This window comes from Talpa occidentalis, unplaced genomic scaffold (genome assembly GCF_014898055.3).
Source record: "Talpa occidentalis isolate TD23 unplaced genomic scaffold, MPIMG_talOcc4v2.1 talOcc4.4, whole genome shotgun sequence".
Lineage (NCBI taxonomy): Eukaryota > Metazoa > Chordata > Mammalia > Eulipotyphla > Talpidae > Talpa > Talpa occidentalis.
Window position 1 is genome coordinate 69,913,656 of NW_023604295.1, and position 576,716 is coordinate 70,490,371.

At 34.3% G+C, this 576,716-nt stretch overlaps 1 non-coding gene and 2 pseudogenes across 1 annotated transcript; 2 read left to right on the plus strand and 1 right to left on the minus strand.

The window, feature by feature from the left end:
• The first annotated feature begins 160,128 nt into the window (after positions 1-160,128).
• On the plus strand, positions 160,129-160,229 carry LOC119258338 (U6 spliceosomal RNA; annotated as a pseudogene).
• Positions 160,230-459,995: 299,766 nt separating this feature from the next.
• On the minus strand, positions 459,996-460,883 carry LOC119258154 (mitochondrial carnitine/acylcarnitine carrier protein-like; annotated as a pseudogene).
• A 32,424-nt stretch (positions 460,884-493,307) lies between these two features.
• Positions 493,308-493,434, plus strand: LOC119258352 (small nucleolar RNA SNORA33). Its single transcript, XR_005128216.1, has one exon. It is a non-coding gene; the product is annotated as a small nucleolar RNA SNORA33 (small nucleolar RNA).
• The last annotated feature ends 83,282 nt before the right edge of the window (positions 493,435-576,716 follow it).

The window sequence follows — 576,716 nt, forward strand, 5'->3', positions numbered from 1 at the left end:
AATTTGAAGCTTATGTCATGAAATGTTTTGCAAAAGTTTTCTTCTATATATTTTGTGATTTTAGGTCTTACATCTAAATATGCAATACAATCTAAATCTGCATTTTCAGTTGACATCTGTGTATAATGTGAGATAGTGGTCTATTTTCATTTTTTTTCATGTGACTGTACAGTTTTTCCCAATACCATTTTTTAAAGTGGCTTTCCTTATTGCAGTATATAATTTTGACTCCTTTGTCACAGATTAACTGTCCATATGTGTGTGGGTTTATTTCTGTGTTGTCAGCTCTATTCATTAGTTTCTGTGTTTTTGCGCTAGGTCCATAATATTTTATTGTAACTTTATAGTATAGTTTGTAGACTGGAAGTGTTTATCCGCTATTCTTCCTCACTTTTGTCAGGATTGCTTTGGCTATTACATGTCTTTTGTGGTTCCATATGAATTTCACTATTTTTGTTCCAGTTCTTTGAAAATTGTCAATAAAATTTTATTGGATAGAGTCACTTATAATGGAATGTATTTTCAATATATTATAAGAATGAAATAAAGAAAATTCCTGCCATAATCCTAAGTGTTACAATAACAATTTACAATACCAAAAGAGTCCTTGTCATGATATAATGACATAGATTTTTTTTTTCTTTATTCTTTACCAACAAGGTCAGGTCATGGTACTGTAAGTTGATATAAGGTCCTACAAATAAATTAGTAGAACCAACACTGAACAGTGGTTAATGTTACAAAAGTAACCACAATAAATTGCTTTTAAATGACAACCTGAGCAGAATTTCCAATGAATATGTATTATAAGATGAACTTGTACAGGAAAGTTAGTCAAGATTAAATGTAACAGAAAAAAAAAAAACGTAAGCTTCTGTAAACATAAGGCATTAACATTTTTATTGCTTATTAAATTTCACAGAGAAATCCAAAGAAAAATGTTGTCCTGTAATCACCTAGCATAATAAGGATACAAATATGAAGCATATAATATTTTCAAATGTTGTATGTCTGCAATAGTCTGTACAATTATATTACAGTAACAGTTCACCAGATGTAATGGGTGGCCAACACCATCATTCTTGAAAGTTTTCTAAAATATTTTTATTAATTATTTTCCAAGTGAATAAATCCATCAAATACATTCACAGACAATAATGATAATTCTGTATTTTCCACATTTTGTTAGTACTTAAACAATATGAATTTTTTAAAGATTTATTTATTTATGCATACAAGAGCTGGGTGTAGGCCAGGGGTACAGAGAGGTGAGAGGACTCACCAGAAATAGAGTGAGGAGCAAAACAGGCAGATCTACTGAAATACACTGCTGAGGGGAGCATCAGTGAAACAAAAGAGGTCTGCTGTGCCATGTGGGTTAGCTCCCTTGCAGGAGATGGAACTCATGCTGTAGTGGCTGCTGATAGCTTCATAATGCTGAGAGTTAACCCCTTGTGCCACAAGGAAGGCCCAACGATATGATTTTTTTTTTATGAATTGAAGCTACAACTTAATTATAATTTAACATGGGATAGATTCCCAGCTATATGTATTTATTTAAATATCATTTGATTAGGGGATGTGAAATCAAAACTAGAAAGTGTTTAATGAATATGAATTGAGAAATGGATGTTGTAATATTTAATCAAATGTTTTATTATGTGAAACTATAGTGGGCAACTGCATCCATTCCATAAGAGGAAGATATTTTCAAATGACAAAAGAACAATGGTAGACTATCTTGAAGTTCCTTTTCTGTGGACTATACCAGGATAAAGAGTACCAACTATTGTGCTTTTATCTGTCATTCCGTTGTTCTGTGCTATATATATCTAACCAAACATTTTAATTGATACAGACTTTATTGAATTTTAATACATTTAGCAAGTAAAATTGCATTTTTTGCGTTACAGAACTATTTATAGATATAGCCATAGATGCATATGACTACCCATTGTGGTAGTTTTAACATTTGGAAAAATAGAGACAAATAATTCCTAGTTTCTCAGTTTTGACAATGACTCAAAATATTTCTTAAAAGAATGACAATATAGTCAAACTATGGAAACATGATAAATTAAATTAAATAGAATCAAGATTTAGGGCAATTTAATTTCAGGTTGCAACTTGTTTCAAGAACTCTATAATTCTGAAATAATAATAATGACTTGTATTGTTTCGTTTTGTTCAGAGATCCACAGATGACTTCCTGTTTATTTTTCCTTTTCAACTAAAGTTTAATTATTTCAGTCATTGTGCTCACTTAATGTTATGAAACCTTTAAAGCTTGGCACTTTTCATTTTAGAAATTTTCTATAATAATAGCAAATTTGATCAAGTGGTACTTCATACCCTCACATTCAGAAAAAAGAAAAGGACTTTGGAGTTAAGAGAATGATGACCTATTACTAACAAACACAATGATGGGCAGCTTTATTTCTTTCATCAGAGAAGCCTGCAACTTCCTGCTAAATGGCTTTATGTTCAATACACATTTGCTGGAGTGAGCTGTGCTATAATTAGAGCTATCACTAAATCATTATCACATTAGACCACTTTCTAGTGCCCTATCCAAACCCTGTAGGGCAATTCTACTTCTCCTTTCCTGGTGGAGAGTCGCCATAATTCCCTGCAAGTCAGTGCTGCTCAGCCTTCTACTTGAAAACACTCTGAAAAGTGTTCTTTGATAGAGGGAAAATTGGGTACTTGAATGTGGGGATGTTTCATGATCAGGAAGGAAAAAAAAAAAAAAAAACCTCCAAAGGAACTTGAAGTAGCTTGGGGCAGTCTTTCATTACTCAGTTGGAAGGGCATGTGTGAGGAGATAAGAGAGAGGGAAAGTTGATTTTGGGTAATATTGGGAAGAAAGTTTAAGAGTGGAGGGTTTGAGTGTTATAGAGTGCGTTGTCTGATCATTGAAAAGCAAAAATAAATTTAAAAAAAAATAGCAACTAGAAAAAGATTTTGCCTCCAGCATTAAGAAAGAAAAGCAAATTACACAAGTAGATGGCATGGGTTTACATTTTAGCACCACAATCTTTTATCACACTTTTCTACAGTTAGAAAGTACACCTCTCTTCATTCTGCCTTCTGTCCTGCCCCATTTATATCTTTATCCCTAAATTCCTATCTTAAAAACACTACTTCAAAATGTCAGAAATAGGAATGCAGGTGACAGTGCAACAAAAGTAAGGAGCTCAGGGTGTGATAAATATAAGTGAAATATAAGATATTTAAGGCTGCATAATGTTGTAAACAAAGATTGTTTGAGAATGAGAAAAAAAAAGATATCTTAAAATCTAGTATCACCACCTAATAGTACCTGTAAATGTCAGTTGAGTGTGTCAGTTGAGTGTGTGTGTGTGTGTGTGTGTATATATATATGATATTAATAATTGCCCTTTTTGCTTCACAGATGCACTATAAGGTACATATAATCAAGGTAAGAAAAACATTTTAATGTTAAAAATTAGTAGCCTGGTGGGCCTCCCCTGGTGGCACAGTGGTTGAGCACTGGGCTGCGAAGCTGCCCGCAGCCTCTGCAGCGCCGGTTCAATCCCCTGCCGCTGGCTAAGATCCCACATGGCACTACAGACCTCTTCTGCCACGCCAGCCACTCCCCTCAGCAGTGTATTTCGTCAGTCTGCCTGTTCTGTTCCCCCCTCTGGCTCTGGTGAATTCTCTCTCCCTCCCGTGCTTCTGACTGTACCCAGTGCTTATATAAATAAATAAATAATAATAATAATAATAATAATAATAATAGTCTGGTGAAGACACTGAAATTGAAAGAGATAAAATATAGAGTTTACTGATTTAATATAGAATGTGTTTTATTTACAACACTTTTGGCTTGTTTTCACCTTTATAGTGTAGAGTTTACTTCTGTGTTAAGTCCTGCTGATATTTTCAGTATCTCACCCTAAGAAATAGTGGCACTCTTACTGAATGGTCGCTATCCTTTTTGTGCAGATGTTGACTCATCTGGAGTGAATGCACTATAAGAAGGAAAATTGGGATTTTAATTTACTAAGCAGGGAGGCAAATTATGTAATTAGCTGATAAGCAGTTAAGCAGAAAAGTAACAGAAATAATCTTGTAGGGAACACTTTGGAATCAAATTAGACTTATAAATATATGTGACACAATTTTTGACGTTAGGAAACATATACTGTGCAGAAACTCACTGAATTATAGTCCCTAGAAAAATGAAGACTACTGGAATGTTAGGGTTTTTTTTTATGTTTTTTATTTTATTTTAGATTTTATCTTTAATTTTGGGAATCCACTGTTTTCTTTTAACCAAAAAGGTTGTCTTCTTTCTTTATGGTCATTATTGTGAGGAAAAACGCTGGAAATATCTTTTGTCAAAAAATGATTATAAAAAAGGGAAAGCATGGGCCTCCCCTGGTGGCACAGTGGTTGAGTGCTGGGCTGCGAGGCTGGTTTCTTCCCTGGCTGCCAGCAAGGGTCCCACATGGCACTCAGAGCTGCCAGACCCGCTGCTCCCCTCAGCAGTGTATTTCGTCAGTCTGCCTGTTCTGTTCCCCGCTCTGGCTCTGGTGAATTCTGTCACCCTCCTGTACTTCTGACTGTACCCAGTGCTTGTATAAATAATCTTCAATAAATAAATAAATGAATAAAAAGAAAAAGCATCTCTTCATAGGCTATAATTTAATAGAGAGAATAATTTTATAAGATTTTTACAATAAATTGGTAAAAGGTAGCATTAAGCTAGGTGGGTATCATCTCTTGAAAAATATGCTCCCAATCCTGGTTATGGGTAATACAATCTAAGTGTGGAAAAGTTATTGGTTAGCCCTAATGTTTGATTTATTATATTTATTCATTATATTTATCATTTGCATGGACCAGAAATTTTAATGTTAATGTTCAGGGAGATGTAGAAAACTTTTGTACATATAGTAAAATGTTATTGAAAAATCATGCTGTATGTTTTTTTCCAATGTGTCTACTTTTTGAAATGGTCAGCATTTTTATATTCTGACTTTAATTTTACTTTGATCACACTTGAAAAAATCCAGGATGGGTCCTCCTGTTTCCTTTAAATAAAGCATATTGGTTTTTAATATTATTGGCCTGAAATGTTTAATCATTAATGACGATGTACAGCTTGACAGAAGCAGATGTCGAAATGGGGAAGTTGGTTACAACTCAGACCTCAGATCAGTGATTCTCAGAGAATCAGTGCAGAACTCTGCAAGTTTTGAGAGAGACTGGTGCATTTGTTTTGATGTTATTTTTATTTAGCCCTACCTTACTCCCAGAGATCAGAAAATGATGAGAAGTACAATTGCTTTGAAGCTCAGTGTCACAGAATTCTGACCCTGAAAGCTAAGGGCTCAGGTTCTGATAAATGTGTATGTGTATCTCTATGTTCTATTAACATTATTTAGGACAATAGGTATTTTCTAAATGGATGACAATAAGTTAGTGCAGAAAACTCATGATGGCAATTAATTTTGATTTTATATAGCAGATGTTTGCTCAGTGCCAAATAAACCTGTTCAATTTACCCCATGTCGTAATGTACCCTATCTATTATTTACATGTGAGCACATGCACCACTGAGAAAAGGAATAGCAAGGGCATGGCAGGGGTATATCAAGACATCTGGTGAGGTGATTGCTTACAAAATCAAAATTCTTGGCTGCAACTCAAGATTGAAAATAATTTAAAAACAAGACCTTCTGTGTCTTCCTCTGTCTTCAATGCCTTGCTTTTAAGAGTTTATACTCTATGTTCTCTGCTGTCAGTATGAGTATAGTGCATATTTCTGATCAAGGACTTTAGGAGAATGAGGGAAAATAAAATTACTGTATTTTATTTAGCATGCACAATACAAAGAAATGGTAGCATTTATACATAAATTAAATCCATAAACTTGGAGACATTTGATTTCCAACTATTTGGTATTAATATTATATCATGGTTTTCTTCTACTTGAACAATAATTATAATATGTATGTAACCTACTTCAAAAGAGCAATATAATCTAGTGCTCACACGACAAAAAAAAGCAGATAAGTAGGTAGCAGTATCAGAGAGATGAAATATTTTAAAACAAAACATGGGAGAATTTAAATAATAAAAAATAATATGCTGACTTTAATTATTTCTACTTTTTTTCTTTCTAGCTGTAAGTTATTTCTTCCACCTGGTATAAGTGCCTGAAAATTCCTCCAAGAATCACAGGCATATAAAAAACACATTAAGGGCCTCCCCTGGTGGCTCAGCGGTTGAGCGCTGGGTTGCGAAGCTGCCCACAGCCTCTGCGGCGCCGGTTCGATCCCTGGCTGCTCCCTGGCCACCGGAGGAGGGTCCCACATGGCGCGCAGACCTCTCCTGCCGCCCGCTGCTCCCCTCAGCAGTGTACTTCGGTCCTTCTGCCTGCTCTGCTCCCCACTCTGGCTCTGGTGAATTCTCTCACCCTCCTGCGCTTCTGACTGTACCCAGTGCTTGTACAAACAAACAAACGAACAAATAAATAAATAAATAAATAAATAAATAAATAAATAAATAAAGAAATAAATAAATACATGCCTCTTAAAAAAAAAAAACACATTAAGCTTTTTTGTTTCTTTAACAATTAAATTCTGGTAACATTTATAAATTCTAATATGTAGAGAATCTTATGAGAGTTACTGTAAGTACAAAGACACTGTCCTTATATAGGAGTACCTTGCAAACATACCAAAATTTAAATATGATAAGGAATTTACTGTCTGCAAAAAGGAAGTTGTTGTAAAGAAAGAAGCTGTTCCTTTGAAAATAGACAATAGGTATTTGAAGAAAAGAAATTTTCAACATTTGCATTAGAATGAAAAAGTGGGACCACTAGGGCTTGAATATCCAATGCTTCTTAGAGAGGTTTGTCCTGGCTTAATAGGTCTGATGGTGTATTAAACTTACCTTGCATGTATCTTAGATCTTGGCTATTCAAGAAACACTAAGTTTGATCAACTAAAGATAGTCAGGACAGAAATGATTAAATTATAAGTCCCTATAAAGTCTACTAGTTAAACAGTTGCTCTAGTTTAATTCTTTCATTTGAATAGAAAACTGCTCTAATTGAATCTTTAAAATATTTCTGCTTTGAATTACAAGGTATCAAAATAGTGGACCTTGATAGCAAAATTTAGGAATAAGTTATACATTTTTCATTAAGTTTAGTGTCACTATATTCTCCAGACATTTACTTTTCTTACAAATAATTGAATCCTACAGCAGGATATATTTTTTTAGAGTTTCACTTTAGATTTATTTTAAAAAATTTGCATGTGAATACTCAATGTTGAGGGAAGATACTATGAAATGTAAGCCTCATGTATTGCCTTTACAAGGTAACATCTATATCCTTTAGTTTGGATCTTTTTATTTTTTTAAATTTTTATTATGTTTTTTTAATTTTAAATATTTTTACATCTTTTTCATTTTTGCACAATGTATGCATTTTCATCTTGGTTATAGTCCCCATACAATTCCCACTCCCCCTTGTTTTGATCCTACTCTCTCCTCTTCCCCCTACCCCACAGTGTGTCTCTGGTTTATAGTTGCTTGTTGATTTTGATTTTCACTTTGTTATAGTTAGTCTTTTTCCTGGTCGCTTATTTAGCTTTTCTAAATTCCTGCTATGAGTGAGACCATCAGTGAAATAAGCCAGAAAGAAAAAAAAAAAAAAAAGATAAATCCTACAATAGGATTTTAAGAGACTTTTTTAACCTGTGTATCTGAACTCTCTAGTGGTAACACACACACACACACACACACATTTAATTTGTGGATTTGAGATTCTTTTGTTATTAGGAAAGTTAAGATTGTACCTTTATTTTGAGTCTTAGAAACAATTCAATCAGAAGATGTGGTTATTACATCAACTTTGAGCAGTTATATTAGCTTGTCCGGGATTGGACTATGATACAATATTAATTTAGTCTAGCCTTTAGTCTAGCCTTTCTAACAGCATGATGATTCTGTAATACATGGTATTTTTAATATTTTTATACAATAATATTTGGCATGTGGGGGTTATGATTATTTCACTAAAAATTCACCATGAGTACACTTTCACCTACTTAAAATAATCCATGGAAGATAAGTCCTTTGATTGTGATATGCAAATTTGTAAAACATATTTCATCTTGATATAGGTCTTTTTAGTTTGAAAGTCTTTTTAGTTTCATTACTCTGTTTTTTCATTTGTTTGTTTGTTTGTTTTTTCTCCCACCAAAGTGTCTGGCTAATTGCAGCTGTGAATTGAGTAGAGGTGAATCAGTTTTGTACTGCTTAGACATTACATGTCCTGGACTATGACTTTCTTTTCCAATATGGAAACAGCTTCAATGTGTATTTAGTCTGGCAGAAAGACTCTATTGGTCGAATTGATGGAACCATGTAGTATCAGTGGCATTTCCATTGAAATTAGGAGCATGGAGAAGGTAGTACCAATATGCATATATTGGTAACTGTCATCCTATTATTTTTCAAAATCTGATTTTGACAATCCTGTCTTTCTCTTCATGAGAATAATGATCCAAATTTGTTTTAGTTGCTGTGCTGTTAATTTAAAAAATCATGTTAGATTTTACATCATGAAGCAGTTAAAACTTTTATTTTAACAATGACTACATTGAGCACTTTCAGTGTCTGGTTCCTTGTGTAAGGAACATGGAAGTTGTACTACATCCTAACTACAAGTAAAAATTAAATTGCATTGGAAATCAATAACACTGTATGATCTGTAGTGGATGAAGAACACAGAGCAATGGCCATCAACTTTGGCAAGAAAGCCAAGTAAATACTGGAATTTTTTCCTTACCAGAGCAAAGACTCACCAGCAGAAATCTATGTGAAAATCTCAGTGTCAAAAAGGGTGGGGGGAGAAACTTGGACTGTAATTTATGAATTACTTTAGGCTGAGCTATCTGTGTAGACAACACTGAAAGTGAAAAATTCCAGAGAGACCCAAAGGGAGGTGGCACAATTTTGTGAAATTTACCTCTAGCAGCTTGACTAGGTCTCACAGTAAATATCTGAGAAAATCACCTCATGTTTCTGGCAGGGAGAAGGGAAAGGGAACCATCTGGAAATAGAGCAGAACACTATTTTTAACAAGAACTGTCTTCAAGAGAAACTAGTTCACCTGAGCCTAACTGATAGGGAATTATCAAAGGATAACTCACTGGGATGAAAGGAAATACCCAATGCCAGTCAGCTCTAGCCTTCCAAGTGGGTAGGGGAACACACTGTAGCCACCTTGTTGCATCAAAGGACAGAGAAAAACTGAGAAACTCTTGTGAAATTTATGGTCCAGAGGAATAAGATCCCTAAAACTTGACACATAATCATAGGATGATAAAATGTTTTTCCTACCCCTGCATTTCATCACATTACCAATAGCCTGTCTCCACTAGTTCCTTTCACCTGGTACATCATGACCAGCCATCAAAACAGACAAACAAATAAGAAAATAAAACCAAGACATATTTAAAGATAAAAAAATAATTTTAGGATACATAGCAAACATCAGAAGCAAACATAGTAGTGGATAGAATAATTAGACTAGGAATTTAAAACAACTTTATAACATGCTGTGGACTCCAGTGGAAAAAGTAGATAGTGTAAAAAAAAAAAGAGAGAGAGACATGGACATTTTAAGAAGATAATGGACATTTTTACAAAAAAATAATAGAGATTAAAATGAAAAAAACTGTAGCAAAAATGAATGATTTTGATTGACTTTTATTAACAGACTTGATGCAGCTAAGGAGAGAATTTCTGAGTTTGAGGATATCTCAGCAGAAACCTCCAAAACCAAATGCAAATAAAACAAATAATAAAGAAAAATAAAACATGCTATCCAAAGACTATAGGACAGGTGCAATAGGTGCAATATGAATGGCATGGGGATATTAAAAAAAGAAGAATATCAGATAGGAATATATATTTAAAAAAAAATACTGAGAATTTCCCTAAATTAATATCATACAAAAACTCCACAGATCCACGAAGGTCAGAAAATAGCAAATAAAATGAACACCAAAAAACCTAAACCTAGATATGTATCATTTTCAAACAACAACAATATGTCAAAGAAGCCAGAGGGGAAAAACACCTTACCTAAGGAGGAAAAAAATATCACATACTAATACCCTAAAAGAGTGAAGTGTATATTAAAAGTTTTCACAGGAAAGCAAACAATCCTGGAATTTTGTATTCTGGAAAATTACCCATCAAAAATAAAAGAGAAAAAAATAATTTCAGACAAAAATTCCAGAAATTTGTCAATATGCCAGTGGATATGCCTTGAAGAAATATTTAAGGAAGTTTTTTATATAGAAGGAACATAATATGGTCCACCACATGCATGAACTCCCTGGCCAGGTATCAAACCCAGGCTGCAACAGTGACAGTGATGAGACTTACACCTAAGGCCACTAGGGAGGCATATTTCTAATAACATTTTCTAGTGTCTTTGGACTTTCTATGAATATCATCATGTCATTTGTAATTAGTGAAGTTTTACTCATTTTCTATTTTTTTAATGCATTTTTGTTTTCTTGTCTAAATGCTGTTGCATACTTCCCTTTGAATTAGAATGTTTGCATTCATTTTCATTGTTCAGGTAGATACGTAGGAGTAGGAATGCTGGATCATGTAGTAAATAGGGGTACATGTCCATAGTCCCATGAAAAGAGAGCTCCTTCTTATACACATCCAACCTATACTTGTTTCTATTTTTTATAAATATGTATCATTTTCACAGGCTTGAGATTGCTTCTTTTTGTGGTTTTGATTTGCATTCGACTGATAATATTATGGTGAGCATTTTTCCATGTGTTTGTTGGCCATCTGTATATCTTCTTTGGAGAACTGCCTATTTAGCATTTCTACCCATTTTTTGATTTGGTTATTTGTTTTCCTTTTGTTCAGTTGTGTGAGTTCTTTGTAGATCTTGGCTATCAGTCTTTTGTTTGATGTATGGTGTGCAAATATCTCCTCCCATTCATTGGGTTGTCTTTATTTTAAAATGTTTTCTTTTGCTGTGTAGAAACTTTTTAGTTTGATACATGTTGCTTGGTGGATGGGAGAGGGGTTTAGACCAGTCCAAATGGGGCTGTAGTTGAATACACAGGGCATGGGACTATTTCTGGTCTGTAATCACAACCGATGTTGGCAAATCTTAACCTTGGCATAGGCTTGCCTTCTCAAAATGGCCCACAGTGTTTTGGGATCCACCAGAGTTTCACAGTCTTCTTCTGGTGTCCCCAAGCACTCACATGGTACTTTTGTCCATGGGTAGCTTTCAAATTTTGCCTGTTGAGGGAGGCTATGGGTAATGGGCCTGGCATTCTTCATTTTGTTGACCTCTTAATATTTATAAACTTAGATTTATTTTTTAATCTAAATTTATGATCTTTTGCTTATAGTTATTTTGTTTCTATTTGAAAAGAATGTGAGTTCTGCTGTTGCTGAGTAAAATCTAATCTTTAAGAAGTGTAGATTTTTATATGCTTTTATAGGTCATCTTAGTAGATTCTACTTTAGATTATGCTGAATTAGTGTTTTCTCAACTATTTAAAAAAATTTCCTGTATTTGTTCTACGAAGATTGTACATAAAGTCCAATTTATTAGTTAATTTGAATTTTGCATTAATTATTTAAATACCCAGAATCTGAGGAATACAAACTTACCAAAAACAAAGTAAACAATTTGCCTTATTTTTTAGCTCATTGCTAGTATTGCCCCCAATGTCTTCAACAATTATTGCAGTAATTTCCACTAAAAGACAAGTAGTCTAAAAATGTTTATTTTCTCTAGACACATTTCTTTGATTACTGCAAACTGACATGACTTAATTAGCAGACCAAAATTAAATGACTTTTCTTGCTTGGATAACAAATGGGATTCTCAGAAAGTTACTTTAGCTGTATCTCCTTTTTGAAATTGTTTGACAAAATTTTCCTGCTTTGCTATATCCCCTTTTAACTTTTATAATTTTCCTGACTGTTGCTTTTCTGTGAGTTGTAAATATAGTAAAAAGTGCTTAACCTGTAAATGTCAAATTATTTTTTTTTCTTTTAGCAAAAATATAGTATCATTGTCTTAGAATTCAATAACCAATATGCTCTTCTGTGCTGTAAGAGTGGGCCATAAAAGTCCACTTTTCTCTCGTTCTTTGTATTTGTTTTATTTTATTTTATCTGTGACATGATGCATATGCACTGATAATATGCAGTGAATAAAATGTCATGGTGTGATGACATGCATGGTACAGGAAACATCACTGAGTGATAATTACATTATTGAAATATCTAATTCACGTAGCAAAAATGCAAAATGATAGGGTACCACATCTGGTCCCTGTTACATTATTCAACTCTGACATTGTTAGATAAAAGTAATTATAGGGCCTCCCTGGTGGCGCAGGGGTTAAGACGCAACCTGTGAAACAATCTGCAGCCACTGAAGCATGAGTTCGATTCCCAGCCGGCCAGGGAGAAACCCACATGGTGGGACAGACCTCTCCTGTCTCACCCGCTGCTCCCCTCAGCAGTGTACTTCATTCCATCTCATCTGCCTCTTCTGTTCCCAGCTCTGTCTCTGGTGAATCCACTCACCCACCCCCCCAGCCCCGCATCTCTGGCCTGTACCTCAATTCTTGTATGAAATTAAATAAATCTTAAAAAAAAGGTAACTATAGACCATACATAAAAAATGAGAATGATTGTTTATTTATAAAGCTATATATGGACATGGAAATTTGAGTTCACATAACTTTCACATATAATAGAATATTATTATTCTTTTCAATAGTTTCTAGTTACTTAAGAATGTAAAGACTAGGGCTTTTCTGGTGTCGGGAGGGGTTAAGACACAACCTATGAAGCTATCTGCAGCCACTGCAACACCTGATCCCAGGTCAGGGAGCAACCCACATGGTGCAGGAGACCATTCCCTACTCTCCTGCTGCTTCCCTCAGCAGTGTATTTCAGTAGATCTGCCTGTTCTGCTCACCACTCTCTCTCTGGTGAATTCTCTCACCTTCCACACCTCTGGCCTGTACCCTAGTTCTTGTGTGCATAAATAAATAAATCTTTAAAAAAAAGAATGTAAAGGGCCTCCCCAGTGACGCAGCTGTTGAGCGCTGCCTGCAGCCTCTGCAGCACCAGTTCGATCCCCAGCCTCTAGGCGAGGGTCCCACTGGCCGCGCAGACCTCTCCTCAGCAGTGTACTTCTTCAGTTTGCCTGCTCTGCTCTGCTCTGGCTCTGGTGAATTCTTTCACCCTCCCACGCATCTGACTGTGCCCAGTGCTTGTATAAATGAATAAATAAATCTTTAAAAAAAAAAAAAAAGAATGTAAAGACTATATTAGTTTGTGAGCTGTTAAAAGAACAAAAAACTGGATTTCTCCTACACAAACCAGATCTGGCTATAAACATTAGTTTACCAAACCTTGCTTATAAATAGAGTTCTAATGAACTCTATTTAGTGTGTTTATATTAAGCATATTTAATAAAATTTATGTGTATGCTTAAATTAAATCTTAACATCTCATTGATTTTTTTCTACTTTTTCTGTCCATTCTTAGATTTTTGTCTCTCTCTGATTGCTTTTGAACTAATTATTTTTCAAGATTCCATTTTATAGCAATTATTCTATTACTATTTAAACACATGTTTAAGTACTCTAGTTGTTTTCCTCGAGTTTCTGATTCACATATTTTATTAATCACAGTCTATCTTCTAATTATTTTATAATAACTTCATTTATGTAATGAAATATCCTTACTATAATATATGTACAATCTTCCCTTCCATCTTTTGTATTATTTTTCCATATGTTTTCCTTTCACACATCATACATAAACTTGAAATAATTTGTTATTATAATTTTCTTTAGTGAATCAGTAATACATATATATGTATATATATGTATGTATTTCCACTGATAGAAATTACTGACTTCATTGAATAGCTAAAACTTTCTCTATTGTCATATTTCTTTGTTCTGAAGAACTGCCTTTAGTATTTTATGTATTTTCCATATATGTTCTGTTTTCTCCTTTGCTTAATTAGTTTTTTATCAATTACAGCTTTCAACATGTCCATTCTAGTTGTTTTAAATTCCTCATCTGAGACTTCAAATATGTTTGGCTTAGTTTTGTCTACTGTTGATTACTTTCTCTTTTGCCAGTGGATTTTGGGGAGTGGGTTGTATATGTACATATGTACATTCTTGTACGTGTGTGCATGCATGGGTGTCAGATACTTTTTGTTGTTGTTGAAAGACAGCATGTGTAAGTCAGTAAGGACTGACATATACAGTATTTATGACTGGCATATCCTGTCCCTATCACCTAGATCTCTTCTGGAGAATTTGCTAGCCATAGAGATTTTCTTTTTCTTTTTAATTTGTCCCACATCCTGATTAAGACTCAGTCTTGCACATATTTATTAAGTGCAAGAGTTAGGTCTTTCTCAGTGAACAGTTTTGGGATATCACTATTCATTTAGGCCCTGTGCAATTTACGTGCAATTCTATTCCGAAGACTTTGAATTTCTTTTTTTTTTCTTTTAGAGTAAAGGATTTGAGTAGTGTTTCTGCCTTTTCTACATAAGCAGTACTCCAAATCTATATCAATGAGAAGTGTTTCTGATTTCCCATTTTACCCCTCATATTTCTTATGAATATCTACTAAGTTTTCATGAAGAGCCTGAGAATAGCACAGACTCACCTTTTGTGTGTGACTAATTTTGGGTCTATATTCTTAGGAAAGACAATATTTAACCTTTAGCAATTAATGAAAATTTTATCTGATTCTTACTCACTTGTATCACAGCTCAGGCATCATTCTGTTTTGTTATTCCAATATTCTTGTCAAAGCAAATACAGCTACCTCTAAGGATGTTTGAGTATCCTGAAACCTTAGATCTCTGATGGGTTCAAGAAGGATTTTAATTTTGTGATAGATTTGAAGGAAGTAACCTTTTAGATATATTTTAATGTCCTTAATTGCAGTTTGCAGATGGCTTACATTTGTCATTTGAACTTTGAAGGAACATTTGGAGGTTTCAGTGTCTCTTCAGGACACCAAAAAAAAAAAAAAGGCATTTATATAAAGAAGATATCTATCATGAAATCATTCCCAAGGTTAATTTTAGTTTGTATTTGTACTAAACCTATAAAAGATGTTCAAGTCTATAAAACTTGCCCTCAAAGCAAACTTAATAGCCCTTTTCATTTCAGACAGTGTTTATTTGAACTTTCTCCAATACCAACATATAAAAAGAGTTTGAATTAGAAACCATACCATACAATAGCAGGAAGCAAAACAAATATTGATATTTGAGTACCTCTTCTACTATTTGTTAGAAAGATAGCATCCAACCTTTCTCATTCTAACAAATATAGGCATTAACTTCTATTTTGAGAGATGTAGAATGGATGACAATTTAACATATGTCCAGGTGTCATAAAATGTAAAATGGTATTTTCCCTACATAATATATTTAGGAAATTTTACTCATAAATCTATTTCAGAGCAGCAAAATCTAAAATAGTGAAAGAGTAGTGAAGAGAAAAAAAGGTAAAACAGTGAATCAGTAGTGAGAAGAAGTAATTGAACAGTTCAATTACTTTACTAATTCAGATCTTCTTAATGTTTATTATTTCAGCAGCAAAACTATATAAAATAAAATTTATTATGTAATCACATTGTTATGGACAAAAAAAGATAATTTATAGAACTGTGGTATCAAAGGAAAACTTTTTATTTTGTTTCAAAGGGGTGAATAATTAAAGTATATAAAGTTAATTCCAATGATGTATGTCCAGAAATCTTAGCAGCATTGAAACTGTAAACAAATGTGAGAACAGGGTTAAAGGAACCACCAAGATGCTGAACTACCTAGAGACTATTAAAAATTGATGCACTTTACCATCCCCTGGGTCTGAAGAGGCCAAAAAAGAAAGTAATATTCTGTATCTGCTGAGAGTTTTAGTCATGAAAGAACAGCCATGTTCAGAGACCTGTATTCTTAGCAGAAGGCTTGGGTCACTGCTAAGCTACAAACCCCAGTGGCCCCAAAGAAATAAATATGCCACCTGTTTCTCTTCTCATTTTTTGATCTCCTGTCAGTGTATCCCATTGGTGGTAAGAAGTCAGAGATTAAGAGGCCTCAGATGAAAAAGTCTGTAGTGGTCAGACTTTTGCAATATAAGACAGGATAGAAAAGGAGTAAGAACAGGTCTGCAGAGACAAGAAGAAATTATCAAGTTCACTGGTTGTTAGTAACTATTTCATGTTTGATTTCAACTATTTAAAATGCCCTGCTAATAATCTGCAAATTGTATTTTCTCCTATAAACTAAGGGATATTTGGGTTGTTTCCATAGCTTACCTATGTAAAAAGTGTTGCAATAAACATAGGGATGTAGGTGTCATTTTGAATTAATGTTTTCGTGTCCTTTGGGTAGATTCCTAGGAGTGGAATTATTGGATTCTATGGAAGCTCCATTTTTAGTAGAGTGAGGAACCTCCTCACAGCTCTCCATAGCCCACAAATAGATGACTTGATCAAGAAGATGTGGCATATATACATATTGGAATATTACTCTGCAATCAAAAGAGATAAACTCATGCCATTCACAATGTGGATGGAGCTGGAAGGAATTATGTTCAGTGAAATAAGCCAAAAAAAAATAAAGAAAAATATCAGATGGTTTCACTTAAGGAGGAATGTAGTGGAAAGAAATAAGGGATCAAGGAAAAAAGTAATTATAATAAAAAAAACAAAATGAACAGGCAACTATAAATCAGAGACAGTCTTCAGGGGAAGAGGAAGAAGAAGGATCAAAACAGGGAGGAACACAAGGGACTCTGGCGATGGGACATGGGTGAATTGGTGGTGGGGATTTCATGGGGACTATATCTGAGAGGAGAAAGCATACATTATACAAGAATTATGTAAAATATATATAAAATTAAAAAAAAGATAAAAAAATAACCTAGGTGATAGAGCAAAATAAATAAATGATCTCATCATATCTATGTTGAATGCTCATCTCAATAAGTAATAAATGGCCTTTATTATGTAAACGTTCATTTGAAACATTCTAACTTTCTTAGTCCCTTAAGTTTGAGGTTAATGAAGACTTCATGAACTCCTACAGTACCAACTAGAAAACATACACCACTCCACTATCCCATTCATGTCAGATTTGCCAGTGGGTGACACTCGATCACTGGATCACTGATTTGGTTCCTTTGCTGAGGTTGTTTTGTTTTGTTTTGTTTTTTGTAGGTCTCTATGAAATGGGCATGCAGGAGAGTAATACAGAAACAAAATAATCTTTGCGTGTGCCTTAATTATTCATTTGTCTTTAATAAATTTCCTATTTATATTGTCACCTACTTTGTCTCTAGCAATATTTAAGGAAATAGATAGAGATTGCATAGCACTTTCCCTCATTTTTTGGTACTTCATGTACCATACAGGTCATAGGTGATGCTGTCCTGCATGTGTATGGGGTGGGGTGTTATGCTATCCTACATTGCCCACTTTGGGAGTGTATGTTGTGGCTAGGTCATCATTCTAATGATACATTTAAATGAAGTAAACTAACCAATTATATTTTCAGAAATCAAGTAGGCCATTTAAAATAAAAATATAAATGATATAAATTTAAGATAAAGATGCAAATGTGATAAGACATCTTATTGGAACAAAAAAATAGTCATTTTACAAGAAAAGAGAATGTCACTACTGAGACATAGAAAAGAAGTTGAAATGTGAGAACTGTAATGTCCTGCTTGAATTTGTATTACTATTTTTTTTTTCACAAAACGTTGAGAATTTTCCTTAAAGAATGTACTTAAATGTGGCCTTGGGGGCCTCCCCTGGTGGCGCAGTGGTTGAGCGCTGGACTGTGAAGCTGCCCGTAGCCTCTGCAGTGCCGATTCGATCCTCGGCTGCCGGCAAAGGTCCCACATGGCCCGACAGACCTCTCTCCTGCCACGCCCGCTGCTCCCCTCAGCAGTGTATTTCATCAATCTGCCTGTTCTGTTCCCCCCTCTGGCTCTGGTGAATTCTCTCACCCTCCCGTGCTTCTGACTATACCCAGTGCTTGTATAAATAAATAAATAAATCTTCAAAAAAAAAAAAAAAAAGAAGCTTAGACTATCATAAAAAAAAAAAATTGGCCTTGGAACCACTAAATATAAAAGCATTTCTTTTATTTGAATTGAGCTCACTTTGTTTTTTAACATCATTAGGTAAAGTACAAAAAAGAATACCTTGAATTTTAACAACTGGAACTTAAAGCAGTAGAACTTTGTAAATCTTTATGTAAATAATTTCCTACATCTATCTTATTTGATTTTGAAGATGATATAGTTAATAATCAAATATCTTTTTATCAGAAATATGAACTGTATCTTATAAAATATACTTGACAGAAATTCTGGTTTTAAAAACTTGTGTGAAGTATTTCCCAGATTTTCCATCTGTGTTTCTAATTTATTCCACTAAAAATGAGGATGCCAGTATTGTAGGGATGAAATATAATGACTGAATTCATGAGCAGTGGTTGGAAAACACTTGAAATGAAAAAAAGATATGGTAGATGCAACTTCAAAAAAATCTGGCTCTAAATGTATACATATAGCTAAAATTAGAATTTTTGAATTAAGTTTTTTTGGAAGCAAGATGCACAATATTTTATGAATCATAGAACAGCTTTGGTTGAAAGGATCATCATTTGAAATGACTTTATCTTACAGTAGCAAAAATTTTGCCATCAGTTATAAGAATTATAAATTTCCAATTTCTAATAAAATTTAAGGCTATTGAAAATCCATAATAAATAAATAAAACTTTTATGAGTATACACTTTTATGTGGGAATAAAAAATGATTAATATCTGCATTAAAGCATGTAATCATCTTAACTCAAGAAAAGATTTTAAGAAATCTATTTTTACTACTACTATACTTCAGAATTTTTATTTATATCTAGAAACAAAGAAGACAGTAAGAGCTGAAACCTGTTTTAAGGTGAAGTATATTTGTATCAAATTTCAGTGAACTCCATGAATAGGGTTCAGTGCCCAGAGATGACCTGGTTATGTAGTTTTACCTATGATAAAACCTTGCATCTTGGAAACCAAACCTGATGTTCTATTAGGGAAGCACTTCAGACAGTTTAGCTTTTGTAATTGTGTTTGAGACTTTAGGACACCTTTGGTGATCTGTTTCCAGGAATGTTTGATGAAATAATTTGATTAAATATTTCTAAGAATATTTCTTATACTTGATTTGAAACTTTCTGAAACACTAAAAATGTACTTGTTAGGGAAAGAAAACTATTATTTTTCAAAAGTTAATTGAGAACCACAGTACAATTTTACACATAAAACAATCAAAATATATGTTTACTTCAGTCTATCTGTAAGTAGAAAATAAAGTTACATAAACATTCTTATGTGATTTTGGTATTATAACAATAAGAAATTCACATTAATTTATCTAATTTTTATTCATCCATTCTTAGGTAGGAATAGTACTTGAGTGAATTGCCCATAGATTTTCTATTTGCTCTAAAAAAGAAATCCTCTAAATATACTCCTAAAATAATAAAAAAAAACTATTATAACATCATCATTATAATTTACTTGACTATTATAATTTACTTGACTATACCACATATAACTATTGTTTTTCTCATGAGAAATATTTGCCTTTTAATTTCATTGCTGACATATTTTTTATTACTTCATTTAATTTCAGTTACTTCAAGAGGTGAAATTTTTATAAATTTTCCTTTTCATCATTTTTATACATAAAAAAATAACTATTAAAATTGAGCAATATTTATTTTATAATATTCAAATGTAACAGGCATAAGGACTAAGGAAATTTTTCAAATATTATCAAATTAATATAAGTAAAATAATTTCATTTTGATGAGCATTCTAAAACTATGTGACTATAAGTCAGTTTAGCTGGACCTTATCAATTAATTTTCTTGGCTATAGGAATTTGGTCAGTTACTTTTGTAACAATAAAGATATAACATATTGTTACCTAATATAACTTGCAGTTGTTAAATATATGTGAGTGTGTGTGTGCATCTGTGTATAAAGTAAATAAGATGAAACATAGTAATTCTTGTAATATGTGTGACAGTAAATACAGATGTTTCATATTTTTTATAAAGATTTATTTTTATTTATTTATACAAGCACTAGGTACAGTCAGAAATGGTTTACAGTGTCAATTTTTAGAGGACTATAACTAATTTGTATAACTAATTTGTATAGCGGGAGGGTGAGAGAATTCACCAGAGCCAGAGAGGGGAGCAGAGCAGGCAGAATGAAGTACACTGCTTAGGGGAGCAGCGGGCGCTGCAGGAGAGGTCTGAGCACCATGTGGGACCCTCCCTAGTGGTCAGGGATGGAACCGGCGCTGCAGAGGCTGCGGGCAGCTTCACAACCCAGCACTCCACCGCTGCGCCACCTGGGAGGCCCTTTCATAAAATTTAAGATGAGTTCCTTTTCTGGTTTACAAAATGTGACAACACATCAGATTCATCATAAAACAACCTAATCATTGATTCCTTGTTTAAGGAAAAAATACCTGATGAAAAATTAATGTTATTTTTTATATCATTGGAATTCAATTTTTCCCCATATACCCTAATGTGAGGAAACTAAATTCTGAATCTTAGTTTGGATGTCAGTGAGAAAATTATCTGTAGGAACAAAACTACAAACAATAGAATTGCTCATATGAACAACTGTCTTTGTGATAATATTTGGCAAAATAATGAAAATGTCACTACTTCACCCTTAGCTGTTTTTTGTAGGGAAATCACTTTACTTCTGGAAAAGAAGAACTATGCTTTTAAGATAATAATCGTAAAATACAGGAAAGCTAAGTTAATTAATCGTCATTAAAATTATAGATACTGATTGACAATAGAAATATAAGAGGGGACCTCCCTGTTGGTACAAGGGGTCAAGTCTCACTATGCAGCTATTGACAGCTGCTGCAGCACAAGTTTGATCCCCGGCCAGGGAGCTGACCTGCATGGTACAGCATAACTCATCTCTCTGGCCCTCTGCTCACCTCAGCAGTGCATTTCAGTCAGTCCACCTGTTCTGCTCCCCACTCTATCTCTGGTGAATCTTCTCACCCCCTACCCCTGCATCTCTTGACTACACCACAGTTCTTATATGCATAAATAAATAAAATGAATCTTAACAAAAAGAAATGTAAGAAGTAATTAATCTAATATGTTCACCAATAGAATTTATTATGAAGAATAATAGAGGGAAAATGTGATTCTTTCAGCACTTGATCAAACAAAAACAACTTTAAAAGTCACTGACAGACTTTTATCTCATATTTCTATATAAAGTTATGAAGAATGAATCAAGGAAATTAAATTGATTCTTGAAGAGTCACCTGGTAATCAAGTTTTTGTATAATATACATTAATTTTTACTGTAATTAATTTATTTGATCTTTTGAAATGTAGTGACGTGTGTTCCGAAATAAGGTGTGTTTTGTAACTCTAGGGCTATTACAAGAGAAGAGAACAAAAATCCATTATTTCTAGGGCCTCCCCTGGTGGCACAGCGGTTGAGCTCTGGGCTGCGAACAGTTCAATCCCCGGCCACCCACGAGGGTCCCACAAGGCACGCAGACCTCTCCTGCCGCCCGCTGCTCCCCTCAGCAGTGTATTTTGTCAGTCTGCCTGTTCTGTTCCCTGCTCTGGCTCTGGTGAATTCTCTCACCCTCCTGCGCTTCTGACTGTACCCAGTGCTTGTATAAATAAATAAATAAATCTTTTTTTTTTTTTTAAATCCATTATTTCTAAAAAAAAACACATTTGAAGGAAAGTACATGTGAGTATGTATAGAGAAGGACCAGTATGGAATGCAAGTAGCTGAATTCTGAATGCTTATAAAGACAAGTGTAACACCTGAAGGTCTCTGACAGAATCTTTTGGGTTTATGAGTCAATAAGAGTAGAAATGATATGATATGAAATATAAGATGCCATAGAGTTATAACTGGAGAGACTTGCTACATCTAGTCCCAGTTCTTTCTTTTTAAGTATTGTGCCAAAAAATACTCACAACCTTGTACATATTTCACAACTTCTGGTGATCATTTGGGGATCATAATGTGATAGATTTTGGAAATGAGTTGGAAAATAATGTGTATCAACTACAGGCCAATGTGAAAAGGAACTGGTACATATCTCTCTGGTTATTTCTTCTTCTGATGCATAGATATGTAAGAAAATATTCCAGAGAGTGTAGGTATATGAAGGTAAAGCTTATGTTAGCCTAGTGTCCTGTGTGAATGTGTGGGAGATAGCCTCCAGGCAAATTGTGATGTGTGTGTGTGGGGAGAGAGAGAGAGAGGGAAAGGGAGATAGAGAGGGAAAGGGAGAGAGGGAGAAAGGAAGGGGGGAGCGGGAGGGGGAGAGAGAGACCTTTAGGGCCTCCCCATTGGCACAGCGGTTGAGCGCTGGGTTGTGAAGCTGCCCGCAGCCTCTGCAGCTCCAGTTTGATCCCCAGCCACCGGAGGAGGAGGAGGGTCCCACATGGCCGCAGATGTCTTCTGCCGCCTGCTGCTCCCCACTGCAGTGTACTTAGGTCCTTCTGCCTGCTCTGCTCCCTGCTCTGGCTCTGGTGAATTCTCTCACCCTCCTGCGCTTCTGATTGTACCCAGTGCTTGTATAAATAAATAAATCTTAAAAAAAAAAAAGAAACCTTTATTGCATTAAGTCACTACAATTTGAGATTTTGTTTAACTGAGGCACAAACATCCTAATCTTACCAGGACATAGATGAATGATAAGAACAGTTTTTATCTTCATCAATTAGTAAACAATTAATCAGGAAAACATGTTTTCAAGAACTACTTCACTATAAATTTCTCCATATCAAATAATAGTTTATCATTTTTTAAGAATGCAGTTTATAATATTAAATAAACATGTTTACTGTTCACAGATGATATACTATAATACCTTCTTGGTTCACAGAGCATCGTTAATAGAATGCAGTTTATGCTTTATCAGATTCTTCTATAAAAGGAATCTATTTATGTTTTTAGTCATATTTATCAAAACTCTCCTGTATTTAAATTTTTAGAGAAACAGTATAGTAAAACAAACAATCAGAACATAACCTCTATAGAAAATGGAAATATTTATTAATTCACAGTTTGTAAAAGTCATGAATTGTCCTCTGGTTGTTACTTCAAAAAGCATCAGCTACATACTCTTCAAGAAAGATGAGACTACTGAAGATACTCATAGCAACATCACTGGAGTCAAATGATTTCATAAATATTTGCTATGGTTTTCTACTATGCCCAAAATAAATGGCTTTGGAAAATAATAGTTGAAGTGAGGCTAAGGCGTTTAATCATTCTGAAAACCTATTTATTGTGTACATATCACATCACAATAGAGATGATTTCTATTATAGCACAAACCAAAACACAATTAAAAACAAATAGTTTTCTTCCCTCTGAGAGTTTCCCCTTCATTTTTTGAGACTTTTTCCTGTGCAGGGGGTGAATTTTGCAGGACTAGTGTGTGTGAGAAAAATTACTGGGATCCCCTGCAGCCAGCAATTCAAGCAATCTTATACCCTTGAAAAGACAGTGAAAATGAATTCCGTGATAAAACATATTCCTGAGGATTGAAGTGACAATTGTAGACTACGCAAATGGTTGTTGCTTTCTTTGGAGGTTCAGGGAGGGAGCTATTTTGTATGCTTTCAATGAAAGTTAACCTCCATGTCTAGATTTTATAATGCAAATTAATACCTAGATAAACAGAATTAAACAGGAAAGAAAGTATACATTTTCTATGCAAATTAAATATTATTGCATGTTAGTCTATTGCTATTTGTTGTGTATAACTTGGATATTATGAATACAGCAATAATGAAGAGATGATCAATAAAGAAATATATATATTGTGTTTTATCTAAAGTTAGTCTGTAAAGAGATATAAGTTCAATTGATAGTTTTCATCATATACTGAATTTCATGAATGCTGCAAAATCAATCCATATTCTGCTATACTGAAGAAAAAACTGTATTTTTGAATATTAGCTCCATTGAAAGCATGATGGGATTTCATTTTAAAATATCCCTTAATGATTTCAAGATGCAGCAAATCAGCTGACAACACACAGTATTATCTTAAAGATTTTTTTTTTAACCTTACGATTGGTGAAATTCAACCTATTATTCATAAAAATGTTTTCCTTCCTAAAATAAAAAAAATTAAGTTTGCAGAAATTAATCTGTAATGTAAGCTAAAGATAAGATTTGGTGACTCACAAAATTCTGAATGTTCTTTTTATCAGCTTCCTTGATAGTGAATCAAGATTTAGGTATGTTTTTCTATCTAAGTCTTCTGCCTTCAGTGTTGTCCTTTCATGTATACAGTTTCCTGCTGTCATTTGCCAAATTGGATGGGCATTTTAAAAATGACTATATTAAAATCACTATGTGACACGTCGTCATGTCACATTGAAAGCAATAGGGAGAATGGTATTATGCTAGTCACAATAATATATACTTTAATATTGGAAGATAAATATCTTTTTTTTTTTTTGGTTCTTAACGTCTAATGATTTTTATTTTTTTTTTTTTTTTCTTTTTATGTAGCAATTAAAAGATATATAGCTGGATTATAGTTTCCCATTTTGAGGTATCCCAAATTCATTTCCATAACTTGTCCATATACGATACCATTATTCTTAGTGGGCTTATTAGCTAATGGAAATTTGAGAAAATGTTAAATAAATATATATTTCACTCCACTTGTCCACAACATGCTCACATTTTGCCAGCACATTAGGGTAATAGCCAGTTCTCTTCTCATTCCCATTACTAGTTCAAGGTGAAAATCTGGCATTTGAAGGTAGGATAACAGAGACATAATATTACTCTTGCATTTCAAAATATTTAAATAAAAAATATTCCTCCATTAACTAAGTTAATTTTATAATGAACTCATTTTGTTCCTAATGATCTACTAAATGTTCTAATATGCATCCTCCACACATTCTTCTCTCTTTCTGATATTTGCCATCTCTGTCCTGGACTATTTTCACTGATTCTTAACTATAGTTTTGATCATGTAACCTCATCTCTATCATAAAACAATCCTCCACATTATTGCACTCAAAAAAATGAAAAGTAAATCTAACTTTTTTTTATACTTAAGCCATTTACGTAGTTAATGTTGGGTTTTTTTTTAGTGAAATGCAAAACTTCTTCAAATGGAATGCATGCCTTTTAAGAAATTGTCCCTGAATATGAATTTATCTCTATGATTGTATATTGCTTATGTATTAACTCCTTGATTGTTTCATAGCAGATTATCTCACCTTCTGGGATATTTGTAATTACGAGTCAAGTTACAACATTACCCCCCACACATACACTCTCTCTCTCTAATCCAATTTCTATCTGTGGAATTAGCTCCACAACCATTTAATTAGGCAGCTGAAAGAATTATATCATCTCTAAACTCTCAGAAGATACTCATTCTTCTCACTAGCAAGAAGACTCCAGTACTTGAGTTAGTGAGTTAACGTATGTTCTTTTGTTTTATATCTTTGAATATTATAGCATCTAGGCTGCCTGAATCAAATACTTACAGTCAAGCCAGGATGCACTTAGTCAGGAAAGTTATCTAATAATACAGTTTTCAAGCTACAGATGAAAAATAAAGATGCTAGAAGTAATCTTTCAGATTGTGGGTAGTAACCATGGCACCAAGTACTCTGAAGAAGTGAAGCAGTTAAGATTGAATGTAGGAAGTCGTGTAACTAGATTTTGGCAAAGATTCCAAGTGAAATGGTATTGAAGGCTGGTTCATGGAGAATGATAAATAAATCAATATCTTCTAAAACTAAATTTTAAATTGAAACCAAATAATTTATTTTTAAATAAAATATTTTCCCATGACTAATAAGTTTAAATTGGTTAAGCACTATGCAGATAATTGATAACTAGGGAGTCTTGCTGGAGAACTAAGATTTGCAGTATGTGATTGATCATCCGCTAGTAATAACTGTGAGGAGCTCAGAGTCAGATTTCCAAGGATGAAGAATCTTAATTGTGATTCCAGCATAAGAAAAGAATACTTCAGACTGAGAAGTAAAAAGGGGCAGGTATGGTACTGTGGTACTGATTTGTATTTCCCTGATAAGCGACAGTGATTTTTGCATGTTCCTGAAGACCATCCTGCATGTCTTCTTTGGCAAGGTATCTGTTTAGCTATTCTGGCCATTTTTTGATTGGGTTATATGTTTTCTTATAGTTAAGTTGTGTCTTGGTGTAGGGTCAGAAATGACACTGAGCAGGCTTTCTATGATCCAGCAGATGGGGTAAAGGAGGAGTCAGAGTCCTCAGTGGTTTTTTGCAGGTTTTTTATTTAGATTACCAAGTACACAGCAGGCAGGGGTGTTGGGGGGCTGAGAGGCCTGGCAGGTCTTCACTCTGGGCTCTCCGGCCTTCTCTCAGCTTCTGCTTCTCTTGATTCTCTCTCAGCTTCTGCTGGCATCCCTGTGATGCCACCCTTAAAAGTCCAGTTGAATCCCATCTACCTATGCCCACACCCTACTCCAGGGGCCCGCCATCAGGCATGCATTCAGGACCGCAGGGTTCCGTCATCTATCCTAATGGCAGGAGGGCAGAAAAGCCTGATTCCTTTTTCCTTACCCTACACTGGATATTATGGTATATGGTTTGCAAATATCAGATTATATTATACAGGTATTTTCTCACATTTGGGGGGGGGCATTTTTGTTTTAATGATAGTTTCATTGTACAGAAGATTTTTAGTTTGATTCAGTCACATTTGTTTATTTTCTTGTTTATCTCTCTTGCTGTTGGGAAAAAACAAAAATTACATCACTGAAGCCAATGTCATGCAATGTTTTGCCTGTTTACTTCTATGTCTGTTATGGTTAGGGTCAGAAAGCCCAGAAACAAAAAATGTTGGTGAGGATGTGGAGGGAGGAAAAAAAAAAAAAACCTCATACACTATTGAAGGGAATGCAAACTGATACAGCCCTTAAGGAAAAACAGTGTGGGTATTTCTCAAAGCATTAACAAATATATCTATCATAGGATACATCAATTCTACTCCTAGGTTTCTACCTGAAGAATACAAAAACTAATTCAAAAAGATATAGGCACTCCTATGTTCATTGCACTATTTACATTAGCCTGGTTATGGAAACAGCCAAACTGCTCAAGGACAGATGAGTATATTAAGAACATGTGTTATACTTACTCAACAGAATATTAATCAGAACAAAAGAATCTCGGCATATGAAATTGAAGGGGAAAGAGCAAACAAAATAAGTCAGAAGGAGCAAAACAAGTATCACATGTTTCACTTCTATGTGTCCTATAAAGCAACAAAAGAAAGTATCAGTCTAAACCAAGCCAATAGCAAAACCAGAAATTTGCCTGTAAAACTGAAACTGCCCCAGGGAGAAGGATATCATCGATAAGTAGGGGGAGAGTGTACTATAGTAGAGGACTAGGGGTGCCTTGGTGGTAGAGATGGTATTTTAGCATACACTTGAAGAGGCAGGGTTCTATGTTTTTGAATCTCATACAGTGTTATAAACCAATGCTGCCTTAATAACAAACATGAAGTAGATTTTAAAGTAACAATTATGTGACACGGTTATTCAATACAAGGATTTTTCCAAAGGAGTTTTCATTTTGTCAACATATCATAAATAAATTTCATGTACACATAAAATAAATCAATTAATAAAATCAAAATGCGATGTGGACTTGCTGCTGTGCATAATATGAACTGGCTCTTTACATCCTGGTGTTACAGGGCAACCCCATAGGGTGACCTGTGTGAGTCCTCACCTACACACTTAAGAAAATCATTTATTTACAAGGGAAATGAGAAGAGGGAGAAAAGAGAAAGAAAGAGAGCATGTGAAAGTGAGAGAAAGAGATTGCGATTGATTAATTACTCAATATGTCCTACCTATAGGGTAATTAGGACCCCGCCTACACAGTGAAGGCAGGCAAAACCAAGAGAATGCAAACCCACATGTGTTTGTTTTATATTAAGCATGGGTACTTACCTTCAACCTTATTTCCCAGCAAACCCCACTTCAGAAAATTAGGGGTAATGGCAGAGATATGGCATGTAATCCTTGGCACCTGCAATCTCTTTGGCATGGAGGTGGGTGTGAGTCCATAAAATATCAGTGAGTGGAGTTCACCGAGATATACTGTAAATGTGTAGTTTCCAAATGTTTCTTTTTGCTTGACAGGAATTTGGTTATGTAAAGAATGTACTGGACTCTTAAATCAGACATATTGTATAACTTCTGATTATTTTTAATAAGTGAGAACTGGTTATTAAAACATTGGGAAAGAGTAATCAAGATTAGATGATAAGTAGCATCCCCTAGTTTTGTTGGGGAAAATTTACAATCTGGTATTGCTAAACAACCTCAGCCTGGATAAATGGCCTCAGGGCAGTGAAACTTTTATAACTAATGCAAGTAAGTCAAGTGGAATAGAACAAAATGGAGATGGTAGATAATTTTTAGAAGGAGGATTAAAAACGTTATGAGGACAAGTTGAAATTAAGTCATTAAGACTGATGGTGAAAAAGGTATGGATAGGCATATGTAGGTTGGAAAACCCAAAGCCTCTTTCTAGAACCAGGAGTTTCAGGGCTGATTAATCTTTTCTTCCTCAAAAATGCACATTTTTATTTGTTAATTTTTAAGATAAGGCATTTATTCATTATGTATCACCAAAATGAAAATGCCTTTGGGAAAGTCTGTTATTGAACTAAAATGTTATAGCATCTGTCACATATAGTCAACCTTGACCTGGAGCTTGTTTCTCTGACATTACTCCTTTTTCAAAAAAGATCCTAAGAGAAGTTTAATATAATTAGAGATGGATAAATATGCAACACTAGGCATGCCCTCATATGTTGAATGAAAAATTGGGGAAAATATCTCTATTGAAAGGCATATATCAATCTAAGAATGGGACTGAGCTTGGACAGAGGAATTTCAAATTGTATGTGTGATTTGTGTATGGGGAAGGAGTTTGAAATAGGAGCAGGATTTATGGCATTACTAGATCTCCTTCACACTCAAATGCATATATTTGTAGGAAACATAGAAGGTATGCCCATTTGTTTATAAATATGCATTAATATAACATTATATTAATAGCTATTAAATTTATATATAATTAATATAACTTAATATAAATAATGGTAGCAGATCTTCTTTTACAATGACACATTTCCACCTCCTAGTAATCATCTTCCTTTTGATAAGTGTTATTAAGCAAATAACATTGGACGTTCTTTTTGGACATTCTTTTTGGACATTCTGGACATTCTTTTTACTTTCTTGCAAAACTGAATCTCTCCAAAGTGAAGCTCTTCCTCTAGGATCTTCCATGTAGTGATGCTATTTTCTGATCTATTCAAAAGTACTAGGGATGCCATGTTACCCCTTGACATTACATAGTTAGGTGTGCACAAAATCAATATACATTCCTGAATCATACTGAAACCTTCTAGAAAAATGTTCCTTCAGCTTCACCCTTTATTGGGTTCAAATAGTTATAAGATGGTTATAAGATGAGGAACTTGTGTTGTTCTCTTGTCTGGTGTTAAGCTCTTTTCAGTGCCTCAGACTGACTATATAGAGCCTTCACGCTTCTATAATTTGTGAAATTGATGCTTGTGGGGAGCCATCTTCCACGTTATCAGATAGTTTTGGATGTTTGGGCAGTTTACACTTGGACTCAAGTGGAGTTTGGAATACCTATTTTTTTGTAAATCAGGCATATGACATTTTCATTATCTATAATTTACCACAAGTTTAGCTAATCATAATAGCTCTTATATAAAAGTTATATTCAAAAATGACAAATATGATTTTATAAGATCTAATATTTTTCTCTATTAAGAATACTAATTTGTATTCAAATAACATGCACATAAATATATGTAAGTAGGCATGCTTATATTTGTGTGTATTTATTATATATTGTTTATTTAAATACACAGACATATACATATATGCATGTATATGTATACAGATAGAGAGAGAGAGTTCTGAACAAAAGCCTCTATTTTGAATGAATATCTCTAATGAATTAGAGAAAGTATAAATGTTTGCAAAGTATGTAGTAGTTTGTTAAGTAACCTTTAATAAAAATAGATATTTAATTGCAATTTTATGTCATTTGTAGCATTAATGTTTGTATTCTAATTATTCTGAGTTTTAAGTTGTCTTCATTTTTGGTGTTGTTTTTATTCAGGTTTCTAAAATAGAATATATATTTGGGGAAATTTTGACAAAAAGACCGCAATTCAATCTAACAAATGAGGTCATGATGTTAATGAAATATTTTATACAGTAGCTGGCAATTTCAACATTCTAGATCATAGAAGGTAACTCATCCAAACAAGATACAGAGCCATTCCAAATATTTTACAGCAAAATTGCAATCCAAAGAAATCTGTCATATAAAAGCATGCTGATGAGATACTGGTGAAGCTCAGTGCTGTTTTAAAGTTAAATGCCTGTTTATAAAAATTCAATAAACCAGGGCACTTAACACAAGTAATAGCAGTCTGTTGATAATTTTTTTTAAATACATTTATTTATTTATTTATTTTTAGATTCGTTTATTTATACAAGAACTGGGGTATAGGTCAGCGGCGTGGGAGGATGAGATAATTCACCAGACATAGAGTGGGGAGCAGAACAGGCACCAGCAGAACAGGAACAAAGACACTGCTGTGAGAGCAGAGGGTGAGACAGGAAGGACTGCTGCGCCATGTGGATTTCTCCCTGGCCGGCCAGAAATCGAACCCTGGCTGCAGACAGCTTCATATTGCTATGTTCAACCAGCTGCAACACTGGGGATGTCCAGTGAATTTATTTTTAATTTTATAGTTTTCCTGATTTTCTTTGCTTAAGGAATAGCCTACTTGCCAGATACTTAGTTTCCTTTTTTGTTGTTGTTGTTTTGTTTTTGTTTTGAGAGCCAGAGTTAAGAATTCTGGGTCACATTTTTTTTTTTAATGTACTTGTATTTATTTAAAAGGAAATATACTTTGAAAAATAAGTTTGAATTAGTGGTGTTTTTTTTTTAATGTGGATTGCTTTTCTACTATTGAATTATTTCTCTGTGAGTAATAAATTTTACATCTCCCTATGTACCTGAATGTTATCATGATAAAAAATTAGAGGAAACAGGTACTAAAAACTTACTCTACTTTCCCAAAGTTTGTTTAGATCTTCATAATTGTATTTCTCCCTCTTCTTTTTCATGATTAGCCTGTAATTTTATATCTGTGAGTCTATTTTTAGAACTGAAATTATTAGAAAAATAAAAATTAACTTAAATTTTATATGCAAAACTGACCTTTTAGTTCCTCTAAACTCTGTAGGTGTTGATTTAAGAGTTAAGTTCCTCCCACGTGTACCCCCTCCAAACTTCTTCCCTAAACTAGTGAATCTGTACTCCTCACACATAGACAAGGCACAGCTAGATCTAAGAAAATCACTTTTGAAGACAAAAGATGGTGCTCTATTACAAATACAGAAATTGTACTTTTAAGATCCGTGTCATTATACCATTTGTATGTTTTGTTAATGTCTATGAACCATCTTTTAGAAAGATGCACTCAGATCACTTTTAGTAACTATTGTACCAGTAATGCTTGTTAATCAACATCCAATGGATTATCTTGTCTTTATTTTCTGGGTGTCTTAATTTAAAGACGTAGTATACTTTTTTTTTTTTTTTTTTAGTTTTATTTTTGCATAGAAGAATTGTGTTGTTGGCCAGAGATACGGGGGATGAGAGGATTCACCAGAGACAGACTTGGGAGCAGAACAAATGGATTTACTGAAATACACCGCTGAGGGGAGCAGTGGGTGAGTCAGGAGCGGTCTGCTGCGCCATGTGGGTCAGGTCCCTGGCTGGGGATTAAACTCAGACCATGGAGGTAATAGCTCTAATACTTATCCCCTCGGCTGCCAGGGAGACACCATAATTTTTTTTTCTTAAACTCTAATAGAAGTAAAGTAATCATTTTGGATAAATTTGGCTTGACTTGTAGAATTTTCATTGCAAATATTCATATCACATTGCCTCTTTTGCATCTCCTTTGCCTTTGTTCCTCCTAAGCTTCAGTAGGTGTTTTTTGTCTTTTGTCTTTTTTTTTTATTTGTTTTGTTTTGTTTATGAGAACTCATTCATATGTCTTTTCTGCAGATACATTCAGAATCCTCCCCACAGATTCCCAAGAACACCAATATAAAGAAATTTAGAAAAGGGAAACAACATGCAAAGTGTTTCATTCCACCTACTTCCTTATCCTCATGAGGCCCTTTACCTGTTTTTCATTAGGCTGCCCTGATTTCTTCTGGACCCTTGATACATGGTCCAGTGCTTATTTTCATTGCTGAACTGATTCACATATTTCAATAAAATTAACCACAATGAAAAGCAGCACTGGACATAAAAATTCCAACTAGTAAAACATATCATTGGCACACATATATATTTAATGAAGTTTTAAATGGGTTTCTTTCTTTAAAATCTAAGCCACCCAGAAACTTGTTTAGTGATGCATTTGAGAAGTTATTACAGCCTAGAGCGAAGTGATTTTCTTCACTTACTATATGAAGAAGTGTAAATTCTTCTAATACACAAGAAGGTCACTTTGGTAAAAATAGTTTTATTAGTGTGATACTAAATATTAGAATCAAAGTGATATTAGAATTCCTTTTTTTAAATACAGTAGACCAGGCTTTTAAGGAGTTGATAACCTAAATGTCATTTAATTATTATTTAAATATAAGAATATTATACTATATTAAGTAATATATCACATACAATTAAATATTAATGTATGTGAATTATTTATATCTACTAGTGAAAGTCTTTACATAGCTAAAATGTAGAAAATAGAAATTGGAGATAAAACTGAGAAATTAGAAATTTGAAGTATTATTACATGAGCATCTCTACTGTATTAAGAGTTTACAGTCATCTACTTTTGCAGCTCAGTTATAAGCTATTTGAAAATGGATATTTCTTTAGGAAGTTAACACAAGGTATTAAAAGTAAAAATGAAAGAGGAGGAGGGGGATTAGAATGAGGGTGGGGGGGTAAAGAGAGAACGAGAGAGAAAAACCACAAAATGCAGGCATTGCTAAATGTAAAATAGAAGTACAAATGTACTTCTTACCCTATACTTGGCAATCCATTATCCTGTGATACTTGCTAGCATCTGAGTGATGAAAGATTTTTCACAAATTTGCATTCCTTTCTGAGAGCCTCCAGATGATTAAGAAATTCCTCCAACCTGTCTTCCCAGCATTACTCACCCAGTAGTAGAAATGTATTCCAGTTATGAATGACCGTGATGAAGTCTATGTGGATTAATGGAGATCTAGGTTTCAATAAAATGGGAGGAGTTCTCTTTTCAAAATATATGTTTGGGTTCCAATTCATGTTTTCTTTTTTTTTTAAGATTTATTTTACTTATGCATCCAAGAACTGGAGTACAGGCCAGAGGTGTGGGGGCGGTGAGAGGATTCACCAGAGAAAGAGTGGGGAGCAAAACAGGCAGATCTACTGAAATACGCTGCTGAGGGGAGCAGTGGGCAAGACAGGAGAGGTCTGCCGTGCCATATGGGTTTGCTCTCTGGCCGGGGATCATACTGTGCTGCCATGGCTGCTGATAAGTTCTTTGTGCTTAACACCTTGCATCATCAGGGAGGCCCCAATTTATATTTTCTTATTTGCATTTATTTGGTCAAGAACCCATTCGTGCCTGCCCCATTTAAGAGGTAATAACAAAATTTCAAAACAAAACTACCCAGTGTATTGTCTGTGAGTACAGACTTTTTTGCCTTATTTAAGTTCAAATGTTAATTCTATCAGTAGCTGTCAAGTTTATCTTAAGCCACCAGCATTTTTTTTTCACTTTAGTTTTTAACTGAGGTGATATTGGGGTACCCCCATCAGGTAGTACTACCATAGCACACCCACCACCAATTCACCCATATTCTACCACCATAGACCATTATGTTTCTTTCCTTCATTGTTCTCTCTCCTCCCCCTTGGTATATCAGTTCTGTAGCATATCAGTATAAATTTCCTCATTTGTACAATGAGCATGTCTATAATGCCACCTGATCATTATCTGATACCTGTGATCACACTGATCACGATGATTTCACTGTGTGCTTGTGAGAGATAAATTAATTCAGTTATGTAACTACTTTGTATGCAGCATATTTATTTAGTACTATTTATAGAATACTTATTATAATCACATATTTAAGCAAATGTGTATGTTCTTACATTTATTTTCTTTACCAGGCTACTTTAAAATTTTATTAATGTTTAAGAATGAATCAATCAGTTAAGGTCATATGTACAGCTCCTTTGCAAAAAACGTGGCTGATATTTAAATAAGGTAGTCTTGAATTTTAGTAAAATTATTTAAACTCTTCACTGTTTTAGACTCAACAGTCTTAAATGATGCTGCATCTTAATAAGCAACAAAATAAATGATCACAACCAGATTCTCAATGAGCCCTGTAGATTCCTCACCTCTATTGAACTACATAGACACATTCAATATTTATTTTGCAAGAAAAAAAGAAATAAAATATTAGTTTGGATTTTATTGGTGATTTTACATAGAGTTTACAAGAATCCAAATAAGTGTGCTGACATTTTTCAATTTAGTATCCTAATTTATATATATCCAGGTTAGATATCATTGCAGTATTTTTCTGTTTCTAATTGATCTTGATTTAGGAAAATTTAAGATTTAATATGATGTCCTGTTTTCTATATTTATTAATGAAGCAGTTAGTAAACTCAACCTATACCTTATCCCTATGATAACTCATTAGAAAGCATTGATGACTAAAAATATATATTATTTATTGTTAGGGTTCATTTATAACACTTCAAAATATTTGCAATATTTTGGAATATTTTTTCATTGATAAACTTTTGTAGCTGTTTTAAACTTTAAGAGAATTACATGTGGTAATTATTTGTAAAATCATTAAAATTTTGACCATTGGGCCTCCCTGGTGGTGCAGGCAGTTGAGCACAGTGCTATGAAGCAGTCCGCAGCCTCTGCTGTACTGGTTGGATCCCTGCCAGGAGGCGAAGGGTCCCACATGGCACGACAGACCTCTCCTGTCTCTCCCGCAGCTCCCCTCAGCAGTGTATTTCGTCAGTCTGCCTGTTCTGTTCCCCGCTCTGTCTCTGGTGAATCCTCTCACCCTCCCATGGATCTGGCTTGTGCCCTGGTTCTTGTATAAATAAATAAATAAATCTTAAAAAAAAAAAGTTTGACCATTAATATTAAGCTATACCATGAATTTGTGTTTACATGTTGAAAGGTTTGGCACGGTAAAGAAAAGGAGAACCAGCTAAATTTCTCAAAGGTGGGGGATTTATTGCACCCCCAGGCAAAATTCACAGACCCAAGGTGGGGGGTCCATGAAGCTGTATCCATTGTGGGGGGAGATGTCATTTTATAGGGTGAGTAGAGGTTAGGCAGGAAAACTGGGTTGGCAGGGGGGCAAATAGGTTTAGGCGGATCAAAGTTGTTTTTCTTGGAGCTGAGCTGTTTTTTCTCCTGTTTATGGCTTCAGTTTCAGTTTGATGGTATCATTGGTACTGGTGTGAGGGCCATCTTGTTTTTTCTATGTGGGCTTCCTCATTCCTGGCCCCTGCATCCACCTTTCACGTTATTAATTTGTAGATTTATTTCTCTCTCTTCCTAAATAGAAATTATTATACATATGGAAAAAACAGAAATTTAGCTAAAAAGTTTTACTTTTAATTTGAGTTTTTTAGTGTAATTTTCCTACTATTTTAAGGTTTTCTGATCCTTGTTTAAAGGGATCCTATGCCGAAAACCTAAGATACAATCCTTGAAATCATTTTAATTTCATATCTCTTATTGAATATTATTAGTTGTGTTAGTGTTTCTCTTTTTCTATATATTTATTAAAACTATCCCTATGCCTTCAGACTGAAATATATCATACCAACTACTATTACTGTCCTTATCTTTCATCGGCATGTCCTAATATTTTGTTTGCAATTTAGTTTCCTTTCTCAACTACCTTCATGTTGAAATTTTTTTTTTAAACTTGTATTTCTTCCAACTGTCCTTTCAGATGTTTTTCATGACTTGTGTTCCTCTAAACACAATGCCCTATCCCACTTCCATATAATACGATTTATTTTAAAAGACATAGTAGTTTTAAGATGCTCAAAACAATCACATCTAAATTAAAAATATGGCCAACAAATTTAGTTTATATGCTATTTGAAATAGACAAACCTTTAATAACTATGACATTCAATTTATTTCTTCTAAAAGTATAATAAACTCTATTTCTTAAATGTCTTATACAAAATTGCAATAGAGTATTATGAAGCAAAATTAACTGTGTAAGTTTGGCCAAATAATATACACAATTTGTTTTTTATGGAAGAGGCAATGAATCCAGATGCAATCAGAAATTGTTATGGGAACAATCACTCAAGGATAATTCTTGATTTGAAAATTATTTTAATGATTTCTTTTTGTTTATTACAACTTGTAAAGATAGCAATTATGTACAATTACTTGCAGTAAAGGCAAAAGTCAATTAAAACCAGGGGATTTATTTCTGTGGTTATTTGTTTTTACTTAAAATTAGCACTCACAGCCTTAAAGTGAAAACTTAACAAAGGCAAAATTCAAATTTTGCTTATATTAAAAATAGGAAGGTATTATAAAAGAGTTATATTTCTTGTCAGAGTTGCAATAATTAGTTTTGAAACATAGTAAGAGAAGTTTAATATTTTATTTTTCTTCTTTTAAATCATGTATTTTGGTGGAATATAAAGTATATTGGAAAAGTTAACAGTTAACATTAGAATGTGTCAAGAATATATATGCTGAAAAAGAATAAGATTGGCATACACAAAACAGAATACAATTTTAAACACAGCCATTATTTCACTTACAATATTGTGACACTTTATTTTGTTGTAATATGCTATTTGGCAGCCAAAGTCATATTATTTTAAAATGAATGTCAAGTCTACTTTTAAAATTTTTAAATAAAATATATAGCATAGTGAAAATTCTTAACACCACTTTAAAGTTTAGTAGGTTTTTGTTCATATTTATCACCCCCACAAATATTTGTCATGAATAAATGTTTATAGATTTTATTCTCTTTAGAAAATATGAGAATTAGAACAATTAGTTTTATCATTTGTTCACACTTGTTGCATATCTTTATCATTTGTTCACACTTGTTGCATTCTGCCACGTTTTGGGAAGTATTTCTACTGTACCTCATCAGTTTTTGTGGTTTCAAAAGAGTTAATATTATAATCACTTGACTAGTTCTCTTACATAATACATAACTGTGTTTTGGAGTGTTAATACTTAGCAGAGAGGAAAGACAATATAGACATAAATTTCCCTTGACTGTACTACTTCTCAACTTTCTATATTAAAGTATTATGTGTATATATGTATATAGTTAATGAATTTTATTAATTTACTATAGTGTTCCTTTTTAAATTTTGATTTTCTTTTTGGAATGTTTGAATCTATTTTTGTGTCATTCTTTTCTGTCTATAAATGGCAGAACAATCAACATAATGGGGATTTTTAAAAATTTGAGATGTTCATCTGAATCATATTAAGTAATATAAATGGCATATAGATCTTTGCATGTCTTTTTTTATTTATATTTTTATCCATGTTAGCTTAAGTAGGCTACTTTTTGATTCATTTGCTTGAGATTTGCAGTCTCTTTCTTTCGAGTCATTGTTGCTGTTTTTCCTGGTATAATACATCATAACTTTATCCCTTCAGTTCTTTCTGTTTTATTTTTCCTTAAATTCTATATAATAATTCCATTTCATTCACTCAGGTTTAATTTATTGATTAAAATACTGTTAAAAATAAATCACCTTATGATTTATTGCCACCAAGTAAGCCATGTTGTTCGGAATTTGTGGTTAGGACATTTGAATAAATACTGGCATATAAGCAATCACAGCATATTTATCAGTTTGACATCTTTTGTCACAGCTTTTTATTTTAGTCAGTATAGAAATATTGTATATTTCTTTATGTATCCTTTCATACAAGTGATTGTTGTTGAATTGTGTATACTCCCAAAGAGTATATTAGAAAGAAAATTTCAAATAAGTTTAAGCAAGTTATAAAAAATTATGATGATAGTATAAAAGTTAATGAATTGGTACTAGAATTTTTTTCTCTCACATACTTCATTAGCAAATTCTAAGTTATTTTAAAATACCTTTTTTCCAATTTGTTACTTTATATTTAATTTCATTTTTAATGCCAATAAAATAAAATTTTCTCAATATTTTTGTTTTATTGACTAGATCACCGTCTTATATAAGCTTAATTAACTGCTGAAATTTTCAAATCATGCCAAATTAGAATGAATTGTGCATAATCAGTGCATTATTGGGTTCAAGCTAGATGTTTTCACCACACAATTGCATCTGTAGAAAGGATAAGTTTAGTTATGTCTGGGTCTACTGTATGTGAACTTTTGGGTTGTCTTTTCATTTAGAATAATATTTTTATAAAATAGATCAATAATTTACCTTTTTGTGGTTAAAGTATACCCATCTCATTGCATTAATATACCACATCGTTTTATTCATTAATCATGTGGGACTATTATGAATTTTGCTGCTATGAATGCTTTTGTAGAAGTTTTTTTTTATTTTATTTTAATATTTATTTATTCATGCATACAATAACCGGGGTACAGGCCAAATGCATGGAAGGGTGAGCGAATTCACCAGAGACAGAGCAGGGAAGAGAACAGGCATACTGACGAAATACACTGCTGAGGGGAGCAGCGTGGGAGACAGGAGAAGTTGGCCCCGCCATGTGGGATCCTCCCTGGCCGGCCGGGATGGAGCCTGCACTGCAGTGGCTGCAGACAGCTTCACAGCGCTGTGCTCAACTGCCTGTACCACTAGGGGAGGCCCTTGGAGAAGTTTTTATAGGAACATATATGTTCAGTGTTCTTGGGGAGATACACCTAAAAATGGTATTGTGGAATCATAAATGTGCATTTACACTTTTGAAGAACTTAATTGTTTTCCATAGCAGAACACACTTATATTAAAAGCAATTTGGAATGTTTCCAAGTGTTTCCATACCTTTGTTATTACTTATTAATTCCCCCCTCTCCTCTGTCTCTTCCCCCTTCTTCCATCTATCTTTTCATGTGTCCTTCCTCCTCCCTCTCTCCTCCTTTTCCTCTCCAGTTTTTCTTTCTCTTCCTTCTACTCCTCCTATGCCTTCCTTTCATCTTTCCTATACTCTCCTGCTCCCCCTCCACGTTTTATTCCTCCTCTTCCATCCTCTTTCTATTTTTCTTCCTACTTTTTTGCCATCCTGGTGAGCATGGAATAGGTTCTATTTGCATTTTCTTAACATCTGTCAGTTTAATCATTGTTCTGTGTGCTAATTGACTGCATATGTTTTGATTAATGTCTAAGTCACTCATTTTTAAATTGGATTCTTTATTTTTGTTATAGATTTAAGAGCATTCATTTCATATCCTGCATATTAAGCTTTTACCAAGTACATGATATGAAATATTTTATCTCATTCTGAGGAATGTTTAAAAAAATTATTTGTAGTGTCCTTTGATGAAAAAATGTTTTAAATTTTGCTGTAGTAGTTTATCTGCTTCTTATTTCACTGATTGTCTTGTGTCATATTTAAATTACCATTGCCTAATTTCGTTGATGATTTACACATTTTCCTTCTATGAGTTTTATGCTTAAGCTCTTCCATTTAAATTTCTATAAATTTTGATTTAGTTTTGGTATTTGCTGTGAGATAGGGATCCAATTATTACTTTGTGAATATCCAGTTATCCCTGCATTATTTTATTATTTTTTTTAAAGATTTATTTATTTATACAAACACTGGGTAGTCAGAGGCGCTGGAGGGTGAGAGAATTCACCAGAGCCAGAGCAGGGAACAGAACAGGCAGAATGACAAAGTACACTGCTGAGGGGAGCAGTGGGCGTCAGGAGAGGTCTGCGCCCCATGTGGGACCTATGCCCGGAGGCCAGTAATCAAATCTACGCTGCAGAGGCTTGAGGGCAGCCTTGCAACCCAGTGCTCAACCACCGCGCCACAGGGGAAGCCCCCTGAATCATTTTTTGAAAAGCATTACTCATTCCTTCTTTGAATGGTCTTGGCATCATTGTAAAAAATCAATTAATCATAGATATATGGGTTTATTGATTGATTGATTGATTCTTATTTCCATTCTATTCATCCATATATTTGTCTGTCTTTATAACTGTACCATACTTTTTTTGATTACTGTAGCCTTGTGGCACATTTTGACATATAACATCTATTTCAACACTGTCTTAAATATTTTGAATCCCTTGCAATTCTATATGAACTTTTTGATCATATTTTTATTTCTTCAATAAAGAAAGCTGGGAGTTTGATAAAATTACATCTAAACTGTATATAAATTTTGTAAAATTCTCTTTTTCAGTAATATTAAGTGATCTAATACATGCATATGGGATCTAGATTGTTTAGGTCATGTAACATTTCAAAACAATTTTATAGGATGTCCACTCTCACCACTGCTTTTCAATATAATACTGGAAGTCCTAGACAGAGCAATAAGACAAGAGAAAGACATACAAGGAATCCAAATAGGAAAAGAAGAAGACAAACTATCACTAATTGCAGATGATATGATAATATACATAGAGAACCCCAAAATCTCCACAGAACAACTAATTCAACTCATCAATCAATTCAGTAAAGTGGCAGGATACAAAATCAACACGCAAAAGTCAGTAGCCTTCCTATACACAAACAATAAATCTGAAGAAGAAGAAATCAAAAAAAACATCCCTTTTATTATCGAAACAAAAAAAAACAAATATTTGGGAACAAATCTAACAAAAGAGGTAAAGGACCTATACAAAGAAAACTATAAAACACTGTTAAAAGAAATAGAAGAAGACACAAAGAAATGGAAAGACATCCCCTGTTCATGGATTGGAAGAATAAACATTATTAAAATGGCCATCCTACCAAAAGCAATATACAGATTCAATGCTATTCCAATCAAAATTTCAATGTCATTCTTCAAAGAAATAGAACAATTATTGATGAAATTCATATGGAATCACAAAAAACCCGGAATTGCCAAAGCTCCCCTGAAAAAGAAAGAAGGGAATGGAGGAATCACACTCCCAGACTTCAAACTCTACTACAAAGCCATAATCATCAAAACTGCATGGTATTGGAACAAGAACAGACATACAGACCAATGGAATCGAATAGAAAATCCAGAAATAAACCCACAGATTTATGGTCAACTAATCTTTGACAGAGGAGCAAAGACTATGCATTGGAGCAAAGAAAGTTTGTTCAATAAATGGTGCTGGGAAAACTGGGTCGCTACATGCAAAAGAATGAAGCTTGACCACTACCTCACACCATACACAAAAATCAACTCAAAATGGATTAAAAAACTAGACATAAGACCTGAAACCATAAAATACATAGAAGGAAATATAGGCGAAACACTACATGATTTGCATATCAAAGACATCTTTACAGACACATCACCCAAAGCAGTGATAGTGAAGGCAAAGATAAACAGCTGGGACTACATCAAATTAAAGAGCTTCTGCACAGCAAAAGAGACAATAACAAAAACAAAGAGAAACCCCACCGACTGGGAGAACATTTTTGCACACAACACTAATGATAAAGGACTGATCACAAAAATCTGCAAAGAGCTGATGAGACTCAACAACAACAAAGAAAATAATCCAATCAAAAAATGGGCAGAAGAGCTAAAAAGAAACTTCTCTGAAGAGGAAATGCAAATGGCCAATAGGCATTTGAAAAAATGTTCAACATCACTTGTCATCAGGGAAATGCAAATCAAAGCTACCATGAGATACCATCTCACACCAGTGAGAATGGCACATATTAAAAAAACTAGCAACAACAAATGTTGGCGAGGTTGTGGAGAAAAAGGAACTCTTCTACACTGTTGGTGGGAGTGCAAACTGGTCCAACCACTATGGAGAGCTGTGTGGAGATTTCTGGACCTACTAAACATAGAACTTCCATATGATCCAGCAATTCCACTCCTAGGTATTTACCTAAAGGACACAGAAACATCAATTCCAAAGAACACCTGCACCCCTATGTTTACAGCAGCACTGTTTACAATAGCTAAGCTTTGGAAACAGCCCAAATGCCCAAAAATAGATGACTGGATCAAGAAGATGTGGTACATATATACCATGGAATACTGCTCAGCATTCAAAAAAGATAAACACATGCAATTTGCAGCAACATGGATGGCGCTGGAAGGGATCATGCTCAGCGAAATAAGCCAAAAAGAAAAAGAAAAATACCGGATGGTCTCACTCATAGCAGGAATCTAGAAAACTTAAATAAGGGACCAGGAAAATGAATAACTATAAGAAAGTGAAAATTAAAATCAACAAAAAACTATGAACCAGAGACACTTTTTGGAGGGTGGGGGCTGGGAGGGGAGGGATTGGGGTCAGAATGGGGGGTTTGCAATTGTATGGGGGAATATAAAAATAAAATTTATAATTTAAAAAATTTTTTGTAAAATTCTCTTTTTCAGTAATATTAAGTGATCTAATACATGCATATGGGATCTAGATTGTTTAGGTCATGTAACATTTCAAAACAATTTTATAGTTTTCATATTTTTTTATTTTTGGTTAAATTTATTCTTATGTATTGATTATTTTAGATACTATCAGCAAGAGAACTGTTTTATTAGTTTCATTTTTATTGTCCACTGCAAATGTATGGAAATGTCACTGATTGGTGTATGCTGCAGGTTTTCTGAAATTAATTTTTAGATCTAAATTTTGTGGATTCCTTAGGATTTCTATATTTCACATCATTTGAATAGGAATAATTTCAGTTATTCATATCCAATTTTGATTCTGTTTATTTCCTTTTCTATCCCCATAGACTTCAAGTATAGAACTCTATAGAATTTCTAGCATAATATTGAATTGCAGATGTAACTGTAAACATTTTTGTCTTGTTCCAGTTATTAGGGGAAAGATTGCCAGCCTTTTACCATTGAACTAAGGGATATTTCTTTCTATCATGTTGAGGAAAGTAGATTTTATATTTATTTTGCTAAATTTATTTTTGCATGACACAGTGTGGATTTCTTAAAATTCTTTTGATTTTTGTATCTAATCATGAGATTTTTTTATTTCTTCATTCTATTAATGCATCGTAATATATTGATTTATTGTTTTCATTGAACTGCTTTTGAATTCTGAAGATAAATTTCACTTGATCACGATATATTGTGCTTTTTTTAAAAAACAGTAAGTTTATTTTATTTTTAAAGATTTTATTTATCTATTTTATTTATACAAGCACTGGGTACAGTCAAAAGTATGGGAGGGTAAGAGAATTCACCAGAGCCAGAGTGGGGAGCAGAGCAGGCAGACTGATGAAGTACACTGCTGAGGGGAACAGTGAGTGGAGGCGAACATTGGGTGGCAAGAGAGGTCTGCATGCCCATGTGGGACCCTCGCCCAGTGGCCGGGGATTGAACTGGTGCTGCAGAGGCTGAGGGCAGCTTCGCAACCCAGCGCTCAACCGCTGCATCATCAGGGAGGCCCAGATATGTTGTGCTTTAAACAGGATTTTGTATTTGGTTTGCTTGTATTTTGTCTCACTCACTAATGAAGACCACAAAGTATTTTTTTATGGATTTTCGTAGCTGTCTTCATAAGATATTATTTTGTAGTGTTGCTTTCTAGTGTTCTATTTCTTTCTTTTGTATAGGATATGTTTTCACTCATAGGAAGTGTTACAGAGTGGCATTTCCTCTTCTATTCTACATAATGATTAGTGTTAATTCATCTTTAAAAATTTGATAAAAATTTGAGTCTGGCCTTTTTCATTTGCTATTTTGAAACATCTGTTTTTTTTTTTTAATAATAAATTTTATTGTTATATTCCCATACAATTGCAGCCCCCCCATTCTGACCCCAATCCCTCCCCTCCCGCCCGCCCCCCTAAAAGTGGTCTCTGGTTCATAGTTTTTTGTTGATTTTGATTTCACTTTCTTATAGTTATTCATTTTCCTGGTCCCTTATTTAAGTTTTCTAGATTCCTGCTATGAGTAAGAGCATCCGGTATTTTTCTTTTTCTTTTTGGCTTATTCGCTGAGCATGATCCCTTCCAGCGCCATCCATGTTGCTGCAATTGCATGTGTTTATCTTTTTTGATGCTGAGCAGTATTCCATGGTAATATATGTACCACATCTTCTTGATCCAGTCATCTATTTTTGGGCATTTGGGTTGTTTCCAAAGCTTAGCTATTGTAAACAGTGCTGCTGTAAACATAGGGGTGCAGGTGTTCTTTGGAATTGATGTTTCTGTGTCTTTTGGGTAAATACCTAGGAGTGGAATTGCTGGATCAATGGAAGTTCTATGTTAGTAGGTCCAGAAATCTCCACACAGCTTTCCATAGTGGTTGGACCAGTTGCACTCCCACCAACAGTGTAGAAGAGTTCCTTTTTCTCCACAACCTCGCCAACATTTGTTGTTGCTAGTTTTTTTAATATGTGCCATTCTCACTAGTGTAAGATGGTATCTCATGGTAGTTTTGATTGCATTTCCCTGATGACAAGTGATGTTGACATTTTTTCATATGCCTGTTGCCATTTGCATTTCCTCTTCAGAGAAGTTTCTTTTTAGCTCTTCTGCCCATTTTTTGACTGGATTATTTTCTTTGTTGTTGTTGAGTCTCGTCAGCTCTTTGCAGATTTTTGTGATCAGTCCTTTATCATTAGTGTTGAATGCAAAAATGTTCTCCCAGTTGGTGGGGTTTCTCTTTGTTTTTGTTATTGTCTCTTTTGCTGTGCAGAAGCTCTTCAATTTGATGTAGTCCAGCTGTTTACTTTGCTTTCACTATCACTGCTTTGGGTGATGTGTCTGTAAAGATGTCTTTGATGTGCAAATCACGTAGTGTTTCGCCTATATTTCCTTCTATATATTTTATGGTTTCAGGTCTTATGTCTAGTTCTTTAATCCATTTTGAGTTGATTTTGTGTATGGTGTGAGGTAATGGTCAGCTTCATTCTTTTTGCATGTAGCGACCCAGTTTTCCCAGCACCATTTATTGAACAAACTTTCTTTGCCCAATGCATAGTCTTTGCTCCTGTTGTCAAAGATTAGTTGACCATAAATCTGTGGGTTATTCTGGATTTTCTATTCGATTCCATTGGTCTGTATGCTGTTCTTGTTCCAATAACCATGCAGTTTGATGATTATGGCTTTGTAGTATAGTTTGAAGTCTGGGAGTGTAATGGCCACATTCCCTTCTTTTTTTTTTCAGGAGAGCTTGGCTATTCGGGGTTTTTTGTGATTCCATATGAATTTCATCAGTAATTGTTCTATTTCTTTGAAGAATGACATTGAAATTTTGATTGGAATAGCATTGAATCTGTATATTGCTTTTGGTAGGGTGGCCATTTTAATAATGTTTATTCTTCCAATCATGAACAGGGATTGTCTTTCCCTTTCTTTGTGTCTTCTTCTATTTCTTTTACAGTGTTTTATAGTTTTCTTTGTATAGGTCCTTTACCTCTTTTGTTAGATTTATTCCCAAATATTTGATTTTTTTTGTTTCTATAACAAAAGGATGGTTTTTTGATTTCTTCTTCTTCAGATTTATTGTTTGTGTAAGGAAGGCTACTGACTTTTGCGTGTTGATTTTGTATCCTGCCACTTTACTGAACTGACTGATGAGTTGAATTAGTTTTTCTGTGGAGTTTTTGGGGTTCTCTATGTATAATATCAAATCATCTGCAAAGAGTGATAGTTTGACTTCTTCTTTCTATTTGGATTCCTTGGATGTCTTTCTCTGGTCTTATAGCTCTGGCTAGGAACTTCCAGTATTATATTGAAAGCAGTGGTGAGAGTGGGCATCCTTGTCTCTGTTCCAGATCTTAATGGAATTGCTTTCAGCTTTTCACCATTGAGAATGATACTGGCTGTGGCTTGTCATAGATGGCCTTAATGATGTTGAGTATGTTCCTTGTATCCCAAGAATTTCAAGGGCTTTTATCATGATGGGGTGTTGCACTTTGTCGAAAGCTTTCTCAGCATCTATTGATATTATCATATGGTTTTTTATTTCTTTTTGTTGATGTGTTGGATAACGTTGATTGATTTTCGGATGTTAAACCATCCTTGTGTCCTGGAAATGAATCCTACTTGGTCGTGGGTGAATTATTCTTATGGATACATTGTTGGATTCTGATAGCTAAAATTTTATTGAGGATTTTTGCATCAGTGTTCATTAGGGAGATTGGCCTGTAGTTTTCCTTTTTTGCGTTGTCCTTGTTCAGTTTTGGTATTAGTGTAATGTTGGCTTCATAGAACATGTTTGGTATTGTCCCTTCCTTCTCAATTTTCTTGGAAGGTTTGTGAAGGATAGGCACTAATTCGTCTCTGAATGTTGTGGTAGAATTCATTTGTAAATCCATCAGGTCCTGGCTTTTGGTTTTGGGGAGGTTTTTGATTACCATTTCAATTTCGCTGCTTGTAATTGGTCTGTTTAGGTGTTCTATTTCTTCTTTATCTAGCTTTGGGTGATTGTAGAGTTGTAGGAATTTGTCCATCTCCTCTAGATTGTTAACTTGTTTCCATATAACTGTTCATAGTAGTTACTGATTATTCTTTTGATTTCTGCTGTGTCCGTTGTGATTTCTCCTCTTTCATTGATGATCCTGTGTATTTGTGCTTTCTCCCTTTTTTCCTTTGTGAGCCTGGCTAGGGGTTTGTCTATTTATTTATTTTTTTCAAAGAACCAGCTCTTGGTTTCTTGATTTTTGGATTTTTTTTTTAGTTTCAATTCATTTATTTCTGCTTTGGTTTTTATTATTTCTTTTCTTCTACGGTTTTGGGTTTTTTTTTTTTTGTTGTTGTTTTTCTAGATATTTGAGCTTCGAGATTAGGTTGTTTCTTGAGTTCTTTCTGTTTTCTTGATGTGAGCTTCTATTGCTATATATTTCCTCTTATTACTGTTTTTGCTGCATCCATACATTTAGGATATTGGTTGTCCTCCTTGTCGTTCAATTCAAAAAAATTTTTTAATTTCTTCTTTGATCTCCTCATTAGTCCAGTGGTCTTCCAGTAGTGTGGTTTTTAATCTCCATGAGGTAGGAAAGTTCCTTGCCTTCTTTTTATGATTGTTATCTAGTTTGATGCCTTCATGGTCAGAAAAGATGGTTGATATGATTCAATCTTGGTGTATCTGTTGATGTTTGTCTTGTGCCCCAGTATGTGATCGATCCTGGAGAATGATCCGTGTGCGCTTGAGAAAAATGTGTACTCCGTTTTTTTGGGGTTTAGTGTTCTATAGATGTCTGTTAAGCCCAATTGTGCTCTAGGTCTTATTTAGAGCTTTGGTTTCTTTACTTATTTTTTGTCTTGTTGATCTATCCATTGTTGATAGTGGTGTGTTGAAGTCTCCCACTATATATGTGTTTTCTCTGATGTCTGTTTTCAGAGAGGACAACAGTTGTCTGATATATTTTGGTGCTCCTTCGTTTGGTGAGTATATGTTAATGAATGTTATTTCTTTTGAAGTATTGTCCCTTGATCATAATGTAGTGACCATTGGGGTCTCTTTTTATCTTTTTGAGTTGAAATCTGTTTTTATCTGATATAAGTATAGCTGTTCCTGCTTTCTTTTTTGGTCCATTTGCTTGTAGGATTGTTTTCCATCCTTTAACTTTGAGCCTATTTTTATCTTTTGTAGCTAAATGTGTTTCCTGGAGACAGCAAAAGGTTGGGTTTTGTTTCTTAATCCAGGCTGCAAACTCTGTGTCTTTTATTGAAGAGTTTAGTCCATTTACATTTAGAGTTAATATTGATATGTTAGCATTTGTATTTGCCATTGTGTTTATCTTTCCTTTGATTTTATTTATTTATTCTTTTAATAACTTTTTTTTTTGGCCTTCTTTCATTTTTATTCTACCCTCTGAGGTTCTGGCTTTAGGACTCCTTGTAGTATTTTTTGGAGTGGGGGTTTAGTTGTAATGAAATTCCGGATTTTCTGTTTGTCTGGGAAGGTCCATATTCTTTCTTCAAAGAGGAAGGAGAGCTTTGCGGGATAGAGTATTCTTGGTTGGCATCTGTTTTCTTGGAGTCTGTTGACTATGTCCCTCCACTCTCTCCTTGCCCGTAGTGTTTCTTCGGAGAAGTCTGATGTCAGCCTGATTGGCTTTCCTTTGAATTTATCTGTTTTCTTCCCTCTTGCCAGCTTCATTATTTTTTCCTTGTCCTGGATTCTTGGGAGCTTTACTATTATGTGTCTTGCTGTATTTTTCCTTTTGTCATGGAAGTTTGGTGTTCTTCTTGCTTCTTGTATATCAATTTTCAGCTCCTTCTTCACATTTGGGAAGTTCTCTTCAATTATCTCTTTGAAAATTTTCTCTGTTCCTACTTCTCTCTCCTCTCCTTCTGATATTCCTATAACTCTTATATTTCCTTTCCTCATGGAGTCAGATAGTTCCCGAAGTCTTTCTTCATTCTTTTTCCTTTGTACTTCTCTTTCCTTTTCTGTTTTGGTTCTTTTTATTTCTGTGTCTTCAAGAGAACTTATTCGTCTTCCATTCATCTATTCTGCTTTCATTGCTTTTCTAGAATTCTTTAGTTCTTCCATTAATTCTTTGATCTCCTGCATTTCTTTTACTTCCCTCTTTAGGGACTCAATTTCATTCTTCTGATCGTTGATTATTTTTCCCTTATCATTGTTTTCCTTTATGACTTCTGTCAGTTTTTTAATCATGGCAATTTTAAATTATCTTTCTGGAAGGCTCAGAAGTTCTTCCAAGTTACTGTTGTTGCAATCTGGGGGCTGGTTTTTCTTTTTGTGGTGTGCTTTTTCCCTGGGAGTAGCTAGGTTGCGTGTGGTTCTTCTCCTCCCTACTGTCTGTTTTCTAATTTGCCGTATGCGTTGGGACACTGTGTTGTTGGGACTGGCCGGCATCTTGGGTGAGCTTCTCCGCTCCCCTCTGGGTCCTCCAGGAGTCATCTGTCAGTTTCAGACAGTCTTTACTGGAGAAAGTTCCCTGTTCTAAAATGCCGATGTGGGGACACACTCCCCTGTGTGCCTGGTCTGCCCCGGCGGTGGGTTCCTGCTCCCCCTCTGGGCTTGGACTGCAGGCCAGAGGGGGTCTGGCGTGGGCGAACTTCCCCCGCTCACCTCTGGCTCCTGAGGAAGCCTTCTGCAGGTAGTCTTTACTGAAGAAATGTCCCTGTTCTAAAATGGTGATGTGGGACACACTCCCTGCGCGTCCGGTCTCAGGCACACTCTTCTGCGTGCCTGGTCTGCCCCGGCTGTGGGTGCTTGCTCCCCCTGTGGGCTCAGACTACTGGTCGGAAGAGGCCCGGCGTGGGCTAACTCCCCAGCTGGCCACTAGCTCCTTCAGGAGCCTCTGCTGGTTTCAAGTCGCTAGGTGGAGCCAGAGATCTCTCCTAGAGCCCTTGGGGAGCTGATTATCTACCCTGTGGGACAGGGAACAGAGCGGGGATGGTAGGGTACACCTCAACGGCTTTGGGGTGCTGTGTCTGCCTTGTGCCCCACCGTCGTGGGGAACCCACGCCCCTAGTTTCGTGTCCCGGGTGTCAGTTCCAAAGCCCTCAGTTCCAGGACGCGGGCTGTAGCCCAGTTCAGTGGCGCGGGAATGGCGCCTTTTGAATCCCGCTCCCGTGCCTGGGCGCCTGGTTCCTGCTCACCCAGTGAGGGCCTCCGCGCGTCTCCCCGCAAGCCTAGGTCGCAGGCGGGGGACCTGGGCAGCTGCTATCCGATCCGGATCCGCGTTTGCTTTTCAACCGCACTGCTTTTTCAACCGCACTGCTTTTCCGCGCGATCCCGTTTCCGATCCGCGCCGCTTTTTCGCGCAATCCCGATCCCGAGCCGCGTCTGCTTTTCCAGCGCGCTGCTTTTCCGCGCAAGCTTACGGGGTGGCCCGGGGCTGTGTGCTGGTGCTGGTCTCCTCCCCGGGGGCGGGGTGTCTCTTCAATGGCGCCTGGAGCTCACCTCCGTGGCGAATCCTGCAGAATTCTCCTCAGCTCCCGTTCACGGGGTGTGGTGGCTGAAATAGTTCCTTTCAACTCCCAGTCCCGCTTGCTGCGTCGTTTGTTCTTGTTGGCCGTTTTGGTTTGTTGTTTTCCTCCTCTCTGCCGGTCGGAGAGTGCCGCCTCTGTGGGCGGGGGAGGGGAGCAGGGTTCTGCGCTTTCCTCCCTTCTTTCCTCTTTTATGGCCACTTTCTTCTTCGGGCAGTTTGCTGGAGTCACCCGTTTATCTTCCGTGTCCCAGTTCTCACTGGGACCTGCCGCTTTTCCTCCCTATTCACTTTTTTTAATGGGAGATCTTACTCGCAGCGTCTCCTCGCTGCCATATTGCTCCACCCCCTCCTGAAACATCTGTTTTAAAAAAAAAATTCTCTAAAATTTTTATTTGTCATAGGAACATAATTTAGCATACTGTGAATATTTTCATTTAAAAATTAATCCCAGATCACTCTTAAAATTGTCCACTTAAATTTACATATCACAATGACTTGATACAATACTTTGTTTTAAATACACAAATATTATTTCTTTGTGTAGGGATTTTTTTTAATTGATGTAATATTGGTTTACAACACTGTAAGTGAAACTTCTAAATGATAAAGCTAGAGGTTTTATGCTCAATTCTCTATATAATTTGAATGCCAATATGTGGTAATTATTATTATTATTGTTGTTGTTGTTGTTGTCATTGTCATCATTATCATCCTCATTATCATTATCTTTGTTGGCTGGATTAAATGGTACCCAAATATTTAATTAAACATTCTTTCTGAATGCATCTAAGACTTTTTCTGGGTAAAATTAGCATTTGAGTTGGCAAACTCAGTGGACAGCTTACATTTCCTAGTGGGAGTGGGATTCATCCCATCCTTTGAATGGGGCAAAGAAAGTGGAAGAAGGAAGAATTTGCCTCTTCCGTCAGATAGAACTGAGATAGCATGATCATCCTTCACTCAGTGCTTTTGGTTCTCAGACCCTCAGAGCTGACTGGGAATCTACGTCTTTGATGCCCTTGATTCTAAGACCTTTTGATATGGAATGAATTACACTGAATTTTTGAGTCTTCAAATTGGAAATGGTAGTTCCTAGAACATTGTGGTCTGCATAATTGAGACAATTCCGTAATATATATATATATATATATATATATATATATATATCCTATATACATCCTATATATCTATCCTATATAAAAAAGACACTCTCAGAGAGAGAGTCCAAGGAGATTATTTTATATATCTGTAGAGACATATACTATCAGTCTCTTTCTCTAGAGAACCCTAATTCACTACATAGTATGGTTTTGTGGTTACTAAGAATATATTACATTAAATAAGTTTAATTTTGCTTTGAATGGCCTACATCAACCAAAAATATTTCAAGACTTGTAGTCTCAGTTTGGATACCCAGATATAAACCCTGAAAAAAGCTTTGTTTCTAAGTAAATTATTTGTTTCTTTTTTTTTGTTTTCTCTTTTTTTTAGATTTATTTATTTATTTTATACAAGAACCAGGGTACAGGCCAGATGCGCGGGAGGGTGAGAAGATCCACCAGAGACAGAGTGGGGAACAGAGCAGGCAGACTGACGAAATATACTGCAGGCGAGACAGGAGAGGTCTGCTGTGCCATGTGGGACCCTTGCTGGCCAGCTGGGATCAAACCGGTACTGCAGAGGCTGTGGACAGCTTCACACTCAACTGCCTGTGCCACCAGGGGAGGCCCATAGTTAAATTATTTGGAAGATGATGACAGAAAGCATTTTGAAAAAGTGAACATGTGAGGCAAGAAAGGGAAGAGAGCTAAGGAAGCATATCTGTGAGTGACCTGTGGATATGGAAAACTGTTGCTCAATCCCACTGGAAATTTGCAGAAAACTTTTGGAACACGTCTTAGAAAGATATTGATGGCTGAAGACAGTGGGATATTAATGCCAATCCCCATCAACATCTTTTAGGTTTGTCACTGATCATTACTTCTTTGGAATTTCTGCGCTTCTTAGAGTTCAGGCAGAGAATATTCTAAAAACCCAAAGACACCCTAGGAGAGAGTGAAAGATGATCGGTCTATGTGGAGGAGCTTATTGTTAGTGATTTCTGAGATGGGAAAAAATGGAAATGGTGACAGGAATGTTATTTTAAAGCTTTGATATTATTACAACAGAAACATTCATAATTACAAATAAATGATTCAAAAACCTTTCTCTTTGAACAATTTTCCCACAGTAGCATCTAAGTAGTTATATACAAATTTGATGTATCAAGGAAATGAAAATTATGAGACCTTGACAATATAATTAAAGTTAATTTGATTCTAGTTATAAAACCGGTTCAGGAGGTTCTGACTAGTCAGTGCTAAAGTTCACCATGTGAGAAGAGTGAGTGCAATTAAAATGATATTGACACTTCAGTTTAATTACATAACACAAATACTTCTATCAGATAACACAAAGCTTTATAGTTTCATACAAATAATTCTAACATTTAAATTTCATAAAGCTTCAAATTGCTTCACTGATCTAAGTAGAGGATGCCTTTAATTGCAAGATTTTGAAGTACTACTATTTCATAGTACATGTAAAAATATTTATTTTGGCCAACAGAATAAAAATTATAATCACTCAAATATTGAAAAAAATAATTCAGTAGCATATATTTTAATAAAGATCAACTATGTAAATGTGATACAATATCCCATTAGTCTTTCATCAGATTTTAGCAGAAACTCTGCAGGAAAGAAGAGAATGTTAAAACATATTCAAAGTACCAAAATATAAAAATTACCAGCCAAGAACACTATAGCCTGCAAGACTCTCTTCAGATATATGGGAGAAATAAAGGTCTTCCTAGGAAAACAAAAGGTTTGCTAATACTTCATCTCACCTACAAGAAATGTTGAAAGGAGATTTCCTATTTAAATATTTTGTATAAGCATTTCACAAGTAATATATGGTACCTATATCCTAAAATATCACATTTATCTGAAATAAAGTTTCACTGAGTAGCCCATATTTTTCTCCAAATCCTGCTGAACAGGTAAGATTTGAGAAATAAGTAAAATTAAAGGATGCAAGTAAGATATATGTACCTCTGTGTCCACTGCCACATTATTTACAGTAGCCAAGATCTGGAAACAACCTAAATTTTTATCAACTGATGACTGGATAGAGTAGATGTGGCATATGAAAAGATAATGTCTCAATCCTGTGAGAATGGTTAATATCAAAAATACTGAAAACAACCTATATTGTTAGTGATGAAGAAAAAACATGAACTTTCACACAATTGGAGGGAATAAAAATTGGTGGCGCTTCTGTTGAAAACAGTATAGTGATTCCTTTAAAAAACTAAAAATACAAATACCAGTTGCATTATTTACCTGAAGTAAACAATTAGGGTACCTATTTTCTAATGGGAGTAAAACAAAATTCTACATTGAAACTTATTTAGACTAGAAAGCCAAATGTAGGTGTGGAGCAAAAATTGACAGTTGTGAAAACCAAAATAGATGTAAGTACTTTGTGCTGTGTAAAGAAATCTAAAAATTTTCCTAATGGTATAAGTTAAGAAATTGGAGGAAAGACATGCTGGCATTTGAAACGTCATTTGCTACAGTGAGGAAAAAGGAATTGTGGCTATACAATTAGAAACAGTTTTCAATTGTCAGAGTAGAAGATAAAGGAAAAATCATACAAAAATGATGAGAAGTGTTTTTTTTAGGTAGATAGAAATAATCACAATTTTAATTATGCATTTATCAATTATTTACCAACAAGATATAGAGAAGAAAAGATATGTGGAAAAATGAAAATGAATGATTATTTGTTTATTGTTTAGGCAAAAATGCAAATAATGATGTAATGTACTGAATTTTAGAATGCATTATAAAGGCAATGTTGATCTCTATATATCCACACATATATATATATATATATATATATATATATATATATATATAAATATCCCTACTTATCGAGGTCCTTCTTTATACTTAATATTTATTATTTCATCTATCCTGCAGTTTAAGATTTTTATGTCACTAACTATTCACTGCTCACAACCTATAACAAGGAATGTCTCCACATTTTTTTTTCTTTTAATTTTCACAGTAACCAAGGATTTTGGGTAATTTTAGAATTGACAGTCAAAATGGTTTCATCTTTATTGTAGAGATCCCAAGTAGAAAAATAGTGGGTTAAAATTAATTTCCAATCTGTATGTGCAACATTAGTGCCACAAGAATCTCAATTAATTTCATTGTCTTTACCCCATCTATAAATCAGAAAAGGACATGTTTTGTAAACTTCCTAACATATAAGGTGTTTTTCACAGTAGGTGTACCCAGCATTTTAAGAGAGAGATGAAGTGGAGATTTGGGGAAAATTTCATGTGTACAACAGAAATAAAAACAGTGCCTAGCAATACTTCCATGCTCTATAGGACTGGTGTGATACAATCTGGTGGATGCTGGACTAGGGAGTATTGATCCTAGGAATCATTAAGCACGTATGGGGGACATTTTTGTATCCTAGTGAGTGGAGAATACTGGCATTTAATGGCATGGCAAGGGATGCAGACATTCTCACACAAGGAGAATTGTTCCTCACTTCAAAAGTGATTTTTTTTATAACTTTGTAATTGTTTTCTTTATCCAGTTTTATTTTCAAAGTATGAATCAGAGCCCGGTTTTTGCCTACCAGTCTTTCGTAAGGATGAACATTTTGATAATGAACTGAATAAGAAATTTATTCTTGACAGAAGTGTGGGAGGGTGAGAGAATTCACCAGAGCCAGAGCAGGGAACAGAACCGGCAGACGGACAAAATACACTGCTGAGGGGAGCAGCGGGCACTGCAGGAGAGGTCTGTGTGCCATGTGGGACCCTCGCTGGCGGCCGGGGATTGAACTGGCGCTGCAGAGGCTGCCGACAGCTTCGCAGCCCAGTGCTCAACCACTGCACCACCAGGGAGGCCCTAATCCATAATATTTTATTTATTCAAATTTAGCTTTTTTATACAGCTTCAGTATTTATCCACTGTAACATTTTCACATTTTTCTCAATTTAATTCCTTTCTTTTCAATCATCCCCTTGTTTTAATATTTTGTAATTTCAAAAATGGGTAATCCATTAGCAAAGTGCTGTTAAAGATATCATATAACACCATATTTCTTTAAGTCCTTTGTTCATAATTGTCCAATATTTTCCCATTGTTTATTTTACAATGGATTTTCTAGACCATTCAATTTTAGGAGCGTTTGGCCTTGAACTTATTTGTCACAGTAAACTCTAGTCTCAAGATTACTTTTGATGAAAGTGATTCAACTCAAACTAGCTTAAAATAAAAATAAAGTATTTCCTTCCTACATCTATAATCAGAGAAAAATTCTATTTCAGTTATAATTCCATGAAGTTTAAAATCAGCACCAACAAAATTTATGTCTTGTGACATGCCTGCTGGTTTCACATCATCATCTTAGTGTACCGGTATCAAATTTACCAACAGTAGTTACTAATACTACCTAATTTGTTATTGGTGTTTTTCAGAAAAACAGACAAGTCAAAGCACTCTCAGAAAATAAAAATTCACTTTATTGAATCAGCTTATGTCATATATACACTTATGAAACAATCACCACTATGGCCAGAGATTGCCTAATCCAATTATGGTTTATCACTAAAACCAGGTAGGGAGAAAATCCCATACAAATCTCATGGCTGAGAGCTTGGGTAGAAGCAATTTCTCAAAGAAAATTAGAGTTACTTTTAATAGGGAATGATGCTGTCCTGCAAACAACAGATATGCTTTATTTCTTGTATTAACCCTATTTTCCCTCTTCCAATAACTACTTATTGCTTCTTCAGGATTCCCTAAGTATTTTCATCCCCATGTTTTATTCATTCTTGTTCTCCCTTCTTAATGAGGGTTTTGAGATTTTTTTACATAGTTAAGTTTCAGACTTTATTGGCCAAATCATTGTTGCTGTTCTACCTTTTTATTACTTATAATTTTTGATAATTATATCAAGTATACTTTATTTCCCACTTTCATTGTGCACTATAAAATATAGTGTTTTTATATAAGAAATAGTTCATGCAATTAATGGAAAGATATCCTGTGGTCATGAATAAGAACTGATATTGCTAAAATGTCTGTGAGCCCAAATACATCCTTCGATATAGTGCAGTCCCTATCAAAATTAAAATGACATTTCTCACAAAGATAAAAATATAAATTTTATATGGGACCTCAGAAGATGCTAGAAAGTAAAAGCATTTCTGAGGAAAAAAAAAGACAGAGACATCACACTTTCTAATTTCAAAGTATGCTACAGAATTATAGCAATATTATGGTACTGGCATAAAAATATTATGGTACTGGCATAAAAACTGACACATAAACCAATAGAACAGAATCAAGAACCTGGAAATAAACCATTATTTGACAAGGGAGCTAGCATCATTGAGTGGGAAAATAATAGCCTTTTCAAAGAATCGGTTTTGGCTTTCAATAATGGGTTTGAATGAAAGGCTTTGGAAAAGGTGGTTATGACAAAAAAAAAAAAAAAACGGGATTCTCATCCACAATAATTAATGATATTTAAGTTGATTTCTAAATGGAGGTAAATATTTTATTCTTTACCATGATAAATATATGAATTATTAGGTTTATTATGCAGAAAGCAATTATTCTAAAATATAAAATCTAATATAGCAATATAACAACTTGTCTGTTATATCGCAACTTTTCTAAATGTAGAATAAAATGAAGGAATTAAAAAAATAACACTACTAGCTATATATGTACTATATATAATATAAATTTATAGGGATAATTTTATTAAAATCTATAGTTTCCACTATTCATAATCATTTATCATTTAGAGTATGATTTCCTTTGCTCTCAAAACTTTAATTTTAGTGACCAAAATTACTCAACTCCAAAGGCTAATTGGAAAACACAAAAAGGAGCTCAGATATATAGAGGTGGCTATATATTCTTTTACATATTTTGTGTGATATTCATATTGCTGGTATGTGAAGATAATTACTATCTTTTTTTTCAGAACAATATTCATGCTCTCATTGTCAAATAACATACTCAAAATAAAACAGTCCATATTTTGGAGAATTAAGTCTCAGATATCAAAGACTGAATAAGAAAACTTAATAAAACTAGTTTATACAAATTGGGAAATAATTGGATATATATCTTCTGAGAGATCTATAACTTTCCCAAATGTAAGATTTTGAGTTCTTTTTAAATCACATCTGAGATGAAAATACATCATGTATAGATAGGTAAATATTCAGCTGTTTATAATAATTTGATTTTTTCAAATTATTCCTTTTAATACATATACTGATTCAAGATAACTATTATGTTTTTGAAGGAATTTATACTACCCTTACTGCATATAGCATTATTTTTTGACTTAGCATGTCATCACCAAGGTTTTATAGACATTTATAAAAATGTCTCTACTATATATCTTTAGTTATCAGTGTTATCTTTGCATTATTCAAATTTAATGATATTTAATTACTTTCAAACCAAATTTCTTTTGTATTTTCTTGGATGTTTTTGTCTGTTAGCATGGTTTGAAGTTATTCTTTAACATAGTGTCTAAACCAAATAGAAATGTCAATTCTGAAATAAATTTGTAGAAGATTTCCCCCATATATTTATTTTATGTCTCTCATCAAAGATAAAGTCATGTTTAGCATATATTTTGTTGATCAAAAATAATATGTGATTTCTCAAATTCCCACTTTTGTGCATGGTCAGAAACAGTAGTCTTTAAAAAAAAATCTATGTTTTATAGTTTTAATGTAATTTGATAACATTTCCATTTTCAAAGATTCCCATTACTTGGTATAATATTTGATGAGATATAAAGTATTTGCCAATGTCTGATGATTGAGGGAAGTGCAAATATTTTTGTGCTAGCTATTTTTTCAAAGATGTCTACAGTCTAGTTTAAGATGGAATGGAGAAGTGTAGTCACTGTCAGTGGTGTCATTTTTATAAAATGAAACACCAAAATGAAGACTTTATAAATTATAGTAATTATAAAATTATTCTGTCTCCATTAACAAGCTATTTTTCATAAATAGGAGCAATAGTAATGCTGGAAATTGTGGTGTCTAGACTAACTATTTTAGGGGAATAAGGGAAGCTGGTGAGAAGTCAGTAAATAATCTACAAGCTCTAATAAAAATCTGAAGCTTTAATAAAAAACTCAGATAATAGGCTTTCCTCTTTAATTATTGAATTATTATTTTTTAATTTGAGGCAACATTAGCTTACATAATAGGTGATATTTTGGAAGTATATAATTCTCCCCCTCAGTTATGACCATCATATTACACCCACTACCATATCACACACAGTTTGCCACCATTGTCCATTGTGCCCCCTTTCTGCTCTGGTCTCACATAGGCTTTGATAAATTTCGCAGTCTCTTATTTCAATCGAGTGCTATTATCTTCAGTATCTGGAAACATTTTTAAAAGGCAGAGATAACCCTGGTAATGATTAAAGTGGTTATTGGGAAAGCCTTATATAAGCAGATTCTATAATTACATAACATAATTTACTTACAACTATGTAATATAAAAATCTACAGTCAGAGCCAGGTTGGAATTCTAATTTATCTAATTAGCATGTATAATTTCAAAATAGTTTTAAAATATTATTGTATCTTCAGTGTTACTTTTTTTTTAAGATTGATTTATTTATTTATACAAGCACTGGGTACAGTCAGAAGCACAGGAGGGTGAGCGAATTCACCAGAGCCAGAGCAGAGAGCAGAACAGGCAGACTGATGAAATACACTGCTGAGGGGAGCAGTGGGCGGCAGGAGAGGTCTGCGCGCCATGTGGGGCCCTCACCGGTGGCCGGGGATCGAACCAACACTGCAGAGGCTGTGGGCAGTTTCTCAGCCCAGCGCTCAACCACTGTGCCACCAAGGGAGGCCCCTTCAGCGTTACTATTTAGCCTTGATCATGTTAATTAATAGGTCTGAAACGTTTTCCTATAATAGGATACCATATTAACAATATATTCTCTACACAAGCTCCAGCATATATGAGACTCAAATAAAATTAAGATGATAAAGCAGTTAAAAGTATTTTATAAATTATGTAGCCAGACAGGCAACTACTACACTGGCTACATAAGTACAGGTGTACTAAATGATTAAGTACCAATGTAACTAATCATAACATTTTCTGAGCTAAAGTCAACTAACAATATTTAACTGAAAGAAACTACTGCGACTAAAAAGCCTCATAGTACCCTTGTAGTCTACCTCCTTACAAAATATAAATCCAAAAAAGAAATGGTATTTCAGTCTTAGTTTCAGCGGTGGTAATAGAAATATTCACTTGCTTTATCTTGGGGTTTTAAAATACCAACCTTATTTTTTTTTCACATGAACTAAAATATATAATTAATCATTCCTAAGTACCATCAATGTATTAAGTATCATGAGATGTGGAAAATTGTAAATATGAAAAATAGAGAGTGAAGAAAGTCATAGAAGCAAGATGTGAGGAATCTAAACAATTACACTGTTAAGCATATATAGGAAGGTCTTGCTTACTCAAACTCAGGTGTATGCACAAGCATAATCATTCCATAATCATAAAAGTAAGGTGAAGTTGGTGACAATTTAATGATCCTAGGCAGCCACTTAGATCCAAATGCAACCTCTTATTTTCTCTAAACTCTTTGATACATAATTTCATCGAGAATAAAAGATAATGTGTTTCTCATACATCACTTCAATGAAAACTACCTTCTTCTCAAAAATCCTGGTGCAAAAATTGATTCTGAAAATAGAAGAACAAATAGAATGTTCATAAGAACATGAAATTTAGTGATCACTTTGTAAATCTGAAAATATAATTTATAGTTCCACAACTGAATAATCACACATTGTTTGAGTAAGAGGATAAACAATAGTCAATTTTTAGTAATATTATGTAAAACCTAGATGCCTTTTCAAACCAAACACATACTTCATATTCTAATTTTCTGCCCACTAAGAGATGAAACATGAAATTCAAACATTGACCTAGTAGGTGATATTGTTTGAATTGACAAGTCTGCTTCAGACACACTGAGTATTGTACTCATCAAATGCTCAAAATGGAGGGAAAGAAAAAAGCCAACCTCAATAATAGACTTATGTTTGGCCGAAGATACAAACAATGAATAAAAGTTCAAGAAAAGGTACTGGAAGTACCCAAGAACATGGACTAAGGCATTGCTTCCTCTTTGGGGAGATAATAGTGAATACTAATAATGTTGCTAAGTTTTGTCTACATTAGCTCTGTATAGAGAAACACAGGGAACAAACTTTATGGGGAACCTAAATTGCTGAAATAATTTCTTCTCTAATACGAGTGAAAGCTGGAAGACGGACTATTCATGATAAAAAGAAATTACCAAGAATCTTTGTTCTATAAATAAAGAGTAGTTTCATTCTAATACTTTTAGTTCATTGCATTAAAATCTGTAACTTATACACTGCAGACTCCAATTAAATTTTATAGTACACCTTATTTTTGAGTCATATTGAGGGAAAATAATTATGTTGTACTTGTAAAGAGAATGGACTGATGGAAGTGGTGTACTCCCTTTGCATTTTGAGTATAAAAATTCTGTCTTCCTAAGTCATCAAATAAATTTCAAGGGCCTCCCTGGTGGTGCAAGGTGTTAAAAAGAAGCACAATGGCGCTATCCACAGCCACTGCAGCAGGTGTTCGATCCCTGGCCAGGGAGGTGACCCACATGGCACAGCAGACTTCTGTCTCGCCCACTGCTCCCCTCAACAGTGTATTTCAGTCAGTCTGCCTGTTCTGCTTCCCACTCTATCTCTGGTGAATTCTCTCACTCCCCACACCTCTGGCCTGTACCCAGTTCTTATATGCATAAATCAATACAATCTAAAAAATAAATTCAAAAATTCTGTTGGAAATGATTGACAAAGTTGTGCATATACAAATAAAAGCACATTATGCTTTAGTTATGTTGAATAAAATTTAAAAATATGTAAATATCCATATAAAATATATAACAGATACCCACATATAATCACCAACATTAAAATAGAAGGTTTCAGTATAACTGGTCCATCTCAGGAAACACTTGGCAGGTTCTCCTGTGTACAGTGAACTCTATCACTACTTGAGAGCAAGGGTCATTGTCCATCTGAATTTTTAATGACCATTGAAATCAAGTTTACCCTTAGTATTCTTCATTGCAACATTAAAGACTAGAAAAATACTGTATATGAAAATAATGCTTTTCAAAAATATCACTAGAGCAGTAATAGGCAAATATTTTTTCAAAAGGTGTAGATAGTAGATATTTTGGGTTTAGAGAACAATAAATTTTTTGTCACAACTACTCAACTTGAACATGCAAGATAAAAATATTCATAGATATAGTACATTAAAAAATAGATGTGACAGGCCTCCCCAGTGGTGCAGTGGTTGAGCACTGGGCTGCGAAGCTGCCCACAACTTCTGCAGCGCCAGTTTGATCACCGGTTGCTGGGTGAGGGTCCCACATGGCACGCAGACCTCTCCTGCCGTGCCTGCTGCTTCCCTTGGCAGTGAATTTCGTCAGTCTGCCTATTCTGCTCTGTGTATTATATATATATATATATATATATATATATATAATATACACACACACACACACACACACCCCTATATATAAATACATAATAAAAACCTTTTATAGCAAATGTGTGATTAGTAAGTTTAAAGCAAATAGCAAATATAAATAGAAAGTCATTCATTATATGTATAATACATATATATGTGATCATGAATAAGTTGTTTTAGTAAAGAATAAAATAGCAAATGCATTTTTGGTGTTGTATTGTCCAAAGATCCAACTTTTTGTTGTAGCAGTTGCTACCTTCTAAAACAATTTTACCAGATTTAACAGTTAATTATATTGTATTGATTAGTGTTTATACACATTGTTGAGTATAGGTTAATAATGCTGCATAATTTTTTTAACAAGCACTGGGTACAGTCAGAAGCGCGGGAGGGCGAGAGAATTCACCAGAGCCAGAGTGGGGAGCATAGCAGGCTGAAGGACCGAAGTACACTGCTGAAGGGAGCAGCGGACAGCAGGAGAGGTCTGTGCGCCATGCGGGACCCTCCTCCGGTGGCCAGGGAGCAGCCGGGGATCGAACCGGCGCCACAGAGGCTATGGGCAGCTTTGCAACCCAGTGCTCAGGCTGCGCCCTCGGGGAGATAATGCTGCATATTTAATACTTTTTTTCTTTTTCTATACTCTAGCAGCTACTGGGTAGCTAAACAAAAATATAATGTTAGAATTGAGTTATAGTTACCATTAAAATAATCCATCTAAAAGAAATAATTATTAAGAGTTCACCTTTTGGTGTTTCTATGCTAAAATGAAATGAGATGTTCAAATAAATATTCCAAGCATAATTTAAGTTCATCATTTTTATCTTCTCATTTGATTTATTTGTTGTTATTAAAAAATACATTTTTTGAAGAATTAAACTCAGAGTAGCTTTAGGAAAAATGGAACTTTACCCAAGTGTGTTGTTTAAGTTTTTGACATAAGTTTTTAGGCATTAATTACTCAAAGGGATCCAAAGGCATTGCTAAAATTAACACAGTCAACAGTGCTATTTGTGAAAATAATACAAGGCTTTTCTTCCATAATTGCAAAGGTAAAGGATAAGAGCTTCAGCTTCTACTCCAGCCAGTGAGAAGTACCCCCAAATAAAACATCATCTTTCAGTGACTTGACACGGAGCAAGGAACCTCAGGGATTCAGGGACCTAAACTCATGGTTAGCTCTGTGGCCATAAGAGAGGATAAATGAAAGAGACCTAATAGACAACTCAACTCAATGATGTTAATTGGTTGCAAAGTAGAAGAAGCAACATTAAAAATGAATGCCAGGGGCAAACTAATTATGCACAAGTCCTGTGTGCAGCATGGGCTTCTCACCTTCCGGGCCAAACATTACCCATGGATGTCACCAAACCTTTTCATGATTTCTTTATATTATCTTCTCCCATTTTAACAACTACTACAGTTACAGTAAAAGTTAAAAAAAAAAAAAAGTTTTGACTATATCACTTTTTAAAATTTAGTAAACGGACCTTCCCGGTGGTGCAGCGGTTGATCACTGGGTTGCGAAGCTGCCCCCAGCCTCTGTGGTGCTGGTTCGATTACCGGATGCTCCACGGCCACAGGAGGAGGGTCCCGCATGGTGCGCAGACCTCTCCTGCCGCCCGCTGCTCCCCTCAGCAATGTACTTTGGTCCTTCTGTCTTCTCTGCTCCCCGCTCTGGCTCTGGTGAATTCTCTCACCCTCCCGCGCTTCTGACTGCACCCAGTGCTTGTATAAATAAGTAAATAAATAAGTCTTTACCAAAAAAAAATAAAATTTAGTAAACAAAATGACATATGTATGTATGCTGTATGGTAGAAAATTGTATGTACATATGGTAGAAAATTGAACTCTGAAATAAGCCTCTTGTCTTGCTTCAATTTAACACAGGGATGCATTAAAATTATACCTTATATTAAGCCTCACACAGTAGATTTATAAAGGACAAAACCCATTTTTAACAATCTAATTCTTAGTAGGGTGAATGAGAATAATACAATGACCTGAAGGTGAAAGTTGAGAGGTATTTGCAGAACTAAGTTACCTAAATTTGCAATTTTCCCATTCCATTTGGTGCTGACATAGCAAGAGATCGGGTTGGTGTTGCCAACATTTTTTTTTTTTTTAATGCGCTGTCCTAGAATGGCTAACAGTGAGGGCATGTGACAGAAGCTGACAAATCTGAACCCGCATCCAAAAATACCAAACAATATCAGGTGTTTGGCTGCATCAGCCACCACTTTCTGAAACTCAAAATAATTTTATAAAAAAGTTATAAATTCTATAAATATCCATAATATTTACTATATACATATTTACTATATATTTATTTCAGTTAGTATGGTTTACATTGTAAAAGACATAAGTTTTTTAAATCATAGATTACATATATTCTTCCCCTGGGCACTCATATTTCTTTGTGTGTGTGTGTGTGTGTGTATACACTTTATATATATATATATTTTTTTTTTCTATATATATATATATATAGAAAGAAGGAAATAAAGAAAAAAGTATATTTTATGGTGTGGTAGGTTGATTTCTTTAAGCTTTTTATTTGTCATCTCTTCCTGGATCCATGCCTTTTTTCTTTTTTTCATATAACTTTGCAAGAGTTTCCCATTCTGATTCTGTTCTTAATCAGGTGATTTGTTTGGATCAGTGTAATTCTAGAAGGTATGATACAAGCAGAGATTTGATAAAGCACATACACATTTCTGCTTGAGCATTTTACTTTTGCTTTTTCTCTTCCTGTTTTACCATGAAAATAATATAAAACAAGTGTACTACTGAAAGATAAAATCCACATGCAATAATCAAGTTCCCCTGATCATGTCAGCTGGGGCCATGTGAGATTAGCTAACAGCCTACCAACCCACAAACATGTGCATGAGGTCAGTTCACCAAACCTACATATCCAACCACCTCCTAGATTCATGATCAATGGACACTATTATTTTATGCCAGTAAAGCTTTGCTTTTTCTTATAGAAAAAATATTGTTAAGGTAATAAATATAAAATAAAACTGATACTATTGGGCCTCCCCTGGTGGCACAGCAGTTGAGTGCTGGGCTGTGAAGCGGCCCGCAGCCTCTGCAGCACTGGTTTGATCTCTGGCCACTGGAGAGGGTCCCATATGGCATGACAGACCTCTCCTGCCGCGCCTGCTGCTCCCCTCAGTTATGTATTTCAGTCAGTCTGCCTGTTCTGCTCCCCACCCTGGTTTTGGTGAATTCTCTCACCCTCCCATGCTTCTGACTGTACCCAGTGCTTGTATAAACAAACAAACAAATAAATAAATAAACAAATAAACAAACAAATAAATAAATAATAACAACAAAAAAAAAACTGATACTGATTAATAGCCTAAGTTTTATATAAGAATCTGAAAATTTCGGATCTTGTAATAACTAAATCAGAAAAGGAATATAATAATCCTACACTTAATAATATTTCAGTAGTTATCTATCAACTCACCCTTGCAAATTCCAAAGAGTCTCTATAATTCAAAATATAATTATCTATTATTCATTAACTCTTACAAATTAAAATCTGTTCAATTAGAGATAGTATATATGAGTACAAATCAGACAGTTAGGTAAGTAGCCCTGTCTAAAGGAGCTGTGATTCTATGAAATACATGTGGACACAAACACACACATCCATGTACCCATATATATAAACAAACACACATCACCAAACTTCTGGTTCTAAAAGCCATATTTTCTGTCAGTTTCATATAGAATGTGACAAACATATTCTTTATAATTTGTATAGTTGCAAATATCATCTTCATTCCATTATTCCTGAAACATGAAAATGTTGACAAACTACTGAAGTTTATTCTGATTGGTCCATTCAGTCCCCCACTTCAAGTGACAATAATCACTAGTAATCTTGTTTCAGTAATTTTTCTCCTGTGACTGACATTTTCACTTGTTTCTTACTCGTTCTTCATGTTCAGGATATGTCCTTTTTCCTTCATTCCTCTGTGGTATCCATATATATGTATATATGTATTAAATTGAAATTTCTAGATGGCAGATTATGATCAGAGAGAGCAAAGTACACAGCACAGCTTTAAATTCTCTCCATTTAGAAATACCTGTTTTGTGACGTCATAGACATGTTTCACCTGTCCCATTGTAATCTTAATGGCTCATTTTTTTTCTTTATTTATCCACATGTATGTCCTAATCTATCAGATATGTCACTTTCCATGTATAACCTATGAAAAATAGCAAATACTGTGAACAATGCCCAAATATAGTTATGGTTATTTTTTGTTTTTGTTTTTGCTATCATAGCAATCAGGTTAAAATTTTTATTTTAAAAAGTTTGATAAATAGGAATTATAGAAAATGGTTTTAAGTAAAATAAATCAAGGCCATATTAGAAATTCTAGATTATAAAACAAGTGTTGATTTTCAATTGTTAATAAAAGAAAATTGGGCATTATGAGCATTGATCATTTTAGGTTTTGCTGCCCTTCCTTTGACTCCATCTTTACACTTTGAAAATTAACTAATCTAAATAAGTTATTGGGAAAAAGTTCCCCCTTACCAATGCAAAAATGAAAATTATGTATTTGCAGTCCTTCATCAGTTATCTTTTTTATGTCAATTATCTGACTCTATATTATCGTATATTCTAGACTGACAGTGACAGACTCATCATGTCATAAGGTAATATCTGTCTAGGTGGGATAGTTGATGATGATGAGGCTCATAGTGCTTAAGGAATAAAAAACAATGAAAGAATTTTGCAATGAGTAGATGGACCATGAAAAATCATTCTATATTCTGAGTATTATTGGGTTGTCGGAAAAATCATGACATTTTTTATTTGAAAAACAGAAAAAATGCATCATGACATTTACAACCCCCCAATACAATAGAAGAAAAATGCTTTTGTGGAGGAAAACTTAATAACACTGCAAAGAAAAAGTTCTATGATTATTCATTCTGTCAGTCCTTTCAGGTTACTAGAATAAAACACCAAAGAGTTGATAGCTTACTAACTGTAGAAATACATCACAGATAGTTCTGGAGGTGCCAGATGGTCAAGTTCTGGTGAAGGCTCTTTTCTGGGTTGTAGCTTTCCAACTTCTTCCTCACGTGGTGGAAAGGCCTTGGGATATCTGTGGGGTACATTTCTTAGGGCACAAATCCCATTCATGATGGCACCATCCTCTTAAGAGTTCTCAAAGGCCTCACATCCTAATTCGTCATATTGAACATTAGAATTTAAATGTATGAATTTCGGGGGAACACAGACATTCATATTTTTGCATGCACAGGTGTCTTTAATTAGATGTATTTGATTATGTCCCAAAGCCATTATAGTTTCAGAGATCAAAGATTAAATACAAACAAAAATACAATATATTTTCTTCACCAGGTCAACTCTGGCTGTTGCCATGACTGAAAGCCCAACATGCTAGAATAAATTTTCATGTCCTCACCATGTCCTCCAGGAAGAAAACAGTTACTGAGTGTTAAGTTGGCTACATTTATCTTCACTTAAAAGACAATTAGTTTAGGTTTTGGGTTTATATCCCAGAGTGCCTTAATTTTGGTTGTATCATTATTGTGGACTTCCTTTAGTGTCTTCTACAATCCTATGTTATTCCTTTAACATTACATTTTAGGGGCCTCCCTGGTGGCACAGCGGGTTGAGCGCAGCACTGTGAAGCTGTCCACAGCCTCTGCAGTGCCAGTTCGATTCCCTGCCAGCCAGGGAGATACTCACATGGTGCAGCAGACCTCTCCTGTCTCTCCCGCTGCTCCCCTCAGCAGTGTATTTCAGTCAGTCTGCTTGTTCTGATCCCTGCTCTGTCTCTGGTGAATTCTCTCACCCTCCCATGTCTCTGGCCTATACCCCAGTTCTTGTATAAATAAATCTTTAAAAACACATTCATTTTGGCATCATGAATATGGTATTGGGGAGAGATAACTGAAAAAAAAAATACCATTTTGTTTGTGAGACAGTGTACTTATTTCCATTCTTAGAAAATGAGTTGTCAAAGCAGGGCAGTGACTGGAAAAGAAAAAAAAAATATTTTTTTGTCAAGGTGGTTTATTTGTTTCCCTTCCTAAAGCAGGTCAGGAACCACTGATTTCTGAAAGTTAATTCTAGCTCCATGATTGTCAAGTTGGAAATAAAGATATTGCCTTTATTTACTTTTTTGTTCCCTTTTCCAGGTAATGTGGTCTTAGTTTCCCTCTTTTTTGTATTCAACAAACTTTGATTAAAGTGACAACTTTCTTACTGAATAAATTTGCATCTCAAATATAAATGTGATATTAAAGACATATTTTGCCTTATATAGATGTATATAATATATGGGTTACAAGAGACATCAAATTTCTTCATAAAAACAATTTGTGAAGTATATTTTATAAACCAGTATACTACATTCTTGATATTAGGTATTGATTAACTTTTTTCTCAAGGTACTAGATTTGCTACTTTTTGATCTATTTAAGAAGTATTGTACTATTGGTTTCAGGCTTACCTGTTTAGCAGACATTTTTCTACTTAATGGAAAAGGCATTCTTAGATTTGTTCTAATCTTTAAATTCTTCCCCCTACTGATTTTACTTAAACTTAAAATTTGTAAAGGGACTAAAGAGGTCACTTTTCTATATAGCAAGGATTATAAAAGAGCTTTATTTTAAAAATAAGATGAAATTATCCAGTAATGCCTGCTCATGAATACTTTAGGTTTATTATGAGTTTCATAAAAATCTGTGAGTTGCACAAATAAAGTAATATGTCTGAGAAAATGGCATTTATCCACTAACGGTTTTTCCCAAGGAGAGAGCATTTCTTCACAGCCTCTGCTGGTCATGGGTGAACTCTGCTGTTAATGGTCTGTGAACAGCATCATGGATACTCTCCTGGGGACAGGCCTAGTTGCTAATAATTTCTACCATGCAAATATGCTCATTGACCTACAATGGGGATGAAAGTGCAACCTTCTGGAGCTTGTTTGCTGCAATTAAACTCCTTGCCCAGGGTGGATAATTTCCACTGTAGGAAAAGGGAGAGTGGCTTATGCTGTGCTCCACATTTTTCTCACATCCTATAATAGTTGACTATTTTCCTGAAACCCTATGTCAAGTGACTTCTTCCAGTGAGTGTTTTTAGCTGTATCAATTTGTCTAAATTGTCACATATATGAAATTAAACTGTTCAGAACATAATAAGACTAATGGGAACATAAGGTAACTGTTCTGTACATTAATGCATGTATTTTTGATATGCTTCCACCAGAATTGTGAAGGTCCGTAGGTAGAAATGACAGCCTAATAGGGTTGTGGTTGGGTTCTAAATTGAAAGAGAGCCAAAGAAGAAATCAGGGGAATTTTTCCCCCTCAACACATGCATTTACTATTATTTCTCACGGAGGTATACCACTATACAGTGCATGATTAATTATGCATCTGGTTTTAAAATTTTGATAAGGTGATAATAACACACTTCTTAACCTCAAAACCCACAGTATAAAATAGAGAAAACTATGACCATCCCTACCACAAATTAAAACGTATAAGAAAAAAGTATGTTTTCTAATTCTGGTTTCATTTTTAGCAATCAGAGACTGGCACAAAGAAATCAGTGCATTTATCTTTGAAATGTCAGATATAGCACCCTAGGTATACATATAGTTTTTTTTTTTTTAAATTTATTTTTTTAAATTTATTTATACAAGAGCTGGGATACAGGCCAGAGGCATGGGAGGGTGAGAGAATTCACCTGAGGCAGAGTGGGGAGCAGAACAGGCAGATGGACCGAAGACACTGCTGAGGGGAGCAGCAGGCAAGGCAGGAGAGGTCTGGCCCACCATGTGGGTATCTCCCTGGCCAGCCCGTGCTGCAGAGGCTGAAGACAGCTTCACAGACAGGTGCTCAAACTGCTGCGCCACCGGGAGGTCCAGTATACGTGTAGTTTTATTCATCAAAAGTTTTAATAATGTGGATCAATCTATATTTTTAAAGTAGAAACCAAACCTAATCATTAGCTTCATTGTTGAAAATTCAACAATGTAAAAAAGTTTTTTCTTTGAATAACTAGAAAAGATCTGAGTGCATTTCACTATAAAGGTAGTTTATTTGTTGTCGCTTTTCCATCTTTCTGAAATGGTGCATGTAAAGAATTAGTATTAACATTTGCTAGAAAAAGTAACCACCAGTTATCAATTCTGTTATGTTTTGCATTGGGTAAAAACTGATATATCTCCAGAACATAAAGAAAACCAACTATGGGCTTCCCCGGTGGTGCAGTGGTTGAGCGCTGGGTTGCGAAGCTGCCCGCAGCCTCTGCAGCACAGGTTCGATCCCCAGCTGCTCCCCGGCCACTGGAGGAGGATCCCGCATGGCACGCAGACCTCTCCTGCCGCCCGCTGCTCCCCTCAGCAGTGTACTTCGGTCCTTCTGCCTGCTCTGCTCCCTGCTCTGGCTCCGGTGAATTCTCTCACCCTCCCGTGCTTCTGACTGTACCCAGTGCTTGTATAAATAAATAAATAAATAAATAAATCTTAAAAAAAAAAAAAGAAAAAGAAAACCAACTATGATCTTGAAAATCAACTAAGTCTTCAATAAAAGCCAGGGTTTTGGTGAAATTTCTAAATTATTAATAAGATAAGATAAAAATACCTTTCCATACTTTCTGTTTAAAATGTTCATAATTGTCATTAATAAAAAGTGTCATTTAAATGGCAAAAGTTGTATTTTTACCAAGAAACAGTTTGAACACATAATATTTGGAAAAATTCTTGAAGGAAATACTGTCAGTGAATTCTTTTTTTTTTATTTTATTATTATTATTTTAAAGATTTACTTATTTATACAAAAACTGGGGTACTGGCCAGATGCACGGGAGGGTGTGAGAATTCACCAGAGACGGAGTGGGGAATAGAACAGGCAGACTGACGAAATACACTGATGAGGGGAGCAGCAGGTGAGACAGGAGAGTTCCGCCTTGCCCTGTGGGCATCTCCAGTGCTAGCGGGGATCGAACCTGTACTGCAGAGGCTGCAGACAGCTTCACAGTGTGGTGCTCAACCGCCTGTGCCACCAGGGAGGTCCTTCAAATGATTGTTTTTAGATTATATTTTCTCTATATTCCTTTTCACAATCCAGGATACTTCATTTATATTTATTGCACGGGAGGGACTGGGGTCAGAATGGGGGGGTTGAAATTGTATGGGGAATATAAAAATAAAATTTATAAAAAAAATAAATAAAAAATAAAATGTAAGCTTCACAAAGGAATGGATTTTGTTAGCTACTCAATTTCATGTTTTTTATACATGTTCATTTTTACCTTTTTTTTTTGTTTGGAATGTATATTTACATTATTCTTCCTTTTTGTACAGTGTATGCGTCCTCCTTCAGGTGTAGCCCCTGTAAAATTCCCACCACCAATTCACCTGTGCACCACCACCAAAGTCCCATGTGCTCTCCCTCCCCTGTTTTGATCCCTCTTCTTTCCCTCCCCTGCAGAATGGCTCTGATTTATAGTTGCCTGTTAATTTTTTTAAAGATTTTTTTATTTATGCATACAAGAGCTGGGGTACAGGCCAGAGAAGTGGGGGTGAGAGGATTCACCAGACAGAGTGGGGAACAGAACAGGCAGTCTGAGTGAAATACACTGCTGAGGGGAGCAGCGGGCAAGACAGGAGAGGTCTGCTGCACCATGTGGGTGGCTCCCTGGCTGGCTGGGGATTGAACCTCTGCTGCAGAGGCAGCGGATTGCTTCACAGTGTGGTGCTTAATCACTTGCGCCACCAAGGAGGCCCCTTTTAAATTTATTGTAATTAGTTTTACCTGATCCCTTATTTGGTTCCTCTACATTCCTCCTATAAGTGAAACCATTTGATATATATATATTTTTTACTTTCTACCTAATTTTAACCAAGCGTAATCCCTTCCAGTTCCATTCATGTTGCTGCAAATGGCATGAATTTGTATTTTTTGATTGCTGAGTAATATTCCACCGTGTATATATACCACATCTTACTGATCCATTCGTCTATTTTTTGGGCATTTGGATTGATTCCGTATCTTACCTGTTGTAAGTAGTGCTGCAGTAAACATAAGGGTGCAGGTATATTTTCTTTTTCAATTAATGGTTTTGTGTCCTTTGGGTTGATATCTAGGAATGAAATTGCTGGGTCATATGGAAGCTCCATTTTTTTTTTTTTTTGTGGGACCCTCGCTGGCGGCCAGGAAACAAACTGGCGCTGCAGAGGCTGCGGGCAACCTCGCAGCCCAGCGCTCACCACTGCGCCACCAGGAGAGGCCCAGAAGCTCCATTTTTGATAGTTTGAAGAATCTTTGCACAGCTTTCCACAATTTCTATATCCTGAAACCTAGAACAATTTTTGACACTTGCTGAGTGTTCAGTCTGCATTTGTAGGAAGAATGAATATGTCAATGAGAGAGATTCTCAACTGGCCATAGGTACTAGGGATGTGACAAAATGACCCATTTTTTTCTTATACTACTAGGACAATTAAGGTAAAATATTTGTTCCCTCTTCAGCTAACTTATGCCCCAGTAGAATCTATATTGGACTTTTTGTCATTGCTTTTATGGCCCTAATATTTTAACTCTTACAAATATTTGATGTATCTTTTCATTTATCTTTGAATGTAACATAATTGTTTAATACATTTGGAAAGTAACAAAAAACAAGATGAAGGAAGGAAGATACATAATTAAAATAATAGGAAAGAGGAAGGAAGGAGGGAAAGATGGAAGGAGGGAAGACAGGTGGCAGGATGGACTATGGAAAAAGCTAGCAAATAAAAGAAAGAAATAGAAAAGTTAAATAGGAGGAATTTTTGAAAAAAAGGAAGCTGAGATGAAGAGACTATGGTAATGATAAATAAATAATTTGGGAACAGGTCCTTAATTGGCAAGAATGAAATTTCAGAATAAATGAAAAAAAAATCATGCTTAAACATACTGTATTCTGGGTAAATACCATTCATTATGACCAACTGCTTACCTGAAATTTTAGAAGGCTTGTAGAAACTTTTAGTTCTCTTTTGCTCAATAAGATGAGCTGAGATGGGGCCTCCCTGGCGGCGCAGTGGTTGAGCGCTGGGTTGCGAAGCTGCCCGCAGCCTCTGCAGTGCCGGTTCGATGCCCAGCTGCTCCCCGGCCACCGGAGGAGGGTCCCACATGGCGCGCAGACCTCTCCTGCCGCCCGCTGCTCCCCTCAGCAGTGTACTTCGGTCCTTCTGCCTGCTCTGCACCCCGCTGTGGCTCTGGTGAATTCTCTCACCCTCCCGTGCTTCTGACTGTACCCCGTGCTTGTATAAATGAATAAATAAATCTTAAAAAAAAAAAATAAAAAGCTTTATTTAAAAAAAAAAAAAAAGATGAGCTGAGATAAAATGACTTATACCAAAGTAATAAAGTAGATGTCTAATGTAAAAATTCTTTTTTGCTTCTGAATAATAGGAAATATAGTTTTGTTATAATAAATCTAAACAGTCAAGTAATAGGCATAATGAAGGCTGCATCTACAGTGAAAAGATGAGTGATAACCTGTATAATTGATAAAAGATGAGTGATAACCTGTAACAATGAACAAGTAGCAAACAGCCAAGGTTTGGGTTGATGAGTGGAGTTAAAGTTGTCCTCTAAATACAGCCATCGATAATTGATAGGAACGGCAATTCATAGTATGTTTGAAGGTTAAATGCACTATTGAACGCCAGGCTACTTCCAAGCACTGGAGTTGGTTTCCCCTCAGCAGCCACGGAAAAGAACAGTACTACCATTGAATGAAATATGGTTACAGGTTAACAAGAAATACATTCATTCTTCTGTCTATAACCGTCCTTCAGAATTGTTTTAGAGTGTAAGAGCTGTTTCTTATCATTTATTTCCTCACATAAACTCTTCTCTTTCTGAATTCTACTAAAAATAAATGATTGAGAACTTGCACATATTAAACTCATATACTCTTGTTCATGGACATATCAATACTATATCATCCCACTCCTTTTCCCTATTAGTTTTATCTGGATGATTTTACATTGCAATATAAAATGGTGGTGGGCTAGAAAATGTAAAGTTAACCTTACTATCATCCTCTGCCCTGCTCTGTGTCTGGAGAGACTGGCTATTATGGATGGCATCAATTGCCTTCTCCCTCCAGATGGATTTGACCAAAGTGAAGAAATGGCAGATTAGAGGTTGGAAGAGAGCAGGATTATTTATTTTGTCACTCACTTCTAGTCTGGGTTTTGCGGTGTCCAAGTCACTTTTCAAGAGGGCTCCTATTAAGTATTCTTCTTTCCAATATAAACATGCTCACTGGACACTTGTGACATCCCCTTCTCTTTGCTCCTTCAGGATTTCTGAGGTAATAATGACTTTCTGCTATTGCTGGGGCCTATGTGCATCAAAATTCCTTGTTGGTTGCTATACACAGTTTACATTTTACTAAATAGATCCAATTAATCTGTCTCCAAATTGTCAGCTTCTGTATACTTGCATGGTATAATGACACCGTATGTCAAAAATCCATTCTAGGGCTCCCTGGTGGCACAGGTGGTTAAGCGCAGCACTGTGAAGCTGTCTGCAGCCACTGCAATGCAGGTTCAATCCTGGCTGGCTGGGGAGATATCCACATGGCGCAGCACACCTCTCCTGTCTCACCTGCTGTTCCCCTCAGCAGTGTATTTTGGTCAGTCTGCCTGTTCTGTTCCCCACTCTGGCTCTGGTGAATCCTCTCACCCTCCCACACATCTTGCCTGCACCCTAGTTCTTGTATACATGAATAAATAAATCTTGAAAAAACAAAAAAATAAGATGATATTAAAAAAAATTCATTCTAGTCTTTTGACATTCATTGTGATGTGGGGCGTACCCAACTGGATTTGGAAAGCAGTGCAGGAAATAAAAACCACATCTTCAATTCCATAAAATCACTAGAAAAAAAAAAGAAAATGATACTGAAAAAAATTGATTGTTTTAAATAACTTTACATAGCATAGCTTTTTTTTTTTTTTTTCTTGTGGGACCCTCGCCGGCAGCTGGGGAAAAAACCGGCACTGCAGAGGCTGTGGGCAGCCTCACAGCCCAGCGCTCAACTGCTGCACCACGAGGGGAGGCCCAGCATAGCTTTTTAACTTTGTAAAAATTGTAAGATTATAAATGTGATTATTTTCCTCCCATTAGTAAATTAACAGAAAATTTTCAGTACTGCTAAATAGTTAAATTTGTGCAAGTGTTTGTACAAAAATGAAAAATCATGTAAAATAAACAAAGAAAATAAATTCATTAAAATAAAAAAAAAATTGTGCAAGTGTATATGATTTCAATAGGCATTATTTCCTTCCCACTAAAAGTCATTTTTTTCACTTATTAATTATATCCATCTACCATCTAAGAATATGTGAAAATTTAGTTATTTATTTGGACTTTTTCTCACTTGACAAAATGCTTCAGGGACTATTCAGTTTGAACTATCTACCTATATATACCTATATTTATGCCTTTTTTTTCACTTAAGTGTTAAATTAGCCCTTAATTAGTACTGGAAGCAATGCATTTAGGCATAGGCTTAGAGCAAGACTAACAGAAATCAATGTGCCAATACTTTGCTTAATGTGTCAGGAAATCCATTTTGTTTCCTCAGAGGCTCCATACCAACTCAGACTCTTCACGACCCATACCTCCTATGATCTAGAGCCCAGGCTTGAGATCTGAGGTTACTTTATAAGAATTGAGGTGTGGACCTATTTATTTCATGTTTCTAAACTTTAATTAACTGGAATGTGATGAAAATATTAATAGTATTCTTAAAAGAAGTATTAAATACACATGGCAACACATTGCTGCAAAGTATCACATGATTATTAGTCATGTTTACTTTATTCCTATAGGGGTAAATTATATAATCTAATAATAAAGAACATTTAATTTAGAACATAACCTATTCTCTTTCATAGTTACAAATCTTCTGCATTTCTCCATTTTTACAGTTACTGTCATGTTTCATCTATCTGTGTATCCAGAATATCTTTGGCTTTTTTTTTTTTAATGATTCTTTTTTTAAAAAAAGATTTTTGTATACAAGAACTGGGGTAGAGGCCAGATGCCTGGGAGGGTGAGAGGATTCATCAGACAGAGCATGGAACAGAACAGGCAGACTGGCTGAAATACACTGCTGAGGGGAGCAGCAGGTGAGATAAGAGAGGTCTGCCGCACCATGTTGGTATCTCCCTGGCTGGCCGGTAATCAAACTCGTGCTGCAGAGGCTGCGGACAGCTTCACAGCACTGGACTCAACTGCCTGCACCACCAGGGAGGTCTTTTTTACCTTTGTTGATTCTTTAAGATGACTTAAAGTTACTAGTTACTTTATTTGCACTGTAATAGAAATAATCTTTGAAAACTACAGAACATAGAAATCTTTTGAGTCATCTTATGTTTTTAGTATAGTTTTCTTAATTCAATTGCAATGTAGCTGTTTTGCTTTCAGAAATTATCTGTCATATAATATTTTTATATATTTTTTATTTTTAAAATATTTATTTATTTATGCATACAGAAGGGGACACAAGCCAGAGGTGTGTGGGTGGATGAGAGGATTCACCAGAGACAGAGTGGGGAACAGAACAGGCAGGCTGACTGAAATACATTGCTGAGGGGAGCAGCGGGCAAGTCAGGAAACTTCTGCTCCACCATGTGTGTATCTCTCTGGCTGGGGATCAAACTGGTGCTGCAGTGACTGTGGATAGCTTAATAGGTTGCATCTTAACCTCTTGAGCCACCAGGGAGGCCCCATATAATACTTTTAATTCACTCAACAAATATGGGAATTGATTTGAATACTGACTGGGAAGAATTTATTTCTCAGTTCATTTATCATTTCTTTTTGTTTTAGGTCATTATTTTTAAAGATTTATTTATTTATGCATAGAAGAGCTGGGGTACAGGGCAGAGATGTGGGGTGGGGGGAGTGATAGGATTCACCAGAGACAGAGAGGGAACAGAACAGGGAGATTGACCAAAGTATACTGCTGAGAGGAGCAGTGGGTGAGACAGGAGAGGTAGGATTCGCCATGTGGGTTTCTCCCTGGTGCTGCAGAGGCTGTGAGTTGCCTCACAGTGCAATATTTAACCCCTTGTACCACCAGGGAGGCCCCCATTTATCATTTCTTGTGGGAAATTCCCATCTTAGAAATATAAAAGTAAATGTAATACGAATACAAACCAATCCTCTAGTGAAAGTTCTAATTAAAGGGTCAAAAATTGCAGTCTGATTATTGGTATTTTACAAAATCATTAAAGATTTAATAAACCTCTTAGTTTTATTTTGAGAGGTAACAGCAATTATGGGTAATAAAATCAACGGCATGTCACTTGAAGCTGAGGATTTGTGTAGAAAAGAGCTCTATTGGGTTTTAAAATATAACCTGATCTAGTAATGTTGAAAACTTTCAAATAAAGGAAGTAGCAGTATGCAAAAGAGAAAGTGAATTGCCATGAGTGGTTTATTCTTAAACACTTTGATAACAATTTGTGTTATATGTAGTTTTTTTTGTTTGTTTTATTAATAAAAATAAAGCTATGGATATGCTGGTATAAGACTTTCAATAAATATGTTTTAATTTATCATGGTAAAACACCAAGTACAATGACAGGTCATTTTTAAATAACTGACAGGCCTTTTCTCCAAAAGTCTGTCATTTTACATTCCGTCATTAGTGCTTGAGAAGTAGACCTTGTTTTAAGATTTGTTAAGACATGGAGGAAACATTTTACCTTTGTTACTTTTGCCCCACTACTGAAGAAAAGCCCTACCAGGTATTCTACCAGATTCCCTATCAAATATAAGATTTCTGTTCTGGCTGAAGAGCAAAAGGACAACTTTCAGCTGCATGTGAGTGAGCTTCTGTGATTATTCTTTGGAGTGATATTTTTCCTAGGGCACATGTCTAATATGTCTAATATGCAGTGCAATATTAGTGCACATGTCTAATATGCAGTGCAATAATCAGTACTCAGCTGAAGACTTGGGCACACTTGGTGGATGTCCAGCACTTCTCTCTGTGCAACTCTGCCTTCTTCTGATAGTCTTTTCAGTGAACTCCACCTCTTTGAACTACAGATTGCATTCCCTCAATTCAGAGAACTCTGAACTCTGCCTTGATTTCCTCCTCTTTGGCCATGACATGCAAATTTTATCTGAGCAAGAAGCTCTGGCAATTGTGAGTTCACATAATTACTTTTAAGCAAAGGAGTAAATCTCAGTTACTTTATCTTAACTAGGAGCACAAGTCTCCATGATTTTAGTTTTTCTTTTTCTTTTAATGATTTTTGTATTGATGCAGCCTGATACAGGTGTTGCTTTGTTTGTTTGTTGTTTTTCTTTTTTTTTGAGTCAGAATTCTTAGAGTCAAGTGACACAAAAAATAAATCATATTGTCTTTAAGTGTTCACCTCTTAATTAACATTGAGACTTGTTTGTATTAACATTCAAATTAATAAAGTGCATTTTTTTAAGATTTATTTATTTATTTATACAAGCACTGGGTACAGTCAGAAGCATGGGAGGGTGAGAGAATTCACCAGAGTCAGAGCAGAGAGCAGAACAGTCAGACTGACAAAATACACTGCTGAGGGGAGCAACAGGCAGCAGGAGAGGTCTGCGCGCCATGTGGGACCCTCGCTGGTGGTCGGGGATCAAATTGGCGCTGCAGAGGCTGCAGGCAGCTTCGCAACCCAGCGCTCAACCGCTGCGCCACCGGGGAGGCCCAATAAAGTGCATTCCTTAGCAAGACTCCATGAAAGAATGGTCACTCTTACCAATCATTTAAGTTCTTTAATTCTCACAAAACTGTGTCCACTGTAGCATATTATATCCTATCTGTACACTGAAAACATTCAAATTGATTTTTAAGACTACTTGCACTTTGGTCCACCTCCTTACATTAAATAAGATCTCTGGAATTTGGAACCCAGCATTAGAATTCTTAAAAAACTCCCAAGATGTTTCTAATATATATGAGAGATGAATATTTGAATTAATTTGTTTTGAGAGATGTGATATGTGTGTGTGTGCCCACCAGTACACATTTTTTTTTTTTAAGATTTTATTTATTTATACATACAAGAGCTCAGGTACAGGCCAGAGATGTGGGGGATGAGAGGACTCACCAGAGACAGAGTGGGAAACAGAACCGGCAGATTGACCGAAGTACACTGCTGAGGGGAGCAGCAGGCGAGTCAGGAGAGGTCCACTGCACCATGTGGGTTGCTCCCTGGCCGGCCTGGGATCAAACTTGTGCTGTAGAGGCTGCGGGTTTCTTCATAGTGTGGTGCTTAACCCATTGCACCATCAGGAAGGTCCAATACACATTTATTTATAAATCTAGTCTTAAAACAAAAATAGTTATTGAACACAAGAGACATCATATAAACTAGTAGAAACAGAAAATAATCAAATAATTTTCTTATTGAGTATTTGAAAATACTTTTACTTCACATGATCTTTGTAAGAGCAAGTAGGAATTTTCTTTGAGGAAAATAAAATGAATTTTAATATATCCTCAGGAATAATAGGATCGATTGCATTAGCCTCAAGTCTAGAGAGCATATTCAGGAAATACTAAATTATTTGGATTTCAGGAAAATTAATATGTATGTGTGAGTTTTCTATATTTGTATTTATGTGTGGCAGGAGTAAAATTAGAAGCAAAGCATGACATATTTTGCTGGTCCAAACTGTACTCAATATTGTATGGTTTTTGCTTAGGAATTTTTTTGCATTGTGTATGTAAAGGAGTTACTTGTACAAAATTTAAGTCACATAAATACAGATAATGTCTTGTGTGGCATATTTTAAGATATTTTAGGCACAATATAGCTTTGGGTAATTTCTTCTATCTAATTTGTGATTTTAAGGCAGTTTTGCAGATTGTTTTGAGATTATAAAAATAAGCTGTGCTAAATAGCAGAGTGGATGTGGAATTAAACTACATTTCAGTTTTCATAAATGAATTCAAACTTTTATTGTTGACCTATTTGTGGCATGTAGCTAAGAGCTATATGATATATGATTTTATTTTAATAAATAATCATCTAATAAGTGATTTGAAAAAATATTATCACACAGTCCAGTTGTTATCACTAAACTCTATGTAATTATGTTGGTGTTATACTTCTTTAGGAAGAAAATATAAACAATAGATAAAATTACCAAGTTAGTTGAATAATTTATTTTTGGTAAATATATAATGTGCTTGATTAGTGTGATAAGCAAATTTTCAGTTTGAATTGTGCTATTCTAACTGGAGTAGCCCTAGCTATCTTGGTTTGTGATCTGTTGTTAAGCTGAAAAATGTGGTGAAATTTACTGATGTGTGCTTGTTACCAGTATAAGTTATACCAAATAGGATGCAGTGGCATTAGTTATTTTCTTCAGCCAAGTTGTAGAAGAATTAGTCTAAACTCCCAAAGGCAAAGTCTACCCAAGATTTAACAGTGGAATAATAGACTAATTGGGCTTAATTCTGATAATTTTGGGTGGCTGAATTTAATGGAAGTCTCTTTTAAACATTGAGGGGACTGGCAATTCAAGGTACATTGTATAAAACTTGAAGAGGGTGACATGGAAACACAAATATATGATATAGTATGAAAAAGTCTATACGAGATAACCAGGTTTGATAAGCAGAATAATTTCAGACAAATGAAAATATCAACTGTTTCTCAAAATGGAAAATTGCAGTTGCAATTGGATCACTAACGTTATTAGGGATACTTATAGAAAATTTTGATATTAAGAAAGGATTCTGTGATGATTTGTTAATCCAAAAACTAAGTAAGCAAATAATACCAATGAAAAGTCAAAATGGAGAGTTGTATGCCTTCTCTATTTTTTTGCAGATTATGTGAAAATATGTGTGTGTGCATATATATATATATATAAGCAAAAGCTTATTCATATATATATATATATATGCACACACACACACACACAGAGAGAGAGAGAGATTTAGATTTAGATTTAGATTTATTTATTTATGCATACAAGAGCTGGGGTACAGGCCAGAGGTGTGGGAGGTGGTGAGAGGATTCACTAGAGACAGAGTGGAGAACAGAACAGACAGACTGGCTGAAATACACTGCTGAGGGGAGCAGCAGGTGAGACAGGAGAGGTCTGCTGTGCCATATGGGTTGCTCCCTGGCCGGCTGGGGATCAAACTTGTGCTGCAGAGGTTGCAGATTGCTTCATAGGGCGGTGCTTAACCCCTTGTGCCACTAGCGAGGCCCCCTATGTGAATATATTATGACTTCAATTTTCACACAGTAGATTTTAACTTAAATTATTCTACTTGTTCTTTTTGTTTGTTTGCTTTTTTAAACTAGGCTAGTGGTAAACTTTAGAGGTAAAAATCCCAATTTTCTATTTATATTGAATTTATAAATAAAATTAAGAAATACCTATCTGAAAATTTTATATTTTTTCATTGAACAAGTGGTAACTACATCTTAAAAGTGGCAATAAAACTCCCTGAAGGTGCATTACTTTGTTTGAGATCATACAAGAATGAAGTTTTGAGGAATGTTTATGCTTTATCCATGGTGGTTATATTTCTCAATACCTTTCTTAAATATTGTTATAATATAACAATATATTGTTATATGGTGATTGTTACTTTGTGATCCTCATAACCTCCAGTTGCATCACTGGCATATGTAATGCAATATTAGGTGGCTAATTTACTTTGTAAATAATTCATATCCTCCTTTCTCTTATATCAATAAATGTAAAAATAGTAAGCAATGACTTGAGCATACTATTGTAGTTGTTTTACTGCATTGTGAATGTCCTAAAATATTAGCAGTATAAAAGTCATATTTTCTTATGTGTCAATGGCTAAGTTGTTTGTTAATGAATGTTTACTCAAGTTTCTCTGTTCTTTAGTTGGCAATCCTAAAGCACATTTTAGGGTTCCAATCCTAAATCTGTTGTTCATTCAATGCATATAATAAATCCATGTGAATTCACCCACCAAGTGGAAGAAAATTTTAAATTAGTAGCAAAAGCTTATTCATACATATATAATGATGCCTGGCTACTGCCATCTTCTAGTATAAAAAATTAAAATAGATTATTTTATTATTTTTATCAAGTTATATATTGTATTTATGTACTGAAGTGCCATTGGTTTATATCCTTGTTAGTGTTCCCTAAGTATAGGATTTCCCCCTCAGTTGTCACAATAGCACATCTACCAATAAAACACCCATTGTCCTCCATTACAGTTCATTGCACTCTTCCACCCTCTTCTCACCCCTCTCCTCCCTCTCCACTTCTGAATGCCTCCGTTCTATGGTCAGCTTTCAGGGGTTAGTTTTATAGTGTGTTTGATCATTTCCTTATCAAGTTATTTGGAACCTTTTTGTGGCTACAGATACATAAAAGTGATATCTCTATTTTTAGCGTATTTTTACAGGTAATTTCACAAACAAATAGATAATTGAAATTTAAATTTCAGCAATTTGAATTGTTTTCACAATTCTCATTTATTTTAGCTTTTAGGTAGAAGTATGGTTTAAATACAACATTTTAAACTTATTCTTAGAATTTTCTCTTCCAAAGAAAATTTTATTTTTATTTACAAAAGCATGTTATATATCTTCAATGTTAAAAGCAAAAAATAATCAAATAGACTATTATCAAACTAAGATAAGGCCCCTACAAATATCTACCAAATAATGTCACTCATAAATTAAGGCATAAAAGTTGAATAACATAGTAACAATACTTCCATCACCAATTCAAGAATTGTAGAACATGGCCACAATGATTCCATGTAAGAATGCAAAGTTAATGAAATATAAGGAAGACTGGTAATATACTAATCAAGTAAATAAGCATATTTTAAAAAATACTAATCTCCAAACATGTTAAAATGTGTGATAAATTCCAGTACCTGCACCTGATTCTAACTAAAGAAATAATTCAAGACTAGATTGATATTTCATTAATCTAAAACAAAAGTATGCATTGTAATTGATGATAAAAATGCATTGACTTTATAGTCAGGAACAATGTAATGATCTCCATTTTCACCAATGTTTAAAATATTGTTCAAAAATACAATCTAGGGGCCTCCCCGGTGGCACAGCGGGTTGAGTACAGTGCTGTGAAGCTGTCCACAGCCTTTGAAGCATTGGTTTGTTTCCCATCCAGCCAGGGAGATTCCCACATGGCATGACAGACCTCTCCCATCGCACCCGCTGCTCGCCTCAGGAGTGTATTTTGGTCGTCTGCCTGTTCTGCTCCCCGCTCCGTCTCTGGTGAATCCTCTCACCCTCCCGCACCTCTGACTAGTACCCGAGTTCTTGTATAAAATAAATAAATCTTAAAAAAAATGCAATCTAGTATAGTTCAATAAGAGCAATTGCATGTAAAAAAGTATGAACCATATAATAGGAGTTAGAGGAAACATTACTGTTAAGATACCCTATAATTCTGTGCCTGGAGCCCAAAAGAATAACTGAATGTTTTTTTTTTAATAGTGGAAACATGTGAAAGTAAAATATGAAATATGAAATCAAAGTGGAATACTTTAACTCATGAAAAAATACCAGAAAAGGAAGTTGTATCAATTTGTTCACTAAAAATATCTATTAAAGCTTTAAAGAAGGGAAGAAGTGGTTAAAGGTAGCAGAGAACTAACAAGGTAGTGAAGAATTATGGTTCCAAGTTCAGAAGAAGAAAATAAAATCAGTTAAGCTGAGCATTGATGCTACTGACATTAATTAATTAATTAATTAAGGCATTCTGTGAACTATTGGACTTCTGACAATGTTATAAGCACAAAATAAATATTAAAATATTTCACAATGTAATGTGTTATAAATTTTATTATTTAAATACTGATCAATAGCATATATTGACACATTTGGTAAAGATAAGTCAAATAACTCAAAATAAAAGCTGTGTTTATTTCAAAAAATGTCATGAACTACAACTAAGTCAAGGACTAGTAGATGGGTTCAAAACAAAACAAGCTAAAGAACAAAACAACAATGTACAGGTAAAGGGATGGGTACACTTACATAGCAAAACACTAATCAGCAGAGAAATTATGCAATATTTTGATCACATAGTAGACTTAAATATAAAAAGTGGATACTACAGAAAGAGGGACATTGCATATTAGGAAAAGCAACAACTCTAAATTTCTGAACTCCTAATGCCTTAGCTCCAAAATATATAAGGAGGAAAACCAACAGAATTAAAATGAAAATGAAACAAATATATCATGAGAGTGAAATAATTATAGACATGTTTCTTAGTAAGTTATAGAAAAATCAGAAGGGGAAAACACAAAATTAATTATTTTAAATTAACATAAACTTCAAAACTGAGACTTTGCAATGCCCAATAAATATATGAAAACCACTTACAGTATAAGAGAAATCTAAATTAATACTCTTATACAATATAACTTTATACCTATCAAGGAGGACAAGATTCTAACAGCTTAACAATTCCAAGTGGTGTTGGGAAAATGAAATAATATAATCTCAAATGGCTGAGGCAGTATAAACTGTTGCAATTGGGAAACTATTTTGCAATGTATAATAAATGTTAAAGTATAAGTGGTAAGGAACCAGGATTTCACTTCAGGTTATGTATCAAACAGAAATGTATACATATGTACACTAAGAAATTTATCTTATATGTAACCAACTTTTCATAATGTCATTATCTGGTATTTATTGTATTTTAAATTGCCAACAATCTAAATGTCCATCAATAGAGTGGATAAATTTACAAATGAACCATTGCTATGTCAGTAAGAGTAAATCTCATAAATAAAATATTACTCAAAAGTTGTCAAACACAAAAGGTTAAGAATACAAGTTTCTATTCATACAATATTAAAAAACAGAAAAAATAATCTTTAGTGTTGTAAATTAGAATGATGGCTTTTGGAAAAAAGCAATATAAAAGCTGAGCATTTTCTCACATGTTTATTTTCTACTATGTATCTTAATATGTGAAATGCTTTAAAATAACAAACTTTTTAAATCTCAGAGCCATTATATATTCACAATTATTTTTTTTACTGTGTAGTTCAAGGCACAGAAAAAAATTTCATTTCTTGAGACATATGGTGACCTTCTGCCTTCATTTTGTACACACAATTATCAAATACTTACCATGTGTAAAGTCCAGTTCTAGCTCAGATGATAATAATAATTTTTCTAGTGAGTAATTTTCATTTAAAATGCCAATGTGTGCTTGTGCTGTGAGATGCAGTATTTTTCTTGAATAACTAACTATGAGCTCCTGGCTCTTCTGCCTTCATTGATTATCTAGCATCCTTGAACAAAGACTGATGATCAAACAAGAAAGGCAACATGGACAAACACAGAGAAAGCTAGTTAAAGGAAAAACTCACATGTCTTATGTCAGAATTACTCTCCCAGTCTAGTTCTGGATGGTGTCTATGAAGCCTGTGTAAGCATAGTTGTCAGCATGTACTGATTCAGTTGTGTTCCTGATTACAAGAATAAAAGCTTGTGGTTGAGAAAGGTTATGCCCTAGAGATTCCTTTAAAAGATTGCCTATTCCTTGCCCCAGTTTTTGAGACTTGAAACTGAACTTGAAACTTCAGTAATGCTAAGCATAGAAAAGTAAAATTTTGAAACAGGTAAAATGCATTGTATGTATTGTAGTACAGCTGTATTCAATTAATTTTATCAGTGATAGTAAATACAATTTTATCTGAATATATTTCATTGAGAAATAGCTTGTAAGCAACTACAAGCCCCATGTAGGACTATATTTTATCTAAAATGCCATCCTAGGGTAAAAGTTCTCTAGGATCAAAAGCCAAGGTTTTGAGTGAAATGCCATGTTTAAATATCCTTGCGTTAGCTATTTTGATATATGAGAATCTCATTTAAGATCCTAAAACTGTCATATGTTTCCATGTACTGTGATATATATTTTTTAAGAATGCATATTTAAAATTGCATACCTTCAAAATTATGCTCAGTGAATAAGTCAGAAGGAAAAAGAAAAATATTGGATGGTTTCACTTATAGGAGGAATATAGGGGAACCAAATATGACATCAGGGGAAAAATAATAACAATACAAAACAAAACAAAACAAAACGAAAAGACAATTATAAATCAGAGACATCCTGCAGGGGGAGGAGGAGGGAGATGAATCAGAGGGAAGGAGGGAGAAGCACAGGGGACTGTGGTGATGGTGCACGGGTGCATTGGTGAAGGAAACTCTATGGGGTTTACACCTGGCAGGGGGAAGCAAACATTTTGTAAAAATGAACAATGATGTAAAAAAAAAAAATTAAAAAATAAAGTAAAATTACGTACCTATACATTTACTTATTCTCACTTGTTTATATGACACCTATTTACTTGCTTATTTTTAAAAAGATTTATTTATTTATTTTTAAAGATTTATTTATTTATACATACAAGAACTGGGGTGTAAGCCAGAGGTGCAGGGCGTAAGAGAATTCACCAGAGGCAGAGTGGAGAGTAGAAGAGGCAGATAACTGAAATACACTGCTGAGGGGAGCAGTGGGTGAGGCAGTAGAGGTCTGCTGTGCCATGTGGGTCACCTCCCTGGCTGGGGATCGAACTCATGCTGCAGTAGCTGTGGATTGCTTCATAGTGCTGGCGCTTAATGCTTTGTACCACCAATGAAACCTATTTAATGGATTACTGAAATGTCAGACTGTTTACAGGCTATTCTAATAATATTATATTAAATATAATAAGTATTAATTAGAATTGTTGCTTAAATATGATAGGTATATTCATATATTATATTTTGATATCAACACCAGGCAGTATTTAAGTGTCTGAAGATCATAATATAGCTGAAATACAACTGGTATTTTGTTGTATGAATTTGCTTATGCATGTTTGTATACAATATGTATTCATATATTATTAATTTATTTTTAAATACATTTTAACAGTAGTATAATACTAGTTAAAGTCTCTTGAAGCAATTCAACTTTGTAATACAAGACAGCAACATTCAAGAAGCAGGAAATGCAATTTGATTTTGGATATTTAGAAGGTCTTTAATTCCTATCTGAGAAATCAAAAATTACTGGTAACTGACTGAAAATTCCTATAAAATCTTAATTTACAAAAATGACAAAATCAGCAGTATCTTACAGACACACAGAGACAAAAGATTTAGTGCTAACACATAAAAGAAGCAATTTAGAATTCTTAAGATGTAGATTGAAATTATATAAGCAGATTTAGCTTCTCAGAGCTTAAGGAAATAAAGGAGAACAAGACACAAGTCTGAATCTACATTAGGAACAAATCTAGAGCAAAGTGAATCTTTTTCTTTATAATCCCAATTTGTCAAAAAAAGCATAATGTGTGACATTAGATAGGTTTTATTCCCCTCTGCTCATTAGTAATTTGTTTTTTTCTTTCTTTTGCTTCAAGAATTATATAAAATATCTAGTATCCAGGAAAAGTAAATAGATGAACCATTTCTATTACTTTGTAACTATAATTGATCATTTTATCAAATTGGAGTCAATCTTTTCCCTTAGATATACAACCTGACATGTCTTTTAGTGTGTATTTATATTGCTTAGAAATAATATAATTTGATGGATATCTGCATGTTCTTAGAGTATTAATTGTTTTATGTGCCTGTAATATATACTTTTATTTTTTGAAGCCTAATAGGAACTTCTAAATCTAGCAAAGCTATTACATTCACTTCTAAGATTAATTTTCTTTACCCTTACAAGTTGTTCACTATTTAAAATTTTTATTTCTGCTATATATTGCTAATATACAAAACTTCTTAATTCAATTTACCTGTATCCAATATCTGAATGGGGGGTCTGGGATAAAAAATGGGGTTTAATGGACAGTGCTAGGAGGGTTACATGTGTCATGGTGGTGGTTGTAGTGTGTACCATACATCTAAAATATGTAAAACTATCCCCTTGAATGATAGACTATGTATGTTGTGATCCAGTATTACCTCAATGAAAAAATAAAAATAGTATAACTTTAAAAATCTGGCCCCCAGGGCCTCCCTTGGTGATGCAGCAGTTGAACACTGGATTGCGAGGCTGCCCACAGCCTCTGCAGTGCCAGTTCGATCCCTGGCCACTGGCGAGGGCCCCACAAAAAAAAAATCTGGCCCCCAACCCTCTCCATTTACTGGTTTGCTATTTTTACTTAGACATAATAACACATTTCAAATATTTCCTCTTTATTGCTATTTCACCTGACTATATTCAGTGTGTATATATATATATATATTTATTTATTTATTTATTTATTTATTTATTTATATCTACTCTAAAAATTGTGAGATTATTTATAACAAAATCTGGAGTACTTTTTCTTTGTAGTTGCAGGTTCTACCTAGTATCAAAATCATAAAAACTCAAGACTGTAAACTAGTGAATGAATGATAGGATGAGGTAATTAATTAACTTATTTAATAAATATTTGAACCATATCTATCACAGTTGCATTGTGCAAGACCCTGTCATTATAGTTGCACATGAGACCAAGAAGGATATACTTTTATAGAATTTATGTTCTATGATTTTCTCCCTTGCCCCAAACTTCTGAATATCCTTATTCTGCTTCTGAATATCCTTATTCTCTCTCTCTTTTTAAGATTCATTCATTTATTTATTTATTTATTTATTTATTTATTTATTTATTTATTTATTTATTTATTTATACAAGCCCTGGGTACAATCAGAAGCGTGGGAGGGTGAGAGAATTCACCAGAGCAGGGAACAGAACAGGCAGACTGATGATGAAGTACACTGCTGAGGGGAGCAGAAGGCACTGCAGGAGAGGTCTGTGCACCACGTGGGACCCTCACCAGTGGTTGGGGATTGAACCGGCGCTGCAGAGGCTGCGCAGCTTCGCAGCCCAGTGCTCAATCACTGCGCCACCGGGGAGGCCTATATCCTTATTCTATTAAAGTTCATTTTCTAGTGAGTTGTCCTGGTTTAACCTTGGAAAACACACACACACACAGTCAAAAATTAAGAATTATACTGTTGTAAATTTGTCAGTTTTTCTTTTGTCTAAGTTAATTGCTCAGATAAAGTAAGATACATAAAGTGAAATGGACATTTTTTTCACTGGGCCTAAAATTTAAGTGCTACTTAGTACATTTTCACTAATTCAAAGGAAGACAACTTGCAGTAAATTTCATTTTCATTCTTTAATACTCCCACTGTATTTTTGCTTTGATGTTCAAAGAGATTTAGCCTTCCCACTGCATAAGCAGTTTGGGTTTTAAAGTAAAGATAATATATATATGAAGGTTTTGAAAAAAAAAAATCACATTCATTTTCTCTAGTTACTTAAATGTCAGAATCTCTGTGCTTAGATGAGCAGTAACTGCCTCCTCAATCAGGATAGACCTTGACAGGAGTAGAATAAAAGTTTTAATGTTGATCTGTTGGCGGGTGCATGGGAGTGGCACTATTGAAATAAAACTTCAGTTTCAATTATTCAAGTTTTGAATTTGAATTGAAATATACACTGAAACAGGAATATGTTTTTAAATGAAAATTATGGTAGCATGAACATAATGTAAGTATTCTTCCATGTCTAATAATTTTTTAAACTTACAAACCAAGATTGCAAAATAGCATGGACACCTGTTTGGAGTCTAAAACTGAAAAAAATAAGTAAAATTGAATAAGTAAGCTGCGTGATAGTCTTCAAAACAGTCTTACTTTTTGTTTCTAGAGTTGCACAAGCCTGGATTCTTTTCACATCATTTACTTTCATTACAACTGGAAAATGGGGGCAAACATTTAATGAAAGTTAAATTTGGCATTACTAGATTTTAAAATGAGTGTATACTTAAGAGTTAACTATGAACAGTCGTAATAATTGAGAAACTGAATATGATTAAAAATATTACATTTAAAGCAGTTCTCTAAAAAATAGAAGATATTGAAAAATGCATAGAGGCTTATGAATTAGCTAAGACATTAACTATCCCAAAATGTGTATTAAAAGTGTTTATTTATTGGGCCTCCCCTGGTGGTGCAGCGGTTGAGCACTGGGTTGCAAGGCTGCCCGCAGCCTCTGCAGCACCAGTTCGATCCCTGACCACCGGCGAGGGTCCCACAAAAAAAAAAAAAAAAAAGGCATTTCTTTATTTTTCTAAAGTACCAGAAAGTGCATGCATACATTCATTAGCTTGATTTCAGAGGTTCGTGTTCTTGGTATAAAGAGATACTCAAATATTCATGTGTGCTTGTTGTTATTATGACTCAAACAGATGTAAAGAGTGCTTAGTAGGCAGCATAGTGTCTACCTGTGACTATCTAGTAAATTCATAGGGAGGTCAAAATTCAAAAAAGTTTTCCAAATAATATAGGCTCTCTTTTTTTTTTTTTAAATCCAATCTTACATGATTTTTTTTTTTTGTTCTAGGAAAATAAAAAAAAAAAAATCTGTATATGATTTCAAAATCTCTTGCCTTACCATTTACTCCAGTTAATTGATTGCTGAGAAGATTCATATAAGTTTTGCCCGGTCTACTGTAACTGAGATTGGACAGTGACTTTCTTCAGTGAGGACACTTTCTTTTTTGGGTTTCTGTGATGTAAGAGTGGAATACCAAGTTGATTTTTCACACACCATATATTCACAGCAAGAAAGGGATCTGTTAACCCCTGCAGAGGTGTTAACACCCTTGAAGAATAGACAATGTGACTTGATGAAAAAAAAAAAAATGCTTCCTTCTTTCTTCCCTGTGTAGACAGTAGTGAAATACATTCCAAACAACTTCTTTTAACACTCTGGCAGAATGGAAAGTGATTCACCCAAGGGAATGCCGATTTGATATCACATCTTTGTATTGAATTTCCATCACTGTTTACTTCCCTTCTCTATATACCTGCACCTTGGAATAACATTAACAAATAAACTGCATGAAAGCATTTTTCTCAGGCACTAATTTTATGGAATCCAGGTTAAGGAAACAAACTTATTAAAGAAAATTTTAATTATGCATAGATGTGGAACCAATTTTTGCTTTAAAAAAGATATGGTGCCAGGCTTCCCTATAAAGCTATCTACAGCCACTGCAGCATGAGTTTGATCCCCTGCCAGGGATCTACCCATATGGCACAGGAGACCTCTACTGACTCCCCGCTGCTCCCCTCAGCAGTGTATTTCATCAGTCTGCCTGTTCTGTTCCCCATTCTGTCTCTGGTGAATCCTCTCACTCCCTGCACCTCTGGCCTGTACCCCAGTTCTTGTATGTATAAATAAATAAATCTTTTATTTTAAAGATTTATTTTGTGCATACAAGAGCTGGGGCACAGGGCAGAAGTGTTGGGGGGGGTGGGATGAGAGGATTCACTAGAGACAAAGTGGAAAACAAAACAGCCAGATTGACTGAAGTACAGTGCTGAGAGGAGCAGCAGGCGAATTAGGAGAGGTCTGCTGCGCCTGTGGGTTGTTCCCTGGCTGGCCGGGGGGTTGAATTCTGGGCTGCAGATGCTGCGGATAGCTTCATAGGTTGTGTCTTAACCCCTGGTGCCACCAGGGAGGCCCCAATAAATCTTTTTTAAAAAAGAAAAATAAAAAGATATGGTGCCAAGGAAATAAATGATGCATTTGGATGTTTTTGGTTGATTGGGAAGAACAAATGTTGCAGATATGAAAATGTAGACAATTAGGATAATAATAATAATAAAAAAAAATCATGGCACATAATTACTGTCTGCATCTCTGAATAGAACTGACCTCCTCAGGTAATAGTATGGCTCATAAAATCAACACATTTATTTTATGTAATTTTTAATAATTTTTGCAAGATGTTTAAGATATTATGGTCAGAGATAAGGATTTTTAGTACCCCAGGAAAAAGCTATTAACCCCTAAGGTCAGATGTCTGATTTTGTTACTATGAAGTTAAGACATTTTATTGTTCTAGAGGGTTTGATAAAGCAAAATGACAACAGTAACAAAGTGTGTGTGTGTGTGTGTGTGTAAAGTTTGGTTTGATTAGAGTATAATTTAACATATTAAGAGAAATTTTAAAGGATTAAGGTTAGAGTGGATGTTGTACATTAAGCAAAACAGAATTCATTCAGCATTTTAGTGTGTTTTGCATAAGAACTAACATCTTCCTTCCCTTTCTCCTTCTCTCCTTTCCTCCCTTCTTCCTTTCCTTCCTTCCTTTTATTTTATTGTCTTTTGTGAGGTAATTCTGCAGTGTTAAGCTATTCTATTTTATTTTTGTAATATTTATTTATGCATGCATACAAGAACTGGGGTACAGGCCAGAGGTGTGGGGGCTGAGAGGATTCACCAGAGACAAAGTGGGGAACAGAACAAGAGGAATGACTGAAATACACTGATAAAGGGAACAGTGGGTGAGACAGAAGAGGTCTGCTTTACCATGCGGGTAGCTCGCTGGCTGGGGATCAAACTCATGCTGCAGTGGCTGCGGATAGCTTCAGGTTGCATCTTAACCCCTTGCACCACCGGGGAGGCCCGCTATTCCATTTTAAATATTCTAAATAATATGACCATTGCTGTCCTGCTAATAATTTTGTAATGAATGATTACTGTCATAAACATTAATTTTAATACAGTTATTGTATCATTTCACAACAAACATTCTGCTTTTTTGCCTCATGCTCATGAAAAAACGAGCATAGGGCAAGGGAGCTTATTAATATCTACCTATCTTGCATAGTTTAGCCTAATTTTTCAGGAATGTAATTTGATAATAAAATAATGTGTATCCCATTGTCTTTTAAAAAATGTGACATTTGAAGTTCAGTTTCTTTCTTCCTTCCTAATTTTGACATGATAAGTATGGACTAGTAAAAAAATATAGTAGTAAAATATTGTGATATGTTGCTACACATGGCATTTGGAACTGTACATTTATAACTGTGTCTCTGTAGTTTATAATGAACTGAGCAACAGTGTGAAGTGAAGAGAGTACATATATAATCTTTGTGAAACACTCAATTCTGCCATATTGACAAGTGAGCCATAGACCATGCAAAAACAAATGAATGTACTATAATTCAATAAGTCTTTATTTATGAACACTATAGTTTGAATATTATATCATTTTCACATGTCACAAAATAGTAAGCTGTTAAATTTTTAACCTTCAAAAAATATAAAATACAACCTTAAATTGCAGACCATACGATCTGATGGTCAGATTTCACTTGCTAATTCTGGCATAGGTTTGTCTAATTTATGTTTTTGAAAATCAGTATCTTTCTAGGTTAATGAATTTTTATTTGCTCTATTGTCATTTGTGTTAGGGATTGAAGCTTTGTGTCACCCTTCCTCCAATGTCTATGTTAAAGATCTAACTTGCTATTGTGGCTGTATTTGGAGATAAGGTCTATTAAAAAGTAATAGAATATTTGGTTGTTTCCATAGCTTAGCTATTGTAAATAGTGCTGCTATAAATATAGGGATGCAGGTGCCCTTTGGAATTAATGTTTCTGTGTCATTTGGGTAAATACCTAGGAGTGGAATTGCTGGATCATATGAGAATCAGTATCTTTCTAGGTTAATGAATTTTTATTTGCTCTGTTGCCATTTGTGTTAGGTATTGAAGCTTTGTGTCACCCTTCCCCCCAAAATAGATGACTGGATCAAGAAGATGTGGTACATATACACAATGGAATATTATTCAGCAATCAAAAAAGATAAACACATGCAGTTTGCAGCAACACGGATGGAGCTAGAAGGGATCGTGCTCAGCGAAATAAGTCAGAAAGAAAAAGAAAAATACCGGATGGTCTCACTCATAGCAGGAATTTAGAAAACCTAAATAAGAGACCAGGATAAAGACTAATTAATACAAAGTAAAATCAAAATCAACAAGCAACTATAAACCAGAGACACACTATGGGGGTGGGGAGGAAAGGGAAGAGGAAGGACTAGGGTCAAAATAAGGGGGTGTTGCAATTGTATGGGGAATATAACCAAAATGAAAATGCATATATTGTGCAAAAATGAAAAAATAATGTAAAAATTATATAAAATATAATATTAATTAAAAAGAAGTAATAGAATAAATGAGATCATAAACATGGAGCCATGATACAGTAGGATTATTGTCCTTTAAAGAAGAGACATTAGACAATTTACTCTTTCTCTTTCCCCATATGCATGTACCTAGGAGAGGCCATGTCAGATAATAGTGAGTAGATATCTGAATATCCACAAGTCAAGAAGAGAACCCATGCTAGGAACTGAATTTGTTATGAGGAATAAATACCATGATGAATAATAATAGGAGAAAATAAAATTGTGTTTTAGCTTCCTAGTCTTGGTAGTACATTACAGTAGTTTGATCAGACTAATACAGTTTGGAAACTTAGGAAATCACCAATTCTACCACCAAAATACTAACTGTAGAGGTGGAGAGATAAAAAAGGAGGTAGAAAATGGTCCTATCCTGTCCACACTCAAAGGCAAGAGATATATGTTGAAAAGACAACTTTATAAAGCATTGGATGTTCATTCTTTCTTTCTCTACCCAACTCACATTTTTCAAAAGAATTCTGAGTACCATTTTCTTGGTGGAATGTGAACAAAACAGCTAGGAATAAGGTGGTAAATCATTTTCAGTGATTATGAGCTCTTATACTTAACTATTTTGGGAAACTTATGGAAGGTATTTCAATCTCATCCTTCAAAATATCTAATATATTATAAAATATTCTGCTCTGTCAGGTTATGTAGGTCTTTACTTTTTTAGGGAGATCATAAGATTGACCTCAAATTAGAAGATCCCCAGTATTCATAAACTTTGTTATGTAACTTAGGCAATAATTTTACTTAAGTGATCTGCTTTGCCCAGTGGGATGCTAGCAAACATGATTTAAGCGAAGGTCACTGAATTTAACATTGTTTTTCTTTTTGTACCAAAGAGCAATAGCTAGTATATCAAACATGATAATAATGAATGCTGATGTATAATGGATATATACGGTGGGCTGGGAACTATGTCTTACACCATTCAATCTTCATGCAATGTTATGAGATTATTATCCATATCTTAGAAATGTAAAATACATTATAGGATATCCAACAAAACTGTTACAGAACTGGAATTTGCAACACACTTTTTTTCTGGCTTTCAAACTAAAAGCCCTAATCTACAGAACTCTGAACCCAAAAAAATCTGAGTACACATTTTTCTCAAGCGCATATGGATCATTCTCCAGGATCAATCACATACTGGGACACAAGACAAACATCAACAGATACACCAAGATCGAAATCATACCAACCATCTTCTCTGATCATGAAGGCATCAAACTAGAAATAAACCATAAAAAGAAGGCAAGAAATTATCCTACCTCATGGAGATTGAAACCCACACTACTGGAAGACCATGGAACTAATGAGGAGATCAAAGAAGAAATTAAAAAAATTCTTTGAATTGAATGACAAAGAGGACACCAATTTCCTAAATGTATGGGATGCAGCAAAAGCAGTAATAAGAGGAAAATATATAGCATAGAGGCTCATATCAAGAAACAATAAAGAACTCAAAGAAACAACCTAATCTCAAAGCTCAAAGAACTAGAAAAAGAGCAACAAGAAAACCCTAAGACCAGTAGAAGAAAAGAAATAATAAAAACCAAAGCAGAAATAAATGAAATCGATGAAACTAAAAAAAAAAAAAAAAAAAAAATCCAAGAAATAAATGAAATCGATGAAACTAAAAAAAAAAAAAAAAAAAAAATCCAAAAGATCAATGAAACCAAAAGCTGGTTCTTCGAAAAAATAAATAAAATAGACAAATCCCTAGCCAGGCTCACAAAGGAAAAATGGGAGAAAGAACTAATAAACAGGATCACAAATTAAAGAGGAGAAATCACAACGGACACAGCAGAAATCAAAAGAATACTCAGAGACTACTATGAACAGTTATATGGAAACAAGTTCAACAATCCAGAAGAGATGGACAAATTCCTACAACTCTACAATCACCGAAAGCTACATAAAGAAGAAATAGAACACCTAAACAGACCACTTACATGTAGCAAAATTGAAATGGTAATCAAAAACTTCCCCAAAAACAAAAGTTCAGGACCTGATGGATTTACAAATGAATTCTACCAAACATTCAGAGATTAATTAGTGCCTATCCTTCACAAACTCTTCCAAAATATTGAGAAGGAAGGGATAATACCAAACACGTTCTATGAAGCTAATATTTCGCTAATACCAAAACCAAACAAGGACAGCACAAAAAAAGAAAACTACAGGCCAATCTCTCTAATGAACACTGATGCAAAAATACTCAATAAAATTTTAGCTATCAGAATCCAACAATGTATCCATAAGATAATTCACCACGACCAAGTAGGATTCATTCCAGGGACACAAGGATGGTTCAACATCCGAAAATCAATCAACGTTATCCAACACATCAACAAAAAGAAATATAAAAACCATATGATAATATCAATAGATGCTGAGAAAGCTTTTGACAAAGTACAACACCCATTCATGACAAGAGCCCTTGAAATTCTTGGGATACAAGGAACATACCTCAACTTCATAAAGGCCATATATGACAAAACAACAGCCAGTATCATTCTCAATGGTGAAAAGCTGAAAGCATTTCCATTAAGATCTGGAACAAGACAAGGATGTCCACTCTCACCACTGCTTTTCAATATAATACTGGAAGTCCTAGCCAGAGCAATAAGACAAGAGAAAGACATATAAGGAATCCAAATAGGCAAGGAAGAAGTCAAACTATCACTATTTGTGGACGATATGATAATATACATAGAGAACCCCAAAAACTCCACAGAAAAACTAGTTAAACTAATCAATCAGTTTAGTAAAGTGGCAGGATACAAAATCAACACGCAAAAATCAGTAGTCTTCCTATACACAGACAATAAATCTGAAGAAGAAGAAGTTAAAAAAAATCCCTTTTATTATTGAAACAAAAAAAATCAAATACGTGGGAATAAATCTAACAAAAGAGGTAAAGGACCTATACAAAGAAAACTATAAAACACTGTTAAAATAAATAGAATAAGACACAAAGAAATGTAAAGACATCCCCTGCTCATGGATTGGAAGAATTAACATCATCAAAATGGCCATCCTACCAAAAGCAATATACAGATTCAATGCTATTCCAATAAAAATTTTAATGACATTCTTCAAAGAAATAGAACAATTATTGATGAAATTCATATGGAATCACCAAAAACTCTGAATAGCCAAAACTATTCTGAAAAAAAAAAAAAAAAAAAAAGAGAAGGGAATGGAGGCATCACACTCTTAGACTTCAAACTATATACTACAAAGCCATAATCACCAAAACTGCATGGTATTGGAACAAGAACAGACACACAGACCAATGGAATCGAATAGAAAATCCAGAAATAAACCCACAGATTTATGGTCGACTAATATTTGACAAAGGAGCTAAGAATATGCACAGGAGCAAAGAAAGTTTGTTCAATAAATGGTGCTGGGAAAACTGGGTTGCTACATGCAAAAGAATGAAGCTTAACCACTACCTCACACCATGCACAAAAACCAACTCAAAATGGATTAAAGTATTAGACATAAGGCCTGAAACCATAAAATACATAAAAGAAAATATAGGCGAAACACTACATGACATGCACCTCAAAGACATCTTTACAGACACATCACCCAAAGCAGTGATAGTGAAGGCAAAGATAAACAGCTGGGACTACATCAAATTAAAGAGCTTCTGCACAGCAAAAGAGACAATAACCAAAACAAAGAGAAACCCCACCGACTGGGAGAACATTTTTGCACCCAACACTAATGATAAAGGACTGATCACTAAAATCTACAAAGAGCTGATGAGACTCAACAAAGAAAATAATCCAATCAAAAAATGGGCAGAAGAGCTAAAAAGAAACTTCTCTGAAGAGGAAATGCAAATGGCCAACAGGCATATGAAAAAATGTTCAACATCACTTGTCATCAGGGAAATGCAAATCAAAGCTACCATGAGATACCATCTCACACCAGTGAGAATGGCACATATTAAAAAAACTAGCAACAACAAATGTTGGTGAGGTTGTGGAGAAAAAGGAACTCTTCTGCACTGTTGGTGGGTGTGCAAACTTGTCCAACCACTATGGAGAGCTGTGTGGAGATTTCTTGACCTACTAAACATAGAGCTTCCATATGATCCAGCAATTCCACTCCTAGGTATTTACCCAAGTGCAACAGAAACGTAATTCCAAAGGGCACCTGCACCCCTATGTTTATAGCAGCACTATTTACAATAGCTAAGATATGGAAGCAACCCAAATGCCCAAAAATAGATGACTGGATCAAGAAGATGTGGTACATATACACAATGGAATATTATTCAGCAATCAAAAAAAGATAAACACATGCAGTTTGCAGCAACACGGATGGAGCTAGAAGGGATCGTGCTCAGTGAAATAAGTCAGAAAGAACAAGAAAAATACTGGATGGTCTCACTCATAGCAGGAATTTAGAAAACGTAAATAAAAAACCAGGAAAAAGACTAATCAATACAAAGTAAAAATCAAAATCTACAAGCAACTATAAACCAGAGACACACTACCGGGGTGGGGGGTGGGGGGGAGGAGCGGGGAAAGGACGGACTATGGTCAAAATAAGGGGGGGTGCAATTGTATGGGGAATATAACCAAAATGAAAATGCATAATTGTACAAAGATGAAAAAAGATGTAAGAATTATATAAAATAAAATATTTAAATAATAATGAAAAAATAACGGTGTTTCTTTTCTAAAAAAAAAAAAAATCTAAAAGTCTTATACACTATGCTTCTCTGTTCTTAGAAACTAGTTCCTGAACTATATAACTTTGCTTTCATATACGATATTCATGAGAGTCAGGATCCAATAACTAATATCTTTCAAGGTGTCTTTATTGTTATATCTTTATCTTTAATGAAGAAATTGTTCTAGGGGCCTCCCTGGTGGTGCAAGGGGTTAAGATGTAACCTATGAAGCTATCTGCAGCCACTGCAGCATGAGTTCAATCCCCAGCCAAGGAGCTACCCACATGGCGCAGAAGATCTCTCCTGTCTCACCTGCTCCCCCCTCAGCAGTGTATTTCAGTCGATCTGCCTGTTCTGTTCCCCACTCTGTCTCTGAACCCTCTCAACTCCCACACTTCTGGCCTGTACCTCAGTTCTTATATGCATAAATAAATAGATCTTAAAAAAAGAAATTGTTCTAAAAATAAGAGCAGTAATTCTATTTCAGTTGATGATTATACAATTTTTGAATACATTTTGGACAAGTATGTTAAATACATTTCTTGATAAGAATATCTAATATTCGGGCCTCCCCTGGTGGCTCAGTGGTTGAGTGCTGGGTTACAGAGCTTCCCGCAGCCTCTGCAGCGCCAGTTCGATCCCCGGCCACCGGCGAGGGTCCCACATGGCGCGCAGACCTCTCCTGCCGCAGCCGCTGCTCCCCTCAGCAGTGTGTTTCGTTGGCCAGCCTGCTCTGTTCCCTGCTCTGGCTCTGGTGAATTCTCTCACCCTCCCACACTTCTGACTGTACCCAGTGCTTGCATAAATAAATAAATCAATCTTAAAAAAAAAGAATATCTAATATTCATTCATACCCAATTATTCCCTAAAGAAACATAACCTACCTTGTTTATAAGATTAATCTAAGTTGAAGATAAGATCCTATGTTTGACATTAGTATATTGGACTTGTGATAATACTAATTTATCTATTAAATGCCATTTCTAGCTTCAGAGGCTTAATACATGATATATTTGAGATTTCTTTGAAGACCAGTCATTATCTAACTGGATGATATTTATAAGTTATTTCTCTGTTCACAAATAACACATTTTTCTCACATAATGCAGTTTACCAAAGCAGTTACTAATTCTTTCAAGGTACTGGCCAAATTATTGTGGTTATCTTTGACTATTATCTTGATCAAGTTAGTCATGAGGTATAGCTGTTATCAACAATAGTAATCATTCTGAGTATTCTTTTTATGTTTTGCTCAGATCATTATCTTATTTAGAATGTTTCTCTCTTTCTTGTCTATCTGTCAAAATCCTGCAGTTTTCAATACCCACTGTCAGTCTGTTGAAACTTCTCCGATTTCTTATTCTAGGAGATATCACTGGTTCTTTTGAATACTTTCAGAATATTTCTAAGGTTTACCTTTTGGTGCTCATACTGCTATATATTGTATTTTCCCCAGTTTTTATTATTTCTATTTTGAAAGATTTAGATCTACAGAAAATTGGAGGTATGGTATAATGTTCACCAATATGTCCTTCACTATAGATGTCCTAGAGACTCAGTACTTGTTAGTAGTTAGTAGATCAGTAATGCAAAATCTGATAATTTGGCTAAATTTTATATTCCTGATTGCTCAACTGTATATGATCCCTATGTAATTAATAAGCAATTTTTGAGTAATTTTGAAGTGATAGGCATGTGGTTTACCTTTGTACCTTTCACACTATTATTTGTGTGTTCTTTGATAATCTTGCTGAATAAATTATACATTTTTGTATCAGATGATTCTTGCTTTCCAAAACCTTGTCAATGTTAGGATAAAAATTTCAGGAGCATCAGTGTCAACATCACCAGAAAACTGTAAAAATTCAAATTCTTACACCTTACCACAGATATACTAGTCAGAAATCATGGGGGTGGAATTCAGAAATCTAGCAGAGAGTGTGATTCTGATATGCAACAAAGTTGGAACCAATGTCTGAGAAATACATTTTAGTGCAGAATTTTCCATGATTACCATCTGCGTGTAATTGTAACTTGATAACACCTAATATCAACTGCACACTATGCTTCTAACTGTCCACCTAGGGCTTAACTAACTTTGTGTAGTACTGACTCTCCCATACACAAATCTGTAAATAACTCAGTGCATCCCTGAAAGTGAGGGGATTTACCAGTAAACAGATATTTTCCTCTTTAACGCTTTATTGTTACAAGTCACAGGTGTATTTTGTGTAATTCTTCAGAAGATCATATCAGGATGAGTTCTAGTTAGCAACTGCAAAGACCATTTTAATAATGTACCCCTGGATTAATTTTCTCTTTTGTCACTATACAATTTTTAAATCCCCTAATTTCTTCCTTGGAATTATTTCCCCAAGAAAGCTACCATCATGAAAACCATTGTTTGACAATCTGCTTTCTATGAAAAACAACAGATAAGATATTTAGAAAAAAGATGCTGTACTGACAATTGCATCCTTAATTTGGTATGATAAAATATATCACCTTTCTTACATGATGATATTAAGGACCGTATTACTAGTAATAATTAAGGAAATTATAATCTTGATAATGTAGTGGTATATAGCAACTAGCAATATTTTATCTAGAGATTATGTTTCAGTTATTAGCTGAAATATAGATTTATGTGGTAGTGGACATGAAAGGTATAGAGGCATTGGTGATTATAAAGTTGTGAAGTTAAATGATTGTTAAAGGATTTAAAGCATTTTTAAAGGCAAAGGGCATATTTAGATAATGTAACTTAAAATTCAAGGCATATAGTAAAAGACAAAAATCTTGAGTAGCGGTATTTAAAGACAGTCTGTACCACAAGGTTAACTAGATTGGAAATTGGACGCAGGAATTAATTTTAAGGGTATTGGGGTTACAGAGGATATTGAACACATAACATTTACAGGTCTCCTAAGTTTAATTCAGTTCCTTGGCAGAAAAAGATTAAGACTCAGTCTTTTTGAGGATGAGGCTATTTGAATGATAAACCTAAAATTCATGAACCCACAAGTTGCCTTGTATCTCCTCTGCTACTGGTCATTGCCTCTAGACCAGTATCTAAGGGGAAATCACAGTTCAGTCTGATGGATAATGCATTGCCTTTAGAATATAGTACATGTACCCAGAGAACTATAAGAACTGCCTGATACATCCTTAGCAGGACCTGAGTTAACATATATGAGTTGATTCTGGAGGTATTAAAACCAAAGATCTAGAATATAAGAATTTATAGGAGGGTGATAATTTACTACTTTTCAGCTCAGGAATTTATGTCCTAGCATAAATCAGATGCTGGATCTTATATGTTGTTGGGATGACCAGTTAAAATCTTTGTGTTAGGTGATGGCTTATGGTAAACAAAATATAGATGCTTAAACTTTACTTTGGCAGCAAAATGCAGAAGAGTTCAGAAGATATAAGAGACCTCCCTGGTATATTGGGGCCTCCCTGGTGGCACAAGAGTTTAAGCACAATGTGAAGCTATCTGTAGCCTCTGCAGCATGTGGTCGATCACCAGACCTTTTCTTTCTTGCCCACTGCTCCTCTCAGTATATGTCAGTAGATCTACCTGTTCTGTTCCCCATTCTGACCCTGGTGAATCCTCTTCCCCACCACATCTCTGGCCTGTACCCCAGTTCGTGTATGCATAAATAAATAAATATTTAAAAAAAGAGTTATATCACTTGATTTGTACTACCAGAAACAGTCTAGAACTGAAGATTGGAAGTCTGACATCTTTGACAGCGTAGAAATTTTAAAATTTCTTTTTTTAAAGATTTATTTTATTTATGCATACAAGATCTGGTGTGTAGATCAGAGGTGCGGAGGATGAGAGGATTCATCTGAGACAGAGTGGGGAGCAGAGGAGGTGAATTTATTGAAATAACACTGCTGAGGGTAACAGTGGTTGAGATAGGAGAGTTCTGCTGTGTCATAGAGTTAGCTCCCTGGCTGGGGATCAAATCCGTGGTGTAGTGGCTATGGATAACTTCATAATGCTGAAACTTATAACCCTTGGACCACCAGGGAGACCCCAGAATTTTAAATTTCTTCATTCAACTTTCAGATCTGAGTAATTTCTAAGGGTTGTAGCCCATTGATTAATGAGAAAATCTCTTTTTGAGGAAGGACTGTCCAATGACACCCTAAGTATATACAACAAATATTTCTCAATATTTTGTAAAGCAACCTGTGGTCGATTAATCCCATTCATTTCCTCTCTCTGGCCATGTAAAACCTATGGATTATGGTGAATGACCATGGACTACGGTAAATATAATGAGGGGCAATTCTCACTGTAACATATGTTACAAAAGACAATGCCTATTTACAAGAACAGATCAACATGGCCTCTAGTATTTGTTGTGGTGCTGGCTATCTGGTAAATGTATTCCCTTTATTTCTATCAGTATAGAACATTAAAATTCATTTGCATTGTGGGGGAAGATTATTGGGAAAAGTTGATCCTATTTCCTAAGGTTTCATCACCTCACCTATTCTCTGTCACAATTAGCCTGGAGGAATTTTTTTTTTTTTTTAAGATTTATTTATTTATACAAGAACCGGAGTACAGGCCAGATGCACGGACAGGTGAGAGGGCCCACCAGAGTCAGAGCAGGGAGCAGATCAGGCTGACTGACTGAAATTCACTGCTGAGGGGAGCAGTGGGCGAGACAGGAGAGGTCTGCCGCGCCATGTGGGACCCTCACCAGCCGGCTGGGATCGAACCGACACTGCAGAGGCTGCAGACAGCTTCACAGCGCTGCAATCAACTGCCTGTGCCATAAGGGGAGGCCCTAGCCTGCAGAAATTTTAATCTTCATATTCCAAAAAACATCATGTTAGTCCATTATATTGATGGCATCATGATAATTGAACAAATGTAATGAAAACAGCAAGCGTCCTGGATATCTTATTTTCCACTTATTTATCCATCTGTGTATTACTCTATCTATCCATCCATCCATCTATCATCTATCTACCACAAAATGGTACATAAACGCTGCAAAGATGATGTAGGACCTGACATAACAGCAATATTTAAAGATTTGGGGAGTCAATCTAAGGTTTTCTAGTACTTTTCCTTTGAGATAAAGACAGTGTATTATACTTTATATACCCTGTTATTAAGAAAGAAGCTATTTTTGGTTGGCTACTTCAAAATTTTAAGTCAAAATATATACTCTGCATATGTTTGATCCCCTCCTACATGGGGAAAGAAGTGGCCTGAGAAAGATGTTCTTGAACATCTGGGAAGTTTTTTAATATACTCTTTGGTTATTATTTATGAACTTTTTAGTTTTGTCTCAGTGTATTTTAAATGTACTTGATAAAAATCAGCTTTTTCCCCCCATTTTTATGGACATCGCTACAGTATAACTTAAGAGATATAGTTGATTCCAAAGATTCCCTCACCAAACCACCACCAATTTAGTGTCTCAAAACAACAGAAATTTATATCCTCACAGTCTTAGAAGGCAAAACCCCAAAATGAACATGCTGGCACTGTCATTCTCTCTCCAAAGACATTGGAGAAGAATCCTTTCTTGCTTCTTTAGTGACTCCTGGTATCTCTTGGTCTATGGCACCATAACTCCAATCTCTGTCTCAATTCTTCATGACCTTCTTTTTCTATGTGTCTGTGTCAATTTAGCTTTTCATAAAAGATATTTCCATTGGATTTAAAGTCCATCCTAATTCAGTATTTAAAGCCCCACCTACTTCATATGGTTTCTTACCTTAATTATATCTCAGAGACCCTATTTTATAAGAAAACTATCAGATTCTGAGATTATGATTAGACATGGATTTTAAAGCAACTATTTATTTTACAAAAGGTACTGAACTAATATTTAATGATCGATAATTTATTTTCCTGTCTCTGTGACTATTTTAAGTTCAAAAACTTTTTTTTAGAATTTTATTATTTTGGGGCCTCCCCTGGTGGCACAGCGGTTGAGCGCTGGGCTGCGAAGCTGCCTGTAGCCTCTGCAGCACTGGTTCGATCCCTGGCCGCTGGCGAGGTTACCACATGGAGCGCAGACCTCTCCTGCTGCGGCCGCTGCTCCCCTCAGCAGTGTATTTCATCGGTCTGCCTGTTCTCTTCCCCGCTCTGGCTCTGGTGAATTCTCTCACCCTCCCATGCTTCTGACTGTACCCAGTACTTGTATAAATAAATAAATAAATCTTGAAAAAAAAAATAGAATTTTTTTCTTTTCAATGAATGCCTATATGTATTTTTTAAAGATTTAAATAAATCTTTAAAAGGCACTGCAAAGGCTGCAGGCAGCTTCGCAACCCAGCGCTCAACTGCTGAGCCACCAGGGAGGCCCTGAATGCCTATATTTTAGGTGATATATAAAATAAGAATAATTTCATCACTATTCACATAGTGTTATAAGTTATAGTATATAGCTTCACTCATGGGTTCTTTAACAAAGCTATTTTTAGCATATTAAAAATATTTTAAAAACTAATTTTGATGTTGAAAACCCTAGAGCTATAGTCTAGTGTTTCAATGCTAGGCCACTATTATGGATTGATTTTGTATTCCCCCAAAAGAGATGTTATGTTCAAACCCCTAATATCTCAAAATGTGCATACATTTGGTAATACACACTTTACAATTAATCATGTTAAAATGAGCGCATTTGGGTGAGACATAACTTCTAGAAAAGGGAGTAATGTAAACATAAACATATTAAGAAGAAACACAATGTGGAGACAGATAGAGAAGACAGCCATGTGATTAAAGTGATGCTTCTGTAAGCTTAGGGATGCCAAGAATTGCTGGCAAGCACTGGAAACTAGGGAGGCAAGGAAAGTTTCTTCCATAAAGTCATTGGAGAGAAGTAATACCTTGATTCAGACTTCCAGTGTCCAAAATTATGAGGCGATACACTCTGTTAAGTCACTAAGTTTGTAATTCTTGTTATTTTTTATGGAAGCCCTAGGAAACTGCATACATTATGTCATGAGCTATTACACATGTTCTTGTGAAATAAAGTGGTTTACATGTCAGTGTTATGTGATTTAAACTATTTAATATGCAAATTTATGGATTGTTTCTATATTTTTTAGAAGTGACTGTTAAAATATAGCACACCTCATTCTGAAAAAAAAACAAAGATAATTAAAAGGATTTTCAAAAATTTTCTCTGAAAGTGTCATAGGTAACATAACTCACTTTTACTTAAACTCTAGATTATATAATAATTGAACTGAGGAATGACTTGATGAAATAAAATGGGGTCTTCCTATGTAATATTTATAAAATAAATAGCAAGCTATATAATATTGGATATCAACCTATATTTCATAAGATGTATTAAATATGATAGTTTTACATAATTAGCAGATATTTAATTAAGTTATTTGTTCAAAAGATCTATTGTTTTGGGTTAGTCTGTGTTTACCATAGGGAACATTTACTTGCTGTTGTTTTAGAAGGTCCTTTGCTTAATCTTATTATACATAAATATGCTGGTTAGTAAATATGGATTATTTGATTTACATTAGCAGTAAACTTCTAACAAATCTATTATATCAGGCATAAATTTGACTAGATACAACTGTTAGAGATGGGTAAGTGCCAGATATTTGGTATTTTTGAGATATTTGTACAATTAAATCAAATTTGTCTCTTCATTTATATTTGACCTTTTGACCAACAATGGTTTGAAATGTTAATGGTAACTTGCACATCATCTTTACTATCAACATATTTTGGATAATCAAATTTTTCTAGCCATTTTGAAAAGAAATTGAATTTATACTATTTTTCTTATGTAGTGTTTCAACAAGACTGTAATGAATGTTAGAATTTTAAGGACATTGAAAGTATTCTTGGGCCTCCCTGGTGGTGCAGGTTGTTGACAGCAATGCTATAAAGCTGTCCGCAGCCTCGGCAGTGCGGTTCAATTCCTGGCCGGCCGCAGACATGCCCACATGGAGTGGCAGACCTCTCCTGTCTTGCCAGCTGCTCCCCTCAGCAGTGTATTTCGGTCAGTCTGCCTGTTCTGTTCCCCACTATGTCTCTGGTAAATCCTCTCACCCTCCTGCACATCTGGCCTGTACCCCAGTTCTGGTATAAATAAATAAAAATATTTTTTATTTATAAAAAATATAAAAATATTTATATATATAAAAATATAAAAAAAATATAAAAAATATTATTTTGAGCCAATTTTTAAAATTTTGGTAACAAACATAATTAAATTTACCATTTTAAACACTTCCAAGTGTACTATCAGCAGTGATTTGTATATTCGGAATACTGCGAAAGAGATCTCTAGAACTTTTTTTTACCTTGCAAAATTGAAATTCTCTACTTATTAAGCACTAATTTGCTCTTATACCTCTCCTAACCCTTGACTTACAATTTAAACATCTCATATTCATGGAATCATACAGTCTGTTCTTTTAAGATTGGTCTATTTTACTTATCTAAAGTTCTTGAAGTACACCCATATTCTAGCATATGACAGGATTTCCTTCTATTTTAAGACTGTATAATATTCCATCATATCTATGAATCACATTTTTTAAAAATGTTTACTTAGATTTACATTAAATAAGATGTTGATGTGTTGAATATAGGAATCTTATTTAAGGATTACAGTGGATTATTTGACTAAATTTCTTCCAGTCTCTCAATATTGATTTATACAACTTTACTGTAAGATGCTTCTGCCATTCTCCTCTTTAACTGTCAACTTCCATCAATAGTTTAGATATCAGTGCAGTGTAGAAATATAAGTGCTATATTGTCCATCAATTTCCCTTAATACCAAGGAGCAGTGAAGGCTTTCAAATTTATAAAATAAAATTTCTAGAATCAGTGCTAATTCCACATAAAGGCAGTCTTATATATGCTTTTGTAGTGGATGCCATAGTAAGGCATTCAGCTATTAGTTAAATGCTAAATTATTCTGCAGTTTATATGCCTAAAACATTCTAAGTTTCATTCATGTAAGGAGTCCTTAATTGCTCCCTGGTGAGTCAGGGTTCTCCTGAGAAATAGAACCGGTAGGATATAAATAAAAGGAAATTTTTTAGGAAAAAATTGGCTTCTGTGATTACAGAAGCTGAAAAGTGCCACAATCTGCTATCTACAAATTGAGTATCCAGGAAAGCTAGAGGTATGAATGTGATGAGTTGAAAAGCTGAGGACGTGATGACTTGAATTCCAAACTGGGGACCAGAGATGAGAGGAGGTATCCCACATCATATAGGCAAAGGAGAATCTAAAAATGGCAAATCCCTCCTTTGTGTGCCTTTTGTTCTATGGATACCCTCAATATTGTGGAGATGGTGCATGGGTAAATTGGTGGTGGGAATTCTATGGGGACCACACCTGAGAGGAGAAAGCATACATTATACAAAAAGGAAGATTAATGTTTTATATATGTGTGTGTGTGTGATTGCACATGTATGTACAAAATGAACATTTGAAACATGATTTTCTGTATACCCTTATAGAATGTTTTGAGGATCAGTCTAGATTTATGTAAAAGAGCATTGTAAACTGCTATATAATATATATGGTTTTACTGTATTGTTATCATTACCAAGCAAGCATATAGGAGGGATGACTTACACATTCTTGAGGCAGTGCATTTTTTACTTTTTTTCTTCACAGTTGCCTTTGGAATCAGGTGAAACTGATCTCTTCTCATGAAAGTCTTCAAGAGCAAAAGAGAAATGCAATGTAATTTGTTCTTTATCCCTTTGGCTCTCAGAAATCTCTCCATAGAATGTAGAGATTAACTTGAAATTTTCTTAGATTCTGCTGCACCTTTGTTTTAATTCTACTATAAAATGCTTATGGCTACATCTTAAATTCTAGCTTATACATAAATGGAGAATAATTCAACTTTTTGATATTTTCATGTCAAATACGCATGAGGTTTATGTTTTGGACAGCAGGGTGTACAGCTTCATTTTAATTCTGGTTTCTGGAGTCCTGGCAAAGCAATAGAAACTTATTATTTTGGATTACTCATGTTGAATTAAAAACATTAAAATTGGAATTACAAATTTTTGCTAAAGGTCAAGTATTTAAAAACATTTAACGATAAAGTGAGCACTTCCTGCTGGAATGCTGGCAAATATTGTGCAAATAGTAAAACTTTCAAGACCCCTGTTTTCTTCTGTTAAAAAAAATGAATTAACTTTTGTTCTGTACATGTAGTGATTTTCTTTCATTCAAAATCAAAATAAATATTGACAAGATGAATATATCACTCTCGCTTTGTCTTCATTGTTAAAATTAATAACTTTTAACCTTCCTTAAAAGATTCATTTATGATATCTATTTTAAAATATGCAGTAATATGTTAGGCATTAATTTTTTTTCTTTTTCCTTACCTTTATGAAAATATCTATTTTTTCCTCATACCTATACTCACATCCAGTTATTTGCAAGAATCATCAGCAATGAGTCATTATGTCAAGATCAGAACTATTCTTAAAAGGGTGAGAAGAGCAAACAGTACCCCATTTTTGTTTCATGTGAAACTTCTGGTTCTCTGACTAATTGAAATCATTTCTACCATTGCTAAACCTCCTATATTTTTTGGGGAAGGGAGTTGACATATACTATTCTCATCTCAGGTTAATGATTATTTGGCTTCTGATTCTCATTTTTCTGGCATCTAGTAAAAATAGTTTCTGGTGTGGTTCTAGCAGCTTATGAACTCAGGCTGCAGTCCCAGCTCTACTATTTACAACCTTTGTGCCAGTTGGCAAGTCCCTTAAAATCTCTGACCCTTAATTCATTCCTTTAGTAAGTGATTATAGTAATTCCAAAATACCCTGTATTGCTGTGAGGTTTGTACTGGCTATTACACATAAATTATGTACCCTTAGTAGGACTGAACAAATATCAAGACAGAAATGGAGATAGGTATATAATTTTTTCAGTTCCTGATTTTAAACCATTTATTTTAGCCACTTTAATCCACCAGTTGCAGGCCACTAAACATTTGTTAATGTTTATTTATACATGTAAAATTAAAAATACATAGCTGTGCTAGGCCAAAAGCTCTGATTAATTGTGAGGTCGGTAACCAATTTCTAATCGGTCTATGTAAGTTGTTTTTTTTTTTTTTTAACATAGGAAAACTTTTATACAGTTGTACCCAAAATTTATCACCATGCATTTAAGACAAAAAAATGAATAAAATATGAATGACAATTATATGGTGTGAAATAATTCAGGTTTTCCGAATAGAATTTAAATTTCTAATTTAAAAACCTCTCAGAGAAAATTATTTCACCCTCATCTAATGCTCATTACATCAGTACTGTCTGTCATTAATGTAAAGTTTTCACAATTTTATGAAGATAAATTTCATACCTGTACCTTCCCCACCACATACACACATTCACAACAGTTAAAAAATTAACTTCTCAATAATTGATCAGTGTCAACTTAGTTCATTTAAAGCAATCACTAAGAGCAACAAGAGTAACACAGCCGAGCCTCCCTGGTGGTACAGGCAGTTGAGCACATTGCTGTGAAGCTGTCTGCAGCCTCTGCAGCATGGGTTCAATCCCAGCCGGACCCAGAGATACCACAGGGCATGGCAGACCTCTCCTGTCTCTCCTGCTGCTCCCCTCAGCCTTCAGTCAGTTTGCCAGTTATGTTCTCTATGTCTCTGGTGAATCCTCCCTCCCTCCCACACATATGCCTGTACCTCAGTTCTCATATACATGAATAAATAAAAAAAAAATCTTAAAAATAAAAAAGAGTAACACAGCTGATTAGCCCTGTGACCCTCAGTGATTTGCTGTCACATTGGGATTGACCACTGGCTGGTTGTTGGATATGCCACCTTTGCCTCTCTTTATGATGTGGCATAGCTTTAAATCTCTTTTAAATCATTTCTAATGAAATAGGACAATCTCAGAATATCACTTTTTCCAGTCTACCAAAAATAATGTTGATATGTTCAATGTTATCTCAATTACTGTTTAGTTTATTTCAAATACGGTTAGTATGTTCTATGTGAAAGAGTAAGTCACAGTCACATCATTTAATACATATTAATCAGAAAGTAAGGACTAAGAGCTGGGAGTATAGATTGTCTTGTGCCAAAGAGATAATGTGAATTTTAAAATATTGAACTAGGCTGGTATCTGAGGCTGTCTCTTGGATTAATCATTTACTTCAGCACAATAATTCTGATTTGTAAGTATATAAGAATATGTATCTCAGATATACATAACCAATGAGACATTATCGCTTATCAGATGTTAAAGCTGCATAACATCCTAAGGGTGAAACAATTGTATAGAAAAATAGATTCATATAGTCTTGAAATCTTCAGGGTATGACAAACCTGTCTACAGAGAATTTGTAAACAGTGTATAAGGATATAAGGACATTCCCCAAAGTCAATAGACTATTGAAAACCGAAATGAAGGTTAATAAAATTCTGGATAAATAAAATCTAAGGAACAGAAAATTAACATGTAAATTTAAAGTTCTATGCTTTTAAATTTATTTTCAGAAATATGAGTATTTTTAAGACATAACCTAGGGGCAAAATCACCAGTAATATTCTCATCACTAAAAGTTTATATTATTTAATAAATTCTGCTTCAATTTTGAATATCACTGTGTTAAACACCGCCAAATGCTTATAAAAAAGTACTTCAATTTTCTCATCCCTTTCTCATCACCACTTTGAGGACTAGAAACCATTTTCAGGCCATAGTTTCCATACAAGATGGTTTGGAGTTACATGATTCAAATGGAAGCTTGCTGGGCTTCTGGGAAAGGGATCTTCCTGATAAAGAAAGTTTTTTTCCTGTCTTAAATGAGGCTACAAAGCTTGAGTTGCAAAGGCCATTTTGTGGCCACAAGAGAGAGCTAAGGAATTCACCTGAAATCTTGAACTACTGACATACATCAGTAGCTAACTCTCTTTACTTCTATGATATGAGTAAAAATCCCTTATAATATTTAAACCGATGTCAGTCTCGTTTTCTGTTATCTACTGCTGAAAAAATCATATATTCTTGTAGCTGAATACCTTTATATATATATATATATATATATGTATGTATGCATATGTATGTGCTATTCACATGCATTCAACTGAATATATATATATTATATATACATATATGCTACTTACATGTATGTAAGAATGTGTACTATTTTTTATGTAAGAATATTTATATGTGTAGGAATATATAATATTTATATATTATATTGTAATACATATAAATAGCATATGTATATATACACACACATGAATTCTTTTAGATAAGTATTACTAATTTTAAATGTATTGCATTTATAATGAGTATACACTGAACATTTTCATAAATAAATTTGCTGAATCTTACAGAAATAATTGTGGCAATAATTCATAAGCCTTTAAGCACTGCTTTTTGAATCGTTTTGAGGCTGTTTGTGTATTTATATGAGATATAAAATTTAGTGAGTTGTCTAATATTTCTAGTATGAGATTACACATTGCAGTAGGATAGCAGACAACCAATGTCAACAGAAGGATATTTTTGCACAAGAACAACTACCTCACATAGAAATCACCCAGGGTGATTTTCTATCTTAAGCAGAAGACAACATAGTGAGATAACTTGAAAAGTATTCTTTTCTGAGTATTTTTTTTGCATTAATAAAGTTTTATGTATTTTTATGCCCATGTGATACTGGTACCCTTATATAAACTCTAATTAATTGGATTTCAAAAATAGAAAGCTAGAAACAAATAATGAATATATATCAAAATAACAAAAAGTTATTCATTTGATCAGTAAAAATATCCAGATGCCCCTTATAAACTGTATATGAACCTTAAAAGTGTGTGAAATTCAGAACAATCTTTTTAATGTAATCATTTTAAAAATCTTCCTTTAAATTAATTCATGTCAATTTTAAACTAAAATTAAATTGAAAACTGTAGGAAGATAAATAAAATTACCAGAGTAACTCAAAATTTTAAATAAAGTTTTTAGCAAGTAAGACTTATATTTCTCCAGAAAAAAAATAAAATATTTTCCCAAGGTTAAATAGTACTTGCTATTATCACTAATTCTTACAGTATGAAGTAGATGAAAGTAGAAGTGCTTAATCTTTTGCTCATTCCATGCCAAGATCTCAAATAATGGTAAGTAGGTGAGTGTCCAGGATTATCACACTCAGGTTAATATTTATTTTCAAAATTAAAGCCTCCTGTTAGAAAAACATTTCAAAGGAGATTAACCAATATTTTTTTCAAACATCTTTCTCCCTTAGAATTTCTACAGAAAATGAAATCTTTAAAACAGAATTTAAAATAATTAATGTACACTGCAAAGAGAACTATGTGATTGTGTGTTTATGGTTGCATCATAGACTGCTCAATAAATACTGAATAACAAAGATTTTTTTCACTAAATAACAAAACTAGAAAAAAAGGACCAGATTATTTCTGAAAAAATGTTCAGAAACATTCTATCCAATGCAGTCATCCAAGCCATCAAAGACTTGGTTGTTGGTATGTAGGGCTTTACAAGGATCTCTACTAAATTCCATAGTGAAATAAGAAAATGAACAGGAAAGACACACTAATTTATTTTGCATGTATAGAGTTGCATCTGGTAGCATCTTATAAAAATATATTACTAATTATTAAAGTATATTTTATTGTGAAATATATATTTATTTTATGTCTAAATTATCATAACCTTTATAAAAGATGAACTGCTGTGTGAACACTATGGATTTTGAAAGGAGAGTTATAATTTCATAGTGAAAAAATAACACTGAATGAATACATGGTGCCAAGTGGTTTTCTATACATGTAGTGTTGTTATTATTTGACTACCTTAAATACACTTAATTCTTCAGTTGATATTTTTTGTTTGTTCCTAAAGATGCATTCTTCTATTAGTGCCCTTCTAATATGTTTTAATAAATTCTAAAATGCATGTTTATTCACATTTATATATATATATGAGATCAGAATGTATTTTTACTGAGTGTCTTAGACTTGATCAATCAGAATAATATTCTTATAAAAAACTAGCTAAGATGTTTGTTTAGATCAAGCAACACTTGTTTTTATCACATATGGACTAAGATTCTATGAAGAATTAATTGCAGAAATACTTTCTCAAGTAAATTTAGCATTATGTCCTAAAATATCATATTAACATTATTTTACTTTAGATTCTACCCTATTTTTCTTAATAGTTTAGAAGATAGCCAAGTTTCTAAAGATAACAATCTACCTAGTCTTACCTTCTGTCCTTTTTAGCAAAATATTGCACATTTTAAATATCTTAAAGAATATGTACTTTACAAAGAGACAAAATCAATTATACTTAATGATTTCTTAAAATATGACCACATGGGGGGAATTTTGTCATTACTAGTAACTTTATTGCTATATGAACATAAAACTAATACTGTGTAAAAATTTATTCTGTTATAAAATTATACATTGTACATAAAAACATTTTGTATTGGAACTAATTTTGTAAAAAGTCATTTTGACTGATATATTTCAATTTGGCTATTGTAGCTATCAAGTAAGTGGCATACATCAGAGTGAAAGTGAGTGGGTTTGACATATATATCAAATCTTTATAATGGGAAGTGGGAAAAAGTGCTATCTGCTTTAAAAGAAGCTACTCCATCAAATGTGTCCTTACTTAACATCAATTGTCTAACTTTGTTCTCTACTTGGGAAATCCTTTCTCTAAAAGACACAAAAGTTTTGAAATTTAGAAAGTTCATTTTCATCACATGTTGTTTTATGTGGCTGATGACAAACTGAAGGATTTCTCTCAAGTGACTGGTGAAAAAAAAGAGATGTAATTAAGGAATTTGTCATTGTTCTTTCTCTATGAGATACCAGGATGGCATCTACAGAGAAAATTGTAAAAAGAAAAAGTAAATTTATTAATTTCTAGATTATCAAATTTAAGATAGTAAGTTGATAATAGAGGCTATTTGAAGATGCATAACCTATACATTTACTTTTAATTTTCTCTTTATTGAAATTGAATGGGTAATAATAAAATGTGAAATTTTCCTCATGCCTAGGAGGAAACACCTTAAGCACTAACCTAAGGAAAGTATTTGCAGTAAAATGAAGCATTATTATGAGCAGAACAAAAGTTTTAAAAGTTGCAATGCAGAAATTAAATATTTATATTCTACTTCTTAAAAGTAATTCCATGTGAGTCATTTTTCATTTAAATTTATATTTATTCATGATTACATTGGGACTAATTTTTTAGGAAAATATTTAAGTTTAATAACATATAATTGATACTTATTTAATGAAATTTCTGATTACAGAAACTTTCCCGTTGTCCTTAAAAAGATGGAGGATTTTTTACAACAATAATGTATTCCATAATTATTTAAAATAGCAAAATATGTAATTTTTTGGAATAAACATTTTCCTTTCTATTATCTCTCATTTTTTGCACTTGTGCCATTGATTAGAGATCTCACTTTTATATTATTAAGAATAGTGAGATAATTTTAATAAAATAAGATGTGTTCTAAAGCATGATTTCAAATATTTCTACTAGTAAATGAAAGCATTTATAAAGCCTCTACACATTTAATTAACGAAGACAAAAATGATCATCCAGTTCTGAAATGCATTATTGAAATACATAACATAAATGAAGAGTTTATTTGTTAAATTTCATACTGTGTGAACTTTCATACAGTTATTTTTTTTTAAAGATTTATTTATTTATACAAGCACTGGGGTACAGGCCAGAGGCGCGGGAGGGTGAGAGAATTCACCAGAGTCAGAGTAGAGAGCAGAATAGGCAGAAGGACCAAAATACATTGCTGAGGGGAGCAGCGGGTGAGACAGGAGAGATCTGATGCGCCATATGGGAATCTCCCTGGCCGGCCGGAAATCGAACAGAGCTAGAGGCAGTGGACAGCTTCACAGCACTGCGCTCAACCTGCTGCACCACCGGGGAGGCCCCATACAAAGTTATTCAGGGAAAAGAAAATGATCAAATGAAATATAAATAAGAACCAGTTTCTCAACTATTCCAGTAAGGTGTGCACATACGCATACACAAGGGATATATGATTTTTAATCAGAAGTGATGGGTAAAAGTTGGCATTGCCAGGAGCAAAATGCATTTGAAAGCTGTGGCCATGCTGTGTAAAAGAAAAGAAAGCCAAGTTTAAACTTGAAGCTGTTAATATAACCTTATCTTCCACTAGGGCTTCAACTCTATTATTTTTAACTGAATTTCTATTGCAAAAATAAAATGTAATTTATATGTTCCAGGTAGCCTTTTGGAATAAAACATTCATTTAAGGGTTCAAAAGCCAACAAATAAACCTGTAAAACTTTTTATTACCAGTATATAGGACTAAATTTACTTAAGCTTGTGCAGAGATAAGAGATAGAACTAAAAAGAATAGTGGCTAGAGGAGGTGATATGAGGATATGTAGCAGACAGAGGTAGGGGAGACATAAATGGAGAGAAAGAGAATATATGATCAACATTTCACTTAGGATGGACTTAAGATGGTAGTGATGAGATAATTACATCCACCACAGTTCTACTTCTCCCATGTCGTTAATCTTAAAGAACAGATGATACAAAGTAGAGTACATGCAATATGGATGTATTTTATAAGCTGAGTAAAGAGAATGGTCTAGAAAGACAACTTTATAGTTTAACATCTTATTAGTTTAAAATTCAGACACATTTATTGACATGTTCACATGGAAAATAACTGAACAAAAATCAATAAATAGCAAAAACCTAATTGATGACTAGTAGTCTTATTTTAGCATGTAAAAATAATTTTGAATATGCAGAATTATTGATAACGTAACTTCTCAAACTGTGCTTTAGGGAAATGACTTCTCATGTAAAATTATGCTATAATTATAAATTCAATAGTCTCAGAATCTATAGCATATAGTCATTCAATATGTTTGCATTATAAGGTATTTGTTTCTACTGTTAATTGACATGTAAATTTATGTTTTAGATTAGAATATCTCTCGAGGCCAAGCTTAAAATCTTTTAAAATGCCCATGGAATGATACATACCATAGCATTACAGAAATCTATAGTTATCAGTGATTTAAAACTCCAGTAAATTATTACATTACAAATAAGTTGTTATGGATCAAAATTAATTTAAAGAATTTTTGAGGACGTGTATTTTGTCACAAGGCAAAATGTTAATTTATCTTAAACAATGAAAAGAGGTTAATTGAAGAGGATCATGTTAAGCGAAATAAGTCAGAAGGACAAAGACAAATTCTCATATGCAGAATATAGAGACATAAGGCAAAAAACAAACAGACCAGACCAAATCCCAGTAATCTGATTATAAATTTAAAGTCACCAGAAAAGGAGGGAAAATGGAGAACAGTAGGAAAGGGCCCCAATGGGCTGTAGTGGAGGACTGTGGGTGCCTTGGCAGTGGGTGTGGTGCCAGACATCTGAAGGTCGTGAACCTGTGCCATACCTCTGAATCCTATGCAATGTTATGTAGCAATATTACCTGTATATATATAAAAAATGCAAAAGGAAAATAGAGGCAGAGGAGGATGAGGTACAGAGTGAGAGATGATTTACGTCATTTGTAGAGACTATAAATATGTAACAGTTACTTTAAATATAGTGGATGGTTTAAACAAAATTTTGAAGCCATATAATGATAAAAGGCTTCACTAAAAACCTTTGAAAATGGTTTTCTACTGAATGGATATGAGGGTGTGAAGGAGTGGATGTGAATTTTTTGCACCATATTGAGGCATTTTAATATTATTTAATTTTAGCATATTACATGTATTTCTAGTTAGAAAAATATACCTAAGAATTGAACATATTTTCCAAGATGTCTGAATAGGTCTTTTCCAATATGTGTAAACTTGGTATGTGGAACTAAGTTCAGTAGAGGACTTGTGGGTCTCAGTAGAAATATTACTGTTGCTTAAAGAATGCAGATTACCTAGATTTAGAGATATCTCCAGAAACAACCTTTTTATTTGACAAACCTGTCTTTAAGCAGAGCAAACATCCTGTTACCACAGCTTTTATCATATTAAGTCTTTGCCTTCTTACCCCGTTTTTTCCCCTTATACTCTAGTTTAACACAGGTTCTAAACCATTAGTTAGTTTCCATTTACTTTAGAATTTACAACCATGAAAATTCTGCATACAGGTAATTTAAATTTGGTCTTTTTCACCTACTAATCTGCCTGATGTTAATGTGTTTGTTTATCTAGTCTCAGAAAAACCCAGACAAGTGAGAATGTGTTCCCCTTGCCTGATCAAAACTAAATCACAGACAGCATTGCAATATATTTCTCAGAGATATAAAAATAAGGATATCTTATGTCTCCATGAACTAAAATCTAGTTAGCTTTTACATAAGATCCTTAAAATCAAATTCAAAAACTTTGAGTCAATACAGTATTCAAATATAGAATAAGGCAATGATGATATGAAGTTTACTAACAAATAAACAACAAACAACAAAAAAATCCAAAATGCAGTTATAGAGAAGACACACTTAAAGTCTATTCCAACCCTGAGATATAATTTATAATTTATCAAAAAACCTTTGGGATATTGATATGATTGGAGTAAGAAGTTAGTGTATGGAGAAATAGAAGATTGAGCAGCAAAATTAGTCTAATTATTATTACTTTTTAATTTGAATGATGTTTTATTTAACCTATATATATTTCCAATTTATTATTTCAACATGCAGTCAACATAAAGAAATTATTGAGTCAATCAGCATTCCTTCTTTCATACTTTCTTTGAAATATGGTATATATTTGTAATTAAATTACACTGCAACTTGCTCAATAGCTATAAAAATAAATTTAAATTCATGGAAAACAGAAAAAAAAAGATTATGCCACATGAGGACAGTTATACCATTTTTCTGGTAATGTGTCCTCATCAAATTTATTTAATATAGAAGAGTTTGTGATTAGATTTGAATTACAGAAAGATAGCTGCCAATTCATTGAATGCATTCAGACCAACTAACAAGACATTCAAATAGATGAGGTGAGAAGAGTACTTGTTATAGAGAACAATAGCAATGGAGATGTATCATGGAGATAGACATAAGGGGAGGAGATAGAAATGAGGAATTAACTGAATAGACATGGTCCAAGAGGAAAAAAAGGAAGATGTGGCAAATAAAGTAATTGTTAAAGGTCTGGCTTGATAGTTGTAGAAAGGCTATCCTCAATTGCTTTGCTTTACTAAAGAAAAAATAAAATCTAAAAAAATTTCCAAATTCCAAGTGTGAGATCACAATTTTGCACAAAAGCCAGACAATTAAACCTAAAATGTAAATGTAAATTATTTCAATTGGAATTACAGACATAGTTACAATATTGTCTGTCTATGAGAATATATCATTCAGATTTAAAAACTGAGTTACAAGAATTATCATTTCTCCTATTCTTATCCAAGGACTGTCCACATAGATGTCTTTGGTAAGTGATTACAGGATTGTGAGATGTCAGTTATACATTCAATCATTATAAAAGAAGTTTTGATTCTCCATAATGTAGACTTCACTTTTTTCAAGCAAATTCTCATGAATGAGATACACTATAGCATAAAATAATGCATATTTATTATACATGAAAATGTAAGAGGGAATATATATATTCAAATGATAAGATTACATTGGGTTTTGCCATATGGTTATACATTTTTATTAGTTAAAGTTTTTGATGGATAATTCAAAATGCTAATATCATGGGATATAGCATAAAGCATATTAAATTCAGAGAGACATAACTATATAAAATTTATCAATTATTGACATGGGACCATTTTTAAAACTTTAGTTGTGTATGCATATTTTGCTTTTATATTAATGAAAAAATTGTGATTATCATTAAAATGTTTTATTACCTATTTAATTATACTTAAGTCATATGTAATCTATCAGGTTTGAAATGTTTTTAAAATGAAAAATTAAAAACTTCTACATAGCAAAACTTGCATTATCAGAATATATGTTGATCAGATTCCCAGACTGCTGAAGAGAAACTGGGTGATATCAATTTCTTTTTCCCAGAGCTAATAGGCAAACTTTTTAGAGAAGATTATGTTAGGAGGAACAATTTAATTATTCATTTGAAGATGAGGCAGCTACACCTGTCTGAGTGTAAGCTTGATGATGTCCTAGAAATGGAAGGCAAGAATGGTTGAAATCAACAAACCATATTGCTATTTGGGACAGTAAGGTGGACTTTGAAATCATAAGATTTGGGAAGGCAGGGTTTGAAAAGAAATACTGTGAGCTATTGCAAAAAATATGAGGAGAAATTATTAGTAATTTAGACAAAAGATGAAAAGCAAATTATTTTGTTAGATGTTCATTACATAATAAATCTTTATAATTTGTATTTCCTTCCTTAGCATGAAGATAAATGTCATCAATATTTTATGTTGCATGTGTGCATAATGAAACTTAATTTCTTGGTTTAGAAAAGGCAAACTTTATTTGTACCATATTGAAAGTAAGGTAAAACAAACTTTTTTTAAGACTTGAAGAAAATTCCTGAGAAAAAGGTTTAAGGGTTGAGACAAATTTCAAACTTTCAAAACTCTTTGCTCTGAAACAACTTTCAGAACTCTTACAATGCAATGACAGAGGCACTTAATTTAACAATGAGACATGTTCTAGCCCCAGCCTGTAACAGCATGCGCTTGACACCTCTCTAAAACGCTGTAAGCTAAATGAAGTAGTCTAATGGTTTTTGAAAGTATTAGAGATTTTTGAAAGATAAATAAAAAAGAAAACAAGTAAATATGGATTATAAAAATCGGGTGGGTGAGCATGTGGGGTTTACATTATGGCGGTGACTAATAATAATTTGAGTCTCTCTCAGTGAAGGCATTGACCATATCGTTAAGGATTTCTTAGCAAGCAAGTATAAACCTGTATGAATTTACTTTCTTAAAATTAACAATGATGCAACAGTGGAGATTAGAAATTGCATTAAAATGATTTAAACACAAAGTTGTTTTTAATTTACATTTTGTTTATTAGCATCTACTTTAACTTAGCTCTGCACTGGAGAGAATTGTGTACTATATTCATTCTGTTTCACTTCTCCTCATAATGATACTGTATTATTTATTTTCACTTTATAGATAAAAAGGGCTAAAATGAGACAAAGAGATTTAACATATTGCCTGTGGTTACAACCTATTAAATGGTGAAGACAGGAGTCTTCCTTAATGCTACAGTTTTCTTTATGCTTAAATCATAGTGACCCAAACTGAGGTTGATGAATCTAGTGAAGTCATCTTTTTATTTAACATTTATAAATTACATTAACAAAAACCTTCCTGAAGCAAGTATTTTTTCAGGTATCTTAATAATTTTGTATTTCATCTTACAACATTCCATTTTCATTTTAGCCTACAGGTGAAGATAATTTATGAAAGTAGCCATGTGTGGGTACTTTTTGCAGGAAATTAAAAGTGTTATCTTTAATAGTTCACCTTTTATGATAATTTTTTGGTGAATGTTATTGGCAAAAGGTATACTATATTGTTTCTCCTTTTATTGATTCTTGCTCATTGATAAGAAAGTAAGTAAATATTTTAAGAATATTGTAAGTTGTTGGGGCTTTATATTTGTTTTTTTTTTTATAGTATCTTCTAAAACAGAATATGACCAAGTGTGGTTTGGTCTCACTTTTGAAATGAAGGATCCTTATCCATAAACCAATTTCTATATAAAATTGATTTATTAAACTTTGGGAGCATATAGAATATGTTTAAAAATTTAATGAGAAATAATTGGCATGAATCTTTATATAAGGCATACAAGTTGATGGTTAGGTTTGCCTATATTGTGTAATGATAACCACAGTAGATTTAGTTAACATCCATCATTTCATACATATACAATAAAAAGAAAAATATATGCATGTGTTCACATAGGTGATAATATCACTGACATAATATTTGTATTTTTTCCTCGTAAGTGCTTTGTTTATAGATACAGCATAAATGTTATTTTTTTTAACTCTTTATTATTACTGGTTGCCAATAATAATGAGAAAAATATGACATAGAATGTTGGACTATGAAGCTCACATACCATTACAAGTTTATATATTTTTAAAACTGCTATGCATGATTAGTATGATTTAAATATATGTGGATATTATAATTATGCAAAATATATAATTTGAAAATGGTTTAAATTCAAACAAGATAAATACAGAAAGTAATTGGAAAATTATAATAACTGTTGGCTAATGTGCAAGTTTTAGGAAAGTAATGATCCACATTAAATTCTAATCAGTTATAAATATCACAAATGACATTTAAAGCATACACTTTGATAGTTGTATATTCATAAAGGTATTATGCATTGTGTACTCTTTAAGGAAAATCACAAAATATTGCTTTAAAACTTGTAGAATAAGCACATAATATAAAGTACATGCACCTTCCCTTTTACAGGTAAAATTAAGAAGATTAAAAAAAAAAACTTCCCTTTAAATAGCATGCATTTAAGTATAGAGTGATATCAAGCAATTATAAGCATAAACATTAGCAATATTCTTCAAACAGTTTAATGGCTATTATTATTTTACTGGCAGAGAGATGTTTGTTATAATTTGTTTGTTTGCTATAATTTAATATATAGACTAAGGATTGTCCATACATATTACTTCATATCATATGTGAAATAATTTTATAACTTTTAATTTATATTTCATTGTCCAACTTGCATTTAATGCTTAAACTTAAATATTTATTTCTTTAACAAACACTTAGCTCTTATAAGTGTGCTAAGAGTGTTAGAAAATGTCACTCATTGAATTCTCATGTATTAGTCTTTTGTGCTTTTGACCCTGCCATCTGGTTCTTAGGTGACCAATCACAATGGTTTCATCCTCATTACCTAATCATCTGCTATTGCTGGAGATTTGGTTTCAACATATGAATTTGGGAGAAACAAATTTCAGTATATAGTACTCATAAAGACACTGTGAAGTAGTTCTCATTATTACTATCTCCATTATTAAATGAAGAACAAACATAAAAAATTTCTCAAGCTGGTAAAATGCATGCCATAAGTGTGTATTTTATATATATATATATATATATATATATATATATAATATGTATGTGTGTTTGTGTGTATATACAATTTATTATTTTTATTATTTTAATTATTTGTGTTATAAGGTATTTGCATGAATTTTATATTATGTGTTTTATAAATATGTATATATGCACACAGATTTTATATATATATGTCTATCTTAAAATAAGTTTTTGTGGTTTTACTTAAAGAGCTGGGATTTTAACAGTCTTGATTAATCCAAATCAAAGGATATCTCATATACAGATTATGATGTTTTCTTAATATAAATCAGATCAATGTATATTAACATATAATAAATATTAATTACTAACACGTGAAGTATGTTTTGTAATTGAAATTTCTTATTCTTCCTCCTTTCTCTCCAGCCTTTTAACCCTCCCTTGGCTCTGCACATCCATGTATTAGCTCATAACTGAGGGATGGATACCTAGGGACCCCCAAATTCACATGCTCTAGAAGATTCAACCACCTGTGAACACAAAGGCAAAGCAGACTCTTAGGTTATAGGTCTTTAATGAAATTAGTACATAGGGAGGAGAAAAAAATGATATTTTTTTCATAAAAACAGAACACCCCAAATTACCTCTCCATTCTTGGATAAATGTCTAGACAAATAGGGTTGCCCCCAAGATGGGCCAATGTGGCCAGAAAACAAAACACCGTGTAAGGTCCCTTCTAGCCAGTAAAAATCAAGGAAGGTCAAGAGGAACTAGGCAAGTCTGGGACAAAAGGAGCAAAATAAAAATACAAATCAAGATAATGGCTGTTTTTGTTTCTGCCTGCCCAGTGTCTCTAATCGAAGTATTTATTTCAAGCATCTCTACATGTTTCTCCTCTATGCGTCTCCTACCACATCTCTTCTAAGTTCCAGGCTGCAAGTCTGGGCTGCAGAAGCAAGAGCCCTTTCTTTTTCTAGCCCATGTGACTTCCATGATATATAGCTTCAACTGGCTCCACATGTCATCCCCTTACTCCCTGTAAATTGTCCAAGGCGGCTGCCTGTAAGTGGAATTTTGGAGCATGGTACCCCCTCTTAGAGATACAACACAGTGTACATTGTATAGAAAGAAAACAAAACAGAACTAAAACCATTTAAGTTTAAATTCAGTAGATTCAATGCAGCTGCTCCAACAATGCATGATTTCTTTATTAGATATAAATAAATAGGAAACGGAGCGAGTAAGAGGACTGTTTATCAATATGCAGTGTATTAATGCAGTGTAAAATGCTACTACTTAGTATTTAGTTAGCTTATATATATATATATATATATATATATTGTTATAGAAAACTTAACCCTTAATCTCTGCATAGACCCTTTACAACATATTCTGTCATTTTAAAACTTCAAATATGATTCCAGGAGAATACTAGATTCTGATTTACAAAAAGCATTACAAATAAAATGCTACGGCTAACTCAAAAAATTGCTTCTGATTTTACATTTGTTCTGTTTCTCTTTGTAGTAAGTACTGCTTTGTTATTAACACCACCAACAGGACTGTTCTCTTTGCTCATCTGTAATCTTCTAATTCATCTTTAATTTTTATGCCGTCTCCTTTTCACTTTTAAGATTTAAATCTTTCTCTTGCTACCTTTCTTTTTCTCTGTCTGGGTCATAGAAACATATTTACCTTGTACTACAAATGTCAATGTTGGCATATGTTTCCTTTTAGCAAGTCAGCTTCCTCAGAGAATTCTCTAGCTTTCTGCTCAGCAGGAAAATGCCAGGCAGCTAGAGTTCTGAGAACCACAGAAGAAACTGCCACAGTCCAGAGTGGAAGCTTTAATTTAAGTCCTCCTGTCTGTGGCACAAGTACCTCCTACAATCCCTTGAGCCTGGGGCAAGCAACCTGGATATAACCTCTCTGGATAAGCCTGCTGTTATATGAATTGATATACAAATATCCTGACCTATTGAGATCATTTTAATGGCCTGAGAGGTGGGAACTATTGACTTTAGTTATCAATTTAAAACAATCACTTAAACGTACATTCTCAAAAATACTAAGGACAGATTAAAAATTACCCTGACCATGCCAAAGGTTTCACCTAAATTAAAATTAACTGATGGTCCATAAAATATAACTCTAGAATGTAGTAAGAATATACTCATCAGATTATGCCAAATTTAGAAACTTCTAGACTTCATGTCCATAACACCGAAGACTTCTCTAGATTTTTGCGAAAAAAGCCACAGACTTTCCACTTTGAGAAGTGGGCCTCCTCACCCTACAGAGCTACAATCATCAGAAAGTCACAAGATCAGAAAAGCTGAAAGCATTTCCATTAAGATCTGGAACAAGACAAGGATGTCCACTCTCACCACTGCTTTTCAATATAATACTGAAAGTCCTAGCCAGAGCAATAAGACGAGAGAAAGACATACAAGGAATCCAAATAGGAAAAGAAGAAGTCGAACTATCACTATTTTCAGATGATATGATAATATACATAGAGAACCCCAAAAACTACACAGAAAAACTAATTAAACTCATCAATCAGTTCAGTAAAGTGGCAGAATAAAAAATCAACATGTGAAAGTCAGTAGCCTTCCTATACACAAACAATAAATCTGAAGAAGAAGAAATAAAAAAAATCCCTTTCATTATTGAAATAAAAAAAAAACACTTGGGAATAAATCTAACAAAAGAGGTAAAGGACCTATACAAAGAAAACTATAAAACACTGTTAAAAGAAATAGAAGAAGACACGAAGAAATGGAAAGACATCCCCTGCTCATGGATTGGAAGAATAAACATTATTAAAATGGCCATCCTACCAAAAGCAATATACAGATTCAATGCTATTCCTATAAAAATTTCAATGTCATTATTCAAACAAATAGAACAATTATTGATGAAATACATTTGGAATCACTAAAAACCCCAAATAGCCAAAACTCTCCTGAAAAGAAAAGAAGGAAATGGAGGCATCACACTCCCAGACTTCAAACTATACTACAAAGCCATAATCATCCAAACTACATGGTATTAGAACATGAATAGACACACAGACCAATGGAATCGAAAAGAAAATCCAGAAATAAACCCACAGATTTATGGTCAACTAATATTTGACAAAGGAGCTAAGAATATGCACAGGAGCAAAGAAAGTTTGTTCAATAAATGGTGCTGGGAAAACTGGGTCGCTATATGCAAAAGAATGAAGCTTGACTACTACCTCACACCATACACAAAAACCAACTCAAAATGGATTAAAGAACTAGATATAAGACCTGAAACCATAAAATACATAGAAGGAAATATAGGCAAAACACTACATGACATGCACTTCAAAGACATCTTTACAGACACATCACCCAAAGCAGTAATAGTGAAGGCGAAGATAAACAGCTGGGACTACATCAAATTAAAGAGCTTCTGCACAGCAAAAGAGACAATAACACAAACAAAGAGAAACCCCACCGACTGGGAGAACATTTTTGCACACAACACTAATGATAAAGGACTGATCACTAAAATCTACAAAGAGCTGATGAGACTCAACAACAACAAAGAAAATAATCCAATCAAACAATGGGCAGAAGAGCTAAAAAGAAACTTCTCTGAAGAGGAAATGCAAATGGCAACAGGTATATGAAAAAATGTTCAACATCATCACTTGTAATCAGGGAAATGCAAATCAAAACTACCATGAGATACCATCTTACACCAGTGAGAATGGCACATATTAAAAAAAACTAGCAACAACAAATGTTGGCGAGGTTATGGAGAAAAAGGAAATCTCCTGCACTGTTGGTGGGAGTGCAAACTGGTCCAACCACTATGGAGAGCTGTGTGGCGATTTCTTGACCTACTAAACATAGAGCTTCCATATGATCTAGCAATTCCACTCCTAGGTATTTACCCAAAGGACACAGAAACATCAACTCCAAAGAGCACTTGCACCCCTATGTTTATAGCAGCACTGTTTACAATAGCTAAGCTTTGGAAACAACCCAAATGCCCAAAAATAGATGACTGGATCAAGAAGATGTGGTACATATACACCATGGAATACTGCTCAGCATTCAAAAAAGATAAGCACATGCAATTTGCAGCAACATGGATGGCGCTGGAAGGGATCATGCTCAGCATAATAAGCCAGAAAGAAAAAGAAAAATACCAGATGGTCTCACTCATAGCAGGAATCTAGAAAACTTAAATAAGGGACCAAGAAAAAGAATAACTATAAGAAAGTGAAAATCAAAATCAACAAAAAACTATGAACCAGAGACACTCTATGGGGGTTGGGGGACTGGGAGTGGAGGGATTGGGGTCAAAATAAGGGGGTTGCAATTGTATGGGGAATATAAAATAAAATTTATAAAATAAAAAACTCACCAGATCAAGTCATTGCCCTTCATTTATCACAGTTTCCCAGAATTTTACTGCCAATTAAATTATTTGTTCATTGTTGTAATGTAGATTCTTCCCAATTTAATTTGTCTTGTGGTTATGTGCATTTGCCTGGTGTCATAAATGAAGGCACTTCACTTAGGTGTAAGTTAACACTTACACCTGAATTATCTGAACCCGATAATACAGGTGCCGAATTCTAAGCAGCAGTCAGTGTGGCTCACCTTAACTTGCAGCATAGCAGATTCTCGTCCACCTCTCTCCACTGTGAGGACAGAGGGCTGAGCCACTTCTTTGCTAAGTCTAAGCAAATGACTTAAAATTTGGCAAAATTATTTTCAAATCTTCACTTCACGTTCTCCTAAGAGAAAGTCAGTGCAGATATGTGTATTTTTATTTTGTTCATTGAGAGAACAGAGTTTTAAGGTTCCAATTTTAGAAAGTATGCATAGAATAATTGCTAAACCTGTTATACTTCAGGCCTGTCTGTAGTGCCTAGTGATGGTTAGTTAGCTTCAGAAGTCAAATTTGCACAGAAATTTCCCACTACTATAGGCCAACTGGAAATAACTGCACCAATAGTAGATATCTGAGTTTAAGGGCATCATTCAAGGCTTGCCAGATCACTGGAGGGTTTTGTGTGAAAATGCATATTCACAACTTGGCTTAAGTCTCCCTTTATTAGGAAATAATACTGTATTAGGAAATAATGAGAGAAGACATAATTACCAAATAATGGGAATGGATATATTGAGAACTTAAATTAGATCTTGGGCTATGGATAACCAAAGTGTAAAGTGGCAGAAACATATAATGCAAAGGGATTGTTCAGAGGAGAGAAATGACCATAAGCAAGAAACAAAAATGATTGAATCTCGTTAAAGAAGCAATGTGCAGTTTTCTACTTGCATCTCTGGAATAGAATGCAAGATGATTTCAGGTTCAGCTTGTTATGACCAATGGAACTGCTTTGAACTAACCTAGTTCACACATGCACATTTATTTAAATTTTGCTGAAAGATTATGACTCTTTGAATTGATAAGGAATGATATAACAAAAATTCATGAATTATGCACCTCAGTAGGATGAAAATACATCCATACACAGACACACACATGCAATATGTACATAATATCCCTTTTTTTACTATTGTATTTTGAATTACTCTGATGAGCATTTTAATATAAAAAATCTGTTGTGACAGATCTCTGAAATTCTAATACACTGCATTTTTCTCTCTGTTTTATACATAATTTATGGCCTTCAATGATGAGATCACTATATTATAGGGTTGTTTATAAATTTATAAATAATCCAACAAATGCATTTTATCCATAGACAAAATATCATCTCAGATACGTTTGCAGTGTTTCCTCCTTTCTGGTTAAATTGAACTCATGCCTAAAAATTAGAATTCAAAATGATCCCCTAAAAAGGCATTTGGAGCCCCCATAAGATAGACTAATTTGAGCAGCAGTAGCTTTGGAAAGAGTCATTGCATCTCTCTTTGACTCCTGCGCCAAGAAATGAATCCTGCCTGTGGCTCTATTAGAGCATGTATGGAGAACTGAGTAAGAGAAGGTAATGCTGCATATTCAGTGTTTAGTTTATTTCTATTAGACAAAATTCCTCCATCCACAACCACCAACTGGAATTATTCTCCAAAAATGTAAATTTTAAAGAAGAAATCACTTTAAGTTCTTATGAAATGTATATGTATGCATATTAGCTGTGCCTCAAATGATTTGCTATTTTATAAGGTTAAAAAATTACCTGCTTAAAATTAGAGAAGTGTAGGAGGAATAGAATATGCATTTTAAAGCCAATTTCATTACATTGATATCATAGTTTGACAGAATAAGCTTAATCACTAAAGAAACTATTTTATCTTTGCAAAACTTCATAGGCAATGCTTATCATCTATTTTCCTTGTTAAGTGATTGTAGGAGATTTATAAATAGGTATATATTCTCCCACCATTGCTAAATATGCTTTATTTGTATGACACATTGAGATATTTCCCTCATGTCAGCTTTTACTTGATTTTTTTTCCTTTTCCCAGAACATTTCATAAATTTGTAAGTTAAACTAAAAAGATACATCTAAAGATAGATTGTTTAGCATTATTTTAAAAATTCATGTTATTGCAACACTATGGTATAAATTGACCTCACTATCTAAGATACTTTATGGAACATAAAATATAGATTAATAAAAATTTTAAGTTCTGCTCAAAAATTTTCAAGTAATGTACAAAATATAAAGCCTAATTTAAAGTGATTTTAAATGCAAGATTTAAAAATGTGGTATATTTCTAAGTTTCTGACTTCATTGGCAGAAATAAAATAGAATAAAAATGTTAATAGACAATTTTTAACAATGCAATTTTTTGCAATGTATATATCCCTTTCTTCATTTACATAAATTAGTCCCTGATCTATAATTTTAAAACTGCCAGAGTTCCACTTGCATTTTTCAATTATCGTTAATAACATATGTATAAATTATGAGGTAATTAGGCTTATTTTCTTTAGATGCACTTTCTTCCTGCTCTCTTACTTTGCATCATTATGATTAAAATGTTACCTATTCTATTATTGTTCCTACAGTTTGTGGCAGTTCTCCAGTCTGTTAACTCCGTTGCTTAATTTCAGTAAAATCTGTGGATCTGTCCTCAAGATCAGAGTTAGTATCTGCTGTCATTACTACTCTCATATTGAATCATTTCAGTGAGTTTTTATTTTCTAGGTTATTACATTTCTCAGTTCTTTATGTGCATTAATTATTTTTATAACTTCTATCCCTTTCCTATATTTTTCTTATTTCCCATAAGCATTTTAATAAAAACAAAAAAAAAATTACCAGACAATCTATGGAAAGAGGGTTACACACATTTCTCTAACAAATGAATTGTTGTCCTGCTTCAATTTTTTTTTTCATCATGGTTTCTCTTTAAGCCACAAGAAAGGTAACAGCATGAGACTTTGAGTATCTGTGCCTCCATTTTTGAAAGAAGACACAATTATTCTGTAAAACAAACTTTATTCTTTTAAAATGATTTTATTATGTCTCATCTGTTACGTAGTTTAAATACTCTGTTTAGCTCATGTTTTGCATAAATAGATTTCAATTGTCCTCATGTATGTTATAAAATATAATATGCATTTTGTTTGTAAGGATAATTTTTATTTTTTTTATTTTTTAAAGATTTATGTATTTATTTATACAAGCACTGGGGACAGTCAGAAGCACGGGAGGGTGAGAGAATTCACCAGAGCCAGAGCAGGGAACAGAACAGGCAGACTGAGGAAATACACTGCTGAGGGGAACTGCGGGCGGCAGGAGAGGTCTCCATGCCATGTGGGACCCTTGCCGGTGGCCAGAGATCGAACCAGCGCTGCAGAGGCTGCGGGCAGCTTCGCAACCCAGCGCTCAACCGCTGCACCACCGGGAAGGCCCTGTAAGGATAATTTTTAAATCACTATTTTTGTTAAGGAATGTATTTTTTGATTCTTTACAGATCCACCTTTTTAAAAATGATGTGGCATCACATTATAACATTATATATGACTTCCAGATGGTCATAGTTAAGAAAATTAAAAAATATATAATATACCTTCAATTTAAAATAAACTTTTGGGGCCTCCCTGGTGGCACAGAAGGTTGAGCGCTGTACTGTGAAGCTGTCCGCAGCCTCTGCAGCGTGGTTTCGATCCTGGCCAGCCATCAAGAATCCCACATGCAAATGACAGTGTGCTTAAATGCTTATTTTTCATTTTGGATGTTTGTTATCTGATCTTTATGATAAAGTTGTTATACATTTTGGATGCTTTGTATTGAACTTTTATTTTCATAGATATGAAATAAAAATGAAAATAAAAGTAAAAAAAAAAAAAAATCCCACATGGCACTGCAGACCTCTCCTGTCTCGCCCACTGCTCCTCATAGCAGTGTATTTCCTCAGTCTGCCTGTTCTGTTCCCAGCTCTGTCTCCCGTGAATCCTCTCACCCTACCACGCATCTGGCCTATACCCTGGTTCTTGTATAAAAATAAATAAATCTGTAAAAAAATAAAAAATAAACTTCTGTGTGGGTTGGTAACATACACCTGACAGGTGTGACTTGTACATGATTATCATATACAGCGTTGAAAATCAATGTTATCTAAATTAAAAAATAAGATTAAAACTTCAAATATCTATCACTAGTTTGATTTCTAAACTATTTGACAGGTCAGTGGTTTTCTTTTCATTAAAAAAATAATTTTGTTACTATAACTGAAGACGGAATTCAGTAGGGAAATTAACGTGTTTGCAAAGAAAATCTCCACATACAAACATCAAAAGATTATCAGACTTACCACTAATATATTTAAAGCCTATTTCACTTAACTGTATAAAACTTAAAATTAATGTGTTCTCACATTAATGTCCTTAAATTGCTTTTGTAAGAGTTCCTTTTAAAATTACCCAATTTTATTAATGTACTTGTGGTCATAATTTATTCAAATTGTTTTTCTCTCATGCTTTATCCTGGTGCTTTAAATTCTCAAGGTAAAATGTGAAATGATATGCATTGCTATCACTTAAGTATCAAGAATTGAGTGGAATCTAAATTTGCACATAATTATGTTAAGAGAAACAAAGTTCTTTATCTTAATATTTCATTCTTACATTTAAAAAACAAAGACATAGTAGTATTACATGTTTTCATTTTCCAAAAAGGAAAAAAAAATCAGAAAAAAATGAACATTGATAATTTCTAGTACAAGCATTTCCTCTTTTAAAAATTATGTTAAATTGCTTATGCTGGCTTTGTAAATTTGTCTTATAGGATAAAAAATCATCATGTATTCAATTTTTCAGTTCATAATCATGATGATCTGTGAGAACTTGAAGTGGCAAATGATGTAGGTTTTAAATCATTCAATAACTAGGTTTACATTTAGTCCAGATGAATGTCTTATATTGTACAAAATAAAAACTTGCTTCTTTTTTTTGTTTGTTTTGTAGCTGTACAACCTGTAGCTTGTGTGATAATAAAATTCCATAATAAGGAAAGAGCCTTTAGAATTAAAATATTTTCTGAATGGAGGAATTGAGAAAGCATGATGTGTATGTATAAATATGTACAAACGACTCAGTTCTTAGATGTTAAGAATTGGCAAAAGGGGCCTCCCTGGTGGCGCAGCGGTTGAGCGCTGGGTTGTGAAGCTGCCCGCTGCCTCTGCAGCGCCTGTTCCATCCCTGGCCGCCAGGTGAGGGTCCCACATGGCGCGCAGACCTCTCCTGCCTCCCACTGCTCCCCTCAACAGTATACTTCATCCATCTGCCTGTTCTGCTCCCTGCTCTGGCTCTGGTGAATTCTCTCACCCTTCTGTGCTTCTGACTGTACCCAGTGCTTGTAGAAATAAATAAATAAATATTAAAAAAAAAGAAGAAGAAGAAGAAGAATTGGCAAAAGATGAATCCAGAAAATTAAGCAGATGCCAGAATCCGTAGTAGATAATAAGAAATTTGAACTTTGTCCTGTGAATGATGGGGATGATTAAAGGCTTTCAAGCAGGGGAGTAAGTTGATCAGATTTGTATTTACGAAAGATCATCTGACAGAAGTGTAGAGAATGGATCTGTTATGCACATGATTGGAGGCAGAAAGATTTGTTAAGAAACATTTGCAAAGAAACCATATATATGACATTGGGAATAAAAGGCCTTCATTTTACCCCAGTCACTAGCTCTTGATACCATTAACCCTGGCAAATAACTGAACTTCTCTAAAATCCACAGGTGACTGAGTAAAATGAGAGAATTGGACAAGTTGGTCTCAGGTTCTTCCTGCTTTGATAGTGTAATGTTATAAAAGTTTCTAATGTGCATTCCATATATTACAAGTCAATACCTATTTACTCAGTTGGTATTTGTGTTTTTCTCCTAACATTTTTGCCATAAACAGAACACAAGGTTTTCATATAGAAATGTGAAAAGTCACTAATATATGAACACTATGTATCTATTGAGGAATTAGTTTATTAGAAATCCCCTTTTGAGGATCTGTTCCACCCTTGTATTAAATAATAGGGAACAAAAATCTATGTCTAAAGTGATAAAATACAGTCAGATTTTTCTAGATTTTAAGATAAGGCAGAGAGGCAGATGTTTTTCCTTACCATCTAACTTGGGATTAATTCTATTTTTTAGTTTCAGGTGATACAGCTTCACATTTCCATATATGTATATACTATATCCTAATCACCACCAATATATATATATATATATATATATATTTTTTTTTTCCATATAATGTCATTACCATTGATCCTCTTTACACATTTCACCTGTTCCCCATCCAATTTCACCTCCGGTAACCATCATTCTGCTATAAGAATCTAAGGGTTTATTTTTGTCATCTTTAAAGAAAAATGTTTTCTTTATTACTCACATATGAGTGAAATCTTACAGTATTAGTCTTTAGCTGTTGTTTCACTTACTATAATCTCTGCAACATCTGTGTGTCACAAATAGCAAGATTTGATCATTAGTTCGAACTGAGTATATTCCCTTGTGCATATATACCACATCTTTTTTAAAAAAAGATTTATTTATTTATGCATACAAGAACTGGGGTACAGGCCAGAGGTGCAGGGGATTCACCAGAGAAAGAGTGGGGATTAGAACCAGGCGGATTGACTGAAACACACTGCTGAGGGAAGCAGCGGGTGAGATAGGAGAGGTCTGCTGCGCCATGTGGGTTAGCTCACAGGCCAGGGATCAAACTCTTGCTATAGTAGCTGCATATTGCTTCATAGTACTGACACTTAACCCCTTGTGCCACCAGGGAGGCCCCTATACCACATCTTCTTTTCCCACTTAGTTTTTTTCCACGTATTGATTATTATGAATAATGCATCAATGAATGAATGGGTGAACGCATCTTTTCAAATTGTTTTTTCATGGGGTTTGGATAAATATGCAGAGTGAAATATGTGGGTCATACTTTCTTTATTTTCTTAATACTGTCAGAACTCTCCATACTGTTTTGCATTGAGGTTGTGCAATGTTATATTCCCACCTACAGTATACATGTATTCCCTTTTCTCCATGTTGTCTCCAGTACTTGCAGTTTTTTGTTTTAATGCTATTGAATCCATTTGGTGTGAGGTGATATATCATGTGGTTTTGTTTTGCATTTCTCTAATGATCTTGATGATGAACATATTTTCATGTGTCTTTTCATCAATTGCATTTTTTTTTTTGTTATATGTCCTTTTTGATACTCTCTTAATCAGGTTGTTTGTTTTTGTGTAATTGAGTTCTAGTTGTTTGTTTGTTTTGTTTATTAACCCCTCATCAGATATATGATTTGTATATTTATTCCCCTGTTCAACAGGTTACCTATTCATTTTAGTAAAGTGTTTTTTTTTCACTTTGCAGAATATTTTTGGTTTTATATAGTCCCATTTTTTTTCTCACATCTCTTGCCTTTGTACACAAATCTTCATATACACATACAAGAACTATGCTATCTATATTTTGTTCTATGTATTTTATGTTTTCAGATATGTAAATGACTGTAGATTTAATATCTGCTTTGAAATATGTCTGCAGTTGTCTTGAGTCACATTCTGTCTGTTAATTGAATTTGACTGTTGTTAAACTGCTCACTTTTATTTTTATCTTCACTGTTAAAGGGACAGAATTTTATATGCTATTTTTCAGTATTAGAAATGTATAGATTGAGGACCTCCCCTGGTGGCACAGCGGTTGAGTGCTGGGCTGCGAGGCTGCCCGCAGCCTCTTCAGCGCCGGTTCGTTTCCCAGCTGCTGGCAAGGGTCCCACCAAAAAAAAAAAAAAAATGTATAGATTGAAATAGAATTTTTATTTTCCTTCCATTCTGGCATATTTGATTCTGAGTATTTATATTCTAAAATACATTCTCAGAAAGTTGTATGTGTGTATAGTTATATGTAATACAGTTCATGTACAGCATCTATGAACCACATTTAGCATAATTTTAAAGGTTTTCTTACTGAAAGATCAAAATCTTAGTTGTACAATGTGGCTCTAACGAGTTCTAAAGTGATAGAGTTCTACTGAAGAGATAGTCTAATATCTCTCTGATATATTGTTTCAAGTAATATCTTCTTCCCCACTACCCCAACATGGCTTTCATTCAAGTCTTTATCTTTCTCATTAAAACTTACGCAAGATCACTTAGGTCTTCTGCACATTTACTTCCCTCCTTTATGCTGACAATAATCCTTCTAAAAATAATTGTTCTTTCGATACTAAAAAATAATGAAAACAACTTCCTTCAAACCTAAAGATTAAAGTCTAAGCTCAGTAACATATGTTAATTTTATTTATTTGCATAGTCAGATTTTTACTTTTGCCCTGCTGTTAAATAGTAGTATAGTTCTATTGATACAAATAGTTTACTATCCACCGAAAAAGTCATGTTAATATTTCCACTTCAAATAAATAATTATGGATTTTTTTCTTTATCCAAAATATATGTGGTTACGTATTTTATGTGGCTTTTAGGTATTCTTTTTACCGCAATCAATATTTCCCATTGCTCAGAGCATAAGAGATTTCTGTTGGTCAGAACATTAGAGGACACACAGTTTATATACACATAGAAAAATTAATTTTAATAAAGTACACAGGGTAACTCTGTCACTGTCAATCCAATGCTCAGGGTTGGTACAGGATGACCATAACCCAAAATGTGAGCTATGCCTTCCTGGACCTAGGATAATGCTTTAAGACATCATTTGCTCATGTCCTTGAAATAATGGATGACTGAATACTGAGAACATTTGTAGATTGTGCTGCTGCCTACACTACAAAATACACTGTGACAGAGTGTGGAGACAATTTGAGCAGCAAAAGCATTTAGGTAAGAGAAAAGACAAATTAATTAACTTGTCAAATCCTTCCTCTCAGCATGAATGCAGTGGATTCCTGCATAACCAAGTATCCTTTCCCAGTAGCACTGAATGACCTTTCATTCTTTTTTCACTTTTTTTAAATGAATTTCTGGTTTTAAGATATCCCAAAGTTATATAACATTAAGAACAGTTGCACATGGCACCTGGTAATTGAAGAAAATTTTGCAATATTAAAAAATTTCTCTATTGTGAGTGTGTGTCACTTTAGATGAAATATGCATATATCATATTAGGAAGTGCTTACATAGGTAACAAATGAAACTTAATCATTAGAATTTTGAATTAGTTCATAAAAATTTATTGTTCAAGAATGTAAGTTAGGGCCTCCCTGGTGGCACAGGCAGTTGAGCGCTGCACTGTGAAGCTTTCTGAAGCCTCTGCAGTGTGGGTTCTATTCTGGCCAGCTGCGGAGATAACCACATGGCATGGCAGACCTCTCCTGTCTCACCCTCTGCTCCCCTCAGCAGTGTATTTCAGTTAGTCTGTTCTGTTCTCTGCTTTGTCTCTGGTGAATCCTCTCACTCTTCCACACATCTGGCCTGTACCCAGTTCTTGTATAAATAAATAAATCTTTAAAAAATGTAAGTTAATGATTTGATATTTATATAATTTTATTTTTTTAATTTTCACATATGACTTTTTCTATTTGAAAAGATAAATTTGAAATAAATGTTTGACTTTCATACTTAATTTAATTTGTAATTTTGGAAAAAATGTAAGTATTCCATTTTAGTATGATTTTTGACTCTCAAAAGATTACTTTCAATATGACACAAATATTGTGAAAAAAGTTATGCCAAAATAAACATTTTTACAATAGTGATGATGAATAGCATATTATCTAAAAATATTTTTTTCAATTATGATTCATCTAAATATAGTTGCCCCATCAATTAAATAATTAAACATAGCTAGTAAAATATATTTTTCTGGTATTTTCTTGATCTTCAGTAGTATAAATATAATAGCTTTTAATATAATTTTCTTAATTGTTAATGTATAATTTTGAAATTAGGTAGGGAAAGCATTTTTAACAATTGTTTTATATAAATATACACAGTCATATATATGTATATTTCTTTTTTTAAAGATTGTATTTATTTATGCATACAAGAGCTGGGGTGTAGGTCAGAGGTGTGGGGGGTGAGAGGATTCACCAGAGACAGAGTAGAAAACAGAACAGGCAGACTGACTGAAATACACTGCTGAGGGGAGCAACGGGGAAGACAGGAGAGGTCTGCTGCACCATGTGGGTCACTTCCCTGGCCTGGGAGCTGACTCTTGACGCAGTGGCTGCTGATAGCTTGATAGCGCTGTGACTGTAACCCCTGTGCTAACAGGGAGGCCCTATATATGTATATTTCTAACTTCCACACATAATTTATTCTGTCGCTTTGGGGTCCTAAATATAATAAAGAAACATCTAACTATTGCATTGAAATAATGTATTTTCTTCTTCTGTATGTCACTATCATGTCTCAGGTCAGCATAAGAAACTCAACATTTATGTCTTTATATTTTTATTATTTTATTTTCTATCAAGATTTCCTTTCACCCTTTCTTCCTCTTCCCTTGCTGTTATCTTCATTCACTTTATTATAGCTCACTAATTTTTAGAAACATTTTGCTCTGTTGAATCATCTACTATGTAAATGTCAAATATATATTTGTCTTTGTCATTCTAAAAAGCATCACTATTAAAGATTCTCTCAAACTTCTTCCATTTTACTATGAGTGGTAATATTTCATATTCCCTTGTAGCTAAAGAGTATTTCATTATGTGACTATTCCACATCTACTTATGTTGTTTCTGTTGGCTATTTGTCATAAATGATAACTGCATTTTGCATTTTAAAGCATATAATTTGGGGATATTAGTTCTTTGAATGGATGCCCAAGAGTGGGATTACTGGTTTCTGAACTATTACCATTTCAGTTATTTTAAGATAAATCCAGACATTTCCCAAAGTTGTTACCAATTAACATTCCCACCAGGAAAATGATAGGCTTTCTCTTTCTTTGTTTTGTCACCAGTGCCTTTTGTTGGTCTATATTTTAATATGTGCCATTCTGGTGGGTATGAGAAAATATCTCATTTTGGTTTTGACCTGCATCTCCTTTATTAAAAATGAAGATCAACATTTTTTCATGTATCTATTGACTTTCTGGATGTCTTTTTGGTGAATTTTCTGTTTATATCAGCTGCCCACTTATTAATTAGATTGTTTTCTTCTATATATTTTCTTGCAGTAGATCTTATACATGTCCTTAACTGATTTTGTAGTTTTGTACATGGAGTTATAAAGTGATTTGATTTAATTGTTTTACATGTTGCTATCCATTTTTCCCAGCACCAAATTATTAAACACACCCTCTGCCCCCATTGTGTGGCTATGACTACTTAAATATTCATATCTGTATAAAGATGTGTTTGTATGCATTTTTTTAAGATTTATCTATTCATGCATACAAGAAATGGGGTACAGGCCAGAGGCACGGAGAGTGAGCGGATCCATCAGAGACAGAATTGGGAACAGAACAGGCAGATTGACTGAAGTACACTACAGAGGGGGCAGTGGGCGAGGCAGGAGAGGTCTGCTGCGCCATGTGGTCTGATCCCTGTCAGTCCGGGAATCGAACTTGTGCTGCAGAGGCTGTGGATTGCTTTATAGTGCAGTGCTTAACCCCTTGTGCCACCAGAGAGGCCCACATTTTTTTTTTAAGATTTATTTATTTATGCATACAAGAAATGTAGTGCAGGCCAGAGATGTGGGGCAGGGGGGGAAGTGAAAGGATTCATCAGAGACAGAGTGGGGGATAGAGCAGGCAGATCTACTGAAATACACTGCTGAGGGAAACATTGAGTGAGATAGGAGAGGTCTGCTGCACCATGTGGTTAGCTCCCTGGCTGGCTGGAGATCAAACTCATACTGCTGAGGCTGCGGATAGCTTCATAGTGCTGATACATAACACTTTGCACCACCAGGGAGGACCAGTTAAGGGTTTTTTTATAATTTTTTGCTGAAATTTATCAAATGGTCTTTACTGCATGCATTAAATTTATATGACATTTTGTTGTTGCTATAATTAATATATTGATAAATTTAAATATATTAGAGCATACTTGCAACTCTTGGGATAAATCCTATTTGATTATGATTGTTATTCTAAGTATTTATTGTTGAATTTGATTTGCTAGTACTTTGCTGAAGACTTTTACGTAAATATTCACCTGAGGCATTAATCTGAACTTTTACTTTTTACTCTGTCTTTGTTTTCAGTTTTAGGGTAATGCTGACATCATAAAATACATTAGGAAACTTTCTTCTTGGATTTAGAAATAATTCAAACAATGGGCTTCAAGTTTTTCTTTAAAGTTTTAATAGATTTCAGTTGTAGAATCGTCTAATATTGAGTTTTTGTTTTAAGGGCCTTTTTTTATAGCTATTTCAATTTTCTTGTTGTTATAATTTTATTCAACTCCTCTTTCTTCCTAGTTTGTTATTAGTTAATTATATTGTTCTAAAAAGCGCTCCAATGTTAAAATTTCCAGTTTTTCAATGTTAAATGTTTATTAATATGTTGTTGTTCACAGTAACGTGTTATGATCCATTGTATTAATATTCCCTCTGTGGTAATTTTTCTTCTTGCATTTATAATTCTGTTTATAAGTGTTTTCTCTCCTTTCTTTGTCAACCTAGCAAGAAGTTTATCACACTGAAGATCCAACTTCTAGTTAACTTGATCTAAACTAAGTTTAGTTTAGTGCAGTCATTTCTATCTCTATTCATTTATGTTTTTTGTTTCCTTACTTCTGTAACTTTAGCTACTGCTTTTTCCTCTTTTTTAAAGTTGTTTTAGGTGTAATATTTTTATGGGCTTTGTTCTTGCTTCTTAGTCTGGGCCTGTATTAAAGATATCTTCTCTCCTAAGACCACTTTTACTGCATCTCATACATTTTAACAACTTATAACCTTCTTTTCATTAGACTTGAACTATATTTCTCTTTATTTCTATTAATAATTGTCTTTTGTGTCTTGGTGCTCCACCATTTGAGACAGAGATATGTACATACACACACATACACACACACACACCCCTTAACCATATGGTAATTTCCATCTCTATCTCTTACTCCCTTTATTAATTGAAAATATTTTATCTGGGCCTCCCCAGTGGCGCAGAGGTTGAGCGCTGGGTTGCGAAGCTGCCCACAGCCTCTGCAGCACCGGTTCAATCCCCGGCTGCTCCCTGGCCACCGGAGAAGGGTCCCACATGGCGCGCAGACCTCTCCTGCCGCCCGCTGCTCCCCTCAGCAGTGTACTTCGGTCCTTCTGCCTGCTCTGCTCCCCGCTCTGGCTCTGGTGAATTCTCTCACCCTCCCGCGCTTCTGACTGTACCCAGTGCTTGTATAAATAAATAAATAAATAAATAAATAAATAAATAAATAAAATAAATCTTTAAAAAAAAAAAAGAAAATATTTTATCTGAGGTAAGCATATGTTTCTTACTTTTCTTGATTGTAATCTCTTTCTAGGATTGTCTTCCAATCTTTAATTTTAAGATTATAAATATCTTTGTTGGTAAGATAAACTATCTATAAATAGCAGAAGGTTGAACTTTGAAATCCACTCACTCCATACCTTATAACTGGTAAATTCAAGGCATTTACCTTTAAGGTGATAATTTAGACATAAGTGCTTATGAACACTTTGTTATTTTTAAAATATTTTAGTATGTTTTGTGTTATAAATTTTTATATCTTCCTCTCATATTTTAAGTTTTATTTTCATTGCCTTAGGATTTACTGCTATTAATATTTGCTTGAAGATTCTGTTGAGTTTAGTATATGATGAGTTATTTTTATTGTCCATAGTATTCTCTGATTATGAACACCTTCAGACAGCCCACATTTCTACTTTTTTCCTATTCCTTGTGGAATAATTTAGGGGTCAATAGCCTGAATGTGTGTGTGTGTTTGCTATTGTTATTGCTTTATAAAACCCCTTCAGTGTTCTTTTCATGTCAGCTTGATGTTGATAAATTATTTTATGTTTTGCTTTTCAATGCAGTTCTTTATCTTTTCTTTGTTTGAATGGCCTGCAGGATTAGGTACATCCAAAATAACATGGAGATTTTCAAGAAAGAAATTATTATTATTTTTATTTTTATTTTTTAATATCGGAAGAATCCAATTATAAAATAACTTATGTACTCTTTGTATATTCATTATATACAACTCTTCTTAGGTAATTATAATGAACAATTAAATTATCCTTCACAATTCAAGGCATTAATCTATGTAATTTTACAAATAACTCATTTCCTCTTTAAAATAATTCTTAAAGGGCCTCCCCGGTGGTGCAGCGGTTAAGCGTTGGGTTGCGAAGCTGCCCGCAGTCTCTGCAGCGCCGGTTCGATCCCTGGCTACTCCCACATGGCGCGCAGACCTCTCCTGCCGCCCGCCCGCTGCTCCCCTCAGCAGTGTACTTCAGTCCTTCTGCCTGCTCTGCTCCCCGCTCTGGCTCTGGTGAATTCTCTCATCCTCCCGTGCTTCTGACTGTACCCAGTGCTTGTATAAATAAATTAATTAATTAATTAAAAAAATTAAAAATATTAAAACAATTCTTTAAAGAAATTAGTTTCAATGTCCCCATTTTATAGATGAGAAAACTGAGACACAAAGTGTATAATTAGCAAAGGGATATAGATAGTCATGGCCAGTGTTATTAAACACAATGTTCTTTTCTTCTCTCCTGATGTTTTCATTATCTTTTTGTAATTTTGTTTGAAAATTGCACTTTAGGTAAACAGTTAAGTGGAAGCTATTAGGAAATAATCAATAGAGAACTTTTTTAGGACTTTGGGAAAGAACTCATTTGCCTATTTCTTTGACTTGCTTTCTTTGAGATTTTCCAGCATAAATTTTGGTTGATAGGACCTTGTATGGCACTACCACATTTTGGGACATCAAGAAATCAATTAACAACTGGCAAGCAGTATCAGAATGCAAACAATTTTAGTTAAAAATCAGATTGTCCAAAAAAAAAAATCAGATTGTCCAGTGGAAATAATACTAGTTCTGTAATCTCTGAGATGTATGAAAATTTTCTTTGCATATTTTACCACATCCCATCTTGAATAAATGATGTTAATGAGAGGGTAATGTATTTATAATTTGCCCATAGCACTATGTGTGACACAGCATAATTTAAGATACATTTCTAAAAGGAAGATAAATTCAGGGACAAGAGGAATACTTTGATGCCACTTAAACTTTTTTTAACTTTTAGGGAATTGAGTGTCTTTATATATCGTCATGCAAAAGAGATGATTAATTGAGGGAAATTAATTTTCCCTACATATTTTCACAGAAGAAATATTCACAAATTAATTCAACTATTTAATAATGAGTAATGCTTATTAATGGTATAAGGGGTTTAAGCACTTTTGGATTTAATTTTAAAGGAAGTAAAAAATATTAAGAAGATAATAAAATAGCATTTGTGCATGGCAAACAACCACTTTCTCCTATATAAAAATGATGAATATTGGATTAAATAAATCAAATTTTATTCTCTATCTATAAAAATGATATTTTATGATTCTGTCCAATCAGGAAAAATTTATAATATGTAATTTGTATTTATTCTTTGTTTCATGACTATCTGAAAAAGCTAAAAGGAAGACAATGTAGATAATTTGTAAGGATAACAGTATGAGTTGCTGTCATTCATTAATAATATAACTATGATTATTTCACTGTATAATAATAATATTCCAATAAATACTACGCCTACCATTAAGAAGCTTTAAATCTGGGGTGTATGACAGGGTCCTGTTTATAAGTGCAATTGAAAGTTAGTTGCATTAAGCATATCATAAAGATAAAATTTATCCACTGTTAGCTCCAGATATAGGATAAACTTAGTATAAATTTTTTTTCAGCAGTAATACTTCAATACATTTGTATCACTCATTACCATATAAACCTATGTCTAATCTTATTTTTGGAAATCAATTTATTTAAATATTGTTCTCCATCTAAAATAGATATTCTACATGACAAAATATATGGAATGTACTAATATTTATATAATGTCATTTATTGAAAAAATATTATAGACACTTCCTGTTTTAACAATGGAATGTGTTTCCCAAAATCATATAAGAAATAAAACATAGAGTTGTAAATAAAGTATACATGTTCTTGTTTACTTGAAAAACAGAACATTTCTTCATTCTAGATTTTTCATCAGGATATAGTTATTGCTTTTGTTCTTATCACTCATTCTTCTTCATTTTGTGTTAAAAGTATTTGTTCATATAAGCTATGAGTTTTCACATCAGAAAAGGACAAATAAAGAAATAAAGTCTCTTTAGAAGACCCCAAAGATAATACTTAATATTTTGGAGATTTGTAGGGGGGTTGGGAATTTAAACTAATCAAGATAGCTCTTAAAATTATCTAAAAGTTTCATAGTATGACAGAGTTTCACAAAGAAAATTTAAAAAAAAAAATCAGTTCATGCTAGAAGCAATGTATTTACTAATCTTTTGAACATTCAACCCATTAAAAAAGACTGTGCCACTTCTCATTTAACAATGTTTAATAACAAATGTCTGATAAAAATTCCACATATTGTACAACCTGCAGTAAAAGTAATTTCTTATGTCCTCATCAACAGTGAAACTGTCAAAGAATAAGCTCACTGAAGAAGACAATGTATTTACCAGCTCAGAGTCTTTGTTCATTTCACACAAGCTACTTAATGTAAACATTGTCACTGTTTGACAAATTGAAGAAAAACCTGGAGAAAATAAGTTAAAATATTTTGTTTTGGCTTGTGAAAAATTGTAGATGTCACCAATAGTTTGTTAGTACTGTTTACTGTTTAATCTGCATGCTAAATATTTTTCTTTCCTCCTTTTTTCTGTTAGTAGAAAAATACTATTCAGAGGATTAGATAACATATTTGAGATAGGAGTTATTAAAATAGGGAAACCAGGGTCTCCCCTGGTGGCACAGCGGTTGATCGCTGGGTTGCGAAGCTGCCCGCAGCCTCTGCAGAGCTTGTTTGATCCCGGCTGCCGGAGGAGGTTCCCACATGGCGCGCAGACCTCTCCTGCCGCCCGCTGCTCCCCTCAGCAGTGTACTTCAGTCCTTCTGCCTGCTCTGCTCCCCGCTCTGGCTCTGGTGAATTCTCTCATCCTCCCGTGCTTCTGACTGTACCCAGTGCTTGTACAAATAAATAAATAAATCTTAAAAAAAAAAAAATAAAAATAGGGAAACCAGAGAGAAAAATATAGGAATTAAATAAATCACATAAACATTTTCAAGATATAACTTTCATTAAATAATACAAAGTCTTGATTGGTGATGCCACCAGCCCACAGTTCATTTCAAGTTCTAAATACTCTGATATTCTTGTAGTCATCAAATTTTGGGAAACTTCTTTGAGCAAAACAAAATCAAATGAACAGGAAATCATCTGATCTTTATTTTTTTTTTCATTTTTGTACTATTCTTTTTATTTTTGTTTAAAGATTTATTTTATTTATGCAAGAGCCGAGGTACTGTCCAGATGTGTGTGGGGTGAGAGAATTCACCAGAGACAGAGCAGGGAACAGAACAGGCAGACTGGCAAAATACACTGCTGAGGGGAGCAGCGGGTGAGACAGGAGAGGTCTGCTCACCATGTGGGTATCTCCACGGCCGGTGGGGATTGAACCAGCACTGCAGAGGCTGAGAACAGCTTCACAGTGCTGTGCTCAACCACTTGTGCCACCAGGGAGACCCACATTTTTGTACTTTCCTGTAACTAATAATTCACTTAGTATCATTACCAAAACTTTCCTTGTTGACAACTTTACATATTCATTGAATTTTTGTTAACTTATATTTCTTCCTCTGCAGTAATCATCTATTCTCTTATATACATATTCTCACAACATAGTGTTAAGTAAAAGCAAATTTTTGACAGTTATACGATTTATTATTTATCACATATTAAATACTTGCATACATATACTGTGGACATAGTAATGAGCATACACATTTGCATTCTTTGTGATAATTTTATTTAGGAATATCTTAGACTGACACATAATGGCAATGGCGCTCTACTAAGCACAATCACACTACAACCACTGGAGCTACAAGAACACTCTCTAAGAGCATGCTATCACTCTGCATTAAAGATCCTTCATCAATTATAGTTTAAGAATGGCACTCTTAAAATAATCCAGAATTAAAATTCTAAAGTGATAAAATAGTATGATTCACGAAAAAAGGGGGTCTTTTATCAAATGATGCTTTTAGTGTCATCACCAAAACACCTTTCAGCTTAAAAATCATGTATATATGATATATATATGAAGAATATATGCAAAGAAAACAAGTTTAATCTTAACTGTTACTTTTTATTATTCTGTTATTAATTACAGTGTAAATGTCTATTTTATATCTGTAATTACAAAAAGCAAACCTCATATAAAATTACTAGCCAAATATAGTAAATACCATCAGGCAATTTGCTAGAACTATCTTTCTTTCTTTCTTTCTTTCTTTCTTTCTTTCTTTCTTTCTTTCTTTCTTTCTTTCTTTCTTTCTTTCTTTCTTTCTTTCTTTCTTTCTTTCTTTCTTTCTTTCTCTCTCTCTCTCTCTCTCTCTCTCTCTCTCTCTCTCTCTCTCTCTCTCTCTCCTTCCTTCCTTCCTTCCTTCCTTCCTTCCTTCCTTCCTTCCTTCCTTCCTTCCTTCCTTCCTTCCTTCCTTCCTTCTTTCCTTCTTTCCTTCTTTCTCTCTTTCTTTCAGCACTGGGTACATTCAGAAGTGCAGGAGGGTGAGATAATTCACAGAGCCAGAGCAGGGAACAGAACAGGCAGACTGACGAAATATACTGCTGAGGGGAGTAGCAGGCAGGCATGGCAGGAGAGGTCTGCATGCCATGTGGGACCCTTGCTTGCGGCCAGGAATCAAACCAGGCTGCAAAGGCTGAGGGCAGCTTCACAGCCCAGCACTAAACCGCTGAGCCACCGGGGAAGCCCAATTTGCTAGAACTTTAATGTTTTAGTTTATATAGTGGTTCTCAAAGAGTGCTTTCTAGGTCAATAGCATCAGCATTCACTGAGAACTAGTTAACAATGAAAAATCTCACCAGAAACTCAAAGAGATTCTGACACAAAGTTACAGCTTGAAAACCACTAAGCAATTCAATTCTCACCAGTGATTGTTTAGTGCATAGACTATTATTATTATTTAATGGAGATGAGTCTTGCTTAGATATTTCCCTTACCCAGTATGACCATGTAAATGAAAACTGGTTTTTTTTTTAAGATTTATGTATTTATGGATACAAGAGCCGGGGTACAGACCAGAGATGTGGGGGGTGAGAAGATTCACCAGAGACAGAGTGGGGAACAGAACAGACAGACCGATGAAATACACTGCTGAGGGGAGCAGTGGGCAAGACAGGACAGGTCCGCTTCACCATGTTGGTTTCTCCCTGGCTGGCCGGGGATCAAGCTCGTGCTGCAGAGGCTGCGAATTGCTTCATAGTGCGGTGCTTAACCCCTTGTGCCACCAGCGAGGTCCTAAATGAAAACTGTTGGGTAAGCTTTCAAATCCAGAAAGTTTATTTGACTCTACCCCTAAACATTATTATCACCACACTCTTGTAGTATAAATAGTAATAAGTAAGAAAGTAGAACTGGCCTAGGTTCTTTTGTCTACATTAACAGAATTCAGAGCAACTTAAGAAATACACTGAGAACCTTAGCATCAAATATTTCAAGTATGGAACTTGTATTTCTTTTCAACTTCCTCTCTCTTTACCTCATGTTATTCTCTCTCTCTCTTCTTTACCTCCCCCAATAGATACATAGATTTTATCATGGCTTTTGTAGTAGAATCTCTATTTAAAATACTTTGTTCTTAAATATTAGCTACACTTTATGAAAAAAGGTTCAGAGGAATTTTTCAGTTCAGATTTGGACAATTATTAGTCTATGCAAAACTTTTTATTGATTCTCCATGGCTTTTTTTTTTTTTAATAATTACCTCTTTATTTATTTATTTATTTATTTATTTATTTATTTATTTATTTATTTATTTATACAATCACTGGGTACAGTCAGAAGCGCGGGAGGGTGAGAGAATTCACCAGAGCCAGAGCAGGGAGCAGAGCAGGCAGAAGGACTGCTGAGGGGAGCAGCAGGCGGCAGGAGGGGTCTGCGCGCCAGGTGGGACCCTCCTCCAGTGGCTGGGGAGCAGCCAGGGATTGAACCAGCGCTGCAGAGGCTGCGGGCAGCTTCGCAACCCAGCGCTCAACCGCTGCGCTACCAGGGAGGCCCTCTCCATGGCTTTTTGTTTGATATAATTAGATAAAATTCAATAGGTTCATACAATCTTTTATCCGTTTTAACATCCAATTTAAAGTAGAACAGAAACCTATGTCAAGGATAGGTGGCATCCTTAACATCAGTCTTGGGGGTTTTCTTTTCTTTTATTTGTATTTAATGGTTAGTACTATTTTGTGCCTTGTTTAAGACATCTTTCCTACTCAGAGGGCAATAAGATGTTCTCATCTTTCAGTCATTTTTACCTTTGATATTCAGATATCCAATTTATATGGAGTGAAGTTTTAGATATAGCAAACAAATTTATGTTTAGAAATAATTTCATTTTTCCATATATATATATTTCACTTTGCACTCTGTTGAAAAGTCTTTTTTCTCCAGTGAACTGCAAAGTTGCCCTAGATCACGTACCCATTTATGTGCACTTCCATTTATGAATATTGCTCTTATCAGAGGTAAAATTGTTCACTTTTGTTTTAGGACTACATAATCCTAATTTTTATGACTTTTTAGGAAGCCTTGTTTTCTAGTAATACAAACAGTCTACTTTGTGCCTTGTTATCTACTTTGTACCCTACTTTGTACTCTACTGTCTACTCTACTTTGTCCTTCTTCAGGAGTATGTTTGCTCTTGGCCTCCTGAAACTACACATATAGTTTTACTTTAATAAATAGTATTTGTTGCCAGTATTCACCCCTGCTTCCATCGGCCACACATTTTTTTTAGTTATCCACATAATATAATGCACATATTTTCATTTAATTACATAATCTTTTTAATGATGTATAATTGATATGTAGGCTATTTATTACATAAGATATAATATTTGTATGTGTATTGAAATAATCACCACAATAAGGTAGCTAATCACATTTATTTTTAAACTCTATTTGGCCTTTTACATTGTTTAGAGTATGATAAATTTCCGTATATAATAAATATATGCTCCAAATTACACTCGGCAAAAACTGATGATTCAAGGGCATGCCTGAAACCTGTCAAAGAACATTATTTAAAAAAAAAAGGCATGTTTGAAGCAATTGATATCTCCTTTACTAGATGACTGGATAAATAAACATTAGGTTTACTCCATTGTCTTCCCTGACACTGATATATATTCCGCATTAAAAAGGAGATTAGTTATGATGCCATGAAAGGACACTGAGGAGGCTGAAATGCATATTGCTAATTGAAAGAAGTCAATCTGAAAAGGCCACATACTACATGAGTCCAAATATATGACATTCTGAAAAAGGGAAAACTAAGGACCCCATAAGAAGAGAAGTAATTTCCAGGGGTTCTAGGGAAGAGACAGATCAATAGGTAGAGCACATGGGATTTGTAAGGCAATGAAAATCACTATGGCATCAATATACCATAATGATGAGTATATGTCATTATAAATTAGTCTAAATCCATACACAATGTACAATACCATGTAAGCTATGGCTTTTAGATGATGATAATATATCAAGACAGCTTCCTCAGATGTTACAAATGTATCACTCTGCTGGGAGGCTAAGGAAAATGGAGGAGATGATGCTTGCGTGAAGGCTGGAAGTATATAGATAATCTCTGAAACGTCTCAATTTTGCTGTGAATCTTAACTACTCTAAAGAATACTACTTGGCTATGAAAAGCAAAGATTTAAAAAAAAAAAAAAGAGGAGGGCCTCCCCAAGCAGTTGAGTGCTGGCCTGCAAAGCTGCCCGCAGCCTCCGCAGGGCTGTTTCACTCACCGGCCGCCGAGCGAGGGTCCCACATGGCGCGCAGACCTCTCCTGCCACGCCCGCTGCTCCCTTCAGCAGCTGCCACGCCAGCTGCTCCCTTCAGGACGTCAGTCCTTCTGCCTGTTCTGTTCCCTGCTCTGGCTCTGGTGAATTCTCTCACCTTCCCGCGCTTCTGACTGTACCCAGTGTTTGTATAAATAAGTAAATAAAATCTTAAAAAAAAAAAAAGAGGAAACCTTGCTGCTTACAACAATATAGATGAGAGTAAGTTAAGTGAAATAAATCAGACCAAAAAAAACAGATACCATGATTTTACTCAGAAATAAAAACTGTCACATCATAAGAACAATAAGGTGGTTACAACAAAGGAAGGGGGAAGAATTTTGTAAATAGATGAAAGGGATCCATTGTGTGGTAGAGGATGGAAACTAAATATTTGGTGGTGAACATACCTATACCTAGAATAGATTTTCAATTATAATGCTGTACACCTGGAATATATATATATATATATATATATATATATATAATGTTATAAACAAATATAATTTTGTGAGGTTTTAAAATATTTTTACTTTATTTACGTATACAAGAACTGGTGTCTAGGCCAGGGTTATAGGGGATGAGAAAATTCACCAGAGACAGAGTGGGGAGCAGAACAGATGGATCTACTGAAATACACTGCTGAGGGGAGCAGCAGGTGAGACAGGAGAGTTCTGCTCTTCCATGTGCGTTAGCTCCCTGTCTGGGAACCGAACTCATGCCACAGTGACTAGCAATAGCTTGCTAGCACTGAAACTTTAACCCCTGTGCCACCAGGGAGGCCCATTCTGTGATTTTTTTTTTTAATAAACATTAATAAAAAGATCTTTGATATTTACTTTATGGGACTCACTTATAACTTTCCTTCATATATTATTATTGGTTATGTGTGGAAAAATGAATCCTTATAAATTTGCTGCTTATATTTCCAGCTATAAATATTTTAGGACAAATATCCTGAGAAACAAGACTTGATATTAGGAGGGCTACCTTAGAGTTTTGATAAATGTACAGCAATAACAAGAACATATTCTAAGATACTATAGAAAAATGGTTGCATGTCAGTTTTTCCCCTGCATTTGAAGGGTCATTAGCTGAAATGTGCTACTCATCATTGACAGTTCATATTGAAGACTCACTGACAGTACAATACTATCATGTTGGTGGGCATCATATTAGGTGTCAACATTCCAGTAAAATCAAAAATTCTTTGAACTATGATTTTGAAGTCAGAGGCACAATTAGGTGCCCTAAGACTTTCTGATAACCTTTAAAAACTCTTGTTTTAATCTTCTATATGCAGTGAGTAAAACCTAATAAAAATTTAATGCTATTAGCATTCAAATTATATGCAGAGCTCTATTTTAATTAAACTTCTTAGGTAAAAAAATACCGATTGTTTTCACTTGTGAACTAATTTCTCATATATACCCAAATAATTCACTGTCTGATTTAAATCTTTGTAGGTAAATATTATAAAGTTTCATCAATAATATCAGATTATAGATCTGATCAATCATGTCATTTGTAATGATGCTTTGACAATTTTCTTATTAATATAAACATATAAAAACAACCCCATTTAGAAGAGATAGGTAAAGTAGCAAAATGTATGGAGGGTGTTAGGACATTGCAGAGATTGGGTAAGAACTTTCATTGTATATGTAAAGATAGACACATATGACCATATGTTTTTTTATTGTGTTCCAAACAGTGGACATGAGAAATGCCCTCTAACACACTGTTAGTAGCAATATATTGTTAACTGTAGACACTATATACAGTGCAATAACTCCAAGAACTTACTCCTTCTGCATAACTGAACTCTCCATTTTCCCCTCTCTCCCTCTAATTATCATTCTTCTCTCTGCTTCTGTATAAAAGCAAGCGATGTGTAAGGTCCAAAACAAAAAGTAAACAAACTAACAAGCAATATTTAAAGTTTTCTGACTTAATTGTGTGATGATCTGTCTCCTGTTTTCTCCCAAAGGCCACCACTGAATTTATGTGTATCCTTACAGGTGTTGTTTTGTCCATAAACCTTTGTATTTGTTTTCATTGTTTTGAAAGGTCTATTTCATTTAACTATTTTCTCTTAAGTTGCAGAAAATACTACAAACTCCTCACTTTTAGATTAAGATTTGAGATTACATGTATATATGTTTATACATAAATGCAAATACAAAATATGTGTATATTTTTCAGTATTTCACAATGATCTTTTATCATGATGAATGGGTATGGGATCTCATTTAAAACCTTTTTAATACTGAAAACATCAGTTTCTATTTTCAAACTATTAATATAATGAATGATAGACTTTTTTAAAGATTTATTTATACAAGAACCGGGGTACAGGCCAGAGGTGTGGAGGGGTCAGAGGATTCACCAGAGATAGAGTATGGAACAGAACAGGCAGAATGACCGAAATACACTGCTGAGGGGAGCAGCAGGCAAGGCAGGAGAGGTCTGCGGAGCCATGTGGGTTACTCCGCGGCCGGCTGGGATCAAACTGGCGCTGCAGAGGCTGAGGACAGCTTCACAGTGCTGTGCTCAACCGCCTGTACCACCAGGGGAGGCCCAGTATTTTCATTTTTATTGTTTCTTTTTCCCATTGCAAATACTAGCTTCTCTTTCCCCTGTCTTTATTCCTCCTAACCTCGTTTTCTTTTTTCCTCCTCTCCTTCTTCCTCTTATATATAATATCTATTTTTTTTTTTTGTTTTTCCTCATTTCTCTTAAAAAAAATTGATTTAATTTTACCTCACTTCTCTGAATACTATTATCAGTTTGTTTTCTTCCTTTTGGATATATTTACCTACTCACTCAATTATTCCCACTTTTTTCCTTAACTTCCTATTTTTACTTCTTCACTGTTGTCAACTTCCGTTAATGCTTTGGAAGTATTGGCTGCAAGTAGATTGCTTCTAATTCTCTGAGACCACACTTAGAGCTCAGATAATAATCTTTCTACCTGTCCCTTTACTACAGATCATAACACTTTAGGACTTTAATTGCTATGATGATTGGCTGAAGAGCTGAAGTAATTCAGTTGAACTTACAGAGAAAAACAAACAAAAAAAATGCATATTATTTAACAATTGAATTTATGGACATCATAAATATATACTATAACTTTATTATTAATCCTCAGAACTTTTAATATGACAGTGCACATTGTGAATCTTCAAGAAATAGTTTACTATACCATATGCTGCAAATCTATTTCAACATGTAACTTATCCAAGAAGCACCATTTGAGCCATAATTGCAAGGAACAATTCCTTGGTAAGTTTATTTATTTTTCTTAATTCAGTTTTTCACTTAATTCAATTTTTGTCTTAATTCAATATGTCACTTTGACATATTCTTCTTATTTTTATACTTGGGAACTATATTATTTTGATTTTTCAAATTTTTGATCTTGGTAATTATTTGATTTTTTAAAATGTTTAATCACAAACTTCAACATATATACTATTTTTCAATTATCCTTTCCAATAATCTCCAATTCTCTGTTAAGTTATTATTTTGTTATTTAAAGAATTGCATTCAAGTATCCTGGTGTTACTTAGTTTCTGCCAGATTCTTAATTATCTAAAAGCACTTATGCACACTGATGCTCTGTTCTACCTTAGTTCTTTGTTCCTGCTGTTCCATGATGAAAATTTTTATTTCTTCTTCATTGCTTTAATAACTTCAGGTTTTATAATATATGTTCCTTATTATCCAGTCTTTCTTGACTGTTCAAGCATGTGTACATTACTCTTTGATGATCTTTTTGTTAATCACTACTGAAGCATTTACTAATTTTACAAACATGCCATCATTATTCATCATTATTATTTCTTTCTATATAATCCTGAGCAAATTATAATTTAAAATACTGTTTTGGTAACCACTGCACTTCTGATACTAGCATTTGCATCTCCAGTGCTATTGGATTAATATCTAAATAAATGTATAAATTGCATATAAAACTAACCATTCTTATGCAATGGTCAATATGCCCCTTCTATTTCTTATCTAGAGCGATAGCCACTATTGCTAGCATTCTTTATGCTCTATGAGAAATATAAGTATTTCTCATACTACAATATTACATTTACAAACTATATGTTGCATTTTGCAAGCTTTTTCTGTTTTATTCAAATGTAATTATACCCTATTATTCTGTAACTTGCTTTTTCTATTCAATATTATTTTGAGTAGTTATTCATAGAGAAAATGTGACTTTACTTCATTATTGTGACTACTGTAGTGTATCACATTGTATTAATATAGTGCAAATGATGTATTTATTTTTCTTCTTTTGGATATTAGAATTGTTTTGAATTTTCTGATATTGCACACAATGAAAAAACAAACAATTTATATGCACATATAATCATTTTTGTTTCTATGAATAGAGAGATTGATAAATCTGAGAGAGAAAAATATGGAGAAATTCTCATCCATAGTTATGGATTGACTATTATTTTCTTCTGTTCCATTTTAATGTTTATTAATTTATCGTAGCATTACAAAAGTAAATATATACTTTTATATAAAATATGTCTTTATTTCATAGAAAATATTTCTATGTAAGAGAAAATATATACAAATATTCTATATAACAGAAAAGATGTGAAAATAAAAATCCATATAACTTCAGAAAATAATTCTTTACATTTGACTGTAAACACAAAAAGTGAATACTAATTTCTGCTTTTAAAAAATGCATCACCTAATTCTGTTGACTTGAAAGTGCCTAGAAGCAATGGTACTCCAGTAAAATGAGAACTCATATCTCACTAAAATATGCACCCTAGAAAAATTAGGATTTTAAGTCTGGAGCAGTGGAAATATAAGGTATGTTTAGTGCACATTTTGTCAAATAACAAAGCAATTTCCAAAGATTAATGAAGGGGGAAATATGGACAAAGACTTCCAATCATCAAATTGGATATAGTTTGGATATCAAAAGTAATGATTTTAGTTGATTTCAAATATTCAATAAATAAAAATCCCTAAGTCCATTGTGATACTCAAACAAGAGCTTATAATTATATATGTTCCCATGCCAAGTGACCATACACCAACTTTTTTTTAAAAAAGGTGAGAAGGGACCCATGATTTTATATTTTTTTCAGCCTTTCTTCACGGTTTTAATGTATATATTTTTCTCATTCATTTTCCAAAATGACACTAGCTCCTTGAGAAACTGTAACATTGATCCAGCTGTATTTTTTGGTTCTTTGTGCACATACAAAGATAAAAAAAGCACAGTGACATACTTGCTTTTGAAGAGGAAACAATTCATAGTATGATCAAAATAAAAGAAAATACATTTTATGGATATGTCCTCTATTTATTTTCTGCTTTGTTTTATTTTTTATTTTATTTTATTGTATATATTGTTATATCATTTTTATTTTTGCACAATGTATGCATTTTCATCTTGGTTAAAAGGTAGCTAAAACAATAGGGGATTTGATTTTTAATTTAAAAAAACAGATATATAATGCATAGTGGGAATATTTGAAAGTATTCTCATTTTGTCTGCAAGTTTTCCACAAATATGTATTCCCCCACATAACATGCTAAACAACACGTATTTTTTTAATTTAAATATTTTTATTTAAATTAAATTTAATTTAAATAAAATATTTTTAATTTAAACATCGAAGTTAGTTTTAAGTTAGGCTTAAGCTATAGTCCAATCTTTTCAGAAGCCTATCTGCTAGCACTAGATACTAGATTTCTTTATATATTCGAAATTTGATTTTGCAACTTCTTTTTGAGTGGGAGGAATTTAGGGTTTTTGCTGTTTCTCATTATGTTATTTTAGCTGTGGTACCATATTTACCCCTGTCTTTTTCACAGTTTTGTTGATCTGTGTGGCTCTGCTTGGTCCTAAGCTTCCATCCTGAGACAGGTCTTGTAGTGACAGACTGTTGCTGCTGTTTTATAGTTATATGTGGGCTAGAAATTCATCCATATACCCAGTGGGAGACCTGTGTCAGCTTCTACTTGAAAAGCTTCTTAACTTCTACCATTGAGTGCCTCATAACTTAAAGCCATCACATCGGGTCTAATGTTAACAGTGTTTATTTTTTCAGCATGCTGTTAAGACAGAGAAACTTCATGTCAGCTGTTAGTTTAAACTCTGGAACCAATTCCAGGCGCTCCACTCACATTAAACACTCTCAGACTAACAATATGATAATGCTCCATCCAGCTACAATCAATATTACTATTTAGAACTCAACAGATCCAAAAAAAAAAAAAAAGCTTGTACAGAAAAATTGCTTTGGATTTTATTTATTTTTAAGATGTAGAGATGTTTATCTTTTTTTTTTTTTGATTCTTGAACTTTTTCTTATTCACATAGTTTCCTATCTTTGTTCTAAATGTTTGCTATTGCTATTTGATCAAATTTTAAAAATGGCATATATCATTACATAGAAAATTTTAGGATTGAAGATGATTAAGTCCCAGTGCAGGTCCACTGAATCATAATTTGCATTTTAAAGATTTATTTATTTATGCATACAAGAGCTGGGGTATAGGCCAGAGATTCAGGGGGTGAGAGGACTCACCAGAGACAGAGTGGGAAACAGAACAGGCAGAATGACTGAAATACACTGCTGAAGGGAGCAGTGGGCGAGACAGGAGAGGTCTGCTGCGCCATGTGGGTTGCTCCCTGGTTGGGTATCAAACTCCTGCTGCAGAGGCTGTGGTTTGCTTCATAGTGTGGTGTTTTAACAATTGTACCACCAAGGAGACCCCATAATTTGCATTTTAACAAGTTTCCTGAGTGAATCAAATGCACATTGATTTTTAAGACTCAGACAAGAAAGATGCATTTAAGTGGGATCTCACTATGTCCTCCTGACCAAAAATCTGTGAACATATCAAGGAGACATAGGTTAGTATAGTTTCTGAGTAGTTAGAACAGATTTCTTTCTGTGATATTCACGCCTTCTTTTGACAAATGATTATGGTTCTTGAGATACACAGATGATATGTAAAATTAAAATACATTTATTATTTGTAGTTTTATTATAAAGACTAGTCGCAGAATCACTTGATTTTTGTTTAATTATTTTTCCTACCAGATATTCATCTCACATTAAAAAGCCTTTCACTTTTATTTTATTTTGCCTAAATATTATGAATATTAGAGGCTTAGGTTTATATTCAGTATACAATTGTATTTTGCAGATTATTTTTGTCAAATGTATTTTAAGTATATTCTCCAATAATTACTTTTTATTTTTTTTTATTGTCACCAGTCCCAGTTGTCATCCTTACCCTGTTTCTGTTTATCTTCTTTTTTTTTAAAGCAGAATCCCCCTCTTCCTATACTGTTTCTAAAGACAGAATTACAAAATAAATAAACACATACATATGTAAAATAACAGGCAAATCAGCTGAGAACAAGATAGAGGTATTAAGCCACAGTTACATTATCATAGTATAAAATATCCATCAATGACATTACAGATCTGGTGAAGATTAAATTTTTGGAATAAAGGTAGGGTATGAATGTAGTTCCTGGAATGCTTGCCGTCTCTCCCCACCACTTTTCTGAAATCCTGCTAACACAAACCCTTCAGTTGTTCGCCATGATTAGTATTCCCTAATATAAGTATCTGCTTCTCCCCAGTTCTGAAAGAGGACATCTAGCATAAGCTCCCTTCTTCACTACTTGGAATAAGTAAAACCCTCCTATGCTTAAATCTTGACTAAAATATCTTTCCTGGGCTTGTTCTGGTGCTGGATGGGTAAAATAATTCAATCTGTGGGTAACATTGTCTTTTAAAACTTGTGCTATATAACCCTATACTGAGTATAAATACTAGTCATTTCTTAAAAATGAGGATAGTATATGCATATTCTGTCTCAAGATCATGACTGATTGATATGTAGATTATTTAAAAAAATGCACAATAAGATAAGTTCATCTTAGGGTGCAAAACAATATATTTCTGGTGAAATGAAAACATTAAACTCTACTTGATTATATTTGAGTGTAACTGTATAGATATGACTGAACTTTATGTGAATGGTTTAAACAGAAAACGGTTGTAGTGGTAAATTGTAAAGGGTCTGCTCAAAGGACCATTTGCATAGAAAGTAAAACAATGATGTGATAAGACAGTGGAATTTGTTCTGTAGCACAAGGCCAAATTGTAGATTGGGTGAGTCATAAATTTATTCATTCATGTGTGTGATTTTCAAATATTTATTGAGTTACATTATAGGACAGAAACTGTTGTTAGGATCATGGACAGAGCAGTGTAAAAATTCTAAAAGATCCCTCAATTTATGAAACTCATAAAAACTGGTAAAAGTAACTGGAACATAAATAAGGAAGGAGATACCTTTTGTAAATGTAAGAAATGTGATATGAGAACAATAATGCGGTGCAATGAAATAGAGAAGATGCGAATAAGAATGTCAAGAAAGCCATGATTGATGAAATATTTTTTTTAGGAGACCTACAGAAACTGAGGGAGTGAGGCCTTCACATATGGACATTGACAAGGGAAAGAATGTTCCTGACACACAAAATTTCAAGACAAATACCGTAAGGGAAAATAGTTCTGTTATATGTAAAAACAGTGACATAGAAAGACATTGGAATTTTTTAAAGAAATATTTTACTTGCTTATGCATACAAGAGCTGGGGTATAGGCCAGAGGTATGGGGGGTGAGAGAATTTACCAGATACAAAGTGGGGAGCAGAACAAGCAGACTGACAGAAATACACTGCTGAGGGGAGCAGCGGGTGAGACAGGAGAGGTCTGTTGCACTGTATGTGGGTTAACTCCCTCACTGGGTATTGAACTCGTCCTGCCTCTGCAGTAGATGCTGATAGCTTCATAGTGCTGAGACTTAACTGCTTGTGCCACTGGGAATGCCCCAGAAGGTTTTGACCAAGTTTGTGTGATATGGATAAAATTGAAATCAAATGCATTTTATGTGTTGAGAATACATTATAAGTGAATACGGGTGGTATTAGAGATACTACTTAGAAAATTATTGAATACTGAGGGGAAGAAATGATCAATAATTCAGGAAGAATGATAGTATAGAGTATGCTAATGATAGTATAGTGTATGTATACACACACACACACACACACGTATTTGTTTTATAGTGATAGACTGCATATACATGTTAGAATAACAACTTCAGTGGATCACATTGTAATACCCAGAAGCCATGACTGTGTTACCTCACATGACAAAGGCATTTTGCTGAAGTAATTAAGTTAACTTGAGACAGGGAGATTGTACTAAACTATACAGTGATGCCCATAGTAATTACAATGTAAAGATGAAGAGGAAAACAGAAGCTAGCCCAAATGAGGTGTCACTTGAGAAAAATGAATCAGATATATTCCACAATACTGGCTTTGAAGATGGTGGGAGTCCTAGAATATGAAAGAGATAATGAAAATGATTATTGCCAAGAGCCTCCAGAAAGGAATATGACCCTATTGACTGCTTAATTTAACACCACTGAGAGCTGTCTCTGATACCATATATGCAGAAGTATATTAACATATTTTTTGTTGATTTGATTTATTAAGTTTGTGGTTATTTGCAACAGCAGCGATAGAAAAATTATATAGAATTCAGTATCAGGAAGTGGTATATTGTTATAACAGGTACTTAAATGTGAAGGTAACTTTGGAATTGGACAGTTAGCAGAGTCTGGAAGAAAATTTAGGAACAAGGAAGAACAGGTTTAGTTTGCTCTAAAAAGACTGAGTGGAGATGTGTATGTTAACATCTCTGTCATGTACTATCCAGAACGAAGTTGGGATCATAGTTTAGAAAACATGTCACCCCATAAAATACCTAAATTTTTTATTGCTGTGGCTATGGATATTAAAGGTACCATTGAATCAAAAGAATGGAGCATAATATATCCATAGGAAAGGAAACCATTTGTTTTTAGTGATAGAATATTTAGCAGAACAAGGGCATGCCTTAAGTAGATGGCAGGACTTTAAAGCAATGAAATTGACATTTAGTAGAGAGAAATTTTAAGCAAAGCATTAAAAATTTGAACTTATTTTTTGATACTAACAGAAACATATGTTTGAAAATAAATAAAACAGGGAAAGAAATACTAACCAAAAAGAAACCAGGAATTGATAATTAGAAATATTTTGTCTATCCAGATTGCAAAAAGTGTTAAAATTAATTGCCAGGAGTGGGTGCTCTAGAAAAAAAGACTGAGCAGGTAACTATACAATCTTTAGCTAATATTTTATTTATCTATCTATCTATCTATTTATTTATTTATTTATTTTCTAAGGATTTATTTATTTATTTATACAAGCACTGGGTACAGTCAGAATCACGGGAGGGTGAGAGGATTCACCTCACCAGAGCCAAAGCAGGAAGCAGAACAGGCAGACCAATGAAGTACACTGCTGAAGGGAGCAGCAGGCATGGCAGGAGAGGTCTGCGCACCATGTGGGAACCTCGCCAGTGGCTGGGGATCGAACTGGCACTGCAGAGGCTGCAGGCAGCCTCGCAGCCCAGCGCTCAACTGCTGCGCCACTGGGGAGGCCCTAACTAATAGTTTAAAAATACCAAATTATTAAAATATTCCATCAAAAGATCATTGGAAGCTCACTTTGGTGACACATACTACAATTGGATAAATACCAAGAAGATCAGAATATTCCTGTGTAAGGATACCATGCAAATTTATGTAGTGCTCCATATTTAAAAATAAATTAAGGCTCTTTGGAGTATTAAGTGTATAAAAATGAAGCATCTTAGAAGCTTGATGTGTGTGTTCCTCAGCTCATGGTAGCAAAAGTCAAATGGAGAGATGGGATTTTCTAGTAAAGACCTGTACATTCTTTTTTCTATAATGGAGTGAATATACTTTATTACATACTTAAGAATAAATATCATGACATACATGGAGGAGCTCCCAGCTCCTTGAAACTTTTATACTAGCAGAAACACCACTAGTTGAGACCTAAAAGAACAGAAAGACTTAAAAGGAAACTGAGAGCCTCAAATATCTAGAAGCAGGAAACAGACTGATAAAACCACTTAACTGCAGACTAAATTCCACATAAAAAAGAAAGTATGACTACAAAGGCAAAGGAAGACACAAATCCTGAATATAGAACCCTAAGACACAGAGGATTATTCCTAGATCTTACTGCTTGGTGGAGTTTGTGGGACTAAATTTCAGAATTGTTTGTTCTTCTGTTTCTTTCTTTTGGACTGGAGGCTACCTGTAAATCATATTTTCTGAGCAGGTCTCTTGTTTCTTTTGTTTTAGAGATACACATACATTGAGTGTGCCTCAGAATGGATCAAAAGTAGAATTTCACTCATGCCTATTTGATCTGATTTAAGTAATGGAATTTGAACCATTTTAGTTGATGTATTTAGATAAGATTTTGACCTGAATATGTTTAATTTTTTGAGGACCTTGGGGAATACTAAATTCATTTTGAATGTGTAGTGGACAATCAGTACTCTTTGGGAGACAAACGTTTAACAATGGTATAAATAAAAAAAAAATATTCACTGAGATAAGGAATGTTGTTAATAACCAGATTTTGGGTCCATAAAAGCTGTGCCAGATGCCTAAGCTACAGGATTATAAGATAATGTATTTGTGTTTAAAGCCCCTGAATCTGGGGCCTCCCGGGAGGTGCGAAGGATTAAGATGCAGCACTATGAAGCTGTCCACAGCCACTGCAGCACAAGTTCGATCCCCAGCCAGAGAGGTGACCCACATGGCACAGCAGACCTCTCCTGACTCGCCCACTGCTCCCCTCAGCAGGGTATTTCAGTCAATCCACCTGTTCTGTTCCCCACTCTGCCTCTGGTGAGTCCTCTCACCCCAGGCACCCCTGGCCCATACCCCAGTACTTGTATGCGCAGATAAATAAATCTTAATATATATATATATATATATATATATATATATATACACACATACACATATATATGAACAAACACATACATACACACATATATATAGGGCCTCCCTGGTGGCACAGGCAATTGAGTGCAGCATTGTGAAGCTGTCTGCAGCTTTTGCAGTGCCAGTTTGATGCTATCCAGCTGGGGAGATACCCTCATGGTGTGGCAGATGTCTCCTATCTCTCCCACTGCTCCCTTCAGCAGTGTATTTTGGTCAGTCTGCCTGTTCTGTTCCCCTCTCTGTCTCTGATGAATCCTCTTACCCTCCTGCACATCTGGCCTATACCCCAGTTCTTGTATGCATGAATAAATAAATTTAAAATAAATAAATAAAAGCCCCTGAATTTGCTACATCAGTAATAAAAAGCTAGATAAGAATTAATGTTCTTTACTGCTTTATTAGAAGAGTGAAAGAAAGAAGTCAAGGAAAGACTCCAGTATCTAGAAAATTAAATTAGGAATAATTTATGGAGGCAAGTATAATATTTAGCTTCGAATATGACATGTTGGTACTAACCCTAAGCAATCTAAATGGAGTCATTGAGAGGTTTACAAGACATATGACCATGGATATAGTGGCAGGCCTAGGTTATAGTGGCACGTGTAATAAGCAGCTTCTTCTGGACAGCCCTTTAAGCCAAGAGAAAGGATGAGATCACTTTTGGAGTAAATATAGACACAAAACAAAAGAGACTAATAAGATCTGCAGTTTGAGGCAACATAAAGTTTAGAAGCCAGGAACACAAAGAGAAACCAAGAGAGATCTCTGAGAAATAGTAACATGGAAAAGTCAATTTTCCAGAAACAATGTGAAGAAAACATTTTAAGGAGAAGACTTATGATCTACTGTGGACTGCTATTAAAATGAGTAAATCAGTACTGAGATTTGACAGTGTATTTAACGAAGTTATGTTCATATGTGACTAAAATAGTGTTCTTTGCATGGTAAGGGAAAAAATGTTCTAGATATATAAATTTTTACCAGTGTCTTATATGTTAATTTTGGGTTACATTTTATTTCATTTTTCTGACATTTTCAGAGATGTTCTAAAGGAATGTAGATGAGAAAACACTTGGTTCTTACATTGTGTTCACTTGCGAAGGGTGGTTTACTATGGTTCATGGAGTGGTTTATTGATGATGAATGTAATATTCAAACTCATTAATCAAATACTACATGAAATGTACATATGACAAATGAAAATGTCTTTATCAGAAATCAATAAAAGCAATGGCACTATATATAGTTAAATTAAACAGCTTTATTTTTTTGGTAATATTTTATAAAAAATATTTGAACATATGAATTTAAAGAATGGTTTAATATTAAGAATATCTCTTTAAAACAACCTGCTGACTGGCTACTGGAAGAGAAATATGTTGCCTCTTAAATGGAAAGCAGACACAGAACATTATGAAGTGGAACTGCTATAAACAACATAAGAAGCTGCTTAGAGTGAAGATGTGTTATTAACTTTTGATGCAACCTCTTCACTTTCAACTTTCTAGTTTTCTGTGGCCTTCTAATAGATTTCTAGGATTTGACTTGATGGGGGAAAAATGGCTTTAAAACTGCTAAGGACCATCTTACTCTTAAAGATTTGGTGGTGAAAACTGTAAGATAGCAGGATCACCTGTTTGTTGTCACATCTAATTATAGATGTCAGAAGGCTACTTATTTCCTGAACTGATCTCAATTACATTTGATTTTGAGAAATATTTGGAACTGCTTTAAGATTCAAGTGTGATGATTTATTCTAATTCTCAATGTTGCCATGAAATATATTTATTTTTTAAAAAATCACTGGAGTCAACTCTTAATAACCAAGATATTTTATCAGATTTTAAATCTCATCAATATAATACAAATAGCTGTAAAATTAACATCAAGAAGTGAGATTATTGTAAATATGTAGGAATATATATATATATATGTTCAAATGTTAGTCATGGAGAAAAGTTAGTTTAATCATGTAAAATTAAAAAAACTTGGTAACTACAATTCTTATCTATTTCTTAATGTTATGGAATGGTATCAAATGAGAACAACAAAAGAAAAATTGAATAAGTAATATTCAAAATAAGTTTCTACCCATAGTCTAGAGGGGAACTGGATATACCCAGAGGGCCCCTTGACTTAGAGCAAAACTTAGAGCATCTCTTTCATATTAGAGACAAATTTCAATTCTGAATAGTCTCTACAGGGCCAGTTTTGATCCAGCTTCTTAGAGGTGCTTACATCTGAACATGTTCTGAACATGCTTGGGCACCAGGACTTGCCTTTGGTCAGACTCTCACTATTAACATCCTCCTAACTCGGTTTTAGTTACCCAGACTCCAGTGGTTACAAAATGTTTCATATTTCTTGTCATAATTTTGGTGTGCCTAAACAGAATAAAAGAAAATAAATGGTCTAATATTTTTTGTAGATAAGATCAGCCAGTTATTGAAACACATATATAAATATTGCTTTTGGCAATCATTTAAGTAAATTTGCAGATCTATGTATATATTGTTTTTTACTTAAAATATAATAAACACATTACTACTCATTTAAGTTATAACCTGGGTTTTTCCTTACCTCTTTTAATTTGACCTTGGCAATTTCTTAAAATACTTTTTACTTTTCTCTATTACTTTTCTCGCATTCCTTATCAGTTTTGGCAATGAAATAGTACCATATATAAGTACTATATTTAAGCTACTAGATTATATCCCATCAATGAATATGTTAACTGTATGTTAATATTTTTACAAAAAATATTTCCCTCAATTATTTTTCTTATATGACAGTCCACTACTTCCTAAATTATAAATCTTATGCAATGAACCCTGTATTCTAGGGTTATAAAAACAATTTAGATAAATCTGAGATAATGCCATTAACTGTTCCACAAGGACTTATTGTATAACAGATTCTGAAGATGGTGTTTTGACTCAGTTATATTTTGAGATGTTCACAATCTACTGTTGCTTTCTTTCTTAATATAGCTCAATCAGTTTTCACATCATTGTTTGATGTTTCTATACTAATATTCAAAATTCCAGTTTTTTCTAAAGATCTTTCTCTTTAATTTGTTAAACTGAAAATTCAGAAGGCAGTTTAAAGGTCAATGATTTGAAGTTTGGGTAATACAGATTCAGGTAGAAAGTATATAACATGCCTCAAGGAAGGATAAAATTGGGGGTCTTGTGGGAATACTATAGGAAGATAAAGTGATTGTTTAAAACATTTACTAGTGTTAGTAAGTTTAAACTTTTCTTGGCTGTGCATAATTGATTACTGATTCTCTTTAAAGGATGAAAAAATTACTGAATCTATCCTCTGACTAAAAGTACAAAAGCACCAGTTTCCTTACTCTGATGACTTTTGAAACATTGGTTGCTTGGTTGTTTCTTTTTTGCTTGGTTGTTTCTTAATACATTTGTTTTGGGCCCTCTCCTAAGGTCTTTGACCCCTTCTAAGTTCTTGACTTAGTTCAGGGGCGATAGATAATCTAGTTTCTCTGCAGTGACTCCTGAACTCCATTCAAAAATGATTTCACACCATAACCACAACAGTGTGGCAATATAACCCGAAGAGCTGGGATTCTATATTTTTGAAACATCTACAGTATTTTAAGTGAATGTTATTTTAAAAATATTTAAGAAATATCTTAACAGATGTCAATTTTTCATATTTACTATTTGTGACTTTATTTACCGACATCAAATTTAAATTAAGACTTTAAAAAACAAAGGATCAGGGCCTCCCCGGTGGTGCAGCAGGTTGAGTGCAGCCCTGTGAAGCTGTCTGCAGCCTCTGCAGCAAGGATTTGATTCCTGGCTGGCCAGGGCTATTCCCACATGGCGCAGCAGACCTCTCCTGACACCTCCGCTGCTCCCCTCAGCAGTGCTTTCGTTCTGTCTGCCTGTTCTGCTCCCCACTCTGTCTCTGGTGAATCCTCTCACCCTCCCGCTCCTCTGGTCTGTACTCCAGCTATTGTATAAATAAAAAATAAATCTTTAAAGACAAACAAACAAACACACAAAAGACAAAGGATCAGACAAAGACAAATGGTAAGACTGACCCTAGAAAGCGGACCATTGATCTGAGACACTCAGGAGAGGGGGAGGGGGAAGGGGAGAGTAGAGAACAAGGGGGCAGGACAGTGTGGTGGAGTGTAGTGGAGGATAGTTGGTGCTTTTGTGGTGGGAAAACTGGGTGACCACACCTGAGGGAAGAAATGGTATATTGTGAAAAAATAAACAAGGATGTTTTAAAAAGAAGAGAGAGAAATTAATACATACATCCATACTAATATTTGTGAATAAAAGTCTTTAAAAGTAATATATTGTACACCACTATATAACTTTGAATCACTAAAAAGAAATAGATGATAATCATAGGTTCTCAGGTGTTTGCTAGTTACGGGTATTTCTGACAGTTTAGAAAAAGGGAGTAGTAAGATACTATTAACAAAGCGTGTTTAACTTCTTGTGACCATTAAGCAGTATAATAAAGGACAGAATTTCATGAATATGGGATCCTAAATAATTAGGTTTGAGTCACAAAACTGGCTGTTCTTCTGAAAAATAATTTATTCCAGAGTATAAGCTTAGGAAGACACAAATGGTGGCATTTTTGGTGATCTTGCAAGTTTATGCCATAGATTACATTGTTTAGTGCTGAAGGATATCAATTTTCTTGATATAAAACTTGAGTAGTGCTTGGGTTCAACTAATTTGAAATCTGTGACATACTGCTTATAATATTTTATTACCAATAATGGGTTAGTGGAAGCTATTTGATAATATAACTCAATTTTTTGACATGACAAGAAACATTCCAATAGAAAAGTGTCTTTACACAAATGATTTGAATTTATTTAGAATGAATCCACTACTAAGGAACAAAGATATGTTAAGATATGAAAAATGTTATCTATGTTGTTTCATGTAGAGAACATTGTTTTCCAGTAACCCGATATTTCTGATAAAAATACTAATAATAACTTTTATATTTTAAATCTAAAGGCTACACTTAAACATAAAAAGCAATGTAAAATGTTGTTTAACTCTATATAATGTACTATTTATTTTTTTTAATTTATTTTTTTTTATTTATTTGTTTTTGTTTGTTTGTTTTTTTTTTATTTTTATTTTTATTTATTTTTTTTTAATCTTAAATTTTATTTTTATATTCCCCCATACAATTGCAAACGCCCCATTCTGACCCCAATCCTTCCCCTCCCGCCCCCCAACCCCCAAAAAGTGTCTCTGGTTCATAGTTTTTTGTTGATTTTGATTTTCACTTTCTTATATTCATTTTCCTGGTCCCTTATTTAAGTTTTCTAGATTCCTGCTATGAGTGAGACCATCCGGTATTTTTCTTTTTCTTTTTGGCTTATTTCGCTGAGCATGATCCCTTCCAGCGCCATCCATGTTGCTGCAAATTGCATGTGTTTATCTTTTTTGAATGCTGAGTAATATTCCATGGTATATATGTACCACATCTTCTTGATCCAGTCATCTATTTTTGGGCATTTGGGCTGTTTCCAAAGCTTAGCTATTGTAAACACTGCTGCTATAAACATAGGGGTGCAGGTGCTCTTTGGAATTGATGTTTCTGTGTCCTTTGGGTAAATACCTAGGAGTGGAATTGCTGGATCATATGGAAGCTCTATGTTTAGTAGGTCCAGAAATCTCCACACAGCTCTCCATAGTGGTTGGACCAGTTTGCACTCCCACCAACAGTGCAGAAGAGTTCCTTTTTCTCCACATCCTCGCCAACATTTGTTGTTGCTAGTTTTTTTAATATGTGCCATTCTCACTGGTGTGAGATGGTATCTCATGGTAGTTTTGATTTGCATTTCCCTGATTGCAAGTGATGTTGAACATTTTTTCATATGTCTGTTGGCCATTTGCATTTCCTCTTCAGAGAAGTTTCTTTTTAGCTCTTCTGCCCATTTTTTGACTGGATTATTTTCTTTGTTGTTGCTGAGTCTCATCAGCTCTTTGCAGATTTTTGTGATCAGTCCTTTATCATTAGTGTTGGGTGCAAAAATGTTCTCCCAGTTGTTGGGGTTTCTCTTTGTTTTTGTTATTGTCTCTTTTGCTGTGCAGAAGCTCTTTAATTTGATGTAGTCCCAGCTGTTTATCTTTGTCTTCACTATCACTGCTTTGGGTGATGTGTCTGTAAAGATGTCTTTGATTTAGATAAGCACACGTGCAACTATTCTATCATGTATATTTTTATCATAAGACTATAATTTGGCAGTGACCTATACATTATATTTTCAAAAGTAAAAATATCCTTAAAACATGTTATTTTAATTTCAATGAGAAATTTTCCCTACCTTCATTTCAATTTTTGTTGTAATTCAAACAAATCTGAGTTGTTTGTTCTTAATAATTTTAAGTATGTGATGACTTTGGCTTTTAATACTTTTCAAATTCAAAATTATTATTTCATCTGCATTGATGTAATACTGTGAATTTCTCAGTGTCATTCGGGGAATTAAGTTACTTGCTTTTATATACATATTGATTACATTGTTAGTGATTTATGGATTCCTTTCTCTAATAATTCATCCAGGAACAGCATATCACCAAGTTATCTAAAATCACGTAGTTTTCATACATCATGTATTATTTTTTTCACATTTAAAAATCAGGTAATTTATTTTATCCCTTTTCCATATATTTGCTAGATAAAAACTTTTAATGTATGGCAATTTTTAACTATCACATTTTCTCTCTTCTCTCTTTCCCCCATCTTCCCCAGTCCGTTACTAGCACTTTTCTACTCTCTGTATGGAGTACATTTCATACTACTCCCAGTGTTTCTTTTTTTCTTTTTCACATTTATAGAGTCTAAGGATTTTAATTGAAATTTCTAGGAACATAGAACATAAATGTTTTCACCAAAACAGGCAAAATGTGAAATGATAATGTGTTAGTAAACTTGATAGGAGGAATGCTTACATTATGTTTATGTTTTTCACATCATCACATTGTATAATTTAAATGTCTTACATTTTTATCTGGCAATTATACCTCAGTAAAGTGGAAAATAATTACACAATGCCATTGTATAAGAAATAATTTTCTGTTTTCTTTCATTTTAATGTAATAATGGTGTGATACATGCATCTGAGGAGGTGTGATGATCCTGTATCTCTCAATCAAATAAAATATTGTAAACCAATCTTACCTCAATAAAAAGAAATTCTGTTTTAGGAACTTTGAACCCATATAATACTAATACGTGTTAAAAAAAAAAAAAGAAACAGTCAAAGAAACATGGGAATTTGTTGGTGAAACCAACTAAATGGTCAGAGTCATGTAGATGACTCTATAACTTTTTGTTTTTTATTTTGTGTCCCTTTTCTTTATATATTTCTACTAGTCTTTCCAATAAAGTAACTAAAGGCATTGGAAGTACAGTTTCAGGGACAAGACACTTCATTTTCCAATAGAGTTGACATGGAAACTTTTGGTGAGACCAAGATGAAAAGATACACATGCTAAAGTAGACTGGCAAATAATAAGATGAATTCACCCTAAAGAATTTCTGTCATTTCTGGGGGTCATGTAGTAACCATCACAGACTTTGTTTCACTGTGAAGGATGAGTTTGAAATGACATTGTTTAGCACATTTGCACATTAGGGTGGGCATGTTTCTAAAAATTATTTTAGTTTCAAAAGACTAATATCAGAAATGCATATTTGAAAGGACAAAGTATTCAGGTGAAATGGCATAAAGAGTGAAAAACTGTCAAATAATAAGTGAGGAATGTACAGAAAATCAAGCATAAATGTACTTCAATTACTAGAATTGAATCCGTTTTTTAAAGCTGGCTACTGACCTACCTTAAGGAAAAAAAAAAAACTTTCATAAATAAATTAAATTTAACTTTATGTGACTATAAACTTTTAAAGTTTATAATTTGCACAGACATTTGAGATATTAATGATGTTATGTTTATATAACACCTGGTCCAAATGAACTCCAGATAATTTATGAATAACATCTCATTAAACATATGTGAAAGAGCCTGTATTGCATAACCCTTGGCTATCTGTTACTCAGATTTAATAACTAATGTCCACAGAGCCCAAGAGAAATAGAAAAATGTACAAAATTAATATGTATTTATGTGTGTGCATCTGATTTGCAATAATGTAAATCACCCAGCATGACTTTAGAATAATTAAGGAAAATTAAATGCACAGTCTTTTGATATCCAGTTAGTTTTCTTTCAACATAATCCATTAGGAATTTGTCAATATTTCTATCCTTGGATAAATAATATATAAACATAAATTTATATTTCTTGAAAATAGAACATGATGTTGAAATATAATTAGCTTATATGTAAACTTCTATAATATTTTTTTTCAGGTGTATCCTGGAACTCATTTCTGAATTCAAAACAGCAACAACAAAAGTAAGGTAAAATTTTTTCTTAGGCATTATTATTTTTCAGAAATTAAAATGTCCAGAGTCATGAATGACTTCATATAAAATAACTAAAGTGAGTTAATCTTAGGTAGAAATATCAACATAAAATATTCTTTTTAGCATTTGAAATTTATTAAATCAGTTTTTGATTCATTGAAATAAATGAGCTTCCCATAGTATGATTTAGGATCTTGGTGAATTCTGGGATCACTGTAACATATAGTAATTGAGATGAGTGTGATTTCTATACTGAATTACCCATTTAAAAATATGTGTAAATAATATGTTTATAATTATGTTTAAAATAGTCTTTATAAATTCTAATTTGTTAGTATGAGTATCTTCTATTTCCACATATATGACTCTGTCTCAGAAAATCAAATTTGTTGTTCAGATTACTTGTCAGTAAATAGGAATGAGAAAAGTAACGACTTTAAAAGATAATTTGCAATTATTAACAGTCCTGAAGGGAAATATGGATAGTAAAACAATAATAGTAGGGAATCTCAACACAATATTTACATCAATGGCTATATAATCCAGAAAAAAAATAACCAAGAAAAAAACAACAAAGCAATAATATTTATTGTTTTTCTTATTGATACAAATATTTCCCTGAATTTATTTTATATTTAACACAATCTTAATAATGCCAATAATCATTTTAGTAGAGATAGATAAGGTGATCCTAATGTCCTTATATAATATGAAAGAGTAAATATAAAAACCTTAAAAATGAAATAATTGGGAGGGACTAGCCCTTCATCATAGTGAAATATACTATTAGCTTATGTTAATTATTTATATGTTATGAAATATGACTATATATAAACATATTACATACACATACTGGAAATTGTCTATAATTAAGAGAGTGGCATTAGCACATGTATAGATAGATCACTGAATTAAATAGACAGTTCAGACTGACAAAAATATATACAGAAATGTATTACTTAATGGTGGCAACCTGATACTAATATCAAATATTCTTTGATACTGATATCAAAAAAATTGAAATAAATAAATGATAAATTGTATGTTTTCAAGATTTTTATATAGATTTTGTAAATGTCTTAAGTTAACCCTTTTGTTGATATAAAAGGCATGCCTTTATCACTGTACCCTTTCAGGATTTTTGCATTTATATATTTACATTTTTTATTTTTTCCTATGACTATTTTCTCTTGACTCCTCATTTATAAGACACAAAATTATCTTGAAGCTAATTTTCTAAAGACCATCCCATATCTTTGATATGTAATGGTTCATGGAAATAAAAAAAAAAATGTGTAGGAAAAAAGTAGTGGAAAAAAAGTGCCAATGCATATATTTATAAACCTCACTGGTTCTCAAGGAAATAATAAAATAAGAGTTAATTGAATCCAAGGGAAATAAAATGGCAGATAATAAAAAAAGAAAGAAATCAGTAAAATGGTTGAACATTTAAAAATTAGAAAAATGTCAAAATCAAAACTAGTATTTTGGAAATCATTAAATGATGTAAGAAGACAAAAAGAAAAAAAAGAATAAAATATCAGTATGCAGACTGTTGAGCAAATGTTTTACACTTGTACTCTATCACAAGTTATCTTTGATTATTTGATAACCTATGATGTATCTACAGTTCTTTATTTATGCTCATTTCAATACAGAATGGTAGAAGTTACAGGCCATCATTATAAATAAGAGAGAGACACATGGATACATCTCATATTCAAATGGTCAAATATGTGTGAATGTGGAGGAAGTGCTGTGGATGGGTGGTAAATAAGAGTAGAACAAGTGTCATTTTAAAAAATATTTTATTACTTTAAGTCTTTTCAAGACTGCATGAAAATAAGAGAAAAGGAAATAGATTTGTGTGTTCCAATTCTTGAGACCTGGAGGTCCAGGGAGAGATTTCTTAACAAGTATAAGATTTTATTTTGGAGTGATGGAAATGTTTTCAAGTGTTTCAGAGGTGACCATTGTGTAGGATTGTAAATGTAGAAGTCACCGTTGAATTGTATGCTTTTGAATGGTTAATTTTAGTCCATGGGTATTCTGTATCAACCAAATAAACAGATAATATGTTAAAGGATATTAAAAAATAATGCCTTCAAATGAGATTTTTGATACTCATTTTTAGGTCTTTCAGGACCACACACCCAGTGTTTTCAAATCTTTATATGTTTATATGAAGTTGGAAATCTGTTGTGAATATTAATGCACTTTTGATTCCTCTATTTACTTTTACCAAACTAAGACTCTGGTAATACTGTGATTCAATCACTTCTTTCATATTTAACTTATAAAAGGCAAAAAAAAAAAAAAAAAGATGTTCTCAAAGATACAGGGTAAAAATATCCAACAGCAGCAACAGAAATTTTATTTTCCACATATCCATCCTTCACCTCCAGTGAACACTTCTTGAGTCCTTCCCTTCTATTTTCTCTTTTCCCTCCATGCTTTTTTTCTCTCTTTATATATTTATTTTTGCTATGTTACCATCTTTTCTTTTTATTCAATTTTATATAATTTCAGGAATCTCATTTTATTACAGTTGTTAAAATATGCACTGTTCCTATATAATAAATATATAAATATATTATCTCCATAACAAACTAATGAATCACAGGGAAGTGTATAGCTTATATCTTCTCTAAAAGATGGATGTTATAGTGACCAAATGTGGACAGAATTTCATCGCAAGTTGAAAAACTGTCAAAATAAAATTGAATATCTGTATTTATCCACGTGATTTTATGATTTTAAAATACAATGAAAAAACCAATTCGTTCATTTTTAAGTAAATGCTTTAGTAATGCAATAATTGTGATGAGCACTGAGATAATTTAGAGGATTGATATCGTGGAATAAAGTAATATTTAAAATTATTCAGAAGTAAATATTATAGTATTTTGTAGTGGTATACAATCGTAAATTGTCATGAATACACAGTGTTTCATATTTTATGATATTTCATATAATTATTTTGGTGTAGAAAACTCAATTGCTATTTTTGGATTAAAAGCTCCATTTATATCATCAAATACACTTTTTGCTATATATGTTCTATCTTCAGTCCCAGTGGTATGAATTAAGAACACTTTTTATTTGTAATCCTGCCTATGCTATGTGCTTTTTAAACTATGTATTCTTTATTTTTTTATACTTAAAACTTCAAAGTAAGTAACATTTTCGAAGGATTATTACCCCTAATGCTTTACCATATTAGATTATGACTTAATATATTATGGTGGTAATAAAGCTGCAATAGTTTTGAAAATACAATTAACAAAAAGAATTATAATATTTTGTAAACCAAATTAGTAAATAATGAATAGATATAGCAATATCTACAAAGTGTTGAATGGATTTATTTGATACAAGAATACCATAAAGTTGGTAATTTTTATGCAAAAAATATTAAGGAAACAGAAGACTACAAGCTTATAGAAAAAGGAAAACATGTTTTTAATGTTAAATGCTCACTTCATGTGGTATTTTTATATTTTTACCATAATGGGGTTGCTGATTTATAATGATGATAGCTGACTCAACAATGGAAATATGCTAGCAAAAATTATATCAGGAAGAGCAAATGCCCTGATAGTTAAACATTTTCTTAAAATAACCTAAATTTGGGAGCAATTATATTCAGCAATAGTTGCACTTTCTTTTCAATCACTAAAATAGCCCCATTAAAGCATAACTCATTTAAAGATATCTCATAAAAATGGAAGTAAAGCAAATATAGTTCTACCTTTCAATGGAGAATTGAGCCAACTCAAGCAATTTTCTGCAGCAATGTGTTTATGTTCAGTTTATTTCTTAACCTCAAGGGAGTAACTGTAGAAAAGTTGACTCTGAAGTTATTCTCTAATGGTCGATTTCTTCTTGTCTTCTACTTGGACTGAAATCCTGTGAGGTAAAAAGCCATCTCATCCTATCATCTGCTTGTACTGAGACCTTTATTTTTTTAATAAATTATTTTATTTTATATAATTCTTACATCATTTTTCAATTTTGCATAATGTATGCATATTCATTTTGGTTATATTCCCCATATAATTCCCACCCCCTTTTTCTGACCCTAATCCTTCTTCTCCTCCTCCCGGGCCCCACTGTAGTATGTCTCTGGTCTATAGTACCTTGTTGATTTTGATTTTTACTTTATTGCAATTAGTCTATTTTATGGGATACTCTTTGGCATAAATACAAGAGAGAACATCAGGATCCAATGACCATAGTGTTTTTCATTTCATTTTCTATGTGAATAACCTAGTGATGAGCTATTATAAAGACAACTGGAAATTTAGGCAACGAAGAAAATATACAAAATTGTAGCTATATTCTACAAAACTTTCATTGTTTCTTCCTTATTACAGAGCTTAGAACTGTTTTCTTAAGTTAATCCAAAATGTAATAAACTGTGATAACTTTGAATATGGTAAGAGAGTGCCTAATCTCAGACAGTAATAATAGTTTATAAAGGGAACTATCCCTTTCCAATGGAAATTGCAAATACACAACATTAAAATCATGAGGACTAATTTTCATAGTATAGATTCATATCAAAAATTAAAATAAAGTATTCTGTAGCAGGTTTCATTTTTATAAAGCTGGTGATGTGATCCTAAACCATATTGTAATTATCTGCAAACAGGGCTAATGATAGTCTGCCTCTTGCAAGCACAGCCTATTATTCCACTCTCACCAGTCTCTTGTCAAATTACCTTATTGTCCAAAATGAGTAAATTCCCTAGGATTTGTTGGTTTATGCACTGTAAGAAAAAAAATGAGCATTTTCAATTTATGAAAATCAAAATTCTGGCAAATTAAATTCAAGGAATAGTTGTGTGCTGAAAATATGAGGATGAATAACACCAAGCTTTATTCCTCAAGAAACTTATAGTCAAACTACACTACGAGTTGTTAAAAAAAAAAAAGTATAAATTGAGTATATTGAGCATGCCATATGTGGGCAAGCACAAAATAGTCCTCATGAGTATGGTATAAAGGGAATTCTAGGGTTAACTTTAACAAGGGAAAGGTCATTTTTGCTACAACTGAGGATGTACAAGAGTTTATCAGGTCTTGATGCAGAGAATGAGTATTCTATAGAAAGACAATGGGGTCAAATACTTTCAGTACTGATAGTGTATAGCTTATATTATTCATTTAAGAAACACTAATTGTGGGCCTCCCTGGTGGCGCAAGGGGTTAAGCACTGCACTATGAAGCAATTGCGAACTCTGCAGCGTGAGTTCAATACCTGGCCAGCCAGGGAGCGACCCATATGGCGAAGCAGACCTCTCCTGTCTTGCCCACTGCTTCCCTCAGCAGTGTGTTTCAATCAGTCTGCTTGTTCTGTTCCCCACTCTGTCTCTGGTGAGTCCTCTCACCCCCTGCATCTCTGGCCTGTACTTCAGCTCTTGTATACACAAATAAATAAATCTTAAAAAAAAAAAAATGTTGAGTACCTACTAGTTGTCAGAAAATGGGAAAAACTCATGAATTACAAATACAGGATACCTTTCCTGAAAAGCTCATAGAGAATTGGGGATATAGTGACAACTCTACACTAGAGATCATTAAGAGATTGTTACCAGAGGTGAGCACATGAGAGTCTTACTAGAAAAGATGTTTAACCAAGTGTGAGTTATTAATATACAGTTTTGTAAGGAGAAACACCTCCACTGTGTATTGAATACATGGACAGTTGCAATGTAGATACCAGCTGAAGGCAAATACCACAGTGCAAAGTAGACTGTTTAAAGTTATAATTATGTGTGATGGATGGCAAAGCAAATTTCAATTGACTACCACATTTATAGTGAGCAACCCAATATTTAAGAGTATTCATTCATTATAAAAATATTTATTGAATTGCTGGGTTGTATGGCATATCCATTTTTAGTGTTTCAAGTAATCCCCACATAGCTACCACAGAACACAAAAACTTTAACTTTAGGCAAGAAGCTAATTGGAGACTACTACAGTAATCCAGTAAAGAGAAAAATGCTATAGAATAAGTAATGGGATTTGGGATGTAGATTTAGCAGAAAATTGTTGATACTGTTATTCACTTATATGCTTAAAGAGAAAGATAAACTTAAATTGTACCCAGAGAGATCTGCACACATGACTTTTGGTGAAAAACTAGTAGGCAGTAAAAATACCAGCCTTAGTTTATTTTGCTGTTTAAGAAGCATTAATCACAAAAAAAATAAATATTTTCCCTTGAATGAAAACACATTTCTTATGACCAGTAGCAAGAAAGATCTATTAAAAAAAAAATGGACTATTGTGGAGAACTATGGGTGCCCTTGGGTGGTAGTGGGGTATGGAACCATAAATTTGAAGAGATATGATCCTATACTGCTCAATCAAATACAGTATTGTAAACTAATGCTACTTTAATAATAATAAACAACTAATGTTACTTTAATTATAAAATTGCCAAAAAAAGATGTGCAAACAATTTAAAAATATTAGGCACAAGATATTATTAGTGATAGCATTTTTCATGACTAAACTCAGATAATTAGAAGTTATTTGGAGGATAAGAGTTAACTCAGGAGGAAAGGTAAAGCAATAGAAACTGACAAAATATATAAAACATTGCATAAAGAATATTGTAAAATAATCTTCATACCATGCTAAAGTCCTTTGCATATCAATACAAACTTTGGTATAAAATGAATCCATTAAATAAGTAATTTACTCCATATTATATATCTTGTTCAAGAACCTGTAGAATTAGCTTTGTACTTTGAGAAGTGCCTATTTAATATTAAACAGAAATCACTATTATAACAATTTCATGATTTTTTTCTAAAAGGGAAGGATATGAGCTCCAGATCACTGTTTTTGTATAGAAGTAAATTGTTGAAGTATAAACAAATCTTTATTTTCATTTTCTAAAAAAAGTGACTACATCATTTGAATCTTAATTCTTTTTTCAGAATAGCATTAATCCATGCATTTTTATTTTAAATAATTACTAAAAATCACTTTTGCAAATACTATATTCCTAATACTTAAACAAATTTAATACAAGATAAAATCTTCCTCTGAAATAAAAATGTGAATGACTCTAATATTCCTCTTGAAGTCTGGAAAACCAAAATATGTCTTAAAACTTAATATTCTATAAGTAAAGAAATAACAATAAAACCAGTAATGCTGCATACTTACTAACTATATGAAAGGGGAATTACTATTTCTGTACATCAGCTTCCCCACCTATAAAACAAAAATAAGAAAGGCATTGAACTCTTAGAGTTGTTTTGAAAATCTCCTCTCTGTCTCTGTCTGTCTCTGTCTCTGTCTGTCTCTGTCTCTCTCCCTCTCTCTCCTTCATCTGACTAAATGATGCTCTACTGATTGTGAAAATATAAAATGTTTTCCCTAGAAAATATAAGTCTTGTAGAATTTCTAGCTAAAGGTTAACTACTTTTGTAACTTAAATAGATATTAAATGCATTTCTGTTGTTTGATCTGTATTGTATTGTTTTATTCATGGAAAGGTTACATTTTTCCTGTGCTTTTTTCCATTTACAAAATATCCCTTCAGTATTAAAGTTACTATATTATATGTTTAAAAGGAAAATAAAATTTATTTGGAGTCAATCTATGTTAAATAAAATAGGCATTGGATTATGTCATTTTTTATTTTATTGACTAATTTTGATTACTTTGGACTAAACAAGTAAGAATTGAAAAGCAGTGTGGAAAGAAAAAATGTATTCTAAAAAATTATTTTGAAATGATTAATGTTATGACTAACTTTTATAACTTAAAATGTTAAGGGGGAAAGTAATTTAAATTTAAAGTCTACATCAACTTTAACTTAAATGGAATTCAAATTATGGTATCAGCTTATTGTATTTTAATTTGTCAATGTTTGTGTACTCAAAGTATAACAGTATACTATCTCCCAAAACAACAGTATTAGTTTTGCATCAGTTTCCCCATTCTAATGAGTAATACAGATTCAAAAAATACCTATATGGAAATCACTTCAATCTAAGTCTTGAAGTACCAATATAAGTGTTACCAAATGAGTTTTAGTAAGTTTTACGTTTACACAAAACTTTTATGTGTCAAAGTGAGTAATAACCATTTCCACTGTCCAAATTAGAAAATTGAAATTTCAAGAGGACAAAAATTTTCCCACATATTACTGATATATGGCAAGTTTATGTTAAAAACTAAGTAATTTCCTATTTCAGTTCCATGATTGTTACATTCTACTAGAATGTATCTTCTTCTCTTCTTCTCAGTTCCTGTTTTTTTTTTTTGTTTGTTTGTTTTTAATATGCCATGGTCCACACCTAAAATATGTGCCCATGTTAATTCCCGGTGATACTATTTTACAACCAGATATTAAATATGAAAACCAGTGATGTGGCAAGAATTTATAAAATATATGACTAAGTGAGAAGAAACATGACACCTGTTTTCACTTCTCAAGAAAGATAAGTGATGACATTTGGGACCAAGTGAGAATCGTTTAGTAAATGTGAAAATTGTTCAATGTTGCTAGTGGAAGCTGTAAAAAGCAAAAAGAAGACATCAGTGTTGACTTGTGATAAGAATTAAGCCATGGACTTCTGGCAATTGATGTTTTCAAAGTTGTTCATATTGTTCCATTGTTCATTTCATGACTCTATAAAAAAAGTTGAAAAGTTTATTGATTTTCAAGAAAAATGCCTAAATCAGAAACATACACAACAAATACATACACAAGAAGGTTAATAATAGAGGTGTGAAGAATGTAACAGCGAGGTCTGGTGTTGCAATATTAATACCAGATAGAATTTGACATAAAGAAGTACTGTACATAAAAATAAAAGGAGCAATTGAACAAGAACATTTTTTTTTTTTTTAGATTTTTATTTATTTATTTATTTACACAAGCACTGGGTACAGTCAGAAGCGCAGGAGGGTGAGAGAACTCACCAGAGTCAGAGCGGTGAGCCGAGCAGGCAGACTGACAAAGTACACTGCTGAGGGGAGCAGTGGGCGGCAGGAGAGGTCCGCGCACCATGTGGGACCCTCACCCGGTGGCCGGGGATCGAACCGGCACTGCAGAGGCTGTGGGCAGCTTCGCAACCCAGCGCTCAACCGCTGCACCACTGGGGAGGCCCCTCAACAAGAACACTTAATAAAAATTTAAATGAGATTTAGAAATAGGAAGTAAAATCAATGAATTTATGTGGATTTGTTGAATTATATTATATTCACTTATGTAAAGACACTTATGTAAAGACAATAAAATTGCAGCTGACAAAAAGAAGTTAGGAATGAAACTCAACTGACATATTATTCACTCAATTCAAATACTAGAGACAGTTTTGAACAAATATAAAGGAAATAGTCTAATAATTGCATTCAGGATAGTTTCAGATATTTTGTAAATTTAATGAACATTATTATGAAGCATGAAAGCCAATGTTTGAAGTTTGGCTAAGAATTTTTTTTTTCCTTTTGTAAATAGAAATATCTATTCTTGGGGAGGAATTTACTCTCTGCTCATTTCTCCTAATTTCAGTGAGGCTCCGTTTTCCAGTATGTATTGAAGTTTGACATAGCCATGTATCCAAATTCTGCCTATAATAATGTGACTAGTAGTCTGCTACTTTATTTATTTATTTATTTTTGAAGATTTATTTATTTATACAAGAACTGGGGTACAGGCCAGATGTGCAGGAGGGTGAGAGGATTCACCAGAGACAGAGCGGGGAATAGAACAGGCAGACAGACAAAATACACGGCTGAGGAGAGCAGCGGGCGAGACAGGACAGGTCTGCCATACCATGTGGGCATCTCCGCAGCCGGCAAGGATGGAATTGGCACTGCAGAGGCTGTGGACAGCCTCACAGCACTGCACTCAACCACCTGTGCCACCAGGGAGGCCCTAGTATACTACTTTAGATCAGACCTATACAAAAACCCGGTATATTGTTTGCAAGAGGATTTTCAGGAAAACCTCAAAAGTAGTCACGTGTTTACTATATTTGGATGCATGGAAAGAATAGATGGATAGAAGATGGATGTGTGGATAGATAGATGTATATGTGTGTGATATGTTTCTCAGATAATTACAAATGTGCACCTGAATTTAAGTCCATATGCCTTCCTTGACAAAGTCTACTAAATATACTTTATGCATGATTAGTGATAACCAGAGTTTTTTCTTTTCTTTTCTTTTTTTTTTCTAATTCTCAAACTGCTAGACTGTGGAGGGAAACCATGATATTTAACATGTAAGGTAAAGATAGAGAATTATCAGCAGAAAGATCAGGAACTAAATGGATTCCCCAACTTCCAGTACATAAACATATGGAGATTCCTAGACTTCCATCATAGGCTTAATCAAAACATGTAATTTTAATTAGATAGGAAGGCTCTAAAGACATTAATTAGTGAAAATAATGGAAAATAATGGTGCTGAAATTTTTGAGCTAACAAATTAAAAAAAAAAAAAAAAGAAGTAAAGCAACTCAGCAATAAGACTTAAGGAAGGCCAATAGAATACTTAGATAACCTACCAAGTAAGGAAACAAAGAAAAGACTGCCATGTATAAACCAGGAAGAGGGTTTTGCCAGAACAAGAATCTGTTGGGGACTTCATCTTGAACCTCCCAGACATGTGGGAAATAAATATTTCTTTCTTAACAAGCCCAGTTTATGGGAAATTATAGTGATAGTCTGTTATAGTAGAACAAGCAGACTGAGACAAACATACAAAACCAATGACAATGTGAAAATACATTGGGAGAAAAAGACCACATGACTGGAGTGACGCAACTATAAGGCGAAGAAACCAAAGGTTGCTGGTGAACACAATAAGCTAGGAGAGGCAAGGAAGAACATGGCCCTGCTGACACCGTGATTTCAGAGGCTTAGTTTCTAGAACTGAGACACTGTATTTTAGTTGTTCTAAGCTGTTTATTGTAGTGGGAGGAGTCCTCCAAGGTCTCTTTCATAATGAACTAAGCCCATTCATTAGGGTTCCTTTCACTGAACAAACACATGCCAAAGATCCAACTTCTTAATTGCAATACAAATATTCAGTACATTACTGTGTGTTAAATTCTTCCTTTATACAAGAACACAATATTGAATTAAGACTCATCCCAATGATCTCATCTTAACTTATTTAAATCTGAAAAGTCCCTATTTCCAAGTAAGGTCACATAGTGAGTTTGTGACAATTAGACTTTCAACATAATCTTCATTACAGGATATACTGGAATCCATATCATTTGAATAATGGCAAATATTTCAAAAATAATGGCAAAATATTTCAAAAAAAATTTAAATATTTATTTATTTATGCATGCATGCAAGCACTAGGGTACATGTCAGAGGTGCTGGGTGTGAGAGGATTCACCAGAGACATAGTGGGAACAGAACAGGCATACTGACTGAAATACACTGCTGAGGGGTGCAGCGGGTGAGACAGGAGAGGTCTGCTGCGCCAAGTGGGTAGCTCCCTGGCAGGCCAGGGATTGAACTTGTGCTGCAGAGGCTGCAGACAGCTTCACATTGCTGGGCTTAACCCCTTTCACCACCAGATAGGCCCTTCAAAAATATTTTCCAAACTATTTTAAGTTTGAATTTTTTGTTGTTATGTATCCTCATTCTAATATCTCCACTGTAATAGGAAATCTTCCGGAGAAGCATAATATATAGACAACTTTATATAATTAGATAAACTGAAAAAAAGCATTAAGATTATGAAGAAATATGATAAGCTCACTATAAAGATTTATTTTCCTGAAAACCTGTATAGCATAACCAAAAAGATATTTAATAAGGCTATCTGATAGATTATAATTCTGTTGGGCGATAACAGTTGATAGAAAGAGTGGCAAGAGTATGCACTCAAATATATTTAGATCTATCAATAAAATTTGTATTCACAAAGAAATGTATAGCATATAGAAAGGATTTCTGCTTTAAACATATCCATAATTAGGGTCCTCCCTGGTGGCACAAGGGGTTAAGCACAACTATGTGAAGCTATCCACAGCCTCTTCAGCAGGAGTTCGATCCCCAGCCAGCCAGGGAGCTACCCACATGGCGCAGCGGACCTCTCTTGTCTCTCCCACTGCTCCCCTCAGCAGTGTATTTCAGACAATCTGCCTGGTCTGTTCCCCACTCTGTCTCTGGTTTATCCTCTCACCCCCCACACCTCTGGCCTGTACCCCAGTTCTTGTATGCATAAATAAATCAATCTAAAGGGCCTCCCCGGTGGCACAGCGGTTGAGCGCTGGGTTGCGAAGCTGCCTGCGGCCTCTGCGGTGCCAGTTCGATCCCCGGCTGCTCTCTGGCCACCAGAGGAGGGTCCCACATGGCGCGCAGACCTCTCCTGCCGCCCGCTGCTCCTCTCAGCAGTGTGCTTCAGTCCTTCTGCCTGTTCTGCTCCCCGCTCTGGCTCTGGTGAATTCTCTCACCCTCCCGTGCTTCTGACTGTACCCAGTGCATGTATAAACAAAAAACAAACAAATAAAAATAAATAAAAACATGCCTCTATTAAAAAAAAATTAAAAAAAAAATAAGGGACTTAAAAAAAAAATAAATCAATCTAAAAAAAATATCTGGGCCTCCCTGTGGCACAGCGGATTGAGCTTAGCACTGGGAAGCGGTGGGCAGCCTCTGCAGCGCCGGTCCTGGCTGGCCGGGGAGAAACCCACGTGGTGAGCCAGACCTCTCCTGCCTGGGCCACTGCACTCCTCAGCAGTGTATTTCAGTCAGTTTGCCTGTTCTGGTAATCCTCGCACCCTCCAGCACATCTGGCCTGTACCCTAGTTCTTGTATAAATAAATAAATCTTAAAATAAAAAAATCCTCAATTAGGTTGCTAACTATTAAGAAACTTTTTTTTTTTAATGTGAGTTAAATTATATGTATCTTAGTCCATTCTTCCAGGCTTTTTACAATAGCTTATGTTGTCTATGCTTTAAAAAAAAAAAAAAAGTCCTCCTTAATGAGGTTCTAAGTGGGAACCAATAAGGTTTATTACAAATAATATTTAGATTGGGAATCTATCCATTCTACATTAAAGCATCATAGAAGATTTTGCTATCTGTCAAAAAAATCAATTCTTTTTAGGAAAAAAATGTATACAAGGGGAATAAAGAACTTAAAATATTGGAGCTAACATTTTATTATTTAATTTCTTTCTCCTTAGACTACTGCCAATACATTGGTACTTAAATATTCTGTTGTGTTTATTGGTCAGTCAGAGGTCAGTTGAATGTTACAGGAAGCATTTTAGCTATGTCACATAAATTTACCCTCATCGCCATTTTTAGATTTTTGTTGAAACTTCTCAGGGTGCCTTTCACTCTTGTGCCTTTACAAGATAATTCTTAATAAGTTACACTAATTTTTGGGCCTCCCCGGTGGTGCAGCGGTTGAGCGCTGGGTTGCGAAGCTGCCCGCAGCCTCTGCAGTACCGGTTCAATTCCCCGCCACCAGGCGTGGGTCCCACATGGTGCGCAGACCTCTCCTGCCGCCCGCTGCTCCCCTGCTGTGTACTTCGTCAGTCTGCCTGTTCTGCCCTCCACTCTTGCTCTGGTGAATTATCTCACCCTCCCGAGCTTCTGACTGTACCCAATGCTTGGATGGATAGATAGATAGATAGATAGATAGATAGATAGATAGATAGATAGATAGATAGATAGATGGATAGATGGATGGATGGATAGAGAGATAAATCTTTTAAAAAATAATTTTACTACAAGGTGCATAGCTTGAGAATTTATTTCCTTACAATGCAGTTATGAAGGGAATGAAAGTTTGTTTTACAGACTGTCTTTTTTTCGTTTAGCATTCTCACGCTTCTCTGTGTTGTGGTGAAGTCCCACCAGGTGGCTTCCACTTGAAATTCACTTACAGATATTTACCCTAGATTCTAAAATGGCATTGCTATACAAATGCAAAACTAGAGGAAAAGAAAGAAAAAAATTGGAAAGTTTTATTAAATGAAAAAAAAAAAGACAGTTTATTCACAAAGACAGAAGAAGCCTGACAGTTCTAGATTTTCTTTTCTTATAATCACCTTCTATATCTTTAAATATATCCACATACATATTGCTAATAGAGCACAGATTAACAATTGATTTTAGCAGTTAGGTAACAATAGTGTACTATTACTGATTAGTCTTTAATATATGATTCTGTTACCATTCGTTAAAAAAAAAACTATGCCAACAGAATGAAGAAATCAGAACACATTTGTGTTAACATATTAAAAATCGTAAGAGAAAAACATGTCTTTGTTTATTAACTTACTCCATTTCATAAAACTATAAAACTACCAAAATATCAAGTATTTCAAAATATGTAAATGTAATTGTAAAATATCCAATTTGTTACTCTAGTAAACAATCAGAATGCAAGGTAAATGAGGTAAGGATCTTTATTTTCTCATCTGTCTGCTTGTTTATCTGTGGAGATTGATTGTCTCCCTCTGTAAAAAGCATCCTTCAATTCACTTATACCCTTATTCACAGCATCCCTTATACCCTTATTCACAGAACCTGTATACCCTCTTCTTGCTCTAGACACTGAATTCCTTTGTTCTTCAGGCACTTGGGTGAAAGTGACTACCTTCTTGTTGAGAGCTTCAAGTTGGTTCATATTCATTGTTAGTTTCCTGAAAGCCTGACCACGTGTATGCGATCAATAGTTTATGGAAGATTTCACAAATTAGACAGACTGGGAAGGTTGTTGTTAGGAATCTAATTGGTGCAGTTGAAGATTCCAAGTTGAAATCATGTACAAATTAAGTGAAAAATAATTATAGCTAGATTTATCCAATTAATTTTTATTGGTATTTTAAGTAGGCAGTACAATTCTCTAAATAGCTATTGATAAAGTTCTAGTAGAATTTTGATCTTGCAGAATTTTAATCTTATATATTTAATTTTAATATTTATTGCAATAAGTATATTTTACAAAATGTTATTAAAGTCTGACAGTGATCATTAAAAACTGACACTATGACAATATATTCGGTTTTCTTTCCATTAGAATGAGTTTTACATAAAGGTAACATTTTACTCTTAGGAAAGAAAACACTGGTAAAGATTATCATGCAAATTTATCTGTCTTTAAATGTGCTTTATGAAAATTACAGCTGGGAAAAAAGTAGGCATCTATGATGGTAAGAGGAGGAACAATATTTACTGGTTTTGATTTATATTTTTTTGTGCTAAAGTAATCTCTTAAGTTGTTAAGATGTTTTTTCAAAAACTTCAACCACAATCAAGTCATCATAATCATCTCATTCATTATATAACTAAAACATTCTGTATCAAAAGTAAAGTTATCTAAATTTTTAACTAAGACCTTACATGAAAAAAAGAAGGTGCAATTCTTGGAATACTGTACATTTTAATAGGTAAGACAACTATGCAGCTGTGATTAGTCATGGGCTAAATGACTCCTCAGAAGAGTTACATAATAAGTCTTTTATTCCTCATGTTTGAATCATGAATATTCTGTTGAACGCCTTCATTGTGTGAGGAAATTTAGAAAGTAATGGATAGATTCTGTCATGCTGTATAAACATTCCCGGTGTGGTAAGTACTGAGAACTGCATTCTCAGAGTTATAACAACTTACCGAAAAGTGAATTGAATTTCTAAAGCCTGGGAAATGATAGGAGAGAGGTGAAAGAGAGATAGTGTGCTAATGATCCTAGAGAGTTTGAAAATGTTATGGTCATGTCTTTTGAGAGAATCTCCTAAAAGGAGATAATGGGCATGGTTGAATCTGTAAAGAAAAGATCTTGCTATCAAGTGCTTGAGAGCATGGCAATCAAGAGTCAGGGGCAGTCAGCCAGAACCTGGTCCTGAGTAAGTTATTCAGTCCCTTCAGAGTGTGACTGTGCCTATACTTCCAGAAATGAATTAACCAGTGCTACTTTTCCTCTTCTTTGCGCTAAAACTAACAGACTTCTTACCTCTCTTTTTTTTCTTTTTCTTTTTTTTTATTGTTTAAGTATTAAACTCATGCATCATGGAAAACATATAAAGGAAATTTCATAGAATTATCTGCCATAATATTTGAGAAATAGAATATCAGACTTGATAACTATTTAGTTATCAACTATATAGTTCTTTTACCTGAATAGTTAGTGACTTCAAAACCAATGCATTTATCACTTCCTCATTTCAGTCATGCATCAAAATATGTGTCCTATAGGCACTGCTATCACCTAGAATTATGTCTTATTTTGTGTCCCAAACTCTGGAATTAATCAATTTCAATATCCCCATCTTTCCTGCCTTTTTGTGCCAGTTGTAATTGTACTCCCTACTATCTAACTCTCAAGCTTGATCTTTCTCTCTCCAATTATATCCTCTCTTTACAGACCAAATCATATAGGCAAGTGACCATAGTCTTGGAGTACTAAAAATAATTACCCTATTTCTTAATAGATGGCTTTAACTTCCACTTTGGTTTAAAACAGAAGCGATGAAATGTGTAGTTTTTGAATATATTATTGTCATCAAATTGACATAAAAGTCTTTCTCTTCCCTTCTGTTTTCTTCTTGAATCTGCCCCCCATCAAACACACACACACACACACTCACAAACACACACTCACACACACACACAACATATTTTTTTTTAGTTGTCAAGGTTTTATTCAGTAATACCCAAAAGATAAATACACATATAATGAGAAATTTCTTGAGGATAATTTACATGAGGTCTCCATTGCCCAGAAAGCTCTTATTTTTAGGAACACACTTCTAGAATAGATCTCTCTTAATTTCAAAAAATGCTAATTTTCTTAGAGAAATCTTAATTTTAAGTAGTAACCTACATGAAATTAACTTTCCCAAACAGCATTTTCAGTTAAACACTGTAAATATTTTCAACAAAACTTTAAAGAAATTTGTACACTTATTTTGAGAATTATATTCTTCTAACACACACACACACAACCTATTTTAGAGTGGTAATGGTGCCAGAATAGTGTTAGGTGTATGAGGTAGTGTTAGATGTTAAATAACCAACTGACTTTCTTTGGTCATCAATAAAATCTTACTCAGGGCCTCCCCGGTGGCACAGCGGTTGAGCGCTGGCTTGCAAAACTGCCCGCCGCCTCTGTGGCGCCGGTTCAATCCCCGGCTGCTCCCTGGCAACTAGAGGAGGGCCCCACATGGCGCGCAGACCTCTCCTGCCGCCCGATGCTCCCCTCAGCAGTGTACTTTGGTCCTTCTGCCTGCTCTGCTCCCCGGTCTGGCTCCGGTGAATTCTTTCACTCTCCCGCGCTTTTGACTGTACCCAGTGCTTGTATAAACAAACAAACAAACAAACAAATAAATAAATAAAACTACATGCCTCTTAAAAAAAAATAAATAAAATAAAATCTGACTCAAAGGCAGTTTCAGACATCCTTCTCAAATTATATTTCTGCTCCTTATAAAAATTCTAGTTCCTTATGTCTTCCCAAACTAAAATCTTCACTCAGTCATTTATTATTTCATCTGTACTTGATTTTTTTAATCTCTTCATTGTCTTCTTCTACATGTACTTCATACACATATTCCTCTTTAAGAACTGCTCAACTGAGTTTTCTCTTGTGATTTAATGATTATAATTATTAAGAGCTCAAACCCATATGTCCTCAAGCTCTTTTTATAATCTCTCTTAAACACCTGGCACCCTAGATTCCATATTCATCATTTTTATAGTACTGATTCCTCAGAATGCACCATATTTTTCCTTTTACCAAGAATTGGATTTTTTATTGAGATAATTATAGATTATTATATAGATAATATAGTTGTATGAAATAATATGGGGGATCCCTTTGTATTTTGCCAGGTTTCCCTCAATTATATCATTTTACAAAATATAGAATAATATAATAATCAGAATATTGGCATTGATACAAGCCATGAATCATATTCATATTTCCCCAATTTTATTTGTACTCTTGTATGTGTTTTTTTATTCACTTTTCTCACCTGTGTAGGTTCTGTGTCTACCACCATAGAGCAGATACTTGCTATTTCCAACATCACAGAGATCCCTCCTTTTATTATTGTACCTTCTTCACTCCTGTGTCCTGCCACTGATCATTATACCAGGTAACATCAAGTTCTTCTTGGTACTTTTTCTTTTTTTTCTTTTTTTAAGATTTATTTATTTATTTATACAAGCACTGGGTACAGTTAGAAGCACAGGAATGTGAGAGAATTCACCAGAGCCAGAGCAGGAAACAGAACAGGCAGACTGACTAAGTACACTGCTGAGGGGAGCATCAAGTGTGGCAGGAGAGGCCTGTCGTGCCATGTGGGACCCTTGCCTGCGGCTGGGGATGAACAGACGCTGCAGAGGTTGTGGGCAGCTTCGCAGCCCAGCTCTCAACTGCTGCGCCACCAGGGGAGGCTCAGGTACTTTTTTTATTTAAAAAGAATCTTCCTGGATGGAAATAACTTTGGATATTCCCTGTGGAACAAGAAATCTCTTACTTTTGTATATAGCCTCTTCGTTTACCCTGACTCCTTGTCTGTGGATTAAATGGGTCAGGTTCTTCAACTTCTCAACAAAGATTATGTGACAGATCCCAGTGCTAACAATTTTACTTAGTTAATTTAAATTAGTTATATTTGTGATCAGTGATTTCCAGTTAGGGATTCACATCCTTTTTACCGAGTTATATTATGCTACAGATGTTTAAAACTTCTTTACTCACAATTAGATTTTGTTTGGTACACCTAATCTCCTGGTTATAAATTTTGTGGCAGTTGTAACAACTGGTGCTTACCTACTAATATGGCTAGATATGATTACCTTCTTACTAAGCCTTATCAAGTGATTAAGCAGGTAACATTATTTTTTGTAAACATCCTATTATCTCTGATTTAATTTTCCTAGGTATTACATGATCCAAAAAGTGTAAAGTCATCTAGCAACTAAAAGTTTAGGCATAGTCGGGCCTCCTCTGGTGGCACAGGTGGTTGAGCACAGTGCTGTGAAGCTGTCCACAGCCTCTGCAGTGCCAGTTCCATCCCAGGGGGCTGGCTGGCGAGGGTCCCCCATGGTGCAGCAGACCTCTCCTGTCTCGCCTGCTGCTCCCTTCAGCAGTATATTTCATCAGTCTGCCTGTTCTGTTCCCTGCTCTGTCTCTGATGAATCCTCTCACCCTCCTGCATATCTGACCTGTACTCCAGTTCTTGTATAAATAGATAAATAAATTAAAAAATAAAAAATGTTTAGGCATAGAATCAGTTCCTGGAATCTTCTTTCCTTTTACCAAGTTTTCAGGAAGTCTCAGAACAGTCTTGGACAATGGGATAAATGTGAAAAACTTGACTATTGAAGCAGATATGATATGGACAGTCATCATTCAGGTGTCAGTCACTCAGAAGCTCACCATAGTGCCTGCATTTTCCATACTTTGTTCTGGAAAACAGTTGGGACTGTGGGCAATCTTACTAAAACCACCAACATCCACACCAAAGAATTACTGAATTCCTATTCACTGTTCACAGTAAATAGCCCATTTCTTATGCTTTGTCTTGAGCAAATTTCAATATCAACTCTGAATATTAGCTCCCTGAATTCTGATTGTCCTCAATTGAGCAAACACTAAAAAGTGAAACATGTCCTATTACAGGCATGATCTAATTGACTGTCATGAGGCACATTTCCTGTTCTAAGTTTCCCTTTTTGTTAGCTTCCCTTTAAAATCCCCTGGTAGCTTTTGCTTACCTTTCCCAATTCACAGAAAAGTCTTTTTCTGTTTGAGATGTTTGTAGTTTCTGAGTCGAGAGTCTTCTCCTTATTTGCAATATTTCTTAATAAAATCTGACCAAATTTTTTTAAGTCCAGGTTGTTTTTGTTGGTTTTTATGTTAATTATGTTTATTGAGGTAATGCTTATTTATAAAACTGTACAAAATGTATGTGACCACATCATTCCCAAAACCAAAGCCCCAGTAATCTTCCATGATAGTCCAGATTTATTTTTGTTTGACACCAGCATAAACTTTTGCACAAATAATTGTGTGTGGATGTACTTCCATTTTATGGAATACATGTTCAGGAGTGCAATAGCTATGTCATATAACTGAATGTTTAGTTTTATAAGAGAACTGCCAAATTGATTTCCAGAGGGACTATATAGTATTTTATACTTGCATCAGCAATCTGATTGAGTGTCAACTCATCTTCACCAGCATTTGATATTTTCATAGTTAATTTACCCATTGCGATATATGTGTAGTGATAGTTCATTCAGGTTCTATTTGCAATTATGTATTTTGTTGTGTTTTCTGCTACCAATTTTATGAAATGTCTTGTGTTAGGAAAGCTCAGTTTCCCCTACTATGTGTTTTTTCTCATAGGGGTTTCCTTTACTATTCAGACAAAATATTTCACTTCTGACACTACAGGTCATTAGATGTGTATTATTTTAGTTTTTTTTTTTTTTTTATTTTTTCCCCCACAACAAACTTTTGTTGTCAAAACCATCTGGATGACCTACCATTGTCCTACAGTTGAACTCAGTTCTGGGGGTTATCAACATTATCAACCTGAGGATTATATCAAATCTTACAGTTTAAGTACTCAGACCTCACACCACTGTTTCCACCCTTATTCAGGTCTCAATAGAAGGTCCCCATATTATCCAGAACTTCTGTTAAATTTGACTACAAATTGGAGGTTTCCATGACTTCTCTTGATCTTCTGTTACTTTACTAGAGAAGCTCACATAATTCAGAGAAACACTTGGGTTTACTAGTTTAGTAAATGATATAATACATACAAATGACCAGCCACACACACACACATATATATGCATGTATGTGTGTGTATGTGTGTGTGTATATATATACACGCATATATACATACACACATATATACACACATATATACACATGTATATATATACATGTGTATATATACACACACATATATATACACACACACATATATATATATACACACACACATATATGAAAATACTCATTTACTGGCCTTTTACTTATTAAGTTTTAACAACATAAAAATCCATCATCTCAACCTTAAAATTTTGAAGATGTATTATAATTTGTCATTTTGGGATCTGTGTTTTCAAAATTTAATCACTCTAAAAATTATTGAAATTTCTTATTTAAAAAATTTAAATGAAACAAGAGGAAAAATGTTGTAATGTATAAAAAGCCCCCCCAAGACTATTAGTAGCCTTCTACAGACATGCTCAAAATGTTGCATGATTTCCAAAGTCTGAAAAACTGAATTTTGAGTATTAGATTTTTATGTAGGAATAAGTAGAGTAAGTCTAAGATGAGAAAATATTTTTTTCCAGAAATGTATTTGGGGGCACTGAAAAATATTCATTTCTCTTTCATCATTTTCTTAGGTTCTTCTTTCTTTTCTTATTAGTTTTTATGTTTATATTAGTAAGCCAGTTAGTTTGTTTTAAGTAGGTTATGAAACATAATTCAAAAGTAAGTGCTATAACATAGAAGAAAAAGTAGTTTTTAGCATCTCACTCTGAAGGAAAATGCATTTTTCATCAAGAAAAATATAATTCTATCTTAATATATAATTTGACAATTTTATAGCAAATTTCAAAGCTTACTGGCAATGTAACAGACTATTTGGTTCACTGATTTATATTTTATTTCAGTAAAGGAAAAAAGCACAGATGCTTTGGACCTTAGTTCAGAGCTCAATTAACTTTGAAAGGCTTGAAAGTAATTTCGAAGGCCATACAAGTATCTAATGAATCAAGTGCCAAGGGAGGTGAAGGTGCTTGAGCAAAAGATAATAATAAACCTCCCCCTTTTTGACCCACAAATCATGGATGACTTTCTGTAGTCTGGTAAGTAGGACAACAGATTTTTCATGCTCAGGATGAAGTACATCAAATAAATATAAAGAACATAAAGGTGATTTTTATAAAACAAATGAACAAAAATATAACAAGCTTTGACTATATAAGTTACTTTTTATCTAACAGACTTGCTCTAGCATTATTTGTATCTTCTTAAAAATAATTATTTGCTGAAGGCATTAAAATAACCAGTCTTTCTATCACTTTAATTCTCCTAAACTGTATCGATCAATGTTTAGCAAAAATTACTTATTTTCATTATTTTGATATTCTTTTAAATGACTTAGCAAAATTGCCTTACTGGCTTGGGGTCATTAAGCCAATCATGTGTATGCTATCTCATTTCTGCTTAGTTTCTTTTTTTAAAAAAATAAATCCTATACAGCATATTTTGAAAGTAACAAAAAAATGCCACTTTTGTATTGTGATATGAAACCACCCCAGCATGAAAACTCATAGGTCCATCTCCCATGGTATTTAAGATTTATTATGATATTGTGTATTACTATGATCACATAAAATACTGATTATTTTTGGCACTAAAATTCACTTATACTAGAGTATATGGTAGGAGAATTATAATGAATTTAAAGTTCTAGTATAGTATATTAATTTATGTGCTTAAGAGAAGATTTATTTTTTGTTATTTACACCTCTCAGTTGAAATAATTGAAGTTCTAAAGTGTTGTTCAACTCTTGTTGTATGGCCCACAAACTTAGAAATATTAAAAATCAACTTCTTTGTAAATGAATGAAAAACATTGCAAAACACACATGGATTTCCTAGGTGGTCTAACTATTATTCAATGAAGCGTGAACTTATTTTGAAATTAATTATAGAATTAGAATAATCAAAAGAGCAAAAATGAAAATTATCTGTAGTACCTTCAAATTAATAAAATATAATAAATAGAACATTTTTTTTTATTTTGGAAGGCATTATATTTCAAAAAAGAAATCTTTGTGAGAAAATAAAATCCATGTTTTAAACTTAAGTAAAAATTGGTACTTAAATGTTATTAGATTTGTGATATCAAGCTCGAAAATTTACTGAGTAAGTGAACCAATCAAAATAGACTTGAAAGCAATAATTTTGTAGGAAAAAAATGCAATTGCATCTATTTTTAATAATATTTCCCTTTGATGTATCTCCAAATGAGAGCTAAGAGGCTTATTTCAGGAATAGAGGCCCATCTCTTCATTAACATTTATTAAGGATTAGTATTAAAAAATCCAGGCTTGCCATTAATATCTTGTAATTTAATTCATAAGTAAGAAATATCCTCACATTTGAAGAATTTCATATATGAAATTTCAGCTTCTTTAAATGGTGGCTCTGTCTATATAAAAATACATTTCTCAAATGTTTATAAATCAGTTTAGGGACTCCCTGCTGACGCAGGCAGTTGAGCGTAGCACTGTAAAGCTGTCCACAGGCTCTGCAGTGCGAGTTAAAACCCCGGGCAGGCGCGGAGATACCATATAGTGCAGCAGACCTCTCCTTTCTTGCCCGCTGTTCCCCTCAGCATTGTATTTCAGTCAGGCTGCCTGTTCTGTTCACTCTGTCTCTGCTGAATCCTCTCACTCCCCACACCTCTGGCCTCTACCCCAGTTCTTGTATGCATAAAATGAATAAGTCTTAAAAAAAAAAAAAAACTTATAGATCAGTTTCTATTTGTTAGTCATATAGAGAGTGAGAATGAATCTATAAATCACTATCATATGTGTCTTTTATTGAACTTGTAAATAAATATGGTGTGTGAACTTAAACCAAAATATCTTAACCACATTAGCAAAAAGGAAATTTGGCTATATGTCCCTAGTAGTAAATTATTCTATGTTTAATTTAGAGACCAAAATTGAATCTTTGACATGCTTGACTGCTATTCATATTTTATGCAGATAAACCCAATAATCTTTTCCAGACTTTAGCAATAAATAAAAGAAGTACTGATTTTATAATATTGACACACCATAAAAATTACTTTTGTAGTTCTCTCAATTTTAAGAAAAGCTGTTTTTTATCAAAGTTTAAGGAAACTCACATTGAAAAATAAAATTTGCTAGATTAGGAAGATTTATGTTTATTCTGCCTGCACTTTACAGTCACCTTTTGATCTCTGTACCTCACCTCATCATCTATCTTATTTTATTTTATTTTTTTTTATTTTGGACAACACAATATACATTTTATCCAGAATATAATAAACTTTTTAGGTATTAATTTTTTTAATTACTATTTAAAAAATATTAAGTAGACACTGGTTGTTTAATTGTCCATAGGAGATAGAAGGTATCTTTATTTAAATATTAAACATTTTGGGCCTCCCCGGTGGCGCAGCAGTTGAGTGCTGGGTTGCGAAGCTGCCCGCGCCCTCTGCGGCGCCGGTTCAATCCCCAGCTGCTCCCCGGCCACCAGAGGAGGGTCCCACATGGCGCGCAGACCTCTCCTGCCGCCCGCTGCTCCCCTCAGCAGTGTACTTCGGTCCTTCTGCCTGCTCTGCTCCCCGCTCTGGCTCTGGTGAATTCTCTCACCCTCCCGCGCTTCTGACTGTACCCAGTGCATGTATAAACAAAAGCAAACAAATAAAGAAAGAAAGAAAACATAAAACATGCCTCTATATAAAAAAAAAAAAAAAAATTAAACATTTTATAATCCTAAACATGTAGAAGATAATAATGGTGTTACTGCAGTGCTTGATATGTGAAGATCTAAAATCTGTGTCAGGCTGCACAGTTACATAGGTAAACCAACAAAAGGAAAATATAAGTACCTTGTTGACAGGTTTGTTCAATTACTGCAGAAAGAATGCAATCATAACAAATCACTTCTTGAAATGATTTAAATTATATTGGTAACCTGGAGAGGAAAATCACAGTCAAAAATTAGTTTCGCAAAAAATGTTTTGCAAAAACAATTTTTAAAATATTAAAAAAATAAAGTTTGCAGGGTATATTTTTAAAAGAATCTGTATTTTGCATAAATTATTAACCTTGCTTTTGAGAAGGTGGCCCACATGGTGAAATCGCATTTTGAAAATATAATACAGTGCTCTTGATATTTTAGTAATATATTTTAGTAATTGATATTTTGCACAGCCACTGCACTAGAACATTCATTTCAATATAGAACAGATGTTATTATTTAAAGATTCCCAAAACCTATAAACACATGACATTTATAGGAAAAAAAGTAGGTAGTAACTTTATATAGAGATAAAGCACATTTTTGTAACAGTGAGGTGAAGTAAACTCGCTACATGATTACTTAAGTTACTTTGACAATTTTTGCCAGTTTTAAGGGAGATATACGTCTCTGTAATCTCACGCTGGATTAACAGTTTTTTAACCAAATATGCAGAATTGCAGCTAAACTTCACATATACCATATTTAATTTAACTTAGAACTATGAAAGAGATGGGAAACTAATGTTTTATTTCACACAGAGTTGTTTTATGAATACATTCATTGGATTGGCTGATGAAATGAAGATAAATCTAATTTTCTTCCCTATATTGGAAATAAAATAACCTTAAATAAAATAAAATAAGTTTTTTTTTTCTTATTTAACACTTTCTTAGTAATGTATGATTACTATAACAAAATCCTTTCTCCCAATTTATAACCTACAGAAACTTAATACTCACAGGTCTGTAATATAGTAGTCTGAGGTCAGGGACTCAGCTGGATCAGGTGAGGGCCTTTTCTCACTTGCAGAATTTCTTTTGCAACCTCCACATGGTAGAGGAACAGAGATGTTCTCTGGAGTCTCTTTTGTAAGAGCAAAGCCCTGGGCCTCCCTGGTGGCACAAGGGGTTAAGTCTCAGCATTGTGAAGCTATGGACAGCCACTGGAGCACTAGTGGGATCCCCAGCTAAGGAGCTGACCCACATGGTGCAGCAGACCTCTCTTCTGTCGCCTGCTACTCCCCTCAGCAGTGTGTTTCAGTCAATCTTCCTGTTCTGCTCTCCACTCTGTCTCTGGTGAATCCTCTCACCACTCTGCACCTCTGGTTTATACCCCAGTTCTTGTATGCATAAATAAATAAATCTTTAAAAAAATAAGAGCAAAGCTCTTATGATTTATAAGCATTACTAGGTGACCCCACCTCTTTATACTATTGCCATTAAGTGACTATAATCATCTCCTAATAACATTAAAATTCCAACACATGAACTGGGAAGAGAGTACAAACAATCAAACCATAGTAACAGTTTAAAATAATGTATTTAGTCATTTTATTTTATCCACTGAAGTTTGAAAGATTTAAAAGATAATTACCCAACAGTGGTTCCAATAACAGGCTTAATTTAATTGAAAAATTAAAAATAATCGTTTTAAGTATTATTATGAAGTATATGTGTATATTCAGCAAAACAATGGTCAGAGATCACAAATAAATAATAGATATTCTTGACAACATTATATATCTATTGTTTAATGTTGTTGTTTTTACTCTTAGCAACATCTTAAAATCACAGACCCAAAGCACATAAAGAAGAAAAAAAAAAAAAAAACTGTTTCATCTTAGGTTGCCACCTTAGGTAAAGAAATCCCAGCTCAAATATTCAGAATAATTGCCACTTAGAGTTATTTTCTTAAAGTACTACCAGGGCTTTTATAATAACTCCACATGGATATTGGTGGGAGAAATAGAAAAATGCCACTTTGCTGCTGATGACTAGTTTAAATTTGGAGATGTGATACATTTGATTTAAGACAAACACCTTGACAATTCTTTATTACAAATCAATTTATAAATATGAATTTTTCCCAACATCAGATATTTGGCTTTCATGTCAGACTGGTTTTAAATCGAGAACTTGAGCTAAATTCACATTTATTTTATCGAGAAATTTCCATGGACTCTTTGCTTTTCACACTGTGTGAACTACATAATAATTCAAATATTTCATATCCTACTTTCAGGGATAGTAATATCATGCACCCAAAGGTGTACATTTGATTTAAACTGCAATTGAACATATTTTATAAATAATCTGTTTTAGAATCACATGTACAGTTTCAATGTTGGAAACTTTTACTCATGGGAAAACATATATTTCACATGCCACATCTTCAAATACAGAAGGAAAGTCCATGAAACCAAATACAAGTACTAATAAGTAGATGACATATCATTAATTTCTTTGAAGTTATTTCATCACCAAAATTCTTTCTACTTTTAAAAAAGTAAAAAGGGAAGAAATATTTTATATTCTTAAAATTTATAGCAATTTTATTTAAAATGGCCATCAAATTGAATCACAAGTATTATTTTGACACTTTACTCTCAAATGATTTTTTAAAAAGATTTATTTATTTATGCATACAAGAACTGGGATGTAAGCCAGAGGTGTGGGAGGTGAGAGGATTCACCAGAGAGAGTGGGAAGCAGAACAGGCAGATCTGCTGAAATACACTGCTGAGGGGAGCAGCGGGCAAGGCAGGGGAGGTCTGCTGCAAGGCAGGCGAGGTCTGCTGAGCCATCTGGGTTGCTCCCTGGCACACCTGGAATCCAACTCCTGCTGCAGTGGTGATAGCTAGATAGCACTGTCTTTAACTCCTGCACCCCCAGGGAGTCCCCTACTCTCAAAAGATTTTAACTTATTCACTTCTAAAATTGTACAACTGTTTTTTTTTTTTTTTTTTTTGAAATAAGAAAATCAGGCTATATTATTGCTGTGCCTTCAGGTAATAATGCAAATAAAATATCCAACCATTAATTCATTAATTTACCAACAACACTTATTATGAACCAAATAATAATAATTTGAATATTTCTTATCCTACTTTCAGGGATAGTAATTTCATGTACCCAACAATATGCATGATGTTGAAAGTGTGCTATACATAAAATGTTCATTGTTTTACTATTAGGAAACAATGCTTAATGAACCATATACATCTCTAGTAGAGATTATAGCTAAATGAGGGAGAATATAAAACTAAACAAATGAGGAGCTAAGAATGGAATTTTTTTTTTAATTTCATTTATTTATTAATTTATTTTTTAAAGATTTATCCACTTATTCATACAAGCACTGGGTACATTCAGAAGCGCGGGAAGGTGAAAGAATTCACCAGAGCCAGAGCGGGGAACAGAACAGGCAGACCGACGAAATACACTGCTGAGGGGAGCATCGGGCGGCAGGAGAGGTCTGTGCGCCATGTGGGACTCTCGCTGGTGGCCGGGGATCGAACCGGCTCTGCAGAGGCTGCGGGCAGCTTCGCAGCCCAGCGCTCAACCACTGCGCCACCAGGGGAGGCCCAAGAATGGAAAAGTTTTTAAAGAAAGTACATTGACAGATGAAGTTCTTTGGAATTTCAGAGAAATAAATATTTGCATTTGAAGGAGATCAATTAAAAAATATATATATATATATTTATACAAGAACTGGGGTACAGGCCAGATGTGCGGGAGGGTGAGAGGATTCACCAGAGACAGAGCAGGGAGCAGGACAGGCAGACTGACTAAAATACACTGCTGAGGGGAGCAGCAGGCGAGACAGGAAAGGTCTGCCATGCCACGTGGGACCCTCGCCGGTGGGCAGGGATGGAACCAGCACTATTGAGGCTGTGGACAGCTTCACAGCATGGCGCTCAACCACCTGCGCCACCAGGGCAGTATTAACTAAGGAATTCACATTTAAACCAGGAAATGGAGAAATGATTTGACTCATGGAAATGGACAGTAAAAATTATTAAATCTATGTGACAATTACAAAATATGTAGCACGAAGAGAATATTTGGCTAAGAGAAATATTAGATTGTCACATTTTTAAAATAATCAGAGTTTGTATCCTTTCTCCCAGGAAATATCTTGAGGTTCAAAACAAACATATTTTGTATTTGTTACCCTAAAATCATGACTGTGTTATGTAGTAACTCTTTTTAAAAAGAATATTTTAGAGAGGTATAGCAATTAAAGTGTGCTAGTTGAAAATGTTGGAGACCCTGGAGACTATGGATTCTGCACATTATCCCAATAACCATTCACACATTACCAAAATATGTCCTGCTATAGATAACAGACATTCTAAAGGATTAAAAATATTATAATTTATTGTTTTTTTTCCTGGGCTAAGTATTCTCATGTTGTATATACAATGTGGAGGGGTTGCAGGGGGAAGATTACAGAAAAAAGACTAATAATTTCACATACCTCTTACACATGAAATAATAAATTGGACACATTTTTTTTTTCTGGATGTTGAGGTACCATAAAAAGAACACTGTTCTTTTTGTTTTAATCCAATTTTTATATTCTGTATTGAAAATTTATGGGAAAATATCTCATATATATTTGCATGTGGATATATACATTCATGTTTCTACATATTTAAAGTTCTTAATCATTTGAGTCAACATTTGAAAGAAAAAGAATAATAGTTCATTGCATTTCTTGAGAGATGACTCCATAATATCTCAAATTTATTAGTAAAATAAAATGAGATTCTATTTTAAATACTAAAGTTGTATACAAATCTGATTAAAAATAAACATGCAGAGTCGTTGTTTTGTTATATTAGCAGTGTACAAAACCCTACCTGAGAAAATATATTTACTAACTAGTAATTCTAAAAATAATTACATTAAATTTGATCTCATGAAGAATTCATAAGATCTCTAATTTAACATTATTCCTGTTTTTGAAATGCAGGTTTTTTCATGCTGGTTCATAATGAGTTTGCAAAATAGAAATAAACTGATACAAATTCACATTCAAAATTAAAATTTGAAACAATGGTTTAGAATACCTCTTTGAAGAGCATTTGTACATTTGTTTCATTTACTGTCTTATTCTGTACTGAAGCATTTACTAAATCTGAAATGACATAGATTGGTTTTATTGGGGGAGGTGTATTTTTGTTGTTTTTAAAATAACATCTTTTTTAAAGCTTATTTATTTATGCATCTTGAAAATTTTAAAGTAGCATGACCACTGTAAGACATCATGAAAAACAAAATCACCCTGTAAGGTTTTTACATTAATCAACCAAAAATTACTAAAGATTAGTTATTACTTGGGCCTCCTTGGTGGCGCAGCGGTTGAGCGCTGGGTTCGATCCCCGACTGCTGGGCAAGGGTCCCACACGGCGCACAGACCTCTCCTGCCACCTGCTGCTCCCCTCAGCAGTGTATTTCGTCGGTCTGCCTGTTCTGTTCCCTGCTCCGGCTCTGGTAAATTCTCTCACCCTCCCGCGCTTCTGACTGTACCCAGTGCTTGTATAAATAAATAAATAAATCTTTAAAAAAAGATTAGTTATTACTTGGAGCTTACTTCTTCAAGTCTGTACTTTTGTCCTCTCAGAGTATTTTCAAATATTGGGGGACTCAAATGAAAAATATATCTCATTTCATTACTCTGTAGTCAAGAGGCTTTCCGTATTACCTTCCTACAGTCTGTTTTTTTAAAACTTCTTTTCCTGCCTCATCTTTCCATCTTGACCAGATTTGGTTTGGACTGAAACCTACTACACAGAACATAATGAGTTAGCATCTGTCCAGGAAATTATCATCAAGTCCTATGCTAGGCAGCACCTAGAACATTTCACTCTTCAATGGAGGTTTGTAAGATAATTGTGGCATTCTCATAAATCACACCAATATGTGCTCACACCCACATGGACACCTCCACTGCCACCACTCTTTTATTAAAGAATAAGGTAACATACATTTACAAAGATCATCACAGAGTTGACATTTTTTACTATGTTTAAAAGAATCAAGAGTTTCCCTTAAGTCTCATACTAAGAAAAAGAAAGAACTCCTAGGAAATTAGGTAAAAAAAGTCATATATGAAAAATTTAGCATATCATTAAAAATGACCTTGAAAAACTTGTAGGTGCAATCAATCTTCTCATCTGTAATTCTCAGATTCAACATTGATTTCTGCAGCTTTGTCTAGCAGACAATGAATTTCAATGTGTGCCAATAGTAGTTGGCACAGAATTTTATGATGTGGATGGATTCTTTCATATTTTTACTTGAACTCTCATTCCTTTTTCAAACCTCTATTTTTTTCCCTCTTAGAAATCCAAAGAAACTAGTGCTAAGTTTTGTTTTATCTTTGTGTTTTCCCTCTCTTGAGAATATGATAGTGACAAACTCTTAACTTTTTGAGTGTTGAGGGAATCACAATTAAGTAACCCTATAACATATGTTAGAGGCTTTTGCCATCCTCCACAGATTATCCAGGTCTAAAATAAGGATTTAAATTCAAAACTGTTAATGTTCCAATATTAAAACTAGAAGGGATAAGAAAGGCAATCTTATCATGTGCCCCTTGTTATATCTCAAAGTAACAGTTTGAAAGTGTCAGAGTCAAGCCCAAAGTCACAATGTCTGTTAGTAACTGAAGACCAACAGAAACCTAGACCTCCTTTTCTAACAACCTTTTGCAGATAATTGGATATGGAAGATTTCAAATGTCAAAGTAGTGGTGGTATAGCAATATATCATTCACCCTGATTAATGACTATAACAAAAGGTGTGATTAACACAATGGAAGTAATGCAGAAAGCAGATTTATTGAATTTTTAAGGTTATAATGTATTTTTATCTTGGTCTTCATGGAGTACAACTATAGTGTTTTTTATTCTGCTTACATTTATAGTTACCAGATATATAGTATCTATTCATTCAAATATCCATGAAGTAGGAAAACAAAATCCAAAGATGAGAATTTATTTTGGGAAATTATATAATTTTACAGAAAAAAATTCAGAGATAAATGTACCTCTGATGTGTGTGTTTATGTGTAATAAAGGGAAATTCTCCCAAAATATTCAATTGGAAATTTGAAAGAAAAAAAAGTGAAGGGGAACAGAAAAGAAAAAAAAAATACAACTTGGCTATTTAAAATGAATATAATATGAATTTTAGACATTTATGAGAGCTCATTAACAATCACAACTTATTTTAACAGTATTTAAATTTTATTAGAACTTTTATGTTTAAGAGCGTTTATAATCACCATCTTAAATTTGTCCATGGGGCCTCCCTGATGGCCTGCGGGTTAAGCCTATCACCCCTGGGCCTGAGTTTCATCCCCTGCAAGGGAACTGACTCACATATGGCACAGAAGACCTCTCCTGTCTTGCCCGCTGCTCCCCTTAGCAGTGTATTTCCGTAAATCCACCTGTTCCACTGCCCACTCTGTCTCTGGTGAATCCTCTCACCCACTGCACTTCTGGCTTACACCCAGTTCTTCTTTGAATAAATTAAAAAAAAAATCTTTAAATTTTTCCGCAATACCTGTAAGAAATAGTCAAGGGATGTTTTATTTTCTCTGTATAACTGATGAGATAACAGGGTCAAAATGCCTAAGACATTTATCCAAGATGAAAAACTAGGTTGTTTGGATCCTTTACTTGTAATCATCTAAAATACATCAAATTACTGTTTTACTCATTTTCAATATCAAATATTATAAAAATACGATAATCTGCAACTCACTTGTTATGGCTATATGTTATATAAGACCTTCATAATTATTTATTTATTTCATTTCCTCTATTTCAAACAAACTTAATAAACAACTTCATTAACTCTTAACAAGTGTTTTTTTTTTTTTTTAATTAATAGCACACTACCACCTAGACGATATAGCCCAAGCAAAATAAGGTTCACCATATTATCTGAGATCCAATATGATACAAAAAAATAAAATTGCTTTTAAAAGATTATCATTTTATGCCAAGATCTACTAAGTATGCAAAAATAAGCCACCCTTAACATCTTAGAATGATCTCTAATATGGTGATTGTGTTACATATGCTAATAATCACATTCCAGAATCAGTTCCCATTCAGATATAAGATTGGTACCTAAAGTTGGTTATTGACGTTTGCTTAGTACTGCTGCATTAACCCAGTTAACAATGTGAGTGCAACCGGATGGTGTTCTCACCAAAATGTGGATGTGTTGCCATGTTCAATCATCCTGCAAGGGGTACGCTACACTATTAAGACTGACAGTAACCATTATGCTGATCCTTTCCAATTCCTCCTACCATCATAGCTTTAATGAGATCTAGTTTTTCTATTTCATTGTAGAAATTTAGTCTGAATAGTGAAACTACCAAGACCAGTATTAGTCCCTCCCTTTCACATTGATCTTCCCCAACTTCCATTCCTCATGCATAAGAACTCCATATGTGTGATTTTAGAATGTTCATTAAAAATGCTGAATTGAGTAGGGTGCGTTCAATAGGGCACAAAGCTGCACATTTTTAATGATTTCCCAGCAATTCTATTCACCTTGACAATACTTTATGCAAATTCATAACTTACATTTACCTTTGGGTATTAAGATAGTTTTGTTTTCAGATATTAAATTTCCCATCTGATCTAAATTAAAACATTTTCTAAAATCAAATCTCCTCCTACCAGTTCAGTCCTGCCTTGCAAAGGACTGAAATTATTAGAGAATTATTACTGACCACAATGTTATTAAACTAGAACTCAAGCACAACAAGATAATTAGAAAATATCTAACAGCAAGATTTAAGAAAAGATGTAAATAGTCCATGTGTAATAGGGAAATCAAAATGAAAATTAAAACATATTAAAACTCTTCAAATAAAACTTTCATTAAGAGAAAGAGGGGAGCCTCCCCGGTGGCGCAGTGGTTGAGCGCTGGGTTGTGAAGCTGCCCGCAGCCTCTGCAGTGCCGGTTTGACCCCGTTGCTCCCCGGCCACCGGAGGAGGGTCTCGCATGGCGCGCAGACCTCTCCTGCCGCCCGCTGCTCCCCCCAGCAGTGTACTTCGGTCCTTCTGCCTGCTCTGCTCCCTCCTCTGGCTCTGGCAAATTCTCTCACCCTCCCAAGCATCTGACTGTACCCAGTGCTTGTATAAATAAATATATAAATATTAAAAAAAAAAAAGATATAGGGTTTAGAATTAACATATAAAAATCAATATCCTTCATTTACATAAGAAATAACCAGTTAGAATATAATAACTATATAGAAAGGTCATTTACTAAAGAATTAAAAAAGAGGGGTCTCCCGGGTGGTGCAGCGGTTGAGCACCGGGTTGCGAAGCTGCCCGCGGCCTCTGCGGCGCCGGTTCAATCCCTGGCTGCTCCCCGGCCACCGGAGGAGGGTACCACATGGTGTGCAGACCTCTCCTGCCGCCCGCTGCTCCCCTCAGCAGTGTACTTTGGTCTGCTCTGCTCCCAGCTCTGGCTATGGTAAATTCTCTCACCCTCCCGCGCTTCTGACTGTACCCAGTGCATGTATAAACAAAACAAACAAACAAATAAATAAATAAATAAAACATGCCTCTATTAAAAAAAAAAAAGTATATTTAAAAAAAAGAATAAAAAAAGTTAAGTACAACTAGGAAAAAAGTTAATAAAAAACCAAATATGATACAATTGTTTGGGGAACTCTAAGACATTCTTAATAAATAAACACATATAAATAGAAAAGCCTTCTGTAGGACAAGTGAACAAAATAAACATGTATTTTAATTCATTTATGAATTTAAAGAAATGTCATTCAAGCCTCCTTGGGGGCACAAGGGGTTAAGTCTCAGCACTATCAAGCTATTGCCAGCCACTGCAACCTGAGTTGGATCCACACCCAGGTAGCTAACCCACAAGACAAAGCAGACCCCTTCTGTTTTGCCTGCTGCTCCCCTCAGCAGTATATTTGGGTAGATTTGCATTTTATGCTCCCTACTCTGTCTCTGGTGAATCCTCTCATCCTCACGCCTCTGGCCTATACCCCAGTTCTTGTATGCCTATACTTCAGTTCGTGTATTCATAAATAAATAAAACTAACTTTAAAAAAATTAAAAAGTAAAGAAACGCCATTAAAAGTATTACTAGCTTTATTATAAATCTATGCCCATCAGTATCACCTAATATGAATAAATATGCAAGAATTATTCAAAAATAAGGATAAGAAATCTACAGATAGTACAAACTTTAGTACATGTTAATACAGATCATAAAATCTATATTTCAAACTGTGTAGTATAGGTTAAAAAAAAGACACAAAAAAATGGAATATAAAATCCAGAAGACATGCAAAATTTAATGTATGACATAGAATCAAATTATCATCATTTGACTAAAAATGAATTTCAATAATCAGCTCTGAACAGTCAGATACTTAGAAAAAATAATGAAAACAGATCTTACAGGTAAACAGAATTAGCAGTATAAATACATGGAAAAAGAGAAATGTAGATCTTTTAAAAACTGACCCATGATAGTGGTGCCTGACAAATCCAAAAATTTCAGGACAGACTAAAGACTAAAGACACATGAAAAGTTGATGTTGCAGTCTTCATTCCAAATGTAGTCTACAGTCATAATTCCTTTCTCTTCGGGAGATGTTAGCCTTCTATCTTAAAGTTTCCAATAGATTGGATGAAACTTTACCTACAGTGTGGTGGATGACCTATTTTACTGCAAATCCAGTGATTTAAATGATGCTTACAATTTAAAAATACCTTTACAGCAACAGCTAGACTGGTGTTTGAACAAACAGGATACTGTAGCTTAGTCAACTTGATACATAAAATTATGTATCAGATAGTTGTTTCCATTAAGGGAAGGAAATAGGCAAAATGAATCTAGAATATCTTTTTGTGCCAAGAAAAAAATGAATCACTCAGTGAATGATGCGAACATAACAAAAGATACTGAAGGTACCAATTTGAAAGAACGTCCACTTGGGAAAACTTAAGCTTGAAAGCTATATAACAATAGTTATAGATTATAGCCCATTGAGTAAAATATTAATCTATGAGACAATGATAAAAGTGATGGTGATGATATATAGATGATAGATAGATAGTCGATAGTCAATAGGATAGATGCTCACTCAGACAGAAGTGAGAGCTTTACTAATAAGAGTAGAAGAAATTAAATGATAGCATTAGATAGTCATTTAATAATCCTTATGTTAATAATAAACTCAGAATAAACTCATTAATGTATACTAAAAGGAATATGTGGCAGTTTAATGAGGAACAGAATATTTACTTAGAATATAGCTATCTCTACATGTTTTTATAATTTGAGACATGACTAGCCAATAGCCGCATGATTGAATGAACAGAATTACCTGATTTTGTGGTTTCTTGAGTTGATGCACACTTTTGTGGCATTCCATGGTTCCTACACTTTGGAATTACTCAGTTCTTGAATATGGTGTGAGAAGAATTCACAGCCAGATCTTTAGCAGAAGCAAAAGCAATGTTTATTTAGAGATAGAATAAAAGGACACCCAGAGAGAGTTCCTGGATGGGCATAGTCCTTGGTTAGAACTCCTGTGAGAAAATTGTGGGGACTCCAGTCTTAGGTTGGGTACAGTAACTGTTCATTCTGTCCCTTCCCCCGGGAGTCCAATGTGCAGGATCTCCCAGGGTGTAGTTTATTGGTTCAGGCAGCATTTTATAAGTCACCCCCCTCTACTGTGCTCCCAGTATATAAAGGCAGGGGGAATATTTGGGAGGGGTTATGGGTATTGATTACCCTATTTAAGGGAATCCTCTATCATCCAGAAACCAGCCAATTTCAAGGAATTACCCACTTCTCGATGTGTCTTGTTCTCTTTGGGCTTGATTACCTGCCTGTAGGTTAGGTGGGACACTGCTTTTCTCTCCGCAGGGCTTTATCAACTCAGACAAGTTTTTCCTGGAGTCCTGGGTATAGTTGACCATTTAAGTTTCTTTAGGAATTGCCTTCCTTGCCCTAAATCATTATTAACTCTATCAGTTATGTGGTATCCCCAACAAAAATTAGTAGCATGGGTTTAAACATGAGAAATCTTAAAACCAATTTGAAAAGATTCTATGAACTAACTTGTCCATTCCTTCCCAAAATATCAGATAATAATAACAATGGAAGACTGTTGAAGTATTTCAGATTAAGGAACAACATGAAATAAAGACTAAATTCATTACATGATCCTAGATGTCATCCTGTGGGTGAGGGCAGAGATAAGGAATAGATGTTAGAAAAACATTGTGCCAACAATTGACATTTTTTTATTAGAATTGTTTTTATTATTTTAATTTTATGTATATTTTTACATCATTTTTCATTTTTGCACAATGAATGCATTTTCATCTTGGTTATAGTCTCCATACAACCCCCCCCTTGTTTTAGTTATAGTCTCCATTCCACGCCCCCCTTGTTTTGAGCTTACTCCCACCTCCCCCTCCCTAGTGTGTCTCTGGTTTATAGTTGTTTGTTGATTTTGATTTTTACTTCATTATATGGTCTCACTCATAGCAGGAATTTAGAAAACCTAAATAACATTGACAACATTTTAATGTGGAATTAAATAAGATAATAGTAATATGTTTATATTAATGTTGCTATGTAAGAGAATGTCCTTGCTCTTAGGATGGAAATACTGAAGTTATTTTAAGGGGCTATGACACAATGTCTGCAACACATTCTCAAAAAAATTGGGAAGGGTAATTTTAAAATTATACTGAAATTAAAAATTATAAAAAAATCAGAATTGATTGGTAATGTAGGTATGAGTACACCTTAAAGTTTGTTGGTAGTAGCTTAAGGACTGCTTAGGAAAAAAAAAATACAGCATTAAATATATATCATGTTAAAAAGAAGGTAAAAAATTACAGAGCCACATTTTGGTTTTGTTAAAAAACAAAATTCAAAAATTTTGAGATCAGCTTGGTATTTTACATAATTTGGGAGCCAAACAGCATCCCATTTCAATACTGCAAGTGGTCATACAAAAGGGAGGGTGTTCATCGAAAGAGGGTGAAACAAGTTTATTAGCAAATAAAAAATTATTTCATGTAAAGTCATGTTCCCTCAGGGGAAAGCAGAATTGTCTTATGTAGATTATCTCACTGGTGCTGACTAGGAAATTCCAGGTTGATAGGTTAAGGGCAAGGTTACACCTTTGGAAAAGGCTGAAACTGCAATAGATATTAAGTCTGTGAGAGCCTCCATTTTGGGATTTTTTTTTTCTATTTTAACAGTTTCAATCTAGAAAATAAAATATAGAGGGAAACTAAAAATGGTAGAAGGATAAAGATGCTAGGTTAATCTTGCCATTAATAAAATATACAAAAAAAAAAAAAAAACAGTCCCTGAGTGAAGATGGAAGGACCATTTTCCCAAGAAAAAGCAATAGAGTAGAGAAGCTATGAGAAATAGCAATATACTTTTGCTTCCTAACTGGACAGTTTGACCTTGGGGACTTTAGAATCTGCTACTGAGCAGTTTGACACCAAAGACTTTCCACACACAAAACATGTGGAAAAAAGGAGGAAGCCAGCCTCCCCAAAACAACTTTCAGATGAGTAGACATCTACAACTGAATATCTGGGAGGCAGATGGATGCAGGCAAGAGTAGGCCATATAGTCAGAAATCAATCAAGAAACCATGGCTAGAAGGTGAAACATTCCATATCCATGCGACTAGTGGTGCTTGAGGCCACCAGACAGTCCTTGTGATTGCTGGCTTGACACTTACATCTAAGGTAGGAATGGTCTGCTTAACTGGGCATGGTACTATTGGGGAAGGCCTGGATAGAGGAATTTAATGTGAGTGAGAAAAGATTCACCTGTGGATATGAAGTTTCTCTATAGCTGGACCTTATGTTAGGCATACACACTGGTCCCAGCTGGGTCAGGGTCATTTTTGGGATTGCATTTACCTAAGATTGCTATCACTAATCAGACTTTAAAGCACTAGGTCCTCCCCACAGCAGTTTTCTCTCAGGAAAAGACTCAGTACCTGATGACACTAGCTGCAGTTCTACCCTGACCCCAGCCCTCTTCTGCAGTCACAGACCCTGAGAAAGGACTGACAGGAGTATGCAAGATACACAGTGTTTTACAGATGGCACTTATGATAGACTCTAAGAAACATCTACCCCTGTTTGTTTCATTATCAAATTTGGGTCTTCAGGCTGTTGTGTCCATAGTGCAAACCCACAGTTTCCAGGTCATTCTGCTCCAATGAAAAACTACTGGTCACAAAATCCCAAAACAGAAGCTGGAGCACAGCTGAGGAGTCAGTGCCATCTTGAAGCTAATGGCAAAACTCTGACACAGGAACTGGCCCAAGAGAGGGAGTTCTTGCAGATTCTCCCCTAGCTCAGACACCTGTAGCCCCTTAGAAGACCTGAAATCTTGGTAACTTTCCAGCAGCAACCTATTGGCTCACCATACCTCTGGCTCCAACCGTCTGTTGGCACTAGAGAGTCAATCATTCAAACAGGTGCATATGCTTCAGTTTATAAAGCCACAGACACCTCAGGCTCCTGGGCAAACAACCTAAAATAATATTCTACAATCTGTAATCTTAATATAGGGCCAGAAATCAAGTTAAGGAATGGAAGTTGTTTAGCTAAACCCATAAAAACTAAAATTTGAAGAGAGAGAGGAATACATCAGCAAAATCATGGAACAAAACATCTCCTGGGAAAAGTCTATATTCAGGAACTAGACAACTGGTTTAAAGCAACCAATAACCCTTACTATGTTTATTGGAATAAGAAAAAAATAGATTAAAAAATCAATTACAAGGATAAAAAATGAAAAAATTAAAGTTTAAATAATGAGCTTAAAGAATTCTGTAACTAAACTAAATCTACTAGAAGGGCTCAATAGTAGACATATAAGATCAGCAAGCTTATATGTAAAAACACAGTAATGGAAATCACAGAGATGAGTAAAAGAGTAAAAAAGACTTAAAAAAGAATGAAATTTGTGTAAGAAACTGTGGGAAAATACCATGAGACTGTAATTCATTCACTCTTTCAGAAATTTTATTAAAAGAAATATTAGTCAGGAAGTCCCTTAACCTGGAAAAGGAAACAGACAGCCCAATCTAAGAAGCCCGAAGAATTCAAACTGAGACAAATGCAAACAGACACAAAACAAGGTATAATATAATTAAGTTGATAAACATTAATGATAAGTAAAAACACTAAGTGTCTGAGGGGGAAAAAAAAGTGTAAGGGAACCTTTATAAAATTATCTGTGGATTTCTGGGAGGAAACCTAAAAGACCTGAAGGGAATAGAATGGTATATTTGTACTTCTACGTTGTTCATGGTATATACACAAGCTGAAATAACTAATTTATTTTGTGAATTTGATTATTTCTTATTTTTTTTTCCCAAAGGACTAAGATCCTCGATGTATCTTGATGTTATCTATCTTGATTTTAATATCCGTTTTACAAAGCACTATCTTGCATCTGGAAGATACTAAACATGTAAAATGATCCTTTGTATTGAAATTATATAAATGAAGCTACATCATTCAGAGTAGGGTTCTAATGTCAGACAACAAAGGAAAATTACGTATGGTCGATTTTACCCTCAAGTATATTTTCAATCATCGGTATTTACAGGGTAGATATTTTGTGTGTAGAATGGCACTCTGTAGAATAATCTGTAGACTGGCACTCTGTAGAATAATCTTTTTTTTTTTTTTTTTTTTTTTTTTTGTGGGCGCCTCGCTGGTGGCCGGGGATCGAACCAGCACTGCATAGGCTGCAGGCAGCCTCACAACCCAGCGCTCAACTGCTGTGCCACCAGGGGAGGCCCTGTAGAATATTCTTTTAGCTCCTTGTTATAAGTCATGATTTTTCCATGATAGTTAATGGAACATTTGATAAGTTCTTTATAAATTTCTCAAAATTTCTCCCACTATTGATAACATTAAAAATTTAAGGTTTACTTATAAGTAATTTCCAATTGCTTACTTTTTCTCTCTCTACTGCCTTCCTTTTTATTTTTATTTATTATGAGAAAAAATGACTATTTTTTGTAAATGTAAGTTGCTATCACCTTGTCCATTAATTGTCAAGTATTAAGCATAAACTATTAACAATTCCTAAAATAAATCATTTTTTCTTTTTCTGATATACAAACAATATAAAACAAGATTAAATATTCTAAATGTTAGGTATTAAAACTCTGGATAACTTGGGCCTCCCCTGGTGGTGCAGTGGTTGAGCACTGGGCTGTGAAGCTGCCCGCAGCCTCTGCAGCACCGGTTCGATCCCTGGTAGCTGGCGAGGGTCCCACATGGCCCGACAGACCTCTCCTGCCACGCCCGCTGCTCCCCTCAGCAGTGTATTTCATCGTCTGCCTGTTCTGCTCCCCACTCTGGCTCTGGTGAATTCTCTCACCCTCCCACGCTTCTGACTGTACTCAGTGCTTGTATAAATAAATAAATAAACAAACAAACAAACAAACAAATAAATAAATAAATAAATAAATAAAATCTTTAAAAAAAAAACCAACTCTGGCTAACTTGTTTAACAGAGAAAGATTTGAATGGAGTTTCTGGATGAACGAAAGTGGGAGAGGGCTGGTAATGTCTAAGAAAAGAAAATTATTTCTTCTTTGTTCAAATTATGTTTGAGGATGCTTAAGTGTAGAATACTGCGTATAGAATATTGCACACATTTCTATGAATAAATGTATAGGAGAGAAATTTGTTTATAAATTAAAATGTTGTGTTCATAATTTTATAGGTAGTATATAAAATGTGGATATGGGTAACTAAAGTTTTGAGTGTGGAAAAAAAATGATGCTATACCCCAGAAAATTCACAATTCATTATGTCGTGTTTGGGAGAAAAACTAATAAAAGAGAATGAGAAGTAGGAAAAAAAGCAAGAAGAATGCAATATTTTGATGCAATTCCAAGTTCAATGCTATACTCTTCTGGAGTGTTCCTTGCTGTACTCTTTCTGGAATGTTCCTTGCTATACATAATAAAAATGGATCTCTCTCTCTCTCTGCCTCCCTCCCCCACCTGTGTTTGTGTGTGCTGAATAGCTTTATAAATGTTAATGTATCACTCTCAAAAACTGTTTTCTACTTCCTAAATCTTACATAGTATTGCTCAGCATGAAAATTTTTATATCAGTGTCTGATGAACTAAGTGTTTTCCTCATTATTTTATGCTGTTTTCCTCTTGCTAGGTACTGGATTTGCTGGATAATTTTGATATAATGCATTCCTCCTATTTTTCATTTAATAAACAGACAAAAACCCAACTGAAGGGTAACTTTTATTGTTTCTTTCTTCATTTATTTATGCCACAGGCCAATGTCCTTCAAAGTACACTTTTGTTTTTCCTTTTGTGTACCATGGGGTAATTAAATGTCAACCAGTATATATTTTTACCATTTTTTATCTAAGTTGATTATATTTTGGGGGGGAAAGACAATTTAAGTGTGAGATTCATTTTTTTTTGCTTTTTGCTTTGTTAAATTTATTAATTTTTTTATTGATGCACCATTTTTTTACATCCTTGTTAGTGTTTTGACAGTATAGGATTTACCTTCTCAGGTGTAGTCACAGTAACACTCGTATCACCAAGTACCCATAGTCCTCCACCACAGTCCATTGTGTTTTCCCTCACCTATGCTCTCTTTCTTACCACTCTCCCCACCTCTTTGAAAGCCACAAATCTCTAGTCAGATTTGAAAAACTGGTTTTAAATGTTGTCTTTTTTCTGACCCTTTGTTTTTCATATAGTCCATCTGTAAGTGACTCCATCTGGTTTTTATCTTTCTTCTTCTGGCTTATTTCACCTAGCATAATTAATTCCAATTCCATCCATGTTGCTGCAAATGGCACGTTAATCTTTTTGATTGCTGACTAGTATTCCATTGTGTATATAATCACATTCCATGTTTAAAAAAAAACATTATCTTGTCTTTGGGAGAAATAAACTATTCATATTCTACATATTATTGAATATTATTTTACAATGTTCTATATATTTAGTATTTACTTATTAATGTACCATAACATAAACTCTTCTCCATGATAGGTCATTTGGGCATTGCATATAGTGAATAAAATAGTCAAGATAGCTTCAAAATAATGTAAAAACCTTTCCAGATTATGTCATGTGCATACATATGCCAACTAATATTCTGAGATTACCAGTATTTCTCAAAGGACATCATAAATGTATTTAAGATAAAATCAACAACACAAAATTTATGTATCAAGAAAATAAAATATCTTGTGACAGTTTCCTTTCAGCCATTTAGAGACTTTGCTACAAAGAAAATATGACTACATTATCTTTTATGGGTATATTAATTAGAATGAAGATTAAATTAAAATATTTTCCATATATATTTGTTGAAATGTATAATTGTATATTTCATGGTGATTTGCATAATGGGCATTTCCTTTATACATTTAATGTTAAATATTTTATATAAATAGTAGAGTTAAATAATAATATAGTTACATTATAATATTAAAATAAATTGTCACCAAAATTGGCAATTCCTATTTTTGTAGTTGTGAATGCTTCTACTTTTATACCTAAATATACACATACATATTCTTTCATACAATTTAAGAAAGATTTTTTGGCGTTTAGTTATAGTATAAGTTCCTCCTTACAACAATTTCTCAGGGACTGTTTTTAACATGTGGGGCAATACATTAAAATTTGATTTGATGGAAATTTGACTGTATAGAAATTTCATTTTCATATGTTTACCATATGTACATATGTATGCTAAATCCAAAACACAAGTTAAGCATTAAAATAGAATCGTCTTTGGGCCTCCCCGGTGGCGCAGCGGTTGAGCGCTGGGTTGCGAAGCTGTCTAGGCTGCTCCCCGGCCACCGGAGGAGGGTCCACATGGCGTGCAGACTTCTCCTGCCGCCCGCTGCTCCTCAGCAGTGTACTTCGGTCCTTCTGCCTGCTCTGCTCCCGCTCTGGCTCTGGTGAATTCTCTCACCCTCCGCGCTTCTGACTGTACCCAGTGCATGTAAAACAAAAAACAAACAAGCAAACAATAAATAAAGCATTATAAAAAAAAAAAAAAAAAAAAAAAAAATAGAATCGTCTTTATATTTTCTTCTGCACAAAATTGTCAGTAATTTTATTTTTTCTGTCTAAAAATTTGCCTTGCAATGATTCTATAAATCTTCTTAACTCTTGCAAGGATGGTTGATTTTTAGAATGCCATTGAAAATGAACTTGTGGGACAGGTAATTCCTATGTGGCAAGCCTATTTGCACACTGCCATCAGCATGCAATGACAAGATATAAAAACTGTCGGAACAATTCATGTGAAGAACATCACACCAAATAAAATCATAGAGTACCTGTGTAACCAATAATAACACATTTTTTGATCTCTTTAATGTTACATATGTAATAAATAGTTGTTCTGATTGTATACTATAAAATCTACAACTTAATCAAACCGTATCTTTGTTCCTATTAACTATAGGCGCATCACACGCACACGCAAGCATGCACACACTGTTTCCAGTGCATTAAGTGCCAGTGGGAAGAAATATGAAAGATCGCCAGAACTGGAAACTCCCTGATAGAAGCAGACCTTTATTAACCTGTGGCACCAGTGTGATAGTTCTAGCTAGCAATTCCTCAGACTCTAAAATCTAAATTAGTTAATGGTCCTTGTCAGCAGCCTGCATTTCTAGGGATGCTGCAAAGTATTTCTTTCTTCCAGTCACAGAAAACCTTGGCTAGAGTCAAGGATATTGAGGAAGTAGGGCATGTGTCATCCTTGAAATATAATGGATCTCTAATGTACATCTCCTAGAAACCACTATCAATCCCATTTCTCAGCCTGCAAGTCGAGTATCTCCCTAAAGGAAATGGTGGTGATGACAGAACAACTGAGGCTTAAAAGGTAAATGTCCTCCAGACATTAAACGTCTACCAGGATGAGCTAGAGCTCAAATGAAAATGTCTACTTCTGAATAAAAACCTATTTTAAAACAAACATAAATTTTAAAATATGCAATGACAATTACTTTGTGCAATATGATTGCATGTTATCTGTCTATTGTAAGGAAAGTATTTTATATGTTGTATTACCTTAAGCAAGTTACTTAATGCTTTTGGACCAAGTCTTTTCTTCTCTTGAAAATGAGGATGAGGGCCTCCCCTGGTGGCACAGGTGGTTGAGCGCCTCACTGTGAAGCTGTCTGCAGCCTCTGCAGCACCAGTTTGATCCCGGCTGGCTGGCAAGGGTCCCACATAGTGGGGCAGACCTCTCCTGTCTCGCCTGCTGCTCCCCTCAGCAGTGCATTTTGTCAGTCTGCCTGTTCTGTTCCCCGCTCTGTCTCTGGTGATTCCTCTCACCCTTCCGCACATCTGGCCTCTACCCCAGTTCTTGCATAAATAAATAAATCTTAAAAAAAATTAAAAAATTTAAAAAATGAGGATGATAATGCATACATGATGAATTGTCATAAGTAGATATTTGTATTTTCAGAGTCATTACAACAGTGTCCGTCATGCCAATTTAGAATGGTAACGATATAAGTGCATGGTAAATAGAACTGAGAAAACTAATCATGAAAATGTGTTCATAAGCCTCTTAATCATAGGAGGTGGCAATCGGAAGATCCCAGCTCAGTCATTTACAGGCTTGATTTTCTTAGACAAATTGTATAACCTATCTAAATATCATCTTTGAAATGGAAATACCTCTTGTCTCATAGTGTTAACTTGGAGAATTAAAGGGACAGTGCCTGTAAGGTAGTATCGTAAACAAAATAGGTGTGGAGCACAGAAGAGGTAATATTATCAAGTGTCTCCTCACTAATTAGTGCTGGGCTCATCTCTGGGTTACCATTCACTTGTCATCCTTATGACCTCTGCTGAACCTGATCCAAACTTCTATCAACACTTTGATAGCAAAATTCTTTTCTAGGCAGTTGATGTGTAGTGCAGGCCTAGTGGAAATGAAACTGTTAAAAAGAAAAACCTTAGGGTGCTATAGCCAGAGGCATGTCTGAAAGTAAAACCTAGGAAGTTACTTAGAATCAGTGACTTTTGAAAAGTGAAGACAGCTTACTCTGGAAAAGTTCAGTTTAAAAGTTATTCTTTTTCTAACAAAAGCAGATGCCAAATAAAATTTTAAAAATGAATATGATGCAATTCTATAAAACACAGAGGTAAAGTTTATGAATTTTCTACATTTGAGTATGAAGTGTGAACAATTGCAAACAGAGAGAATGGTGTTAGTAGCCATGTGCCACCATACAAAAATGATAATTGTGATTTATAGTAGTTTATACAGAAAATAAAAACTAGTGCTAAATAGACAAAATAGGTGAAGCATAAAAAAATCCTGTAGAGGATTGTGTAAAAATATTGATCTTATTCACATCTAAGTAAAGGGCTTCTGTTTCTATGTAATGAGCTGCATCTAACATCACAGCTATATTGGCTATTATGTGGCATTGTTTGGGTGACAATATACTGCATGCATATGTATTGTATCACTTGTGATCAGCACAAAAATAATATAAAGCCAATCAAAGAGGAAGTAATACATAAATGGAAATATCTTTGAAAGGTTAATGAGGAAAAGTGAAAAAAAAATTGTAAGGAGTGTTCCAATGACATCATAAGGAAAGGACAAATAGAAGAAAGTATGAGAACTATAGGAAAGCAAATCCATTCTGTTCCTGCTCCTTCAGTGGACTGTAGGATAGAAGTTTAGAAATAAGAAAAACAAATAGAACCATGACATATATCTACACTACAATAACAATCACAGTTGATTGTAACATAGTCCTGCAGGGGCACTATTTAGGATCACAATTTGCTATTGAAGAAAAATCAATCATGGCCCTAGAACATCAACCATGGGGAACTACATGTGATCCCAAAGGAGACCTTAATGATATTGACACATATACAGATCCACAACTTCAAATATAAGATATGTATGTCATATACTTGTGATATCTTATGTTACTGATACATTAAAAACCACATAATGTCAAATGTCAAGACCTTATTGCAATATGGTGGGGGGAGGGGGCTTGAGAATCTGATGGAAATCAGGTTCAATCCATGACAATGCACTCTATTTTTTTTTTTACCTTGTGTATGTTAAGCCTCTAGGTGTCGTTAATTTATTTAAGAAAAATATCCCCAATGTTTATTATGTGTCAAGATATGATAAAAAAAAAACATTTTCTTAGGGAAGTCTCAGTTTAATATAGTGAGAAGAGAGCACAGTGAGCAGATGCATACATTAGAAAGTTATATATGTCAGAGGGGATGTATAGAAAGGTCTATGCTCAAGGCAGGGGTCTAAAGGATAGAGGATATAGTTATTTGGGAGAAAGTGAAATCTTAACTAGACTATGAAAGTTGCAACTAAGGGCCTAGAAAACAGAAGATTGCTCTTTGAAGATGGGGCCATCTGTCAAAAATATATACAAATATATGTAGATGATGTCACATTAAATATTACATGTAGTTCCATATGGGGAAATATAAGAATAGATAGATTGAAAAGGACAAAAAGCATGCCATGATGGGTGATTTTTAAATAATATAGAACTCTGTAGAAAGACACTGAAGTTTGTAAACAAGGGGTGGAAAGGGTTTTAGAAAATCACTTGGATGGTCTAGTGTATACGGTTGGTACACTGCCCTAACAGTTTGTTTTTTTTTTTTTTTTCTGAGCAGTTGAACCTATTCCTTTCCAGGTCAGTTGCTGTTTTGGTGTTAGCTATTCATGGCTCACAGTTGTTTCCCTTCAGAGCATTGTCCTCAACTATGGTGACCTGCAATACCCGGTGTTTTATGTATTTCCATCCCTAGGAGGCTCCAAAAGCAAAATAACTGACTGAAAAGGCCAACCCAAGGGAGAACTAAACCTTGTGGAATAGCCCATGCTCCAGTACATCCAGAGAGATCATACTGAAGGTAAACTACAACAGAGACCACATCATGTGGCTTAGCATTTCTCTTCTGCTTTGCCCTGCGTTTACCATTCCTTTTCTCAGGAGAACATGCCCTCAGAGAATTGTTTCTACAAGAGTTTCCAGATAAGAATTTGCCTTTGGGGGCCTCCCCGGTGGCGCAGCGGTTGAGCGCTGGGTTGCGAAGCTGCCCGCAGCCTCTGCAGTGCCGGTTCAACCCCCGGCTGCTCCCCGGCCACCGCAGGAGAGTCCCACATGGCACGCAGACCTCTCCTGCTGCCCGCTGCTCCCCTCAGCAGTGTACTTTGGTCCTTCTGCCTGCTCTGCTCCCTGCTCTGGCTCTGGTGAATTCTCTCACCCTCCCGCGCTTCTGACTGTACCCAGTGCTTGTATAAATAAATAAATAAATAAATGTTTAAAAAAAAAAAAAGAATTTGCCTTTAGAAAATTCAAAATAAGGAAATCATTCATGTAGAGAACTAAATAGGGAACAGAAAATCGGGTAGAAAAGTTAACATTCCAGAATCAGAATAATTATAGAGATCCTATTATACCTCAAATAAGAGATAGTTAAGAACAGAGTTAAAGCATAGCACTTAGACTGGAGGAAATACGATTTCCAGGAATAATGAAGAATGAATTGGGCCTCCCCGGTGGCGCAGCGGTTGAGCGCTGGGTTGCGAAGCTGCCCGCAGCCTCTGTGGCGCCGGTTCGATCCCCGGCTGCTCCCCGGCCACCAGAGGAGGGTCCCACATGGCGCACAGACCTCTCCTGCCGCCCGCTGCTCCCCTCAGCAGTGTACTTTGGTCCTTCTGCCTGCTCTGCACCCCGCTCTGGCTCTGGTGAATTCTCTCACCCTCCTGCGCTTCTGACTGTACCCAGTGCGTGTATAAACAAATAAATAAATCTTTAAAAAAAAATGAATTGACAAAACTTAGAAGTATGAGTTAAGGGAAAAGCTAGAGCCAAAGGTGGCAACAGATTTAGTTATTGAACACTTACTGAAAAACAAAAATACATTTAGCAATTTATGGAAATGTACAAACATAGAAAACAAAATTAGATATTAACACTATAAAGCTAAAAACCCTATTCTGGTGTTCAAGAATGCACCAGTGCATCCCTGGGGACACATGAGGGAAGTGTCATGAAGCAGGTTTGCAAAGTAAGGCTCTGCTACTCAGTGAGCCTCCCTCTTGCTATTTATTTAGTAGTAGTGAACAAGCCTAACTGATTATGTGATAATGGCAGGAGAAGCAGGGTCCAGGGGAAACAAAGTTTATTCATCTTTATGGAGAACAGGACTTCAAAGGGATCAAAGGGTAATCAATTTCATGGAGAGCAGTGGGGGGCGACATGTTGGCCACATATATATGGTGTAAGTGCTTGGTGTAATTTCTGAGCTACCCATAGACCATCTTGGACCCTGACCACACAATCAGTCAATAGCTACTTAGGTGTCCTCAGTAGCCTCCTGATGTGGGTCATTGTCTTAGGACAGTCATGCAGGAGTGCCTTATCCAAATCTTTCACACACACATAGGTGCATAGAGAGGCCATGCACACACAGGTGCAGAGGACCTAGGTGAAAAAGAGACCACACCCTCTACCAGAGGGGTTAAAGCAAGTTGGGTGGAAGCAAAATGGACTAGTAGGTGGACTTTGTGTGTATGGGTGGTCAAGGAGGTGTGATAACAACACCTGAGGGGGGAAATACTATACTTCTAATACACAAACAGGTGTGTAAACCAAGGTTACATCAATTTAAAAAAAGAAAAAAAAAAACAAAATATGCGTGTACTTTTAAAGATGCAAAGCAAAACAGTAACTGAATTGGAGAAAAGGAGTTCAAAGACAAAGGTTAAAAATATAAAAAAATAAAATGAGATTGGCCTATACTATAAATAATAATAATAATGGTTTATGACTCGAAGAGTATGATAAAGGATTGAAAATTCTGGACTGTACTAAAGAAAATTCTTGACTGCAGTATGTCCATATGCAATGAGAAAACACAGTCTATATGTGATGTGAAATTGTCTATACTATGTGCAAAAGTACTGAGCCCAATAGTTAATAAATATAAATTCTCTTAATAAATGTCAATTTCCGTTATAGCTACCCCCATATTCTTGTCATTACATCTGATTATATATTGGTAAGTTAAAAATTTTGCTATCATTTTGCCCAATTTGCCTTACTCCCTGAACTGTGTTCTTGAACTTGATATTTGTTACAGCACAATTTTGCTTTTATCTGATCCTGTTCTAAACTAAGAACTCTAATGACCTCAGGCCATCTCCTTTACTGATTATTTCAGCTAGTTCACCACAGGTTTCCTTTGTAGCCTATCAATCACCAGCAAACTATTTTCCTTAACTACTACATATGAACATTTCATCTATCAGTATATCCTATTTTAAGCTTATGTATCTAAATTACTCTTTTTGGGTTGAGTATGGTGATAAGAAAAACTGTCATTCTCCAGGCAACTCTAACTGGAAGTTACTGGATTTTACATCCTGGTACTGCTAGCTAGTAGAGAAAAAAGCAAAGCATTATGAACATTTTAGACTGTTTTAAGACCTTTAACATAGAGAAGAGCAACTAAGTCCCTGGTGGGTGGTTAGTGTATAAAGTACACATGTAACTCCAGTGGAAAATAAAGGTAAACAATTATCCTTATATTTGAATTATAGTAGACCCCTATTAAGTTGACTTGCTGTCACACAAATTTATCTTTGCCACAGCTTCTTTCCATATTGGAAGACTGAATTTTAATAGTAGCATTTCAAGCCAAAATAGCTTGTAGACTTTATTGAGACAGATAATTGAAGCAAAATATCAAACATGAGATCTAGAACTGTTCTTCACAATTAATCAAATATTAGCTAAATTAATCCCAAGTGGTCTTTGACAGGTTAGACCATTATAGCATTGTGTTTCTTACAATCAGGTCAGATGACATTCACTTCCCTTTCAACCCAAACAGTTAAGTGCAGAGACTGAAACCAGAACCTGTGAAAAGGAATGAGACTGATTGGATTAAGTCCATTCTATTTTTTTCAGAAGTCCATTCTATTTTTTTTTTAGATTTATTTATTTATACAAGAACAGGGGTACAGGTCAGAGGCACAGGAGGGTGAGAGAATTTACCAGAGAGGGCGAGGAGCAGAACAGGCAGACACCAAAGACGCTGCTGAGGGGAACAGCTGGCAAGGCAGGAGAGGTCTGCGCGCCATGTGGGTTTCTCCCTGGACGGAGGGGAATCAAACCCGAGTTAGACACATGAATGTAGAATTTAGGTGACTAGAGGAAAAGGTGAGGAAAAAAGAAAAGGAAGAGCGGGTTCAATAGTCTATGTTAGAGGACTACGGGTACTATGGTGTGAGTATGGTGTAATGAGGTATCAGAGGTGTGAAGCTATTCCCCTTAATGATGTACAATATAATAAAACAATATTACTTCAGTCATAAAGACTTCTTAGCATACTGAAGTTTAAAAGAAATGTACCTTAGAGGTAAAGAAAAAAAAAAAAAGGTGGCTTGGAATAAAGAAAAACTTAGTACATTTTCATTTCACCTTTAAGTTATAGTCTTTTGCAGTTTTCCACAACTGAGGCTAAATTATAAATTTTATCACCCCAACCTGAAGAATATGGGATTGTGATATCTTTGTCAAGATTATAGATTTGAAAACTCCTTTAAATAAAGGCCAGATCTTTCAATTTACTTACGTGTTTCCTTATTAAATCTGGAAATAAACTTGATAAAATAAGTTTTCAATATAAAAGAGAATAAAAATTATCTAATATAAAGAGAAAATATGATATGTCTGAGATTCTGAAGTAGTCATGGCATTGAATGGTAAGTCAGGAAGATATATAGTGCTACTTTTTTTTTAATTTTATGTATTTATACAAGAACTAGGGTATAGGCCAGATGTGCGGGAGGGTGAGAGGATTCATCAGAGACAGAGCAGGGAACAGAACAGGCAGACTGATGAAATACACTGCTGAGGGGAGCAGCGGGGGAGACAGAAGAGGTCTTCTGCACCATGTGGGATTCTCGCAGGCCGGCAGGGATCAAACCCTGCTGCAGAAGCTGCGGACAGCTTCACAGCGCTGCGCTTAACCACCTGCCCTGCTAGGGAGGCCCAAAAAGTGATGCTTTTCTCTGCTATTCCTGTGATTTGAGTTAGGAGAAAAAGTTTCAAACAGTTCCTCCATATGTCTTGCTTCACAAAGAAGAAATTTCTGTTTTTAGTTGTTCTTTTCAACATGGAATGAATTAAAGAGAATGTGGAAGATACTATGGATTTAAGAATGTGATGAAGTCTGTTGAGGAAGGAATTGAGGATGATTTTTGCAATCCTTTAATTGCATGTTTTCTAAATAACTCAGAAGCTTAGTTTAGGCACAGTGTGACTATGATTTAATTTTATGAATGGATATTAACCAAGAGCATGGATGAGATTATAATATTCTTATTAGAACTGTGGAAAGGCTATGTTTTCCAAAAGTCAGCCCACAGACCCAAGCTCAGAGAGTTCAGTTAATAGCAATTCTACATATAAACCACAAATACCACAAGTAAATATCCTGATGAGACCACACCTGAACAAGTCAATAAAATAATCTATCCAAACACCAGAATGAGGACTTAGATTTCCCCTATTTCCAATAACAAAAGACTATAAAAAGCCCTTTCTGCATTCTCTCAGATATGAGTAGGAACAATTATTCTCCATAGACTAAAGGCATACAGAGAAGCAATTTTAATTCTTAGAGATGATAGAATTGCACATAGATCAGGACTAAATTTTACCCTGAACCCCAACATGAAGCTCATAAATTTCAAGTCAATTAGAACAAGAAAAGGATCAGCAGTTTCTCTAAGTCTGAGTTGTAGTTTCACAAATTGTGAGATTTCACAGATAGTCACAGGTATAACTTTTGTAGATCATATATAATACTCAAGCCCATACACAGAAATAAAGTTAATATTCCAGAGAGTTTAGACACATTGTCATTTTCCATTTCCTTTTGTTAATAAAACTTAATACCACAAAATGTATAAATTTCTATTTAGCATGTTTTCCTCCCAAATAAAAGGGATTACCTTCAAGACTGCTCAAACGACTAATCCACTTATACTGGGTTTTACTGCTAATCTTCTGCTTATTTTCTTTCATGTTCTAAAAAGAATACTACTTCATAGAATTATACTGACAGGATTCTAATAAATCATTGAGTAACTTCCTTTGCCTTGGTCAAGACTATAAAACTTTATTCTGAAACAGTTATTTGTCAAAATCATTAAAATATGCAGAATATATTATCAAAATTTATATTTAATTAATTATACTACTGATAAACTTACCCTATATATAAGAAAATTTAAAAGATGAGTATGACCTTAATAGTATCTTTCTATCTTTTACCTATTTATTAAAATAATAAATTGCCTAATTTTTGCAAAGCCACTGCTTTCTATTTTTTAAAACATGATTTTTTCTCAAAAGATATGAACTGAAAGTGCCTGTATAATTATTCACATTGAGTCACATGGAATAAATTCATAACTTGTAATGGGCTTGTAAAAGAAAAAAAGCTTGTCAAGTGCACACATGCAGGAACACACCTGAGAATTCATATACAGAGTTCCTAGAGTTCATATCTTAATGAGTTGTGACCTCAGGATCCCATGATTAAACAATGTAGCAAGGAAAGGCAATACTGAGCAGGTCACTATTTGAATAATGAATTGATACTAATAAAGGAATAGAAACAGACTATTGAGGTCTTCCAGACAAGGGAAAATTCACTGCCGAGGATGACAGTGGTGCTGTAATGATTAGACTGGCAAGGAGGCCAGTGTTGCTGGAGTGACATGAGGGAAAGAAAAGGTGAGAACAAAGAGATAACTAAGGGCATATTGTGTGATCTTTGGCCTATATGCTGAGATAGGAAACCACTGGAGGATTTTTGAACAAAGTAACATGAATTAACTTATGTTTTGTCATGATCAGTGTGACTATTTGAATAAGAAAAAAAATGAAATTCAGAAGACAGGATACCAGTGGGATGCAATTGCAGCTCCCAAATCATTGAAAAGAAGTCTATGGGAAAGTCAGAGTTTTGGCTCTATAAATTTCAACCTTTCCTTTCTTTTTTATTAATTTAAGGTGTATTTGTTAATTAAAAGAAAAACTTAAATGGCCATCTATATTTTGCTATGCACATATTTCTGTTCAAAATGAGCAAGTTGCCTGACTTCAATCATGTTCAAGATTAGAAGAAAGAAAGTTTTTAATCAATACATTCATATAATGTAAAGGAAGGGAGCAAATTATGTGTTCAGGAGATCCTCTTTGTACAAGTAACTTAAAAATGAGTAGGGGACTGCCACATTAACAGTGGAAGACAAAAGTCAGAAAGTTAAGAGAGTAAGTGAAGACTCAGAGAGGAAAATAATATATCCCCAAATTTAAAGATTACAAAGTGACCCTAAGAAAAGGATAGAATGACTAAAATGTTGCAAATACAGGCAGGGGTCAGATAATCAAGAATCTTTAGATTGTTGTGTTAATTCTGTCTAATCCTAAAAGGAAAACGGGCTTCTTGAATGATTTTAGCTAAGACAGTTATATTATTTCATTTACTTTTTTTTTTTTAAACAAATTGCTCTCAGCTTTCTCAAAAATGGAGCAAGGCTGAGAAGATGAGAGTAGAAAAGAGAACAAGTCATTTACCAGAAATTCAACAAACTGTCATATAAAATATTTTTCAAAATATAATTAAATAAAATTATATAACAAGAAAACCAGCTTGTATTTTTTATGTTAACCACACAGTTAAATGATTCATGATGTAAAAATTAAGGACAATAATAAAATGTGTGGAACTGAATAAGAAAGGAAATAATATATGAAATGTGAAGCATACATCTAAAGAGTAGTGGTACTTGGATATTAGTAAAAATACTACCTAAATAAAATGAAAAATAAAAAGGAGATGCATTTAAGTAAGCTAAGCATTGAAATAAGTCAGTTAGAACTCCCTCCACCCCCCGCCAAAAAAAAGTAAACTCAAAGTAAGTAAAATGAAGAAAAAAATAAAGTCAAAAATAAATATAACATTGTGGAAAACTAAGAACATTAGGGAAGATAAAATCCATTGGAAACAGTTTTGTTGATTCAGTGAATTTTCATAAATCCTTGTGCCATGTGTGCCATTAGTCCCACTTATAAAAGAAAATTTCTGAGCCACTTAATTTAAACAGCAAATGAAGTCTACCCCTGTTTGTTTGTAAGCTTGGGTGTTTCCCAGGTAAATTTTTAAATTGATTACAGTACACAGAGGACAAAAGAAAAACTGAGGAAAAGAATCAGGCCACTCCAGATTGCTAGGTGGTGATTTTAATAAGCAGCAGAACATACATACAAGGCTTGTCATGAGAGGCAGCAAGCAGATCTCCTCACCAGCTGCTTTAATCTTAAAAATTTATATAGAGATCTAGTGGCATTTGGTCTTCTATATAGTCCAGATGTTCTCAACATATTACTCTCTAAAGCTTACATCCTTGAAAAGTGCTTCCTGTTATGAGACCAGTGGGCAGAATACATTTCAAGGATGTAGGAGGATAGTAAGGACCCTTGATTTCCTGGGCCCAGCTTTCAAGTCCACTTGGAGATTTGCCTGTTACTGGGTGGCCTCAGCTACAAGAGTAAATAAAAAGTGGTTAAGTACTATTTATCTGAGAGATGCAAATATTATTCAATACTATCTTCGATATTAATTAAATTGACCTATCTTTAATTTATAATGTGCTGCTAAATGCATCATTTAATCATCACTACAACTTTGTGAGAGAAACAGACTAATACAAATGTAAAGTTAACTATGTTTTGATCATAAATCATAGAAAATTCTCATTGTGTTAGCTACAATAATGCAGGAAGCTCATTTTATTTAACATAAAAGAAAAATGTTTATGAACAGTTGTGTTAAGATGAAGGCTGTTCCAATGGCTTAACGGATAGCTCTCCACCAACTAGGTTTTGCTCTCTGTATCGGCTCTTTGACCTTTTGAAATGTTTTATTTCATCATAAAGCTACAGATTATGTGTTCTATTGACAATACTAGGCTTTTTTTTTTTTTCTTTCTGGAAGAGGAAATGACTATAGATATTCTAGAATTCAATTTTTATTACTAGGAAGAGAGAGGAAGAGAGGTAGAGGGAGAAACAGGGAGGGGGAGGGTATGATTGGGGTATTGTTAGATTTAAAGGGTTTATTCCACACTGGAGTCATGTGACAAACTGCTGAGGTGTAGTTCATCAGGTGAACATTAAGTGTCAGAGTTGAATATTCCTGAATATTCAACATTACTGAACAGTAATTGGGTTGAATTTGCTTTCCCCTTTGCTCCAAAAGATGAGTCTATTATTTTAATGGTGTTATTAGGATTATGTTTGCTTGGAAGCACCTAACAAAATTAATTACATATAGTAAGTACACTTCCTAGACTGAAAAATATATATTGCTCATTTACTCTAGATAACTGAGCAAATTCCTGTTATTCAGAAAAGGGCTTGAGAAAATTTGTAAGAATAAAAGGTTATTACAAAATCTGGAATATCAATATATATTTACTAATGCATTTTTTTTAACTACTAAGTGTGGTCTTCTTTAATGCGATAGGACATAGAAGTCTTCTGATATTTCATGTTTCATGTGTATGTTTATGCATCTGTAAAGTATATTTAATTTATTAAAAATAGCCCTTCAACCAAAATAGAATCACATTGAAATATTAAAAAATAGAAATTTGTGGGCCTCCCTGGTGGTACAAGGGATTAAGACGCAACCTATGGAGCTCTCCACAGTCTCTACAGCATGAGTTCGATCCCAGGACAGAGAGCTGCCCACATTTGCAGCAGGCCTCTCCTGACTCACCTGCTGCTCCCCTCAGCAGTGTATTTCAGTCAATCTGCCTGTTCTGTTCCCCATTCTGTCTCTGGTGAGTCCTCTCACCCCCACGCCTCAGGTCTGTGCCCGAGTTCTTATATGCATAAATAAATAAATCTTTAAAAAAATAGAAATTTGTGATTATATATTAATAATTTTATATTAAATAGACTCCCAAATCAATAATATTCATTGCTTTAGCAATTTTGAAAGATGACTATGTAACAAGAGACTAGGTTACCTACAAAGTATAGGAAAAACCCATATAAATATGATATATATATATATATATATATATATAAAGTCTATCAATGAGTGAAAGAAAACACATTAAGATTGTACTAAGAAGTACCCCTGTCAGCCTAGGGGTTAAGTCTCATCACTATCACTTCTATGGCCTAAGTTCAATTCCCTTCCAGGGACTTTGCCCACATTTGGCGCAGCAGACCTCTCCTGCCTCTCTCGCTCCTCCCTTAACAGTGTATTTCAATAAATTTGCCTCTTCTGGTACCTACCCTGTTTCTATTGAATCCTCTCACCCAACCCTGTGCCTCTGACCTACACCCCAGATTTTCTACACAAAAAATTAAAAAAAAAAAGTTTGCACTAAGATATGGTTTCAAAAGTATAACTTTGTTCATATTTCAATTGTTCATATTTAAATTTTGTTATATATGTGCACATATATGCTAGTTTAAAAATTATATTTAATTAGAAATTCTCATCAATGGCATCATTGCTCAAAAGCAGATATTACCAAATATTTAACAAGACTAATGTGGGGGATTAAGGGGTAGAAAGAAAAACTTGTACTATGATTCCTAAGAGTAAAAGTTATCAAAAGCGATTTTCTGTTTTGGAGGAATGTATTCTCCAGCAAAACAGTAGCTGGAGAAATATCAGAGCAGTGTACACAAAGGGAGATAAGCTTTTGGGAGAATATATGTGAACTCATATCCCTGATTTAATTTCTGTGACTTGAAATCTTCTGATGTGGTTGATGACATTTAACCAAATATATAAACATCAATAATTTATTTCAAATAGAACACTATCACAAACCAAATAGTTAAAATATTATATCAGTGTCCTTTTGCAAAGATAGAGCAAAGTTGCAAATTGTTTGTGATAAGTTAGATGGAATTCCTACCATTAATATATCTGAAATCATTGAAAAATAATAGGCAGCTTCTGATAAAGAGAATAAATGATAATTTCTGAAAGTTTTTGCTTATATGCATTACTCATTCAATTGTATTATTTTTATAACACTATATTATAACACTATATTTTATAACACTATATTTATAACACTATATTTATAACACTATATTTATAACACTATATTTATAACACTATATGACTAAATTTACAACACTAAATATGACTAGGTGTGTTGAAGCAAATCTGTTCAGATTCTATTACAACCACCAAGAATATAGCTTTGGGCCTCCCTGGTGGCTTGGGGTTAAGCACAGCACTATGAACCTATCAGCAGCTACTGCAGCACAAGTTTGATCCTCAGCCAGCCACGGAGCTACCCACATGGTGCAGCAGACCTCTCCTGGCTTGCCCTCTGCTCCCATCAGCACTCTTTTTCAGTCAGTCTACCTGTTCTGTTCCCCACTCTGTCTTTGGTGAATCCTCTCACTCCCCTATCCCCATACCTCTGGCCTACACCCTAATTCTTGTATGCTTAAATAAATAAATAAATATTTAAAAAAAAGAATATAGCTTTGCTATATCACAACAAAGCACCCATAATCCTCCACCAAGGTCCACTGTGTCCTCATCCCTGTTTGCTTCCCACCCTACATACTCACCTTCTCGTAACCTCAATTCTGTAATAATATTTGTAGGGTTTGTTTGTATTTAGTTATATCTGTTTCTTTGTTTATATGCCACGTAAGAGTGAACTCATTCAATATTTGCTTTTCTCCTTGTGACTAAATTTACTCAGCATGATTCCCTCTAATCCCATCCATCCATGTTTTCACAAATGCAAGAATTTGTCTTTTTTTTAACAGCTTAGTAGTGTTCTGTGATACATATGTCACATGCTTTATATCCACACATCTGTTGTTGGGCACTTAGGTTGTTTCCATACTTGGGTATTATAAGCAGCCCTATGATGAATATAGTAGTGCATATATCATTTTGATTTAGTGTTTTCTGTATTTTTCAGATTAATATCTAGGAAGGGACTAACTAGATCATATGGTAGATTTGTTTTTGGTATTTCTAAGAAACCTTCATACTGCTTTTCTTAGGAGATGAGTCAGTCTAATTTCCCACCAATGGTGTATAAGTGTTCTTTTCTCACCCTTAACATTATTTTTTTGTTTCTGATATTTTTGATATGGGTCATTTTCATGGATGTGTTGGTATCTTACTGCTTTTTTCATTTGCATTTCCCTGGTAAGTGATGGTGAGCATTTTTTCATGTGCCTATTGGCCATACACATACAAATGACCAACATTTATTTTGACCAGTGTCTATTTAGCTTTTCTGCCATTTTTGATTGGGTTGTTTTCTGTTACTGAGTTATATGAGTTCTTTGTGTGTTTTAAATATTGGTTTTTGTGGGATATATGATGTGTAGTTTCTCCCACTCAGTAGTGTCATTTTCATTTTAATGACTGTTTTTCACTGCACATAAACTTTTTAGTTTGACACAGTCCCATTTGCTCATTTCTGTTCCTGTTTCCCTTGCCATTGGAGTAAAGTTTCTGAAGATATCACTGAACTCAGTGTTGCATAGTGTTTTGCCTATGTTTTCTTGTAAGTATTTTATGATTTTAGGGCTTAAATCCAAGTCTTTAATCCGCTTTGAAATAATTCTTGTGTGTGGTGTGAGATAGTAGTTTAGTTTAATTCTTTAACAGGTGGTTGCCCAGTTTTACCAACACTATTTAACAGTTGTTTTTGTTTTGTTTGTTTGTTTGTTTCTTGTTTTTCCTAATTGCATGCTCTTTTCTCCTTTGTTGTAAATTAACTGTCAATACAAGTATGCTTTTTTTCCCCCTGGGATTTCTATTTTATCCTATTGATTTATGTATCTTTTCCAACATAACCTTGTTTTGATTACTTTAGCTTTGGTGTATAATTTGAGAATGCGGAGTGTGGTACCTCCCACATCTCACCTACCCCCTTTTTGTTTTGTTTGTTTTTTTGCTTTGGCTATTTGCACTCTTTTGTGGTTCCATATAAATTTCAGTAATGTTTTATCTGTTCCTTTGAAAACGGAATTGAAACTATGATAGGATAGTGATAATTTTGACCTCGTATATTACTTTGGGTAAAAATGTCCATTTTAATAATGTTAATTTCTGCAAGGCACAAGCATGGGATAACTTCCCATTACTTTGTGTCTTCTATTTATTTAACTTTTTTTTTTTTTTAGCTTTCATTGTATAGATTTTTCATCTATTTAGTTAGGTTTATTTCTAGATATTTAATTATTTTTAATGTGATTGTAAATAGGATTAAATGAAAATTAAATACTTTTACTTCAAGTAACTAAGAATTGTAGGTTGTTCAACTCCATAGCCTATATAACCTAACTCTTACTGGAAAAACTATGTTTTGCAGTTTTTAACATCGACATGATTTTTAACAATAGGTATCGATTATGAGTAGGAGAAAATAATTTTTTTTTCATTTCTTTCCTATCCTGGATTAAGTGTCACAGTATTAAATTTACCCTCATTTCTTGGTATTAGCTAGATTAAGCCACATTCTAAACTCTTTTCAAAATTCATAATATTTGAGTAGGTAATTTACAGATGATGTTTGATAATATTGACTTTAGTATTAGAACAAATCTAATTTTATATAACTGAAAAAGTTGTTGACCAGTTCTTTGCATTGATCAAGATAATATTTGCTTAACAAAAATATTAAGCAAACCAGAATTATGTCAAACACAAGATTTGCAGAATCCAGGAAATACATGAATAGCAGTTTTCAAGTAAGTGAATTTTGATGATGAGTGAAATTTAATATTGAGATTAGAGAACTTTGTTCAGTTAATGTTTCTCAAAGTCCTCATCTACAAGGTAAAGAGAACAATTCTCATAAATAAAAACAAAGTAGCATTTTAAAATAACTCCGGAGTACAGATTATTGTTTTTTAAGCTATAGTTGTTTTTTTTTTTTTGTTTGTTCGTTTGTTTTGTTTTGTTTTGTTTGTTTTACTTTAGGAATACAAAGGTGAAGAATTTATCATGTCTTGTCTTCTGTGTATTGACATTCAGATAATAGTGCTAGGAACATTTGAGCTACTATATAGAAAACAACATTTAAACCAATTTCATTTGACATATCTTGAGAAATCAAATTACACATATGAATCAGATTAATGTGTATTAAATATCCTCCAATTTCTTATCAGATTATATCAGCACTATGAGATCATTCAATTCTAAAAGATTAAAGTACAAAGACTTACAAATTGAAAAGATAAGACAATTTTTCATTGTTAGATCTGTCTGATTAAAGTGCAACAACAAACTGCATATCAAATGAATGTTGAAGGAATGAATACTTCAACTTCTTCTCTCAGCATTTTATCCATTTGCTTTATGTATATTAAAACACTGCTAAAGTGAATTTCTCTATACAAATATTTCAAATAATAAGAATGATGTTAAAATTTTATTGCTTAAGTAATTTAGTACTGTCTATATTGACTATAGTATATACTGTGAAATATTAGTATCACATCATAATTGCATTAGGGTAAAAACTCTCCTATAATGAAATGTCTTCCTTGAAAAAGGTAGGGACTTCAAATAAATGAAATGTCTCGAATAACTTGACAAACATTGGAGTTTCCCAGGAACTGTTGTTCACACCATTTAATTTTGGAGAACAAAAAATATAAATAAAAATTTAAAAGATCTCTAAAAAACGTATACAGCTTGATCAATTTTGAAATATTTAAGAAGATATTATTCTCACAAGTTAACTTCAGAAAATATTCATGAAATTTTACATCACTTTCTATTTGGAGTGTGTATAAAACTTTTAATTATTTGGTATAAAGTTCTACCCTAAAATAAAAATTTACTTTTAAAATTGTAAGTGTGGTTTTTGTAAAATCACAATACTCACATAGGTTTAAGTACAAGTATAGTTTATGCATATGTATATAAGCAAGTGTATACACATACATCATACATATATGCACATAAATATGATTTATATATATGGACATATAAAAAGCATATGTAAATATTGCAAGTACATTATTTTATATGGTCTTTTATATAATTCTCACCTACTGGTATTGAAATGCACATTCTGTGTGTTTTTCCTTGTTTCTTTGCTTTTTGCATTGTCTTATTTTCATTCATCTTATTATCTTTCAGTAAACTTGTAACCATTGCAGATAATCCGCATCTCTAAAATAGCTAACAAACACAGTCTTCTGTTTTTTCCATTCATCTTTCAATTTTGATCCTCTTCAAGAAATCTTTTAAGTTTCAGTTATTTCCCTCCTAGTTATAAGCTTAAATATTTCACTTTACCCTTGATTTGGATAATATTTGTGATCCCACTCGTATTTAGCAAAATATGCCAGAGGAAATCCTATTCCTAATACAGTCATATTTCAGCAAATTAAATGGAGAATGTGAATCTCTCAGTAGGGTACAACAAAAGATGTCCAAAGTAATAATTTCAAGGACTGCATTACTGTTAAAAGCATATTATGAAATATTAAGAAATTAAAATAACATCTCTTTGGCAATGCTCTTTTTTTGCCCAGTAATAATGATTGTACTTATAACTGACTAAAATTGAGATAGAAATCCTAATGTAGATTTCCATTAAATTAATTAATGTAAATATATCGATATAAATTGCCAGTTATTTTTCAATATTCATATTACTTTAACATAAATAAGACAGAATTTTAAAGTGTAAGTATATTTTTGTGGTCACTTTATTAAACTAACATTGAAATTATATATATTTATATAGGTATTATATGTCATATTTTACATGTGTATAATTTGAGAGGGGGTGAATTTAGAAAATTCTAATAATTTTAATGAGATACAAATAATGAATTGTATTTTATGAATTATGATCTTAGATTTTACAATTTAAAATATCATGATTTTTTAATCTCATTTTTTTAAAAATTCTAGGCCAGTATAAATCACTTATATAAAAGAATGAAAAGGAAATTTTCCAGTGAAAGGGGAAATTAATATATAGAAATAGTGTAAGTTCATTTGTCTTAAAAGATCAGATATGTATTATGCTTTCCCTGAAATTTGTCATAGTTCATTTCAACTAATTCTGCCAAAATAGTTGAGAGTAAATCCTAGGAACTACTAAGGAATTGAAATATTTATCCATCCATCCATCCATTTGCTTTCATCTGTCTAATCTTTGTAAATATTGTTTAATGAATACAATCAACAATATTAAACCCAACTTGATTATATAAGATGAGCAAGACTTATTGTCCTTAAATCAATATTCCACACTCAATTATTTATGTAACTGTTTTTATACAATGTATTTTATTCCCTTAAAGGTAAGATTTCTTATAAAATATTCTTTCTATGGTTTACATTTTTGGTATTAAATTTCTTATGAGTTTCAAGGAAATTTATTTACAAATCAGGTTGACATACTTATGTAGTTGATTGCTTTGATGTCTAATAGCATTTTAAATTCAAGAGTAAGGTTCATTTTATTTTATTTTATTTTAAATTTATTTATTTATACAAGCACTGGGTACAGTCAGAAATGCGGGAGGGTAAGAGAATCCACCAGAGCCAGAGCGGGGAGCAGAACAAGCAGACAGAAGGAAGACACTGCTGAGGGGAGCAGAGGGCAGCAGGAGAGGTCTGCCGCCATGTGTGACGGAGGCGGGTGAACGAACCGGCGCTGCAGAGGCTGCGGGCAGCCTCGCAACCCAGCGCTCAACTGCTGCGCCACCAGGGAGGCCCGGTAAGGTTCATTTTAAAATATATTGCACATTATAGATTCCTTGATAAAAAACAATATCAGTATTTAAGAAGATTACCTTACATATGACATTAAATATTTACTGTGTGATGAATTTAGTTCCATTATTACTATTTCATCAGTATATATATATATATATATACACACATACATATATACAGTCTATAAAATAAGATGATTGACCTAATTTTCTACTAGTAATTTGATAAGTTCAGAATTCTAAACTCACATACTCATGTCCCTTTAGGGAATGTAGGAAACATAAGTTAATGAAATTGAGTGATCTGCATGCTAAACATATAAGGAGAAGTTTATTTTCTCAAATATTTAAATGCCTGTCCTCACAGTTGATCTTTCATTTTCTTGATGTCATTAGAAACATAAATACGTGAAATATTTAACTTTATTTTTAAGCTTCATCATTTAAAAGCACAAGGATAAACCAAACCAAAAATAAACTCTTAACATGTGTCTGCAAAACTGAGGCAGCCAGAGCAGGAAGGAGGAAGGCTGTGAGTGTGGACATTGTGGGGCTCCAGTGGAACATGGGGGAGGATTGGATAGAGTATGAAAATGCACATTTATTGGGCCTCCCCTTATGGTGCAGGTGGTTGAGCGCCACGCTGTGAAGCTGTCCACAGCCTCTGCAGCGCTGGTTTGACACCGGCCGGCCGGTGAAGGGCCTACATGGCTCGGCAGACCTCTCCTGTTTCCCGGCTGCTGCGCTCAGCAGTGTATTTCGTCAGTCTGCCTGCTCTGGTCTGCGCTCTGTCTCTGGTGAATCATCTCACCCTCCGTGCATCTGGCCTGTACCCCGGTTCTTATATAAATAAATAAAATATTTTTTTAAAGATTTATTTGTTTATTTATTTATTTATACAAGCACTGGGTACAGTCAGAAGCACAGGAGGGTGAGAGAATTCACGAGAGTCAGAGTGGAGAGCAGAACAGGCAGACTGACAAAGTACACTGCTGAGGGGAGCAGCGGGCGGCAGGAGAGGTCTGCGCGCCATGTGGGACCCTCACCCGGTGGCCCGGGAGCGAACAGGCACCGCAGAGGCTGCAGGCAGCTTCGCAGTCCAGCGCTCAAGTGCTGCTCCATCGGGGAGGCCCTAAAATAAGTCTTTAAAAAAAAGAAAGAAAAGAAAATACACATTTGTAGATGTTTCAATCTGTAAATCCCAGAGCAGATACAGGGACGTAAACCTACTATACCTCAATAAATATAATTTGGCAAAGAAAGCAAAACAAAAAGCAATGGCAATAATAAATTACAAATATCTAAACATTGTTAAAACCGTGCAGGTCAACACTGTAAGCAGAAGACTGCAACTTGAAGTATCCAAATGGAAAATGACAGGCCTATTGAGAAGAGTGAGAATTTTTTTTGAAAGATTTATTTATTTATGCATATAAGAACCAGGGTACAGGCCAGAGGTGCCAGGTGGGGGTGAGAGGATTCACCAGAGACAGAGTGGATATAGTGCCAGGAAGGGCACAGAGCTGGTTCTCTATGATCAGAGTAGCAGGGTGTAGAGTAAGGTAAAAGGTATCAGGCTTTTCTGCCCTCCCGCCATTAGGATTGATGACGGAACCCTGTGGTCCTGAGTGCATGCCTGATGGCGGGCACCTGGAGTAGGGTGTGGGCATGCGTAGGTGGGTACACCTGAGCTAAGAGACTGATTTATAAGGGTGGTGCAGCAGAGTGCGGTGCGGTAGTATTCCAGTGTCGAGGGTGGAGGAGTGGAGTGTACGGAGGAGTACAGTGACTGCAAGCAACAGCGAAGCAACAGCGAAGAGCATGTGGCTGCTAGAACCATTCATAAACCTGCCCGGAATGGGTTGGTTGCTTTACACGGGGTAAAGGAGAGTCCTGGAGCCCTCAGGTGGCTTTCTTAGGTACATGGCAGGCAGGGGTGCGGGGGGCAGGGAGATGGTGAAGAGGCTGGCAGGCCTCCCAGCACCTGGCCAATCTTCACTCTTTACTGGGTTCTCTGGTGTTCTCTCTCTTGCCGCAGCTTCTCTTGGCGGATATAAATACTGCAATCATGGCCCTCAGAAGAAAACAATACAAATAAATATAACAATGTAATAAAATCCAGGTGCCCACCATTAGGCATGCAATCCTAATGGCGGGAGGGCAGAGAAGCCTGAAAATCATTTACCATACAGTGAGGAACAAAACAGGCAGATCTACTGAAATACACTGCTGAGTAGAGAAGGGGGTTAGACAGGAGAGGTCTGCTGCGCCATGTGGGTCAACTCCCTGGCCGGGGATGGAACTTGTGCTGCAGTGGCTGCAGATAGCTTCATAGGTTATGTCTTAACCCCTTGCCCCTGATTATATCTACAAACTGGGGTTTGGTGCTATCGTGTATTGATAATGCTGTTACATCTAGTACAAAGAACAGATTGCACATCTTTTCTTTATATTGATTTGATTTTTCTTAGTCACTAACATTATGATTTCAGAATTCTAGTTTTCTGATATTTAAACTCCCCAATCATTGTAAGCATTGTGCTCTGATTATTGACATGAATTCTAACTCCAAATACTGAAGTATTCAGTTCCAACTCTCAAATGAAAAGATAAATAAAATAAAATGAATATAATTTAAGCTGAGAGATCTCTTTATTAACGGCTTTACTAGCCTTCACATAATACATTACTCTGTATTTGTCAATGAAATAGTTTATCTTAGAGCAATACTTTAATGAGTGGAGATTTTTCAATCTATCATAATTGAACAAAGCGATTAGCTGTGAGTAATAGGTTTATCTTGAAACAGTGAGCAGTATGCTCCACAGATGTTCAAACTGGGATTAGATTATAGAGTATTAACATTAACAGATATGTAATTTTATAAATGATAATGCTTATTTTTTTCTGGATATGTCCACAAACTTAACAAGTAACCTTCAGAATTTTTGGTACATTATCTGCTATATTTTTAAAAGTTGTTATTTCATTTATTGCTATCTTGGCTTGGTTTTTGAATCTTCTGTGTGGTAAAATATTATTGCAAATTTTAGCTTTTCATCTTTAAATTATTTTCTTAATAAAATATGAAGTATTTTTCTTATGTAAATTGCAAATCTGCATTAATAAGATGTTTAGCGAGTTGACAGTGAACATTTGTTGAAAACTGCAAAATCAGGATATGGTAAATTCCAGTTGAATGCTGGTTTGAATTTTTCATCATACAGTTTCTGTATGATGAATTAGTTTGGTACTCTATAAAACTATTACCCTTGTTCTCTGTTGGATTTTTGACATTTTAACTCATTTGGTACCAGTATCTGCTTTACTCTTTGACTTTATCTGTGCCTCATGATCCAATATACATATGTAAAGGCAGGACCGGACACGGTGCAGGTTTTCTGATCCCATGCAGACTGGGTAAAGGAGTCAGAGTCCTCAGTGGTTTTGCAGGTCTTTTATTGGGGTTCAGCGGGTATATGGCAGGCAGGGGTGCTGGCTGGGGGGCTGGGAGGCTGGCAGGCAAGTCTTCACTCTATCTGGGCTCTCTGGTGATCTCGGCTTCTGCTTTGGCTTCTGCTTCGGCTTCTACTGCTGCTACTGGTGCTGCTGGCGTCCCCCCGTGACGCCGCCCTTAAAAGCACAGTCTTAGCTCAGCTGAATCCCATCTACCTATGCCCACACCCTATTCCAGGTGCCCGCCATCAGGCATGCATTCAGGACAAGGATCCATCATCTATCCTGATGGCAGAAGGGCAGAAAAGCCTGACATTTTCTTTACCCTACAGTCCACCCCCTCAGGGTTTTCTGCCATACAGTCTATACATATATATACAATTTTCTAAGCAAACAAACAATGCAGCCATGGCCCACAAAAGCAAATACATCAAATATAACAAAATACAATATAACAAAATACAACAGAACACAAATAAGTCCAGGCAGGGCACCAACCAAGTGCAAAAGACAATTATTGGTACTAGCAGATGAGCCACCAAATCTGCTGCCGAAGGCACTGCTCATACGAGGGAGGGGAATCACTCACGGCATCTACTATAACACACCAGGAGCCGTCAGGCTTCCTGGCCTTCTCTGGCTGTAGTCTAGGCTACAAGGCACACAGCATCCACCCCCAGGATGCACTAGCTCTGGGATTGGCAATTTTATTCTGTTGGGGGTAATCACCAACCCTCAGGGTTTCTGTCTGCAGTCGCTCCAACATTCAGCCTTCACGGCCACCAATGCGACTCACAGACCCCTGCACTCAAGCCAACCCACTGCACAGTCACATGGGTCGGGGATCCAAACTCTGCATTCGGCTTGGGCTCCACCCCAAGCCACATTCCCCACCCGTCCCCCAAGGACAGGTTCCTCAGCTCCTCACCCTTGCTCAAGAATGAGCAGGGCATCACCCACAGGTGATTTTACGAGACTCACAGTTCTTCAGCATACCCAGGCTGCTTAACAGCCGCTCAGGGCTTCTCAACTTATCATCAGTACCAGCTTTTGCCTTCTTAGTTGGCTTTTCTCCTCCACCTGGCTGCTGGGCATGCACAGGCTGCTTTTGGCCATCTAGGCCCACTGGCCACCCCCAGATTCTCAAAAAAAAAAATAACCTGCCAAGGTCCTCCGCCTTCTGGCGGGATTGTCAGTCCAAGTTTATCAGTTCATCAGTCTATCAGTCCAAGTCCATCAGTTCAAGTCCATTGGCCTCTCCCTGCTTCAGCAACGGCCTGCTGCCTCAGGGGTCATTGGCTGGTCCTTTCCGGTGTCGTTGGCTGGTCCTTTCTGGTGTCGTTGGCTGGTCCTTTCGGGCGTCTCCTTCACGCCAGGTCTCATCCTGTAGCTCGTGGACGTATCCATCTTCTATACTGCCATGGTGCCTCCAGCGTCGTCACAGGCAGTCTTTTACTCCTTAGTCCCTCCAGGTCTTCGGAGGGCTCCAATACCTGTCTGCATGGATCTTGCCGACTTACGCCAATTGTAAAGGCAGGACCGGAGACGGTGCAGGTTTTCTGATCCCATGCAGACTGGGTAAAGGAGTCAGAGTCCTCAGTGGTTTTGCAGGTCTTTTATTGGGGTTCAGCGGGTATATGGCAGGCAGGGGTGCTGGCTGGGGGGCTGGGAGGCTGGCAGGCCTCCCAGCCCCCAGCAAGTCTTCACTCTATCTGGGCTCTCTGGTGATCTCGGCTTCTGCTTCGGCTTCTGCTTCGGCTTCTACTGCTGCTACTGGTGCTGCTGGTGTCCCCCTGTGACGCCGCCCTTAAAAGCACAGTCTTAGCTCAGCTGAATCCCATCTACCTATGCCCACACCCTATTCCAGGTGCCCGCCATCAGGCATGCATTCAGGACAAGGATCCATCATCTATCCTGATGGCGGAAGGGCAGAAAAGCCTGACATTTTCTTTACCCTACAACATATCTGCAGAATATTTTGTAGTATACTATGTGGAACATAGTTATCATTAGCTGACTGGTTTTTCAGCATTCTGAAGTAACACTCTTTATTATCTTACCTTATTCATTTATTTTTATTTCACATGGCATATATATATATATATATATATATATAATCACTTACTTTTAATTTTATTGTTTTGCTTGAGGTTATGTTGATTTGCAACACTATGTGATTAAGGAATATATGTTATATGTATTCTTATTGATTATTTCACTTAGTAGCATTATTTCATATACCACTTAATGCACCTGTAATCATTGTATTTTCTTTAAGAAGGAAATTGAAAACAAGTGGTGTTGACCGATCCTTCTATGTAATTACTCAACAAGAATCATCCTTAAACAATTAATGAGTTTAACTCCAATATAATTTATAGATGCTCCAGGAAACTAAACATTTGTAAGTTTTCAGAGCAGAGGGTCCACACATATTTGCTTATAATTTTTAGGTGACTTTTTATCAGTTACCTTGAGAAATGATTCATCTTTTCTTTTGATTAGTAATAAACTGAAAATTAAAGTTGTTAAATGTTAAATATATGTAAAACATTAAACACTATTACCTCAATTTAATCATGTACTTCCCATAGTTTATTTTGTCCTTCAGAGATCCTAAAGAGAACTTTAAGTGCTAGATGCACTTGAAATATTAGATTTTTAATGAAATGGTATGAAATTTATTACCCATGCATGAGTTTATAAATTTAAAACATATTTCATCATTTTAGTGTAGTGATTGATATAACTTTAGTAACAGAATATGCAAACATCTAGTACTTGAAAAATTAAATATGCGGGTGTCTAATTTTAGGTCCATTTGACTTTTCCAAATGATTTCATTACCTAAAATATGGTGATAAAAATACAGAATGCTGAAATAAATATGACAATCCAGAAAGACAAGCGGTTTAATTAAATCTAATCCAAAGGCCTCAGAATCTGGGACCAATGTAATCCCAATCCGAACCAAGTCCAGAAGCAGGGGAAAATGTATATTCCAGCTCTAACAAAGAGAGCAAATGCAGTCTTTGGCCTTGTTGTTCTGTTAAGATCTTCAGTGTATGGATGATGTTCACCAATATCTGATATTCTTTACTGAATTCTGTTTCAAAGTTAATCTCTTTTGGAAACACCTCCGAGAAACACCCAGAGATAATGTTATAACTATCTGGGGATTCCTTAGAACAGTTAACCCATAAAATTAACCAGACTCTCATCCATTATTGCTATTTTGAAACTTTATTTATTTATTTATTTATTTATCTATTTATTTATTTAAAAAATATATATATATTTATTTATACAAGCACTGGGTACAGTCTGAAGTGCGGGAGAGAGAATTCACCAGAGTGGGGAACAGAACAGGCAGACCGATGAAATACACTGCTGAGGGGAGTAGCGGGTGCAGCAGGAGAGGTCTGCGTGCCATATGGGACCCTCGCCCAGCGGCCGGGAATCGAACCGGCACTGCAGAGGCTGCGGGCAGCTTCACAGCCCAGTGCTCAACTACTGCTCCACCAGGGGAGGCCCTTGAAACTTAACTTTAAATACTATGTCATTATCTTTCTTCTCCTTTATATTTTTTTAACATTAAGAACTATTTTTTTCAGAATATTTATTCACCTTTCTAGAGCATATTGTTTTCCAGTAAGCATTTTTAAAAATTTATTATTTTTATTTTTTCTTATTTACTTCATGAATAGAAAAACACTGAAATAATTTTGTTATTTTTATTTTACCTTAGTAATTTTCTTCAGTATTTACTACAAATATATGTAATGTTACCAAAATATAATTAAAACCCGTTTTCCCTACCAAACTTTTTAGCATTTTCCTTTAAGAACATCATAAAAACATTTTATATAATACTTAACTAAGAGACAATATTAAAATTTTAGTAATAAATATTTCTTGAACCCCTGAGATAGCAGTTAAGCAGATATTTAATTATGTTGTAATATGTGTGGGTTACAAATATTGTAATATTTATAGTTTTGGTAATTTCAATTCTTTATATGATACTATTGTCAAGTTCTGTCATTACTATGGAAGAAATAAACTGGTAATGTTTGTCCTCCCAAGTTGGTCATCTGTGTTTTGTGTTAACTTAATGAAATTTATTTCTGATGGTTTTATTGTGAGCTTTTGAAACAGAAATAATGTAAACTATCTGTTTAAATCTCATCTATATCATTTGCTTCTGTATCAATATTTGCTTATTTGTATCAATATTTATGTTCCTTCATATTTATAGTCTTCATTTCTTTTATACTTCCTGGTTAATTTATCCTATAAAATGCTACATTTGTAATACTAAGAACTATTGTTCTGTATTCCATCATATATACTGCCAACAGTTAGTGTGGATAATATGAAAGAATAAAAGGCAAAGACTGGCAACTCTTATGATTATGCATTGCCTGTTTTAGAGAAGGTGCATACTTTTCTCAATTAAATGAAAGCTTACCTATGGATATCGTCACTAGCTGTCATCATAAGCTTAGCAAACTATGCCAAAATAAATTATATATTTGTACTCTATGCAAGTCTTTTTTTCTAATGTAAGTAGAGATCAAAAGTTTCATGAAAATATTTCTTTTATAATTGTGTGTTTTAAGGTTTCTGATAGAATAAATCAACCTGCTAAGTATTGCTGTAGATGTCTGTATTAGATAATAAATTAGTTCTAACTTATGTATAACCAAGCTACCATCTTTATAATATAATTTTTATTCACTTAATAATTCTTTGCATAATTACCAAGGAAAAGTGTATTCATTAAGTTTTTATTTTATATGTATCTTATTATCATAATTTATACATGCAAAGCTATTATTATTTAATAATATTATTTTAAAGTATTTAAGAAACACAATTAATATTTCACAATTTATATTTCACTTTGCAAATGTTTCTACTTTTGAGAACATTTTTAACATCTAATCTGTTCTTTTATTGGAATAGATTTTCTTTTATGCTAAATTTGTGGTGTTTAATGAGATAAACATATATATAAATATGTAAATTAAACTTAAAAGTCTTAGCAATAATATCACACCTCTCTCAATTACATGAAACTGATATGTAGTTCATGTCTCATCAAAAAAATTAAGGTTTTTGTTAATATAATAAAAATAATTTATTAGGGTTCTGATAAATATCTGAAGAAAATAAAACTTTTTCAATATGACATATCTTAATGTTCTATTACATCATAAAAAATAAAGAGGCAAGGAGAAACTAGCACTGCAAAGGAAAAGGATAAATCGTAATATACTATTTTTGAAAAGTGAGATTAGAGCACTTCTTTTTAATTTTTTATTACTAAAGTGATATTGGTTTACGTAAATACATGATTCAAAGGTATAGGATCATACTTTTCAGATGTGTTTTACCACACCCTGCCCAAAACCATGGCCTGTGTAGTCCTCCACTATAGTACAGTGGGCCTGGTCCACACCATGCGCTCCACCCTCTCCTGTCCTTCACCCTCTGAAAGCCTCAGTTCTCCGGTCAGAATTTAAAGGTTCGTTATTGGTTTCATTCTGCCTGACCCTTGGTTTTATTTCTCTGTATTTCACGTATAAATGAAACCTGTACCAGTTATCTATTTTAAGTAATTTTCCAGGTAAGAGACTGTTATGTGGGGATGGAGAAAGAGGTGGGGAGAGAGGGGAGAGAGAGACAGTTTCAGTGATTAGTTGTACAATTTACCTTTTAGATACCAAAGCATTTCTCTTTAATTCTTTAATAAATGACATTTAATTGAATATTCTTAGAAATTCTAAATATTACTAAGTATGTATTTTGGAAAGAACTTATTAGAATTTATGAGTACACGGGGCCTCCTTGCTCCCCTGGTGGAGCAAGGGGTTAAGTGCCACACTATGAAGCAATTCACAGCAGCTTGCAGCCTCTGCAGCATGAGTTCAATCCCCAGCTGGCCAGGAAGCAACCCACGTGATGCAGCAGACCTCTCCTGTCTTCCGTGCTACTCTCCTCAGCATTGTACTTAGGTCAATGTGCCTGTTCTGTTCCCCTCTTTCTTTGGTGAGTCCTCTCACCCCCTGTGTCTCTGGCCTGTACCCCAGCTCTTGATTGAATAAATAAATACATCTTTAAAAAATGAATTTATATGAATACAGCTCTATATTTTGGTATTAAAATATACTATTTCATATAAAAGGGTGGCCGGGTATATTTGATCAGTGTATAATGATAAAATCACTTTTTCAAGAAAGATTCTTGCTTGAAAAACATTTTCTTAAAAATGGACTTCTTAAGAGTTTGCTTCTAGCTAATATCAACAGTCCCAAAGTCTTCCCTGCTCTGAATATTTGGGCTCATTCATAGTAACTACAGGAATGCTTGTCTTCTGGGGGAAAATTGTCTGAAACATTGTGGGAGCTGGTGTCAGTCAGAGCTACCACCAGGGGCTTACTTTCAGCCAGCTCCCAAGGGTGTATGCCGCATTTGAGGTTATCAGGCTTCTGGCTAGCTGAGAAGCTATAGCACCCAGTAAAACATGTGCCTTTAGCTTTCTCAGCAGCAACCTCTACTTCCCACATTCTAACCCCCATTTTGTAGTCTGAGTTTCTGGGCCATCATCCCACTCTGGCTTTTGAGCTCTTGTCACCCTGACTGGTTCAGGGGCTTCAGTCTAAGCAACAAATGAAAGCCCAACATCCCAGGCCAATGCTAAGCAACCTTCAATTTTAACAAAGAATCATTGTGTCAGGACTGGGAAGAAATGTGCTTTTATCCTCATTACAAAAATAAGCAGGGCTCCAAAGAATGAAGCGGTAGAGGAATTCATCCCAATGAATTCAAAACAAAACTTTAGAACAAATACTAATGCAACAGAACTAAGTATACTACTAGAAGAATACTCCAAAGCAACAGTGTTAAAGAAGCTCATTAAAATTATAACAATGGAGGACAGTGAAAATACAAAAATTTCCAAACATAAATCATAAAGCTAAAGAATACAATAGTTGAACTAGAATGTACAATAGAGGGTCTCAAACTTAGACTTGATGAAGCAGAGAATAAAATCAGTGAGTTATAAAGTAGAATAGTGGAAACAATTCAAACAAGCCAGCAAAAAGAAAAAAAAAACTTCAAAAAATAAAAAATGAGACAACATAAATGACTTATGGTAGAGCATTAAGAAGAACAGCATTCATGTCATAGGAGTTAGAAGGAGAAGAGAGAAAGAGGAAGAAATATAATTTGAAGAAGTAAAAGCCAAGAACTTCTACAATCTGGAGAAGGAAACAGACAACCAGATCCAGGAAATCCAGAGTTTAAAAAAAAAAAAACTGAAGAAGATGCACACCAAGACACATAAAGGTGAAAAGGGGGAAAAAAAAATTAAAGATGAAGAATCCTAAAAGCAGCTGGAGAAAAGAGGCATATGTAAACAAACTTACATAAAAAATTCAGCAGATTTTGTAAAAGAAACCTTATGGGAGAGAATGAAATGGCATGGTATATTCAAAGTGTTGAAAAGCAAAGACCTCAATTCAAGAATCCACTACCCAAATATCACTCAGAATTAAAGGAGCTATACAGAGTTTTATAGACAAATGAATGTTAAAAGAATTAATCTCCACTTAACTGGCCTTGCAAGAGACACTCATGGTATCTGCCTTTTTTTTTTTAATCTGCGCTTTTGTTATCAAATTAAAAAATCATTGCAAGAACAATGTTAAGATGCTTTCCACATTTTCTTCTAGGGTTTTTACAGTTTTGAGTTTTAAGTTTAGGTCAAATCCATTTTCAGTTTATTTTTATGTATTGTGTAAGATTCCAATTTTATTATTTTGTATGTGATGTGCTATTTCGCTGATATCATTTTTCTTTTTTAATGAGACAATACTTCACCTATTAAAAACAGCTAGGAATGTCTATAGAAGGCGCAAAAGAAAAGACATACTCAAGTGAATGTCGATAACCAGAGGTTTCAGTTTTCAAACATGATGCTATTTATTGGGCCCTATAGCTGATATCTCACCTCAATTTGTTCCCTATGAACACTTTATCTCAGTCTTCATTTTTTTTTAAAAAATAAAGACATTTATTTATTTATTTATTTTTAAAGATTTATTTATTTATTTATACAAGCACTGGGCACAGTCAGAAGTGCGGGAGGGTGAGAGAATTCACCAGAGCCAGAGCGGAGAGCAGAACAGGCAGAATGATGAAGTACACTGCTGAGGGGAGCAGCGGGCAGCAGGAGAGGTCTGCACGCCATGTGGGACCCTTGCCCGGCGGCGGGAGATAGAACTGGCACTGCAGAGGCTGCGGGCAGCTTCCCAACCCAGCGCTCAACCACTACGCCACTGGGGAGGCCCTATCTCAGTCTTCCTTGTCTGCCTACAAACTGTATGTTTTCTGAGACTTTCTGCTGCATGTATTATAGTTATACATTCAATTGCTTTAGCTGCACACATTTTAAATTTATAATCACTACATCCCTCATTCTATTTCCTACAGTTTGTTTTATTTCTGTTAACTTTTTAAAGGTTAAATCATGTTGTTATGTGAATAGTGGTGTGTGTGTGTGTGTGTGTGTGTGTGTGTATCAGGTCGTTGATAGTGTCATACATACAATTAATTTGATCAAGAAGAACCACACTGCTCTTAAAAATAGTTAAACCAGCAGATCACCAAGTGATCTGGTGTACTGTTTCCCCATATTCCAACAAAACACACCACTGTTGCGCTTTATAGGTGTAATGTGATGTCTAATTTTAGTTTCCATTTATCTGACTGCTAATGAATTATGAAATAAATTTATTATTAGTTTCCTCTTCTGTGCATTGTCTGTCTTTCCCTTGTTTTGTTTACCATTTGAATTTCTACTTTTTCTAGTTGATTTATAGTTTTTTGTATATTATAGCACATTCTCCATATACTAAATATTAACCCTTGCCAGTTTTATGTATTCTTTCTTTTTTTACATTTTTCATGATTTGTTCATTGAACATCATCTCTCATCTCTTTTGTTTGTTTTACTTCATGGTTAGTGTTTCAGAATTTGTTTAAGAAATTCTTCATAGTATCTTAGCAACAATGATAGTCTTTAACATCCTTGTTTATTGACTTTGTAGTTTTACTTTTCAGTAAGTTTTTTAAACCATCTGGAGTCTACCTTTCTATGTAGAGTTAGGTAGAGACCAAATTTACTTTTCTCCATGTAATGAGCCAATTTTTCTAACACTATCTAATAAACAATCTGTTCTTTCTACATGCATTTGTGATGCCACCTTTGTCATGCATTAAGGTTTCTATATTCATGAGCATGACTGAGAAACATTGGGAAGAGGAACTTGGCAGAGTTTGTGATCCAACAAGTAGAAGTGGAAAATAAATATCTTATGAATGATTGATCAGGCCATATAATCTTCCATTAATTCCCCCTTGCTTAGTGCACTACACCTGTGCTTATGTAACTCATTTGCCTAAAATTGCCATGATAAAGAGACACTAAATAAATAAAATACAATGGTATTGAAAATGTTTCCTTAAAAAATATTATCTCTGTGCTTCTTCCAGTCAAGCTCTATAGTCCTCAGTCTCCCAGATACATTGTCTTAGGGAATTCAGTCTCCCTACAGATTTATTTTCATGTTGGTTGCATATGTTTTATTCTTAGTTACTAGTATTCACATCCCTCTTCAGCTGCTAGAGATATGCCAAGCTTGTTTCTCACAGCAGACTGAGCTTGATTTTTATTTGGCATGTACTAGAATCTCCCTAATGGCCTCTTCATATGCCTTACTTTCCTGAAAGTGTCCTAGAGTAGTCTAGGACATCTATTCTGTAGCCAGAGATTTTCTCTTCTTAAATTACAAAAGTCATGTACTTCTATTTCCTGTTCTTTTAGAAACAAGAATATCTAGAACCATTCTAAGATAAGGAATCACAGAACCTGCTACCTAATTCAATGGGGAGTAGGAAAGGAGAAAACAGTAACATTAAAAAAGATACTTTCTCCAGGCATATTATTGAGAATTAAGAAGGGTCTGTAAACTACATTATGACAAGTTCCAGTTATGTGTGTGTATATATACACATATAATGATTTATAATTTATAAAATGTTTTAAATCTATGGACTCAGAGAAAACTAGGCTAACAAATATATTAACTTTACTAATAATTGTCTGTATGAATTCTAGGCAATAGTTCACAATGCCGGGCCAGTTGTATTGATTCTCCAGTTTTCTTATTTATGACCAATAGCTTTCAACTAACTTTCCACATGTGGCTGTATTACTTCAGGAATTTTTCATGTTAACTAACAAAAATGTCTGCCTTTCACTTATCATATGATATTTTACTGAGCTACCAATTATTTTGCCCTAAGGAAAGAAAAGTAATTTTATTATTAGCTTAGGTACAACACAACTAGGAAGTTAAATTTACTACAGAAGATCACTTCATATAAGTTATTTTAAAATTAACTGCACTTTTAGATTATTCATGCCACTTCTTCTCTCCAATAGCATGGATAAGTGAAAGTTGATGAAATTGCTAAATTGAGTTCTTCAGAACAGTAAACTGGAAAGTTTCCAGGAAGTTAACACTTTTCTTGATTGAAGATCAAATCATTTATTTTAAGGAATAGTCTCTTCACAGTATCACCCCAGAGCATTTGAACTGGGGGTTTCAAAATCACAGTTTGAAGTTTCTCATCTCACCAACTCCCACATTGAAGTTAGGGTCAAATATGTTGAAGTTATGAAACAACATACTCTAAACTAGAACCAAAGCTTTAAAAAAATGTGGAAGTTGTAAGAAAGTCAAGCAAATATAGTTCCATTTTTTTTCCTATTTGCAGACATTAAGAGAAATGGCATCTTCTACAATTTCACATCTCTTTTTTAAAAGATTTATTTATTTATGCATACAAGAGAGGTGTGGGATACAGGCCAGAGGTGTGGGGGGTGAGAGGATTCACCAGAGACATAGTGGGGAACAGAATAGGCAGATTGACTGAAAAACACTGCTGAGGGGAGCAGCGGGCGAGACAGGAGAGGTCTGCTGCATCATGTGGGCAGCAACCTGGCTGGGGATCGAACTCATGCTGCAGTGGCTGCAGATAGTGTCATAAATTGTGTCCTAACCTCCTGTGCCACCAGGGAGGCCCAAGTTTTACATTTTGTTACATTATCATCCTAGTGGGTATAACTAGTGGGTATATTTATGAAACGTTCTGGTACATACTTTTTTCATGAACTTTTGTGAATGACACTTTAGTGACTTCTGTGCCATTCTGTAGCTAAGATTTTCTTCTCCAGCAAGGTCTGAATCTAGCCTTGGACAATCCTATTCTAAAAATGTTCTATCTGGGGTAATAATTATACTTGCATATGCTATTCTTATGTTTTTTAGGGTTCTCTCCTTACTAACCTATTCATGGTTACTCTAATTACCATTATAGTTAACAAGTCCTTACACTAAGCTGTGTGGTTTCTACTGATTGAATCTTGATTAATACACATGAAGAAGATGGTAGAATGAGGGCAAACAAAATTTTCGCTTCCTGATAATGACTCACAGAAAAAGATACTGAGCTTGAAAACAATATATGCTAATAGAGTTTATTCTCATAAAATATAGTCTTAAAAAAAATAGACCTAAAGTGAAAAAGACAGGAGATAGGTACCAAAGTCATACTTAACATGATAAGTATATCATGCTAAGTATGTCATATCAAGTATATCATATCAAGTATATCATTTTTAGTAAGGACATCACAAAATGGACAGGACATAACGAAATGAAGGTGATGTACAAGCACACAGGGAAGATCAACCTTTATTCTAAGTCTCTTTGTAGTCTTTCCTCAGAATATTTAACTGGCTATTAAAAGCCCAAATAATGTGTGAATATTGTAACAGTGCGTAACATTGAAACTAAAAAATATATAGTTGAGAAAATACTGATTGGTGATTTCCCTTTTTTTTCCGCTAAGGACAATTTCAGAAAAATTGGACTCCTTAATGAAGAGCCCCGGGTCATTTACCAGCTCTCTTTTTTCTTACTCTAAAAGAGTACTCTGTTTTTAAACATTGTTTATTTTGTAAAATAATTCAGCTAGAATTTTTTGGTCAGTAATAGCTGCATATTTTTGGATAATGTCCAACAACCTTGGATATGTGATTAGGACAGATGGCAATGCAAACAAATTGATACATTCTTAACTCCTTAAGCATAACCCTTAATTAATTTAACACATACCCAGATAATTAATTTTGAGATTTGAGTGTAGTCATGGAAAAAATTTGATCCTTCAAAAACTGCATAGTGAACTATAAATGTGCAGACTCTCTGGTATTGCTTTTTCATTTTTTATTTAACAAATTATCAAATTCGTATTGAAAAGCCAAGTAATCATAAGAGGTAGTTATGTGGTAGTCTCTGAACCCCAAAAACAATACAGGTAATAATTATTTGTAAATAATTAATTTGAATTAAAAAAATAAATGATTAGAGCCTCCCTAGTGGCGCAAGGGGTTAAGCACTGCACTAGGAAGCAATCCGCAACCTCTGCAGCGAGAGTTCGATCCCCAGCTGACCAGAGAGCAACCCACTGGGCAAAGCATGTCTCGCCCGCTGCTCTCCTCAGCAATGTATTTCAGTCAGTTTGTCTATTCTGTTCCCCACTCTCTCTAGTGAATCCTCTCATCCCCCCCGACACCCACATCTCTGGCCTGTACCCCAGATCTTGTATATATAAATAAATAACTCTTTAAAAAAATAAATGATAAAAACTAATACCCAACTAAAATGTGTTATGACTAGAAATCACAATACCAATGATTTATCCAATATAAAAAAAAGTAAAATAATACTAAAACAGTCACTTTTTTTTTTAGCCTCTCCCAGTCTCTTAATTTTTTTTACGTATTTATTTTTGTATTTTTTTAATTTTATATATTTTTACATCATTTTTTCATTTGTGCACATTGTATGCATTTTCATTGTGGTTATAGTCCCCATACAATTCCCACCACCCTTGTTTTGATCCTACCCCCTTCTCCCCCCTACCTCCCTGTAGTGTGCTATGTCTCTTGTTTATAGTGGCTTGTTGATTTTGCAGAAAGAAAAAGAAAAATACCAGATGGTCTCGCTCATAGCAAGAATTTAGGAAACCTAATAAGGGACCAGGAAAAAGACTAATTATAAAACAGTTACTCTTTTAAAATAGTTATTTGGGAATGAAAAAAAAAATGCTCTGCTCATACCATAAAAAAATAACTCAAAATAGACTAAATATTTAGATATAAGACATGAAATTATAAAATACATAGAAGAAAATATTGGGAAATACTTCAAGATATTGTATTCATTAATGCCTACAAACTCCAATGTAAAGGAAAACAAAAGCAAAAGTAAGCAAATGTGACTGCATCAAATAGAATCCCCTGAACAACAACAGAAACTATCAGTAAAACTGAAAGACACCCTATTGGATGGGAGAAAAATATTTGCACATAATATATATTACAGTTAATAATCAAGATGTAAAAAGAATTCATGTAACTTAACTAAAAGAAACCAATAAACCGATCAAAAAATGGGCGGATTACTTAAATAGATAGTTCTCTAAATAAGACATACAGATGGCCAATGTGCACATCAAAAAAAAAAAAAAAATTCAGGGGCCTCCCCGGTGGCGCAGTGGTTGAGCACTGGGTTGCGAAGCTGCCCGCAGCCTCTGCAGCACCGGTTCCATCCCCAGCTGCTGGGTGAGGGTCCCACATGGCATGCAGACCTCTCCTGATGCCCACTGCTCCCCTCAGCAGTGTATTTCCTCAGTCTGCCTGCTCTGCTCTCCGCTCTGACTCTGGTGAATTCTCTCACCCTCCCGTGCTTCTGACTGTACCCAGTGCTTGTATAAATAAATAAATAAATCTTTAAAAAAAAAAATCAACATCACATATAGGGAAATGCAAATTAGGGAAATGCAAATTAAAACCACAGTATGATACCATTTCACATATATGGGAATGAGCTATTTCAAAAAGACCAGAAACAACAAGTGTTGCTGGGGATGTGGAGTAAAAGGAACCCTGGTTACACTATTTTTAGGAATGTAGATTGCTCTAGCTTCTGTGGAAATAGTTTCTCAAAACACTAAAACTAGATCTACGATATAATACAGCAATTGCACTCCTCATATCTGTCTGAAGAATGTAAAAACACTAATTTGAAGGGTTATATGCATCCCTGTGTTCATTGTAGTACTATTTACAATAGACAAGTTTTGGAAACAAAATATTCAAGGTCAAATGAGTAGATTAAGAAGATGTGGTGTATACGGCAATCACAAACTTTGAAATCTGACTTTAGAATTTAGACTGCCAGAGGAGCAGAGACCCAAAGAGACTGAAATAGTGTGTGTGTGTGGGGGGTTATGATGGACTGTGGTGATGACTTCATGGTGGGTGAAGTTGGTGATATGCACCTAAGGGCTGTGGTCTTATACCTCTGAACATAAACAGTGGTGTAAACCAGTGTTATTACAAAAATTTAAAATGATGTGGTATATACAAAAAAAGATGTGGCATATATACCAAATGGAATACTACTTAGCTATAAAAATGATGTCTCTAAACAAGATGGGAATAGAAGGAACCTACTTCAGTATAATAATGCCCATATATGACAAACCAACAGCCTTTATTATGCTCAAAGTTAAAAACTGAAAATTTTCCTCCCAAGATCCAGCACAAAACAAATGTCCATAGTCACCATTTCTGTTTAACTTAGTATTAGAGATTTTGACCAGAGCGATCAGATAAACACAAGAAATTAAAGGAATCTAATTTGTCATGATTTGATATCATGCATAGTAATGCTAAATATTTCTTTAATCCATCAAAGAGTTATTTGAAACAATAAAGGAATATAGCAAAATGGCAGGCTACAATATCAATGTACAAAAATTCATAGTATGTATATGCAAACAATGAACAAGAAGCAAAAGAAGGTAGAAAATAACTCCATTTATAGTTGTTCCAAAAAAGAATTAAGTACCTCAGAACCAATCTGACAAGGAGGTAAACAACCTATACAATGAGATCTACAAGATCTTATTAAGGGACTTAATGGCAACATAAAGATGGCAACATGAAGACATGGAAAAGTATATGTGCTCATGGTAGGGGTAATCCATATAATAATAATGACTGCCTTACCTAAAATGTTATACTAATTTAATACAATCCCCATCAAAGTTCCAGTGATATTTTTTCAAAGAAACTAGACAGAAATTATTGAAATTTATATGGAACTACCAAAGGTCTCAAATTGCAAAAACAACCTTAAGTGGAAGCAAATGGATTATGTTACCTGATATAAACATTTAAAGCAACAGTATTAAAAACAATATATAGAGCGCTGCACTTTGAAGTTGTCGGCAGCCTCTGCAGTGCCAGTTCAATCTTCCCTGGCTAGCAGACCTCTCCTGTCTCTCCTGCTGCTCCCCTCAGCAGGGTGTTTCAGTCAGTCTGCCTGTTCTGTTCCCTGCTCTGTCTCTGGTGAATCCTCTTACTCTCCCGCTCATCTGGCCTGTACCCCAGTTCTTGTATAAATAAATAAATCTTTGGGAAAAAAATTAAAAAAAAAAAACAATATATAACGGACACATAAAATAGAAACAATGGAATGGAATCAAAAGTCGAGAAATAAATCCATAAAATCATGCTAATTTCTTCCTGTATTTGTAAACCAATATTTAAAAATAGAACCATTTAGCATGTGTGTGTGTGTGTATATATATATATATATATATATATTAATGAAGAGGGATTGTTCAAACAAAACTACAAGGGAGTGGCAAATAAATATAAAAATGCAATTTATAAAAATAAATTAGAATGTCATCAATGAAATAACTGTTCATCAAAAGGCCCAGAAAACATCAATGAAAGTAGCAGGGGGCCTCCTTAGTGGTTCAAGCGGTTGAGCACTGCGCTGTGAAGCTGTTCTCAGCCTCTGCAGCACCAGTTCATTCCCAGTCAGCTGGCGAGGGTCCCACACGGCACAGCAGACCTCTCCTGTCTCACCCGCTGCTCCCCTCAGCAGTATATTTTGTCAGTCTGCCTGTTCCGTTCCCTGCTCTGTCTCTGGTGAATCCTCTCACCCTCCCACTCATCTGGCCTGTACCCCGGTTCTTGAATAAATAAATAAATAAATAAATAAATAAATAAATAAATAAATCTAAAAAAAAAAAAAAAGTAGCAGGAAATACATGACTTGTAAAGTTTTAAATTATCTCCCAAGGTAGTACTTGCTAATATTAAAGGGCCTTATGTTAGTTTAATTTTTAAGATCTGACAGTTATATTCTTAAAAACAAGTTCAAATTAGCATTATTAAAATTAGATAACCTAGTATCAAGTCCCCTCTGATGAGGTTCAGCACAAACTGCTTAACATCATCTGCTAAGAGCCCTTTTCAGAACTATTTCACTTATATCCCTCTAGTCTTTTAGATTAGGCCAATTAGACATACAGTTTAAGGGAGATATAGGAAATGGAAAGAGATGGTAAATAATGCCATGGGGAAAATAATCATACAAATATATCACATAAACCAGTCTACCATCAAATAAACCAGCTTTGTTTCTATATGTCAGTGTTATTTTTCAGAAAAATGAAGTTAATAAAATTAACAAGTATGTCTAAAAAATGAACCAACACAAACATAAATATTTCTATCACATGGGTACATTTGGGGACATTTCAGTATGAACTAAATATTAGATAATTCTAATAAATTCTTTTTTTGGGGGGTGCCTGGGTGTAATCTTTATTTTTTTAGTATGTTTACATCATTTTTCATTTTTGCACAGTGTATGCATTTTCATCTTGGTTATAGTCCCCATACAATTCCCACCCCCCTTGTTTTGATCCTACTTCCTCCTCCCCTACCTGTAGTGTGTCTCTGCTTTATAGTTGCTTGTTGATTTTGATTTTTAGGTCTCACTCATAGCAGGAATTTAGAAAACCTAAATAGGGGACCATGAAAAAGACTAATTCTAATAAATTTAGATTTAATAATTTTAAAAATAGACACATCGTGGTCTCTAGTTCAAAACTACTAGGAAAATGGGCATGCCAATAATATAACTTCAAGGAACTAAATACTGCTAACAATCAGAGGGAACTTGAAATTAGCCTTTTCTTGTCAATTGTCTAATTGAGGACACAACCTGCCACACCCTGATTTTAACCTTGTCAGATCTTGAACAGAGGATCCACCTATAACATTCTGGATTCCTGACCAATGGAAATGTGAAATGACAAATACCATGTATGTTGTGGTCCTGGTTGATTTCAGACCATAGATATGTTTGGGCTGAAGTGCTTTTTAAAATGTTTACTCTGGTTATAGTAAGATTATAGCAGCTACACTAGTAAGAAGAATAGTTGCAAATACATTCTAATTAGAATTTTTATTGTTTTCTTCTGGTTTGTTTGCAGGGAATATTATTTTTCAAGCTTCTAAGAATTAATTGGTATAATAAGTTGAAAGCTTGTTAGGTTGTTTTTTAGTGTGACAACTTTTGTTAAAAAAAAATGCCCTTTAGTTTTTTCTTTTAATTCTAAGGAAAAATATTAATCTGCATGTGGTAACAAGTAAATGAAATAGAGGATATATATTTTAGTGTCAAACAAAAATATATATATAGTATTAAAGAGATATTTTATGTCAAGTGAATAATTAAAATGATCTTAAGGATTTCTGGGAGTATCATCATTTGCTTACTTGCTTTAATTACTTTTAATATCTTAGTGGATAATTTTAACACAAAAATCACAAATACTTAAACAGATAACACCCAGTATTATCTTTATATCTTAACTGGGGTTCTTAGGGAAAAAATCCTTACTATCATTTGATGTACTATTTATTGTTTCTTTCTCAGTAAGTGTGTGTGTGTGTGTGTGTGTGTGCACGCGCATAATCACATAAGTGGAAATAAAAATATGCAAGATAATTTCTTATATGAGTTGAATGTATTCATCTGACACAATATTAGTATGTTATAAAAGCAAGTACTGCCAAGGTTCAGAAGTCACATATAATGATTTTAGCTGTTCAACAAATGGCATTGGTAATTTTATTGTCATGAAGTCATAAATTTTATCTAATATACCCAGTTTATGCACTAAGTATCTACAAATATGGCATAATGCTAGAATGGCTCACAATGTGTAATCCTTCAAAATAGCTAGCAAACTGTCAGTGAAAGCAATGCACTAAAACAGATAAAAATATTTATATATTTATTTAAATTTTTGGACAATATATGATTTATCCACTGAGATGTGGTCACCATACTTCTCCCACCACCAAAGCACCCATACATAGTCCATTAACATATTTCTTTGTGCTCTGCCAATCCCCTGTTTTCATTTCTACCATAACCTTTCCACCCAAAATGGATGGGTTTGTCTTATCTGACCCTTTGTTTTTTTCTGTATTTCACATATAAGTGGAACCACCTAATAGTTATCTTTTTTACTTATTTCACTTAGCATGAACCCATCCAGTTCCATCCATGTTGCTGCAGAAGGAATGATCACTGAGTAATATTCCGTGGTGTGTGTGTATATATACATATATATATATATATGTATATATACACCACATCTTCTTGGTCCATTCATCTGTTTTGGGACACTTTGGTAGTTTCCATATCTTGACTATCATAAAGAGTGTTGAAATTAAACATAGGAGTTCAGTTTCCTTTTTGAATTGGTGTTTTTGTATTCTTCAGGTACATTCCTAGGAGTGATATCACTGGGTCATATGACAAATCCACAACTAATGTTTTGAGGAAACTCCACTCAACTTTCCACAGTAGCTGGACTACTTTACATTGCCACCAGCAGTATAAGGGGGTTCCCTTTTCTCCACATCCTCACCAGCACTTGCTGTTTCCATTTTTTGTTCATTTGTTTGTTTTAATATGGGCCATTCTCCTGGTGTGTGGCTTCTCATTGTGTTTTTGATTTTCATTTACCTGATAATAAATGATGATGAATATTTTTCATATGCCTCATGGCCATTTGCATTTCTTCTTTGGAGAAGTCTCACTACTTCCCATTTTATGATTGGGCTTTTTAATTTTTTTTTTTTGTTGAGTTTTGTGAGCTCTTTGTAAATTTGATATCAGCAAATATTTTCTCCTGTTCAGGGGGTGTACCTCCATTTTGGTTACTGTCTCTTTAGTTGTATAGCAGCTTTATTTGAAATATCAGAAACCATAAACTTAGAAGAAAACATAGGCAGACCACCCCATGACATAAACTTCAGAAACACCTTGAGAACTCTTCTCCAGAAGCAAGAAAAACAAAGAATGTAAGCAGCATATACAAACGTTTAAGAGATGTAGTTATACCTATTTTTTTTAAAAAAAGGTTTATTTATTTATGCATACAAGAACTGGGGTATAGGCCAAAGTAGGTGAGAGGATTCACCAGAGACAGAGTGGATAACAGAACAGATGGATCTACAGAAATACAATGCTGAGGGGAGCAGCGGGTAAGAAGGAGAAGGCTGCTGTGCGAGGTGGATTAGCTCCCTGCCTGGGGATTGAACTCATGACACATTGGCTTGCAATAGCTTGATAGTGCTGAGACTTTAACCTCTGTGCCACCGGTGAGGCCCTATACCTTATTTTTACTATGTTGGGAACCAATATTCTCTATAATCCTGACGGTGATTCAAATATTATCCTTTTTTAATAACTTTTGCAAATATCACTCCTCACAATATCAATAGTCTAGAAGTAAAATGGGACTGGCTAACAGTACATTACCTCTTTGATTGCTGTACTATTACCATTAATTTAATTACTAAAGAGTTTTTCTAAATATCTTTCTCTTGCTTAGTGAAGATGAGGAAATTTTGAAAAGTGATTAGAGCTTTTATTAGAGCCAGTTTCCGTAATTTTCTCTATCTTCGCTTTGTCTATGATATTGACTAAAATCCATCTAAATTATATGTTTACATAGTGACTTTGTTGCCTTTATGATGAAAAGCATAAAGCACCATCTAACCTGCTGCTCTCTCTAAATCATATCAGCGATGTAATGCTTATTTCCTACTATTTTATATTTACCTTCTGGCAATCCTGCACTGAAACCAAAGGCCCAAAAATGATATTAGTGCCCTTTGTGCTAATCATTTGGTTTGTTTGTTAACTAAAGCCAAAGGAATCCATAGGATTATAGGAGACCCGATAGGAATACAGGAAAGGATATATGGAAATAAAGATTAATGCCATGAAAATGAGTGCATAAGGGTTAGACTTTATATCAGTTAATATTTTTTCATTGCAAATGATAGAAATCTAAATTTGCTCAAAAACAATAGGGAAGAAGCTATGTTTTGTTATTTAACACTGAAACAATAATTCAACAAGACACTATTTCTATATTCTAGAACAAAATGTGAGAAATTACGTAACATATGTGAAACAAACAGCAAATTTTGACTATTATGTAAATGTAGGACATAATTATTACACAGAAATCTTTTCAAAAATAATATGAAATATGAAGACAAGTGTTATATCTTGCAAGAGTTGTCTAATGATTTTAAAGTTAAAAGAAACCGATATTAACTGATTGCAATAATAGCTATTGCGTTATTTTTGTTGCATAGATATAAAATTAAAATGAAATGAAGGCAGTATTTTCTTATCAGAAAAGTGCAAGAGTATTATGAATAATGTGATTTATAATATTCAGATACAAGTAAAATGCAAAAGAAGGAATGGTTCTCTGGCACAAGTTTTGGCAAACTGAGGTCCATTAGTAAAAATTTCTTATATTTCTAGGGTCTGACAAAATGTTTTACAAACATTTTTATATATTTGAAAACATTGGAAAAAACAATTGTTCATCATAATTAAATATTGTATGAAATTCAAGTTTCATGTAGTTTTGAGATGAATTATATCCACCCAAATCGATACAGTGAAATTTAACCCCCAGTTCTTCAGGATGTGACTGTATTGTATGAAAGGGCATTACAGAGGCAATTAGATTATGCCGTTAGGGACAGCCCTAATCTAATCTGTCTTGTGTCCTTATGAAGAGAGGCAAGTGGGACTTATATACCAGGAATGTGGGTGCATAGAGGAAAGACCATTTAAGTGAACAGGGAGAAGGCAGCAAGGTAAGGAGAGATACTCAAGAATTCAAACCTTCCCAAACCTTGAGTGTGGACTCCTAGCTGACAGAACAGTGAGAAAATAAATGTCCGTTTTATAAGTCACCAGGTATGTGGTATTTTGTTCCTCTAGCTCTAGCAAACTAATGTGATTCCAGAAATGAAACAAAATAGACAGCCATGTTCATTTGTTCATAGCTCACATTCTAAAGACAACGTTTTAGTTGTAATAGAAATCATATGATCCACAAATCTAAAATATTTACTATCTTGCCTTTTAGAGAAAATGTTTGTCAATTTCTGTTGTAGGAATTAGGGAAGACATTTACTTTTGTAGTTAAATAATGTTATGATTTTTAAAGCACTTTAAAAAGTCTTTTAAGTATTAACTCGACATAATAGTAACATTTTTGTTTCTGTAACAAAAGGAATAGAAAAGATAGACTCTAAATAAATTGTAGTTGCAGTACATAAGCTACATAGATGTTAAATTATTCCTTAACAAAAAGTGTCATTAGTGGTAAGAACCTGATTATTTGCATGGTAAAATGAAAATTTTGAAATTTTAAGGATAAGAATCCAGGAGATAATTTTCATGCCAACATAATCAGAACCACTAAACCATGTAAAATACTGAGGATTGATGTCAAAACAAGACTCAGATGAATCCAAAAGAAATATTTTACTAGAAGGCTAAGAATACAATGACAAGTTAGATAAATTAGATTAATCTGTGTTAATTATAATAAAGAGTTAATAGCATAGTGGCTATAATAGCAAGGTATTGCTATCAAGTAAGTCTGTTTTCTTTGAGTTGGGAGAAGCATAAAAAAATTTCTAGTGAGAAAATAATAACCCAAATTTCAGTTGAAATTTGGGGAAACAATATAACTCAAGTGACAGAATAGGTGTAGTGCAGCAAATTCCTGAACCTTATAAGGAAAGAAGACTCTCCAAGTCCCAAGGGAGGAAAGCACATGGTGAAAGGGGTTTCTTTGCCAAAAACTGTTGAATGGGTTTCTGCAGCTTTATTCAGTATAATAACAAATTGTATGTAGTAACCTAAGTCTCCCAGCAACATAGACACAAGAGAATGTGACATCCCTTCCATGAACGCACACAATTAAATGTTCTAAATTGTTATGTTCTTATTCAGTGTGGAAGATACAATGGGAAACAAATGAACAGGTACTGCACCACTGTGTTCTTGTATTCTATAAATAGTTTCCCCTACAATGTGCCAGGTGTTCTCACTGAAAAACTATGAAGTAGGATCTTTATGTCCGCATTATCAATGGAAACATTTGGCTATAACCGTTGATATTGTTAATGCACTTATTTATTTAAAAATAGAGATCAAAATATTTCTTTTGTTAAAAGTTATGCATACAATATAAATTTAGTTATTTAAATTATTTTGTCTCAACTTTGCTATTATATATGGTAATTACAAAACTCAAAATAATAACTCTAACAAGACTTCTGATCAAAAAACCTGAAATCTCACCCAGAATGCATCACATGTAACTCAAAGAATGGATAAAATAAGAAAGAAAGTTGGGGAGGAAAAACAGGTAAAATGAATGAAAAAATAAATGAAAATAAGAAGGGGGGAAGGAAAGAGGGGGAAAAAAGGAAAATAATGAAAATGTTTAATATTAGAGAAAAATCTAGCCAGTCTCACAGAAGCAAGATTCATTTGCACTAGGATTCAAAAAGAATAATCAATGTTATGTGGTGGACATGGCTAGATTAACTGCTGATGGGCTGATGTAGATCAAACAACCCTTTTGCAATATTAATTGGAACAAATTTATGCTTACATAGGTAACATAAACAAATTTATGTTTACGTAGAAATATATATTCAGTTCAACAGTTGACATGAGATCTTAAATGTGTATATCTCTTGGATGGTTTAAAATAGTATTTACTGGGGCCTCCCCCGTGGCGCAGCGGTTGAGCGCTGGGTTGCGAAGCTGCCCGCAGCCTCTGCAGCGCCAATTCGATTCCCGGCTGCTCCCCGGCCACCGGAGGAGGGTCCCACATGGCGCGCAGACCTCTCCTGCCGCCCGCTGCTCCCCTCAAGAGTGTACTTCGGTCCTTCTGCCTGCTCTGCTCCCCGCTCCGGCTCTGGTGAATTCTCTCACCCTCCCGTGCTTCTGACTGTACCCAGTGCTTGTATGTATAAATAAATAAATAAATCTTAAAAAATAAATAAATAAATAGTATTCACCCATTATAACACATTCAGCATGTATTTATTTTCCTAATTTTTTTACTAAAATATAATCATTAATCTTATATTGCAAAGTCTATTTCACCATCTCTCACTCTCTCCATGCTTCCTTACCTTCCTTCTTTATTTATTATCTTTTCTCCCTTATTTCTTTCCATCTGTCTCATTGTCTCTTTCTAGTTTTTTTAAAAAAACTGTTTATCCATTCCTCTTTTATTCTCCCATAGAGATGAGCATAGGATTCACCATGAGACCTACAGGAATTGTTTAAATTACATTTAGCTATAAGGGAGAAGATATTTACTAATACATTTATTTAAATGTCTCATTATTTATGAATTCAGAGTTAGCTGTCCATATAATAGATATAATTAGGACTTTACAAAATTTCCAAAAACTAAACAGAAATACGGGTGTATATTTCCCTGAAAATTAAAAAAATATCAGTCATGTGCTATGTAATATATACAGAATTATAAGCTTTGATCTTGATACATAGAATTCTGAATTATTCTGTAGGCATGGAAGACTGCTTTCTCATACATCTTTATAATCTAGGTTGATAAGTAAGTGAAATTGATACATTATTAGTTATTATCAATTTCCATTCACCCAATTGTGTGGTAGAAGAAAAATCTTTGCCTATGACATTTTGTACTCTACCATCCTTCGCTTAGCTCTAGGTCTATACAGCAGAATAGTCATTTTTATTCTTCTTCCTCAAGGCACTATATTTCATGAAAAATTCATTCCCTGCATCTTCCACCTCTAAGTAACTCTTTGTAAGAGACATAGACAAAAGGAAGTGACCTTCAGTCCATTTGAATGACAAGTCCTGAACTGTTGGGTTGCTGTTTTCTGTTTTCACTGTGAGTGTCACACTTCTTATACTGAATCTTGCATACAAATTGCATTTCTATCTTCTACTGTGCTTCATTCATACCAATGAGGTCCTCCAGAGAGACCTCAGTGAGCTGGCTGTTATTGAAGTAGGATAAGTTCAAAGTTCCTTAAGGACTGGAGTACAAAAGTCTCAGTTTTTCAACTTGTTAAATTGAAGCATTGAAATGAGTAAAAATGCTGTTGTTCTTAAAAATAAAGGAAAATACAATAAGCCCAAAATTTGAATTTAGGAAGTTATCATGATGCATTACCCTGTGTCTAATAATGATCACAATTATGAATTCAGGAATACCTAGCTATGCAATGGCTCAATGCATGGGAAAAATAATAGAGAAAACATGAAATCATGTAATATATTTTCAAGTCAAATTGATAAAAATATTTATATAATGTTAATATATATGCATAAGATTTTATATGTCCTTCTTAACATTCCTGACACACTGCCAGAAAAATGCTTGTAACCATGCCAATTGTTTTCAAAGAATTGAAAATAATGATAAGTTATATTAGTCAAAAATTATCAAAATGTAGTTTCAGAGACAGAAATATTTAAGGAAACCCTGTCATACCTGTAGAAATTTGTTGTCAGATACTGGGGAAAGAGTTGGAAATAGAGATAAACAACAGTTCTTAAATCCCAGTATGAAAGTAAAAGTCCCTTTTTTTATTATTTTTTAAAGATTTATTTATTTTTTTATATAAGAGCTGGGGTACAGGCCAGAGGCATAGGAGGGTGAGAGGATTCACCAGAGACAGAATAGGGAGCAGAACAGGCAGATGACAGAAATACACTGCTGAGGCGAGCAGCGGGCATGACAGGAGAGATCTGCCATGCCATGTGGGATTCTTGCCAGCCGGAGGGATTGATCCTGCACTGCAGAGGCTGCGGACAGCTTCACAGTACAGTGCTAAACCTGCTGTGCCACCCGGGACAACCCAAAGTCCCTTTATTCTGTATTTTACAGACCTCTTTTAACTGAATTTGAAACTGGTTTACAATTCTTAACCTAAAAATGCCACTCTTAATATCTTTTTCTTTTCTTCTTAGGATTTGTTGCATCATTGTTACAAAACATGATCATAGCATATGGATCACGTTAAGATTTCTTTAATATCATGATGTGGAATTTGTAGAATTATTATTTATGGCTTTTTCTGGATTTCCAATGAATTAGAATGGAGCTTTCTGATATATACATCTTACCATTTTTCATTTAATACATATAAGTCATAGGCGTTCAAGAAATGTGTTGTAAAAAAAAATGAAAGAAATATATTTTGTTTAAAGATCTTCCAAGTTCTGTATGTAAGTAAAAACACAAGAATTTTAGTCATTCATTTTCTAAAACATAAATTTAACCACTTCAGCTACTTCAAGATCCACTATGCCCTAGCACTAACACTCTCATTTCACACCTGTTAGTCTAAAACCACAGAAAGATAAAGTTCAGAAACAACCTTCCTGATTATTGAACACAGGGAGATTTGGGGAGAGGTCCACTTCAAGAGAGGTCCTGGAAGCTCCATGCACTTTCCCAGTACATTTGCCTTATACATTTCTTCCATCTGGTTGTTCTTAAGTTATATCCTGTTACAATAAACTGATGCTAGAATTGGTAAAATGTTTTTTTCTGAATCTGAGAAGTGCTCTAGCTAGCAAATAAATCAAATACATGAGGAGGGGCTATTTGGAATCTCTGACTTAGAACCATTCAATCTAGTGACATTCTAGACTTTAAACTGTTATCTAATGTGGGAGGAGGGGACAATTCTGTAGTTTTGAGGACTTAGTATGAGGAATATGATGCTCTCTCCAGGCTTTCACTGTTTAGTGCAATTTTAACTGTATTTTTAACAAATATTCTTTAACATATTGAAGAATTTTCATTCAGTTTTTAGCTTTTGAGGATTTTGTCATGAATGGATGTGGAATTCTTTCAAAGGCTTTCTCTGTATCTATAGATATGAAAAGAAGTTGAAATACAACTTCTTTTTGGATGTGTTAATGCTGTAAATTACATTGAGTGATTCTTTGTTTTAAATCAAATTGTGTGTATTTCTAGAATGAAATCATTTCTTTCAAGATATACTCATTTTTTATAAATAACTGAATTTCCCTTGCTGAAATCTTAAGATTCTTGGGAGGTAATAATTTGTATTTTTCTTTTCTTGTAATGTCATGTCTGTTTTTAGAATCAGGGCTGGCCTCATAAAAATAATTGAAAAGTGTTTAGGTAGAATTTGTACTATATTTTCCTTAGATGATAGAACATTTTTATACAGGGGTCCTACTTTTAGTGATATATGGCAACTCAGATTATCTATTTCTTCTGTAAGTAATTTATTATGCTGTTCCATATTTATTTTTTTAAAGATTTATTTGTGCAGACAAGAGCTGGGGTGAAGGCCAGAGGGGCAAGGGATGAGAGGATTCACAAGAGACAGTGGGAAGCAGAACAGGCAGATCTACTGAAATACACTGCTGAGGGGAGCAGCAGATGAGAGCGGAGAGATCTGTTGTGCCATGTGGGCTAGTTACCTGGCCAGGATAGAACTCATGCTGCATTGTCTGCTGATAGCCTCACAATGATGAGATATAACCCCTTGTGCCCCCAGGGAGACCCTCACTGTTCTATATTTGTATATACATTGTTATGTTGATAGTTTAGTTTTTCAATGAATATGCTCACATATAATTTGTTGAATTTATAAACATAAAGTTTTTCTATCATATTCTTACTGTCCTTGAATTGCCTCCAACATCTTTTATATTCTCTTTTCTCTAACATGTGTCTCTTTATTTTTTCCTGATCAGTCAATTACAGTTTATTGATCTTTCAAATAAATTAAAAATTGGCTTTTAGTTTATTTTTCTATTCTTTGCTTTCTATTTCATTAGTTTCAATTCTGAAAATCATTAATTTCTATTTCTGCTTACTTTGTGTTAATTTGGTTTTTTGCCAGTTTCCAAATGTGGAAAGTTAGATCACTGATTTTAAAACTTTTTACCTTTTAAATAAAAATGTTCAATGCTATAAATTTTGTTTTAGAGGGCCTCCCCTGGTGGCGCAGCGGGTTGAGCGCAGCACTGTGAAGCTGTCCACAGCATTTGCAGTGCCGGTTCGATCCCGGCCTGCTGGCAAGGGTTCCACAAGGCGCAGCAGACCTCACCGGTCTTGCCCACTGCTCCCTTCAGCAGTGTATTTTGTCAGTCTGCCTGTTCTGTTCCGCGCTCTGTCTCTGGTGAATCCTCTCACCCTCCCGCGCATCTGACCTGTACCCTGGTTCTTGTATAAATAAATAAATCTTTAAAAATTAAATTAAATTAAATTAAAATATTTTGTTGTAGATAATATTTTAGATGTAGCTCAGAAATTATATATATGCATTATGTATATATATATATACACACACACAAACACATATATAAACTTTATTCAGTTTAAAATATTTTCAAATTCTCATTTGCGCTTTTGGATGCTTTCATTATTTTAAAGTTTGCTGATAATTTTCAATATGTGAGCATTTCCTAGATTGTTGCCTGTTATTAATTTATTTTCTTTTGTGTTCAAATAATATACGTTATATAATCTTTTCTTGCCCTTTAAATTTATTGAGACTTAAATTATGAACAGATATGATTTATTTTGCTAAATATTTCATTTACAAGTGGGGGAAAATGTATATTTACTGTTGTTGATGGTCATGATCTCTAAATATTAATGAGGGCAGAATTTTCAAGTTGTCTATATCCTTTTTGGTTTCTGCTTATTTTTCATTTTATTATTGTGAGTGAAGTTCTGTTTGATTTTCCCATCTTTGCACAGAGGCCTTAAAACTGCCTTTATTCAATAAATACCATATTACAGTTTTGTTTTGCTTATTGGCCACCACCTGGAAAGTTTTTCAGATGTGATCTTCAAAGTTTTGTTTAAGTGAGGTAGGTAAATCTGATTATTGCTACAGCCATATAGTCAGAAGGTGAAAATACTTGCTGCTTTTGTTAAAAACTTCTTTTTTTTCTATTATGAGTGATATGTACATATATATCCTGCTAAATCATACTAGATTTGTGTGTGTATTTATACACATGCATATTTTACACACAAATATACACACAAATATTAACACTGATTTTTGCAAGAAGGGAAGATTATTAGCAACTTTCATTTTTCTTCTTTGCTCATATGAGGTAATTTTTTGCAATTTGATAATATTTAGGTAAATGTTATTTTGTATACAATAATTATTTTAACATTTGTAAATTCAGCTTTAAAAAGATGAAACATTGATATAAACTGTCTTATTTTACAAAAGAAGAATCTGAAGCTAAATGTTTACTTAAATTCTGTAAAGCCAAATGATATATATTTTTTAAGTAGAAGATTTAAACTCCTTTACCAGATTCTTAAGAGTGTTGTGTCTAAAACTGCATGAGTTTTTACTTTGCATTATTTATTTTTAGCATAAATATACAACTACTGCATTTTCATTTTTAGAAATCATATTCACCTTCAAAGATTACAGTCATACCTTTAAAAGTAGACAAACTAAACAAAATTTATACGATGAAATACAGTGTACATAAATGACAAGGATGCCAAAGGATTCACAGCTTCCCATGGTGATTGCTTTTAAGACTATTGTTCTTTATCGTGCGTTATTTTAAAAATGAGCAATATTTCTATTACTTTAGAATCTGTTTTAAAGGACATAAAATATTTGAATCAAAAATATATTACAAGCATAACCACCATTTCATTTAATAAAATTAATTTTCATTCAAGATGCACCCTTTTATTTTCCTCTGTCCTCCACTGAAGCTAACAGAGGAATTTTCTAAAGGTAGAGTATATAATTAGCAAATCCATGGGTTAATTTAAAGATATGAAATTTTCAATAATAATGAGAATTAATATTTCTTATGGGAACTGGCTTAAACTGGGTTATGAGAAAGTATGAATAGTTGAAATAGATTAATTATCTTTCAAATTTGGCATATTAAGATTGAATAAAACACTTTTAAAAACTCTATTAAAATGATGCCTTTGTGTGTGCAATTCAGGTCATAGATATCATTTTTTTTCCTTTTTTCCCTGAAATTCATATTTTAAACCATTTATCTGTAAACCATTGAGTGAAAATGGTAATTCATGGGATTCTCACCAGTGTCACTGAAAATGTATTAGTTGTTTTATATACCTTGATACAGATAAACTGAGAATTCTTGAACAAGAAGTAGTCTTCAGAAGTCCCATTTATTTTAACAGACACAATTTTATTTGCTAAATATTTTTTAGATTCAAATTTTAACTTTATATGATATACTAACAAAAAACTTAATTTGAAAACATACAGGTAATTTGCTCAAAGAAACTTTTAAATTAGATACCTAATTTGAACATTTTATCATGCCTCATTGTGTATATACTAATTCTAAGAAATTAATAGTAATTTAATTTGATTTTTTAAATTTTTCTACTTTTCTACACCTACCTACTGCTGAGATATCTATGGCTGAACAACTTGTACTTGGTAAGCTCCAACACTTTCTGTCAATATAAATTAATATGTACCATAAGAGGTATTCAGTCTCTTGGTTTGTTTTTATAGTAGAAGTTTGAAGCTAAACCTAATAACTCTGGCTTCCATACAGCAGACATGAAAACACTGCACTTTTAGCCTTATACCTTTTGGTATGTACCAGTTCACTCTAAATCGTTCTAGTTTCTATTTTTAAAAATGAAAATTAAAAAAAGGTTTTCAATGGATTGTTCACTTATTTGTGTGCTATGAGCATATATATATATGAATATTATTATATATGTTATGTATACAGAGTATCATTATATATGTGTTTATGTAACAAATCTATCCTCTTTGTATCTATCTGTTCTTCTATAATTCTATCTTCTATCACCCGGCATAAGGAGCTTTAATAATATAACCAGTTTTTTGAAGACCATTTTCATTTCATAGTTTTTCACTCTAAGGAAGAAAACTCCAATGAAAGAAATCTGATTGCTTTATTTAAGATAGAATGCTTAAATTGTAAATGATTTCATTTAAATAGCAAACCTTCTTCTTGCCTCTGATAAAATGTCATATGAATATTCATTTACACATATTTCATTGAACCTTGTGTATCAGAAGGTAAATATTTTTCATGAACTAAATAAATATATCAATGAGGAGGAAAATTATAGGCTTTTTTCTTACTATTTAAATTCTTCTTGAAATTCTACAAAACTTTAGTAAGCCAGTACCATCTCAGCTTCCCTGATTTGAATTTAAAACTTTTTAAATAAGTAATGCAGCGTATGATATACTAAAAAACAAATAAAATATTGCATTTAATTAATTTAGCTCTAACTAACCTTGCCATTATGATTTTAGAAAATCTGTTTCCTTTTTAAAGGTCCATCACCTTACCATAGTTATCTTACTCTGCCTTTCAAATTGTCTGTTTGCCAGAGATACATGTGAATATTCTAAAATTTTTGTTCATATTATTTTCTCTAAGACTTCTGTATTAGTACCCTATTATCAGGATCCCGAAAGCTTCCTGTCTAATAATCCCCCTTTTTCTGTTTATTTGTTCTTAAAATCCATACTTCTACCAGTCATATATCAAGGCCATTACTAGTATCAGGACTGAGCTGACAAATCAATGAGACTGCAAATGAAGGGTTATATGGCATTCATGTGAATGAATTTATTTTTATGTAGCTCTATAAGTGGAAAAATAAGTGGCTAATATCTTTGAAAATTGTTAGCTTAGTTTCTATATAAAATCCATATGTTGTTTATCTAAAAATGACTGTATTAGCAAGAATTCACACATCTTTCCTCTAAATTATGAATTGTAAACACTGCTGCATGAAAGTAGAAATATATAAATGAATGTAGTGTTCTTATCTCCCTCTGCATTCCAGATTATTGATTGTACTATTCCTTAACATCCTAAAGGATAAATTGAGATGTAATTATGAAACCTGTGACTTATCTGTTGTAATGATTAAAATAAGACTAATTAAAACCACAAAATGTAGAGGTCATTTTATTGTTTTCAGTTTTGTTCATCAGTTTAATCAATACTTATTAGTTTCTAATTAATTGCATTAAATCAATCAAACATTTATTATGTGACTACTCTGATGTAGAATTCTTCCAAAAGCTGATGATATGAAATTTTGGCTTTTGTGATTCTTTTATTTTAGTAAGAGGCACAAACAAAGTAGCAGAGATAGATGGTGTGTCAGATAGATTTGAAAAAAATAAACTGCAATAAATAAAAGAAAGCACCTCTTAGACCTGAATGTACTTAGGTTGTAAAATATGTAGCAAACATATAAGACAGATATATTCTAAGTAAAGCGAAAAGCTAATGCAAAGTCTGTTTTAGTTTCCTGAGATTGCTATCACAAATTCTTATAAACTAGATGACTTAAAATAACACAAATTTATGCTTTCATAATTTTAGAGAACAGAAGCCAGGGATCAAATTGTCATCTGGACCATGTTTCCTCTTGAGGCACTCAGAAAGAATTCTTTTCCCCTTCTAGTTTCTAGTGACACAAGGCATTCTTTGACTTGATACTGTGTAACTCCAATCTCTTCCTTTTGTATTCACATTTTCTGCTCTTTCTGTTTTCTCCTCTGTATTTTTCTTATGAGGAAATTTCCCTTGTCTTTAATTCCTACCCAGTGGTCAAGATTATTTCACCTTGATATCCTTAATTGAAATACATCTGTAAATATCATTTTTCCAAATAAGGTCATAATCACACCGTCCAAAAATTATGGGATACACATTAACTTTGGGGCTTCAAAATGAGGACATATTTAGGATATTCAAGAAAAAAATGCCATCATATTGTATTAAATAGAGAACATAATGTGAGAAACTTACCAGCACAATATTTTGGATTAAATTTGGATTGAATTTAAAAAGTATTTTTGAAGTTCTCAGTCCAGAATCTATTAAATAGTCTTATGGATATTTACATTGAGACATGTCATGGGCAGTTTGAACTTTGCACTTCAAAAGAGAACTCTTGACTTCTACCATCAAACTTGTTTCTTCTACAATACTCCCTATCACAGTAAATAGAAAATTCAGTAATCTTTTAGGACAAATACCTTGGAATTATCCTGACTTTTCCTTTTCATAAGTATCCCAAATTATAATCTTGATAAAAGTTTGTCAACTTTAAATCTGAAATTATTCAAAATCACTATTTACCCCACTTATATAGCTGACTTGTTAGTCTAAGTAGCCATCATCTCTTGGCCTAAATGTCTAATGTGTTTCATTTTTTAACCCGTATTCTTTTCTGGTCTATAGCTCACAATGCAGGTAGAGTTAACCTATAAAACACGGGTTGATTTTTGGTATCCACTGTTCAAAGCCATTTGAAATGGTTTGTAGTGATTATCACTATAAAATTCTTTGGTGGTTGAGACAGAAAATCTCTCTGTTTTAGAAGAGTTTATTCTTAAGAAAGTTGAACACCTGGAGGTTGCTCTATGTTGTCTGTCACAGATTAGAGGAGACCAAGAAGGCATGATGACAATGCCATTTTGGATCCTGGATTAGATTTTGGAGGAGAAAATGAATATTAATGCAAAAATTTTGTAATCTAAATAGAATCTGTGGCTTAGTTTTTAGCATGCTACTGATATTAATTTCTTCATTTAATAATCACAGTATGATTATTCAAGTTGTTAATGTTCAGGAAAGCTGGAAGGAAGGTGTACAGAAAATATTTGACTATACATAAACATTATTTCAAAACACAAAGAAGACATATAAACTTAATATTCTTGCTCTCAATGTCAATATAGTGTATTTCTAAATATATATTAGCTAAAATGTTTCATGTATGATTTTTCATTTGTACTTATATTGTTATATACTTTGATTTCCATTTTGAAGTTTAAAGTAATTTTATTCAAAAACCAAATGTATTCCTTGAAAATATTTTCAAAAAAAAATTAAGATTTGAGAAACCACTGAGTATTCAACAGAATGGCTTTGAATAGGGGAGACTAGAACATCATGCTTGATCATTTTTTCCACTTGTTTTCAAATAAGAGAGAGAAGGGAAACTTGAGCTTTGGTGCATTGTTGACATGACTTGTGAATATCATTTGCATTGTATGCTACAGGAGAAGTAATTGAAATAATTGGCATTGTTTCCTAAAAAGTCATTATATACAAAGCATAGCATGTGTCATTTGAATGTGACCATAATTAATTCACCTCAAACATTGCATGGAAGTGTGAGTTAATTTAACACACTGATGAATACCTAAATTTTCAATTCTAGGGAATGTTTCCTAAGGTATGCTTTCAATAAGTAATTTTAATACACATTAACTTGATATATTTCCCACTCTCCCTCAGCTCATATTTTTTTAAAAGACTCTATGACTATTCTATCCTAATTAAAAAATCAGTAAAACTTGTTCTTTTTAAGTATTCTCATCCTTACTGAAAAAAAAAACTTGACTAAGACATTTCTTCTTGTTCTAATAGCAGAGGTGATAGTACTTTTTTATTTTTAAGATTTATTTATTTATTTATTTATTTATACAAGCACTGGGTACAGTCAGAAGCACGGGAGGGTGAGAGGATTCACCAGAGCCAGAGGGGAGAGCAGAGCAGGCAGACTGACAAAATACACTGCTGAGGGTTGCAGCGGGTGGCAGGAAAGGTCTGCATGCCATGTGGTACCCTTGCCTGTGGCTGGGGATTGAACCGGTGCTGCAGAGGCTGCGGGCAGCTTCGCAACCCAGTGCTCAACCGCTGCACCACCGGCGAGACCCCGATAGTACTTCTTAATAAACAAACCGTATAGAGCACTTAACTAGAAATAATGCAGTCTAGTTAACTTTATAAAATGGCATGATTAAGACATACTTCTAGAGAATTATAACCCAGGGTGTCAATATTCAAAATCAAAATAGGTTCAATTACCATTTTACCTCTTGTTTAATACACTTGAAGATCTTTTTAAAAAGTCGCTTGTATAATCAAATATGAAGATAACTAGGAAAGAACTGGCTGCATAGATATATTGCTTTGATTAATAAAATGTAATTAACTGAAGGTAAATGAGATTTTTCTACTGAATATTAGTAACAGGAACAAAGTAAATTTAAAGGAGCAAATCAATGCTATTTGTGTCTCCTTAGCATAAAGTAATGAGGACACAATTTGCAGAATTACAGGCACAGGATATATATCGGTTGTATTCTTATTTAAGTATTGCTTCAATAATTAAATCAAAATATATTGTAATTGACTACACCATTTTTTGGATTACCAACAGTTTTTAAGATTTGACTTGTGAGATTTTCAGATTAATGGTGTTTATAATATTATTATATATACTAAAAAAGAAGTAATTATGAACCATTCAGTTTTTCTGTGGACACAAAATAAGTTGAAAAATAAGACTTATATGGATACCCTTGCTAAAAATGTCAACAAAATTATTTTAAACTTCTGTGAACTAAAAGAAATTTTAATCTTGTTGAAATCCTATATTTTTGAAAATTATATAGAAAAATTGCTTCTTTTAGGCAATTAGAATGGATTTAATATACAAAACCATCTACCATAACACTATGTCTTACTACAACACTGAGTATTTCTAAACAACTATTTTAAAAGTACTGGAAGATCAGCAAGGTGGTGACAGTGTGAAGATGCTTGGTTCACCTCAATCACACTCACAACTAGAGTCCAGCAGAACAAAACCAAAAAGTAATGAAAGAAAAAAAATACAATTATAACACACACTAGGAGCAATGTCTGGAGGAAGGAGGACCCAATAAATTGCAGTGTGTCAAGTGTGTCACCTATGTGAGAAAAGTAAATTCCAGGGCTCACCAGGTCCAACAAGTAGCATAGTGGATCTGGCAAGAGGCCCTGATCTGATGGTCCCTAACATACTCCAGCAAGCCCCATAACTAGACCTGAAAGAAGACCCATCATTGTAGGTCCCCACAGATATAAGTGACTCCTGATGCAGGACCTGGAAGAAGCCCCACTGTGTTGGATCAACAGTGGAACAGAGCCTGCCAAAGGACACAGATATGACAGGTCACAGCAGAGGCAACAGCAGGGCCTAGTCACCAATGGATTTAACTCTTGGAACTCCAAAGCAGAGAGACAATGTTCAGAGAGATATTCTCACATGTCAGAGAGCGATTAATTATTCTTAAGATATAGAGACCAGTGAGATTTCTACAGTGTTAACAACAAGAAGATTTGTGCTACATTGAACAGGAGGTTGGAAGAGAGATAAATCTCTAACTAGATTCACTAAGAAAAAGGGCAAATACTGTAATAAATAGTATCATAAATGAGAAAGACATTACAACACATCTTGGATATAGATGATAATTAGACATTACTATGAATAGCATTTTGCCAGCAAATTGGAAAATCTGGAAGAAATGGATTCAGCATCCACTTATCATAAAAACTAGTAAAATGGAGACAGAAGAAGAATATATCAACACAATAAAGCCACATATGCAAACCCACAGCTAGCTTCATAGTCAATGGTGAGAAATGGAAAACTTTCCCTCTAAGATCACATATAAAGCAAGGATGTTCACTCTCACCGATACTGCTCAACATTGTGTTGGAAGACCTAGCTAAAGCAAATACAATTCTCTTTTTGAGATTGAAAACACAGTCCTTTTTTTATTTTTGATTGTTTAAATATTTGTTTATCCTATAACTAATGATTATTTTCAGAACTGAAATATCAAAGTGTACTGAATGGTAGTCATTAATCTATATGGCATGCATACGCTTTTGTCCTAATGAAAGGACAATATTTTTACCTATACTGGACTTTTTTTTAACAGAGTTGCATTTTTCTCAAATTTTGTACCCTTAGGGCACAAGTATTTGTCCACAAACCTGTTTTACTTCACTTTGGGTAGTACCAATTTATAAATGGATATTTAATAAATACCAGTAGTGATGATCATGTACACTGCTTTTCCTAGGGGCAATATGAAAATGCATTACAATCAACAGTATAGTTTTTATTTTAGTAGAGTGATTTAAAGTTAATAATTGTATATGAAAATTTATAATACATCCTGATGACCCTTCTAACAAACATGCAAATATTATATATGTTTTAAGTAGGAAATGTGTAGCAATAACTATTTTTGTAATTTTCCCTCCCCATACTTGTCCTTGTGCAGAATGTGATTTTTCTAGAGGCGAAGATCATGAGGAAAGGAGGATAGGAAATATTAAGTGGGAAGAATAGGACATGTATTAATTATAGCTAATTAATTTAACATTTTACTAAGTCTAAATATACTAATTTTATCTGTTAAGTAATGTATTAAATTACAGTGTCCAGTTGATAAAAAATACTATCACCTTTAATCTGATAAAAGCCATTCTTTATAGTATTTCTGTATTTTCTGAAAAATAATCTATCATCAATATAATTTTAAAATATCTTAGAAGGGTGAAGGTATGCATGGAACTTTACAAAGAGAATGTCTTACTAAATCTTCAGTGTTTTACACAGAACAAAAGTCATTTCTCTACAACCAAATCCACACTGTTAACTTTAGTTTTTTGAGACCAGAATCCCTGATGTCTAGATTAATACAGTTAGTTTTGACTTGGAATTAATCAACCAAAACTGGACATTAATCTAAGCATCAGGAATTTTGAGTTTTTTAATGCTAAACACATTTGGAAATTCTGAGTTTAGATTCTGATACATATACATATACATACATACATACATATATATGTGTGCATGTGTGTGTGATAGGTGTATAGGATGAAATTTTGATATTTTAGCAAGTAATTTTATAGTTACAACTTCATATTCTATAATAAATTATATTTTGATATTGCCCCATTTTCCGTGAAATACATGTAAAAATCAGGTATGCTATATTCCTTACAGAATCCATAAATGAAAAAAAAAAAAAACAATAAAGCAAGCACCCATACAGCCATTATTTAATTAAATTAGTAGTATTTAAAACTTTTAAGTGAAAGAGAGCAGTCTCATGTTAGAACAATGAAAAATTACAGTGAAAAATAAAATTATAAGACTCAGAAAAAAATTGTATCTCATAAAAGGCACTGAGGATAAATATAAGCACTTAAGAATTTGTATTCATTCAATATCTAAATACCAATAATACTAGTTGTAGAGATAGCTATTGAAAGTTTGGCTTCTACAGCATGGAATTTAATTTAATCTCATCCATTAGGACTTTTATGAACTAATTAAAAACTATAAAGCATCTTGCAAATAAAATGCTACACACATGCCTAATAAGGCTAATAATGTTAATAATGATGCCAGCTGTTGAAATCTAACAGATATACATAATTAATGGCATTTGAAGTTTACCTACAGCTTTTCCATCTGCTTCATTAGAATACAATTTCCAATATTAAAAAACAGGTACACCTTTACTTTGTTTTTTTTCTCTATACCAATTTTAAATATCTCTAGGTTCTATACATAGGATAAAATGTAGGTTTAACTTACTGTTTCAAGAAAATATCCAAAAGGATTTGAATTTTTTTATTTTATATATTTTTACATCATTTTGCATTTTTGCACAATGTATCATCTTGGTTATAGTGCCCATACAATTTCCACCACCCTTGTTTTGATCCTACTCCCTTTTACACCCCCCCCACCCCTGTAGTGTGTCTCTGGTTTATAGTTGCTTGTTGATTTTGATTCTTACTTTATTAGAATTAGGTTTATTCCTGGTCCCTTATTTAGGTTTTGTAAATTCCTGCTATGAGTGAGACCATCCGGTATTTTTCTTTTTCTTTCTGACTTATTTCGCTGAGCATGATCCCTTCCAGCTCCATCCCTGTTGCTGCAAATTGCACGAGTTTATCTTTTTTGATAGCTGAGTAACATTCCACTGTGTATATGTACCACATCTTCTTGATCCAGTCATCTATTTTTGGGCATTTGGGTTGTTTCCATAGCTTAGCTATTGTAAATACTGCTGCTATAATCACAGGGGTGCAGGTACCTTTTCAAATTAATGTTTCTGTGTCCTTTGGGTAAATACCTAGGAATGGAATTGCTGGATCATATGGAAGCTCCATCTTTAGCAGATTGAGGAATCTCCACACAGCTTTTCATAGTGGTTGGACCAGTTTGCACTCCCACCAGCAGTGCAGGAGAGTTCCTTTTTCTCCACATTCTTGCCAACATTTGTTGTTGCTGTTTTTTTGTTTTGTTTTGTTTTGTTTTTTTAATATGTGCCATTCCCACTGGTGTAAGATGGTATCTCATAATAGTTTTGATTTGCATTTCCCTGATCACAAATGATGTTGAACTTTTTTTCATACGCCGGTTGGCCATTTGCATATCCTCTTTGAAGAAGTTTCTTTTTAGCTCTTCTGCCCATTTTTTGACTGGATTGTTTACATTATTTTGTTAAGTCTTGTCAGCTATCTGTAGATTTTTGTGATCTGTCCTTTATTATTAGTGTTGTGTGCAAAAATTTTCTTCCAATAGGTGGGGTGTCTCTTTGTTTGGGTTACTGTCTCTTTTGCTGTACAGAAGCTCTTTAATTTAATGTAGTCCCAGCTGTTTATCTTTGCCGTCACTATCACTGCTTTGGGTGATGTATCTTTAAAGATGTTACTGAGGTGTATGTCATGTAGTGATTCACCTTTATTTCCTTCTATATATTTTATGGTTTCAGGTCTTATATCTAGTTGTTTTTGAGTTGGTTTTTGTGTATGGTGTGAGGTAGTAGTCAAGCTTCCTTCTTTTGCATGTAGCAACCCAGATTTCCCAGCACCATTTATTGAACAAATTTTCTTTGCTCCATTGCATAGTCTTTGCTCCTTTGTCAAAGATTAGTTGACCATAAATCTATGGGTTTATTTCTGGATTTTCTATTTGGTTCCATTGGTCTGTGTGTCTTTTCTTGTTCCAATACCTTGCAGTTTTGATTATTATGGCTTTGTATTATAGCTTAGAGTCTGGGAGTGTAATACCTCCATTACCTTCTTTTTTTTTTTATTTCAGGAAAGCTTTGGTGGTTCCATGTGGATTTCATCATTATTTGTTCTATTTCTTAGAAGAATATCATTGAAATTTTTTTATTGGAATAGCATTGAATCTCTAAATCGCTTTTGGTAGGAAGGTCATTTTGATAATGTTAATTCTTCCAATCTATGATCAGGCAATGTGTCTTCCCATTTCTTTGTGTCTTCTTCTATTTCTTTTAACATTGTTTTTTTTTTTTTTAGTTTTCTTTGTATAGGTCCTTTACCTCTTTTGTTACATTTATTCCCAAGTATTGGATTTTTTTTTTTTTTGGTTTCAATAATAAAAGGGATGGTTTTCTTGATTTCTTCTTCTTCAGATTGATTGTGTATAGGAAGGCTACTGATTTTTGTGTGTTGATTTTGTATCCTGCTACTTTACTAAACTGATTGATTAGTTTGATTAGTTTTTCTGTGGAGTTTTTGGGGTTCTCTATGTATATTATCATATCATCTGCAAATAGTGATAGTTTTATTTCTTCCTTCCCTATTTGGATTTCATGTATGTCTTTCTCTTGTCTTATTGCTCTGGCTAGGACTACCAGTATTATATTGAAAAGCAGGGGTGACAGTGGACATCCTTGTCTTGTTCCAGATCTTAATGTAAATGATTTCAACTTTTGAGAATGATATTGAGAATGATATTGGCTATGGGCTTATCATAAATGGCCTTTATGATGTTGAGGTATGTTCCTTGTTTCCCAAGAGTTTCAAGGGCCTTTATCATAAATGGGTGTTGTACTTTGTCACAAGATTTCTCAGCATCTATTGATATTATCATTTTTTTAATATTTCTTTTTGTTGATGTGTTGGGTAGCATTGATTGATTTTCAAATGTTGGACCATCCTTGTGTCTAGGAATAAATCCTACTTGGTGGTGGTGAATTATCTTATGGATACATTGTTGAATTCTGATAGCTACAATTTTATTGAGTATTTTTGCATCAGTGTTCATTAGAGAGATTGGCCTGTAGTTTTCTTTTTTTGTGTTGTCCTTATTTGGTTTTGGTATTAGTGTAATGTTGGCTTCATAGAACGTGTTTGGTATTATCCCATACTTCTCAATTTTTGGAAAGAGTTTGTGAAGGATAGGCATTAGTTCGTTTCTGAATGCTTGGTAGAATTCATTTGTAAATCCTTCTGATCCTGGGCTTTTGCTTTTGGGGAGGGTTTTGATTATATTTCAATTTCACTGCTTGTAATTGGGCTGTTTAGGTGTTCTATTTCTCCTTTATCTAGCTTTGGGTGATTGTAAAGTTGTAGGAATTTGTTCATCTCCTCTATATTGTTGAACTTCTTTGCATATAACTGTTCATAAAAGTTACTGATTATTCTTTTGATTTCTGCTGTGTCTGTTGTGATTTCTCCTCTTTCATTTGTGATCCTATTTATTTGTGCTTTCTCCCATTTTTCCTTTGTGAGCCTGATTAGGGGGTTGTCTATTTTATTTAATTATTTGAATATCCAACTTTTGGTTTCATTGATCCTTTGAATTGTTTTCTTTTTTTTTTTTTTAGTTTCTATTTCATTTATTTCTGCTTTGATTTTTATTATGTCCTTTCTTCTACTGTTTTTAGTTTTTTTTTTATTGTTGTTGTTGTTCTTTGTCTAGTTCTTTGAGATTTGGTTGTTTCTTTGAGTTGTTTCTTGATACGAGCCTATATTGCTATATATTTTCCTCTTATTACTGCTTTTGCTGCATCCCATACATTTAGGAAATTGGTGTCCTGCTTGTTCTTCAATTTCTTCTGTGGTCTCCTTGTTAGTCCAGTGGTCTTCCAGTAGTGTAGGTTTCAATCTCCATGAGGTGGGAGGCTTCCTTGCCTTCTTTTTATGGTTTTTTTCTAGTTGGATGCCTTCATGATCAGAGAAGATGGTTGGTATGATTTCAGTCTTAATGATCTGTTGATGTTTGTCTTTTGTCCCAGTATGTGATCGATCCTGGAGAATGATCATGTGCACATGAGAAAAATGTGTTCTCAGAATTATTTTGGGTGTAGTGTTCTATAGATATCTGTTAAGCTCTTGCATTCTAGATCCTTATTTAAAGCTTTAGTGTCCTTACTTATTTTTCATCTCATTGATCTATCCATTGTTGATAGTGGTGTATTGAAGTCTCCTACTACATATGTATTTTCTGTGATGTCTGTTTTCAGAGATGATAATAGTTGTCTGATATATTTTGGTTCTCCTTCATTTAGTGAGTATATGTTAATGGATGTTATGTCTTCTTGATATATTTTCTCCTTAATCATAATATAGTGACCATCTGGGTCTCTTTTTTACTTTTTTGAGTTTGAAATCTGTTTTATCTGATATAAGTATAGCTGTTCCTGCCTTATTTTTTGGTTAATTTGCTTATAGGATTGTTTTTCATCCTTTTACTTTCAGTTTATTTTTACCTTTTGTAATTAAATGTGTTTCCTGGAGTCAGCAAAAGGTTGGGTTTTCTTTCTTAATCCAGCCTGCAACTCTGTGTCTTTTTATTGAAGAATTTAATACGCTTACATTTAGAGTTAATATTGATACATTAGTGTCTGTACTTGCCATTTTGTTTGTCTTTTCTGTGGTTGTATTTTTTGTCTTGTTTTGTTCTTATTCATCCCTTTGTTGGTTCTGGCTTTAGGACTTGTTGTAGTATTTTTTGGGGTGGGTTTTGGTTGTAATGAAATTCTGGAGTTTCTGTTTGTCTGGGAAGGTCCTTATTCTTTCTTCATAGAGAAAGGAAAGCTTTGTGGGAGAAAGTATTCTTGGTTAGCATTTGTTGTCTTAGAGTTTGTTGACTATGTCTCTCTACTCTCTCCTTGCCCATAGTGTTTCTTCGGAGAAGTCTGATGTCAGCCTGATTGGTTTTCCTTTGTATATTACCTGTTTCTTCCCACTTGTCAGTTTCATTGTTTTTTCCTTGTCTTGGATTCTTGGGAGCTTCACTATTATGTGTCTTACTGTATTTTTCCTTTCATCATGGAAATTTGGGGTTCTTCTTGCTTCTTGTATGTCTATGTTAAGTTCCTTCTTCATTCTTGGGAAGTTCTCTTTGGTTATATCCTTGATTATTTTCTCTATTCCTGTCTGTCTCCTCTCCTTCTGGGATTCCTATAACTCTTACATTTCCTTTCCTCATGGACTCTGATAGTTCCTGAAGTCTTTTTCATTCTTTTTTCTTTGTATTTCTCTGTCTTTTTTCTGTTTTGGATCTTTTTATTTCTGTGTATTTGAGAGTACTAATCTGTTCTTCCATTTTATCTATTCTGCTTTCACTGCTTTTCCCAGATTTCTTTAGCTCCTCCATTAATCCTTTGATCTCCTGCATTTCTTTCACTTCCCTCTTTAGGGACTCAATTTCATTCTTCTGAATGTTGGTTGTTTTTCCTTTATCACTGCATTCCTTTATGACTTCTTTCAGTTTTTTTTATTTATTTTGTTTTATTAAAGATTTATTTATTTATACAAGCACTGGGTATGGTCAGAAGCACGGGAGGGTGAGAGAATTCACCAGAGCCAGAGCGGGGCACAGAACAGGCAGACTGACTAAATACACTGCTGAGGGGAAGAGCAGGCATGGCAGGAGAGGTCTGCATGCCATGTGGGACCCTTGCCAGTGGCCAGGAATCGAACCGGCACTGCAGAGGCTGTAGGCAGCTTTGCAGCCCAGCGCTCAACCGCTGCGCCACCAGGGGAGGCCCCTGTCAGTTTTTTAATCAAGACAATTTTAAATTCTCTATCTGGAAGGCTCAGAAGGTCTTCCAAATCACTGTTGTGGTGTGTCTTTTCCCCGAGAACTTGCTTGGTTGCTTATAGTTTTTCTTCTCCCTGCTGCTTGTTTTCTAATTTGTCCTATTCATTGAGACACTGTGTCATTGGTACTGGCCAGCATGTCTTTGGTGTGTTTCTTCTGGGATATCAGAAGCTGGTGGTCCAGTCAAGTCCAATACTGTTATGCCAGAATTCCAGTAGGGCAGTGGTACTAAGGATATGTTGATGGGTGCTGACCCTGGAAATCCACTCCCTCTGCATTTATTTAATACCAGAGGTGGGTCTTAGTGTCCCTCAGACTGCCCTGGCAGTGGCTGGATCACCCCTGGGCACCTAATCAGTGGATCCCCTTCTGGGTTCCAACTTAAGGCCAGAAGCAGGGCCTGGCTTATGCATACATTTCAACTCACCTTTGACTGTGGAGATAGCCTTTTCTCAGTTTCACACAGTTTTTGTGAGGTCCAGACTCAAAGTTACCAGTCTTAAGGATAGCTCCTCCGGGAGGCACTTCCCTGCTCTCTCACATTGCCCCAGTAGTGGCTGGATTCCCCTCTGGGCTCCAACTGGTAGTCAGCCATGGGGCCTGGCTTGTGTAGGCTTGTGTAGGCTCACTTCTGACTGTGGGGGCAGCCCTTTCTCAGTTCCATAAAGTTTTGGTGAAGTCTGGATGCAAAGCTCCCTGTCTTAGATATAGCACTACTGGGAGGCACTTCCCTGTGCCCTTGGTCTACCATGGTGGTGGCTAGATTGCCCCCTGGGTTCCCAATCGCTGGATCCCCCACTATGTTCCAACTGGCAGCCAGTCCTGGGGTCTGGCTTCTATGGGATTTCAGCTTACCTCTGACTGTGGGGTCAGCCCTCTCTCCATTCCACACAGCTTTGGTGAGGTCTAGAGGCAGAACTACATGTCTTAAATATGGTGTGTCTGGAGGCACTTTCCTGCACTCTAGGTCTGCCCTGGTGGCAGCTGGATCCCCTTCTGGGGGATTGGAATTTAAATAATTTTTAAAAATATTACCTCATTTCAATATTTTTAAAGAAATGTATATCAGTACTTCAAACCACTTTGTATCATCATATTTGTGCAAGGCTGTATAACAAATACTATGCATTCCATTCCTTAGGTAAAATCCATAACAGAAATTCAAGATAAGTTTTGCTATTAACTTGATTTTATAGTTTAGGAAACTAAGGACAAATAAGGTAACATTCAAAAATCAGAGAAAATATCTTCATGACGAAAGTAAGGAAAAACAAAGACAAAATGTTGAAAAGATTATCTGCAACAATAACAAAGTTAAAAAAATGCATATAAACATTACATATGCACTTTAAAAAAAAAAAGGCAGTCTGGTTCAGCTTAATTGGGTGTATTCCTTACAATACTTTAAATACCTGATGCAGAGGGCCTCCCTAGTGGCGTAGCAGTTGAGCACTGGGTTGCAAAGCTGCCTGAGCCTCTGCAGCGCTGGTTTGATCCCCGGCCACCTGCGAGGGTCCCCCATGGCACGCAGACCTCTCCTCTGCGCCCACTGCTCCCCTTAGCAGTGTATTTCATCATTGTGCCTGTTCTGTTTCCCGCTCTGTCTCTGGTAAATCCTCTCCCCTCCTGCACTTCTGACTGTACCCAGTGTTTGCATAAATAAATAAATAAACCTTTAAAAATAAATAAATAAATAGATAAATAAATAAATACCTGATGCAGAGAGGTTGTATTGGCAGAGTATTGAATATCTTCAGTTATAGCTTTTAAATTGATGATAATATAAGCAGCTGAGTTAAGCTAATATTGGTGAAACAATTAAAGACCTCAACAACTCACATGTTTTTTGACTCTATGGAATGAATTCTAAAAGATATTTACTAGAATCTTGGAGAGCACATAGCCAGGAGCCCATGGTAATAACAACATTTCTTCCCAATTATCCATACCTTTAAAAGAAAATAGAAAACAAAACTTAGTCTTGAAATTCTAGCTTAACCTAGGAAAATAAATTGATCTTAGGCAAGGGGGAATAAAGTCAAGATTTCAAATCAGAGTAAAGGGGGAAATTCTAGACTCAGTCATCAACAAAACTTAAGCATATGGAGGATAAAAAACTATTCTAACAATTATGGATACCCTTCTTTAAACTATGAATGAAAATAATGTAGTCAAGATGAAGAATTCGGTCTATGAGAAAACATAACTACAGGTAATATGTACATATCACCGAATAAAAGTTCATGTAACAATAATCACAAATTTAAAAATATAGAGACAATAGAAAATAAGTTTAAGATCCAGATAAAACTAACAAATTGTAAACAATTAGATGCAAACTATGGTTCTATAGCTAAGGAATGTAGACAAATGAAACATGTTCATGTGTATAATAAATGAATGAGAAACATACAGAGACATAAATGGATAAGTGAATAATACAACTCCAGTATGGAGGAATAACATGAAATAATAAACTGAATGCAAAGGGGAAAAATAATTAAATATTTGAAGATAAAACAGTAGTAGCTCTAGAGAAAAAGTTGACAAATTAAACCATGTCAAAAAAAAATCTCCTTAAATACATTAACAGCTAAATATCTTTCATCTCATATCAATTGGCTATTGGAGGATGCTTGATTACTCAGGCACATGCATTATTGAAACTGAATTGCCAAAAACCCATGATGTTAGTCAAGTCTGAAGAGGGAGACCATAGTCCCAAATATGGTTGTGGCAGAATGCACAGCCAGAGCAAGGAACAGGTAATCCAGTTTTGGGGGATTTTTGAGACACATATCTCTAGAAGTAGTCCATAGAGGTAAGAAGGACCTAATGAACTGTGTCAAGTGTTGCCATGCATCAATTTAAGTTGTGGACAAGAAATATACGAATATGTTCAATATTAGGGGTCTTTGATGGCTTTAACTAGGGCAGTTTCTATGTAGTTTCAGAATCTAAAACATAATTGTCATGAAATTAAATAAAGGATGACTAGTGAATTAATAAAGCTAAGCACTGATCATCATTTTGCTGATATTACAGAAAGATCAAGTCACATATTGTGAACTTCATAATAAATATTTGCAACACTGTCTGTAAAGTAGATCTACAAAAACTCAAACCTGTATCTCAAATGTGTTAACACCAAAAGGTCACTATATGCAAAAGGTAGACTGTAGAAAAATAACTCAGTTTTGAAATTAAATGAAAGGAATAAAACTATGATGAAGGCAGACCTACAAATAAAAATAGATACCAAATTTAAATCAATTCCAAAAGATTATTTTTATACTTATAGAGTCAAACACACTGGAAAGAAACACATTTGTGAGAAATTGGAGAATTTGTAATATTGATTTTTGATGTTATTAAAGAAGTTGTTTTTTTTTTTTCTTTAAAGTATTTTTTGCAGATCTATTTTGATGGGGTATGTGTCCACTCTCCTTTTGAAAAAATAGAAATGCTTTAAATGCAGGCAATTTAGGGCCTCCCCGGTGGCGCAGTGGTTGAGCGCTGGGCTGAGAATCTGCCTGCAACCTCTGCAGCGCCGGTTCAATCCCCGGTCACCAAGTGAGGTTCCCTCATGGCACACAGACCTCTCCTGCCACCCGCTGCTCCCCTCAGCAGTGTACTTCATCAGTCTGCCTGCTCTGCTCTCCGCTCTGGCACTGGTGAATTCTCTCACCCTCCGAGCTTCTGACTATACCCAGTGCTTGTCTAAATAAATAAATAAATAAATACTTATAAATAAATAAATAAATAAATAAATGCAGGCAATTTAAATGGTATCTATAGCATAATTTACAGGAACTACAATATAGTTACACTATGACAAAGGATTCCCCAATATTCTGTGCCCTTTGGTTCTTGTGAATAGTTGAGTAGTTAGGAGGCAGTGACTAAAATGTTCTCCATGAAAGAGGTTGTATGATATGAAAATGAAAAAGATATCAGCTATATAAAAGTAGCTATATATGGAGAAGAAATAAAAATGATAGAGAAGAATATGTTAAGGTATACCTGACAAAACTGGGTGGAATTGTTTAAGTGGCTTTCAAAAGATGTGCTAAGAGCAGAGAAATGTAACAGAATTCCCATTAAGGAGTTGACAGCTCATTATTAGCTGCTCCACCCACCACTTACATTCCCACATCTGATATTCTCTTTTTATTCTAGCCTAAAGAATTTCAGATCCCATATAAAAATTGTGATTTAGAATGAAATATATTGAATGTACAAGGAGTATGATAAGTTTGTAAAGTTAAACTCTAAAAATGAAGAAAAAAGCCTAGCTTTGTTTGTTGAAGTTTTGAATAATGTTCTTAAGACATATGCAGATAACGAGACATTAGTCTATGGTCACGTAGATTAACCTGAGTGAATAATTTGGGTAGATATTGTGTATGAATGGGGCACATTTTCCTTAACCTTTCAATGCACTAAATCTTCTCTTAACCAGTTAATTGGTCAAGAAAAATATTGGATTTGCCCCATCTCTCCTCTGTAGCAAACATTAAGCAACACAGTATTCCAAAAGGGCAATGAAATATCACCATTATGATAAAGGGGATAGTTAAGGGAGATTTTTAATCTCCCCTAAAGTCCTTCTTATCTGTCCTGTATGACCAGCATGCAATACAGATGGCTCCAGAAGGTTTATAATAGAGTAACAGAATAAAACAAGTTGGTTCCTTAGATTATTTCAGCCATACTTGATATGCATAGGTTCCATAGGCCGTGCAACAAACCAAGGTGAAGAACAGGTCATGAGACTAATGAATTTGTTTCTGTACAAATTTGGAATCTGTTCAGGTACAATTTAGAATTGCCAGATTTAGCAAAACACCAGATCCCATTTTAATTTAAACTTTAGATTAAAAAAAATTGAGTATAAGTATATCCTAGATATTGCATGGAACAAATAATGTATTTATTCTGGCAATACTATGTAGCATTCTTCTGAATTGGACCTATATTATTGTTTTGCTATAGGGATATTTAAATTAGCATAGTCCAGGAAAGCAGGACTTGGACTTGCTAATCATTTAAAGTTTGTTGATGTACTACATTGATGGTATCATGACTTCTCTCCTCTGAAAAAGAAGAACTGGAAGAGTTAATGACTGTGGTTATCAGTACTACAAATAGACTAATTGATAAATCCAACTGAAATTCAAGTGTCAGTGAAATCTGTGAAAATCCTGGGAGTTCTGTACCCAAAGGCTGCCTGTGCAGCTGCTTTTCACAGTCCATTAAATAGACACTCATTATCTTGTTATAGGATGTTGGTGTAAATTGCCTCAACCATAAAAAGGCATCAGATAATTCAGGAGCCAGAAATGTTGACTATGTTTGGGGCGATATCGGGGAGATACTCAAATAGAAAACAAGAAACTCAGCAAAGGTATCTCATAAAATGGAAGTATATATTCCTTGGCATACTAGCAGGGAAAGTTCAAAGGAATCCACCATGTTCATGAGCAAATTAATTCATTGCCCATAAGACTGACTCTATAACATTTCAAGGACATTCCTGCCCCCATTGCTGGAGAAGTTGAACAATATGATTCTCCCTAACTGAGGCAAAACAGACTTTCTGGTTCCCAAGTGAGGATTTCATTGTTGGTTGGAAATCATCTGTGATATGCCCTGCAGATGGTAGAATCTTAGTGACAGAAGGTCAGAGCTGAGCGTTGTTTATTTTGCAGTAGAAGTGATGTTAAGCTTTGGTGCTGAGGGCACTTTTAATATTTACACACTGTTGGGCAGTGGCTAGTGGCCTTGCAATATGAATAGGCAAATGAAATCTGAGATGGCTCAACAATAAAGATACCATAATATGGGATTCTCAATAATGGGACTTTCTGTGGCAATTTACAGAATTAAAAAAGTTCATGTAGACAGTTGTATGTTGGTCTATGAATGCACATGTATTCACACACAGTTGCAATCAATTAAAAAAATTCTTCTGCCAACTTTGAAAACAATTGGAATTCCAAGGCAGATGACTTGTTATATCTCCAAGTTTTCTTCCCTAGAAATGTGAAACATGGAAATGCGGGTACGCATATTCTGCACTAATGGACAGAGATAACACATTAATCTGGAATCCTATGAAACCATTTGGAAATGAAATTATATCTGTTTTTAACAGGAGAGAACTCACTTGAACATAGGTAGAAGGATTATTCAAGGACACCATTCAATCTAGCAAGTGTATTATATTGGATTGTTATCAGTTGCCTCAGGGTACTCCAAATCATTAATTGAGATGGACATGTGTTCTACTTTATGCTTTGTTTATCTTATAGCAGAAGCAGTTTTGGAAAAGACAATTAAATGTTTGAGGGAGTGAATTCTCTATCAATTGAGAGTATATGAATATATTACTTCTCACATTATGTATGTCACTGCTGTGTACCAAAAAATAAGAAAAGAAAAGAAAGGAAAGAGAAGGAAAGAAAGAAAAGAAAAGAAAGAAAGAGAGAGAGAGAGAAAGAGAGAGAGAAAGAAAGAAAGAAAGAAAGAAGAAAGAAAGAAAGAAAGAAAGAAAGAAAGAAAGAAAGAAAGAAAACCAGGATATGCTACATTCCTACACTAAACACTCAGAAAGCTGATATATTTTAATATTATAAAAATGAGTAAATAAAACCCTGTTACATAAAATATGTGATGGAAATATTTTAAAGTATGAACTAATTTTTAAATGATTGTGTGCTTGTGCTGCCTATGAAATAAGCAGCACAATAAGCCAGGGATTTAACTGGAAAGATTTCAAAGATCAAAATTGAGAATGAGGAGTGAGGGAAGATGAAATGATAGAACTTTCTGTCCTTCCCACCTGAGAAAATACTTATTTGATTTTGTCTGATTCCAGACCCAGATTTGATTCTATGCTTATACAAACAAGTTATATAAATGTGCAAGACACACTATGCCATTTTATTTTACAGAAACTATTTCCAAATATACTTACTGTATAATGTCAGTTCACTTTATGTAGCCAAATCAGAGTTGATGTGACTACAACTGTATCACCATCTGTCCAGAGCCGCGTGGAGCATGCGCTGTGTTGCGCATGCTCGCAAGTTAGGTTCAGGTTTCTGTTTCGCCTTCGGAGAAACCACTGCGTTTCCGGAAAATCACGTGGGACTGAGAGGTACGAGGGGAGGAGCGAGAGAGGATAAGAAGGGAACCACGGGAGAGACTGGAGAGACTGCGTAGAGGAGAAGGAGAGAGACTGTGTAGAGGATGAGGCAAGGAGACCTCCAGAGGGAGACTGTGGAAAGGATACTGTGTAGAGACTTTGAGAGAGGATACTGAGAAACGTACTGAGAGAGGAGCATAGAGAAGGCCAGGGAAGGTAGTAGGACAGGGAAAGGAAAAAACATGTAAAAGTAGGAAAAGGAAAAAGGAAAAATAAAGAAGCAAACGCTAGCGTCAATTTGTCAAGCCCCTCATTTCAATCCTCAGCCCTTCTCTTTCCGTGCCTCTGAATCCCGCGGGCCGGGACAACCATCAACAAGACATTTCTGTGATTTTTTTTTCTTTAACCAATGAAATCCATTTGCATCAATTTCAAGTGGATTTGTTAAAAGACTCAGTCAATATACTCATAACTAGTGAGTACAGCTGAGACAATGAGAGAAATCCTAAGGAGAGAGAAATCTGGGTCAGAGAGATAATATATGAAGACAGAGGAAATGCCAAATAGGAGGAATGTTCACCAGAGGATCAGAGTACCAAGAATGTAGTCAACCTTTCCATTTTCTTGAGAGTATGCAGGTCTAGAGAATAAATTTTCCACTATTTTGTTGAGTTCCAAAACTAAAACTGATGTTTAGTGAAAACTCCTGTAGAGTCCTGTGATTTCCACAATAGGAAAATTAGATCTACTGATTTAGGAGGTCTACTTAAATACTATACTTGAGTAATCAGGGTAGATTAAAAATGATGTTATATGGCTCATTACTCAATATCTTGGTAGTCGAAACAGTTAGCTTTCAGGTTGAACTACATAGGCTTTATTGCCATTCTTATTAATTTTCAAATATGCTGAGCTAAATACCACCAGTGAATAATAAAGGGTGAGATTTTGGACCAACAGAGTTTCTATGCACTTCCGGAGTGACTTACAACCCATATATGATACTTTCCTATTATGGGAAAATAATTGCTGACACAAGACTAATATCAAAGCTTGGTTTAATCCGCCTAACTATACTAAATGTGAATTTAGATGGATATTATTCAAGGAAGGTAGAAATTCATCTAGGAAATCATAAAGAGATAACATTGATTTCTTTAGATTCCACATATAAGTGAAACCATTTGGTATTTTTCTTTCTCCTTCTAGCTCACTTTGTTTAAAATAATCCCTCCCAATTCCCTTGAAAGCAGACCATAGATTTTAGGGACTCAGGATGGAGATGGGAGGGAAAAGAGAGGGGAGGCTAGAGAAAGATGGGGGAGAGGTGAGGAGAGCACAGTGCAGTGGGGTGAAGGACTGCGGGCACTTGGTTGGTAGGAAAACTATGGTAACTGCATCTGAGGGAAGAAATCTTCTTGTGAAAAAATAAACAAGGATGTTAAAAAATTAAAAAAAATATATTGTATATGTTATTTGGGTTTATTTATTACTAAAATCACCCCACCTAAGGTTGATGAAATAAGATCATAGAAAATTTTGTTGGATGGAATCATATTGGATTGAAAAGTATATGCCATAACAGTGCATAAAAATAAAATATTATTGGGTATGCACATATCATTAATATCCAATGGCATAAACTTATCTGATTCTATGCCACTTTTATTCTATGGTATATTATGAGAGGATTTTAGGAACTTTGTTAAGGATCCAGATCAATCCAAAATAATGAAATAAAATTATGTAGGAGGTTCTACAAGATCATGAAAATGATTTTTTTTATCCAAATAAAATGTATAGATATAATTATCTCTAAAAACTTTGGAAGAATTGAATATTCAAGGAAAATAAAACCATAGGTATTTGAACTAACAAAATAATTTTTCAAATGTAACAACAGTAAGAGTTAGCTTGAAGTCACACCAAAATCTATTATACATTTTAATATTTGTGGACTCTGATGCATTTTAAGATCAGTGGCCAGGGTATATGGAAAGCCAAGTTAAACCTTATTTTTTTGTGGAAACCTTATTTATCATAAGGTTGGGACATATATTATGATAGGGCCACATGATTACTAGTGGCCCACAAACCACATAAAAAAAGAACATTTATTTGTTTGTATTGTGACTTATCTGGGACAGAACAGATAAACAATTCTAAGCCCTTCATATGGGCAATAAATGGACTTTATTATACAGTGCTATTTTGAAACTAATGTATTAGTAATTTGTTGCTTTGTAATGACTAAGACGCCCTTAATATTTCCTTCAGCTTGACCACACTTTACATTTATTTTCTTTTTTACATATATATTTTTTAAATTTATAATTCAATTAACTTGGCACTATAACATTATATAGGTTTCAGATGTTCATCTTTGAAAATCAACATGTATGTGTACATTAAGTTCACCGATCTTGGGCCTCCCCGGTGGCACAGTGGTTGAGCGCTGGGTTGCGAATCTGCCCGCAGCCTCTGCAGCGCCGGTTCGATCCCCGGCTGCTCCCCGGCCACCAGAGGAGGGTCCCACATGGCTCGCAGACCTCTCCTGCCGCCCGCTGCTCCCCTCAGCAGTGTACTTCGGTCCTTCTGCCTGCTCTGTTCCTCGCTCTGGCTCTGGTGAATTCTCTCACCCTCCCACGCTTCTGACTGTACCCAGTGCTTGTATAAATAAATAAATAAATCTTTAAAAAAAAAAAAATGTTCACCGATCTTTTTCATTAGAAGCCCTTTACCTCTTAGAATATTTACTTTAGAAAACTTGTGATTGTTAATTATTTCTCTGCCTTTTGTAGAACCCAAGAATGTTTTATCTCAAAGACTAGGGAATAATTACTTTGAAATGTAATCATTAAGAAAAATAGTGCCCCTAATCTCCTAGTCTCTTGTCAAGTGTGGGAACATAACTTCATAGGTGTCAATCAGCAAACACAAATGGCAGATGGCCTTATCACCTTGGCCAATTTTCTCCTTACTCTCAGTATATTAGTACAACTAATCTATTGTGTTAATTGACTTCAGAGTTTAAATAACTTTTTTTTTTTCCAGCAGTATTAAACCCAGTAGCATTTGTCTCTCTCCTGTTGCAATAATCTTGGGGGGAAAAGTCATCTTTGCAATTTTTAACAAGTGTTTATTGTGATTTCTCTTTGAATACAATATTGCCACAAGTGTAGTGGCTTAAAACAACTCTTATCTACTGTATCAAAAGAATGGATATGAGGTTACTCTGCATTTGAAGATTTGAGAAAAGCACTAATTAATTTTCCTTTGAGGTTCTGAAATATATTACCAGTCATTTGTTGATATGGTGCTTAGTATTTACCTTGTTGTAGCCATTTAATTTATTTGTTATCCTCCATAACCTTTTATAAATTTAGTTTGCTTCATGCAGTGCTCAGCATCTGAAATGGTATACATTTGTTTGTAAATAATTTCTCTCTTTATTCAATAAAATGTAAATTCTGTGAATAGTAGGCTTTTGTATTTTTTAATACTCATGTATACTCTACAACTAAAGTTTATATCAAGTACCATATTTTCACTATATTTTTATTGAATGAATATTATCACACTGGGATTTTTTTATTGCTGATACACTCAAAAGATGTAAGTAAATAAAATCCTTTATGAAAAGTATTTCTTTCATAACTGTTGTTGCTAGATTTTTTTCACTGTTAAGAAATCTGGAGAAAATTACCCTTGATGCTCTACTTAAAAAAAAAAAAAAAATTCTGGAAAAAAAAATCTGTCATTTCAGTGTCTGCTAAAAGAGGAACAGCTAAAATGTATTTGCATAAAATTGCAAATCTAATGTTTCCTTGGGGCATTCAGTTCTAGAGCTTTCAATCATTTCCTCATCCTTGCTCTGAAATGCCTGAGTCTTTTTAGGCATTTGGTAATTTCTGAAGCATTTTTCTCAGGCTAAAAATTCTTACTGGAATAGAGTACTTTTCTTCATGCTCTTTAAAAATCAATTTTACTTTTTTGCTTTAGCTTCATAGTTTTATCTATTTCAGTAAATGATGGTTGATTATTCCCATTAAAGCCTTCTCAAAGCTAAAAAACCTTGCTGTTCAAAGGCCTGGATAATAATTTGACAACATTTTGAAGTCTGTGAAAAATCTTGAAATATTAGAATGCTCAAGTATTGCTCTTCTCTGTCATTTTGCTGATTCTTACTACCTCTACGTATGCACGGAGTTTCTTGAATTTTAATTGATCATGTTTCTTGCAATAGAAGAATCTTCTATTATAGATGTATGAGAGTGTGTGTGTGTGTGTGTGTGTGTGTGTGAAGTTACAGTCCACCAAGAAGGGAACATAGGTGGTTCCTGAATTTTTCTCTCCCCATACACACACTGAATGTACAGCTAGTGACAAATTGAGTGATTTCCTCTAAAATAAATCGAAAAACTAGCTGAGTGTCTCCTACATTTTAGGTAATTGAGAAAATATTCATATTAAAAAAGATGGACAATGTTGGGCCTCCCGGGTGGCGCAGCGGTTGAGCGCTGGGTTGCGGAGCTGCCCACAGCCTCTATAGCGCCAGTTCGATCCCCGGCCGCTGGGTGAGGGCCCCGTATAGTGCACAGACCTCTCCTGCCGCCCGTTGCTCCCCTCAGCAGTGTACTTCCGTCAATCGGCCTGCTATGCTCTCCGCTCTGGCTCTGGTGAATTCTCTCACCCTCCCGCACTTCTGACTCTACCCAGTGCTTGTATAATAAATAAATAAATCTTTAAAAAAAAAAAAAGATGGACAATGTTAAGGCAAACTGTTGTCATAAACCCTAGTGGTGGCACAGGGCTCTATAATGGGAAGAGAATGCCCCAAATCCCAGGTTCAACTTGTATAGTGATTCATTTGGACCACACATGCAGAAAAAAACAGTGACAATAGGAAGAAGGAAAGCATTTAAAAATAGAGATAAAAATGAGTAAAAAAGGTCAGTTAAACTAAAGAATGAAATTTATACATATATCTATATTTATATGCATATGCATATGTGTGTACAGACACACACAGATATCTGTATTTCCAGCATTTTACAATAGCCTAGGTATGTAAACTATCCCAAGTCCACTGGTAGATGAATCTATAAAGAAAATGCGTGGTATATATACACATTGAGAGTATTAAGTGAGAAAAGCCAGCTAGAGAAAGACAAAACTATATGGCATTGTTGATATATAGAAAATATTTTAAAAAAATTATATTCATAGAAACAGTAGTAAGTTTTCACTTGGTGATCAAAATAGTACTGTCTTACATGGTTGAAATTCACTAAAAGATTAGAAATCTTGTTCTCACACATAAACAAGAAAAGGGCAAATATATGAGATAATGGATGTTTGTTATGTTATAGTGGGAATATATATATATATATATATATAAAAACAAAGCATCACATTATCAACATTAAATATATACATTTTGCTTTTCAATTATATCTCAATGAATCTAATAATAAAAAGAGAATAGGAATGGAAGTGTTTCATGAGTGGAAGCTACAGATGCATAGTAAGACATTATTTTTTTCTTTGCTCTGTTTCTCCCATTAACTGAAAAAACCAGATATTTTTGTTTTACTCATTCTGCAAATTATGCTTTAATGGAAAGTATATGAATTCCTGTAAAATAGAGTGCTTTGATGACTACATTACTTGGTTTCCCAAAATAGAGAAAGGTGATGATCACAAGATGACAACTAATTTAGGAAGAAGGTAAAAGTGCTTTGCATCCTTCCACAGTGAGTTTATCTGTAACCTGCTTAGTTTTGGTAAGATATCAAAGTATGTTAATTAGAGGATAACCCTTATCAGATTTGATAAATTACTACAGAAATAAATCCTCTGCTAATGGGTCTGAAGAAGGATAACTATAAATGAACTTTATAATGAATCAAAACCATGATTTAGAGGTATTTTTCTTAGAAATAAATTTTTAGACAGATTCATTGGTAAGATAAATCTGTCTTTAAGATTTAATAGATATGTAGCTTGAAAAGAAAAATATAAGCTAATCCAGATATTTTTAAAATATGTAAATTAGCTCAGGTTGATTAACTCAGATATTAGCTAGAGAATGAATAATCCAGTGGTAAAAGGAACTTAATACCTAAATTATTTTAAAATAGGCCACTTAAATAATGATGCATTTAGCTACTTATTTTTGATGTGTAGCAAACTACCTTAATACTTAAGAACTAAAACTAAAGTTTATTATTAGCTTTCAAAGTTCTGTATGTTAATTGAGCCCGACCGGATATTAGAAACTTTTAGAGAATTGTCTCCTAACCTTCCCTAGTTGAAAAGAAAATGTATCCAAAGTAAATACTCCAAACTGATCCAGTTTTAAAGGAGAATAAATAAAATAGTATTGAAGGAAAAAAAGTAACAATTTAAAGTAAATTACAACAATGTCAAGTATTATAGTCAGATAAGTTTACATACTAGATTTTTACCCATTTGATCACGATTTAATAATTAAAGTCTTTAGAAACTGTTCAAAAATTGATTCCGACAATATTGTGGGGATGTATGCCAAACTCTCCTGGGGGTTAGGCATTAAGTATTTAGTGAAGAGATACCAGTAAGTGTTTACAGAATTTGGTAACACTTACCAGTGATTATAAAGGAGGCATCAGAAACTGATACCATTAGTTGTGGAATCCATGTTGGGTTATTTTTGATAGTGAGTGTCTGTGCGTGTGTGTGTGTGTGACAGGGGGAGAAAGAGACAGCATGAGCACTGAGCTTATTCAAAGGGTTAGAAGTCTACAGAAAAAGAAAAAGGTAGGATGCTTACAGGATGAGATTGCCCTCATTTGAGTCATACTTCAGGCAAACCAGAAGTAAAAAAATACTCTTGAAGCAGTTGGCAAAATCTAACTGTGGATTGTGTGGGGAATGATATTAAAAACTGAAGTTTATTGATTTTCAGCCTTTTTTCCTAAGATCAAGTGTAATATATGTCCTTATTAGTTTATTTTTTTTTATTTTTTTAAAGATTTATTTATTCATTTACACAAGATCCAGGGTACAGGCCAGATGCGCGGGAGGGTGAGAGGATTCACCAGAGACAGAGTGGGGAACAGAACAGGAAGACTAACAAAATACACTGTAGAACGGAGCAGCAGGTGCGACAGGAAAGGTCTGAGGATCCCTGCGGGAACCTCTCCAGTGGGCGGGGATTGAACCAGCGCTGCAAAGGCTGTGGACAGCTTCACAGCACAGTGTTCAACTGCCTGCACCACCAGGGGAGGCCCAATTATTAGTTTAATATCAGGAAAGTTCTGTACTGAAGACAGCATATTTAATAGATTTTTGAAGCACGGTTTGGGATAAAGCTGCTTGATCTGTCTACTCCACACATTGACCTGGTATTGTAGTAGTATACTTCCAGGAACAGTGCACATCTTTCTCTTTTTTTTTTTTTTTGTTTTGGGGGGTGCAGGGGGAGAAGAAAAATTAAAAATACTTTCAATTCTTAAGAAAAGAAACAGAAAGGGGGGTATAGAAAAGAAAGCATTGATAGAATTAATGGACTGTGATCCCATATAGTCAGGTGTAGATTCAGTCAGACTTGCAACTATACTCAGTGGAAGGAGGAAACATTTTATGATATGAGCATAAGTTTATGTAGTAGCAGAGATCAGATATAATGAGTTCGTGTGCAAATTTTAAAATATTCTAAAGGAAACATTAAAAAGCATTCATTTAAGGGCCACCCTTGATGGCGCAAGTGGTTGACCGCTGCACTGTGAAGCTGTCTGCAGCCTCTGCAGCTCCGGTTCGATCCCGGCCAGCCAGCGAGGCTCCCACATGGCGCCGCAGACCTCTCCTGTAGCACCTGCTGCTCCCCTCAGCAGTGTATTTTGTCAGACTGCCTGTTCTGTTCCCCGCTCTGTCTCTGGTGAATCCTCTCACCCTCCCGCACGTTTGGCCTGTACCCCAGTTCTTGTATAAATAAATAAATAAATCTTTAAAAAAAAACATTCATTTAAGTCGACACAGATACAAAACTTGATTTTGCTTTATCATTAAATATATCTGTATTTCTTGTTACCTGTTTTTACTGGAGGTCTATTTTATCTGATATAAGTTTTGTTCTGACATTTTTTTTTTTTTTTTTTACATTCCTGTTAACTTGGAGAATTCCATCTCTTCGTTTCAGGCTTTTTTTTTTTTTTTTTAAGCACTGACACAGTCTCAAATACAGCACATATCATTTTCTTTGTACCCTTTCCTTTCTTCTTCGCTTACCTCTTTCCCTCCTCTCTACACTAAGCTATTTGATTGGTGAATTCAGTCCATTGACATTTAGGGTGACATTGACATATGAGGATTGCTACTGCCAGTTTATCTTTTGTTTCCTGGTGATTCTATATCACCATTGATTCTTTTATATATATATATTTTTTTTTTTAATTTAGGTGAATATCTATGGTATTCTTCTGTTTCCACTATGTTTTTGCTTCTACAAAATTTAGGTTTTGTTTTCTCCATGGTATTTATAGAGAATGACTCAAATCTCCAAGTGTGTTCTCTGATGAAGTAATCATACTATTATTTGTCTATACAGCTTCCCCTATTTTGTCCTCCCCTTTAATATTTTTGTTGTGATAAATCATCCCATTTTAAGCTGTCAGATCATTGCTACATTAGGTGTCTACAATATTTTAGGTCTATTCCCACTAAACTTTATGTTCTAAATTTTGTGTTAAACTCTATACTGAGAAAGAGTTGCAACTTTCTGATTCTATTTATCACTTGGTCAAATCTTGCATATATTTTGTGTCATTTTATATATAAGAACACCTTTCAATATTTATTGTAAGAGAATCATAATGGTGGTGAAATAAATATCTGTAGGACAGTTTATTGGATAGACTATTCTTGGGTGGTAATTTTTACTTTTCAATATTATGACTATATAATTCTATACTCTCCAGGTTAATAGAATTTCTTATGAAAAGGTAATAACCTAATGGGTTATCATTAACAATTCCCTAGTAGCCTTTAATATTCTTTTTTTGTTGTTGTTCTTATGTGTATGGAGGTAATGTTGTTTTATGGCACTGTATATATTTTATAGGTCATACATCTACAAATGCATGTGATCACGTGATACCCATCACCAAAGCCACAATAATCATCCAACATATTCCATTGGATCTTTTACCCCATATGGTCCCAAAATCCCACCCTCTCTGTGGTAACCAAACTTCTACAGCCTGAGTTCAAGGATTTTTTTTTTTTTATAGGGCAAGAAGTAGCACACCTATAAACTATCAGTCTAGCTCCCCACAGCTCCATATGTCATAAGCTCATTGCTAACCCAGCAATCCATGATATTTCCCTACTTCAGTTTATACTATGTTTCACATATCTAATAGTCTTTCTTTATAATTATAATTATATAATTATAATTTTAAGTATAATTTATTTGCATTATTTCCATACCAGTGCAATGAAGTGAATATTGCAATAAAGCAGACATTCTTTTAGTTTCCTGTTGCATGTAGACATTATGCTTACCCTATACTTAGTCAATAGTGTAATAATAGCATTATGTCTAAAAAATGCACTTAACTTAGTTAAAATACTTTATTTCTAAAAAACACTAACACCAGTCTTCAGTGAGTTGCATCTTTTTGTTGGTGAAGGGTTACAACAGTAACATCAAAGGTCGCTGATCACCTTAACAGATATAATAACAATGGCACTTGAAATTTTGCAAAATTACCAAAATGTGACATAGCTACATGAAGTGAGCACATACCATTGGAAACATAGCACCTTAATGCTACCTTGCCACAAACTATTAGTTTATTTAAAAAAAAAAAAGAAAAAAGCACAATGGAGCACAGAAAAACTGAGGTATACTTGCATATGTTCTTTTGTTTTATTTTTTAAAGATTTATTTATTTATACAAGAACCGGGGTACAGGCCAGATGCGCAGGAGGGGTGAGAAGATTCACCAGACACAGAGCAGGGAATAGAACAGGCAGTCTGATGAAATACACTGTTGAGGGGAGCAGCGGGGGAGACAGGAGAGGTCTGCCGTGCCATGTGGGACCCTTGCCGGCTGTGGGGGATCGAACCGGCACTGCAGAGGCTGCGGACAGCTTCACAGCGCGGCGCTCAACCTCCTGCCCTACTTGCATATGTTTTCTTTGGTTAATGATTAAAAGTGAAAAAATATGTCTTACACATATTCTAGAAGTTTAAAGGGAAATATGTGAATCAGTCTAGTCCTCTTTGGAGGAAATATTAAAAAGATTAAGATATCTAGATGGCAGACATTGCGCTAACTTTTTTGTGGACTATGTTGCTGATTTTACTTCTCTCAGTCTTGGTAAAAATACATAAAAGGCATGTATCTGACAGATGAAATTCTTATTGTCAAGACAAATAGATTATAATAATGGGGAAATGTACCATCTGATTAGTTTTCTTGCCTTATCTGCTTGTTCTATTTGTTCATTTATTTTAGTATATCTGTCTTTCTATGTCAGCTTTGCCTTTTTACAAATAAAAGCATACTGAACCAAATATGAGAACATCTGAGAAAATGAAAAGCAACAAAACAACTTATATAGCATACTTTTATTGCTGTTTCTCTAATTTGGAGGTGCAGTGATTACAAAATAAGAATAAGATTGACTTATGAGAGTAAACCCAAATGAAATAATATACAAATGCATTTTCAAGAAGTAAATCCATTTGGACCTTATAATTTAGCTTCAGCCGGTCCATGTATATTGAATTACAAAAGATCTGTAGGGAAATCAGTATGAAATCAAATTGAGTACATGTGGGAAAGCTCTTAAAAAGAATTTGTTTCCAGTGTCACCACGTTCTCTGGGAATTCTTAGAACACCAGGAGGCTAGGAGTTTCACAGGCTGTCATTGATTCCTAAGAAATCATGCAAGGATAACACCTTATGAGATCTTAAATGGTCGATTCACTGGAAAAAGTCTGTATAGCATGCATCGGTTTCAGGTATAAAGCATCAGTTATTTACTAACTAGATATTTAAGGGACATTTCATTGGAATTCAGGAGTTGTGATAGAGAATAGATCGGTAGAAAAGTGTTGCATGTTAACCATTAGAAATTCAAATTGCAATATGTTAGGCTCACAGTTCAAGTGTTCTATATCACATTAAAATACACTGTAGAACATTGCTTCATTTACCTGTTGGACATTTGCTTTTTCTCTTTGGAGAAGTGTCTTTTTAGCTCTTCTATGAGCTAAATGATTGGATTTTTATGATTGGATTTTGTGAGTGGATTTTTTTTTTAGAGTCATGTGAGCTCTTTGCAGTTCTTTGATATCAGTTCCTTATTAGTTGAATGTAGTACAACTATTTTCTTCCAATCATTAGTGTGTCTCTGCTTATAATAGCTAAGATATGGAAACAGCCTAAATGCCCAAAAATAGTTGACTGGATCAAGAAGATGAGGTATAGGTACACAATGGAATATACTCAATGATCATTCATGCCTTTTGCAGAAACATGGATGGAGCTGAAAAGGATTATGCTCAGTGAAATAAGTCAGAAGGAAAAAGGAAAACATCGGATGGTTCTATTTATAGGTTGGATATAGGGGAACAAATAAGGGATCAGGAAGAAAAGTAAGACAAAACTAGCAGGTAACTATAAATCAGAGACATTCAGCAGGGGAAGGGGAAGGAGAAGGATTAAAACAGGGACTGGAAGAGCATGAGAGACCATGATGATGGTTCAAGAAGGACTTGATGGTGGGAATTTTACAGGGTAAAATTGTTCAAAAATGAACAATTATGTAATAGATGTATATACTTTTATCTGCCCATTAACAAATCATATCTTCTATCAGGATCTGAAAATTATTTTAAAATTATATTAAAAGTTAAAGGGAATGGTGCTGGGAAAACTGGGTCGCTACATGCAAAAGAATGAAGATTGACCACTACCTCACACCATACACAAAAATCAACTCAAAATGGATTAAAGAACTAGACATAAGACCTGAAACCATAAAATACATAAAAGGAAATATAGGCAAAACACTAAATGATATGCACATCAAAGACATCTTTACAGACACATCACCCAAAGCAGTGATAGTGAAGGCAAAGATAAACAGCTGGGACTACATCAAATTAAAGAGCTTCTGCACAGCAAAAGAGACAATAACAAAAACAATGAGAAACCCCACTAACTGGGAGAACATTTTTGCACACAACACTAATGATAAAGGACTGATCACAAAAATCTGCAAAGAGCTGATGAGACTCAACAAGAACAAAGAAAATAATCCAATCAAAAATGGGCAGAAGAGCTAAAAAGAAACTTTTCTGAAGAGGAAATGCAAATGGCCAACGGGCATATGAAAAAATGTTCAACATCACTTGTAATCAGGAAAATGCAAATCAAAACTACCATGAGATACCATCTTACACTGGCACATATTAAAAAAATAGCAACAACAAATGTTGGCGAGGGTGTGGAGAAAAAGGAACTCTTCTGCACTGTTGGTGGGAGTGCAAACTGGTCCAACCACTATGGAGAGCTGTGTGGAGATTTCTGTACCTACTAAACATAGGGCTTCCATATGATCCAGCAATTCCACTCCTAGGTATTTACCCAAAGGACACAGAAACATCAATTCCAAAGAACACCTGCACCCCTATGTTTATAGCAGCACTATTTACAATAGCTAAGCTTTGGAAACAACCCAAATGCCCAAAAATAGATGACTGGATCAAGAAGATGTGGTACATATCTACCATGGAATATTACTCAGCATTCAAAAAAGATAAACACATGCAATTTGCAGCAACGTGGATGGCGCTGGAAGGGATCATGCTCAGCGAAATAAGCCAGAAAAAAAAAGAAAAATACCGGATGGTCTCACTCATAGCAGGAATCTAGAAAACTTAAATAAGGGACCAGGAAAATGAATAACTATAAGAAAGTGAAAATCAAAATCAACGGAAAACTATGGGCCAGGGACACTTTTTGGGGGGTGGGGGGGCGGGAGGGGAGGGATTGGGGTCAGAATGGGGGTTGCAATTGTATGGGGAATATAAAAATAAAAATTTTTATTTAAAAAAAAAAAGTTAAAGGAAACAGGGCCTCCCCAGTGGTGCAGCGGGTTGAGCGCAGCTCTGTGAAACTGTCTGCAGTCTCAGCAACACGGGTTCGCTTCCCAGCCAGACAGAGAGATACCCACATGGCCCTGCAGACATTTACTTTCTTGCCTGCTGCACCCCTCAGCAGTGTTTTTATTCCGTCTGCCTGTTCTCCCCACTCTCTGGTGAATTCTCTCACCCTTCGACTCCTCTGGCCTGTACCCAGTTCTTGTATAATCAAATAAATTAAAAAAAAAAAAAGAAATATTAAAAAAAAATGTTAAAGGAAACATACTGTGCAAGTGTAACAGAAAAAAAAAAATATTAGTAATCCTTTACTAATTGTATTGAGCTCTCCACCTCAGGCCTGCAATTTTGTCATACAAACTAATTCCTCGCTTCTTTGTCAGTATCAACATAAATGGTAAGAACTTCTAAGAAATTGCCCATTTCTTCTAGGCTATTCATTTTATTGGTGCATAGATATTCATAGTAGTCTCATGATCCTGTGCATTTCTGTGATGTCAATAGACATCTTCTCTTAGAGGATTTTATATTATTATTATTATTATTGTTGTTGTTGTTGTTTTCTCCTTATTTTTTCCCTGTTAGAATAGCTAGAGGCTTCAATTTTGTTTATTTTTTCAAAGGATCAGTTTGGTTTCATTGATCATTTAGACTGTTGATTTCTATTTCCTTTATTGCCTCTTTTACTTTGAATATTTCCCTCTTTCTACTGACTTGTAATTTTGATGGTTTTTCATTTTTTCATTGCACATGTTGTATGGTTCAATTATTTATTTGAACTCTTTCTTGTTACTTGATGTGGGCCTGTACTGCTGTATACATTCATCTTAGTACTTGCTTTTGCTGCATCCCAAAGGTTCTGGTATGTTTTCTTCATTTTCATTTTCCTCCAAGTATTTTTCATTCATTCTTTTTTTAATTCCTCATCACCCTATTAGTCTTTTAGCAGTATGTTGCTAAGTCCCAACATATTAGAGTTTCCCTGTTCTCTTTTTGTAATTGAGTTCTAGTTTTATATCTTTGTTATCAAAGGAGATACTTGATATGACTTCAGCCTTCTTGAATTTATTGACTCTTGTTTTTTTTTTTTTTTTTTTTTTTTAAAGATTCATTTATTTATTTATACAAGCACTGGGTACAGTCAGAAGCGCGGGAGGGTGAGAGAATTCACCAGAGTCAGAGCTGGGAGTAGGACAGGCAGACGGATGAAGTACACTGCTGAAGAGAGCAGTGGGCGCAGCAGGAGAGGTCTGCGCTCCCTGTGGGACCCTCGCTGGTGGCTCGGGATCCAACCAGCACTGCAGAGGCTGCGGGCAGCTTTGCAGCCCAGCGCTCAACCGATGCGCCACCAGGGGAGGCCCTATTGACTCTTTTATGTGACCTAAAATGTGGTCTCCCCTGGAAAGTATTCCATGAGCACTTGATCGAAATTCATACTCCACTTTTTTGGGGTGTAGTGCCTTTATAAATATCTGTTAAACTCATGTGGTCTAATTTTTGTTTAAGGCTATTGTTTCTTTGTTGATTTTCTCTCTGATTGATTTATATATTGATGAGAGGGTGGTGTTGAAGTAGCCTATTGCAATTGTGTTGCTATCAATTTTTGGTTTTCAAATTTTTAATAGTTGTCACATCTTTTGATGCTTCTTCATTTAGTGCATATACATTGATGGGTGTAATGTCTTCTGTTATAGTCTTCATGATTGTAGTTAAAATTAAAATTAGAATTTTCCCTCCCACTTTATTTCAAGTTTTAGTAACTCCAGTTTCTTACCTTTCCCACATTACTTTTAGAATGATCTTGACAATGTTTACATAATATTGATTGCCAGAAATTTTAGGGGGGAATTGTCATTTTATAATGTATGCACTTTCAATTGACAAAAATTCTCATGTCTTTTCACCAGTATTTCTTTTATTTCTTTCACCAGTATTTTGCAGTTTTCAGCATACAGTTCTTATACATTCTTTATTACAAATATTTACTTGTTTTTAAATATATATATAGTACATATGTTTAATTTTTATTTCTTGATGTTAATTGTAGGATATATAAGTTCAATTTATTTTGTATATTGTTATTATGCTGCACATTGATGAACTTGATTATTTGTTCTAGGATTTATTTGCATGTCTTTGGATTTTTCTACATAGACAATAATGTTTACTCTCCAAATATTTTACCTATACATATCTGCTAACCATAATATATCTTTACGTGGTATTGTAGGTTTGGGAGTTGTATCTTACATCTTTTCCATTAATCTTTAAGATGTATAAAGACTGAACTTAAGGCAGAGTTGTTTGAAATTTCCTAATTATCTTATAGGTACAATATGGAGTAGAGTGAAGTATGAATTATTTTTTTTCATTGTACTGCATGAAACCCCTCCCCTTATATTTGGAAACAATCACAGCAGTTTGTGAAATGATGACTGCAACAGATTCTGTGAATTTTGAACATTATATAATGACCCTGATTTTTTAATGAATGTGTCATAATTATCAGATTATTAATTCTGTAATTTGCCAATGAAAATGGGCATAACTCTACTAAATGAATTGTCAGTGGTCTTTAGCAACTTTTCAAAAATATGAATTCCATGATTTCATTTCAGTTCTACTGAATCAAAAATATCTTGATCCCAAGGTGTTGGAATCATATTTTTAAAAAGTCTTCAGTTGTTGTTGTTTTTTAGATTTATTTATTTATGCATTCAAGAGCTGGGGTACAGGCCAGAGACATGGGGGATGAGAGGATTCACCAGAGACAGAGTTGGGGAACAGAACAGACAGACTGACTGAAATACATTGCTGAGGGGAGCATCGGGAGAGACAGGAGAGGTCTGTTTCGCCATGTGGGTTGCTCCCTGGCCAGCCAGGGACTGAATTCGTGCTGCAGAGGCTTGGAATTGCTTCATAGTACGGTGCTCCCTAGTGCGGTGCGGTGCTTAACCCCTTGAGCCACCAGTGAGCCCCCCCTAAAAAAAAAGTCTTCAGTTTTTAAAATATGCATATCGCATGGTTCCATGTATTTTCATTTATGAAATAACAATTTAAGATAAAGTGTATAGATTAGTAACTGCAAAATTTCAGAGTTAGATATTACAGAAGAAAATACAGCTAAAGAGGAGTAGCCTGAGTGACTCATCATCGTTTAGGAAGGTATTTTGACTATAGGTGTTAGTTAAGTTACACATGTGATAATATTGCATAGATATGCACACACACACACAAACACATGCAAGGCATGTATGAATGGAAAAATCAAATTAAGTTTTATGGATTGTGATAATGCCAGTTTCATGGTTTTGATAGACTGTCGTCATGCAAGATGTTAGTATTGGGAATTGTGGATACGGAACCCTTGAAAACTATATATTTTTAAAAAATATTCTTGTAATTATTTATTGTAATTATTCTTGTAATTATGTGATTATTTTAATAATAGTTTAAAGCAAAAACAGAAGTGTCTTTACAGGGAATTTTTATACATACTTTTGATTCCACTACATGGCTTTTGAGAATCCTTACATGGGAAGTTTAGGGGGAATTTATAAGAATGTTGCATAAACATTTTTCCTTTGGTGGTAAAGATTTTATAGTACTCCTACTAAAGAAATGTTTTTAGTTTGGGTGTTTGAACAGTACAGAATTACTGCCAGGCATATGTTAGAAATACACTGCTTAATTTAAAATTAACCCACCCATCTCTTTCTGTTCCATTTTGGGCTGCTCAGATCTTTAATTATAGTGATAGAAGATAACGTGAATCTCAAACTCCCCTCACTGGTAGATAATATGTCCAGGGTAAGCTATAATTGATAGTCTTTTTTTTTTTTTATTGAGGAAGGTCACAGGATTTGCATGATTATTCTTGTATTGTGAATATGTAATTCACATTTGATCTTACAAAGTGACATCTTTGGTTCTCTGGTTCATAATCCCGATGGGGGCTATTCATTAGCAGTGGGTAACAAGATGAACTAACAAGATGAACATGAGTGCACAATGTCATTCCTTAGTTATAAAAATAGTGCAATACTGGGATACATGGTGAGAAGAAGAATGTGTTGATACCATGAGATAAATCTCCCATTATACTCAGCATCTCAGCATGGTTAAAACCTTTCATGGTTACCACTTTTAGTTTTGGCTCTGCAACTTAAAAGAGAACATACAGAGGATTAAAAGACAGTTCCATAAATGATTAGAGGATTAAAAATATGACCTCTAGAAGAAGGTTAAGAGGACTGTAATTATTTAGCCTGAAGACTAGGAAGCTAAGAAATAATTTAGCATTATCTATTAAGAATTTGACAGACAATTATATAGAGAGTGTTATACTGTATTTTTTAATTCTTCTGACTATACCTAGAAGTGAATATATTACTAAGTTTCAGCCTAAGGAATTTAAATTATATTTTAAATGTTTAAATAGTAGGTCTTTTAGATAGTTAAAGTTATTGTATATGGACATTGGGAATATACCATTTTGAAATCAAATAAAAACAGTATTTAATCAAAATGAATCCAATTGAATTGACCTACTTGAAGGAACATTGGGGATGAAGGGATTTTTATGTCATTGAAACTCCTCATTTAACAGTCACTCTAAATAATGTCAATCATGTTGAGCAGCAGCAACAGCACAGCCACAACAATAAAATAAAATAAAATAAAATATAAATCATATGAAGCAGGCAAAGCCCTCTTTGTAATGGTAGACAAAAAATTAAATGGCACCAAATGAGGATAAAGGGAGTCAATTTTACGTAAAATTATGCTGTCTTCAGAGTTTGTTGTCTTTCCTCACTTTCCTAAATGACATCTCCTTTCTTATTATTTCCTTCTTTTTACTCTAGGAGTAAAATAAATATTCTCCCTATTTAATTTCTTTTTGCATGGGAAACATTTATTTGTCTGGGATGTATTTATTTATTCTACAAATGTTTACTGAGTCTCTAACATGCCACAGGTATTATTTTGGCCTATGAGGATGCGTTGGTCAATCAACAAAAAATATTATCAACAAATGTTATCATGGACATAACACTCTAGAAAGGAGAAGGAGAAGTAAACATGCAATGCAATACAGGATACTATGGGACAATATAGTAACAATAACAGGTTTTTGAACCTAATATTTGAGTAATCAAAGAGATGTGGAACCCACTTGTTGAATAATAGCATAACTTAATCTGTCCCGTAAACAATGATCTGTTGTGTCTGATGTATTTTCTATTCAATTTACAATAGTTACTTTAAGGTAATAGCTCAGCATTTACTAATGTTTACACCTATTTAATTTACAAATGGAAAGTATTAATTATATTCTCAACACAGAGGAAAGGATTTTATTTCTGCACGTTTTCATGCTATTCCTTGAAACCCAAGGGATTATGATCAGAGGATTCGCCTAGACCATATGATGACCAATGCTCATTGACTGTCCCTTGAATCCAAAGCTGGTGGACCCCTGAATTAAACTCTTCCAGCTTTCTCAGAATCTGGGGCACTTCTCAACCCTAAATTAAATGGACGTGTTCACAGTAGACATCCATGTCTTGTTTCTGATGTTAAAGGAAAAGTTTTCAGGTTTTTTTGCATTAAATATATATTCCATTGAATGCTTTATTTCTATGTGCCCTATTCTAATGTCAAAATTTCCTTCTTTCCCCTTCATTTTGAATATTATTCTTATTATTCCATTTTTGCCTTGAACTACTTTTTTTTTTTTTAAATGAAATCACAAGTGTTCTTTTTTTTTTTTTAGATTTATTTTATTTATTTATACAAGCACTGGGTACAGTCAGAAGCGCGGAGGGTGAGAGAATTCACCAGAACCAGAGCGGGGAGCAGAGAAGGCAGTAGGACCGAAGTACACTGCTGAGGGGAGCAGCGGGCTGCAGGAGAGGTCTGCGCGCCATGCGGGACCCTCCTCCGGTGGCCGGGGAGCAGCCCGAGATCGAACCGGTGCTGCAGAGGCTGCGGGCAGCTTCGCAACCCAGCGCTCAACCGATGCGCCACCGGGGAGGCCCCATGCCTTGAACTACTTTTCAAATTGCATTTTCTTTTTCTACCGTTATAGCAGTTAACTTTGAAATTACTATGTGGGCCTCCCTGGTGGCATAAGGAGTTAAGACACAACCTATGAAGCTGTCCACAACCTATGAAGCTGCCCATGGCCTCTGCAGCACAAGTTCGATCCTCAGCCAGGGCGCTGCCCACATGATGCAGCAGACCTCACCTAACTCCCCCACTGCTCCCCTCAGCAGTGTATTTCAGTACATCTGCCTGTTCTGCTCCCCACTCTGTCTTTAGTGAATCCTCTTACCACCCCCCACATCTCTGGCCTGCACCACAGCTCTTGTATGCATAAATAAATCAATCTTTAAAAAAAAGAAATTGTTGGCGCGCAGACCTCTCCTGCTGCCCGCTGCTCCCCTCAGCAGTGTACTTCGGTCCTTCTGCCTGCTCTGCTCCCCGCTCTGGCTCTGGTGAATTCGCTCACCCTCCCGCGCTTCTGACTGTACCCAGTGCATGTATAAACAAAACAAACAAACAAACAAATAAATAAATAAAACATGCATCTATTTAAAAAAAAAAAAAAAAAGAAATTGTTATGTACATACCAAACACTTCAAAGTGTAAATTTAGTTAATATATTTATGTGCCTGTAAGTCTACCTGAGCTAACATATAAAGTGGCAGGTGTGTGCTCCCTATTTATAGTTAATCCACTTTAATTGTACGTTGCTTTTTCAGATTGAAAAAAAAAAAATTTCCAAATGTAAAATTTTGACTTGGGAAGGTAAAATCTCTTTTCTGTGAGACCACTGTTGAGATCTAACATTCTCCATTATACAACATGATATTGATTTTTGTTTAATTTAATATAATTAGGATTTGTTGTCTTTTTGGAATCTTTTAGCTCCTTGTCTTCTATCATTCTAAATAATTTTTACAATTATCTTTTCCTCTGGAATGATCTATCTCCCTCTCACACAATGATCACAAAGAGACTATATATTTTTTTTTTTCATACAATCCTACACGACCGTAGGCCTGTATTGAAGCTCTAATATCTTCTGCCTCCCTAGGCTATGATCTGGAAAATTTTGTGTACTCTTTCTTAATCTTTAAGCCTACTCATTGATGTTTTTTATTTTAATTGCTATGACATATGTTAATTATTTTGATAAATAATTGTTATTTCTAGAATGTATATTTGGTTATATTTTAAACCTTCTTAGGCATTTTTCCTACTACTATTTTTCTGCAAAAATATGTGTTCTTATTTTTTCTTTCAGATTTATTAATTCCATGTCTGATTTTAAAATTTATGTATGATAGTCCCAATATTTGAAACATTTTTGGGTTCTATGCTGTCTTATTATTTATACAGGTTTCTCACCAGTAGCTTGTTTATTTGTGTGATTTTTGTCTGTGAACTTCTTGATTTTTATGCAGCTTAACCAATGGTCACTTTCAGGTGTTGTTTGACTTGAGATTTTACAGACAGAATTTGCACTTGTTCTTGTAACCTGTCAGAGGCCTATGATAACCAGAACTGTTAGGGGGAAAGGATGTTCTGAGCTAATCCCATACAGGCTTTGTGGACTCCACCCCCACTCCAGACCAAAGCCATCAGGACATTGGGAAAGACAAATCCTGTCACCACCAAAGGGAAGGTGGCAGGGACCTGAGGGTGGAGTTAAGCAGCCAGAGTTGGTATAAAAAAACAAACACGTGGGCCTTGGGGGGGGCTCACTCTCTCGCTCACCTCCTGGCTTCATGGCTCCTGGCTCACGGCCAGCTCTCAGAGTACCATTTGGGATTCCAGATTGGCAGATCGGGTAGGACACATTTAAAACTTTGTCTCCCACTTTTCTCCCTGAGTTGTACATTTCCTCATTTTACCTTCCCTTGTAAATAAACCTTTTATTAACCTTTCATGTGTGCCTGCAGTAGAGTATTGATAAGTCCTTTTAAGCGCGTGGGTGAGGACCCAGAGTCAGGCACCCCGTTTTGTATCGGGGCTGCCCTATAACAGAACCACATTAACTATAACTATCCCTTTGTTTTTTGATCTTCTTCAGAGAACATAGGTAGCATACTGGGATGAAAAGTCAGTGCTAGAACAACGGTAAGATTTTGAATTTTCAGAGGAGATATTTTGCCAAAGTTGAGGTGGTCAAGCTTTTCTTCTGTGTTTACCGCAACATAGCTTATTTCTTGTTGAAGCTTACCCTGAAGGTGTACCTTTTGAATGCTAAATTCTATAAAGGGGATATTTGGCTTTTTTACCTGCCTCTGCTTCCCTGTATTCAACTGACAGTTTAGAAGTCCTTGGTCCCAGAGTACAGCAAACAACCCTAGGGTGAAAGTCACCTTCAACTTACTTTCTTTTTTAAAAAGCAAGACTCTTGTTCTTATTTCACGTGTGTATTTCCTTAAGTGCACTCAGCAGTGTTTACAAATGTATCTGGCTTTGTTTATCTCTGTAATTTTTGTTTCATTGGAAGAATCAGCAGTTTATCTAAACTGCCATGCAGTAGGAAAAATAATTTCATTTCAGCCACTTTCCCAATTCATAGAATATTTTAACTGTTTATTTTGCCTCCCATATGAGAAAAGGAACTCATCTCTCTCACCGGTACATTCCAGACCTAGCAAAGAGTCTGGCATATATAAGATAATTAATAATTATTATCAGTTATAGAGGTACTTGGGTAGAGGAGACTTTTTCAGTATAACTAGTTAATTTTTAGACCTTCAGGCCTCTGTCTCAGCATATGTATATATTCATATCTTCATTCTCCCATATCCCTCGCTTGAAATCCCATAAACAGGTTTTCTTTACTGAGTCATGAAAATGGTAACTTGTGCTGTAAGTAGCATAGTGCAGAAAACATAATTGAAATCCAATACTCATTAGTTATATATTCAATACTTGTTAGTTATAACTTGTTAGTTATATGCTGGGTTTATGCATAAAGTCTTTTACTTGTGTTCCCCTTGAGCACTGTAGGTGACAAGTCTATAATGTCTTATAATTATTTGGTACCTCATTCCTTTTGAGTCATAGGACAAATTAAGATAATCAGGTAGCTTTAGGGACAGTGTAGGTGGGAACTTCGGGAGAGTTAAAGAAGCTCCAGAAATAAGGACAACAAGAGGAATAAGGGAAGATCCAGAGATAAGGGCAACAAATTCCGAAGGGAGCTAGTCAAACATCCCAGGTCTAGGGGCAACAAGGGCAGCAGGGCATTCTGGATCAAGGACAATAAAAGATAAGGGATGTGATGTAGGAAGGGATGTGATGTAGCAGATTAAGTGAAACCATTGAGAACTAACCAACCACAGAGAGACTAATGGAACTTTAGAATAATGAGGGAAAGAAAGTATATATTCCCAAAGCAAGACTCCATAATGGCTTCTTTATCCCTCCCAGGCACTTTTTACCTAGATAGTCTTTGCTCTTTGTCCTTTTTCTTTTTTTAAAGATTTATTTATTTATTTATTTATTTATACAAGCACTGGATATAGTCAGAAGTGCGGGAGGGTGAAAAATATATCAGACAACTGTTGTCCTCTCTGAAAACAGACATCAGAGAAAACACATATGTAGTGGGAGACTTCAACACACCACTATCAACAATGGATAGATCAACAAGACAAAAAATAAGTAAAGAAACTAAAGCTCTAAATAAGGACCTAGAGCATTTGGGCTTAACAGACATCTATAGAACACTAAACCCAAAAAAAACGGAGTACACATTTTTCTCAAGCGCACACGGATCATTCTCCAGGATCGATCACATACTGGGGCACAAGACAAACATCAAAAGATACACCAAGATTGAAATCATACCAACCATCTTTTCTGACCACGAAGGCATCAAACTAGAAATAAATCATAAAAAGAAGGCAAGGAACTATTCTACCTCATGGAGATTAAAAGCCACACTACTGGAAGACCACTGGACTAACGAGGAGATCAAAGAAGAAATTAAAAAATTCTTTGAATTGAATGACAAGGAGGACACCAATATCCTAAATGTATGGGATGCAGCAAAAGCAGTAATAAGAGGAAAATATATAGCAATAGAAGCTCACATCAAAAAACAAGAAAGAACTCAAAGAAACAACCTAATCTCGAAGCTCAAAGATCTAGAAAAAGAACAACAAAAAAACCCCAGAACCAGTAGAAGAAAAGAAATAATAAAAACCAAAGCAGAAATAAATGAAATTGAAACTAAAAAAACAATCCAAAAGATCAATGAAACCAAGAGCTGGTTCTTTGAAAAAATAAATAAAATAGACAAACCCCTAGCCAGGCTCACAAAGGAAAAAAGGGAGAAAGCACAAATACACAGAATCATAAATGAAAGAGGAGAAATCACAACGGACACAGCAGAAATCAAAAGAATAATCAGTAACTACTATGAACAGTTATATGGAAACAAGTTCAACAATCTAGAGGAGATGGACAAATTCCTACAACTCTACAATCACCCAAAGCTAGATAAAGAAGAAATAGAACACCTAAACAGACCAATTACAAGCAGCGAAATTGAAATGGTAATTAAAAACCTCCCCAAAAACAAAAGCCCAGGACCTGATGGATTTACAAATGAATTCTACCAAACATTCAGAGACGAATTAGTGCCTATCCTTCACAAACTCTTCCAAAAAATTGAGAAGGAAGGGACAATACCAAACACGTTCTATGAAGCCAATATTACACTAATACCAAAACCGAATAAGGACAACACAAAAAAGGAAAACTATAGGCCAATCTCCCTAATGAACACTGATGCAAAAATCCTCAATAAAATTTTAGCTATCAGAATCCAACAATGTATCCATAAGATAATTCACCACGACCAAGTTGGATTCATTCCAGGGGCACAAGGATGGTTTAACATCCGAAAATCAATCAACGTTATCCAACACATCAACAAAAAGAAATATAAAAACCATATGATAATATCAATAGATGCTGAGAAAGCTTTCGACAAAGTGCAACACCCATTCATGATAAAAGCCCTTGAAATTCTTGGGATACAAGGAACATACCTCAACATCATAAAGGCCATCTATGACAAGCCAACAGCCAGTATCATTCTCAATGGTGAAAAGCTGAAAGCAATTCCATTAAGATCTGGAACAAGACAAGGATGTCCACTCTCACCACTGCTTTTCAATATAATACTGGAAGTCCTAGCCAGAGCAATAAGACAAGAGAAAGACATCCAAGGAATCCAAATAGGAAAAGAAGAAGTCAAACTATCACTATTTGCAGATGATATGATAATATACATAGAGAACCCCAAAATCTCCACAGAAAAACTAATTCAACTCATCAATCAATTCAGTAAAGTGGCAGGATACAAAATCAACACGCAAAAGTCAGTAGCCTTCCTATACACAAACAATAAATCTGAAGAAGAAGAAATCAAAAAAACCACCCCTTTTATTATCGAAACAAAAAAATCAAATATTTGGAATAAATCTAACAAAAGAGGTAAAGGACCTATACAAAGAAAACTATAAAACACTGTTAAAAGAAATAGAAGAAGACACAAAGAAATGGAAAGACATCCCCTGCTCATGGATTGGAAGAATAAACATTATTAAAATGGCCATCCTACCAAAAGCAATATACAGATTCAATGCTATTCCAATCAAAATCTCAATGGCATTCTTCAAAGAAATAGAACAATTATTGATGAAATTCATATGGAATCACCAAAAACCCCGAATAGCCAAAGCTCTCCTGAAAAAAAAAGAAGGAAATGGAGGCATCACACTCCCAGACTTCAAACTATACTACAAAGCCATAATCATCAAAACTGCATGGTATTGGAACAAGAACAGACATACAGACCAATGGAATCGAATAGAAAATCCAGAAATAAACCCACAGATTTATGGTCAACTAATCTTTGACAAAGGAGCAAAGACTATGCATTGGAGCAAAGAAAGTTTGTTCAATAAATGGTGCTGGGAAAACTGGGTCGCTACATGCAAAAGAATGAAGCTTGACCACTACCTCACACCATACACAAAAATCAACTCAAAATGGATTAAAGAACTAGACATAAGACCTGAAACCATAAAATACATAGAAGGAAATATAGGCGAAACACTACGGGATTTGCACATCAAAGACATCTTTACAGACACATCACCCAAAGCAGTGATAGTGAAGACAAAGATAAACAGCTGGGACTACATCAAATTAAAGAGCTTCTGCACAGCAAAAGAGACAATAACAAAAACAAAGAGAAACCCACCAACTGGGAGAACATTTTTGCACCCAACACTAATGATAAAGGACTGATCACAAAAATCTGCAAAGAGCTGATGAGACTCAGCAACAACAAAGAAAATAATCCAGTCAGAAAATGGGCAGAAGAGCTAAAAAGAAACTTCTCTGAAGAGGAAATGCAAATGGCCAACAGACATATGAAAAAATGTTCAACATCACTTGTAATCAGGGAAATGCAAATCAAAACTACCATGAGATACCATCTCACACCAGTGAGAATGGCACATATTAAAAAAACTAGCAACAACAAATGTTGGCGAGGATGTGGAGAAAAAGGAACTCTTGTGCACTGTTGGTGGGAGTGCAAACTGGTCCAACCACTATGGAGAGCTGTGTGGAGATTTCTGGACCTACTAAACATAGAGCTTCCATATGATCCAGCAATTCCACTCCTAGGTATTTACCCAAACGACACAGAAACATCAATTCCAAAGAGCACCTGCACTCCTATGTTTATAGCAGCACTGTTTACAATAGCTAAGCTTTGGAAACAACCCAAATGCCCAAAAATAGATGACTGGATCAAGAAGATGTGGTACATATATACCATGGAATATTACTCAGCATTCAAAAAAGATAAACACATGCAATTTGCAGCAACATGGATGGCACTGGAAGGGATCATGCTCAGCGAAATAAGCCAAAAAGAAAAAGAAAAATACCGGATGGTCTCACTCATAGCAGGAATCTAGAAAACTTAAATAAGGGACCAGGAAAATGAATATAAGAAAGTGAAAATCAAAATCAACAAAAAAACTATGAACCAGAGACACTTTTTGGGGGGTGGGGGGCGGGAGGGGAAGGATTGGGTCAGAATGGGGCGTTTGCAATTTTATGGGGAATATAAAAATAAAATTTAATATTTAAAAAAAAAAAAAAAAAAGTGCGGGAGGGTGAGAGAATTCACCAGAGCCAGAGCGGGGAGCAGAGCAGGCAGAAGGACCAAAGTACACTGCTGAGGGGAGCAGCGGGCAGCAGGAGAGGTCTGTGCGCCATGCAGGACCCTCCTCCAGTGGCCAGGGAGCAGCTGGGGATCGAAGCAGCGCTGCAGAGACTGCAGGCAGCTTCGCAACCCAGCGCTCAGCCGCTGTGCCACCGGGCAGGCCCTCTGTCCTTTTTCTTAAATAACATTTCAGTAAGACAAAGTTTGCTTCTCTCTGCTTACTTATCTGAAAAGTCTGTGTATTCCTTTTTATGGCTTCACAAGACAAAAACTTGTGGTGATTACCAGGATGAAAAGCGGCAACAACACCGCTCACACTGGCATCACTTTCCCATCTCTTGCTAATCTTCTCTACAGGAAGCTCATTTTTGTGTTTTGTGGGTAAGGTTTCACTGCTAACAGACAGATAATTCAGAATCCTGACATTGATGTAGATGTCAGCTGGGTAGGTGTTGGGTTTGTAGAGATGAGTCCTTGGGTTACCTCTGGGAAAATTTCCACCAGAGCTCCCATTTCTGTGGCACGTGGTGAGTTTCTCCAGGGACAGAGCCATTTAGTTATATCCAAAAGCATAAGTTTATTATAAAAAGGGAGAGCTGAGTAAAGGACATAGATGCAAATGGGCAGAAAGAGCAGCTCATCTAAAAGGACAGGATTGCTAAAAGAGAGGCTGCATAGTCATAAGCAGGTAGGCTTGGTAGGAAAGCTGTCTATGATTTTGCAAAGGGAGGTCAGTGAAGAGGAACACCGGCATAGGCAAAGGCTAGCAGAAAGGCTGCCTCCCCAGGGCAGAAATTGCACTGATTTAGACTTCTTTTCTTTGGGAGGGGATCATTCCTTTGTGGAATTGCTAGCTTTTGTTAACCTAATTACTTCTAGGTTGTGACTAGTTTGATTTGTATGTACCAGTGATTCTCTGCAATGCTCTCAATCTCCATATCCCCACTTTTGGTCTGCGTCTCCTGACCCTTTCTATAGCATCTGACATTTGCTATTTCAGTTGGCACCTAAGGATTTTTCATTTCTATAGCTGGTTTAAGAAGTATGTTAAGCATTTCTACACCTGCCTCCGGCTGTTGGCCTTGTGTGAGCCAGTTTTCTGGTCTTATGTGCCTCCTTTCCAACTTTTCTACTTATACTCCATCAAAGTCATTCTGAAATAGAAGATTGCCAGCAGCACAGAATCCTGGATTCCTGAAAATCAGATTAGTGTCTTCTTGGACAACACATATGCAAGACTGAACAGAAATTGGCCTAAGGGTTAAGTCTCAGCACTACCACTGTGAAGGCCCATCTCAACAGTGCAGCGAGCTGACTCACATGGTGCAACAGACCGCGCCTGTCTCATCCTCTGTTCCCCTCAGCAGTGTAGTGTATTTCAGTAAATCTGATGGTTCTACTCCCCACTATGTCTCTAATGAATCCACACAGACACACACACACACACACACACACACACACATACACACCGGTAGCTCTTGTCTGTACTCCAATTCTATGCAAAAATAAATAAATAAAAATCTTAAAAAAAGTGAACAGAAATGATATTCACCATTCTCTAGCACATATTCCGAGAAACTTCACTGATAATCCATTTTACCAAAGATTCTATTATCCCTCCTGACAAAGTTTACTTTCCCATTGTACTGTTGTAGAGCAACCCCGATACAAAATGGAGTGCCTGACTGTGGGTCCTCACCCGCGCACTTAAAAGGACTTATCAGTGCTCTACTGCAGGCACAGGCGAAAGGCTAATAAAAGGTTTATTTACAAGGGAAGGGGAAATGAGGAAATGTACAGCTCAGGGAGAAAAGTGGGAGACAAAGTTCTAAATGAGTCCTACCCGATCCACCGATCTGGAATCCCAAATGGCACTCTGAGAGCTGGCTGCAATCCAGGAGCCGTGAAGCCAGGAGGCGAGCAATAGCGAGCCCCCCAAGGCCCACGTGTTTGGTTTTTATACCCAACCTGGCTGCTTAACTCCCCCCTCAGGTCCCAGCCACCTTCCCTTTGGTGGTGATGGGATTTGTCTTTCCCAGTGTCTTGATGGCTTTAGTCTGGACTGGGAGTGGAGTCCACAAAGCCTGTATGGAATTAGCTCAGGACATCATTTCTCCCTAACAATACAAACCAAGGTTGAGATAGATTAAATGAAAACCATACTTATTGTTTTAGAATATTTTGCTCCAGAGATATGCTTATTTAGGATCATACTTTTTTTCTGACACATTCTTTTGAGGAGAAGTGCTTCAATGTCTTTCTGTCAATTTTTTTTTTCCCTTAAAAATTTGTCTTTTGTGATTGTATGTGAAGTTGATACCAGAATTGTCAGGCCTAGACTCCCAGCCAGGAACAGATCCCAGGCTGCAGAGGCAGAGCTGAGCCCCAGCCACTAGACCAGCATGGGTTGGTGTCTCACGAAGCCGCAGCAGGAACTTCGCAGACTCTCAGGCAAGCAAGCGAGAAGAGGCAGATTTGTTTAGAAAAAGAAAATGTTTATTGAGGAGAAAAAGAACAGAAATAAAGTGGGACTCCCAGGCCATGAAACCAGGCCAGGGAGGGGCAAGGAAGCCAAAGTGGAGTCGTGTCTCAGGGAATATAGACCTTCTTTCCGTCATTATTCTAAAGCTCCACCAGTCTCTTTGTGATTGGTTAGTTCTCGGCTGTCTCATTTAATCTGCTGCTGAGCAGGGGATCTTCACATTCCTTATCTAACAGGTTTGTCTTTCCCCATTTGTTGCACCTTCCCCCTTGTTTGATAGATTTATCTTTATGGCCCAGTCTCCCAGATGAACACCCCTGCATTTTAGGGAAGAGAAAGTTAAACATCAGCTATTGAAGAAAAACAGGCTGCCACCCACCGGTCTCAGTGCTGACCCCTTCTCATCTCCCCCTTGCATAAATATCCCTGCACTCTGACAAAGGGGAGGACAGTGGTCTACCAGACATGAGTCTGCTGCCCTAATTAAACCACTCTCTGTTTCCCCAAATTCCACCTCCCTTTATCACCTGAAGGAAACCAAGGCCAGCTTTAACAGTGTTGTCCTTGGTCCTGGGATGTTTGTTTTTCCCAGTGGAATTAGTTACATTCCTCTAGTTGTCCTTATCTCTAAAGCCTTCCTTAATTCTCCGAGGTCCCTACCTGCACTGTCCTCGAGGCTACCTAATTCTCCCTAACTTGCCCTCTGATTCAAAGTCAAGAAAACAGCATTACAGAGACCATTGAAATCTGAAGTTGCATTCATTGGTTCACTGTGTAACAGGGTGTTCCCCAGGAAAGGGGAAAGTTCCAGGTTCCCTGCCCCACCCAAGGGAGGGTGGAGCTGAGCAGGGAGAGAAGAAGCTGCAGAGGAGACTGAGGATGGAAGGAAGCAGGATGGATGGAGCCAGGAGACCTGGAGGAGGCACATGGAGCCTAGAGACACGTGAAGAAACTGCACTTGTCTTTTGGTTGTGGACTGGGTGACACAGATGTGGGTGAGACCCATGGGGAGGTGACAATGGCAGCTTTTATCTTGATGTTGATTTTGCTCTTTTCCTTCTGGGCTTGTCTGGTAGTTTCTGACCCTTTTCTGTGGGTCCCCACTGGAAGGTGCTTTAGACTTGTGGCAGGCTTTGGGGCCTTTCTCTGGGCCAATCCCATTTGGATGGAGTTTTACCCACGAGGGGACAGGTAACTTTGGGTTCTTGATTTAGAAACTAGACTCTTTGCCTTACCTGCATTGTTTCCTAGTTTTATTAAAGTTCCTTCCCATTAAAGTCTCATATGTTTTGTGTTGATGTGGCGGATGGCAGAACCCATTTAGAATAGGCAGGTTTGCGGGGTTTGGGCTGCCCCTCTCCCTGTCTTATAACAACTGTACCATCAGCACATCTAAATATTTGTTTTGTAAGATGCCATTTGGTTTTTCAGTAGATTTGTAACCAGTGACTGAAGTCAAAGACTGTTATAGGTGGTACCCCCTGGAGGGGACTGCTGGTGAGGATGGCTAGATTGATAGCCCCAGAGGAAATGCAAACAAAGTATAGGTGGGGGTGGAGACTCTGATAAGAAGTATAAGAAAAAAAAAAAAAAAAGAAGAAGAAGTATAAAGGACTGCAGAAGCACCTCTCAGGATTCAATGTTCTGGAATTCAGCTTTCAGGGTTTCAGCATTTGCCAATCTTCAGCGAATCTGGGGCTGGCAATTTCTGCGCTGACCATGCTGATCTTCTAGAAGGCTGTTGCAGGCTTCTGAAGGAGGTGGAGAGGCTTCTAGCAGCTAACTTCAGAAGAAAAGTTAAGAGGTTTTACAAGTAGCCAAGCAACTGAAACTTGCCCCAGTGTTGCTGCTGCTACAGCCTGGCAGGGAAGGTGACAACCCAGAGCTGAGCACATTGCTGAACTGTGTGTGTGGGTTGTTTGTCGAATCGTTTGGCTGTTGCAGCTGCTGTTTTGAGTGTTGCTTGCCTGGTGCTTTGCTGGAGCATCTCAGCAGCTCTGGTGAGCATCTCCTGTTGTGTTTTATGTTGTTTTTGTGAGTTACAACCTGGCCTATAGTTTGGCCACCTTGTGCTCCAGGTCCTTATTTGCGGGAAGATGCCATGTTGGGAGTGTTTGTATTTAGGACTTTAAAACATTGGACACTGCTTCAGGAGATGTAAATGGCCATTTTTGTGTTCAGTAACACTTTGTTTTTCCCTAGTTTGTTAAATAAATCCCATTGTTGTTCTCTGAACCTGAGTAGTCTTGCAATTGTGCGTGTGGGTAAAGAACTCAGACAGTGACCAGTAAACTTATTTGGGCAGTAAACTGTCCTTGGCCAGTTTTAATGCCTCTTGCTGCCCTGTATCAGATCAGTCCTATCAAGCAAAATTGCAGGTATGTTTCATAGAGATGTGTGTATAATCAATGAGAACAGTGTTCCAAAAAGGGCAAGTGTTATGGGCTCACTGAAACTTAGTGAAAAGTTCCAAGTAAGGGAAATTACAAAGAATATTTAAATAAAAACAAGCAGAATTAAAGGTCAGTGTTACTACAACATGCTTACTAAATGAGAATTTTTGAATAGGAAAAAGTTTACAAATTTCAATTATTGCGTTTTCCAAAACAATTAAATGTATTTTAATAACATAAAGGTCAGTAAACACCAGTGCTTATTGAATTAGAAATTCATTTTAGGGTCTCCCTGGTGGCGCAATGGGATGAGCGCAGCACTGTGAAGCTGTCCGCAGCCTCTGCAGCACCAGTTTGATTCCTGGACAGCCAGGAAGAATACCACATGGCGAGGCAGACCTCTCCTGTCTAGCCCGCTGCTCCCCTCAGCAGTGCTTTCCGTCCTTCTGCCTGTTCTGTTCCCTGCTCTGGTGAATTCTCTCACCTTCCAGCATATCTGGCCTGTACCCCAACTCTTGTATAAATAAAATAAATCTTAAAAAAAAGGAAATTCATTTTAAAGATATTTAATTTTTATCACAAAGGCATTATCTTAATTTAATATATTATTTGAATAACCCTCATTTAATGCCTCCTATATGAGAATCAAATATATGAAAACATAGTGATACATTCTAATAACATTTATGATTAAATAATAATAAAATGTTTATTACATATTACATATTATCATCATTCAATTACATATTGTCATCATTCTGTAAAAATTAGAAATTGGATAGCCACAGGTAAATATAATCTCTTGCTTATAATAACTTTACTGCCTGATATGTGGCTGGTGTTTATGTGGTTTATAATGCAAAAACGGTAATTAAATACAAATTCTGTCATTATTAAGTACAAATTCTGTAATTTTGTAAATTTTGGGATAATAATCATCTTTTCTCTGGCTATTAAGTAGGTTCTAATTTAATGTTCTATCCTTGGTAACTCTATAGTTCTTGTTTTGTTTCCTTCCTGCCTTATTGGCTATTTCTATCCTGTGTGTCTTGTATGTTATAATTTTATGACTAAAATTTTTAGTGTTAACACTTATCACATTTCAACCCAGGACAACACACTCTCTATTATAAAGACATACTTTTCCATCTTTTCACATTTTGTAAATACATATCAATGTTTTCCAAATCTGTTGCTCCACCCATATCTATCCATTGACTTTCTGATATTTATATTAAGTGGCATATGTATTATCTCCAGTTGGAACTCACATGTGCTTCTTAAATTTAACAGTACAAAAGATAAATCTTGACTTAATCAGTTGCATTATTAGTGTTACATTCCTTCTGTAGATTCCTAAATCATACTATAAATAATTTTCTATCTTGGAGTTTTGGCACATGCTATTTCCTACTCTCCTGAGATTTTCCTTGTTTGGATCACTCTAGTGGGATAATCTTCTTCATTTGTTCATTTATATATTATTGTCTAATCTCCTTTTTAAAAAAATTATTGAGATAACATTGACTTACTACACTGTATGTAAATCAGAAGTATAGGGTCACACCTCTCAGATGTTTGTTAGTGTTTTGCTTTTCAATATCTATATAATAAGTGAAACATCCAATGTTTGTCTTTCTCCTTCTAACTTAATTCATAGAGCATTATTCCTTTTAAATGATGTCTCAGAGATAATGCTAAGGGAAATCAGTTAGGAGAAAGATAAATACTAAATGATGTGGCATACAGAGAAATAAAAAAAAAAAAAAATCAGATAAAGCTAAGCTAAAAAAAAAAAAAAACTGAATCTTGAAAAACAGACTGTGGAATGGGAGCAACCAGAGGGGGAAAGAGAGAGAAAGGAGAAGAATGAGAATAAAGAAGGGAGTAATCACAAAAGGTCTATGGTGGTGGACAGTGGGTTCATCGGCCATGGGCAAACTATGGCAACAGTTTGAAAGGGAGGATCCATTGTTTCTGTAATGGCAACAGTGATGTAAACCAATACTAACTCAATAAAAAAATATTGAAAGTATGTAAATAAATGCCATGTTTAAAAGACATTGCCTGAAAATCCTCTCAGAAGTGAACTTCATTGTTATTTATCATAGAATCACATTGTGTTAATAACATACTTATTTGTACATAAACACATATAATGTCTATATATTTAATAATACACATGTTATATAATGTAGATATTATATATAATAATCTGGGAGGTGGTGACCCAGAGCTATCCCATGTGGCTTATAAGACCATGACCTGGCTCAGGGCCATATGACTTAAATGTGTTTTACTACCTGGAAGCTATAGTCCAGTTAAAAAGATAATAAAGGAAATTCAAATTATCAGAAAAAGAACCATACAAATTTCAACTTTGGTAATGATTATAAAGGAATATATGAAGTGTCACATGAGTTTTAAGATGAAGAAATATTAGCAGTTAAATATGTGAGTCAGAATATTGGAAGTTTCTGGCAGAGATAATTGTATATCAAAGCCCAGCTACCTGATTGGATTTGTGTCATCTCTTTATGAAGAGATAGTTTTCACTGCTGTTTAAAGTCTAGAAGAGGAGAAGTCAAAGCAAATAAGAATAAATCTATGGGCTAATGCTGGAATGCCAGTGAGGAATGTCACACTTTGGATGAAGATGACAGCAATAGAGATGAAGATAATTAAATGTATTTGAAGGAAAATCAGCATACAGAATTTCAAAAGCTTTTCAGTAGTCACCTTATCCGAATGACCACCCTTGATTATCTAATATAAAATAGCAAGCCATTATTCACTATCAAATCGAAATTATTTTTCTGCTTAACCACTGTGATGAACTAAGAGATTTTCTCTTTCATTATTTCTTGGCTGTGTTTCTTTTATGCATGCTCCACCCACTCATTGAAATGATATGCCATGGTGACACAGACTTTTTTTTTCCCCTTCTGTATCACTAGAACTTAGATCAGTGCCTGTTTAAGGCTAGACAAAAAATAAGTATTACTGGATGAAAGTCTATATTTAGAAGCAGGAGAAAAATGGGAGTCAAAATAGCTTATTTGCAAGCTTCTAAAATTGGTATGATTGGATAATTATATAATTCATTGATGTTGGGGGCAGCTGAATAGTACAAATTGTGTAGTGGAGGGAGGGAAAAATCATAAATATGGTTGAATACAAGTTTAATCTTGAGGTAAGTGGATAGAATTAGCAATTGGAAATAACTAATATTCAGATAGCCATACAGATAAGTACCTATAGAATAGGAAATATCATGACTGGAAATATAAATTGTGAAATTATTTGAACATGTGTCTTAAATTTCTGTGGGTAAGATGAGATTGCCTTGAAGTTAAATTATTTTTTTCAGCCTAAAATCTAGCTTTGGAAAAAAAAAACACAATGATAGAGCAAAGAATCATGTTATTTAAAAACAAATCAATAAACAAAATGAATAAGGCAAAAAATGAGTGGTCACAGATGTAGGAAAAAAGTAATAGAGCTCAATTTTATGGGAGCAAGAGAAATTTATAAGGAGGAAAAAGATCATTACTGTTCAATTTGCTGGGAGATGAAATGATATAAAGTTTAGAAACGTACATTGGATTTAGTAATATGGTTGCCACTGATGTCTTTAACTATTGTTATTTTGTGGAAGAAGTGAGACAGAAGATAGATGGAGTGAGTAGAAATTAAAAAATATGGAATAATGATATCCTGTGATACTTTCAAAGACATTGGCTATTAAAAGAAGGTAGACAGAGAGAATGTGTTGTCCAGTAATCATTTAAAATAAGGGGAGAAAATAATTTAAACTTTGACTAATATTGGAATAAAAAAAAGCTGATTGATGATCTAATATTGCTAAGAATCAGACACAAAACATAGATGAAATGATTGACCTTTGGTAGGAGATTCCTCCTCTACTAAAACAGAAGTTAATGAAAAAATGAATGGATATATTTGGAGAAGTTCCAGTTGAATGGTTTTTATTTAACCTGTGATTTAGGAGGCAATCTCATCTGATAAAAATGTGAAAATTTTGGTGGAGAGATCAAAACTGGCAGGATATTAGAAAACTTTAGAAATAGCAATTGTGGAGTAGAGGATATTAACTAAAGAATTACTTTAAGATTGGCAGGAAGCATTGGTACTCCAGGTTCAAGGCAGGAGAACTTGAATTGTTTTTAGGCATGCGTTGTTTGTAATAATACTGATGATGATAATAGCAATAGTAATAATAGCAAATAGTTGCATAAAACTTATTATGAGTCAAGTATTCTATGTTCCTTACATGTTTTAAGTCACATCATTAAAGAAGATGTGTTAGTTGTTTTTTGTTGTTATTCAGAGGAGCAGATTTATTAGGAAAAAAGAAAAAGAAGAAAATAATAGTTCCTTTGAACTCCTTCCACTTTGCTACAAATGATGATATATTGGTTTTGTCTATATCTAAATATTATTCCATTGTGTATATATATCACACTTTCTTAATACACTCATATCAATGGGTGTATTGTTAGATTTGATTGTCTTAGCTACTATATATAATGCTGCTATAAACATTGAGAGCATTGTTTTTAGTTGATTGTTTCTTATTCTTTGGATAAATGCCCAAAAGTACTATTTCTGGGTCATGCAGTATTTCCATTTTCAGATTTTTAACGTAAATGCAGATGGCTTTCCAAAATGGTCACACCGGTTTACATTCCCAATAAAACTATGTTTGTTTTCTTCATTCTCTACATCCTCTCCGGCACTTATTGTTGAGGGGTGGTGGTGGTGGGGGGGGCATCTTTATTTTATTTTGTAATAAAACCAAAAGTCAGTATGAACTTAGACACTAATTATTTCCATTCTGCTGAGTCAGATACTAGAAATGGACTACTTATATAACTTTCAATGGCAAAAAAAAATATATGCACATATAAACATTTCACAAAATTTTCATCTTCATACGAATAGTTCTCTTAAATCAGTTGAATTACAAAAAATATGGTATTAGCCACTGGGGTGGATTATGTGATTTCTGAGCATTGGCTATGTCCTGAGAAACATATTTTATGATTTCTCTTATTCATAGGTGATATGATAAAATCAGCCAATAAATATCAAAACAAAATTCATTAATATATAATCAAATTTAGTCACATTCTTAGGTGGTTTGAATTAGCTATGAATATGTTTTTCTATTTGATGCTAGCAATTTATCTTTCATGTTATTATGATTTTGTACAAGACAACTGTGCATATTGCATTGAACAAAGACCAAGTATAGGACCCAATACTGATGGTATAGCAAAAAGGAATAAATGAAGAGAGTTTAGTGAAAAGACTGATGAAGGAAAAGAGGTGTCAAAGAAGAATGGTGAAATTCTTTGGAGAGATACTTTAAGACTAAGGGAGTAAAGATGAATGACAGTGAGATTTTTTTTTTTTTTAACATTGACAGTGAGGTTATTTTTTTTTAAACATAGTATTAAGATATTGATAGGGAATATTATATAGTCTTTAGGAATAAAAGTAGATGATCTTGCTACTTACTAAAACATGGATGAATCTAGAGGATATCCAGTGAAAGAAGTCAAGTGCAGAGAGACAAACATTGAATGATCTCACTTCAATTATTTTAGTACCTAAAATAATCATATTCATAGGAGCACAGAGTAGAATGGTTGTTGTCGGGTATGGGAGAGACTGAGGAGATGTTGGTGAAAGAGTACAAAACATTAGTTGTACAGTATTAATGATTTCTGGAGACCTAATGCATGGTACCTGTAGTTAATAATACCTATAGTTAATAATTTTAGTTTGAATTTCCTAGGAGGGTACATCTTAGTGTTCTCACCACACACACACACACACACACACACACACAGAAAGGCATGTGACTATCTGAGCTGATAAATATGCTAACTAGCTAGATTTTGGTGATTATTTTGAATGTATGTGTACATCAAACCATCAAGCCATTCCCTTTAAATATATACAATTTCCCTTCTTCCTAATAAAACTGGATTGGGAGAGATACTCACTGATCCATACAAATGGAGATGGAGAGAAATTGGTTTTACTCTCAATCAAAAGAAATCTCTGTTATTCACATAAAAACACTTGAGTAAAGAAATCAAGAGTTTTTTTGGACAAGTGCAGTGTGTAATTTTACCTATCATTTGGTAACAGGACCAGCAATTTTGGTTTTTGGACTTTATATCAGCACTCTATTCATTTAGTATAGCATTTCAAGAATATGAAATGCTTATGGTCTCTGAACTAGTGAAGTTAAAGAGAGTTCTTATTTTTTTTTTTTTTTGCCCTGATCGAAGAGAACTATTCAGTATTTGAAAGTACAATGTAAATTTTATAAGGTTCTCAGCAGTGAATTTTGTCATTTTTATTCTAGAGAGGCTGATAAAGGGAGAAAATGAGAGGGAATCAGCCACTGCAGAGCTCCACACAGTTCACTGTTTGTCCTTGCCTAAACTCATCATGGATATGAGGTTATGAATAAGACCTGCTGGAAGAATAAGGATTTTACTGGAACACTTCCGAATTATATTAAAGTGAGATTTATATTGATGCTTAAGATGAAAATTAATGCTTACTCTGTTAGCTGCTGTGATGTGAGGAAATGTACAGTGTTGAGGCACATTATCCTCCCAGTCAGAACAAGTTTTATAAGCTATAAAAAAGGAATGGAGGAAATGAAAGGGGTGGAGAAAGAAAATGTTAGATCAATGGTCATTAAAGAAATGTAGGAAAAAGAGAAAGGGAAAAAGTACAGAAAATGTAGGGAACATCATAACATAAATCTGAGAGGTAAGGACACTAAACAGAGAGAAAAATTGTGCTAATTTCGTATTTTAAGGCATAATAAAATAAAAATAAAAAAAAATAGAAGCCAATGAAGTATTCTTTTTTACTTCATTTTTATTATGCATTATTTAGCATATATTTTTAAGTGATAATGCACATTGTTAAGTCTTAAATTATCTTACTTATGTCTTAACTACATTCCTTGAAGTTTAATAATTAATTGTACAGCTTTCAGTCCAAATGTCAGCTTAATGGAGTCTGTTATTAAACTTGCATATGTTATTACAGGAGAGAAACCAGGCAGTACAGTGGATAAAAATTGAACTCGGCCTGATTTCAAAGTTCTTGGGTAAGGTCTTCACTCCCTCTATGCCCCAATTTCCTTAAATATAAGCTATGATGGTTATAACAGTACTTACCTCATATTAGGACCATGAGTATCATAGCAATACATGAAAATTAATGATTATTAAATGACATGAAATTTTAAATATTACCATTATTCATAAGTCCTGCAAGACATTGGTTTGTGTTTATGCATAAAAGTTTCTAACAAAATAACTACATTATACAATTTTTAATTTTTTATTTTGAATTAGTTTGCTGAGAGATTTTATCAAGAGTGTATGTTAGGGGGCCTCCCCAGTGGCGCAGCGGTTGAGCGCTGGGTTGCGAGGCTGCCCGCAGCCTCTGCAGCGCCGGTTCGATCCCCGGCTGCTCCCCAGCCACCGGAGGAGGGTCCCACATGGCGCGCAGACCTCTCCTGCCGCCCGCTGCTCCCCTCAGCAGTGTACTTCGGTCCTTCTGCCTGCTCTGCTCCCCGCTCTGGCTCTGGTGAGTTCTCTCGCCCTCCCGCGCTTGTATACGTAAATAAATAAATAAAAATAAACTTAAAAAAAAAAAAAAAGAGTGTATGTTAGGCTCTCCCCAGTGGCTCAGCAGTTGAGTGCTGGGTTTTGAAGCTGCTCGTAGCCTCTGCAGCACCGGTTTGATCCCCGCCAGCCGGGCAAGGGTCCCACATGGCGCGCAGACCTCTCCTGCCACCCACTGCTCCCCTCAGCAGTGTATTTCGTCACTCTGCCTGTTCTGCTCTCCGCTCTGGCTCTGATGAATTCTCTCACCCTCCCGCATTTCTGACTACCCAGTGTTTGTATAAATAAATAAATAAATCTTAAAAAATCAATAAATAAAAATCACATTCCTTAAAAAAAAAAAGTGTTTGTTAGATTCATTCAAACACTTTTTATATGTCTATTGAGATTTGAGGTGATAATTTATTTTAAAAAATGTCAGTACCTTAATGTGATAATTTTTTTAAAGATTTATTTAGTCATGCATACAATAACTGGGGTACCGGCCAGAGGTACGGGGGATGAGAGGATTCACCAGAGATAGAGTGGGGAACAGAACAGGCAGATTGACTGAAATACACTGCTGAGGGGAAGTAGTGGGCTTGCCAGGAGAGGTCTGCTGCACTATGTGGGTCACCTCCCTGGCCAGGGATCGAACTCCTACTGCAGTGGCTGTGGGTTGCTTCATAGTGCTGAGTCTTAACCCCTTTCGCCACCAGGGAGGCCCTGATAAATTATTTTTGAAGATAAAAATATAGGAACATAACAAGCCTGACATCTTTATCTTAGCCCGGTAAGTCTTGTGCCAGAATTCTGACTTGTCGAATTAAAAGATAATTAGCTCATGTTGTTTTAAGTATCTAAACTTGTGGTAATTTATAACAGCAACTGTCGAAATTAATCAATGCATTTTGCCTGAATTCTGTATACATGAAGAAGCTTGAGAGAGGTCAGCTTCTTGACACGAAATTGAAAGCTGAGTTATACTAACTTGGTTGAAGTAAAATGAATCTTTGTTGAACACTGTATTAAATGCCTTAAGCATCTAAAATTTATTATATAGAACCACCTCAATAATCCTATGAAATAAGTATGGTTTTGCTCAATCTATACATAATGGAAACAGCTATTTTTATTAGCGAAATGGTAGCATGAGGACCTGTAATTATGAAAGAGTAAGATTACAGTCTCCAGCAAATGTAGGACAAGATTCAAAACAATAACCAATAAGAGGCTGTCAAAACCTATGATGCTTACTTCAAAAGCATTGTTTTATTTATTACTTAACAACAATTGTGTTAAAGTCAACAATCTGCCCAACTGTTTAAAAAGGAAAACAGGGCCTCCCCCGTGGCGCAGTGGTTGAGCGCTGGGTTGCGAAGCTGCCTGCAGCCTCTGCAGCACCGGTTCGATCCCCAGCCACCCCATGAGAGTCCCACATGGCGCGCAGAAACCTCCTGCCACCTGCTGCTCCCCTCAGCAGTGTACCTTGTCAGTCTGCCTGTTCTGTTCCCTGCTCTGGCTCTGGTGAATTCTCTCACTCTCCCGCGCTTCTGACTATGCCCAGTGCTTGTATAAATAAATAAATAAATCTTTAAAAAAATTAAATTACAAAAATAAAATAAAAAGGAAAGCATAAGTCTGTTGTTATTTTTTAAAGTGAAATTGTAATTGGAGGTAATGAATGATGAGTGGTCTTTAGGTTGATGGAGCAGCGCTCAGCAAGGAAAGCACCAGGAAGCTCAAGAGGTGTATTTTACTTTAGTACTCTTTAATAATTAAAAAACCCAGAAAAACTAAGAATTATGTGTGCATGTATAATATCAAATATATCCACATGACTACGCACATTTTTATATTGTCATTGTGGTATCTATGACTAGCTTTTATAAACTTTTATTGAGGTTTACAGCACTGTAAATGATTTAAAAGTGTAGGATCACACTTTTCAGCAGTGTTAATATACCACACTCATTACTAAAACACCCATAGTCCTCTAACAGAATCCATTGTGCCCTCTCCCCACTTTGCATCCTCCTCCAGTCCCCTCTTTTGTAGCCTCAATTCTATAGTTACAAATCCATGGTTTGTTATTTTGATGTACTATTTATATAGGATATTTTGTCTGCTATGGCTATTATGATAAAATATAGTTAGTTGTTAAATGAATAGAAAATATAAATTCACCAGATAAAGGCATGTAAGAAGATAATCAGCATGTAACTAAGGGAGATTTTGTCTCATTTTTATAACTTATACTTATAATCTATAATCTGTAGTTGTTTATACTATATTCAAGAAGTACAACCTAGAAACAAGTTTAAATATGTAATTGTAAGAGTACATATACCAGCTATCTTATAACTAGTAATACATTTGAATCAATGAGACAATTTTGCTCAATTTCCTTTTATTTTTTCTGGATTTGTCACCAGAATGCAGTATTGGCATTTGCATGCTCCATTTATTCTATGAATTATAGTAATACACTGTACTATTTTGACCTTTTTGAAAGTCTGAAATTTAATTAGTTACTGTTTTCCACCAGTCATCATCTCAACTTCAGTGAGTTCTGGGAAAGGATAGGTAGTCATAAAATGTGTGGAAAATGATTAAGGATTTAACATTCCATCTGTGTTTAATCCTGGTGATTCGCTCAGTTCTGCTTCAGGTATCAACCAGCATTTGATGATTTTGAAGTCATGATAATATAGCACAGTATTCATTATAACACATATGATGCTTAAACAATTTAGCACACTCACATATCCCTAAAATGATGACCTCTTAAAGTGACTATCTAGTATACTAAATAGAAAGAGAATTTGATGTGTAGAAAATTATTTATTATTTTGACAACTAGGGGTTTTACCTTTTATCATCACTTAAATGAAGCATTTTCATATAAAGAGGTATCATAAATTACATAATAGAAGTAGTTAATCTGATTATATGTTGCTACTTTAAGAACAATATACTTCAAGTGTGTTCTCAAAATTCATACTCATTAATATAGAAATATGTGCTCCCACAAAATAATAAAATAATTAAGCAATGTTTTATAGGAAGTACATGGATAATATAAATGAAATTAAGTTAAATAATGCATTTCTGCTAATAAATTTATTAGTCTGAAAAGAACTTTTTAACATAAATAATATTGATCAGAATGGCTTATATTTTATTTTAAGATGTGTTCTTATTTAAAATTAAGTTATAGTCATCATTAAAGCAAAAGATCCTTTAAGGTTGATCTGATATTCCAGTTTTCTAATTCTTATCCACAGAAGATCTTTAAATTTTTAGATTATCTTTAGGGTAATTTTTCTTTGTCACTTGCTAATGATCATGTGTTAATTTCCTTTATACTGTGCAAAAATTAGTTAAAGTGATGTTTTTTAGCAAATCTCCATAAGTACGAGACTACAATGATATGCAATGGCATATCAAGATTACTAATTTTTTTCATTATGTGATGATCTTTATTAAAACACTATTTAAAATAGCCATACAATAATTATGGAAAGAACCTATGTGCCCAGTGAAGCTAAGTGACTGAGGAGGATGTGGTATATATACATAATGGAATAACTCTCAGCTACAAAAAAAAGAAATAGATTTTTACCATTTTTGACAATATTGATGGAACTGGAGGGGATAATACTAAGCAAATAAGCCAAGTCAGAAGGAGAGAAAGTTAAATACCTGATGGTGTTGCTTATATATGGATATAGAGAAACAAAACAAGGGGTCAGATAAAACCAAGCCAATAAGAGACTCTAGAAATCTGACTGTAGAATTAAGTGTATCAGAGGTGAAGGGGCTCAGGGAGAATAAAGTAGGGAGGGGTCAAAAAGGACTATGGTGGAGGACTTTGGGTACCTTGGTGTGGGGTGTGGTGTGGTAATATATACCTGAGGAATGTGATCCTATAGCTCTAAATTACAGAAAGTGTGGTACATCAATGTTATCTAAATTTAAAAAAAAAATGAAAGCTTACTAAAAATTTTAAATGTCAAGTACCATATCTGCATCTAGGTTTTAGAACTCAGGGCACTAAGAGCTCACATTTATTATTATTTATTATTATTATGATATCTTGTCATATTGAAAATACTAAAAGACTAAGCATTATTCCGTCCCTAATAACTTGGGTAGATAGGCTTCAAGTCAGAAAGAACTTTGTCATGCTTCATAGTTTCACCTTCTTCAACATTCTCGTTGGTTCTTAGAACTCTTGTGCCCATGGCTAAATTCATTTCTCTATGCCACTAATCAAATACTAATCAGATTCTTTCCCCAAAAATGACGTATTTTAAAATAATTCTACTCCACTTATGCACTTTTTAAGTTTAGAAACACTTTAATTAAGCCAAGTGAACAGTATTTTAATTCTAACAAAGTAATTCACACCAAGGGGATAGTTATAAACAGTATAATAATTCAGACTGTGAATGTATTTTTATTATTAAAAAGTGATTTTTAAAAAACTCACATTTGTTTGAGAAATCACATGAGGATACATTACTCTTTACAATACCAGTTTCCTAAAATGAGAATGATTTTCAAAACATAGAAGTAAAAGCTAAGGGATGACTGACTCTCCATATCTCAAATTTATTAATCTTCCCTCAGATAATCTATTTAAAAATGATTCCATTGTCTTCTCCCTTGCAATGGTGGAACATAAGAAAGAAAAAAATCATATGTACATATTTTGGTGTTATTTTTACAAGTATATTCCATTTCTTTGTTTCATTATTGGTTTTATTTGTTTTTATTAATGGTTATTAATGTCTTTATTGGTTTTATTTATTTTTATTAATGGCATGGGCAAAGTTCTCTCTCTCCCTAGGGATCTAGATTGCAGCATTCATGAGTGGTTGACAAAATGTGTCCAAAATCACAATTTTATTACCGTTTATTATAGCAGACATATCCAATATTATTATTAAATCCTCATGATATCAGTAGTATTAATTGTAGTAGTAGCATCATGAGGCATCTATGATTCTTCTAGTCCAATTTAGACCATTTGATGTATAACTTATTTAACATATATATTTTTTTATTTAGCCTAAAATGACATTCTGGGGAGGGGAGGAAAAGTGAAGAACAAAACGTGGAAGGAGTTCAATGGACCATGGTAGAGAACTTTGGGTCCCTTGATGGTGGGTGTGGTTTGGTGACATGTTTGAAGGGTTGTGAACCTACACCTCTGAATCATGCACCAATTGTAAACCAATGTTATCTCAATAAAATAAAATAAAAATAAATATCATTCTAAGTAGTATTCAAGATGCTTACATCTTGCTTTTTCACTAAGATTTGTCTAAGTCTTCAGAAATGAGGTGACAACAATAGGTACTATATCCTCTAAGATAAAGTGCAGGGATCATCTTTTAAAAATATTATTGTCCATCACTAATGTTTCTTTGGTATTTTAGGGAATAATTGGAAACAGCTTTATTTTAATTGAACTTATTTATGCATAACTCTTATCACAGTGCTATACTTATACTAGCCCTACATGAAAATTACTTCCTGGATTAATGAATTAATTAATTTAGAATAGTGTCTACTCCAGTTCACTGATATTTCTGTATCAATCTTTGATTGCATTTCCCCATCTCTTTGAAATTCTCCATGGCAAAGTGAAATTTTTTTAAAACAGAAATTAATTAATTTCAACTTTAGATGGAAACATTTAGCATTTAAAAAGCAGTTGGTGATTCCCGCATGCAGCTTCTTGCCAGGTCACCAAAATATTGTAAGCACATGCTGATATGGAGATTCCAATTTTATGGAAGTTCTCTAGAAAATAAGGTGGACTCAATTAACAATCAAATTGAAACTACAAATATGTGTGGATTGTTAACCAAAGGATGGTTTCCCTACCTTATATACAGTACCAATGTTAATTTCTAGTGGAAGCATTCATCTGTGGTACAGAGAGTCCTTGGGAGAGGGTGGGGCAGGAGGCTTTGTGTGCACCTGCAAGTTCACCTGGGTGCATGTCTGTTGAATGAACATAGACAGATAAGATGATCTAAGGAACTGTGACTGAACACATCACATGATCACCTGTGAATGGGAACATAAAAAATATATGGAGATCATGTCATTTTTCTGTGAAGAAACTACACAAAAATAAAACCTATTGATTTCAGAAAACCCTTATTTCCATAAGATTTAGGTTTCTGTAAAGATGACTTGTTGGATATTACCAGTGATTTTTCTTGAAGCACCTCATATTTTACATTTCCAAATCCAAAGTCCTCGCCACAAAGGGGGATCTATAGTTTTATCGCATTTAGTGATCCCACACATTTTCATTCACCTACTCTAGAAAGCCAGAAGTAATTGATATTATTTTCCCCTTTCCTTTTCATCAACACAAGACCCATGGATTACAATTCCTTAACATAGTTTGTTTCTCTCATGTTTTACTGCTCTTGTTCTACTTCATCACCTCTTGCCTGGTCTTAACTTGAATTCCTGAGTCCATTCATTTTAACCTTTTACCAAGCCTCCATAAATATGTGCTACAAAATATTTCTTACTTGCAAATCTGGTCTTCTTACTTCCGTATTCAAAATCACCAATGTTTTCCATATTTCTAGATTTTGTTATAGAATCTGATATACTTGTAAGAAATTATATGAGTTTAGAAATTACTTATGCTAATGAGAGTACAGAGTAGAATTTTTGCTGATCTTTAAGACTACAGATGGGCAGTATGATTCTGGAAAGGTTATTTTTGTGTGGTTACTTAATGACTGTATTTATTTTGCCATATTGATACTATGAATCCAGTAACTGACATTATTTCCATGACAGACAAACCTTGAGGTAATCTCCTGAGTCATACACTTACTTGTATATTCCCCACTCCTTGAATTTGGGCAGAATCTGTGACTTGCTTCTAACAAAAAGAATATAGCAAAGATGATGAGATGTCACTCAACTAGGAAGCAGATTCTTTTATTCAAGAACTCAGATAAAAATTCAACATGACTGACAGCCTGAAGACCCTAACCAGATGTCTGCTATGTGATGCCTGATTTTTGATCTACAAAAATAGTGAGATAATAAATGAACCTCTATGTCTCTGATAATTTGCTATGTAGAAATAGACAAATAATGTAATTGCCTTTCTCTAGGGAGGTTTAATTTTTCCTTGGGTTTTTGTTAGCAAGACATTTGAACAGTCCCAGTAAACGTCATTCCTCACCCTAGTTTGTTTCAAAGAGAAAGGTGATATTTTGATTTCTGTGTACATTACTACTTATTTTATTGTTTAAAAATGTGCTAGGTGAAGAGGGGATTTTAAGTAGACTACATAAGAGACTGAAAATTGTACTTCCCAATTGGGTGTGTTGGGAAATAGTAGGGAATTGAATGTGCTGACCCAAGTAATAAATGGTAAGGTTTTTGGTGGTCTTTGGGCTCGTTAACATTTGAAACTGTTTAATTTTAGGTCATTGTATGGTTTTGATCATGAGGAAATTTCAGCCTTGGATCTATGAGCATGACTCATACTGTGTTAATTATCCTTATGAACACTGAAGCAAGTAATCTGACTTTATTCTCATAATCATATTACTTAAAAAATAACAGGTGATTCTACATGTTAGAGATAGAACCCTGTTGGAGATAAGGGAAGTCTGGGGGCTCCATAACAATCTTAAAGCCAAAATATTTTTACAGAGCACTTCTTCTGAGGGTGACATTGTAGCTAGTCATAGTACCCTAAAGTATAAAAAAAGACAGAAAAATTGCAGTATACTTTAAATAAAGAAAGAACAGTGACTTAGGAAATAGTGTCAGTACAAGAGTAGCATATGCAGAGAAATATTGAGAAGCAAAAGTGCAGAAAGACATACTTTAAAGGAGACTTGAAGTTTCAAAGTATAAATTAACTCTATACTCTAAAATAAATTAGAAAAGAAGAGTGCATCTAAGACAATTCTGTATCAATCTAGCTGTCTTTAATAATAAAGTTACAAAAGGGAAAAGTTTTTTACCTGATAAAAGAATTTCATTGGGAACAAAAGAGATCTTAAAAAAAAAAAAAAGGAATAAAATTTAGGGAGAAGACTGAGGTGACAACCCTAAGGAGAGACAAAATCCAGGAAGTTAAAAATCACAATCCTTAACCCTTTGTTTTGATATATGAAGTGCTCTGAAGACAAATTATCTTTAACAACTTGGTAACTTGATCTGAAAGCAAAATATGACCTTATCTGAATTACTTTGGTAGAAAAGTTGACTTGAAGATTTTAATAGTCTTTATGAATCTCATTTTACGTGAGTGGCCATGTATTTTCTGTAGAAATAGTAATGTGTTCTATTATGGAATACTCTCTGAGTCCCTAAGTATGCATAATATACGATATCTGAACAATATCGCACTTCTGTAATCCCCAAATTTTAAATTCTGAAATAAACTTAACTGCAAGTACATGGAATAGGAATTATGGACCTTTATTAAAGAAGTTCCATTTCAAATCTTAAGGTAGAGAAACAGTTACAAAAACAATTAGAAAAGTACTCTTCATAGTTCAGGAATACATGTGGAATATGTGAACAGAGTATATGGTTGTATGCAATCCACCTAGATAAATTTATGATAATTTATGGAACTAGGATTCTAAGAAATTGGGAACAAACTATGATAAACCATGTTAATGAGAAGCCAGGCTAGACAATTAAAAGTGCTATCTTTGTCTAATATTAATGTTGGTTCCCTAGGAAAGAATCACTTGACTAGAATTACCTAATCAAGGAGATTAAAGAAGCCTCCAAGAGACCATAGAGCTACTAGAAATCTTGTAGCAAAAGTCCAAGAGCTCCTAATGCATATTTTGTGAAGTGATTTCTGAATGACTTTATTTCATTTTTACCTCTTACATCCTTTCCCATATGTATTTTTACTTTGTCATGCATAAATTTCTCCAAATCATCTGAAATTCCATATAAATAAAAGGACATGTGAGCAAACATGAATATATCTGTCACAGGAGGCAGACAATGTTTCTAAGGAATATTTACAATAGTATTGCTATCCTACTTAAAAAAAAAAATTGCTTATCCAAAATAAAAAGTACTTTATATTTCCATTTTTATAGCTCACTTCTTACTATCATCACTTCAGAATTGAGTAAGCCATAAATGCTACTTTTAAAAAGTACATTACACATCTAAGATAACTTTAATAATGAGTGTTTATTCATTTATTTTTTTCCTATTGGCAGTTGCCAAACTACCCTAAAACTCAGTGGTTTAAACCAGTGAATTATTCTTTGTCATGTCCCTTTGTATTAATATTTGGAATATGTCATTTCTAACTAGTTATTATGCTCCCTTTGTGCCAGGAAAATTCATCTGACAACTGGGTTTAGGCTGGGAAATTCCAGAAGGCTTCACTTACAGACTTTCTGGTTTTTCCATATGTCTGCCTTCTCCCCTAATGGTGTTTTAATCTCCAATGTCTCTCTCTCTCTCTCTCTCTCTCTCTCTCTCTCTCTCTCTCTCATAGAAATGTCTGACTCTTTCAGCATGCTGATTTCTTTTACAAAATAGCAGAAATGCAAGCTACTAGTCTTAAGGACTACAGCTGAAAAAAGCAGAACATCACTTATCACTTATGCTATAGTCTGATTGCTTAATGCATGGGGAGGGGAAGCATGTACAATGAGTTCAGAAGTTGCTAGTTGCCCTATTTAGTGACTAACTTTGATTCAAAAATAATTATTCACATTTTAATTTGTCATGCAATAAACATAAGCATTGGATATATAAGTACTGGATACATATATTTATTCAAATCTATGTATTTATATCTTTATATGTCAGACAGACATAACACTAATTTCATTGAGCTGCATGTCTAAAAATAGACTGATACTAATCAAATAATATCTTTAAAATGATTATAAATTGCTAAATTCATAATGAATAAAAACTCCAGAGAGATCTTCACATATATTATAAGGGGAGGGGGCAGCATCATGAAGTTTTGGAGAGTCAATGAGTAATTTCTGCACTGGAAATCAAATTGAATACAAGTAACAAGATGAAGTAGTAGAAAAAGCATGGTGCAATTGTAGGCTGAATAATGTGCAAACAGTATGAAAATGGATTAACTTTCAGATTGACTAATGGGATTAGACTGGAGAGAGTAAGTAAGAAAGAGTGAAGTGAAATATTAGAGTCAGACTGGGACAGACAGTTCTGGATGTTATAACACATAGTAAGGGTTGTAGACTTTATTTTTACAGCAGTGAACTCTTAATGGTAAGGATTGATTTGATTGTCTATGTTAAAGTTCACACGGGCTACAGGTTACACAATGAGGGAAACAAAAGTGTATGTGTGAAACGAAGCATATTTCAAAAATACTGAAAAGAGATGCTGGCAGCTTTGTCTGATATTTGAAGATGGTGATGAATAGAGACTCACAGATAGGAGATTATGTTTATTAAAAACAAAGACTCCATCCCATTGGGAAAGAGATACATCAAGGATATAGCCTTTGTGTCTAGAATTATCTTTCTAGGTGTCTGCCTTGTCAAGAAAAGTGAATTTTGGACATGTGGCTATTCAATTGTTTAATATTTACAAGTTGAAATGTTTGTAGGACCTCCGTGGGTCTGCTAGATCTAAAAGCCCTTCTTGGCCACCATGTTGGTTACATGCAGTTTGCATTCAAATACAAGGTCATTCCAGACCAGTCAGTTAGTTACAAGGCTCCTTTCAAATTTAACAAGAGCAGAATGCTTGATCGTCCAGAACAAAGGGTATGCATCCTGAGGTATGACAGTGAATGGCCCTGGGACTGGGCCTCCCAGAGGCCCATTTCTCTGGCCTCCCAGAGACCATCAGGAAAGCACCTTGTACATAAGACTGGAACCATGAATAGGGAGCCTGGATTATGGTTTGCATCTCAATACCAGCCATCAAGCAGACACCAGCAGACTGACATTCCCCCAAAACCCTAAATACATAAGCACATTTGTTCAGTTTCAACTATCCTTTTTTTTTTTGTTCTATTCCTGTGTAATTGATCCTGTATTATTTATCATTCTATCAAGAAAAGGCCAGGAGCTTGTTATTTTAGCAGCATCCTGCATTGTGTAGCCTGTTCCACCACTCCCCTTGCTCAGTGTGCTATTGTCAAGGCAACAGACCTTGACTATATGGGATATATAAGGCAAATATTTTTTCTGCTTTGGATTTTATTCATTTTATCACTTTATAAAGTTAGTTTATGATCCATTATTACATATATGTATATGTTTATCATATCAGTTATTGTTGATCCTTTAGCATATTGCATCTTCTAGTTACATTGTTTCCATATATTTTTCTCCTCCATCATGTATTACACTATTTTGATCCTTTCTCTCTCGCTCTTCTGCTGCTTAGCCACAGAAATTTCTCTTTGGTTGTCAGTGTTCACTCTGTATAAGTATTTAATTTTGTTGAAACATCTGCCAAAATTTCAATATTTCTCTTGGTTATTCTGACACTGTTAGGCAGTCTAATCTCAGACTTAATCTGATGAACTACATTTTCATTGCCCTCCTTCATATTGCATAATTAATTTTTTTAAAGATTTATTTATTTATTTATACAAGCACTGGGTATAGTCAGAAGCACAGGAGGGTGAGAGAATTCACCAGAGCCAGAGCAGGGAACAGACCAGGCAGACTGATGAAATACACTGCTGAGGGGAGCAGCGGGTGTGGCAGGAGAGGTCTGCGCGACATGTGGGACCCTTGCCCGGCGGCCGGGGATCAAACTGGCGCTGAGGAGGCTGCGAGCAGCTTCGCAGTCCAGCGCTCATTTGCTGCGCCACCAGGGGAGGCCCCATATTGCATAATTTAGGTACTTTTTAGTGCATTATTTTTTTCCTTATGTGTTATTGCCTCATAATAGTTTAGTATCTCTTTCATGTATAGCTTGGTGTTGATCCTTTTATTCGTTGCTTTTCGGTGAAGCTGCTAAATCTTCCCTCTGTCTTGAGTGATAATCTTGAAGAATAAGGTATTCTAGACTAGAAATCTCTTTTTTACGTACTATAAATATCCCCTGCCTTTCCCTTCTTACCTGTAATCTTTTCACTGAAAACTCCATCAAGAGTCTAATACTCATTCCCTTACATACTATTCTTCTTTGAATAATTGTTTTAATATTCTGTCATTGTTTTTGGCTTTCAACAGTTTTATTAAAATGTGTCTTGGTTTGTGTTAGTCTGGTATTATTTTGTTTGGGACTATTGGGCATCTTAGATCAGCACATCTTTTCATTTCCCTAAATGAGATGGTTTCAGCAATTATTTATTTACATCCATTTCTATGTTTTCTTTTTCTCTTCTTCTGAGACTTCATTATATAGATGCTATTTCTCTTTAGGTTACCCCCAAAGAGCTCCCACACTGTATTTTTGTTCTCTTTCTCTTCATGTTTTATTTGTGTTTTCTGCACCAATGTGCCTCAAGTTCCTAATTGTCCCCATTACTTGCATTTTTCAATTTTGATGCCATCTATTATATTTTTAGTTTGGTTATAGTATTTTTTGAGATGCATTAGTTCTACTTCTAACAGTCTCATATTTCCTCTATCTTTATTGTCTCCTGTTTTTGATCACACATTGTGTTTCTTATTTCAGCAGGCATGGCAGTATATGTGACCTTAATCTTCTCTTCAGATATATTGTACAGGTCTGCTGAACTAAGATTTCTGAGTTTTGTAACTCCAGCAATTAGGACTTCTATATCTTTATTTCAATTTTTACGGGTTTTAATAGAGAATTTTCTTTTCTTGGCTTCTTAAATTGTTTTTATACCCCTATTTAAGAAGCTGGGTATAATTCTAGGCATTTTGTTTGTTTGTTTTTGTGTTGTTGTTTTTAAAGATTTATTTATTTATGCATACAAGAACTGGGGTAAAGGCCAGAGTTGTGGGGGGTGAGAGGATTCACCAGAGACAGATCGGGGGACTGACTGAAATACACTGCTGAGGGGAGCAGCGGGTGAGTCAGGAGAGGTCTGCTGCGCAATGTGGGCAGCTCCCTGGCTGGGGATCGAACTCGTGCTGCAGTGGCTGTTGATAGCTTCATAGGTGTGTCTTAACCCCTTGCGCCACCAGGGAGGCCCAATTCTAGGCGTTTTTACCCAGGATCCTGGCTGTCTATTACTTTGCAGACAGATATCAAAGGATGACCAAAGGATGACGAAAGCACTGGTGCTACTTAGGGCATAATAGGTTGGTAGCAATAGGGCAACCAAAACTTGCCTTCATTGAAAATCATGGTTTCAAGTCCTATAAAGCTCTGAGTGGCCAGGTTACACATTGGGGATTCTCAGTGATCCCCTCTGCTAATCCAACTCCTTACCCAAAATATTCATATAGGTTGTTCCACCTTCAATCTCTTTGCTGTGGTTAAACAGTTGATATAGCATTTGGTAAGGACTATAGTTGACAGAAGGCCAAAGTTCCTTACGCTGGGACGCTTGGTCCTGTTTATAAGATCCCAGTGCTTAAACTCTGCTTAGTGAGAGTATTCAGTTTTTATTTTGATTTTGGTCACTAGCAAGGACAAGACACATATTTTGCGTCCAACAGCCTCAGGCTGCAAATAACAGCCTGGGCCATGAGGAGACACAGGTGATCCAATCTGGCTCTCTTCTCTGTTTCAGGCTCCAACCATTCTAATTTGTAAATCTGAGGCTCAAACCAACAGTCATTAGTCTGCACCCTTATAAAAATAATTCTCCATTATGCAGCCTCCTTCCTACATGCCAACTCTGTGCACCCCTCTCTCCTGTGTAATACCCTGTTTGTAAATCTCCTAGGGTAGGTGTGTGTCCTTAAGGCATCAACAGTAGAGGGACTATACATACAAAGCAGCCTTCCTGCTCATGGATTACACTCCCCTGGTATTGCTCTAAACACAGTTTAATTAGCTGCCCATGCCTTTTCCACCTTAGAATTGTTCTTGATATAGTCAATTGCCTTCCCTTTATCTTTCAAGGGTTGATGACTGTTTTGTTTTAATTTGGTTGTGAATATGTGGATGAGACAAGCCAAGCATTTTTACTCCATTTTCATCTTGCCAGATTCCTCCCAAACTATGTTTTAAGTTGAATTAACACAACTCCTAATGACAGCAGGTGAAACCAAGTGGATCAGGAACCACACACTATTGAGAGGAAAAAATCCATGTGGCCTATCCTAAGGTCTTTGCAACTTGCACATACAAAGGAATGTAGTCACTCTAGTGTATTCAAAGATTTTTAATCAAAAGAGAGAAGAGGTATAGGGGAGGGAAGGATTTCAAATAACAAACTCCTGATCAAACTCCAATATTACCAATCTTCTTGTGGGTATATTCCCAGCCAAACAGACCAGGCCCAGAGCAGGATAACTGAAGCCTACAAATACAGTGTCATAATGAGTTCCAGGTACATGCCCACAGGAAGGCCAAATAGGGTCAAGTGGACTCAGAGGGAAAGAGAGACCCAGAATTCACTATACATCACACAAGCTGGATAATCCAACATGAGGTCAAATGACAGCTGCCATTGTCTCTAAAAAACCTACCTGCCCAGAGTGCTAAAGCTGCCACGAAGAAAAACTTAGTAGCAGCCTAGCCTCCTGCCCCATGTTCCTCATACAATAACCTATTTGCATCTCCCTCCTTCCCCTAGCTGCCGCCCATCCAGGAAGTCCAGTTTATGCATGCTGGGACATTTAAACCAAAGCATCTGAAATGTTGGCTGGTGGAAGTGGAGTCAGGGAAGATGGTGCTTGTTCCCATGGTTTATTTAGCAAGTGCTACTCCCTATGCTGCATTGCCACATCATCCTGTTAAACTATAAATTGGTTGAGTTCTCTCTCCTGGGATTTGATGATACACATGAGATTGATCCATTTCAGTAGAATACTTCACAGAATCATACACTATTCTTTATTTTCTGAGTTTGGCATATTCTTTAGTCTAGGTAGTGCCTAGAAAAAAATTACTTAAAATTTATAATTTTTTTTTAAAGATTTATTTATTTATACAAGCACTGGGTACAGTCCGAAGCGCGGGAGGGTGAGAGAATCCACCAGAGCCAGAGTGGGGAACAGAACAGGCAGACTGATGAAATACACTGCTGAGGGGAGCAGCGGGCATGGCAGGAGAGGTCTGTCGCACCATGTGGGACCCTCTCCGGTGGCCAGGGATTGAACCGGTGCTGCAGAGGCTGCAGGCATCTTCACAGCCCAGTGCTCAACCGCTGCGCCACCAGGGGAGGCCCTTAAAATTTATAATTTTTAAAAATTATCATTCTAAGTATACAACTAATAATTTTACATGAAATAAAAGGGAATTAATGAGTCACTTCTCTCTTCTTCAAATAATGTCACTCTTAGAATGAATTATAAAAATCCATGTTACCTAAATGAGGAAATACATGCTTTAGCACTATTTCATCTTAGGACATCACACTTTTTTTTGTAAATATATATAAAATGTACATTTAAAGTCATGATTTACTTGAATAGCATCACTGAGGACATGATTCTGTGCTATAACAGAATAGAGATATTTAGTTCCTCCATTAACTTAAAAAGTCAAAGAAAATGATTCCTAAATATAATGGAAACATACTTTCCATATTTTCTTCCCTGTTTTATACTTGTATCTACATACTTATTTATATTTTTTATTAATTCTCAACATGGTCCTTGTTTAGATAATAAATTATATAGTTTTGTGCTTAAGCCTCATGAATTCTTTTATATAAAATTGTCAGTGAATTTTCCAAAGCCCATCTTCAATCTGTATATTTCCTTGAATTATGCAATGATGTAGGAAATTCCATATTTTTGCTAAGTGTTATATGAAATTTTTGCATGGTTTTATCAATTTAGATCTCTTATATTTATCTCTTCAATTGTAAAAATTGCCTTAAATGATTGTATTTTTAAATTGTTCCTGTTTTTTACTTACTTTCCCATCACTAGAGCAACATTATGTTCTGTTGGTTGTCATATCCTTTCACTGTTTACTTTTTCCTTTGTGGACCTTCTCCAGTATTCATTCTTGAAATGTGATGGCTAGACATGCTTGTAGTATTCAAAGTACAGGTGCACCAAGATTTTTTCACAAGAATGAGATAATGTGGACTCATTTAGGATTGTTTTGCTTTTTTTATGTTTGCTGGCTTCCAAGAGCTCTCTAGAGGCTGTTAAGTATTGTGCTGACTCTTTTGTCTGTTGCAGCACATTGCCTTGATCTCCCCAGGGATGAAATTTGAGAGTCCCATGTTGATTTTCACATTGTTTTAAGGGTGCTGCAAATTTCCTTACGGTTAGTAAAAATTGGCAATTCAAATATCCCTTTTGCCATTGCCTGAATGAAGTCTTCTCAGACACCAGGAGAGCGTGAAGATGGCTCACTTCCTCTGAAAGTCATTACCTCTGTCCTAGCTGTGTTTTGAAAACTGACATTTTCTAACCTTAACATTTTTAGTTTTCAGACAAAATACTATTGCTTTTCTAAAAAAAATATTTTTCTGTAAGTATGAAGTAAACTTCTTTGGATCTCATAAATACATAGTAGAAATTTGACACTATTTAAACATAAATATAAATCAAGTGAATCCTAACTAATTCCTATCAAAACCCCACCTATTTTATGTATTATTTATATGTAAGATATAATTTTACAGCATTATAATATTAAAGTGAAGAGATTTTAAGTTTATTTTCAGAACTGATATTTTTGTTGCACTTATTAGGCAAAAGTTGCTATAGTTTGAAGGAGCACTGTCTCCATGAGTTTTTTCCAACTTTATTTATGGGGGTTTTAAAGTTCTGTTTGGTAATACTTTATGTCATATTTTGTTGGCTTACAATGCTAAGGAAAAGAAAAATATGCAATCATTTTTTTTTCTTAAAAGATAGTGACAAAATTATTATGTTTCTTCAATTACAAACTCAGTTTTTCACCAGCTTTTAAAAACTGGTTTATTTATATAGCTGAGAATAAAGACACTAGCTTTTATCACTGTTTTATGACTCTTCATAAACTAAGAATCTTATAAAGGGCATGAAAACTAAGTCATAAAACATGGATAAATGAAAATAACGTACCCAGATAAGTAGTATACCATCTGCACAAGAATGTATAAATCATAATCAGAAAATATTTTCAGTGGTTGTTTTTGTTGTTTATAGAAAAAAAATATTGCCTCCTACCTTTGCTTCATACATTTTTAAATTTTTTTTTTGAAGATTTATTGATTTATACAAGAACTGGGGTAAAGGCCAGATGTGCGGGAGGGTGAGGGGATTCACCAGAGACAGAGAGGGGAACAGAACAGGCAGATTGACTGAAATACACTGCTGAGGGGAGCAGTGGGCATGGCAGGAGAGGTCTGCTATGCTATGTGGAACCCTCGCTAGCTGGCTGGGATCGAACCAGTGCTGCAGAGGCTGCGGACAGCTTTACAACACTGCGCTCAACCACCTGCACCACCAGGCCCTATAATTTTTATTTTATGAATATGAGAAAACTAACCAGAAAAATAAAAAGACTTGACCAAGGTTACAAAATTGTTAAGTGACAGAGTCAATTTTGAGCCCAGTATTTCATGAATCTTGCTCTCTCCACTTTTCAGTATATCAGAATTTTAATTATTGCATTATAATTTACTTTAGAATCAATTAAGTTAGTCATGATTATTATGTGTAGTTATGTTTCTGTCTCTGGTATCTTATTTAGCATGTCCACTGTTAATTATAGCTCTGCTCCATGACCCACAAGATAAATACTCTATTGTTTATCTTCCTTTTACATTTAGATGGTTTAGGGAAACATCAGACAAGATGTATCTGTTAGTTTAGGTTATGTTATGATAAAAACAAACAAACAAAAAAACCCATAACAACCTAACTCCAAAATATCCATGAGTGATTTAAGTAAAGAAATGTTTATTTTTCACTCCAGTTTTTTTGTAGTTAGTGGTTGAAAGGTGTGCATACTTTTCATAGAGATGAATGATGATCTGATATATGCACCCACAGTAGTCAGGAAATATCTGGAGTGACTTTCCTAATGTCTATTAAATTTGCCATTTAACAGAAACGTATGTTACTTTGCTTGATATTTCATATCAAGTGAGTCATATGATACCACCTAACTTCAAAGAGACAGAGAAATAAAACCTTGCCATGCCTGAACAGGGCCAAATCAGAAGTATTTGCTAAAGAGTCCAAGCATTCTGTTTATTCTTCAAATGTAAGAGTCAAAATCTGAAATAAGCCACCTAACTTCATGCTGAAAGTCTAGAATGTCTGAATATTCATGGTTGATTATTCATGAGTATGTCATAGCATATGGTGTATAATTTATCTAAATGTGCTTTCTCTTAATTCAGAAATTTGAGATATAAAAATCATCCAGATTCTTTCCAGACAGGTAATTTACAATGAGACAATGATGGGGAAAAGGTAGACTAACCAAAATGTACATTTCCATTTAGAGATAATCAGTGGTTATAATTTAAGCGACTCAGGAATCATCTGTATGTATGCATATGTATGTATACACTCAGCAATCAAATATTTATATTTACTACTAGTAGATGTTAAGTCATTCATTAAACACAGTTGTCCAAATATCACTGAATGGCCAACTCCAAATACTAGAAAAAAATGAAGCTGAATTTGAGCTCCAAAGACTGATTAAATTGCCTATCATCAAGTACACATTTTAATTCTTTGACTATTTTCAGAGTATAAGAATTTTGTTCAACTCTATAGTTAACTTTTATAGTCAATCAATATTAGAAAGGAAATATTTGTGATTCTATGTCACATGCTCTCTTTTTTTCCTCCCCATTTTTGCCATTTAATACAATTGATTTTATTCACTGCCAGTCATCTCCCAATTATCCCGGACACAGTCCATTTGCTTGAATACAGCACCAGCCACATAAAAACTAGTAGATCATAAATGTAAATCAGAACAAACCTCAGGTAGTATTACATTACACAGAATTTTAAAGGTTTGTGATATACACTGTATGTAGGTAAAAAATATGGAGGGTAATTTTAAAAATCTATTAGCATGGCTATCTTAGATTTTTATGACAATACATACTAATTGAAGTTTGTAAGTCCCAGGATCTGACTTTCATTTAGGAATATATGTTCCACTGATGATTCATTCAGTCCAAAATAACATGTAAACCTCAGTTGTGATATTTGGTATTCCATTTATCAAGAAAGAATCTGGATTATGTAATAGTAGACTTCAGACACGTGACATTCACACAACAATTTAAAATAGATGTTGTGGGCCTCCCCTGGTGGTGCAGGCAGCTGAGGCAGCCCTGTGAAGCTGTCCCCAGCCTCTGCAGTGCCCCTTCAATCCCGACCCGCTGGCAAGAATCCCACATGGTGAAGCAGACCTCTCCTGACTCGCCAGCTGCTCCCCTCAACAGTGTATTTCATCAGTCTGCCTGTTCTGTTCCCCATTCTGTCTCTGGTGAATCCTCTCACCCTCCCATGCATCTGGCCTGTACCCCAGTTCTTGTGTAAAGGAATAAATAAATCTTAAAAAAAAATAGGTGTTGTCTTTACCTAGATTTATTCCCATTCCTTTTAACCAGTGTGGGTAATATTTATGAATTATTGAATGCATATTTTCAAAGATAAGTAATTCTGAAAGAAAATAGAATTTTAAGAAAAAGGAACAGGTAACATTTTTGATGCTTTCCATCACTTCTAAGACTACATGAATTACAGTGAGCTTGAAGATTTATTTTATTATTCAGAGCAGTGATGAGTTCATTCCTTTATGCCATCTTTAAATTGTGATTATCTGAAGTCTACAGTACTTAACATCATAAATCATTCCTGAACTATCAGTTTAGTTTTCTATAGTGCGTTCTTAAATCCACTAACTTGAATTTTTTTATTATGTGCATGTGTATCTGTTTACAAACAGCAAAATGAATTGAGATGCTCATGATGGTAGTTTTGATTTACATTTGATTTGTATTATTTTTTAAAAAACTGTTATATTGGAAATTTCAAATATTCCAGTAATTTTTAAAGTTTCTTTTCATTGTACATTTACAGCATCATTTGATATGCACTAAATTGAAAATATGTATTCAATGTGATGAGTTTTAACATCTGAGTAACCTGTGAAACAATCTCTATAGTACAAAATATTAACTCATACATCTCCCCATTGCAATATAAACAGTGATAATTAAACCTTAATGAAATATAAATTTCTATGAATGTTTAGCGTCACCGTTTTCAATAAGTTTTAGAAATTTCAGGGGCCTCCCCGGTGGCACAGAGGTTGAGTGCTGCACTGAGAAGCTGTCCGTAGCCTCTGCAGCACAGGTTCGATTTCCCGCCTGCCAGTGAGAACCCCACATGGCGTGGCAGACCTCTCCTGCCTCGCCCGCTACTCCCCTTAGCAGTGTCTTCGCTCTGTCTGGCTGTTCTGCTCCCCTCTCTGGTTCTGGTGAATTCTCTTACCCTCCAGTGCTTCTGACCTTTTCCCCAGTTCTTGTACAAAATAAATAAATTAATTAATTAAATAAAATAAAATTCAGGTGTAAAGTCAAAATAAGGATCTTTAAAAAAAAAAAGTTAAAAATTTCAGACTTTATGAATGATAGATAATATTTCATTTAAAAATGCACTATCTCTCAAGATGCATGATGTTTCTCCATAATTTTAAGGTACTTTACTTAATATCAAACTTGTAAAAATTATGTAGGCATGAATCATGTGGATAATTCAAATGATTGTCCCAAATCAAATATTCTTCTATTTAATAGAAGTATTTATGATTATTTTATTTACAAAGTCATTATGAAAAGTTTAAATCCCTAACATTACATATAAATAAAATTAAAATTTATTTAAATCACAAATAGAAAACTTACAAAGAATTTTATGAAATTAATAAAAGATGCATTAAAGAACTCAAAACCTGCAAAAATTAATTTATGAATTTTAATTTTGAAATAACAACCTGAGATACTTAGAGAATGATTTAAGCATCACAGTAACAATGGCTCTTAGACAAACATGTTTTGAATATGTGAAACATGGAAATATATTTTTAGAAATTATCTTTATTATAGTGTTAAAAAATATCATGAAGGAAAACTGGTGCTAGCAATTTTTTTTGAAAAATATAGCAAAAAACATTTGATTTTTTTCAAGATATGTGTATAGTTGTAATTACTATGCACTTTTCAAAATATTATATAAGAGGGGCCTCTCTGGTGGCACAGCGGTTGAGTGCTGGGTTGCGAAGCTGCCACAGCCTCTGCAGTGCCGGTTCGATCCCCCGCCGCCAGGCAAGTTTCCCACATGGCGTGCAGACCTTTCCTGCCGCCTGCTGTTCCCCTAAGCAGTGTACTTTGTCAGTCTGCCTGCTCTGCTCTCCCCTCTGGCTCTGGTGAATTCTCTCATCCTCCCATGCTTCTGACTGTACCCAGTGCTTGCATAAATAAATAAATCTTAAAAAAAAAAAAAAGTAAGATTGATTTTGAAAGCCACAGCTCAAATTTCTAAATTATCAATACTAAATTTCAAAGTATCAATTTTATATTCAATTTATTCCAGTAACATGTGAATTTATACAAGAAAAATAAGGTAGTTGCAGTCATATATTTTATGATCTTACTTTAGGTTTTATTTTTGAAATAGACTGCATTTCTGCTTTCCCCATTTCTGCACAGAGACCCTAAAAGTTTCAATATGATTTTGAAATTAATATTAACCTGGTGAAAGGGAAACTATGTTTCTAACTGTGTTAATCATGAGTTACTTAATGGATATGTGATGACATGTGTGGTGATGGGTGATTGGTTGGGTTGCTTGTAGGAAGATGATACATGAGAAACATGGGGCCATGAGGTCTGCAAACACATCACACATCTAAGGCTCCTTCTGATGGAGAACACTAGGAAACAAACAGAACCAGGCAGGCCTTTATGAAATGAAAGAAGCAAAATTGAAGTACAAATCAAAGTAATGGCTGCAATTGTCAGCCTCCCCAGGAGATTCTCACCAACATCTCTTCCAGGCTTCTCTATGTCTCAACAATATGTGTCTCTTTCTAGGTCCCCAAATCCAGAGCAAAAATGCAAACTTCTTCCAATGTCTATCTGCTCCATGCACCTCCCTCAAGTCTTCTTCCATGTCTCCTTCAGCTTCCCCTCCCATTCCTCCTCAGCTACTCCTCTCTCAGCTCCACCCTTCATTAGGTGGGGCAGGCAACATGGAATCTCCCCTTTTTTATGAAATCACATGTTAACAAATTGTAGCTTGTAAATGAATTCAGTAAAAAACTATCTTTGAAAGGCCTCAATGATAAACTTGATTATGTGTACATACATGTATCTATAAAACTTGTGCGATAACATAAATAAAAGTGTAGCATTGACTGAATTATATACTAATAAAGTAATTAAATTTTCATTTCTTTAAAAATCCCACTGTGTTGAGTTAATTTAATAAAGCATTTCCTAAGAAATCAGGGACTATCTAAGGAAGTAGGAAGCAAAATAGTTTTCTCTTCAAATATATATCTAATCTTCTTTAATCTTAATTATACTTATAAATCCAAATTATTTTTGCCTTATAGCTTTATTCTCCTTACATTTATAAACCACAATAATGATGAAAGTGATCGAAAATATAAAAGGTAACTACAATAGGCCCTCAAATATGTGCAGGTTTGGCTTCTTTATTGAAAGAATCAGCACAGTAAAGAAAAGGAGAGCCAGGCCAAGTTTCTCACAGGCAGGGAAACTTTATTCCCCCCCCACACCCTCAGTGAGATTCACAGACCCCAGGTGGGGGTCAGTGAAGTCACACACATTGCCAGGTGGTGGTAGGCTTTTATAGGGTGAGGAGAGGTCTAGTGGGAAACTGGGTTTGCAAGGTGGGAAAAAGTTTGTAGGGCATGAAAAGATTTGTAGGGCGGGAAGAGGTAATTGTCTGATTTTTTGCTAGATGGGCTTGCGCATTCTTATCCCCCTGGTGGGCTTCTGCATTCCAGCTTCCTGCATTGACCTTTAATTTATATATTTGAAAATTTTATTTTACCTTATATGCTGAATAACCCTTGATCTTAAATGTTTTATTCATTGTTTTACACAGATTAAACAGGAAGATGATATAAACTTTTTGGTTGTGCTAAAGTTACTAAAGTTCATCATTACATTCCAACCCCAAATCTTTTATTTATTATTTGTTACTATCTATATATTTTATTTATAATTTATTTTTAATTAAAATTATGAGAACATCAGCTTTTATAATATTAGTGAGTTTTACTTGAGGCACAAATATTATTAAAATTTGCAGATACAATTAGTAATTTCAATATTTTTTTCATTTTAATTTTTCTGTGTTCACTATATCTTAACATGCATATTATTATCATCAAATCCATGCATTATTATTTTTGATTTATAGGCTGTCCAGCTCCAAAGACCATATGCTAAACCACCAGAGTAGGCTAAAGATACTGATATTTCTATGAGAATTGAGCTTCATAATTGGAAAGCACGAGATAAGATAAGCACTGTTGATTTCATTGTTTGTTTGTTTTGCCTACAAAATTTGTTACTTATTAGTTACTCATTTCCTAGCTTCTAGCTTTTAGTTATTCTCCGTTGATCTTACCCAGACATTTGTTTGTTCATGTGTATATGTATATCCGTGTCTCAGGTAAGAAACCAAAATATTTTAACTTCCTATGTTCCATTGCTAATGTTAAATGTTTTTAATATATCAATTGCCATTTTCTAGTTGGTTTTATGGTGGGTGCTTAGCATTCCACTTTGCCCAGTTAAAGTTGTCCAAGGATACAGAGCATTTGGTTTCAAAACCTGGAAAGTTTCACGAAGACTGGAATGAGTTGTTCATTTAATCTTTTTATTTTACTGTGCACTGCTCAAAATAGTGGTTTTCTTAACCCAATCCTCCCACATGCACATTTAATAGTTTATAATAACCTAACATATCCTCTAACAAATCCCATGGCTCAGATGCCTTACATAAGTAGCCAAACATGTGACAATAAGGAGGATTTTGTTCTTAAAAAGACATTAAGGAAATACCTGAGAGCTGTTAGACTACCAAAGTTAACCCCTTTTCCATAGAGGCAACTGTTTCTATAAGCCTTTGTATATCATCCTAATTTCCATTTAAGAGTCATAAATTTCAAGTGACACTTCTCTCCAGAGCTGGGAAATTACACTACCTCATTGCTTTCTGGTATTCAACTGGAGAGTCATATATCTTGCACTTTGATGGCTGCATGCTGAATGGCCACCGGGTAATAATAATCATGTAAAATGTATAGGAGTGAGTTTTCAAAGATACACAGGGTGAAATATGAGTAAAATTCCTCCTACCAATAATAGCACTTGAGCTTGAAGTAATAGCTCTTTCAGAGTATGGAGAATGAACCATTATAATGTTTAATTCTAAATCATTAGATGATGAGCACTCAATCTTGACAGAACTCATGGTATACATAGACAAATCACTTATTGTGTTAAGATCATTGTATACACACTGCACTAATGAAGACCATCCAAACCCTCTAATGATTAGAACAATGATGGTCATCTGTGATTTATCTCTATGTGTGTATGTACCTGTATAACTCTCTTATAAAAAATATGTTATTTAGGTATGTATTTGGTGACAGATATTACATTCCAATTTCCTCAAGACTGAATTACTAAAAATAAAATAAAAATCAGTGCTATGAAACACTACGGTAATGACATGTGTATTCCACTCTCAGCACATAAACATATATTATATAACTTTTCCAGACAAGGCTCTCCTACAGATTCTTAGGAGACCTCCTATGCAAGTATATAATAAATGGGAGGTAAATTTCAAACAAATAGCTTATTTTTATTTCCAATTCAGTCATCCATTATGTAGGTCCATTATGTTTTGACTCCTATGGAGCTGAGCACTGCAGGAGCAATGAGTTGAGCAGAGCTGTCTACCATTCTGATTAGACCAGAAGCTGAGACAGGGTAATTTAAATAGAATAGACTGGCCAATAGGTGGAAGGAGGGGGTTGAATGAAATGAGGAAGTCATTTACAGAATTGGTCAGCATTACAAAGGCGAGATTTGCCAGTCTCAATCCCTCATCCATAGCTCATATGGTCCTCTTTGGAATAGTGTGACCATCTCCCACTGTTAAAAACTCACTTTATTCTCTTGTAGGTTAGCAAATAACATCTATTTGAAACTATTAGGATTTGCTATGGTTTCACTAAGGAAAAACCCCACAGAGCTTTAAATAAGAAACCTCACCTGTACTTATCTAATTCTATCTTCATATAATCTGCACTCTGGTAATTGAAAATCAAACAGCAAATGCAAGAATAAAAGTTACTTAGGTTCAGGATTTTAGAATAAAAAACAATAAAACTGTGATTCATATTGCTGAAGGAAGCAGAGATAATTATAGCAGATATTGAACAACTTCTTTGCCTTTACAAAAAACTGGATTATGAGAGAGAACTGGAGGACAAAGTTGGGGGTGAATCTTTGATAGCAAGTTTAACTATTTGTAGATTTATGATTTGGCCAATTCATTACAAATAATAGTGCTTTGTTGACAAGAAGTGAATTTAAAACAAATCCACACTGACAAAATCCATTTCTGTGCAGAAGGGAGTCTTGTGAGGACGGTTCAAGCTGCATAGCAACCCCTTGTCAGAGGCTACTTGGTCTTATTTTTTTTTTTAAAGATTTATTTATTTATTTATGCAAGCACTGAGTACAGTCAGAAGTGCAGGAGGTGAGAGAATTCACCAGAGCCAAAGCGGGGAACAGAACAGGCAGACTGACAAAATACACTGCTGAGGGGAGCATCGGGCGCGGCAGGAGAGGTCTGCGTGCCATGTGGGCCCCTTGCCCGGCGGCGGAGGATTGAATTGGCACTACAGAGGCTGCGGGCAGCTTTGCAGCCCAGCGCTCAACCACTGTGCCACCAGGGGAGGCCCTACTTGGTCTTATTTAATGCAACATTTTGTTGAACTCAAGTAGTAATGTCATAAAATTGGTATGATTATTCAAATTATACACATAGTACATATGGAAATTATGTGCAATTATGAGTTTCATGGATTTAGAAAATTACTGAACTCTTTGAAAATACCCTTGGTTAATGGTATCAAAAAGCATGGCAAAAATTACATATTGTACCATTATCCTGGAAGTCTGGTCCCTTTGACTACAGTATTTTGAAATACATATAAATATAATGTATTTGTATATATTTGTATATATACATATATATAAATAAAATAGAACTAATGACAGATTTATTTCTCATTGACTCAATAACACTATCATGTATGTTGCATGAAATTTTGTTTCCTAGTCCTCTTATAGATCTTTACTATTAAGAAACGCATCCAAAAATTCAATAAACATTGTGATTATATTTAGAACCATTTCAAAGAATTTCTTTCATCATTTTAATATTCAGCTGCTAAAACTTACTTTCTTAGGAAATGTAAAACAAATGTATTTGTACTCTTTTAGTTTTCAGAATAAAGAGTTCTCATCAGAAATTATCTTTCTGAAATAAAATACTTCTTTAGTTTGGAAAGTAAATCAAGAAGATCAAAAATGGCAGGTACAGATAGAATTCGGTCCTATTGATGCTTCCCTAATTACTGTTTTTAGAAAGCTGAAGGCAAAATGGCCTTGTGCAAATTATTTTCATTTGGTGATTTCCTCATCTAGAGCAAAGCATTACTCTATACCTCAGGGTAAAACTGGTGGATCATCATCAAACTGTTTTTTGCTTCCCAATGCAAATTGAAAACATAAAATTTGGTGGATGTGAATTAAATTAATGATAGGAAAAACACACAGGCCTGTTTTCTACTGTGAAACACAAACATAAATTTGACGATTATTACTGAAGTCTACTGTGAAGCCCTTTTACCATGGCAGATTTATTTCATCTACTTTTCCTAATATCAAAGACATGGCCATTCTGCAAGGCACCAGACATTTAGAGACAGCACTATGCAATATATACATTACTGGAAGGAGCAAAACCTATCTGAATGCTTGTCTTATATTCAAAACACATTATTGGTGATGGGGTAGATGGGTACACGCAATAAACCAACCAAAAAGTAGTAATATCTTGTACAATGATGTGATAATTTAAACTGCATTTTACTTCTTTAAATTTCTAAGTAGAAAACTCCAACTTCCCAAACCATTAAATAACACAGAGTATGTTTCATTAATTAGTGTTTACACTAATTTGAATTTTCAGTTTATATCATCATATAATGTGCCCTAAAGTCCACTTCTCTCTTCTTGTGTCTTACTTTCTTTTCCTGGATATTTTATATATTGTTTTCTTTGCAATGACATATTAAATTTATCTTTCACATCTCTGTTCACCTCATAATTAAACATGGAAACAAACAAGCATAATTCACAACTACACCATAAAACAAAAGTTGTATATGACTTAATTTTGTATGAAGTATACATGATATTTCAGGCAGAATATATGTGTTATATTATTCTCCTGTTATAGACATAATTCAATAGAGAATGCTTTCTTTGGGGAAGAATTGTTGCATTTTACCCATGTAAACAAAACATGGTTTTCATATACAAGACTTTAATTTCATCCATTTCAGTTCAAATGACTATATTAGTCCTGTGAGTTTGCTTTGATTCCAAGGACCAGTCCCACGCTTAAAAAAAAAAAAAAAGAAAGAAAGAAAGAAAGCACTAGAGAAAAGAAGCAGTTACTACATGAAAATTTAATAAACACCAAAAATGTAGGAAACTTTACTTTAGGAATCCATTGGAAAACACTTACTATTTGAGGAAAGTTGATAGTTGAATTGGTTTGATACACAGACATAATAGACTATAACTTTCATTAAGGAAGTCAGAGTACTAATTCTGTAGTCTGAAATCATGATAATTAATTCTTTCTTCAGTACAGTAAAAAGAACAGACATTAATGAAATAAAAAAAAAATCAATGAGAATGGATAATACCCAAGCAGGATTCCTTGCAAGTCAGAGGAGAAAGGGAGGGGAGGTTTGGGGGAGAGGGAGGAGAAGGGGAGCAGGAGGAAGAGGAGGAGAGAAGAAAGAGAAGAGAGGAGAGAATCATATATAAACTAGTTTTTCCAAAGTTTTATTGAATAAATATCAGTTTTATAATTTACCGGTGAAGTCATCAGGTCCAAGAGTTGTCTTATTACTGATCTGTACACACACACACACACATATCAATAAGCAAATCTTTTTTGGATGGCATGTTGTTGGATTTCATTTACCACCCATATGTGATAATTTCTGTCTTTAATTGGACAGTTTCATTCTTTTACATTCAATCAGTTCCTTACAAGGAAGGACTTTTGTCAATTTATTATTTATTTTTATATAGCTTAAGGCATTCTTCCTTTCTCCTATATTGGTATCTTTTTTTTTTTAAAGATTTATTTATTTATTTATGCAGAGAAGAACTGGGGTGTTGGCCAGCAGTGGGGGGAGGTGAGAGGATTCACCAGAGATGGGGTGGGGAGCAGAACAGGAGGATCTACTGAAATACACTGCTGAGGGGAGCAGCAGGCGAGACAGGAGAGGTCTGCTGTGGCATTAGTGGGTTAATTCCCTGGGCAGGATTGAACTCTCATGCTGCAGTGGCTGGTGATAGCTTAATAGGAGTGAGACTTTAACCCCAAAGCATCACAAAGGAGGCCCTTATATGACTATCTTCTTTTGTTTTTAGTTCTTTTTTTCTACCTGAAATATTTAAATTGTTTTTTATTTCCTTTTGTGTATATTTTATAACTGTTTTCATTCTGATTACCATGAATTTACATTTATTAACCAAAACGTGTAACACCCTAATTTGAATTTATTAACTTATATTCAATACTACAGAAAAATGTTTCTTCATAGTTTCCTTCTCAAATCTTTAAGTTGTTAATATCTTAACAACTTAAAATTATACTCTTATATATGTCATACCCAATAATACAAACTAATATATTTTTTAAAAGTATACCAGTCTCTTTATGTAGAAAATGTGGAGTTACAGACCAAAGTTATAATAGTATTAACTTTCCAATAAATAAGTTTTCAATGTACTAGTCTTTAGAATCACTTTTTTTAATGAAGTTCCAAACTGTATATTTTACAATACTAAAGTACTAGCTTTTACAATTATCTGTGTATTTACCTTTACTGAGAACTTTGTTTCTGCATATAGCTTCAAGTTATTGTCTGTTGGCCTTCGTATCAACCTACAGCCACAAGCCCCACCCCAACTTGCACCTTTAGAACTTCTTGCAGGGTTGGCGTTACAGACCTCTCTTGCCATGCCCGCTGCTCCCCTCAGCAGTGTATTTCGTCCGTCTGCCTGTTCTGTTCCCTGCTCTGGCTCTGGTGAATTCTCTTGCCCTCCCACGCTTCTCACTGTACCCAATGCTTGTATAAATAAATAAATTAAAAAAAAAAAAAACTTGCAGGGCAGATGCAAGAAATTCTAAACATCTCAATATCTGCTTATCTGGAAATCTCTAATTTCATCTTCTGTTTTTAAAAAGACATTTTGTCAAATATAGGGTTCTTGATTGACAGTTTCATTTTTCTCTTAACACTTAGTCTTTTTTCTCTCTCTCTGTTTCCCAGACTTAATAACTAACATTATCCTGTTTTCTAGTTTACGTTTTCTTTACTCTTCCTACTAAAAACGTCCTTTTTTTCCCTCTGGTGAATTTTCATTTCAGTTGTATTTATAAATCCATAATTTTTGTTTTTGCTCTTTTTTAAAATCTTCTATCTTTATGGATACTTCCATTTTTAGCATACTTTTTTTTTTAATTTCTCGATATCTTCCCTTTGTTTTTTTTTTTTTAAGATTTATTTATTTATGCATATAAGAGCTGGGGTAGAGGCCAGAGATGCAGGGGGTGAGAGGATCCACCAGAGATAGAGTGGGGAACAGAACAGGCAGACTGACTGAAATACACTGCTGAAGGGAGCAGCAGGCAAGACAGGAGAGGTCTGCCTTGCCATGTGGGTTTCTCCATGGCCAGCCGGGGATCAAACTAGTGCTGCAGAGGCTGTGGATTGCTTCATAGTGTGGTGCTTAATCCCTTGTACCACCAGGGAGGCCCTGTTCATTTTTTTAAAAAGATTTATTTATTTATGCCTACAAGAACTGGGGTACAGGCAGATGCAGGGGGGGAGAGAACTAACCGGGGACAGAGTGGGGAGCAGAACAGGAAGATGTACTGATATACACTGCTGAGGGGGGCAGCGGGCTAGACAGGAGAGGTTGTCTGTTTCATGTGGGTCTCAAGCTGCAGTGGCCAGGGTAACTTCATTGTGCTGTGTTTTAACCCCTTGAGCCACCAGGGAGTCCCCTGTTGTTCATTTTTAAGACAGTAGTTTAAAAGTCTTCATCTAGTAGAACCATCATCAGGTCTTGTCCAAGACAAATTTCTATTGATTTTCCTTTGACGATAGCAAATGTCTCCTTGTATGTTGTGTGATTCTTTTGTTATTGAAAGTGGACCTTTGAATTAATAGTGATAACTTTGGAAATCAAATATCTCCCTTTCCCAGGGTTTAATTAATTTATTTATTTGTGTGTATGTATGTGTGTGTATTAATGTAGTCACTTTCTGTTGCAGAGATCAGTCTGAGATGTTAAAATATTCTCGGTTCCCCCCGCCCCTCACCCTCCACAACCCCTGGCTTTTGCCTTTCTCTGGGCACGTGTGGTGACCTTCTCTGATTTCCTCCGTGTTAAGTTGCTTTTGAAAGTCCAATCTTTAATGTCTGGCTTCCATAAGGGAAATAAAGAGAAAAAATGAAGGAGGTAAGTGATCCATCCTTTAATGTCCCTTGGTAGTCGTTTCAACCAGAGAGGGAGGTACTTGAAACAAAGGGCAGAAGTGCAGCAATAGCTTTCTTCCTTTTTGTGTACACATCTGAGACCAGAAGCAGCAACAAGTGAAAAAAGTACAGATCTCTTTTATATGGAGGGAAGGTTCATTTTTGCCCACCCTGACTCCTTGCTCTAGGAATGCAAGCATAGCTGCCTGGTTTGGGATTGAAGGGGATGACTGGTCTTATGCGAAGAGATGAAATTGACTAAAATTAGCCATGATTTTCCACTTAGAGATGCCCCTTAGAACTTTTAGGCAGTCATTAGACTCCAGATTTCTAAAACAGTCATCAGGAAGACTCTCCCAGGTAATCTCTGTATAGTTGGGGAATACAGATTATTGGTAGTTCCTGTTCGACCATCATCTCTATATTTTTTGTACTTCTAATTATTAACAGTCTTACTGAGACTAATTGATATATAAAGAAATTGATATATAAAGAAATATCTACCAGTGATATCATAACAAAGTAATAGACATAAACAATACTTTCCAGAGTTTCCTTCTGTCCTGTTCGTTTTTTTTTTGTTGTTGTTGTTGTTTGTTTTTGCTTTTGTTAGTAAGAACACTTGACTTTGTATTTATTCATTTAACACATTTTTAAAGATTTATTTACTTATGCATACAAGAACTGGGGTACAGGCCAGAGGTGTGGGGCTGAGAGGACTCACCAGAGACAGAGCAGGGAGCAGAACAGGCAGATTGACCAAAGTACACTGCTGAGGGGAGCAGCGGGCAAGTCAGGAGACTTGCTGTCAGGAGGTCTGCTGTCAGACTTGCCAGTCAGGAGGTCTGCTGCACCAGGTGAGTTGCTTCCTAGCTGGCCAGGGATCAAACTCACACTGCAGAGGCTGCATACAGCCTCGAAGGCTGCATCTTAACCCTTTGTGGCACCACGGAGGCCCCTCATTTAACACTTTTTTTTTTTTTTAAAGATTTATTTATTTATTCCTACAAGCACTGGGTACAGTCAGAAGCGTAGGAGGGTGATAGAATTCACCAGAGCCAGAGTGGGGAACAGAACAGGCAGATTGAGCAAATACACTGCTGAGGGGAGCAGCGGGCGCGCCAGAATAGGTCTGCACACCATGTGGGACCCTCCACGGTGGCCGGGGATCGAACCGGCACTGCAGAGGCTGCGGGCAGCTTCGCAGCGCAGTGCTCAACCACTGCGCCACCAGGGGAGGCCCTCATTTAACACAGTTTTGAAGTACAGAGTGCTCTACTGTTAACTGTTGGTAATATGTTGTATAGATCTCTAGAACTTGTCCAGCTAACTGCAACTGGATAGCCACTGAATAACCTGCCTTTACTTTTGAAAGAGTCTAATAAATATAAGAAATCATGACTTCCTCCAATCAATGCAGTTATTTTATCACTAGATTAACCTCAGAGAACTTATTATAAAAAATATAATTGATTTTTAATTAAATTCAAAAGGAATTTTTCTAGTATTTTCCTTTGCCATAAAAAGAAAGCAACCCTGAGTAAGTTCTCTTAAAACAATAGCTTCACATTTTCAAAATAGAGTTAGATTACTTTCAATAGTAATTCAATGAGGCAAATCATCTGCAAATCATGTGTGTCACAATTTATTTTTTTAAGGAATTCTCATAAAAAAGAACTGTCCTACTTCCTATTCTATACTAAAAAAAAAAAAAATCAAACAAACATCAAACAAATAAACAAACCAAAAAACCCTGCATAGAAATTACAGAAGGCAAAATGAGAGCCTTAATGATGATTTAACAAATCATGTGTATTACATTGTTCCCAGGAACGGTGGCTGTGTTTTTCTAAAAATCACTAAGTAGATATCCTTTGGAAAGTATAAGAATTTAAATCATTGGTTTCAATGAGGTAACTTAGTAATTTTGAGATGGGAGAGAACTAATGTCATCACAAGCCATTATTTATATCTCCTTTGGGTAATTAAGAGAAAGACAAGCTAATAGAATAAAATTAGGAGATTATATTAATGCATGGAGTTCATTTCACTAAGGAAGGTGGGCAAAGTCCATGTCTAGACTAAGAGTGTGACCCAATCATAATTTGCTGTCCACTCTCATTATTGTCTTTGAATGTACTCAATTAACAAGAGAATCCAGCTATCTCTCTTCCTAAACATACTATGCAAGGTATTCTGTGGCCTGAAATGCAACTCCAAATTGAAAGTTAAGCATTGCATACTTGATCATATAAAATAAAACTTTAGCTGTTTGGGATAATATATTCCTATAAAAATCTATACAAAACCTAGTAAACAAATTCTGAATTAGTTAATTCTAAATTAATTAATTGAATGTCAAGAGAAATACATTAAAAATGTTCCTATTTTTCATGAGTTACATTTCACTTAGTTATACATGAGTTTTACAATAATGACTAATGACAAAATATGCCTTGTAATGGTGACCAGTCTGTGGTTTTGAATAGTACAGGAGGGGCTGAGAATAAGCAGGACTGCCAGAGTTGATTACACAAATCATGGTTATGGAGATATTATTTTTTAAATAGTGTACAATACTATTTATTTAAATATTTTATTGAAGTAGCATTGTATTATAATACATAAGTTTTAGGGGTATATGATTAAGAATCAACATGCTTATATACAACATTAAATTCATCACCAAAAATCGAATTCTAGCCTTCACTATGGAACTGCCCTCTTTGTCATGATTTACTCCCCCTCCCCCTTCCCCTTCTGGGAATCACTAGTTGGTCTTATATTATCCAAGGATCTTTTTATTTTACTTTATTTTATTTTATTCACCTGTTTGTTCATGTTCTCTATGCATAAATGCTGTACTATACAGATCTATTGCACTAAGACAAATTGAAATCAGTTTTCTGCATAAAACTAAAGGGACATTCAAATATCCCTTCCCACCAAATTAATCCCAATGCAATGCTATTTACTCTTGCTTATAATCGATGTTAGACCTCTGTATCATCAGGTTTTTACAACATTTGCAACAAAAGCCGGTCCCTTTTTACTACAACTCAGAAAACCAAAGCATTGCACTGGAGGAAGTGACAGAATCTGAACAGACAAGTCACACAGGAAATTGAGATTATATAATCAAGAAGTAAGAACTAGATCTCTGAGTTAATTTAAGAACTGTGCTTTTGAAGTGGGTTTACTTTCATAACTCAGACAAAATTATATTGAGATTCCAGTGATGAAACATATTACTTGTGTGACTTTAACCAAGTCATTTATTTTCCTGAAACCTTACCTTCCTCATCTATAAATGTGACAGCTAATGACCACTTTATTCTGAGGATTAAAGAGATGAAACTCAAGAAGGACCCTGACTGATAGAAGATAAAGTCTACCTAAGAGAACTTTATGTAGTAACTAAAATTCATTAACACAACATAAAGGTACTGGAGATTATGTATGAACTTTTTTTGTAAATGTATGTTTATATATATATATATGGTTATTTTCTTACAAATCAGGTAAGAAAATCTGAAATTTTGCAAAGCATTTCAAAGCATTTTTCTCTAATATACTGATTCAATATTTACAGTTAAATTAGGACCTTCTCCTAAAGAAATTACTTCAGTTTACTTATAATCTACACAAGATGCTGGACTATGAAACAAAAAATACCTAAAAGATTAAGCAAGTTTGAGATCAAACATGTCAAATCAATTTTAATTATTTACCATGATTTATCAAACATGTATAGAAGGCAGATATCAAAAAACGCACATTTTTTTTTGTGATCAATTGGACTAAATTATTCTCTTTTGAAAGCAATTTCATGACATGGAGAATATTTTAAATGATATATAAAGAGGTTTGATGTTTCAGAAAGCCCTTTCAATGTGTATTATCACATTTTTCCAGTGGAATTGGAAATAAATCAATTTATGGTTCGCACGGATGAACAACCTAGTTCATCTTAGCTTATATGCAATTAATTTTTTTTAAAATAATGGTTATCTGAAAAATTCCTTTGTTTTCTTCTTTTAATGATATTTAGGGACTGATAGCAGAACATCCTTCTGAAATGACTTCTTGCTTTTGTGCCTTCCCCTACTGACAGGCAGTTAGTTCTGCAACACCACTGATGTAACAAAACAGTCACTCAAAATGTTATCTGGTGACCTGAAAAAACCTATCTTGTTCAACAGAAAGTTTATCTTAGAATCAGTTAACTCACCAATATGTTTCTGCAATGTCCTCTTGTCTTTATAAATAACATTAGGTTGATGAAATCTTACTTGAGATTAAAGATGAGTGAATGTTGTTGGTGAGTCATCATGAAGTCTTTAAAACCTCAAAGAGCAAGTCATATTTAAAAGGAAGGTAAATACACCCTGCATAGACAATGTAAAGAAGTTCATCATACTGTGGTATTACAACATAAACTGTTTAGTGGTATGGACCTCTTTATGCTATGTAACAATAAATGATAGCAAACTCACATGTTTGAAGAGGATGAGACAAAAGCTTTTGGTGTCCTGATTCCTCATTTCCTGTTTCTCTCTAAATTCACATTTTCACTTGTAAGGAATACACTGCATTGAGTCATTTAAATGATAATGCATTTTGTTAAAATGGGAGGTGAAATTATAAAGGTCTTAGCCAAAATTCTTTCTAGGTATGGGAAAGTCTATTAACCACCTGCAGGGCAGCTATACACCCCACATTTATCACTAAAGTCTAACACAAAACAAATAAATGAATACACAAGAGGGAATCTCTCAAGTCCCAAACAGTGCATAGATGAAATGCTAACCAGAAATCAGAATTTGCAAATATCACACAAAATTATCCCAAGATAAAAATAGCATAGAATATCATTTTAGGTTTAAGTTCCTTTCTGACATTTCAAATTGTGGAAGAAGTCAATACTTGAACCATTCTCTCTCCAAAATAAATTTGGGCTTGTTCCATCATTCATTCCTGTGGATGTTCAGAATTTTGTGTTCTAAAGCTTTACTTCTGGAATACCCAAGTACTCTGTACTTTCACCTGTGTACTGAATTCCCCTATAGCACCTGGCTTATTCCTTTTCAAAATTGTTGATCCTTAGGGTTCTTCTACTGCCATTGTTACTACTGATGGTGCACTGATAGGGTTTTAATCACTTGGAAAAACTCCAGCACTTTAGTCTCCAAATTGCCTGTGTGCAAAATGTTTTGTCTCTGAAATCTTACTTAAGATGTACATGGAGTTATCTCTGCTATCAAAGACTCAGTGACTGTGTAAAGTAATTAATACCTTTTCTATCAGTGATTTCACAAGTGATCATGGACACGTAGAATATTTTATGACTTGAAATCTGTGTTTAACAAAGGCTTCAGAAAAGTGTCTGAGGTTTATTTTAAATAATTAGTATGCCTTTGAGAAAAAGAAGGGGTGTGTGTGCATGTGCATGTGTGCGTGTGCACGTGCACACACAGAGATTGATGGGGAATACTGGTAGTCCTGACTGTTTTCAGGTAGAAAACAAATGTTCTGCAAAAGTGTATAAGTTAAAGGTGTTGTGTTATGGTATTTTTTAATTACTGTTTTGTACTGAGGCGATAGTGGGTTACATCATTGTTTGTATTTTAGAAGTGTAGGACCCTCTCCTTCAGATATTGTTGCCATAGCAAACCCATCACCAAAGCACCTGTATTCTATCACCTGTCATGGTGTTTTCAAATGATGTAAATGGTTAAGGCTGGCTGGAGTATAACAGACAAAGCTGAAATAAAGTGGTACACATAAAGTGAAGGGAAGCAAACAGATACCATGGGAGAGATTTGCTTGAAGAATCACCTTGGAAACAGATAATGAGATATTCTGTCTGTGTGTCTGTTCTAATCAAGTAGGTCTGAAATTATTACTCCTATTTCTACTAATACCCTTACCAATGCTATTGCCAAAGACACAATATGCACCAGGCTTTGCTCTAAATGTTCCACATAAATTAAGTCCAATAATACAAGAGTTCCATGCCTTATTACACTTTAAAAATCTCACATAGTTTATTTTAAAATTAGAGGTTATATAACTTGCTTAAGTTATGTAGCAAGTCAATGCTGGAGGCTAGTAACATATTCTTACCAAAACACTGCACCATTGCTCTGTATCAGATAATTGGGTTTTGTTGTTGTTGTTGTTGTTTGTTTGTTTTTACTTTGGGGGTAATATACTTTTGTATTCCCAATTGCCATAACTTGAACCTCCCTAAATAAGATGATTCGGTATTTTTTTTCCTATTTCTCTTGACTTAGAGCCTAGTGGTATTTTTTTATGACCATCTAGCCAAAGATATAATAAAAATCATTTCACTAAAACATAGGAACTGCATAAGTAGATTTCATTTTAAAAGTTCAGTGAATCGTCCAACAGTATGGGGTAACCCTCATGTTCCTGATTTGATGGAATTTTATTTTTCTACAAGAAAGAAATTCAATGTGTGTGTGTATATATATATACACACACATATATATATAATCTCTGTGTATGCTAAATGTGATTTAATATCTAGATACTTAAAAAAGATTTATATAAAGTATCCATCAATCTTGGTGAAAATCCTTTCAATACTTTTGTTCTTATATTTTGAAGTCATTGGTAAATAGTACAACAAGTATTGCATGATACCCTCTCCCAGGAATGTATTGCATCCTGTTATGTCTTTTCATATTTCAATCTTGTCTAAATAGGATGATTTGAACTAGTTTTAATTTTTCAGAAAATTCTTCATAGCAGTGGCAAATGCTTAATATACTAATCGCCCAACAATGTTAATGTTGCAATTGTTGAAGACTTGTTTAGAGGTAATGAGCTAAAGTGTTGGCAGAAATTTTGACTATGAAAGCCTAATTTTTGGACATGGGATCTACCTCACCACAGAAACACATATCAAAAAGCTTGATTGTTGTAAGCCCCTGCTAGTAGGGCATCCAGCAACATTTCCCTTTGGCTTACAATTTAGGTAGGATTCAGCTGTATGTCCTGAATGTTATGAATCCTCATAATCATATTATATCTGTTCTTGCTCATTCTGGAACTGGCAGCCTCAGACATGGTGAATTGATTTTTAGTTAGTCATTCTCTATTTTATTTCTGTAAGGGGTATTGGTCAAATAGACCTCAATAATGATAATGCACCTTTCCTGGTTTTAAGGTCAAGTTCTATACTTACAGATCTTTATGGGGAACTCTCACAATAAGTTATTTTAAAATAATTTTATCTTCAAAACCTCATGTTCCAAATCCACATTAATCTTAAATTATGCTTTGAAGGTATTAGGGCTAATTGAAAGTCTTTATAATAAAACAGTAGCAGGATATCATATTAAATTGGTGCTTTTAAGCAGTAAGTGTATATATAAAATACCTGCTTTATGGAACTGTTCTTTATATTTAGATTACTTCTCATCATAGTTTATCAGACTCTGTACATATCAAAGTAGGCAAAATTGAAAATAGACAATATTGAAGTGTACTGCTTCCCACTTCCTTATATCTCAATCTTCATATCTTTTTATCTGACCTAATTCAACTTTAAAAAAATAATTTCTTCCTATCAACCAAAGCTATTGCCAGAAGATATTTAAGATGTTAGACAACAGGTACTAGTCCAGGAGTAATAGGAAAGTAATATGTTCTCATATAACACTATATTATAGTCTTTGAAATCAAGGAGACCTATGTATGTATGTGTATACATGCATGTATGTATATGCAAGTATATAGATAGATATCTATTATCCATTATCTATGTGTGCATACATACATACATGCATACACACACACACACACATATATATAGAAAGAGAGAGAGAGAGAGATGGACAGATGGACATACGATGCAGGTCTTACTCATGTGTTGAGAAACACTAAGGAGTTTCTTGTGGAGTCAAATAAGAAATGGTGGAAATGGTGTTTGATCTGATTATCTTTGGAAATGGTGTTTCATCTGATTGATCTGATATCATTTGAGCTGAGTCTTGAGAAACCCATAGAGGGAATTATGTATAAATAGAACTAAAATTTTAGGCTGGAATAAGAAGAAAAATACATACAATAATTTGGATTTTTTTCAAATAGTCAACAGATGTGAAATAAAATATACAAATAGACATGGGCATGATCAGATTTGATATTTAATAACTCTGCAAGTAGTACAAAGGATGAACAGGAGGCAAAAACCATCATGGAGACAACTTAAAAATTGTTTCAATGAGGTAGGTAGGAGAGGGTTATAAGAGTTTCCCTAATTTTATATTAATAGTTTATCAAATATTATCTATTTTATGACAGTAATATTTACCTCCTCCATGAAGATTTCTCTGGTCTCTCCACCCACCCTGATATTACCAATTTTAAATCCAAATATAAAGTCCTATATTCAGTATTGCTCTAGATACACATTAGCTTTTCATATGCTCTTTAATGTCTATAACTTTATGATAAATGTATGTCTTAGAATAGACCACATAACATAAATTATATGGTATATAGTATGTAGTCCTTAGTAAACTTACATAGATTATTAGAAGTATTTTTTTTAAAGATTTATTTATTCATGCATACAAGAACCAGGGTACAGGCCAGAGGTGCAAGGGTGAGAGGATTCATCAGAGACAGAGTGGGGAGCAGAACATGAAGACTGACTGAAATATACTACTGAGGGGAGCATCAGACAAGACAGGAGAGGTCTACCATACCATGTGGGTGTCTTCCTGTCCTGCCGGGATCAAATCCACACTGCAGAGGCTGCAGGCAGCTTCACAGTGCTATGCTCAACCACCTGCACCATCAGGGGGGCCCTAGAAGCATTTTTTTAAAGTTCATAACTAAAGTATTTCAGTGAGATGTCTATGTCTCACTATATTTTACTAGGGTTCCTGGTAAAAAAATTGAAAAATGTATTTAATACAAAAAGAAAATTAAAGCACCATTTACTTTATTTTTGTAATGAATTTAAGATGCTTTGTTTTGTGCAAAAACACACTCTACTAGGGCCTCCCCTGTGGCACAGCGGTTGAGCTCTGGGTTGCAAAGCCACCTACAGCCTCTGCAGCGTCAGTTCTGCAGCGTCAGTTCGATCCCTGGCTGCTCCCCAGCCACCGGAGGAGGGTCCCACATGGTGCGCAGACCTCTCCTGCCACCCGCTGCTCCCCTCAGCAGTGTACTTCAGTCCTTCTGCCTGCTCTGCTCCCCACTCTGGCTCTGGTGAATTCTCTCACCCTCCGGCGCTTCTGACTGTACCCAGTGCTTGCATAAATAAATAAATAAATAAATCTTAAAAAAAAATCATCTTATTATTAAAAAAGAAAAAAAAAACACACTCTACTAGACTTAATAATTATAACATCATGGCAACATCGTAATTTCTAACTATAAAATAAGAAGTTCAGATACCCATGCATCACTATAGCGTAGTTTGTTCCTTGTCAATTTTTTTTTTTTCATTTTTCATCCCCTCTCTATCTATTCCTCCATATCAGTGAACAAGGGATTTTCTTAAGTTATTATAAAAATATTTTTTAAAAAAGATGTTTTTCTCTATGGGGGGGAGTCAAAGATGGAATTATCTTACTTCATTATATAACTATGATTTGATTCTATTTTTCAATTAAAACTTGAACTAAGGTCATTTTTATTGATGGCTAGTTTATTTGAACACTTCTCCATAAAAATAGGACTGCTTAAAATCATAAAAAGTGAGAGGGGAGAGGAAGAACAATGGATTTAACCTTCAACAAAAAATATTTTACTTCTTATTCTTTCTAGAAAATGAAGATTTTGTGATTTAGTTTTCTTTTCTTTTAAAGATTTATTTATTTATGCATACAATAACCGGGATAGAGGCCTCCCTGGTGTCACGGTGCACAGCACCATGAAGCTGTCTGTAGCCTCTGCAGTGCAGTTCGATCCCCACTGGCCTCAGAGAAACCCACATGGCGAGCAGACCTCTCCTGTCTTGCCTGTTGCTCCCCTCAGCAGTGTATTTCATCAGTCTGCCTGTTCTGTTCCCCGTTCTGTCTCTGGTGGATCCTCTCACCCTCCCATACATCTGGCCTGTACCCTAGTTCTTGTATAAATAAAATAAATCTTTATTTTAAAAAAATGGGATACAGTCCAGATGTGTGGCAGGTGAGAGATTCACCTAGTAACAAAAAGAGAATGGCAATGAAAATTTAAAAGATGTCTCCTTAATGTTGATAATATGTCATATTTTTAAACAATTTTTTCAAAGATTTATTTTTTATGCATACAAGAACTGGGGTGCAGGCCACAGGTGTGGGTGGTGAGAGGATTCACCAGAGACAGAGAGGGGAACAAAATAGGCAGACTGACTGAAATACACTGCTGAGAGAAGCAGCGGTCAAGTCAGGAGACTCAGCACCATGTGGGTAGCTCTCTGGCTGAGGATTGAACTCATAGTACAGTGGCTGTGGCTAGCTTAATAGGTTGTGTCTTAACCCTTTGCACCACCAGGGAGGCCCAATTATGTCATTTCATTTTATTTTTTATATTTTTTATTTTATTTTTCACTTTTTTATGTCATTTTACATCATTGTACATCATTTTTATACATTTTTATATCATTTTTCATTTTTACACAATGTATGCATTTTCATCTTGGTTATAGTCCCAATACAATTCCCACCCGACTTGTTTTGATCCTACTTCCTCCTCCCCTCCCTCTAGTATGTCCCTGGTTTATAGTTGCATGTTGATTTTGATTTTTACTTCATTAGAATTAGGTTTATTCCTGGCCCCTTACTGAATTTTTCTAAATCCCTGCTATGAGTGAGACCATCTGGTATTTTTCTTTTTCTTTCTGGCTTATTTCACTGTGCATGATCCCTTCCACCTCCATACATGTTGCTACAAATTGCATGATTTTTTATTGCTGAGTAATATTCCACTGTGTATATGTACCACATATTCTTGATTCACTCACCTATTTTGGGACATTTGGGTTGTTTCCATAGCTTACCTATTATAAATAGTGCTGCTATAACATAGGAGTGCAGGTGCCCTTTTGAATTAATGTTTCTGTATCCTTTGGGTAAATACCTAGAGTAGAATTGCTGGATTATATGGAAGCTCCATCTTTAGCAGATTGAGGAATTTCCACACAGCTCTCCACAGTGGCTGGACCAGCTTGCACTTCCACCAGCAGTGCAGGAGAGTTCCTTTTTCTCCACATTCTTGCCAACATTTGTTGTTGCTGGATTTTTAAATATGTGCCATTCTCACTGGTATAAAATGGTATCTCATTGTAGTTTTGATTTGCATTTCTTGATTACAAGTGATATTGAGCATTTTTTCATATGTCTGTTGGCCATTTGCATTTCCTCTTTGGAGAAGTTTAGCAGATGATATGATAATATATATAGGGAATCCCCAAAACTCCACAGAAAAACTACTAAAAGTAATCAACCAGTTTAGTAAAGTAGCAGGATACAAAATCAACACTCAAAAATCAGTAGCCTTCCTATACACAAACAGTAAATCTGAAGACGAAATCAAAAGAACTATCCCTTTTATTACTGAAACAAAAAAAAAAATACTTGGAATAAACCTAACAAAAGAGGTAAAGGACCTATACAAAGAAACTATAAAACACTGTTACAAGAAATAAAAGAAGAAACAAAGAAATGGAAAGACTTGCCCTGCTCATGGATTGGAAGAATTAACATTATCAAAATGGCCATCCTACCAAAAGCAATTTACAGATTCAATGTTATTCCAATAAAAATTTCAATGACATTCTTCAACAAAAATAGAACAAATATTGATTAAATTCATATGGAGCCACCAAAAATCCAAAATAGCCAAAGCTCGCCTGAAAAAAAAAAAAAAAAAAAAGGAATGGAGGTATCACACTCCCAGACTTCAAGCTATACTACAAAGCCATAATAATCAAAACTGCATGGTATTGGAAGAAGAACAGACACACAGACCAATGGAACCTAATTGAAAACCCAGAAATAAGCCCACAGGTTTATGGTCAACTAATCTTTGACAAAGGAGAAAGAATATGCAATGGAGCAAAGAACGTTTGTTCAATAAATGGTGCTGGGAAATCTGGGCCGCTACATGCAAAAGAATGAAGCTTGAATACTACCTCATACCATGCACAAAAAACAACTCAAAATGGATTAAAGAACTAAACATAAGATCTGAAACCACAAAATATATAGAAGGAAAGATAGGTGAAAAACTACATGACCTAAATCTCAGTAACATCTTTAAAGACATCTCACCCAAAGCAGTGATAGTAAAGGCAAAGATAAACAGCTGGGACTACATCAAACTGAAGAGCTTCTGTACAGCAAAAGAGACAGTAACCCAAACAAAGAAACACCCCATCGATTGGGAGAATATTTTTGCACACAACACTTATGCAAAGGACTGATAACAAAAAGCTGCAAAAAGCTGATGAGACTCAACAAAAACAAAGTAAATAATCCAGTCAAAAAAATGGGCAGAAGAGCTATATGTTATTTTAAAGATGGTTTCTCTAGTCTTTTATCTAAATCAAAGCTCAAAGCTATAAAATTTGTGCACAAAAAATTAGCCTCAGTTCTTGAGTTCAGAGAGAAAAACTGAATGTTGTATTAAACACTGAAACACTGAAATCTTCATTAAGTCATCAAGTGACTGATAATTTAAAATGTAGATGCAGGGCCTCCCTGGTGGCACAGTGGTTGAGCGCTGGGTTGCGAAGCTGCCTGCAGCCTCTGCAGCACCGGTTCGTTCGATCACTGGCTGGCGGGCAGACCTCTCCTGCTGCCCGCTGCTCCCCTCAGCAGTGTATTTCGGTCCCTGTGCCTGCTCTGCTCCCCGCTCTGGCTCTGGTGAATTCTCTCACCCTCCCGTGCTTCTGACTGTACCCAGTGCTTGTATAAATAAATAAATCTTTTTAAAAATAAATAAATAAAATGTAGATGCAGGCCCTCCCCTGTGGCACAGCTGGTTGAGTGCAGCACTGTGAAGCTGTCTGCAGCTTCTGCAGTGCAGTTTCTAAACCCGCCTGGCCAGGGAGTTACCCACATGGCACAGCAGACCTCTCCTGTCTTGCCTGTTGCTCCCCTCAGCAGTGTGTTTAAGTTGATCTGCCTTTTCTGCTCCCCACTCTGTCTCTGGTAAATCCTCTCACCCCCCTCATCTCTGGCCTGTACCCCTGTTCTTGTATAAATAAATAAATATTTAAAAAAATAAAATGAAGATAAAATGAATAAGAATTTAGAATCATTTAAATGGTATTTTAAAATGAATATGTGTTCTTGGCAATATTTCTCATGACATTTTTTATAATACATGCTACCCATACTACGGATTGGTATATGCTTCTGTGGATCAAATTCTATCTCATGAATAATATACTACCAGAGAATAAAGCATATATAATGAAATTGCATAACACAGTCTCTCTCTTTCAATGTTCCCCCAAATGTGTAACTTACACAATTTTAGCATGGTAATAGATGACTCCAGGGAAGACTATTACTTGCCAACATTCATATACAGATTATCACATATCTGCCCTGTGTGCATAGCAGAAAATTGCTGCTTTGTCTAGTTGAATTGATAGTATACTTAAAATTTCCTTTATATAACAGCATCCTTGGACTCTGGTACATTATAGATGCTTAAAAATGCATATATCAACAATATATCATCTTGGCAGATGTCTTTAGGAATTGTTTTACTGAATCATTCAGTTTTATGGTTTGTAGGTTTTTACATTCAAGATAGGGTAATCACTTCCTTTACACACAATTAAAAAACTACTAGGGCTTATAATGCTATCAAATCAGCAGCATAGAAACATGACATCCTGGGATAGTTTTAGCTGAGACACTTTATATAACAGACAGTAAAGAGCTATTTGATTTTTATCACTTATTTTTCTATTCCCTATGAGGTAGACTATTAGGTGGAGAGCCATAAATGGAATCTGTGTATGATTTGTTGTATATATTTTAAAATAGTTAATAGCTAAAACATATGTTTATTCTTAAATAGAACAAAATGATCCATTTTCCATTTCAGTTATGCATATTTAATACCTTTTATTTCATAGAATTTCTGGTAAAATTAAATGTAATTCATTTCAAAGGATTTTATCAGGTCATCCTTTCCATCTAAAAGATAAACAATTGAAGAAAGGATTTTTTTCAGCAGCATGTACCTTGAAAAATTGGATTTATATGCTATAGTGTATTTTAACAGACACATTGGGGAGATTTTTAGGACAAATATAGATACAACTTTGCAGGGAAAAAGAAAGGATAGAAAAAGAAGAGGAAGTCAGAACAAAATGTTCATAGATACAAAGAAATTAAAGGAAAATAAGATTGTGGTGATTTAATTCTACTTCCTTGCATGTTAACTATAAAAGAAAAACATGTTCATATAGTAGCTGTTCATCTACAGATGTTTAGAACCTGACGTCGCAGTTTTTAAATTAATTAATTCACATATTCAGATTTTTGTCATCTTTATGTAAATAGCTGTCCTTGACTAAAACAACAATTTTAAAAGTGTAAAATAAAAATGCAAAGGTTTTGTTAAAATCATTATAGTGATTGATAATGAGTTGTGTCTTCATGACATTGGAAAAGTTCATTCTCAAATGCTTATTATTATGGTATGAAGATGTAGCCTACATTCCATTTCCTAAAATAAATGAGGCTGAGGTATTTGTGATCCGCGGCCTACTGAAATGCTTGAATCCCAGAATTTGTGGGTACTGCCAAGATAGAAACTAGATATACAGCATAGGGTTACCCCAGAGTAGTGACATGGACAAGGGCACTGAACTGCTGTATTTCAGGTAACCTGACTACACTCTTCCAGTAAACATTTATGACAAGACCGTTCTAAGAATGATGGTTTCATTTGACCATCTCTATATAGTGTAGCCTTTAGGTTCTATAGTATGTCATATTACCTGGAAATGTTTCTGCACTTTTAAAGTAAAACTATCAGTGTTTAAAATGAGAATGATCTTTCTATCCTGTACTCAAAGACATATGAAAAATGGTCACTAAGATCAATCTGATCTTGGAGTGCTCACAGGAAATGTTGCTACCTAATGTATTATTTTCTTGTTTTTTAAACATAGTTTGTCTTATATTAATTTCTCAAGCAGAACTGCAAAGTAATCTAGTTGTTGACAACCATGTGTTGAAAATACTCATTTTGTCCTGTGTAATTAAATTTGTAATCCAAAAATTATAATCAGGTGATTAAGTGCAGTTGTGGTGATAGATCAGAAATACTTATACACAATAACATTTCCTATATTAAATATACTTTAGTAAAGTAAGTCTATATGTAACATGAAACATTCATAAAATAAAAACAACCATAGGGTATATGGCAAATATCTATAATAATAAACCTGTTTATTTTATTTGAATACATTTTTGTGAACAAATCTTATAACACATTTATGCGACACTATGATATTTGTACTTAAGAAATTTCCTATATAGAGAGTAAGGTCTTTTTTGAAAGAAGATACATTAATCATTGTTCCATAGGAGCAAAGGGACAAAATAGACTATAATTCAAAATTAAAATATGTGCATCTTTCATACAAAACACTTTCAATTAACAAATGGACTATGTTTTTTCCTGTGGACAATATTGGTGCCTTGTTTGTGTGCACTTTTTCAATTATAATTGTCCTTACACTGAAAATATGGAATTATTACGCAGTCTTCACTTCAAGAACAATAGTGAATTTATTTGTATATTTCTTGCTGATGTGTATCAATGTCTACTGGAAGGACATTCTAATTATTTTTATCATTTTAAAAGCTATTCTCAAACAGTTTTCAGCAGGCAACATCATTATCTGTGTCTTCCTGTTTTTGTCTCTGTTTTTGTCTCTGTCTCAAAGACACATCAGGTAAATCATGTATTCCCCAAATAACAACATGTGGCTTTGTAGGATCAGATCAGAAAAGGCAATATTGGCACACTAGCAAGATGAATCAAACTCTATCTTTGAGTATGTGTAGTAGCTAGAAAACAACCCTTACATAAAGTTTTACTTCAAGGAAGGTTCTCTGTGAGGTAACTACATGAGTGACATCCTAATTGAGTAGAGATGTTGACTCAGATGTTTACATTTCTTCCTGGCATGTGATAAGTTATGTGGCATTGATAATCTAATTTTATAATTGACCCTAAGCTGATATCAGCATATTAGAAGTATTTGGGCTATTTTTGCTTCAACAATGATTTTTTTATAATTGATTCACAAGGAGGAAAAGCTCACTCTCTGGCCTGAGACAGGATCCTTTGTTTTAATTTCCACTTCATTATTTCTAAGATGGCATGAAACTAGGTTAAACCAACTTTTAATCAATGTAGTTAAATTCCTTAGGCTTTAGCTGTTAACCTCTGTAACAGGAAAATGATCAACTATATTATCTTTTCTTATTAAAGATTTTCCTAGCTATATTTTGGTATATAGATGAAGGTTCCAAAATATCCATACTTCTAATTTTTATTTTGCAAGGTTTAGGATGGATTTTTTCAAAGATAGATTGTGTGTCTTCCTCACATCTGTTAAATAGCTCTCAACTTCTTAGAAAGAGCAATATAGACCTCTAAGTCTATGGATGATTTAGTAAGTTCTGCCTAGGAAATAGCTTATGATAAGCTGGTTTAGTTACATTATCTACTTTTGTTGTTGAAGATATAAATATAGTAGCTTTTAAGGCAGGGTATGTACAACCTGACCATCTCGAGCAAGTTTTACCTTGTGCATAGTTTACAATATGCAAATAATAGTAATATAATTTTTCTTGGGAAAAATAATTAAAATATATATATATGTATATATATATAGTTATTGGGGTCTTATCTCAAAAGAATTTTCCTGATTAAGATATGTCACTATAAACACTTTTAAATTCACTGTCCTAAAAGATTGTTTACTTTAATGCTATAGAATTTATTTATTTAAATTTTAATATTGAAAAATACTTTCTGGAATACCACAAAAATTTGATTATCTAGTCATTTCTAGGTTATATAAAGTACTTAGGTGAATAGGAGATGCCTTTAAAGATTGAAATTATTGAATTATGAAAACTCATATTTTTCATCAACTACCATCTAATTACTATTTCAATTAATATCCCAAGGGAATCCTGTACTCTTTTGTCATACCTTCTTTAAGTGACATTTGAATTTCTAATGCTTCCCACACAGCAGCCCTTATACTGCTGCTCACCTTTATCAATGATTTTTCTTTCATTATAATAAAAAAAAATTACTGGTCAGGATTTTGTTTTGCTTTGTTTTTGTAATTTACATCAATATAAGCTTAACATTTAAATATGTGGGGCCTCCCTGGTTGTGCAGCAGTTGTGTGCTGGGTTGCAAAGCTGCCCACAGCCTCTGCAATGCTGGTTCGATCCCCTGCCACTGGGTGGGGGTCCCACATGGCACGCAGACCTCTCCTGCCACCCGCTCCTCCCCTCAGCAGTGTACTTCATCAGTCTGCCTGTTCTGCTCCCTGCTTTGGCTCTGGTGAATTCTCTCACCCTTCCACACTTCTGACTATAACCCAGTGCTAGTATAAATAAATAAATAAATAAATCTTTTAAAAAATTATAAAAAAAAAGATTTAAGTATGTTATAATATGTTCACAAGTCTCAAAAGTTTCAAGGCTTATCATTTCAAAAAAAATAATGAGTGGTCATGAAATTTAGCAATGGATTTAGATTTAAAGAGAACTGTACACTACATGAAATAACCCAACTTCAGGTTTATCAATGTGGAATTTTGTTTATAGCAACATATATGAACTTCTTGGCAAAAATCTTCCATTTTCTATATTTACTATTTAAAAAATATTATTTATAAGGACAACATAGTATCATGAGAGGAAAAAATTAACTGGGATATATTTGCTTTCCTCTTTGTTTTAGCTTAACACATCATTCAAACGTGATAAAGCTCCAATATATTTTATACAGATGTAAAATATGCTATTTTTTACTAATAGTGATTTGTAAATCATAGATTATATGTATATAATGTATTGTTATTTTCAGTAATGAGTTCACTTGTTTTCAGTAACTCACCTTTCAGCAAATTTTTTAAAGATCCCTTGAAAACCAGAGGACTAAAGTACATTATTTTTTTTTCATGTTTGTCAGTTATTTCCATTTCACCAAACCACTTATGTCTATACCCTGTCTCTCTCCCTCCTCCATTCCCCTTCACTTTTCTCCCTATACCCTCTAGCAAGCATTGTCTTATTTTTTTCTAGCTCAAATTTTCATATCCTCTATTGTTAGCATGTACTTTTTTTTTAGGTATTTATATTCTGCAGATGAATGAAGCCATCAGAAATATGTCTTTTGCTTTTTTGACTTATTTCTGCTCAACATAATCACCTCAAAGTCCATCCATTTTGTCCTAATGGCCACTGTTTATCTTTCTTCACAGCTATTTAATATTCCATTGAATATATGCTTCATAGTTTCTTTTTGCATTTGTTTTATCTATATCCATTCATTTCGTCTGATGCATCATTTTATCGGGTACATTATTTTATCTAAAGAACAAAAAAAGGAAGAGGGGAAGGAATTATCACAGTTCATTTTTTTAAAAGAATAGTATGTAAGGAAAGATTAAAAATAGTCATAGAGCTGGGAACATAGCAAAGGTAAAGAGAATTTTAGGGCAGGAGAACTGCAGAGAAATGTACTTAGATATGCACTTAAGAACACTCTCCATTCTTGGATAAAACCTGCCTATGCTTGATATTAGTGCCCAGTGACCAGTATTCTATGGTTATATTTTTTTTCTTTGTTATCTTGTTACATTTTCTCATAGGTTCTGACATTTCCAACAATACTCAAAAGACTAATTCTATCTTCCTTTTTTTTTTCATTAATTCTTGCCTCCAGTACAGATGTTATTATACTGTTTCTCTCTTCACTGAGTCCCTCCTATCATAAGAAGCACTTTTCATATTGAGAAATATTATTCCTTGTATAACAGTACCATGAAGGAAAGTGTTCTATAAATGAATTAAATTGGGGTCAGCAAATATGCATGCTACTATTTCCATTTCTGAAGTACATGACAAGCATAGCTAATTGATCTATGTACTTTTTTTATTATTAATCAGTGAAGCAGCTTAAACAAAAATGATGTGAGCTGATCCCAATCAACCAAGCATACAACGATGATAGCTTTTTTTTCCATTCCTGAGATAGTAGTCTTGGTTAAATTAATAGCATATTTTTTAATGTGCCACATCACTGAGAAAAACTCTATCTTTAAATAAGATGTCACTTTGAATCCTAGATCGTTATCTTGAAGGTTTATTCTTTTATTCACAAAAAAGAAAATAATGAATTTTTTTAACATTTCCAACAAGATTATTAATTGTGTTATACTCAATACTCTGAGGCAATCAGTTACATATAAAAAAAGACAGTTTTGGCTTCTATGATCTTTGGATTTTCTTAAGATTTAATCTTTATTTATTTATGTATACAAGAACTGGGGTGTAGGCCAGAGGCACAGCAGGTGAGAGGATTCACCAGAGACAGAGTGGGTAGCAGAACAGGCATATCTACTGAAATGCACTGCTGAGCGGAGCAGCGGATAAGACAGGAGATCTCGGTCTGCTGGGCCATGTGGGTTAGCTCCCTGTCCAGAGATGGAACTCATGCTATAGTGGCTGGTGATAGCTTGATAGCACTGAGACTTAACCCTTTGCACCATCAAGGAGATTCACTTTTTAATTTTCTTAATGTATATGTCTTAATGTATATATCAGTGTAGAATGTGCAAACCATTAAAATTCATAAATATTATACAATTAGGTGTACAACATAAAACTCATCAATCTTTCAGTCAAAATGTAGCCCCTCTGCACAAACACATGCTCAAATGAACATGCACAATTACCTGATTAGAAATGATCCACCAATTTTGAAAATACTAGAGTCTTCAGTATTTTTTTTATAAGTGAACTTTTAAATGATATTTTGTTCATTACAAAGGTAAAAGAACAAAGCACTTTTCTTTTAGTTGCTTTATACTCTATAACTGTTCACTAGGAGAGATTTCTAACTTTCATCCTTTTCTGCCCATCTTCATCCAATTCTTCATCTGGATTATATTATGTAGCTGCAAATTAAATCAAATTTAATGAAAACCATTCCTAATGGAATTTGGCTTTGCTGATCCACACAGCATGCGGAAAGAAAGAGGGGCAGAAGGATACAAAAGGTGGATTGATTTGCTAAGATATAAAGATCACGTGAATGAGCACACATAACTATGAAGGTACCCCTGTGAACATATCTTGAGTATGTTTTGGTTTCCTGTCTTCCCATCAGACTTCCCAGAACCCACGTAAGTAGCAAATACAAATGTATAGAAATTACACTTTGTTGGTAATAATACCACATCTTCTGTTCTTCAACTTCAGAATTAGGAGTCTGCTAGTCACTCACTTGGATAAATACTTCACAATTTTACATTTAGCCATGGCAACCCTAAATTCAATCTCTAGTCATCTCTGGATTTTTGTTTCTTCATTAAAGTTTATCTAATTTTTTCAGTATTTTTTAACAGCAACATTTCTGTCCCATTCACTTTATCATCACAGCCTAGAACTGCATCAATACATTTGTAATTATTATTTGGATTTTCACCAAATGCACGATTTCCTTTCTCATACACATTTAGATAGGGAAATATCACAATTTTGCCTAACCATGAGCTAAAAATACAAGCAAGGACATTTCTTTGCTTCCCATGATTCTATCATACAAGAAATAACATTATATGCCATGCTATATTTACAAATATACCTTTTATTTATTTGTGTTGTGAATTCTACACTTTGAGAAATGCATTTAATCTTGCAGCAATCCTTCATAATTTCCTTTATACCTTGAAGACTTTGCTCTCTCTTAGCTGCATGATTTATAATGTAACACATCTTTCTTGTCAAAGTTCATTAAATGCATTTTCTCTAGGCAAGATGTGATCTCTGGGTCATCAGTTAGACTAAAATTTTCCAGTGGGTGAGTGCAATTTGTAAATTTCATACTACATATTCCTTTAGGGTTTTTGATACATATTTCAAAGGATAGACCTGGTTGATCTCTCCTTCGACCCACTGAATGTGAGAACTATTAACACATTAATATCTAAGCATTACTAGTCCAAAAGTGTGCTATTTTAAATTGATATATTTCATAAGTTTAAGAATTGGCATGCAATTATGAATTGCTAATATGCACTCACATAACGTGTATGTACTAGAGGAAAAGACCTGTGTTTCCAAATTACTTACTTTAAGTTATATTGTAATATACAAAATTCAATTTATTTAGCAGATAAAATAAATTGTGTAGTAAGTAAACATGGGCAATGCTTGAAAATACTCAAGCAGCGTTTAATTATATATTATACAATCATTTGAGGATCCACTCTATAGAAGTTTGACTCATCAAAGGTATCTTCCTTGCCCTGAATTTGTTTAGTTCAAATTTATAAGAAAATTATACAAAATGAAGAATGAAATATAAAAGTAAATTAAGGCATACAGTATCATTACCAGATTTTTTTTAGCATGCAAACATATCAATATGAGCTCTGATTTAGTCTTCTATAAAATGGCAGTATCAAATCCATCAGCATTTATATAAAAGTTCCTCAAAGGAAATTGATATTTTATAGGAAATCATGAGGTGGCATCATTCATTCTGAATGCTAAATAAAGCAATCTGTGAGAACTGATAGAAAGTGGACATTATTTTAGTGTGACATAAAACTATGACCGAGGGAAAACCTGTTTGTGTATATTTTACTTGGAATTTCATGTTTGTGAACATACATGTGTTTGCCATCTAAGACCAAAGCAGTTTATTTGAATTTTCAAGGCCATGAAAATATATATTTGTAATATCTAGTACATTAAAACTTAATTACTATAGTGAGAGAAAATGTGCATGATACTAGCCCTCACATTGTTCTTTTTTAGTAGAAAAATAGTAATATATATTGGATCATGTTATTACTTGATATCTACTCTAGGATGTTCTTAAATAGTGGTGAGTAGATATATATTTAGGCGCCAACTCTAAAAATAACAGTGCATATTCATATAATTTAACTACACCAAGATGCACTTTTAAACTTCCGTGACTCAAATTTCATTTAATTCTATTTATCCCAGTGTGTGATCCCCAAAGTTAAAAAATCACATGTAGTAGAAGAAACCATTAAATCTATAGTAGCCAGAATAAGGAATAACAACCAACAATCAAGGTGAACTCTTTTGATCAAGTCACAAACGACACAGTTCTTTCTCTGGCCAAAACAAAAACAATTTTTTCTTCATGCCATTTTAAATATTAATTTGGATTAACATTTGATTATAATACTCCAATTCTGCCCATTTTCCTATGACAGTGATTTATAAGTTTTATGTTTAATAGAAACCAAGAAAACTAAGATTAGTGAGTATTTTGAAAATCCATATCACTGCAGTGGAAAAATACTCAAATATTTCCATTATTTGTCCCCAGCATATACCCATCATCATACACTCATAAGCACTTTTTCTTCAAAAACCCATTTTACCCAGAACTGCCATCATTGTCTGTTGAATTTGGTATATCTAAAGAGGCACAATCCTATACTTTTGAATTACAGTGTTGTAAAACATTGTGACTTCAATGAAATAAAAATTTAAAAGTACATAAGCAACAACAACAAAAAACAATTGCAATAATTTAAACAGCCTCCTCTCCAAACAATTCTATATTTCCTCACTTGGCATATGTAATTTTTCCATGACATTGGATAAAACAGAGATGCGTGTATGTACTTTTGATAGACATTCTGAGAATCTACTTTTGTTTACTTTTTAATAAGTAAAAAACCCACATAATATGAGCTTTACCTTCTTACCATTTGAAATATATAGCACAGTGTTGTATTATAAGCACAATGCTGCATTCTTTGGAGAAATGTCTATTAAAGTTTTTGGAAAAAATTTAATCAGATTGGTTTTGATTTTCAGTTGAAGGAGATCATTATATAATTTGGATATTAACACTTTTATCATATACATATTTCGCAAATATTTTTCCCTTTTACTAGGTTGCCTTTTAATTCTGATTGTTTCCTTGCTGTGAAGACACCTTTAAGTTTTATATAATTTTATGTGTTTACTTTTGCTGTAGTAACCAAAACAAACATCATGAAGCTTTTTTATTTATTTTTTATTTTTTAAAATATTTATTTATTCATGCATACAAGAACCCGGGTACAGGCCAGATGTGCAGGAAGGTGATAGGATTCACCAGAGACAGAGCTGGGAACAGAACAGGCAGACTGACTGAAATGCACTGCTGAGGGGAACAGCATGTGAGACAGGCGAGGTCTGCCTTGCCATGTGGGTATCTTACTGGCTGGCCAGGCTCAAACCTGTGCTGCAGAGGCTGGGGAGAGCTTCACAGTGTGGGGCTCAATCGCCTGCGCCACCAGGTGAGGCCCCTGAAGCTTTTTTTTTAATATTTATTTATTTATGCATACAAGAACTGGGGTACAGGCCAGAGGTGTGGGGGGTGAGAGGATTCATGAGAGAGTGGGGAACAGAACAGGCAGATCTACTGCTATACACTGCTGAGGGGAGCAGTGGATGAGTCAAGAGAGGTCTGCTGTGTCATGTGGCTCACCCCCTTGGCCAGGGATTGAACTTATGCTGCAGTGGCTGAAGATAGCTTCATAGTACTGTGTCTTAACCCCTTGCACCACCAGGGAATCCCCATCATGAAGCTTTTTTTGCTATGTTTTCTTTTTCTAGGATATTTGCAGTTTCAGGCATTAAATGTAACATGCTTTGTGTATAAGAGTCTAATTTCATCCTCTTGTATGTGTATGTCTTATTTTCCTAACTGATTGTTGAGGAAAATATCTTGTCACCACTGGGTATTCTTAACATTCTTTTTGATCATAAGTTGAGTGTGCATACAGGTACATGAAATATTTTGTGAGATCTCTATTTAGTACCATTTTTCATTCAATATGTCTGTCTTTACACCATTATGAAATTGTTAATTACTATAGCATTGTAATATATTTATAATCAAGAAATGTCACACATCCAGCTTAGTTCTTGTTTCTCAAGATTGTTTTGACTATTTGGGCTCTTTTGAGGCCTTGTATGAATATGATATTTTTCCTATTTATGTAAAAAACGCCATTGGTAGTTTGATAGGGATTGCACTGATTTTGTCAATCATTTTGGGTAGCAAGGATATTTTAGCAATATTAATTCATATAGTCATGAGCGTGGATGTCTTAACATTAATTTCTATAATCTTTAGTATCTTTATTTTTAAGATTTATTTATTTATTTAATATTTATTTATTTATGCATACAAGACCTGGGGTAAAGGCCAGAGATGCGGGGGGTGAGAGGATCCACCAGAGACAGAGTGGGGAACAGAATAGGCAGACTGAAATAAACTACTGAGGGGAGTAGCGGGCAAGACAGAAGAGGTCTGCCTCACACCTGGGTTTCTCTCTGGCTGGCCGGGAGTCAAACTCATGCTGCAGAGGCTGTGGATTGCTTCAAAGTGCAGTGCTGAACCCCTTGTGCCACCAGGGAGGCCCCAGATTTATTTACTCATACAAGAACTGGGGTACAGTCCAGAGGTGTGGGAGGGTGAGAGAATTTACCACAGACAGAGCAGGAAGCAGAATAGGCAGATGGACTGAAAACACTGCTGAGGGGAGCAGCAGGGAAGACTGGAGAGGTCTGCCGTGCCATGTGGATATCTCCCTGGCCAGCCAGAAATTGAACCTGCTCTGACAGCTTCACAAAGCAGCGCTCAACCCATTGCACCACTGGGGAGACCCACATCTTTAATATCCTTATTTACATGTTTTACAGTTTCAATGTACCAGTCTTTTTTCTCAGTTCCTAAGATTTTTATCTTTTTTAATGCTATTGTAAATGACATTATTTTTTAAATTTTCTTTTAGGAATGTTTGTTGCTAGTGTATAGAAATGCAACTGATTTTTGTATATTGATGTTAGAGTCCTGAGTCAAAAATAGGCAGGCCAGGCCAGCAGTCAGGAAACTTAGGCTGGGTTTCAAGGTACACCCTTGGAGTAAAATTCCTTCTTATGCAAGACCATCAACTACAACTAACCTTCACATTATGGAGGATAGTTTATTAAGGTCAATGGATTGTAAAAAAAAAAAAATGCTCACAGCAATAACATCAAGACTAGTGTTAGAGCAAACAACTATGGGCCAGACCATAACCAAGTTGAGATACAAATTGGTCATTACATCTATCATCTTCATTCATAGGTTTTTGAAAAGATTTTCTTTAACAGCAAAAATGTTTGAAACTGTCTTTCATTTTCTTCCCGAAATCCACAGATTCATATTGGAAAGTAGACTGATCATCTATTTAAAAACACACCAAAATATGTAAAATGTATTCTAAAGTTCTAAAATTAATTTGATCAAATGTTTTAGATTTGAAAATATTTTCTGGATTAAAACGTTGCAGATATAATTAGTAGAATTGATCAAAATTCAGAGCATTTATTTTGATAAAAATTATTGGAAATAAAAAGGCAGTTTTATTGAAAATGAATGTTAATATGATAGACTTTTAAAATTAGTTCAGGGCCTCCCCTGGTGGCACAGGTGGTTGAGCGCAGTGTTGTGAAACTGTCCACAGCCTCTGAAGTGCCGGTTAGATCCCGGCCAGACAGTGAGGGTCCCACATGGTGCAGCAGACCTCTCCTGTCTCGCCCGCTGCTCCCCTCAGCAGTGTATTTCGTCAGTCTCACTGTTCTGTTCCCCGCTCTGTCTCTGGTGAATCCTCTCGCCCTCCCTCGTATCTGACCTGTACTCTGGTTCTTGTATAAATAAATAAATTAATGGTTAAAAAGAAAAAGAAAATTAGTTCATGTGTTCAGGTTGATTAGTTATTTTAAGTTTCATTTACTGCTATAATTCATTGACAAAATAACAGATAATGCAAAGATAATTTGAATCACTAGTGATATTAATAGAAAATACACTAATGCCCATTGAGATTATCTAAAAATAACAAGGACAACATAAGAGTAGAAAAATAGTTTTCATGTCATTTCAAGAGGCTCACTCAATAGGGCTTTTCAGGCGTAAGGAAAACTCAGTGCTGGTGGAGACATGTCTCTTTTGATAGAAGAACTAAGAGACCAGTGTTCTTTAGAGAGTAATGGTGAGGTTGCATAATGTATGATGAAGTCCAAGAGTTTATAGACCATGTAGTATCCAGTACGTCATTTTAAGGATTTGGCTTTTACAGTGGAAACTTTTATTTGATCTGATCTGACTTGACATTTTAATAGGATCACTTTGGCGACTGTGTGGAAAATAGACTGGGGCAAAGGTGGAAGTGAGATCAGTCACAAAGATATTGCAATAATTCAGGTGAGAGATGATGGTGACATAGAGAAGGATTGTTAGCCATGGAGGTGGTGGGAACTGATTGGACTAATAGTATGTTCTGACAGAGTATGATGGAAAGAGAAGTATCAAGAGTGACTGCCAATGTTTTAATGTGAGAACCTGAGAGGAGTGAGTGATCATTAATTAAGATGGTGAAATTTCAAAGGAAGAAAATCTGTGGCAATATTCAGGGCCTTTATTAATGGAGGATTATGAATATTGAGTGATAATTAGCCACTCAATAATTTGCTAAAATATGACAGTAAAGGTGCTAATTCATAAAGTTCATATAAATTAATACACAAAAATTCTAAATCATTCTATTTGAAATTGTGCAACTGACAGAAAAATGTGTTTCACAGAATAGGGGAAGTTATGTTAAAGTGGCAAAATATTAAAAATTTCAATTGAAAGCAATTATATAAATGCATTGTAAAACATTTAAGTAAGTTTTAGTGTTTTCCTAATATGAAGAATGGTGTGTGTGTGTTTGCATGCATACATTAATGATTATATGTCTAATGCCTGGAATTAAGGAAAAGAAATGAACACAGGGCCTCCCCTGGTGGCGCAGGAGGTTGAGCACTGCTCTGTGAAGCTATCCACAGCTTCTGCAGCGCAGGTTTGATCCCGGCCGGCTAGCATGGGTCCCACTTGGCACGGCAGACCTCTCCTGTCGCGCCCACTGCTCCCCTCAGCAGTGTATTTCATCAGTCTGCCTGCTCTGTTCCCCACTCTGTCTCTGGTGAGTCTTCTCACCCTCCCATGCATCTGGCCTGTACCCCAGTTCTTGTGTAAATGAATAAATAAATCTTTAAAAAAAAAAGAAAGAAATGAACACAAATCCAAACTGTTAGGATTTGAGGATTTTAAGTTTGCTTAAACATTGTTTATTAATAAAAAAGTCATAATATATTGATTTACTTTACTCAGAAATTCAAATAGTAATGCAGAATAGTTGGAAAAAATTAAGAATATAAATGCCTCTATAATGTCAAATGTAAGAAAAGCTATAGCATTAATTTTTAATGAAAAGAATAAGTTAAATTATTAGAACTAAGATAAAAAATTTGTGTAAATTTTTGATTTGACTCATCTTCAGATAGTACAATTCTATGTAATTTGTTTCAGTTTTTGCATTTTAATATTTCTCAGATTCTTTACAATAACACTTTAATTCTATAATCAGAAAATAAACCAAAGTACTATTTCATACATTAGATTTTGTGCTACAAAATGATAAAGAAGTACAATGCCCATATTTATGCAATTTTAAATTAAAAATATTGATGCCAGAGGAAACAAAATGAATATATAAGAAACTTTTTGTATATATATGTACAATCTATTCTCATTGTTTATGTTTTCCATATTTGTGAGTTTATTTACAAATTTACATATAACTGAAACTCAATGCTTATATCATTTTTAGGCTCATTGATAGACTTTTCTAATTGTAATTTACCTAATAGAAAAGTTTCCAGCTGAAGGTGAACAAGGTTACACTTTACCTTCTTATTTTGACTATCATACACAAAATGAGTGTTATTTTCAAGGACTATTTAGTAACACATTTATGTGCATTTTGTTCCTGATTTAGTGTCCCTGATGTAAGAAGATAGATTTGTGTTTTAAGGGAAAAAAATCTCTATTATATAAGCTTTGTTCAGTCATGACTATTAATGTTACTGGTCTAGCACTTCATGTTACTTAATTAACAATACAGCTATTTTAAATAGAAACATGCCTAAAACAAGTTAACTATTGATTAGTTGATAAAATATTATTAGCAGAAGCATGTATGAACCTAACCCTGTATTTCATCTTGAATAGTTCCATTTAATTGGATTATTTTGTATTAAGGTAATGCTGGTGTACAAATTTATATGACTTAAGAATACAGTTTCACACCAACTCAGATGCGTGTTTCCATACCACCACCAGAGCACCTGCTGTCCTTCTCCATAGTTCATTGGGCTATCCTCCCCCTGTGCTTCCTACATCCAATCCACTGGGAAACTCAATTCTGCAGTTAGATTTCTATGGTGTGTTTTGATTTAGTTTTGTATGTTTTTTATTTTTTCTTTATATTACACAAAAGAGTGAAATCATTTGGCATTTGGCATTCTCTATATGGCATTTTTCACTTAGCATAATACCCTTCAGTCCTATCCATGTTGTTGCATTTGGCAAGATTTCAAGGTTTTTTTTTATTATTTTATTCAATTATGCCATTTTTTTAATTGAAGTTAAAGTTGGTTAACAGCACTGTATCATTTTAGGGTATAAGTTCACACCACTTCAGATATATATCATCATATAAAAACCACCACCAAAACATCAATAATCCTCCTCCATAGTCCAGTAGCCCCCACCTTCTCTCTTTCCTCACCACCCCTACAAACCCCCTCAGGAAGCTTCAGTTCTCCAGTCAGATTCCTGGGATTTGTTTTGATTTAGTTTTGTCTGTCCCTTTGTTTTTTCCTTAATATTCCACATATGAGTGTAATCATCCAGTATTTGACTTTCTCTTTCTGACTTTATCCAACAAGCATAATCCTCTCTAGGTATATCCTTGTTATTTCCAATTGCAAGATGTCGCCATTTTTATAGCTAAATGGTATTCCATTGTGTACATATACTACATACTCTTATCTACTCATACATCTTTGGGTACTTATTTTGTTTACATAGACTGGCTATACAGAAAATAGTGCTGAAATGAATATAAGAGTGCAATATGCCTTTGAATTAGTGTGTTTGCATTCTTTGGATAGTTACCTAGTAGTGGACTCACTGGATCGTATTTTAGATCTACATTTAATAATTTGTGAAACCTCTATATTGCTTTTCATAGGGACTTGTCTACACTCTCACCAACAAAAAGAAGTTTCTTTTTTCTCCATACCTTTGACAACACTTGTTTCTGAATTTATTGATATGGGCCATTCTCATGGGTGCAAGGCAACACCTCATTTTGATTTTGATTTATATTTCTTTGATGATAAGTGATGATGAATTTATTTTCATGTGTCCTTTTGCCATCTGGATGTCTTCTTTGGAGAAGTGACTAAATCTTATATCCATATGTTTATTGGGTTATTAGAATTTCTTTTTATTGAGACATTGAGTTTTTTGTAGATATTGAACATTAGGCCCCTTTATATGTATGATGTGCAAATATTTCCTCCAACTTAGTACTAAGCCATTGTATTTTAATGATAGTTTCTTTCACTGGTAAGTTTAGATTGATGTTTTATTTTTAATTTTTTTTTTTTTTTACATTTTTTTCCTTGCCATAACCAAGTCACCAAAGACATCTCTGAAGCCAATGTTATGGGACATTTTCTCTTTGTTTCTTTTTGTTTATTTTATGTCTGTGGGCCATTTACCAAACCTTTCATCCCTCTTGAGTTAATTTTTGTGTATGGTCTGATATAATGGTCTAGTTTCACTGATTTTCATTCAGCTGTCCAGTTTTCCTAACACCATTTGTTGAATAAACTTTCCTTTATTCACTATATGTTCTTGATTCCTATGTTGTAAATTAACTGTCTAGATGAGTGTGAATTCTTCCCTGGTTGTCAGTTCTATTCCATTAGTGTGTGTATCTATTTTCAGCAAAACTTTTTTGGTGTATGTACTTTTACAAGTGCTATATAGATGGATTTTAGAGCTAGTCAGATTTCCATGAAGTAATATCAACTTCTTTGAGGGACCATCATAAAGTGTTACAATAACTTTCTGAAACAGATTAAGAGCATACATGTGACTGTCTCAGCTCAGAATATATAATCAAACTGTAATATACTATGTCTTTGTCATCATTATATACCTGATTATCAACAATTTAAAAAGGATACCTGCAGTTCCTGGTACCTTTGAGATTTAATTTCTGCCTCTTGGTGTGAGGCAGTCTTATTATGAGCAAAAAATAAACATACAACTGTCTTAGATACTAAATTCCAAATTAATATATTACCCTTTGGAAAACTGCCATTTCAATAAGCTCTCAATATAGACTCTGAGTAATTTACCTGAATTGAAAATGAAGAAGAAAACAATTTAGATATGTTTGCTAATATTTTAAACACTTTGAGTTAATACGTATGATCAAAATTAGACTACACAAGATGAAAATTTGTTGAAATAAGAAAGATTAAATTATATATTATATGGTATACTGAAATGGCTGATTTATATTTTAATAGTCCTATCTAGAAGAAAAGTTTATGTGATCCAACTAGCACTTCTTGTTAGAATTCAACTGGATTTGATAATGCCAATTAAGCCTAAACATCAGCAAACCTAGCTACATCACTTTATACAGCCTTTTGGTACTGATTTGTTGTTTCTTATGAGTTGTTTTAAATTGTGTGTTCATTCTTTAGCCTTCATAATTGTTTCAGAACTGAAAGCTTCATTAACATATATTGCTAATATTCACTTTCCTAAAGATATTTAAACCATAACCTTATGGGTTTATTTATCTATTTTAAATGTTAGTGAGCAGATGTGAAACAATATATCCATAATGGTATCCTATAAAACAATTTTTTGTATTCAGATAACTATTGTAATAAAATATAAATAAAATGCCTGTTATTAAAAGTGAAATATAACCAGCCTAAGGGATTATGCTGAAGAACTAACACTGGTTTTCAAAGCAGAAGACCCAGAACATAGATTATCTCATTATTTTCAGCTCTAAAAAAATGAAATTTGGCTCTCTGGACAAAAAACAAAAGTTCATTCAAATTATAACATAACTTCTTTCAGAAAATGCAAAATTTTTATTAGTTTACTATTATTCCTTATACTAATAATCGTATCAAGCACAAAGTACATAAAAACAATAAATTTGTAGGGCCTTCCTGGTGGCGCAGGCGGCTGAGGGCAGCACTGTGAAGCTGTCCACAGCCTCTGCAATGTGAGGGTTTGATCACAGCCAACTGGGAGAATCCCACATGGCGCGGCAGACCTCTCCTGTCTCACACGCTGCTCCCTTCAGCAATGTATTTTGTCAGTCTGCCTGTTCTGTTCCCCACTCTGTCTCTGGTGAATCCTCTCACCCCTCCCACACATCTGGCCTGTACCCCAGTTCTTGTATAAATAAATAAAATCTTTAAAAAAATAAATTTGTATAAAACTAAATTTAAAATTCCACCCTCACCCATGAAGATATAATATAACTAGGGCCTCCCTGGTGGGACAAGGGGTTAAGTCTCAGCACTATGAAGCTATTGGCAGCCACTGCAGCACAAGTTATATCTCCTGCCAGGGAGCTGACCCACATGGTGCAGCAGATCTCTTCTGTCTTGCCTGCTGCTCCCCTCAACAGTGTATTTCAGTAGATCCACCTATTCTGCTCCCCACGCTGTCTCTGGTGAATCGTCTTACCCCCCACCCCTTGCACCTCTGGCTTACCCCCAGCTGTTGTATGCATAAATAAATAAATATTAAAGATATAATGAGAAAATAAAATGTTACTTCTTCTAAATAAATGTCACTGCAATCAATATGAGTTTTTAATAGTACATTGAAATGACACATTGCTTTGATGTTCTTTGTTAAAGTCCAAGTAATAAATACTTATTTTCCTATATTTCAGATCATTTAATTTTGTGTATTTTAGGATGTAATCATAAAGATGATAGCATAAAATGATAAAACAAATGTTTATTGGTCTTAAAAATTAGAGTCATTTACAAATTTGTTTTATGGACTGAAATGGTCAAAATCAAAGCAAAAGCATACTTTTTTATTATTGTTGTAGAAGCATCAAATCATTTTTTTTCATTTAGAAAGAAAAATAGTTTAAAAAGTATATATAAAGTGAAAATCCCGATGCTGCAAGATCCCACACTTAAGCTGTAAGAATACATTTGTTTGTAATTATTTCCACTATTTTGCTCTCTGAGACTTGTATTCTTTGAATCACACACAAGAAGATGAGGATTTAACTCTGTAGTTTCTTGCAGCATCAAGGGAAACTATATTTCCCACATAAAAAGTTGAAAGGCAAGGAAGTGAAATCTCTCATCTCAATCTAATCTAACTAAATGTACTTGTGGAAAATGAGGTCCGAGAGTGGGTCAATGTCACTCTTACCTTGTTCATTTTTTTGAAGGAAATCCATATGATTTTTTTGTGATGTTTTGAAATTCCAGTACCCTAAAGTACTTTTTCCTAGTATAAATAACTTTGTTTTCATTGTTATATTGATATTTTCAGATACAGTATGAGGGTAGAATATAAAATAACAAAATATATGCTACTATATTTGACAATCGTAAAAAAAAAAAACAGATTTGTCATGAATTCAAATTTTAATATTATTAATGTATCAGGTAAAAGTATTTGCCAATAGTCTAAAAGAAGTTAGCTTAACCACATAGTTCAGAGTTAGATAAGTAGGATACCAAAGGAGTTGTTCAAATGCCTATCTTGATCTTTCTTTGTTGTAATTGAGAATGTCAGGGTGTATGTTATGTGCCTGTTTTCATGCTTGGGAGATAATTGCTTCAGTTGAAATCACTCCATATAAAACTGAGGCTAACAGAAAGACAAAAGAGAAAGAGAATGGTCATGCTTGTTCATTTTGTACCTTTTTATCTATATAACACTTTCTTAAAACTACTTTTTCTCCGTAGATAAATATTTATAGCTTATTGGTCAGAAGAGTGTCAGATGGTTGAAAAAGACTAGTGTTCTATGTACTGAATTTTACTACATAGTGATTGCATATAGTAGTGGGAAGGAAAAAAAAAAGAGAAGAAATTGGTTACTTGGACATTGAATGTAAGTAACTTTATTTTGAGAATCTCTCAAAAGTGTGTCCAGAAAATAAATAGATAGATAGATAGATAGATAGATAGATAGATAGATAGATAGATAGATAGATTATCTTGTTTTAACATGTTTCTGAGTGTGCCATCTTGGTATGGTAAATGGTTTTAAATTTGTCCTATTTCAGATAAATAGGAGTGACTTGTATTGATTAATTTATGCAGCTTAATAATTTTGAATAAAATGGCATAATATTTTCAATTTCTCATTTAAGTTCTTTAATTCAAATACTATATGACCAATTCTGCCATAGATATTGTTATCATAGTTTATTTGGAGAACAACTAATTTTAAAACTGTTAGGGAGTTTTTTTTACTTCAAATGTGAAAAAATATTTTACATGTATGTATTGCATTTACTGAAGTTAGTAAAAGTTGGGAAAATGAGAAAGCATCTAACAAATGCCATGTAAATCTAAATGACAGTGATAGATATTTGTAAATACGGTTTGCAGAACCCTGAAGTACATCAGGATGTAGTTGTGAAGATAGTGAGAAAGAAGAGAGGGGATTCTGTGGTTTTCCAAATGATCTTTTGACATGTAGTTCCAATACCTTAGCAAAAGATTAGGAAGATGCTCATCAGAATCATTTGTAGGGCTCTTCAGAATGATTTAACATACTTTCTTAATAGAGGTGAGAACCATTATTTGATGAGATATTTAATGTAATATTGTCTACTTTTCAAGTCTGTTTAGGGCAAAGCAATAATCATATTTAAAAATCATGGGAAATACTGAATTTTTCAAACAGGAAAGGTATTTTTAAGCACAGAGTAGAGAGTTAAGTATACTCTGAGAGGGTGGTACAGAGGCATGGTGCACATTTTTAAAGTAATTAAAATAATTCAAGTTTAAATTAATAGCTGATAAAGCTGATGGTAGATGAAAAGAAGCATATGAGAAATATTTTCATAAGACTGCCTTATAGCACCATATGCTGGTGGTTGACTTTTACTATTAGATGTTCCAAAGTAGTAACCTTAAAAATGGTTTAAAACTGTTTGAAATGACACACTTATGTCTTAGGCTGACTTAGATACTTTTCTATAAATATTTGGGTGTAATTACAAACGTATACCTTTTTTTTTTTTTTTTTTTTAAAAAGAATTATTTATTTATTTATACAAGCGGTGGGTACAGTCAGAAGCGCGGGAGGGTGGGAGAATTCACCAGAGCCAGAGCGGGGAGCAGAGCAGGCAGAAGGACCGAAGTACACTGCTGAGGGGAGCAGCGGGCGGCAGGAGAGGTCTGCGCGCCATGTGGGACCCTCCTCTGGTGGCGGGGGAGCAGCCGGGGATCGAACCGGCGCTGCAGAGGCTGCAGGCAGCTTTGCAACCCAGAGCTCAACCACTGCGCCACCGGGGAGGCCCCAAACGTATACCTTTTTTCCTCAAGAGTCAGATCTCTTTCAAGTCACATAGAATCCAAGAGTCATACCAAATTTTAAGTATTAATAATTCATATTTTTAAAAATCAGAATTTAGTCAGATAATAGAGATAATAAAAATCTATAATTGGGCTTCCCCTGGTGGCACAGCACTTGAGCACTGGGCTACGAAGCTGCCCAAGCCTCTTCAGCGCCGGTTCTATCCCCGGCCTCTGGCGAGGGTCCCACATGGTGCGACAGACCGCTCCTGCCGCCCGCTGCTTCCCTCAGCAGTGTATTTTGTCGATCTGCCTGTTCTGTTCCCTGCTCTGGCTCTGGTGAATTCTCTCACCCTCCTGCGCTTCTGACTGTACCCAGTGCTTGTATAAATAAATAAATAAATCTTAAAAAAAATAAATAAAACCTATAATGGATTTGACCTGGATATTTTTTACCACATGCTGCAATTTTCATGAATAATTGTAACAGACTACCAAGCATTGCTGTTTTTTTTTTTTTTTTTAAAGATTTATTTATTTATGATTACAAGAACTGGGATACAGGCCAGAGGTGTGGGAGGTGAGAGGATCCACCAGAGACAGAGCAGGGAACAGATCAGGCAGATAGACCGAAGTACACTGCTGAGAGGAGCTGCGGGCAAGTCAGGAGAGGTTTGCTGTGCCATGTCGGTAGCTCCCTAGCCGGTGCTCGAACTCACACTGCAGAGGCTGTAGACAGCTTCGCAGCACTGTGCTCAACCCCTTGCACCACCAGGGAGGCCCTGTTGGTTCTTTTTTTTATATAACATAAGCTTTCTAAATAGAATATGCAAACATGGTCCATTAGAAACACCCAATGATTACTACAACAAAACAGGGCATGTGTTTGCATTTAAATAGTCTTTTGAGTACATCTATCCAATGCTGATTTTGAAATAAACCAAATCCCCTAAACCTTTTAAAAACCAGACTTGATTTGCCTGTTGTTTAATGCAAAACAGATATTTTTAGTAATTCTGTATTTTAGAAACTTCATAATTATAATTGTAAAACAAAAAAGAGCAAAAAAATTCACTTTCTCTGATACTTGTTTTTTATTTCATCTTAGTTATGAATAATATAGGGATCAATTATTTTAAAGATAGAATTTCAGACAAGAAGAAAAAAGATTCAATATTAATTAATATATTAAGCTATGGACTTCCTAAAACAATAATGAAAGGCAGTTGAATGCAAAATTATCAGTACACACTAAACATTTTTGTTCAATTTATGCAAAATCTTCTTTCTTTCTACCTAAAGAGTAGAAAAACAAAACCATTGAAAAATATATATCCAATATGTATATTTGTATTGTTGATATTGTGTATGGATAAGTAAATATTCCATGTGTGGTAAATGAAGGATTGAATGAACTCATATTCTGAACAGGTTCATTAAATTATTTACTAACTTGCCACAGCATATAGGAAGACTATTTGACAGAAATGTTTACTTTTAATTTGAGGTCAACAGAACCCCTTTTTGTACAAAAAAAAAATGATTAATAGTTTTTTTTTCAAAAAGATACAGATTTTTAATTAACTTTATTTTTTTGTCATTTTTTATTGATGCATCATTACTTCATTCTGTCTTTCAACAAGTAATAAGGAGCAACTAACAGGTACTAAATCACTCATCTGTGAGACCTACTGAAAAATATAGAGTCTTGTAAGGAGTGTTCACGTTTCAGAGCCACAAATTTACAAGTGGTATATGTAATCTGGGGTACATTACCTAAAATTTTTGTGCTATCAAATATGTCCTGTAAGATATTTATACATTTTTAAATAAGTCTTAATGGTCAGAGGGCTGTAGAATGTGTGACAGAATTCTCAGTATATAATAGGTATACAAGAAAGGTTTTAGAAATAATTCAATTCCATAAGATTTATTTAAAGACAATTTGATCATGAAAAAGCATGAAGGAAAAATTGGATTTAATTTCAGGCCCTGCTGGTTATTCATGATGTAACTTCCTTCACGCCACTTATAATTTCTAAGCCCTAATTTCTCATTTCTCACTTTTAAAAAGAAAGCATTATACCTAGTCTTAAAACTCAAGTCTTTATTACAATATCACCCTAGAAAAAGAGACTTCAAATGATTTGCAAACAATAAAAACCTATACAGTTTTCAAAGTATTGTATATTCTGTTTGTTTTTATCTCTTAAGATAGTATCTCAAATTTAAATATTTCAACATTAAATCATTTTCTCATTTTTCTCTTGTTATTTAATCTCCCTTTTTATTTATTCTTCTAGTTAGCCTTACACTTTCTCAATCTTATCTTTGTTCTCTTTTGCATTGCTTTGTAATCCTTTTAAACAAAATCATACTTTCTAGATTTTTTATTTCTTTTATAAACAAAATAGGCATACTCATGTATGCACAAATATAAATGAATTATATACCTACCAACACACTTTTCCTCTTCTGTCACAGAAAATTTGTACTTCTCAGAAAGGCAGTTATTTACCATGTTGGTAATAATAGCTAACATTTCTTTGAGCTCTTATTATGTGGTAAACAGCATGCTAAATGTTTTTACATGCACAAGTCTAATTTATTTCTCACAACAACCTTGTGTTGTTGAAGTTTAAAGTCAGTTAAATAGAATGTGTGATAATTAGATTAGAAAGAGTTCAAATATAGTTATACATAATACATATCTTTCAATGGAGAAATTTCCACAATCACAGAGTTACCTTTATTTTTGCAAGTTAAATTACAATAAAAGAACAACATGACAATTTTATAGTATTTATTAATTTAACATGAATTATTTTTGCAAATATACAATGTATGAAATACACATTATCTTCTACATTTATTTTTTCTTATACTTATTTTTTATTTTATCTTAGTCATTATGCTAATTTTTCTAATAATAGCTTTACCTAGTGTGGAAACTGCTATATAAGCAATTCCATTCACTGTTTATCAGCACTTTTGAATAATTAATCCTGAAACCCTTTTTCTTTGTATTTCTACTAATGTGAATAAAGGTGGCTTTGGAAATAATTACAAACAAAAATACCATTCTCTTTAGTGGACAGTTGGTTAAAGATTGCTATGTAAATATTTAGCAAGTCACAGAATTATGTAATAATAACATTGAGCAAACTATCAGCTACCATGTAAACCCATTTCATTAATAAAAAATTGTAAGGTTTGCATTTGATTTTCACAGTAAACAAGACCTTTGTTTTAAAAGGTTTCATTCAAAAATTCCATGCACAGCAAAGTACATGGCACTCAATTTATCTACCTTGAGAAGATGAAGGGCTTAACTGGCCCTATGTGATTGGAAACTCTGGCTTTAGGAAGTCGCCCAGAAATACAGCCTGGTAAGCCTCCCCTCTAACACTCACATTGTTATTATATAAGTGCTATGATTTTTTTTCCTAAAGAAAGACTGAAATTGGCTATTTTTACCTCAAGACAAAGCATTTTAGATGGGAACAATATTATTTTTTCTGTCAGAAAACATTTTATCTAAGCACATTGAGTACACTTCACTAAATCAGCACAAACAGCTACAAGAGCAAAGTCAAACATCTCCAAGTCTAGATTTTATTAAAAATAGGGCATGCTCCTAGGGGTGGAAATGCTATGTGGGAATATGCAGAGGAGCAATTTCCACAAAAAATAAAATTATGTAATAGTTATTTTTCCAATATATGCAGCATATAATTTTATGGAGTGCTTAGTTATTATGGTTAATAGAATACTGACTTCTCTGTGAGTATGTGTGTGTCTTGCTACTATATGTATATATACAACAGGAACACTTACATGTTACAAAATAGCACAAACAGGCAATTCACAGGAAAAGAACAATCCCACCAATAAACAGAAAACATAATTTTACTTACAGTTAAACCTTTTCCCCATATTACAAATACTCTAATCCCTCATTGGGAATAAATTATCTGCATGCGAGTTATTTTCTTTCTCACTAAAAAAGAGATTATAATATTTCCGCCCTTCAGTACATCAAGTTACTAAAATTTCCACAGTTCACTTATAGTAGGATATTTGTATCTAATTATTCAGTGGTCACACATTGATATACTTTATTTTTTTCAAAAAGATTTATTTATTTATGATACAAGAACTGAGTTATAAGGCAGAGGTGTAGGAGGTGAGGATCCACCAGAGACAGAGCAGGGAACCGAACAGGTAGATAGACCAAAGTACACTGCTGAGGGGAGCAGTGGGCGAGTCAGGAGAGGTCTGCTGTGCCATGTGGGTAGCTCCCTGGCAGGGAATCAAACTCAAGTTGCAGAGGCTGCTCATAGCTTCCCAGCACTGCACTCAACCCCTTGCACCACCAGGGAGGCCCCATTGATATACCTCATAAAATTATGTATTGAACTGCCTTTCCATTTATCTTAAATATATATCTGTTGTTCCTCTTGCTTATTGTTATTTTGCTTTTTGTTTTGCCTTATTTATATATAACTATAGTTGAGAAAATGTCAACTAATCTTTAATCTGTAGAAAAGTAAGATTTTTTTCAAAGATTTGTTTTATTTATTTATGCATACAAGAATTGGGATGTAGTCCAGAGGTGGGGTGGGGGGAGGTGAGAAGATTCACCAGAGACATAGTGTGAAGCTGAACAGGTAGATCCACTGAAATACACTGCTGAGGGAAGCAGCGGGTGAGGCAGGAGAGGTCTGCTGTACTGTATGGGTCAGTTCCCTGGCTGGGGACTAAACTTGTGCCTCAGTGGCTGGCGATATCTTGTTAGCGCTGAGATTTAACCCCAGTGCCACCAAGAAGGCCTGGAAAAGTGGGAATTTTAAAGAAGTCTATAATGTTTCATATCATTCCTTATGGTATATTCCTCCAAGTATGATTTTAAAGTAAAAAAAAAATTGTATTTATACTGAGATAAGGAATACATTCAAGGGCCTCCTTGGTGGTTCAAGTGGTTAAGACATAACCCATGAAGCTATCCACAGCCACTGCAGCACGAGTTCAATCCCTGGCCAGAGAGGAACCCACATAGTGCAGCAGACCTCTCCTGACTCACCTGCTGCTTCCCTCAGCAGTGTATTTCAGTCAATCCACCTATTCAATTCCCCACTCTGTCTCTGGTGAATCCTCTCACCCCCTGCACCTCTGGCCCATACCCCAGTTCTTATATGCATAAATAAATAAATCTTTAAAAAAAAAGAATACATTCAATTATTCTTAAATCTGAAATACATCAAAGATCTTAGTCAATCAAATTGGTATATAAATTTATTTTAAATTTTCTATTCTGGAATAAATCATCAATTCCATACAGCCCCTAGCATATTTTTTTAAACATGAATTATTTTTTTTTTAAGATTTATCCATTCACACAAGAACTGGGGTACAGGCCAGATGTGCGGGAGGGTTAGAGAATTCACCAGAGACAGAGAGGGGAACAGAACAGGCAGACTGATGAAATAATGCACTGCTGAGGGGAGCAGTGGGCAAAGCAGGAGAGGTCTGCCACACCATGTGGGTTTCTCCCTGGCCAACCGGGAATCAAAAATCAAACCTCCACTGCAGAGGCTGAGGATAGCCCCACTGTGCTGAGTCAACCTGCTGTGCCACCAAGGAGGTCCAACATAAATTATTCTTAATCTTCCTTCTACAATGGAGATATTATAGGGTATTCCAAAAATGTCAGTTAGCTGGTTACATTGCAGATATGCTACATGAGACTTAAGGTATGGCTTGAGCATGTGATAACTTTAAGATAACTTTAGTTACAGTGCTGCATATGATTCAGAAATATAGGATCCTGCCTCTTCTGATATATGTTGCTACACCCACCACCATAGCATGCATAGGTTTTTTTTATTATTATTTATAGAGCTGCTTAGATTAATTTTTTAATAATTTTTTTTAAAAGATTTATTTATTTATTTATTTATACAAGCACTGGGTACAGTCAAAAGCATGGGAGGGTGAGAGAATTCACCAGAGCCAGAGCGGGGATCAGAACAGGCAGACCGATGAAATACACTGCTGAGGGAAGCAGCGGGCGCTGCAGGAGAGGTCTGTCGTGCCATGTGGGACCCTCGCCGGTGGCTGGGGATCGAACTGGTGCTGCAGAGGCTGCAGGCAGCTTCGCAGCCCAGAGCTCAACTGCTGCACCACCAGGGGAGGCCTTGCCTGCTTAGATTAATTTTAAGAGGAATTTTAGATGCATTTACTGGCCTGTCATGTATAAATATCTTAGCAAGGAATAGTGTAATTCTGTCTCTGTGATTCTCAAACAATTTTATTGAAAATTTATTTATTTATGCATACAAGAACTGGGGTACAGGTCAGAGGTATGGGGGTGGGCTGAGAGGATTCACCAGAGACAGAGTGGGGAACAGAGCAGGCAGACAGACTTAAATACACTGCTGAAGGGAGCAGTGGGTGAGCCAGAGGAGGTCTGCTGCACCATGTGGGAAGCTCCCTGGCCAGCTGGGCATCGAACTCATGCTGCAGAGGCTGCAGATAGCTTCACAGTGCTGTGTTTAACCCCTTGTGCCACCAGGGAGGCCAGATTCTCAAGCTATTTTGCTAATTTGCTTAATACATAAAATCAATACCCAACTCCCATATGTAATGATTTATTTATCTGTTATAAACCTTTAGAATCTTTCATTTTAAAATTGCTTAAAATAGTCTGGTGGTTTATTAGAGAGGCATAAAAATTATGGCCTTGTTGCCTAAAGAATAATCTGGTCATCTCAAGAATGACTATCATTTAATTTCTAATATTCAACATCTGGTAAACTTTTTGAAGAAAAAAAAACCTATTCATGGATTATGATGAATGACCGACTGTTACAAAGCAGAATGTACCCATGGAACATAACCTATAAATTTCTGTGTCACTGAACATTGCACAAAAGTGACTGCCTGTGGATCTTGGAATTGCTTAACACAAAGGAACATGTTAATTAATGCAGTTTCAATTCAACAACACACCAAAGCAAGTAAATTATAACTCAGTACTAGGTCAATGAAAGGCTATTTTCTTGTTTTATGTAATAATGCTACCAAAAAAAGGGGGGTATCAAACACATAAAACTACTCTTCAGTAATTATAAGGAACATATTCTGCCTCTGAATGTGAACATTCAATTGGAATGTGGTCATCTACACTGAAAAATAGGAGCATTTTACTTCTTCCTATTGCGCCCAACAAAAGTCACCCTGACATGCCACAAAGCGAATGTTTATATTGAATATACACTGATTATAAGGTATGGTCTAAATGATTCTTGTATAAGTTATTATAGTACTATTTAAAGGACAAAAGGAGAACACTCCTTAGAGAAAAGTTGTCTCCAACTGGCTTGTAAGAATTTCCCCTTAAGAATGCAAACTATTTTGTAGCAGAATTAACCAATATAAATAACCTTGAGCTGAAAAAAAAAATCACATATTTTCCTCCTTCATAGGTACAAGGTAGTTTTTTTAAAGATTCATTTATTTATGCATATAAGAACTGGGGTACAGGGCAGAGGTGAAGGGGGGATTGAGAGGATTCACCAGAGACAGAGTGGGGAACAGAACAGGCAGAATGACTGAAGTACACTGCTGAGGGGAGCAGGGGGTGAGTCAGGAGAGGTCTACTGCACCATGTGTGTAGCTCCCTGGCTGGGGATCGAACTCATGCTGCAGTGGCTGCGGCTCTCTTCATGGGTTGCGTCTTAACCCCTTGCACCACCAGGGAGGCCCTACAAGGTATTATTTTGAACCTTAAGTATCCTCTTTCTTTATTTTGAAGTCTTATACAATCTAATAAATGAAATAATCCAAGGGAAATACATTAACATGTATTACAAAATAAAAGAACCAGGTCATTTTCATGAGTAACAGTGTTGTCATTTCAATCCCAATCCTATGGTTTGATTCAATTTATATGAATACAGAGGCCTTCTTTGGGGGTGTGCTGAATAAATGTCTATGCATCTGAATCACATGTGGTGTTGTATACTATATATACTCTGTGTGTGTGTGTGTGTGTGTGTGTATATATATATATATATAGGATACATGAATGAATTAAGATGAGGTATGAAATACTGCTCAATAATAAAATCCAATATAATATTGCCATTTAGGATAACATGGATGGAACTGGAGGGGATTATGCTAAGGGCTTAAGTCAGAAGGAGGAAGTGAATCAGGCAAATTCCATGACTTCTCAATTCAGCAGAATAGTAATAAGTGGCCATGTGAGTGAATCTGGGCACGGTTCTTAAGAAAATGGTAGTTATGTGTCCCTTGGAGTAATTACTCTGTGATACTCATTTTAGACTGCTTCTGCCATATTGTAAGACGCCACAACCCACTGGAGAATATATATAGTTACTAGAGTAGAGAGCAACAGAAGAGTTTTCAAACAATAATAAGTATCAACTACATCATAAGCATAAACTCTAACTCCCAGCCCTGAGAACCTGTCTGATAACTAATGTCTGACCACAACCACTGATGAAATCTGAAGGTGAACCATCTAATTGAATCCATTCAATACATAAAACCATGAAAGTAAACAAATTATTATTTAACCTACTTGATTGTTTGTGATTTATTTGCACAACAAGATAACCAAACTACTCAATTCATGTTTTAACATCTTTATATTGAGTCTCTATTACATTATTAAAAATATTCAGTTGTTCCAGTGAAGCAGAAGAGGGCAGATATTTTTCCTTTTCTGATACAATTTAATTTCACTTTTTCAAGATTTTGAGGCAACATTTATATTAAGCATTGTTTTTCTTAATTAATATGAACAATTCTTATTGTAAACAATTAATAAAACAAATATAAACAATTCTTAATTACCAATTTAATTAATTGGAATAATAATGCGCTGTTGATCTTTTCTCGAACTCTTTTGTGCTATCATTCTAATTTCTCATGTTTAAATAATGTTAAAAATAAAAAAGGAATCAGCTTGGACTTGATCCATTAGGTGGCATAATATCTCAAGAAACTCTTCAAAGTTATTATTTTGAATACCCAAACCCTGGCATAGAATGTTTACCATATTGTCTTTACTTCTGCTGACAATTCTTTATAGCAAAGTTACTGTGTTCATGGATCATTTTTATCAATGCTAAATAATTGAGAATTTGACCTTTCTCATTACCCTGAAGTTTCCCTATAATTGATTACCTTATAAAAGTGGTTTTCTAATCCCATGTTCCAAAGGCATTTATGATTTAGTCATGGCTTTTGTTGTTCTGTATTTTCCCCAAAGCTATGAATATACTAGAGACCTTTCACCCTCATTTAGATTAGTAGTTAGGAATTTGATATGGAGATCTTCCACACTCTCCACTCTTCCCACTCAGGGAATGAAACCTTCCAGCTATCATGTACTGTGGCCAAAGAATTACTATAACTTGAACCACAAAACATAGCAAATATTTGGCCCGTGAGGCCATCTGGCAGCTGCCTCTGTCATTCTGTATTGACATTTGTTACAGCTGCGATATATTGGAGGATTAATTCAGGCAATTTTTAAATGATTCTCCACTGATTTGGTGAGAATAATCATACAAAAATTATTTTCAGTACTAGCATAAACTGTATTTCATACCCTTTAAACATGAATTACATGTCTGGGGATATATACTTTTTAGGAAGTGATAAGCACTATAAACCTTTAGAAAATCTATCATAATTTTCCTAATCTATAAACCTTTAGAAAAATCTATCATAATTTTCCTTTCTTTCTGAAATGGAAGGAAATTAAAGGGGCGCGTGTGTATGTGTGTGTGTATGTTTAAGCTTAGCCTTTTCTAAAGAGTAATGTATCATTCTTCCATCTAGTTAACGAATTATTCATAAATGTGATGTATATCCTATGCATTAGTTAAGGCCTATAGAAACTGCAACACTCATGCCATTATCAAAAATTAGACTATATAATTATAGGCACCTTTAAAAGAAATAGTTGTCTATTTTAATTGTAATCACTAATCCAGTCTTTTCATAAGATGAAGATACGATTTACAACACACTGAACATATCCATAAACTCTGTATTATTTAACTCATGAGTTTTTATCATTTGTAAGTTGCTTTCTGAATACTGATGTTAGTGATACTCAATATCCTGAGTGATTGAGCAGGGAAAACTCTTTTATCTAGGAAATCACCATCCAGGATAAGAATTTTAATCACCTCTTCACTGATGTGTAATTTTACAATTGCTCAGAAAAACTCCTCACCTTTTCCAAAACAATCAAGCGAACCAATCCAAATTAAAAACATTTCTCCCCAACTTTCCACCTTTCTTTTCTGTGATACTTCTTACACTTTCATCTCTCTCCCTCTCTCTCTCTCTCATCCTGTGTGTGTGTGTGTTTCTTGTTAAATTTGCCCCCTCCCAAAAAATACTATGTCCTAAAATATTATGTCCGGTGAATGTGACCTTTTTGGACACCCGCTTTTGGGACACCCGCTTTTGGGAGGTGCATTTAATTAAATGGATTCAATATGGGAATAGGGTGGGCCCCAAATTCAAAGTGACTTTATCCTTATAAGGAGAGATGCATGCACACACTGGAAAGACCACAGTGAAACAAAGAAGGCAGAGATTGGAGTCCTATGTCTACAAACCACGTGCTATGTCTACAAACCAAGGAATGCCAAATTGCTAGAGACCACCATATGCTGAGAAAGGGCAAGCGAGTAACCTTCCCGAGAGCCTTCAGAGAGAACATGGTCCTGCCAACACATTAATGTCATGTTATAGCCTCTGTAACTGTGAGGAAATAAATTTGTGTTGTTTAAATCCACCTAGCAGCGGTAAATTGTTATAGCAGCCCTGAGAAACAAATGCACATACTTTCTGCATTTTTCAAGTTTTGTGTTAAGTTCTCCACAACACACTCAAGCCCTTGTCACATCCATATAAAAATCAAATTTTCTTTTATTTCTGTCTGAAATAAAAATTTGTGCCCAACCAGGGCAAAATAAGCTTCTCAGAAGAGAATCGAGAGGTAAGAATTAAAAGTAGGACCTTCATTTTTCAATCTTTTAACATGTTAAAGACAGCCAACTCAATACTGCCAAGGGAGAAATATAAGTAAATAAGAATGGGTGGAGAATATACCGTAAAACTTTTCAGAATTCACTGCTAACATATCGTATATTTGAACTAATTTACAGCTAATTCAATTCCTAATTATGGAACATACGCTAGGCTAAATTATCCTGCTCTAGAAATATTAAAACCTGGGTGGATTGAATGCTAGAAAGCCAATGTAATCACCTTTGATTTAGTCAGCCCTTAAGTAATAAGCAACTTGGGTGGGGCCTGTGTCTGTTACCTGCTCTTGGACATAGTCAACTATGCTTTCCTTTTTTAAATAGTGAGGACAATTAAAAAAAAAAAAAACTGAGTGTAAAAGAAAGGTAGACTTCTTTTACTGAGTGTAAAAGCTAGATGCTCTCTCTTTTCAGAGTTACCAGAAGCACTGGGAAATTTTGTGGAGACTTGAAGGACAAAGAAAATATCTCTTTTGACTAGTGTCTCCTGCTTTACATAACAATATCACCTAGTAAATTTCATCTCCTAGTTTTCACCTAGTGTTGTGTCTTATTGTTTTTCTCTGTTAGTAGATATATTTCCAACAATTAGATTAAATCTTTTGGCAATATGTGTAAATGGAAACCAAAAAAAAAAAAAAGACATAATGTCTACCTCAGCTGTGTTCGTAGTCTGTCTGATAACTCAAAATTTACAGTTTTATACATGCAAATTGACAAGAAAAATTAAAAATTCCAAATCAGTTTTGATTTTAGAATACTCAATTCCAGCTGTCAAACAAATTCTATAGAAGATGATGATTCATCTGGTTCTAGCTTATTTAAAAGAAATTGTATAGATAGTAGACATGGAAATGTGCATGAAGAAACAGATATATGAAAAATATAACATGCATCACAGAGAAGTAGGTCAGTTTGGATAGACTGAAAGGGTCAGACTTTCACTATGAAACCATTGATACCCAGCCCTTGGGTTGGATGAAGACTGGTGGATCCTAGATGTTTCACTTTGAGTATTAACAAAGACAAAAACAGGGCCTCCCCTGGTGGCGCAGCAGTTGAGTGCTGGGCTGCGAAGCTGCCGGCAGCCTCTGGAGCACCAGTTCCATCCCCCGCCACAGGAGATGGTCCCACATGGCGTGACAGACCTCTCCTGCCGTGCCCCGTGCTTCCCTCAGCAGTGTATTTCTTCGTCATTCTGCCTGTTCTGTTCCCCGGTCTGGCTCTGGTGAATTCTCTCACCCTCCCGCGCCTCTGACTGTGCCCAGTGCTTGTATAAATAAATTAAAAAAAAAAAAAAATCTTAAAAAAAAAAAAAGGCAAATGAGTTTAAAAAAAAAAACAAAGACAAAAACATGCAAAATTTTAACTAAAAGTACTCTGTTTTATTGGTATGAGATCAAGCTATGTTTATTTAAGTGATTGAAATAACTACCTAACAATATTTAGCTTAAGTATCTATTCGACCTTTTGTTTTTAGAACAAACATGCCTGTTGAGAACGAGAAAATTATGTTAGAGCAAATGCTGTAGGAGCCATAAACCTGTTTTGTAAATATAGTGTAGTGCTGAAATTATATTTTTTTCTTAGGAAATACTGATCAATATCCCCTTTATTGATATAATATGTAATGTTGTGGGTATATGTGCAAATACTGATATATAATACACAATGGTATATGACATATATTAAAATGTGTACATAAAATAAATATATTTACTATTTTTCTGGGGATAAAACAGTATATTATAGAAACCATAGAAATTGTTAGCTTAAGTAACAAGGAAATTTGTTTTTAGTATATCAGAGAAACATAGAAAATGGTAATGGCATAAGAAAAAAATATTAATGAAGAGAGCAAATTATAAAAAAAGAACCACCAAAAAATTGAAAAGAAGGAAATTAAATAGGACCAAATCGAAGGATTGTTTTTGTATTAGTGGATTGGAATTTGAAAATTATACTAGCAAAAGTGATCCATAGCTATAATGTGTTCTGTAAAGTCCCAATGTTATTTCTCACAGAAGTAAAAAAAGAATTAAAATTCATATGGAACTTAAAAAATATCTTACAGAGCCAAAGTATTTTTTAGCAATAATAATAAAGTTGGAGACATTGTAAACATATTACAAAGTCACAATTATCAAAACAGAAGTAATGGATCATATATGCATATATGGGCAAATAGAACAGAATAGGAAACCTAGAAATAAGCCTGCATATGTATGTCAGTGATCGTCAACAAAAGTTTCAAGAATACATAATGTGGAAAGAATCCTCTTTTAATAAGTGGCTTTTGGGAAACAAGTTATTTGTAGGCAAAACAATACAATTAGGCCCTTAAATTTAACCGTAAATAAAAATCAACTCAAATAGTTGAAACCATAAGATCCTAGAAGAAAGTACAAGAGAAAAACTTCTTGACATTAATCCTTGAAAATATTTTTGGATTTGACACCAAAAACACATGCAATCAAAGCAAAAATCTACAAGTCATTCTAGATCAAAGTAAAAAGCAGAAAAGAAAAAATCAACAGAATGACAAGGCATCCTTTGAAATATGAGAAAATGTTTTAAAACTACATATATACTTATATATGCATGCATGCATACATACATACATGTGTATGTATATATATGTGTGTGTACATATGTATTTACATACGGAGTTATCTAAAATATATAAAGAACTCATTTAAATCAGTATTAAAAACTGGAAGACATTATGCTAAGTGAATAAGACAGACACAGGATGACAAATACTATGTGTTTCATTTATCCCAGCAGTCTAAAACTGTCAAATCTGCATAAACAAAGAGTAGAATAGTAGTGGTTTTCCGAGACTGGATACAGGGGATGAGGAGTCAAAGGGAACACAGAACTAAAATAAGTAAATCCCAGATCTCTGTGTAGCATGATGTTTATATTTAATAATATTCTGTAATATATTTAAAAGTTGATAAGGAGTTGTATATCCTGTTAAGTGTTATAGAAACAGAAGTGGGGGAGGAAAAAGGAGAAAGTGAAGAAAAGAAGGGAAGTGGAAATTTGGATGATGGATCAGTTCACGGCAAAGATGTGATGATGGTTTCACACATCCGGCTGCATCCATAAAATGTGTACTGTTTTTGTTTTGCCTATCATACCTCAACTAAGTCATTAAATAGCAATAATTCTAGTGAGAATAATACGGCAATTGTTACATGATGTTAAAACTATTCAAATATTTTGTTGATTTCTCTGTGTGACCAAAAATAAGTGCATTTTATACTTTTTTTTTTTTTTAATCAGTGTGCTCTGTGTTACATTATAAATAATCTATCTTGTATCACAAGAAAATTCTTTGGGCTTCAGGAAAAACAAAAATACTTCCATCTCTTTAACTATATTAAGTAGTCATAATATAGAAAATAACAATAGAAATAAGTTAATATAAATTAAATAGAACTATAAGTTAAAACAAAATAAAAGTTTCTCCTTCAACTTATTACTGATTACTTGCCTTTAAAAGAAATTTCCCTGCTATGAAAGAAAACCCAATTTAGACTAAACTTATCTTTTATACATTGATATGTAATGTGTGCCCTTTCCATCAAAAAAAATAAGAAAAATATCTCTGAGATGATGAATATGCTATTCACTAAATCAAATTTCTTCTAATGACTGTAAAATTATGTACTTTCTAGTATGTATGGCTTGGCACATTTAGAAATATTTTACTTTGATTTGTATTGTCTATTTACTCTTATTTAAGAAAGTAATGAGAGTACATTTACCTTGTAGTTGTCCTTTGATAGCTGTGAGCAGAATAAATGTTGTGGAAAAGGAAAGGGGACTAATAGGTTTTGATGAAACCTTTCATTCTATTATGGGGGGTGGTTAGCCAAGTTATGAAAAATGTTTAACACTTTCCAGAAGCCAAAGGTAGATCATGGCTATCTCTTATTGAAGTACTGTAACAGATATCTAAATTAACCTTATGCAAAATATATTCAACACCTGATATGACCACATTTTAACAGAGCTGAAAATATCCATGAAAAAAAGAGTGATTCCTTCCTTTTCACCCCCTCGATATCATATTGTGTTTTAAAAGATACATTTTCCAACACATTACTTATGATATACACACACACACATGTTTTTGGCTTAATAATCAGAAATTAAATTATTGGTATAGAGTTTAGACAAAGAATTTGGATATACAAAGGCCTCTAGGCAATATTTGTTTTCTCAGAATTTATATGAGACACCTTTGAAAAATAAATGCATTTTAATAGAGGGTCAGTGTACCAAATATATTATTAAGTATTCATTATTTAATATGAATCTGTTAACTAAAATATGAAAGAACCAATTAATGACACTCTGAACGTGATCTTAATGATGCTAGTATTAAATAAAATATCCAGATAGTTGGATTTCATTTGCTTGCCAAAAGAAATTCTCGTGTGCTGTAGAAAATGTTGCAAAAAATTGAAAACTGTCGAATGATGTATTATGTGCTGTTATAGGTTTATAATTTTAGTGGTGGAAGGGAGAAAGTATAATCTGATTTGTGTGTTTGGTCAAATCACTCTATTGATCTTGTACATGATAATATTCCACTTGGCAGATGAAATTGAAAATGAATGTCCAAAATGATGCATTTTATTTTCAGTGCAAGTAGTCATTAAGGGTAGAAGTCAGAATGCTTGCAGCCACTGTATCCTAATAGCTGTACTGCAAATATTGAAAGGAAATTCCTTATTACCACATTCTGCATAGTGTCTAAAATAAGCAAATATTTGATTTAAACATGTTCATAACATAATAAAAATGGTCATATTTCTACACTGATACATAAAATTTATCAAGTTTATTCTGACATAGTAAGCTAGACTTATTTAAAGGCATACACACACTTTAGTTTCAACTCATACAGCCAGGAAGCAAATGATTAATAAAGCATTGCAAATTGTGCCTTAACAGTTTAGTGACTCTTGGCTATTCTTTTTCTACTTTGTATTCTTATTCTTTATCTTGACTACAAAGTAAAAACTATAGTTGCACTAAAAATTATATTGATAGTTGTTCTTTACAACTTCTGAATTTCTGAATAAAAATGTATTCATAATTAAGGAAAATGATAGTTTGCTGTGGCATGAAATCACAGTGTGCTTATTACTATAGATTATATCCTTCTTAGAAGTGTGTTTCATACAGGGTAGAAAGGAAACAAATTGCAGTAACATTAATTTGAAAGGGATTTTCAAGTTTGCCATTTTTAAAGATCTATTTATTTATTTGTTTGTTTGTTTGTTTATACATACAAGCACTGGGTACAGTCAGAAGCACGGGAGGGTGAGAGAATTCACCAGAGCCAGAGCGCCAGAGCGGGGAGCAGAGCAGGCAGAAAGGCAGAAGGACCGAAGCACACTGCTGAGGGGAGCAGCGGGCGGCAGGAGAGGTCTGCACGCCATGCGGGACCCTCCTCCGATGGCCTGGGAGCAGCCGGAGATCGAACTGGTGCTGCAGAGGCTGCGGGCAGCTTCGCAACCCAGCGCTCAACCGCTGCGCCATCGGGGAGGCCCCAGTTTGCCATTTTTAAAAATCATATTTGCTTATGAAGGAATGCTCAGCTAGATATCATTTTTGTGTGACTATATTTAGTTCCCCTAAGATATCCTAAAATGAAACTATAAAAATGGCATTTTCCTTTTACTTTACATATTTAAATGATCCCAAAGAACTTAATCAAGATTAACAGTATCTGTGAACTACTGTAGTATAGAATTGACCTTATTCAAAGAGAGATTGGGGCTTTGCACTCACTTTCTAAGAGAATCTTTAAATCCCTGGGCTATCTTACTTGATAAAAGTGTCTGTTTATCTGAGGCCTTGGGACATACCTGATAGTCTATTATGGCAATAATTCATGATGGAAGTTTTGGATCACAGGTTATCAGCTAGACCTCTGGATGGACTGGAAATTGAGGTCAGTTACATGGACAATCAGTTATGTCCACAAGACAATATACCTAAACATTAAGTCACAGGTGAACCTTCACTGTTGAACAAACCCCAACTATACTGTCACACATCATTGCTGGGAGATATTAGGGTTGTTCACAACTCTATTGGAAAAGTAATTTTGTAAGATTTACACTTGGAAACTTCCTAGATTTTAAAATATAAGCCTCTCTCCATGGCAAATATTAGTCTGTCTTTTTACTCTGCTAAACAATAACTGAATATAATAGCTTAAGTAAATGTTGTAAGTGAATTATAGAAGTGGAGCATGTCTTATGGAACCTTGGACTTGTAATTACCATGAGAAATGAGGATGGTCTTGGAGAGTCTTCCATTTTCAGGGTTAAATATTTTCATCCATAGAGCAAGCATTAGAAAATGGGGGAAAAATTATCCAATGTAGTATTAGATAAACTGGGATAAATACCTAAAAATACTTCAAAATTTTAAGGCACGAAAAGGGAGAAAGAAATTAAAAAGAGGAAGATAAGCAATGTGTTAAAAATAATTTTCTTTAAATTCTAGGAGTAAATCCAAACTAAATAATAATTTTAATAAATATTAAGAAATTAAGCATGCCAGGCCTCCCTGGTAGCATAAGGGGTTAAGACACACCCTATGAGGGCCTCCCTGGTGATGCAGCAGTTGAGCACTGGGTTGCGAGGCTGCCCACAGCCTCTGCAGTGTTGGTTCTATCCGAGGCCACATGGTGAGGGTCCTACATGGCACACAGACCTCTCCTGCCGCCCACTGCTCCCCTCAGCAGTGTACTTCATCAGTCTGCCTGCTCTGCTATTCCCTCTGGGCCTGGTGAATTCTTTCACCCTCCCGTACTTCTGACTGTACCCAGTGCTTGTATAAATAAATAAATAAATCTTAAAAAAAAAAAAAAAGACACACCCTATGAAGCTCTCCGCAGCCACTGCAGCACAAGTTTGATCCCTGGCCAAGGGGCTACCCACATGGCGCAACAGTCCTCTCCTGACTGACCCGCTGCTCCCCTCAACAGTGTATTTCAGTCAGTCTGCGAGTTCTGCTCCCCACTCTCTCTGGTGAATCCTCTCATCACCCGCCCCACCTCTGGCTTACATCCCAGTTCTTGTATGCATAAATTAATAAATCTTAAAAAAAAGAAATTAAGCATGCCAATTAATTAAAAATTATTGAAAGAATGGAAAATCAAATTCTATAATGATGCATATTAAGTGAAGTGGCATAAATATTTTGAAAGTAATTGCATAGAAAAAGATATACCAACCCAAAGCATTAGAAATATAGGTAGAGGGCCTCCTTAGTGGCACAGGCGGTTTAGTGCCGCACAGTGAAGCTGTCCTCAGCCTCTGCAGCGTGGGTTTGATCCTGGCCAGCCGGCGAGAATCCCACATGGCAAAGCAGACCTCTCCTGTCTCGCCCCCTGCTCCCCTCAGCAATGTATTTCGTCAGCCTGTATGTTCTGTTCCCTGCTCTGTCTCTCATGAATCCTCTCACCACCCCGTGCATCTGGCCTGTACCCCGGTTCTTGTATAAATAAATAAATCTTAAAAAATAAATAAATATAGGTAGACTGTGTGTTACATTAATATAAGGGAAACAGATTTCAAGACAAATGTAATTGCAAGAGATAAATGGCAATATTTTATATTGATGAAAGAGAAATTTTACAAAAATGTATAATAATCAGAAATATATAAGTTCATATAGCAGAGCTTCTGAATATATGAAACAAAAATTGATAGATACAAATGAAGAAATTTTATGTAAATGAATGTGTCTTTTTAAATATGCCTTTCAGAAGTGGACTAAAAAAAATAGAAAAAAATCAGGGGCCTCCCCTGGTGGCTCAGGCAGTTGAGCTCTGCGCAATAGATCTGTCTGCAGCCTCTGCAGCACCGGTTCGATCCTGGCTGCCTGTTGAGGATCTCACGGGGCACAGCCGACCTCTGCTGTCTCACCTGCTGCTCCTCTCAGGAGTGTATTTCGACAGTCTGCCTGTTCTGTTCCCTGCTCTGTCTCTGGTGAATCCTCTCACCCTCCCACGCATCTGGCTTGTACCCCGGTTCTTGTATAAATAAATAAATCTTTAAAAAAAAAGAAAAAAAATCAGTAAAGACATAGGCAATTTGAACAATACTCTCAATCACCTGGAATTAATTGTGATGTATAGAAAATTGAACCTAGTAATTTTTTGTTATGCACTTTGCAATTGCACATCATGCTACATTCACCAAATTACAAAAATTGATGATATTTAAAATGTCAAATTGCACAAGTTCAATGTTATATAATTAGTTTTAGTAGTAAAATAGAACTATAGTATTCAATGGTATAACTATGAAAGCCACAGATTTGTTGAACTTTAACAATACATATAAACAATTCAGAAATCAAAGAAGACTCTCTTTCTCTCTCTCTCTCTCTCTCTCTCTCACACACACACACACACACACATACACAGAGACAACATGAATTTGAACTGGGAAGTGGATCATATCTAAGTCAGTGTGATACAATTATAAAAATAGAGGAAAATTTATAGTTTTAAATTTTAAATTAGAAAAAAGTCTAAGAATTATTTACAGTTCCAATCTAAGAAACTAGAAAAATAAAAGCAAAGTAAAATGAAGAAATAACATGTAGGTGAACAAAAATAACACAAAGAATATGACACTCATAGAAAAATGAGAAAAACATTACCAATTTCACATTTCACATAAATTATGATGTCATTTACAGGTAATATAGGTGTTGCAAACAATGTGATATAAACAATTGCTTTACCAATAAATTTGAAAACTTAAAGCAAATGCATTTCTTGAAAAATGCTGTTAGCAAAAATCCCATGAGGTGAAATAGAAAAGATGAGAGCTTATACATAGTAAATACATTGTTTGTTATATAATTTATTTCTATTTGACAACCCCAAGATCAGACAGTCATCTTTCTGACATCTCAAGGCAAAAATAATTGTGGTTTTATTGCAGGGAACCCCAGTGTGAAATGGGTTAGCCTGACTATGGGTCCTCATATGTGAGCTTAAAAATAATATTTATAATGAGACTCAACTGCAGGCACACACAAAAAGTGTAATAAAGGTTACCTACAAAAAGGGGAAAACGAAGAAAGGTATGACTCAGGGAGAATGAGAGAGATAAATTGGTGAATGTGTCCTACCACTGAGCTGGGACTCCAATTGCATGATGAAAGCTGGTAGAAAATCAGGAACTTCCCCAAGACCCACATGCCTGGTTATATACTAAACCTGCTGCTTACCTCCATCCTTAGTTCCCAGCACTCCTCCCTTTGGTCATGATGACATTATGGGATTTGTAGTCCTTGGTGTATAGGTTGTCTGGTCTGGAGTGGGGGTGGGGTCCATAAAACCTATTTGTGGAGTTTGTTCAGGACATCCTTCCTCTCCAACAATTTTACATGATTGCTTTAAAAAAAAGAGAAAAATCACTTTCAACATGTTTTATGAAGCCTAGAATGATGTATCAGCACAAAGTGCTAATATTCATGATCTGCAAGATGCCATGCAACTCAACAAGACAACAAAAATCCCATTCAACGAAATGGGCAGAGATTCTAAATAGATACTTCTCCACACATATGAAGATAGCCAACAGATACGTGAAATAAATTCTCATGTATTTTTACTTAGTATAACATCAGTATAAAGTGTGGGATCTATGCAATGTAACATTTCATTTTACATTATTCATTTTATTGTGGAGAGTTCCAACGGTTTCTTAATGTTTACAAAAAATAGCCATCTTAGCCTGAGTTTCCATTGCTATTGTAACTCTTACAGAAAAATGTTACCTTAAATTTTACTAAATATTTATGACAAAACTTCACTTATGGACCAGATAAATGGAGACATAAATTGGCATCTCCTGAAACTATAAAGCATGATGATAGGATCGGTTTGGGAGAATATTAGAACACCTTTTATGTTGTTGTTGCTGTTTTTTTTTTTTTTAAGATTTATTTATACATACAAAAACTGGGGTATAGGTCAGAGGTGTGGGGGGATAAGAAGATTCACCACAGACAGAGTGGGGAACAGAACAGACATATTGACTGAAATACACTGCTGAGGGGAACAGTGGGTGAGTCAGGAGAGGTCCGCTGCACCATATGGGTAGCTCCCTGTCTGGGAATCTAACTTGTGCTGCAGTGGCTGTGGATAGCCTCATAGGTCGCATCTTAACCCCTTGCACCACCAGGAAGGCCCACCTTTTATGCTTGACACTATAAATATTCTTTCTTGGCTGAGATAAAGGAAATGAGTGAGATCATAGAGAATTAAATGAACTCAATACATAACTGCTGTTAAACTTAAAAACTAACTGCAAGAAAGGAAATTAGCAAATGGACTCAGATTATAACTGTATTTGCATGGGACTACTGTTTTGTTAGTTTAACATATATTTGTAATAGTGAAAATTGTACGTAAATATAAGCAGCTTGAAGTTGAATTTATCAATCTGAAAATTTGACCACAAGTGTCAAATATATAAAGATCTGATGTAGAACCCAGAACTTCTAGTGCATAATTAAAATTAAGCATGACATTAAAGAGTGTGCATTAAATATAATTCTACAGTGGAGCATAAAGAATATACCATCTAACTATACATTTATTACTGAAAGATGCCTTTCTGTATGCTTTGAGGCTTGTACATATACTTTATATTAACTATGAAATAAAACATTTTAAAACTGAAAATATTCCTTCTTCAGTATATATCTTCATTTGTATCAGATCTGCTACACTATTTTCTGCTCATCACAGATGACTCTTATTAATATTTGTTAGACTCTCACACACACACAACAGACACCCTCACACATATACACAACCTTTCCATAAGATTATAGGATTAGGGCCTCCCCTGGTGGCTCAGCGGTTGAGCGCTGGGCTGCGAAGCTGCCTGCACCATCTGCAGCCTCGGTTCGATCACCGGCCACTGGCGAGGGTCCCACACTGTGAGCAGACCTTTCCTGCGGCCCGCTGCTCCCCTCAGCAGTGTATTTCATCGGTCTGCCTGTTCTGTTCCCTTCTCTGGCTCTGGTGAATTCTCTCACCCTCCCGTGCTTCTGAGTGTACCCAATGCTTGTGTAAATAAAATAATAAATCTTTAAAAAAAAATTTAAAAAAGATAATAGGATTATAGAAAATGCCATTATCCCATTTTGATGCCAAGTGTAAATCATTTTCAACACTTTTTCAATGGAAACTCTGAGAATACAAGAAAACAACACATTACTTTTATAGAGACAGACATAACATTCCCTCTAGCTTTGCTAAATCATTTCTTAACTCTGTATGTCTGTCTTTACCCATATACATTGAAATAGGTCTTTAAGATAGGTCTTCTTTTGTATATTCACTGATAGTTCCCAGTCTAGATTTTAAAAAATAGATTATACAGTTCAGAACTTTTTATTTATATTTTGTTCCTTTAATGTTGCAAAATCAAAGTTTTGTTTTGTTTTTAATTTTTTTAGGTTCCATTAATTTCAAAGCTGGAACCTAAAAAAGATGGGAAAGCAGCAGGATTATTATCAATTTAGAGAAAGTTTATTACTATTTTGAAATTTTAAGAGTGTGGTATATATTTTAAAATCCTGTAGTTTATTACTCTGCAGCCTAATTATAAAATAAATATTAATCAAGCTATAAGGGCTTTCCTCAGTCTCAGTAACCTATTTTTCTTCCCAATGGTACTTACTTTAATATAATGGCCTTTATTATTTAAACATCTGTGTTCTGACAAAATTTCCAAGTGGTAAGATGGGTAGAGAAATCTTTCAGACTGTGTTTTCTTTTTTGTTTTATGAATACTTCCACATTTGGCTGTCTTATACCCTCTGGGAGATCAACCAACCTCTGAGTATTTTCTTAAAGCCTTTTCTGAACTTCTTCTACCTTTATTATGAGAATTGTGAAGTCTTTTCTCCAAACCTTTTCCGGTTGATTAATGTGGTCAGTGCCATGTCTTTGTGTGAGCCACTTTGATTCCTCTCCCTGGGACTGTATTCACAATTTTTTACCCTTATTTGTTCCTTATTGATTCTCCTACTAAGAACTTCTCTATTTTTTTCTAGGCTATTGAGATTCCACATCGCACATCTAATTCTTTTTAGCTCTTAAGAATGTTCTAACTGGTTTGTTCATTCTACAGCAGAAATGGGCAATCCAGTAGAGCAATGGAGATTCCATACCTTTAGGCATTCAGGAGAAGAACTGACACCTAAAATTAAAGTAATTAAATGAACCTCAATAAGTTATTTAAATCAAAGTATAAATTGTTAGGGATAATGTTGTGAATTTGAAATTAAGAATCTTGGCAACACATTTTTTTAAAGATTAATTTATTTATTTATATAAGCACTGGGTACAGTCAGAAGCGCAGGAGGGTGAGAGAATTCACCAGAGCCAGAACAGGAAGCAGAACAGGAAGACTGACAAAATACACTGCTGAGGGGAGCAGCGGGCGTGGCAGGAGAGGTCTGTGCCCTATGTGGGACCCTCGCTGGCAGCCGGAGATTGAACCGACACTGCAGAGGCTGCGAGCAGCTTCGCAGCCCAGCGCTCAACTGCTGTGCCACCGGGGAGGCCCAACACAAACATTTTTAAATATCTTTTAGTCATTACAGGAGAAACTGAGATGCAAATCCATGCAATTTGTCTAATATGATTTGAAATAGAAAGATGATTCTCAGTGTTAAAGGAAATAGACCTTAATACCCATGAATTTTTCCAAACTTTCAAACTTCAGAAATAATTGCCAAACTTTCATATATGTGTCAATTTAAATGTGTTCATCTTGAATACTCCTATTCCTCAACAAATGTACATCAAACACCTATTAAATATTTATATATGACTATATTCTTTGCTATGGGAATGCAATGATGAATAAGAAATGATCCTGCCATATAATGATTTACAGAGAGAAATTGGAGAATACATGTAAAAGATATAACACAAAGTTTTGTGTGCATTAATTTAGAAAAAAAGTCATCTGTTGCTCTAATTTTAGTGTCAGTGGATTCTTCATTGATAAGGTTAATAACAAAGCACTTTCTATCATGTTTTCCACTCTAGGTTTCTTTTAGGCAGGTACCAAAACTTCCTGAAAAAAAAAAAATCCTTTGTTATCCAAATAAATTGGGATTTTGGATTAATTTTATAGATTGTTCAACTCAATGCACATGTAAAATTATTACAGTTTTTTTTTCCAAAATTACAAACATTAGAATGTTTGAATAATTCAATAGCTAGTAAGATATTTTAAGATACATATTCAATGCATCTTATACATAGGACCAATAAAATTTTGAGACATCTGAAAGCAATGTGATTTAACTAAATTTTCTTATATGCACTGAAATAGAATTCCTTTTAATAAATAGCTCCCATTTTGGACAATCCTTGTGTAAAATGTATTGACTGATGTCTGTGATACCACATGTTTGGCGTTAGAACGATCCTCTCATAGGTACTTTCATTCTAATCAGATAAAATTTTTTTCTGCTCGCAAACCTATTTATGCCACAGATTATATTGCTGGCTATTTTATTTATGCAATGTTATTAAATATATTTATTAATCTGTACTATTACAAATATAATGTATGCCTCAGAGGGAGTAGCTAACAAAACCCATAGGTATAAGCATACTAATCATGAAATATTAGAAAAAATGATAAAGCAAACCTGAAAGGATTCTGCACTGACATTTTCAGGATTTTCTTTAAACTCTTTTCAATTTCAGAAGTACTCAACATACATTGCTCTCTGTCTGTCTGTATCTCTCTCTCTGTATGTTTGCTTATAAAATTATACACACATTGTAATATTCCAAAATTTACTTGCAAGCAAAGACCTTTTTAATTTATATTTGTTTAATTCATTTCAGGATAATTTTGTGCTAATTGTTGGTATTGACAAATATAGTTAGGAAAAAAAAATATTCTCACAAAAGCCCAGGAAGATAAAATAAGTATCAAAGGCAATATTTTTATAATTCACATCATAGATAAATTTTACAATGACCAAAAAATGTCTCCTATATTTTACTAAAAACACTTCTGAAGGTAAATTTCTGGTATTTTTCTCTCAAATTTATTTTTTATGAAGTAAGTTTATATAATTGTGTTTTAAAATGAAAGGAAAATAGTGTGAGCCAAAACAAAACATCCATGGTGCTTGATTGTCATTAACTCTGAAAATATCAAAGATTAATTATGATTAATGAGTATGAGGGTAGAACAATGCTCAGAGTTATTATCCTCTATTTCAGTGCTCCATTGAACAGATAGGTTAAATCAGAAAATCAGAAGAGTAATATTATGTATTCCTCTTTGAATTATCTTAATAGCTATAAGTTACAATGAAGAGGTAAATTATTTCACATTAAAACATTCTAAATTCTAACAATAAAGCAACTTTATTAACATTAATAACTACACCTACAGAAGGTAAAAAGCTGTTCTGGATATTGAAAATAATGTGGACTCTCAATGAACTAAATAAATTAATAGGTTTATGAGATTCATTACGGAAGTTTTAGATAAATAGAAGGGAATGGCTTCTAAACTGAGCTATGAATAAGATGTCCAGTTAGTTTGGAGAAAGTATGGAACCTTAGAATAATGACAACTCTGTCAATAATTTATAATCATATATAACTCATGAGCAAGAATTAGGAGAAATAAAATACTTGCATTGCAGCTTTAGCATGCAGTGGTGGTTGCTCGTGTGTCTATGTATGTGCACACACAGGTCCACCCAAACAACTATATTGGAGGACTCACAGAATGAGTTTAGTAGCAGCAATCTTCCTGGAAAGAAAAGTTTGAGAATACATTTATTTTACCCTTTGATAAAGTAGGGAAATGACAATTTGCTCTATCATAGTGTTGGCTGGGTCAGACCGATAAAACAGAGCCTCTAAAATTTTCCATCTCCCAAATCTATGCAAATAAAATAGGCTGGACCATGGTACTGAGGTACTTTTAATATTTGTTAGAGGTTCTGAGGGCAAAGAGATGTCATTAGAGAGTTATAAGGAGAGAACTGGACATTATCAGAATATACTTTTAAGATTACTATAATGGCTGAATGTGAAATAAGACTAAAAGCAAATTAAAAAATGATAGGAGATGAACAAGAGATACACAAATTGTTTGAGAGACATTTTACACAGATTTCTGAGAAAGAAGAAAGCAATCCCGGACATCTGAGAGCAATCCTTACATGTGGACCCTGTTGATCATTACCTATCTCACAACATAATCTTCAAAGACTAGGTGATACACTGTTATAACTCATTACATTCAATGGTAAGTGTGCACACATGCAACAATTACCAGAAATTTTAACTTATATAGCTCTAAGACATTAACTTTTTTTATATGTTTACATGGATGTTATTTTATATTTCAACAACTTAAAATTGTTAATGAATAGTTGAAAGACAAAAAAAATCTGAAAAAAATGATTCTAATACACACATACAAAACACAAAACGAGAAGGATGCCATAGCTCATTAAAATGATTTCATAGAGAAGCTCTTAATCTTTTTTTTTTCTAGCAATATTCATACTGTGATATGTCTCATTAAGAATTTCTTTGGTTTTCAAAGTTCTAGAGGATTCTGTGTATGTGGAAATTTTGTGGTAATGGCATACTTTGGATTGATTGTGTGTGTGTGTGTGTATAGGCACATGCGTGGGCATGCTGTTGTGTATGTTAGTGTTTGTTATGTTAGTGTATGTGAGTGTTTGTGTATGTTAGTGTATGTTAGTATGTTAGTGTTTCCTATAAAATAGGAAAATAAACTGTTTCAGTAATCTATAAATCTTGATTAAAATTACTGATGAGAGACACTTTTTTATTTTTTGTTTATTTATTTTTATTTTTTTAAAGATTTATTTTATTTATACAAGAACTGGGGTACAGGCCAGATGTGCGGGAGGGGTGAGAGGATTCACCAGAGACAGAGCAGGGAACAGAATAGGCAGACTGACGAAATACACTGCTGAGGGGAGCAGCAGGTGAGACGAGAGAGGTCTGCTCGCTTTATGGGTTGCTCCGAGGCTGGCGGGGATCAAACCGGCACTGCAGAAGCTGCAGACAGCTTCACAGTGCTGCGCTCAACCGCCTATGCCACCAGGGAGGCCCCACTATTTTTTAATTCTCACAAAGTTTCTATTTCTAGGTAGACCTAGGATATTAACTCCTAGGTTGAGAACATAAGATACATAAGGAATCCAAACACCTGAAATCCCTGAAATCATGTATAAAGTTTTATTTTGTTTTGATTTACATTTTTCCCTGAAGTTTTAGGAAAAAAAATATTCAGACAGGGTTCCATAATTTGGTGCCTAACCGATCTAGGACCCCTTCTGTTTCAATGAGGTTTTCCATATTTCAAATATTACCCTGACATTTTCATCATCCATAGTTTTAACTATAATCTAAAAGAGGGGTCAAGTTTCCTGCAACAAAGTTATCACTAACTTATTCAGGATTTTGTGCAGACTGACTCAATTTTTTTGAGAAAGCGATTTTTGATATGTACATCATTTCTTGAAATATAGAAGATTGAATAGTAACTTCAAATCCCTATTTTGAAGATATTAATTCTTAACTTCATGTTATTAATTTAATATTATTTGAACACAGGATAATGCATCTCCTGTAATTCATATCTTGATATTTTAGGTTTTAAATGAAAACAAATCTTCAATATTGAACAGTGCTGCTTCCTTCCTTTTCTTCCTTTCTTCTTTCCTCCCTTTCTCTTGCTTTCTTTTTCTTTCTTTCTTTCTTTGTTTTTTTTTTTTTGTGCAGAACTAGATGATCAATATATGTCACTTTTAGTAACGTACAAATATACACATTTAAATTTACTTACCATATTCCATTTCTTTAGACAACTATGCCATCTTGAGCTCAATAAAATATACCCGGACTATACAAGGGGAACTACAAAATATAATTAATTAACTCTAAAACCCTTAAGAGCACAAAGCATATATAGTGGAATATCATACCAAGATTTTTATGTTATTGAGTGAACTTCTGAGTTTGTTTTAATGAGTATAAATCTTGACCATTTTTCCCAGATATCTTAAAAAGAAATTGAGTACAAATAACTTACAATATGAAATCATGTGATTTATTCTAATGGAGTAGAGTTTCAAACAATCAATGTATAACTCAGTTAAGGTTGCTTTTTCTCCCTTGAAATGGGACAAAATATTTGTAAACTATCCAAAAACTTCAAGAACCAAAACTTAATTACTTAGAACCACTGTCCATATATGCATACATATATATATGTATGTGTATATATATATGTTTGTGTGTGTATATATATATTTTTCTGTCCTGCAGTAAATATGATAGTATGTAATTGCAAAGGTCAGTTATCACTATTACTTCGTAAACAATGAAGCACTGAAGAGAGCAAATCTATTTAAATATGAATAACTGATACTATTTAAAATAACAGTGGACATGATAGTTTCTTTCATTTTTTTTAAAGATTTATTTATGTATTTATGCATACAAGAGCAGGGGTACAGGCCAGAGGTTGGGGGGATGGTGAGAGGATTCACCAGAGACAGAGTGGGGAACAAAACAGGCAGATTGACCAAAGTACACTGCTAAGGGGAGCTGCAGGCGATTCAGGAGTAGTCTGCTGCACTATGTGTGTTTCTGCCTGGCCAGCTGGGGACCAAACTTGTGCTGCAGAGGCTGCAGATAGCTTCAAAGGTTGCATCTTAACCCCTTGCGCCATCAGGAAGGCCCCTGGACTTGATAGTTTCTATTTTTTTTTATTATTATTTCTGACCCAAATCTGTCACTAGGTTGTTGTTTCATATATTTGCTGTATATTTGCAATTTTACATATTTTGAGATTGTTTCAAAGTTTTCTTTGATTCTTTTAACATATTTTCTAAATTACAAATTTAAATCATTGTCATTGAAACCAGAATGTTCTCTATTTTCCGCTCCAACTGATCATGTAAAAGCATAAAACAATGATGACAGTGATAATTTCAGTGATGCTATTTCCTTTGAAATTTAATGAATAGGTAAATGACATAAAAGGAAAAGATGCCTAATGTGTAGGTTCTATGAAGTGGAAATATACAATAGAAATTTATTCTTTAGTTTTGTTTTTACTCTGACTTAGGCAGCAGCCACTCCCATACTTGTCTATAAGTGGTTATGAAATGTCAAAGAGTCTGGATATTATAAGCCTTTAATGTAACAATCATATTTCCAGTTAGTTTGCCTGGCTAGCTTTAAATTCAAAGTACATTTAACAGTCTTAAAAAAAAAAAAAGAGTAGCAAGATGTATAGCTGACAGACATATATCCTATTTCAGTAATAATTTACTTATAAATCTTATTGCAATTTTTATGAATTAGGCATATTTTATGATCATTTTAGAATAAAATAATTTTTCTTTTTTTTACATCATTTTTCATTTTTAAACAACATTTGCTCCCCCCACCAGGTGTAGTCCCCATAGAGTTTCCTTCACCAATGTACCCGTGCACCATCACCTCAGTACCCTGTGTGCCTCCCTCCCTCCTTCTGATCCCTCTCCCACCTCCTCCCTTGCAGTATGTCTCTGATTTATAATTGTTTGTTTTTGCTTCGTTGTGTTTTGTACTGTTATTATTTTTTTACAATTTGATGTCTTATTTGGTTCCTCTATATTCCTGCTATAAGGGAAACCATCCAATATTTTTCTTTTTCCTTCTGGCTTATTTCACTGAACATAATTCCTTTTAGCTCCATCCACATTGCTGCGAATGGCATGAGTTTATCTTTTTTGATTTCTGAATAATATTCAATTGTGTATATATACCACATCTTCTTAATCCAGTCATCTATTTTTGGGCATTTGGGTTGTTTCCAGGTTTTACCTATTTAAATAGTGCTGCAATAAATATAGGGGTACAGGTGGTCTTTTGAATTAATGTTTTTGTGATCTTTGGATAGATCCCTAGTAGTGGAATTGCCGGGTCATATGGTAGTTCCATTTTTAGTAGACTGAGGAACCTCCAGAAAGCTCTCCATAGTGGTTGGACCAGTTTTCACTCCCACCAGCAATGTAGGAGAGTACCTTTTTCACCACATCCTTGACAACATTTGTTGTTGCTTGTTTTTTTGATATGTGCCATTCTTACTGGTGTAAGGTGGTATCTCAATGTTGTTTTAATTTGCATTTCCCTGATTAAAAGGGATGTTGAACATTTTTTCGTATGCCTATTGACCATTTCCATTTCCTCTATGGAGAAATGTATTTTAATTTCTTCTGCCCATTTCTTGACTGGATTGTTTATTTTGTTTTTGTTGAGTCATGTGAGTTATTTGTGTATCTTTGTGATAAGTGTATCTTTATCAGTTAACTGGAGTACAAATATTTTTTTTCCCAATCAATGGGGTGTCTCTCTGTTTTGGTTAATGTCTCTTTTGCTGTGCAGAAACTTTTCAGTTTGATGTAATCCCAAGAAAAAAATTAGTGTTGTTAATTTTAAGAGATTAAAAATAAGCAAAATGGCTTAGATTTTATTGCATTTTAGGCTAATTTGATAACTTTTAAATGTTTATTATAGATATCAGACATTTTTTAAAGCACTATTGATTATAATAAAGATTGTTAGGTTGTATAAATCTTTTTTTATTTTCTTCCTTAGAGTATAGATGGGTTTTTAAATATTTCTCTGGTACTTTGCACTGAACTTTCTTTTGAAAGAAAAACTAAGCAAAAAATTTCCTGAAGAGGTTTATACTGAGATGCAAGAATGGAAACCACACTGAATAAAGCTAATGCAAACAGAACTTTGATTTTCTATTTAAAACCTCATGAAATCTAACCTTTTAAACTTGTATTTTGCGAGCACACAAATGACCTTTAAAACTAAGTGGTAAATTCTGTTGTTAGATTCATTGTAGCTTGATATTGGTGGTGGGTGCTGGATTTTTTGACATATCTTTAGAACAGCTTCTGTGTTCCAATAAATGGCGACTGTTAAATAGCAAAAAAAGATAAAAAGAAAGCCAGATCAGGAGAAAATTTCCTATCTATTCACATCTCAATTTAAGCAGAAAATTGAAGGAAATTTCCAATGATGCATTAATGAATTTATGTCTTATATAGTATTTAGAAGCAGTGGTTCAACTCATTCCATTAAAGCTGCTTAGGATAAAATTTAAAAAAGCAATTTCTAAATTTTGAGACTATACATGTCTCTTTACCAACATTCTGCCTTGGAAATTTTAATTAGTTTTTTATTTAATGTTTTTTTAATTAAGATAATATTGGTTTACAATACTACATATGCAAACCAATGATTTTGGTGGTAGGTTCATGCTAAGAACTCAATATATTTGAGTGATTACTATGCATATTATTGATAAAAAATTTACATACATTGGCTTTATATTTCAACATAATTGATGATACTTTTCTAATTCTCTTATTTTTATGTTAATATTTTCCTCTTTAATGCATTGTGGTTGTTGCCTTTTCAGAAAGTAGACTCAAACAATACACATAATATCAGATAGCAATTACCAACTATCATAACTTTTCACAATACTGAAAATTATTGCCATTAAATAATTCAGTCAGTGACTACATACAACATGGATACCCAGTGTTCTTTTTTTTTGCTAAGAAAACCATTTATTTTTCTATGATGAGCTTCCAGTCTACATCCAGATGTGTGCCTTTCTTTACCTGCCTGTAACAACAGCAAAACTGGTTTTGTCTACCTGGTGGTTGCTGCCACATGAGAAACATTTTCAGCTGGAGAACAAGCCCTTTGTAATTGCTGTTGAACGTGGTTGTATGGCACAATAGAGATCTTTTTTCCCTCCATAACATGTTTATTCATAAGAATAAGCTTGGCTCTTGATCTCTGCCTTCTAATACAGAGGGTGGATTACATCTCAGGAATTTTTATCTTTCATAATATTTATCATTTCACTCTTAGAAACTCACTTTATCGGGCCTCCCCGGTGGCGCAGCTGTTGAGCACTGGGTTGCGAAGCTGCCCACAGCCTCTGCAGCGCCGGTTCCATCCCCGGCTGCTCCCCGGCCACCAGAGGAGGGTCCCACATGGCGCGCAGACCTCTCCTGCCGCCGGCTGCTCCCCTCAGCGGTGTACCTTTGTCTTTCTGCCTGCTCTGCTCCCTGCTCTGGCTCTGGTGAATTCTCTCATCCTCCCACCTTTCTGACTGTACCCAATGCTTGCATAAATAAAAATAAATAAATAAATAAATAAATAAATAAATAAATCTTTAAAAAAAAAAAAGAAAAAAGAAACTCACTTTATCCCCCAAAATAGTTTTTCATTCATTTTCCTTTACTGACATTTTGGATGATTGTACCTTTAGAACTTCTTGTTCTATACTTGAAATCATTGTCCTCCTACAGAATGGAAATGCTAATGTGGAAGGACAATTATGTAAGATACAGCACAGTGAATTTTATTTGGATTCAATGCTCTTGATATGGAGCTTTTAAGTATTGTAATTTATTAACAAGGAATTTAAAAGAAATGTTAAGCAAGAATTATCTCCAAGGTCAAAATTATTTCTCAAATAATGCCTTTTTGTGGGATTATCAGCTTTTGTGTGGTTTAATCATGTTATATATTATATAAAAATTATTTAAGTAATTTGAACTAAAGAAGGTCAAAAACAGATATTACAAATCAAGAGAAGATTTTCATTATCGATTTTATTACTGAAAAATTAAAAATAAAACTACTAAAGAATATATGCATATTAATTATATGTGTCTATAATAAATACATATATATATATACACATATGTATGCCACAATAATGTTTTAAATAAATGTTCTTAAGAGAGCTATGTAGAGTTTAAATAAGCAAATATGAATAGGACATCATTGGACAACCATAAATTTATTTAGGGATGGGAAGAAGTCAATTCACTGAAAAAAAACTATTCATTTTATCCATGGAAGTGAATGTTTCCCCTAATATTTACACAAGATAATAAGTGGTATAAATGATGTCTACTGTCTTCATGCTAAGCATGAGGTAGGGGAAGGTCTCTTCACATGTTTTTGTGAAAGAATGACAAGAAAAAAATATTGAGATGGGAAAACACAAGTATATATCTTGAGAAATGTAAAAAGACAGAATTAAGAGAACTAGAAATCAAAAGGTAAAAATTAATAAGGAAGGGCCTCCCAAGTGGCGCAGAGGTTGAGCGCTGGGTTGCAAAGCTGCCCGCAGCCTCTGCAGCGCTGGTTTGATCCCCGGCCGCTCCCCGGCCACCGGAGGAGGGTCCCACATGGCGCGCAGACCTCTCCTGCTGCCCGCTGCTCCCCCCTCAGCAGTGTACTTCGGTCCTCTGCCTGCTCTGTCTTCGCTCTGGTTCTGGTGAATTCTCTCACCCTCCCGCGCTTCTGACTGTACCCAGTGCTTGTATAAATAAATAAATCTAAAAAAAAAAAAAATAATAAGGAAAACCTAAGGATTTAGGGAGGATAGTTTAGATTCTCATACAAATATTGAAAAAAGGAACAGAGTAATTCACAAACACAGTTATTGGGTAAGTTTAAGAATGCAATTCCTAATATTCAAGTATTTGGTTATGTCCTATAATTGTGATCTTTATTCTGGGTATGAAGTTGTGAGTAAAATGATATTAATTACAACTGAAAAGGAACATAAGCATATTTGTATATTCTGTTTTTGGATAAAGAAAGTTAGAGATTTTCCTTGTGACTATGAAGTTTCTATAGCAACAAAAGATCAAGGATTAGAAATTGACAAGGAATCACAGCACAAAGATACTTTTCTCATGAACATTTCCATGACAAGAAGACCCTAGATAAAGTTGTGAGGGGAAGAGTTAGGCTAACACCTGAGTTATATACTTGATGAGTAGTAGGAAGTCATACAGAAACTTTTCAATAGAGATACAGTATTTCTCACATAAAAACCTACTGAAAAGGCAAAATAGCTTAAGGCTATTTTATCACCAAAGCTATTTGTTTCTTCAGGAGTTATTTGAACTGCAGAAAATGTTTAACTCTAGGGTTCATTAGAGAGTTTGGACTCAAAAGAAAGGAGAAAAAGTGAGAATGTGTCAAGGTTACAGATAACAGCATTTTTCAAGATGAATTTGAATATTTAATATTATATAGGTCCAAACTTGGAGACTATATTAGCAAGAATATAAACAGACTATTAATTGTACTTTATTTTAAACCAAGGGTCACGATATTTACTTTAAAATATTTGAGCATATTCTTTTTGTTGTGAGATATTTTGAAAAATATTTTTAAAGCAACGGGATTAAAATTTTATTAAGTAATAAAGATTACAATTATCTGTTGTTCATAGGTGGCAGTTTGTGGGTAATGGATTAGAAAAGTCTTGAAAGCTGAAGGAATATGAAGTCTCAGGAGGACAGTCTCATCCAAGTTATCTCAAAGTAAGCATTACTTTTAATTTACTAGAAATGCAAATTTTGGGACTTCTCCCCAGGTTCAATGAAACAGATACTCCACTTGTATAAGGTCCTAGCAATTTGTGCATTATCACGTTCTCTGTTTCATTCTTACATATTACAGAACCACTAATATACTGCAAGTCTACTTGAAATTAGTTCTCCAAAAAACAACAGCAACAAATAACAAAAAGCAACAGCAGCAAAAATAAACAAAAAGCCTAAGGATACTAAGTACATGAGAATATCAAACAAATGGGAAATAAAATTTTATGATAAGCATGTCTCTATATAGCATGAGACATACTAAAGTTCCTTAAATATTTCCCTGAATGCGAACTCAGGGAAATATTTAAGGGTGAGGTATCTTATATTTTATCTGGCAATGTTAACTTGAATAGACAAGACTAGAGAGAGATAGGTCAATATAACTCTCTCATTTTTAACTTGGAAATAATTAGGTTTAAAAAGATATAGTAAAAGGCCATGACAAGAGTTGGTTAATTTCAAAGATAGTCTGTGCGCTGAAATAAGTTAAATCCTAGCTCAGTATTCTTTACACTACTTCCTTTGGCTTATTTTATTTTATTTTTTAAGATTTATTTATTTATGCATACATGAACTGGGTAACAGGCCAGAGGTGTGGGGTGGGGGTGGTGAGAGGATTCACCAGAGAGAGTGAGGAGCAGAACAGGCATAGCTACTGAAATGCACTGCTGAGGGGAGCAGCAGGCGAGGCAGGAGAGGTCTGCTGGGCCATGTAGGTTGCTCCCTGCCTGGCCTGGGATTGAATTCATGCTGCAGTGGCTAGCAGTATCTTGCTAGTGAATCCCTGCACCACCGGGGAGGCCCTTTTGATATAATTTAAACTCAATGACGAAAAAAGGATTGTCTCATGAGGAATTGCCTTACTCTGACAGAGCTCTTATACCAAAATGCCATTGGCTGGGTGACTCCAAAAACAGAAATATAATTTCTCAGAGATTTGGAGAGTGAAGTGATCACAGTGATCAGGGTGCCAACATGGTTAGTTTCTGAGGAGAGCTCTCTTCTTTACTTGCATAAGCCCCCCTTCTTGCTGTGTTCTCACATGATGGAGAACATGAGAGATAAATGGGAATCTCACCCCTTTGTATTTGTAAAAAAATCCTTATTTGCATTTATTAGAAAATAATGTAAATATATTACTAAGTAAATCCTTATTACATTTACATGTATACACTGCATATTTTATTGTCATGGCTTTTGGCAAATGTGTAATGCCAGGTATCCACGACTTTAGTATCATACAATAATAACTTCATTTTCTGATACATTGTAATTTCATTTCCCCAATGCTTAAGGATTTGTTTCTAAACTAGATTGAAAAGTGAAGTCTCTAATGCAAATATCTAAAGGAATAATTTGAACAAAGAGCAACATCTTTAATTCTTTTTCCCACAGGAGCAATTTCTCTACTTTTACATTTTCTATTGCATTATTACTTCATTTTTTAGTATTTTCAAAGTTCAGGGCCTGCAGTATATGGACTTTAGAGATAAAATATTTTCATCTTCAAAAATGTATCCTGATCAGTAGCAACTAAAATTAAATGAAATACAGAAAATAAGAATAATTGAGAGGACCCAAAGAAAATCAGAATCTTCCTCTGTGAGTCTCTTGGCAGCACTAAGTGTCATAGAGAAGAAAGTTATGCTACCTTTCTAATAGCAAAGCAATCTTTTTTATTTGCTGTATTCAAGCACTAGCATCTGGTTGGTTACATTTCAGCTAAATTTCATGTTGTTAATAATCTCTTCAAAACAGCCACTTCAAAGATTGTTTTCTGCAGTGGTGTTTGATATTGGTATTTGTTCTTAGTCCTTTGTGGGGTGCATTAATTGGCTCATTTTATACTAATCGAAACTGTTTGCCAAACAGTTGCTTTGGCAATTTGGAATGGAATTTCTATTTTTGTCTTGTATGCAGGCTGAGTCTGGATGAGGGTAGATACAAGAAAACTGATAAGCATTTTCTTCTCACCCTTCCTCAAAATATTAGCTTCTTGGTTAATCATGCTTAATCCACATGCTTTATAGATAATGGGAAAGATTAGTTATGAAGTTTATTTTTATTTTTATACCTTTTTAAAAAGGTTCTTCTGGCTTGAAAATTATGCTTATTTGTGTCACTATATATATATTTAAATTGTAGTGTATTTTAAATTCTGACAAAAATTGTCATGTCTTTCCTTAAGAAAAACATTTTCAAGTAAAACTGAGCAACTCTATGAGACACAGATGCCTCTTCAAACACTGAAATCTAGCATATGTTACCCAAGAAAATTTTGGAACTTTGATTTGGATTATCAAAATGCATACTAGTTAAGCGAAACAATGGTATTCAGTAAATAATTCATGGACATCAAGATGAAAAAGTGAATAAAGAAAGAGTATCAAATATAATAAAATTTAGCATCTTGAAATTCTTTAGGTTCAATTTTAATTGAATACATCATGAAATTGAAGTGTCAATGATATTAGTAAGGAAAGGAAGATTTTAGCACTAGATTTTTATATATGTCACTCTCTGAAATCACGTTAATTTTTGCTTACCAGTCTGTAGTATTATATCAGTTTTGCTTGGCAAAATGAACAGATAAGGAAAGTTGTCTATACCAGCTGCATGTGACTTTTCATTTAGATTTTAGATCTGTCTTTATGGTAAATATACTTTTGCATATCACCGTGATCTCCTTTCTTCTGCTCAACTAATTTTATCCAATGAAAGGTAATTATGCAGCTATTTTTTCAAGTAAGCTATCAGTTTGTTTGGTATACTTATCTGTCTTCTCTCAAAACACAGAAACTGTATACCTCTATGCATTAAGAATATCAGTATAGTTCAGAAATCACATTATTATGACTTTCTGTATCAAATCTATACTTTCAACTTTTTAGTTTTTGTTTTTAACCTAGGATTTATCTTTCACTTGAAATTCAAAATTTGGCCTGCTTTATTTGAAGATGACACACACACTCATTCATGTATAGAATAGAATAAATCAACTGATTTATTTTTCTCTAAAACATCGTGTTCAGAGTATATTCAATAGAAAAGTAGACCCGTAGTCAAATATATTATGGAAACACTGCATTTGCTTTTTCTTTCTTTATATTCACTGTTAACATAGTAAAGGAAAATGTGATAAGGACTTCTGATTGTATATAATTGGTGATAGAACCCAAAGAAACCAAAACCATAAATAAGGTATGCAATAAAGAAAGGAAGGGATAAAAAAAAAACCATGCTCAGATACAGTCAAACCAATAATAAACCTTGGAAATCTGACCATAGAAGAGAGGCTATCAGAGGGGAAGGAGGAACAGTGAAAACAAAGTGGGGAGGGAACTCAATTGACTGTGGTGGAGGACTCTGGGTATTTGGTGGTGGGTGTGATGTGATAACAACAGCTAAAGAGGAGATATTATACCTCTAAGTCATAACCAACATTGGAAGCCAGCGTCACCTCAAAATAAAATGTAAATAAATATGATAAAATTTAAAAAAAACACACATTGTTATGGTTTTGATTTCCTTGGGTTCTAGCACTGATTCCATTAATTTGAAATATTGCTATATGCTTATAATTACTATAAAGCTACATTTCATATTATTTTCTTTCTGATCTTAAATTTATTCATATTCTATACTTATATATTGATTTAGTATATTATTCTTAATGATTACATTTCCAATTATTTTATTCTAGTTTGCAACATTTTATGCGTGGTGGTAATAGTTCAGAGTGATGGGTTCTTGAACCTCCTCACATTCTGTGTAAGCATAGAGAACACTTTAGTTATGGGAATTCATAACTACTCATACTTCATGTTAAACCTACTTTATTATGTAATATTACAATTTTAGGATATTTTCTAACAAAATAAATATCCATGGGCTCTATAGTAAATTATTATTCTTAGTATGAAACACAGAAATTTGAGGTAGAATCCAAATTGCTGTGAATGAAAGCATTATGGAATTTACTTCAAAGGAAAAAAAAATCACCTACTGTCTTTCTTGCGAGAACAGATATGATCAAATACTATTTTAATTCTTTCCCTTTGGGGAGGAAATTTTTAATACCCTGGTTCATATCTGTGCCCTTAACCCTACCATGTTACAAATTTTGCCAGTAACACATCAAATGCATACAAAAAGCATATTCATAAACTTTGAATTATGTTAATCCAGAGTGGAGAGAATATTAATATCAATACCAATAACCAAAAATCACATTTTATTAAAAAAACTTGGTCAAAATAAACTCAGATTGAACTTCACAAAAAAAAAAATTGTTGGGTAAGGGAAGTTAACTGTTCATTTTCAACTCATCTTTGTTAAGTGTACATCCAACTTTTGATTAATCATAATTTTTATGTATATCAAAATTTTATATATAAAATTTTATTTGTATCAAAAAGTAAAAGACAACCATTGAATAAGCCATTTTGCTCTATTGACGATTCTATACATAGCAAGAGATCTAATAGATTCACCTTGTTAAAAAATGTAGAAGATTTAAACATATTACCCGAGTAAGGATGGTGATGCAAGTCATGATAATTACTTATTTACCTATTAATAAATATAGACTAAAGAGAAAATTTGGGAAAGGACTATCATTATAACAATATTTGATATATATATATATTTTTTTTTTAAAGATTTATTTATTCAAGCAATGGGTACAGTCAGAAGTGTGGGTGAGTGAGAGAATTCACCAGAGCCAGAGCAGGGAACAGAACAGGCAGACCGATGAAATACACTGCTGAGGGGAGCAGCGGGAGGCAGGAGAGGTCTGCATGCCATATGGGACCCTCGCCTGGTGGCCGGGGATCGAACTGGCGCTGCAGAGGCTGCGGGCAGCTTCGCAGCGCTCAACAGGGGAGGCCCTATAGCAATATTTGGATGTTGAGGAATGTCAAACAGTATTTCAGTTGCTTTCCTTTTTACCAAAAATAAGATACAATTAATTAAAAATATAGACCAAATTTAAACTTAACATCAGATGATATAGTTGTGTAAATGGAGAATGTGCTACCTAGAAGATATTCAAAAGAAGTTTAGAAAAGCATTCTGCTCTTAAGACAGTAGGTGATTGTCGAAGTTAACTTGCATTTTTTACCAGTATTAAAATTCTAAGATTATATGCCCTTATAAAGATCAGCAGATGCTGAAACATTCAGCTTAGGAACTTAAACCAAGGAATTAAATCCTGAGGAATGAAGAAATAAAATAGCTAAAAATAGTAATTTGTGTCTAAGAATAGCTTAATGAATTAACAAAATTTCTGATCGAATGAATTTATTATAGCGACTCAATACTTCTCACTCAAACAGGTGAGAAAAAAATATAAGCTGAATGAAAAGTTCACTGTATGTGAAAATTATTAATTCAATAGGTATGGATTTATTAAAATTCCAACCCTTTGTATTTAAATTACAAATTGCATTTCTTTTTTTTTAAGATTTATTTTTATTTATACAAGAACTGGGGGTACAAGCCAGAGGCGTGGGAGGGTGAGATGATTCACCAGAGACAGAGCAGGAAGCAGAACAGGCAGACAGACTAAAGAGACTGCTGAGGGGAGCAGCAGGTGAGACAGGAGAGGTCTGCTGCGCCATGTGGGAATCTCCCTGGCCGTCGAGGAATTGAAACCCGTGCTGCAGAGGCCTCAACCTGCTGTGCCACCGGGGAGGCCCAGTACAAATTGCATTTCTATTGTGGCTCTTTTTTTTATTCTAAGAAGTTGATGATCTCTATAGACTATGGCATTTTTAAGGTTTTATGTTTCAATAATCTGTTGTCATTCTATGATGTAATGATTTAAAATAGAAGTCATCAAGAAAAGCTCCTTTCTCAGTAGCAGTTTATTGAAGACTAGCTTGTCCACTACCTATTACTGCTGACCCAACAAAACAACCAATTGAACACTTTGACTTTTCACTTTTCAAGCAAATATTTGACATCATATTGGTAAAGTTTTAATCCCTTTGAATTAGTTTTCTTATCGCTAAGATTGCTGTTACCTGTATGCCTTTTGGAAAGGTTCTAAGTAATAACAAAACATATCTCCTATTGAAGTCTTTTGGAACAAGGAAGCATATAGAAGATAGTATTAATGACTTTTTTTTTTTATTAATCCTTATACTTCTGTGAAGAGTGTATCCTTGATATTCAGGTGAAAGAGGATTATACAGCCAAGCAGTGAGCCAGAGTGTTTCAATATAGCTTATGAAACTATAGCAAGAGTTTCTTTTCTGATTAGGTTTACTATTTGCTGAGATTTGCTCTTGGAAATAATCTCACAAACAGATTTAAGAATTCTTTTTAGGAAAAATATAAATAAAATAAAATAAATAGGAACAAAACTTAATTAAAATGATGTAATTCTCACTGTAAACCTACCAAAGAGAGTCACAGTGAAAGAAATAACATCCTTGTAACAACAATCAATCTTAGATAATAGGTGTGCTGTAATTGAACAAGGGTGATTCAGATAATATTAACATATGATTCCCTATTTTATTTTATATGTGCCAAAATATTGTAAGCATGCACGTGAGCATTTTAATGCAATTGTATAAATATTTTCTTGGACATCTTCAGCATTCTTTATAATGCAATCTCTGTTGGTCTCTGAGGTGCAGGGATCAGTCTTCAGTCTCACCACTGAATTGCAGGATTCTGTCACTGCTATCCCACTTTTGAGTAGTTACAATTTCTCATGAAGTAGAATAAAGAGATGTACATCTGTTGTCACCATTTTGTTAATGTCCCTCCCTATATTTGCTATTAGGCATTTATATTTATCTTCTGAAGAAATATTTTTTAAAGATTTATTCATTTATGTATACAAGAGCTGGGGTACAGGCCAGAGATGCGGGGAGGGGTGTGAGAGGATACACCAGAGACAGAGTGGGGAACAGAACAGGCAGACCTACCAAAATACACTGCTGAGGGGAGCAGCGGGTGAGACAGGGGAGGTCTACTGTGCCATGTGGGTTTCTCCCCTGCCGGCAGGGATTGAACTTGTGCTGCAGAGGCTGCATGTGGCTTCATAGTGCGGTGCTTAACCCCTTGTGCCCCTACGGAGGCCCTTGAAGAAATAATTTTAATCATATATTTACTTTTTCTCTATCTTTACTTAGTATAAGCATTATGTATACCAAATCTAGAATTTTTGGTCTAGCATAAAATATAGTATTTCCCCCATGGTGGTAAATGTTTATTGGGAGATAAATTTGAACTCTGCAATGTTTAAAATCATGGACTACCTTTTATTTGTAGTGTCTGACATTTGTAGATAGGTGTTCAGAGTAAACATCATGCACTAAATGGTTATGTGATTTGTAAATATTTTTTTCTGTTAAGTAACTTCATAAATATAGAAATTATATTAAATACTAGTTTAAGCAAACTAACACATTTTAAATTATTCCAATGTTTCATTTGACATCAGTGATTAATATTATAGGTATTCAAATTGAAAGTTGGAAAATTATCCAACAATTGTAAAATTGTCAAAAATAGTATTTTTATATGCTTTGTGTTACTCAAATTGAGATAGATAATAAATAGCAGATTCAATAGTTTAAACATTAATAGTGTTTCATACTTGCATCTAAATCTCTGGGGTTACTCCTTTGATAGAACAGCACTGATTATAGCCATATCACCAGTTCAGTCTTGCAAGCAGGCACATAATGGGAACCAGGCAATATGTAATATTACAGATACCTACAGTCCACCATTAATTGAAAAAGTAAGCTTTATTACTTTATTTTTTCAATTATTTCTAGCCTCTTAATTTCTGTTTAACAAATTGATACTGTCATGTTTATATACATTTAAATCTTGGAAAGTCAGGCCCCCCTAGTAGTGCAGGAGTTAAAGTCTCAGTGCTGTCAGGCTATAGCCAGCCACTGTGGCATGAGTTTGATCCAAGGTCAGGGAGCTAACTCACATGGCACAGCAGATCTCTCCTGTCTCACCTGTGCTCCCCTCAGCAGTGTATTTCAGTAGATTCACCTGTTTTCCCCACTCTGTCTCTGGTGAATCCTCTCATTCTCTGCACCTCTGGCTTACACCCCAGTTCTTGTATGCATAAATAACTAAAAATAAAACCTTTAAAAAATGTTGAAAAGTCATTCTTGAAGAAGTTTTCTTGAGCTTGATTGGGAAAAAAAAATCACCCAGATTTAGTTTACTATACTTGAGTTTCACTCCCCTAATCTTAGGACTTAGAGTAACATCTATAAGATAGGAAAATAATCTTAAATATTATTCAAACATAAACATTTAAATAACAAAGTTTTTGCAACATCTTTAAAACAAACTATAGATCACAATAAATATGAATGCATCACTATAAGATAATTTCAATTCATCACACAAACATTTTTACATTCTTTTTTTAATATATTTATTTATGCATGCAAGAGCTGGGGTACAGGCCAGAGGTCTGGGAGGTGAGAGGATTTACCAGAGACAGAGAGGGGAACAGAACAGGCAGATTGCCTGAAATACACTGCTGAGGGGAACAGCAGGCAAGTCAGCAGAGGTCTGCTGTGCCATGTGTGTTGCTCCCTGGCCGGCCAGGGATTGAACTTGTGCTGCAGAGGCTTCAGATTGCTTCATAGTGCAGTGCTTCACCCCTTGCGCTACCAGGGAAGTCCATTTTTACATTCTTAACTCTTGTTACCTGATTTGTCATTTTCTTTCATTAAGTTACACTATTTCCCTCTCCTTGTATATTCTAAATACCTTTCCGATCTATACTCAGATAGCCAAACATTTTGCTTCAACACATTTGGCATATCACTTTCAAACTGATTGTCTTAATTATTAATTGTCAAGAATATTTACATGTTTCAATATTGTTTTTAGAGGATGTCCTCTCCCACTCTTCCAAATGCCATTAACATGTACCTACAAACCTTGTACTATATTATGCTGTTCTTTAAAGATTTGGACCTATAGGAGAAAGAAGACCAGTTTTTTGTTGAATGACTATCACTTCAAAAGTAATATCCTAATTTAAAAAGTTTTTTTTAATTAGGATATTTACTTTAAAAAGTTTTTTAATTATCTTAATATTTTAAAGATTTATTTATTTATGCATGCAAGGACTGGGGTACAGCCCAGAGGTGTGGGGGTTGAGAAGATTCACCAGAGACAGCAGGGAGCAGAACAGGCAGATCTACCAAAATATGTTGCTAGGGAACCGCGGGAGACAGGCGAGGTCTGCTGTGCCATGTGGGTTGCTCCCTGTCTGGTTGGGGATCGAACTCATGTTGCAGTGGCTGCGGACAGCTTCATAGGCTGTGTCTTAATCCCTTACGCCACCAGGAAAGCCCTAAATTAATATTTTTAATGTCACAAGTGAGGTAAGCTTACCAGTTGTACTTTATATTTTAGACAATGAATTGAGGCTCCTTTACCAATCCCTAACAATCAATAATGTTACGGTCTTCTTGTTCTTTCCACATCTTTGCTTGTGGTAAGTATGCTCCATATCGAACTATTCATTGCCCTACTTAAAGTTTAGCTTATATCCTATTTACTCCAAGGTGTTAATAATTCAAAAAAAGTGAATTAACTACTTGAAATTATATTGCTCTTAAGTAAGGTGAGAGCATGGAAAGTGTCTTTTTTGCCTTATTGAATACCCTAAATCTGTTAATTACCTGGTATGGGAAGAATAGTGAATACAGAGTGTCTTTGAAAGACAACATTCTAAAATAATTTCTTACAAATAAGATATTCTTTTGTTTAGCTGAACTCTGAAGTTCTACCTATTTATCGATCCCTTCAAATTTCCTTACAGGTTTAGATTTTCTTACCCAATTATGAAGTTGTTTTTCAATTCTAAAGCCAGAAGCTTCTATAATTTTGTAAGGTACTATTGTAGCAATTTCAGAGAACCACATTGAGTTAAGGAGCCAAGGGGTGAAGGCCATGCAGATTTGGATTCAAGTCTGAGGATTAGGTTTGAGTTATTCACAAAATATCAACAATATCACCATGGCTATTCTGAACATCAATTTCAGTACTATCCCTTAAAATGCATTTTTGAAAAAATATTTGAGCAAAGTACTAGAAGTTCTTTTATGACTATCAAAAATATAATTAGAACCCACTTACTGTTTATGAATTTAACAATTTGTACATATTTTGCTACATTTTGGTGAAGAAAAGGATTTAACATAGGCAAACTCAAGACCATTAACATTATTTTCAATTCTATCACAATCATTGGTATTTCTTCATAAAATTAAATTACCATTGATACAAGTCAAAATAATTTCCTATTATTTGCATTTCTATTTGCAAATTTTGAAGCACTGCTATAATTTTGACAATGAAAATATAGTCAAAGCTTAGATTTCTAAAATATGAATTTATTATATTTTTCAATTTCTTTTTAGTTTTTTTTAAAGAAACATATCAAGTCATAGAAAAGTACAGTGGAAAAATAAGGTCCTGTATCCAGACACTGGGTTTACAAATATATCATAGAGCTGTATCAAGTGAATCGCATATCAAGTGATACAATAAAGCTGGTGGGAAAATAAAATTCTATATTCTAACTGATTTTACATAAATATTTTAGGGCTATATCAGGTTCTTAAAATAATGGTCAACTCTATCAAAGACATAAAAGTCTGTGCAAAATATTACTTTTTGAGAATTAATGTTCTCAAAATTTTAAAATACGCAGATGGCCAAAGTACACATGATCTTTGGGAAGTCTTGCTCCCTAATGCCTCTGGGTGTGCTGAGCTTTGTTTGTCAAAATGGTGTCAAGTCTGTTAGAACAGCTTGGCCAGTTTTGACAAAATTCCTTCCTAAATTAAAGATAGAAAGAGGAAGTTTGTAGTTTAATGGGAGAAACTTGAGTTCTAACACCCGATTTCAACAAACCAAAATTATTTCTCACTGCATAATTCACACTATCTCTACTTTTTTATTTGAAATAATATAATTATTTTTGATGTTTTATTTAAGTCTTAATGATGCATTTTATTTCACACTTGAAAAAAATCCTTCATACATACAGTAAAAGCAGGGTGGTTAAATTTAACATTTCATGAGTTAAGTTTCACGCAGTAAGGTGGGAATGAATTCTGCTTGTCACTTCAAACCTGCATGACTCTATGTTCAATGAAAAGTCTTCAATGAAATTCAAAGTATTATGAAAATTGTCTATAGTGCAGAACTCAACAGAAAATATTTATCAGAATGTTTAGCTATGCAACTATGTTTGGGGTAGTTGCTTTTTTTTTTCTGTTATTTTTATTTATAGATATAGCTGAATCTTGAGTGAGATTTCATTTTATCATATTTGATTCAGAGAGAATTGATAAGGATTAGATTATTCTACTGGCAATTTTTAGCATTAAATAAGACCAATACTTAAATGGTCACTTTTTACACTGAAAATATAAGCTCAAAATTAAATACATATTTTAATTTTTATATTCATAGAAAATGCTTGATCTAATATTTAAACATAGACCTGTCTGTATCCAAATCCCTTAGATGTGCAATTTTATGACTGCCTCAGATGTCCCCTTTTGTTTGGATTCATAATTATATTAGTATTTCCACATTTCAGACAGCTCCCACTATGATCCCAATATGATCATATCAGATATATGATTAATTAGTTGTTAAGGTTAATTTCTTGAAAATAACTCAATAGTTGACACTTTTTTTCTTATATTAATAGCTAAAGAATGGAGTAATTCTGTTGGTATGGATATGTTTGTTCTGGCTACTGATAAAATAATTTTCTGTATAAAATTGTATTTTTTCTGTATAAAATTATATTTTGCTTATAATTTTACCAATTTTTGTTTGTTTGTTTAAAGATGTATTTATTTATGCATACAAGAACTGGGGTACAGGCCAGAGATGCAGGAGGTCAGAAAATTCACCAAAGACAGAGTGGGGAACAGAACAGGCAGACTGACCCAAGTACACTGCTGAGGGGAGCAGCGGGTGAGTAAGGAGAGGTCTGCTTTGCCAACCCTTGAGCCAACAGGGAGATCCCTTTAAGGCAAATTCTTAAGACATATAAGTTACTAAAAGTATACCTTACAAGACAATTGCTATAGCGATACACAACTGAAACTAGTGATTTCAAGTCACACATGTGGAGAAGTTGAATTTCTAAATCTGATACTTAATAATAAAATTGATGATCAATACATAATAACTTAACAATAGATATTGTAAAACAGGTCATGTTAGTTTCTTATTTTGTACTTTTTAATAAAACTCACAGTATAAATAGTGCAATGATAAATTCATAGTATCTTATAGCCTAACCTTACAAGTGACTAATAACTAATCCAGTTAGATGTAAGTTAAATTTTTAAGCTAATTAACTTTTGAAGTCTTTTGTTAATTAAGCTAGAAAATGAAGAGCTACATGCAGAACAATGAAATCATTCACTCAAAGTCAAAGAATAAAAGAGAACAAGAGAGAGAAACAAGGAGAAAGTGACAGAAACAGGAACAGAAAGAGGATGCCATTGAAATTTATGGAACTCCCAGGGCAACCTCTACCGCTTTCATGATCTTTTCTAAGTGTGGCACTGGCTGCACTACTTACAGCTTTGTTCAGTGAAAAAAGAAAAGGATGGATTTTTCAGACAGCAAATTTTAGCTAGCCTATCTAGAAGACTGACACATGATTTTGTATTCTTCTATAAATGATATGTTGGTTTTCTGTTTGTTTTTTTTTTTTCTTTCCTCAGTGATTTCTCTAGCAATTTTGTTTAAGCATCTCATATTAGACTTGTAGATAAGGTAAAAGAATACAAAAATTCCTTTGTCAAAAGGAAAAAGAACTTCATATTACTTTTTTTTTTAATGAAAGGGAGACCAAAATGAGATTGAACAGAATTGAAAGACGATATATGTGAGTAGAATGAACACAGTGAAAAAGGAAATAAGCAAAAGAATGACTTATTAGGACCTTGAACCAGATAATCCTATCTTTAAAGAAAAAGCCCGTCTGAATGCCTATGTGTGTGTGTGTGTGTGTGTGTGTGTGTGTGTGTGTGTTGCTGGCCAAAATCATACTATTGAAGGTTTTGCAACAGTTGACAGTTTTCTAATGTAAAATCTACTGCCTTTGTCAAAGAAATGAAGCGCTGGCAGAAACATTGGGCTACTTTTTCAAACCCTATGTGTAAGAGAAGTCGGAAGGACTAATGTAGTAATGAATGGTGCAAAAACAATGTTACTGTGCAATTGAGGGCAGTTATTAATTTGTTTCAGTTGAATGCATATGCCAGAAATCTCTATTTATGCAGGCCATTCAAGTAGAGAAAGAAAGAGATCTCTCAGCCTGAGGGAACATAACAGTGAAACATTTCTTAAACATGATTTGTTCTTGCGTACAACACAATGTCACATTCACATGTTGATAATCAGAAGGAAAAAAAAAAGAGGAAAATTATAGCAAATTTCCTTAAGCTTTTCTCCAAATATTTTAAAGAGTAGCAATGAGAGGAAATTCCACCTTTCTCCCTCTTTCTCCTCATGTCCACAAGAAAATTTGGAAATAAGTATTGCTGCTACACAAGGTGGCATTCTTATACTTACATGTGAAATTTTTTTATACACCTTTGAGCTTTTTAAGTACTGAATAATTAAAATATGCTTTGCCATTTTTTGACATTTAAATATCTATTTAAAGCTCACAGCTTTATCAGTTATGAATTGTCTAGACTAGACTCACTCCCAGTGGAAGAATTATTCTACCCCCATCAGCGTTATTTTATTCTCATTTGAATACAGGGAATATACATTCTGTGTCACAAAGTATTTTCATGTAAACTTATATATTTAGAAAAACATGTTGGAAAAGGACTACACTTTTACAGTAATTGAATAATGAGTCATACTAAATCTGCATCTCAGCCATGCCAGTTTTACAGTCTCTTTTGACTTTTTGTTCTGTTTTGTATTGTTTTTAACTATTCAGTGAACTTTAGGCAAAAATCTCAGAAATGTTGAAATATTCTTATGTTTCAGTATTTTTTTTGTTACCATGTTGGTTAACTACACAAAGTGAACCTCCAAGGATTCTTCTCTCTTACTGTGAGATGGTGATGTTTTTGGTAAAATTTGAAAGTGCATAAAATTTTCAAAATATGCTTTAGAGGAAACATTCACTAGTTTCCATATTGATGTCCATAAAATTAATAGTTATTGAAATTCTACTAAAATAAAATTACATGAGTTTGTGTTAAGATAATGATTATAAAAAAGTCAAGCTTATTCTATTTACATTAGAATAATACTCATTTAAAACTAACTGAAATTGGGCCTCCCAGGTGGTGCAGTGGTTGAGCACTGGGTTGCAAAGCTGCCCGCAGCCTCTGCAGCACCAGTTTGATCCCTAGCCGCTGGGCGAGGGTCCCACATGGCACGCAGACCTCTCCTGCCGCCCGCTGCTCCCCTCAGCAGTGTACTTCATCACTCTGCCTGTTCTACTCTCTGCTCTGGCTCTGGTGAATTCTCTCACTCTCCCATGCCTCTGACTGTACCCAGTGCTTGCATAAATAAATAAATAAATCTTAAAAAATAAATAAAACTCACTGAAATTGGTATTTTTCAAACTACTAGACCTGATAAAATATGGAAATGTTGATGGCACCTTGTGATAAGGTGTTAACAATGTAGAAAAGGTGTTGTAGAGTTGAACATAGATGGAAGAGGGGAAAACCTTCATGGCTGCAACAGATACAGTGTCTGATCACACTATTGCTGTGGAGGTTATAAGAATTACCTACACTGTGTTACAGGTAATAGAATCTGGCTATATTTAAACATCAAACATAAGGCATTACTTCAAATTTGTCTTTAAGGAGTACTTTATGTCCAGGTTACATTCTAAAGTAAATCTATTTGTATTTGCATTTTTTCAACAAAGCTATGAAAAACACTATGAAACCCTCCTGCATTAACTCAGCAAGGAATTAAGAACAAAAATGAGCATATAGAAAATGCCCCAATTGAAATGCTTTTAGCAACTTGTATACAAGTGTAATAAATACAAAAATTATAAAGCCAAAATAATGCTGTGGTTGCTTTCAAAATGTGAGGTGGCTAGTTCTAAAGAAATACTATTGTTGACTCAGTCGGGTTAAAGTGAGATAAAAATGCATGCAACTCTTTTTTAAACTTAATTTGAATGTGCACTTTCTTTTTTCTCTCTCTTTTTTTTTCTTTGTCCTTGTAGGATGTCTTCTTGGTCAAGCAATGAATTTTTAGTGCTAGTGTTTTCATAAAGGTGTGAAATGCTTTCTTTGTTCCCTCTGATTTCTGAATGCTCACCTTGCATTAAGGACCTGCCCTATTTATTTGGAGTCAATAATGCAACTCCATGAGTTGTGAACACTAGAATATTACCTTTGTGCACTAATTAATTGAATATGGTAATGAGGGCATGACTACAAAGTCAAAGAAGGAGAAAATGAGAAATAACACAATATATTTACCAGTGCAGAAACAGTGAAAGCAGGTTTTACTGTCCCTAAAAAATAGTTTTTAAGAGTTACATATTACACATATAGTTATATGTTCATGTGTGAGTAGATATATTGTAAAAAAGAGTCCACTTTATTTTAGATTTTCTTAAGTAAAAATAGTGATAATAAATATAACATAAACTAAACTATGTGGCTATTATATAATAGCTAAACTATGTGGCTATTATAATAACTATTCCAAATTATTGTTAAAATACCTAATTCCTTTCTACCTGATATTTTAAACCTTTAAGAGTAGCTTTTGAATATATGCTACTACATATTTGATATCCAGATATTTATATTATAAAATATATAAGATAAAGTTTCTGCTCATCCCCAATAAAAATGAAAGGACAACATTAGTATATATAATAATAGTGTAATATGTAACTGTTAACAATACAATGAGTTTAGCAAACAAATGTAAATTGATTAAAATGCTAATAATCAATAGTCAATCACTAGGAAACATTCTAGTTTTCTTTTTCATAAAATAGTGTCTGATAAATTAAAGAGATGACTGTCTACGGTACTCAGCCCACAAGAATAAAGTTGGAGACTCTGTAGCTGAAAATAAATAACAAATCACTTTTAATTGTTCTTTATTTGATGTTCAATCATTTTTCCAATACTTTAGAACATTTGCTATACCAAGTTGAACCACTTCCATAAGCTACGCAAACTGTATTAAGAAAAGTACATTTGCACATCTCACTTCACATAGATTAAGAAGAAAACAAAAATTGGCATATATACACTTGGTGTTCACTGCTAGCATAACATGGAAAAATATTACAATTGTTTTCAAAGGTTTGGTCATTGAGGGTTGCTACCATAATTCTCCACAAAATGTCACTTTAGTCACTGTCAAAGAGAAAATGTTATATTAGTTAGATAATTGAACTGATGAAGTATGACATTTTCTCTGGTCATATTAAATGCAATAATGATGTGGTATTACTGTTAATAGAATTTGTTTGGCACGTGCTTGTCAATTTGTAGTTTATCTAACTTTAAATCCACTAAATCTTCTATCAAGAGCAGCTATTCCCAAATTAAGAAGGGGTAAAGACTAATGAAATTATTTTAAATTTAGTTTTAGTTTTCCTTTGCTCTTCAAAATCACAAGTCCCAGAAAGACAAAGAAACCTATTTTTTTTATTCCAAATTAGGGAGATTAAAAAGACATGAAAACTAATTCAGCATGTGATCCATAATTGGGTTCTAGTAAATTAGTTTACCTCTGGTGGGTCAACTGATGAAATTAGAATGTGAATTTATTACTTGATTACATTGTGTTAACATTAATTTTATGATTTTGATAATTGGCTGTGACTGTATAAGGCATGTATAACTTATTGAGCATCTTTATTGGAGAGCAAGAGAGAATGTTAAATCAAATGTGTTAAAAATAATGCTAGCATTTGTAATATATTGGTAAGGAACATAGGGGAAGTTTTCAAAATCTTTTTTCATATTGTTTTTGCAACTCTTCTGAAACTATGCAAGTACTTCAACATGGATGGAACTGAAGGGATTATGCTAAGAGAAGACAGTCAGATGGAAAAGATAAATACCAGATGGTGTCACTTATAAGTGGAATATAGAGAAACCAAATAAAGGGTGAGATAAAACCAAACTAAAACCTATCCTTGAAAGCTGATTATAGAACTGAGGAATACTGATGGGTGATGGGTGGAGAAGGGATAAGAACAAAGTCGGAAGGAGCACAAATGACTATGGTGGATGCCTCTGGCTACTTAAGGTAGGAGATGCTCTATATTAATAACACAAGAAGGGAGGAATCCTCTACTTCTGAAATAAAAACTATATAAGCCAACTTATCTCAATTAAATATAAATATTAAACACAAAAATAGATGATTTATGACATTATTTATGTTTGTTTCTTTTTTTGAAGCATAGTATCAAAATACAAAATTTTGGCACAAAAGCAGATAAAATTGCTAATGGAGTTAAACTGAAAGTGGGTTTCAAATAGTAAAACATTAAGAGAAAAATGGAAAAAATAGAGGAAAGTAAAATGTAAAAAAAATAAAATATAAGGATAAGTTATAGAGTTTTAAAAAATAAGAAGGTATGATTTTCCTTCATGTTGTTAAAATTGTAAACTAATGTAAATGCATGTATTACAACTTATATGTAGGGAAAATCCAACTTCTCATTTATTTTCTCCACATGATTAGGCAAAAAAAGACACCAAAATGGACCTCCCCTAGGGGTGCAGGTGGTTGAGTGCCACACTGTGAAGTTGTCTGCCACCTCTCCAGTGCTGGTTCAATCCCTGCTGGCTGGCAAGGGTTCCACATGGTGCGGCAGACCTCTCCTGTCTCGCCCACTGCTCCCCTCAGCAGTGTATTTCATCAGTCTTCCTGTTGTTTCCCGCTCTGTCTCTGGTGAATCCTCTTACCCTCCCGTGCATCCGGCCTGTACCCTGGTTCTTGTATAAAATAAATGAATAAATCTTAAAAAAAAAAGACACCGAAGTAATTCATATATTCATGCAAGAAACTCTTGAACTAGAATTGAAGTCTGTACTGTTGCAAATGTGCACAAATTTGGAAGTCAGACAAATCTTACTCTTTCAATTTCAGCCTTTTAACAAATGCTAGAAAATAAAATAGAAAATAAAATAGAAAATAAAATAAAACTGATTAATTTTATTGTACTTTGAATTTTAATATGAGTTTCAAAGAACACAAAGATTTTAAGTCTGTAGTTTTTAAGAGGCTAGTTGTTTTCAGCTAAGTCTTTGCAAGAGAATGATCCATATTTATCTGCATAAACATTTTCCCCCACAAGTTCTGCTTTAATGGATGTGGAGGTGGATTAAAGTAACTGAATGTTTAACATGTACCCCCATATGATTCAAATGTATAGAATATTTTAGGAGTCACTGGATTAGATGGCTAAGAAGTCTAAAGTAACCATGATAGTCTGAAGTCATTCTGAAATATTAATGTTATATTAATTCTTTCTGAAAGTGAAGAGGTTCAGAATAGGTCTACACCAAATCTGTTTTGAAATGTGGATTATTTTAGAAGGAATGGAAATGGAACATGAAGTCTCAAGATAAATCTTTACCACTTTCTTAACTACCTTCAACAGTATAACTTGTGAGTACTACCCACAATTAGGGCTATATTCAGAAACTACCTTTCTATCTGAATAACTTACCTATAAGGCAAACACAAGTAATTATTCAACATTTGCACTTCTTTAAAAAAAAAGTGAGTTATCTCCCACCCCTTGAGGTCCCAGACCCCTATCTTTTGCCTTAGCTAAGGATAAAATATATAGTTAATTATAACTTTTCATTTTCATATCGCTCATGTTCTATGTGGTCTCCCCATACATATGCAATTTAATTTTCTTTTTTCCTTTAATCTGTCTGATGCTAATTTTACTACTCAAGTAGCCTGAGAAGTACTGAAAGGGGTAGGGATTATTTTCCCATCTTCCCATCATAGTACATGTATTTGACTAAGTGGAAAAATAAAGAAAACATTTTTAAATTATTTTTTCTTAATAGTAATTATTATGCTTAAGTTAGCAAAAATACAACCTAATTCATTCTTTTTATTTGTTCAGTTACTAAAATAAAAAAAAATTTGCATCACAACAGTGAGATTGGAAATATTCTGATTTAAAACAAATTGTAACATGGAGTGGTCAATAGTGGAGAGAAAAACAAACAAAAAAAAGTAATGGGGAAAGTAAGTCATTAATGTACTTAAATACTTAACACAAAGGATTATTTTCAACAATAGCTTTAGTTGAGGAAGTAGATGATTAAGTTGATTCTGTGATATTATAAAGGACATGCATTGATATAGATTAGATGATAGATGATTGGTAGGTAGGTAGATAGGTAGATTAGATAGGCAGATAGATAGATAGATAGATAGATAGATAGATAGATAGATAGATAGATAGATAGATAGATAGACTCATCTTTATATAATAGGTACTTTAGGTGAAAACACCAAATGATGTAATACCCTTCCTAAAGGATTCTTTATAGATTGAATCACTGCTCCTATTCTGATCTCAGCAAATAATATCAGGATATTTAAAAGAAATTCTGAGAAAATGTGATTTTTTTTCTGATTTTAATCAAATCACTTTTCATTTTAAGTAATTTAATATTTTTATTGATATAACATTGGTTTACATTGCATTTGTGTTGTGGGAGTGTAGAAGACTCCTGATGTTGTTGCCAGAGAACTCCTAGCACCAAAATTCCCAAAAACTCCTATAGTCCATATTAAAACTGAGCAAAGAGAATCAGTTATAGGCACATATTAAGCTATTGATTCGATAGATTCTTAAAATTCAAGTATGAAGAAATATCTGTATTTGAATTATAATAGATAATTTTCAAAAAATTGAAATTTGATAACCTAAAATTACATATGTGTGATCAGAATAAATATATCTCAAAAGAATAAATTCAGATCATTTGAATTCACTTTTTTAGCACTCCACTAAATGATATGGTTTACAAGTTAAATTGATTTTAGTAAGATATATAGATATCACAAAAGCTCATAATATATGGTGTGGTATGCTTAGGTTGAAATTGAAAATAAAATTAGGTCAGTATTTGCAATTCTTCTGTCTAATAGAGACTCATCATCACAAGTACACACACATAGACATACAAATCATAGTATGTATTTATTTATTTTTAAAGATTTATGTATTTATGTATAAAAGAACTGGGGGACAGGTCAGAAGTGGGAGTGGTGAGAGGATTCATCAGAGGCAGAGTGGGGGACAGAACAGGCATTGTGACTGAAATACATTGCTAAGGGAGCAGCGGGCCAGTCAGGAGAGGTCTGCTGTGCCATGTGGGTAACTCCCTGGCCAGGGACAAACTCATGCTGCAGTGGCTGCAGATAGCTTCGTAGGTTGCATCTTATCCCTTTGCGCCACCAGGGAGGCCCACAAATAATAGTATTTCTTTTAACAAAATTTCATTTGTTTCACTTAATATATTGTCATTAGGATGTTGAAAAATAAATTCATTTATTTAAATCACTATATTTTTGTAAATTTAGGAGCACTTATTTTCTACTATTTTTTCAGAAACCCCGTTATTCTGCACCTTAATTACCCCAATATTCCTTTAGATGATTATTTTAATTGCAGCTACATTTTCGAGATTATATAAAATGTGAAATTTGTACTAATTATAATGTCTATTATTAGAAAGACGCATAAAACTCAATAACACACTTAAACAGAGTAGAAATAGAAGTTATTTGACATGGTGATGGGTGTAGGAAGAGATCTAAGCAATACCAAAGTGAAATGGAAAGAATAAAATTAAAGGCAAAGTACCAAACAGTATTAAAACTCATCACTAATATATGATGCTACTGAAGATTCTCCTTTGTGAAGAGATAGGGCTTATATTAGCAGTTAAATTTCTAAAGTTTGACAGTTATAAAGAAATGTACTAAGAAGAGTAGCTTGTCTCTGACTCAATTATTTGAAGTAAAGAGGGAGCTCTATAATCTTAAGCATATTTTACATGTCTAATGTAGATAATTATTTGATACCAATTACTAGATTACAGTTTTTATAGAAAATGTAATAGTGTCTTAAATATCTGAATAATAAGTCAGAAGGTAGGCTGAGTCATGTTGTGAGAAAATTCATCTTTATTCAATGTCTCAAAGAAAATCAAGTGTTAGGTCTTTAAGACTTTTTTGATTATTATACTAGTTTTGTTAGATAGTATCATGCATTCATATCATTTTTATCCATTTTAACATAATATAAAACTCAAAGCATAAAAGCATTACAAAATCCAGGTAGTAAAAGCTCCACTATGAAAAAGTTATCTTCAAATGAATCATACATATTAATTTAACTGGCATAAGGAACTTAATCTTTGAGTAAAAAATAAATTGTGAAGTTTATGTACAGAGAAAGAACAAGATTTAAATAAATATATAGAGTTAAAGGAGCATTGCCCTAAAATTCATGGATTCAGTTATGCTTTCTTAAAAAATAAATATTGAGCAATATGACTCTGTGAAGATGTCATCTGTTTAAAAGTCATGTTTCCCATATCCAAGGTCAATTAAAGTACTTAAGAAATAAAACAGGAAAATAAAAACTTCGTCAAAACATCACCATCACAATATGTACCTTTAAATAAATTTATTTTAAATGCTGATAATGAATTTTATCAATAAAAATAAACTGTAATTTGATTCACATATCAAATCTGACACTGACAAACATTGTTGAAGTTTATGCTTTCTAACTGCTGCCACCTATTTTTCTTGTTTACCTTATCTGGTTATAAGAATCTGAATTTAATCATTTCTTAACTTATCAGGCAATCCAACCTTTTGGATATATCACTTTTACTCTTCTTTATGCTACTCAAATCCTGTCTTATTTTCTTAGCAGGCTTAGCTTCTCCTTTCTACCATTATCATTACTTCATCAATAGTTGCTTTTTCCCTTTCTCCAATCTTTTTACTTAACTAGCAGAAGCCCTAGCCAGGACAAATCAATTACTCCTCTTACTGTGGGTTTAGAGAAACCTATAAATCCCAAACTGACAATTTACTAGAAATATATGCACAAACACATTAAAATAGGCTAAGAGATAGATAATATTATGTTTATATCCATCTGCATCTAGATCTGTATATATAGATACATATTTCCTAATTCCTATTTTCTTTTACTCTCCTGTTTGATTCCTTTATGCCATCCTCATTCTTCTCTAAACTCCAATATCTATCTTCCTCGCTTAGTCTCAAGTATTCAATTTTATTCATGATTTTCAGATAGTAGATGCAAAATATAAAACAGTTGGAAAAATCGTTTTCCCTACATTTTCACCATAAGTCCACCAACATAACTGTAGCTGCTGTTCTTGTACTTGTCTTCCTTTGATTAAAGCAATAAACTGCCCTTATTCTAAAAAAAAGAAAAAGAAAACAAAACTACTAAACTTTGCCTTCTTCTGCTTAATTCCCATAAGCTTATATAACATGATGTGAGCTGTACATAAACAAAATCATTACCTGAAATTAACTCTTCCTCCAAGATACGTTTTGTTCTTCTGTTCAAGTTAGCACCTTTGTAGAAATGTTATATGCATATAGTTATATGTCAGCTTATAGTTCTCAATCCTCAAATAGTTCAGTAATATATTTCATCAAACAATATATGAAGGAAGATTGGTTCATACAAATTATTATTCATTTGCATCTAGAAGTGTTGTAGTTATGTGATACATGTGGCTAAAGATAAGGGTCATATTTTTCAACTTTAATCACTAAAGCGATCTTAAAGACTATGTAAAAATAAATATGTTTTTAAAAGTTTAAAGGAAGAAAATATTTATATCAATGTGATATTTTTCAATAATTCAATACACACACAAATAGGACAGTCTTGGAAACGCAATCTAGAGATGAAGGTAATATAATCCATTTATTTCCCTAGAGATACTACAAAGATATTTTCCTATTTCCTGCAATGGAAATGAAAGTAGAAGATCTCATAGGGAGTCCCTGAGTACAAAGTTCTGAGAGAGAAGTCATGAAAAGTAGGTCAGAAATCAAAGTCAGTAATTGAAGATGAACTGAATAAAACAATATTCATCTAGTACCTTATCCTTAAGCTCGCACCATGTATTTAGTGACAGCTCTTAACAAAATAATTTAGGATATGTGATCTAAGATGACAGACTAGTGGCAGCCTGGAGTCCTCATTTCTTCCATAGACACAACTGACTGACACCAGTGAGTTGTGTTATTTTGAAGGAACAGATGATGAAGATACTCTACTTTATGAAATTTCTACTTGCTTCCTTAGATTAACATTTACATAAGATATATAAGTAATTTCAAATTGTTTGAATATATTTTTTGATATAAGAGCCTTAGGTTTTGTTTTTGTTTTTTTCTTAGAGTATGCAAATAATATACTTCAAAAAGACATCATTTTCCACTGAATAACAGAGAAATCTCTGCCTTAAAGTAGGCAACATTCATGAGCAGGTTTTATTAGTTTGTATGGACAGAGAAAAGCCTAAAAGAGGAGAATGAAAGGAATGGAAGGAAGGAATAGTTCCATCTGTTTTTGCAAATGACATTTTTTTTTTAAACTAAGTAGTATCCCATTGTGCATATAGATGACATCTTCTTAATCCATTCATCTATCTTTGGGCACTTAGTTTTTGTTTTAATAACTTGACTCTTGTAAATAGTGCTGCAATGCACATAGGAATGGATATTCCTTTCCTATTAGTGTTTTGTATTTTTCAGGTATATATGGAAAGGGATTCCTGGAGTATATGATCGATCCATTTTTAATATTTTGAGAAACAGTCATGCTATTTTCCATAGAGGCTGTACTAGTCTACATTTCCATCAACAGTGTGCAAGAGTTCATTTTTCTCCACATTTAGTCTTTTAGGTCTGAGTCATTCTTGCAGGGGTTAGGTGGTATCTCATTATAGTTTTGACTTGCATTTCCATGATAAATGATGAAGAGCATTTTTTTCTAATGTCTGTTGACCATTTGTATGTCTTCTGGTCAAAGAGTCTATTAAGTATTTCTGCCCATTTTTTTGATTGGGTAATTTGTTTTCTTTTTGTTGAGTTCATGAGTTATTTGTATATATTGGATCTCACACCCTTGTAGATACATTCCTTACTCCCATATTTTCAAATCTATTAAATAGACAGCATTCTTCTCAGAGGTGGTAGTCTTTCTGAAGTGAGTTAGGAGTCAAAGGAAGCTCAGTAAGTCCAGGCTGGGCAGGGACTGATGTCTCTCCCACTACCCCAATTTTGGTCTTGGCATGACCATTTTTCTCGCTTTCCAATCCTTTCTAGTAGTCTCAGTCTCACTTCCTTATGGAGATGCCAGTCATCAGGTCCTCAGTAAACTTCCAAGTTTAGACTAGCAGAGTCAAAATCACATGCTAGATGAATTATACAAATAAATACGCGTACATTTACACTTGCTTTATTGGAAAATAGAATTACATGTATATTGAGAAGGTATAAAATTAAAACATTTTATAATAGTCATCATCAGTATAACTTAGTACTTAATTGTCACTGAAAGAATTACTGTGTTTCCACCTCTCCCCCATTTTATTTAAACTTAACTCCCTGGGAGTTAAGTTTCAGTGTAATCACCTCTATAGCCTGAGTTCAACCTGGCCAGCAGACATCTCCTGCTTTGCCCTCTGCCTCCCTTAGCAATGTATTTAGTAAATCTACCTGTTCTACTCCCCGCTCTGTCTCTGGTGAATCATCTCACCCCCCTGCACCTCTGGCCTACACCCCAGATCTTCTATGCAAAAATTAAAACAAATAGAAAAATATTTATTTAAAAAATGTATAAATAAGTATCAATACTAAATTCAGTATATTAAATAAATGAAAACGTGTAATACAGAATCCAAAATAATGGTTTTACCTTTGAATGGAATTATAAATCATTTCTGATATGCTGAGATGATTAAGTTGATTTCTTCTCTCCCCTATGTTTGTTTTCTAGATATTTATTTATTTATTTATTTATTTATTTTTTTAAAGAGGCATGCATATTTATTTATTTGTTTGTTTGTACATGCACTGGGTACAGTCAGAAGCGCGGGAGGGTGAGAGAATTCACCAGAGCCAGAGCGGGGAGCAGAGCAGGCAGAAGGACCGAAGTACACTGCTGAGGGGAGCAGCGGGCGGCAGGAGAGGTCTGCGCGCCATGTGGGACCCTCCTCCGGTGGCGGGGGAGCAGCCGGGGATCGAACCGGCGCTGCAGAGGCTGCGGGCAGCTTCGCAACCCAGCGCTCAACCGCTGCGCCACTGGGGAGGCCCCTTTCTAGATATTTAGAGACCAGAACTGATTGACAGTTGTGCAAGAATACTGACAAACACTGTGATCATTGTGAAGTAAGTTTTTGCAACCCAGGAGGTATGACTATGCAAATACTACCATATGGCTATGTATATGTAAATGTAGTTGTTCTATGAAAGCTCAACACTGTGACACGTTCAATTAATTTAAAATATATCAATATTTTTTCCCAGAAGATATTTATTAAGAAATGCTTAAGAGACTTTTCATCCATTGCAGAACTTTCCTTACCTGTCCATTATGTATTAATGGGTACTGTGAAATATTAGGGCAACATTTTATAGTTGAAAGATTTCACTCTCTGGGAGGATTACATGGCAGATGGCAATGTAAAGGAACTACTCATGTATCTGAGTGCCATGTTTACTAGCCATCTGCTAGCATTCACTCCCCTGGGCTTTTCAATTTACTTGGAGGCTAGGAAGTGTGCTTCAGATTCGAAGTGCTTTAAGATCCACACAAAAATGTATGCATGAATATACAATATTAAATTTCAGAATATATATGGAAGGATTTTTACTATGTAATTGGTTGCTGATTTTAAAGTTTAGTAAGATATGTTATTGACTCTTTTGATTAGATGCACATGTCATCTTTTGTTTAGTCCTTAAAATGAAAAACTTGAGCTGCAATCCTCCAATATTTTATATTAATCCAGCTAATTTTCCTGCAGGGTATTGGAGATTATATTTGGAAAAGCAATGTCCTACAGGTTTATATATTATTAGATGCATATTTTGTAAAGAAGTATATTTATTACCAAAAATAACTTAGAAGAAAGTAAGTCAATAGATTGAGACATAATACAAGTGTAGTTTCAGATCTTTAGATATATCACATTTTGTTTTCATTTACCTTCCTCTGTATTTTTTTTAGTAAAGTACACATTCTGAAATGTAGTCATCAAATGCAATTATAATGGAAACAAAAAATCCATAATTGTATATAACTCTTTATACCAAAATGATGTTTAAAAAATACCCATGATTCTTCTTAAAAATATACACATTCTTAACTTTGGTAACTGAATTACAGTTTTCCATTATTACAGTAGTGATATATATATAAATTTATCTTCTTTGTGATTAAAATTTTTATGATATTAACTTACATGTCCTCAATTATCATATAACTAAAGTTAACTGGGATTTTGTGGGATATATTGTGTTTTGAGACAGGCATTTTTACTAATATTAAATATCAAGACTAACACTTTGAATAAAGACTGCATATGCTATATGAAGTTTAAAATAATTCTTCCAAGGTTTAGGGGTTTTATGCAAAGGAAATGACTAGAGACTTATTTCCAGGACAAAAATTGAGTTATTTCTAGAATCTGAGATGAGGTGTTTGTAAATTTTTCTGGAAGAAGATAAATCTTTGGCTTAATAGCTTACATAAGAGATAATCTGCAAATTTCAAAAGTAGCCTGTGCTTCTATAGAACAAATTGAATAATTCTACAGAAGGAAATATTTATTTGGATACTTTATATCAACAAGTCTTTATGTATGCAATGTTTAAGTCTACTTTCTGATGAAAATTTCCTTATTGAAGGTACTGTAATGCCTGCATCAACTTATTTTCCAGGATATTTCTAAGTAGCCAAAGCATGAAGTCTAACCATTTGTGCCAAATAATTAATACTCCCCTGACCTTTGTCAAAAAATTAGTTCCAATTATTAGTCTGGGGAAGCCAAGAAATTTTTCTGAATAATAAGGTCTCTGATCTTATAACATAGTGTTGTTTGAAGAAATAAGATTGTTTATAAGGCATGGGTGAGGGGGAAGCAAATATGTTAGTAGGGAGCAAACATAAATTATTTTTTTCCTCCTTAGCTGAATTACAAGTAATAAATATGCACTAAAATAGAGTAGCTGATCATTAAAGTTTGAACAAGAATGATATGAAGAGATCATTTAATTAGATAACTGCTATATTTATTTAGCAGTTTTGGTATTTAACATTCTAGAGTATATGAGTCAATGTTTCAGAAATAGTTTGTGTTCATTATGTTTTCTCATTTATAGAAGGTTCTGTGTTTAAAACACTTTTGCTATACATTTTACATAATGTATAGATATCCTAAGCCAACTCAACTGATTTAATAGGTTACAAATAGAAATTAGCAATAATTAATCTTAGTTTATTTCCTTAAATGTATTTAAATGGGACCTCCCCTGGGGGCACAGGTGGTTGAGCGCAGCGCTGTGAGGCTGTCTGCAGCCTCTGCAGCTCTGGTTCAATCCCAGCTGGCTGGCCAGTGAGGGTCCCACATGTTGCAGCAGATCTCTTCTGTTGCGCACTGCTCCCCTCAGCAGTGCATTTCACCAGACTGCCTGTTCTGTTCCCTGCTCTGTCTCTGGTGAATCCTCTCACCCTCCTGTGAATCTGGGCTGTAACCCAGTTCTGGTATAAATAAATAAATAAATCTTTAAAATAATGTATTTAAATGTTTGCATGTATATTTTGAAAAGCATATTTTACAAATAACTATGTATATGATACATCTATCTATATATACACATATTTTAAATATAATAATAAAATGATTTGAAAGATAATATTAAGCTAGAACCGATGAAGTATATAGTACTCTCTCAGCTTTTTGTTGGCTTGTTTGCTTTTTCTTCATTTTATTTTACCCCATCTCAGTTTGATTTTTATTGAGTAACTCAAAATTTTGTTATCATCCAATAAGGTGTTGACTGCGTCATTATACATTGATAGTATTACTATTGTATGCTAAGGTGTTGACTGCGTCAATACTACATTGATAGTATTACTATTGTATGCTAATATTTCTAATATTGAAGATAGCATTATTGCCATGAGCATGCTTCATTTCTAGAATACACATGAAGCTTCTAGAGTTGCCCAATCAATGTTTTACCCTAACCCTCAGTGTAAGTCTAGAAATATAGTTTGTGTTCTATTGAATTTATTTTTTGAATTAATTTTTTTTGAGATCATAGGTTAGTCATTAGTCATTCCCCCTAAGAATTTTAGAATCACAGAGTTACTAAAGCAATTAGGTCAAGGAAACAACAACAAAAAAGCCAGGTTTAACAGCACAGTCATTATAGCAGCTAAAGTTAGGGGTATTAAGACTCCAGATATATTATGCCAGTGTGTTTCATTCTTGAGTTGTGAAATCCCTACATCCTCATCAACTTATGTCAACTTATGTCTGTCAAATATTGAAATATCACTAGACTCTATAGAGATCTCCTTCTGTTGTTTCTTTTTGAAATTGGCAAATTATGGGTTAATCTGTATATTAACTGATTCCTGAATACCAAAATAACTATCTTAATGGAAGGGTGACATTCTTGATACACATATGATTTATGAAGGTAGTGAAGGCAAAAAAACAAAGTTATTGAGTATCTAAAGGTAACATGCATCGCATCCTTAGTTTGAGAACTCCACATAAGAAATCAAAAGAGACCCATGATTAAAGTGATCTCACAATGCATTAATTCCTAAAATCCTACCTCCTTTTAAATAGAACAATGATTATAGTTTGTTGCAGGCATTACTAGATAAACAATCACTGATCGTTTGCTGTTGATATGGAATTCCAATTGTTGTAGAGTCATTTTTATATCTATGCTTTTTTTTAAAAGATTTATTTATTTATGCATACAAGAGCTAGGGTGTAGGCCAGAGATGTGGGAGATGAGAGGATTCACCAGAGACAGAGCTGGGAACAGAACAGGCAGATTGACTGAAATACACTGCTGAGGGAAGCAGCAGGCAAGTCAGGAGAGGTCTGCTGCACCATGTGGGTTGCTCCCTGGTTGGGGATCAAACTCCTGCTGCAGAGGCTATGGTTTGCTTCATAGTGTGGTGCTTAAACAATTGTGCCACCAGGGAGGCACCCTATACCTATACTTTTAACCAAAAAGTATGTGTTTTTTAAAGGGCATGGATAATTTATTTTTAGATTTATTTAGTTATTTATTTATATAAGAACCAGAATACAGGCCAGATGTGCGGGAGGGTGAGAGGATTCACCAGAGACAGGGCAGGGAACAGAACAGGCAGACTGATGAAATACATTGCTGAGGGGAGCAGCAGGCACGACAGGAGAGGTCTGCTGCACAATGTGGGACCCTCGCTGGCTGCCCGGGATCGAACTGGCGCTGCAGAGGCTGTGGACAGCTTCACAGCACACGCTCAACCTCCTATACCACCAGGGGAGGTCCCAAAAAGTGTGTATTGAAGAAGGAAAGATGTCTGTATATTTTAAATAATTCAGTGATAACATTGTTCCCATATTAGTGAATTCCATGTATTTATCTTATCTTCAGAAATTTTAATAGTATTATATGTCTTTTCTGTAATGATTTCAAAATCAGAACTGTTTATTATTCTATCACATGAATTTCCCTACTCTAGATTACCCATTTAAAGATATGTCTTTTTGGAGATAATTGAACCTAACTTTGATATTTGACATTTCCATTAGCAAGAGAATATAACCTTTATCCTTACTCTATGGTAGCTTGAAAATGATATATATGCGACCCCCCATCCCTTATCTTAGATGGAAAGGAAACTACAGGTTCAGTTTTGAGGTAACTATGCATTAAGGAATATTGCACACTGCTGTGGATTAAAAAGATATTGAATAAAGAATGAAAACTGTCCCTCTGGCCTTATGTTTTGAAATTTGACTCCAAAATTGACATGGGGAGATTTTATTACATTCAAATTGGGGGAAAAAGCTATAAATGAACTAAAATTATAATTTTTAAACTACTTAATAAGATGGTTAAATCTAGGTTTGGTGGGGTCTTTTTAAGAATGAATATGCAGGGCCTCCCTGGTGGCACAGCGGTTGAGCGCTGGGCTGGGAAGCTGCCTGCAGCCTCTGCAGCACCAGTTCAATTCCTGGCCCCTAGCAAGGGTCCCATATGGCACACAGACCTCTCCTGCTGTGCTCACTGCTCCCCTCAGCAGTGTACTTTGTCAGTCTGCCTGTTCTGTTCCCCGCTCTGGCTCTGGTAAATTCTCTCACCCTCCAGTGCTTCTGACTGTACACAGTGCTTGTATAAATAAATAAATAAATAGATAGCTCTTAAAAAAAAGAATGAGTATGCAATGCAAATTACTAAGTTAGATAAAAGTTATTTAAAATGAGATAATATATCAAATAATTTACAAATGTTGAAAAGATACCAAATACCACAAACTTCACAAAATTCATAAAATTAAGATATTTATATGATTTAATAACTCCCTCTAAATATTATTAAAATGCTTTAATATTTTAAAATGCTTTAATATTATTCATGATATTTTTCTATAGTAAAAAGAAACATAATTCATATTTTCTTCTAGCATGGTGACCAAAAATATTTTTGTTAGTAATAAATTAGAAAAGTTTCTTTTATACTCATAGGCCATAATTAACAATTTACTGCACATCACTAGGAATTATGCAGATTTAGGGGCGAATAAAAGCTTTAAAGTTCTTTTTTTTTCAATACATGAATGTAATATTTAGGGGGAAAATCCATAATCTATTTTCTTTTTTTTTAAGATTTATTTCTATTTATACAAGAACTGGGGTACAGGCCAGAGGCATGTGAGGGTGAGAGGATTCACCATTGACAGAGTAGGGAGCAGAACAGGCAGATTGACCAAAGGCAGTGCTGAGGGTGGCAGTGGGCGAGGCACAAGAGGTCTCCTGCGCCATGTGGGTATCTCCCTGGCCAGCCGGGAATCAAACCCACCCTGCAGAGGCTGCGGACAGCTTCACAGTGCTGAGCTCAACCCACTGTGCCACCAGGAAGGCCCCATAATCTATTTTATGATTCCTTTTATTTCAGGTTCATCTCTCTTCAACATTGTGCATTCTTTTTGTCCTGGGTAGCAACACCACTGCTTTTGTATGTTGATATGAATTTACATAAAGCAGCTAGGGAGCGGAAAATGGGTGGAATACTTAGTGGCGTTTACATGAAATGACAATTATATTGAAAATAAAATTTCACATTTCAGAATGAAAGTCCAACAGTAAATAGCAAAGTAAGCCAGAAAGAAAAAGAAAAATACCGGATGGTCTCACTTATAGCAAGAATTTAGAAAACCTAAATAAGTGACCAGGAAAAAGACTAATTATAATAAAGTAAAAATCAAAATCAACAAGCAACTATAAACCAGAGACAGAATATGGGGTGTGGGGGTGGGGAGGAGGGATTAGAGTCAAAATTGGGGGGGTGGAATTGTATGGGGAATATAACTAAGATGAAGATACATACATTGTGCAAAAATGTAAAATGATGTAAAAATATATATATAATAAACTATTTTTAAAAACAGTAAAAAAAAATATGATAGTAACACTTCTGGTCAAGTTTCTAGCTTTTCCACTGGTAAAATTAGAGTATTTCATGAAGTAAAGCTTTGACTCCCTAACTTGCTTTTAATTGTATGTTCAGAACAGCTTCCTTTGAAGACAGAAATGCGCTTTGGGAAATACATCTTTAAAATTAAGGGCAGGAAGTATGATTCAATGTACCTATGTTTGCTAAATACACCATTCAATAATAATTTAGGTATAATTCTAAAATATCTATAAAGAAGCAGTGAAAATACCAGAATAATTTAGGAAGGTATTTCCATGTTTGCAATCGAAGAGTTCTATTATTTGGTCTTTTTCTATTTTATTCCAGAGTGGCTTAATGCATTCAAATAGCTTCTGCATACTCTATGTCTTTCTCACATCATTAGTTTAGAGCTACTGCTGAGAAGTAGCATTACAATATCAACTTCCACTGAGAGGCTATTTACACCACTGAAAATTATGGAAATTTTGAAGTAGTGACAGGTGTTTCTAAAATTTCTTTTTGAATTATCATATTAACCTACTTGGTGATATTGTCAAAAGATAGTGCCCGTAGTTTTAATAATATGTTAAAAACAGTATTCAATAGTCTATTTGACTCATGATATCAACTGAAATGTGGTCTACCAAGTGTCAAATAAGTAAATATTGAGGTAAGAGTAGAGGGATAAGTATTGGGAGAAAGTGTGAAGAATGGGGGTGGAAGAGAGACTTCTAACAATATAAAATTGCCATTTCAGAAATAAGGCTGATTGAGGAAACCCTGAGATTAATAACCTGGGAATTTCTGTAAAAGCATTTTTATAAACTATGTATAATAAAAACTAGTCTTTTATTTTCTTAGAAGTAATATTTATTATTTCCTGTTAAAATAGATTGCTCTCATGAGAAAAATATGAGTAAAAAAGAACCTTCCTACACCCTGGGTGTTCTCACTAATCCCAGTAAACTGGAACTGTCAATTCAACTCTGTTTGTATAGGAGAGAAAACGCCCCACTCCAGGGAAATTAAGCTATGCTGGCTTAAATTTTATTAAATGCAGGCATTAAAAAAAATAAAAACCAACCTGACTATTAACAGGCTATCTGCCACTAGGCACATCTGTTCAGTCTACTTGGACAGGCAGACATGAGCATCCATGCACATCCCCATGTGTAGGTCAGGACTAGATGGTACCCTGTGCATCTGGCTGATATGCCTGGCTAGGGATCAAAGATTATTTCAGTTGCTGGTCATCTGGTTGGAAATATGCCTAGTGTCTTCAGTGAAAGTCTGAGACTGAGGAGTATTTTGGGTGTAGTAGAACTAGGAGTCAACCAATAGCACTCTAGCATTAGGTGGTATCTAGTTAAGCTACTTACTCTATTTCCAAATCCTCTTGACATCCCTAAATTGAGAAGAGTGAATTCAAGTTTCAAAACTACACACCAAGTTATACAAGGATGTCATAAAGACAACATTCTCATCAAGTTCAAACGCAGCTCTGATTCCAGCCCCCCAACTGTCATACTTTTAGATGGTTTGGTTCTACCCAGGTCCCTCGGTTATGGCTTCCAGCATCCAAAATCCTTGCCGGACCTTTAACCTCACAAGTTGGGGTGGCCCAGTTAAGGAACTTCACACCAATTTCAAAGCCAAGGAAATAGGCCGTGTTGACTTGGCAGGCTCAGATCATCACTGCATCAAACCCTTTGACCAAGGATGTGACTCCTTACCTGGATCAGCTTTCTCAGCACATCTGTGAAACCACTAGGATAGTTCCTAGCAGGTCCAGTAAGGAAGTGGAACTGGAGCACATCTGTGGAGATTGCCATAGCCCAGTTGAGGATCCCTGTAGTGTTCCAGCCACCAGGATTCAAGGGATGCTAAGTTCACTGCAGCTCTGGTGTGAAAATATTTTTCACTCTGGTGTAAAAATATTTTCCAAACACTCACATCCCACTGACTGGAAGATCTTTCATAAGATTCAATACCATTTCCTTGTAGAAGGCTCAGATTCCAGATACCTGGTACAGTTTCTTCACTCAATCATGGTGCCAGAGTATGTGGTTTGCCTTGGAGAAACCTGGATCTGTAACAAGCATTTGATCCATTCTCCCAGGGTTATCATTCCTTTGGGAACACCCCAGATAACATCCCAGTTGCAAATAATTGGGGTTAGCTGAGCACATCCTCTGGGACTTTCTGTTGCAGTTGTTTGTTGGTTTTTCCAAAATCAAACCCAAGGAAGCACAAGGCTAACATGGAAGTGATCCTGATGGTGGGAGCTGGCATGCCCAGGTACAGTCCTGTCCATCTTCTCTAATAAGAGTCTTCAGGAAATAGTGGTCCTAGAATACAAGGGAGGTGACCTCAGCGACTGAGTTTGCAGTTGAACCTTGACCATGTCCATAGTTGCACCACAAACACCAGCAGGCTCTTAAGCAAATTGATAGGTTTCACCTGGTCTGCCATGTTCCATCCTTCAGTGTATCTGCCTATTTCTTGGAGGCCCTGATCCACTACCCAGCCTCAGCTCTGCACTCAGTAAAAACTAGAATTTACTAGTTAATGTTCATGTATCAGCTGTTTTAAAAATCAAGCACTGCCCAATAAGTCAGAAACAGTGTCTTCCTGTGTATACTTAGTGTCATAAATATAACACCCTTGCATGTATCTGAAAGTGCCATGATACTGTTTTAGTCAGAAAATGATCATGTTTTACTTTTGCCTGAGATTATCATTTTCAAGCCATTCTATATCTATTCTAGAAGACAGGAAACAGTGATAATTATAGCTGAATAAAATTAATTCTTAGAAGCATCTGTCTACTTATTATCACAAAAGTAAAATTTGCTTAAGATAAATGAATTTGGGGAATGTAAGTTATATTGATATATTCAAAGGCCCTTGGGAGATGAATAAAAGAAGACTGCACTCTAGAGACTTCTTTTATGTCTAAATAAACAATATAAGAACATGACCAGAAGAAATAAAGGGAAAATTACTGAAATGATTATTATAATTGCAGATCACAAGGACAACTAAAGTTCAGCTTTACTTAGAACTGTATTATTTGATATATTGTCCAGTGTTGATGAAGATTTCTATAAAAAGCCACAAGAGTATAAATGATTTAAATTCCATAAATACAATTTTATCCAACTCGCATTCTTGAGATAATTTACAATCCTGCAATTTTTTTTTTTTATTGCATCATAGAATGACTAGTATGTAGAATGTTTGGCAAAACCTTGTGATGCGCAATGCTTACTTGTCTAAGTGTGGAATTTTCAGTGTCACATGCATTGAAGCATAGCCCTCAAAGTCCCTTAGATCATGAGATTTGTCAAATGAATAAGTTAGCATTTTTCAAGTGCTCTGTCACGAAACTATATGGTTCAGCTTAGAATTCAAGCTCAAAAGGGTCAGATCAGTATCAACCTACTATTCCACAAATTCTCCAAGTTCAGCAAGAGGAAAAAATGACCTTGGGAGTCTAGGAAGTTAAAAATTAATTGAGATGAAGTCCAGGAATTCTTCTAGGAGTTCTTAGAATTTAATAGCAAGTACACTTGGGTACTCACTTTTGTGACAAGATTATTAACCTGATGTTGAAAATTAAAAAAAAAAAATCAGATAACTCTACACGGGTTAGAGTTTATCCATAATTCTGTGTTCTTTGATTTTGTTGCAGGAGATAGTGGCTTTTTGACCTCCACACATTTTCTTATATTTCATCACATGCTTGTCAGAAGAAATTTGTCAGACTCTGCAACTGTTTATCTTTCTCCCAGGCTGTAATGCACATGTTTTAATTCCCTGGGAGAATATGTATTCATTTGTTATGTCTAACAAATACTGTATTTCTAAAAGATGCTATGTTGGACATTCTGTGACTTTCACTTAGCATGAAGCAATGTAATAAATACACTGTGCAGAGCACTATTCCCTGGCACATTTTGGCAGAAACAGTTATTTGCTTCTCTAAGTATGTTATTTTTAAAGGAAGAACTTTTCTAAAGGCAATAGCATCATATTTATAAAATAAGTTACTCAAATTGCTGGAAATTTGAAAATTTGATCTGTGAGACTATCTTAGACTTTGTGTTTGAAAAAATTGATTAGTTAGTTTATTTTTATTATTTTGAACTAGAATTGGATAGATTGTCTGAAGACATGAGTTAAAATAAATGTATGATCAGCCATGGTTTATATAAAACTTATATGAAGATGTCCTTTCTTTATGGTTCCAATCAATTTATAGAAAGTGAACTGTGATCTCACTTTAATTTGTAATATTAGCACTTTTTTATTTAAAAATACGCAAAGGTATATACCTAATATCTATAGCTTTTCTATTCCACCATTTGAGAGTCCTATTATACAATCAGAGATAACTTCGAAAAATGGCTGCAGTGGTTGGAGTGATGATAAAGAGGAATTCAAGGATTCACTTTCAAGGATTACTTTCTAAAAACATTCTAGCTCCTCAAGCTCAGTCTTTCATAATAGCATCACAGATTTTAATGGCACTTTTTTTTTTAATCTAAAGAATCCAAAGGACTTTTGCAAAGATTATTCAGTTCATTCTTATTCAATAGACTAGCGTTGCTATAAGTGTGAGTTCTCTTATTATTTGTTTGTGTGGGTAGTTAAGGTTGCTGTGGCCTGTATGTTAAAATGTAGTCCTTCTAGAACTATTAGTAATATTTTGAAAAATGATTATGTAATGACGACTTCAGAATTTAGTTCCCAAGGCTCTTGTCCTTACTGTACATTCTTTATTTTTTTTTAAATAATGAAGCTATCTTATTAAAAAAATATAGGAAAATAGAATATTTCTACTATAAAACATCCTTCTTGAGTACAGTTCATTATTGAGTGAAATACAGCATAAAATATACTTCTGTATGGATTCTGTGGAACAAGAATCCATGAGAATAGCTTTTAGGGGAAAAAATACATAAGGATTTTTTCCTAACCACAAGTCTATTTAAAATTTAGTTAAACAACCTTGAAAGCTAGTGTCAGAGCCTGGGTTTAAGTAACAAAAAGACAGTTTATTTCCTCAATAAAGAACAATAGCAATCATCTGTCACTCATATTCATAAGACAGGAAGTTTAATTTCAAAGAGTGGGGTTATAGATCTTACCAACATAGTCACAAAAAGTAAAAAGGACTTTAGTGTCATTTTTATAAGCTTGTACCTCTATCAACTCTGCTGAAAGATGCAGAAATGCTCTGCTATAAAAGCAGTTTATAATCAACATTTACACAATTTATTTACCTCTGACGAAGATAGTAAATTGTTTTAGAGTGATTAAGAAAGAGCATAGTATATTCAATACTGTCATGTTCCTAATATCATTTACAAATAATTTTGTGATGAAATTAGCAGGCAGCTTACTTTGCATTGCTGTTACAATGTAGTCCATTTTGTCAAAATATCCATTTTGTCAAAATATACTACCTGAGGAAAACATGTAATAATTACATTAATTTAAAGTGGTCCTTTAAATTACCACTTTTTCTACCTTGCAAAGTGATTCAAACAGATAACTACTAAATGAGAAACACAGTAAACACATTTATACTTGATCATGAGTTGAAATACTTGCTTTCTGAAATTTGTTAAACATGAAAATATATAGTATTTGAAAAACAATTAAAATTTAAGAAAAGGAATTTTCATTAAACCAACTTCAAAAGCATGAATTTTGAATTAAAATAGAGATTCAGAAAGAGAAATTTTTAAACACACACTCACTTATGTACAAGCATACACACGTGTTAAAAAAAATAGTCTTTCAGAAAAAATCAAAATAAACAAACATCTATAACCCAGAGACACACTATGGGGTGGGTGGGGAAATTGCACTCCCAAAAAAGGGGGTGCAATTGTATGGGGAATATAAAAATAAAAAAAGTGGAAAAAAAAAAGAATTTGAAAAAAAAAGTAGTCTTTCAGAACTAAAAAAAATGAAAACAGAATAAATTAATAGGTCCAGAAATTGAAAGGAACCAATAACATAAACTCCACAAGAGCTGGGACTTTGTTACGCTTCTCAATATCTGGTGAGGATTTTAAACAAATTCATATTTAATGTAAATTAGGTGAATGAAGTAATAAAAATAGAAAGCAAAATCTTTCCATATCATGAAATTCTGACTTCAATGGGCTTGTGCTATGGGTATGGTCTACACATGAAGTCTCGGTTTTGTTGAAATTCTTGTTATAATTCTTGTTGTTGTTAATTTTATAATGTCAAGCAATAATGAATATCAAAATAGTCATTATTTGCATGCTTCTTCCATACTTTAGAAACTTTATCCTTATATGACTAAACCAGGAGTGCAGCATTTTTTTTTAAAACTTAATAGTAATTAATTTAAGTTTGACTCAACTCCATTAAAATATTTTAAAAAGACCACACTAGCAGTAAGTTACGTGGTAGTGTCCTTTCTGTGTCCTCATGGTAAACCAAGTTTAACCTTATCTGCTATTCTATTGATATCTCAGATGAATTCTTTGCAGTATTTCCCCTATGGATTTCTCTTCAGTTTGTTTTCTAGGAGCTTTTAGGAATTCATTAGCAATGATTAGAGAAAATCTGCCTATCCTCACTTGTGGTGTCTGATATTACCCTTGTATTTCTGTCCCCTTAGACTTGACATTCATTGGGAAATAAAGCACAATTAAAAAAATTTCCCCTTCTTTTACCAAGGTTATACAATATAAAAAGTATTTTGGAGCAGTACACTAGGAAACTATAATTTCCTTTCTTTCTAAATTCATGATTTGTACCATTTTCTAACCTTAATATATTGTAATATATGTGCATTTCTCCAAAAGAGATCAATGCAATTTATTATTAATGCAGTATATCTAAACTCTAAACATTTACATCATTATTAAAAATATGAACAAATGAATTTACTTACATATAATGATTTTTTTAAAAAGATTTATTTATTCATACAAGAACTGAGGTGTAGGCCAGAGGTTTGTGTGGGGGAGTGAGAGGAGGTGAGAGGATTCACCAGAGACAGAGTGGGAAACAGAACAGGCAGATTGACTGAAATACACTGCTGAGGGGAGCAGCAGGCGAGTCAGGAGAGGTCTGCTGCGCCATCTGGGTAGCTCCCTGGCCGGGATTGAACTCGTTCAGCAGTGGCTGCGGATTGCTTCATAGGTTGCGTCTTAACCCCTTGTGCCACCAGGGAGGCCCTATACAGACTTTTTAAATAAAGATTTAATTTTATTTATGCATAGAAGAACTGGAATGTAGGCAAGAGGTGGAGCGGGGAGGGTGAGAGGTTTCACCAGAGACAGAGTGGGAAGCGGAACAGGGGGATCTACTGAAACACACTGCTGAGGGGAGCAGCAGGTGAGACAGGAGATGTCTGCTATGCCATGTGGGTCACCTCCCTGGCCAGGCATGGAAATCATGCTGCAGTGGCTACCAATAGTTTGATAACACTGAGGTTAACCCCTGAGCCACCAGGGAAGCCCTATATTTCATGGAGAGTAGATGGAACACTGGCCCCAAAATGTGTCTATACTATAATCCTGAAACTAGTTCATATTATCATATATGGCATATGAAGGACTTATGTAGACATGATTAAGTCAAGGGTCTTGAAATAGGGATGTTTATATTTTCATTTGTTGTAATCATATTTATAATTAATGTGATATAAACAAATGTTATAAGTGTATTGCTGATTGTTTTAGTGTTTTATTTGATTTGATTTTTTTATGAGCTTGCAAACCTTGAGTACCTATACTTCTAATATCCAGTGTTGATTATACAAATGTTTATTTTTTAATTTTTTAAAGATTTATTTATTTATGCATACAAGAACTGGGGTGTAAGCCAGAATTGCAGGGGGTGGGAGGATTCACTGCTGAGGGAGGAGCAGGTGAGGCAGGGAGAGGTCTGCTGTGCCATGTGGGTTGCTCCCTGGCCAGCCAGGGATCTCACTTGTGCTACAGTGATTGGCGATAGTTTGAGAGCACTGTCTTTTAACACCCTGTGCCACCAGGGAGGCCCTATTATACAAATGTTTAGACAATAAAACCATTCCATTTTAGTTTTACATTTATAAACTGATAAATACAACTTAGATCTGCTCATAAGGACTGGGACATAAGTCAGTAAGCTGAAGAAATTCTGGACAAACTCTGTTAGGGAACAAGTGCCCTACTGTTTTTATAGTTTTAGTGATTGGGACATTATTGTTTTCCTTCCTAAAACATAGGTATAAATTCTGTAAGACTATTCTTGATTTCATTTCAGTTCTTTATACAGTTAACTATCCTTTGCTGCTAGTCATATAATATAGATGGTGACATCAGCAATTCTCAAGGACATTATAGTCGCAACATCAAGATTTAGCAAATGGGGCTTCCCCGGTGGCGCAGCGGTTGAGCGCTGGGCTGCTTGAAGTTGCCGCAGCCTCTGCCGGTTCTATCCCTGGCCACAAGCGAGGGTCCCACATGGCATGCAGACCTCTCCTGCTGCACCCGCTGCTCCCATCAGCAGTGTATTTCATCGGTCTGCCTGTTCTATTCCCTGCTCTGGCTCTGGTGAATTCCCACCCTCCCGCACTTCTGACTGTACCCAGTGCTTGTATAAATAAATAAATCTTTAAAAAAAAAAGATTTAGCAAATGTTAATGTTCTGATTCAAAGCTAATTTTTATGAGTAGAAATCAATAGTCAAGTTCTTATGATGGAAAAAGAGTTTAGGGATTATGTATAACCCATTTTAAGTTCATTTGGATATTTACTCAGAAAATATGTCCATGGCATGAATGTATATATGTACAAGCATATGCAAATGACACACATGTACACACACTATACATTATACATATATAGTATAACTGTACATAATATATTTTTTTTTAAGATTTATTTATTTATACAAGCTCTGGGTACAGTCAGAAGTGCGGGAGGGTGAGAGAATTCACCAGAGCCAGAGCAGGGAGCAGAGCAGGCAGAAGGACCAAAATACACTGCTGAGGGGAGCAGCGGGTGGCAGAAGAGGTCTGTGCGCCATGTGGGACCCTTTCCTGTGGCAGGGGATTGAACCGGCAGAGGCTGCGGGCAGCTTCGTAGCCTAGCGCTCAACCGCTGCGCCACCAGGGGAGGCCCCATAATATGATATCTTATCACATAATATAAACTTAAACATCTAAGCATTTATATTTTATATAATTTACATGAAGGCTATGAAGTTTGGAATCTCCTCTTGTATGTAATGACACCCAATGTTATATATCAATAACAATCAATTCCTTCATGCCTTTGTTTTGCTTAAACTGGAACAATCTGACAAAAGTTTGATTATAGCTTCATGGTTTGGAATAAAGATACTTAACAATATTTTTTTACATAATTAAAAAGAAAGATAAATTATAGGTAGAGCAATGATTTGTTGGTATTATTGTTAAAGAAATATCAAGTTGGTTTAAAAAGTGCAGGGAGAAAAGAAATAAAATTCATATACTACTTATTCCATCCTTCAGTTCTCTTTTGACTAAAATTCCTAAAATATGTGATCTGCTGGTCACAGAGGTTTCCCTGCTGAATATGGAGTTAAGTGAAACTAGAGATGAGTCAAGTTACAACCAACAATCAGAGTGAATTAATGGAGAGATTAAATATGATTGGAGTGTACTGAGAGAGAGAGACAAGTACATTTTCTTTGTTACAGACTGTTTCTAAATTTAGCAATTTGTTATTCTTCTTCCTTATGAAATGGTTCTGAAATGAATATACTTTCAAAGACACATACATGTGTGCATTTTGCCTTTTGATACATTAATGATAACTAATATCAACTAAAATGGTATTAACTCCATGGCCTGGTGGCCTGATTGTTTATAAGTAAGAAATTATCCAACTTTTCAGATAATTATGCAATCTTTGAGCCTTAGGCAATAACATATATATTTTCACCTATGGAACATACTTTTTTTTTTTTTTTCAAGATTTATTTACTTACTTATACAAGCACTGGGTACAGTCAGAAGCGTGGGAGGGTGAGAGAATTCACCAGAGCCAGAGGGGAGAGCAGAGCAGGCAGACTGACGAAATACACTGCTGAGGGGAGCAGCCGGCTCCAGGAGAGGTCTGGGCACCATGTGGGACCCTTGCCCAGTGGCCGGGGATTGAACTCTGGGGTTGCAGAGGCTGCGGGCAGCTTCGCAGTCCAGTGCTCAACCACTGCGCCACCAGGGGAGGGCCCCTATGAAACATTCTTATTGAAAATTATTCTTCATTACTTTTTTCAGATTGTTAGTGTGCTCAGAATACAACAGCATATACATACAATATTCTCAATAGATTATTGTTTTTAAGAATGATAAAATTACAAATTATGTGTATCATAATGTCTACATATATAATATATGCAGCATCTACAGGGTGAGTATGTTTATTCAGATTAGAATAAGTTGCCAGTTTTAGCAGATATTATCTAATGTATTTTTAAGGATATCCTTTTTGATATACTGTTAAAACAATTTAGCTTGCAAAATATATGAACTGGAAAATCCATTTTTTAAAGTTATTCAGTTTTCAATGTTATGTAATAAATGTAAGCCTAATAAGTAACACTTACATAATATATTTTTTCACAGAGCTTAAAATAGGCCTCCCCGGTGGTGCAGCAGTTGAGTGCTGGGTTGCGAAGCTGCCCACAGCCTCTGCAGCACCGGTTCGATCCCCGGCCACCGGGGAGGGTCCCACATGGAGCGCAGACCTCCCCTTCCTCCCGCTGCTCCCCTCGGAAGTGTATTTCATCAGTCTGCCTGTTCTGTTCCCCGCTCTGGCTCTGGTGAATTCTCTTACCCTCCCGCACTTCTGACTGTACCCAGTGCTTGTATAAATAATAATAATAAATGGGCAGACATTTACATTTGCTATATTAATCATATGTTGGATTGCTTAATTATTTGGATATTTCACATTTAATCCTAGAAACATGATACAAAAGCAATTTAATGTGTCAATTTAAACATGACAAGAAACATTAGAGCATCATCTTCGATACCAAGATACTTAGATTGAATCTCTGACATTGTCATTTAGAACCAAGATAACCTTGTAAGTGTGCATAATAATATAACCTAAGCTATAGTTTAGCATAGGAAAAACATTCTATGAAAAGTACTTAGATTTGTGACCAAGAAAATTAAAAAGGGTTAAACTGTTTTTTATTACTTTGTACTGCTTATGTGAATTTTTTGTTCTGTTTTCATTTTTTTACGTCTTCTTTGAACTTTTTTTGTATTTGAAATTTATACTGCCCCGTGATCTTGCTTACAATTCTGAGATACAGTATTAACATATTTGTTTACTATTCTTAAAACTCATAGAACCAACTGAGGTTGAAATGTTTCAATTTGACTTCCTAGGGAGCTCTCCAATTAGAGTATTTAAAATGCCATTGTTCATGAACCATTGTTCATAAATGTAAATAGTAATATCCCAGTATAGTTTTGTTTGTTAATGAACCAAGGCTGAATTATCTCTTACATTAACAGAACATGAATGGAAGTTTACTGATCCATTCTAATAAGGAATCTACCTTCATTATTTAAAACAAAAAAGAAGAGACATGATAGCATTCACAGATCTAAATAATATTTTTTATAATTATTGCTTAGTCTAATTATTAGTAATGTAGGTGTTAGATAGTAATGTAGGTGTTAGTTTTGCTTGGTCATAACTAAATGATACATTAATATAACAGGGACTATAAATCTTGAAAACATACTCGTTTTGCTTTTTCTTCTTTTTTAATAGCCTTTATTGGCTTTCCAGAGTCATGTATTTCTTATTGCCACTCTACATGTATTAAAACTTCATGGGTCACTTGCAGAGTTGGAAGAGACACTACTTGCCAATTAAAGAATGACTTTATAATGTAATGAAGAACACTAGTATAGTTTTTCTGTGTAATGCAATGCAGGATACATGTTGAAATCGACTACTAACTTATAAATAAACTCTTTAAATTTTACTAAAATTCCATTGAACAAATTATTCTGACCTTTGTATAATCATTCAAGTATACATTTCAAAAAATATATTTTTCCTCTTTTTCTACTAAAACATTTTAAATTCAGGAGTTCTAGTTGTATGTTTTAAGACTTAACCGTGAAAATGATATTTTACAAATAAGCTTATACAAATCCTATCCCAAATATGAAAAATACATAATAGTTCATTTTTATAATACTATTTTTATTTTTTTAAAGATTTATTTTTTTATTTATACAAGAACCAGGGTTCAGGCCAGAGGTGTGGGGGGTAAGAGAATTCACCGGAGACAGGGAGGGGAACAGAATAAGCAGATTGACTGAAATACACTGCTGAGGGAAGCAGCGGCTGAGACTGGAGAGGTCTGCCAAGCCATGTGGGTTGTTCTGCGGCCGGCAGGAATTGAACTGGCACTGCAGAGGCTGCGGACACCTTCACCGCACTGCACTCATCTACCGGCGCCATCAGGGAGGCCCTTATAATACTATTTTTAAAGTTATACTATTACTTCCCAGAACTGCTATTTGTTCTTATATTATGTCTATACATTTATTGGTGAAGTAAATGTACTGTGTGAGAGTAGACAAGCTTTTTGTATAATGTTCCTTCTCAATAAACCAAAACATGTATGTATGTATGTATGTATGTATGTATGTATGTAAAAACAAATAGCCCTGTCAGCTCTCTCATTTTTTTATTTATACGAATTTCTAAGATCACATCACTCTTAATGAAGTATAAAATTAGTAAGTATTTTGCATATTGTAAATGCTTTCAATTGCTATTCTAAAGTTAACTGATGTTCCAAAATCTTTTCCTCATGACAAAAAGATTTTGACTACAATGATTCTATCTCACAATTAGCAGATTAAACTGTGGAAGCCAAGATACGCATTTGCAGTGATGTTCTGAAATTGTTCCGAGAGGCAAGCAATGCATAGTCATCTCAAACAGGCTGCAAACAATGAGAAAGTCTCTTGAATAGAGTTGCAAGAACCTTGCACTATGTGCATATACAAGAGAATGCGATCATGGTGAGAATCATTCAGGTCAAGTAGTGACTTGGTGCAGAAGTGACAACAAATATAGACTATACATGGGCCTCCCTGGTGGTGCAAGGGGTTAAGATGCAACCTATGTAGCTATCTGCAGCCACTGCAGCATGAGTTACATCCCCAGCCAGGGAGATAACCACATGGCGCAGCAGACCTCTCCTGACTTGCCCGCTACTCCCCTCACCAGTGTATTTCAGTCAATCTGCCTGTTCTGTTCCCCATTATGTTGCTGGTGAATCCTCTCACCACCCCCATCTCTGGCCAATACCCCAATTCTTGTAAGCATAAATAAATCTTTAAATAAAAACAAATGAAGACTATAGTATACATAGAAATATTTACAAAAATGGAAAACTCATTATTAAAATTAATTATTCATTAAATTATGATAATTTGACTTCCTGTACAGTAATTCCCTTGAAAATATAAATTTCAACAATAACGTTAAAATAGCCAAAGGTTTAGGTGTAATTGCACAAGTTTATGGTGTGTGTGTGTGTGTGTGAATGTATCAAGACAACCACAAAATTATCCTACACACATAATACACAGACATAAACATACAGTTTAATTACTATAAATGTGTTGATGGGCTAAATTAAAGACACATAGGAAGTTAGCTGAAAAAGTACATTATGTTGTGGTATGTATAGTGGTACTTTGCATCCAAAAAAGCATTATACTATAAGACTTTCATTTTATTCTGTATATGTCAATGGGTATAATAAATGTACTGCTGAGTGTATATTAAAGGGATTATACATTTTCAAAAGTTTGGCTAAGATCACTCTCCAGAGACACGTGGAAAAGACACAACAATAAATATAGGTTATAAATAAATCTGAGGGAGGGAAAAGAATCTTGCAGTTTATTTCTCATTCTCTATCATCTCCCCTAACATACACATATACGCACACACCAGAACAGGCAAACACAGAACTAGATAGAAAAACAAAAAATAATCTATAAATACAACTATATAAACAGTTTTGAAATTTTCAGGCCAAAAATGGTTGGAAGAATATGTGAAGAAGATCCAGGTAAGGATTAATCCTAATGATAGGATTAAAATTCATGACAGTATTAGATAACCCTCCACAAATTTGGAGAGTTTGGGAACTGAGGAAACTTGTTCCATATTTCCACTCCGGAATTCTGGACAACAGCATCTTCCCAGATCTTCTTTCCATAACAATAGTATAAAATCAATAGAGTAACTTCGGCTACATCAGACATAACTGGCACAGAATGGCAGCAAATCATTCTAGGGAATGGCCACTGAAAACTTCTGGTATCCCCTACGAAAAGGAGACAGTGACCCTATTATCATATGCTTCCATGAAGCAAACACAGAAATAACTTGGAGATATATCTGGCAGTTTTGAGAGGAATCTTGATTGTGCAAGCATGTACTGCCAGGAGATGTAGAATGGAAGATAAAACTGATGAGAGCATGTTAGTGCTTGATTGCATGGTGAGGGAGAGAGAGATAAGAATTCAGTACAACCACATGTACATTTCAGGTAATGTGATTTTGGAAAACTGTTGATATTCAAAGACCAGACACATCTGTTGACATTATAATACCAACTCAGAAAGATAAGAAAAAAAAATCTTGGAACGTTCAACTTTAGATTAAATGTGTCCATTGAAGGGATTTCTGTCATTTTATTTTTATTCTATATCATTTGAACTGTTTTTAAATGGAAGCAACATTGAAGTTTTCACTGTGCGTTATTAAAAATATCTGAATATGCTAACTTAATTTTACCAGTAAAGGTTTATCTATTCTTCACCTTGCAATTGACCCCTATACCTTCATGGTAACACTTAATAGTATTATAGTCTACAAGCTTATTTTATTTAGCTCATCCATTGGTTTAATTTCTCTATACACCACATATAAGTACAATCATATGACTTTTTAGCTGTAAACAAAGTATCCATTGGAAGATGACTGGATTGAAATCTTGCATATGTATATGTATACACACACATACACAGTGGAGTGCTACTTATCCATGAAAATGATTTAATTACTGTTATTTGTAACAACACGTAATGAAAGATTGATCTATAGGATCTATGCTTGCTTTTATTTCCATTTAAGGGGTAGTATATAGAAGACTTGAATTTGAAATAGAAGAGAAATTAAAATACATTATTTTTTAATTCAAGTTATTTATGGAGAACTGGAGTTGAGAGAAAAAGCAAGATTACTAATGTGATTGATATTTTTTTATTTTTTTAAAATTTATTTATTTATTTATACAAGCACTGGGTTTAGTCAGAAACACGGGAGGGTGAGAGAATTCACCAGATCCTGAGGGGGGAAAAGAACAGGTAGAGCGACGAAGCACACTGCTGAGGGGAGCAGCGGGCGGCAGGAGAGGTCTGTTGCGCCATGTGGGACCCTCGCTGATGGCTGGGGATCGAACCGGTGCTGCAGAAGCTGCAGGCAGCTTTGCAGCCCAGCGCTCAACCGCTGCGCCACCAGGGGAGGCCCTATTATTGATATTTTAAAAAGTTGTTCAGCAGGTAAACGCTATTAAGAATAAATTAATCAATAGAATATATTTAAAAGTAGATGGGTCACTAATTAAAGTTACCTTGCATGTTTAGCCTGCAAAATATAAGCAAACCAATTTTAATAGGGCCACTAGATGTCAGGGAAAAAAAAATGATGATAGTTATAAAAAGTATTTTAATGGGAAATTGATTAGTATGACCTATATATAACAGAAGAGATTTTTAAATAAGTTCATAAACTGTATTATTGAGTTCAGTTCTCAATTCTCAGAGTACCCTTTTAGTCACTTTCTGAAGATAGCAAAGAATCAGTTATATGCATGATCCGTCCACATAGATAATTATTTGAGTTTCAACAAGTGTTAGATATTTATATCTCTGCTGTATGATTGCTTTTGTCTCATCTAATTAGAGAACACTTGCATAGCAGAATTTAAGACTCTAGAGATCATACATTTCAGTGCTATATGGTGAAAATTATTTGCAGAGTTTTGTCATCCATTGATAAACCAAGAACCAAGATTGCCCAGGTTATGTTAAAGGAATAAAGTACTTAAACATATCAGTAATAAGACTAAGTGTATGTTTCTACCTCATTTATTATTAAGTCATATCTTCTTTTAACAGATTCTAATACTGACTTTCTAGATGAATGGAACCATCATTACTAACTCCTAAAAAAGAGTTTTTTAACCCCTTATTGGGAAGAGCATTTCATAAGAGCTAGACAAGAGTCAAGGTATTACAAAGGTCTATGAAGTCTAGCCAGTTTTAACATTAGAATTCTATTTGGTTTTCCACCTTCTTGAAAGGTTTAGGACAATAACAGCAGTGAAGTGTTATGTATGTATGTTAGTCTATATACATACACATATATATATTATTTATTTTTGAGAGTAACAGATCACGTATTTATAGATGTTGCTATAGTAAAGTAAATTAAATGCTATAAAACAAGGAAAGATAAAAGAATTAGGCACTATAATTTCCAACGTTAGGCTTTTCAACCAGAGAGCAAGGAGATTACAAGGAATTCTATTTCCTACGAAAGTGTTTAAATGTGTCTGAGGCATCATTGACTTCCATCGTAATAGGATACTGAGGTAGTTTAGTCAGCACTTTGAGAGGACAAATCAGATTATTATGGGTTTTGTTTCTATTTCCTGTTTATGTTTATGGAATTATTTTTCCATTGGGTCTGTACGGCTTCTTTCAGTCCTCAATTTTATGCAGAAACAGTTGATTTTATTGGTCTTAAAGGAACAAATTTAGAACCAGTGGTTTTTGCTTACTTGATAATGACATTATTAATGTTCTTTTTTGAGTACTTGTTTTCTAAGGTGCATTCTTTGTGTTCATGTATACACTTTAATTTCCCTAATCAGTGATAATATATAGTAATGTATTTAGTTTTTCCTTCCTAGAACCTTTTGAGTGCATTTCAATCAATTGACAAATGTCCTCAAACTTGGAAGTCTATTTCTATTGTTTATATTAGACTCATTTTCCTGTTTAAGTTGTATATAATTTATACATACACACACATACATGCAAACACACATATGTGTACACATATGTGTATAAAAGTCCTAATATGATATTGGAGAACATATTCATGAAGAGTTGAAGCTATTTATGAAGCGTTCATTCCATACTTAGACATTACCAAATATGATGGAGGACAGATAACTTTATATCATCCTAAAGATCAAGCTAGTCATTACTACTTATCCAGTATTTCCCAGCTAATGACTCAGTGCATGAATTAAGTTATAAAAAAAAAAAAACAGGCAATTCCAACACAACTATATCTAGTGCAGTTCTAAAGCTAATTATCAATTTAATTTTATCTTCCCAATTTTAGGAAAGTCTTTAGTGATAGCATGAATTTCAGAATAAGAAAAATATTTAAATTTAATTTCTACTGGACCATTTTAGGGTTATTTTTATTTTCATTCAAGGGACATTGAAGATTTTTTTAGTTATAGTCCTTGACAGAAGGAAAATTGTTGGAGGAAATAGAAGAGGTGATAGTAGGAAACTGAGCAAGCAGTGAGGATATAGAAGAAACTGGTTTAAGGATTTAATTAGAGATTTGCTTTAGGGTTTGAGAAAAAGATAAAATGGTGTAATGATGCAATAGCTTTTAGGCTGAGCAAATGGAAGGATGGAATTGCAACTGACTGATTCGGGGAAGAATGTTAAGGGAGCCAATTTACCAAGTCACTTTTATGATGTTGCTTAGATCTCCAAGTAGCTGTGCAAAGCAGGGTTATTAGATAATTAAGTATGGAGCTAACAATTGAAGTCTGGGAATTATGGTCACAGAAATGCATTTGCTGCCCTTAGACTAGATAGATCAATGTGAGATTATATTTGTACAGAAAACAGAACTAAGGAACAAGCCCTGATTCAATCCAACATTAAGAACTTGTATTTATTCCATGCATATTTTAACACCCAGGTCACCAATTTCATGCCACATTTATTGCTACTTCTCAAGGAATGTTTTTGTGTTTCCTCTTGTCTCATCAAAATTCACTCATTTTTGAAAAACTCTCTCTCATTCTCTCTGGTTCTCTCTTTCTCTCTCTCTCTCTGCCTTTCTTTCCTGTTAACCAAGCTAACATCGTCCTATCTATGTTTTTCAGGTTTATTATACTCTCATTACAAACATATCTAGCAGTCAGAAATGAACACATTTTCTGTTTACATGCCTTAGCTCTTTCTTACTGCTAAATTTTAATTGCTTGGGATGGAGAATTCATTAAAAAAGTAAAGACAAGATTTGTTTTATGTAATCAAGGAACAAAGCTATTTTATTTTATTTAAGATTTATTTATTTATTTATTTATATAAGCACTAGGTACAGTCAGAAGCACGGGAGGGTGAGAGAGAATTCACCAAAGCCAGAGCAGGGAGGAGAACAGACAGACTGACGAAACACACTGCTGAGGGGAGCAGTGGACACAGCAGTAGAGGTCTGCGCGCGTGGTGTGGGACCCTCGCCAGTGGCCGGGGATTGAACTGGCGCTGCAGAGGCTGCGGGCAGCTTCGCAGCCCAGCGCTCAACCGCTGCACCACTGGGGAGGCCCAACAAAGCTATTTTATAGAAAGCACTAAAAAATAGCAAAGGAAAATTTTTCTCCCTGATTGTTTACCTTTTTTTTTTTTTTAATTGAAGTAACATTACACTACCATATTGTATGTTTCTCTTTGAGGAATTAGAATTACCTATCAACAAACAAATGATATACATATGTTGCTCCAGGATAGGATAGCAACTTTTAATACTCTCACAATTCTGCCCTTGTTATTTACAAGAGCTCTGTTAACTGAGGACTGTCATTCAGTCAAAAGATCAAATAGCAGTAGAAGAGCAAATTCATAATAGCTGGTAGGAGGCAATATGTCAACAACATCAAAAGATTAACTCAAGGAGACCTAACAATGACTCAGATGGTTAAAATCAAGATGGAAATATAATTTGGAAGCATTTGTTCTTTTGAGCATTAAAGGGATTGTGGTACCCTAGCCATCATAAGAACCCCCCTTTTGATTTACCAAGTTCAAAAAGAGAAAGTTAAGGGTGAGTGTAGGGTCAGGACTGGACACTGAGCAGGTTTTCTGATCCAGCAGACTGGGTAAAGGAGGAGTCAGAGTCCTCAGTGGCTTTTGCAGGTCTTTTATTGGGATTACCAGGTACACAGCAGGCAGGCCTCCCAGCCCCCAGCAAATCTTCACTCTATCTGGGCTCTCCAGCGTTCTCTCTGCTTCTCTGATCTTGGCTTCTTTTTCAGCTTCTTTCTCTGCTTCTCTCTTGGCTTCTTCTGCTGGCGTCCCCGTGACGCCGCCCTTAAAAGCCCAGTCTCAGCCCCGATGGATCCCATCTACCTATGCCCACAACCTACTCCAGGTGCCCGCCATCAGGCATGCATTCAAGACCGCAAGGATCCATCATCTATCCTGATGGCAGGAGGGCAGAAAAGCCTGACATTTTTCCTTACCCTACAGTGAGTATATTAAGTACTTGATTGCTCTAGTCCAGTATTCTGTTATAAGATTCTTTGTGTCACATGTCCTAACTACTATTTAAAGTCAATGATGGAAAGTAGAAGATTTACAGATTTAAAGCTATTTACCATGCTTTACAACTTGAAATTTAAAAAGTTAATTTTAAAGCCTGTTTTTTAAAAATAATTATATATCTGCTAAAAAAAATCATACAAATGTAATTATTAGCCTTGTTGCCATAGCAAATGCAGTGAAAACGACAGTTGTTTTTTTAGGAAGTTGGTATTCTTCTAATAGAGAGTAATACAACAAATATTTTCCTAAGGATTATTTAGAAATAAGCAGTTTAATTGAAGATAATATCATAAGTAAAATTTAAATGTACGCCAAGTAGCAATAACTCAAATTTCTAATAACAGAAAGTATTAGGATGTTTTTTGGGGTAATTTTAAAAATCAAGATTATTAAAATCTTGCTGTAATGAGAATTTAATATTCTTATATATAAAAACTTAATCTTTCTATCTTGATAATTGCCTTTAGGACAATCACTAAACCTAGTGAAATAAGTTGAGGTTGCATTGCATTATGCTAATTTTATCTTGAACACAGCCTTTTCTCACTTATTTTTTTTATCAATAGATTTAAAATCTTGTTAATCTTTAAATTTTATTTATTGACTAGATCAATGTTATATATTAATGTATGTGTTTTGCATAATATTAGCACCCCAGTTCCTATATGCATAAAAAATTAAAAAAATTCTAAATTCTGAGAGATGAGAGGTAGGGGGGTGAGAGAATTTGCCATTATTCTCAGAATTTTGAGCCAACAATTATGGATTAATTGTGTGTGTCTCCCCCTAAAATTGGTATGTTGTAATCCTCACCTACAATGTGATTGTATTAGGAGGTGGGATCCTTAGGAGCTGATTAGATCATATGCAGAAGTACCTATATGTAGGAGACCACAGAGTTTCCTATCCCTTTTCTCTCCTCTTCCCCATGTAAGGACACATATATACAGGGCAAATGAATTAATACGTCTTTTACGTCATCAGCCTCTGTGGCTGTCACCTGCGGCCCTGATTGCCTGCATGCAGAAGGAGCGTGGGCATGAGGCACGCATGCTTGCTTGTGTCACCTGGAGTATGGTGTGGGCGTGTCTAAGTGTGCACACCTGAGCCTGGAAGCGGGGATTAAAGCGCGGCAGCAGCGTCAGTGAGCCGAGGAGGGGCTGCGTGACTACAAAAGCCGCAAGTCCACGAGGAGACGCGGGAGAACGCCAGAGCCAGCCCAGAGAAAGAGGCTAAGGATTGTGAGGGCTTGAGAGTCTGGTTGCAGCCACCAGACCGGTGCCTGCCTCCTCGCATGCGGCCAGCCTCCCTGGTGTGCCTGTGAATCTGGTTTCCTGAGAGAATGTTTGTAGGGTAAATGATTTTCAAGCTTTTCTGCCCTCCTGACATTAAGGATGGATCCTTGCGGTGCTGAATGCACGCCTGGTGGTGGGGAAGCTGGAGTAGGGTGTGGGCATGCGGAAGTGGATACACCTGTGCTGAGACCAGTCTTATAAGGTCGGCATCACAGGGGACACCAGCAGAGGGCGGAACCAGAGGAGAGAGAACGACAGAGAACGCCGGAGAGCCCAGCAGAGTGAAGACTTGCTGGGGGCTGGGAGACCTGCCAGCCTCCCAGCCCCCCAGCACCCCTGCCTGTGTGTACCTGGTAACTCCCAATAAAAGCCTGCAAAAGCCATTGAGGGCTCCAGGACACTTCTCCTTACCCCGTCTTCTCGATCATAGATAACCTGCCCTGTGTCTATTCCTGCCATTGCAACGTTCAAGTCTGAAAAATCCACTGAGGACTCCGGGACTCTCTACCATTCTACCTGAATCGATAGTGAACCGGCCCGCTGGGTGCACGCTGGTACCTAGCTCGTCTCATCAAAATTACAACAGACACAGCCTCACGTCTACAAGACTGTCCTACAAAGAAAAGATGAAACAAAGGTACTTTTGTATACTGTTGGTGGAAACGTAAATTGGTGCAGCCTCTCTGAAAAACAGTATGGCCATTCCTTAAAAACTTACAGATATAAATATCATATGCTCCAGAAACTTGGCTCATAGAATTTAAAGAAAATGAAAACACTAATTTGAAAAACTGTTTATTGCAGCACTGTTCATGAAAGCCAAGACAACCGACATGTCCATTAATGAAGGACTAATGAACTCCTGGCATATATCCTCAATGGGAAAAAAAAAAAAAAAAAAAACCTTAGCTTTTAAAAAATAAAATTCCTTTTGGGACAATACATATAAAATGAATAATAAATCAGAAAGTGAAAGACAAATACCCGATGATCTTACTCATACGTGGAATATAAATAAAGCAACTGAACTAAAAAAAATACAACAACAAAAAATAACTCTTTGCTATGAGAGGAGGCCCACTTAATATGGTGAATGCCTGTAGAACTTTGGTGGTGGGTGCTGGTGTGTGCCCTGTGGGATGTGTCTATAACAAGTGTGAAGCTTTACTCCTGAAAATTACACACTATTGTAACCAATAATAAATGAATAAAAAACAAAAACAAAAAAAGGTAAAGGAAAACAAGTATCAAATTAACAGTGAATCTGATTGCTGATTAAAACAAAAATGCAGACAACTGCAAATCAAGAAGACTCCTCACCAATCGCTATATCTGTTAATATCCCGATCTTCAACATCCTGTCTCCAGAAATGTAAGAAATGAATTTCTGATTTTTACTTTTTTTAAAGATTTATTTTTATATAAGAGCTGGGGTACAGTCCAGAGGCACAGGAGGATGAGAGGATTCACCAGAGGCAGAGCAAGGAGCAGAACAGGCAGACAACGGAAATACACTGCTGAGGGGAGCAGCAGGTGTGACAAGAGTGGTCTGCCACACCATGTTGGATTCTCGTTGGGCCGGCTGGGATTGAACCTGTGCTGCAGAGGCTGCGGACAGCTTCACAACACAGTGCTCAACCTGCTGCGCCACTGGGGATGCCTGAATTTCTGATTTTTGAAAGCCACCCAAAGTTTCATTCTGTTATGGCACTGAAGTAAGAAACTAGCAAAATAGAACTTGCATTTATGTAGAGCAATGGAGTAGAAAAGGCTTGTACTGCTTTCCAGAATATCTTTAGTATGGACATAGAAAAATATTTTTCATGAAATCACATCATATAAAATCTACCCCTTAAGTTTACTAGATTTAGCATATTAAGCCACTTACAGTAATATAGAAGATTGAACATTTTCTCATATGATATATATTGGACTGATAAATCTTTATAATTGAAACATAAAAATTGTGTATAAAAGTGTGTATGCACCAAAAAACTTTGATAAAACATAAGTTCTCAACCCTGGCTGTACTTTAGCGATACCTGGCTATCTTAAATACAAATTACTGTTTTTGGCTGTCCATCTCCATAGAATTAATAGGGATGATTGAGGACTGAGAGTTGGTGAGATTTACTAGGACTCCAAAATAATTTATTGTGCAAAAGAGAGTAAGAAGTGCTTTCTGAAAAAATGATGTAAAAATATATAAAATTTTAAAAAAATAAAAAACATAAACTTTGAAAAAAAAAGTACTTTCTTAAGTCCTAGTAGAGAACAAATAAAAGCAGCACTTCTAAATTATTGCTGACTTGGCAAAGAGGGAGAGAGGCAGTAGGGGGGTAGAAGAAGGGAGAGGGGAGAAAGTGGAGTTGGGGAGAGGGAGAGGGAATGAGGGAGAGAGGGGCTGGAAACGGATGTCTTTCCTTTGGTAAAAACAAAACCAAAACCATTACTTACTCTGCTCTACTTACAGGAAAAAAATCTTATCATTTGGGAGTCAAAATCTATTTAAAGTCATTCCCTTTCTATCTGGGTGAAAGCTTGTAACCTATCACTTCCAATATCCCTTCCTGACTCCCAAGTGCTGCGGACAATGGGCTGACACACTCGCTCTAAATACTCTTTCCATTATGAGCACATTTGAGCACAGTGTGAGCACATTTAGATTCACTCTTCATGTTTTTCTGCCATTAGCCAGAAACGTAATAAAGATTTGGCATCTGCGATAAATGGTGTTCATCTTTACAGGGAGTACTAACATATTTGTTTTAAGGTACCGTAACAGTTGTTGAGCCACTTTATTCAATGTGAAATTTGAGGTCATGCAATGCCAGGACTAAAGTGCAGCCTCAGAAATATGCAATTTGCATTATTGCATATACTACAATGAGACTTTTTTTTTTTTTTTTTTTTTTTTGTGGGACCCTCGCCGGTGGCCGGGGATTGAACTGGTGCTGTAGAGGCTGCGGGCAGCCTCGCAACCCAGCACTCAACCGCTGCACCACCAGGGGAGGCCCGAGACTGCATTTTTTTAATGTAAGTGTTCCACAGTCATTGCTTTATGTAGAAGCTCTTGTGAGACTCATGAGTATTTTCAAATAAAATACAATACTAGATTCAAATTTGTATGTAATGAATGTGAAGGGTGGAAATGTAGTTGATGGATTATTAACAAATAGCATCACTATCAACTATATAGCTGCTCATATTATATCATTATAAAGTAAGTCCTAGTAACACTTCTAACTAATTCATCTTGATCTCAGAGGGCAATGTGTGATTACTGTTTTGACTTGGTTTGGGGCACTGATATGAATAATTGTAGCTGTAACACTCTGGGATGGAATTCCTCCCTAAGTTTCCCCTTAGGGGAAATGAACACCAGAATTCTGTAGGAGCTACCCCTCAAATATACTTAGAGGAGATGAGTTGAGCAAAAAAATGGGTCAACTGTGGTAGACCTGGTGATGCACCTTTCAGATGGTCTTTTTAGGAGGCAGTATTAAGTACCCAGTTGTGGGGCTGAGATTGCGAAATCATGCTCCTCAGATAGCCTCTAACTTCTCCAATAATTCCCATACTGAACCTTGGGGGTTGCTAGGCTCTAGTTAACAAAGGAAAGGAGGAAAGCATTGACTTGAGAAAGAGAGAGGAATGACAATGACTGTGATTCTTATCTGTACAATCCTTGTTTATGAAAGGAACAAGATGCTAACACCTGTCCCTAGATGGTACATTCCTGTAAGTCTGCGATCTTCAGTATCATTTCTGTGGGTAAGTATATGTTTTGCCACTGAATACAGTGAATATTTTGAATACACCAATGAAGCTATATTTTTAATCCAAATGGTCTTGTAAACATTCATGTCAAAGACTACCAAAAGTCCCCTGAGGAATTTTTATCTAACTAAAGAGGAGAAATGTACCATACTGAATATAACTTAAAAGGATAGAGGGAAACAAAAATGCATGTATACATGTCCAGAATGAAGATAGCATGAGGACTAGGGATGTTCAATGTTTCAGTCATTGCTATAAAGCCTACAGTGTCTATTAGGTATTGAAAATGTTGTAAATATTTTTGAAGTAATTGAAGTAAATTATTATTATTGGAATCTCTTTAGTATATTGTTCTACCTTAAAATCACAACTCTAACCAGGATTATCTTTGTATTTATTGCAAAACATATATTTATACATTTCATATGCTGAGCTGTTTCCTTTCTCTTAAAAAAAATCTGTTCTTTGACTACAAATTATTTTTGTCAGTCTTTATTTCTGCCACTTAACACACATATTTGATTAAACTCATTTTCCTTCTAGTTCAATTTTAATATATTTTTACAATTTTACATATTCCAACAATGTAATGCATTATAATGTTTTATTGTTCTCTAATTACTTCAGTGATATTTTTTCATAAGTGTTGTTGCAATATACTGCATATTTTGAGTGTGTCTTGCAATTTTTTGTTATTGCCATCTATATAGACACTTTTGTTTAAAATATATCTGGTCAAGCTTCTGTGAGTTCACAGTGTAGCTACTGAGAGCTGACAGTTCCAATGGCAAGTACTCTTGCTTCTCCTCCTGGCTTCTCTGTTGCTTGGCATAAAGTTTTTCTTGAGAATTTTGGGATATTACTTAGTTTTCACTCACAAGGCATTTCATACCCCTTGACTAACTAGAATCAGGTGTTGTTTCACAAAACTACCAGTCTTTTCCTATTTGGTACTATTTTGAGATATGTAATTCAGAGTTTTTCCAGCAGGATTGAGGGCCATTTACTCATGTTGATATACTTTTTTATTAGCACACTCTATATTGGCTAGTATCTGTTCACCTTTTCAATTGTCTATTCTCACTTGAATCCCCTGGTTTCAACTCCCAAATAAACTATCTGCCCAAAGTATTTGATTGGAGAAATGCTTTCTTGAGAATTCACACTAGAACGGGTCTTTTTTCAGTTTTCATGTTGCTGGAAATACCATCAGGTGGAGGAAGAGTATGTGTCTGAAAGGAAGAGAAAGATAGGCATGAGTAGGATTAATATCAATAGAAGCATTGTTGATAGTATTCTTAATTCCGGTAAAAATGAAATGGAATTGAATCAAATCAGTTGAAACTCTAGCCAGAAATCATAGCTGATTGGTCTTAAGTACATGAATATATTTTTTTTACTACATGAATATATTTTTTTAATTCCTTTCCTTGGTTTTACTTTCATTTTATCAATCAGGATAATTCAAAATCTATGTTGCTAAGAAGGCTAATACTGGCCACTTGTAAATTCAGTCAGGATTACTCTCAGTGACAGTGGTTTTACTCAGTGGTTTTACTCAGGTTGGAGATGGTGAAGTTTAAACAAGTGATTAATTCATTACACATTATATCTAAAGAAATACAGTGACAGGATGAATACATTCCTAGTCTATAAAATTAATTAATCTGAACTAGATTTGTCATGTTAACACTTGTTATAAAATAGAATTGATTCAAAGTATGAAAGCAGAAGGTATTTTATTTGCCTAATCATCTTTTATTGGGATGCCATTAATGGAGGGTCATAAAGCAATTTGAACAAACTGTTGTTTTAAGGTAAGGAAATATGGAGATTTGTATGCATTTTCTTTATCATCCTGAGTAGAGTCTTTTTTACTAGGAATATTAGGTAATATTTGGCATATTATATATTTTTTGCAATAACTGGTTATTATTTAAAGATACAGTGTTATTTAAGGAAGTAAGCAGATGGCATTCCCACTTTACAGCATTCTTCCAGGAAATTATTTGCTGCTCCTCTCAGTATTAATTACAGGTATGAAAGCTAAACAGATATCAATATATAAATAATGTACTTTTTCTTTTTAATCCTTATGGTCTATCAAAACCTAATCTTATGTTTAGTTTTCTTAGCTGCATGACATTAATTTAAGAGTGCTACTCTTGCAATTTTCATATTGATTTTCATTAACAAAGTAAAAAGGATGGATATTTTTATGGATGTTTCTTCTTCTTGCATTTGTTGTTAAAATTCAGAACATTTAATTAAATCTTTGTGTTAATGGGTTTAGGACTAGTTCCCACCTCAATAAATCAGAACTAAGAAATTGTTCAGTTTACTTAAACCGCAATCAATGCTAATTTCCTTTTGGCTTAGCAATTTCATTAAGTTGTGTATTGGAAGTCCAATTATTTGCAATTACAGTTTTGATATATTAAGATAATGTGATATAACATCTAAATTATAACTTACAGAAGCTCAATTTTTATTATTGTGTGTATTGAAATCTATTTAGACATAATCTTAGAAAGTCAGTATAAATGTTATTAATTCTATTATTTGCATATGTTCCTGTGCAGTATTTATGCAAATTTACACATAAGCACATTCACTGTCAACATAAATGTTCTAAGTGACAAATACCAAAATCAGCTAGCAAAAGTTGTAAGTAATTTACAACAATCCAAATGTTCTTCTGTAGCATGCTGTTGAAACATAGATGTTATTATATGATGCCTTTCAGTGAATTATTTCTTAGAATTTTAGATTTTGAACAAAACTAAATTTGGGAGATAGTAAGCAATTTTACTTAATGTCAGTACATTTGGCAAAATTGCATAATATTGTTTCATGTGTCTCATAGGTATCTAACTCAAATTTGGTATGTATCTTTTATTTTCATGAGAGAAATCATTATTTTTTCATACTTATTATTGCCAAAAGAATGCTTATACCTAATATATGTGAAAAATATTTATCATCCTTATTTGACATGAAAAAATCACTCAGATTTTTATTTCCTTCAAGTTATTTTTGAACACAATCTTACATTAAAGGTTTTTTAAAGATACTAGAAAATCAAAATATGACATGGACTTTGTTGTTATTTATTAGCTAATTTTTATATTTAATAATTAACTTACTAAGATATTTATCTATAAATCTTAATATTTTCTGAATAAGGGAAATTTTTATGTTCTAAGGGGAATTTTCTAAATCCTTAGTCATTTTATAAGTACTCAAATGAAAGATAAGCTTATTTTATTTTGAAGAAATAACCATTAATAATTATCTAAGTGATTATGATTACACTTAGAAATTTTCAGCAAGATAGCTGGATGTAACATAAAGCTTAAATGAAGAATGCCCATGGTTAATTAAATTGCATTTCTTTAGCAAAACAGAATATATGCCAATCAGATATGAAGTTCCGACTCTATCTCCCTGCTAAGTATTTAAGACTTAGAAAAAAAATACAGGAATAAGTTGGGTTTAGCATTATTATAGATGTGAACCACATCACTAGGAGATAATACCATATTATTTTTCTGGAATGACAATGAGGACATTCACCTTAAGAGCTTCCCTTTGATGCAGTCTTTAAAATCACAAGTGAGAGATGTGTTAGGAATAAAATAAAACCACAGGCAGTGTTTTGGTTCTCAAGTCCTTAATGCTTCAAATAGAAAGAGTGAATTAATAGATGAAATACAGAATCTGTATGAAGTCTGGAATAAACTGTTCAAATATTTAATTTGCCTGTTTAGATCTTATTAATAACAGCAAAATGCTTTATACAAAAGCAGACATGTTTCAAATAATTACCAGTTAGTGAATCATTATCATCTGTGTGCTGCTATTTTAAATTTGAGTTTTGTTTTTAGGATGAGTAAACTATCCTTTATTGAGAATTTAACAGTGAGCATACTTATTTATAATAATTTTAATCAGACTTCAGTATCTTTTTTTTTCTCATAAGCCCCCCCCCCATATAGAGTAAAACTCAACTAAGAGGGGGATATTTTTGTGTCTGTTTCCCTCAGCATATTAATTACTGTAACGCCAGTAGCTTTAAGAGTGGTAGAATCCCGGGCCTCCCCTGGTGGCGCAGCGGTTGAGCGCTGGGCTGCGAAGCTGCCCGCAGACTCTGCAGCCCGGTTCAATCCCCGGCCACTGGCGAGGGTTCCACATGGCGCTCAGACCTCTCCTGCCGCCCGCTGCTCCCCTCAGCAGTGTACTTCGGTCCTTCTGCCTGTTCTGCTCCCCGCTCTGGCTCTGGTGAATTCTCTCACCCTCCCGCGCTTCTGACTGTACCCAGTGCTTGTATAAATAAATAAATAAATCTTTAAAAAAAAAAAAAAAAAAAAGAGTGGTAGAATCCCAAGATTTCCAAAGATTTAATAACCTGGTTTGTTAGTGGCTAGTGGAGATTGGCAGACTTTTTCAGCACAACTGCTAAAGAGCAAGAGTCATATGCTGCACTATTGGTGATTAAACTTTTTGAAGTATGTATCATTGTTACCTGATTATCAGTGAAAAATGGGAATACTGTCCTTTTTTTAAAAGATTTATTTGTTTGTTTGTTTGTTTATACAAGCACTGGGTACAGTCAGAAGCGTGGGAGGGTGAGAGAATTCACCAGAGCCAGAGCAGGGTGCAGAGCAGGCAGAAGGACCGAGGTACACTGCTGAGGGGAGCAGCGGGCGGCAGGAGAGGTCTGCGCGCCATGTGGGACCCTCCTACGGTGGCCGGGGATCAGCCGAGGATTGAATGGCACTGCAGAGACTGCGGGCAGCCTTGCTACCCACCGCTCAACCGCTACGCCACCGGGGAGGCCCTGTCCATTTTTTTAATATCAGATTATCAGTAATGATATATAATGCCTGGGAGAAATAAAAGCAAGTGAACAGGAAGAAAAATATGCCATCCCAAGAAAGAACATGTATATACATATATATACACATAATAAATATACACACATGTACATATATCTATATGTGTATTTATATATAAATGGACATGCAAATTGTAATACAGTTCCAGGTAACTTCAAAAAGTTGCCAAAATCATCATGTAAAAACCTATACCTGAAGGTTGTTTGTGATGAATAGGTAACAGATTAGTACTTTTTGCTATTTAAAATCATTTTTAAAAGTAACATGGTTTAGCAAAAATCTTGTTTGGTAAACACATCTCCTCTAAGACAAAGATGAAAACTTCATAGGTTATTTTTCACTGTGACTTCACTAAAATCATGCCTGAAATGTTACCAGAGTAACTTGCTTATTGTTGGCATTGTGGCTTTTACTTCAGCACTCTGGTAATTAAGTTAAGCGTTTTGAAATTTTAAACAATCTACTGTGTGGGCCTCCCCTGGTGGCGAAGCGGTTGAGTGCTGGGCTGTGAGGCTGTCTGCAGCGGTGGTTGGTTCCCAGGCCTTCGACGAGGGTCCCACAAAAAAAAAAAAAAAAAAAATCTGTGAGCTTCTAAAAAACCTAACTGTGGGGTTATTATTTAGATCATTTTCTTAATAAAAAACAAAAACAAACAAAAACAGAGGTAGAGATCAAAGAGAGTAGGATACAGTAGAGAAACGAGACTTTGGGTTAACAAGTGAACACTTGCTCTAAAAGGGGTAACGTGAACTCAGGTGAAACTGTCGTGGCCAGTGTTGCCATATCATCTGATTTTTCAAAACAGAAAAACAATTTAGATTCTAAAGCAAATTCTTGGGAATAAATATAGGATCAAATTAAAATGATTTTGAGCATTCTGTGCAAACTAACAAATGATGAGTAAGGTCTCTAATTGGCAAGAATTTGTCCAGTTCTTCATCTCAAGATATTAGGGCAAAAAAGAGAAAACATGGCTGTTACTCTATTTATAGAGATTATTTGTCCAAGCATCCAATTTATTCAAAATTTTACAGATATGTTCAAAAATTCTTCTGTTCAGTTTTCTAAGAGTTGTAAAAATAGGTCATATTTTCTTAAAGATCATTTAGCCTTTGAATGAAACACTGCTTAACTGTACATGTAATTTCCATAATTTGTAGATATGAGTGGTTTGAGAGCATAGAAAAGATCATAAGTAATTAGTAGACACAGAAAGACCTCCTTAAAAGAGTGAGAACTTGAATTTGAACTTGGATAATCAATGTGAATATAGCATTTGTACCTGAACATTTTCTTCCATATAGGTCTATTTAGTTTTAACTAATAATATGGGACATTACTGAAATAAATGAGACAAAGCTAACAACATTTGGAGCAAGATTTACCATTTTGTTATTTAGTTAGTGGTAGGACTATTAGAATATGAATATTTATAAATTGTTATTTTGAGGTGTAGTAACTTGAACACTGATTATTCTATTAAACCCTATACTCATTCAAATTTCTCACATGCTGCTTCTATTTACAAAATGTTATCCTGGACTCACAAGTTCTAATGAATTTTTAATTGTGAAATGATAATACAGTTTTAGCTAACATTTAAAAACCATCCATCTTTAAATGTATTTTACAAACTGATTACCTTCAGTTCCTGATCACCTGATGCTTACCTATACCTTTTACAACTTATCATTTGACTTATTTGAAATAAAACAAGAAATGCATTATTTTGGTTTTGAAATTTTTCCTTATTATGGTAACTTAAATTGCAATTTCTCATTTACATACAGTAACAGCTTAATTGGATTGTTATCTTAGTTTCTCCTGGGAAATCCTTCTTGCATATGAAACTATTCATTTTAGGCTCACTCATGTTGATCCTGTTTATTTGCAAACATATATCTGTTTATTATTCATTGAAAAACTGCCTGTTCATATTTTTGCATATTCTTATCTTTTAAGCTAAAATAATCTTTGCAAATCATTTAAATATGTTTAAGATTCTTTCACTTTCCCAATTAAAAAGTGCTGTTAACTTACCTTAAAAATACCATAATATTAGTTGGGAATATATTTTTCCTACTTCTGCATTTGAATAGTTTGCTTTATAATGAATATAACTAGCAGTAAAAAACGGCTTTGTCGAGACTATATATATATATATATACACACACACACACACACACACGTGTGTGTGTCAGCTACAGTGTTTTAGATCACATGATTTTACAAATTTACTTTTGCACATAATTATAAGAAAAATGAAAAGGGTAATTTATGGAAAGGGAAAAGGTAGAAGAAATATTGAAATGAAAATGGTTTCAGTTCATTGAGAAAGGCATTAGGAGAGTTTCCTAAATTCAATGAATTGTACTGCATCTTAGTTAGATTATCAGTCCTTTTAATGTGAATTTCAGTGTCAGTAAATGCCTTCTCCTTATAAATAATTTCAATTAAAAATATTAACAAATTTTTGTGTAGTCTTTAATATTAAAAGTGCATAGAAGATCAAATATATAGCTAGAGTGGAAAACTTAATGTCCTTTTTTTGTTTGTATGGATGGTTATTAATATCCTCCTTTTTCTAGATATGAACCTAATTCAAGCAATGCATTTGAAATGGAAAATACTCTATAGAGAAATAGCTCTGAATAGTCCAGGTACAGGTTTAAATTCATAACAAGTATTAGAGTTTCTCTGCTTATTTTTATTTTTTTTTATTTTTTAAATATTTATTTATTTATGCATTCAAGAACTGGGGTACAGACCAGAGGTGTGGGAGGTGAGAGGAGTCACCAGAGGCAGAGTGAAGAGCAGAAAAGGCAGATGCACTGAAATACACTGCTGAGGGAAGCAGCAGGCTAGTCAGGAGAGGTTGGCTGTGCCATGTGGGTAGCTCCCTGGCCTGGTATCAAACTTGTGCTGCAGGGGCAATGGATAGCTTTATAGGTTGTGTCTTAAACACTTGTGCCACCAGAGAGACCCTCTGCTTATTTTTATTATTTTTTTCTGCTTATTTTTAAATGAATTTTTATTTGTGTTGTTATTGGTTGTATAGTTCTTTATATATTTGGATATTAATCTCTTGTCCTCTTATCTGATATATGATTTGAAAACATTTTCTCCCATTCCATTGATTGACTTTTATTTGGTAAATTGTATCCTTTGCCATGCAGAAATGTTTGAAGTTTGATGTAGACCCACTTAGTTATTTTTGCTTTCCCTATTTGTGCATTTGGTGCCAATAAAGAAAAAAAAAAAACAATAACAAAAAACATTGCCACAACCAATAGAGTGGCTCTTCTCAATGTTTTCTTCTGGAAGATTTGTAATATAAAGTTTTATGCTTAAGTTTTTGATCCATCTAGCTAATTTATATCAGCTGAGAAAAATAGGGTTCCAATTTCATGTTTGTGATATCCAGTATTTTTGGTACCATTTATTGAAGAGACTATCCTTGCCTCAATGCATATTTTTGGATATCTTGTCAATTTTTAGTTGACTCTATATGAGCATGTTTAATTCTGGGCTTTTTTTTTCCTATTGAATTGTTCTATGTGTCTGTTTTTATGCCAATGCCAATTGCTTTAGCTTTAGAGTACAGTTTGGAATTAGGAAGGGTGATGCCTCTGGCTTTCATCTTCAAACATGTGATTGCCTAGGTTATTTAAGGTGTTTTGCGATTCCATAAAAATCTTTGGATTTTTTTTAATATTTCTGTGAAAATAAGGAATGAGTTGTCTCTGTAGATGGCTTTGGGTGGTATGGCAGTTTTAGTAATATTAATTCTGAGCTATAAACACAGGCTTTTATTCCATCAAGTTTATATTTTCTTTGAAGTCTTTCAACAAAGCCATAAATAAATGATTCTATGTAAGCCTTATTTAAATTACATATTTTAAATGAATAAGTAGTGGAAATTCACATTTGAACCAGCAGCATGGGGATAATTTGAATCATATCACTTTGAAAAACTAAATTCATTTCTTAGAAAATAAAAATATTAGGATGATGCTGAAAGTTTTTAGATATAGAGACTAAGAAATTATTATTAATTTGTAGAAAATTATTTGTATTTTCTGTCTTCAAAATTGATCTTTACCTCATAAAGTATCATACATACTAAAATGTTTTTATTGTTACAGTTTTCTCAAAAATAGTATCAAGACAGATAAATCTATTCCTTTGGCAACTTTGTTTCAAATTTCATGAGTAAATCTAAAGTACAACTGCTGTAGTTAACTATACTGCATTACATATTTGCAATTTGCTAAGAAAGTAGTTCCTAAAAGTTTTCATTGTGGGGTCTCCCTAGTGGGCTAAGAGTTAAGTCTCAGTGCTATCACCTCCATGGTGTGAGGCCATTACTGGCCAGTCAGCAAACCGACATAGGGCTCAGCAGACCTATCTTACCTGCTGGTCCTCTTAGCAGTAGATTTCAATTAGTCTGCCTATTCTACCCCCAACTCTGTCTCTGGTGAATCTTCTTAACCCCTTCACCTCTGACCCAGTTCATCTATGCAAAATAAAGTTAAAAAGTTTAAAAAAGTTAAACAGATTTCACTGAAAGGAAAATATTGTAACTGTATTAAGTAATGGATCTAACTAAATATATTGTGGTAAACATTTTGTAAATATATACTAAATCAAATCCTTTTGTTGCACACCTTACTTAGACAATATTTGTCAATTTTATCTCAATTAACTTGAAAAAAAGTAATAATGATTAGCAAACCAAATTAAAAAAAGTTTTGTAATCTAGTATTATTAGATGTTGTAATACATCAAATGTATATATAAAATATTTTCCAATATTTAAGATTACTTTTTTGAAAATTATGGATGGTATAACTACATTTGTTTTTTTTTTTAAATTGTCTCATTAGCACAGTTAGTTTGAAAAGAGGCTTCACTGTCATTGCAATAAATAAATTGAAGCTTTGTTTTTATAATTTTCGGTTAATATACAATTGAATCCTTTATTCAGGGAGCCATGACATCTGTGAATCTAGATCTATATCTGATTTCCTATGTAAAATAAGATTCATCTAACTTTACCAGACATTAAATCAAAGGATAGTAAACTTATATAGTGGCATATTTCTAAAGTCTCAACATAAAGTGTCTTAGGAAACTCATTCAGTATATCTGCTTACCAGGATGTGTTAGCAGAAATTTAGAAAAAGCTGGCAATAGCTCAGTCATGTTAGGAGCCTAACAGGCACTGAGGTCATAAGGTCCCTGAAAATGGCTACAAGAAATTGTAACAATGAGGAAGCCTTCCACAAGACAGCTAGTACTTTAAAACTAGTGCTAAAAACTTAGTGGAGTTTATGTGATAGTAAGAATTGCATATGGGGCCTCCCCGGTGGCGCAGCGGTTGAGCGCTGGGTTGCGAAGCTGCCCGCAGCCTCTGCAGCGCCGGTTCGTTCCCCGGCTGCTCCCCGGCCACCGGAGGAGGGTCCCACATGGCGCGCAGACCTCTCCTGCCGCCCACTGCTCCCCTCGGCAGTGTGCTTCGTCCTTCTGCCTGCTCTGCTCCCCGCTCTGGCTCTGGGGAATTCTCTCACCCTCCCGCGCTTCTGACTGTACCCAGTGCTTGTATAAATAAATAAAAATAAATCTTTAATAAAAAAAAAAAAAAGAATTGCATATGTTCTGCTATTTTATGAAAAATATAAAGTGTGTGAGAAACATTTGAAATAATAAAATAAAAATGGTAGTACCTTGAGCAAGGTCCCTTTTTTCAAGTTAAATCAACACCTATGTTAGATTGCTTGATTAAAAATACTTCCAGAAAAAAAAAAAAAAAAAAACAACTTCACAGGTGGTATGATCAATGATGCATAGGAGTATTTCTCCATTCTCTCCTCTTTCTTTTCTTTAATTTCTTGGGAATAAAATGATTCATGTAAGTCTTGACAGGATGCACAATACAGTACCCATCTTTGATTTTTTGATTGTAAAATTATTTTAAAGATTTATTTATTATGCATATAGGACCTGGGGTACAGGCCAGAAGTGCGGGGGTTGGGGGGAGGTGAGAAGATTCACCAGAGATAGAGCGGGGAACAGAACTGGCAGATCGACCAAAGTACACTGCTGAGGGGAGCAGCAGGCGAGACAGGAGAGGTCTGCTGCACCACATAGGTTGCTCCATGGCCAGCCAGTGATCAAACTCTTGCTGCAGAACAGCTTCACAGGCTGCGTCTTAACCCTTGCGCCACCAGGGAGGCACAATTTTAATATTCTTATATTTTCCTTTTTCCAGTTTAATACTTTGGTATTCTAGTATATTTTTTTTCCTTTTAGCTGCTTTAAAAAAGGTTATCAATGATATTTTGTCACTCCATCTGACAAGTGAAGGTTTGCAGCTAAAATATACTTTCATTTTCTTCCTAACTGAGGTGATTCCTCAACTGACAATGAGGTGACAATGTCTAAAGAAATGTGGTTTGTTGGAAATAATAGTGAACTGGCAAGTAGTTCCAACATCACAATAAATAAGATATGTGAGATTTAGGGAGCTATAAAAAACTTCTGAGTTTTACTTTACCAACTATAACATGAAGATGATTTTCACCATGCCTATTTCATAGAATTATCATGGAAATGATAGAAGATAGTAGAGAAAAATTTTATCTATTACAAAGAACTATGAAAATATAAAGAAACAGATATAAAGTTCTCCATTGAAGTTTAGTTTGCTCATTTAAAAAAGTATTGTACTTCTTATTAATAATTGATACTCATTGTTTTAAAAAATATTGCTAATTAAACTAGTTGATACTGTTAAATTATTTAATTGAATTATTCAGTAAAATTAGCAAATAGCAATATATATTAATAATCACTATGTTGATATTAATAAGCTAACATTTTTAATAAATAATAGTCTATTATTGAGCTGCTTGAACTTTTAATATAAAAATTCTAAGAATAATATATTAGATTTTTTATTCAAATAAATGCAAAATGGACAAAAGTGACAATATGTAAACTGTCAAATAAACATAATAATTTAACATTTAAGATATTCAAATAGTGTCACCTATAAAAAACTTTTGAAAAACAATTGTTTGTTCTCCACAATATAGAAAAATTTGAGAAGATTAAGAAAAATCAAAGCAATCAATTTGGCATTCTGAATAAATTTAGAGTTAGTAGAAATATGTTTAAGATAATTTGGGAAGTAAAATTAGACTATATTTTCAAGACTTTAGGTAAAGTGTATTATAAAATATCATTGAAAACATAGTTTGATATATTATGCATTGAATAAAAAATTACTAGTGTCACTAGTATCACCACTCCCATCCCTCTTCAGTATAAATAATCATTATATTGGTATCTAAACTATAGAGTAGTTTGACAAGTTATCTAGCTTATATACATGAAATGGACAATTAATATTATTCAGTTGTGACTTACATTCACCAATTTAACATTCTATAGACCCATCCAAGTTGTTCAGGTGTATTTATTTTTTACAATGCTGGGAATTATCCCATTATAATGATATAACATCTATTAATATATTCTATTATTGATGGGTATTACTCCATAATTATGATATTGTGAATAATGTTGTTATGTTATTGTGTAAGTCTCTCTTAGAAAAAGTATATTCATTTCTGGTAGGAATATACCAAAGAGTGGAGTTGTTACCTTGTAATTTTGCATAAATTCATTTCTATAAGGTAATATAGAAGAATATATGAAATCCTGTACAACCAATTTATATCTTCACCACCAGTCACTAAGGACTTCTCATTATAGCATAAATTTGCATTTTTTGAAGACTGAAAATGTCGTCTCGTATACATGTAGTTCATGTGTGTGCGTGTGCATGTGTGTGTGTATGTATGTAGATGAATAGCATTTGCAAAGTATTTCTTTACTCTGTCACTAAATACAACAAGCAGTTAAAAGACTATCAGCTATTCCATGGGCCACATTTAAAATATAATGTTCTAGAAAATAAGTGATCCCAAGTGCTAGCCTCTCTCTTTTTTCGTCTCTCAGTTGTGGACTCTGTCATTCTTCAGGGCTTTGTAATTTATCTGATGCTGTCAATAAGGACTTATTGTTTGCAAACTTTGTTTTCAAAATTTTTCTAATTCTTATCTGTAAGAGTATGGTAGTTTTTGACCTAGCCTTCAAACTCCTTCAGTAGAAACAGAACTTACAATTCACTTTTCCAGAATGTCAAGTATTTTTGTTAGCTCTATAAATAAATGTTCAGTCTAAAATTTCACTCATTAACTTGCATGACTTGGCAGGTAAGAAAAATGTTTGGGGAAATTTTTTTTATATCTTGAAATTTCAGATTTCTGAGCCTAACATCACTCACACATTATTCATAAAATAGAATAAAGTGATGTTTCCCATCATATTAATATTCATTTTTGTTACTAAATTGTATTAAGGTAGGTTTAAATCACTTAAGATTTACCTAGATGAGATTTTCCTTAATACTAACTTAGGGAATTTGATGCTTTTAGAGTAAATCCAATATCTGTAAAAGTAAATGAAATTAGGAGGTTAAATAAGGTCAAAAACATAATGAAATAGTGACTATTGATGGGGCTGGAATTTTATCCGGTAAATTAACTGTGACAACAAATCATATCTGTGCTAGGCAAAAGGTATCACTGTAAACAACTGTTGATATTAATTTTATTATTTTATTTTTCATTTTTTAAAGATTTATTTATGCATACAAGAATTGGTGTGCAGGGGGTTAGAGGATCACCAGAGAGTGTGGAGAGCAGAACAGGCTGATTGAAATACTCTGCTGAGGGGAGCAACAGGCGTTCCAGACCAGAGAGGCCTGCTGTGCCATGTGGTTCACCTCCAAGGCCAGGGATTGAACTTATGCAGCAGTAGCTGTGGATAGCTTCATAGTGCTGACGCTTAACCCTATTTGCACTACCAGAGAGGCCCAATATTCATTTTAAACAACAGTAGTGCTAAATTGGTCTCATTACCTTTTAATCATAAATACTTTTAAGATAGATTAGACTGATTACTAGAAATGTTTGATTTAATGTTTTTGTCCTTGTTTGGATTTTATGCCATAAGATAATTCCCTTTATATTTAAAATTGTTAAAATTTTATTTTCTACATGGGAGATAAACTTTACATCAATTAAAAGTGCTGTTTGAATACTAATCTTAGTTACGGTTGAATAATTTAAAAAATTATAAGATGTAGTCCTTAGAATATTATTTAGCATAATATTTTCACCTGTTACTCTGTAGTCCATACTGTTTTATAAATTTTACCATTTACTTTACTAGTATAATGCTGTTTATAGCACCTTATAGAATATCATTTACTTATTACCCTATTTCATCTATTATGAAATTAATTTGCTCTAAAAGGAACATATATGTTTAGAAATGTAATTGATGGGACTTTCATCTTTGGCAATGCTTCATAATTTTTTTAAACTGCTAAATACAGTTTTGTTTTGTCTTTTTTCAGAATCTCCAGTTTCTTTTGCATTGAACTGTCTAGTTTATTTGACCTGTTAGCTTTTGAAAATATGTGTTCTACATTCAGATCTCCACTGAGTTCCAATTTGTGATACACAGAGGGAACTCTAGGAGTCAGTTTGATAACAGATGGAAGCATGTTCTTTTTCTTTCACTGAATTTCACTTTAAGAACATAATAAATAGAATGTATTTTTCATAATTTCCCATATTTCTCAAGAATTTTGTGTTCAGCTAGATCTATTGAATGTCAGAAGACTCTTGATGGCTGATTTCCCTTTTACTCAACTGCACCAAGTAAATTTTATCACATTTCTTTCATATCAATCGCTAGCTTTCTGAATTATACAGTTGTTGAATGCAGGAGTTTTTAGGTCAACTCTAATTAGCCTCTTTTTAGTTCTCTGTTATTCTTATTTTCAAAATATTCTATTGAAATAAAGTCAATAACTATGGATAATCCAAATAATGAAGAAACACACATATTTTGACATGTATTTTGCCAAGAAAGCATTTTAAATAATCCTCAAGTTCCATAAAACTAATGAAATCAATTAAGCCCTTCTTTACCAGGCTGGGCCAGTTTTTGCTCACAGTGAATTTGAAAGGAACTTTTATATTCTAGCTCTATAGCCTCAGACTTAAGGTGTCCCTGTGAATAAAATGTCTATGAACAACCATGTTGGGAATTACATCTTGTAAATATGCAATCTCTGTAGCACAATGAGAAAGGTTCTTCCTTAGCAGTGAACTGATGAGGTGAATAATTCAAGTAAGAATTGACATTGCTGGAGGCCAAATTGCTGAAATATTTCTCGATTAGAATTATAAGAACATGAGAGATTTTTGGAGACAGAATAAAGGTCATTTGGTCCATCAAGGCATAGCCTTTTTAGTACTCCATTTCCCCAAGGATGGCATCTAATTGTTTCTTGAATGACATTCCTGCTTTTTTACCTCAACAACTTTGCCTGCAGGCTCTTCTAAGCATTTATTATTCTCCACATGAAAAGGTACTTTCTGAAATATGTGCTGAATTTATTTTTTAATTTTCATTTATGTCTTCCTGTCCTATAATCTGTGGTGAAATGGAAATAATAATTTGGGTTGACATTATCTGTGGCAGTTAAGACTTTATATGCTTCAAGTCAGTCAGCTCCAACCATGTTCTTAAAATTATATGACCAGATTTATGTTCTTAACAGCCAGCACTGCATAGCAAACAGAGGTAGGGGTTTAAAAATATTTAATACTTCTGAAATTCATAATTCAACAAATATATATAGCAAAATAGAGACTGACATTGAAAATAACTGAAAAATTAATTCACTGCTGTGATCTATTACTTGCATGTAAGAATTAATATGTATAATGTATGTGTGTGTTTATAACCTGATTTTTCTCTTAGAAGGAGAATAGTGAGAAAACTACTGTAAATTTAGTGCTATCTAAATAGATACTTTATTCTGTTTTTTACCCAAAATTTAACAAGATTTCATTACTTTTCACTAAATTTTTACAACATAAATTATCATCAAAACCTCTCAAATTTATGAATATACATACTTCATAATTCAAGTTGATTGTAATAAATTATAGTAAAAACTGTTTTATAGACGCAAAGTTAAATCTGAAAACTCACAATAAGTCAGTTTCTAAACAATAAGTAATGTTTTATTGTTTTGAAAAATGTTATAAAGAGAAAATGGTCATTTAATAAATATCTGTTTTCTTAACAATTGAATTTTAGAAAATCAACCTTGATTTTTGACACTGCTTGATATTTTTGTTAAGCCAGTGATTATAATCACACCTCCATTATAATGATGGTTAAATCTGGAGCGAACAGAGATTCAGGTTAACCCAATTAAATCAATAATTGCCTGACACCACACTGGTCACAGTGATTGAATCTGGCTGATCCAAAAAGAACAAAAATTAGGTTTTTGTTCTTACTTGTGGAAAACAATTATTCATTTCCCGTTAGGTGTGAAAGAGAAAGTATAATGCTTGTAAGTGTTGACAGCATTTTACCATCTTGAAAGAAGCCAGGATACCCCTCATGCAAATATGAGTGAGAAAGAGAGTCTCAAAGTGTGAACTGGAGTTCTGAAATCCAGTCTAAATTTCCTCTATTCTGTTAGATGAGCAGTAAAACTTCACATTTAGGTGACACCAGTTTACTTTAGGTTGTCTTAACTATAGATGAAATATCTAAGTGGATAATACAAATTTTATTTTAAGGAATAGTTGTACACTTCATATCTGTGTGAGTCTGGATATTACCATTTGCCTTTATTCTAAGTCTTAAGCTATTTTTATAGATCACCAGAAAATCATTAGAAATAATTAACATGCCCCATTGTCAACAGTCATAAAGTAGACAAAAACACACATGAATATACACAAAGGGTGCACTTAAAAAGAGGTATATGGGAGGCAATGAACATGATCTACTGTCTGATTCTGGCAGTGTATTGACCTTAACAGCAGTTAACAGAAGCATTAAATCCTAACTCGAATACTTTGTCCTCTTTAAAAAAAAGATTTTTTTTTTTCAGAGCAGTTTTAGGTACAAATTGAAATTGAGTAGAAGGTGCAGAAATTCCCCAACTACCCGCTCTGCCTACATATGCATAGCCTCCCACACTATCAACCTCACTTACCAGAATGGCAAGTCATAATCATCTGAAGTGCTTAGGGCTCATTCTTTTTATTTTATTTTTTTTTACATTCATTGGTTTTGACCAAATGTATAATGATATGAATCCATCATAACATATGACACATAATATTTTCACTGTCCTAAAATTCCTCTAGTCTGCTTATTCTTCTTTACCCCTTCTCCCTGGTCTTTTTTATTTTCTCTAAAGTTTTGACATTTGCAGAAAGTCATAGAGTTGGAATCCTTTAGTGCATTGCCTCTTTAGAAGGCTTCTTTGGTAGTGTAATAAACATTGTGGTTTCCTTCAAGCCTTTGCATGTCTTGATAGCTTTTTAACACTGAATACTATTCCACTGTCAAGATGTTTGTCGGTTTATTTACTCATGACCTACTGGAGGATTACTTAGGTACTTCCAAGTTTTGGCAATTATGAAAATGTTACAAGCCACTTTGTACACATTTTGTATGGACATGTTTTGTCTCCAATTTGGGTAAATACCAGGGAGTGTGGTCGCAGAATTGAATGATATGTGTATACTTAGTTTTGTAAGAAACCACCAAACTCTTTTCCACTGTAACTGGATCATTTTGTACTCCTACCAGTAATGTATGAGAACACCTACATTTGGTGTTTTCAGTGTTTTAGATTTTTGGCCATCCTAATAGATGTTAGTGGTATCGCGTTTGTTTTTTTTTTAGATTTATTTATTTATACAAGATCTGGGGTACAGGTCAGAGGCACAGGGGGAGGTGAGAGAATTCACAGAGAGAGAGGGGAGCAGAACAGGCAGATGGACCAAAGACACTGCTGAGGGGAGCAGCGGGCGAGGCTGGAGAGGTCTGCCACACCATGTGGGTTTCTCCCTGGCCGGCCGGGAATTGAACCCACACTGCAGAGGCTGTGGGCAGAGCCACAGTGGAGCGCTCAACCCGCTGTGCTACTGGGGAGGTCCCACATTATTATTTTAATTGTCATTTCTCTGATGATATATGTGAAACATCTTTTTATGTGATTATTTGCCATCTCTGTATATTCTTTGTAGAGAGGTCTGTTAAGGTATATGTCTCATTTTTAAATTGGCTTGTTTGTTTTATCATTGTTGGTATCATTAGAAGTTCTTTAGTGCATCCACTTTCTGATTGAACTTATAATGAAATTCTTCAAAAGATTTTACCTCTCTGTATGGCCTTTAAATTTTCTTCCAAGAAGAATAAAAGTTATTTGTACATTTTGATTACATTCTTTCAACAGATGTGTCTTTTACAAACAGTTTCTCCAAATCTGTGGTTTGTCTTCTAATCCTCTTGATATTATCATCTTGGTGAGAAGTTCTAAATTTCATTGAAGTCCAGTAATTTATTTTATGCATCACATCTTTGGTGTTCAATCTCAGATGGCACCACCATACCCAGAATCATCTAGGTTTTCTGCTCTCTTGTCTCCTTGGAGCTTTATTATTTTTAAATAACAAATGCATTCTTTTTAAAAATTGAATGTATATTAAAGTATAAATTAGATTGTAAATAATGGGTCAATATCATCAGCCTAGTTATCTAAAATAAACTTGTTCATGGACCTGATCATTCTTTGAGAACATATCAAAATATTATATTGGTTTAGACTTTTCACATGTGTTTCTTCTAAAAAAAAATGTCTTTTTTTATGAGATTCCCTGTCATTAGTTGTTATTGTCACAAGAGTAGGAGAAACTTTCCTAAGATCTTAAGAGATACTTTAATCATAAAAGAAGAAAAAAGTTATGACAAGACTTTTTCCTTCTTTTATGACGAGAGCAGCAGGAGTTTCCCTTTATCGTGAGCAAAGTGAATCTCTTTTCCTTTTTGTCCCTTTGAAACAACTTTTGGAATAAGAGTCAAAGTTTAGGAAGAGGAGTATGATTCTGAGAAATTTTAGAATTTCTAGGAGTATTTTTTAAGTGGTAAGACTAGTTTAAATCTCTAAAATTGCTTTTTTCAACTGTTACAAAAAGTAATCTCAATTCCAATGGACAAGTCATTTAAAAAATAAAAATTAAAAAGGACAGTGATTCATAAAAGTATGTATCTGATTCAGTGATTCCTTGATTTTAGCAAGACCTTTATGGGAACTTTGGTACTGGGTATAGGGTATTGTAAAACCTTTATAGTATAAGATGTGGGTGATTTAAAATAAATAGGACTTGAGAGTAAGAAGGACTACTCTTGAAATTTAGTCATTAGTCATTGGTCTGAAAACACTAGAAAAACTGAATTGCCAGTGGATAAAATATATGTTACAATTTTTATTGTATATACATTATGCAAACTATACAACTGATTAATTTTATGTTGTCCTTTAATGAGTGTCAGTGATTTTATTTGATATTAATAAAAATGACTAGTAATATGATTTGTTTGAGTACATTGTCAAACTTATATTCCCCACTTTTTCATGTCAATGAAAATAATTGTGAATCTAGTAGATTTGCATCATGCAAATTATTCTAATACATAATTGTATTGAATTTCTATAGTACTTTTAAAATATTTTCAGATATATTTCTTCTGTGGAGATAAAGCACAGAGTAGGAATAAAAATGCACACTTTGAAAGGTTTAAATATTACATATGTTATTCATCCACATTTTAATGAATAACAATTTCATATAGCTAATAGGATGCCACCAGAAATGTACTTTATTTGCTAATATGTTTGAAAAAGCCAAAAAATCACAAATATAATTAGAAAAGTATATGAATCCCTTCTTTTAATAATTCAATCTAAATCATTTATATTTTTTGAAGTAAATGAGGATATATTTTCTTTTTAGGTGTGAATTAGTTTAGCACAATTATAAATTCTTAATTTACAATGAAGTATAAAGATGATTGTTATAACATGAGGTTCATGCTCACCACATACCAGTTATTCTAATAAATGACACCAGATTTCTAAAGCAAATAATTATGTGTGAGTAAATTGCATGTTGGCTTGACACTGACTTCCACAGAAGCTGGCATATCTCGCGCCAATCTCTTTCTTCTCCCTGGTCTATCCCTTTTCAATAAACACATTTAACAGCTGTGGATACAAACAAGGCACATTTGGCAAAAGTGAGAACCAGATGCCAACGTCTGAATGTATGTTCTATTCAAAGCATCAGGGTCCGTTGTTAACTCCTTGGTGTCACCTCTGTTGGCTCTTTTCCTTGATCATCTACTGGCAAGCAACAGAGGCGCATCTGGAGATATTGTCCAGGTTGGACAGCTGTGACCTAGTCCTGGCTACCTTGTGATATTACAACCATTTTGAGGTGGTTTCCTATTTCTACGAATGGGTTGGTATAAATAATACTATATACATATATATGCGTGTATGCATGTGTGTATACATATACACACACATATACATGCATATATTTCTCAATACAGTATATATATCTATATAGATATAGATTTATACTAATTTGAAGTTGCCAAATTACAGTAATTCAAACTTTTGCCTGAATGCAGAACACTACTCTCTCAAATAGCTAAAACATGATTACAAAGGATCTTGAACATGTGTGAGGGAGGTTAAAATTAGTATTAGAATTTGCATTACAAATTATTTCAGTTTCTTAGAGGGTTAGAAGCTTGCCATTGCTCAGTTTTATACCTAAAGCCAATGTGCATGCATGTGTGAGTGAAAAAGGGGGAAGTGCTGTTTTCTATTTTCCATATCACTTCCCAACCACTTCTGTAGTAGTAGCACTTCTGGATTATGCATGTGAATGTGCTACCAAATTTCTCTGAACATCCCACTCAATGAAATTGGAGAAGATGTAGTATTTCACATGGCAGGGGCTTGCAAAAGTGTTTTCTCAGATGGAGAGAATATTTCCTCCATGGTGAGCTCTCTGCTCGGCTCCCTGTTTTCATTGTGAGGGACCCCGGCTTTCTTTGCTTTCTGTTCATGGTCCACATAGATATTAGTGAGGTATATTAGCCATAAATAACCATTTCTACTTAGATGTAGGGACGCAATTTCTTTTTTCAGTTAAAGTAATTAATTAGCTGATCTATAATTGAGGTGATACTTGTATTCCCACATCAGGTATTACCACCATAGTGCACCCAGCACCATCTTACTCATTTTCCACCACCATAACCAGTGTGCTTCCTCCCCGCTTTGTTCTTACCTTTTCCCTTGTGTTTCACTTTTGTAATCAGGTAACAAGAGTTAGTTTTTCAGCTTGCATTTTTCTGACTCTTACTTACTTTATATTCCACATATTAGTGGCACCATCTGGTATTAATCTTTTTCAGGTGCTATAGTAAATAGAGCTTCAATAAATGTAGGGGTGCAAGTTTTTTTTTGAAATTCATGTTTTTGAATTTTTGGGGGAGATGCCTGGGAGTGGAATTACTGGGTCGAGTGGCAGATAAATATTTAATGTTTTAAGACATCTCTATACTGCTTTTCATAATAGATGTCATTAGCTTAGAAAAAATAGTAACATTGCTGTTCAATCTTGAAGAAAACATTGAAAAAATTATAAATAAAAACTTCCTGGTGTGAAGTAACTGAACATGGAATGATTCCAATGACACAGAGAGGAGTACCAGAATATAAGAGATAAAGCACATTTTGACAAATACAATGGATTGCTGTATCAAATAAGATGTAGGGTAACTTAGGGAACACGTGTACCTGATTCATTTTCAAATCTCCCAAAATTCTTTGTGGGGATACTTAAACCAAATTCTTGATTAAAGCAAAATGTGTTTACCGAAGTATTATGAAATGAGCAAAATAAATGAAACATCTAGTGGCAAAGCAAGGTTATATGCCATTAATTTTATTTTTTAATATATTTTTTTAAAGATTTATTTATTTATTTATACAAGCACTGGATACAGTCAGAAGCGCGGGAGGGTGAGAGAATTCACCAGAGCCAGAGCGGGGAGCAGAGCAGGCAGAAGGACCGAAGTACACTGCTGAGCGGAGCAGCAGGCAGCAGGAGAGGTCTGCGTGCCATGTGGGACCCTCCTCCGGAGCAGCTGGGGATCGAACTGGCGTTGCAGAGGCTGCGGGCAGCTTCGCAACCCAGCGCTCAACCGCTGCACCAACAGGGAGGCCCATATGCCATTAAATTTTAACAAATGATGAGGTGAAGATTATACATCAGTAAGAATAATGTATTAAAATATATGACCAATTAATATATTTTGGAATTAAGGAAGTTTTGCTGCATAAAATATATAAATATATTGAGTTGAGACTTAATTTTTTGAACTTATTTTTTAATGTTTTTTATTTTATATATTTTTATATCATTTTTCATTTTTGCACAATGTGTGCATTTTCATCTTGGTTATAGTCCCCATAAAATTCCCATCCCCCTTGTTTTTTTTTTTTAAAGATTTATTTATTTATGCAGACAAGAGATGGGGCATAAACCAGAGATGAGGGTCAGGGGGCTGAGAGGATTCACCAGAGACAAGAGTGGGGAACAGAATAGGCAGACTGACTGAAACACACTGCTGAGGGGAGCAGCGAGCGAGGCAAGAGGTCTGCTTCGCCATGTGGGTTGCTCCCTGGCTGGCCGGGGATCAAACTCCTGCTGCAGAGGCTTCAGATTGCTTTATAGTGTGGTGCTTAACCCCTTGCTCCACCAGGGAGGCCCAGCCCACACTTGTTTTGATCTTATTCCCTCTTACCCCCCACCCCATAGTGTTTCTCTGGTTTATAGTTGTTTGTTGATTTTGATTTTTAATTTATTATAATTAGTCTTTTTTCTGGTCCCTCATTTAGGTTTTTGAAATTCCTGCTATGAGTAAGACCATCTGGTATTTTTTCTTTTTTCTTTCTGGCTTATTTTGCTGAGCATAATCCCTTCTAGCTCTATCCATGTTGCAAATTACATGAGTTTATCTTTTTTTTTGATTGCTGAATAATATTCCATGGTGTATATGTACCACATCTTCTTGATCCAGTCATCTATTTTTTGGGCATTTGGGTTGTTTCCATTGCTGGTGGGAGTGCAAACTGGTACAACCACTATGGAAAGCTGTGTGGAGATTCCTCAATCTGCTAAAGATAGAGTTTCCATATGATCCAGCAATTCCACTCCTAGATATTTAGCCAAAGGACACAGAAACATTAATTCAAAAGGGGACCTGCACCCCTATGTTTATAGCAGCACTATTTACAATAGCTAAGCTATGAACTTAAAAAATTTAACTTCTACACTAATAAAAAAATATATATTCACACATCTCTTCATTTTTTGCTATACCACACAGTTTTCTGCATTTCAACCCATTTTTATCCATTAAATTGGCTAAGTGAGATGGAAAATGGTTTTGATATATATATAAGATAAATATTTTATATTGTTCAGTCAGAATTTAAAAGAAATTGGGCCTCCCTGGTGGCGCAGCGGTTGAGCGTTGGGTTGCGAAGCTGCCCGCGGCCTCTGCGGCGCCGGTTTGATCCCCGGCTGCTCCCCGGCCACCCGAGGAGGGTCCCACATGGCGCGCAGACCTCTCCTGCCGCCCGCTGCTCCCCTCAGCAGTGTACTTCGGTCCTTCTGCCTGCTCTGCTCCCCGCTCTGGCTCTGGTGAATTCTCTCACCCTCCCGCGCTTCTGACTGTACCCAGTGCATGTATAAACAAAACAAACAAATAAATAAATAAATAAATAAATAAATAAAAAAAAAAAAAAAAAAAAAAGAATTTAAAAGAAATTAAGAATCCCATGCCTTTCTGAGAAATGTTATTGTGAAGACAGAGGCTATTATTTTGATATTTGAATCAACTAATAAAAACTGTTATTCTAAGCTTAAAACCCTAATAATGGTGGCAATCTACCATTATTCCAACTTTTCATTTTTTTAAATTGAGATGGCATTGACTTACAACATTGTATGTGATTCAGAGACATTGGTTCATACCCCCTCAGATGCATGTCACCACACCATACCTACCACTAGGACATGCATAGTCACCTCCACACTGTGATTTCCCTGTCCCTGTCTTGTGCTTTCATGGCTTTATTTATTTGTAGAATATAGAGAAATAAATGGTCATACCAATACATCCTCTAAATCTGACTGTGGGATGAGGTTATTTCTATTTTATAATCATGAAGAAATTATTTTATGAAGTTACATTTTTCTACTGAAAATTAAACATGTTGCATATAAATGTTAATCAGTGCAAACTCATAGTTTAACATAACTAAATTTTCCTGTTATACTTGTAGGTATTATGCTTAAGAAGCGTGGAATTCACAGAAGTTTTATACATTAAATACTTTCAGATTTCGGGCCTCCCCTGGTGGCGCAGCGGTTGAGCGCTGGACTGCGAAGCTGCCTGCAGCCTCTGCAGCGCTGGTTCAATCCCTGGCCCCCGGGGAGGGTCCCACATGGCGTGCAGACCTCTCCTGCCTCCAGCTGCTCCCCTCGGCAGTGTATTTCGTCAGTCTGCCTGTTCTGTTCCCCGCTCTGGCTCTGGTGAATTCTCTCACCCTCCAGCGCTTCTGACTGTACCCAGTGCTTGTATAAATAAATAAATAAATCTTTAAAAAATACTTTCAGATTTGAATTATAACTGTGAAATGCCCTTGGTATTTTATTTTTTAAATAAGATCTAATTGGTATTATTTTTTATTATTTTTAGATTTATTTGTATATGCATACAAGAGCTGGGGTGTAGGCTAAAGGTGTGTTGGGGGTGGTGGTGAAAGGATTCACCAGAGACAGGGTTGGGAGCAGAACAGGCAGATTGACAGAAATACACTGCTGAGGGGAGCAGCAGGTGAGACAGGAGAGGTCTGCTGCACCATGTGGGTTAGCTGCCTGGTCGGGGATGGAACTCGTGCTTCAGTGGCTGCTGATAGCTTCCTAGTGCTGAGACAACCCCTTGTGCCACCAGGGAGACCCTGCCCTTGATATTTCAAAGTGTAAATTTGAACATGACCACACAGTAGAGTATATCAACTGTTTGCAAGTTTTATTACATGCACAATTTTAATGATAAGTCAGGTGTTTATTTTGGTGATTTTAAAACTGAAAACTTTTACCTTATGAGGAATAAATGGTCAAGAACTAAACCCAAAGTGACGAGAAAAGGAGCTGCAGATAGGGAGGATATGATGCCAACCATATTTAAATAGCAAAAGCCAATTATAACGGAAGCACTGAAAACTGTTCCACAACAGACCTGAAATGGAGAGCATGTGTAATCATAAAGCTATCAGGCCATGGCTGATAGCTTCTAAGGCCTATGGAATGTCAAGAAGCAGTAAGAATGTAATGTTAGCACCTTAATAAGCAATTTATGAGTAATTCAATTCAAGACTGCTTCTGTTTTTGGAATCTAGATTGAGCACTGATGAAATGGAAAATGCTGGATAATGCTATTAATCTGTGCACTAGCCACACGTTCAGATAGTATCTGTGGGGCTGGTAATTGGCAACAAGTTAAAAAGTGAAGGATTGATACATGTTAAGGATTTAGAGAATGTAATGTTGTATTCCTTAGAGAAAGGAAAAAATGTGTTTAAACTGAGGGTTGCTGAACAAGTAGTAAATGATTTCCACATCATTATGATCACTTTTCCGTGGTTGACTTCATATTTGTGTTAAAAATTAAAGAAGCAGATATATAGTTGTGCATTTTACAAGATGCTTAGAGGGAAAGGAAATATTCCATATGTAATAAAAATCTCAAAAACACATTCCAAGTGATTTGTCTTAGATGAAAATGAGCTTGTATGTTGTTTGGGCTTTCAATATGCATAATGTTATTTGTTGTCAATTTGTGTTTTAATATATTTTTGAGAAAGATATGGTAACAAACATGATAATTTCAGTTATAGAATATGGCTGATTTCATTGTTTTTAAGATATTTAATTTTGGAATGTATTAAGGTAACAAAATATTTCTTTAGTTAATTATATGAAATAAGTTAAGCATATTAAATATAACAGTATTCACTTTAAGTTCTGCAGGGAAAAATCACTGTGAAGCCATGCATTATTCAAATTGGTTGCACATTAGATGCTTCGAATTATATTTTTCAAGCTATTTAAAAATAATGTTACACATTCAAATTCATCTACATAGATTGAACATTCATATATGGAAATAAAACAATGTAATTGAAATTTAGACATCATGATTGGAATAAACTTTGGGGAAAGTCAATTAAGAAAACATGCTCTGCCTTCTTTGATTTCATACATACTAAATTTACAATATTTTAACTACAGATTTTCTTGTATTGACATTTTCTCTGTATATGGAGATAAAAAGTACTGGATTTACTTGAACACTCATTTCATTCTGAGGACAGTAGGAAATTAATCATATGATTGCCAAATTTAAACCTGGAAACTGGCCAATATGTTTAGGTTAATAGGGATATGTATCTTGTTTGCAAAGACATATAATGAGAATAAAATATTTACTATCCTCTTGAAGTAAATGTTGACATGTGTCAGCATCCGTGTTCAAAATCTTTTTTGAATATTGTCTATAAATTACAAATTTTACCATGCTTCCTATAAATTGTTGAAAATATAAATGTGATTACACATTGGAAACTGTGATCTGGGAAACATGAATGATATAATTTTCTACTTATTAATTGATCACTACTGTTGATGCTTTCAATTGAATGGAAATATATGATGCAAACAACAAGAGATTCAAGTAGTCTTTCCATTCCTGTGTGTTTTTTACTCACAGAGATAAAAATAAGTGAATATAAGAAAGTCCATTATTCACTTTTGTTCTGTTAATAAGTATGCATTATTTACTTATGAGAATTAAAATGAATATTTATTCAGCACTTTATATTAGACTATCTTGATTTAAACAAAAAATGATACATAGATAAAATGTTTAACCAGTTATGCAGTAGACAAGTGCATCAATGTGAAAGGTATCACTTTAACACAACAGAAATTTAAATGAGATGAAGGAAGCTCATTTGAGTCAAATGCCTCTCAGAGTAGGGGAAACATGTAGCCAGAAGTAAAACATTGAGAAGACAATCGGGTCCAAGTTTCATATAGCCTGTCAATGAGCATAGTCAGGTAACACCACCATTTTCTTCAGCTGCTTCTAAGATGGGTTGATTTTAATATGTGTGTAATATTGATTTGGTTGACTGTGTTATGCAGAGTTTTGACTAAAATTTTGACTACAAATTATTTACTATAATATGATAGGTTGAGTAATTCTACTGCAAATTCTCTTTTTTCCTTCTCATCTCTACAATGCTTAGATTCTCTTAATGAAATACATACTTGATAAGTGTCACTTATCAAACATGATTCAATTTTAGCTTGCTTACTTGTGCAGTTATTTTGGATGAGGTCAAAATCCAATAATTTTACATGGACTGAATATTTAATAACTGTATCAACTACCTGTCTGTCCTTCACTGGTGAAAGCATGCATAATCACAACAAAGGTTTCAGACATTTGGAAGAGCCAACAGGGCTGTGCTGATTTTGTATTACCAAATGACTAGATAAATCAAAACCTTCTCTGTGGGATATGGCCAGCTTCACCATGTTCCACAGATTTTCCTTTTCCAATTTAACTTTATACCTGGTCTTAAGGGAAGGAAAACAAACAAACAGAAACCATGGTCTTTAATAGTTTCGTACTCTGATTTCTGGAGTTTCACTGTGTGTGCCTACAACTTTCACTGAAAATATCACTATGAAAGATAAACAAAGCACATTCATTCTTTCCTACTAATCAGTAATCCAAAGATAGAAAGTATTGCTAGAATGTGCAAATATGAAGAATTTAAATAAAAGCAGTTGAATTAGTCTTGAACAGGGTTTTCACTCCCCTGGGAAAATGAAATGCAGATGTATGATGAGCTATGAAATACAAATTCTAGTGATTCTGCATGAATTAAATACTTTTATATTTACATTTTAAACTAGCATTTCACACCATACAATGAACTAAAGATTCCATGCTAATAATTTTAAATGTAAAATAGAAAATCAGAAAGCACAGCAAGTCAAGACAGAATGCACAGAAAAAGGGAAAAGCTTCATAAAGAAACTTCAGTACATCATTTTTCTTAGTTTTTGAACAAGAGTATTTTCTATTTCTATTTTAATTTTGCACTGTGATCCACAAATTATGTAGGATGTCCTGTACGATTTCTGGAATCTCAACTTGAACAGGCTGCTACTGAGTTCTGGTTTCAGTCAATGAACAAGCAAGCGATAGAAAGATACTTTGTCATTAAAAAAAAAAAAAGTGAAGGATTTCAAAGCATGACACTCCCAATTTTGTCACTTTACATCAATTTTTTTTGAGCTGATAACTATAGACATGAAGCAGAGACTAGAAGATCATAAATTATCCCAGACCACAAATTCCCTTTGTGAATGTATACCTCCACATGTATCATACCAGGATGGGATAAAATCCTTATCACCATAGATGACATGAAACTGGAAAAAAGTAATCTACACAAACAGACCTTATTAACTAGCTGTTTTCTTCTATTTGTTTCTCCATAGTTACCTCCCCACAGTTTGCTACCCTTAAAAGCCCAAAATATGTTTCCTTTGTATTTTCAATTAAGTTTTTTTTTCTTCTATTTGTAGAGGTAAAGTTGGTTTTAATAATTTTATTAGTTTTAGGGATTATAGCTTTAAAGGTCTACAATTGTATATTTCCCCACCTTGCTCACTACCAAAGTCCAAATAAGCCTCTACCCAATGAGGGATGCCAATTATGGCCTTGGGACCAACTGCAGCATTAAGAGGGCTATAGCTCATCTCACTAACACTCTTCTTATGCCATTTGACTTTTTCTATGCTCCATTTTAAAGTAAAGTTCTATCCACTTTTTGAGTTACTTGTCACTGAAGTTTCTCTTCTTAATGAGCATGTGTTAATACATTTGTTACATATTGAATCTGTCTTTGGTCAATCTTATTTGCAGGTCCCCATCAGAAATATCCACTGAAGATAAAGGGGGAAAGTAGTTCTTCTCCATACATGTGAACAAGTTAACTGCTAACCCGGTAACATCCAGATTTATGCTAAATCATAACAAAATATTTAGAATAGTCATTTTTTTTCACCTAAAGTAACAACATTTATCCCTGTTTATATTTCCTGGAAACTTATTGATGATTATCTACCTTCTGTCTCTCACTTTATCAACTATATCAATTGATCATCTATCTGTCATCTATTCATTCATCCATCTATCTATAGTTTTTTTGATTAATTTGCATAGATTTGAATTTGAAATAGAGTAATTTAGGTGTGATAAAATCTGACTGTAATCTAAATCTAGAGACTTTGCTAAAGTCATTACATATGTTTCTTTTGTCTCCAAATAAGAAAAACTTCACAGAGAAAAGAGCTGTATCAACCTGCCTGAATAATATTTGAGAGTTTGAGATACTAATGTCATTTGGATTTTCTCTATATAATCATTTCAGTAGGATGTGTCAATCAATACTGTTTTTCTATCAATACTGTATTCTTCTGCCTTTGTATTATGGACCTCACATTCAGGATATAGGCCAGGGAGTTTCTATATTGATTTATGGATTATTGATCCTGACCATAATGAGGATGTTGGGTTAGAACTGCAAAATGGAAGCAGGGAAAAATATGCTTTACATACAGGCAGTTTACTGGAATTTCTCTTGGTTAATTGTAACTCTAAATGGTTATAAAGAAGCTGTGACTTAATAAATGTACAGGAAGCAGTATATGGTAGGTAAGGCAATGTGGAACTTAGTTCTCCCTTTAAGGATGTATGTTCTGCATGGCTTCAAGAAGTATATTGAGCAATACTCTTAGCTGCCAGTTTCTTTAGTGTTGGCCTTCACTGCATAGAATCACCTTTCACAAGGCTCTTTTGGGTGAACTCTTCATCTATTTACTTCATGAAACACAAATATAGAAGTCTGACCATTTTAACTGAGAAAATATAACTCCAACTGGTAACATTTGTTCTGGAACTCACTCTTGGTCTGGCCAAGACTTTTTCAGGCCTGTATTGTGTTCTTCCACTTTTTAAACTTATTTACCTCTTCCTTCTTTCACAAGTGTTGTTACTTCATAAAAATGCTGGATCCTGAAATTCTTAACTTCTTTTCTTATGAACTCAACTTAGGATACAGAGTCCCTAATTCTTTATTGATGAGAGTCTGGGTCACCCCAACAAGCAATCTACTTAGACCAGCAGAATTACTAGCTGGGGAAGGTTTAGAAAGGCAATGATGAATGTCAATTATGGCCTTGGGACCAACTGCAGCACTAAGTGGGTTATAGATCATCTCACTAACACTTCTCTTATGCCTTTTGACTTTTTCTATCACTATAAAGAAGGTTACAGTGAAACTCCAAATGCATACACATGTGAGAATACACACACACACACACACACACACACACACACATACCTTGATGTGATTATGAATGAGAAAGAAAAATAAAAATTCAAAAATAAAAATTATTGGGTCAACTTGAGATATATTTGTAATGTGAGAAAACAAATAAATTGGAATAGTCAGTGTATTTGTCCATAAAATTTCTGTGGTTATTAAATATACATTTTTATTTTGTAGCTTATAAGTCTGTTTTCCTGTTTGCAAATTAATACAATTTGAATGACTCTAGGAACCAGATTTCATAAACTGTTCCCAAGGTAATTTATAACACATATATTACATAATAATTACATAGTGATATACATCATATATTAGTATATATAATATATTATGTAAGAATTATATTAATCACATAATTATATATAAAAGCAGAAGTATATAAAATACTTGGTAAATTAACAGGTCATAATAGTAATGTTCTTGTGTACTACCCTCAAATTAGGTAAGATATTTCCAACTTTATGCTAAAAATCTTTTTTTTTTTAAACTGTTGTTTAGGAAGAACAAAAGAGATGTAATGTGTACATTCATTTTTGAAAAGAAAATGCATTCAGTAATTTCCTAGGGCAACACATGTTCCAGAGAAAACATTGATTATCTTTCAAGAGTATCACATTTCAAATGGCATGACCTTTAGCCTGGGAGCCTGAAATGATCACTCTTTTGAGCAGTGTGAGCATTGATATTATATTCTCCCACTCAAAGGCATATTAACCAGAATGATCCATCCACTTGTTCTGTTTTATTTATGCAAGCAGGTGTGTTAGCATTTGTCAAATGTCTTTTTACCACTGATTACAACCTGGAAAATATTGGAAATATTTTGGTTAACAAAACTATTTTGTTCTGCTTTAAGAAAAGTTTTTTTTTCTTTGTTTTACTAATTAAATTATTTAAATATCTGATTTACAAAAAGAAAGTTTAATATCTTAATGAGGGAATTCAATAAAAAAGTCTGCACTGTCTCAACCTCTGTTTACCCAAACATTAAACTCTAAGTCTTATGTTACCACTATGAATCATGAATTATTTCATATTATAAGCATTCAGTAAAATGACATCAAAAAAAAAAAAAAACAGTGACGGTGAAAGTACCTTTGTAGATCTAATATGCAGCAAGGGTAGGAAATACAGACACAAATTTTGCTGATAGTGTGAAAGAGCATCCAAAAGGGAGAAAGCCAGTCATACCTAACTTTTGGCATTAATGCTCTTTTGTAATCACTGTCTTTTCCATCTTGTGTTCAATCTTGAGGTTGGGAAGAATTAATATTTACTTCTAATCAATAATAAGCAAAAGTAATGCAACATGACTTTCATAATTTAATCAATAATAGCCTTTCTTGCTAGCATACTCTTTTTATTCTTCGTCTCTCTCCTTTGAGCTTGGTTAGAAGCAAAATGCCATGAGTCTTAAAATCACAATGAATTAAATTGTGCCTAACAGCCACAAGGCAGGACAAAACAAATGTTTTCATAGTTAATCCCCCAGATGCAAAACCAGATCTTGCTAAAGTCTATATTTCATACCTGTGAGACCCTCTGCTAAAAACAGATAAACCATGACTGAAGTTCTGACCCCACAGAAATTATAAAATAATATATATATACATATATATATATATGTATATATGCTGTTTTAAGCAGCTAATTTTGTGGTAGTTTGTTACAGAGGAAGGTATTAAAATAGATATGACAATCTTTTGACCTCAGTACACTAGTCATAGGAGAGAATCAATGAGATCAACCTCATACACTAAAGAAGTTTTGGTTCTCCAATTCAAGAGTCTACCCAAGTAGACAATGTATCACCATTCTACAATTAATTTTGTTGTCCCTGTTACTTCAAATGCTTAAAAGGATTGCATTTGTTTTTTGCAGCAGAAATAATTGGAAATTTTCATAAAAGCCTACAGAGTACACACCCTACTTCAACTAAATGTGCTTCAACTAAATGTCAGTTCTTTCAGGTCTCAGAAAATTATCATTCATCTCTCCATAAAATCTCATGTTTCTAACATCTAAACTGAGTATTCTTTTCTTTACCTAATCAACTTTTACTATTTTTGTAACCAATCATTGATTTCTCATGGATAATATCTGTGACCCGTAAGACTAGGTCAAATTCTCAGTTTTAATTCTTAGGACATTTTATATTTCTGTGATTGTTACTTATGATATCTTTCTCCACATAATCTGTGTTCCATCACAGAGGGTGATTGAGTAAGTAGAGAAACTTAAAGGCATAAAAAAAGAAGCTAGGGCTGGAGTACTATTTGTTTATAGACATTAAGTATCCAAATATGATTTTTTGGGTAATGATTTATTTACTTATGCATACAAGAACTGGGGTACAGGCCAGAGGTGTGAGGGGATGAGAGGATTCAGCAGAGACAGACTGGGGACAAGAACAGGCTGATCTACTGAAATACACTGCTGAGGGGAGCAGCAGGTGAGTCAGGAGAGATCTGCACCATGTGGGTCACTTCCCAGGCTGGGGATTGAACTCATGCTGCAGTGGCTGTGGATAACTTCATAGTGCTGTGCCTTAATCCCTTGCATTACCAGGGAGGCCCCCAAATATGATTGATTGTATCTACTAAATATTAATTCTTAAGTAATCAATGACAAGGATACTGCTTTTTAGAGTGACAAACACATCTGAAGTCAATGGAGAGTTGGAAGAGGTAAATTTCCAATGATTTCTATTGGCAACGCAAATGCTTGGATAGGCAGTAATCAGTTTAACAAGGCAATGAATACAAGTATATGTCCAAAAAAACTTCTTAAATAAGTCATTTCAAATATTTAAGGTTTTTAAACACGTAAAATATATGAAATACAGGGAAATATAAAATACATACCTTAATAGTCTGATTTGCTTCCAGCTCAGTGAACTCGCATGCTTATAAAATAGTAAAGCACATTCACTATACTATTTTTACAGTAATTATATGTGAATAAGTCAATTTAGTATGTTTAAGATTTGTGATTTCTAAAAATGCTTTTAATAAAAACTAATCTCTCCATTTCTCTTTTTTTTATCATATACTATGTTCTAAGAGTAATCCATTAAATTTAAATTTGGGTAGATTTTTTACAACAGTGGTATAACCAGTGGTGAATGCCAATATCAAGAAAGCTTACTGGCAATTGTGACCTGAAAATACCATCATTGGCAAATCTTATTTCTCTGAATGGTATATTCGTTTTCTAAAATCCACTGACTAGCTGCTATTTGCTATCTTTTATACTGAAAAGAGTAGTTATTCCAACAGCTGTGCCTTAAAAAATTCTCTTTCCTTTTATACTTAGTTTAGTCTGAAGTATTTGGTCCTTCATGACTTGATGTTAAAATATGCTGAAACAGCAGAAGTCAGTATTCATTGAACATTTCTCATCTTAACATGCAATGAAAGTATTCCTTTCAAAAGGCCCATGGTGTTTATTATTTTTTTTATATTTTTATCCATCACCCTAGAAAAAAACCAAACACATTTGTATATAAAATTTTAAACACATGAAGTACAAGAACAAAAAATGAAAAACCAAGAAGGGAAGATAAATAAGAACAGACTACATTCTGAGGGATAACAATGAAGAAGAAATATGATAAAAAGAAGAAAAAAGCAATCTCAGAAAAATAGGTGGATATTGTTATGTTTTATTAAAATATTTTAGCCCACAATTTGTTATTTTTAAAAGATTTTTATTTATGTATACAAGAACTGGGGTATAGGTTAGAGGTATGGGGTTAAGAGGATTCATCAGAGACAGTGGGGAACAGAACAGGCAGAATTACTGAAATACATTGCTGATAGGAGCAGTGGGTGAGTCAAGAGAGGTCTGCTGTGCCATGTGGGTTGCTTCCTCACTGACTGGGGGATCGAACTCTTTCTGTAGAGACTGCAGATCACTTCACAGGGCTGTGCTTAACCCCTCCTGCCACCAGGGAGGCCCTGTCATTTTTTTTTTTTTAATTTTTAGTTATTTTTTAGTTATATTTTAGTTATTTTTAATTTTTAGTCATTTTTTTTAATTTTTAGTTGAGTTGTCATTAGTTTGTAACACTGTATATATTATAGCAGTACAGGTTTTCAATTTTGCCTTCTAGCAAGAGAAAGTATGGGATTATTAGATACTATATCAATTAAAATTCTAAAATAATCTATGTTTATTTTATTCAAAACTGTCAGGGCTTTGTAATACTTCTCTTTGGATTGATATTTTCCACATTTGAAAAATATGTGCACCATTTGCTGAAATGCGTAATCACATACACTATTCAAGGTGAGATGGTCACGGGTATCAGCAATATCTGAAACTTAAAAGCCATGAAAGAAAATACATTTAGAATGCTATAACTCTGTTTTAAAGCTACATGAAATATCTGGATCTAAATCTAAAAGTTTTTTCTGTTCCTATTATAACAAGTACTACAAACTGTGTGGCTTAATCAACACTTAGTTAGAGCTCTCATTTTTCTGAAAGTCCAAATGGCTCAGCTGATTTTCATTTGAGAGACTCCTAAGACTAACATCAAGAGTTACACATGCTGTGTTCTTCTGGTGTTTCTGGGGAAGACTCTCCTTCCATAGATTATTGATAGATTTCAGTACCATATAGTAGTAGGACTGAGGTCCTATCCCTTTCTGAACATTGGTTAGGGATCATTCTCAGTTTGTAGATACTTCCCACATTTCCTGGGTGATCACTGTCTTCCCACATTTCCTGGATGATCACTTACCTCCCTTATGTTTATCTCTCCTCTGCCTCCTTTTCTGCTGCATATCTCTGACTGAATCTGCTGCCTCTTTCCCACCATTTAAGAACCTTTGTGGTGGGCCTCCCTGGTGGTGCAGCAGGTTGAGAATAGCAATCTGCAGCCTCTGCAGTGCAGGTTCGATTCCAGACAGGCCAGGGAGATTCCCACTTAGTGCAGCAGACCTCTCTTGTCGTGGCTGCTGCTTCCCCAGCAGTGTATTTCTGTTGTCTGCCTGATCTGCTCCCACTCTGTCTCTGGTGAATCCTCTCACCCTCCTGTGCCTCTGGCCTGTACCCTAGCTCTTTTATATAAAAATATATAAATAAATCTTTAAAAAAATGAACCTTTGTGGTCACATAAGGGTCATAGGTATAATCCAAAATAATCTATTTAAAGGTCAATGGATTAGAAAATTTAATTATATCCCAAGAATCCTTTTCATGATTTGTTTCAGGGACTAAGGTGTGTGCATCTTTGGGATTGAGCATTATTTCACCTATATAAACACATATATCTACATGCATTTGATATGTAATATATATAGTAAAATATGTATATAATATTTACACATCAAGCTTAATTGTTAGACTTTTCTCTAATGGTGAAGAGGTTTCAAGACATTTAAAGAATCATTTTAAAGTGAAAATAGTTGTCATTTAAAAATTATTTAGTTGTTGGCAATTGCAGTTCTGTACAGTAGAATTCCTTAATTGTAAACCAGGCAGAATTTTATTTTACCAAATATCTCAGACTGTTTTTATTAGATATGAAAACCTCACAGAAAATATGTTTATATCTGCTCTCCAAACACTAACTTCTTCGCATTAAGCAATTTCACATTGTGTTTCTATTTTATTCAAAATATGAATCTAGATAAGTATATAACTTTAATCAGTTTCACAGTCCATTTAATTAAACATTTCAACAGTCATTAACTTGCTGGTTGGCTAAGAACAAGATACTTATAAAATGTGTATGAGCTAAGAATTGGACACAACATAATGAAAAATATTCTTTGCTTTCAATGAGCTTACATTTTAGAGTATCAGAATATACATGAAAAATTATAAAGTTAAAGTAATGATAAAAAGTGATAATTTGGAATTTTCAGAAGCATTAATGAACATGTTTTCTGATATAGTCCATGATGGACATAAGAAAAAATATATGGGTGATTTTAATGGAATTGTTGAAAGTAGAAATGTCATAATCTAAAATGTGTAGCCGCCAGTGAGAGATATCTAAATTTACTCATGATTAGAATGCAGATTGAATTAATATTAAAAGATTGAAACTTTAACTTCTGTTGGGGATTCACAAGAAAGAGGCAAAAGGGGCCAGGCAAGTCTGGAAGGAAAAGAGCAAAATGAAAATATAAATCAAGATAAAGGCTGTCAATATCAGCTTCCGCATGGGACTTTCACCCATGTCTCTCTTCAGTGACTTTTCCATGTTCCCCTAGTCCCTGGTGCCAGTCCAAGGCTGAGAAGCAAGCACGGCTTCTTTTTCACATGCCTCTCTTCCCCATATGCCTTGACCAGTCCTCTTATTCCTGTTTTCTAGATCCCCCTCCCTTCTCAGCCCCTCCCTTCTTTTGGTGGTGGCAGGGAACTTGGAACCTCCCCTTTCTATGGCTATCATGATCACAATCACAAAATGACTCACCTGCCTCTGAATTCTCTCTCTGCATTCTTCATTCTAAACATTCAAGATCTTGATCCTTTTTTATGCATTATCAATTCCTTTTTACAAAAACTCTTTTTTCCTTTATTTTTCAAAAAAAATTGGGAGTCTTTTATCTATTTCCACCACCATGATCATCTTTGCACAAATTGAGTTTATTCTTTGCTGGCTCAGATAATATCATATGAACTCTTCTCCTAATTTCCATTGCAATTTAAACTGGTTACTCCCTAATCCTTCTAATTTTAATTATTTAGATTATGTTACTGCAATGACTATAAATCTATACTTGCACTTGAATTTATGGCATCCCACTTTTGAACTAATAAATCATAGACAAAATGGCAGAATCATCTGAATAAAAAATATCTCTGCCTAAGTCTCCCAGTACAGCAGGGTTCACAGTTATAGTACTGCCCAAAAAAGGGGTTTTGTGCATTAAAGCAAGTGATTGAAATCTGTGGTTCACCAATTAGACATTTCACCAGTTTGACAATTAACAGTGTTTTTGATACATGTTTAATGGTGGTGAAATAATATTGTAATCTAGAATTTTTCTTACTTTTCAGTGCTACAGTGAATTGCTTCAGAGTGACACAAAGAGGTTTTATAAGAATGTGAAGAAGACAATTAAAAAATAGCACCCTCTTTTAAAATAAGCCTTTTCTGACTAACCAGATCACATTTTTAATAAATCATTTTATAGTCAAGTGACTTTTGTGCACAGAAGTTATGCAGATAATTATTTTTGCATTGTTTCTTGAATGCATTGATCTTATGAATTAATTTCATTCCAAGCTACCAATATTTAGAAAATGTTGTTCATGTGTCTTTACTTTTATATGGTGAGGCTCTGATATATCAAACTGTTAAAGTATTTAAGTTTATGAAAAATGAGTCCTTCCCAGAAATGAGTTTTGCTTTGTATTTGCATTTACAGCAGTGCCTGATCCATTATACATTTATGACATATTAGCCTGATTTGTGTTTTTTATGTTCTTGAAAATTAGAAGTGTCCTGTAGCCTCTCAGAGAGAATTCAGGCATTTCTGAATAGTTTTCTTCTAGGCACTTGGTTGTTTCATAAGTTTTGAACTAATAATTGTATCTTTTGTCTGTTCCTTTCTGCAGGGAAAAGGATATGTAGCCATCAAAGACAATAGATGATTCTGGGTTTACCATATTAGCTTTCTATAAAGAGATGCCTTTTTATTTAAGAGATGTATTTTTTTATGAGAGGTTTACTCATATTTAACATGATCCCTCATTTTTGCTTGCAAAGACCGAAAATACCTAGATATATTTATGTGGGCTTCTTTGGTCACTTAGAACACTTGATGTTTTTCCAAGCAAACTTGCTTTCTGGCAACAATACCATGTCCTAGATACATCTAATTTCTGTTCCAAGTTGTGGAACTACTTTTCAAAGATGAGTTTAAGAAGTTTACAATTTGACATTATCTGAATTGGTTTAAATTGTTATATTTCTAACACATAACAAAAACAAAAAAAAATGCACATAGACATGAGTGTACTTGCATACTTATGCCTATGTGTTTACATATTCATGAACATCTGATAACAATGGGGAAGTTAAAAATCCTTTGTTGCACAAATATAGAACAGAATCAGCTGTTTGAATATCACTGAGAGCTTGTTAGAAAAGCAAAATATAAGGACCCCACTTGTTTGGTTAGACCCTTTAGAGCAGTCACAACAATTCCTAAAGAAAAAAATATTGACTAACATACCCTAGACCCCAGGAAACACTTGCCAGAGTCAATAAAGCCAGAGGAGAGCCAAGAAACACCCAGAGGGGAAAAAGTTAGTGAACCATCCAAACCTATAGGTGAACCAATAAAGCCAGAAGACAGCAAGAAGCTTTGAAAGGGAGAGGGCAGACCACAAACCTCAACCTGCTGCTTGGGTGGAGAAGCTGCACTCTGTAAACACTGGAAGGGGAATGGATTAGGAACTGATGTCTGCAATGATAGACCAACCCCCTGGGAGCACCTACACACTACACCACAGGAAAGGGTGCATCTTCCTGTACCCCATTTAGTCCAGAAGTCTCCTATTCTGTCTTTCCTCCCAGTTGTTCTCTGACTCTACCAACTAGGGACCCCACAGGTATATTTTCATTCTCTCTCTAAATGAACTTTGCTTTTATTTCTGCTAAATATGTGCCTTTGAAATCTTTGATAATTGTATATTCAAGGGCCAAGGAACCCTCAGAAACATCGAGGAACACCAAAATCTGGAAACAATTTTAGAGAGTCAAATTCTGTACTCTGGCAAGAATTACTTGGAATCCTTATGCATTTTAGATTAAGAAGATCCAGAATAGGTTATTGTATACATTTAATTTCATATCAATCATCAAATTTATAGTTAGATCCATAGAGATCATTTAATTCAAATACTTCATTATATAGTATAAGGAAATTGAGACCCAGAAGGGTTAAGTTATTGCTTCAAGGTCGCATGACTAGCTAGTTATAATTGCTTTAATAATAATAGAGTGCCCCAAGGTATTTAACTTTCAACATTTAACTTCTAACATTTGAAAAACATTGTAATATTCAGCATGAAACTTAGGCTTACATTAATATTATGTTTCTTGAGCTAACATGTAATAGCAGCTATATCACAAAGTGTAATGTAGACGAAATCCTAAATAATATTTTTAAACTGATTGGTTTGAAAATTACTGTATAAATGCATTAAGTAAATATATACAGGTAAACTAGTTTGGCAGGCTGCCATTATTTGTAACATACACTAGGTAGAAAACATGAGAATATATACTTTCTCACAGTTCTGAAAAAAATATATACTTTCTCTCCTAGTCTAAGATTCAAATGTTATCAGGGTTTATTGAGTCTGAGACCTGTGAGGAAGAAGTCTATTCCTTGTCTACAGTGCCTGGTGGCTTGCTGACTAGTAGAAAGAGGTATAAGCCCTTTATCTGCCTTCATTTTCAGAGAGAGAGAAAGAGAGAGAGAGAGAGAGAGAGAGAGAGAGAGAGAAAGAGAGAGAGAGAGAGAAGGGGGAAGAGGAGAGAGAGAGAATTTCCTCTTTTTTACCAGGGAACCAGTCATATAGGGTAATGACCTACCTAACGACTTTATTCTAACTTAGCTAATTATGTCTACAGTAACCCTATTTCCAATTAAGTTCACCGGTAGAGGTGGTTAGAGATTCAATACATAAATTGCAATTCAATACATGAATACAGCATTCAACACAAAATAATGGTTTTAAATCTTTTTTAAAACATTAAGGATTTATTATTGAGTTTAAATTTGAAATTATCAGTGGTTGCTACTAAAAATTGAAATCATAAAAATGTCTGAACATCTTTCATTCTTGATTAAAAATAAATATATAAGGAATGAGAAAATAATTGTTAAAAACATTTTGAATTAGGTTTCTTAATTTATCTTTAAAATATCTTTATGTATGAAGAGAACAATATGTAATCAAGCAAATGAAAACCAATCGGTACATAATTATTTAAAATTCAAGTTTTTCAACAGCATAATTTGTAATGTGAAGCTTCAAAGTTGATTACTACAAAATACCTTATTTCTATAATAATTAAAAAGCAAGAACATTTATTTCTCTGACTAGACCTTACAAAATCAAAGTTCATATATTTGGGGAGGAATTGAGAAAACATCCATTAACTAATAATGAGTAGATGGTATTATTTTTTTACACATTTTCATAAGGGATTTTAAGAGACCCGCCCACTGTTTTCTCTCTTCCTTTACAAGAATATCTAATCAATAACTAATTCCATATTAACTTGACTTTACTATTTCTTCACTCATCCATTCTAGACTGTTTGTAATTACTTTGTCTTGTAACTCCTCTCCTCCGTAAGTTATTTACCTCTCAAGCTGTCTTTATGTTAGAACTGGATTGACTTACTAAAACCTAAGTGTGATCATGTCACCTTCTGATAAATTCCTTCAAGAGTCTGTAGTATAAATTTAAGAATATCATGACACCAAATAGATGGCATTAACATTAATTACCTAAGTAAATTTGATTTTAGATAACTTTATTTAGACTTAATATGTATCAATTTCCTCACCTGTGTAACAATTTAATTTTGAGTATCATCTGTTTTATGAGGTTGTGGTAGGGAATAAGACATGTCATATGTGTAAATCACTAAGGACTATAAATATTATCAAGCATTATTATTAATACTGAAAACTCCATGCAAATGTTTGCTAAAAGGATATGATCAGGGACTTTTTGAATCTTACAAAAAAAATTAACATCAGACCTACTTCTAAGGTCACAAATTCCCTATTTATTAAAGATAGTCTTACTGTCTTCACTCTCCATCCTTAATTATTATTAAGATTCATATTCACTAAAATATTGTTCCAGAGTGAATAATAAAGTATATGGTGATCTTATTTACATACTTAATTGCTTATTCCACAAGGATTTAATATAAATGTACCTTGGAATTTAAGCACAATTTATTAGCTAGGGATGATATGTGATAAATAACTTCAAAATGACTCCCCTTAATCTACTCTATCCCATACTAGAGTCAGAAATAATAGCCATAACTAAAACATACATTGAGTCTGCTACTCCCTGTATTCCACTTACTATTCACTTTCTTTAAAGATATTCGTTAATTTAATTCTCACAATAATCATATGAGGGAATATGTGCATCTCAATTTTACAGAAAAGTCTCCTAGAGTTTGAATAATCTAGGTCTTACAAGAAGTCATTTGCAATGCCAGTATTTGTTCTAAGCCTGTTGACTCCTAAGTCCACACAGTCAGTATTCTATTTCACTATACTGCCTCTGTAAATAACTTACCAATTAATGTCCTTGACTTCAAAGTGCTGACCATAGATGTCAGGATACTCTCCAAACTTGACCTTACCTGCTTTTCTTTTCCTTGAACCTGTTTCCAGACAAGATTTACTTAGGTCTCAAATAACCTCTGAATGATATACTTCTTCATTTGCTATAGATTATTTATGTCTCTTTCTAAAATCTGTAAGTTATGTTTTATTGCTTAGAAATATAAAATAAGCATACAATTTAATGCTTTATTAATATAACATCTATTTTATATATTTTTTGTAAACAGCATGGATGTTAGGTGTGTAATTTCTTCTTGAGCTGCTTTAGGATAGCTGAAACATAACTGTCATTGCCAACTAACATTATTTATTGCTTTTCTCTAAAGCATCAAGAGATCTATAAATCAGTGAACTATGAGTAAAATTCAAACTATATGATTTCCAAAGTCATTTGTTTAGTCCCTGTTTACACGGTCACCATCTTTTCTTACAAATGCTACTTAGTTTGTCCTCACAGAGCCCGCTTTTCATTTCCTTGATAATGACATCCTTCCAGACTTTAAAGGCTTAAACTTAATGTTCTCTCTTCTGGCTTAACTGTCCTCCAAATTTCTTGCCTGGGTAACTCCTTTTAAGAACTCAGTTTCTGTGCAGCTTTTGTTTTTGCTTTTGTTTTTGTTTTTTTTGTAAATTACTTCAGGTCATTGCCAGATAACCCCCCCCCCCACCATTTGCTGCATAAGTCAATGGGACCACCATATATGACTTTCCCCAGGTTGTTATCACTCTGGACAATGCCTACTGACTTGTTTTACACTTTTTTAGATCTGTAATGTTTCAGTGAAATTGACTGTGCCATGTTCACTGCTGAATAACTCCTATCACACTATTAACTAGTTGTCAAAGCAACAAATTTATGTATGGTTTATGCTGATTACTTATCTGTTAAATAAGCTTATGGCTAATGATTCCTACATTAAGTTAGTTGTACAGAACCACCTAGCATGACACAATCAACTTTAAAAGATATTCATATAAAATGCAAGGTTAAGATAAAATAGAATATTACTATGAGTTAAAATATCACCGTGGAAATTATTATTATTAAATTAAGAAAATAAACATTTACGGCCTCCCCTGGTGGCATAGGAGGTTGAGCGCCGCTCTGTGAAGCTGTCCGCAGCCTCCGCAGCGCCAGTTCTATCCTGGCCAGAGGGGCGAGGGTCCCACATGGCGTGGCAGACCTCTCCTGCCTTGCTCTCTCTTCCCCTCAGCAGCGTATTTCAGTCAGTCCGCTTGTTCTGTCCAGCGCTCTGTCCTATCACCCTCCCGCGCATCTGGTCTGTACCCCTGTTCTTGTATAAATAAATATATATATTTTTAAGATTATGTTTTGTTTTGTTTTGTTAAATATTTTATTTATGTATTTATTTATACAAGCACTGGGTACAGTCAGAAGCGCGGGAGGGTGAGAGAATTCACCAGAGCCAGAGCAGGGAGCAGAGCAGGCAGAAGGACCGAAGTACACTGCTGAGGGGAGCAGCGGGCGGCAGGAGAGGTCTGCGCGCCATGTGGGACCCTCCTCCGGAGCAGCTGGGGATGGAACCGGCGCTGCAGATGCTGCGGGCAGCTTCGTAACGCAGCATTCAACCGCTGCGCCACCGGGGAGGCCCAAATAAATCTTTTTTAAAAAAGAAAATAAACATTTAGATTTTAAAAAAGTAGTCTCTCAACCTTTCACAACATAACCTGTTTTTTATTTCTCATCCTATTTTTTGCTGCTAAATCAGTGCATGAGTTCTGGTGGGTATGTTCTGGGAAAAAGTAGGTGGTAGAAAATGGGGATGATTCAGTTTTTGAGTCCTCATGCATGATTTTAAAGAATATATTTGCATGCGGAATGAGAAAAAGTAAAGGAGGATAAAATTTTTTGGCCATCATGTGTACAGATGCCGTTCTGCCTGTTAGCTCAGCAGAAACTAAGGTGAAATTAGAAACCAGACAAGAAATAGCCCAACCTGACTGTGCCCCAACCATTACAGCTCTCTTCTTGCCCTAATTCCCAGCATCCTCCATTCAGGAAGTCATGGACAGAGTCTGAAAAGCTCCACAAAGGAACTTCCAGTTGGTTATGACCTTCCAGTTCCTTTTGAGTGTCAGTCACTGGCTTGGAAGTTGTTCCTCTCACAGTACACAATACATTGTATTTTTAAATTAGATTTAATTATTTATGTCCATTTTTTTATTTTACTTCCTTTTTTTAATTTTACTTCCTTGATCACATAGACCTACCCTGCAGAACCACTACAGGTTAGGTCACTATATATTCACCTGTAAGCTCTCCACTTTCTGCAGGACATCAAAGAAGCCCAAAATATTATTAATAATCTTTTTGATGTAAAACTCCATACAAATCCTTGATGTGTTGTAGTTCAATAAACATTTTTAGATTTGAATTTTAGTGTTAATTATTTGTCTTCTAATTAAATTAGATTTAAGGTTTGATTTCTGATTGCAGTTCTGTCAATAAGTAACTGAATGACCTGTAACAAATATCTTTAACTTTTGAAATCTAGTAAATTTAGCATATACATTAGATTAAAATGATTTAATGATCTTTATATTTCTTACAGTTAAAAATTATTAATAGTATTGATAGTCATGCTAATACAAACAAATGTGATTTCTTCTGTGTTCATTTAGCTTAATAAAAGAGAGATTATTGAGTAGGAAGATACTCTGAAGATACCAACTTTATATTTTTTCTCCCCTAATCTAAAACTGCTAGTTTGTTTATCCTACATTTAAGGTACTATAAAAATTAAAAATAATTAAAATAAATAAGAGATACATTGCTAAAAATCCAGGAAGAAATAGAAAAAAGAAAAAAAAAACAGATTGTGGAATAAGCTGAAAATATCTCAAGTGTTAGCTTTTTGTGACATCTATGTTTTTTTAAAAAAATAAAGAACATATCAGGAAATTGGTATGAATAGGAAAAAATATAAGGCTTTCTCTTTTAGTTAAAACTAATTCATATTAAAAGAATGGCAAAGTACAAAGTATTAATCTTTGATTTCTATATTCAGGTAGCTTGGAAAATATTTATTAGATGATCAACATGAAAGTCACTGTACAGTAATAACATCTCATCAATTACTCATAACTACTAGTTATGTATTAATATCAATATTCAAAATAGTTGTTAATATTGCATACTACATACATCTCACTGTTATAAGGGAGAATTATCTGTGGTATTTAAATTAAGATAGTCCTTGGACAATTTGGATAATAATGTACTATTTCTTTTTATTATTTATCCTTTTTTTAAGATTTATTTATTCATACAAGAGCTAGGGTATAGGCCAGACCTGGGGGGTGAGAGGATTCACCAGAGACAGGGTGGGAAACAGAACAGGCAGATTGACTGAAATACACTGCTGAGGGGAGCAGCAGTGGAGACAGGAGAGGTCTGCTGCACCATGTGGGTTTATCTCCCTGGCCTGGATCGGGCTCATGTTGCAGTGGCTGGAGATAGCTTCATAGTGCTGAGACTTACCCCATTGTACCAACAAGGAGTCCCCTATTATCCTCTTTTTTAAATTATGAGTATATTGAAGATTGTGATAATGTGAAAGTTGAAAAAAATAAAACAGGTAGTAGAAATGAGGTTGAAATCCAAATCTCCTTGTCCTCTTAATGATTAACTAAGTTGGTTCTCTTCATAGAATTATTTATATAATATATATGAATATATATAAAACTTATATATTTAGATAGATAGATAGATAGATAGATAGATAGATAGATAGATAGATAGATAGATAAAACTCACAGTTAGAGCAGACAGAGATCTTTTTAACCCTAGAGACGCTGATAGCCTGGGTAGATTTTGTCCCATAGTTACTTTTTTTTTTTTTTTGTGGGACCCTCGCTGACAGCTGGAGAACGAACCAGAGCTGCAGAGGTTGAGGGCAGCCTCTGCAGCCCAGCGTTCAACCATTCCGCCACCAGGGGAGGCCCCCCATAGTTACTTCTTTAGAGCAATTCAAAGAGATTTGCAAGATTTACATTACTAACTCCTAGTTTGTTGGTAACAAAACCCTGTCTTATCACAAAATCTTGTAAATATCAATGTGGCAAAGTAACTGGCAGTGCTGAACAAAAAATTTAGGAAAAATTTCACCTATTTTTACATTGGGCGGAGAGGGTGGGGGGTTTCCTTTCCTCCCTTTCGTTTTCCTTATAATATTTCTTCTTTTCATTTCTTCCCTGTCTTACTTTCTTCTTACATTTTATCTTTGAAGACTAAGTGGCAAGAATTATCTTTCTGTTTGCTCTGGTTGGTCAGAAACTTGGTTATAATCTTCATTTCAAATAGATGCTAGATGGATTGGGAGAGGAAAAGAATAGGAGACTTAAGTTTACATTTGAAATTTCTTTTTCCTTTCTCCTCCACATGTGGAATCCTGCACTGCAAACCACCAAAAGTAAGTGTTTTGGGTCATAAGGCATAGATAGCCTGCCTTTAAAATCTCTATTATATGAACCCAGCACGGACATGTGACCTATATTTTGGATGCTCCTTCCCTCCAAATAAACTATAAAATATAGTAGTATTGACATTCTCAGGGCATTTATTGTGCTCTTTTTAATGATTTGAAATTGGAGATCAAATAGCATTCACATAAAAAGCAGGGTTATTTTTTACTCATGGATTGTAAGTATAAAATTAGATATAAAATGAACACTGTGGAAGATTTATTTCAATTTGTCAATTAATATGACAGTACATAAGATTTCGATAATATTTTGTTATTATCATTATATGTCCCTATAACATCATGCTGTTTGTGTAGCAAATGTGTTAAGATTGAGATTACGTACTTCAGGAGAATGATGAGTCTATTTCTTATCAAAATATTTTTCAGAGGAATATAAATTCCTCATAGGTCAGGGAAATGATAAACTGCTTAAACACAAATACAGTCGAGAGTAAATTACAAGTGCTTAAAGCCAAATTGGAGGGAGTCAATAAAAATGAATCCAAATTATCTTTGTATGTTTTAGGTATAGAGCTGGAAATTGTAGGCATGCTGTGACTGAGAATGTTTATAAATAAGTGTCATTCTACATCATAGTAAATTATGCCAGTCATGTTTTTAGTTGTCCTTTCTTTAGAACACAAACATATTTTTAATCTTTGTAATCTCTCTGATACAGTTATCCTGATCTACAAAACAAACTTGCTAGCTGAAAGTTTTTGAATCTGTGGTGCTATTCTGAACATGAATAGAGTTCTTTCAGTAAAACTTTCAGAAACAAAAATATATAAACCCAGTTACTTGTCTAGTCTTCTACAGATTCTTAATCTTTCACAAAATGCTTATCTCCTCACTTGGAATAAGCCTCTTGAATTAATAAACATTAGGATACCATATGCCAGTTTTGCTTGAATGTAATGCATAGTGTTTTATGGCAGTTGGCAGATGGGCTAAAACAAGAATGTGTATGTATCCAGGGGTCTGATTTGGGAATAGGGTCAAGACTATAGGGACAGGAGAGAGGAGCTTGCTTCCAAATAGTGAACTAAGATGAAAAAAAAATATTTGCAGGTATGAAAATGAGACCTGACATTATTATAGTAAGTGAAAGTTCTAAAACAAAATCCAGTATTCATAAGTATACATGACTAGAATCATAGTAAGCAAGCAGGACAATTTTGAAAGATTAAGTAAATATTCTAGAATTGAATTGACATCACAGAAGTCAGATAGTCATGATAGTAGTTTAGTTAGAGTGAGAATAAAATTTCAAGAAATCTAAACAGTAAAACTTGAAAACAGATATTTTCAAGGAAAATAGTAGTGCATTGACAAAACTTAGTAAAATCAGACCTATGATATATTCATATATTATTTGAAAATGTGAATAGACTTGTGCCTAATTGAATTTATGATTTTATTGCTCACAAATATTCTTGATACTCTGCTAACTGAGATGTCATAGATTTTGTAAAGTTTCAGAAATTGATTATAGGCATCTATCTATTAATAAATGATCTTTGATCTTATCACCATGGAGGGAATCAAATCAATTGTATCTCTTGTTTGTGAGGCCAAATATTCCAGGGTTCAAAATTTCTTTTCAACAAGTGATAATCAGAAAGTACATTTCAGAGTGTCCTAATTTTGCAAAGATGATAAAAATAATGGCACAGTGGTCAGCACTATATCCGAATATAGCTACTTCTTACATAAGCCTAATCATGCAATTAACTTTCATTGTTAAAGGTTTTATGACTAAGAAACAAACTGACTCTAAGCTAAGTTATTCCCCACACACACATATTTTAAAAGGATAGGTTAACTAGGAAAAGGAGAAAAGAAAAAAAGAGACACCTGCATGGACACAGGTGGGCAAAGAGCTGTTGCTGCTCTTTGCAAAGGGAAGAGGTTTGTATAAAGAAAGACTGCAGATTCCCTGGCAGGCAGGAGAGCTGCTTTAAACTAAATTCTTATGCTAGCAACTCCTGGCATAATTCTCCTAATTCTTACACATTTAGATAACTCCACTAAATTCTTAATTCCATGCTAGATAATGTGTTCCCTAGTCCACTCCACTGAAGAACTTCACTTGGTAAAATTACTCTACCTCTATAGAGAAGAACAATAAAGAATACTAGTTTAAAATTTATCAGAGGGCCTCCCTAGTGGCGCAGCTGTTGAGCGCTGGGTTGCAAAGCTGCCCGCAGCCTCTGTAGTGCCAGTTGGATCCTTGGCAGCCGGACGAGGGTCCCACATGGCGCGACAGACCTCTCCTGCTACCCGCTGCTCCCCCTTAGCAGTGTACTTCATCAGTCTGCCTGTTCTGCTCTCTGCTCTGTCTCTGGTGAATTCTCTCACCTTCCGGCGCTTCTGACTGCACCCAGTGCTTGTATAAATAAATAAATCTCAAAATAAGTAAATAAATAAATAAAAGGCCAGGAAAAAAAAAAAAAGAAAAAAAATCAGAAATATTCATACTTATTCAGATAACACCACTGAAGGCCAAAATCTCATTATATTTTTTTAATTCCTAAGAATAATCTTGATATAACTTCAGTAGACTAGAAAATATTTTTCTCATTAAAATCTTCATATTTTCCTTCACCAATGTGATTCACAACAATTTTATCAATGTGGAATAAGCAGAGATCTAAAACTTTATTTTTTGAGCTCGTGCTATACATATTTACCCAAATGAAATAGAAATTGAGTGTCTCCCAAGCTGAATTTATTCCTATCTCCTGTAACTCATCAAACCAGTTTTTCTTTTTTTTTTTTTTAATTCCTTACCCAGGTCAATAATTCCATAATGCTTTCCATAAACTTGAAACCTTATAGACATACCAGATTTCTCCAGGTCCCTCATTCTCCAAATCTCATCATCCAGATTTAAATTTTCCATTTAAAATATTGTTCTGTTCATGCCTTTAAGTCTCTATCACTTTGTAATTGCTTTTTTGTTGGTTCATAACTTTCTCCTTTATTTCACTTTATTTCAACCAGTGCTAAACTTAACAACCAGAATGTTTGTTCTTTTTCTAAAAGATTTTAACTCCCAAGTTCTTCCAGAATTACTCATTTAAAAATACATAAAGCCCTTCACATGGACTGTATGATTCGTTGTAAAATGGTATTATCATCTCCACCATTATCTATCCCCACGCATCCTCTGTATTGCATCAGAAACATTTAATCACAATCTTGTTCTGAACTCATGCACTGTCAGGACTTTGCATAGTCTCTGCCTAGAATATACTCAGATTTTGTGTTCAACAACAAAATATCTTCCCCAAATTTTCCTTAACTCTCTCAGGCAGGAATGTAATTTTGGACTGTTTTCAAGTTTATTGTATGTATTTCTATTAAAGAAATAATCATATCATATTAATTTACTTAGTTGTTTCTTTGTCTTCCTTGTTTCTAAAACAAACAGTCCTGAAGAACAAGGGTCAATCTCAACATCATTATGAATAAATGGCAATATTAAACCAGTTACTTACATGGCATTTACAAGAGTACTAAGTATAGCTAAATATTTCTGATAGATTTTAAACTGATGCTCTTTTCAACTTTTCTCTAGAGCTATATGATGATTTTAAGTCTGAGAAGTATAATAAGTATAGTGAACTAGGAATCGCAAACCAGGAATTACATCATCCTGTTGCAGAATTAAAGGAAAAAAATATATGTGCATCAGAATATGTTAGGTTACACTATGAGCAGACAAACATCCCCCAAGACTTTGTAGTTTAATAATTAATATTTATGGTTCACTCAAGTTAGTTGTGAATGTCTCTCTTGGATTACTCTTCTCACTGTGACACCTCAGCAATCCATATTGATGAGTCTCTATGACCTAGAATTCTTTATTTCCACAATCAGCATGACAAAAGATGAGAGAATGGAGTCTCTCCTGCTAAATCTAATGTGTTTTCACTATGAATTAATTCACCTTTCATTTTGACTCATGCTTCAGTGGCAAAAGTTAAGTCATATAGTTAAACTAAACTTCAAGGAAACAGAGAAATGTAATTGTGCCAAATACCTAGGCGGAGAGAAAGCTAGAAATAATGCTTTCTAATATAAAGGTACAACTAAGTAATCAACAGCAATTATTAAAAAGACACTTTAATGTTAAATATTTGCATGCCGATTTAATGCACTACAAACTGTGGAACTATTTTATATTGCTCAAATATCAACAGTGATGAAATTATATATTTTTGGTTGATGCTTGTGTTATTAGATTTTGTCTGTTAGGGCTACCTAACATTAAAAAATAAATATTGTGGGGCCTCCCCGGTGGCGCAGCGGTTGAGCGCTGGGTTGCAAAGCTGCCCGCGGCCTCTGCGGCGCCGGTTCGATCCCCGGCTGCTCCCCGGCCACCGGAGGAGGGTCCCACATGGCGCGCAGACCTCTCCTGCCGCCCACTGCTCCCCTCAGCAGTGTACTTCGGTCCTTCTGCCTGCTCTGCTCCCCGCTCTGGCTCTGGTGAATTCTCTCACCCTCCCGTGCTTCTGACTGTACCCAGTGCATGTATAAACAAAACAAACAAATAAATAAATAAATAAAACATGCCTCTACTAAAAAATAAATAAATATTGTGATTTGACATGACAGGATAGCTGTTTTTTTGTTTTATGAATTTCTGTACCCTAAAATATATGTACATTATGAAAACTATGTTTGAATAATATATAATTAAATACTTCTCTTAGTTTATATAATCATTAACTATGCACCTAGGATTTTCCTCTATTTCTAACACTAAATTTGAATATGTGCTTGTATGGTTGTATCATGTAATTGTTATTTAGAAGGGAGTTTAATTATTGCAAGGCATTATCATAGAAGCATCATTTTATTTTATAAATATTACATAGGTGATAATATACTTAAGATCCTATATTTTAAGTAAGTATGATTGTTAAATATTATATTATTTTTTCTAAGTGGAATTCTATTGTCTATATTTTTCTGTGTTCTTATTGATTATAGTTTTAAGAAATGCTTCAAACCTCCCTTTGAAAATCAGATAAATTTTGCCAATATTTCTGTAGCTTTTGCAAGCAATAATCATTTTGTGATTTTTTTAACTTAGTATTAATTCATTTGAATAACTACTAAACCCTCCCATGTCCCCAAATACTTTGATTTGTTAGTGTGACAACAGATGTTCTGGTGAGTAGCAAATCCCTCCAGTTTTGTTTCTGCTTCTCCTCCCTAGTTCAGTCACACATTGAATACTCATGACAGTTAACTTTCTCAGTAGGTGACTTGAGTTTTTTTCTTGCCAGCTGCTTTTAAACAATTCTTTATTTCTTCCTAAATATGAAAGGATTAACAATTTGCTGTTTGTTTTCAATCTTGTAATTCAGAACATTCATAGAAAGATGCTATCACATATTATAGTATGACTGCATTTCAAGTTGAGTAAGACTTGGAGGAATCTCTCCTTGAGGACTGCTGAGAATGTAAAGAGTCTCTGGGGACAAAAGATCATACAATTATTTTAGAGTGATTATCTACATGCTTCTGTTATTTTGCCTATAATTTATTTATCTCATGCAATTTTCTCCTTAGTTAGCATTTAATTTTGAGTATATTACTAAACTCCAAAATGATGACTTTATAGGCCCCTAGTCAGCCCTAAATTTAGTAATGTCTTTGATAGGTTGCAAATTTAGTAGAGTTAATATTTGCAGAATCTACTGGCAATCTGAATGTGTTCAATGTAGTCAGCATGGACTTCATCCATTCGCTTTTAAAAATCGCTCTAGAAAGACCTCTCATTTTAAAAATAATTTGAGAAAATAAGCCCCTAGATTAATAAAATAACTGCTTAGATATTATTTAATTTGTAATTTAATTTTCCATCATCTTATGTATTGCCTAAATGTGCATTAAATATGAATTACTTGTTCTTAAATTTGTCTTGATTCTACAAAAGGAGATGCTGCAAGATTTTTGCATGCTTATGTTTGTTTAATGAAATAATTTACATTATAAATAAATTAATATGAACAGGTATATGTCAATTTATGGATCCTATAATTATCACCATTCAGTGTATATTTTTAAGTTGAATTTCTAAAAACTATACAAGAAAACCTAAATCTGGATATAAAAAATATTGACATAAATGTCCATATGTATTCCAAATTATGCAATTTCACTTAATATTAGCCATTATGTCAGTGATTATTGTAAAATATAAGTGAAAGGAAAACCAAAAGGGACATGAGCTCAATATATGTATAAATTGAATTTTAAATTTTCATCTAGCATACATAAATTTCCTATGTTCCCAACTTATCTTTGAATTTTGAGATAATTAAATGTACCTAGATTAGATTATAAATCAGTGATCTGTGTTCACCATCAAAAGTTAATATCCTACTGCAGTCAATTTAGTGAAAGAAAGCATTCACTTTATGTATGTGTTATTTATATAATTTGTGTATTAACCCTTTTCAGATGTGTAATTTGCAAATGCATTCTTTCATTTAGTTGACTGAGCCATTTTGACAGTGGTTTCTTTCACTGTGCCTAAGCTTTTTAGTTTAATGTAGTCTCATTGTTTATTTTTAGAAAATAATAAACTTTTACCACTTATTCAACATCTACTCAGAATCATAAGATAAACGAACACTTTATTTACATTAACCAAATGAGATAATGGCAGTTATTTACAATTTTCATGTACAGAAATATTTTTTTTAAATAATTCCACAATATCTGCCTGAAAACAGCTGTGAAAAATTCACAATGGAGAAAATTCAGTAATTATGCCTTCCCTGAGGGCAGATGAGTGGGTGCATTATCTATTTCTTATGATAGTGTACTAAGAGCTAACTTTTTACAAAGTGAATACTATAATATTTTGTGGATTTTCAGTTCTAAAATATTTCATGCTTACTAGAGAATCATCTTTGTATTTTCATTTTCCTTTTTATGGTAAGCTTCTTAAATTTTTAAAGTATCATTTCAATTATTATTTCCTATTTTATTCTTTTTTCCTAGTTTATAAGATCAGGTCTCAGATAATGAATCTTTAGTATAAGTGTCTGTTCTATTTTCATAGTTTATTCATCTTTCTAGAAAACTATTTTGAAATGGTTGCCAAACATAAATATGATTTTCTTATAATTACTACAAGATAAGGCACATTTCATGAGGCATCTACATATTTCTTTGTTGTTTTTGATCTTTCGATTTTCATTGTGATATCCTTACATTTATTTAGGAAATAAAATATCTATTATACCATGTGCTTTAATTTATCAAGGTAATGCTGATATTTGCTGCTACTCCAATTGATACTGCGTCTCTATAGGTCATTAGCTTGACCGGTATGAAAAAAATTTAGTTATCGCCTCTCAGCTAATAATTGTCCAATAACTCAAAATATTTGCATTGCTTGCATGTGTGTAAATTAAACTGTGTACTGTGGCCTTCTGCCAGAAAAAGTTTGATAAATAATTATGTTTGAATGGATGAGGTCCAATTTTTTCAGAGATTATGAGATTTTTGTGGTTTGGAAGCGGCAAAATGGCAAATGATTTCAGTAAGGACACCCACTTTATTATTCCCGCATGTGCAGTTCACCTTCCTTCAAATGTTCTATTATGAGGAAAGGAGGTGGGGCATGTTTATTTTTATTCCTAATATAAAAATATACTGAATTTGGAGTTTTAAAACACAATTCCAACTGGATCTGTAAAGGCATCAGGCAACTTCCCCACAGTTTGGCACAGGCTGGCAGAATTGGCACCCTGCACTTTGTGAAGGCCCAGAACTTGACAAGTGGTTTTGGACGGAGGTGTAGTGGCACAGCTGTTTGGGGGAATCTGATGGAGAATGTGTCTAAAACATTTTTCTGGCCAATATTAGCTAATACTTCTCTTTTTCATAAATATTGATTAAATTAGGAACAAACATCAAATATAAAGAAAATGATATTGCTTGAATTGGTTACATTTTTATTGTTAGAACTCAGAAGAAACATTGTGAATATCATCTTCAGAAAAATGATTAACAGTAATACTCATAAGAAATATTGTTAAATAAACAAGGGGTGTGTGTGTGGCATATGTATGTATATATGTATGTATGTATGTATGTGTGCATTTGTGTGTACACCTAGTAGGGGAGAGAGAGATACATATTTTTAGAATTTTATTTTTCCTCTATTTCTAGTTAAGATTCAACTCATACTTAAATTTGTCTATCCGCTTTCTATACAAAGACAAATGGCAGAGTGATGCTCACTTTTTACTCAGCATTCCAGAATTATTGTAAGAGTTGAAAAAAGTAAGCTGCAACTTATTAATAACTTAAACACAGCAGTTTTAGGTATTTAAACATTTGCTCTACAATAAGTACATGTTTAAATGTGCAGCTGTGGGCAAAATCACCTTTGTAGTGTTTTTAATGTGTGTCTCAAAACTTCTTAGAAAAGTGAATAAATGTGATTAGAAAATAGGAGCCAGAAAGAAAATTTTAATAACTTTGCAGTAAGTTTGGTTATAATGGTAATTAGTATTGCCATATTAATTTTTTTAAATGAATCTGGTCTGACTTTTATTACTGTTCATATTACTTAAAATATGAATAAAAAATAAGAATAAAAGCATTTGCAGAATCAGAAAAGGTCAGGTTATTTGCAAATAAACAGGTTGTGTATTTAAAAATCTCATAATAAAACAAATATTAATACCAGTTTTAGTGCATTAGCACAATGTTTAATATATAATATATGGGAGAATGATGTGCATTTTAATCCAGTTACCTTAATGTAAATATGTCAGTATTCTGTATTAGTTACTGGATATGTAAAGGTGACACAAATTGTATGTTTGCCCACAGTAAGTTTAATTCCAATGAGAAATTGTGAAATTAAAATTTGGGGGTAATTACTCTGAAAATGAAAATATAATTGTGCCACAGTAGTGTAATATAATACCTATGCAATAAGAAAAACCAAATTCTGAAAATGAGTGATTAGTCAGAGATAGTATCAAAATGATACTCAAAGTAAGAGGAAATACATCTGTAGAAAGCAGGTGGCAAGAATGGCCCTGCCTCTTCATTTTGCCCTTAATTCACATTCCTTGGTATGCAAAGTCGCTGTACCCTGTCCTTCTGACTGTGGGTCAGTCAATTATGTGTCTGTTTTTACCAGAGGACTATCAACATACTAGATGCAAGCAGAGAATTGCAATCATCCTGGCCTTTTCTGAATCTGCATTGCTTTCTGAAATTGCAATGCCAACAAACACAGTGACCATGCAAGAGGAGGAGCAAAACTTGCAGATGAGACATTTCATCTTAGTGTATACATTTCATTGTTGACTTAAGACAGGGAACAGTTATCCTCTCACAATTGTGATAGCCAGATGTCCAAGATAGGTATCTCTGGGCCAAAGTCAAGGTGTTGGCAGGGTCACACACCTTCCAAAGATTCTAAGGGAGAATCTACTCCTTGCTGCCAGTGTTCTTGGCTTGTAGCCAAATCATTACAATATTTACCTCTCTGGCACATTGCTGCTTCTGTAGGTCTCTATATAATCTCCCTGTGTCTCTTTTTTATAAGGACATTTATGATTACATTTAGGGTCCACAGAGATAGTCCAGGATAATTTTCCATCTCAAAATCTTTATATCTATAAAAACCCTTCATCCAAATAAGTTAACCTTTACAAATTCTGGGTATTAGAATTTGATAATGCAATTTTTAATTTTACCACAGTTTACTCTCTGGTCTCAAAGATTCACATACATCCATGGCACTTGCAAAATACATTTATTTCATTCCAACTTTTACATGCCTTAATTGATAATTAAGAATATACTCATCAAAATATTATTAGTTATAAACCTCAAATCTTATGATCTAATCATTTCAGATATGTGTGAGACTGTGTATGTTGCATCCCAGGGTATAATCCTTCCCTATCTGTGGACATGTGAAACTAGAACACAAGTTATTTGTTTCTAGAATACAGTGGTTGGTGAGTCATAGAATAATAGTTATAGGCATTGCTATTTCAAAAGGTAAAAATGGGCAGAAGAGAGATCACGGTCCCAAACCAATTCATGTTTTCCAACAAAGCAAATTGCATTAGATTTCAAGACTTAAGAAAAAACCTCTCTGGGTCCATGGACCATTCTTATATAGTAATAAATCATATTTTGTAGAAAATTAGAGACAATCAGGTTTAATAATGCCTCCATTTTATCTTCCACATTGTAGTTATGCCAACCCATGATAACTGAGAATTATGGCCAGGTATAATAAGTAATACAATTTTAAAGTGGAAAACATTTTCCCTTAAAAACTAAATGATATCCAGTATTTCTGAAAAATAAAAACTAAAAATATGAAGCAAGGGAAAGTAAACAGCTGGGAACAGGCCAAAGAACAGTACATGGAATTAGCAGCATGCAGAAGCATTTGCCCAGAAAGCAGCTCAGGAGGGCTGTTGGGTTTGCTTGTCACAATGCAAATGAACTAATTGTGATGAATATTTCCGAGGAAGATGAGGGGGAAGAATTGTTTATTAAGTAGAATTTTAAATGCTATGTATATTTGTGGAAGTAATTTACCTCCATCCCATATATATTGGTTCAAGTTCAACTACATCCTAAGAAAAGAGCAAGAGTAAAAAGTAAACCAAATAAATGCAAGGTTAAAAACAAAACAACCACGTATTTTAATGTGTCGAAGTTCTTAGCAATTGAAACACATTTCCTTGACCTGTGTTCCAACTTTTCAAAGCATTTTTGATTCAAAAGTTGTCATGTTTCCATCTTCTTTTAGGAAAATCTTTTTCAAATGAATCTTAGCAGGAGTGATACAAAGGTAAAAAAAAAATAGTTTGTTCTATGTTGGTTTTGTATGAAAGATTTTCACTCTGTTTTTGATCTGAAAAAAACAATTTTGAATAGCCCAGGGTTCATAAAAAAGGTGTAAAAAAATTGGAACTTTCAGTATGGCTCTATATTCAAATACAAGAAGAAAAGAAAAGCATATGGCCATGACTGAGAGACCTCAGAGCGGAGCACTTAAGGAAATCAGCATGAAAAATAAAGTGCCCATTACGAAGTGATGATTTACTGTATAATTTATGGGAAGGTAGAATATGCTTGAAACTGCACTTAGCACCTGGATGCCATGAAATATAAATTGAGATGAAATGTGTTCATGAAATTCCATTAATAAGAGGTATGATGTTGGTTTCCTTTCTATTTTGTTTTTAGTTTAACGGAGAGCAGAGTTATGCCTAAGCAATATTTAGTAGCTTCCATTTGATTATTTCTTAGACTCATAATATCTTGGTTTTCATAGTTTAGAGATTATTTTTTGCAATCTCTCTACCCCACTAACACCTACCCTAACACTCTCTCATCTCTCTCTTTATATCCATATCTTACTCTCCTCTGTGATTGCAAAACTAACACACAAAACTGTACATCATAGAAATATTGTTTCACATCTATTCAACAATTCCACACTATCTACTTATTAAATGTCCAAAAATAATTGGCACTTGAGATATATCAATAAACAGAAATGATTGAAAGGCTTCCTTCATTGGAACTTGATTGGATCAAGGAATACTCAGGTGATAAAATGTTATTTCCTGGTGTGTGTATTGAGGATGTTTCTGGAAAAGATTTGCATTTGATTTGGATAAACTGAGTAAAGCAGATTCCTTTCTCCCCCAGTAAAGATGAAAATCTGTCCTCCAATGCAGTGAGTGCATATGAAAAAAAAAAAAAAAGAATTTATAGATAAAATAGAAAAGGCTTTAGAAGTGTGAATGGGCTCAATCTTCTTGGGCCTATATATGCATCTAATTTTGTGCCTCCGACATCACTGCTCCTGCTTCTCCTATTTTTAGTTGACATCAGACTTAAACTACAAACCATACCTCCCACTAGGTCCTCCATCTTTGGTCTTTACACTTAAACTGAATTGTATCACTCATTTATCTTGTTCTCAAGCTTGTAGATGGCATATTATGGCACTTCTTAGCTTTCATAATTTTCACAAATGCATAACCTTGTTCTTTCAGTAAATACATTGAATAATTATAATGTAGAATATTAGAAATATTAATAGTGCATATTTATATTATATATGTAACCTGTAAGTTTTTTTTTTTTTTTTCTGTTAAACCTTGTGTAATCTACGGTATAAAAATCCAGGGCCAGGATCAAGCCACTTGTAAGTCCATGACCCTTAGAAATTGTGAGATGCTTATTGTTCTAAGCTGAGTTTTGAGATAAATTGTTACACGGCTATAGAAAAATGAAACAATTTCCAATTTTATCCATAGTTCTTTTCAGGTTGTCCAGTCAAAGATGCATTTCCATACATGGAAGATGGATTAATGGGTTTCAGTTCATTGCTTTATACAAATAACCTCTATAGCTCTCTGTCTCACATTAAACCTATGTTCTCAACCCCCGTCTCTACATGGGTTTCTATGACTTATTACTTCTAGTAGTTTAAACATATGGTCACTAGTGACAGTTCTCTTTTTATTTCTGAAATGATTTTCCATTTTTGTACAAAACAAAATAGTTTAGCATCCTGTGAAAGGAGGTCTTGCTTATCAAAATATTATAAATTTAAGTCAGAGTGAAACAGAAGATCAAAATTATTTAAGAATCTACCCTTTGTTAATTCAAGTCATTCAAGTTTGAATGTTTACCTTTTTAGTGACCTTACCTACCTGTAGGAAAATTAAAGTGACTCTATTTTGTGTCTATGCAATTTTAGGCCCTTGGCCAGTAATTTTCCTATCCTGGGAGGATAGTCAATATTCTCAGTTCTTTCATTTGTATTAATCTGTACTCATAATCCATCTACAACTCTATTAATCTTAGTAGAGCAAAGATGTGTATGACATTACACCCCAAGCATCTGGCATCATTTGTCTTACATAAGAGCAATCACACTTAGTATGCAGGGTATAAGAAGGTATAAGAGGTACAAGAGGTACATCCACCCTGTCAGGGTGATGGTGTGGATACTCCCTGGACTGGAATCCTATCACTGGCTTTGGTGCCAAAGACCCCTTACGAAGTCACCCTTAATAAACTTTAAATGTGACTAATGGATATGCCTGCTTCATTCTTCAGACTCAATTACCTTCTCAATTTGGAGAAATGTATTCCTTTGCACAGTCACACACTAGCACTGCACATAACATTGTATCTGGGCCAACCTTTTCACCTCTTCAAGGGCATTTTCCAAAGTTACTTTTTTCATTTCCAAATTTAAGATCCTGTCACTCTTCCTGAGTTTAACGGAGAATAGTAGGAAAGTATTTGCTGAATACATATTTTATTAAAATAAGTGAATGTTTATAATATGGTGCATGAGGTTCCGATCCAAGTCTACAAAATTGGGTTATTAAATGTTCTGTACACATCAATGGGATTTTAGTTGAAATGTTGATATAGCCTCCTTCTCTATCCTTATAGAATCTGATTTAATAGATCTGAGTTAGAACCTGAAATCTACATTTAACAATCAAGATAGGGATTTCTGATAAGAGTGAATAACAATCTTCAAGAGAAAATTGGCAATATTGTCTCTCAAGTCATTGATACACATTTTCTCTCACTTTTACTCCAAATCTTTGAAATCAGTTTTTTGGTAAGTTGCTTTTCTTTGCCTATATGGTTTGTTTTTATATTGTTTCCATGGTTGTCATAAAAGGTACCACTTTGTGAGGAGTAAATAAAAACAAAGAGGCAGCAGTGATGATTTATAGGTGGAGACATTTGCAAATAAGTTTTTTTTTTTTTTTTTATGTAAAAGCAATTATTTAGGGCCTCCCCGGTGGTGCAGTGGTTGAGCGCTGGGTTGTGAAGCTGCCCGCAGCCTCTGCAGCGCTGGTTCGATCCCCGGCCACAGGGCGAGGGTCCCACATGGTGTGCAGACCTCTCCTGTCGCCCACTGCTCCCCTCAGCAGTGTACTTTGGTCCTTCTGCCTGTTCTGCTCCCTGCTCTGGCTCTGGTGAATTCTCTCACTCTCCTGTGCTTCTGACTCTACCCAGTGCTTATATAAATGAATAAATAAATCTTAAAAAAAAATGGGAATGCTTTAAAAAAAAAGTAACTATATAAAGCAACTGTATAAAATTTATGTGAAAACGCAATTAAAATGATTATAGCACAACAGTGCCAAATATTCAAAGACAAATGGTAATTACATGGCAGCAAAATTTTATTCTTGTCTTAGTTAACTGCTAGGTATATTATAAATATTAACATAAAAATATATCAGGATCAGGATTGTGAAGAATTTTTCAGGAAAAAGTGAATATATCTAAATGAAGTTTGAGGTTGAAAATATCTCACCAACATATAAATGCAGTTATGCTTTTTTATTAAACAGCAGTTCATAACAACTTATTTGATGTGAAAATCTTAGAGACATATTGTTTTTCATTTACTTTATTAGTATAAATTAACCTATGTTCATTATAAATAAAGAGATTTATAATCAGAGCAAGAGAATATCTAAAACTTCTTTTAGAGATACATTTAGAGAAAAGTAATAAAAATAAAAGACTAGGGCCTCCCCGGTGGCGCAGCGGTTGAGCGCTGGGTTGGGAAGCTGCCTGCAACCTCTGCAGTGTCGGTTTGATCCCTGGCTGCTGGGCAAGGGTCCCACATGGTGTGCAGACCTCTCCTGCCACCCGCTGCTCCCCTTAGCAGTGTACTTTGTCACTCTGCCTGTTCTGCTCTCCGCTCTGGCTCTGGTGAATTCTCTCACCCTCCCGCGCTTCTGACTGTACCCAGTGCTTGTATAAATAAATAAATCTTTTTAAAAAATTAAAAAAATAAAAGACTAAAATCACTCATGTATAAATTTTTTAAAATATATTTGAATATTTTCATATAAATTAATCTTAGGGAGTATTAAAATAGGGAAACAGTGACTATCATAATGTACTTATAATTTTATGTGAAATATAATGAAATATCTAATATTAATTTTGTATTGCCTAATTTGCTTATGCACAAATAAATTGACATGGCAACTAATTGATTAATAAGATTGGGTTTCTCTTTGCTTATTATAATGAACAGAAGATAGTATTTGGATTGTAGAATTGTCATTCGAAGTTTGCACAATTATATTTTCAGGTAACTGCTATCCCAGTAAATTTCTGACATTTTAGAGAAGTTGTAATTTTGTTTATATAAGATAAAATATTTAATTGTTTGTGTTTAATGTTAATGTACAGCACAAAATCACTGAAGAAAGTGAAATTAATCTGCAGAGTTACAGCACTAATATTTCGACCACTACTAATGATCAGTACACACTACTTGGGGTAATGAATTTAGTTATCCTCAAAGGTTTTAATAAAATATCTTGGTTAAAACTTTTTTGCATTCTGTAAGAATCTGCCTGAGACTAAGTTTGCTGTCATGAAATAATCACATACAATTTATAAAAAATCAGGCATCCCCGGTGGCACAGTGGTTGAGCGCTGGGCTGCAAAGCTGCCCGCAGCCTCTGAAACACTAGTTCAACCCCCAGCCATTGGCAAGGGTCCCACATGGAGTGCAGACCTCTCCTGTTGCACCCGCTGCTCCCCTCAGCAGTGTGTTTCTTCGTTAGTCTGCCTGTTCTGTTCCCCGCTATGGCTCTGGTGAATTCACTCATTCTCCTGCACTTCTTTTTTTTTTTTTTTTTTTTTTTTTTATATAGAGGCATGTTTTCTTTCTTTCTTTCTTTATTTGTTTGTTTTTGTTTATACATGCACTGGGTACAGTCAGAAGCGTGGGAGGGTGAGAGAATTCACCAGAGCCAGAGCAGGGAGCAGAGCAGGCAGAAGGATCGAAGTACACTGCTGAGGGGAGCAGCGGGCGGCAGGAGAGGTCTGCGCACCATGTGGGACACTCCTCCGGTGGCCGGGGAGCAGCCGGGGATCGAACCGTCGCCGCAGAGGCCGCGGGCAGCTTCGCAACCCAGCGCTCAACCGCTGCGCCACCGGGGAGGCCCTCCTGCACTTCTGACTGTACCCAGTGTTTGTATAAATAAGTAAATAAATCTAAAAAAAAGGCTACTATGGTAAAAAAATTAAAAAAAAATTCATAAAATTGTCTTCAGAAAGAACCACACACTAAATAACACTACATAAATGGGATCATATCACAGACTTTCAGTTGCTTCTAATACAGAATTCCTTCCTCTCTTACTAAATATAGAAATAATTTGCATTTCCTCTTTAAAATAAACAATTCACTATCACATATATTGTCTCAGTAATTGTGGGGAAATATGTGTATAATTTCACTTGATACATATCATCCTACAGTTGTGATATTTTTTTTAAATTGTCTTCCCATTTAAACTCAATATTTTTTCCTGAAAATCATGTTCTTTTTGAAAATGCAAATGGGGAATTATAATATTTTATATGTATCAACACCAAATATTATTTTCCTAAGATATACTTAAGAGCTAGTAAAATGTATGAGTAATAAAAGATTAACTGCTTATATTTTATAACTATAAAATTATTATTGCTAATAACATCCACAGATGTTAGTTTCTTATCACACATAAAACAACAAAGACATACAAGGGCACAGGGAAGAGTTAGTAGATGATGGAAATGTTTATTACCTTGATTGCATTGATGGTGCCACATGTGTATACACATACTCAAATGGAATAACTGTATGCATTACTCTTATATATCAAGTGTACTATACCTTGCTGAAGTTGTTTTAAAAGAAGATCTAGAAAATACTTTGTGTATAAATGTGAATATTTTAGAAATTTTATTAGGAGAGTTTTAAATATTTTAAAATTTAGCTTTTGCCATCAAAACCTTGTGATGTTTCACAAGTGAATTAAAGTGTGGGAATGTATTATTTAATACTTTATCTCCAATACTAAAACCAGCCAAATATTTAGTAGAAATATATAGTAAGAAATCACAAAATTTACTTCAAACTTATATATACTAATCACTTTTCATTTAGTCATATTAATCCATATGATCATCCTTTAAAATGTATGTTACATGCTTGATGTTGAGTTTTCTAAATTGGTTATATAATTTAATTTACACTATAAATATTTGAATCAATACTGTAACAATCCTCACTTTACATATTAATAAACTAGGAATAGAGATATTTATATTTTATCCAAGTTCACAGGTAATAAATTTAACAATCATTTTTAACACAAAACACTCTGACTATTCTTGAGCTTTTAACTACCAGACTGATTCTTTACTGGTGAAAAAACAGGTGGTATAGATATAATGTTTTACAGTTATCAAGTAATAATGTGTGCTAAATGGCATCTATGAAAACATCAAATTTTAATTCAACCATATTACATAGCCATCTAAAAATCAAATGGTGTGTAAATTTAAAAATGTAGCATGCAATAATTTAGAAACATTTAGAATAGGTTTGTAGGTCATTATCATGAATGATCACAGAATATTTGGTATTGATGTTATTTAGAATGTCCTTGTAAACAAAGGGAAAAGAAAAAAGTAACCACAGCATTCCATCCACAAGCAGATGGCCAGGCATAGCAAATCAGTAGTATGTAAATAACTGCATTGCAAGGACACATAAAAAATGACTAGCTACTCAATATCTACTTCTACATAGATGAACCCATGTAGACAAGACAAAAATATGTACTTTTTATTGTTACTAATGCAGTCCCTAGAGTTACTAGTATCATTTTGAAATTCATTTATAGAAAGGTAGGAAAACAGATGTGTCAGGAACATCTGGATACTGTGTTAAAATCAACTATGAATACAGTGCATATGTGATTCAAAATGCACATAAAACAAAGTAGGAAAATATACTCAACTTTTAAGCTATTGAAAAATCTGCACATTATTCTCTATCGTGATGCATACAGTAAATATCTTTTCATATAGTATTAGCAAACAATACACAAACAATACTCCCCAAGTCAATTTTATTATTACAAGCATATAAGTTTGAAGAGAATATATAAACTCATTTTAATAAGGACATACGTTGGCTAGTGACAGTTATATCCATCCTAACAGTTTTTTAATGAAAATATTTGCTTCAATATAACATTTCTGATGTATCGCAGAGAGATTTCCAGCCAAAACAGGTCATCCGCAGCTAATTACGTGGCTTTTGTCTTTGAGCATACATTATGATTGGCAAGCTGCCAATGGACATGTGTAAATAATGAACAAAGTTATGAATTTAAAATTCTAAACCACTGGACCTTGCTACAGACTTAATGGCAGAATATTAACTTCTACACCTGGTCCCCATTCTGATAATCTGAAGTGTCTTCATTATATTTATTAACATTTTCTACTCTCAAATATTAATACTAGTAATAGGAAAGGAAATTATAATCCTTGAGAAAAATAAATAAAAAGATTAGTTTGGACTGGAGTTACTTGCTATAAGAAGGTACTATTTTTTAAAATTTATATCTTCAAATCAGTTGCTCGCTGCCCTCATTCACACTGTCTAGTTTATTTCCACTGAATTACCCTACTTTTAACTTTCTCACTTTATTAAGTTGGAATCCATGTTGTCTCTTCTTTTGTATCTTCCTTAAAAGTAACTGGTTTAGTGATAATTTCCAGTGAGTATTCAGAATTCTCCTTTAATGAATCACCTGGTTATTTCATAACTTATTCCCTCTGTAGTAAATTTTCATGCACTTTTAAACTATTAATTCACTCTGTAGAGATTTTTTTCCCCCTTAAGTCAATTCTGTGCTGATTAGTTGTACTTTTAAAAATTTGTTTAAAGACAAGTGTAATTACATTTTGTCAACATTGCTAATTCAGGAGTTTTACATCTTTACCAAAAATAGTGACATTTGTTTGTTTTTTTCTCTATTACAAAGAAACATTTAGAATAGTGAAGGAATTTAATACTGAAGGAATTTAATTTTCAGTTTCTTGTATAATTCAAGAAAATATCTGCCTTTATTTAACCTTTATTATAGTCTTGATCTTTTCCTTCTTATATATAGTAAAACTTTAGATACATTTGACATTTATAGAATATGTGGCTTATCTTTTGGTATAAATGTTCACAATAGATTTAAGACTTTAAAGTTTACTTTTAAATAAACTTAAAGGACAGATTATATTAAGATAGAGGAGCATGTTGTGGATATAAATCTTATATATCTTCCCTTTTTAAATTTTAACAGTATGGCATGCTATAACTCTTTATAGTAAGGGCTACTGACCATGTACACGGCCACTGACCACTAAAAATATACTATCACTGAATTCAGTTCTGTTTTTAAACTTGCTTATAAATTGATTTTCTTAAGAAATATTAAGAAAATTTTGTTATACCATATATTCTACTTCTACTTCCTGAATATTTTAATTCATATATCTGGGGATCTACATTTCGACAAAAATCTCAATTCTTAAGTCAGATCGATATATATTTAAAGTCAATATTTTTAGTCATATCTAAACTATAGCATTTAAATCAATTTTATAATTATTTTCTTATTTCTATATATTTACATTTAAACAACTATTTGATTTATTTTTGTTTTTATTCCCTTAACTAATGGTATGAATGGAATGTTTACTTGCAAAATCCCTATGATGAAGTCCTAAACACCATGTGGCTGCATTTAGAGGTGAGGGCTCTAAAGAATTAGAACACTGACCTGATAGGTTTAGTATTCTAGCAAGAAAAGTACCAGAACATTTACTCCCTCTTTCTTAATGTGATACACAGCAACATATGTATAGTTAGCAAATTATATTTCAAAATGTTGAAAGAAAAAAATCCTAAAAGTCCACATCATAAGGAAAAAAAAAAAGTTTTTTTCTAACTATATGACTTGATGGATGCTAACTAAAGTTATGGTGGTAATTATATATATTGTATGCATGCATATATGTGTGTATTCACACACACAATATATCTCAAACCATTGTGTTTCCGTAGTGTTATGCAATGTGTGTCCATCATACCAATAAAAATGGAAGAAAAAAATAGTTACTAACACTGTGTGAAGGATAAATTCATTATATGAATTATACCTTATACAAATAAAGGGAAGTGTGGCGTTAAAGAAAAAAAAAAAGATTGGACTAGGGAAGTCAGAGAACTAGAAAAATAGTCTGTATTTGTGCACGTAAGTCAGAGCTTCAGGAAAACCCATGTCCAGCAGGACTGGGAACAAAAGAACATCTAGAAATGAGATCTCAGAACAGGTACATAGAAATTGAAAATTTCAGCTCTTGACAATATTTTTCTAAGCTTTCAAATTTCATGAAAATTTCAGTGTTGGCCAGCAACTATAATCCAATCCCATGGAATGGGATTCAGAGAAATATCACTGTTACCCTTAAACAAGTTGACATAACATAAATCAGTGTAAGCAAAGAAACAAAGAAAGCTATAATTCAGCATTCTCTCTAGATGAAGGTTAATTTTCTTCTCTGATTTCTCACAGTAAAAGAGAATATAATAATACACAAATTTGGGAGTGAGAAAAATGTATGGGTAATGTTATTCTTCTAATAGCTGTAAACCTCAATGCAAGCCTTTTCAACAATTTCAGAATAAACATTTCCTTATATAAAATGAGCTTATTGAATGATGGAGGGCCACCCTGGTGGGACAGTGGGTTAAGTCTCTGCACTATGAAGCTATCAGCAGCCACTGTAGCACAGATTCTATCCCCGACCACGGAGCTAACCCATATAGTGCAGAAAACCCCTCCTGTCTCACCTCCTGCTCCCCTCAGCAGTGTATTTCTATAGATCTGCCTGTTCTGCTCCCCACTCTGCCTCTGGTGAATCCCTTCACCCCCACCCCATAACTCTGACTTACACCCCAGCTCATGTATGCATAAATGAATAAATCTTAAATAAAAAATAAAAATAAATAAATTAATGATGGATGAGGCTTTCCTGACCTAAAATTCTATTATTCTCTTTATATTGTTCTTTGTCTAGAACTATATATAGTTCTAGCAAATAAATCTAACAAATAAATCTAAAGCAAATAAATCTAACAATATGGGTAGCTGTTGGTATCTTTAATTTATTAAGGAGGACTGAGTCAAACAAATATGATGTTCATTGTTTATACTTGCTCCTTGTATAGTAAGTGCACTTCAAAGATTTGCATTATCCTGCTTTATTGCAGGGAATATTTGCTTTACTAACTCATTCAAATATATATTTCTCCTCTGCAATATCTAGATCATTAGCAATTTTTGGTGTTTTTAATAAATGCAAATTCTTAAACAGATCCAAGTTGTCCTAATCATACATTTTGAGGAAGGAACCCAGGAATCTGTTTTCCAAAACCTCGAGGTAATTCTGATTTCAAGTTTGAGTATTGAAAAACATTTCCCAAGAGATTGGATTTTGTTGTTTTAGACAACATTGTTTTTTACCTAGCATTCACTTAGAGTGAATCTGGTGAAGAATTTGGGCAATACTGCCTGTATACAGATGTAAATAATGTAGAGTGATACATGGATCCATCATCCTACCAATTAACTCCTTGAATGCAGTAAGTTTGCCTTTGATACAGAATAGTAGAACATTAACAATCAAATAATAAGAGGATGTATTTTCCATAATTCTAATTAGTTGGTGTTCATTTTATGTCACTAGCCAGTATCTCCTTCTGTGACTTTAATATAACATTTTAAAACTGCCTTGTAAGTGTATTGTAAGTGTGAAGAATTGTCTTCTATGACTTATGTCATCTAAATGGTGAACAGAAAAATAACGTATTTGGGCAAATTTAAGTAAAATTTTTGTAAAATTTATATTGAAATTATGCCCTGGCATTAACAAATAACATTCAAATTAGTAGTTATAGCTGCTGTATTTATGACATATATCTCAATAAAAATAATAACAAATTCTGATCTATAAAAATGCATTAAATGTATTCTTCTTCATTACAGTAAGACATTTTATAACAAAACCATAAATGGATTTTGAAAGTGTTAATTTGAATTAAAAGAAACTTAAAAAAGAAAACAAAATGGTACCTTGAGAATCTGGGGGGTATTGAGAGTGGAACCTCAGACCTGCAGGCATACCCAGGGATGCTCAAGCATGGCCACAGGAGTCTGCCTCAGGAAGAAACTCAACTAGTCACCGTTCCACTAACACTTCACACAAATTGCATATTATTGCAACTTAACTGACTTCTAGGCTAATCTGAATGTTGAAGTTGAATGTGAACTACTGTCCTTTTTCGTTGTGTATATAAAACCTTCCCATTTTCAGGCAACTCAAAACTTGATTGAAGGGTGTCTTGGATCTGTGTTTACTAGGTGACAGTCCTAAAGCCCCAAAGACATGCCTCCTCTTTGTCATAGTTCATCTGAGTTTCTATTCCTTGTTTATAACAGAATTTTTATTAATTATTAGCCCATTCTGGAATTATGAATCATTAAACTTACATTGGTGGTTTTTATTCTTGATTTTCTATTATCAAATTAAACTATATATTTATGATACTACCATGAGCAATTTTAATTGTACTTTATGGTAGAATCTCAGTGCTCTTAAGAAGCAACAAAATTAGTCCTTTAGGTGCTGTCTCCTCCCTGACATTTGAAAGAGAATTAAATTAAACCACTTTAGATTAGATATACAAAACCAAGTCAAGGTGCCTTAGGGAAAGCTAGGAGAAGACATGAAAGAAGCGACAACTTTCTGCTAATGGGGATATGGATCTATTGTAATTTGTTAGCAAAAATTAAAAAAAAGATTTGGCCATATTTTTTACTTAAAATTGATATATGAGTTATTCCAGCTGCAGTTCTACAGCACACATGGTGTTTGTTCAATATGGAATCTACAGCACTGAGTTTGTCCTAACTTGTTTTTATAATTCTCTCTTCCCCCTTTTATTAAGGAATTTTATTTATAATTAAATCAGTAGTTTTTTTTTTTTTTTCCCCTTTCTTTGTTCTTGTCTTTTCAGTGGTTAAATCTTGATATGTTTTTTTTTTTTTCCCATTTAGAGTATACTTTTAAAAAGTAAATCGAAAAAGCATCCTGTCCATGGGTTTTAATTTAGGAAATAATAATCCTTCCTGTTTTCAAAATGAGAAAAGCCATTTAATTGACAATTTATTTCTGGGAGAATAGGAATATCATATAATGTCCAACAGAATTACCACTCATTCCATATTTCATGTCCTTAGACCTTCTTTGACCCACAGCTTTTTAAAGTTTTCTGTCTCCACGTTTTTCTCTATTTCTCTTAGACAAACACTAACTTTATTTTCATTCCCGTTTTGATAAGTAATTTCCTTTTTTTTTTTTAAGAGGTCCTAATGTTTGTGTTGTTACAGTGTTTAACAGAAGTGGAACTCTTTTGCATTCATCTTTGCCTTTATGTCATTGTGAAGGTCAAAATCTGTCTGGCTACAGCACATGTACTCTAATAAGGCTGTCTTTCTTGTACTTCTTTACCCTCAGGCACAGTGCATAATTCCTTATGAGTGTCTTCTGTCACAAAGAAATACCAGGACTCAAAAGTACTTGAAATGAGGGGCTTGGTGGCTTAGTGGATAAAACCCCTGACCCTTTACCTCAGAGAACATGGCTTAAATTAAAACTTTCAGTATAACTGAAAAGAGATTTATGGAGTTACTGATATTTTCTGTGCAGTGTTCTAGAGTAAGACACAAAATATCTCAAAAAAAAAAAAAAAATCTCAGGACTAAATTTACTTGAAACACCACTAATTCCCAGAGCATATGGCTTTGGAATTTGAAATTAAGATTGTTTCATTATCCTGATTTGTTTATTATCAATTCTTTTCAAACAGTCTTTAGCATTAAGTCCTGTTAATTTATTCAGTATCCCTGGAAATAGGTTATCCTTAATTAAAACCAAACCTCCTTCTATTTAAAATAAAAAGCCAAAGCCATTTCAATGACCAATATTTGTTTTGTGCCACTCTTAAAACAATCTTTTTGTATCCTACATTAGGGGAAGGGATGCAGTCCTCAGAGAAACAGGACATGTGCAATAAATAATGTAAGTTTTCCTGTGAGAGGAGTCTGTAATTGGTTTCTTTGGTAGTGCCTGGATTTTATCAACTAATCTTGCGCTATGTATGTGTTCTGATAGAGATGAAAAATAATTAGAGTACAAAGCATAGTGCAACCTCTTTAGCACTGTATACAAGAATCTATGTGTTAGCACTTTTATATCATGAACATAATAGAGCAAAGATGACACTTGCATATGCAGTCTGTGCTGGGGCATTGAATATAGGTCAGACCTCTCCAAAGGTAAGTTAATATGGTAATGTCATGTGCTATATTCAAAAACAAGTATCAAACATATATTTCTTTTGAGACTATATTAATGCTATTAAAGTAAAACAAAATGTCTGCAAATGAAGTAAATATATTCTATAACTAGACAATTGGTGTAAAATTTTATTTGACCGATCAATAATAGTGTAAAAAATTGTAAATAAATTAAGGCCTTACATAGCTTAGAGCCATCTTTATGAGATTAAACAAAATATGTGTGTCTTGTTTCTCATTAAGTTTTGACATTAAAAATGTTAAAACTTTCTGTTTTTATCATCAAAAGAACAAGGCTTCGCTATGGAGGTGGAAGATATATTTTATTTTACATCTAAAGATGTCCACTTTCACCACCACTGTTCATCATAGTATTGGAAAATCTAGATAGAGCATTTGCACAGGAGAAAGGTGCAAAAGGAATCCAAAGGACAGTACTACTGTGAGCCATTCCAGTAATCAGTATATCAGCACCAAATCCCAAATCTTGACATAAGTGTGAAAAATTGCATGTGTATATTCACTTGGTTGTATAACACAAGAGGGAAACTTATCTAGGAGAATTTGGATCTTTTCAAATAAGCATGACATACACATCCTTGACTCTAACTGGAGGCATTGTCTTTATTCTAAAGAAAAATAAATCTTTCTTCTATTTGCCTCACAGGAGATAATATCTCTATGTCCTAGGATGTTCACTATAAAAACATCCTAGAAAAAGTAGTCAAAAACAGAGATATTATTGTCTCACAATAAATATGCAGACAAATTAAAACCCAAAGGCATGTTAAATTTTACACATGAAATTAGTTGCTTCACTTACTTTATACTCTTCACCATTTTCAGTCTGCATCCAACATGTGATTGATGTGGAAATTTAATTTAATTTGCTAATACATTGTTGCATATTTTACATGTATGTTAAATGTTGATCTGCAGTTTTATTTTGCTGTTTTCTTTGCAGTGTCTCTCTGGTTCTGGTATTAGGTTTAAACAAGACTGATGGAACGAGTTAAGAAGTACTTTCACTGTTTATATCATCTTAAAGAATATTTTTAAAATTTCGTCATTCAATGTTTGGTAGGCTTCACTAGTGAAAAATCTAACACTTGTGCATACTGTTTTGGGTAGGCTTTTAATTATTTATTTGATTTATTTAACAGATATAAGGCTATTCAGGTTGCTTATTTCTTATGCAATTACTGGAAGATATTTTTTAAGGTATTGGTCCATTTCATCTAAATTACTGAATATGTGGGCATAGAATTGTTCATAGTAACCCCTTGTTATTCTTTTAATATCCATTGGCTCTGGATCAAAGTCCTCTTTTTCATTTCTCATATAAGTAGTTTATATTTTCTCACTTTTTATCTTAGTTTGAGAGGCTTAAGAATTACATTGAATTTGTCAAAGAACCAAACATGTTTTAATTTATTTTCTCTGTTGATTTCTTGTTTTCAATAGAACTGATTTATGCTCTAGTTTTTATTTTGTTTATTCTTTTCATATTTGTTTTGACTTGCTCTTGTGTTTTCGGGATTTAACTGCTCTTGAAATGCCAAAGGTGGAGAGTTAGATTATTGATTTCAGATAATGTTGTAACATATATATTCAATGCCACAGATCGTCGTTGTAGCCCTACTTTGATTGTATTCCACAAAATTAGATAAATTTGTCATTTGAAATTGCTATATTTGTGATTTCATGTCTTATATTAATTTTGGGGAAATTCTCAGCATTTTTTAAAAAGATTTATTGATTTATGCATATAAGAACTGGGGTGTAAGCCAGAGGTTTTGGTGGTGAGAGGATTCACCAGAGACAGAGTGGGGAGCAGAACAGGCAGATGTACTGAAATACACCAGAGAGGGGAGCAGCTGGCAAGACAGGAGAGGTCTGCTATACCATGTGGATTGCTCCCTGGCCAGCTGGAAATCAAACTTGTGCTGTAATGACTGGCAGTATCTTGATAGTGCTGTCTTTAACCCCTGTGCCACCAGGGAGGCCCAATTCTTAGCAATTTTTACTTCAGTTATTTCTGTTCTTTTATTCTATTTCTGGGGTTCCCATTACATGTGTGTTATATATCTTGTATCACACTCCTTGGATCTTCTTAATTCTCTCTTTCATTTATTTATTTCTCTATTTATTTGCAGATTTTATTGTAATTTTCGTTCAGAGTTGAGTGTTGTTTTTGGTATATCTTCTAGCCCAGAAGTTTAAAGGAAAACTTTTAATCTACCCTCAAGCCTGTAATCAAAGGTAGTGGGTATGGGTATATTGTGGATTCTCCCTCACATACCAATGTTTATTCTTTCCACTTAAGAAGATACCGTTGGGCCTCCCCTGGTGGCTCAGTGGTTGAGCACTGGGTTGCGAGGCTGCCGGTAACCTCTGCAGCGCCACTTCGATCCCCGGCCACCAGCGAGGGTCACACACACACACTCAAAAAAAAGATATTGTTGTTTGAGAGTATAAATCATTAATCACTTAATGAATCATGAACAAATACAAGTACATTTCCTTGTTAGGAGAAGAATTATAGTGGATGCCATGTTAATAGATATCATATTACTCTGAAGATAAATTTTAAAACTATTTTTAAAAATATATCAGTTATTCTAAACTCTAAAATATTTTTTTCTAGGAAAATCCATCTAAATGTAATTGTGTGATTACTCATGTACAGATGATTAACTTTTCTTTTGAATTTACATTATCTACTTGAACAACTCATTTTCTTTTTTTTTTTTTTTTTTAAAGATTTATTTTTATTTATTTATACAAGCACTGGGTACAGTCAGAAGCGCGGGAGGGTAAGAGAATTCACCAGAACCAGAGCAGGGAGCAGAGCAGGCAGAAGGACCGAAGTACACTGCTGAGGGGAGCAGCGGGCGGCAGGAGAGGTCTGCGCGCCATGCGGGACCCTCCACCGGTGGCCGGGGAGCAGCTGGGGATCGAACCGGCGCTGCAGAGGCTGCGGGCAGCTTTGCAACCCAGCGCTCAACCGCTGCGCCACCGGGGAGGCCCAACAACTCATTTTCTATGATGCTATCTAAAATAACTTTTTAATTAAGTTTTAAAGATGTGTATATGCAAATTAAATAATTAAATGCTTAAAAATGTTGATCACAAGCTCACCTACTTATGCACTGCAACTGAATTTCCGTGAAGCATACAAAGGAAAAACAAGATTTATAGTTTTAAATATATTTTGGCTGATAAAAAATACATGAAATACACGAGAAGTGAAGGTTTTATCTCAGTAGGTTAGCTACAAGGGAAAAATAATGAGATAAAGTGCAGACCTTTTCTAACTCTACACAATCAAATTTATAGCATGTCATGTTTATCAGGTAAGAGAATATTGGAACTACCATATTTCAATGAAATCATACCTTGTGTTTCATCATCAGAGAAAAGTCAAAGGACTATGAACAAGTTTCTGGTAAAACTGTCTATATTTAATGACTTTGCAGATAGTGCTGGACACATATCTAACTTAAAAAATGTTTTGGCTGAAATTGCCAAATATCACTGTCACCACAAAAACAGTTACTATTAAAAATGATTCAGAATAAGAAGGGCAAGAAAGAAAACAATCCTCTATTATGTGAAATATAAATTATGTGAAATCTGCTGATTTTATAAAGGAAACAATTTTCAAATAAAAATACATTTAAAATTATATCTAAGAAAATGTTGAATGTTTCAAATTCATCTTAATCAAATATGTGACAATTTTAACACTTGGTGTCTGGAAACACCAATACCAAGATTTTGATTTCTTTAATTTAATCTTGCTGCTGCAGACACATCAACATCAAGACTTCCATTTATGCTGAAGATACAGACTCCTGAAGATAAAGTCAAATTTTCCTTTAAATATATTCCAAATTAGTTTTTCTCCCAACCTAGATTTGCTTCCACCTGATGTCGTAAGAATCACTTTTTCGGTAATATAATCAAGTTATCCATACTGAACAAAAGTCTCTAGGGAGTTTTACATTGAAAAACATGATTATGCAAGAAGTTGATACTAAAAAGCTTACTGCAGTAGCATATAAAATCTTCTTTGTCATTTCTTTAATTATTACTTTAATGTAACTTTCCTTCTCTAGCATTCAGGTTTTTCACATATGAACACAGTGATCAGAATAGTTAATGTTTATGATTGGTTTTGGTTAATGCTGCATTCTATCTACTAGCTAATTCTGTCTGGGTGATTTAAGGCTTAATGTAAAAATGATTACATATTAAGCTAACAGTGGGACAAGGAAGGAAGCACACCCCTCTTATTTTCTACTTGTTTGTTTCACTGCAAATTCATTCAGCTCCAACTCAATACTTTCCCTTCCAAATGTTATATGAGTGAACTACTGGAAAAATTTGTTAAGATTGCTATATAAAAAGAACAAAAGTGAATATAAAAATAATATGATTGTATCAATAGATGAAGAGACATAGTTTGCTAAAATCCAGCACCTATGTAGCTATATTAACAAATGAGGAAATATCATTCTACTATTACTGAATAAGAAAACGTCACCTGTCCTTTCTAATCTTCTCCTTTGGAAAATATACTGTAGTTGAATAAAGCATACAGATATGCATGTAAATATTTACCTTGAATCTTTATTTATATAAAGTAGAAAACTTGCTACATCAAAATATTGTTAAATTTATCTAATAAGAATATTGAATGTGTATTATCTTTCACTATGTGTATCACAAGGATTATAAGCATATGACTATTTAACAAGGAGTGAATTTTATAATAGGTTCCTAGGCTTTGAAATAGCCTGCATTGCTATTACATAATCCATTCCTTTGAATCAATGTGCACTAAAAACATGTATCCTTTATAAATGAACAGGAGAAATGATCTGATCCAAATAATTTTGGGGCAGAAAAAAAATACTAGTACTAGATAAACAAATTTGTTAAACTCTCAACAAATTGAAAAATGAGGAATCAGTAGTTAAATTTTCCTTCAGCCCATGGGCCATGTTCAACTCTGGAACTATTAACTGCATAGTTATGCTTCTGTTTGTATATAGGAATATGTATAGAAATTTATGTATACATATATATCTGTTTAGATATATATACATGACATGTATAAAATTTATTACTTCTCAAATGCTCAAATGACTTATTATTGAGCTGTACCTTCACTATTATATAAGAAAATCAAATAACAAAAAATTCATACTATTTCAAAGAAAAGTGGAATTTAAAAAATTATATTATCTTAAATTTTATGATACAGGAAAAATCATTCACTGATAATTTAACAATACCTTTAGTTATATTGTTTTACTCATTGCACTAATAAACTGATTCTTCAAGAAACTTGTATCTCTAATTTCCATGATGCTATTTACACTAATAAAATGAGTAGTATTTAATGAAAAGAAGACAGGTCAGTGTTAAATAGTAATTACCTAGTTAATGCAGTAAAAATCGCTGATAAGTGTTTTCTGAAAACAATGTTGAATGAAAATAACACTTTAATTGATGACAGAACTGCACATACACCACTGGGATAGTTTAAAAGGAACTTCTAGTGAATTCTAATATTTCATCACTAAAAATGAAATTAAAAGCAGTTTTATGCAAATGACCTTAATTCCCATTTTAGTTCTCATTTTTTTTGGGTTTCCAGCATTACATTTCACACAAAGCTTATTTATTCCTACAATCAAATTTTTTGTGTATAATTCCCAGATAAGTTACTTAATGGTTGACAATTCTGGAGAATATCAGAAGGGTTTTAGAAACTTAAATTAGAATGACCCTAAGAAGTTATTTTTGTTGATGAATTTTAACAGAGAGAAACAAATGTGCATACCAACTTCCCCATTATAATAGATGATCTGTGCATCAGATCTCAAAGGATGGCTTGCATTAGTGAAGATTTATAATTCATATTAAGATCTTATTTCAGCATGTTCCAACAAATTTCTTTCAGAAACTTTAAGGAGAGACGGCTCCATTAAGCTTTGCCTACTAAGAGATTTTTGGCATAAGCTCAACCATATCTTAGTTTAAATGGAGGTCCTTTTTCAATTAATGTTCAAGTGAAGTCCTTTTTAAAAAAATATTAATTTATTTATGCATACAAGAACAAGGGTACAGGCCAGAGGTGCAGCAGGGGGCGGGGGGTGTTAGTGGATTCACCAGAGACAGAGTGGGGAGCAGTACAGGCTGACTGACTGAAATACATTGCTGAGGGGAGCAGCAGGTGAGACAAGAGAGTTCCGCTGCATCATGTGGGTAGCTTCCTGGCTGGCCTGGGATGGAACTCTTGCTTTTTTGACAAGTCTTTTTCTACTCATATCCCCTATTTAGAACTTTTTGTACTTTTATACTTTCCTCATTATCTTTTAACACATGTTCTCTCTTCCCATCAGGTATCAAAGACAAAGTTTCACTGAATTGTATTTTCCTCTGTAAAATGTATTCATTCTCTTATTGCTTCATATGTAGTTGTCCCAGTCTTCTTCTAAAAACCAATTCTGTCATAATATTCCATTTCTGTCTTTCATTTGCCAATATTTGTCAATAATTTAGTCCACCAGAAACTTAATTTGCTTAAGCTCTACCCTGTTAAGTCTACCTAAAATAATTAGAAACACGATTCTTCATAATAGCACTCAGCTAGAGGTTTCTAGTACTCCAGTTGCAATTTCTTCATGGTGCCATTTGTGAACTCTCGTTGATCTACTCACTTCAGTTTTAAGTCAATATTTTCGTATTCTTTGGATAAATACCCAGAAATGGGATGCCTGGCTATATGATAATTCTATTTTTAATTTTTTGTTGAGTTTCTATACTATTTTCTGTTATTGTTGCACCAGGTTATGGTTCTACCAACAGTGTAAACTGTTCTCTTTTCTGTACACCATCACCAACATTTGTTGCTTGTCCTTTTGTCAATAGCTGTTCTAAAAGATGTGAAGTGATATCCCATTTTTTTTCTTTGGCCTGTTGGCCATCTAAATGTGTTCTTTAGAAAAACGCCTATTTAAATTCTGCCTAGTATTTAGCTGTGTTGTTTACTTTTTTTTGGGGGGGTTGGATAAATTTATTTATTGTCAATCTAATCTATCTCTCATCTATCTATTTACTTATTTTTTATATCAAGAATGCATTTATTCAAGAATAGGTATCACAAATACAGATGCATGACAAAGCGATAGACTCAAGTAGTGTTCCATCAGGTTTAGGGCTGAAAATAACAGTGTTTCTTTTTCCCTTGAATGCACAAATCTGATCTTTATCAAAGCTATCTTCATTGAATGCTGGAGAAGTTAGTAATTCCTTATATAAAACTAATGGAGTTTGGTAAGATAATTTCCTAATTAGAGAAAATATAATTGTAGAATAGCAATATATGTGGAATATATGTAGAATAGCAATTGCTTTTCTAAACAAAAAATACACAAAAATATTACTACAAAAGATGTTTCCTTTTATCCATTTTCTCTTTATCATCTCAGTAATTTATAACTTTTGAGAAGGCAATTTTATAACCCTGACTACAATTATACATTTTAGATAAAACATGAACACTATTATGTTTGATATATTTGTTGATGAACTTGATAATGGTATTTGATATTATAAACCTCTTTCTCCCTATACACTGAAATATATAACTTGCTCAGTTGAAATTGTTTTCTAATTATTTCCCTAATAAGTGTTCAGTAGTTGTATGTAGTGTTTTATAGTTCAATCTCTATTTAATTGCATACCTGTGAAGGACAGTATTTTTAACAACTATTGCTCTAAATTTTCACTGAAATTTGAAAAGTTTGTTGCTGGAGTGTGTTCCATAAATTGGGGGTTATGAGACATATTTCACCAACATTGTGAATATTTGTTCAATATCTTCTGGAAAGTTTTCATTTATAAACATTGTATCTGTGTTCCTTTTCCTTCATATATTTAAGTAATGACACAAATAAAGTTGATAGAAAGGATTAAATTCCTGTTTTCTAATCTTTCATAATCTGTAATCAGTGGATGTTAGAGATTTACCTGAAAAATGTGATGGTAATAAGGAAAATGTTTATTTTAAATGAAGGAAAACAGGGCCTCCCCGGTGGCTCAGAGGCTTGAGCGCCATGCTGTGAAGCTGTGCACAGTCTCGGCAGTGTGGGTTCGATCCTGGTCAGCCAGGGATAATCCCACATGGTGCTGCAGACCTCTCCTGCCTCACCCGGTGCTCCCCTCAGCAGTGTATTTCTGTTGTCTGCCTGTTCTGTTCCCCACTCTGTCTCTGGTGAGTCTTCTCACCCTCCCATGCCTCTGGCCTATATCCCAGCTCTTGTATAAAAATAAATAAATCTTAAAAAAAAAAAAAAAAAGAATTTAAATGAAGGAAAACAACTACATGCTGAATTTCATTTGTAATTATCTTCTGTGTTCTTATTATTAGACGAGGCATTCAAATATATTTGTTTGGAAGACAAGAACTCCTATCTGCTCTTGTTTACAGCATGGATCACATAACCACACAGCCAGAGGGCCCCTGAGTTAAGTGTGGAGCCAGACTAGACTCCACCCTAGACAGTCTATACAATTTTAATTTTCTTTTCTCATTTAAAAATATAAGGATAAATTAGAACATCAAGTGTTTTATTAACAACTAATCTAGGTGTTCTGTCTATTTAGCTGTAACTTAGAATATACAATAGCAAAAAGTCTGTTAGCATTAACTGTGGTCTTTTATATTGAACTCATCAACTGTCTCTCACTAGATAAATAAAATAGTTCTGTCGGCCAAACTCAGTCTTTATAAAAAGAGAAGTTAAATGTTTCATACCATTGTTTTATTAGCCTAAGCCTTTCTGCTTTGCTTGCTTTGAATTTATCTTTTTTGTGTGTTTCATTTAAAGTCTAGATAAGTGGGAAATTACTTTGAAGATGAAAGTTTTATAAGCTTCTAGCAATATCTACTTTTATTTTAATTCTTGGAATCACTGAAAAACATACCTTTTGTGGGAAAGAGGAATGTTAAAGTTTTCAGTTAATTTCTTTCCATTTTTCTAGGCATCAAAAGGAAATTTTCAAAAGAATGAACTACTTCTTTAGTCTATCTTCAATTTGTAAATAATTGTTGGAGTAGCACTGAAAGTAACTTCATCCTGGATTTTTATGACAATTGTTGAGCTCATTATTAACATTGGTATCAAATTTTATATTTATTAGGTATAATTTAACTATTTCTGCTTATATTACAATAGTATCAAAGGAATGTAATACTTAGATACATCATAATCTGTGTTGATATAATCCCAAAGATTGGTTTGAAGTGAAAAGGAACTTTAACAACTTCTTAATTTAGCAGCTTTCCTTCCACTCTTAAAATAATAACTGAAAAAAAGTTCTTGATAATTCATAAAACATTTGACATACTCACCTAATGTCCTCCTACTTTTGCAACATGATGGCCTCCCTTAAATTCACATAAATTACAATTTTTTCTCCACCCAAAATAGTTTTCTCTCAGCTGTGCATTAAAACCAAAGCAAATTCTAAAATATTTATACAAGAAAAGAATATTCTGAAAATAATCATATGGAAGCATCAAAAAGGGACAGTGTCTATTAATATACATTTTATTTTCCCTATCAATGGGAGAAAACTGTTTCCTCAGTATGAACTATGTAACCAGCATGCTATTTTTGCCAGAAAACAAGAAGCAAATTTTGTCATAAATTGATAATATTCTATAATTTTGTGCAGCATATAAATCTAGTCAGCGGAAAACACAAAAAGCAAAATTTTTTTATAAGAAATACTATAAGTTACCCCTAAGAAATATTGTTCATTTAATAACAGTTTTCTTAGGCCTATTAATTTGACATTTAACTAAAACAGTATATCACTTAGGCAATATCTACTAATTTTTGCATGGTTAAAAGAAAGGAAAAATAACATATCACAGACACTATATTACCTCAATTTAATGTAGGCACTTTACACAATAATTCTAAAATAATTTGTCATTAAAATAATTATTAAAGTAGGTTTTTGTGTGAGTGTGGCAGTCACTTAAGATGAAATGGGAATAGAAATTAAAAAAGGATTTTCTTAAGCAGACTTATATTTTTCATCATTAATAATCATTATCATTAACAATAAACAGTATTACTTTAAATGTTGCCTAGTCATTGATAAAGCTAAGAGAAAACAAGATATCATTTGGCCAGATTTCTAGCCTTAGATAGATTGATATATGTACACAAGGAAGCCAATCCATTTTCTTATTTTGTCTGTTGATCTTTGAAGTTAGTACAATCGTGCCTGTGCAGTCTACTTGAAGATGTTGCCAAAGTTGAACAGTATATGGGGAACATGACTTGCAATGCAAACATTTTTCTCCACATAATGTTTTATGATATCAGTATGACAATCATAAAAAAAAAAAAAAAACTTACATATCCTTGTCAAGTTATTGAAATTTAAACAGGAACCAAAACTTGTGAAATTTTTAGCACTGTGGCTCAAATAAGTATTCTAAAGTGCATATGCTTATGCATTTGTTGTAATTTTTAAAAGATTTATTTTTATAATTATATTTACTTATTTTTATTTTTATTTTTTTAAGGGTTGCTTTTTTTTTTTTTTAAAAGATTTATTTATTTATACAAGCACTGTGGGTATAGTCAGAAGCGCAGGAGGGTGAGAGAATTCATCAGAGCCGGAGCGGGGAGCAGAGCAGGCAGAAGGACCGAAGTACACTGCTGAGGGGAGCAGCGGGCGGCAAGAGAGGTCTGCGCGCCATGTGGGACCCTCGCCGGGCGGCCGGGGATCAAACTGGCACCACAGAGGCTGTGGGCAGCTTCGCAATCCAGCGCTCAACCGCTGCGCCACTGGGGAGGCCCTATTTATTTATTTTTAACTGAAGTGGCTTTGGGGTATCCCCATCAGGTATTACCACCATAGTGCACCCACCACTAATTCGCTAATACCCCGCTACCACAGACCAGTATGCCTCCCTTAATTTTAAATGCTAAAACCTTCATATACTAGACTATAGGTCTGTAAATATGTTTGTAAATAAAGGCGATCTTATTCCTTTAAAAATAGTATATAGAGCTGTGATATGTGTATTACTTAGTATTTAGTTGGGTCATATCATTCCTGTGCCGTTCACTTTGTAAACAAATTATAAACTTATTCAGTAATGTGTTAACAATATTATTTATTTAGTATTTGTAAAGTTGACATACTTCCTAAACTTCAAATGAGTAACTTTTCAAATTTTAACCCAAATATTTTTAAGTTGCAAGCTGCTAGAGGACATATTTTTTTAAATGTTACATTCTAAATTGCAATTAATTTTTCTACCCCTTTGAGCACATTTAAGTCTGAATTTGTTACTTTAATTAAACTGAATAATTCAAATATTAAATGAAACTGTGTAACCTCAACTAATTGAAAACGAGTGGGCTGATTACTGAATGTGAAGACAGACTTGAAAGTGTAGAGTTCTGCATTAGATACATATTTATTTTAAATATCCTTAAAGATTAAATTATGAATGTGAACTAAAGGGAAATTCTCACTTTTTGGATCGATGTGTGTGTGCATGTGTGTGAGTGCGTGTGCCTGAATTAGAGTATTCCATCTCACTTTCTGCTTATTATGCAATACTTGCATGGATCCCCAGTAAAAATGTACTTCAGACTCTCCTTGATCAAAATGTATGAATTTCTATCTTGATAAGCACCATTGATTTAAATGTGATTTTAATAGTAAAGTTGAATTTGATTAAATTTAGGACTTTTGCATTTGAAAGATCTTAATGAGTCAAAGAATATATATGGGAGAGGACTATAAGGCGTACATCCCTTTTGTATTTGTCTTTAAGTGACATTAATATTTTTGTTATTTATCATTGTGTCTGAAAAATTGTTATCTAAAGTAGACATTTATATAGACACGAGTAACTGTTATACTAGTAATAAACATATTAAAATATAAACTATTTTCATTTATTTTTTTAATAAGTAACGCAGTGCATGTAAATTATTTAGTTTCAACAACAGAATGAGTAAGATTTAAATTCTGATTCCCACAGTGAAATGAAAGTCATTAGATTATTATTTCACTATATGGCCAGTGAGTCTTGTTCTCCCATTAAAGCAGTCCGTAGGTCCTCCCTGGTGGCGCAGTGGGTTGAGCCCAGTGCTGCAAAGCTGTCCGCAGCTTCTGCAGCGCGGGTTCAATTCCTGGCTGGCCAGGGAGAAACCTACATGGCCTGGCAGACTTCTCTTGCCACGCCCACTGCTCCCCTCAGCAGTGTCTTCGGTCCGTCTGCCTGTTCTGCTCCCCTCTCTGTCTCTGGTGAATTCTCTCACTCTCCCACGCTTCTGGCCTGTACCCCAGTTCTTATATAAGTAAATAAATCTTAAAAAAAAAAAAAAAAAACAGTACTTAGACTTTCCTTTTTTAAAAAAAATATTTATTTATACAAGAACAGAGGTGTCGGAGGGTGAGAAGATTCACCAGAGACAGAACAGGAACAGAACAGGCAGACCGACTGAAATACACTGCTGAGGGGAGCAGCAGGAGAGGCAAGAGAAGTCTGCTGAGCTATGTATGGGTTTCTCCTCAGCCGGCCATGATCGATCCCGTGCTTCAGAGGCTGTGGACAGCCTCACAGAGCGGTGCTCAACCACCTGTGCCACCAGGGAGGCCCCAAGACCATTCCATTTTTTAAAAACAAGCAATGTAACACCATAGCTAGTTCTATTTCTTTGTATCTTTGTTAGAGTAAAACAACTCATTTTAACATAAATTCATCTGTAAAAGAACAAAAGAGATTAAAAAAATAGATAATTTTCATATTCCTCTTTTATTAATCAAACTTGGTTAAAAATTAGCAGAGAATTTTCATATTCCTCTTTTTTCTAATTTATTTTCATGCTATTAATCACATCAGAGGAAGAAGATGTATCAGCACACTTTCACATAGGTAAGACCACTATAAGTTTTAGGAAACTCAATTATCATGTTCAAATTTTGATAATTGTTCAAATCTAATTATAATGCAGGCTCGCTATTTCTGAGTATTGATTGCTCATTATGGAATTTAGTTCCTATTTCCAATGCATGTAAAAATTGTCTCATAATCCCCAACAACCATTCATTCGCCTAAGAGTTCCTAAGTTTTACTTAGCCACTGAGACAATATTAATGGACAATCACCTATCATTTCTTCTTTTTAATCTCTCATCAGTGAAAGTTATTCAATCCTTATGATAAACTGGAAACTTGTTTTCATGGTCTACAGAAAAAGAAAAATTAAACAAGCTGAAAAATTCATATGCCCTAGTAATTTAAGGACTCTTAAAATTAGTAGTCGAATAGCATATTAGTAGAGATCATCTTAAAAAATGGGTGATAACTTTTTTTTTAAAGATTTATTTATTTATTTATACAAGCACAGTGTACAGTCAGAAGCGCGGGAGTGTGAGAGAATTCACCAGAGTCAAAGTGGGGAACAGAACAGGCAGACTGATGAAGAAATACACTGCTGAGGGGAGCAGCGGGCATGGCAGAAGAGGTCCACCATGCCATGTGGGACCCTTGAGGGAGGCCGGGGATCTAACTGGTGCTGCAGGGGCTGTGGGCAGCTTCACAGCCCAGCGCTCAACTGCTGCACCACCAGGGGAGGCCCGATAACTTTTTAATATTTCCAATTTTTATTGAAATTTTCATTGCATTATATCATACTACATTTACTACACTAAAAGTCCAATTACATCCTTCACCACTCAATTATTTAATTTGTCTCAATTTATCCACCCTACTTCCTTTTTTTAAAGATCTATTTTTTTTTATTTATGCATACAAAAGTTGTGGTGTAGGCTAGACGTATGTGGTTAAGAGGATTCACCAGAGACAGAGTGGGGAGCAGAACAGGTGGATCTACTGAAATACACTGCTAAGAGGAGCAGTGGGCTAAACAGGAGAGGTCTGCTGTGCCACATGGGTCAGCTCTCTGACCATGAAGGAACTCATGTTGCAGTGGCTGGGATAGTTTGATAGCTCTGAGACTTTAATCCCTGCATCGCCAGGGAGGCCCTGCTTCCTTTCTTGTAACCAATAATTGTTCATGTAGTCTATATTTTCATTCTTTTTTCCTTTTTAGTTCATCTGAGCACTTATGAGTGATTATGCTATGTTTGTCTTTTCTCCATTCAGTTATTTCACTAAACACAGTATGTTCTAGGTTCATTCATGCTGTTGCAAAGGGCAGGATTTCATCTTTTTTTTATAGTTGAATAATGTACCATTTTGTATATTCTGCAGGAAGATAAATTTTTACTTAAATAGATGAAACCCATTAATTAACATCCTCATAAATTTGTTTTATTTTTTTTAAATTTATTTATGCATACAAGAGCTGGGATACAGGCCAGAGGTGTGGAGGGTGAGAGGATTCACCAGAGACAGAGTGGGAAACATAACAGGCAGACTGACTGAAATACACTGCTGAAGGGAGCAGTGGGTGAGCCGGAAGAGGTCTGCTGCACCATGTGGGTAGCTCCCTGGCTGGCTGGGGATCAAACTTGTGCTGCAGAAGCTGCAGACAGCTTCACAGTGCTGTGCTTAACCCCTTGTGCCACTGGGGAGGCCCAGTTTTCTTTACTTTAAATAGCACTTTCAAGAGTTTTTACATTTATCTTCCTATTTGGCAAATCTTAATGCTATGTTGATGTAGCTACAAAAAATATTACTATTGGTATAGAACTTAGAATTCTAAGAAGATATGCTTAAAATTACTAAATAGTATCAGAGAAAAGCTCATTTCAATTGCGCATCTAAAATCCCATGTTTTCTGGTCTATGCATATGACAGCAAAAGTTCTCCCTAATTCAGTAATAAAATACAAAGTCTCCCATTATTGCATTAAACAATTATCAGTATTACGTGAAGGCACTATTTTACACGGAGGCAAGATCTGATTTTGAGACATTATCTTTGGGTGGAAGTTATACATTTTCTAGTCTTCAGACTTTGACATCTAAAAATATTCAACATTGTAAGTAAAACTGCACATAGTCGTTTATTCTTACCCATATGTAAAAAATTTTTATGTTGAATGGACATTTAGTAATGTCCAGTGAAAATGACATCCTTAAAGCAAACATTACAGTTTTCACTTATCCACATATTTCTTCCTAAACAATAATTTAAGACAATGTAAATTTGTATTTTGAAGGTTTGTTGAAAAATATTGAACTACATCAAGGGAAATCAGTTGGGTCATATTGATTCTTAGTAGTATACAATTATGATGACTTCATATCCAATTTGCAGAGATCTACTGAAGGCATTAAAACCTTTTTCTTTTAAATGTCTTCCTGAATAGTGGTCATAAAACACTAGTGCATTCTACGTCTGCCATGTTTTATCTTAGCAACAGCCTCATCCTTCTGCTAAGGGTTTTTTTTTTAAACATTGCACAATACAATTACTCGCTTACAAATCTGCTTCAATTCTGTCATCATGGGTGTTGACCTCATTTACTTTCACTGGTTTTTTCAGTATGCCCATTACAAGTTTATACATATTTTCTTGGACTGTTATTACAATGAGCTAATGATTTTAGTTCTTTTTTCTTTCATTTTTCTAGGGTATCACAATCATGACATTCCTACTCATCATGTTTTAGATAATTTGAAGGGGAAATCAGTTATTTCACTAACTTTTCTTTGAAGTTTTCAAAAGTGGGTTTTTATGTTACAGAAATGACAAAATAAATTGTGTCCAAGAATGAATAGTATGTCATTGAGACCCTATATTTTGGAACAGCAATCATTAAAATGTTATGTTTTATCCTTTTAAATAATGTCATTTATTTATAGAATATTACAGTAATAATTTTAATTCTTCAATAACACACTTATGCACTATTTTAAGTTTTTTTCATATTTTTAGAGATATATTCTTCTTGGAAGTCTACTTCTATTGTTTTACATAATTTTCAATCAGACTGAGATCAATTATACTGACTGAGAGTCTGAGAATTCACCAGAGATGATAATATCTTAATGTCACTGGGTTTTATATTTTAATTACATACAAGTTCAGTTCTGAATATTATAAAATCAAATGGATGAGTACTTTTTTAATGAAAAAATGATTATTTACCACGTGAAATATTGTACTAAACACTGAAGTCAAAGCAAATTAAGAATAGAAATGGTCCCTTATTCTATGTATTTAATGTGATTTATAATAGTTTTCTTTGAATTGACAAAAAGCTAGTGATATATATGGTTGACTTTACAAAATATATCTTTGAGTTATCTGATGTCAACTTGTGGAATTTTCAAAAGCAATCACAAATATACATGTGAGGTCATTGAAGAAAAATCATTATGTAATTTCTGTCAATTCATTCACCTATTCTTGTGAAGACAGCCTCACAGAAAAGATAAAGCTTAAGAAATTAAACACTATTCTAACTACCTTTTAAGTCAGTCAAAACTATTTTACTTTCAAATTTGATCTATTAACATATTTCCACTTGAAACAAATTTTAAGCTATGTTTAAACCTATTATAGCAAAATAAATTTAAATAAATTATTTCATTTCTGAAGAAATAAAGTCTAAAGGATAAAATATTGGACTAAAGAATCATGGATTGCACATTTTGGCTAAATTTTTTTTTTTTTGAGTTCCTTGAAAAGCATCTTTTGCATGTTCGCAGATTATTCTTGTATAAACCCATATTCTTATAAATATATGAAGAGATCATATTAACTATTATTTATTCATTAACTGCCCATTAAGAAGAACCAGGATATCCCCTCTTAAATCAGTACAGTGTTTAAAATGTAGGACTGTAAAGTATCAAATGGATAGATGAAAGCAATAAATAACAAGGTGGCCTCTGATTTAAAAGAAGTGAAAACATTAGCAGCAGTCAGGAGCCCAACAAATAAAAACAAGGATAATCACAATTAGATGGACCGCCTGCTTACAAAAATATAGATTATTGAGTCATCTTCTCACTTAAAGATGCAAAACACACAAAAATATTGATGTAGAGAACTGTGCAGACATTCCTTACCACAAAAATTTTGAGACCACAATTGTCTAGGACAAAAAAAGATCTAAAGCATCTTACAAAAAGAGCCCAATTTGGCAGAGCTTGACTTTCAAGCGTGCCAGTCTATGTCTACACAGATGTTTCTTTGCCTTTCTTTTTCCTAATAAACTGTCCATGTGACAATTGATTAAAAGAGACCAATTTAACCTCATAGAGAAGCATAAGGAGGAATAAGAGAAGGAAGACTACAGAAAAGATAAAAGGGAGGGATGGCTAATTGGAAAAAATTGTATTTGAAATTCCAAATTTATAGTAATCAAAAAAGAAAATTTAATGTAAAATGTACAACAAAGGGGAAAGGAATTAAATACAAAAAAGTTAATGATTATTTTGTTCTTTTCATTTTAAATGAATGAAAATATTTAACATAAATTAAAATTTTTAGAAAAATCTACATGGTCAATACTTAGTTGAAGCTGTTATACATGTGCATATATATGGACACAGATGTAAATTAAAGTTCTGTCATCAACTCTATGATCCAGCTAATAGCACTGCCCAGATATATCAGCCATCCCTATTTTATTATTTTAGTTACATGAGTTTATTTGTAATAAATAAAAATTCTTACTCTGTTTTTAAAATTTGTGTATCATCAATTTATGTATTACTTTGCAATTATTTCTTTGTAATTTTGTTTTTAGCTATAATTATATAGAATTACTTTATTAGTTTTAGTTCTCAAAGTATAAAAGTATTTTAGGGCCCTCCCCTGGTGGCGCAGCGGTTGAGTGCTGGGCTGCAAAACTGCCCGCAGCCTATGCAGCACCAGTTCGATCCCCGGCCACCAATAAGGGTCCCACATGGCACGACAGACCTCTCCTGCCGCACCCACTGCTTCCCTCAACAGTATATTTCATCAGTCTGCCTGTTGTTTTTCCCACTCTGGCTCTGGTGAATTCTCTCACCCTCCCGCGCTTCTGACTGTACCCAGTGCTTGTATAAATAAATAATCTTTAAAAAGATAAAATAAAAGTATTTTAGTTCACCTATGGATGAAAAATTTGGTTTTTGATTTTTTTTTTTTCCAAAATCAAATAGTTGCTACTGCATTGAGCAGTCTTATATATAAATGTGCCACTGGGCATATGAAGGAAAATATCTCAGATGTAGGGCTAGGAGTACAATTTTTGGAGTGACATCATATGAGCATTTGCCATACAGTAAGATTGTCAATGAGTTCTAGTTGCTTAGTTACATTATCATAATTTTAAAAAATTGAGTATTTTTACATTTTAAATATATATTCTTTTTTTTTATTTCAGTATAATTGCATCACCGTCAGAGAACAAACATTCTCTATCTTTTAAATTATTAATGTGCAGACATCCATTGTGACCAGCTTGTTAATGATGCTATTCAAATATTCTCTATCAATATTAATATTTCTGCTTGATATAGACATTATACATCATTTTTTTAGTGAAATGTCCTAATATGCATCAGTATGATTGTTAGTTTTTCTTACAATTCTGACAAATATTATTCCACCTATTTTAGCTATTTTGTTCAGTGTGTTCTAGTTCAATCTCCTTTTTGTCACTAGAGGGTTTTTTTTTATTTTATGCTGGTCTGTCTTTTGACTTTAAAATTTACTTTTTTAATCTTCTCATAACTAATAGTCTGTCTTCATTCTTAATTTCTGAAACTTCATCCATCAGTTTTTATTCAAGCTGTCTTATATTTTCCTGTGAGAAGGTGTTTTCTAGTAACTATAAATGCTATTTAATTTCATTACAATATTCTAATAAGCACAGGGATGGAAATGCAAGATAGGAGTACAAAGGAATGAATTAAATCTATGAAAATAGTTCAGTATTCCACTTACTTGGAAATGCAATGTAGAAAAAATTAGAACTATTTAATTTTCCATCCACATGAAGAACTTAATTAACAAGATAAAGAGTTAATAACCATAGTATAAAAAATTGTGACAAACTGGATGGCTTAAAACAACAGATTTATTTGCCCACCTCTCTGGAGCTGAGGAGAATGAATCGTTATGTCTAAATTTCCGCACTAGATCCAGAGAATTTTGGGGATAATCTGCTTCATACTTTAGCGGGACTTCTGGTGGCAGTTGACAGTCTTTGATGTTTCTTAGCTGGTAGCTGCTTGGATCCAATCTTTGCCACTGATATCACATCACCGTCTGCATGAATGTGTGGCTCCCTTTCCCATTTATCTAGTCTGCCTCTCTTTCACTGTTTTGTGGTGTCATTTGTAGTTAGGGTTCAATCATATAATTCAAGATTGTTTTATCATTTCAAAATCCAACATAATAGAATATTTGCAGGTCACAGGTATTAGAATTTGGAAACATCTGTTGAGATCCGTCATTCAATGTACTGCTAAGTTTATGTCATACACCCATAAAAACAGGGTTATTCTTTTTTGTTGTTATTATGATAGGTAATAGTCAATCTTTTAGGGGAAAAATTATTGTAACAGAAATATAAAGTAGGAAAATCCTATTGAGAAATATTTAACAAGATCTTATGGGGAAAATTACCCAGAATATTCTGTGGCATTTTCTTTCTAAAAAATATTTTTTATTAGAGTTATGCATTTAATTGATATATTAAGTTGTATTGAAACTATTCTTTGTATTCAAAATATATTTAAGGTGATTATTTCCTTTAATTCACATATAATTTGATAGCTAAGTATTTAATATTTGAAATCACTTAAACAACCTAAATAAATATTAAGATTTAGATCAACTCCACTTATTTTGCTGGAGAGCCATATTATTTACCAATGCCAAAATTCTACAGATAAAGTAACTCTGAAAATTAACCAGATTCCAGATAAGTGAGCATTATATTAGAATGGTGGTCTATCGTTCTTTACTTATCTACCCTTTTCATTTATGCCATTTCCATTAGCATTTACTTGTTCCATTCAGGCGTTGCATTCAGTTTAACTGTTTTAATATATGTTCTGTACATTATGTTATTGGCTTTGGGCAATGTGTACATTTTAAATAAATAAAATGAATAGATTAGTTGTACTGTTCTAACTGCTTCTTACCTCCAGTATTTTATTCAAGACACATTGCCTGTAGGAAGGTCTGCAGTCCTGTTTAGCTAGCAAGTCTTAGTAAGCAATGGAAGGCTATTAAGAAATATTTATGAAATGTAAATATTTATATTGGAAAAATTGTCATAATTTATCTCACACTGATATTTCAAATATATAAGTTGAGGGACTATTTAAGGCAAAAAAATATTAACACAACTCTGAAAACCAGTTTACTGGGGGCAGAATTAGGACAGAAATAGAATAATATGATGGATAAAAATATATTCCTTTGTATTTTATGTCTAATTATTTGAAGTATAGTTAGAGAAAGACAAGGACTGAAAATGAGATCTTTATAATGACTGCAGCTAAGAAAACTATTTGGTGGTATTTTATTATTTTCTTTTTTTTTTTTTTTTTTTTTTTTAGAGGCATGTTTTATTTATTTGTTTGTTTGTTTGTTTGTTTGTTTGTTTATACATGCACTGGGTACAGTCAGAAGCGCGGGAGGGTGAGAGAATTCACCAGAGCCAGAGTGGGGAGCAGAGCAGGCAGAAGGACCGAAGTACACTGCTGAGGGGATGAGGGGAGCAGCGGGCGGCAGGAGAGGTCTGCGCGCCATGTGGGACCCTCCTCCGGTGGCCGGCGAGCAGCCGGGGATCGAACCGGTGCTGCAGAGGCCGCGGGCAGCTTCGCAACCCAGCGCTCAACTGCTGCGCCACCGGGGAGGCCCTTATTATTTTCAATATAATAATTAAATGAATCATTTTTGTGAAAGTTAATTTAGAGATGATTAGCATTCCAGTAACATAATTTCCAAAATACTGTTTTATATTTATATAATTCCCAAAATACCATTTTAATAATTTTTAGATCAAGAGTCATTGATGTATTCTTAATTTACATAATTTTTATTTATATGTATTTTTATCACCTGTGAGTGGTTTCCCTTGACTTATATATAAATTTTTAAGTATGCTGTGTTTTGCATGTATTTTTCTGTTTTGTTATCTTACCCTTTGTGTAATTTCTGTTACTTTACCTCCAAGTTCACTAATCACTTCCTGGTTTGTGATCAGTCTATTTATAACCTATCAAAAGTATTCTACATGTCTATACATGGTTTTGATTGCTAGTACAAGTCTTTCTCAATTTAACAATGGAGTTATGGTCCAATAAAGCCTTCACAAGTTAAAAATATGTGGAGTTTGTGTTACATTTGAAAAAAAAAATCATGAATCATTAACAACTTGAACTGGACTAATGGACCACTGACTAGTCTCCATTTGTGTGACTTCCTGGAGACAAATTACCTGAGTGAGCAGGTGAAATCCGCCAGAGTTGAGTGGCCAAATTCTTTAACTCAAGAAGAGTTAGAACAATAACACTTCAGGCAATTTGATACAAATATCAAGTCATAAAATGTCTCTGGTGGTCATTTATTAAAATATCATCATGGATTCTATATATATCTGTAATTGTATACCCATTTTTTAGAGTATTGTAAGGGCAGGAATGGACATGGAGCAGGATCTCTGTGATCCGAGCAGACAAGTTAAGGAGGAGAGAGTCCTGGAGCCCTCAGTGGCTTTTGCAGGCTTTTATTGGGATTTACCAGGTACACAGCAGGCAGGGGTACTGGGCGGCCTCCCAGCCCCCAGCAAGTCTTTACTCTGTCTGGGCTCTCCCGCGTTCTCTGGTAGTCTCTGCTGCTCTCTCTCGTGGTTCTGCTTCTCCATTCGTTCTGCTAGTGTCCCCAGGATGCCACCCTTAAAAGCCCAGTCTTAGCCCAGGTGAATCCCATCTACATATGCCCACACCCTAACCCAGGTGCCCGCCATCAGGCATGCATTGGGGACCGCAGGCTTCTGTCATCCATCCTAATGGCGGGAGGGCAGAAAAGCCTGATACTTTTTACCTTACCCTACAAGTATAAACCACAATGTTCAAGTTCTAAAACTCAGTAAAATCTTCCTCACTGTTTTGTTTATAATGCAACAGTGTGAGTGAAAATAAATACCCTCTAAAAGATCAAAAGAAAGTGTTAAATACTCAGCTGATTTATTCTTACAATTGTTAATACTAGATAATGTTTTAAACAAAGACATCATGTTTGTTTTTGTATATTTTGTTAGGACTTTTCTTTGGTTTCAAAAAGAATCATTCTTTATTCCTTCATTCGCTGTACTGTTTATCTTTTGATTCTAGAAAACCTGTACTAAAAATAAAAGAACTCCAAAATTACAATTTCAGAACATAAAACAAAATTATCTTCAAAGTCAACATTTTGTGGATCAGATTTGAAAACAAACTATGATCCCCATGGAGCTATTAAACCAGCTTCTTTTTCTTATTTTTTTTTTTTTCTGCTTAAAGAGCAAATAAATTCTCCTCCTTGATAAGCACTATTCAGAGTCACAACTATCTAGTAGCTTGTTTTATGAAAAATATCTGTAATTTATTTTTATAGATGCCTAAGTAGCTGCAGTGAACTGTAGCAAATATGTGTGTTGATGTGAGAAATTAAGGTTCACTTTTTTGTCAAAAATATGACACAATTTTATTTTAATTTTAGGAAGTAGTTTTTATGA